This window comes from Heterodontus francisci, chromosome 22, assembly GCF_036365525.1.
Source record: "Heterodontus francisci isolate sHetFra1 chromosome 22, sHetFra1.hap1, whole genome shotgun sequence".
Taxonomy (NCBI): domain Eukaryota; kingdom Metazoa; phylum Chordata; class Chondrichthyes; order Heterodontiformes; family Heterodontidae; genus Heterodontus; species Heterodontus francisci.
Window position 1 is genome coordinate 62,633,943 of NC_090392.1, and position 576,716 is coordinate 63,210,658.

Here is a 576,716-nt window from a genome sequence, read left to right on the forward strand (position 1 = left end):
GGGGAAGCCCAGCACATCAGTGCAAAAGTCAAGGCTGAAGCATGTGCATCCATCTTCAGCCAGAAGTGCTAAGTTGATGATACATCTTGGCCTCCTCCTAGTTCCTCAGCATCACAGATGCCAGTCTTCAGCCAATCCGATTCGCTCCACATGATATCAAGAAACAGCTGAAAGCACGGGATGCTGCAAAGGCTATGGGTCCTGACAACATTCCGGCAACAGTACTGAAGACTTGTGCTCCAGAACTTGCTGCGCCCCAAGCCAAACTGTTCCAGTACATCTACAATGCTGGCATCTATCCAGCAATGTGGAAAATTGCCCAGGTATGTCCTGGACACAAAAAGCAGGACAAATCCAATCTGGCCAATTAACATCCCATCAGTCTACTCTCAATCATCAGTAAAGTAATGGAAGGTGTCGTCGACAGTGCTATCAAGCGGCACTTGCTTAGCAATAATCTGCTCAGTGACGCTCAGTTTGGGTACTGCCAGAGCCACTGAGCTCCTTACCTCACTACAGCCTTGGTTCAAATATGGACAAAAGAGCTGAATTCCAAAGGTGAGGTGAGAGTAACTGCCCTTGACATCAAGGCAGCATTTGACCAAATATGGCATCAAGGAGCCCTAGCAAAACTGGAGTCAATGGGAACCAGGGGGAAAACTCTTTGCTGGTTGGAGTCATACTTAGCAAAAAGAAAGATGGAGCCTTACATCAGTGGTAGGGAAACTATTGGAGAGGATTATTCGGGACAGGATTTACTCCCATTTGGAAACAAACGAACTTATTAGCGAGAGACAGCATGGTTTTGTGAAGGGGAGGTCGTGTCTTACTAACTTGATTGAGTTTTTTGAGGAAGTGACGAAGATGATTGATGAAGGAAGGGCAGTGGATGTTATCGATATGGACTTTCGTATGGCCTATGACAAGGTCCCGCATGGCAGACTGGTACAAAAGGTGAAGTCACACGGGATCAGAGGTGAGCTGGCAAGATGGATACAGAACTGGCTCGGTCAGAGAAGACAGAGGGTATCAGTGGATGGGTGTTTTTCTGAATGGAGGGATGTGACTAGTGGTGTTCCGCAGGGATCAGTGCTGGGACCTTTGCTGTTTGTAGTATATATAAATGATTTGGAGGAAAATGTAGCTGGTCTGATTCATAAGTTTGCGGATGACACAAAGGTTGGTGGAGTTGTGGATAATGATGAGGATTGTCAGAGGATACAGCAGGATATAGATCGGTTGGAGACTTGGGCGGAGAAATGGCAGATGGAGTTTAATCCGGACAAATGTGAGGTAATGCATTTTGGAAGGTCTAATGCAGGTGGGAGGTATACAGTACATGGCAGATCCTTTAGGAGTATTGACAGGCAGAGAGATCTGGGCGTACAGGTCCACAGGTCACTGAAAGTGGCAAAGCAGGTGGATAAGGTAGTCAAGAAGGCATACGGCATGCTTGCCTTCATCGGTCGGGGCATAGAGTATAAAAATAGGCAAGTCATGCTGCAGCTGTACAGAACTTTAGTTAGGCCACACTTAGAATATTGCGTGCAATTCTGGTCGCCACACTACCAGAAGGACGTGGAGGCTTTGGAGAGGGTACAGAAGAGGTTTACCAGGATGTTGCCTGGTCTGGAGGGCATTAGCTATGAGGAGAGGTTGGATAAACTCGGATTCTTTTCACTGGAATGACGGAGGTGGAGGGGCGACATGACAGAGGTTTACAAAGTTATAAGCGGCATGGACAGAGTGGATAGTCAGAAGCTTTTTCCCAGGGTGGAAGAGTCAGTTACTAGGGGACATAGGTTTAAGGTGAGAGGGGCAAACTTTAGAGGGGGTGTGCGAGGCAAGTTCTTTACACAGAGGGTGGTGAGTGCCTGGAACTTGTTGCCGGGGGAGGTGGTGGAAGCAGGTACCATAGAGACGTTTAAGAGGCATCTTGACAAATACATGAATAGGATGGGAATAGAGGGATATGGACCCCGGAAGTGCAGAAGGTTTTAGTTTAGGCAGGCATCAAGATCGGCACAGGCTTGGAGGGCTGAATGGCCTGTTCCTGTGCTTTACTGTTTTTTGTTCTTTGTTCTTTGTTGTGTTTGTTGGAGGTCAATTATCTCAGCTCCAGGACATCACTGCAGGAGTTCCTCAGGGTAGAGACCTAGGCCCAACGATCTTCAGCTGCTTCATCAATGGCCTTCCTTCAACCATAAGGTCAGAAGTGGGGATGTTTGCTGATGATTGCACAATGTCCAGCACCATTCGTGACTCCTCAGAGACTGAAGCAGTCTGTGCAGAAATGCAGCAAGACCCGAACAATATCCAGGCTTGGGCTGATAAGCGGCAAGTAACATTCACGCCATACAAGTGCCAGGCAATGACTATCTTTAACAAGAGAGAATCTAACCTCGCCTTGACATTCAATGGCATTACGATTGCTGAATCCTCCACTATCAACATCCTGGGGGTTACCATTCACCAGAAACTGGACTGAAGTAGCCATATAAGTATCGTGGCTACAAGAGCAGGTCAGAGCCTGGGAATCCTGCAGTGACTAACTCACCTCCTGACTCCCCAAAGTCTGTGCACCATCTACAAGGCACAAGTCAGGAGTGTGATGGAATACTCTCCACTTGCCTGGATGGGTGCAGCTCCTACAACACTCAAGCAGCTTGACACCATCCAGGACAAAGCAGCCCACTTAATTGGCACCCCATCAACAAACATTCACTCCCTCCGCCACCGACGCACAGTGGCAGCATTGTGTACCATTTACAAGATGCACTGCAGCAACACACCAAGGCTCCTTAGACTCCCACATCCCACGAACAAATAAAAAAAAATCTTCTCATCCTCGGAACCAATGTAGTGAATCTTTGCTGTACCACCTCCAATGCAAGTATATCCTTTCTTAGATATGGACACAAAAACTGCACACAGTACTCCAGGTGTGGTCTCAACAAAGCCCTGATGAATTCTGATGAAATCAAGAGAAAAGGTCATTGATTGTAATTTTCTATGTATAATGTTACTGAATAATGAGCTTCCATTCATTAATACTATATTGTTTGTTTCACCAGCAAGTGGCTCCTTAATCTAGTTGTGGGTTCTAATTAATAAAGTAACAATGTGGGGACCTAATATAATATTATGTCAAAAATGCTGTAAACACCAAGCAAAATGTAACACACATCAAACATATATCACTTGAATGCAGATAATTGGAAAGGTTAAAACATGGAAATTATCTAAATGGATCAAAACTCAAGTGTTTTGCAAATCTGAATGTTGAAATTTCAAAATTTCAAAATAGCCAGTTCCTTTACACAATGGTATGCAGAATAACTGTTTCTACTCTTGTCTCTAATTAAAAGTGCATTTTTACAACTGTGTCCAAGGTTTAGGCTGATCCATATATCAGGGAACAGTGATCTCTCACTCCCCTCTCTCAGGTCTCCTGCTCTTGTCTCAAGTTCCTGTTCTCCAACTCTCATCTCAGAGGCTTCAGGTTTCCTACTTCCTGCCTCTGCACAGTAATACAAATGTGAGAAGCATTAAGTGCACATCTAAATTTACAGTTCTCTGGCAGTTGAAGTGACTGATGAATGGCTCATAATTTTAGCTGAGGTATTTCATCTTCCTCGTAGGTGGCTTGGCATGCAAGACTTATGGAAAGTAATCTTTTTTTGGTCTACTTTTACTAGCTGTGATAAGGACCTGTGCTGTCAGAATTCCCTTATTGCACACTCTATCCATCCAATTCTCCAAGTTTATTGCCAAAGTACTAACAATGGAAATCTAAATTCCTTGGTAGTGTAGTTGGGGAAGGGTGGATCTGAATTTTTTTTTGCTGTGAGTTGTGGGTGGTGGGATGATTAAGTCAGAGACTCACATTTTGATAGTACTGTTCCTCTTTGCGGTGCTGATTTATTTTCAGACTTCAGATTGGCACCGTCAGCAATTTTTATGATTCAGTTTTGAATCTGAATTCCAATGTATACTTCTGATGGGGAAGAGACAATTGCGCAGCATTTTAAAGGAAATATATTTAATTTTTGTGTTGGATGTTCACAATAGGGCTTGTGTGTAACAACACGGGGCTGATAATATGATCCTCTATGCTCTTCGTATTGCTGCATGATGAGTGCCACCTCCTCAAATTATTAGGTGTTCAGTGTGCCGTGCACATGGCATGCTCTAATCCAACTGGAAAGCCCCTAAGGTGCACAGAGCCTTGGTACCAGTCATGTTCTCGACTGATTAAGATAAATGAAAGTCCATTGTGCATTCAGAGAATTTGAACGGTAGTCATAAACAACAGACATAGCATGGGAGGCACTTGCCCTTGGGTTGGATCTTTGCTCTCAAAGATGCACTGCTATTTTTGGAATTTGTTTATAGCTGTTAGAAATTGTTTCACTGCTTCATGACATTATTGCTGAGCAGTCAGAAGGGAAGTTAGTGAGAGCTTCTTGAAGCTGTACCCCATCTATTATCTGTACATGACCCACTAGAAAACTGTCATATATGTTGCCCATATAGCAAGGATAGGTATTCCTCTGAGCATCACTCTGCAATTCTAGAGGAAGAGCAAGAAGATCAGAGGTAAGTTTGCAGCATAGGAGAGTAATTAGGACCTATCCTTAGATTTGTAGCCATCTTTACAAATCCAGGCAATTGCATCTAGGCATTTCAGAAGAAATTTGCATCCATAGAATCCAATTCCCTAAGGAAGTAGTGACTGAACTTTTCATATTTGTCCAGCCAGACCTGCAAATCACTTCAGTGATAAGGACAAATCTGTCAGTGGTGTCAAGATGATCCTTTTAAGCAACAGCTGGAGATCGCCACCAAATCTCCCAACCTGCTTAGTTTCATCATTGCAGGTGACAGCTGCCTTGTTTGCTTGAGCCAATCAATACAACTATTTCCCTGTGGAAATGCAAGGCACCTCTGCACTTTTAGGGCTGAATGTAATGACTCCGCACGGAAAACGGCGGTGGTCCCATGCATTACATGTGTGGCTGCGCCGCCGTAATTACGTGGTGGGTGGCCACTTAACATAATGAAGGCAGAGGTCATCCCCCATCACATGGCAGGGGCGGCAGGCAAGGTGCCGATTACAGCGTCAGCTAACATAGGATCAAGTGCTGGTGCCATTTTTAAAAGCCTGCCAGCACTGCATTCACTCCTTTCTTGCATTCTACAGAAGGTAATTTTGCTCTTACGCTTAGAAATTCACATCTCTGTCAACTTTAACAATCAGCCCTCCTAGGAAGACTGAAGAGGATGGCAGAGGTCAGCCCAAGGGTGGCCCCATGCTTCAGTGATGCCTCCCTGCTGATTCTCCTCCACGCTGCAAGCAAAAGGCGGGAGGTTCTCTTCCCCAGTGATTGCAAGAAAAAGTCCTCCTGCCTGAACAAGCAAGCCTGGACGAAGATCGCAGAGGAGGTCACCAGCCATGGGGTCACCCGACGCAACCGGGTGCAGTGCAGGAAGAGGGTCAATGATCTCCTGTATTCAACCAAGGTGAATGCTACATTCAAAAGTTATTTTCAAGGGTTTGGATGTCACTATAGGGTGTTTGACATGGTGAGGGTCTGACTGCCATCCCTAAGACAGCCCATGGTCTGAAGCGGCTCTGATACCAAGGTTGCGAACAGAGCCATTTGAAGGCTACAATAGATAAAAATTGGGAAAATGTCATGGCCTCTATCACTTACAGTTTCTTTCTTAATCCTTCAAATGCTTTAACATTCATCCTATGTCCACATAGTATCTTTAGAAATACCAACATGTACATAGTTCCTGATTCAGTTTCTCTCTGCGATGAAGACTGAGTGGCTGAAACATTAAGATAACATTCTATTCTACAGTGTGTAATCTTGAACTACTTATATTATCACAGTCACAGTACAGCAACTGATAAGTGCATAGAAGATTGGGATCAGTGTTGGGCCTGTTGCTCTTTATTATTTTTATTAATGATCTAGATATATGTATTGGAGGCACAACCTGAAAATTTGAAGATTTAGGATTGTAGATGATGCTTGCTCCATTACTTCAGGTGAATCTTGATTGCTGGAAGATTGGGTTCATGATGGAAAATTATGTTTAATTTGGAAAAGTGCAGTGATGTGCATGTGGGCAGAATGAATGTTCAATATACATACACCCTTCAGGGAAAACCATTAAAGTGGGTGCAGAAAGAAAGATATCTGGGTGTTCTAGTGCATAAATTTCCAAAGATTCATGAGCAATACAGTGGTAATAGGATGTTGGGGTGTGTTAATTGTACAATTGTATTTAATTATATGCAGGAGGAGGGCATTAAATGAGGTTTCACTTCAGCGTATATAAAGAGACACTTGCTGAAACTGTGCTGTGGTTGAGCTAGGAATTGCATGCTTGTACTATTTAACTCTGTAAATAAAAATAAGAGTGAGTAAAGATTGGCGCCAGTATCATCCTACACCAACTGGTTTTCCGGAATAGAACAAGGTACATTCATGGGATAATTGATGATATACTAATTGATTATATACTGTTTGTCCTTGTACAAGACCTTGGTCAGGCTACACTTTGAATACTGGGCTGAATTTTACCAGCCCCTTGATGTCGGGGGTTGCGGCACGGGGGCCCGAAAAATGCTTGTAGAAGAGGCCCGCCACAACCCACGATGCCGAGAAGGCCCCACCGAACTTTACTGGCAGCGGCAACGTCTCGGTGCGGTTCGGCGGGGCCTTCATTTAAATATTAAAATTGATTAAAACGATGCAAATAAACCTACTTGGTCCCGGCGGACGTCCCACGCCGATTTTATGGCTGCCAGCCGCAATTCGCGCGTCTTTGGTACTCCATCCGGAATTTCGAGGCAAGATACTGGTGGGGAGGGGTGAGGAATAAAATTATCAGGGCGGAGGGGGGAACGGGCAAAACACATCTTATTGGCTGTGGAGATGGGTGGGAAGGGGTTAAAGGGCAAAAGTGAAGAGGTTGGGGGGGGTGAAAGTTCAGGGTGGGAATAAAGTTCATTTTGTTGATATTGGCCCAAATACAATCATTGTGGGGTGGTGGGAGTGGTAAAGGGCCTCCAGCATTTATTTAAATTTTTACACACAATGCCCCACCATGATGTGTGGCCCGCTAATAAAATTCAGCCTACTGTGTCCAGTTTTGGTTTCCTCACATGGTAGGTGATATTGAGGTTTTGGAAAGGGTGCAGAGGAGGGCCATTGGAATACTTTCCAGTTTAAAGCACCTTAGTTATTAAGATAGGTTAAAGGAGCTGGGACTCTACACTTTAGAGAAGCGTTGACTTAGGGGTGATCTGATTGCGGTTTATAAGATGAAGGGAATAGATTGTGTTAACAAGGGATATCGGGATAATGCGGGAAAGTGGCATTGAGGTAGATGATCAGCCATGATCTAATTGAATGGTGTAGCAGACTCGATGGGCTGAATGGCTTACTCCTGCTCCTATGTTCCTAGGTGTTCAAGTTGACATTTTATTCCAATTAAATAGGTTAGGAAGGACCAGGGGTCACAATTTTAAGTTGTATAAAGCCAGACCTAGGTTAGATATCAAGAGGCATTTCTTTTCCCAGAGGCATATAGACTTCTGGAACAAGCTACCGGCTTCTGTGGTGAACTCCGATTCATTGAACTGAACTTGTTTCTAGCTGGAGTAGAGATCACCTCTTTCAAAAGGTAGGTACTGAAAGGATTGATCAGGACCAGATTGATCTCCAGTACTAATGTGGATTGCCAGAGGATGGAGGGTGGGGGTGGGGGGGGGGGGGTGGCGGGGGACGGAGGGTGGTGGTGGTTGGAGAGGAATTTTACAGATTTTTTTCCCCAAATTGCCTGAGTTTTTATCTGTTTTTCTGCCTCTCTCAGGAGATCATATGGTTTTTCGGTGGGATGAAGAGTGTATCTATTGTGATACACAAGATATCACAATTGTGTGGGATAGGCTGGTTAGACCAGGGGGTCCTTTTTGTCAGTCATTGTTCATATTGTAAATAGAACAAAATAGTGTTTATGTTGCTTCAGACCAACACTGGCCAGTTAAGAAAGCGGATTCATTAATCAAGGTGACTGGAAGGATGCTTTCATTACATTTCTCATTCAGGAAAAACAAGAATAGTTTGAAATTTATGCTGTGAATGTATGGGCACAAGAGCATTGCAATGTTCAGCAGGTTAAAACTGTTATAAAAAAACTAATGCTGGGACTTATGGATCAGGATATTGTGTGTTGCAAAAGCAAAAAATTCATTCAATACAGCTCAACAATTGAGAATGGCAATCACACCCCAAAACCTCTTCTATCTCACTGAATCTGATTTGTCAAGTAGCGACATTTAAGTGTTGATGTGGCCTCAGACAAGTTATATTTATTTCTTAGAAGAAAAATGCAAGGTTTGATGAAAGAGCAAGATAATCTTTGCCTGCAGGCCACCGTCTCATATTCTTAACTCCTGATCGGTAGATGTGAGTAGAATATAAAATAGGTCTCAACCCAGTTGTAAATGTAGGTAATTTTACTGGCGAATCAGTAGTTCAGATGTAAAATATTTTTAACTAATATATTAACAGTCAATATTACTAAGAGTATGGATGTATTTAGCATGAATTTGAGCATGCTTTAATTGTTTTTACATAAAGCTAAACAGAGGAATAAAAATGAGGACCCCTCTGAGAAATTGGGCTGCCTTGAGAATGAACAGGAACCAGGCTAGGTTCGCTCAAGTTTACCTGTCATGGATGTCACCTGGCAAAGCGAGTTAATTTTTATTTTTAACTTTGTTGTGGAGCTGAGAGGAACAGGAGTGCTCCGTTCGGCTCCATAGCACTTCCAAGGGCTGCTAGTAAGTTATTGCCAAGCATCCAACAGCTGCGTATTATAATTTATAATATAGAGTTTACTGGATTGGGCCCGTTTATTAGATTTCTCTCGCACCTTTCACCTCAAAAAAAAAATGTTGTGCTGCACATTGCAAGAAGTGCGAGCTGGGGATTCTGGGATATTGCTGAATGACAGGACCAATTGTTTATCTCCTTAACTAATGAGATTTAAGGATAGAGTAAGAAACAGAGGACAGACAGAAAAGGATAAAAGTGATCTCGAGTCAAATTAGATACAGAAAGAGAAATAAAGAGGGAAAGAAAGATTGGATTAAGAGAGAGAAATGAGACAGGAAAAGTAAGAATATATTTTTAAAAGTTTAGCATTTTAAATTTTAAAAACCTTTAGGAACAATTTACAACCTGCTGGAATGAGACTCCACATTTTCAATTATTCCCTTTCTGAGCAGGAGAGGTTGAGTGGCATTGCAGGAACATAAATCTTGTCATGAAAAGAGTACATTGTTAAGTAACCACCCTAACTTTCTGTAGTGAGCTTAATTCTTTTTAACAGAGCAAATGCAATACATTCTTGAAGCTCACAGAGAGCTGATGGCGAGATCTCATTTTCGCAAGGATAATGGCAGAGCAGTGCAAACTGCCCAGCAATTTATGGCGATTCACAATTCATGCCCTATATCTTCCTTGACACAAATTGCTGTGTTATTTACACACTCATAATGGTATCCATATTAAACTCGAAGTTATTTTACAGCAAATTCCGGGCCAATATTTCTTCCATAATTTGGTTCTGATAGTTGATTCAGGTTGAAGTTAATTATGAATATTGTTCTGTTGCTCACAGGACCTCAACTGAAATCAGGATTAGGTCAGCCATTTTAGCTCAACCATCCAGAGACCCCTATCATTATATCCACTTTATCTCAAATAATTCTAATGTTTTTCCTCCAATAACCTATCCTGAAGTCCAATCTAAGTCTTGAGTACTCTTTGCACAATGAACAACTTCCTGAAATCAGTGCCAAATTTTCTTTAAACCAGTTTGAATCACTGCCTCCCTGACACCGTAACAGGGTGATTTTTCTTTTATTGACTCAATCAGAAAAAAATATACAATGCTTTCTTCAAGATAAGGATATAAAGAAAATATATCCATTAAACCACAGTGATCCCATGCACCATGGACAGGAGCAAGAATAGCTGTTTAGGAAGCCTTTATGCACATCACTAGATGATCTATACAAAAAAAAATCAATGGAGTCATAGCATGGTCCAAATGTATTCATTCAGAAGACCAAGTTTAATCATAAAATTTCTCAAAATGATCTGTTTTATTGTCCATACTGATTACACAGGCCTGATTTCCGTCAAAAGTTAGTAATTTTCTGATAAAAGTATTGTTAATATTTATGGGTAAATGCTTAACGCAATTGTAGAATATTCTTTCTGTTGTTTTAATGAGGCATTTTCTTCATTTAGAGAAATATTACCTGTGTTAAAATAATGGACAGTGGAGTGTCAAAGCAATGGTAAAATACACCTCTACTATCATTGCTGTGATGAAACAGAAAATTCTTAGCTTAAAAATAGATCCTTTTAAGAAATATGCCACCCTCAAAATACATATCTGCAAAGTGCTTCTGCGGCTGCCTGTGGGGATAATATTTTTGAATCCTTTAGCTCTCCATGAGGAATTTAAAAATAGAGTTAGTTATTAACCAACAAAAATGTCTGGCAAAATGGTGACTAAGTATACCAAAGTGCTAGAAACCTGTGCTATTAGTTGATGACCTAAACTAATCAGATTAGCTCTAATGTAGCTGTCATGCACCAACACCAAAGGTGGCCATTGGCCATGTGTATATGTGTTACAGAGCTTGCTGACCACTGTCAAGTAAAGTATTTCACTGTCACAGGAATCTTTCTCAAATGCTTTATGGATATAAGAAGCTGAAATCTTGGACATATTCAGCCTCTGTACAGAACGGCTTTTCATACTTAGCGATTTTTAATCTCCATCTCAGATGACTGTTCCCTCTATTCTCTTATTTCACTGCCTACTGTCCTCCCTAAATCTCTCCCTCCATATAAACTCTCCTACCTATATTCATAGACACCCCCTCAATTTTGCCATCTCCCATGGCCTCTCTACTGCGATGGTATCAATAACTGATAAGGCCATCTCCAACCACTTGTATGTATCTCTCACCACATGCATCTTCTATCCCCTTCTAACTGTACTTCCGTCTGCATCCTTTTTTGGAAAAAACTCTTCCTCACGTCATTTATAAATGGACTTTCAAACTGCCAAATTGCCGAGCCTTTGACTTTCCATTCACCATCTCTCTGCAAGTTTGGATTTGCTCAATCACTCACCAGAAATTTTGATGCCTTTGTCCTGAGCAAATCTTTCCTCTCTCCTAACTCAGTTGTTCCCCTTGGTGTGGCCTCCATCTTTGCTCCTACTTGTGTGGCATGAATGTTATTTGCCATTTATCAGCTCAAGCCTGGATGTCGTCCAGGTCTTTCTGCATCTAGACACAGGCTGCTTCATTATCTGAGGAGTCGCGAATAGTGCAGAACATTGTGCAATCATCAGCGAACATCCCCATTTCTGACCTTATGATTGAGGGAGGTAATTGATGAAGTAGCTGAAGATGGTTGGACCTAGGACACTACCCTGAGGAACTCCTGCAATGATGTCCTGGAGCTCAGATGATTGACCTCCAACAACCACAATCATCTTCCTTTGTGCTAGGTATAATTTCAACCAGCGTAGAACTTTCCCCTTGATTCCCATTGACTCCAGTTTTGCTAGGGCTCTTTGATGCTATTCTCGGTCAAATGCTGCCTTGTGTCAAGGGCAGTCACTCTCATCTCACCTCTGGAGTTCAGCTCTTTTGTCCGTGTTTGGACAAAGGCTGTAATGACGTAAGGAGCTGAGTGGCCCTGGCGGAACCCAAACCGAGTGTCAGTGAGCAGGTTATTTCTGAGCAAGATCCGCTTGATAGCACTGTCGACAACCCCTTCCAAAACTTTGCTGATGATTGAGTGATAATAGGGTGGTAATTGGCCAGTTTGGATTTGTCCTGCCATTTGTGTACAGGACGTACTTGGGCAATTTTCCACATGCCAGTGTTGTCGCTGTACTGGAACAGCTTGGCTAGGGGTGCGGCTAGTTCTGGAGCACGTGTTCAGTACTATTGCCGGAATGTTGTCAGGGCCCATAGCCTTTGCAGTATCCAGTACCTTCAGCCGTTTCTGATATTACATGGAGTGAATCAGATTGGCTGAAGACTGGCATCTGTGATGCCGGGGACCTCAGGAGGAGGCCGAGATGGATCATCCACTTGGCACTTCTGGCTGAAGATGGATGCAAATACTTCAGCCTTGTCTTTTGCACTGATGTTCTGGGCTCCCCCATCATTGAGGATGGGGATATTTCTGGAGCCTCCTCCCCCTGTTAGGTGATTAATTGTCCACCACCATTCACAACTAGATGTGACAGGACTGCAGACTTAGATCCATTGTGTTGGTTGTGGGATTGCTTAGCCCTGTCTACCACATGCTGCTTCTGCTGTTTGGCGTGCAAGTAGTCCTGGGTTGCAGCTTCACCAGGCTAACACCTCATTTTTAGGTATGCTTGGTACTGCTCCTGCACTCTTTATCGAACCAGGGTTGGCCCCTCGGCTTGATGGTAATGGTAGAGTGGGGTTTATGCCGAGCCATGAGGTTACAGATTGTGGTTGAATAAAATTCTGCTGCTGCTGATGGCCCACAGCGCCTCATGGATGCCCAGTTTTGAGTTGTTAGATCTCTTCAAAATCTATCCCATTTAGCACGGTGGTTGTGCCACATGACACGATAGAGGTATCCTCAATATGAAGATGGGACTTTGTCTCCACAAGAACTGTGCGGTGGTCACTCTTACCAATACTGTCATGGACAGATGCATCTGCGATAGGTAGATTGGTGAGGACGAGGTCAAATATGTTTTCCCTCTTGTTGGTTTGCTCACCAACTGCTGCAGACCCAGTCTAGAAGCTATGTCCTTTAGGACTCGGCCAGCTCGGTCAGTAGTGATGCTACCGAGCTACTCTTGGTGATGGGCATTGAAGTTCCCCATCCAGAGTACATTCTGTGCCCTTGCTACCCTCAGTGCTACTTCCAACTGGTGTTCAACATAGAGAAGCACTGATTCATCAGCCAAAGGGAGATGGTAGGTGGTAATCAGCAGGAGGTTTCCTTGCCCATGTTTGACCTGATGCCATAAGACCTCTTGAGGTCCACAGTCAATGTTGAGGACTCTCAGAGCAACTCCCTCCTGACTGTATAACACTGTGCCACCACTTCCGGTGGGTCTGTCCTGCCGGTGGGACAGGACATACCCAGGGATGCCTCATCTCCAATATCCGTTTATCTCTAAACAACGGAGGATTGCGCCATGGGGGGGGGGGGGCGCGAAAAGGCCAAGGCCAGGTTCTCCCGCCTTTTCGGCCCAGCGCCCGGAGCCCCGCCTACTTCACAAAATCCCGCCCTATGTCGGTGCTGGCTCTATGCTGAAGCAAACCCAAACTAATGCCACGTATTGTCCTCTCGCTCTTTACAACTCTTCCTCTGTTTCAAATACGAATATAATTTGCCCAACAATTTGCATTTATATAGTGTTGTCAGAAAACATTTGAAACTAAGCTACATAAGGAGACATTAGGGGAGATGACAAAACCTTGGTCAAAAAGGCAAAGTTTAGGAAGTGTCTTAACGGAGGAGACAGAGGTAGAGAGGCGGAGTGGTTTATGGAGGGAATTCCAGAGCTTCAGCATGGGTAGCTGAAAGGATGGCCACCAATGATGGAGCGATTAAAATCAGGGATGTAAGAGACGAGAATTGTTGAAGTGCAGAGATCTCGGAGGGTTGTAGGCTGGAGGTGGTTACAGACATAAGGAAGGGGTGAGGCCAAAGAGGGATTTGAAAACAAGGATGAGAATATAAAAATTGAATCATTGCTGGACTGGGAGCCAATGTAGGTCAGCGAGCACTGGGATGACAGGTGAATGGGACTTGGTCCGAGTTTGGATATGGGCAGCAGAGATTTGATTGTGCTTAAGATTATGGAGGTGGAAGTTGGGAGGCTGGCCAGGAGAATATTGGAATAGTCAAGACAAGGGCATGGTTGAGGGTTTCAGCAGCAGATAACTGAGGCAGGGGTGGTGTCAGGCAACATTACGGAGGCGAAATTGGCAGTCTTGATGATGCAGCAGACAAATACCACATCAGGGTCATGAACTGGTGCAGCCTAGACGGAGAGGAATGGAGTCAGTGACTAGGATATTAAGTTTGTGGTGGGGACCAAAGACAATGGTTCCAGTCCTCCCAATATTTAGTTGGAAGAAATTTTTGCTCATCCAGTGCTGGATGTTGGACAAGCAGTGTCACATATTCGAGACAGTGGAGGGATTGAGAAGGGAGGTGGCAAAGCTGAGTGTCATCAGTGTACATGTGGAACTTGACATTGTGTTTAGGGATGGTGTTGCCGAAGTGCAGCTTGTAGATGAGAAAGGAACCCTAACCTGATTTCTTTGTGTATAAGATTTTGCTTCAATTTTAGGAAATGCATACATACTAATGGAAGCTGGGTTTCGCGTTGGGCAGAAGAAAAATAATTTGGGGACCTCTGAATTATAACACTTGCCAATAGTAATCTTTCTGAAATTTCCTGCACAGAATTCGTGGTATATAGCAATAAGCAGGATTTTGAGACAATATTTTGTAACCTAATTCTTTTTACAAAAATCTACTGTAAACTGTCAACCATGCAAGTTATTTTGCTGCTGTCATTCGGTTTCTATGAAGAGACTTATTATTTGAAATGATTAAATAAGCTGTGATGTTTTTCAAATCTTTTCTCAAAACTAATATTGTGCTATTTAAAAATAGTGATGAATACTAAATTAGCACGTCTAAAATTCAATGCACCACAAAGGACACAAGGATAACACAAAATCTATTATTTAGTTTCTGCCCAGATTCTAACATTATTTGCAACATTTGATTATAACAGTACTGTCAGTATACTGAGCATATGTCACATAAAAACAATGGAATAAATTTTACAAGTAAATTATTATACTCATCTCTCTGTAACTAGAATTGGTATTCATAAATATAACATTGCCTTATGCAATGGAAAGCCCTTGGTACTAAGTTTTCTTTTGTTATCAATAAATGGAAAGTTACTAATTAGAACTAATGAATTATATAAAAATGAACATGTGGATATAGTAGGGTAAACATAGCAAATTTATGTTAAATTGGCAAGCTATACTTGAAAGAAGCACAATTAGAGAATTAAGACGAGAGTCTTACCACTGTATCTCTGACCCATGTTCCCTACAAGCAGGGCTACTCATGCAGGAATTCCAAATTTACCCTAATAAGGTTTCAAAAGCAATGAAATGTAAATAGATCAAGTTTAATAGGAGGGTATTGTGGAGATCTGTCAAATTGGTTTCTACTATTTAAGATCTGCGTTGTCAGGATTCTCTCAAAGCTGTTTCATGACTTACTGATGAAACATATAATATTTGGCTCTGAAACAAAATTACTATGTGTTTATACTTAATCCCTTTTCATGGTTTTTCAGTGCAGCAGACAAGGATAGCATTGTGATGCAAATGGTGAATGCTATTTTGAACTTTCAGTGCATCAGAATCAAGGACAGTTGCGAAGCTTGATGGCTGGATGCTGTGTAGCTCCATGAGGCGGGATTGGAGGCAGGTGGGCACAGAGTATTGTGACAAGGGGCCGCAGGGGTGGAAGGCCCATCTCTGCCCGTCGCCCAGCGATCTTCCTGGGGGCGGATAGGCCAATGACGGCCTTCCCGATAGGCCAACGACGGCCTTCCCGCGCAAAGCCAATTGAGGCCCTTAAGTGGCCTATTAATGGCCAATTAAGGGCCTCTTCCCGCTGCCGCTGGGATCTTACCAGTGGCGGGGGATGGGGAGGGGGTTGCATCCACCACAGGGGAAGGATGCCTTGTAACACAAGGCACCCTCCCTGCGGGTTGGGAGGTTGTCCCTCCTTCGTGGGCAATTTGTGGCCCATGGAGGACCCCCATCGGGAACCAATTCCCACAACATCCCCCACCCCTGGAGTGGAAGACCAGTCCCCAGCAGGGGCCTTCCTGACTGGCTCCAGCGACCTCATCTACCTTTTCTTCAGGGTTCCAGCACCGGTCCTGGGTCTGAGGCCTCTGCAGTACCGGCAGTCTGGCATCGGTGCCCCGCCTCCAGCACAAAATCCAGCCCAATGTATCTCCAAAGAGAAGAAGAAAAACCAAAAGAACAGTAACTTATACGTCTCGGTGGCAGGCTTAAAAGGAAAATTACATCTGTTAGAAGCAGCAATCCTTTTTTCCCCTCTTGGCTTGAGGGTTAATATATGATATATGAAATCCAAAGGAAGGGAGCAAAATATTTAAAATTAATTTTAAAATTAGCATAGGGAGGGCAGAAGAAAAGACGGCAGGCAGCATCAACTGGAGAGAAAGCCACAATGTCAGAATATAAGTATGGATTAAAAAATAGCTATTAAGCCCATCCAGCCTAGTACCTTCACAGACTATCTATATTTTTAGCCTTATCATAAATTCTACTCGACCCATTCCCTCTCTTAGTGAGTAATCAGCCACAGGTTAGCCTCTAAGAAAATAGAGCTTTGGGAAACTTTTTCCCAATCCCCAAAAGCACTCCAGCAAAATTCAAGAATCTGAATCCTATTTTCCAACAAATTTACAAGTCTGAATTATTACAGACTACAGGTAACTCATCAGACATCAAAAGGCCATAAGAATGTAAGATAATCCAGTCAACCTGCTCCATTCATTGTCTATGTATGATTATTCTATCATGGTGTTCCATCCCACATCAGCTGTTGATCCTCTACCTCCTTCACCTACCTTACCTGAAAAAATTGAAGCATTGTTAAATATTGCTAAAACCCTAAAATAATCCAGCTTTTTTTGACCCCAGACCTTCTCTGGGATTTTGTTCCACATGTACTCTACCCTGGGGGGGGGGGGTAAAATTCTCATCTTTAAACTTGTTTAAGGCTTGGTGAATGCTTAACTTGTGTCCTCCATTCACTATCCAAGATAAATAGTCTGTATCCTCTCACCTAACGTATTCCTTTCGTTATTTTGAAGCTCTCTATCATGTCTCTGAGTCATTTCTCCAGCAAAAATATTTTGAATGATTTGAGCTTTCCTTTGTGACATAATCCACCAAAGCTGAGGATAATCTTGCTCATTCTTTTCTGAACCCTTTCTAATGCATCTATATCCTTTATGAGTTAGTGTGACTAAAACTGTATGCCATACTCAAGAAAAGCAACTCTTCTTGTTTCAAGTAATCACAGCCCTTAATGCTTTAATAGATCAATTGGAACAATAGCTAAGACAATATTCTCACCATGCAGCAATTCCATTCTGCATTACCTTTAACCCAGTAGTTTTTTTATTAGATTGTCATAAAATAATTTGTACCAGAGAAGATAATCTGTTTAAATGAATTTTTTAATTAACAGAAATCCAATTAACAAAGAACTTAGAAAGCATTAAAATGAGATTGATTGTTATCCTTTTACATAATAAAAATGGGTACTCTAAGTACCAGTGATATACCAATATGACCTAATCTTGCTCAGTAAGATTTCAGTAAGCCGTGCTACAAAAAACATCAAATAACTAGCTCATAACTCCTATTGCAATAAACGATTTAATTAATCCATTTACAATTTCTACATTATTATTTTTCTTTACTCAAGTGTTTACTTGATGTAACTAATTTGGGTGTGCCAGCAGTATATACATAAGAAAAGCATTACTTTCAATGCTGCTCTCACAAGGTGTAAATAGCCACTCTAGTTCTGTGTAAGAACCCTGCCATATGAGATGCTATCTGCAAAGCATGATAAATCAAATGCTCAGTGACTGAATACTGATCTTTTAAGATTTATGTTAAATTAATAAACTGGCAAGAGTTTTCTCAATGACAGAAGTTCAGGATAACTGATAAGGGATCAGCAATGCTACTGACCTTCATCATCTTTATTCACCAGAAATTTAGGATTGTAATTATCTCTCGTCAAGCATTCAGTCATCTCTACACTGGAGTAGATGCAGCTTGCAGCTTGTTCAACACCAGCAAGTTTTGCATGCTAGCAGTATCCTCAAAATTCTGGACTTTGTAAAATGCATTTACTATTCTTCAAAGCAACAGATATTATTCAATCTAGAAAGGAAAAACTTTTATAATAGCAAGAACTTTCTTTAATCACCAACGCAAGTTTGTTGAGCTGAGATTTCCACCTGACTGGAATCAGTTCAATTTAGGTATTTTTGGGGGAGGAGTAGAGTTTTAGTGGTATTGCCGCCTATGTTTAGGAGCTTGCTACTGTGGTTGGGGAAATGGCAAATGGCTACTGCAGCAGCTTAAAGAGCGAAGCAGCATCCCCAAATGAAATCATCAAGCTGTCTTCAGTTGTTTTCATAAATTCCTGGAGTATCAACAGAAAAATCTTGTTTGCCTCTCTGTTTCTGAAGTGACAATTAACATCAATTTCTACATGTTGTAGCTACTAGCAACGCTGAATTGGTTTACTTAGTCAACAGCAAAAAATTGGATCCATGTGTAATTTGGCAGGTGTTGGAAGTGAAGATGGTCAAGATGGCCAGATAAATGAAGACGATTAAGATGGCCAAATAAATGAGGAATGATCCGACCTCATGGGTCCCCTTCCCATCTTCTGGTCTAGCCGATCACATTACTGTACGAAAATGAGTGAGAAATTAGAGGAATACCCTACCTAGTGTATGGCATCAAATGGAAAAGCAGAGCTTCTTTTGGCTGAATAATCCTGGGGTGCGGAACCTCACAACCTTTTCTACATACTGGAGGAAGCTGTAAGAAATCTAGTGGGCTTGGGGAAATAGCTTCATAATTGTAAGAAATTGCAAGTTGCTAGTTATATCCAGCCTAGGGAAGTTCAAAACTCTCTCTCACAGATTGGCATTTGATGGGCTGAACTTTCACCATGGAGGTGGGAAACAGAAGACAGGTCTATTTCTGTGTCAGAAACCCGCCTCAGATGGGAAACTGATTAAAGTTCAGATTTTCACTGGGGTGAGCCCTTAATTCATAGAAGGCAGGTTTCCTATTCACTTAGAGTCAGTGGGGATTGGAATGGAGGTGGGTCAGATGAAATAAAGGACTCATTTAGACAACCCATGGCAGCTATCACTGAGGCTGCTGATTGTCCTGAGGGAGAGATCTGTGGTTTGTGTCAAAGCATTCCACTTCACCATAGGGAAGTGAGATGTCACAGGGGAGCTAGAGGCCTGGCACCTGGGGCAGGGCAGACCCTCACTTCATCAATACCAGCCCAGATCTAATGCGGAAGCGGTGAGTGAGAGGAGGGAGGTCCTCTTCCCGGAGGGTGGCAGGGGAAGCCACCTTGTCATGCAGCAGGATCACCTCTCTGTTCAGCATCATCACCCTCTACCTCCAATTCCTCCTCTTCTCTAATCTCCTCCCCTTTCCCCAAAAAGCTGTCTCCTTCCAGGGCCTCACCATCTTCAAGGTCCACACCTCTTTAGAAGGCCATGTTATGGAGAGCACAGCAAGCCACCACAATGACCGAGACCCTTGCAGGAGGGTACTGGAGGGCACCACCCAAATGGTCCAGGCACCAGAATCGCCAATAATAACAAAAATCACAGCAAAAGTATAGATCCCATAAAAAGTGATTCACAAAGGACCGTTAACAAGTCCAAATGGGGCAGTGATTCACAGAACAACACTAAGCATAGAACAATTATGCATTGCTACTTACTCTTGACATTTTATTCATAATCGACTTTCTCACCAGTGGTGGCAAACACAGGCATGATGGGCTCTTAATATCTTAAAATAAACGGTGCCTGTGAGTATGTGCATATTAGTTATATTAGCACAGAGTTAAGTTTCTGCTGGAGGAAATCTTAGCTATATATTACTTTATTTCAGTATTTTTATACTGCTCCTAAATCACCACCTTCTTTAGTACTTTGTGCCCACATCACACCAGCTCTATCGTGCTCAATGTGCCCACTACAAAATGAAGGAAAAGTCCAAAACAAGGACTCTTAAAACCATGTTCTTGGAGTGTTCATCAACCATCTCAGCTGTTGTGGTTCATGTTGCCACAACAATTTGATTAAATTACAGCCTGTAGCCATCCAGTATCCACATTTCTTGTTTGCTTGTTTCTTTGTGTAAATCATACAAGTTGGCACCAAAATTAAGATTACATTCCTCTCTTTCAGCTATGATTGTGAAAGCAGACATTTTGACAAACATTTTTTCTTCTTTGTCAGCCTTGGTTGAAAAAGAGCAGCAGGTAATATCCATTAAGCAAAGCACTTCCCCTTAAATTTGAGAAGCAAAGATCATCAAAGTGTCCTGAAACACTCTTTAGATTTCATGTAATTGCCATCAAATTAACTGTTTGTATTGAAACATTTTAGGGTTTAATGAATGCTCTCCTGAGTGTTGAGATTGTCTGACCTGCGAGAGTCATTGCCAGCACTGAATATCCTACCACTAATTGACACATAAGTGGCTTAGGTTGAAGAAAAACTACACTACCATCATTATTAATAATGTGTATCTAGTTCCCCTCTTCTTTTTTTTAGGAAGATAAACCTATATTTCTCTCGACATCTCCACCTCCTTGGCCCAGCGTAGAAATAAGCCTTAACTTCGTTGGTCCTTATATAATATGCAAAGCTAATCATGTCATGGTTTGTGACTGCAACCTAGACTAATTTGTGACCCTCGCATTATCAATTCTATTGTGTTCTGAGATAATTTTATCTCCATCCTGATCTACACCAAGTCTGTCATCAATCACTGCTAGAGAAAATATAAAAGCCCTTTGCACAGTGAATATAGTAATAAAACTTGATGAAATAGTCTCTGCGCTGAATGTTGCTCTCCCCTCTCATGAAAATTAAAGCCCCTGAACATGAAATGCTAATTTAACTCATCTATATTATACTTCCAATGGATGACAAATTGTAAAACCTGGTGTAGCCAATTACTGCTGTTTTTTTTAAATTCTAAATAAACAGTAATTGCTGTACAAAGTCAGAACAGCCTAATTGTTGACTTAATTGGGATCCCATAACACTATTCACAAACCTTCCATAATTAGTTGCATTCAAAATACAGTTGTCATAACATAAGAGCATAGTGCAGTTAAACATATATTGCATTTTATAAATCCTTAACACAAATTTTTAAATAATTCTGTTAATTACATACTGCAAAGTGTATCTTAATTATAAATAGAAAGACTATTCTGAATTTTCATTTATTTTTTACCTTCAACGGAGGTATTTTAATTTAATAGACAATGGAGACATAAATTGGGCTTTATAGTGCCTGTTTTTTTAGGTGTTGTGTGGAAAAATAAGACTCAAAAATGGGGTCCATGATGTACGCACAGACTTCTGATTGGAAATGCATAGGATACCATTTTGGTAAAAGGGTTTCCACACATCTCCCCGTTGCCAGCAGTATGCAGAGTAGCGAGACAATGACATGAATGAGTATACAACATTGATATGAAGTCACCCCTGCCATTTTCCAACTCCACACTCGAGGCACCACCCTATCTTAACCACACATAGTTGAGCACAACATTAAATGGAATGAAGGTTAGTTGCTGGGTTATTTCTTCTGTCTGGGGTTTCCCATACTTGGCTGAAGTTTGAATACCCACCAGGAAATGTTGGGTGGTATTGTAGTACATGTGTTAATCATATAAAATATTGCATTGAAAGAAGTTGCTTTCAGAAATGGGTGGCCTGGTAAGGCATCAATGCCAGGGTTCAGGATATCTCCTCACAGCTGTAGTGAAACTTGGAGTGGGAGGAGGAGGATCCAATTGCCGTGGTCCAGGTAGGAAGCAATGATATAGGTAGAATTAAGAATGTGGTTCTGCAGAGGGAGTTTGAGAAACTAGGTTTGAAATTAATAAGCAGAACCTCAAGGATTACTATCTGAGCTATGCACAAATTGGCACAGGGCTAAGCAGATTAGAGAATTAAATGCGTGGCTCAAAGAGTAGTGTGGGAAGAAGGAGTTTTGATTCATGGGGCACTGGCACCAGTACTGGGGAAAGAGGGAGCTGTTCTGCTGGGATTAGCTCCATTTAAACCAGGTTGGGATTAGCACCCTGGTGAATTGTATAACTATAGCTAGGGATAGGGCTTTAAACTAAAAAGTGGTGGTGGGGGGAGGGGAAGGGGTGAGGTCAGGTGAAGGGAAATTTAAGTATCTAAAGAGAAAAGTTTAGGCAACAGAGCTGTGTAGCGATTTGGGTAAAGATAAGCAAAATGGAACAGGAAGAGACAAAGAGTTTAATAGTAGCGCATTGGCGAATAGGGTCCATGCAATGAATCGTGTTAAAAATAAAATTAAAGGTTCTTTATCTGAGGGCATGAAGTATTTGTAATAAGATAGACAAACTAGTGGCACAAATAGAGATAAATAGTTTACATCATTACAGAGACATGGATACAAGGTGACCAAGGTTGCAGAATAAATATTTCAGGGTACACAACATTTCAAAGACAGGCAGACTAGAAAAGGAGGAGGAGTAGCCCTGACAGTAAAGGATGGCATAAGGACAGTTATAAGAAAGGATCTTGACTCAGAAAATCAGAAGTAGAGCCAGTATGGGTGGAGATTAGGAATAACAAGGGTCAGAATACACTGGTGGGAGTAGTTTATAGACCCCCTAACAATAGTAATACCATTGAACAGAGCATTAAGCATGAAAAAAATTGGAATTTGTAATAAAGGCAATGTAATAATCATCAAGGACTTTAATTTTCAAATAGACTGGACAAATCAAATTAGCAAAGGTAGTCTGGAATATGAGTTTGTAGAATGCTTTCATGACAGTTTCCAGGGACAGTACAATGTGGAACCAAAGAACAATAAAGCTATTTCAGTCTAGTATTGTGTAATGAGGCTGGGTTAATTAGTAATCTCATGGCAAAAGATCCTCTAGGGAAAAAGTGATCATAATACAATTCAATTCCATATTAAGATTGAAAGCAACATAACTCAAGTCTAAAACAAGAATCTTAAATTTAAACAAAGCCAATTACATATGTCTGAGGGAAGAGCTGATTGGGTAAATAGAGTAAAAGGTATGGCAATAAATAAACAGTGTGAAAAACTTAAAGAAATGCTACAAAATGTTCAACAAACATACTTACCGTTAAAAAACAAAAAACCTTACCAAGGAAGATCCATCTATGGCTTACTAGGATAGTTAAAGATAGTACTTAATTAAAATAAGAGGCTTATAATGTTGTGAAGAATAGACATAAGTCTGAGGATTAGGAGAGTTTTATAAACCAGCAAAGGGTGAGCAAAATAAAAACAAAGTGCTGAAAATACTCAGCAGGTCTGGCAGCATCTGTGGAGAGAGAAGCAGAGTTAATGGGCTGGATTTTAAAGCCTCTCCACCACCATTCCTGGTGGCGGGGGAGGGGGGCAATGAAGATTTCAATGAAGGAAGCCCGCCACCCACCTCGACGGTGGCAGGCCCTGTACCGATCTTAGTGGCGGTGCGAGGCCTCATGGTGGCCACTCCGCCGCTCGGTGACAGGACCTGCATTAAAATATGTTAACGCCTACTTACCATGCAGGCTACAGCAATTCAGCCACTAAGTTGCAATCTTTATTCGGGCGGCCGACAATGCGACGCCTTCGAATCCCGGTTCCCCGTTCAGGGAAACGAGGCGCAACACCAGTGGGAAAGGGGAGGAGGTGATTTTCTCTGTGCAGGAGAGGGGAGCAGGGTTACAACACTGCAGATTGGTCGGGGTGGGGGGATGATGGGAACGGGTAAAGGATAAAGGTTCCAAACTGTGACGGGGGGAAAAGATCAAATTTTCAAGGTAGGTATTCTGGTGGGGGGGAAGGGCAGGAATGTTGTGATATGCCACTGGGGGGGGTGGGAGAATGCATGGAAAGGTTATTTTATTCATTTTTACAAAACTTTATAGTAACTGGCTCGTTAAATTTCAATGCTCCTTGAGGTTGTAAGCCCTATAAAAATGGCGGGGCGCCTGCACATTGGCGCGGGACACCATTGCCGGCAATGGCTTGCCTACATGTGATCGGGAGGTGTGGGGGTGGCCACTCCAGACATGGTAATGAGCCACTGCATTTGGAATCATGGTTGCTCTGCGACGTGGTGCCCATGCACACGGGCCATATTTTCTTACACACGCCGCCTATTTCGGCGGCAGAGTCTTAAAACACAGCCCAACATTTCAGGTCTGTGACCTTTCATCGGAACTGATGAAAGGGCACAGACCTGAAACATGAACTCTGCTTCTCTCTCCGCAGATGTTGCCAGACCTGCTGAGTATTTCCAGCACTTTCTGTTTTTATTTCAGATTTCCAGCATCTGCAGTATTTTGCTTTTATTTAAGGGTGACCAAAAGGTTGATAAAAAGGGGAAAAATATGAGAGTAAATTAGTCATGAGTATAAAAACAGATTGTAAGAGATTTCACAAGTATATAAAAAGGAGAGTAGCTAAAGTAAATGTTGGTCCCTTAGAGGCAGAGACAGGAGGAAATATCATGGGGAATGAGGTAATGGCAGGGACATTGAACAAATATTTTGTGGCTGTCTTCACAGTAGAAGACACAAATTACATATCAGAAATAGTGGGTAATCATGGGGCTAATAAGAGTGAATAACTTAAAGTAATTAATATTAGAGGAGAAAAAGTATTAGAGAAACTGAAAGGACTAAAAGCCGACAAATTATCAGGACTGGATGGCCTACATCCTAGGGCTCTAAAAGAGGTAGCTGCAGAGATATTGGATGCACTGGTTATGAATTTTCAAAATTCTCTGGATTCCAGAACGGTCCCTGCACATTGAAAGTTAGCAAATGTAACACCGCTATTCAAAAGGAAGGAGAGAGAAAACAGGGCACTATAGTTACCCTGACATCAGTCATCAGGAAAATGCTGGAATCTATTATTAAGGATGTCTTAATAATACACTTAGAATATTATATCGTTATCAGATACAACATGGTTTTATAAAAGGGAAATCATAAGAACATAAGAGCTAGGAGCAGGAGTAGGCAATTCAGCTCCTCGAGCCTGCTCCGCCATTCAATACAATTATGGCTGATCTCATCTCGGACTCAACTCCACTTTCCTGCCCTTTCTCCATAACCTTTCAACCCATTAATGCCACTGGAGTGGGGCGGGGGGGGGGAGGCGAAAGAATGCATGGAAAGGTTATTTTATTCATTTTTACAAAACTTTACAGTAACTGGCTCGTTAAATTTCAAATGCTCCGTGAGGGCTGTAAGCCCAATAAAAATGGCAGGGCGCCTTCACATTGGCGTGGGATATCGTTGCCGGCAACGGCTCGCCCGTTCCCTCCACATGATCGGCGGGGGTGCCACCCCGGACATGGTAATGAGCCACTGCATTTGGAATCACGGCCGCTCCACGACGTGGTGTCCATGCACGCGGGCCGTATTTTCTTACGCACGCCGCCTATTTTGGCGGCAGAGTCTTAAAACACAGCCCAACGTTTCAGGTCTGATGAAAGGTCACAGACCTGAAACATTAACTCTGCTTCTCTCACCACAGATGCTGCCAGACCTGCTGAGTAAATCTGTCTATCTCCTCCTTAAGTTTATTCAATGTCCCGGCATCCACCACACACTGGGGTAGTGAATTCCACAGACTCACGACACTTTGAGAGAAGTAATTTCTCCTCATCTCTGTTTTAAATCTGCTACCCCTTATACTAAATCTCGTTCTAGATTGCCCTACAAGAGGAAACATCCTCTCTATGTCTACTTTGTCAATTCCCTTAATCATCTTATATACCTCAAATTAGATCTGCTCTCATTCTTCTAAACCCTAGAGAGTAAAGGCCTAAAATGCTCAATCTCACTTCATAAGACAAATCCCTCATCTCTGGAATCAATCTAGTCAACCTCCTCTGAACTGCCTCCAATGCAACTACATCCCTCCTCAAGTAAGGGGACCAAAACTGTGCGTAATACTCCAGGTGCGGTGTCACTAATGCCTTGTACAGTTGCAGCAACACTTCCCTACTTTTATATTCTATTCCTTTAGCAATAAATGCCAAAATTCCATTTGCCTTCCTTATTACCTGCTGCACCTGCATACTAGTTTTCTGCGATTCATGCATGAGGACACCCAGATCCCTCTGCACCAAAGCACTCTGAAGTTTCTCTCGATTTAGATAATAATTTGCCTTCCTATTCTTCTGACCCAAATGGATAACCTCACACTTATCCATGTTAAACTCCATCTGCCAAATTTTGGCCCATTCACCTAACCTATCCATATCCATTTGTAAATTTCTTATTTCTTTATTGCAACTTATTATCCCACCTATTTTAGTGTCATCTGCAAATTTGGCTATAGTACCATCTATCCCTGCATCCAAGTCATTAATATAGATTGTAAATAGTTGGAGACCGAGGACCGAACCCTGTGGCACCCCACTAGTTACATCTTACCAATCAGAAAAAGACCCATTTATCCCGACTCTGTTTTCTTTTGGTTAGCCAATCCACTATCCAAGCTAATAAATTGCCCCTAACCCCATGTGATCTTACTTTGTGTATTAACCTTTTGTGTGGTACCTTATTAAATGCTTTCTGGAAGTTCAGATATACTCTTTGGCCTCCTTATCTCAAGAGACAATGGGTAAGCGCCTGGAGGTGGTCAATGGTTTGTGAAGTAGCGCCTGGAGTGGCTATAAAGGCCAATTCTAGAGTGACAGACTCTTCCACAGGTGCTGCAGATAAAATTGGTTGTCGGGGCTGTTACACTGTTGGCTCTCTCCTTGCGCTTCTGTCTTTTTTCCTGCCAACTGCTAAGTCTCTTCGACTCGCCACACTTTAGCCCTGCCGTACAGTACATCTACAGGATCCCCATTATCCACTTTGCTTGTTACATCTTCGAAGAACTATAGCAAATTAGTCAAACACGATTTACCCTTCATAAAACCATGCTGACTCTGATGGATTGCATTTAGACTTTCTAAATGTCCTGTTATTACTTCCTTAATAATGGATTCTAACAATTTCCCAATGACAGATGTTAAACTAACTGGTCTATAGTTTTCTACTTTCTGCCTCCCTCCCTTTTTGAATAAGGGCGTCATATTAGTTTTTTTCCAATCCACTGGAACCTTTCCCACATACAGGGAATTTTGGAAAATTATAATCAATGGATCCACTATCTCTGCTGCCTCTTCCTTTAAGACCCTAGGATGTAGGCCATCAGGCCCTGGGGACCTGTCTGCCTTCAATCCCAATAGTTTGCTCAGTACTTTTTCCCTAGTGATGATGATTGTCTGACTAATTTATTAGAGTTTTTTTGAGAATGTAACTAGTAGGATAGATAAAGGCGACCTGGTAGATGTAGTATACTTGGATTTCAAAAAAAGACTTAATAAGGTGTCACACAAAAGGTTAATGTGCAAGGTAAGGGCTCATGGAGCATGGATGGAGGATTAATAAACGGACAGGCAGCAGAGAGTATGGATAAATGGGACATTTTCAAGTTGACAGGCTGTAACTTAGTGGAGTGCCACAAGGATTGGTGCTGGGGCCTCAACTATTTACAATCTATATTAATGCCTTAGAGGAGGAAACTGATCGCAATGTCAGTTTAGGAACAAGTGAACACAATCCAACACAATTCCCACAAAGTAATATACTGCATTTGTTATTTTTGAAGCAAATGTGCACAAACTAATGTCTTTAGTAATCATTTGCCTATCTATGTTTGATATAATTCTAGTGCACCACATCCTGTTGGTCACATTTACTTCTTGTTACATACTTTTGCCATCACATTTTGCTGATTGGCTCAAAGTGATAGAGCAGCAAAACTGAAGAGGAAAGAAACATACAAATCAATGGCAAAGAAAATGGCATGAGAGCTTACAATATGCAACTACTGAGGAGTTATGAAAACAAATCAATTCTGAAGGACCGGTCAGGAGAAACAATCACAAAAAAACTAAGAAGGTTAACTAAGTAAATCACATAAAATGTTTTTGAAAACTGGTTCCTAACAATCAAAGTAAAGTTTTAAACAAAATAAAAATATTTTTAACATATTTCACAATAATTATTCTTCTTACATCGTGCTTCTGAACCTATTGCCCTGGGAGCTGCCCTCTTCCTAGAATGAGGCTTGTTGCATGGGAAAACAAAAACAAGGAGAAGCTCTGTAGGAATGATCAGAGGCAGATCTGCCTGGAAAGGTCACTGACCTGAAATGTTAACTCTGCTTCTCTCTCCACAGATGCTGCCAGACCTGCTGAGTATTTCCAGCATTTCTTATTTTTATTTCTGCCTTTACACCAAGTGGGTTTCGCAGACCTACTGTTTACCCAGTAAAGTAGGTCCACAGTAAATGCCAGAGTTACTTGGGCGTGCCAGAAAAGATCCATCGTCACCATCTACTCTTGACTACTTAAACCTGTCTTTAAGTTACAGTTATGCCTTTTTGTTGTATGAGCAAGTAGGCTTGAAATGCTAGAGATTGCAGAGCACATGGACAGTGAGACAAATGTACAAACTGCATGTCAACCTGGGTGCCAGAAAGTGACTATAAAAAAAGACCCCTTAGGTTGTTTTACAAAAATGAGGTGTAATGGTCTTGGAAGATGTGAATCTGACAAGGTTTTCAACTGTACATTGCATCTTGAACATGTACCCTACTGAGGCATGGGTATTATTATGGTGTGGATGACTCCCACTTTTTATCTCCCAACTGACCACAATCGTGTTTTGTTAAAAATGGTGTGTTAGTCCCTGAGTATTTTAGGGTCAAATAAATAGACAAATGACAGGTTTTCTCCCGAAATGGTCGCAAACTCATCCCCCCTCCCCACCCCTACCCCCTCACCACACACACACGCACACCAGAATAGCTAGATAGAGAGAAAAGGGTAGGATGCAATCAAAGTCTAAGGTGATGTAAGAGTTCGTGGTTTGTAGAAAACCAGTGAATCTTCTCAGGAGAAATGTCTTTCTAAAGGTGCAGGCCTGAATGTTTGTAGTTTTGAATTTGTGGAGGTGTTGTAGAGTTTTCATGGTTACAACTCAGCACCAAACTGGTGGTGTGAATTTGGTTACCTTTACAGGAGAGTCTCAAAGCCACTTTGTAATGTCTCTGCTGTCGTGGCTACTCAAATTGTTGTTTAGCAGGGTTCTTCTTGCTTAGCTGGATCTCTCTCACAGCCTCTGGCTGGAAACTGGCTTTGTGTCATCTTGCCTTGATCTTCTTCTCTTTCTCCATAGGACTACCTTTTCAAGTAAAAATCCATCAATTTGACTTTGTCAGGTGACACATGGCCATTTCCCCTGTTGTGACCACACAATGGACCAGAATGTGGAAACCATGGCTATCTATTGATGTCTGATTGGGGACCATTCTATTATAATGGTGTTACTTCACAACAAATTCATTTTGCTTTGGGTTATGAGGAAGTGTGTCTCCAGAACCTTTTCTCAGTTTATTCATGTAGATAGGAGTCATCAATATGCAATGGTGCACCTTTAAATTTCAATGAGTTCTTCCAGAGCTATTTCAGATGAGGTTAATGAGTTTCATCCTCAACAGACAGAGCTATGTATTGTCAATACAGGAGGGGTCACCTAACTGCTACGCCATTTTCTGTGGTACAAGTGTCCATGTTCTTGTGGTTCAGTTTTACAGTTGACTTTTTATTTTCGTAATTCTGCCAATATATTGTTTATTTCATCACAGCTCCTTGCGAGCATGACAGTATGTTGTAAGGTTGTGTGAGAGCTTAGCTTAGAAGAGTATTAAATGTGAAACAAGTTGATGGAGAATACTTTGTTTGCAATTTTGGGCCATCTTTGGGATACATTGTACTGTTACGAAGTTGTTACTTTCCACATTCCAATCAGTGTTCTGTCTTTTTATGCACCTATTTCCATGTCCTAGAGGTAGGGTACAAATCTTTCAACCTTGTTATTTTCTACTGCCAATGTCACGAAAACATGCTAGGTTGTAGGATTTTTTTAAATCCACCAGCTGGAATATTAAACTGGTGGTGAGGAACCACTCAAACCTTTCAAGCTTCAAACTCTGTCTGGTGACCATAAGTACCTATAGACTGTAGTGTACAGTGGTTTAATTGAACTGTGCTTAATGACTTAAGCCTGACGGGGGAGCTATTGCAGGTAGAGAACTATAGAAAAATTACAGCACAGAAGGAGGCCGTTCAACCCATCGTGTCTGCGCCGGCTAAAAAAACTAGCTGACCAATCTAATCCCACCTTCCAGCACCTGGTCCATCAGCTTGCAGGTTACAGCACTTCAGGTGCATGTCCATGTACCTTTTAAGTGAGTTGATGTTTTCTGCCTCCACCACCATTCCTGGCAGTGAATTCCAGACACCACGAGCATCTGGGTGAAAATTTCTTTCCTCATGTCCCCTCTAATCCTTCTACCAATCACCTTAAATCTGTGCCCCCTGGTAATTGACCTCTCTGCCTGGGGAAACAGGTCTTTCCTGTCTACTCTATCTAGGCCCCTCATAATTTTGTACACCTCAATTAAGTCACCCCTCAGCCTCCTTTGTTCTAAGGAAAACAACCCTAGCTGATGCAATCTTTCCTCATAGCTGCAACTTTCAAGCCCTGGCAACATTCTTGCAAATCTCCTTTGTACTCTGTCCAGGGCGGCACAGTGGCGCAGTGGTTAGCACCGCAGCCTCACAGTTCCAGCGACCCGGGTTCAATTCTGGGTACTGCCTGTGTGGAGTTTGCAAGTTCTCCCTGTGTCTGCGTGGGTTTCCTCCGGGTGCTCCGGTTTCCTCCCACATGCCAAAGACTTGCTGGTTGATAGGTAAATTGGCCATTATTAATTGACCCTAGTATAGGTAGGTGGTAGGGAAATATAGGGACAGGTGGGGATGTGGTAGGAATAAGGAATTAGTGTAGGATTAGTATAAATGGGTGGTTGATGGTCGGCACAGACTCGGTGGGCTGAAGGGCCTGTTTCAGCGCTGTATCTCTAAACTAAACTAAACTAAACAATTATGTCCTTCCTATAATGTGGTGACCAGAACTGTACACTATATTCCAGCTATGGCCTAACCAGCTTTTTATACAGTTCCAGCATTGGATCCCTGATTTTGTATTCTACACCTTTGTCAGGTGACACATGGTCCTTTACCCTGTTGTGACCACACAATGGACCAGAATATGGAAACTATGGCTATCTATTGATGTCTGAATGGGGACCATTCTATTATAATGGTGTATAATGGTCTATAAAGGAAACCACTCTATCTACCTGTCCTGCCACCTTCAAGGGCAGGTGGACATGCACTCCAAGGTCTCTTATTTCTTCTACCCCTCTCAATATCCTCTCGTTTATTGTGTATTCTCTTGCTTTGAGACCTTACACTTCTCTGGATTGAATTCCATTTGCCCCGCCCACTCAACCAAACCATTGATATCATTCTGGAGTCTACAGCTGTCTTCTTCACTATCAACTACACGGCCAATTTTTGTGTCATCTGCAAATTTCCAATCATGCCTCCCACATTTAAGTCCAAATCATTAATATATACTACAAACAGCAAGGGACGCAACATTGAGCCCTGTGGCACGCCACTGGAAAACACTTTCCATTTGCAAAAAAATCCCCTTTGTTTCCTGTCACTGAGCCAATTTTGGATCCAACCTGCCACATTCCCCTATATCCCATGGGCTTTCATTTTTCAAACCAGACTGCCATGCGGGACCTTGTCAAATGCCTTAGTAAAATCCATGTAGATCACATTCACTGCACTACCTTCATCAATCCTCCTTGTTACTTCCTCAAAATACTCAATAAAGTTAGTAGACATGACCTTCCCTTAACAAATCCATGCTGACTATCCTTGATTAATCCGTGCCTTTCTAAGTGGCAGTTTATCCTGTCTCTCAGAATTGATTCTCATAATTTACCCACCACTGAGGTCAGACTGACCAGCCTATAGATATTTGGCCTATCCCTCGCACCCTTTTTAATTTCAGATTTCCAGCAATGGTATAACGTTCGCAGACCTCCAATCCTCTGGCACCTCGTCCGTATCCACTGAGAATGATCCTCAGCGCATTCACTATTTCCTCCTTGGCTTCCTTTAACAACCTGGGATGCAAACCCTCCAGCCCTGGCAATTTATCCACTTTCAAGGATACCAGACCCTCTACCTTTCCTCCCTCATTATGCTTATCGTATCTAATATTTCACACTCCTCCTCTTTTACTGCAATGTCTGTATCATCCCTTCCCTTTGTGAATACAGAGACAAAAAATGCATTAAGAATCCTATCCATATCTTCTGCATCCATGCATAAGTTCCTTTGTACATCTCTGATAGGCCCTATCCTTTCCTTAGTTATCCTCTTGCTCTTAATGTACTGAAAAACATTTTTGGGGTTTCCTTACTTTTACCTGCCAATAACTTTTCATGTCCTCTCTTTGCTTTTCTACTTTTCTTTTTTACTTCACCCCTGCACTTTCTATACTCCTCTAGGCTTTCTAAAGTATTTAGTTTTTTGTGATCGTCATGAGCTTTCTTTTTCTGCTTTAACTTACCCTATATGCTTCTAGATATCCAATGGGCTCTAGATTTGGCCATACCACCCTTTATCTTTGTGGGGACATGCCTACACTGTGTCTGTAGAATCTCGCTTTTGAATACCTCCCACTGGTTTGCCACTTGATTTCCCTTCAAGTAGCTGTATCCAGTCCATTTTTGCCAGATCATCTCTCAGTTTCATAAAACTTGCGTTTCCCCAATTTAGAACTTTTACTCCTGTTTTATCTTTGTTCTTTTCTATGATTATGTTAAAAATAACTGTATTATGGGCACTATCTCCAAAATGGTCACCCAGTGCTACTTCATCCACTTGCCCAGCCTCATTACCAAAGACTAAATTTAGAATTGCGCCCCCTCTCATTAGGCTTATTACATGCTGGCTAAAAAAGTTCTCTTGAATGCAGTTCAAGAATTTTGTGCTCTCTGTGCCCTTCACACTGTTTGTATCTCAGTTGATATTAGGGTAGTTGAAATCCCCAATTATTATTGTCCTATAGTTTTTGCACTCAGAAATTTGCCTACATATTTGTTCTTCCATCTCCCTCACACTATTTGCAGGTCTATAGTACACTCCTAGTAGTGTGGCTGCCCCTTTTTTATTTCTGAGCTCAACCCATATGGCCTCATTTGATGATTCATTTAGCATATCATCCCCCCTCACAGCTGTTATTAATTCCTTAACCAATAATGCTACACCCCCTCCTTTTTTATCCTCCTCTCTATCCTGCCTGAAAACTCTATCTCCAGGGATGTTGAGCTGCCATTCTTGCCCCTCTTTAAGCCAAATTTCTGTTACAGCAATGATATCGTGTTGCCATGTATCTATGTGCGCCCTCAGCTCATCTGCTTCATTTACTATGCTCCTTGCATTTAAATAAATACCTTTTAACACTGCAAAATTCCTGTGCTGCACACTTTTTAACCTTTGCTTCTTCTGTCTTTCAGAGTCACTCGCTAATTTTCTGCCTCCCGTTTCCCTGCCCTGTAATTGTCCTATCTGAAACTGCCCTCAGGTTCCCATCCCCCTGCCAAACTAGTTTAAACCATCCCCAATAGAACTAGCAAACCTTCCTGCAAGGATATTTGCCCCAGTCCTATTCAGGTGTAGACTGTCCAGCTTGTACAGGTCCCACCTTCCCCAGAACCAGTCCCAATGCCCCAGAAATCTGAAGCCCTCCCTCCTGCACCATCTCTCCAGCCATGCATTCATCTGGTGTATTCTTCTATTTCTATACCCACTAGCACGTGGCCTTGGGAGTAATCCGGAGATTACTACCTTTGAGGTCCTGCTTGCTAATCTCTTTCCTAACTCCCTAAACTCAGCCTGCAGGACCTCATCCTTCTTTCTTCCTATATCATTGGTACCAATGTGGACCACGAGTTCTGGCTCTGCACCCTTGCCCTCCAGAATGCTCTGTAGCCACTCGGTGATATCCATGACGCTTGCACCAGGGAGGCAACATACCATCCTGGAATCACATCCACGACCACAGAAACATCTATCTGTTCCCCTAACTATAGAATCCCCTACTACTATTGCTCTCTTGTCTTTTCTCCTCCCTCCCTGAACAGCGGAGACACCCATGGTGCACTGGTTATGACTCTTGCTCACTCTCCAGAGGAATTCTCTCTCCCATCGGTACTCAGAGTGAATACCGGTTAGAAAGTAGAATGCCCTCCGGGGACTCCTGCACTACCTGCCTTGACTTTCTTGTTTGTCTGGCAGCCACCCAGTCCCTCCCTGCCTGTGCCCTCTTAAGCTCGGGGGTAACTACCTGGTGAAACATGCTATCCACGTAGTTCTCTGCCTCGTGGATGCGCCACAGTGACTCCAGTCACCACTCGAGTTCCAAAACACAGAGCTCAAGCTTCTGCAGCCAGTGACACTTCTTGCAGATGTGTTTGTCAAGGACACATGGTGCGTCAACGACTTCCCACATACCACAGGAGGCACATTCCACTTGGCCGAGCTGCCCTGCCATTACTTAGCTTTACAAACTAATTATTACTCATGTAATAAGTAGAATAACTTACCAGTTACTTGCCAATCAGTTTCTTCCCCTGTACCATTGAGGCTGAAAAGGCAGAAAAGAAAAGAAAGAAACCAAAGAGCACCTCCTTCCCCTTGTCAGTGAAATCCCTCACACACCAACTCACAGCTTTATACTCTGTTCAAACAGCACTATTCTAGTTATTAATTCTTAATAAATGACACTAACTAAAATCTTAGTAGTACTAACCTTACCACTTACAAGGCAAGCTATTTGAGGGCTTCAAAAAAAATAACTTTTTTTCTCTGATTTTTAAAGCTATTTATAGGCAATAACCACTGTTACTTACCAACCAATCAGCTTACAAATTTCCCATGATGTCACTGTTAGTTTTTTTTCCATTTTTGAACCCAATGCACGGGGACACAGACAGAGCTACAGCCACAGCCTGCCTCTCCGGTCCCCCAGGTAAGTGTAGGCCTCCGAACCTTCCAGAAAGAACAGATAGAAACCTCCTTCAGCAACACAGTTTGGAGAACTTTCTGGAAAGAACTGACAGAGGTCCCCCTCGAAGGAGTTCAGCCTCATTGTCTCCCGAAGAACCACCGAATCAGCATTCACATTCTCAAAGTAGAAGCTTCAGGAACACCAAATTCAGCCTGTAGCCAGTCAAGTCACCAACCTCTACAGGCTGCATACCCCTTTTATTTTGCTGGGCTCTAATTCAACCAATCTATCCTTCCCCCGCGCTGTAACCTATGTGTGTGTACATGTGGAAGTTGGAGCATATTTTATTATTTTACTTAGATCAGTTTAATTACAATAAAGTTCAACTCTTTCTTTGTTAAACTCAAGGAAACTTGTCCGATTGGCTCTTTTTATGATCATGGCATGTAAATAAGTAAGCACTCACTGAATTGGCAAGTATATCCACTTAAAAAAAGAAATAAATCTGTTGTGGTCAAACAAGGAGAAGGAAAAGTGGGGAGCCCTTTGACCCCTCCTCACTTGATCATAACACCAAGGATGGTACACTACTGTCCCTTGGGGACCCTGCCTTCTTGTATCCATCTCATGCAGCTGCATATCCACATAGGGCTTCTTTTCATGTAATTAATGCTTGCCACTTCTCCCTCCCATCAGCCTGCATCAAGGTTGGCAAGTGTCTAAAATAAAGGCCGGCTACCTGACCTGAACCCGACGGGACCCGACGACATGTCGGGTTCGGGTCAGGTCGAGTCACACTTCTGCCATTCAGGCTCAGGTCGTGTCAGGCTGGGTTGGACATGCTCCATCATAACCTCAGGTAAGTGGCTCCACTGTTAATTTACTTTTTGGGTTTGAAAGGTTGTTTTGTTACAGTTATTTTAAGCTTGTGCTGATCAGCAACAAAGTGAAAAACAGAAGGTAGGTTAACTGATGGTCAGATCGGGTTGGGTCGGGTCTGGCGCGGGAAAAAAATGGAAGGACTCGGTGGGGCATGGTCAGGCTCAGGGTAAGATGTGGTTCTGTCGGGCTCGGGTCGGGTTTAATTTGCAGACCCGAGCTGGCTTTTAGTCAAAAATTTACTTTGAAGCTTCTTAAAGGCTGAAATAATATGTGCCCCCATATACAGCTACTTACCTTGAATTGATGGATAAGCATGCCAATGTTTTTGCTTCCCTTATTACCCTTGCTTGCCAAAGCTATGAAGTAAGCTATGAATAAAGATTAAAATCAGTTGAAGGAAAAATTGGGTGCAGTTAGTTCACTGTTCCACTGTCGAGCTTAGATGCAGAAATGCGCCACAATGGCCCTATTACAATTATTAAGGGGAAAAAATGATCTCAAAACATCAGATCCTTGTTTTTCAAAGGTGATGTTGACATCTTTAACCAGCATGAAATTAGTTGTAGTTTGTTGCCAAGCCACTTGAAGATCCATAGTGATCACGTTTTGGTTGATGAGCTCTTTGATCTCTGTGGGTCAGAAGGGAAAAGCTTTAAAAGAACAGTAGAAGTCAGTCAAAACAGAGGAAAGTTGCAAAAAGATAAAAGAAAAAAAGAACTTGCATTTACATAGCATCCTGCATGACCTCAAAATGTCACAAAACATTTGACACACTTTTGAAGTGTAGTCATTGTCATAGTTTAGGGAGATGCAGCAGCCAAATTATATACAGAAAGGTCTCACAAACAGCAGTGAGATAAAGGACCTGATAGTTTTAGTGATGTTGGCTGGGTTGGAATAAAGCAGCAGAAAGGCAATTAAGGAGAAAACAATAGCCCTCACGTTGCTCGTAGGACAGATAGCAGAGCAAATCCATCTTTCTATATTAAGTAAGAATCTACCAAATAGGCTTGTGTATGCATTTTCTTGATTTTTGTAACAATACACAAACTGAAGTGGAACTGAATGCGCCGAACGACTTTGACCATATTTGGGTTTCTGTACGTTTTATCTGCTCTGGAATAAAGCCATTTACCAACTGAACCAATCAATGTCTTGCCTGTTGTTAACTCAAAGACATTAATGTGCATGTGGTTGGGACACAAGAGGTCATTTTAACCTAACACACAGGCTAGAAACTGATGTGATCAGTTTGGCCACCTGTTCAACACTGTGCCCGTGTTTACTTTCCATTGGCTGATCCAATCCCATCAGTTCACCACTGGGTGGGTTAGGTTAAATTTATCCCCCACAGAGATCCAAGTTCACAACAATAGCATCCTTCTAAGGAACACAAATCAAATAACGAGTGGAGATTATTTCACATCACAAGGCTATTACATTTTAGCAATAATATAGCAATCTTACTCAGCAACCTGTCAGGACATTGAGCATGAAAAATAATGAACATGATAGAATAGAACATGGTCTTCAGTTATTAGGGCATATTTGCAATAATTTAGCAGAGGACTGTCAATGTTATACTTCATCCAATAGTATTAAATATTGTCACAAGGTGGAAGGTCACTAGGTGGGATGCCTCATGGTAATAAAAGTCTTCCTTTAGGTGATGGAGAAAATACATGGCACTCATACATTTCACAAATAAGTTAGCTGCCTATAAAGAGCATACAACTACCCTTCAAATCTGCAGTGTTGTCAAAGAAACAGGCAGTGCAGTGGTTAGCACTGTAGCCTCACAGCTCCACCGACCCGGGTTCAGTTCTGGGTACTGTCTGTGTGGAGCTTGCAAGTTTTCCCTGTGACTGCCTGGGTTTCCTCCCACATACCAAAGACTTGCAGGTTAATAGGTAAATTGGCCATTGTAAAAATTGCCCCTAGTATAGGTAGGTGGTAGGAGAATTGAGGGGATGTGAGAGGGCAAATGGGATTAATGTAGGATTAGTATAATATGGGAGCAGCAGGGAGAAGAAAATCCCAAACAGTGTAGGTGCGAGAACACAGCTCTGTTTCATGCCACTCAGGATAGGAAAGTGGTCTAATGAGGCGCCGCTATGCTGAATTGTGCCTTTCATATTGTCATGGAATGAGGTGATGATACGTAGTAGCTTTGGTGGACATCCGATCTTTTCGAGTAGTCTGAAGAGACCACATCTGCTGATGAGGTCAAAGGCTTTGGTGAGATCAACGAAAGCAACATAGAGGGGCATCTGTTGTTCGCGGCATTTCTCCTGTAGCTGACGAAGGGAGAACAGCATGTCAATGGTCGATCTCTCTGCTCGAAAGCCACACTGTGCCTCAGGGTAGACGCGCTCGGCCAGCTTCTGGAGCCTGATTAAAGCGACTCGAGCAAAGACTTTCCCCACTATGCTGAGCAGGGAGATTCCACGGTAGTTGTTGCAGTCACCGTGGTCACCTTTGTTTTTATAGAGGGTGATGATATTGGCATCGCGCTTGTCCTGTGGTACTGCTCCCTTATCCCAGCACAGGCAAAGCAGTTCGTAGAGTGCTGAGATCAGGTGGCAGGTTGTTCAACCTTGCCCGTCTAAGAGCGAAGACCAAAGTATGGAAAGTCCTCATCAGGGAACTTCTCTTTGCTGACGATGCTGCATTAATATCTCACACTGAAGAGTGTCTGCAGAATCTCATCGACAGGTTTGCGGCTGCCTGCAACGAATTTGGCCTAACCATCAGCCTCAAGAAAACGAACATCATGGGACAGGATGTCAGAAATGCTCCATCCATCAATATCGGCGACCACGCTCTGGAAGTGGTTCAAGAGTTCACCTACCTAGGCTCAACTATCACCAGTAACTGTCTCTCGATGCAGAAATCAACAAGCGCATGGGAAAGGCTTCCACTGCTATGTCCAGACTGGCCAAGAGAGTGTGGGAAAATGGCGCACTGACGTGGAACACAAAAGTCTGAGTGTATCAAGCCTGTGTCTTCAGTACCTTGCTCTACGGCAGCGAGGCTTGGACAACGTATGTCAGCCAAGAGCGATGTCTCAATTCATTCCATCTTCGCTGCCTCCGGAGAATCCTTGGCATCAGGTGGCAGGACCGTATCTCCAACACAGAAGTCCTCGAGGCGGCCAACATCCCCAGCTTATACACCCTACTGAGTCAGCGGCGCTTGAGATGGCTTGGCCATGTGAGCCGCATGGAAGATGGCAGGATCCCCAAGGACACATTGTACAGCGAGCTCGCCACTGGTATCAGACCCATCGGCCGTCCATGTCTCCGCTTTAAAGTCGTCTGCAAACATGAAGTCCTGTGATATTGATCACAAGTCGTGGGAGTCAGTTGCCAGCAATCGCCAGAGCTGGTAGGCAGCCATAAAGGCGGGGCTAAAGTGTGGCGAGTCCAAGAGACTTAGCAGTTGGCAGGAGAAAAGACAGAAGCGCAAGGGGAGAGCCAACTGCGAAACAGCCCTGACAACCAATTTTACCTGCAGCACCTGTGGAAGAGTCTGTCACTCTAGTATTGGCCTTTATAGCCACTCTAGGCGCTGCTCCACAAACCACTGACCACCTCCAGGTGCTTACCCATTGTCTCCCGAGACAAGGAGGCCAAAGAAGAAGAAGAGGAAGAAGAAGAAGAAGAAGTATAATACGGGTGGTTGATGGTCAGTGCAGACTCGATGGGCCAAAGGGCCTGTTTTGGTGCTGTATCTCTCTAAGGCTGAGAGATAGGAGAAGGAAGAAAGTAATTTTGTCCTATATATGCGCTCATTTGCTTTTAATCTTTCCTCGAATATTTTGTTCTCCTTTTCAGATCCACCAAAGAACCATACTGCTGATTCTATCAAAACAGCTCAATCAAAAGAGCAATACATCACAACTCATTTAGCAGAATAACAGAATCAGAGAAGCAAATAGAAATTACTTTCTAACATCGATTAGAATTTTGCTTAAGGCATTTTTTAAGCAAAGATAATGTACAATATATTAAATACCTAGGTCTCTTTATTCATTCAAAATCTATTGGGATATGAGAAGATCAAAAGTATTGAATCAAATGAATTACATTTAACTGAAGAAGGGTCACATGCAAATTTGACATTTTGATTGTGAAGTATTTATCTCTCATCATTAAAATGGATTTATGTGCCTCGAGGTTTTTGCAGATTGAAAATTTTATTTAGATCATTCCATTGTTTTAACTTCCTGCTCGGAATCTCATTTACCAATTCATAAAACTAGACCTTCGCATGATCATCTGGACTTAAAAAGATCAAATTTTAAATTTTAGCTTTTCACTTTATCTTCTTTCAACTTCATAGTAGCTAGTGTTCAACATGAACATCGTAGCTGAGAAATTACGATGGGTAAAATTAGTGGATGAGTTTTAATATGCTTATATGCCATTGTCCTGCCTACTATGTTAATAGTGACATTAACCCATTTAAAAATAAATAAAACAAATAAGTTAACTCCTCCATTTAATGAGGAGAGGACTGTCATGATAATGCATCAAGCATTGAGCTGCTAATATCTCCAGCTGTAAATTATAGGCTCTTATTTGTTAATAAAATAAAATTTTTCCAGGATGTGTTTTTGTTCTTCTTTACATAAATATCTTTGTAAGCTACATAACATGACGGTGGAACTATTTAAAAGGTTGAGCAACAAGTACAAAACAGTCTAAATTAGGCTAAAGTGCAAATACTTGGAAAAATCTGAATGTTCTCAATTCAAACCACATGGAAATGCCAACCCTTTATGCATGAACAGTAAAATATGTTTTGAGCTTGTGCCCATCTTTCCTACATCTGTTGCTATGATTGAAGGCTACAAGTAAATGGACTCTAGCACAGAGGTTTTATCAAACTTTTTAATACAGCAAATATCTAAATTGTACTGTTAATATTGGGCGGAATCTCAGGAATCCAGAGGCGGTTCTGGAGGCGGGACAAGGCAATTTTAGAAAACCTTGCATTGAAGCAGCTCCCTGATGAATTATCCTCCCCCCCACCTCTGAGACAGGCATCAGGTAAGTGCCCGGCAGCAGTGGGTATCTAATTAGAAACAATTAAGTGCCCACTTAGGGGCACATTGGTGATGCCGCTGGGATCCTATCGGCGGGGACAGCAGCCCCCCCACCCCCCCGCCACTGAGGCTGAAGCCTGGCAGGTGACTGGAGGTGACCTCCCAAAGGCAGGCCATGGGGCCAGTGAGGCCTGCTTTAATTCCACACCCTCACCCCACCACCACCACCACCACCACCCCTCATGGCACCACCCCTGGAGACATGAGTGGCAAACATCCACGGCTGTGGTCACAGGACATCCCGCATATGATCTTCCCCTCCACAATGAAGGCCTGACAACTGTGGCCACAGTTTATCTTAAGCTCTTTTTGAAGTCTTCAGAGGGCGCCTCCATCTTTGGATGCCCTCATGTTCCCCTAGCTAACATGGCAGCACCCACCTCTTCCATTGGCCCTCCACCTGTGCAGTCCACCTGCCATTCTTAATTGGATGGGGCTCCTCGAGGTGGCCTGTTAACTGGCCACCTCCAGTAAGATTGAGGATGTGGACAAACTGCATAAACCATCGGGGTTGAGACCCATCCTGTCCCTTGTTTAAAAACTAAAGTGGTAAGATGCTGTCCATTGTGTTTGATAAAAATGTGTGGTGAGACCGCACCTGGAGTATTGCGTGCAGTTCTGGTCACCGCATTATAGGAAGGATGTGGAAGCTATGGAAAGGGTGCAGAGGAGATTTACTAGGATGTTGCCTGGTATGGAGGGAAGGTCTTACGAGGAAAGGCTGAGGGACTTGAGGTTGTTTTCGTTGGAGAGAAGGAGGAGGAGAGGTGACTTAATAGAGACATATAAGATAATCAGAGGGTTAGATAGGGTGGATAGTGAGAGTCTTTTTCCTCGGATGGTGATGGCAAACACGAGGGGACATAGCTTTAAGTTGAGGGGTGATAGATATAGGATAGATGTCAGAGGTAGTTTCTTTACTCAGAGAGTAGTAGGGGCGTGGAACGCCCTGCCTGCAACAGTAGTAGACTCGCCAACTTTAAGGGCATTTAAGTGGTCATTGGATAGACATATGGATGAAAATGGAATAATGGTTTCACAGGTCGGCGCAACATCGAGGGCCGAAGGGCCTGTACTGCGCTGTAATGTTCTAATTCTAATTCTAAAAAATGATAGATTTGATAGACTGGAGGTTTTGTGACCTAATCCACAAAACCTTTGAGCCTAAAAATTGTACTGCACCATTTTAGGGGTGTGGGGTCACAACGTAAGCACATAAATTTGGTGCAAACACCTCATTTACTTGATAGTAGCAGTGGGCTGAGCAGCACCCGCACTGCTGGCTGCCTCTGCGTGTTGCTGGCTGCTTCTGCGCTCATCAGGGAGCCTTGCAGCATTCATAGAATCCTTGAAAGTTTACAGCATAGAAAGAGGCCACTTGGCCCTTCGTGCCTACACCAGCCAAAAAAATCAGCCTAATCCCACCTTCCAGCATTTGATCCATAGTCCTGCAGGTTACAGCACTTGACATGCATAACCAGACATCTTTTAAATGAGTTGAGAGTTTCAGCCTCTACTACTCTTTCGGGCAGTGAGTTCCTGAACCCCACCACCCTCTGGGTGAAAACATTTTTCGTCCTCTCCCCTCTAATCTTTCTACCATTGCCTTCTGTTCTTAAAGGCAGACTGTCCTTCATAAAGGGAAACTGCACTGAATTACAGGAGGGTGCTTATGAATGCTATTTCTGCAATTCAAAACAACCATGGAACACCAGGACAGTGAGAGAGCTCCAGGGTCATGGATATAGCACTGGAGGGCTTAGTGGTGGAGGTGGATCGGAGGAGGGATGCCATGGTTCCCCAGGGGGCCAAGAGGCCCTCAAGGACCACCCTCAGAGGGACTGGGAGCTGGTGGTCAGGTGAGTCAATTCCCAGCATCTGGAACCAAGGACCTGGCAGAAGTGCCACAAGTAGTCTAACAATCTCAAGTGGATGGTCAACGTCAGTGAAAACAATCTTCACAGGAGATCTACCAACCACTCCACCAGCCTCACACGCTACTCAATGCACCAGACACGCATCACTCACCCAGCACCAGTCCTTGGCACTCAAGATTCATGCCTAACATCCAGATACTCCGCCTCACCCTCACACACCTACCAATGCTGCCAAACTCACACCCACATCTCACCGTTTCCACATACCTCCAACTATTCAGCGATGGCCAAACACAATGCTACACAGTCACTGACATTCTTCCCTCTTTCTTGCAGGCCAAGTGGCACACAATAAAAGGGAGCAGAACAGAACTGGCAAGGGACTAGGATGCCTGAATCTCCTGATCTCTCTGGAGAGGATGCCTCTCCACATCTTGGCGACAGCTGTGACACAGTCTGTGGCATCCGTCGTTGCTGAGAACATTTAGGTTGAGGGCACATTCCTGCCTTATGTCCCTCAACTCCCAGCAAACCCTCCTCCTGCTATTTTTTTTTATTCATTCATGGGATGTGGGTATCGCTGGCCAGGCCAGCATTTATTGCCCATCCCTAATTGCCCTTGAGAAGGTGGTGGTGAGCTGCCTTCTTGAACCGCTGCAGTCCATTTGGGGTAGGTATACCCACAGTGCTCTTAGGAAGGGAGTTCCAGGATTTTGACCCAGCAACAGTGAAGGAACGGCAATGTAGTTCCACGTCAGGATGGTGTGTGACTTGAGGGGAACTTGCAGGTGGTGGTGTTCCCATGCATTTGCTGCCCTTGTCCTTCTAGTTGGTAGAGGTCGTGGGTTTGGAAGGTGCTGTCTAAGGAGCCTTGGTGCATTGTTGCAGTTCATCTTACAGATGGTACACACTGCTGCCACTGTGCGTCGGTGGTGCAGGGAGTGAATGTTTGTATATGGGGTGCCAATCAAGTGGGCTGCTTTGTCCTTGATGGTGTTGAGCTTCTTGAGTGTTGTTGGAGCTGCACCCATCCAGGCAAGTGCAGAGTATCCCATCACACTCCTAACTTGTGCCTTGTAGATGGTGGACAGGCTTTGGGGAGTCAGGAGGTGAGTTAGTCACTGCAGGATTCCCAGGCTCTGACCTGCTCTTGTAGCCACGGTATTTATATGGCTACTCTAGTTCAGTTTCTGGTTAACTGTAGCCCCTAGGATGTTGATAGTGGGGGATTCAGCGATGGTAATGCCATTGAATGTCAATGGGAGATGGTTAGATTCTCTCTTGTTGGAGATGGTCATTGCCTGGCACTTGTGTGGCGCGAATGTTACTTGCCACTTATCAGCCCAAGCCTGGATATTGTCCAGGTCTTGCTGCATTTCTACATAGACTACTTCAGTATCTGAGGAGTCACGATTGGTGCTGAACATTGTGCAATCATCAGCGAACATCCCCACTTCTGACTTTATGATTGAAGGAAGCAGTTGCAGATGGTTGGGCCTAGGACACTACCCTGAGGAACTCCTGCAGTGATGTCCTGAAGCTCAGATGATTGACCTTCAACAACCACAACTATCTTCCTTTGCGCTAGGTATGACTCCAGCCAGTGGAGGGTTTTCCCCCTGATTCCCATTGACCTCAGTTTTGCTGGGGATCCTTGATGCCATACTCGGTCAAATGCTGCCTTGATGTCAAGGGCAGTCACTCTCACCTCACCTCTTGAGTTCAGCTCTTTTGTCCATGTTTGAACTAAGGCTGTAATGAGGTCAGGAGCTGAGTGCCCTTGGCGGAACCCAAACTGAGCATCACTGAGCAGGTTATTGCTAAGCAAGTGCCGCTTGATGGCACTGTTGATGACATCTTCCATCACTTTGCTGATGATTGAGAGTAGGCTGATGGGGCGGTAATTGGCCGGGTTGGACCTGTCCTGCTTTTTGTGTACAGGACATACCTGGGCAATTTTCCACATTGCAGGGTAGATGCCAGTGTTGTAGCTGGACTGGAAGAGCTTGGCTAGGGGTGAGGCAAGTTCTGGAGCACAGGTCTTCAGTACTATTGTCGGAATATTGTCAAGGGCCATAGCTTTTGCAGTATCCAGTGCCTTCAGTCATTCCTTGATATTATGCGGAGTGAATCGAATTGCCTGAAGTCTGGCATCTGTGATGCTGGGGACTTCAGGAGGAGGCCGAGATGGATCATCAACTCAGCACTTCTGGCTGAAGATTGTTACAAATGCTTCAGCCTTATCTTTCGCACTGATGTTCTGGGCTCCCCCATCATTGAGGATGGGGATATTTGTGGAGACACCTCCTCCAGTTAGTTGTTCAATTTTCCACCACCATTCACGGCTGGATGTGGCAGGACTGCAGAGCTTAGATCTGATGCGTTGGTTATGGGATCGCTTAACTCTGTCTATCGCATGCAGCTTATGCAGTTTGGCATGCAGATAGTCCTGTGTTGTAGCTTCACCAGGTTGACACCTCATTTTGAGGTATGCCTGGTGCTGCCCCTGGCATGCCCTCCTGCACTCTTCATTGAACCAGGGTTGGTCTCCTGGCTTGAAGGTAATGGTAGAGTGGGGGATGACGTTACAGATTGTGGTTGAGTACAATTCTGCTGCTGCTGATGGCCTACAGCGCTTTATGGATGTCCAGTTTTGCATTGCTAGATCTGTTTGAAATCTATCCCATTTAGCATGGTGGTAGTGCCACACAACACGATGGAGGGTATCCTCAATGTGAAAGCAGGACTTCGTCTCCACCAGGACTGTGCGGTGGTCACTCCTACCAATACTATCATGGACAGATGCATCTGCAGCAGGCAGATTGATGAGGACAAGGTCAAGTATGTTTTCCCCTCTTGTTGGTTCCCTCACCACCTGTCGCATACCCAGTCTAGCAGATATGTCCTTTAGGACTCGGCCAACTCGGTCAGTAGTGTTGCTACCGAGCCACTCTTGGTGATGGACATTGAAGTCCCCCACCCAGAGTACATTTTGCACCCTCGCCACCCTCTGTGCTTCTGCCAAGTGCAGTTCAACATGGAGGAGTACCAGGAGTACAGCTGAGGGAGGGCAGTAGGTGGTAATCAGCAGGAGGTTTCCTTGTCCATGTTTGATCTGATGCCATGAGAATTCATGGGGTCCAAAGCCAATGTTGAGGACTCCCAGGGCAACTCCTTCCCTACTGTATACCACTGTGCCACCACCTCTGGTGGGTCTGTCCTGCCGGTGGGACAGGACATACCCGGGGATCGTGATGGCAGTGTCTGGGACATTGCCTGTAAGGTATGTGTGTATTACTATGTCAGGCTGTTGCTTGACTAGTCTGTGGGACAGCTCTCCCAACTTTGGCATAAGCCCCCAGATGTTAGTCGGGAGGACTTTGCAGGGTTGACAGGGCTGGGTTTGCCGTTGTCGTTTCCGGTTCCTAGGTTGATGCCGGGTGGTCCGTCCCGTTTCATTCCTTTCTATTGACTTTTTAGCATTTAGATACAACTCAGTGGCTAGGCCATTTCAGAGGGCATGTCAGAGTTAACCACATTGCTGTGGGTTTGGAGTCACATGTAGGCCAGACCAGGTAAGGACAGCAGATTTCCTTCCCTAAAGGACATTAGTGAACCAGATGGGTTTTTACAACAATCGACAATGGCTTCATAGCCATCATTATACTAGCTTTTAATTCCAGATTTATTAATTGAATTCAAATTCCACCTTCTGCTGTGGTGGGATTTGAACCCATGTCCCCAGAGCAATACTCTGGGTCTCTGGGTTACTAGTCCAGTGACAATACCACTACGCCACCACCTCCCCTATCTGGTATGATGAGCAAGCTGCAGATAGTGTGATCATGGAATACGAACAGGAAATGCTGGAAATACTCAGCAGGTCTGGCAGCATCTGTGGAGAGAGAAACAGAATTAACATTTCAACAACACAGTACAGATGAGGAAGCAACATTACTTGAGCTAAAGCAGCCATCAGCTCAGATACTGGCACTACACATACCTTGGAGGCTTTAGAGTTGGGATCTGCACATGGTGAGTCACCGGGTACGAGTGGGCTGCAGCCAGGCTGGGGGTAAAGGATGGTTCGCTTGCCACTTTGCCGGAGGACAAGGTCGCAGATGAGTTATGCTAGAGGGGACTCAGATGAGGACCTCGATGGGGTAGCGTACAGGAGAATGCTAAGGGGCATGCACAACTAGGGTGCATTGGCTGGCCTGCCAGACAGCATCCTGTCACTGTCAAGGTGGAGACCAGCTCCAAACTGGAAGAGAGCATCGCACAGAGCTTGCCGTTTCTGCAGCCTCTGCTCCATCTCCATCTTTAAATAATGCTAGTGCTGGGCCCCTCTTGCTGTTGAATGCTTTATATTTGGTGAGTTACATACAAATTTGCTGAATGGATTTACATGGCCCAAATTTGGACAGTAGGTGGCATATCAGCTGGTCGGGCTGTGTAATGTCAGGAAAGTACCGGTTCAGCTGCTTCGGGTGCATGCAGGAGACACCCGCTCGAGCACCCATCTCATAAGGTTGTGCCATGTGGGCCATGCCGCAAGCAGCTGGCAGCAATGCAAGCACCCCCAGGGTGGGTGACTGGTTTCCATAGCACCATAGAGGTGGCACTACGGATATGAATGTTATGTCCTCTATGCTAATAGCACATTTCAGATTCCTACTAGAATAGTCAGTGCTGTCAGTCATCAACAAAATTCAAACACATTTCTCAAACCATTGCTGCATTGGCTAAAGGGTAATGTAGCCATATCAACTTCCCAATATTACTGTCACAGCAGCAATGAACTGGAAAGGCATGTTACATTGTTAATGATTTGCCCAGTATCTTGCACTCTATTAATTGTATCCTTTTTATTTTCTCAGACAAGAATTCAAACATGAGAATTTTAAAGAGAGGCTTCAATTCTGTCCATTCTGTGTATGCAAAACTTTAATATCATCACTTCAGTGTGCCAGTTATTCTCAGGCATATGTTTACTGATAATATCCAGTTGTGTCTCTCTGTCATGGTTTTCAACTCCATGAGTACTGCCATGCTTTTTCTTTGCCCAAAGTTGTCATGAGTAAGGGTACATGTGTATAATCTCGTGTATATTCATTTATAAAGGTAGAAAGACTAGCCTTGGGCGCATGTTAGATTGAAAAAAAACAAGACTAGCCACACAGAGGACAAATTACATTCAATGTTGAAGTAGACAACTGCAACGAAAGATAACAACTACAGCCTCGAGGGAAATAAGAAACAAATACATAAATCTAATAACAAATGGAAAAAGGTTAAAAAAAAAGTTTTGTTTTTTAAAAAATATTTCCCACTTGCTCCTGAATCAATATTTTACAAAATAAATAATAAAAATACAGAAAAATAAATTAGCCGTAAAACTGTTTTACTTCCAGGTTTTTGGAAATTAAAAGGAAGATCTGTTCTGCTGGCAAAGTATTGTCATTGTTCATCTCCCTCGTTTGATCATTTAGATATTTGATTTAGAGCATACTGAATAAACCAGACCATCCATTAGGAATAAAAACAGGAAGTGCTGGAAATACTCAGCAGGTCAGGCAGCATCTGTGGAGAGAGAAGCAGAGTTTAAGTTTCAGATCTGCGACCTTTCATCAGAAACTGGCAAAGGTTAGAAAAAAATTAGGTTTTAAGCAAATGGAGGGTGGAGGGAGTGGTGAGGGAAGAGAACAAAAAGGAAGGTGTGTGATAGGGCAGAGGACAGGTGAGATTAAATAACAAAGCTGTGATGGGACAAAGGCAAAAAGCGTGTTTAATGCTAATGGTGAAAGACAAAGCATTAGTCTAGAGGGAGTGTTAATGGCAGAATAATGAGAAGCTCTGTCCACATGAAAAAACAGGCACATGGTTAAAAAATAAAATAAAATAATAGAAAAATATAATAAAAAGGCCAGTCGTGTTCTGAAATTGTTGAACTCAAGGTTTATTTCCGAATCGATAGATCAGGTGCTGCTCTTGGACCTTGCATTGAAGTTCACTGGAACACTGCAGCAGGCCAAGGACAGAAATGTGGGAATGAGAGCAGGGGGGTGTTTTGAAATGGTAAGCAACCGGAAGCTCAGAGTCATGTTTTCGGACTGAGTGGAGGTGTTCCGCAAAATGGTCACCCAGTTGTGTTTCGTCTTCCCAGTGTAGAGGCAACCACATGGTGAGCAGCGAATACAGTATGTTTAGTTTAGTTTAGAGATACAGCACTGAAACAGGCCCTTTGGCCCACCGAGTCTGTGCCGCCCATCAACCACCCATTTATACTAATCCTATATTCCTACCACATCCCCACCTATCCCTATATTTCCCTACCTATACTAGGGACAATTTATAATGGCCAATTTACCTATCAACCCACAAGTCTTTGGCATGTGGGAGGAAACCGGAGCACCCGGAGGAAACCCACGCAGACACAGGGAGAACTTGCAAACTCCACACAGGCAGTACCCAGAATTGAACCTGGGTCGCTGGAGCTGTGAGGCTGCGGTGTTAACCACTGCGCCACTGTCCCGCCCGTATACTAAATTGAAGGAAGTACAAGTAAATTGCTGCTTCGCCTGGAAGGAGTGTTTGGGGCCTTGGATGGATATTTGATTTAGAGCATACTAAATAAACCAGACCATTGATTGGGAATAATAGTGTGGCTGTAAGATGGAAAATTCTTTCATGCCTGGAGGTTACCAAGTATCAGTGGCTTGTTTATCCTCCTTCGTTCACTGCTAACCCTTCTCTGACCTCCACCATCAATTCTGAACTTTCCTTGTCACTATACCATTCCATGTATGGCCTGTATAATCAGTCTCTTGACTCTAGTTTCCCCCAACTGTATCCTCTTCAAATGCCTTTCTTTCCCCCTTATCCTAACCTCTCAAAGGGCTGGCCAAATTCCCAAATTGTCCCAGTCATATATATATATATATATATATATCTATATGTGGGATATATTTATTTTACACCTTTAGCTACTTACACTCAAAGGCATCTATTTAACCATTTTTACAGCCCAATCAAATTGGTTGTGAGGTAGAGTGAAACCTTGAGAGGAATCCAGCAGATGAGAGGTGTGATCTGGCCTCTCTGTAAATTATTTGGAGACTCTCTGATGATTGTATTCATGGTAATATGAATTTATTAAATGAAATTACTTCAAGCTATATAGATAATAATCATGAATTTTGGTAAAGATGTTCAAAAGATTTGTCTTTGCTCCATAAATTTCTGCCATAAGAAAATCATTAATTGAGTCCTCCTGGTGAAAAAAAAACCGTTGGGCAAATGCCCTCAGTCGTTTTTTTCTCTTTTGGCATCAGAATATGTAGGTCCCAGCCTTGAACCCACTTTTCAGAGTGCTCGGTTAGTTTTAATAGACTTTGGGGGTGAAATTACCTCTGCCAGCAATGCAAAATAGGCTCATAGCGAATTAGCAGCTCTTTTTAGTTTCCATTGACTTGAAAATATTGCCAAGATTTTTAATTTCAAACCAAGTAAAGGTGGGAGTGAGACTAGGGGCTGGATTTTGTTGAGCTCCCGATGTCGGGCTCCATGGCGGTGGGGGGGCGGTGCCGGATGATCACAGTGGCAGCAGCCCACCACTGAGCCCGACGCTGGGATTGCCGAGACTGATCTTATCAGCGGCAGCAAGGCTCCGTGGCAGGCCCCCGCCGCTCAGCAATGGAACTTGACTTTAAATATTGAAATTAACTTTATGCATACATTTAACTCCAGTTCCCCATGATCTTACTGTTGGATCTGGATCTTATGTGCGACAGGAGGCACTCATGCTGTTGTATGATCGTTTGAAGAATGATGTACCTTTAAGAACTCAGTGTGCCAATGAGCTAAGTACAAGGATGTAGTCATGTGATTAGAAGCCATAGTCACTCTGCACAGCAATGCATGGCAGAAAATCAAGCAAGCGGATGAGTCATTGTGCTGATGCTCAAGAAATCCTGGTTAAAAAAAAGCCTCTGAAGAGGTTAAAATAATTAATTTTCTAAAGGCTCTGTGTGAGTGAGAAAAAAAATGTGCAAACTGAGAAGAAAAAACAATGTCCGATAGTGAAGTGAAAAAAAGCGCGGGAAACCCCTGAACACAGCAAAGTCTCCATTAACGCAACCACATCTGAGAGAGAGAGAAAAAATTAAATCAGTCAAGCATGAACAAGGCAAATAAACTCTAGCAAAAATAAAACTGGAACTGTGAATTCCAATAAGCAGCTGTATAAACATTTCATCAAAGTGCCGAAAGAGAAATAAACCAACAGGGAACACTTTAAAGCACCTATTATACTCCATTAAATCAAGCTAGCCTAAAAAAAGAGTTTCTTAAAGGGGGAATGATGCAGAGTTAATAGAACAAACTTTAAAACAAGTTTTAAGGCACAAATAGAAAAGTCATAATAAGTACACTGCTGAAGGCACACACAGAGCTGAACAAAGTTAAATTAGAGCAGAAAGCAAAAGAACAGCAGAAGGACAGATATCAAATTTCCCAACATGAACTGGAAGGCTATTGATATTCTATCTGAGTTCAAACTTTTTAAACAAAGAATGCAGTTATGTTTCACAAACCAAGTGATTACAGAACCAGAGAAGCAGGCTGTGCTAATACTGATAGCAATTGGAAATGAGGGGTTATATAGAATCAAAACCTCTGGTTTATCTGAAGAGGACGACAAAGATCCCGTAAAGATATGGAAAGTGCTAGAAAATTAGATTTGGGTAAGAGTGAAGTTTAGAATTCATCGCCTGGAATTGATGTCCTACAGGCAACAGCCACAGGAATCAATGGATCAGTTCATCAGCAGATGCCGTATTAAAGGCAACAAATGTGATTTTTCAGAAACCGAGCTGCCAGAGCGAATAGTGGATCAGGTGATTGTCTCAACACCTATTGAAGCATTTCAAAAAGATCTCTTGGGGAAAAAGAAAGATCACAGCATTGATGCGCTGCTAGAAGATGGCAGGAAATATGAAGCCGTTGTAGCTGGACAACAGCATCTGCAAGCTCTAGATGCAGCTGAGTATTAGCACAGTAACCAGGTCATGAAAACCAAGGCAAGCTGTGTGGTAAGTGTGGTTTGTCCCACTCACTGCAAAGTTGTTCTGCATTTCAAGATCTGTGCAAGGTGTGTGGTGCAAAAGGACACAGGGCCCGTCTGTGCAAGAAATCTGGCTCCAAAGGCATGGCCAGAAGTCACGATACCATACAAACAAACAGAAGACAGGCACAGCAGCAGGGCAACAGCAGCAAGGAGAGTGCCAGAGAACTGCTGAAACACCAGCTGATACATGAAGTCCACAGCGAAATAGACCTGAGACTGTAATGAGTTATTTTATGTTGTCTGATGCAACATAAATGAGATGCATGGAGTCCAGTTGGTTGAAGATCTCAAACAGGTTTATTACACCTGAACTATTATACAGTACAGAGTTAACTATTTACAGAACTTGCCTCTAGGTGTTACCGTTGCAGTGACTGGGGCTGGTAGCATACTAATATCTTAGAGCGACGTCACTCTTAAGGGCAATCATATAACATCTTTCCAAAGATAAGTCTCGTACGCTAAAAGTAAAAACATAACATTGAATAACATCAAAATTATTTACTAATGGATAGAGATTATGAAATTTACACTTGCAGAAGCTTAATAGTCCACGTATCATTTCAGTGGTTTGACAACTCTTCCAGATCTAGTTATGGTATAACCTTCTGGTGAGGTCATCCTTGGCTGTTTTAGGTTTGCAGGCATGTTGTCACTGTATTGGTTGTTGTCCTGTTGTTCCATCACACCCTCATCGTCGGAGTGCGTTTTATCGGGTCCGCTGTGCGCAATTGGAGTATTGCACACTTTTCTCAGTTGGCTATGGTTCCTTCTCAACACCTCTCCACTAGGTGTTGCAATCTCGTAGGACCTAGGCTCACTGCAAATTTTGGATACCTCTGCAGATAGCCATTTTCTCATTGTGGGGGTATGACCCTGACCTTTTGTCCTACGGGTAGCTGAGGTAGTTCCAACCCTGCGTGTTGATCATGCACCATCTTCATTCTCCCTTGTTTTTTTAGCAGTGTCTCATGCATCTCGGAGAATTTGCACAGATGGTGCTTGGCAGAGTCGTCTGCACTTGGCTGCCAAACATGACCTCTGCTGGTGATTGTAGGCCCATATCCATAGGTGTAGCTCTGAGGTAGAGCATGGCAACTTGAAAATCTTGTTTCATTGTCCTACACTTCAGGATAAGTAACTTGACTGTGTGAATCATTCACTCGGCAAGGCTATTAGATCTTGGGCAATGTGGTGAGGACATCACATGGTTTATGCCCCATTTGGCGCATACATCCCTGAAACATTTGCCCGTGTACTGTGGGCCATTGTCTGAAATGATTTCTCTAGGTGCACCAAATAGACTGAATATGGCACTCAATGTGTCTGCGACGATCACACTTGAAGTGTCTTTTACCTGTCTGATAATTGGAAATTTGGAGAAATAATCAGTGACTAAGATAAAGTCATCTCCATTAACGGAAAATAGGTCAGTGCTGATTTTGGACCAAGGGACTGTAGGAGGGACTGTGCTGAGGATAAACATTTGGATGCAAATGCAATTGGCTTGCCATTGTGTAGGATGCATGCTCCTAGCCCTTTCTGTGAGGAGTAGACTTCCAAGATTGTCTTCTTCCTTGGGTCGTAGTATTGCAGGGTACAGGTTTCTGCTGACAATGCTTGTTTGAGAGACATATGCTGATGGTCCTCCTGCCATACAAATGGTATGTCTTTCTTTTAGAGCTCTCTCAGCGATGATGCATTGTCAGAAAAACATGGAACATATGGTGCCAGAAAGTTGAAAAATCCAAGACATTTATGGAGGTTTTCCTTGTCTTGTGGGGTAGGCATATGCCTCACATCTTTGAATTTGCTGGGTCAGGATGGATTTTGCAACTGAATACTGTTACGACCAGGTAAGAAAGGTGTCTAGGGCTCCCTCTTAGCCTTCACCTGGTCTTACCGAACAGGGTTTAATTTTAAACACACCATGTTTTTAGCTCCCCCTTGGTGAATCCTTGTTCACCGCTTTCCAATTATAAGGCAAAGGAACCAGCACAAACAGGTTTTCTAATGTTTAAAGAAGAAAAGTTGAAATTTATAAATTTGAACTTAAACTCTAATTCAGTTGATGCCCACAGATACGCAACGCCTCCACGCTAGCATGCATACACAATACACACATGCACAGAGAGATAGAAAAGAGCAGAAGAAAAATAAAGTGGAAAGGTTTGAGGCAATATATGAAGAGTTTTTGTTACAGTTCTTTCAGCTCACTGTAGAGTCCTTGATTGTAAGTAGATCTTACTTTTCGTTGGGGCCCAGTATTCTTCTTAAACTTTGTTCAATGTAGGAGACTTTTCTCTCTTGGGATTCATGTGTCTTCAGTGGATTCAGAGGCTTATGAGAAAGAGATGGGAGCAGACAGGAGAGATCTTCTCAGTCCAGGAGCAAACAGTCTTTCTGAATTCAAATTCTCTGTGGCTAGTTCAAAAAACTCTGGAACAGCCAGTTAGTCAGGTGACCAGCTGGTCCAACCAGTCCTGGCCCCTGTGAATTGCATCACTGAAGCAGGCCCTGGAATGCGCTTCCCCACTGCCTCACTGTCTGGCGATCAATGTCCATTGTGGGTTGAATGTGTCAGAGAATGGTCCTTTGTCTACACAAGCACCATCTGTTAGTATGCAAATATTTTTTCCAGCCACGGTTGATCTGCTCAACAAGTCATTTCCTCACTCCAGCAACAGTTCAAAATCAATGTTCATATGACAAAAACAATGTGCCTCATTCTTGGCAGGTGGGGGCCTACATGACAATTGATGGAGCCAAAGAAATTGATCTGACTTACATTCACCTGGCACTTCTTGCTGTAAAAAACGAGCCCTTTGTGACGAGCTACTGCCATCAGTGAATGAAGATTTCAATCATGTTCTTCTTTGGTTTTGCTCATTATCACAGTCATCAGCAATGTATATGCAGCTAGGCACTTTTTCTATAATTCTGTCCATATGCTGCTGATACAGATCTTAACTGACAGCCAAGCCGAAGGGTAGTCTCTGGAAGCAGTATCTTCGAAATGGTTTCCTGAAGGTGGTGACTGCTTGAGATTCCTTAGCTAGGTGTACCAACCAATATCCATGTTTAGCAACCCAACCTGGAGAAGAATTTGGCTCCTGTGAACTTAGCATTCAATTCTTCTAATGTTGGAATCTTGTGGGGGCATCTCTTTAGGGAGAGGTTTAGATGCCTCAGATCCAGACATACCCTAACTGCTCCATTCTTCTTCAGTATGCATGTGATTGAGCTGCACCAGTCTGTGATGATGCACACGATGGATTACCATCATGTCATCTAACTCGCACTTCAGCTTTTCTTGTATGTGCATGCTGCACTTTCTAGGAGGGTCAATTTACAGAATTGCATCCTCTCTGAGGTGTAGTACGGCATCGCTTTTGAAATCTCCTATGCCGTCAAACCTGAACTACCTCAGCTACACGTAGGACATCAATTCCAGGTGGTGAATTCTAAGTTCATTCGTAATCTGAGCTGATCTTCCAGCAATTTCCATATCTTTGAGAGATCTTTATGGTCTTCTTCAGATAAACCTGAGGTATTGATTCCTCATTTCCAACTGCTATTAGTATTTTCTGGTTCTACAATTACTTGGTCTGTGAAGCATAACTGCACTCTTTGTTTGAACAGTTGGCACTCAGATAGGATATCCAAGGCCTTCCAGTTCATGCTGGGAAATTTGGTATCCATCTTTCTGCTGTTATTTTGCTTTTAAAGTTTCTTTAAGACTTGTTCTCTGACTCTGCACTGTTTCCCCTTTAAGAAACTGTCTGTTATTTCGACTAGCTGCTTTGATTGACAGGAGCAGGCGTTTTCTGGTGCTGTGTGTTTATCTTGCTTCTCGCACTTAAGCTTGTTCCATTTACACAGCTGCTCAATAGGCAGTTCAAGTGTTTTTCTTCAGAGTTTGTTTTTTCAGTGCTTAAGATAGCCTGTTTACACAGCTGTTCACTAGCTGCTGGAATTTGTTTATGTTCTTCACGCTTGAGTGGTTTTATGAGTTTTTTAGACTGTGGTTTCGTGAATGGAAGCTCTTATTCATGCTCGAGTGGTTTAATGGGGTTTTTAAACTTTAACTCAGGGGATGAGATTCTGCAGAGATTGGGGTTTTCCCCTGTTTTTTCTAATGGACGCCTCTTGTTATGGCTGTGACTTCAATCAGCCTGGGAGGGGAGTTGGGTCTTTCCCTTTTTTTTTTAAACAGAGGCTTTGAAAAATCAATTTTTAACCACTTCAGAGCTTTTCTTTAAAGCAGGATCCCTCGACCATTGGCACAATGACTCACCCAATTTCCTTGCAGCCTGTCATTCTGAGCTCTGCCTTCTACAGCTTGAGGTAAGTTCCTTTTTTTAACTGTTTGAGCCAGTATTTTTTGAAATTTCTCTCCAGTGGCTGTTGGAAAGTTGTTTTCAGAACTGTTTTGCCTATGGTCTTCAAGCTTAGACTTTGTTTTCTCACCCACAAGCTGCCACCATACAATTAGTTCTTTTATGTTGTCTGATACAACATAAATGAAATGCGTGGAGTCCAGTTTGCTGAAGATCTCAAATGGGTTTATTACAGCGAAACTATTATACAGTTCAGAGCCAACTATTTACAGAACAAGCCTCCAGGTGTTACAGTTGCAGAGTAACTTTGGCTGGTAGTCACATAACTGTGTCCTGTACTTAGCTTATAAGTATACTAAAATCTTAACGGGACATCACTCTTAAAGGCAATCATAAAGTAGGGACAAGACCCCGAGTGGAGCGATTCTGAGCCAGAAGAGGAGCAGGTGTTTCACATTGTGACTCTGACACATTGTGTTGATGAAGTCAAACAACTGGAAGCTTTTGTGACTATTAATATTATGTGCCCAAAGAAAGTTGGCAAACACACACTCAGGACTAAGATTGACACAGGAGCTAGTGAAAATATCCTACCAGTCCGAATCCTGAAGGATATGTACCCCTGGGATCATTGTAAATTAATGATATAACCGACAACTACAAAGTTAACTGCATAATGTCCTTTAGGGAAGGAAATCTGCCGACCTTACCTGGTCTGGCCTACATGTGACACCAGATCTAACAGCAATGTGGTTGATTCTTAAATGCAGTCTGAAATGGCCTAGCAAGCCAGTCAGTTGTATTAAACCACTACAAAGTCAATAAGGAATGAAACCCGATGGACTACCCGGCATCAACCTAGGCACCGGAAACAACAACGGCAAACCCAGCCCTGTCAACCCTGCAAAGTCCTCCTTACTAACATCTGGGGGCTTGCGCCAAAGTTGGGAGATCTGTCCCACAGAATAGTCACACAGAAACCTGACATAGATATTCACAGAATCATACCTTATAGACAATGTCCCAGACACTGCCATCACCAACCTCGGGTATGTCCCGTCCAACCAGCAGGAGAGACCCAGCAGAGGTGGTGGCACAGTGGTATACAGTCGGGAGGGATTTGCCCTGGGAGTACTCTACATCGAATCCGAACCCCATGAAGTCTCATGGCATCAGGTCAAACATGGGTAAGGAAACCTCCTGCTGATTACCACCTACTACCCTCACCCCCACCTTTGGCTGATGAATCAGTGCTCATCCACATTGACTACCACTTGGAGGAAGCACTGAGGGTGGCAAGGGCGCAGAATGTACTCTGGGTCGGGGACTTCAACGTCCATCACCAAGTGTGGCTCGGAAGCACCACTACTGACCACGCTGGCTGAGTCCGAAAGGTCATAGCTGCTAGACTGGGTGTGTGGCAGGTGGTGAGGGAACCAACAAGAGGGAGAGCATACTTGACCTCGTTCTCACCAATCTGCCTGTCACAGATGCATCTGTCCATGACAGTATTGGTAGGAGTGACCACTGCACAGTCCTTGTGGAGATGAAGTCCAGTCTTCACATTGAGGATACCCTCCACTGTGTGTGTGGCACTACCACCGTGGTAAATCATATAGATTTTGAACAGATCTAGCAACTCAAAACCGGGCATCCATGAGGTGCTGTGGGCCATCAGCAGCACCAGAATTGTACTCAACCACAATCTGTAACCTCTTGGCCCGGCAGATCCCCCACTCTACCATTACCATCAAGCCAGTGGATCAATCCTGGTTCAATGAAGAGTGCAGGAGGGCATGCCAGGAGCAGCACCAGGCATACCTCAAACTGAGGAGTCAACCTGGTGAAGCCAGGACTACTTGCATGCCAAAGAGCATAAGCAGCATGCCACAGACAGAGCGAAATGATCCCACAACCAACGGATCAGATCTAAGCTCTGCAGTCCTGCCACATCCAGTCGTGAATGGTGGTGGACAATTAAACAATAGGAGGAGGAGGTTCCACAAATATCCCCATTCTCAATAATGGGGAACCCAGCACATTAGTGCAAAACACAAGGCTGAAGCATTTGCAACAATCTTCAGCCAAGAGTGCTGAGTGGGTGATCCACCTTGGCCTCCTCCTGAAGTCGCCAGCATCACAGATGCCAGTCGTCAGCCAATTCGATTCACCCCACGTGATATCAAGAAATGACTGAAGGCACTGGATACTGCAAAGGCTGTGGGCCCTGACAACATTCCGAAATAGTACTGAAGACCTGTGCTCCAGAACTTGCTGCGCCCCTAGCCAAGCTCTTCCAGTACAGCCACAACACTGACATCTACCTGGCAATGTGTAAAATTGCCAGGTAAATCCTGTACACAAAAAGAAGGACAAGTCCAATCCGGCATATTACTGCCCCATCAGTCTACTCTCGATCATCAGCAAAGTGATGGAAGGTGTCGTCGACAGGGCTATTAAGCGGAACTTGCTTCACAGTAACCTGCTCAGTGATGCTCAGTTTGGGTTCCGCCAGGTTCACTCAGCTCCTGACCTCATTACAGCCTTGGTTTAAACATGGACTGAACTCAAGAGGTGAGGTGAGAGTGACTGCCCTTGACATCAAGGCAGCAGTGACCGAGTATGGCATCAAGGAGCCCGAGCAAAACTGAAGTCAATGGGAATCGGGGGAAAACTCTCCGCTAGTTGAAGTCATACCTAGCGCAAAGGAAGATAGTTGTGGTTGTTGAAGGTCAGTCATCTCAGCTCCAAGACATCACTACAGGAGTTCCTCAGGATAGTGTCCTGGGCCCAACCAACTTCAGCTGCTTCATCAATGACCTTCCCACTATCATAAGGTCAGAAGTGGGGATGTTCGCTGATGATTGCACATTGTGCAGCACCATTCGTGGCTCCTCAGATACTGAAGCAGTCCATGTAGAAATGCAGCAAGACCTGGACAATATCCAGGCATGGGCTGATCAGTAGCAAGCAACATTGATGACACACAAGTGCCAGGCAATGACCATCTCCAACAAGAGTGAATCTAACCATCTCCCCTTGACATGACATTACAATTGCTGAATTCCACATTATCAACATCCTGGGGGTTACCATTGACAAGAAACTGAACTGGAGTAGGCATATAAATACAATAGCTACAAGAGCAGGTCAGAGGCTAGGAATCCTATGCCGAGTAACTCACCTCCTGACTCCCCAAAGCCTGTCCACCATCAACAAGGCACAAGTCAGTAGTGTAATGGAATATTTTCCACTTGCCTGGATGGGTGCAGCTCCAACAACACTCAAGAAGCTCGACACCATCCAGAACAAAGCAGCCCGCTTGATTGGCACCCCATCCACAAACATTCACTCCCTTCACCACCGATGCACAGTGGCAACAGGATGTACCATCTACAAGATGAACTGCAGCAATGCACCAAGGCTCCTTCGATGGCACCTTTCAAACCCACGGCCTCTACTACCTAGAAGGACAAGGGCAGTTGCATGGGAACACCACCACCTGCAAGTTGCCCTCCAAGGCACACACCATCCTGACTTGGAACTATATCACCATTCCTTCACTGTTGCTGGGTCAAAATCCTGGAACTCCCTTCCTAACAGCACTGTGGGTGTACCAACCCCACATGGACTACAGCGGTTCAAGAAGGTGGCTCACCACCACCTTCTCAAGGGAAATTAGGGATGGGCAATAAATGCCGTCCTAGCCAGCGATGCCCACATCCCATGAATGAATAAAAGAAATACAATGGGTAACCCATTCCTTGCAGTGGCACACCAACAATGCAATGTAGCAATGACAAGTCGGCATAGAAACCACAAATATTTTACCTGGTTGACACGAGCGGACCAGCAGCAGTGGTAGGACTACCAATGTGTATGGACCTCAACATCGTGACTATCCATGAGATCACCAAGGTACCCATTACAGCAGGAGACCAAATGTACCGGCATTGAGTCAGTCCAGGACTTACAACAAACGTACCCGGACAGGTTCGATGCCATAGGAAATTTCAAAGGCGATGTCATACTGCACCTCAAAGAGGATGTACTCCCTGTGTCCAGCCCCCTGATATCTGAGATTGAGTCACAGTTCTTTCATGATATCCGTGGTTCTGGTTTGGAGAGTATCAGCCCTTCCCAGAGATGCCACTCTCAGAGAATGAAGATCCAAATTCAGATGAAGAAAGTTCTTTGTCAACAGGCAGTTTTTCCGCTCACTCCAGTGACTCAGAAGAGACTGACGTTATAACCATTGAGAAGCAAAGGCTGGCAGTGGGGAGAATTGCCAAAGGGAAATCTCCAAGGACTGAAACCTGCTTGCAGACTCTGCCTAGCATCAAACAGTGCAGTCTGTAAATCCAGCAACAGTACAACTGTGCCGTGCCCTCACCTCTGCTCTCTAGAGGACCGCCAGCACCAAAATGAGCCAGAACGGATAGTTACCTCCATTAGGTCAAGTACTCTTCCTCAAACAAGTCCTCGACCTTGAGCCCCATGCCTTTAGAAGCAGAGAATGGGAAGAGGCGAAGAACACGCAATGTCCTGAAAAGGCAGAGGAGTATTGAGATGAAGCATTGTCTGTTGGTTCTTCAAGATGAGGTGCCGGAACTTTCCAAGAATGACATGGCCTCAAAAGTGGTCATTCTGAGAAAAGCAACAGGGTATTTTAGTAGGCTGAAGGCAGAGCAACAGAAACTGAATGCACAGAGGGAGAAACTTAAGTAAAAACAGCAATAGCTTATTTGCAAATTCTCTGAGATGCAGGAGACATTGTTCGAACAGCCAAGGGTGAAATCCACACCCCCAGAAGGTTATACTGTAACAAGATCTGGAAGAGTTGTCAAACCACCAAAACAATATATGGACTCTTAAGTTTCTACACTCATGGGCGGCACAGTGGCGCAGTGGTTAGCACCGCAACCTCACAGCTCCAGCGACCTGGGTTCAATTCTGGGTACTGCCTGTGTGGAGTTCGCAAGTTCTCCCTGTGACTGCGTGGGTTTTCGCCGAGTACGCCGGTTTCCTCCCACCACCAAAGACTTGCAGGTTGATAGGTAAGTTGGCCATTATAAATTGCCCCTCGTATAGGTAGGTGGTAGTGGAATATAGGGACAGGTGGGGATGTGGTAGGAATATGGGATTAGTGTAGGGTTAGTATAAATGGGTGGTTGATGGTTGGCACAGACTCGGTGGGCCGAAGGGCCTGTTTCAGTGCTGTATCTCTAAATAATAATAATAATACATTTCACAATCCCTATCCTTATACCTGTAACTTTTATAATCTCTATCCCTGTATAACTAATTTTGATATTATTCAATTTTATGTGTTTTCATTTGTAGCATACAAGACATCCTTGGAAAGAAAGGGGATGTTGTATGATCGCTTGAAGAGCGATGTCCCTTTAAGAACTCAGTATGCTGATGAGCAAAGTACCAGGATGTACCAGTCATGTGATCAAAAGCCTTAGTCACTCTGCACAGCTGATCCCTGGACAAAAGTTCTGTATATAATTTGCGCTGTACTGTAAGTACTAGTTTAGCTGTTAATAAACATTCGAGAGATCTTCAAGGGACTGGAATCCACGTTCTTCATTGTGTTGCTGAAGATAACACAAAAAATCCCATGACACTTGGCTTCACTTTCCCGTCCAAGGAAAGCTGGCACCATTGATGTGGGGAAGGGGGGATCAGAGCATTTTTAGTGAAGTGGAGGTGGGTAATGGGGTCAACTCTGCATTTTTAGTGTGGGAGTGGCATGGGGTGAACTCTGCACTTTGTGCAGTTGAGCAGGGGGGAGAAGGGGTCAACTCTACAATTTTAGTGTATTGTTGGGGTGGGGATGGGCCAAACATTTATTTTTAGTGTTGGGGGGTGGGGGGGGGGGGCTGGGTGGCGCCGGGGGCAACTCTGCATTCTCCGAGTAGGGCTGGCAGCCCTTTAAAAATGGCACCTGTACCTGCAGAGACAGCTGATGCCATTCATGGTGTCGCTGAGGCCACCCCCACCACATGATTGGGGGGAGCAGCCACCCTGCATATTTAAATGAACTGCCCCGCTTAAGATCGCGGCGGTGTGCGGTCCGCACATGCTGGCTGCCATTTTTTTCGCCCACCGCTGCTCCCGGTGGCGAGAAAATAAAATCCAGCCCAAAGAAACAAGTCTCCAATAAGAGTTTGAATTATCATTCTGTGAACTTCAGTGGAAAGGAGATTGGGCGTGAGAAAAATTGGCTGCCAATTCATTGAGAGCCCCTTTCGTGCTGCTACCATCGGCCAATTTCAGACCCTTTAATTCTCAATCAATTTTAATTTCACACCTGAATATATGTTTCCTTTGTATGTCCTTTTTAAGGACATTCACTACCCTTTTCCACATCTCCTCGGAGAAGGGTCCTGGGAGTTAGACAATAAAATGGTGACCTGACCCCTGAACTAAAGGTTACTTAGTGTTTTCACTGTGAGATGTTCTTGCTTCATCAGTTACAGAAATTGTACTTTTCTCAATCTATTACATTATATTATTCAAATTCAAAAACATGAAACAGTGCAGCGCCTATGCGAGTTATTTGCTGTATATAATACTCTAGTGTTAATAAAGAATGTTATGGAAGTTCTGATTTATTGGGGTCTATGTTGACTTTTGGATGGCATCGTGGCCCTCATGATTGTGAGGCTCCCAGCCTCATTTAAATTCACCAGGTGAGCTATAGAATGCAAAACAGGCCTTCTGACACAATTAGCAGATATGGCAAAGGAAAACGAGCAGCAGCTGCCACCAGGAAAGTTAGTTTATACATATATTTGAAGCTGATCATAAGATAAGGTCCAGAAAGTGAAAAAAAACGGAGAATTAATGGTGGTCACCATTATTAGTTCACAAAAAAACCTAGGAATTTGTGACAAAGAGATCATAGAATCATAGAAAGTTTAAGGCACAGAAAGAGGCCAGTTGGCCCATCGTGTCTGTGCCAGCCAAAAAACAATCCACCTATTCTAATCCCACCTTCCAGCATTTGGTCCCTAGCCCTGCAGATTACGGCACTTGAGGTGCATATCCAAACTCCTTTTGAATGAGTTGACGCCCATCAACAATTACCCTTTGTTTCCTACCACTGAGTCAATTTTGTATCCACCTTGCTACATTTCCCTGGATCCCATGGGATTTTTTTTTAACCAGTCTGCGATGTGGGACCTTATCAAAAGCCTTGCTAAAATCCATGTAGACCACATCAACTGCACGACCCTCATCTATCTTCCTTGTTACTTCTTCAAAAAATTCAATCAAGTTTGTCAAACAAGATCTTCCCTTAACAAATCCATTCTGACTATCCTTGATTAATCTGTGCCTTTCTAAGTAACAGTTTATCCTGTGTCTCAGAATATATTTCAATAATTTGCCCACTACTGAGGTTAGACTGACTGGCCTGTAATTATTCGGTCTATCCCTCGCTCCCTTTTTAAACAGAGGTACAACGTTAACAGTTCTCCAGTTCTCCGGCACCACACTAATATCCAGTGAGGACTGGAAAATGATGGTCAGACCTTCTGCTATTTCCTCTCTTGCTTCTTTCCACAGCCTAGGGTACATTTCATCCAACCCTGGTGATTTATCAACTTTCAAGCATGCTAATCCCATTAATACTTCCTCTAACCCTATGTTTATCACATCCAATACTTCACACACCTCCTCCTTAACTACAATATCTGCATTGTCCCGCTCTTTTGTGAAAACAGACGCAAAGTATTCATTAAGAACCATACCAACATCTTTCGCCCCTACACATAGGCTACCTTTTTGGTCTTTTGTGGGCCCTACTCTCTCCTTAGTTATCCGCTTATTCTTAACGTATTAATAAAACATCTTTGGGTTCACCATGATTTTGCTTGCCAATATTCTTTCATGCCCTCGCTTTGCTTTCCTAATTTCCTTTTTGATTTCACCCCTCCACTTTCAAAATTCCCCTCAGCTTTCTGTAGTATTGAGTTCTTGGTGTCAGACATAAGCTTTCGGCGAGACATTGGTCATCTCAATTTCTCTGCCCCCCTCACTCACTCTAACCTGTCCCCCTCTGAACTTGAGGCACTCCGTTCTCTCAGGTCTAACCCCGACATGGTCATCAAACCTGCAGACAAGGGTGGTGCTGTTGTTGTATGGCGTACCGACCTCTACCTTGCAGAAGCTCAACGCCAACTCACAGACACCTCTTCCTACCTCCCTCTGGACCATGACCCCACCACCGAACATCAAGCCGTCCAAAGGACTGTCACTGACCTCATCTCCTCTGGAGATCTTCCCTCTACAGCTTCCAACCTCATAGTCCCGCAACCCCGGACAGCCCGCTTCTATCTCCTTCCCAAAATCCACAAACGGGACTGTCCCGGCAGACCCATTGTGTCAGCCTGCTCCTGCCCAACTGAACTTATTTCTTCCTATCTAGACTCTATCTTTTCTCCGCTGGTCCAGTCTCTTCCCACCTACATCCGTGACTCTTCTGACGCCCTACGTCATTTTGACAATTTCCAGTTTCCTGGTCCCAACCGCCTCCTCTTCACTATGGACGTCCAATCGCTCTACACCTCCATCCCCCACCAGGATGGTTTGAGGGCTCTCCGCTTCTTCCTGGAACAGAGGCCCAACCAGTCCCCATCCACCACCACCCTCCTCCGCCTGGCTGAACTTGTTCTCACATTGAACAACTTCTCCTTCAACTCCACGCACTTCCTTCAAGTAAAAGGTGTCGCTATGGGTACCCGCATGGGTCCTAGTTATGCCTGTCTTTTTGTGGGATATGTCGAGCATTCTTTGTTCCAGTCCTACTCAGGCCCCCTCCCCCAACTCTTTTTCCGGTACATTGATGACTGTATCGGTGCCGTTTCCTGCTCCCACCCCGAACTCGAAAACTTTATCAACTTTGCTTCCAATTTCCACCCTTCTCTCACCTTTACATGGTCCATCTCTGACACTTCCCTTCCCTTCCTCGACTTCTCTGTCTCCATCTCTGGGGATAGGTTGTCTACCAATATCCATTATAAGCCCACTGACTCCCACAGCTACCTCGACTACACTTCTTCACACCCTACCTCCTGTAAGGACTCCATTCCATTCTCCCAGTTTCTCCGTCTCCGACGCATCTGCTCTGATGATGCTACCTTCCATGACGGTGCTTCTGATATGACCTCCTTTTTCCTCAACCGAGGATTTCCCCCCACTGTGGTTGACAGGGCCCTCAACCGTGTCCGACCCATTCCCCGCACCTCTACCCTCACCCCTTCCCCTCCCTCCCAGAACCGTGACAGGGTTCCCCTTGTCCTCACTTTTCATCCCACCAGCCTCCATATCCAAAGGATCATCCTCCGCCATTTTCGCCACCTCCAGCGTGATGCCACTACCAGTCGCATCTTCCCCTCCCTTCCCCTGTCAGCATTCCGAAGGGATCGTTCCCTCTGCGACACCCTGGTCCACTCCTCCATTACCCCCACCACCTCGTCCCCGTCCCAGGGCACCTTCCCTTGCAATCGCAGGAGGTGTAATACCTGCCCATTTACCTCCTCTCTCCTCACTATCCCAGGCCCCAAACACTCCTTTCAGGTGAAGCAGCGATTTACTTGTACTTCTTTCAATGTAGTATACTGTATTCGCTGCTCACAGTGTGGTCTCCTCTACATTGGGGAGACCAAGCGCAGACTGGGTGACCGCTTTGCGGAACATCTCCGCTCAGTCCGCAAGCAGGACCCTGAGCTTCCGGTTGCTTGCCATTTCAACACTCCCCCCTGCTCTCATGCTCACATCTCTGTCCTGGGATTGCTGCAGTGTTCCAGTGAACATCAACGCAAGCTCGAGGAACAGCATCTCATCTACCGATTAGGCACACTACAGCCTGCCGGACTGAACATTGAGTTCAATAATTTCAGAGCATGACAGCCCCCCACTTTACTTTCATTTTTAGTCATTTTTAGTTATTTTTTCTTCCTTTTTTTTGCATTCCTTTTTAAATTTTTTGCATTTATTTCATTTCATCTTAGTTTGTTCAGTTTGCTTACCCACTGTTTTTTTCAGGTTGTTTTTCTTCAGGTTTGCACTTGCTGATGTTCTATATTCAGTATATTCACACCTAATCTGTACTAATGCTTTGTCTTTCAAAACACCATTAACATATTGTTTGCCTTTGCTCCGTGACCTTTTGGTCAGCTATGTGGCCTGGTCCAATCTGCACCTTCTCCTTTGTTATCTCTTGCCCAACCCCCACCTCACTTGTTTATAATCTGTGACTTTTCTAATATTTGTCAGTTCCGAAGAAGGGTCACTGACCCGAAACGTTAACTCTGCTTCTCTTTCCACAGATGCTGTCAGACCTGCTGAGTGATTCCAGCATTTCTTGTTTTTGTTTCAGATTTCCAGCATCCGCAGTATTTTGCTTTTATTATATAAGCTTTCCCTTTCTGCCTTATCTTATCCTGTAAGCTCCTTGACATCCATGGGGCTCTAGATTCAGCCGTCTCACCCTTTTTGCTTTGTGGGAACATATTTATTCTGAACTCCTTGAATCTCCCCTTTGAATGCCTCCCACTGCTCTGACGCCTTCAAGTAGCTGTTTCCAGTCCACTTTCGCTAAATCTCTCCTCAGTTTAGTAAAATTGGCCTTGCCCCAGTTGAGAACTCTAACTCCTGTTCTATCTCTATCCTTTTCCATAATTATGTTAAAACTAACTGAATTATGATCACTACCATCAAAATGCTCTCCCACTGCCACTTCTTCCACCTGCCCATCTTCATTTCCTAAAACTAAGTCTAAAATTGCGCCCTGTCTTGTTGGACTTGCTACATACTGGCCAAAAAAGTTCTCCTGAATGCACCTCAAGAATTCTGCTCCCTCAATTCCTTTCACTCTAAAACTATCCCAAATAATATTGGGGTAGTTAAAATTCCCTACTATCACTGCCCTACTGCTACTATTTCTATGCTCACTTGCGCGCGGCATTGGGAGCAATCCGGAGATGCCTACTTTTGAGGTCCTGCTTGCTAATTCTTACCTAGCTCCCTAAATTCTGACTGCAGGACCACATCCCTCTTTCTACCTATGTCGTTGGTTCCGATGTGGACCACGACTGCTGGCTGTTCACCCTCCCCGTTCAGGATGTTCTGCAGCTGCTCAGTGTCATCCAGAGGCAACACACCATCCTGGATTTACGTCTGAGCCACAGAAATGCCTGTCTTTTTCCCTGACTATTGAATCACCTATTACTATGGCTCTTCCAGTCTTCCCTGTACCCCCCTGTGCAGCTGAGCCACCCGTGATGCCGTGAACTTGGCTCTGGCTGCACTCCCCAGGTGAAGCATCGCTTTCCTCAGTATTCAGAACTGAATACCTGTTGGAGAGTGAGATGCACTCAGGGGTCTCCTGCACTACCTGCCTGATTCTTTTTGACCGCCTGGCGGTCACCCACTCCCTCTCTCCCTGCATACTCTTAAGCTGTCGGGTGACCACATCTGCACCATAGTGTCACCAGCTGCCGCTCAAGTTCCAAAACCCGGAACTCAAGCTACTGCAATTGACAATACTCATTTCCCGGCGGAGCAGCAGGAGAAGGTAGCGACTCTTCGGTGGGTAAGTGAAGGCACCAGGAGCTGTGTTTTAAAAGTTGTACTTACTGTTTTCCTTGTGTTCAAGTTACTTTTGGCGCGGGAGGAACCGGAAGCTGGACGGCAGCAAGGACTCCTGGGTAGGTATTTTCTTTAAAGGTGCGGAGCAGAGTTAACCCGAGACACTACACATGTAGTGTCTCCCACCCATCCTCCTCCTCTAACCTAATAATAAGACCCTTTTTACCCTTTTTACCCTCCTCCTCTAACCAAAAAGGACTGAACAGGTAAGCTATTTCACTGTTTTTGTTAATATCTATATTGGTACTTAATTAAGGGGTAATTGAGTAAAAGAAATGGCAGCCAGGGGAGTGCAGTGCTCCTCCTGCAGTATGTTCGAGGTGAGGGGAACCTCCGGTGACCCTGCCGACTTCACCTGCTGGAAGTGCATCCGTCTCCAGCTCCTATCAGACCGTGTTAGGGAACTGGAGCTGGAGCTGGATGAACTGAGGATCATTCGGGAAGCTGAGGGGGTGATAGATAGAAGCTACAGGGATGTCGTTACTCCACAAAACAAAGGCAGCTGGGTAACAGTTAGAGGTGGGAAGAGGTCAGTGCAGGGATCTCCTGTGGTCGTTCCCCTCAGCAACAAGTATACAGTTTTAGATACTGTTGGGGGGGGACGGCCTATCGGGGGCAGGCTGCAGTGAACGGGCCTCTGGCACGGGGTCCTGCACTGTGGCTCAGAAGGGAAGGAGGGAGAACGGGAGAGCACTAGTCATCGGGGACTCGATGGTGAGGAGTACCGACAGGCGGTTCTGTGGGCGCAAGCGAGACGCACGGATGGTTTGCTGCCTCCCTGGTGCCAGGGTCCGTGATGTTTGTGATCGCGTCTTCAGGATCCTTAAAGGGGAGGGGGAGCAGCCAGAGGTCGTGGTGCACATTGGCACCAACGACGTAGGAAGGAAGGGTGGCACAGATGTTAGAAGTGAGTTTAGGGAGTTAGGCTGGAAGCTGAAAGCTCGGACGGACAGAGTTGTTATCTCTGGTTTGTTGCCGGCGCCACGTGATAGTGAGGCTAGGAATAGGGAGAGAGCACAGCTGAACACGTGGCTGCAGGAATGGTGTAGGAGGGAGGGCTTCCAGTTCTTGGATAATTGGACTGCATTCTGGGGAAGATGGGACCTGTTCAAACAGGACGGGCTGCATCTGAACCAGAGGGGCACCAATATCCTGGGAGGGAGGTTTGCTAGTACTGTTCGGGAGGGTTTAAACTAGTTTGGGAGGGGGATGGGAACCGGACTTGTAGTCCAGGGACCAGTGGGTCCACTCAGAAAGACAAAGAGTGTAGTGAGGTATTGGGGAAGGTAGCACTGTCGCAGAGGACAGATGGGCACGGAGAAGGGTTAAAGTGCGTATACTTCAACGCAAGAAGCATCAGGAATAAGGTGAGTGAATTGAAGGCGTGGATGGGCACTTGGGACTACGATGTTGTGGCCATCACTGAAACGTGGATAGGTGAGGGGGAGGAATGGTTCTTGGAGGTACCTGGTTATAGATGTTTTCATAAGATTAGGAATGGTGGTAAAAGAGGTGGGGGGGTGGCATTGTTAGTTAGAAATAGTGTAACAACTGCTGAAAGAATTTTCGAGGAGGATCTGCCGACTGAGGCACTGTGGGTTGAGGTCAGGAACAGGAAAGGAGCAGTCACCTTGATGGGAGTTTTCTATCGGCCCCCCAATAGCAGCAGGGAGGTGGAAGAGCAGATTGGGAAACAGATTTTGGAAAGGAGCAGAAGTCACAGGGTAGTAATTATGGGGGATTTCAACTTCCCAAATATTGATTGGCAACTCTTTAGATCGAATAGTTTGGATGGGGTAGTGTTTGTGCAGTATGTCCAGGAAGCTTTTCTGACTCAGTATGTAGACTGCCCGACCAGAGGGGAGGCAATATTGGATTTGGTACTAGGTAATGAACCAGGGCAAGTGATAGAGCTGTTGGTGGGCGAGCACTTTGGAAATAGTGATCACAATTCTGTAGCATTCACTGTGGTAATGGAGAGGGATAGGTATGTGCAACAGGGCAAGGTTTACAATTGGGGGAAGGGTAGATATGATGCTGTCAGGCAGGAACTGAGGAGCATAAGTTGGGAGCATATGCTGGCAGGGAAGGGCACGGTCGAAATGTGGAACTTTTTCAAGGAGCAGATAGTAGGGGCCATTGATAAGCATGTCCCTGTCAGACAGGGAAGGGATGGTCATGTGAGGGAACCGTGGTTGACAAGAAAGGTTGAGAGTCTTGTTAGGAAGAAGAAGGATGCGTATATAAGGTTGAGGAAAAAGGGCACAGGCATAGCTCTGGAGGGATACAAGATGGCCAGGAAGGATCTGAAGAAAGGGATTAGGAGAGCTAAGAGAGGGCATGAAAAATGCTTGGCGGGTAGGATAAAAGAAAACCCCAAGGCCTTTTACGCGTATGTCAGAAATATGAGGATGACTAGGGGGACCGTAGGTCCGGTCAAGGACAATAGCGGGAGACTGTGTGTTGAGCCGGAAGAGATAAGTGAGGTTTTGAATGAGTACTTCTCTTCGGTATTTACGAATGAGAAGGGGTGTATTACTGAAGAGGACGGTGTGAAACAGACTGGTAAGCTCGAGGAAGTGCTCGTTAGGAGGGAAGATGTGTTGGGGTTTTTGAATAACTTGAAGATAGACAAGTCTCCCGGGCCTGACGGGGTATATCCAAGGATGTTATGGGAAGCAAGGGATGAAATTGCAGAGCCGCTGGCAATGATCTTTTCATCTTCTCTGTTGACGGGGGTGGTACCAGGTGATTGGAGGGTGGCAAATGTTGTGCCCCTGTTCAAGAAAGGAAATAGGAACAACCCTGGGAATTACAGGCCAGTTAGTCTTACTTCGGTGGTAGGCAAGTTGATGGAAAAGGTGCTGAGGGATAGGATTTCTGAGCATCTGGAAAGACACTGCTTGATTCGGGACAGTCAGCACGGTTTTGTGAGGGGTAGGTCTTGCCTCACAAGCCTGATTGAATTCTTTGAGCAGGTGACCAAGCAAGTGGATGAGGGTAAACCAGTGGATGTGGTGTACATGGATTTTAGTAAGGCATTTGATAAGGTCCCCCATGGTAGACTTATGGAGAAAGTCAGGAGGCATGGGATAGTGGGGAATGTGGCCAGTTGGATTAAGAATTGGCTAACTGATAGAAGGCAGAGAGTGGTCTTAGATGGTAAATACTCAGCCTGGAGCCCAGTTACCAGTGGCGTGCCACAGGGATCAGTTCTGGGTCCTCTCCTGTTTGTGATTTTTATTAACGACTTGGATGAGGAAGTCGAAGGGTGGGTCAGTAAATTTGCAGATGATACAAAGGTTGGTGGAGTTGTGGATACCGAGGAGGGCTATTGTCGTCTGCAAAGGGACTTGGATAGGTTGCAGTGCTGGGCTGAAAAGTGGCAGATGGAGTTTAACCCTGAAAAGTGTGAGGTCGTCCATTTTGGAAGGACAAACACGAATGCAAAATACTGGGTTAACGGTAGGGTTCTTGGGCATGTGGAGGAGCAGAGAGACCTTGGGGTCTATGTGCATAGATCGTTGAAAGTTGCAACTCAAGTGGATAGGGCTGTGAAGAAGGCATATGGGGTGTTAGCGTTCATTAGCAGAGGGATTGAATTTAAGAGCCGTGAGGTGATGATGCAGCTGTACAGGACCTTGGTAAGGCCTCATTTGGAGTACTGTGTGCAGTTCTGGTCGCCTCATTTTAGGAAGGATGTGGAAGCCTTGGAGAGGGTGCAGAGGAGATTTACCAGGATGTTGCCTGGAATGGAGAATAAGTCTTACGAGGAAAGGCTGAACATTCTAGGCCTCTTCTCATTAGAACGGAGAAGGATGAGGGGTGACATGATAGAGGTTTATAAGATGATCAGGGGAATAGATAGGGTAGACAGTCAGAAACTTTTTCCCCGGGTGGAGCAAAGCGTTACAAGGGGTCATAAATTTAAGGTGAAGGGTGGGATATATAAGGGGGATGTCAGGGGAAGGTTCTTTACCCAGAGAGTGGTCGGGGCATGGAATGCCTTGCCTGGGGAAGTTGTTGAGTCAGAAACTTTAGGGACTTTCAAACGGCTTTTAGATAGGTATATGGATAAAGGAGAATGATGGGGTATAGATTAAATTGTCCTTGACAGAGGACAAAGGATCGGCACAACATCGTGGGCCGAAGGGCCTGTTCTGTGCTGTATTTTCTATGTTCTATGTTCTATGTTCTTGCACAAATGGTTCTACAGGATACAAAAAGCATCCTGGAGCTCCCACATAGCAGAGGAGGTGCACTCTCGAGGTTGAAGCACTTCTGCCATTCCTTTATTTATTAGTTGACCCTTTGATACTGCTAAAAAAAATCTTGTCAATACTACAACACCTTAGAATTATTAATAAAACCTTACTAGTACTGATAAATCCTACTAAAAAAATACAGTTCACTGGTTAAAATAAACCTTACTAAAAAAAAAACTCACCAGCTACTCACTTGTTCCTACTTATTAATACTTAATTTTTTTACTCTTTAATTGTCTTCCAGTTGTTGAGACACTATATCCCAGCTATTTACACATGCACCCTAACGGTAATGTACTAAGCTGGCTATTTACTGATACTGCCTAACAGCAGTTACTCACCAACCAATCACCTTGCAGTTTTCCTGTGATGTCACTGTTCACTTTGTTTTCAAACTCCGGCATGCCTAAACTCCTCTCCGCTGCTCACCCGGAAGGTAAGTGTTGTCGGCCGTGATCCTCCGGCTGTATTTATCGGCTCCCCGCTCTGTGTTCTTCTCGCAGGTCCTCTCCTCTCCCGGAAGGTAAGATATGCCATGAGTTCCAATAATTCACAAACATCTGGGTGATTTACCATTAGGTTCAACAAAATTGAAAAAATTGCAACCTTGCCGTGAGCCTCCACATTGAAATTAATTGTGATTCATGAAATTGCTGGATTTATGCCATTAATACTAATTAATCTTACTGGAGCCATTTAGGGCTGATAATTTATTTTGTAAGGACACTTAAAGTATGATTTATGGTCCTGAGATGCGACTCAATCTCGGATACCCAGAAAGGGAACATGGAAGCTGTGGAGTTTCACTCTTGCAGGTAGTGAATTGCTCCAATAGGGTTTTTTTTAAATCCTTTTTATCTATCTGGGCACTATATTTGAGCCAGTCTTGCCATCCACACTCCTGTAAGTTTTGGAAGTCAATAATTTTCAGGATATAAAGCTGAATTGACTCTGGGAAATGCGAACTAGATAGATTTCTTTCAGAAAATAATTTTGGAATACAATATATGAGCAATTTGAGAAATAGTAAGTGCATGTTTGCAGGGGAAAAAGGACCTCTGGTTCCCGCAGATTTCCTCCACTTACGATTTCCTTATGCTATTTCTGGGTCTGTTGTAGACTAATTGATAGTTAATAGACAGCTCCATTATCATTGTATCCTGTGAATAGCAGAATGCTAGAAGGTGAACTCGATAGGCCTTTGTCTTTTCTCATCTTGCAATTCCTATATTTCTATGAAAGCAGTGCAATGATGTACTGAAAGTGATGGACAGCGTTGTTGATTCTATATGTCATGAGTCAAATATGTTGTATATTTTACACAACTATCCTGCTGTTCAGTCATTAACCTCTCAAGGACAATTCCAACACCACTAGGTTGCAATGTGCTGTTCTTCTGTTAGTTCGTATTAATTTTTCCTTTTTCTCTCCCGATCGCTCTTAATCCACTCTCTTTCCTCCCCTCTCTATTTCTCTTTCTATATCTGTCTTAACTATAATATACTCTATTTTCTTCTCCACCGTTCACTCTATTTCTTTATCTAGCCTTTTTTTTCAGTGGTTTAAAAGACTTGCATTTATATACTTCTTTTCACGACCACCAGACAACTCAAAATGCTTTACAGCCAATGAAGTGCTTTTGAAGTGTAGTCACTGTTGTAATGTAGGAAAGGAAATAAACCATTGGGCACGACATTGATGAGATCCCAGATGTGATATTGATATTGCTGTGCCATTACCAAATTGCATTTCCATCAGTTTCTGGTGCAGATATAGTGCAACCTGAAGGGTGAGGTAAAAAGTCCAATTAACATTGTTTACTGCAAGATGTGCCATTCCAGCAATTTCTATCCCATCATTTACATTCCAAGTAATTGAACTTTTAAAGAAGTTACATCTGGACTATTGCTGCACTTTTATCTTTGCTGTGCTGTTATAATTTGATTTAATCTACCAAAATGCATCTCAAGTAAAAAAACAATCAAATTTCTCCCTTGAGCACAACTCATTTGTTTCCAATGCTAATGCCTGATTTATTATCATGTGTGATTGCTCCTGGTAGTAACAGTCAATTCCTGCTAAGTGAATAATCTGTTTGCCAGAAAAAAAATGTTTGCAGATTTATCCCCATTGTTTCCTCACATTAAATTTTTAATGAACTGTAGCTGATTTAGGAGAATCACCATCATATTCTTCCAATGGGCTGGGGGATGCTGTGTGGTGTAGCGCTAAAGGACATAGACTGGAAGGTCCAATGTTTTAGTTGTGCTGAGTGAACGAATCTCATCCAGGCAGCAGTTAAGATGCATAATTGGTCTCAACTGAGCCAGGGATAGTACAAAAATCAGCCATCCTTTTCTTGACCACAAATCCATGACTCTCACTGAAAAGTGCCCAGATGACACTCAATTGAACAAGGCCATTTATCAAGAGAGCTGCCGCTACCCATGGGAGAAAACCTCTGCAATAGTCGGAGCTTTCTGGAGATGAAGTAGGAAGACTGGAAAAAATATAAAAGACTCATCATCCTTTTTAAGGAAAACTTTTCATTCATTAGTTTGTGCTTATCAAACTGAGTGAGGGTTGATGATACCCTATTTTAAGGGTGCAAAATCTGCTTTCACTAAAAATACAGAGAAAAGGAAACATAACAAACTTTTTTTTAAAACTGAGAGGAATCAGTGCAGGTAAATGATGTATCCTGAAATGTGATTACAACCAAAGTAACCTTGGGGTAAATATAATTGAAAGATTAAGTACTTTACTTTTGAGTGTATTTGTGATGTTGGACCACCTAGGTTAAATCCTTTTCATCATGCCCTACTTTACAACCAAATCTAACATTCTAGCAAGCCAAAATATATTATAAAAATGATTTTAAAAAAATGAAAAAGTTGAAGAAAACCAAGAAAGCCTCTGACCCTGAAAGTCATCATTGTTTTTGTCATTTCTGGGGCACAGAATTCATACAATATAAGTTAGTGACCTGCAAAATTGGGGAGGAAGCTGGTTTTCCATGCCAAAATCAACACAGCTGAGCTTTTGATTGTGACTTCAGCCTCTCTGCAATCGGCCTGCCAAGTCTTCACAGAGCTAAATGATGGTCAGCACCAAAATCTAAGAAACTACATATGAAATGCAGCAACAGTAACTTAGAATGGGATAAATGAGAGGCATCTGTTGCCAATAAATTAAGAAAGAGCTATAAGAGTGTTTCCCTTTGTTTTAGTCTCCATGACTAACAAAGAATGATGTAAGTGTACATTCTCCTTTCTTCATGCCACGAACTTCCTGGGTGTCTACCCTTCTTAATCCTATTCTAATGTTTTCTTTGGTGCAACCTGAGGGCCAGTATCATGTGAGGTGTTTGGCTGCTCTGATAGTACAAAAGGCTTGTGGGCTTGGGGTGGCCCAACAATAACTGGTTCAATTCAGAACTAACCTGAATTTGTTCCGAAATAGAATCAAACTGCACAAAGGAAGTTAATTTTGATATCAAAATCTAAAACTGTGTACCTCAGTAATTCACAATCTTAATTCAGTTCAAGGTAACAAAATGTAAATGTGATATCAATTTGGGATTGTTAGAAAGCTGCATTGCAGTTTAGAATCAATCTTCAGTCCAAAAGGGGATCACAGACAAGGAGGAATAAGAAGTGAAAGAATCACTGCAATATAAAAACTTAGCAGAATGAGAAGAATAGCTAGATTACATTTTGGGTGCTGTAACTACAAAGAAAATGACCCAAGGTGGACTGGAATGTATAGATACTAGGAAAGAGCTTTGTGTTTTAGAAACCAGTTATAAATTTTTTTAAAAGGTGCTGCAGGAACACATTTTAAACGATAAACTCATTTGCCAAGTGGGCTTTTTTCCCAATTTACTAAATTTTGCTTTTAATTCTATTAATGAAGCTATAAAGATTGAGTTTAACATTAACTAGAGGAAATGAAGTATAATTTTGAGTCAAACAAGCAACCATAGTGGTAGGTAAAGATAGCAACAGCTCACAAAGGATCAGTGTGAATTATAAAAAAAATAGGAATAGACAAAGAATTGGGAGTTGAGGCATAAAACTCTCTTGTAATTTGCAAACTGACAAGTTGTTTTGTTGTTTGGCCTCACCAACTTGGATTAGAACTAGTTCTTGGCGTGCTGCAGAAGGACAGTTTATTAACTCTGCTTTTATAAAGGTCTGTTAGTAGCAGACATTAATAAAGGACCTGAAAACACTTTTTAATTTAATTTCCTTAAACATTGTTTAATCGAAAGCTCAAATATAGAGGTTAAACTCAAAGATTATAAAGGACTTGTCTCAGCCAGAAAATAATTCTGAGAAACTATAATGGAGATTTTTTTTTTAAGAAGCTTATGTTCCAGCTTGCAATCCAAGTATTTTGATTTCTGCACACCAATAAAATTAATGTGCCAATAAATCAGCTCCCGGTATCCTCATGGGTTCTGACTTTGACATAAAACCACACCAGCCAAACTAAAACATCTTAATTAATTTTCTTAACAGTATTCCTGATCTATAAACAGACTATAGTGAGAAACAGCTGAGCTATAACTCAGTTTTACAGTGTAAGGATCACCAGCTGCCTCATGCCTTATGTGAAGAGTGAGTAATGACTGATTTCCAGTAAATTAAACTGATGAATTTTACAGAACTGCACTTTAACATAAAACATACTCATACTGTTTTACTGGTCCCATCTAAATTCTTAGCTTGCTCAGTAACATGTTTATATGAGACATGGTTGTGCTAATTTAATAGGAATATGCAAAATTATTTAGCACTGTCAGACCTAAAATCCCTTTGGAAAGTTTTCCCGTTGAATCTAGATCCTGTTACAATTAAGTCATTACTGCTGTAACTTCTGACAACTCAACTTGCTACTAGCATATTAAAGTATTCATGCAGACATATTTTAAATAATTAAAATAAACCACATTAATGAGCAGATATTTGATCTTTGCAAATATAAGGCTTGTGTTAGTGGCATAAGGTAGCAGACAAAGCATAGAAATCTACAGGGCAAAATTGAGCTCTATAGCATCCATTTTGTAGGTACTACAAGGCCCCTTAAATGTCGAAATGGCATTCCATGTTGAAAAGGATGGGCTCCAAGCTCTCTGAAATCTCTGTGCCAAGTTGGTGCCAGACTCCTCCATGCTCCTCAACATTGAACACAGGCTTTTTGGTCAGCTTTCCAGTGCACCAAGCATTTTGGTGTCTCCATCCATCAGCTTTCTTCTGTAGTCTGACCATTGAAGTCATCACCTGAGTCCACTGCGGCAGAGCTCATTTGCAAACTCGCTCTCCGGCAAGGTGGCATCTACGCTGACCTTTCCCCCTGCCCTGGCTGCAGTGCACTTGTGTCCAGTGTCTCAGTATGTGCAGATTCCACCTCTATCCTATCCTCTAAATTACTCGCATTGTCAGTATCTGAGCTGGTGGCTGTAAATTCCAGCAATAGTACTGGAGACCTGTGCTCCAGAACTTGCCGCGCCCCTAGCCAAGCTATTCCAGTACAGCCACAACACTGGCATCTACCCTGCAATGTGGAAAATTGCCTAGGTATGTCCTGTACACAAAAAGCAGGACAAGTCCAACCCAGCCAATTGAAGCCCCAACAGCCTACTCTCAATCATCAGTAAAGTATGGAAGGTGTCATCAACAGCGCCATCAAGTGGCACTTGCTTAGCAATAACCTGCTCCGTGACTCACAGTTTGGGTTCCGCCAAGGGCACTCAGCTCCTGACCTCATTACAGCCTTGGTTCAAACATGGACAAAAGAGCTGAACTCAAGGGGCGGCGCAGTGGCGCAGTGGTTAGCACTGCAGCCTCACAGCTCCTGCCTGTGTGGAGTTTGCAAGTTCTCCCTGTGACTGCGTGGGCTTTCGCCGGGTGCTCTAGTTTCCTCCCACAGCCAACGACGTGCAGGTTGTTAGGTAACTTGGCCATTATAAATTGCCCCTAGTGTAGGTAGGTGGTAGGAAATATGGGATTACTGTAGGGTTAGTATAAATGGGTGGGTGGTTGTTGGTCGGCACAGACTCAGTGGGCCGAAGGGCCTGTTTCAGTGCTGTATGACTATGACTATGACTAAGAGGTGAGGTGAGGTGAGAGTGACTGCCCTTGACATCAAGGCAGCATTTGACTGAATATGGCATCAAGGAGCCCTAGCAAAACTGAGGTCAATGGAAATCAGGGGGAAAACGCGCTACTGGTTGGAGTCATACCTAGCGCAAAGGAAGATGGTTGTGGTTGTTGAAGGTCAATCATCTGAGATCCAGGAGTTCCTCAGGATAGTGTCCGAGGCCCAACCATCTTCAGCTGCTTCATCAATGACCTTCCTTCAATCATAAGATCAGAAGTGGGGATGCTCGTTGATGATTGCACAATGTTCAGCACCATTTGCAACTCCTCAGATACTGAAGCAGTCCATGTAGAAATGCAACAAGACTTGGACAATATCCAGGCTTGGGCTGATAAGTGGCAAGTAACATTCACGCCACACAAGTGCCAGGCAATGACCATCTCAAACTAGAGAGAATCAAACCATCTCCCCTTGACATTCAATGGCATTACCATCGCTGAAGCCCCCACTATCAACATCCTAGTAGTTACCATTGACCAGAAACTGAACTGGAGTAGCCATATAAATACCATGGCTACAAGAGCAGGTCAGAGGCTAGGAATCCTCTGGCGAGTAATGCACCTCCTGATTCCCAAAGCCTGTCTACCATCGATAAGGCACAAGTCAGGAGTGTGATGGAATACCTGGATGGGTGCAGCTCCAACAACACTCAAGAAACTCGATACCATCCAGGACAAAGCAGCCCGCTTGACTGGCACCCCATCCACAAACATTCACTCCCTCCACCACCAACGCACAGTGGCAGCAGTGTGTACCACCTAAAAGATGCACTGCAGCAATGCACCAAGGCTCCTTAGACAGCACCTTCCAAACTCGGGACCTCTACCACCTAGAAGAACAAGGGCAGCAAATGCATGGGAACACCACCTGCAGGTTCCCCTCCAAGTCACACACCATCCTGACTTGGAATTATATCGCCGTTTCTTCACTGTCGCTGGGTCAAAATCCTGGAACTCCCTTCCTACCCGACATGGACTGCAGGGGTTCAAGAAGGCACCTTCTCAAGGGAAATTAGGGATGGGCAATAAATGCTGGCCTGGCCAGCAATGCCCCCATCCCATGAATGAATTAAAAAAACTGTGAAATTGATGAAACGGTGTGTCTTCATCTTCAATGTCTTCTTGCTCTTCCTCCACTGCCTGGGTAGCTTGAAATTCTCGAGTATCTGAAAGGAAAAAAGGGCAAGAGTAGGGTTGTTATGAGTGGAGAGGAGAAAGTAAGTACCATATACCATCAGCAGCTTGTGAGTCAGAAGGTACTGTGGGATGAGGGAGAAGTGGGACAAGAGAAGGAGGATTAGGTGTGCAGATACTCTTATTTTCAATTGCTTCAGCCTGCTGGTGGCCACAGCCTCAGCAATGGCTCTTCCCATATAGGCCAGCACGGTCTTCCGCATGGTTGTTAGAACATGCAGGCCACTTCTCCCACTCCGGATAGTTCCTGCTGCCTTCTGTTGTGCATCACCTTCTCCTGCAAAACAGAGGGAAGTGTGTCAGTGAGCGTCAAGCAATTTGATAGAGATTATTGTTAGGTGAGTTGAACAGTGCCAAGCCAAATGGTGAAGAATGAAGATAGACACAGATCCTTTACTTGATAGTCAGTTTATTCACAGAATGCAGCATTATATATCTCTGCCTCCTGCCTCCCCACCCGTGTCCCAGAAGGCTCTCTTTATATCCGTGTGCTAGCTGCACTTGTTATCTTAATTAAACAATGACCATCATCTGTGTATCTTTAACAACATAATTAACCTACCATTAACACAGTGGCTGAGGTACTGGTGTAGTTGGTATGAAATGGCATTTGAAGCTACATTCACAGAGTATGAGGTTATTAAAATTTCTCCTGCACTGCATCCATGTTTTTGGAGCTATAATTCTGGCATTGACCTTCTCCACTATCTCCTACTTCTACCTTCTGAGCATGTTGTCATGATCCCCGTGGAGATCAACAAACCAAAAGAATAGAATTTACCAACTGATCCCAATAGAAAAATCAAATAGACAAGATTTCACTTTTATAAATCTACTCAACATTCAAACCAAAATCAACATACTGTTACGACCATGGCAGGACCTGTCACTCCACAGGCCGCAGCATATTATTAAAGTTTTCCACCCAACCGGAAAACAGCCAAATTAAACACTCTAGTAACCCCCAGAAAAAAACAGACCAAACCAGGTATCTTTAGACAACAACAAATTAACTATTTATTAAAACTAAATCTTAAACATGATTAAGATAAACCTATGTCTAAAGGCCTAATTTCTTATTTTAATCTAACTTCCCCATTCACACACATACACTCAAAATAAAACAGTAGTTAACCAGTTTTAAAAGTGGCGTTTTTAAAATTAACTGTTTTTTAAGAATAGATAAATAAGTAAGTCTTTGTGGGTTACGTTACTGATAGATGAGGTATTCTAATGTGAAAATAATCAAACACTACTCGAAGTCTCCACGTGGATTTGATGAAATTGTCTGTTCTTAATAGGCATTCAAAACACTTCGGCTGCAGCAGGCATCAAATACCGGCAAATTCCAGAAAATACAATCTGTCAAGAGAGTTTCAATCTTGAATCAAATACTTCCAGGCTTGGAAGTAAAGAAAAGGAGTTTTACTACCTTCAGCAATACAAATGGTCTCTTAAAAGAAAGGGCTTTTTTCCCTCCTCCACAGGCAATCAACTCGGCCCGTAGTTCCCTGTAGAATTTTTGCTGAGAGAAAACAGACAGCTCTTCAGTAGCACGCCTCACTGGAAAGTCTCTCAAAACAAACTGGTTCAGACTGGTTTTTGCCAATTTTACACACAGGCAAATCGAAACATTATACCATGTGACCTCTGTCTCCTGTTTTCGCCTAGGGTAACAAGTGCAACTGGAACACTGTGTCTCAGAAATCCAAAACTTCTCTCCCTGTCTTAAAGGCACACTGTTTTAATCTGAGGAAAAAAATAGTTACAGTTCCAAGACAATACAGTAACATGAAATAACAGACAAATCATGGTCAATATACATAGTTTACAGATTACATGTTAATTATCAGATGCAACAAAATAGATCTCATGGATTTACTGGGCAGTCCTCTCAGCAAAGATGGTACCGAACAGCCACAGAGTTCCCTAAAACTATGAACTTCTTCAGGCAGACTTCCAACTCCTATCCTCCAAGATGCAGATACTGATGCAATGTCTTCTCGTCGATAGCGAGTGCTGTTGGTCTTTCCTTCAATGTTTTGGTCTTGTCACCTCTCAAACATCTCCAGTTCTGCTCATGACAGTCTTGATAGCGTGGTTCTACCAGTAACTCTTTAAGTTACTGCAAACATCTGCTGCAACTCATATTTGCCAATGGCCATCTCCCAGAATCAGGTTTCTGTCTCTGCAGCCTCTCTGACAAACTGCCTGCAGTCTCCTTGAACTCTACAATCTTCCAATCTGAGCTTGGATAGCTCTAGTCACATGCCTCTGGTCAAATGACTCTGTGTCTTATGTGGTTCTAATTAATTTCAATTTCCCCAGAAATCTGAAGTTTTTAGTTTCACTTTCAAGTTAGGGTCTATGTCAAAAAAACAAGTTTGAAACCAGAATCAGTTCACTTAACAGAATTCAACAAGTCATCTGTTCAAAAAACAGTCTGCACACATTCCTCCATTGGTCTCTCACCACAGACTCCATCATAATGTGTCTGGTGGACCTCCACCACCCGTCCCCCACACCCCCCCGGCCCCCCCATGAGGGTACAGGACATTGCTCCTTCTTTCCACCTCTTCAACCAAGACTTCCAGTGCAGCATCTGAATTGGTGCCCATACTCTCCCAAGGTCAGCCATTCAGCCATTGTTGAATGTTGCACAGCACACTATTCCCAATGATCTCAGCATCTCCATCAACCACAATGAACCAGGTTAACTTAAATACTGCTGGGAACTCACAATATTGACTGGGCACCTGCTGAAATGTGTAGCCAATGAACAGCACTGGGAGCACTGGCTGTATGCAAAATCATGGTAATGTGCAGGCAGCACAAAATTGGCATCCTGTCTGCATTTCAAGCAACGGGCATGAGTCAATTCCACATTGGTTTTGGGGTAATCCAATATAAAGTCACCTAATTTCTGTGAAATTGAACTGTTTTGGTTGACGACACAGAACAAAAAAACAAACGTTCTTTGGCATGGAAACTATGTTACTGACGTAGAATAAAATTCCTTGCACGCTTCCTAAGAAAGTGGCACAGCCCAATCTCATAAGAGGAACCTTACTTACTGTTGTAACATTTACACACCAGTTATTTCTACTAGGAATTGGGTTGACACTGTCCAAATTTATTTAACATTGAGCTCTTACTTTCAACAGTTAGAAGAGATTTTCACTGTAGCACTCTGACGTGGATTCAACTGTGAGCCAAAGAATGAAATACCAATGTGTTGACTACACCATCTAATTGCCTTTCTTGTTGTAGATATACCAGACAAAAAGGCAAAACTATTGAAATTTAACAGGAAATCAATTGAAAGTCATTAAATATATTCCAATGTGGTCTGAATCTGGGATGTAAATGGAGTCACAGGACACCATGGAATTGACCACTAAGCATCATAAAGTTCTTTCCCTATTTTAGTGAGCTAAATACTCACACATAATAATTATTGCAGTTTGTCATGCTAGGCCCCTGCCTGCCAAGAATGAGGCACATGAATTTTGTCATGAACATTGATTTTAAACTGTTACTAGAGTGAAGAAAGGACTTGTTAAACAGATCAGCCATGGCTGGAAAGACATTTGCATATTAACAGACAGTGTTTGGAAGGACAAAACAGCCATTCCCTGACACATTCAACCCACAATGGACTTTTGATCACCAGACATTGAAGGTGGGGGATTTCGCATTCCAGGTTGACTACTAAGATGGCCGAATACACAAACGGGCATGGTCAAACCAGCTAGTCACATGACTAACCTGCTGGGCAACCTGAGTTTTTTGAATTTGTACCAACAGTTTAGGCAGAAAAGCAGAATGCTCCTGGACTGAGAAGATCTCTTCTGGCCAGCTCGCCACAGCCTCTCCTTTTCCTGTCTGCTCCCATCTCTTTCTAAAAACCTCTGAATCCACTGAAGACACATGAACCCCAAGAGAGAAAAGTCTCCTACAGTGAACAAGGTTTAAGAAGAATACTGGGCTCCAATGAAACGCAAGATCTACCCACAATCGAGGACTCTACAGTGAGCTCGAAGAACCATAAAAAAATTCTTCAATTATTGCCTCAAACCTTTCCAAATTATTTTTCTTCCGTTCTTTTCTGTCATTATTTGCATGGGTGTATTGTGTATGCATGCTAACGTGGGTGTGTCATGTACTCGTAGACGTTAACTGAATTAGAGTTTAAGTTAAATAAATTCCTACTTTTCTTCTTTAAACCTAAGAAAGCCTGCTTTTGCTGGTTTCTTTGCCTTATAATTGGAAAGTGGTGAACAAGGATTCACCAAGGGGAAGCTAAAAACACAGTGTGTTTAAAAATAAAACGCTGTTGCGATAAAACCAGGTGAAGGCTGAAAGGGAACCCTAGACCTCTTTCTCACCTGGTCATAAGAAGTTTATAACACAATAATTATTGTATTACATTTTGCCTAAACAGTGTGTTACTCTCTTTAATATTTTGCATCTTTAAGGGCAGAAATATTTTCACAGTACTTTTGTCCTTAGGGTTTATGCTCATATAAAATCGGTTCAAGAAACGAAGCAAGGCACATCACAATATACTGCGAGTGACAGAATGAGAGTCCACCCCAACCTATTCAGCTGCCAAATAAGATGAGGAAAAAAGTACCCATTTTTTCCATACCATGGAGCAGTAAGACAATGGGTTTGTGCCATTACCAATAAAGGATAAAGTTTACTCTGGCAGGTGTGGTGAGTTCACCATTGGCCTTTCACCTCTTGGACCTGGGTTCAAATTCAGCCCAGACTAATAATATGAAACATCTTGTTGCCCAAAGGCCATCCTACCACAGCTACACTACATCACATGCTAAAGTGTCTCTTGAAAGCATTACTCACATAATGTGCTTTGCTAGATATGTGGAATACAAGTTTATTTTGTAGGTTAAATACTAAACAGCTCATTAAAAACACATTTATTCATTTTTGCCATAATTACATTCAAAAATAATCCATTTGAAGCCATTTGCAATTTAGAGCATTTTGCAAGGAGCCAGAAATATCTCATCCAACAAATCAGATGGTAAGTGCTTGTTCCATTTTACTGAACCATGCTTGTTGCTCTCATTCACTTAATAATAATTTACAATAAGCAATATCATACAATTTTAAGTAATTTTAAAATCCTCACATTATCCCTCCCACTGATCCTTTCTGTAGACAAGTTTCTGCCAACAAATAAATATCAAAATACAAATGTATTTTTTTTATATACAGAGGAATGCATTATACTGCTGGAATACTGCAATACTAAACGACTGCAAGGATGACATATTGAAACTAATGCACACTCTTGGGAGTCACAATTCATACAATACATTTTCTTGTGAAATGAGAAGATGTGTGTAGAATTATTACTGGGCCCTTACAGCTGTAAGCAATAAACACAGGTGGAAGATAGACATGTCTCTTGAAAGTCATTTTGTTATTCATAAATCAATTTGATGACATGGCTCCTTCTGCTTAACAAATGAAAGTCAATCATTATTACAGGTTTAGCTTTTCTTTTAAATTAAAAAGAAACCTAAGTGAAGGGGCAGCACTAAGGTTGGCAAGATTAGGAGAGAAAATGAGGCAAATAAAGAGATCGGCAGTTAAATTCGATAGCTCCTAAAACCATCAACTTTGTGCTGCCTGCTGTTTTAAACGATTGTAGCATTCAACCAGTGCTAACCATGCTGTTGCTTAGCCAGATGCCTGAGCGGGGGATCAATATCCTGATTGGCTAGCACTATTTGAAGCTAACCTGCACTGTTGAAAGCTAGCCTACACCTTTTAAAAAGGGAGGTGCATTGTGGCGGAAGCAGGTGCTGGGAGTCCTTTGTGAGCTGAATCTGACCTGGGAAACATTGAATAATGGCACAATATAGGAGAGAGCAGGCTCTGAGGTTTTGGGTGCTGCAGTGGGGGCTGTGCTAAATTGGCAGGAAGCAAGAAACAAGCTCAGAAGGCAGTGGGAGCAGATAGACATGGAGATTAATGCCACAAATCCCAAGGACCTGGGTGCAGTTCTGCAATAAGTTCAAGGACCTCACACATGGTTAAGATTAGTGAATGCATCTTCAAATGCCATGTCTTACCAACTGCACTAGTAGCCTCAGCCACTTCTCAAATCACCACACACCCATCACTCACCTATCAATAATCTCTATCAATCAGGACTCATACCTGACATTCATATGCTCCACCACACCAGCAATACCACTGCTGCAAGTCTCACACCTATATCTCACAGCCTGCACACACTAACAGCTATTCAACTATGATAGCCACATTACCCAAACAACACTCACTGACAAATTTCCCTTTCTTTCGCAGGACAGGTTGGCACGCCACTGGTGGCAGCAGGAGCTAACCCCAGCAGGACAGCGCGCCTGCATGTTCTGACACCCACACAGCAGATGATACAGCTATTACTGGGACACCAATTGCAAAGGCTGAAACCATTGGAAATGAAGGTATCCTCATACCTAATCCACCTCTCATCACACACTTCCTTATGATTTACAAGTTGCAGATGGCTGTAATGCATCCATGTGTGGGAGCAACTGTTTTGTGCAAAAGCCTTGAAAGAAGCAAAAGCTCCTTGAGCATTTGCCACACCACACCCTGTAGATGTTGGCATCTTGAAACAACTATATAAAGCACAAAACACTTGTATAATCAAAGCAACAGCCAGAAGATTCAACTTTCAACAAACCTGAAAGTATTTGATGATCCCTTTAAACAGTGCATATGTTCAGCTGTGCAAACTGGCACCGCTGACATCAAATCATCTTTGCACCCTGATTGAGGTCATGAACTGCCTGCTCTGCATACTATGCTCTGCATAGCAGCCATTCATCATGTGTGCACCAAAGGCCTCACTAATGTGGCATCTGGCACGACTCGCCAAAAAGTGTGTGCACTTCACAGATGCCATTTTGGACACCAAACAGTACCAATAGCACCCTAACGACTGGTGCTATTAATCCGAATTTTGTACTTCAGATTATGAAGCAATCTATGACTGCATGCAGCAAGACCTGGACATCATTCAGGCTTGGGCTGATGTGTGGCATGAATATTGTTAAGTGCCTGGCTATGACCATTTACAACAAGAGAGAGTCTAACCATCTTCCCTTGACATTAAATGGCATTACCATCACTGAAACCCCCACTATCAACATTCTGGGGTGTTGCCATTAACTGGATAAGGCACAGAGATACTATGACTACAACAGCAGATCAGAGGCTGGATATTCTGCGTTGAGTAACTTACTTCCTGACTCCCCATAGCCTATCTACCATCAACAAGGCACAATCCAGGAGTGTGATGGAATACGCTCCAGTTGCCTGGATGAGTGCAACTCCAACAACACCCAAGAAGCTCAACACCATCCAGGACAAAGCAGCACTGCTTGATCGGCACCCCATCCACCACCTTAAATATTCACTCCTTCTACCGCCAGTGCACTGTGCTGCAATGTGTACCATCAACAAAAGGTTTCCTTGACAGCACCTCCCAAACTCATGATCTCTATGATCAGAAGGACAGGGCAGCAGGTGCATGGGAACATCACAACCTGCAAGTTCACCTTCAAGTCACACACCATCCTGATTTGAAAATCATCATTGGTCAAAATCCTGAAACTCGCTATTTAACACAACTGTGGGAATACTTTCACCGCACAGACTACAACAGTTCAAGAAGGCAGCACCCCACTCCCTAAGGCAATTAGGGATGGGTAATAAATTCTGGCCCTGCCAGCGATGCCCACATCCCATGAATGAATTATAACAAAATTGGTGCCACCAAGCTAGGGTTTCAAAAACATGTAATTATGGGATGCAGAGACAAATATTCATGAGCTACATGGGCCCTATAACCTCTGGCTATCAGACTTTATAATCTGCAGAGATCATTTTCCATTGTGCTTGTAATTTGTACAGTGCTGGGTTTGCCTGTTTGATTTTTGCAGTATGTCAATTTGGAAAGATTGACCCTCAGCACAGTTCCCCCATAATTAGATTTAGAAATTACTGACTAATGAAGAACAGTGCTGAGAACAGGCCTTTCTAAGCTGTCAGGATTGTGAAATGCAAACAGGTGAACCCAACTGCATACAAATCAATTAGGCAATACCACAGAAAGCACACCTAAGAGTTACTGCAGAGCATAGGGTAGCAGGTCCCCTTAAGGATCAGTGTGGTAACCTATGTGTGGAGCCACGGGAAATGGGAGAGGTCTTAAATGAATACTTCTCATCTGTATTTACCGTGGAGAAGGCCATGGAAGCTAGTGAGTTCAAGGGAGGGAACAGCGATATCCTGGAGCATATCAACATTACAAAGGAGGAGGTGTTGGAGGTTTTGAAGTGCATTAAGGTGGATAAATCCCCAGGGCCTGACCAGGTGTATCCTAGGATGCTATGGGAAGCAAGGGAGGAGATTGCTGGGGCCCTGGCAGAGATTTTTGTATCATCGTTAGCCACGGGTGAGGTACCAGAAGACTGGAGAATAGCTAATGTTGTGCCTTTATTTAAGAAGGGCAGCAGGGATAAGCCAGGGAACTACAGGCCAGTGAGCCTTACATCAGTGGTGGGAAAGTTATTGGAAGGGTTTCTGAGAGACAGGATTTATATGCATTTGGAAAGGCAAGGTCTGATTAGGGATAGTCAGCATAGCTTTGTGGGAAATCATGTCTCATGAATTTAATTGAGTTTTTCGAGGAGGTGACCAAGAGGACTGATGAGAGTAGGGCGATGGACGTTGTCTACATGGACTTTAGCAAGGCCTTTGACAAGGTCCCCCATGGTAGGCTGGTCCGGAAGGTTCGAACATATGGGATCCAGGGTGAGCTAGCCAATTGGATACAAAATTGGCTTGGTGACAGGAGGCAGAGGGTGGTAATGGAGCGTTGGTTTTCAGATTGGAGGCTGGTGACCTGTGGCGTGCCGCAGGGATCGGTGCAGGGCCATCTGTTGTTTGTCATATATATTAATGACCTGGATGTGAATGTAGGGCGGCATGCTTAGTAAGTTTGCAGATGACACCAAAATTGGTGGTATAGTGGACAGTGAAGAAGGTTGTATAAGTTTACAACAGGATATAGATAAACTGGGAAAGTGGGCAAGGGATTGGAAAATGGAATTTAACGCAGGCAAGTGTGAAGTGATGCATATAATAAAAGCAAAATACTGCAGATGCTGGAAATCTGAAATAAAAACAAGAAATGCTGAAACCACTCAGCAGGTCTGGCAGCATCTGTGGAAAGAGAAGCAGAGTTAACGTTTCGGGTCAGTGACCCTTCTTCGGAACTGACAAATATTAAAAATGTCACAGGTTATAAGCAAGTGAGGTGGGGGTGGGGCAAGAGATAACAAAGGAGAAGGTGTAGATTGGACAAGGCCACACAGCTGACCAAAAGGTCATGGAGCAAAAGCAAACAATATGTTAATGGTGTGTTGAAAGACAAAGCATTAGTACAGAAAAGGTGTTAACGGACTGAATATTGAACAGCAGCAAGTGCAAACATGAAAAAAAAACAGTGGGTAAGCAAACTGAACAAACTAAGATGAAATGAAATAAATGCAAAAAAAGGTTGTAAAAAATGTAAAAAAGAAAAAACAACTAAAAATGAAAGTAAAATGGGGGCTGTCATGCTCTGAAATTATTGAACTCAATGTTCATTCCGGCAGGCTGTAGTGTGCCTAATCGGTAAATGAGATGCTGTTCCACGAGCTTGCGTTGGTGTTCACTGGAACACTGCAGCAATCCCAGGACAGAGATGTGAGCATAAGAGCAGTGGGGAGTGTTGAAATGGCAAGCAACCGGAAGCTCAGGGTCCTGCTTGCAGACTGAGCGGAGGTGTTCCGCAAAGCGTTCACCCAGTCTGCGCTTGGTCTCCCCAATGTAGAGGATATCACATTGTGAGCAGCGAATACAGTATACTACATTGAAAGAAGTACAAATAAATCGCTGCTTCACTGAAAGGAGTGTTTGGAGCCTGGGATAGTGAGGAGAGCGGAGGTAAATGGGCAGGTATTACACCTCCTGCGATTGCAGGGGAAGGTGCCATGGGACGGGGACGAGGTGGTGGGGGTAATGGAGGAGTGGACCAGGGTGTCGCGGAGGGACCGATCCCTTCGGAATGCTGACAGGGGAAGGGAGGGGAAGATGCGTTTGGTCGTGGCATTTGGAAGTGATGCATTTTGGGAAGTTAAACCAGGGCAGGACATATACAGTGAATGACAGGGCCCTGGGGAGTGTTGTTGAGCAGAGAGACCTTAGGGTGCAAGTACACAGTTCCCTGAAAGTGGCAACACAGGTAGACAGGGTGGTGAAGAAGGCGTATGGCATGCTTGCCTTCATCAGCCAAGGCATTGAGCACAAGAGTTGGGACGTCATGTTACAGTTGTACATAATGTTGGTTAGGCTGCATTTGGAGTACTGTGTGCAGTTCTGTTTGCCGCACTACAGGAAAGATGTGATTAAGCTAGAGAGGGTGCAAAAAAGATTCACAAGGATGTTACCTGGTTTGGAGGGCTGGAGTTATAGAGATTGGATAGGCTGGGTCTGTTTTCCCTGGAGCGAAGGAGGCTGAGAGAGGATATGATAGAGGTATATAAAATTATGAGAGGCATAGATAGGATAGATAGCCAGAGTCTGTTTCCCATGGTAGGGGTGACTAAAACTAGAGAGCATATATTTAAGGTGAGAAGGAGGAGGTTTAAAGGGGATCAAAGAGGTAAATTTTTCACACAAAGAATAGTGGGTATCAGGAATGAGCTGCCAGAGGAGGTGGTGGAGGCAGGAACAGTAGTGACATTTAAGAGGCATCTGGACAGGTACTTGAATGAGAAAGGCATAGAAGGATATGGAATTAATGCAGGCAGGTGGGATTAGTATAGATAGACATTATGGTCGGCATGGACGCGGTGGGCCGAAGGGCCTGTTTCTATGCTGTACGACTCTATGACTCTATATCAGGCAGAACACATTGAGAAGCATCACAACAGAGAAAGTTAGGACAGGGTACACTGGAGAAAACATATTGGGGAGAACACCTCCCAGAGAGTTCTGGCAGAGTGCATCAAGAAGATTGTAAAAAGAAGAGCAGGGGCAATGAGATTTGACCTTATTAGTAAAAGCACAATGGGGGGGGGGGGAAGGTAAAAGAACATGCGAGCATATTGGGGAGAGTTAGAACAGCAAGAGTGGACTACATTGGGCAGAGTTGGTACAGTGAGGAAAGTGCACATTATCAACAGAACAGTAAGGCATCAGGAACATATGAACATATGAATTCAGAGCAGGAGGAGGCACCACGAGCTGCTCAGCCATTCAAAAAGTTCATGGCTGAACTGATTACTCCACAATCCCACCTACCCCAGATAACCTTTCAACCACCCTTTGCTTATCAAGAAACTCTCTACTTCTGCCTTAAAAATATTCATAAACTCTGCTTCCACTACCTTTTGAGGAAGAGAATTCCAGAGACTCACGACCCTCTGAGAGAAAAGATTTCTCCTCATCTCTGTCTTAAATGGGCAACCCCTTATTTTTAAATAGTGACCCCTAGTTCTAGATTCTCCCACAAGGGGAAACATCCTTTCCACATCCACCCTGTCAAGACCCCTCAGGATCTTATATGTTTCAATCAAGTCGTCGCTTACTCTTCTAAATTCCAGCGGATACAAGCCTGGCCTGTCCAATCTTTCCTCATAAGACAGCCCGCCCATTTCAGGTATTAGTCTAGTAAACCTTCTCTGAACTGCTTCCAACGTATTTACATCCTTCCTTAAATAAGGAGACCAATACTGTACACAGTACTCCAGATGTGGTCTCACCAATGTCCTGCATAGCTGAAGCATAACCTCCCTACTTTTGTATTCAAATCCCCTTGCCAACCAGAAAATGACTCATTTATGCCTACTCTCTGTTTCCTGTCAGCTAGCCAATCTTCTATCCATGCCAATATGTTACCCCCTACACCATGAGGTTTTATTTTTTGCAATAACTGTTGATGTGGCACCTTATCAAATGCCTTCTGGAAATCTAAGTACAATACATCCACCAGTTCCCCTTCATCCATAGCACATGTAACACCCTCAAAGAACTCCAATAAATTGGTTAAACATGATTTCCCTTTCACAAAACCATGTTGACTCTGCCTGATTACCTTGAATTTCTCTAAGTGCCTTGATAAAACGTCTTTAATAATAGTTTCTAACATTTTCCCTAAGACAGCTGTTAAGCTAATTGGCCTGATCTTATGAAAGGTAACAGACCTGAAACGTTAACTCTGCTTCTCTCTCCACAGATGCTGCCAGACCTGCTGAGTATTTCTAGCACTTTTTGTTTTTAATTCAGATTTCCAGCATCTGCAGTATTTTGCTTTTATTATGTCCTTTAGTTTCCTTTCTGTCTCCCTCCCTTTTTGAATAAAGGAGTTACATTCACCATTTTTAAATCTAACGGAACCTTTCCCAAATCTAGGGAATTTTAGAAAATTAAAACTAACGCATCAACTATCTCACTAACCACTTCTTTTAACATCCTAGGATGAAGTCCATCAGGACCCGGGAACTTGCCAGCCTGCAGCTCCAACAATTTGTTCGGTACCACTTTCCTGATGATTGTAACTGGGATGTTACTTGTATTCTCAATTGTGAAGACTGACGCAAAGTATCTGCTCAATTCATCTGCCATCTCCTTATTATCCATTATTAATTCCCCAGACTCACTTTCTATAGGATCAACGCTCACTTTGTTAATTCTTTTCTTTGTTAAATATCTGTACAAACTCTTACTATCTGTTTTTATATTTCTAGCTAGCTTTCTCTTATACTCTAATTTTATCTTCCTTATCAATCTTTTAGTCATTCTTTGCTTTTTTATATATATTCTGTCCAATCTTCTGACCTGCCACCCATCTTGGCACAATTATATGCTTTTTCTTTAAGTTTGATTCTATCTTTAACTATTTTAGTTAACCACGGATGGTGGGTTCCCCCCCGCCCCCACCCCCCCCCCCCCCGCCCCCACCCCCCCCCCCCACCCCACCCCCTTGGAATTTTTCTTTCTCATTGAAATCTATTCTGTGTATTCTGAAATATCCCCTGAAATGTCTGCCATTGCATCTCTACTGACCGATCCCTTAACCTAATTTGCCAGGTCACTTCTGCTAGCTCTGCTTTCATTCCCTCATAATTGCCCTTATTTAAGTTTAAAATACTAGTCTTGGACCCACTCTTCTCTCTCTCAAACTGAATGTAAAATTTAATCATATTATGACCACTGCTACCTAGGGGCACCTTTACTATGAGGTCATTAATTAATCCTATCTCGTTGCCAATACAAGGTCTAGTATAGCCTGCTCTCTGGTAGACTGCAGAATGCACTGTTCCAAGAAATTATCCCGAAAACATCCTATGTACTCTTCATCTAGGCTACCTACCTCTGCCCATCTGATTTTGCCAGTCTATACGTAAGTTAAAATCCCCCATGATTATCACTGTACCTTTCTGACAAGCTGCCATTACTTCTTCCTTTATACCCTATCCTACAGTGTGGTTAACATTAGGTGGCCTGTACACCACTCTCACAAGTGACTTCTTGCCTCTAGATAGAGCTTTAAACTAAACAGTGGGGAGGAGGGTTCAGTTGCATGGAAAAACAGGACATTAAAAGAGAAGGTAGGAGTGCAGGTTAGTGGTGAGGCTGATTTTTACCAGAAAATAAAAGGAAGGGACAGAACATGTGAACATCATATTGCACCAAGGAATCGTATAAGAGTAGGGAAATTTAATAATAGAACAAACTTAAAGGCTTTGTATCTGAATGCACAAAGTATTCGGAATTAAAGAAATGAGTTAACAGTGCAAATAGAGACAAATGGGTATGATTTAGTGGTGATTACTGAGACGTGGTTGCAGGGAAACCAGGTCTGGGAATTGAATATCTAAGGGTTCTCAGTATTTTAGAAGGATCGACAAGAAGGAAAAGGAGGTGGTGTAGCTTTGTTAGTGAAGGAAGAGATCAGTGCTGTAGTGAGAAATGATATAGGCACTGGAGACCAAGGCGTAGAATCAGTCTGGGTAGAAATAAGAAATAGCAAGGGAAAGAACTCACTGGTGGGAGTAATCTATAGGTCCCCAAACAGTAGTTCTGCAGTGGGGCACAGTATAAACCAGGAAATACTGGGGGCTTGGAAGAAAAGTACGGCAATAATCATGGGTGATTGTAATATGTCTATAGACTGGAGTAGTTAAATTGGCAAGGGTAGCCTCGCGGGAGAGTTCATTGAATGTATTAGAGATTGTTTTTGGAGCAATATGTTGTGGAACCAACCAGGGAGCAGGCTATTCTAGATTTGGTATTATGTAATGAGGTGGGATTAATAAATGATCTCATTGCTAAGGATCCTCTAGGGAAAAGAAATCATAGCATGCTAGAATTTCAAATTTAGTTTGAGGGTGAGAAGCTGGAGTCCCACACAAGCGTTCTGGAGTTAAACAAAGGTAATTATATAGGCATGAGGACAGATTTGGCCCTAGTGGACTGGGCAGGAAGACTACAAGGTAGGACAGTTGACAAGAAGTGGCAGATGTTTAAGGAGATATTCAATTTATCCCAACTAAAATATATTCCAGAGAGGAAGAAAGAGTCTAGGAGGGGGAAATAACATCCATGGCTAAGCAAGAAAGTTAAGGATAACATAAAGACAAAAACTAAGGCATACCATATTGCAAAGGCCAGTGGCAGGCTGGAAGATTGGGAAACTTTTAAAGATCAACAAAGGGTTACTAAAAAAGGAATAAAAAGAGAAAAGGTAAATTATGAAAGAAAACTAGTGCAAAATATAAAAACGGATAGAGAAAGCTTTGATAAGTATATAAAAGGGAAGAGAGTAGCTAAAGTGAATGTTGGTCCATTGGAGGATGAGACTGGGGAGATAATAGAAGGGAACACAGAAATGGCAGAAACACTAAATCAGTATTTTGCTTCAGTTTTCACGTGGAGGACACTAGTGTCAACCCAATAGTACCAGGTAATGCAGAGGTTATAGAAAGGGAGGAACTTAGAACAATCATCATCACTAGGGAAAAAGTACTGAGCACACTATTGGGGTTGAAGGCAAACAAGTCCCCAGGGCCTGATGGCCTACATCCTAGGGTCTTAAAGGAAGTGGCAGTGGAGATATTGGATCCATTGGTTATAATATTCCAAAATTCTCTGGATCTGGGAAAGGTTTCAGTGGATTGGAAAAAAGCTAATGTAACACCCTTATTCAAAAAGGGAGGGAGGCAGAAAGTAGGAAACACTAGACCAGTTAGTTTAACATCTGTCATTGGGAAGTTGTTAGAATCCATTATTAAGGAAGTAATAATAACAGGATATTTAGAAAGTCAAAACGCAATCCATCAGAGTCAGCATGGTTTTATGAAGGGTAAATCGCGTTTGACTAATTTGCTAGAGTTCTTCGAAGCTGTAACAAGCAAAGTGGATAATGGGGATCCTGTAGATGTAGTTTATCTGGACTTACAGAAAGCATTTGATAAGGTGCCGCACAAAAGGTTAATACACAAAGTAAGATCACATGGGGTTAGGGGCAATTTATTAGCTTGGATAGAGGATTGGCTAACCAACAGAAAACAGAGAGTTGGGATAAATGGGCCTTTTTCTGGTTGGCAAGATCTAACTAGTGGGGTGCCACAGGGTTCGGTCCTCGGGCCCCAACTATTTACAATATATATAAATGACTTGGATGCATAGATAGAAGGTACTATAGCCAAATTTGCAGATGACACTAAAATAGGTGGGATAGTAAGTTGCAATAAAGAAATAAGAAATCTAAAATGGATATGGATAGATTAGGTAAATGGGCCAAAATTTGGCAGATGGATTTTAACGCGGATAAGTGTGAAGTTATCCATTTTGGTCCTAAGAAAGTTAGGCAAATTATTATCTAAATGGAGAGAAACATCAGAGTGCTTCAGTGCAGAGGGATCTGGGTGTCCTCATGCATGAATCGCAGAAAACTAGTTTGCAGGTACAGCAGGTGATATGAAGGCAAATGGAATTTTGGCATTTATTGCTAAAGGAATAGAGTATAAAAGTAGGGAAGTGTTGTTGCAACTGTACAAGGCTTTGGTGAGACTACACCTGGAGTATTGCGTACAGTTGTGGTCCCCTTACTTGAGAAAGGATGTAGTTGCATTGGAGGCAGTTCAGAGGAGGTTCACTAGATTGATTCCAGAGATGGGGGGCTTGTCTTATGAAGAGAGATTGAGCAGTTTAAGCCTTTACTCTCTAGAGTTTAGAAGAATGAGAGGAGATCTAATTGAGGTATATATGATGATTAAGGGAAGTGACAAAGAAGAGGATGTTTCCTCTTGTGGGGCAGTCTAGAACGAGAGATCATAGTTTTAGGATAAGGGGTAGCAGATTTAAAACAGAGATGAGGAGAAATTACTTCTCTCAAAGGGTTGTGAATCTGTGGAATTCACTACCCCAGAGTGCGGTGGATGTCGGGACATTGGGTAAATGTAAGGAGGAGATAGACATATTTTTAATTAGAAATGGGCTGAAGGGTTATGGAGAATGGGCAGGAAAGTGGAGTTGAGGCCAAGATGAGATCAGCCATGATCGTATTGAATGGTGGAGCAGGCTCGAGGGGCTGAATTGCCTACTCCTGCTCCTAGTTCTTATGTTTATGATTTCTCATCTCTACCCAAATTGCTTCTACATCCTGGTTTCCTGAACTTAGGTCATCCCTCTCTATTACGCTAATGCCATCATTAATTAACAGAGCCACCCCTCCACCTTTTCCTAGCTTCCTGGCCTTCCTAAATGCCATGTACCCTTCAATATTTAGGTCCCAGTCTATGTCATCCTGCAGCCATGTCTCTGTAATGGCTATCAGATCATATTTATTTCTATTTGCGCTCTCAGTTCATCTGTTTTATTTCAAATGCTACGTGTATTCAGATACAGAGCCTTTAGTGTTGTCCTTTTATTATTTTTGTAACTTCCAGCCTTATCTGTTGATTTACTCTTAGATTTGTATGCTCTGTCCCTTCCTGTCACAGTCTGTTTATCATTTCCCATATTTAACACCTTTCTCTCTTGCCTTTTCTCCACCCCAGGATTTACCATATCTTCCCAAATTTGATCCCTTGCCCCCCACTATTCAGTTTAAAACCCTCTCTACTTCCCCATTTATGCGGCTCACTAGAACACCGGCCCCAGCACGGTTCACGTGTAGACCATCCCAATGGTACAGCCACCACTCTATCCAGTACAGGTACCAGTGCCCCACAAACCAGAACCCACTTCTACCACACCAGTCTTTAGCCATGCATTAATTTCTCTAATCTTATTTGCCCTATGCCAATTTACACATGGCTCAGGTAATAATTCAGAGATTGACCTTTGAGGTTCTGCTTCTTAATTTGGTGCCTAATTCCTCATACTAACTATGCAAAACCTTTTTCCTTGTCCTGTCTATGTCGTTGGTATCTACATGAACCACGATGACTGGATCCTCTCCCTCCCGTTGTAAGTTCCTCTCTGGTCCTGGGCAGATGTCCTGAACCCCGGCACCAGGCAGGCAACGCAGCTGTCTAGACTCTTGTTCTTTGCTGCAGAGAACAGTGTCAATCCCCCTAACTATACTGTCCCCGACTACCACTACATTCCTTTTTTCTCTCTCCACTTGAATGGCTTCCTGTACCATGGTGCCATAGTTAGGTTGCTCATCCGCCCTGCAGCCCCCACTCTCATCCAAACAGTGATTTTAGGGTATGAAAAGCTTAGATATGATCTTCAGAAGATTAGTAAGTGGCTATGAAAATGCAAAACTGTGTATTAACTGCATTGGGTTAAGAAATGAGAGAAAATGAAACATGATTTCAAATAAATTATTAGACATCAGAGCAAAATTAATATTGGAAAGCTAACAAGCATATTGAATGGTTTAACTTTACAATAGATTTTCCAGGACTTTTTTTTCCAAATTCTTCAAAATTCATATCCTCAGTAATTGCTAGGATTATCACTGCAGCTACTTTAATTGTACTTTTTATTTCCACGTGAACTTCAAAGTTGTTAGAAGTGCCACATGTTAAAGTACTTTTATTGAAATATACTGGTTCTAGCTGAAGGCTTTAATACTGTCAAAAGCTGAGTCTAAATTTTTGTTACATAATATCAGCAAAAATAATTGCAATCATGCTTCTAACTTAATTCTGTGCAAGTCAATTATATTATAATAAACAGCACTAAAACATGTTTAAGTTATTGATAAGTGTGCACAAGTATATTAAAAATATGAATATAATAAAATTTTGAAAGAAGCTGTTAGTGTAAAAAAAATTACACAACAAAAAAATTAGTTTAATATAATTCATATCATCGTTGTATAAATATACAAAGAAGGAGATTCATTTTATAACTTCTTGAAAAATTCTGCAAAATGACAAGAGAAGACATACTGCATTAAATGACATTAAACAGTTGTAGAATTTTTTAGAATCTTATAACCAACAATTGAAATTGATAGGCTGGCAATTTCCTTACTCGATTGGAAGTGCTGAGGGGACTCTAATTGCAAGCTGCCTATCAGTGTTTGATGCTCTTTTGAAGGTTGACAGATCCCTATTCCAATTCCAATGACTGACTATGAAAGTAGTTTCAGCCTCTCATGAGTAGCATCAGACAGGTAATGCAATTGCGCTGCCCACCAGCTACCTGATCAGTGCTATAATTAAAAATTGGTCCCACAGTGCTTTAGCATGAACTATGTCAAAACACACCAATTTACGCCTTGCGCATAGCACAATTAAAACAAAATCATGCACAACTCTTTTGTGTGCAATTATTTTTTAAATTTGTTTTTGGGCCAAAAAGATAGTGGTGAGATGGTACTGGTGGAACTACTTTTAAAGGAACCATTTTTACAACTGGATGACTTGTTGGGCCATTGGAGAAGGCTGCGTGTTTGTCCATATGGAGAGACAGAAAAATCTAAGAACCATTCACTCAACAACATTCTGAAAGCTTCCTATTGTTGCATAAAGTGGCAGAGGTTGGGGAGTATTTCAGTTGCCGGGGAGTACTTCTCTTGAGCTGTAAATGGTGTGTGGCTTCATGGAACCCAAGGAGGGTTGAGATAATGCATAATTTACAAAACTGGATATTAATGCTTGGAAAAACTTGATTATAAAGGCTATCCTGTATTGGAAACCCAAGACTTATCTGTAGTCCAAGTTACAGAGCTATATGCTTCGTTGACAGATATAGCCAGATAGTGAACTCAGTCAGGTCAAATTTCCGAGCTATATCACTTCTCAGGTCATTGATCCATTTTCTTTATATGCTTTTCATGGTCTGATGTCTGCACTTAAATGTAATTCTTTTAGACTGGTACAAAGATTCTAAATGGAAATGCTGCTTCTCAGCAGGATTGCATGTTTCTAAGCTCCACCTACAGTAAATTCAAGATCTCAATTTCTGTAACTGTTAGCAGCTCTTTTATTGAGATATGATGTTGAACAGGTTGGAACAAAATGCTTGTTCAGCAGCACAGATCTATGTTTAGGTTAGCGTAATTACTTTCCTATGTTGTCAAAGTAACACAATTTCACATCTCTGTGGAATTCTGTCCATAATGAGCACATTTTAAGCTGCAGATCCACTTTTTAAAGCTGCAGATTCTCTCTATTTAACTCTTTGAGTGCTTGATAGTGCAACTTTCATAATATAAAATAAAGTTTCATGGACTGTGGTGAAGGAGCGGGCAGAGCAGCTGGATGGAACTTCAAGCCACTGGCTACATCTCAAATTATACAGACAAGTTCATGTAAATATGTGGGGTGGATACTCAATTCTTGTGCAGTCAGAATAGAGGTGTCTACCTGGCTTTGCTCCAAAAACCCAAAGAGGCGGAGTTCCTCTCTGAGGCGGTGGAGCCCTGAGCCCTTATCAAGCTGAAGTGGAACTGCCAAAAATTCCTTCAGGCTCTACAGAAAGGGGAGGGGCACTTTAAAATAATAAATAATGGATCCATCTGGGATGAAACACCTTTGTCCTATGCTTATCTGAAACCTTTAAGAGGCCCATAATGGAACCCTTATCCCCAATCTGCTCTCAAATGATTTCGGAATCACTGGGCTAAATAGCGGTGAATTCCTGGGGAAGTCTGAGAATGCCCACAGACGTGTAAATTGTATATCAATTGGGTTTCATTATATGCAGGTGGAGGGCATTAATTGGGGTCTTATTTGAGCACATATAAAGAGACACCTACAGAATCTGTGTGGGGCTTGAGTTAGGAGGTATATGCTTGTAATGGTTCACTCTGGAAATAAACGCAAGACTAAAGTAAAGATTGGCTCCAGTATCATCCTTCACCAACTGGATTTCTGGAATTTAACAATGTGCTTCCACCAAGATGTTGGGCCCCCATGCAAAAGAAGGGTCACCCTCCCTAGGCCTGGATCGTTATTGCAACTTAAGTGGATTGGAGACATGATGGATCCAGGGTCTTCCCCAAATTGTCACAACTACACTGGACTTTCAGCCTAGGGGCCTGAATTTCTGCCTTATGTTCTTTTCCTAATCCAACATTTGCAAACTATTTGATTCCCTATTAACAGTGTAACTGGAATGTAGATCAGGGAGCTTCCAATGGAGAGAAGATAAAATGGAGTAGAGAGAAACAAGCAAGTGCATGGAGTGTGTGGTGAGGAGGGAGCCCTGAGAAAAAGTGGCAGTTCTGCAAAGGTTAGTAAGTGACAGGAGAATGCTGCTAGTGGCTGGTGTATAGGGAACAAAGGAGAGCTGAGTGTGTTTGTAATGAGAATGAGATGTGCTGTAGTGGTGAAGGAACTGTTGGAGGGAAGAGAGAATAAAGAACTGCTGCCATGAGTTCTAGAAAGAGCAGGATAAATGAAGGGCAGCACTTGCCCTTACTACTCTGGAGAGGAAATTAAAGTATTTCCTGCATTTTATCTAGGTCCTGGCAGGGGTGATATTCCTGGAACTGATGACCTATGAAATCTCTCTCCACTCTCACGGGTGGCACAGTGGCGCAGTGGTTAGCACCGCAGCCTCACAGCTCCAGCGACCTGGGTTCAATTCTGGGTACTGCCTGTGTGGAGTTTGCAAGTTCCCCCTGTGTCTGCGTGGGTTTTCGCCGGGTACTCCGGTTTCCTCCCACCACCAAAAGACTTGCAGTTTGATAGGCAAATTGGCCATTATAAATTGCCCCTAGTATAGGTAGGTGGTAGGGGAATGTAGGGACAGGTGGGGATGTGATAGGAATATGGGATTAGTATAGGATTAGTATAAATGGGTGGTTGATGGTCGGCACAGACTCGGTGGGCCGAAGGGCCTGTTTCAGTACTGTATCTCTAAATAAAAATAAATAACTGGTGGAGACAATGGGCTGGATTTTACAGACCCCTTGATACAGGGTTTCACAGTGGAGGGGGCCGTAAAATGCCACCAGGAGAGGGCTGTCACACACCCCGACGCCGGGAAGGTCCGGCCCCATGTTGCCAGCGGTGGTGAGGCCTTGTGGTGGCTCCCCTGCCACTCAGGGACAGGAACCCCATTTGCATATTCAAATAAATGTAGATGAATGCATTAATTATACTTATGTCCTCACCTGAGTTCCTGCTCCGATCTTTGGCCCGGTGGCCAGCACTCCCGCACCTTTGGATCCCGGTCTGGGGAAACAAGGCGGAACACCTGTTGGGAGGAGGAGGAGTTAAGTTTCTCAGTGCGGGAGGGGGAGAATGGGATCAAAGTAATGTCATTGGTGTAGGGGATGGTGGGAAGGGTTTGACATTAAGGTTATGCACTTGGCGGGGGGAGGGGGAAGGTCAGGGGGGCAAGGAGTTTTGGGTGGGGAAAGGGCAAGTAATTAATTTTATTGTTATTGGGGAGGGGGCGAGGGGCAGAAGAAATTTCTTTTTTTTATGTCCTTGCGTTTTAAATTTTTAAATTTAACGGTTGGGCTCAAAGCCCTTTCAAAATGGCATCAGCACCTGCGCACAGGCAGCTGACAGCATTTCCGGGGACGGACAGCCTGCCTCCTCCACGTGATCAGGGGTGGGGGGGGGGGGGTGCGGTGGGGCGGGGGCAGTCCACTCTGTCTATTTAAATGAGCTGCCAAGCTTAGAATCGCAGCAGCTCCGCGACATGCGGTCCATGCGGGTGTACCGCCATTGTTTTCGCGGCAGCGGGCTTATAAAATTCAGCCCAATTTGGCAACCCTCCTGGCACTGCTGTGGAACAGGGGCTCCCTCCTCACCCTTGCCTCTTCCACAAGCAGCTTCAGGAAGGCTTTACATAACCTCAAGACTTTGCTGTTGCTCATGTCTCAGAAGACTCTTTTATCCAGCACCTTGTAAACAAAAGAAGGCAGAAAGGAACACAAGCTTGCTTTAAGAGGTGCATTCCTGCTTTACGTAGACCTCTGACTCAGCTGCTGATAATTACATCTCCATAGTGGGCAGCTTGTCTGATTGGGTCAGCTAATTCAGCAGGACCCCATTGGTGAGATTACAATGGGACCTGTGAGTTACAATACCTCAAGTGTGTTATCCGTGCAGTGGGTAAATTCTAAGCAGAAATCAAAGTCACCCACTGAAAGCTGATCTAACATCTGGCCCATAGTCCATTCAGGCCTCTTCTGCCACCCTCACATCAATTAGGGCCTCCTTGGTGATTTAAGGGATCAATTGTCCTGATTGAAGAATGGGCTTTCCCTGGAGGTAACAGAGACTTAAGTTTAAAAAAAAATCCACTTGGTTTCTACGGTTTCCCTAGGAGGGTAGGTGGGGAGGGGTGGTACAAGAAGTCCAATATAGCCATGCGAGTTGTTGGGTCGGCGAGGACTGGAATCCTGGTCCCAGCCTTAATTTCCTTTATATTAACCTGTCCAGCACCCAACCAGATGGCAACCAAAGAAACTAGATATTGGTTTGCACCAGACTACGAGCAGACTGAGGGTCTTTGGGAGTTTTATGGGGAGCCTCAAGACATCTGCAGGTAACTATTTATTTAAAACACTTAGCTGCAGCTGTGCCTAAATGTCCCAACCTTTTGAGAACTTGGCTCTGCCAGGGATGGAACCTGCACCAGGAGTAACTCAAGGCCATGTTAATGGTGTGGGATGAGAAATGACCAGTGCTCCTGTTCTGGGGCAGGAAAATTTGGAAATCTAAGTATCAGAAATAGGCAATATCAGACTATATGTAGGGACTAGAAGGCCAGACATTCCAATATTGCAGAATTGGGGCACACTTTGGTAAGACGGAACTTCTATGCTGCACAAAAATTTCTGATACACTTCAGAGATGACCACATAATCCTAGGCCATTTTGTCTGCCCTCAGGTTCACTTAGATAACTCTGATGAGCACCCTAGCCTCTGCTAGGGAGTCTGCATGGATGAAGGTGCTGGAGATTGATTATGCCAAGCCCCAAGGACTACTGCAGTATAGTTTGGCTCAGTGTTGCATTTGAAGGTTATTTTTAAATTCTTCTTCTTCTTCTTTGGCCGCCTTGTCTCGAGAGACAATGGGTAAGTGCCTAGCGGTGGTCAGTGGTTTGTGAAGCAGTGCCTGGAGTGGCTATAAAGGCCAATTCTAAAGTGACAGACTCTTCCACAAGCACTGCAGATAAAATTGGTTGTTGGGGCTGTTACAACAGTTGGCTCTCTCCTTGCACTTCTGTCTTTTTTCCTGCCAACTGCTGAGTCTCTTTGATTTGCCACTCTTTAGCCCCGTCTTTATGGCTGTCCGCCAGCTCTGGCGATCACTGGCAACTGACTCCCATGACTTGTGGTCAATGTCACAGGAATTCATGTCGCGTTTGCAGACGTCTTTAAAGCGGAGACATGGACGGCCGGTGGGTCTGATACCAGTGACTAAATCACTGTACAATGCGTCCTTGGGGATCCTGCCATCTTCCATGTGGCTCACATGGCTCACACCCTCTTGGCTAGTCTGGATATAGCAGCGTATGCCTTTCCCATGCGCTTGTTGATTTCTGCATCGAGAGACAGATTACTGGTGATAGTTGAGCCAAGGTAGGTGAACTCTTGAACCACTTCCAGAGCGTGGTCGCCGATATTGATGGATGGAGCATTTCTGACGTCCTGTCCCATGATGTTCATTTTCTTGAGGCTCATGGTTAGGCCAAATTCGTTGCAGGCAGCCGCAATCCTGTCAATGAGTCTCTGCAGACACTCTTCTGTGTGGGATGTTAATGCAGCATCGTCAGCAAAGAGGAGTTCCCGGATGAGGACCTTCCGTACTTTGGTCTTTGCTCTAAGACGGGCAAGGTTGAACATCCTGCCATCTGATCTTGTGTGGAGGAATATTCCTTCTTCTGAAGACTTGAACGCATGTGAGAGCAGCAGGGAGAAGAAAATCCCAAACAGTGTAGGTGCGAGAACACACCCCTGTTTCACGCCACTCAGGATAGGAAAGGGGTCTGATGAGGCGCCGCTATGCTGAATTGTGCCTTTCATATTGTCATGGGATGAGGTGATGATACTTAGTAGTTTTGGTGGACATCCAATCTTTGCTAGTAGTCTGAAGAGACCACATCTGCTGATGAGGTCAAAGGCTTTGGTGAGATCTATGAAAGCAACGTAGAGGGGCATCTGTTGTTCGCAGCACTTCTCCTGTAGCTGGCTGATGTCAATGGCGGATCTCTCTGCTCGAAAGCCGCACTGTGCCTCAGGGTAGACATGCTCAGCCAGCTTCTGGAGTCTGTTTAAAATGACTCGAGCAAAGACTTTCCCCACTATGCTGAGCAGGGAGATTCCACGGTAGTTGTTGCAGTCACCCTTGATCTTATAGAGGGTGATGATACTGGCATCGTGCATGACCTGAGGTACTGCTTCCTCATCCCAGCACAGGCAAAGCAGTTCATGGAGTGCTTGAGAGTATAGCAGATTTGGCACTCATGATTATTTCAGGGGTAATGCCGTCCTTTCCAGGGGCTTTTCCACTGACTAGAGAATCAATGGCATCACTGAGTTCCAATTTTGTTGGCTATTCGTCCAGCTCATTGATGACTGGCAGAGACTCGGCTGCATTGAGGGCGGTATCAGTGACAACATTTTCCCTGGTGTACAGTTCTAGGTAGTGCTCCACCCAGCGGTTCATTTGCTTGCGTTAAATTATAAAATGTTAAATCTGTGCCCAAACTTGTGCAATTCATCACACTGCGATCAATAGCATAGACTTTCCAGGTTTCCAATTATGGGCACAATTATTGTATATCATCTGGCACTTCCAGAGGGAAATGAGAGGACTATAAAAATGGGGAGGCACCTGACAGAATGGGTCCCCAACCTACTTCCCACATCTGCCTGTCAGAGACAGGCTTGGAGCTAAATTTTAATGTGTCAGAGGATGGTAAGGAAATGTTTACCTCCCAGATTTCTACCTCAGTAAAGCATGATCATTAGGTGACATTTTATAGCCTATAATCTGGGTTTTGATCAGAATCAAAGATTCTATGATCATTTGTGCTGTGCCCTTATTCTAAAAGCTGGTATTTAATATTTCAATACTCACATGCTATAAGATTGTAGTCACTTATTTTGATCCTTGGTATTGAACAACGGTGAATCTCTCAAAACCATCCTGAATTGGCCATTATTAATACAAGATTCCATGTTTACAACGATATTTAATATTTGCTATTTGAATGCATTCATTAACTGGGACAAGATACTCTTCTGAAAACGTATTGTGAAGTAAAAGTCAAAATTAAAAAAATTGATTAGAGTGGTTGAAACCCACAAATTTCTGACAGCAAAAATACAAGAGAGAGTCGATAGCTTCTGTTGAAGAGCTAACCCTGGTACAGGCACCCGAAGCTGAATGGCCTCCTTCTATTCTGTAATTTCTAGAATTCCAGGATCTCTCATTCCTGGAACAGATCCACTCGAGGCTCACCGTTCTTTTGTTTTTGCAAACCCACATTTACAAGCTCTGGAGATTGCTTCCAATATTGGATAATGGAAAAGGATAAAGCAGAATAACGAAAGGATACCAGAGATATCAAATAAAAAAAGAAATTGCATTTATATAATGTCTTTCATGCTATCAGGACGGGTCAAAGTACTTCATGCTCAATGAAGTACTTTTGAAGTGTAGCCACTTTTGTAATGTCGAGAAATGTGGCAGGCAATTTGAGCACAGCATTGTCCTATAAAAGCAATGAGGTCAATGATCAGATAATCTGTTTTAGTGATGTTGATTGAGGGTTAAATATTGGCCCAGATACTAGGAGAATATCCCTGCTTTTTTTCAAAAAGTGTCTTAGAATCTTTTACATTCACCTGAGAGGGCAGATGGAATCTCAGTTTAATATCTCATCCAAAAGATAGGACCACCATCAGTGTAGCACTCACTCAGCGTCATCCTAGATTATATGCCCAAGTCTCTGGAGAGGGTCATGAACCCACAGCCTTCTAACCCAGGGGCACAAATGTTTTCACTGAACCAAAGCTAACTGATCATATCCAATGTTATGCCACCCACCATATATACAGGCCCAAGTACAGATATATGGCAATGGCAAAAGAGTACTGCAGGCTTCAGTTTGGCATGGTAGAAGGTATTAAGTTGCCATCAGCTTCAAGGAGATCTGACGTTAATACTATCATTGGCACCCAAGATGGCCCTCAATGTTGATGGCTCCAATTCCTTCCAGGCAAGTATAGGTAACAGTAGCAGCTAATTTGGTGCACGTAGATGAATTACTGAAGCATTGTATAGCAGGATCAACATCTTTAATACCATTCTCACTAAACAGCAGTCACATCATAGAGCTGCCCAATTTCACCATAATGCTGGATTCTCCTCTGAGTCACACGCAACCCTGATTTAGAAACACATCGCTGGATCATAATCCTGGTACTCCCTACCTACCAGCGCTGTGGGGGTACCTTCACCATAAGGACTGCAGCAATTCAAAAAGGTGGCCCTCCTTCGCAAAAGCAATTAGGGATGGACAATAAGTGCTGGCCTTGCCAGTGACACCCACATCCCTTAAATGAATAAAAGAAAATGCAGCAAGGCTGCATCAGAATAACTTAGTATGTGAACCACTTTTAAAATTTTAGTATGAGTACTGTTTCAGTTGTAAGTTGCCACAAGTATTTGGTGCAATATGGGCATTCTTTCAAGGAGCTGTTTAGTTGTATAACTAGTTGAGATGGCAATACAGGATACAGGAAAAGGATGCTGTTGCATAGCTTTGCGGTAGAAGCTTTCTCAAGTCTGTCACCTTATGTATTTGAAGCCACAAGCTCTGAGTACTGGTGACAGCATTCACCCTGCCAATTATCAGCTGTCATGCTTGTTACACCAGTTGTTTCTGTTGAGGATGCTTTTTAGTGCCACATTGGACAATCTTCCTTTTACTCCCCTCATCCAACATGAACTCCAAAACTGAATCAGCAAATTCAACAGTCTGCTGTGCAGGAATTTTTCAAACTCAAAATCCTTTCACTTATTGGAGGTGAAAATGGTTACTGGAGCCCTTTAAATTATGGCCAGCTGTAAACCTTGTGTGAGTGTTCCCTAAGGCAACCTGCTGTGCTGGCAGTTTCACACATAGTATCGATCATATATGCAAATTCTGAATATCAAGAGAAAATGGCCATGTAAGTGCAGGTGGCAGAACCATGGGTCTCACACAGTTTACCCCTGATTTGTGCATGATCAGAAATTTCCAAGCTGAAATCACTGATGAGTTTCGGTTCCATAAACATTAGTTTATGGGCGATAATCACCTTCAGGTGTCATGCTGTCCACTTCAGGTTCTCACTGCTTTAAAATCTGCCATAATCCCAAGGACAAATAGGACTCAATTTTTGTCTCGAAACTTATTTACATAATGATTTGCATAAGGACATATTGAGAAAATAATTAACAAAGCATATGGGATCTTGGGCTTCATAGATATAAGTATTGAGTACAAAAGCAGGGAAGTTATGCAGAAACTTCAGAAAGCTCTGGTCAGGCCACAACTAGAGTATTGCATCCAGTTCTGGTCACCACATTTTAGGAAGGATGTGAAGGTCCTTGAGACGGTGCAGAGGAGATTTACCAAAATGATTCTAGGGATCAGGGTATTTAGCTACCAAGTTACATTGGAGAAGCTGGGGTTGTTCTCCTTGGAGCAAAGGAGATTAAGGGGAGATTTGATTGAGCTGTACTAGATTATGATGAGTTTAGATAAGATAGACAAAGAAAAGCTTTTTCCATTAGCTGATTGTCCAAGGACTAGAGGACACAGATTTAAGGTTTTGGGCAAGAGATGTAAGTGGAATGTGAAGAAGAACTTTTTAATGCAGTGAGTGGTAATGACCTGGAATTCACTGCCGATGAGAGTACTGGAAATGGCAATGACGAATGATTTCAAAAGAAAATTGGATGGGCAATTGAGGGAAATGAAATTCCAGGGCTACAGGGATAGAGTAGGGGATTGGGACTGATTGAATTGCTCTACAGAGAGCTGGCATGGGCCAAATGGCCTCCTTCTATGCTGTAATGACTCTATGACTCTATGATTTACAAGTCTAGATGCTGTTATGACCAAGGCAGGAGAAATACGCTGTTAATTCAGTCCCACTTCTCCACGGATCACAGCATATCAATAAATTTTTCCACCTGCCAAAAAATAGCCAATTAAACACTCTATTTGTCTCCCAGAATAAAGCACACCAACCAGGTCTCTTCAAACAACAACAACAACATTAGCTATTGATTAGAAAAAAATAAGTCTTAACCACTAATGAGATAAATCTATATATATGAAAAGCTCCTTATTTCCCTAGTTCTCATGCACACATACATTCAAAAGAATAGCTAACCATGGAGAAAAAGGTTTCTGGTTTACAGCTGTTTCATATGAATAAAAGCAATAATAAAATAATTCAGTTTGTCATGTTCTAGGAGGAAATTCTTCGGTTGGGTGAGGTGTCCCAGAGTCGAATAGTGGGATGCCACGTGAAGTCTCTCCAAGCGAGGTTGATGAACAGTCTGTGATGGGTCGGTGTTCAAGGCAATTCGGCTACAGCAAAGATCACATTGGTCTTTCAGCAGGGGTGTAGCAACAGGTCTGCTTAGGATTCACAGCAGCAGTATAGCAGTAGAAGCTTTCTTCAAGTTCTAGGGTTTCCCAAAACACAGGAGGAAACAGGAACCACACTGGATGTAGGAATTCTTCACAGACAGGAGGCAATAGGAATCTGCCACCTTTCAAATACAGAGTTTCTTTTCAAGAGATGCAAGTTTCCTTTAGAGAGAGAGATCTTTTCTGGGTCTTCCACTTTAATCTCCAGGCAGGTCAGAAACTGAATTTAAAATGCCTGATCTTTGTTCAACTCACTGGTTTTTAAAAACTCCACCGGGTCTAAGGATGATACCACTGATAGGAGAAAGAAATTGTACATAAGTCCAATTTAAAGGGATGAGATAATTTAAGAAGATAATTAGGTTCAAATTTAACATGATGGGGACAATTAAAGAGACTGTAACAAGGGGGACAAAATTAGAAAGCTTCTGTAGAGTATTGAAAGGCATTAGTAACCTTTAGTAAGACTAAAAGGGTGTGGCATTATTAAGTAGTTTGGACAGGATGAAGGGAAAGGTGCAGGCATGAATTTGAACATGACAGTATGGTCCAGACTTGGTCCCCTCTTTGATGGCTGTTGAAGTAGAAGTGGTGGTACATCAGCTGCTTTCAAAGAGAATTTTATTCTTTGGTAGTTTTAACCTAACTAATGTAATCAGGTCGTGTACCCACTTTACATGCCTTCAATGGAAAGTAAAATCGGGCAATGGGAAAAACACATGATGGATGCATTAGGTTAAAATTACCCCTGACAGCATCATCCCATTGGACATCACTGTAGCATGCCTGCAGGAAGGATCAGTCAGGTTTCAGGCCACAGTTGGACAATTTTTATTTGTACATGGGATATGGGCACTGCTAGAAAATCCAGCATTTATTACCCATCTTAATTGCCCTTAAAGGTGGTAATGAACTGCCTTCTTGAACTGCTACAGTCCATGTGCTGCAGGTAGTCCCACAGTGCTGCTCGGTAGGGAACTCCAGGATTTTGATCCAGTGACAGTGAAGGAACGGTGAAATATTTCCAAGTCAATTAAGTTACTGTTCCTACACCTATGCAAGGTCTATGGTAGTTACTAGTGTACTTGCAGCAGACACCTTAGTAGGTGTGGTCAAACAGACAACTCATTTTCACCTTGCCATGTTTTCCTTCATGTAATAGTATTTGAAGTGTGGCATTCTGTAAATGGGATGCTTCTGAAGAATCATCCAGCTTAAGGGCTAGATAGACATTCATATCTCATTGTGATACCACCAGGAGGTCTGTTAACACAGTTGTCATTGGGTAGAACAGCTTCCACCAACAACATTTGCCAAAAGCAGGTTTGTTTCCTTCCTTTGCAGATTGGGGTGTGAATGCAGTTGTGGGGCAGGACTCCCAAAACACATCTTGGGCATCCTGACCTCCCTGGCATCTTTCTGCTGGGTTTGCTGTCTGAAAATGTCAGCTCAAATGATTCCAGATGGCAAACAATCTGGTGGCAATAAAAGGAGTTTGGAGCAAAAATTATAAATAAATAATTGTACTTGGCACAAAGCCCAAGTCCCAGCAAGAAATAAAGGAAAAATATGTACAGGAGGACCTTTAAAAGGCCTATTGCACTCTAATTGAAAGTGTATAGGCCTTTAAATGTTCACCCGCTTGCAGACCTGCTCAAAGCTTTATTTCCTGCTAAGTTTCACCAACATGCACCTGGGTCCAAAAAGGACACAGAGCACTTCTCTGTCCCTTTTGAATACATTAATAAAGCTCCCACTTGCTTCTTGTGGAAGCTTCAGATACGCACCCCAGGCCTCACTGAAGATTGGTGGTGCCTCGAACAAGCAAGAATCCAGCAGAACTGATTTCTGTACCTCTACCATCCTGCTTCTGCCTCCAATTGGGATGTTAGTGAGACAAAAATTAACTTCCAATTTCTCTATATTCTTAATTGTAACTATTTCACAAGTTAAGCTGCAGCACCATCTATGGCTCATAATGCAAAACAAAGGCTAAAGTCGAGCCTTAAAATCCCTTGAAATAAAGCCTTGCAGTTGGTACTAACAGTTTTGTTAGTGTTGACTAACAGGCCATTCAAGACTTATCTCAGTTTTTTGTTTCATATAATCACTAAAATTATAATTAAAAGTAGTTCTTTAAAATACGAATGTCAATCACAGCTGTCAGTATATATGAAACTCTCAATCTCTGCACCGTACCTTGTAGACTTAGTTCTTGTCATCAAACTTGTAATATGGTAATGTTCCTGCCCCAAAGAGGACTCAGCGCCTCTGACCTTTAAGTCAAGTCTAGTCTGGTACATGCAGCTGACCCACTCACACATACACACAGCCTTTTCTTAAATGCAGGAATTGAAACAGCTTTCATTCATCAAATTTATTGGGCAGCTGCCCCCCAAATTGTTCCAAATAGAGGAAGGAAAAGGTTAACCTAAAAAAAAACTTCTTGTAACTTAAATGAGTCTGAGTCAGACCTGTAATAGCTGTTAACATTGCCAGCATGCTGCTTGCTCACAAGAGCTATCTAAATACCTACATTTAAACCTGTTGAAATTACCTTCAGTGACTCAGAGTCAGATAAGTGCTCACTGGAGGATCACAGTTACTTCTGTCTCATCTTGCAGCTGCCAACTTTTCTGGCAGCCACAGTGGCAATATAATTAAACTGTGAAGATACTTTATACCATGTATCTATAAATATATTTAAATCAGGCAGCTAGCACAATTGTACATGACATTCTAGACATCACACTTTATTATAGATGCAAAACAACTTTAAAATGCTGGACGTCTGTAAGCTGAAGCTTGAATCTGATAAAGTTCCCTAACCAAACAACAATGAACCTCTAGCTGATCTTATTCCATCTTGATTTAATTTTTAGACTTTCTGGACTTACAGGAACACAGATCCACCTCAGTAAAATTATACTTTGTACATTATATGGTGATGGCAATGATGACAGCATTCATCCATCTTGGGAGACGATGGAATGCACATGGGGTATATATCACTTCTGGATTGAACATTGTTTGTTGTGGCTGTAGAAGCTGACTTGTGAGTGACAGAGATGAATAACATTGGTCCAAGGGTGACTGATGTTTTTTCCTTCTGCTGGGCTCTCTTTTCTGCCATCTTGTTGATTCTTTGGTCCTCTGCTTTCTCCATGCCCTTCCTGACTGCCTGTCTCCAGGCAGTCCAGTCAGCAGCAAGAACTTCTCATGCATCGACTCCGATCCCAGTCAACTTGAGGTCTCACTTGCAGACACCCTTGTGTTGCAGACGTGGGTGATCTGTTGGTCTCATGCCGATAGCAAGCTCGCCATAGAGCATGTCTTTGGGGATGCGGCTGTCATCCATTCGGCTCACATGAACCAGCCAATGGGGTTGCCACTGACTCGAGGACAAACATGCTGGGGATCCCTGCATGCTGGTGTATGCCAACACATTATATGGTATAACACTCCTTTCCTAATAAAATAGCATCACATCTGACTTACCAGGATCAATGGCCTGTGTATGCATAGATCTGAGTGTCACATTTGCAGATGATGGACTCAAAGTTACTATTTATAAAATAGAAATTAATCAAAACTAAACAGGTAGGGAACATTCCAATCAGTAAGGAGCAAGCAGGAATGAAAACCACCAATCATGAAGTTCAAAAATCCATGGTGCTGATTATCGTGCCCCCCCCCACCACCATTTTAGGGCAGGAATGAGGCAATTGCTGGGAAGATTCTGGCTAGAATACTTCTGGTAGGCTTGTGCCTACCATTGTGGAAGAAAACCTTCCAGAGAGCCAGTGTGGCTTCAGAACAAACAAAGGCACCACAGACCTGGTATTTGCACTCAGACAATTGCAAGAAAAGTGTCGTGGGCAAAGCAAAGGCCTGTATGTTACTTTCGTAGACCTCACCAAGACATTCGACACTGTGAGCAGAGAAGGACTTTGGAAAATCCATGTAAAACCTGGATGCCCACCCAAGTTCCTGGCCATGGTGAAGCAGTTTCATGAAAATCAGTATGGACAAGTCAAGCAAAACAGAGTCCCTTCTGAATCTCCAATGGCGTGAAGCAGGGATGTGTGCTGACCCCGACCTAATTCACCATCTTTTTCAACATGATGCTGCAGCAGGCAACTGAAGACCTAGGGGAGAGAGGTTACGTATGCTTCCAGACTGATGGAGGCCTTTTCAACCTCAGGCATGTTCAGGTTCACACAAAGACAGAAGAAAAACTCATCTGTGAACTCTTTTCGCCAATGACTGTGCTCTCCTGGCCCAAAATCAGTCAGACTTGCAACGTATAACAACACATTTTTCTGAGGCAGCACAACTCTTCGGACTAAAAATCAGTTTAAAGAAAACTGAGGTCCTGCATCAGCCTGTATCTCTCGATGACTCTACCAGGCATTGTCATCGATGGAACCGAGTAGAATGCTGTCAAGCAATTTACTTATTTGGGGAACGTCATTTCGTTTGATGCCACCATTGACAAGGAAGCGGACAACAGGCTCTCAAAAGCAAACAGTACATTTGGCAGACTCTACACAGGAGTGTGGAGCAACCACAGCCTCAGAGCACAGACCAAACTCAAATGTACAAAGCTGTAGTCCTCATCAACTTTCTGTAAGGCGCCGAGTCATGGGTCCTATACCTCATGTGTCATGTACACCTTCTAGAGCATTTCCAGCAGCGCGGCCTCTGCAGCATCCTCAAGATTTTCTGGCAGGACCGCATCACAAACACTGAAGTCCTGGAAACAGCCAACATCACCAGCATCGAGGCCATCCTCCTGCAAAGCCAACTGCGTTGGACGGGTCACGTTGCCCGGATGACGGCACAAGATCGTGTTGTATGGAGAGCTGACCACTGGTAAAAGGAACAGAGGGGCCTCTTGCAAATGTTTCAAGGACGGCCTGAAGAAGTCCCTCCACATGTGCCACATCGACCATCGCCAGTGGGAAGCGCAGGCCATAGATCGTGATGCCTGGAGATACTACATCAGGAGGGCTACAGACACCTGTGAGACTGAGCGAAGAACCAGCATGAAAGAGAAAAGGAGGAGAAGGATAGATCTAATTGCCCCCAGTAGTGACTACACCTTCACTTGTACCCGCTGTGGGAGAGTCTGCCGGTCACGAATAGGCCTGACTAGCCACCAGCGGGCCAGCAGCCGATGAGTGCAACCTTCCCAAAATCTTCATCTGCGAAGACATGTCAAGAGAGAGGGGCAATAGCACAGGAAAAATGGTAGTAATCTACTTACCACTACATTCCTGCTGCTGATCAGCCCAAAGTCATTTCCGTCTTGTCCTGGAAAAGGGCAGTTGTAATGCCTACCTGTGTCAATCAAGTATGTCATTAAGGTACGCGAATTGGAATCCGATCACATATATCAGACTTGGATGCAATTTTCAGGTACCAATGGGAGAAGCAAGCACCACACATGCTATACCCATTAGCAGTTCCCATCGACTGGAATAACTAGTAATCCTTAAAGGGATCACTGTAGCCCATCAAAAAAGGGAAGTAAAAGAAACTTTTTCTGAGGTAATTTTGAGAACAAGCACAGTGTAAACTACATACTAGCTGTCCTGTTACAACAAGCCAGCAGTAAGAGACAAACACAGTTGAGGAGAAAACCAGTGATATGAAATTATATGGAAATCACTTTAATTTTTGTAATGTATTATAAATAATTTCACCAATTACATTTCTTATATTTATGTTTATTCATCTAAGGAGTCAAAAATAAGCAGGATACTTTTTTTTTATTCATTCAAGGGATGTGGGCATCACTGGCTAGGCCAGCATTTATTGCCCATCCCTAATTGCCCTTGCTAGGCATTTCAGAGGGTATTTAAGAGTCAACCACATTGCTGTGGGTCTGGAATCGCATGTAGGCCAGACCAGGTAAGGACGGCAGATTTCCTTCCCTAAAGGACGTTCGTGAATCAGATGAGTTTTTACAATAATCGGCAATGGTTTCCTGGTCACCATTAGACTAGCTTTTAATTCCAGATTTATTAATTGAATTCAAATTTCACCATCTACTGTGGTGATATTCGAACTCATGTCCCCAGAGCCTGGGCCTCTGGATTACTAGTCCAGTGACATTACCACTATGCCACTGCCTCCATCATATGCACAACTGGATTATTATTCAAGTTTGGAGGATAGTTTGGGATAAAGATTCCAATTAAGTCTGTCTACAAAAGCTCAAAGCGTTGGTAACAATAAGTTTGTTGCAGAGATATTTATTAAACAAGAAAAGATGCAAGTTAGTTTAATGTTTCCTTAAGTTTTGGAAATTTGGGGCTTCTATTGTCCAGCTCCATGGGATTGCTCGTTTGTGTCCTATCTCTTCAAGCACAAATCCTGCAAGCCTGACATCAAGACATGCATCAGCCACAACCTTCTCCAGCTTGACATTGGGAAGTCTCAAGCCATTGGCCTTATCCCCTGCCACAAACTCTGCTTCCTTACTACACCATTCCATCCCTTCCCCAAGCCACTTACTCAGATTAAACCAAATTATACAAAATTTTGGTGTCCCATTCTATGCTGAGCGGAACTTCAAATCCCACATCCTTTCCTTCAGCAAGACATTGTCTACCTGCACCTTTACATCAGCCCCTCTGCCACTGAAACCCATGCTTTCATCATCTCTATGGTAGATTACTCCAAACTTTTCCTTTCTGGCTCCCCATTCTTCAACTTTGCTCTGTAGATTCCAACTCGTCCAAAATCCAGCTGACCGTGTTCTGTCCCAGCCTATGTCCCACTCACCATTACCCCCATCCTCTTTTACCCCCACTGGCTCCTTGTATTAAAATTTAGACACACCCCACCTTCAGTATTTTCTACAGCCTTGGCCCCTCCCAACCTTTCCAGCCTTATACTACCCCTCACACCCTTCAGATTTGTATGTCCCCTCTGCTCTTTGCCTCACAATTTGTTGCAGAGCCTTTAGCCGCTTCTGGAATTCTGTCCCTAAATCTTCATTTCTCCCACTTCTCTTTAGAAGCTCTCTCAAAATGTATCTTTTGAACTCTCCCTCTGTGGATCAGCATCTGTTGCCTTCCCAATTCAATTTGTGAAACATCTCAGGACTTTTTTAGTTACGTTAACAGCATTATATAATTGCAAATTGGTGCTAGTTTGTTCACTCTAAAAACCCACAATCTGAACAAGTGCACTGTAAATGTAATAGCCTCTCTCCCGTATTACATGTGGAGATTTATATATTTATGGAAGTGTGAAGTTTATGCATGTATCTAACTTCAATGTGTAAGGAAAGTAATACCCTGGTGAAAGAGCATGCAAGTTTCTTTCCAAATTCTTTCAGAAGTACACACACTCCAGCATGTCTCCACCTTGGAATAGCGTAACCTCTGACTCACTATCAGCAAAGTCACAGGAGAACTATTGCTACATGATAGAAATACAATGAAGTATTGAATATGAAAAAAAAGCATTCAACCCACTATTTGCTTCCTGGGCCATATACAATATCCCTGTTTACTTCTCCCACAAAGTTAACCAACAAATTCAATCCAAAAAAAAGAGAAAATTCCATAAAAATCCTTTCTCACTCTTAAAAAATTGCAATTAAATTATATGATATTAATTTGTGCAACTCTCATTGAGCATGGCCAGTTGTGTTCCATACAGCACTTGATCATCTAAGTCTACTAAAATTTTAAATTTTGTTCTAAATCAGTTCCTTTTGTCGAGAATATGGTCCACATAGATATAATACTCTGTTGGGGAAAAAAATCTAGTCTCACTTGAGCCTTATTAATTTTATACCAATGTCTTCTGGTTTGGCTGCCACTTTCTTAATTAAATAGCCTGCCTATGTCTATAAAATAATGAAATGTATGCACGGTACAATACTGGCTCAACTCAAAGAACAAGAACAAAGAACAGTACAGCACAGGAACAGGCCATTCGGCCCTCCAAGCCTGCGCCGATCTTGATGCCTGCCTAAACTAAAACCTTCTGCACTTCCGGGGGATCGTATCCCTCTATTCCCATCCTAGTCATGTATTTGTCAAGATGCCTCTTAAACGTCGCTATCGTACCTGCTTCCACCACCTCCCCCGGCAGCAAGTTCCAGGCACTCACCACCCTCTGTGTGAAGAACTTGCCTCGCACATCCCCTCTAAACTTTGCCCTTCTCACCTTAAACCTATGTCCCCTAGTAACTGACTCTTCCACCCTGGGAAAAAGCTTCTGACTATCCACTCTGTCCATGCTGCTGATAACTTTGTAAATCTCTATCATGTCGCCCCTCCACCTCCGTCGTTCCAGTGAAACTCTTCTCTCGATCTTTTCTTCAGTGAAAACACATTCTCTCACAAGCGACATTCTCGCTTTTCTTCTATACTTTTGTGGTGTTCTGCACTGTAGGCATAGCTTCTCCAATCAGGTTTCTCAATTAAACTGGTGGAATGTGATGCAAATTGTGTCATGCATCAGTAGTGCCCTTTTAAAACAAAAAAAATTCAAAAAATTGTGGCTGGAATTTTACTCCCCCAACGAGCAGGCTGGTGGGGGTGGGGGGCGGGGCCCAGCCGTAAAATTGAATGGGAGGTCGGGAGACGTTCCCAACGCCTTCCCGCTCCCGATGCTATTTTACACGGGATGGCGGCAGCGAGAAATGGCCCGCTCACCCCAGGCCAATCAAAGCCCTTAAGTGGCCAATAAACTGTCACTTAAGGGCCTCCTCCTGCCATCGCTGGTATTTTACCCACGGTGACCGAGCTACAAAGGCCCCAAAAACACCGCCAGGTAAAACCTCATGATCAGGCACCCCATGGCCTAACCACACCCACTGGACAACACTCCCTGCCCTCCCCCTCACCCCCCCAACAGACCCCCACCCTTGCCCTGCCAGGGCCCAGACAATTGTCCCCGGTGAGGTCCCAAAAACTTACCTTAGTTCTGGGGCTGTACTTCTTCCGTTGGCTGTACTTCCGTTGGCTGGGTGTAGTCCCAGCAGTGGCCACCTCTCCCGGTGGCCATTGCTGGGACTAAGAGCTGCAGGCCTGCAGATTGCCCTCAATTAGGTGGAAGTCCCATCCAAGGCCAATTAAGGGCCTGGGGAGTGGAAAATCCCACTGTGGCTCCCCAGCGAGCCACACTGGGATTTTCCGCTCCCCAGGCCCAGCAGAGGCGGGCTCACCCCCGACTTTGCAGCCAGTGGGCGGGGCCTCCCAACCAACATAAAATTCTGGCCGGTGTGTTTATACACGAGCAATGATATGACACAAGGTGGTAGACATTTGTCTTGGGCAGCAGTGCAAACTGAGCACTATTATTTCGGCTGCCTGTTACACATCCCAGCCAAATATCAGTTCTATTTATGTCAATAGCATTCAATACCATCGGACTCTTTGTATTCCTTACAAAATTACTTTGTGAACTATGTTAACGTAATCATTAGCCACTCATTGTCAACAGGTTAATGACTGTATTAAAATAGCACCTAAAAGAATTTTACATCAATATATTAACCAGTGTGCAACCAGAAGAAATGAAACCTCAAGTTGCAATATCATCATGGCATCACATATATTTGTTATGGCAAATTTTGATAAAAATGAAGATGAAACCCTAAAATGGAAGTTCACACCTCAGTTGATGTTGTCTGCTACAGTTTGATTGCTATGGAATCAAATATGACAGGTCACAGTTGGAATTTTGAGCATCCTCTTCCGAACCAGTGTTCCTCGAACTTCCTTCACACTGGGCTGGATTTTACCTCCACGGGCGGGAAACAGGAATTGAGACTGTTTCCGGGTCCTGAACCTGCTCCCTACAGGAAACAGTCTCTCTTTAGGATTTTCATGGAGGTTCCCCCTTAATTGGCATGGAGACATATTCGTTGACCAATTAAGGGTGGCAGATTGGCTCTCAAAGCTGGTGAGCCAATCTGAGGCTTTTGAGCTTGAGAGGAGCAGCAGGCTACAGTAGAGCCTGTTTCAATGTGGAGGCACCCTCTCACCAACTTTTTTTTAAAGTTTCAATTAAAAACAAATACAGCAGCCAGGCCACCAATGGGGGCGGAAATCCCTCTGCAGGGCCACCAGGTGCCAATCTCCAGGTAGTCAAACTGCCCCCTGTTGGGTCAGGAAACTGAGTTGGCCTCCTTTAACTCAGGTTAATAAGGCTCTTAATGAGCCTAATTGGCTGCCCACCTCAGTGGGGGTGGGTAGCCCTGCCAGCCCCAAATCCAGCTCGGCAAAAATGGCCAGCACTGGGAAAAGGGCCTGAGAATTTTGCCCACTGTGACTACACCCATTTAGTCTGTGCCTACACTTTATGAGACCACTGCAGTATTACACAGGTTTCACTGTGTTCCGGCACTGGCATAGCTTTATTATACTCATTATTATACTCTAAATGCATTTTATTCAGCAATCCAACTGTAGCTCTGTATTAGAAAACACTACACTCAATCTGAAAAGAGGTGGAAGGTCTTTCTCTTAATTTTTTTCTCTTTCTCTGATTTACAGCTTGTAATAGATAATGGACTAAATGTTCTTTGATCCCTGCTATAAATCGTGGAAAAACCAGCTGCCAAATATTGCTTTGATAAAAGACCAAGTGTTCAAATTATGATGTGGTGCTTTAAGAATAATTGTTAGCTCATGTGCTAGCTTCTGAGCATTATATATTTCTGTAAACCATTAAGTCATTCAAAAATTAAAATAAGATAATATTTCTTCACACCCTGCCTCCTGTAAGGACTCCATTCCATTCTCCCAGTTTCTCCGTCTCCAAAGCATCTGCTCTGATGATGCTACCTTCCACGACAGTACTTCTGATATGTCTTTCTTTTCCTCAACCGAGAATTCCCCCCGAATGTGGTTGACAGGGCCCTCAACCGTGTCCGGCCCATTTCCTGCACCTCTACCCTCATCCCTTCCCCTTCCTCCCAGAACCGTGACAGGGTTCCCCTTGACCTCACTTTCCTCCCCACCAGCTCCCAGATCCAAAGGATCATCCTCCGCCACTTCCGCCACATCCAGCGTGATGCCACTACCAAACGCATCAACGCATCTTCCCCTCCCTTCCCCGTCGGCATTTCGATGGGATCGTTCCCTCTGCGACACCCTCGTCCACTCCTCCATTACCTCCACCACCACGGCGCCTTCCCCTGCAATCGCAGGAGGTGTAATACCTGCCCATTTACCTGCTCTCTCCTCACTATCCAAGGCTCCAAACACTCCTTTCAGGTGAAGCAGCGATTTACTTGTACTTCTTTCAATTTAGTATACTATATTTGCTGATCACAATGTGGTCTCCTCTACAGTGGGGAGACCAAATACAGATTGGGTGACCGCTTTGCAGAACACCTCCGCTCAGACTGTAAGCATGACCCCGAGCTTCTGGTTGCTGGCCATTTCAATACCCACCACCACCCCCCCACCCCCCCGCCCCACCTCATGCTCACATCTCTGTCCTGGGATTGCTGCAGTGTTCCAGCGAACATCGACGCAAGCTCAAGGAACAGCATCTCATTTACCGATTAGGCACACTACAGCCTGCCAAACTGAACACTGAGTTCAATAATTTCAGAGCATGATGGGCCCCCCTTTTTATGTTTAGCTATTTTTGGTTATTTTTTTTTTAGTTTGTTTAGTTTGTTTCTACTGTGCCTACACACTTTCTGTTTTTTTAATGTTGTGCTTGGGGTGCTTTGTGCTTTATAGTCTATTCATACCCTCTCTGTACTAACGCTTTGTCTTTCAGCACACCATTAACATACCATTTGCCTTTGTTCCATGACCTTCTGGTCAGTTATGCTCTGTGATCCTCTGTCCTATCAACACATTCTCTTTTGTTATCTCCTGCCCACCCCTCACACCCCCCCCACACCCCCCCCCCCCCCCCGCCCGCTTTACTTGCTTAAAACCTTTTACATTTCTAATATCTGCCCATTCTGATGAAGGCTCACTGACCTGAAATGTTAACTCTGCTTCTCTCTCCACAGATGCTGCCAGACCGGCTGAGTATTTCCAGCATCTGCAGTATTTTGCTTTTACAATATTTAAAGGGCTTTCCTCAAATTAATGATATCACAATACTTGTTGGAGTTTAGATACAAAACATAATGCTGAAGCATCAAGAATTAGAGAGAGGGGGTTTCTGGACTTTAGGACACAAACGGACCTTAGACAGTTTCCTGTATTGCCATTTTTTACTTACACTTGAGTCTATCACTTTCAACCCCTCTGCAACTGATCAGAAAAATAAAATTTTTGGTTAGAGCTACTGGCAAGTCATGCACGGGCCTCTGGGTTGATGTGATGCCCAAGACTATCGAAATACTTGACAATGTGCCTGATTTTCTACTCCCGAGTCAGAACAGAAGGTTTGGACGAGGTCAAATGGTAGGTGAATACAAAGACAAAACACAGGCAAGAGGGCCACAAAAACCTTAATTATGTGAAGAACTCAGCTGTGCAAAATTACAATCAACTACAAGGTCAGGAGGATTCCAGTCATTGAGTAAATTCATACTTTGAATTTCTCTGCTTTGTGCGCGAGATGGTGGGTAAAACTGACATGGGCACTTCCCTGTGGAATTGTGAACTGTTAAGTTGCTTCCAAATGCTAAATTGCCAATAGCCACTTCCCGCTCTCCAAAGGTGAAACCAACTCATCTAGAGCCCAAGGACAGCCAGCACAACACACCACAATAAATACGTCCTTTCGTCACAAGCACCAGAGCAGAGATTGTAGCATCTGCCCCCACGTATCCATATATCTCATGACCACAAGATCTCTGTTTCAGAGGACGTGGCAGTTCCAGTGTAATGATAGAATGGGAGAAACCTGTCTTGCATTGTTGGCACCACAGACCTGCAATGTCGCAAATGGAGCAAAATAAATCAGATAACAAAGCCCTTGGCCAATTCAGGGAAGAATAGTATTCTGAGAAATTCCTCTTTGACACCGAAGGTGGTCGAAAATGAGCTCCAGGAGATATACAGTCACCATGAGGTATGTTATCCATCCTACAGACCTTTTGTTTGCAGTGATGTCAGCCTTCTCGAGGAACATGCCCAGCTTTCTTTTGAATGTTTGCAGTGAATCTGCACCTAGTGCATGAGTTGGTAACTTATTCTAAATGTCAATGATCCTATGCGACAAGAAAATCTTCCTGCCAGCTAACTTAGTTCTATGCTTAGATAGCTTGTACACATGTCCCCCTGTTTTCCCTAGCTTATTTATATCAAATAATCTATCCACATGTACATGGTCTAATCTCGTCAACATTTCAAATACTTCAAGCAAATCGCCCTGAGGTCTGCATTGTATTGGAGTAAAAACACCCAACTGCCTAAACCTATTGTGATATCTGACGATCTTTAAACTAGGTATTAATCTATTAATTAAGAGGCTGTCCTCTTAATCCTTTCTAGGTCCTTTATATCTCCCACGACGTTCAGGGACTAGAACGGGACTCTACATTCTACATGGATCATCACAAAAATAATGTATCTCGGGGACAAAGTGGCCTAAATTCTGCCAGCTACAGCAACAGTGTGTGGAATAGAAAGCCTTCAAAGACATGAGTAAATTTGTCCTCAGGTCTTAATCGGACAAGCTGTGGTCACCAATCAGGCACCCTGCCATAGCTTGCCTGTAAGGGCCTGTTTTAATTCAGCCTGTGCCAAATTCCAGAGATTTGTCTGGGGGGGTGCAGGGGCGGGGGCGGTGCTGGGGCAGGCAAATCGGAAGGGAGGGGGGGTGGGAGTAAGGGTAGGCTGTTAATTTTGGGCCTGTTTGAGCGGCCTACAGCAGTCCTTTTACAGACTTCTGGTTAGGCTGCTCAAAATCTGGATATACCAGTCAGCTCTAACTAAGGCAAACAAATTTAGGAGTCTGCCTGAAATGAGCACAGGAGCCTCATTTCAATATTGAAAGGTGGTTTGCACTCTTTTCAGGTGGATGCTGTTGTTTGATTACCTTTAAGATCTTAGTATGCTAATGAGCTGAGTACTAGGATGCAGCCATGTGACGACATGCCAGTCTCATTCTGTAACTGTAACACCAAGAAGCAAGTGCTGTTAATAGTTAGCTCTGTGCTGGATATTTTAGTTAGCTGTTTAATAAACCTGTTTGAGATCTTCAACAACTTGAACTCCACACATCTTATTTTATCTTGCATGAGACAACATAAAAAGCTTCTCATTAATGGCAGCGGTCTGAGCTGTCAGACCAAATAATGGAGTTGGTGATTGTATCAATACCCATTGAAGCATTTCAGACAGACCTCTTGGGGAAAAAGAAAAGTCACAGCATTGACACGCTGCTGGAAGATGGCAGGAAATACGAAGCCATTGTAGCTGGACAACAGCACCTGCAAGCACTAAGTGCGGCCAACAGTATCGGCACCATAAGCAGGTCAAAAAGACCAAGCAAGCTGTGTGGTGAGTGTGGTTGGTCGCACTGACGGCGAAATTGCCCCACATTTCGTGACCTGTGCAAGGCGTGCGGTACAAAAAGAAAACTGGGCCCACCTATGCAGGAATTCTGACTTGAAGGATGCAGCCAGAAGTCACGGCAGGACACAGGCAAACAGAAAACAGGGAAACAGCAGCAAAGAAAGCGCCAGAGACCTGGTGAAATGCAAGGCGATACACGAGGTCCACAGTGAAGCAGACCTGAGACAAGACTCAGACAGAGGACAAACAGGCATTCCACATTGTGAACCTGATACATCATGTTGATGATGTCAAACAATTGGAAGCTTTCACCACTATCAACATCATGTGCCCAAAGAAAGCTGGCAAACATTCACTCAGGATCAAGATTGACACCACTGCTAGTGCAAATACCCTACCAGTCAAATCCTCAAAGATACGTACCGGAGTCATTGGGAGTAAAATGATATGACCGACAACTGCCAGATTATCTGCATACAATGGGTCGCCCATCCCTTGCAGTGGCACATTAACAATGCAATGCAGCTATGGAAAGTCAGCATGGAAACCATAAATGTTCTACCTAGTAGATAGGAGCAAACCAGCAGTGGCAGGATTACAAGTGTATAAGGACCTCAACATCATAACCATCCATGAAAGCATTGCCAAGGGGAAGTGTCCAAGGACTGGAACCCACACGCAGACTCTAACCAGCATCAAACGGTGCAGTCTGGAAACCCAACAACAGCACAACTATGCCAGGCCTTCACTTCTGCTCTCTCAATAACCGCCAGCATCACAACGAGCCAGAACAGACAGGTATCTCCATAAGACCAAGTACTCTTCCCCCAACACGTCCTGAAGCTTGAGCCCCACACCTTCAGATGCAGAGGATGAGGAGAGGCAAAGGACACGCAATGTCCTGAGGAGGCAAAGGAGGAATAAGTTGAAGCATTGTCTGTTAGCTCTTCAAGATGAGGTGCCAGAACTTTCCAAGAATGACAAGGCCTCAAAAGTGATCATCTTGAGAAAAGCAATAGAGTATGTTAGCAGGCTGAAGGCACAGCAACAGAAAATGACTACGGAGAGTGAGAAACTTCAAAAAGAACAGCATCAGATGAGACGCAACCTCCACGAACAAGAGTTGTCAAACCACCGAGACGATTTATGGACTTTTGAGCCTCTATATCCATAAACTTCACAATCTCTATATCAGGTGTAAATAATTTTGATACCTAATTTTATATGTTTCTTACTTTTAGCATATGAGACTATCTTTAGGAAGTAGGGGGTTGTTGTGTGATTGTCTTTAAGAGTGATGTCCCTTTAAGAGTGATGTCCCTTGAAGATCCTAGTATGCTAATGAGCTGAATACCAGGATGAAGTCATGTGACTACATGCCTGTCTCACTCTGTAATTGTAACACCAAGAAGCAAGTTCTGTTAAAAGTTAGCTGTTTAATAAACCTGTTTGAGATCTTCAACAACCTGGACTCGACGCATCTCATTTTATGTTGCATCAGCCAACATAAAAAGCTTCTCATTACAGATGCCAGAGCTGCTGAAAGGAAAGGCCCAACCAATTTAACAGTGGCTTGATCTCCCATGCAGGTTGGGCATGTGCCTCTGCATTGCTAAATTAGTTATTGTTGCAACCATTTTAGCCAGGAATCCTGCTCTTGGTCCTATTCAGTAACTCCTGATGGAAAGTAAATTCTTTGACTGGATAGAGAATTGGGCTCAAGTGTGATGCCTGAACAGCCTGAAGAGAACTTCCTGCATCAATACTGCCAATTTTGGATGATAGCAAGTTTTTTGTGGTTGGGAGATGGGCCGGGAATGGTTCTGCTGGCAGATGTTGAATATTTCCACTTCAATGTGGGGAGGCGTAGCCATATTAGACATTGAGACAGGAATATATAGCTCTTGGACTTCTCATAATTAATGCTTCAGAAATGCAAGGCATCGGGAATACTGCTCCTTTCTTAAGATGATAGAGGGGGATTTGAAAAAAATTGAGATATTGCTTTGCCTAGGGCAATTGATCACAGGGAGATGGATTACAGTAAACAAGGTGGGAGAATAAAAACAAATCAAAATTATTCTGTTTCTTTCTTCAGAAGCATCAGCCAATGTTATACAGTGGCAGATCTCACAGCCATTTCCCTCTAACAGATATAGGTAATCCGGGCCAGAGCAAATACTGCCATGAGTCTACCAACAACATGGTCATCGCACATCAGGACAGGAAGGTGCAAAGTTTGCCCCTATCATTGATTCTCACCAGATCCAAAAAACAGCCTTAACTGTCTAAGCTGACAAGTGAAGAATGACTATTAGCTGAGGTTTAGCTTCTCGAAGTAAGCACAACTGTGAAAGTCTGCCCCAATGCTGGTCAGTATCATCAGGAGAGGTGGGAAATAAGGGTAGAAAATTGGCAAAAAAATTTCAGAGCCTTGCTTCTCTAAATTCTCTGGTGTAGTTTTAAATACAGAAGGACTTGCATTACTGCCAGTCCAGTTAAATGTGTACACAATATGTTACAGTACTGACATTTATTTCTTAATGAAACAGGCTCTTTAAATTTTCCTCGCTCACTTTGATGTTGAAGCGTTCCAGACAATTGTTTTTTGTTGTTGTTCCATTTTCCCCCACAATTGCCATTCATTTCAATTTTTCTGGCTTCAGATGAGAGGACACAGTAATAATGAAAGTGACTCACAATTTCTTGCCATTTGAGCATAGTAAAATCACTCTGAGTAATGTCTGTGGTGCATTTATATCACCCCACTGTGTACATATTCTAAAAGTTTTGCGGCCCCATGCTATCGCAATAAAATGATGATAGGTGGGGAAAAGGCATTAAACAAGGAGCAAGGACTTAATTAAAATAACTGGGAAGAAATTTGACAAGTGGACATACTCATTGAGACACAGTGATATGAGGCATTAATGATTCAGTCCCTGAAGAAATAGGGCATGATTCTACACATTGCAGTTCCTTTGGTGGGAGGGAAATATTAAGCAAAGGCTTGGTACTTTGCTTTAGGGAGGGAGGGAAAATTGTTTGGTGAATTGCCTTTAGCAGTCAGCTTAATAGCATTGGCAGAGGCCTGGGAGGAGGGGATGCTTTGATGTCAGTTGTATTTTAGCAAAATCTTGGCAGAGGCTGGGAAAAATAGGAATATAAAAACTGCATTGCAATATTTCACACTGCAGTAAGTATGCTGTCATTCAAACATTCTTAGACAGTAAATCTTTAATGGTAATACATTTATACAATAAAGCAGTAAAAATAACTCAATTAAACTGCATACTTAAGTGACATCTTCCATTTCTTCCAAGTGTATGAAACAATAATTAGTTCACATGCTACAGCTTTGGCATTTAGGCAATAATACTGAAGACCTGTGCTCCAGAACTTGCCGCACCCCTATCCAAGCTGCTCAAGTACAGCCACAACACTGGCATCTGCCTGGCAATGTGGAAAATTGCCCAGGTATGTCCTGTACACAAGAAACAGAACAAGTCCAACCCGGTCAATTACCGCCCCATCAGTCTACTCTCAATCATCAGTAAAGTGATGGAAGGTGTCATTGATAGTGCCATCAAGCGGCACTTGCTTAGCCATAACCTGCTCAGTGACGTTCAGCTTGGGTTCCACCAGGGCCACTCAGCTCCTTACTTATTACAGCCTTGGTTCAAACATGGACAAAAGAGCTGAACTCAAGAGGTGAGGCGAGAGTGACTGCCCTTGACATCAAGGCAGCATTTGACCAAGTATGGCATCAAGAAGCCCGAGAAAAACTGAAGTCAATGGTAATCAGGGAGGAAACTCGCCGCTGGTTGGAGTCATACCAAGCGCAAAGGAAGATGGTTGTGGTGGATGGAGGTCAATCATCTGAGCTCCAGGACATCACTGCAGGAATTCCTCAGGGTAGTGTCCTAGGCCCAACCATCTTCAGCTACTTCATCAATGACCTTCCTTCAATCATAAGGTCAGAAGTGGGGATATTCGCTGTTAATTTCCCAATGTTCAGCACCATTCGTGACTCCTCAGATACTGAAGCAGTCCATGCAGAAATGCAGCAAGACCTGGGTAACATTCAGGCTTGGGCTGATAAGTGGCAAGTAACATTCGCGCCACACAAGTGCCAGGCAATGATCATCTCCAACAAGCGAGAATCTAACCATCTCCCCTTCACATTCAATGGCATTACCATCACTGAATCCCCTACTATAAACATCCTAGGGGCTACCATTGACCAGAAAGTGAACTGAAGTAGCCATATAAATATCGTGGCTAGAAGAGCAGGTCAGAGGCTCGGAATCCTCTGGCGAGTAACTCCTGACTCCCCAAAGCCTGTCCACCATCTACAAGGCACAAATCAGGAGTATGATGGAATATTCTCCACTTGCCTGGATGGATGCAGCTCCAACAACACTCAAGAAGCTCGACACCATCCAGGACAAAGCAGCCCACTTGATTGGCACCCCATCACTCCCTCCACCACCAACGCACAGTGGCAGCAGTGTGTAGCATCTACAAGATGCACTGCAACAATGCACCAAGGCTCCCTAGACAGCACCTTCCAAACCCGTGACCTCTACCACCTAGAAGGACAAGGGCAGCAAATGCATGGGAACACCACCACCTGCAACTTTCCCTCCAAGTCATACACCATCCTGACTTGGAACTATATCGCCGTTCCTTCACTGTCGCTGGGTCAAAATCCTGGAACTCCCTTCCTAACAGCACTGTGGATGTACCTACCTCACATGGACTGCAGCGGTTCAAGAAGGCAGCTCACCACCACCTTCTCAAGGGCAATTAGGGACGGGCAATAAATGCTGTCCTAGCCAGCGATGCCCGCATCCCATGAATGAATAAGAAAAATAATTTGATCAAACTGTGAGAGAAATTATTTTCTTGGACACTATCAGAAATTGCTAAAAAAAATAATTAAGAGAGCAGGGTCAGCTGGAAACAAGAAGCACTTACAATTTAAAACTATATTTTATAGAAGTTTGAAGTAGGTTTTTTTTTAATATACTTTATGAGTATATTGTTTCAGGTCCATTGCACATCTGCCATGTGTATTACACTAATACCACCGCCCATTTCATAAAAATAAGCAGTTTGGCATCTGCAGCAGGATTATCTGTAAGAGATCATGTTAGAGCACTAGTGCTGCACATCAGTTACAATAACTACAGCCAGTGTATAGATGACTGTGTGCTCTCACCGCTGCCCACTCACACCACTAAGTTATGTACCACCATTCTTCATGGTACAAGTTAGCGTCTCAAGGCGTATAACTCACAACTGCTCCAGTTCTGACATTAAATAGCAACACTGAGAAAAGCAAGAGCAGGCAATACTCCCATGCCAGGAAGTTCAGTTGATGGGTGACATCTTTCATTTCAAAGGCCTACAGTAGAGGAAGAGTTACTTATTGTATTTGTTGATATGACAGCACACACTTTAAGATAATAGGAGTATTTCAAAACAGCTGCTTTTTCAGTCCTGGGTAATGCATCAGTAACTTTCATTCGTAATAGTAGGGAGCCAAGCCAAATTTTTTTTTAATTCAATACATATAAATAAACACCACAGGGAACATAGTACAATACAGATGGAGCGAAAAAACATAGCGAGAGAAAAAGTTACATTCACAAAGCAGCAAAATTTCATCTTCAAAAGTTAACAGGAAAAGGAAAGACAGAAGGGGCATACAGCATCATGAGCAATCCATCAGCCGTGCCAAATCACTCACCAGAGAGCAATAAAAACAATCTGAACAAAAAAGAGAAGGAAGTCAGCAAGTGGAGGGTCCAGAGTCTTTGTCAGTCCCAAAAGGGAAGACAAGAACAGAGATCTCCTAAATTTCCATATGCCCACTGTATATGCCAGCTGGTCCGTAATGGTTAGGGACAAAATGTTGTCTCATCCATTTCAATAAAGATATTTGATTTTGTAATGCTAGATGTGATTAAAGTTGCTGAATGTGACCATTTTTATGAGGTGATGTAGTGTGAACAAACACAACACTTCATCTTACAGTGCTGACTTCGTTAGCACTGGAGTGCTGACTTGGGGCTGCATTAGAATGCTAAAGTGGGAGTTTTGTGACTGAGGGAGTCCGGTGAGGAGGGAGCGAGGAGCTACTTTCATTTCCTACCTGTCCTTAAAGAGCGTGAGGGGAGCCGAGAGTTTCCAAAGAACACAGCTGACTGGTGAGTAAGTCCTGGTGGGTATTTTTCAAACTGGATTGAATTGTAAGTCATTATTTTAGCAAGACTTAGTTGATTTATTTTTTGATTATAACAGTCTACTAAAGTTTTAAATTTAAAGGGTTTAGTCATGGCAGGAGAGCTTAAAGCCGTGATTTGCTCCTCTTGCTGCATGTGGGAATCCGGGAACATTTCCAATCCCCGGGACCAGCATGTGTGCAGGAAGTGTGTCCAGCTGCAGCTCCTGGAAGCGCGGGTTTCAGAGCTGCAACGGTGGCTGGAAACACTGTGGAGCATCTGCGAGTCTGAGAGCATCGTGGATAGCACGTTTAGAGAGGTGGTCGCACCACAGCTGAAGGGACCTGAGGAAGGAAGGGAATGGGTGACCACCAGGCAGTCCAAGAGAAACAGGCAGGTAGTTCAGGAGTCCCTTGGGATCCTGCTTGCAAATCGGTATTCCATTTTGGAGGCTGATGAGGCTGGTTCCTCTAGGGAGTGCGGACAGAGCCAAGCTTCTGGCACCACAAGCAGCCTGTCTGAACAGGAAGGGGGAAAGAGAGGAAGAGCAATAGTAATAGGGGATTCGATAGTCAGGGGAACAGATAGGCGCTACTGTGGCCGTCAACGTGACTCCAGGATGGTGTGTTGCCTCCCTGGTGCCAGGGTCTGGGATGTCACTGAACGGCTGCAGGGCATCTTGAAGGGGGAGGGTGATAAGGCAGAGGTCATGGTACATGTTGGTACCAATGACATAGATAGAAAGAGGGATGAGGTCTTGCATCAAGAATTCAGGGAGTTAGGCAGTAGACTAAAAGGCAGGACCTCTCGGGTTATAATCTCTGGATTACTCCCAGTGCCAAGTGCTAGCGAGTATAGAAATATGAAAATAGCACAGATGAATGCGTGGCTTAAGAGTTGGTGCAGGATGGAGTGTTTTAGATTCCTGGACCACTGGGACTGTTTCTGGGGAAGGTGGGACCGGTACAAGTGGGACAGTCTACATCTGAACCAGAGGGGCACTAACATCCTTGCTGGCGGGTTTGCTAATGCTGTTGGGAGGAGTTTAAACTAATTTGGCAGGGGGAGGGGACACAGACTCCTAGCAGAATAGGGACACAGCTAAACACAGGAAAGCAAACAAGTCAGAGGGAATACAGCGGAAATAAGTTTCAAGGGAGTCAGACCAGGATGGATGGCCTCTACTTTAATGCCAGGAGTATTACAGGTAAAATGGATGAGTTAAGGGCAAGGATTGACATGTGGAATTGTGATATAGTAGCCATCACGGAGACATGGTTGAGGGAGGGGCAGGATTGGCAGCTCAATATCCCGGGATATAGAATCTTCAGGCGAGACAGAGGGGGGTGTAAAAGAAGAGGGGGCATTGCAATATGAGTTAAGGAGTCAGTTACTGCAGTAAGGAGAGATGATATCTTGGAGGGGGCATCAAATGAAGCTTTATGGGTAGAGCTTAGGAATAAAAAAGGGACAGCCACATTGCTAGGTGTTTATTATAAACCCCCAGATAGTCAGCGGGAAACTGAGGAGCAAATATGTGCGCAATTCGCAGAGGTGTGTAAAAATAATAATAAGGTAATTATATTAGGTGATTTCAACTTTCCTAACATTAATTGGGATAGTCATCGTGTTAAGAGCTTAGATGGAATGGAGTTCTTAAAATGTATACAGGAGAACCTTTTAGCTCAATATGTAGAGGAGGGTGCAGTGCTGGACCTAATTCTGGGGAATGAAGCCAGACAGGTGGTTGATGTGTTAGTGGGGGAGCATTTTGTTGATAGAGACCACAACATGGTACAATTTAACATAAAATAAAAACAAGAAATGCTGGAACCACTCAGCAGGTCTGGCAGCATCTGTGGAAAGAGAAGCAGAGTTAACACTTCGGGTCAGTGACCCTTCTTCGGAACTAGCAAATATTAGAAATGTCAAAGGTTGTAAGCAAGTGAGCCGGGGGTGGGGCAAGAGATAACAAAGGAGAAGGTGTAGATTGGACAAGGCCACATAGCTGACCAAGAGGTCATGGAGCAAAGGCAAACAATATGTTAATGGTGTGTTGAAAGACAAAACATTAGTACAGATAAGGTGTTAACGAACTGAAGATTGAACAGCAGCAAGTACAAACATGAAAAAAAAACAGTGGGTAAGCAAACTGAACAAACTACAATGAAATGAAATAAACAAAAGAAAAAAATTGTAAAAAATGTAAAAAAGACAAAAGAAAAAATAACTAAAAATAAAAGTAAAATGGGGGGTCACTCATGCTCTGAAATTATTGAACTCAATGTCAGTCCGGCAGGCTGTAGTGTGCCCAATTTAAGCTTGTTATGGAGAAGGAAATAGACAAGTTGCAAAAAAAGGTTTTGGATTGGGGGAGAGCGAATTTTAGTAAAATAAGGAAGGATCTGGCCAAGGTAGCCTGGAAAGAGTTACTTGTCGGGAAATCTACAGAAGAGCAGTGGGGGGGCATTCAAAAAGGAAATAGGGAGGGTACAGGCCCAACATGTTCCCTCTAGGGTAATAGGTAGGAGCAACAAGCCCAGAGAACCATGGATGACCAGAAACATTCAGGGTACGATGAGAAGGAAAAGAGAGGCTTTTAGCAAATACAAGGAGAGCAAATCAACGGAAGCATTAGTGGAGTACAGCAAGTGTAGGATGGAGCTTAAAGAAAGCAATTAGGAGAGCAAAGAGGGGATATGAGAAAGCTCTGGCTGGTAAAAGTAGGGAAAATCCCAAGATATTCTGTAAGTATATCAATGGGAAGAGGATAACCAGGGAAAGAGTAGGACCCATTAGGGACCAAGGGGGAAATCTGTGGGTGGAGCCAGAGGACTTCACATCTGTCTTCACCCAAGAGAATGAGGATGTAGATATGGAACTCAGAGAAAGAGACTGTGAGGTTCTTGAGCAAATTTTCATAGGGAGTGACAAGGTATTGGAGATTTTGGCAGGCTTAAAAGTGGACAAACTTCCAGGTCCAGACAATGTGTGTCCAGGATGCTGTGGGAGGCAAGGGTGGAGAGTGCAGGGGCTCTGACCCAAATGTTTAATTCCTCTCTGGCCACAGGTAAGGTGCCAGAAGACTGAGAACAGCTAATGTGGTCCCACTATTTAAGAAAGGTTGTAGAAATAAGCCAGAGAACTACAGACCAGTGAGTCTCACGTCAGTGGTTGGGAAACTATTGGAGAAAATTCTGAAGGAGAGAATCTATCTCCACTTGGAGAGGCAAAATTTGATTAGTAGTCGTCAGCATGGCTTTGTCAGAGGGAGGTCATGCCTAACAAATTTGATTGAATTTTTTGAGCATGTGACCAGGTGTGTAGATGAGGGTAGTGCAGTTGATGTAGTTTACATGGATTTCAGCAAAGCCTTTGACAAGGTCTCACATGGGAGACTTATCAAGAAAGCAAATGCAGATGGGATACAGGGTAACTTGATAAGGTGGATTCAAAATTGGCTGAGCTGTAGCAGACAGAGAGTGATGACAGACGGCTGTTTTAGTGACTGGAAGCCAGTGTCCAGTGGCGTACCACAGGGATCTGTGCTGGGTCCCCTATTGTTTGTCATTGTAGGGGTAAGGATCAGTAAGTTCGCGGATGACACAAAGATTGGCCGAGTGGTTAACAGTGAGGTTGAGTGTCTTGGGTTACATGAAGATATAGACGGGATGGTCAAATGGGCAGAAAAGTGGCAGATGGAATTTAACGTTGAAAAGTGTGAGGTGATACACTTTGGAAGGAGTAATGTGACATGGAAGTATTCAATGAATGGCCTGACACTGGGAAGTTCCGAGGAACAAAGGGACCTTGGCTTGTTTGTCCATAGATTTCTGAAGGCAGAAGGGCAGGTTAATAGGGTGGTGAAAAAGGCATATGGTACACTTGCCTTTATCAATCGAGGCATAGATTACAAAAGCAGGGAGGTCATGTTGGAGTTGTATAGAACTTTGGTAAGGCCACAGCTGGAGTACTGTGTGCAATTCTGGTGGCAACATTATAGGAAGGATGTGATTACACTGGAGGGGGTGCAGAGGCAATTCACCAGGATGTTGCCTGGGATGGAACATTTAAGCTATGAGGAGAGGTTGGATAGGCTTGGGTTGTTTTCGCTGGAGCAGAGAAGACTGAGGGGTAACCTGATCGAGGTGTATAAGATTATGGGGCATGGACAGGGTGGATAGGGAGCAGCTGTTCCCCTTAGTTGAAGGGTCAGTTACGAGGGGACACAAGTTTAAGGTGAGGGGCAGGAGGTTTAAGGGGGATTCGAGGAAGAACTTTTTTACCCAGAGGGTGGTGACGGTCTGGAATGCCCTGCCTGGGAGGGTGGTAGAGGCGGGTTGCCTCACATCCTTTAAAAAAGTACCTGGATGAGCACTTGGCATGTCATAACATTCAGGGCTCTGGGCCAAGTGCTGGCAAATGGGATTAGGTAGACAGGTCAGGTGTCTTTAATGCATCGGTGCAGACTCAATGGGCCGAAGGGCCTCTTCTGCACTATTATTCTGTGATTCTGTGAGACTGTTCGATCTTGACTTTAGACACAAATATGTTCGCAATTTGAATCAAAAATGTCTATTGAGATACTATTTGTTCCATGGTGCAAGGCTGGAAACCCAAATGTGAAAACTAAGCCTGAAGTGGGAAGTGCTATGACCTCAGCTGAGACCATTAATTTTAAAACAAAAGATATAAACTCCCCAGACTGATTGAAGAATTACATGACAAGATTTCATGTTTTAAGACTTTTACTAAAACAATTACGGCACAGTGGCGCAGTGGTTAGCACCGCAGCCTCACAGCTCCAGGAACCCGGGTTCAATTCTGGGTACTGTCTGTGTGGAGTCTGCAAGTTCTCCCTGTGTCTGCGTGGGTTTCCTCCGGGTGCTCCGGTTTCCTCCCACCGCCAAAGACTTGCAGGTGATAGGTAAATCGGCTGTTATAAATTGCCCCTAGTGTAGGTCGGTGGTAGGGCATATGGGATTACTGTAGGGTTAGTATAGATGGGTGGTTGTTGGTCGGCACAGACTCGATGGGCCGAAGGGCCTGTTTCAGTGCTGTATCTCTAAATAAATAAAATAAAATAAATAAAATTAAACTAAAAATCAACATTAACTAAACAGTACTTAGTAGGTAGCTAATACACTAAATTAGAGAAAGGTATTTCCCATTAACTTATTAACACACTTGAAAACCCCACACCATATTTATACGTTATACAGTGTCCTCATTGAAAAGGTATCCTTGCAGTTAAAAGTCCCAAACTTCACCCAGTTGCAATGGTTTGGATCTCCCAGTCCTCATCAAAGTTAAGACGTCCTCTTCGCTCACTTCTTCCGAGCACATTCGACTGAATTTCCATTCATAAGGCAATCTACAATCTATCAACATCCTAGGGGCTACCATTGACCAGAAACTGAACTGGAGTAGGTCAGAGGCTAGGAATCCTGCGCCGAGTAACGCACCTCCTGACTCCCCAAAGCCTGTCCACCATCTACAAGGTACAAGTCAGGAGTGTGATGGAATACTCTCCACTTGCCTGGATGGGTGCAGCTCCAACAACACTCTCGAAGCTCGACACCATTCAGAACATAGCAGCCCGCTTGATTGGCACACCATCCACAAACATCCACTCCCTCCACCACCAACGCACAGTGGCAGCAGTGTGTACCATCTACAAGATGCACTGCAGCAACCCACCAACGCTCCTTAGACAGCACCTTCCAAACCCGCGACCTCTACCACCCTGTTGGTCTTTTCTCCTCTGCAAATCTTGAGCCTTCAAACCAGGTTCAAAATTTAGCAGCCTTTCGCTGTATCAGTGTTCTGAGAGCAGCTGCCTTGCTCTTGCTCTCTGTCTCTCTCTGCTTAGGTTACTGGTTTATTCATGTCTTCCTTTCCACCTGGCTGCCTCCAGACCTAGGAAAGCCTGTTGAATTTATCCAGAATCAAAAATCAATAGTCGTTTGCCTTTTACAATTCTCAGAGTCTGGCCACAGGAAAACCCCCTGGGCCTTCCTTTGTTTCCAGATGCTAAAAGTTTCAACTCCAATTTGCATTTTTAGAGCCCGTGGCTCACTGTTTCCAATCTGACAGTCTGGGAGAGTGAAACCCATTGTCCTCTCGGTGCTACAACCTTGCATCCTGTTTTCAAAATGAACTTTGATCTGGGTACCTTAATCTCATGGTAATCAAGACCTCTGGCTTGGGTCTGGGTAGAATTTACACTGCATTAAAGATCACAGTTTTTTTTTTAAAAAACATAATCATACTACAAAGTCCAGCATTCATAACAGAAGTAAGAGAGGAAGAGTATGAAGGACCCCTCCCCACCCCACATCTCCCCCAGCCTGCACAAGTCTCCGAGTGGATCAAAATAGTGAAATAGACATGATATTGGAAATATGTTTGTGGTTCTTGTGAGCTAGTTGTATGTGCATTGAAATTTAATGATGTAAAGTTTGGATTTAGCATGTGGAATTTGAATCAAATTCTGGTTGGATCTGAACTAAAATAAACCTCAAAGCTCATCCATAATGTTGACTTGTCCTTTTGAATGTAATAGCTCTTCAAAGTTATTTACGCATTTACAATCCTTAACTTCAATTCAATTGGTCCTTTCTTTTTCCACCCTGCCCATGAGTTCGCTGAAATGACAGATGTGATAATGATCCTGAGGAAAGGGAGAGGCTGCAACTGGTTGGAAATACATGCTCAGTGCATCCACATATATAATGATATATGGAGGAATGAAACAAGAGTGATATTCTGCTTGAAATTAAATTTAAAACATAATTTACTTTGATTTTATATTGCATTGTTGGCAGCATATCAATGTTAGTGATTTAAGGCATGATATTAATTAAACTATACGTCCTTTCCTTTTTGGCCTCCTTGTCTCGAGAGACAATGGGTGAGTGCCTAGAGGTAGTCAGTGATTTGTGGAGCAGCGCCTGGAGTGGCTATAAAGGTCAATTCTAGAGTGACAGACTCTTCCACAGGCGCTGCAGGTAAAGTTGGTTATCGGGGCTGTTACACAGTTGGCTCTCTCCTTACACTGCTGTCTCTTTTCCTGCCAACTGCTGAGTCTCTTTGACTCGCCTCTCTTCAGCCCCGCCTTTATAGCTGTCCGCCAGCTCTGGTGATCACTGGCAACTGGCTCCCACGACTTGTGGTCAATGTCACAAAACTTCATGTCGTGTTTGCAAACGTCTTTAAAGCGGAGACATGGACTGTCAGTGGGTCTGATACCAGTGACGAGCTCGCTGTACAATCCGTCCTTGGGGATCCTGCCATCTTCCATGCGGCTCACATGGCCAAGCTGGCTCAGTAGGGCATACATGCTGGGGATGTTGGCTGTCTCAAGGACTTCTGCGTTGGAGATACGGTCCTGCCACCTGATGCCAAGAATTCTCAGGAGACACGAAGATGGAATGTGTTGAGACGTTGCTCTTGGCTGACATATGTTGTCCAGGCCTCACTGCCATAGAGCAAGGTATTGAGAACACAGGCTTGAAACACTTGGACTTCTGTGTTCCATGTCAATGCACCATTTTCCCACACCCTCTTGGCCAGTCTGGACATAGCAGCAGATGCCTTTCCCATGCACTTGTTGATTTCTGCATCGAGAGAACAGGTTGCTGGTAATGGTTGAGCACAGGTAGGTGAACTTTTGAACCACTTCCATAGTGTGGTCACCGATATTGATGGATGGAGCATTTCTGACATCCTGTCCCATGGTGCTCGTTTTCTTGAAACTGATGGTTAGGCCAAATTCGTTTTGTGTAATATGTGTAAGAGTTAATATTGCTGTTAAATGTTATGGCATTTCTTTGCATGTTGTCATGCAGACCCCCCCCCCCCTCCCACAAATGAGGCATATTAATTTTGCCATTGATTTTAAACTGTTGCTGAAGTGAAGAAATGACTTGTTAAAAAATCACCAGACACTTGGCTGGAAGTACATTTGCATACTAAAAGATGCCGCTTGTGGAGACAAAGGACTATTCCCTGCACCAATTAACTCATAATGGATTTTGATAACCAGACATTGAAGGTGTAAGAAATAACATTCCAGAGACGGCTCAGGTGGATCCAATCCACAAAGCCAAGACTGGTTAAACCAGCTGGTCACAGGACTAACTGGCTGGTCCAAGGTTTTTTGAACTAGCCACAGACAGTTTGAACTCAGAAAGACTGTTTGCTCTTGGACTGAGAAGACCTCTCCTGTCTGCTCCCATCTCTTTCTCACGGAACTCCAAATCCACTGAAGACATGAACCTTAAGAAAGAAAAGTTTCCTACATCGAGCAAGGTTTAAGAATACTGGGCCCCAATGAAAAGCAAGATCTACCTACAATCAATGACTCTACAGTGAGCTCAAAGAACAGTAACCAAAACCATCTTCAGATATTGCCTCAAACTTTTCCACTTTATTTGTTCAGCTCTTTTTTCTCTCTATCTGCTTGTATGTTTATCGCGTGCTAGCGTGGGCGCATCCTGTATTCGTAGGCGTTAACCAAATTAGAGTTTAAGTTTCATAAATTTCAACTTTTCTTCTTTAAACCTAAGAAAACCTGTTTGGCTGATTTCTTTGCCTTACAATTGGAAAGCAGTGAACAAGGATTCACTAAGGGGGAGCTGAAAAAAAAAGTATGTTTTTAAAAAATCCTGTTACAGTAAGACCAGGTGAAGGCTGAGAGGGAACCCTAGACCCCTTTCTCACCGGGTCGTAACAATGTATAAGTTTGATGTGTGGTTGAACATTAGTGGTAAAATAATGGACCAGTATTTTCCAAACTCAGAAGAAAACCAGATGTAAATGCCATAGATATATCTGACCACAAGATGGAGCTATAGTATTAGGCTTTCTTTTGTTGGTGGCATTAAAAACCAGACAGCTAGAGACAAGTGTCACAAAAGCAGATGTTACACACACTCAACGTTGCAGGGATCACCAGAAGACTTATAATAAAAATACTGTTTTCAGCGATACTGTGCCTTTCACATTGAAACATCTCAAACAGCTTTACACATTGAATTACTTTTCAAAGTTCAGTGACTATTGTTATGTAGGTGGACTAAAGGAAACTAATCCAGCATAAAGCATGGTTACCCGGCCCGAACCCGACCAGACCCGACGACATGTGTCAGGGTCGGGTCGGGTCTCTCTTCCTGGTCTGGCATTCGGGTTTGGGTCAGGTCGGGCTGGACGCGGACACAGTGCTGCCTTGCTCAGGGAGGGAACATCTGCACGATTCTGCAGGAATAGCTTGCTACCAGAATGGAGGATCACAACATTTGGACACAGTATGTTTGATATAGTTAACGTTATTACGGTAGTCAGGTCGGGTCGGGTGCGGGAAAAAGTCAAAGGACTCGGGCCCGGGTTGGGTTCGGGTGGGATATGGTCGGGTTGGGCCCAGGTCGGGTTTCAATTGTATACCCGAGCAGGCCTTTATTTCAGCATACCAGCAAGCAAGTCATAATGGTCAAGCCTAAGATTTCCCATAGCCTTATAAATGCTCCAACAACACTAATTGTAATGGTTTCTATTTGTGCCTGTTTTCTTAGCCAACTCCTAGTAAACAACACGAAACATATAAAGTATACATCTCACAACATCATTCTTCACACCCAACCTCTGTTCTCTACCTGTTACCTCCGACACTCCACTTGTTCTCTGCAATATTCATTGAAAATTTGAAGGCCTTCTCTCACTATTTCTTTCTACCCCATTTAATCTAGCTGATTTATTTTGCTTACATGGGAATCCAAGCTCTTTATTCAGTGGAACCTAGAAATACTGTTTTGTTTCACTTACTCACTGACTTCCAGTGGAATTGCATAAGCATTGGTCTGGGATCTAAATATGATCTTGATGTTTACTTCACTCATACATTAAACTAGGGGTGCACCTGCAGCCTGGAAGACATTATATGAGTAATCAGAGACATGACATGTGGTAAGTGTCACCTGCTTGGGAGAGAAAGGTGGTTTTGGACCAATGGTTCCCAAAGATCTCCAGCACTGGGGTTTCCCTCATGCCATTTCTGGCTCTGTTGTAGACTAATTGATAGAAATTGACAGCTATGATTAGTCAACGACTCCATTATCATTGCATCATGTGTCAACTGTGGCTTAGTTGGTAGCACTCTTACTTTTAAATCAGAAGGTTGTAGGTTCTAGTGCCACTTCAGAGACTTGAGCAAAAAAAAAAATCTAAACTAACAATCCAGTGCAGTACTAAGGGAGTATTGCACTGTCAGCGCTGCCATCTTTTGGTTGGCTCGTTAAACAAAGGCCCCGACTGCTCTCTCAGGTGGACGTAAAAGATCCCATGGCACTATTCCAAAGAAGAGCAGGGGCGCTATGCCCGGTCTTCTGGCTATCCGGTCATTATCACATTGCTGTTTGTGGGAGCTTGGTGTGTACAATTTTTTTTTTAAAATTCATTCATGGGATGTGGGCACCGCTGGCTAGGACACCATTTATTTCCCATCCCTAATGGCCCTTGAGAAGGTGCTGGTGAGCCACATTCTTGAACCGCTGCAGTCCATGTGGGGTAGGTACACCCACAGTGCTTTTAGGAAGGGAGTTCCAGGATTTTGACCCAGTGACAGTGAAGGAACGGCGATATAATTCCAAATCAGGATGGTGTGTGGCTTGGAGGGGAACTTGGAGGTGGTGGTGTCACCATGCAACTGCTGCCCTTTTCCTTCTAGGTGGTACAGGTTGTGGGTTTGAAAGGTGCTGTCTAAGGAGCCTTGGTGCATTGCTGCAATGCATCTTGTAGATGGTACACACTGCTGCCACTGTGCATCGGTGTTGGAAGGAGTGAATGTTTGTGGATGGGGTGCCAATCAAGTGGGCTGCTTTGTCCTGGATGTTGTTGAGCTTCGAGTGGTGTTGGAGCTGCTCCCATCCAGGCAAGTGGAGTGTATTCCATCATACTCCTAACTTGTGCCTTGTAGATGGTGGACAGGCTTTGGGGAGTCAGGAGGTGAGTTACTCGCTGCAGGATTCCGAGCCTCTGACATGTTCTTGTAGCCACTGTATTTATATGGCAACTCCAGTTCAGTTTCTGGTCAATGGCAACCCCCAGGATGTTGATAGTAGGGGATTCAGCGATCATATTTTCATTGAATGTGAAGGGGAGATAGTTAGATTCTCTCTTATTTGAGATAGTCATTGCCTGGCATTTGTGTGGCGCAAATGTTACTTGCCACTTATCAGCCCAAGCCTGGATATTGTCCAGGTCTTGCTGCATTTCTACACAGGCTGCTTCAGTATCTGAAGAATCGCGAATGGTGCTGAACATTGTGCAATCATCAGCGAACATCCCCACTTCTGACCTTATGATGGAAGGAAGGTCACTGATGAATCAACTGAAGATGGTTGGGCCTATGACTGTACCCTGAGGAACTCCTGCAGTGATGTTCTGCAGAGATGATTGAGTCCAACCAGCGGAGTTTCCCCCGATTCCCATTGACTTCAGTTTTGCTAGGGATCCTTGATGCCAGACATGGTCAAATGCTGCCTTGACGTCAAGGGCCGTCACTCTGACCTCACCTCTTGAATTGAGCTGTTTTGCTCATGTTTGAACCAAGGCTGTAATGACGTCAGGAGCTGCGTGACCCTGGCGGACCCCAAACTGAGCTGTCGTATTTCCTACATTACTTCAGAAAAAGTACTTCATTGGCTGTAAAATGCTTTGGTACGTCCTGAGATCATGAAAGGTGCTACATAAATGCAAGACTTTCTTTTTTATCAAAATGGTAGGTGGTGTATTAAATGGGCCTTGGTCTTCTGTCATCTAGCAATTCCTATGTTCCTAAATCCTAAATGGATGAACATATTTGTTACTTGCATTCAACATTTTAAATATTATCTAAATAATAAATGTTTGGATACTTACAGGAAAGCTCTCATTCAGAATAGAGTGCTGGAAAATGGGATTAGAATAGGTAGGAGCTTGATGGTCAGCACAGACACGATGTGCCGAAGGGCCTGTTTCTATGCTGTATGACTCTATGTAGCAGTAAGCCTAAATGAAGACTGAACAGAATCCATTCTGGAGATATAAGCATTTCCACTTTTATTACCCCCAGTTGAATGAACATTGTGTTTAATTTTATTTCACTAGCTTTGCCCTGAAGTATTTACAATCTGTCTGATAAATCCTTGATTGTAAAGGTTTTAAATTTATACTCAAAGGAACTTATAGAATTTTTTTTGAAAATGTAATCATATTTTCAAGGTGAGGGAGGTGAATTGTGTGATCATCAGCCCATACAATTTATAAGGAGGTGACCATGTAAAGCCCCACATGGGTGAGTGAGAACCAAAAGGCATAAACATATTTAATGCATTTTCAGCCTTTCTACAGGATGTATGGGACAAAAGAAATGGCTGGAAAAACCCTAGCAACAGTAAAATAAAGATGAAGGCAAGAAACACAGGCAATAGTTAAGTGATAGAGTAGCACAACACCCCAGTTGTCAGCCCAAGCTCAGTGGTAGCCTAAGTATGCAGGGTGAGGGTTCAAGTCCCACTCCAGAGACTTGAGCACATAATCAAGATTGACACTTCAGTGCAGTACTGAAGGAACGCTGCATTCTCAGAGATGCTATCTATTGGATTAAGGCCCTTTTCTGTCTTCTCAAGTGAACATAAAGATCCCATGGTACTATTTAACCCTCAAACAACATCATTAAAAGTAGATTATTTGGTCGTTATCTCATTGCTGTTTGTGTGACCTTGCTGTGCAGAAATTATCTGCCGCATTTCCTACATTACAACAGAAACTACATTTCGAAAATACTTCATTGGCCATAAAGCGTTTTGGAACATTGTGCCATATAAATTTGTTTTTTTCCTCCTGCTGCATGAGATGACTGTGAAGAGGGCACTCTGGAACAACATGCCCAGAGAGCAGCAGAGCATCATACCTGGCAAGAGGTGATGAGTAGTGCCAATGTTGCGTACAATACTTTCATGATCTGGGAACAAATGCAGAGGAATCTGGCACAATTTAAGGAAACTGTCACATTTAGGCTATAAAACGACTTCAATTTATTTAGGAACTTTAATATAGAACATGGTATTATTATGCACAGAAGAAGTGTAATGATACAAATTATGGACAAAATCTGAAGAGTTACAAAAACTGACTTTGTTTTTGAAAAAAATGGACCCTTATTTTAAAAAATTAACAATGCTCTAAAATAGACACTGAAGAAAAAAGGGCTTGATCTTTGTATATTCAAACTGTCTGATAGGATCAAAGAAAAATCTTCAAAGCTAAGAGGTGTCAATTACACCCATCCTAAAACATTCCAGAATTGAATATCTTCTTCTGAAACAAAGAAGGTGTGAAGTAGCCATGTCCTGGGCCATTGTGCGATCACCATGGTGGAGGGACCAAAGCACCTCCTACCCGGAGGCGAGAAGTAACACGGTTTTACCTTAAAAAGCAGCCTAAAGAGGGACACCAGGAAGGCAGCATCCAGAAGCTTGTTTCCAGCAAACCAGAAGGCACGTGGTCCGCTGTAGAATTCTGCATCTGCACTATACAGCAGTGAACTAGAAGTGATCCACTGACTTCAACTGAACTTATAACCCAAGAAAGAAATCTACAATCACCTCAGGCCTGCAACCAATGAGAACCTGATTTCCAAGAGAATTCAACAGGTTTACCTTGACTCCCCCCCAAAACCTAGCCCCCGCACTTATAATCGCTTGCCTCTTTTTTTTCTTCTCTATCAGTCTCTTCTTGAGTGTGTGTGTCTGTGTGTGTGCATGCACACGAATGCATAAGTGGATGTGGTTGCAACAATTTCGGGATAAGGCATATTGATCAGTAAACAATTAATTTTTCTGTTTTTAAACCTACAAGAAAACCTGTTGCTGTTTATTTGACAAATAAAACATAAAAGGGGTTAAATCCTAATAACAAAACACATTTGTTATGGTCAGGTGGGAGTTGAACAGTGGGAATCACCCAAACCTCACCACATGGCTGTAATGATATCAAAATGTTTCACAGGTGAAAAAGCAATAAAAGGAATGAAGCAAAGGACACTGTACTAAAAGTGACATTAACAAAGATGTTCCCTCTTTCTGAACGGGTAATGGTACACAGTGGATAGGGGTTTTCAAGAGGAAGAGAAAACATTTTTAAGAAATGGAGAGAATGAAATAAATGACAAAACACTGAATTTGGAAAAGTAGTTGTCAAATCAGAGGATTTTAGGCACAACAATAATAGAAAATTCACAACACAAAGATCTCACTCACAAAATGAATCAAAAGACCTGGTCATGTCTATTGTGCATCAGTTATCACAAAATGTTTGTTAGCTGGTTTTGGAATTAACATCATTTTGACCTCTACAACCTCTTATATAATGATGTCACTGCTTGCCATTATCTAATAGCTTTCTCCTGCCTCCTCGCACTGCTTAAATGAAGTTTGGTGAGAAACATGTCTCTACAGTTGAATTTTTAAACCGTTCAATTGGTTTCAGCTTGTAAGTCAGGCCAGGATTAGCAAGTTACTGAAAGAGATTCTGACAGAGCGAAAGAGACAGAGACATGAAGACTAAGTGGGCAATTGCTTGAGTGAGTGAATGACAGATCTATTATAGAAAAGATATGTAAATGAGTAATTTGGATTTCAGTTATAATATAACATGCAAAATGGTTGTACAAAGAAAACAATTTGGAGAAATACTGTAGTGTTCAAATTAGCTACTCAATTCTAATTTATACCATTAATTGTATATAAATATATTATATACTGCATAAGAAGTATATGTATGTAAGCAAACATAAGACAAATGGCCAAGAACCATAGTACACTGCCAAAGTTGACAATAGGCAAAATAGGAATATCAGGAATCGACAATTTTGTGAAAGAATGTCTTTTTTGTAAATTTGCACTTGCAATGAACTTAACTCTGGCACGGCAATATTTATTACCCATCCTTAGCTGCCCTGGGAAGGTGCTGGCCTTACTCTTGCTTCATGGCGATTGTTTTTGTAACTGAGAGGCTTATCAGGTTACTTACAAGCACATTAAAAGCCAAATGTGCAAAGTGACACTAGAGTCACATGTAGACCACACCAAATAACGGTGTTATGTTTGTTTCCCTGAACAACATTAGTAAATGACAATCCAGCAGTTTTTGTGGTCATTTATTTTGGTGCGAGAGCACAAGATTTATTAAACTCAATTTCACAACTTACCATATGAGTTTTGAACTCATGACCTCTGGGTTACTAGTCCAGTATCTCTGTTGGGCACAGGATGCCCAATCAGGAGGCCCACCACACTCCCAGGCTGCAGGGAGAAAACTATAAAGCCATGAACCTACATTGATAGGAGTCCATATGGTGGTAATTTAATTAGAATGCATATCACCAGACTGTGTGCTTCCAGCATGTGCATAGATTTGTGCTGTAGTAAGAGATTAAAGTAATTCTTAATATTATATCTACTAGAATACTCATGCCCAGTAAACAGCTGTGATTATATCTCTATGTATCAGTAATAATAATAACACTGCAGCACCTTTATCATCTCCTGTGAAGGTCATTCTACACTGTTCTCAACTGTCAATTTACTGCAGAAATGTACTGGGATTAACATAGCTAGGCTTCAAAAATTCTTATATATCTTTTAAAAATATTTCAGCTTCTGTCGACTGTCTCATTTCCAGTATTACAAGATGAGTTTGAAAATGTTTTTATCACCAACAGATGAACTGCAGCATCAATGAAAAAATTACTGACAAACAAGAATCTTCCAGCCACAGATTCATTGCCAAAAATGGCAAGACTATGAAATGTAATCATATAAAACAGCATTATCTAGGATAGACACTGGATAGAATAAGAGCTGGAAGGAATTGATTTCGAAGGCATAATCTGATTCGGGGGTTCATATGCCAAGCACAAATGACATAAATTATATTCTTACCATTTTTTATATCATCCAAACAAGTTAGATTTTTGCTTTGTAATCAGGCTTGCTAACTATTACTCTTCTTCCAAAAACACAAGTTTTATTTTTATGTGTATTCTTCTCCACCTATTTTGTGTATGGTAGGCTAGCCGTTATAGCACCGGAGTAGCAACTCAGAGGTTTTGAGTGAAAATACCACCATGGCATGGCAAGTTGTGGCATTCAATAAGTCTGGCCATTGTCATAAAAATTCCAATTGATTCATTGATGTCCTTCAAGGAAAAGAATCTGCACCCCTACCTAGTCTGGCCTATATGTGACACCAATTACACAGTGCATGATTGACTGTTAATGTGCTTAGGGTAACCAGGGAGAGGCAAAAAATATTGGCTTTCCAGCACCACCCATATCCCAAGAACATATAAAAAATCTAATTCACTCACCAATCATGTACACCATTCAAAGAGCAGCAAGGTGCTAAGGTTCTTCAATAGCTGGCCACTAGAAGGAGACTTGAGGCCAATGGGATATTCTCTCTCTCCTGCAATAACATGCATAGTCTCGATCAGTTAGTGCCTCCCATAAACATTAAGACCCAGTTTGTGCCATGTCATTCACAGAGATGGTAAACAAAGCCAGGTCTGTGTAGGAGAACAGATGGTAAATTGGGAAAATCATCCACAGGCTGTTGTCAGAGACTTCTTGGCAGCTATGTATTCATCTGTATGTAGTATAACATATTGTATATTGACCAATTCAAAGAATTGTTTTAAATCTCCCACTACATTACTAAATGACAAAGATTGATGTAGTTCCTTTTGATGAACTTTACTGTAGATGCTTAGTGAAATTCAAACTGTTTTGATTAACTTTAGAGAACATTTCCTCTGGTTGCTGTCTGTTGGTGACATTGAAAATATAGTCTAAATATTTCCTCGGTTCATTATTTCTAGTAAAAGTGTAACTGCTGTAAAAGAGTATGTTCATTTACTATTCAGTCAAAATAGCAACCTCAGGAAATCTTCAGCTAAGTTTTCCCATTTAAAAGACAATCCATTATTACAGAATGCTGCAGTCAAGTAGCTGTAGGTTTAAATACCATCTTCAGCCAACATTCAAACCAAGGTTTCCACTTTGGCTTGTTACTGCGTGAACTACATAGGATAACCAAGCAGCCCAAAGTTCTGAAGCACAAGGGGTATCCACAGCGATGGGTCAAATTGTCCAGTTACTGACCATTACCTGAGTCTTGAAGGCACAATTGATGAAATGTGAAATAACTAAAAAGGTTAGGGCATTAGCATATATTTCAAAAATATTATTCCTGATGCTGAACATCATTTCACTAAATCTAACAACACTCTTATTTTAGTTCCACTATTGATACAAAAGCACAGCAGTCGCTAATAAAGTGTTTTAATTGAATCTTAGAAAGTTTAAGGCACAGAAAGAGGCCACTTGGCCCATCGTGTCATTTCACAGATCTTATTTTGCTTTGTGTGTTTTTCAGTCATCTTGCCAACAAGACTCTTTATGAATATAGTAGTATAGCAAATGGAAAAAACTTTTAAAAAGTGGTTAATATGTATTTGGTTCAATCTTACTTTGCACTGATGGTCCAGAATGGCCTGCAAACACAATGGATTAATGGAGTGGACTTTTTACCTCTCAAATAAAAGCAAAATACTGCAGATGCTGGAAATCTGAAATAAAAACAAGAAATGCTGGAAATACTCAGCAGGTCTGGCAGCATCTGTGGAGAGAGAAGCAGAGTTAACATTTCAGGTCAGTGACCCTTCTTCAGAACAGATGCTGCCAGACCTGAGTATTTCCAGCATTTCTTATTTTTACCTCTCAACTTTGGGTTCAAATCTAGTCCACATAACTGGGTTAATGCTGGTTTGTTATTATGCCAACTTAAGGTGTAAGCATATCATGGGACACCAAGCTGCCAAAAATTCTTGTTAGGAGTGCCGAAAGAGAGAGGTCAGATTGTCCAGTATTTGACCATTATCTTGAAGGCATAATAGATGCAAGAATCCTACATGAAATTAGTTTGGCCTTCTTATTCCAGTTCCTAGAGAGCTGTGTAAAACTGTCCTAATTCAGCATTAACCTAAATCGCCAATATTATTATGAGACCACTGGATGGTTGGTATAATAACTCGAATATGCCACACTGATACAGTAGTTGTTGGGGAGGGGGGGTGGGGGGGGGGAGTGTCTTCTGAGGTTGGGGTTCAGGTAATTTGTTTGGACAGAGCTGAAGGATCTAACTTTGCTACACCTTTTGTGGGAATACTGAGACTGGCTGCATGTAATTAACCAAGACTAATATTCCTTATCTTGAAGACCACAAAATTACTGACATTGGTGACATACAAAAGGCAAATCTAGATAAATTAGCATGGGAAAGCATGTTTATCATGCACATTAGACAGAATTGGAAACAGAAGCAACTTTAGTCAGAAATTTACTCTGCTTCTCTGCTGTAGACTCACTTCTCAATACACTATAACTAATATCATGCATTTTTTTTTGCAGTGTACACTCCAGCTTATACAACACATCAAAAAAGTGGCAGAACTCCAATATGTCCATTCAGTAGAGGAATTTTTCCATAGTCAGTAGGTTGTGGATTCAAGCCTGAAGACTTGAGCACTGAGAGAGTACCATGATTATCAGAGGTGATGTCTATTGGTGGAGATGTTGGACCTTGTCTGCTTGTTCAAATGGATGTAAAAGATCACATTGCAGTAGTTATCCTAATTTCTAGGCCAATAGTTAGACAGTTGACAGGGAGAAGTTGCAGCCAGTATGATGGGTTGAAGTGTGTCTATTTTAACGCAAGAAGTGTCAGGAATAAGGGTGATGAACTTAGAGCATGGATCAGTACTTGGAGCTACGATGTTGTGGCCATTATGGAGACTTGGTTAGCACAGGGGCAGGAATGGATGTTGGATGTTCCGGGGTTTAGATGTTTCAAAAGGAATAGGGAGGGAGGTAAAAGAGGTGGGGGAGTGGCATTGCTAATCAGGGATAGTATCACAGCTGCAGAATGGGAGGTCGTCGAGGAGGCTTTGTCGACTGAGTCATTATGGGTGGAAGTCAGAAACAGGAAAGGAGCAGTCACTTTATTGGGAGGTTTCTATAGACCCCCCAATAGCAACAGAGACACGGAGGAACAGATTGGGAGGCAGATTTTGGAAAGGTGCAGAAGTCACAGGGTTGTTGTCATGGGTGACTTCAACTTCCCTAATATTGATTGGAACCTCCTTAGTGCAAATAGTTTGGATGGAGCAGTTTTTGTCAGGTGTGTCCAGGAAGGTTTCCTGACTCAATATGTAGATAGGCCGACTAGAGGGGAGGCTATGTTGGATTTGGTGCTTGGCAACGAACCAGGCCAGGTGGCAGATCTCTCGGTGGGAGAGCATTTCGGTGATAGTGATCACAACTCCCTGACCTTTACTATAGTCATGGAGAGGGATAGGAGCAGACGGGATGGGAAAATATTTAATTGGGGGAGGGGGAATTACAATGCTATTAGGCAGGAACTGGGGAGCTTAAATTGGGAACAGATGTTCTCAGGCAAATGCACGACAGAAATGTGGAGGTTGTTTAGGGAGCACTTGCTGCGACTGCTGGATAGGTTTCTCCCGATGAGGCAAGGAAGAGATGGTAGGGTGAAGGAACCTTGGATGACAAGAGATGTGGAACAGCTAGTCAAGAGGAAGAGGGAAGCTTACTTAAGGTTGAGGAAGCAAGGATCAGACAGGGCTCTAGAGGGTTACAAGGTAGCCAGGAAGGAACTGAAGAATGGACTTAGGAGAGCTAGAAGGGGACATGAAAAAGTCTTGGCGGGTAGGATTAAGGAAAATGCCAAGGCGTTTAACACTTACGTGAGGAGCAAGAGAATGGCCAGAGTGAGGGTAGGGCCGATCAGGGATAGTGGAGGGAACTTGTGCCTGGAGTCGGAGGAGGTAGGGGAGGTCCTAAATGAATACTTTGCTCTCACAGTGAGAGGGACCTGGTCGTTTGTGAGGACAGCGTGAAACAGGCTGATATGCTCGAACAGGTTGATGTTAAGAGGGAGGATGTGCTGGAAATTTTTGAAAGACATGAGGACAGATAAGTCCCCGGGGCCAGACGGGATATACCCAAGGATATTACGGGAAGCGAGGGAAGAGATTGTCGTGCCTTTGGCGATGATCCTTGCTTCCTCTCTGTCCACTGGAGTAGTACCAGGTGATTGGAGGGTGGCAAATGTTATTCCCTTGTTCAAGAAAGGGAATAGGGATAACCCTGGGAATTATAGACCAGTCAGTCTTACGTCGGTAGTAGGCAAATTATTGGAGAGGATTCTGAGACAGGATTTATGATTATTTGGAAAAGCATAGTTTGATTAGAGACAGTCAGCATGGCTTTGTGAGGGGCAGGTCATGCCTCACAAGCCTTATTGAATTCTTTGAAGATGTGACAAAACACGTTGATGAAGGAAGAGCAGTGGATGTGGTGTATATGGATTTTAGCAAGGCGTTTGATAAGGTTCCCCATGCTAGGCTCATTCAGAAAGTAAGGAGGCATGGGATACAGGGAAAGTTGGCTGTCTGGATACGGAATTGGCTGGCCCATAGAAGACAGAGGGTGGTAGGCGATGGAAAGTATTCAGCCTGGAGCTCGGTGACCAGTGGTGTTCCACAGGGATCTGTTCTGGGACCTCTGCTCTTTGTGATTTTTATAAATGACTTGGATGAGGAAGTGGAAGGCTGGGTTAGCAAGTTTACCGATGACACGAAGGTTGCTGGAGTTGTGGATAGTGTGGAAGGCTGTTGTAGGTTGCAACGGGACATTGACAGGATGCAGAGCTGGGCTGAGAAGTGGCAGATGGAGTTCAACCTGGAAAAGTGTGAAGTGATTCATTTTGGAAGGTCGAATTTGAATGCAGAATACAGGCTTAAAGACAGGATTCTTGGTAGTGTGGAGCAACAGAGGGATCTTGGGGTCCATGTCCATAGATCGCTCAAAGTTGCCACCCATGTTGATAGGGTTGTTAAGAAAGTGTATGGTGTGTTGGCTTTCATTAACAGGGGGATTGAGTTTAAGAGCCGCGAGGTTATGCTGCAGCTCTATAAAGCCCCTGTTAGACCACACTTGGAATATTGTGTTCAGTTCTGGTCGCCTCATTATAGGAAGGATGTGGAAGCTTTAGAGAGGGTGCAGAGGAGATTTACCAGGATGCTGCCTGGACTGGAGGGCATGTCCGACGAGGAAAGATTGAGGGCACTGGGGCTTTTCTCATTGGAGCGAAGAAGGATGAGAGGTGACTTGATAGAGGGGTACAAGATGATGAGAGGCATAGATAGAGTGGATAGCCAGAGACTTTTTCCCAGGGTGGAAAGGGCTATCACCAGAGGGCATAATTTTAAGGTGATTGGAGGAAGGTTTCAGGGAGATGTCAGAGGTAGGTTCTTTACACAGAGAGTGGTGGGTGCGTGGAATGCACTGCCAGCGGTGGTAGTAGAAGCAGATACATTCGGGACATTTAAGCGACTCTTGGATAGGTACATGGATGATAGTAGTATGAAGGGTATGTAGGTAGTTTGATCTTAGAGTCGGTTAAAGGGTCGGCACAACATCGTGGGCCGAAGGGCCTGTACTGTGCTGTACTGTTCTATGTTCTATGTTCTAACATTCATCTCTCAACTATCACCACCAAAATAGATTAACATGCCATTCATATCCTTTGTGCTGTGTGGGACCAGGCTGCAGTCCTTTCTTCCAGAACAACAGTGACTACAGTTCAAAAGTAATTGATTGGCTAAGAACAACTTTGGAGAGGCCTGAGGACAGGAAAGATGTTACAATAATGGAATTCCCTTTTTATGTTTTACATATAATAATTCCTCAAAATTACATTCACTGATATGAACTGACAATACAGGGGACCATAATTTGCTGTCAAAGTAACAGTGAGGCTAACGGCACTCCCTTTTATTTATACACAAATGGTACAGTAACCTGATGATGAGCAGATGCACAGTTAAATTCAAATATCAAAAGTTGCTGACCTAGTTGTGCCACTCTACTGGTAACTTCGCAAAAACAGCATCTCACATTGAATTCACCCATTCTAACTCACACCTCCTTCTCAACCTTTATGCTGTTAATTTCACAATCTTTTGATCGGATTTGTTAAGGAGAGACATAGATGTTTGCCCTATTCACTCACATCCCATATACCTAATTTTCCTCACTGCACTTTATCAGCTTGTAAATCCAGCAACTTGTGACTGTCATGCTAGGCCCCCACCTGCCAAGAATGAGGCACATTAATTTTGTCATGAACACTGATTTTTAAACTGTTGCTGGAGTAAAGAAAGGACTTGTTAAACAGATCGACCGTGGCTGGAAAAGACATTTGCATATTAACAGATGGTGATTGGAAGGACAAAGGACCGTTCCTGACACATTCAACCCACAATTGACCTTAATCACCAGGTAATGTGTGTAAGAGGAGCATTCCAGAGACTGCTAAGGTGATACAATTCAAGATGTAGTTAGACCAGTTGGTCACATGACTAAAATAAAAGCAAAATACTGCGGATGCTAGAAATCTGAAACAAAAACAAGAAATGCTGGAATCACTCAGCAGGTCTGGCAGCATCTGTGGAAAGAGAAGCAGAGTTAACGTTTCGGGTCAGTGACCCTTCTTTGGAACTGGGTTCCGAAGAAGGGTCACTGACCCGAAACGTTAACTCTGCTTCTCTTTCCACAGATGCTGCCAGACCTGCTGAGTGATTCCAGCATTTCTTGTTTTTGTTTGGTCACATGACTAACCTGCTTGGCAACCTGGGTTTTTCTGAATTGTACAACAATTTGAACTCAGAATGTCTGTTTGCTCCTGGACTGAAAAGACCTCTTCTGTCTGGCTCCCCATCTCTTTCTCATGGAACTCCAAATCCACTGAAGACACATGAACCCCAAGACAGAAAAGTCTCCCACAGCGAACAAGGTTCAAGAAGAATACTGGGCCCCAACAAAAAGCAAGATCTACCTACAATCAAGGACTCTACAGTGAACTCGAAGACCCGTAACAATAACCTTCTTCAGATATTGCCTCAAACTTTTTCACTTTATTTTTCTTCTGCTCTTTTCTGTCCCCATCTGCATGTGTGTATCACGTACGCGTGCGAGCGTGGGCGCGTCCTGTATCCGTAGGTGTTAACTGAATTAGAGATTAAGTTTAATAAATTTCAACTTTTCTTCTTTAAACCTAAGAAGGCCTGTTTGTGCTGGTTTCTTTGCCTTATAATTGGAAAGCAGAGAACAAGAATTCACCAAGGGGGAGCTAAAAACACAGTGTGTTTAAAATTAAACCCTGTTACGGTAAGACCAGGTGAAAGCTGAGAGGGACCCCTAGACCCTTTCTCACCTGGTTGTAACAGCACGCAAAAAAATTGAAAAACCTAAACGTGCAAGAGGAAGCCTAACTAATGGCAGGCACCATTAGATGCCCTGCCACAGTATATTATGACCAATGAACTTTAACTAGGTTGAAAAAGGGCTGCGTGTTACAGATTTATACACAACAAACCACAGACATTTGTTTTTTCATGAAGCCATGCATGATAATGCCTGGTCACATTCTTGCAGTACATTTTTGATGACACTATAGATTCATCATTGAACATCCAAATTACCTTATCTCAGAGCTGTGTTTTACATTTCTTAAAATCATATACAAACGCACAACACAGGTAGGTTTCTGTATTAGTTACGTTTTTAAATACACCTCTGCATTGGATGCAGACATTTAAAAAAAAATTAAATGGAAATTAAATTAAATTTGCTCTCTATTGTAACAGTCCTTTCTTGCCATATGCTTCTTTTATCTGAGTCTTGAAACACATCATTCACTTGCACAAACAAGCTGCATAAAAAGATACGTTTTTTCCCACCCCTAATGGTAAGACATTCCAACTCCCATGAGGAGCCTGTGGTGTTCTATCTGACATTTAGCTGGTAGCAGCAAGGCTGTTCCTGTTCCTTAAGAACAGCAATAAGCACATAAACTCTTTTATAGCTTGAAAATTCGCCTGCACAGTGAACAGATGTCAGCATTTCTTCTGCCTGAAAGGGATGCCAGTCTTTCTTCTGTCTCTCAGTGTGTGCATATATGCTGCCAAGTAGTCTGAATCACAACAAATGAAACAAGCAACCATTTAGATCTTTTAATCAGGCAGATTAAGCCAGGCATATTTTTCTTTACAATTCAGCAATCGAAATGCTTGAGACAATTTTAAATAATATGTGCAATAAACATCTCCTCACACTTTTTAAAAACAACTAAGTAAACCAAGAATTGTTAATGGGAGATGCAGGATAATACTAAACAATAATAATAATTAAGTTTACAATATTTCAAAAATGCACGTGTTTAGTCAAACTTTTTGGGTTTATTATCTTCACACTTTACTACTGCATAACTAGGGGGATTCAATTGAAAATAATTTGTTTTAAATTATGTTTCATGTAAGAGGATCCCTAAATTTTTGTATGTGTGATGGATATACATTAAAAATTGCATTACATGTTGATTTGAGAACTCCCATTTTAATAACGTTAACAAAATGATTGAACTTTGTATTTGAATGAGGTCTTGCATCGCTGCCATAGTTCTAATGTCATGTCTGTTGAATTTTATTATTACTTTCACAATAAGTTAAAAAAGACATAAAAATTACATCAGCTACTTTTTCTTTAAGAGCTGAACTTTACTGCACAGAATACCAATCTCAACATTTCATAAGCAAAGTATTTGGTGTTAAATTTCTGTGAGTTGATTCTGATAACAAAGTGCATTTGGAGTGATGATCACTCTGAACATGAGTTACATACAAGTAAAAATGTTCCTTTTAAAATAAACTTACTAATTAAATTATTCTAAGTTTTCAGGTCGATGTTACCTGAATAAAGGTGAGACACAGGATACCCAATATGCCTCAACTTGGGATTCTTGACCAAGATCGACCTACAAGGTACGGATAAAAGTTCTGTGATCAAGTTTATTAGGCTTAACTAAGATATATTAAGTTAATACTTAACAACGGCAATAGGTATACAGCTGCAACTCAGCACCAGTTTTGCTTCTGAGTTCACTGGGGCATGATCTTCTCTCTTTCTGTGTTGTGTTGACTGTAGCCTATCTTCTTCTTCTAAGTGTGCCAACAATGTTCTGTTAACTCCTCTCTAAGTGTGCCAGCAAGGTCCCAAACTCTCCTCTTTTTATCCCTCTTGGGGGAGGGGAGTCTCTGTCTTGCCATATTAGGCCATGATCTAATTCTGCCAACATGATTGGGTGAAGACAACATTATTGTTTGTTCCTATAGCTCAATTTCTGCAGTTTTGTGGTTTTAAGAACTAGACTCTGACCTTTTTTATCCTTGTTCTTACACAAAGGTTTAAACAGAGCATAGCCTTGAAAAACCATTGCAAAAAAGCAAGCTTTAGCTTAAACAGACTCCAATATATTAATGTACATAGCATATAATTAGTCCTATTAGTTTAACTGTCCTTATTTTTCACAAATGTAAAATATGTCACAGTCCATAGCACCCACAATGTAGGACCCCCTTCGAGCTACACGACTTCCCCTTTCTATTTTATGCTACATGCAGTTCTACACACACATCTCTTAACATGACATTTTGACATATTTCAGTGAAGATGACCATCATGCTTTGCAATCCAGTCTTGACATTACTTTTAGCCTTACAGAAAAAGTATTATAAAGTTATTCATAAAGGTAAGAGCTTAAAATGTTCCAAACCTTACATTATCTGTTCTACTGTAAGAAAGCTTTGTAAAAAGAGGATAATTAATATTTAGGCATAGAAATTAAGCAATAATTTTATGAAACTTTATTCCTAGCATTTCTTGCTCACTGTGAGCACCGGTTAGAAAATCAGGGCCATAACGTTGCAGTCTTATCTCTGCTACTATGGTGTAGGAGGCTATTAAAGGCAAGGAGAGAGCTGCAAGATAAAGGCTGAGGAGTTCTGTGTTAGCTGAAGTTTTCAATGGTTTCTTTCATAATATTTAAAATTTTCATTCTAACTTTGAGTCACAAATTGAGAATCAAATGGAAAAATCATCCCAAGCAATTTTTCTGAGACCTCCTTGCTGTAAAATTTCAATTCTCATCCTGCTACCTTTCCTGTCAAAAAATTTTCAGCTGAGGCATTTTGTTCATAATGAAAATGCAAACAATACATGTGTATAACACAATTTAAATATAGATCATACATGTCTCTGCTTTTTTTTAATGCATTCATGGGATGTGGGCATCGCTGGCTAGGACAGCATTTACTGTCCATCCCTAATTGCCCTTGAGAAGGTGGTAGTGAGCCACCTTTCTTGAACTGCTACAGTCCATGTGGGGTAGGTACACCCACTGTGCTGTTAGGAAGGGAGTTCCAGGATTTTGACCCAGCAACAGTGAAGGAACGTTGATATAGTTCCAAGTCAGGATGATGTGTGACTTGGAGGGGAACTTGCAGGTAGTGGTGTTGCCATGCAACTACTGCCCTTGTCCTTCTCGCTGGTAGAGGACTCGGGTTTGGAAGATGCTGTCTAAGGAGCCTTGGTGCATTGCTGCAGTGCATCTTGTAGATGGTACACACTGCTGCCACTGTGCATTGGTGGTGGAGGGAGTAAATGTTTGTAGATGGGATGCCAATCAAATAGGCTGCTTTGTCCTGGATTGTGTTGAGCTTCTTGAGTGTTGTTGGAGCTGCACCCATCCAGGCAAGTGGGGAGTATTCCATCGCATTCCTGACTTGCACCTTGTAGATGGTGGACAGGCTTTGGGGAGTCAGGAGGTGAGTTACTCGCTGGAGGATTCCTAGCCTCTGATCTGCTCTTGTAGCCACAGTATTTATATGACTACTCCAGTTCAGTTTCTGGTCAATGGTAACCTCCAGGATGTTGATAGTGGGGGATTCAGCGATATAATGCCACTGAATATCATGAGGAGATAGTTAGATTCTCTCTTGTTTGACATACTCATTCCTTGGCACTTGTGTGGCTGAGTAGTAGTCAAAAGATTGTGAATTCAAGCCACTCTTTAGGACTGGAGCACATAATCTAGTGTGATGCCTCAATGCAGTGCTGAGAGAGTGCTGCATTTTCAGAGGTGCCATTGGATGAGATGTTAAACTGAGGGTCATATACTTGTTCAGGTGGATGTATAAGATCCAATGGCATTTTTTCTAACAAGACCATGAAGTTCACTTGGTGTCCTCGTCACTATTTATCCCTCAACCAACACCACCAAAAGTGATCAGCTGGTCATTAATTTTATTGCTGTTTGTGGGACTTTTCTTTGCTGACACAACAACAGTAAATGTAGTTCAAAAGTAATTAAGTGGCTGTGCAGCATTTTGGAATGTCCTGGAGATGAGAAAGGGAATGCAAGTTCTATCTTTGCTAAAATAATTTTGATCAAAGTTCCAACATTGATGCAGTTAATAGGTGGAGTATAAACTATTGATCTGGATTCAGTTTAACGGGCTGAATTTTACCACGGGCTTTGGAACCCCAATGTCTGGGAAAAAAGCGGGTCCCCAGCCAGCAGCTGATGGCAGTGGAAACAGCTTGGCGATTTTCGCGAGGTGGCCTCCTAATTGACTGCCCGCAAGCCCAGCATCCAATTAAGGATGGTGGGCACGCTCCTGATACTGCTGGCACAATCAGAGGGCTGACAGCTCTGAAGTCTCAGCAGTACCGCAGGGAGTGGGCTACTGAGGTAGACTTCAAGCCACCAACAGGTATGAAAAAAATGAAAACTTCAGGCAGCCCAGGGTGATTATTGCTGAATAAGCTGCATCAATAAGCTGAAAACTGAAATTGCTGAAATTATCAGTTTTACTGTGCACTTTAGTTTGTGATTCTGTTCTCTATAGTTACAGAGAAGCTTTATATATCTTTAGTGATAACGACTAGTTTGATTTGTATACCATAGCTGAGAGATATATTTTTACCACAACGCTATCCCAATTAAACCAACAATGACAGGCTGGATGAATCACAACCACATGTCAGGCTTACGTTTTGTCCCTTTGTGTGCAGACAGGACCTTCATAAAAACTTAAAGGGAGAGAGCTTATTGCATTAGTTAGAAACAACCCTGCCATCAAAGTTAAATGAATGTATCCCTGCTCATTTCATTTACGCAATAGATCTGGATTACACTTTTTCCAAATGAACATTCTGCGCATTTTTTCTACAAAACGCATGTGGTTTGTTTCGGAAAACAAAGTTTTACAAATCATGAAGAAAACCTCAATTCACTCTTTGCTGAAAGCGTATTTGTTTTTTAGGTGATCCAATCTAGATGAAGAATGAAATCTCTGCATAATATCTTTATTTTTGATATTTTAAAAGATCAGAAAAGTCTATCCTATTTAATGTTGCAAAACTGTTACAACTGAATCAGAGCCAGATCTCTGAAAGTTACTATCAGGTTATCACTTTAGGGACTGAGACAAAAGGAGGTTGTTAAATATTCAAGAATTACTGAAAAAAAGGCAAACAATAAAGGAATTATTTTAACCCTAAAACTGATTATTTCAGCACTGCGAATTGACTTTATTTGTTGATTGGATCATACTCAATAAATCTAGCATTTTGACTTAATAATAACAGCTTGCATCTTGAACATAGGAAAATGCTCCAAGGCTCCTCACACCAACCATAATCAGACAAAAATTCACAACATACCTGAGAAGGAAATATTAGGAGAGGTGACTAAAAGCTTGATCAAAGAGGTAGACTTGCAAGGAGCGTCTAAAAGGAGAAGTGAGAGGTGCAAACTTTAGAAAGGAAATTCCACAGCTGAGGAAGCGCTACACTGTTGGAGGTGCCCCCTATTGGATGAGACATTAATCCAAGGCCCCAGATAGGTTGAAACAAAGGCATAGATGGGTGATTTTACAGAAGTGGAAGTATGCAATCTTTATCATGGTGAGGATCTGGGGTCAGAAGCTCAGCTCAGTATCTAATAGAATGCTGAGGTTGGGAACAGTCTGAGACAGTAGCTGAGAAGCAGGATGGAATTGGTATCAATAGCATAGAGTTTATGGTGGAGGCCAAAGACAATGGTTTTGGTCTTACCAATGCTTAATTGGAGGAAACTATGGTTCATCCAGGACAGGCAAGCTGGATGACAAGAGAGACACAATGGGGTGGTTGAGGGAGCTGGTGGTGAGGTACAGTTAGGAGTCGGCAGTCTGCATGTGGATCCTGCATCACATAGAAGGATGATATCACTGAGGTATGGAATGTAGATGAGTAATAGTTGGGGGCATAGGATAGATTGTTAGGGGATTCTAGAGGTTAACAGTCCATGGATATTAAGGAAAGCCATTGCAGCAAATTCTCTGGCTACAATTGGAAAAGTCAACTCCCAACTATCCTTCCACACTCAACTGAAGATATTGTCACGAAAATGTGCTGGGTCAAATAATGTTTTTTTAATCCACCGGCTGGAAATCTGAATATTAAACTGGTGAAGAGAACCACTCAAATCTTGCAAGCTTCGAACTCTACCTGCTGACAGTAAGCATCGAGGCATATTCCCTGCTGCAGACTGTAGTGTTCAGTGGTTTAATTGATCTGTGTTTGATTGTGTTGGTCTTTCACTGCTCAATGCTCACTGTACTTAATGACTTAAGTCTGACAGGAGAGCTAGTGTGTAGAGAACTTTCCAGAAAGAACAGACAGAGACCTCCCTCAAAGGAATTCAGCTGCATTGCTGTCTCCTGGAGAACCACCAAATCAGTGTCCACATCTTCAAACCAGAAGCCTCAGGATCACCAAAGGAAAGTCTCATGACCACTGAATTCAGCCTGAAGCCAGCTGAGTCACCAATCTCCATAGACTGTATACCCCTTTTATTTCTCTGGACTCCAAGTTGACCAATCTATCCTTCCCCATTCTGTAACTTATTTCTGTGTGTGTGTGAGAGAAAGAGAGAGAGAAAGTTGGAGCATATTTTATTATTTTTACTTAGGTCAATTTAAGTACAATAAAGATAACCTCTTTCTTTGTTAAACTCGATAAAACCTGTCCAATTGGCTCTTTTTTGATCAAGTGCATAAGTAGTTAAACACTCACTGAATTGGTCAGTATATCCTCCTCACCCGATCGTAACAAGAAATTTGGGGGCTCTACTGCCGAGATCAAACTTAAAGACAAATGAGAAACTGGAAGCGGGAAACCAAATTGATCTCTAGCAATAATGTTTAAAAAAACTTCAGTACAGATTTTCTTGTGGTTCAGTGCTAGAGTACTAAAATGTCCACATTCGAGCCCAGTACCTTCCTAAAACAGAGTGAAGAACTTGCAAAACAGTTGAAATGGCCAGTAGAGGGCTGGATCCTGCTTCTGCAAAGCAAATTAACAGGAAACGCCCATGAGGTTGATTCCCTATTGTCCAACGAGAGGTCATTAAACTATGAGATGACCAAAAATGCTACCCTGAGCGCATATGAGCTGGTACTGGAGATGTACCGTCAAAAATTCCAAACTCTCCGAAAACACTCTGAACAAACTTACATCGAGTTTGAAAGAGTTAAGCTACTCTCTTTCAACCAATGAATATGGGTGCTTAAGATAGACCCCACCTATGAAAACCGCAAAGAGGTGGTCCTCCTCGAAGAGGTCAAAAACTTGCTTCCCCTTTCCATAAAAACCCATGTGGAGGAACAAAAGGTTCCAAGAGCCAAGCAGGCAGCAACCCTGGCTGATAATTATGAGCTCGTCCATAGGCCCTTGCCCCAAGCGAAACCTTTCCCTAGTCACCTCTAAAAACCTGAAAAGGATAAAAGGTGGGATAGTGATAGAAGGATGAACAGCAATGGGTGAGAATGGAAAGCTGGAAACAGAGAGCCCTTGTCAGGCCAAAAAGGAAGGTGCTGAGAACGGGAGTGATGCCCAAAAGCCTGTATGATCACGGTACATAAGCAGTTAAACACTCACTGAATGGCCAGTATATCCACTTAAAAAAGAAATAAACCTGTTGTGGTCAAACAAGGAGGGAAAAGAGTGGAGACCTTTGAACCCTCATCACCTGATTATAACAATATCTTGACATATTTGAATACATCCTTCTGAGTCTGATCACTACCTCATTACCCACCACCATTCTTGCAACTTGAGATGAAAGCAGATTCATTTGGAACCTGGCCAATATCATTATTCAACCACTAAGAATCTTCCACAGAAGTAACCGAATAGCAATCAGGAGCAGGAACCATGTGTAATGAAGAACCCACCTGCCAAGAATGAGGCATATTAATTTCATCATATGAAACATTAATTTTAAACTGTTGCTGGATTGAAGAAATGAATTGTTTTAAGAGATCAGCAGTGGCTGGCAAAATTTGCATACTAAGAGACAGTTGCCTGGAGAGACAATAGAACGGCTCCCTGATCCAATTAATCCAAATGGATTTTGATCATCAGACATTGACTGTGGAACAAGCCAACATTCCTTTCCCCCCACCCCCGCCGCAGGTATCTACTAAGATCAAAGGAATCCACAAAAACGCAGGGGAGTTTGTTAAAAAAACAACTAGTCACATGACTAACCTGCTGGCCCAGGTTTGGTCTTGAACTGCTCACATAACAGTTTGGGTCAGACTGCAACTGAACTGAAAGAACGAGCCTCTCTCCTGACTGGCTCGCTCTCTCTCTCATGAATTTCCAGATCCACTGAAGTCACTTAAACCCCAAGAGAGAAGACTTCTACATCAAAACAAGTTTGAAAGTGTGCTTTGGGCCCCAACAAAATGGCAAGAGTTACCTGCAATCAAAGACTCTACATTGATCTCAAAGAACAGGAAACAAACCCCAGCTATTGCCTCAAACTTTTCCCCTTTATTCTTTCTACTTTTCTGTCTCTATCTGCGTGTGTGTTTATAGTGTATACATGCTAGCGTGGTTGCATCACATATTCGTAGTAGTTTTAACCGATTCGAGTTTTAAGATTAATAAACATACACCTTTCTTGTTTAAATCTAAGAAAACCTGCCTGGTTAATTTCTTTGCCTTATAATTGGCAAACAAGGATTCACTGAGGGGGAGCTAAAAACACAGTGTTTTAAAAACTAAACTGTGCCAAACCAGGCAAAGGCTGAGAGGGAACCTCTAGACCCCTTTCTCACCTAGTCGTAACACATGTCTTAGAAGAGCGAAGGCCAGTTATAGTGACTTTACTGTTGCCCCAGCTGAGATTAGCTAATTCAGAATAGACTGGAAACTAAACCTTCTTTTCTGTATGGTACAGTTACATACTGGCTTTACTAATTGAGCAATGGGTTAGAGCCTCTTATTGTTTTTATGAAGCAATTTAGTACAATGAATCAGTTTAAAAGTGGTTGGCAAGCTTCTAAGGTTGCATTAAGTAATTCATGCTGGATTGTTATTGTGCATATGATTAATGCTGAAGTGATAGAACTTTATTTCAAGAATTTGCCAATTTATACAAACTGGGTGGTTTTATTTTAATTAAAAAAAGGCAACAGATGAAACTCTCCGCCGAACAAATAACATCCCTATGAATAATATAGTACACGTGCTCATATGTTATATTGATTAATTTATTGTTTCCAGGGAACATAATTCTTGCAACAAAGACTGAGCAAAAAATAAGGAGGTTGTGAATATAGTTCAAATATATTTAGAAAGAAATATCATCCTTCTGATGTTTTAAATACATTTTATGCCAGGAGACAAGAACTGACGTTTGTAAGCAGAATGTTTGATTTCACTAATTATGGTTAAGGTGCAGCAAATAATGTTTTGAGGACTCCATGGTTTGTGAGGGAATACAATTTTCAATATAAACCAACTGTATTTTTGGTTTTCCTTGATCACTTGACAATTTTGATTAGTGTCAAGGGGAGAAAGAAAACCTGGCAATTACAGGCCAGTCCTTTAACGTCAGTGGTGGAAAGCTTTTAGAAACAATAACCCAGGAGAAAATTAACAGCCACTGGACAAGTTTTGACTTATAAAGGAAAGCCAGCACAGATTTGTTAAGGACAAATCGTGTTTGACTAACTTGATTGAGTTTTTGATGAGATAATTTGAGAGGGTGGATGTGCAGTTGATGTATAAATGGACTTTTAAAAGGCGTTTGATAAGGTACCACATATTAGGTTTGTTGGCAAAATTGAAGCCCATGGGATAAAAGAGGCAGTGACAGTGTGGATACAAAATAGGAAGGGGATAGAAATGGAGAGTTGTGGTGAATGGCTGTTTTTCGGACTCGAGGGATGAATACAGTGGTGTTCCCCAGGGTTATGTATTAGGACGACTGCCGTTTTTGATAATAGATTAATGACTTGGACTTGCAAGACACACTTTCAAAATTTGCAGATGACGTAAACTTAGAAATGTACTAAACTGTGGGGAAGATAGTAACAGACTTCAAGAGGCCATAGACATGCTGGCAGAATGGGTGGACAGGAAGAATGTGGAGACAATAGATGCTAAATGGTACAATTTTGAAGGTGGTGCAAGAACAGAGAGACCTGCAGGTGATTATGCACAAATCTGTGAAGCTGGCAGATCTGGTTAACAAAGCAATCAATAAAGCACATAGGATCCTTGGCTTAAAAATAGAGGCATCGAATATTGAAGTGAGGAAGTTAAACTAATCCTACATAAAACACTACTTTGGCCCCAGCTGGAATATTGTGCCCAATTCTGGGCATCACGCTTTAGGAAGGACATGAAAACTTTGGAGAGGGTAAAGAAGAGATTTACTAAAATGGGTCCAGAGTTGAGGACTACAGTTTTGTGGATAGACTGGAGAGAAAGCTAAGAAGAGATTTGATAGAGGCATTTAAAATCATGAAGGGTTTAAGATAAAGTAAAAAGAGAACCAGTGGCTTAAGAGTTGATAAGCAGACGGCACAGATTTAAGGTGATTGGCAAAAGAAACAGAGGCAACATAAGGATAAATTTCTTTATGCAACGATTGGTTAGGATTTGGAATGCACTGCCTGATAAGATGGTGGATACAGATCCAATAGTAGCCTTCAAAAGGGAATTGGATGAATACTTGAAGGAAAAAATTGTAGGGATAAGGGGAAAGAGCAGTGGCATGGGACTATCTGGAGCACTCTTCAGAAGAGTGGCACAGACTCTAGGGGCTGAATGGCCTCCTTCTCTGTTGTATTATTCTATGATAATCTGATCCATGTAGGCAAGACAGACTTTAGATTTTGATGATTGAGCCATGCTGAATTAGCTAATGTCTGCTGGGGAGGTGGTGGTAGATTAAATCATGGCTTGAGTACCTCTGGGTTTGAGATGGAAAATTAGCAGAATTCCTACTTACCACTATTCAGTAACACCTGTTGGAAGTTACAGAGTGGGCATTGTGATGCCCCCACAGCTCAATAGCCTATGAACCCTCACTGTCTGGGGACACAAATCAAGAATGGTCACTTTGCAAGGTTGCCAGCACTCGTGGAACTGTACATCAGCAAATGGCCTATGCCTTCAGGAGATGAGAAGAGAAAAAATATATTGGTAAAAAAGAATGACTGTTGCCAGTGAAACCATCGCCAAGAGAGGAGAAGGCAGAATATGTGCTGGAAGTGGAAAAATTGAGAAAATAACAAATGTCTGTCCTATGATGGCATTGATAAGTCACATGATTAAAAGACTGCATCTTATCTGAGACTATTCTTTTTCTATTTTCCTGATTGAGTCAGCCTTTTTTGTATTGTTGTCAGACAAAAGATTTCTTTGTGATTAACTTCCAAAATATTTGGAAACATTTGGCGTAGTTTAGCTAAAATGTAGCACATAAAAATGTAAGAAGTGTCATAATTTTCATATTACAGAGAATGTATTGTGATATGAAGGGGATTGAGTCTTTTCCCTGGGGAAAATTACAATAATGAAATGGCAGCATATGGAATCCTTTATTGTGACTAATCTCTTCTTGTCATTTTTTCCAGTTGGCAAATTGGTTGTGACAGCAAAAGGAATCCTCTGCACCAAGAAATAAAGGAACTACACATAAATGTATATGTTTGTTGATTTTTACCATGCTTGAAGCTTTTGTGATCAATGTTAGGCAATGCAGATGTTGTGAATATTGTACTGGCAAATTGGGAACCGCATTAATTATGATGACGACATTTCATTTGATCCAGTATGTTGAAACCTTTTTATTCAATAAATCTATTGCAAACATTGGTAGCTGATCTAATGTTTTAAACTTTAATAACAAATGGGTTAAATTTGTACAAAAAAACTTTCACACGATTTATCACCAGCAAACACAGTAATATCCCTGCTATAATCATTTCCATTTTATGAAGTCACATCAACAATAACTTGCATTTATATAGCAACTTTAAAAGTAGAAAAACATCCTGAAGTGCTTCACAGAGGTATAATCAGAAAATAGACACTGAGCGCACACAGAGGCTATTAGGAGGGGTAACCAAAAGCTTGGTCAAAGGAGTGGATTTTAAGAAAGAAAGTTGGAGAAATGGAGGAGTTTAGGGAAAGAATCCCCAATTAGAAGCTTAGACTGCTAAAGGCATATCCACCAGTTCTAGGTGGAAGAGAGAGGTAATGCACAACAGATTAAATTCCATAATAAAATAATAATTGGATGGGCCTCCACTAGGGTCTGGATTTAAAACAGGACAACACTTCTTGCTCTGCCAGCTTTGTTAATCTTCACGTGTGGTACTAATAAAGCTAAGTTGGATTGGAGGTGCAGTTGACTGGGAGGACAAGTGGCATTTATCATCTGGGTTATTGCGTTAGGTTTGCTGCAAGTTAGGTGCTATGTCCTTCCAGGGATTACATAGAACATAGAACAGTACAGCACAGTACAGGCCCTTCGGCCCACGATGTTGTGCCAAACCTTTAACCTACTCTAAGATCAAACTAACTGCCTACCCTTCATTCTACTATCATCCATGTACCTATCCAAGAGTCGCTTAAATGTCCCTAATGTATCTGCTTCTACCACCACCGCTGGCAGCGCATTTCACGCACCCACCACTCTCTGTGTAAAGAACCTACCTCTGACATCTCCCCGAAACCTTCCTCCAATCACCTTAAAATTATGCCCCCTGGTGATAGCCCTTTCCACCCTGGGAAAAAGTCTCCGGCTATCCACTCTATCTATGCCTCTCATCATCTTGTACACCTCTATCAAGTCACCTCTCATCCTTCTTTGCTCCAATGAGAAAAGCCCTAGCTCCCTCAACCTTTCTTCGTAAGACATGCCCTCCAGTCCAGGCAGCATCCTGGTAAATCTCTTCTGCACCCTCTCTAAAGCTTCCACATCCTTCCTATAATGAGGCGACCAGAACTGAACACAATATTCCAAGTGTGGTCGAACCAGGGCCTTATAGAGCTGCAGCATAACCTCGCGGCTCTTAAACTCAATCCCCCTGTTAATGAAAGCCAACACACCATACGCCTTCTTAACAACCCTATCAACTTGGGTGGCAACTTTGAGCGATCTATGGACATGGACCCCAAGATCCCTCTGTTGCTCCACACTACCAAGAATCCTGTCTTTAAGCCTGTATTCTGCATTCAAATTCGACCTTCCAAAATGAATCACTTCACACTTTTCCAGGTTGAACTCCATCTGCCACTTCTCAGCCCAGCTCTGCATCCTGTCAATGTCCCGTTGCAACCTAGAACAGCCTTCCACACCATCCACAACTCCAGCAACCTTCGTGTCATCGGTAAACTTGCTAACCCAGCCTTCCACTTCCTCATCCAAGTCATTTATAAAAATCACAAAGAGCAGAGGTCCCAGAACAGATCCCTGCGGAACAGCACTGGTCACCGAGCTCCAGGCTGAATACTTTCCATCTACTACCATGGGCTAGCCAATTTTGTATCCAGACAGCCAACTTCCCCTGTATCCCATGCCTCCTCACTTTCTGAATGAGCCTACCATGGGGAACCTTATCAAACGCCTTGCTAAAATCCATATACACCACATCCACTGCTCTTCCTTCATCAATGTGTTTTGTCACATCTTCAAAGAATTCAATAAGGCTTGTGAGGCATGACCTGCCCCTCACAAAGCCATGCTGACTGTCTCTAATCAAACCATGCTTTTCCAAATAATCATAAATCCTGTCTCTCAGAATCCTCTCCAATAATTTGCCCACTACCAACGTAAGACTGACTGGTCTATAATTCCCAGGGTTATCCCTATTCCCTTTCTTGAACAAGGGAATAACATTTGCCACCCTCCAATCATCCGGTACTACTCCAGTGGACAGTGAGGATGCAAAGATCATCGCCAAAGGCGCAGCAATCTCTTCCCTCGCTTCCCGTAATATCCTTGGGTATATCCCGTCTGGCCCCGGGGACTTATCTGTCCTCATATCATTCAAAATTTCCAGCACATCCTCCCTCTTAACATCAACCTGTTCGAGCATATCAGCCTGTTCCACGCTGTCCTCACAAACGACCAGGTCCCTCTCACAGTGAATACAGAAGCAAAGTATTCATTTAGGACCTCCCCTCCCTCCTCCAACTCCAGGCACAAGTTCCATCCACTATCCCTGATCGGCCCTACCCTCACTCTGGCCATCCTCTTGTTCCTCACATAAGTGTTAAACGCCTTGGGATTTTCCTTAATCCTACCCGCCAAGACTTTTTCATGTCCCCTTCTAGCTCTCCTAAGTCCATTCTTCAGTTCCTTCCTGGCTACCTTGTAACCCTCTAGAGCCCTGTCTGATCCTTGCTTCCTCAACCTTAAGTAAGCTTCCTTCTTCCTCTTGACTAGCTGTTCCACATCTCTTGTCATCCAAGGTTCCTTCACCCTACCATTGTAAATGTTAAAATGAACCATCAAAGTCTAGAGGGCTACTAACTACTGTTAACCTCATAATAATTACTTATGGTTGGTTTATAGTTTATTTTCATCTCTTAAACTTTGGGGCAAATATTTACCTTGTGCATGATGCGTGCTTATGTGCAGTTACATTTAATTACTGAACTGTTTGATCACTATGGGTTGGTCTAATATGATGGAATTTACATCCCAAATGTTGATGTTGAGTATTTCATACAGAACATGCAATTATGTAAAAGACTTAAGGCTGGAATTTCCTCAGGCATTACGTTTATCCCATGGGGAAAGTCATGTAAACATTATAATCACATTGCCTTTGGGATAAATTAAATACACAGGATTTGCGAGCTAAGGTGTACGTGCTTGTGAAAATGTCTGAATTTGTTTTCTCTTTTATTTGATTCATAAGTAATTACAGAATTTATGTAGAAACATTTTAGGAGGTAATTTAACACATGAGGCTTTATGACAAAGAACAGTCGAACATCAGTATTATTCTACAAGTGAGGAAGGCTTCACAACCCAGGAGATTCACTTGAAAAAATAATTAGTGAATTGCAAGGGTCTAATTTATAGATGGCATGGGTGGAAATTCTTTCTTTGCATTGTTTCATTGATAAATGACAAAATGGCAAGCTTAGGCAGGGTGTTTCCTTGAACGAATCTTGTCTATCTTATACTGCTTAGTTTCAGGGCAGCTTTGTTGTAGGCCTGACAGCAAGTCATTCACTTATTCTTTCAGTCATGGATACTGCATGGCATGGGTAAACCCAATAATGGGAAAGAAAGTTTTGTTTAAACAATTCACAATGATTAAAGTCTCAAAAGACTACACTTCATTTAGTCAGCCAACGAATATCTTTGATGCATTAAAAAAATTATCTGACAGAAGCATCTTGAAATACAGCAACTGTTTTTAAACAGGAATTCCTTTCTTACAACTATCCAGGATGATACAAGGTCATGTTTGCTTTCATTAAGTTCTAGTTTCTGATTAAACCTGCAAGGCCATCTTTTCTGTAAGGAAGATTCTAAATGTGAAGTAGTAGAGAACTTTAATCATAATAGATGGACTCGCATATGGATTAGAAGTTAGAAACCTGCAACAAAGCTCAGCTTATGTCCTTTGATATTAGTCACAGTGAGGCATGATTGACAAGTTTACCCTTGCATGTGATGATGCATTGCTTGATCCTGCTTTTACAGAATTAACAGGCATTTGGTTAATCAGGCTTTTATAGGTAGCTTAAGAGCTGTGCACTACATCAATGACTCATTAAAGCAAAGGTATAGGGGAAGAAGGAATCTTGCTTCTTATTTTGTAATTGGATTACAAAGTTGATTTTTAAATAAGCATTGGCTGCAAAGAAAGACACAGGGTGTGGACAATACATGTATTTTCAAAAGTAAACAGAATAAAGTACGATAACCACCTGATTTATGCAAAAAATAAATAATGTTTAGTTTAGAGATACAGCACTGAAACAGGCCCTTCGGCCCACCGAGTCTGTGCCGACCATCAACCACCCATTTATACTAATCCTACACTAATCCCATATTCCTACCACATCCCCACCTGTCCCTATATTTCCCTACCACCTACCGATACTAGGGGCAATTTATAATGGCCAATTAACCTATCAATCTGCAAGTCTTTGGCATGTGGGAGGAAACCACAGCACCCGGAGGAAACCCAAGCAGACACAGGGAGAACTTGCAAACTCCACACAGGCAGTACCCAGAATTGAACCCGGGTCGCTGGAGCTGTGAGGCTGCGGTGCTAACCACTGCGCCACTGTGCCGCCCACAGTGCCGGCATTGTGACATAATAGACAAGATGGCTATTTTAGAAAAAAAGCTTAATTTTGGTGAAAGCTACAGGTGAGGTCCCAGAGGACTGGAGAACAGCCAATGTTGTTCCTTTGTTTAAGAAGGGTAGCAAGGATAAGCCAGGAAATTATAGGCCGGTGAGCCTTACATCAGTGGTAGGGAAATTATTGGAGAGGATTCTTCGGGACAGGATTTACTCCCATTTGGAAACAAACAAACTTATTAGCGAGAGGCAGCATGGTTTTGTGAAGGGGAGGTCATGTCTCACTAATTTGATTGAGTTTTTTGAGGAAGTGACAAAGATGATTGATGAAGGAAGGGTAGTGGATGTTATCTATATGGACTTCAGTAAAGCCTTTGACAAGGTCCCTCATGGCAGACTGGTACAAAAGGTGAAGTCACACGGGATCAGAGGTGAGCTGGCAAGATGGATACAGAACTGGCTTTGTCATAGAAGACAGAGGGTAGCAGTGGAAGGGTGCTTTTCTGAATGGAGGGATGTGACTCGTGGTGTTCCGCAGGGATCAGTGCTGGGACCTTTGCTCTTTGTAGTATATATAAATGATTTGGAGGAAAATGTAGTTAGTCTGATTAGTAAGTTTGTGGATGACACAAAGGTTGGTGGAGTTGCGGATAGTGATGAGGATTGTCAGAGGATACAGCAGGATATAGATCGGTTGGAGACTTCGGCGGAGAAATGGCAGATGGAGTTTAATCTGGACAAATGTGAGGTAATGCATTTTGGAAGATCTAATGCAGGTGGAAAGTATACAGTAAATGGCAGAACCCTTAGGAGTATTGACAGGCAGAGAGATATGGGCATACAGGTCCACAGGTCACTGAAAGTGGCAATGCAGGTGGATAAGGTAGTCAAGAAGGCATACGGCATGCTTGCCTTCATCAGTCGGGGCATAGAGTATAAAAATAGGCAAGTCATGCTGCAGCTGTACAGACCTTTAGTTAGGCCATACTTAGAATATTGCGTGCAATTCTGGTCGCCACACTTCCAGAAGGACGTGGAGGCTTTGGAGAGGGTACAGAAGAGGTTTACCAGGATGTTGCCTGGTCTGGAGGGCATTAGCTATGAGGAGAGGTTGGATAAACTCAGATTGTTTTCACTGGAACGACGGAGGTGGAGGGTGACATGATAGAGGTTTACAAAGTTATGAGCGGCATGGATAGAGTGGATAGTCTAGTCAGAAGCTTTTTCCCAGGGTGGAAGAGTCAGTTACTAGGGGACATAGGTTTAAGGTGAGAGGGGCAAAGTTTAGAGGGGATGTGCGAGGCAAGTTTTTTACACAGAGGGTGGTGAGTGCCTGGAACTTGCTGCCGGGGGAGGTGGTGGAAGCAGGTACGATAGCGACGTTTAAGAGGCATCGACAAATACATGAATAGAATGGGAATAGAGGGATGCGGTCCCCAGAAGTGCAGAAGGTTTTAGTTTAGGCAGGCATCAAGATCGGCGCAGGCTTGGAGGGCCGAATGGCCTGTTCCTGTGCTGTACTGTTCTTTGTTCTTTGGAAACATCGAACAATGTCATTCATCATTTTATACTTGTAAATATTAGAAACAATCCTGAAAGATTCAAAGAGTGCCACTTTTCCATTGTTTTATTTAAAATGTGTTATATTTAGTCTAATTTCAACAAAGGGCCCTTTTTCATTTTTATCTTTGTTGTTACTTGGAAGCAATCTAGATCATTTGTGAATCAGCTGGGCATACTCCCTGCATATAATTATTTCTTTCAAATAATGTCATCATTGGTACAAGTAAAAGCAAAAGAATTGCAGACACTGGAAATCTAAACTAAAAACAGAATATGTTGGAAATACACAGCAGATCCATCAGCATTTGTGAATTAAAAAGACAAATATTTTGAATATAGAGTCTGTTCTGACAAAGAGTTTATTCAAGAAAGTGCTGGCAGAGCAGCTGTGTATTTCCAGCATTTTCAGTTATGCAATCAACTTCTCTCTCTTTGTCTTTCACATAATGTTTTCTCTTTAGATATTGCCTATCAAAAGTAGGACCTACTGTCTTATTTGACCTTCATGTGTCATGAAGACATACATGGAAACAAACTACTCAATGACTGCACATCACAAATTTATTTTAAAAAAGAACAACAGATCATGCTTCAAGGTCCAGGACTACGTGCTGAGGGACGCACTAAAGCTTGGGGCAGCCGCAGCAAAGGCTCAAAGGGGAAAGAGCACCAAGCTGAACTGAGGGGTTGGATCCATGGGAAACCCCTCGAACTGTATCGGAGAAATTTTAATTTGCTGTAAAATGTAAAAATGTTAATGGCATGACAAATGAAATGGAAGGGTTGTGAGGCAACTCATGATTGTATTGAAGGAAACTGATCACCTTTGCACTGTTTGTATTTTTTGACTTGATGCTGTTTTAAACTGTTTGGGAATGTATTTTTTTTTAACAGATTTTTATGAATAAAGTATATTTTGTAAATTAAAGAAAGATGCTTCAAACAATACCTGACTGCAGAAAATTATCATTCTAAGCGTTGATTTACAAATACCTCCCACACCTTTATTAACAAGCTTCTGGTACAAGATGGGCAATATAGGCAAATTAGGACACCTACATTCCCAATTGCTGCTCTCGAGGCAATCTAGGGTAAGGATTGTATCTGTTCTGATGGGTGGGCTCAAAATCAATGGCCTGCTGCTGCTTTGGAAAACTGTGTATGGGCAATTTCTAAGCACTTGGTGAAGAGAGGATTAGAAAGGATTGAAAAGTTTGCTGATTGCAAAGATAGTAACAGATTATATATCAGCTGAATGTAAGGAGTGGGTTCTTTTGGGATCTTTACACTACCTTAAAGAACTTCGAATCATACTCACTGTGACATTATATATTATAGATATTAATCAAAATTCAATTCATTAATCACCTCTTAGAGAAATTAAAATTTGTAATATCTGCGCATAATAAACTTCAATGTCTTAACGCCATGTCATGCAGGCCCCCACCTGCCAAGACTGAGGCACACATTATTTCGCCATGATAAACATTAAAACTTAAAATTGTGGCTGGGAAAAAAAGAAGGCCTATCACAAGAAATTGCCAAGCCCCTAACTGGAAGACATTTGTATGCTAGCAGACAGTGTTGTAACAAGGGACCCAGTCATTGCTTCCCCAATACACAGAAGAAGTGGTCAGACCAGTTTTAGTCACTGTTGCCGTTTTTTTAAATTTGAACTTGCTGAGAGAAAAAAAACTGGGAAAGCTGTTTGCTCCTGGACTGAGAACACCTCTCTCCTGTCTGCCCCGATCCCTTTCTCAGAGAACAGAAGACCCATTGAAGACACGTGAATTCAAAGAGAGAAAAGTCTCCTACGTGAACAAGGTTTAAGAAGAATACTGGGCCCCAACAAAAAGTAAGAGCTGTCGACAATCAAAGACTCTATGGTGAGCTGGAAACACAGAAACAGTAACAAGAAACCCCTTCACAGACTGTCTCAATACTCTCTATTTTTCTTCTTTTTAAAAATTTTATTTTAGAGATACAGCACTGAAACAGGCCCTTCGGCCCACCAAGTCTGTGCCGACCAACAACCACCCATTTAAACTAATCCTACATTAATCCCATATTCCCTACCACACCCCACCATTCTCCTACCACCTACCTACACTAGGGGCAATTTACAATGCCAATTTACCTGGTAACCTGCAAGTTTTTGGCTGTGGGAGGAAACCGGAGCACCCGGCAGAAACCCACGCGGTCACAGGGAGAACTTGCAAACTCCGCACAGGCAGTACCCAGAACTGAACCCGGGTCGCTGGAGCTGTGAGGCTGCGATGCTAACCACTGCGCCACCCTCTGTCCCTATTTGCATGCGTGTATCGTGTGTGCATACTAGCATGGGCGTGTCGTATATCCGTAGGCGTTAACCGAATTAGAGTTCAAATAAGTTTAATAAATTTCACTTTTGTTCTTTAAACCCAAGAAAACCTGGTGTGCTCATTTCTTTACCTTATAATTGGAAAGTGGTGAACAAGGATTCACCAAGGGGGAGCTCAAAACACAGTTTGTTTAAAAATTAAACCCTGTTACAATAAGACCAGGTGAAGACAGTAAGAGACCCCTAGACATTTTCTCACCTGGTTGTAACAGCCATTTCTGCATAAGAAAATTACACATTAAACACAAAATTAGCATTAGCGACTAATCCTATTATTTTGAGAAAAATACAGCTAGCTGAATTCTATTCCAGCATATGAGCAACTATTAAATTTCAGTCTATATGAACTAGATTAGTATAACTTTAGTAGAAAGCTGGATGTATATGTAGACTGTGGTGAGTTTAAATTTATCTTATTGTCTACAGAAAGTAGAACTAAACATGCTTCTATGCGACATCTTGTTACCCAAAGAAAAAGAAACTTGCATAAAAATAGAATTACACACAAGGTTGAGCACAATTCCAGTGAGTAATAGTTTTTTCATTTGCCTCCTGAAAATTTCATTGACAATTTAAGATGATGAAATGCCCAACTTAACTGGGTCAGTCACATTTTTGTGTAACTGTACTGACCAACTATTTTCAGGGTGATTATACTAGTTTTATTGGATAGTCAAGATATTTTAAAGTTAATTTATGGACTTTTTTGTACAATTACTCTACAAATGTTGAAAGTATGACAAATCCATTTTTAAACTAATGCTACACATTCATAATATAAATGCACATAAGATTTCTTTCAAACTTAGTACCTGCAACAACAGCAACAAAATTACATACTCCAGAAGGAAGAAGGACATATCCGTGCAAATATTATACTTCAGACACTCTTCAATATTGAATATCACAAAATAAATTAATTTTGAAAGTAACACCCATAAACATATGCTGGTACCATTTGTTCATAGTTAATGTGTTCATACCCCTACACCTCTTATTGTTGTCACCCGTTGGAGTCTGTAGTCCAGTTTTTAATGCTGTGTCGATACTAAGTGCCAACCACATATCAAAAGTCTATTTTCTTTGTCTTGTATTCCCCATATACATCTGTGTTTTATGTTGTGGAGATATTACTTATTAAGATTAATACAATCAATAATAACAATACTCAGTTTTTTGTCTGCCTGAATAGTTTTGATTGGTCATTTTAAGGGGTGAGTGGTGCCTGTTGCATGCAGAGGCATGGGAGGCTTATGGAGGACTGGAGCATGTGTGACTGCCAATGGTTGGTGGAGAACAAAATCTAGAAAGTAAGGGGAGCTCAACAACAAAGTTACCCTGGAGAGATTGTTTCTGTGATGGAATTGATACTGTTCCCAATTAGATTCCCATATTCTACGACAATGAACATTCACAAGGCCAGACACTTGACAAAATTTGTATTTATATTCCTAGGCCTGCTTTTACACGTGGACAGCTTTTTGTAGCCTTTTCCAGAGTGAGAAGTGTTGATTCTAAGTCTTAGGTGGAAGAATAACGAGAAATGCTGTATTTAAATAAATGCTGTGGCAAAAAGATGCTAATTTGACTGCAAATATTTTGCAGAATCTCTGCTAGTTTTTAATGAATTTTAATCAGCAACAAAACAAACATGTGAAACTTGATATTCTGATTCTACCTGTTTTCTATGTCCCTGCCAACATATTGAACATACAAAAAAAGTAGTTCTTCTCCTTACTCTATCCTCTTCTTTGGCCTCCTTATCTCGAGAGACAATGGATAAGCACCTGGAGGTGGTTAGTGGTTTGTGAAGCAGCGCCTGGAGTGGCTATAAAGGCCAATTCTAGAGTGACAGGCTCTTCCACAGGTGCTGCAGAGAAATTTATTTGTCGGGGCTGTTACACAGTTGGCTCTCCCCTTGGGCCTCTGTCTTTTTTCCTGCCAACTAATTGTTAATTCCCTCAATTATTGACAGCTGTCATTATCAATTAAGACAGTGTAAGTGCCCACTGCTGTGCTTCGTTGACACCTGGAGCCAAATTTTAATTTGATTTGTTAATTTTCCTTTAAATTTTGAGGTTACAGTTTATTTATTAGTGGCACTTATTACCTTTTTAAAATTGGTAATGCTGGTCAATCATGGTTAATATAAAAGAGGTAGTAAGTGACCCCCTTAAAGGGACACAAACCATAAACTGTAAATAAAGGAAATTAAAACACAAAAATCACATTAAAATTCTGCTCTAATTGTCGATAAAGCACTCCAATTCCGTCTCCAGTGCCCCTGATTCTGTATGCACTTACCTGTCTTGAGAGGCAGCATCCTCCTTGCATCTTGCTCTGGTGGCCCGTTGCCATGGTGCTGTCGCGCAGGGTAACTACATCCTGGTGACCAAGCTGTGGTTTCTGCGCAGGCGCATTCACTCTCCGAACGGCGGGATTCAAGATGGCGGTAGCGTGTTGGGCGTCGCGGCTTCTTGGGCTTTACATCCTCCTGGCGGAGAGTGAGTAACAGGCGCTGAACGGTCTGAAAATGTTTTTATTCTCTCCACAATCGGAATGTTTATGTGTATTTTTTTAAAACTTGAAGACGGTTTTGAGTGTAATTTTTTTTGCATTGTTTTTTTCCCATTCTTTGGACACTGCTGGAACTGTAACCGGTTCTGGCGAGCGAGCTGCAAATTTCTCCGCGCCGTTATTTTGCACCTCAACAGGTTTTCTTTCTATTCCTCGGCTTAAAATAATTCAAACGCGCCGTTCTTCGGAGCAAATGTATACCAAGGCGCAACTTACTTATGTTTTAAAACTCTGTGGGAGTGAGAAGGTGGAAAATCCTGAAGTTGACTTTATGTACAATTCGCTGTTTATTTTTAAATTGTGTTTTAATTAAATAGGCGTTTTTGGAGTAAACACGAACTGGACGTCTTCCAGCGCAAATGTTGCGAAATTACATCAAATTAGTGTTTGTTTTCTTTCCAAATAAGCTAACTTGTTCCCCTCAAGTGGGTCATTAACTATTTAAATACTGACACCGTTAGATTTCAGACTTCGCATTAGCCGACTTTTGCTGCGGGACTAATTTCCCACTTAATACAATCAGTTCTCTAGTTGCGCTCATTGCAGTTTCAGAATGCGTGTTAGCGAGGTTTGCCTTGGTCACTTTCAACCTTTTTTAGAATAACGTGACTTTGGTTTCCGGACACTTTAATAAACTGTTAAAACATTAGACTTAAATATCAAAATGCAATCTGCTGTCATTTTTTTTTGTTGCGGTGGCTTTTAATTGTGTCTCCAGTCTTTCTGGATTGGTTTGGGTTGCGGGATATTGGCCAGAATCGCATTTCTTTGATAACTGGCTGAAGTAGGATAGGAACAGAAAGTGCTAGAAATTTTCAGAGTATCTGCGGAGCGAGAAACTGGAGAATGCTACTGATGAAGAGTCATCGACCTGGAACGTTAACTGTTTCTCTTTCCACAAGATGCTGTTCAACTGGCTGTGTATTCCCTGCATTTTCTGTTTATTTTGGATTCCCCCCCATCCGTAACCTTTATAGTAGTGCAGTAAGGTACTGCGCTATTACTGTTAATGATGAGGATATGCCCGTCGACCTCTCCTCATGAGTGGCTGAACTATTAAATGTACTACAGTGTGAAAAACTGTTCGGTAAAATAACTAATAAAATGTGTCCCTCAGGGTTTGAGGGAAAAGGTGAAATGTCACTCGTGAATAGGTGTTTTTTTTTAAACAATGTAGAGTGGAGTATTTTTTGTAGAAATGTGTAGTTTACAGTACAATTCTAAAATCAACCTTTTGAATATAAGGAATTTTTACAGCTGTCATCAGTTGCATTGTCTAATGACATTATTTCTAGTAGCAATTATCCACTTTTTACTGCAATTTGCCAGTAACAAGGGTGTAATTACTGATCCAAATTTGAGTTTTGGCAGGGTAGAAAATTGTTTATATTGCTTGACTCCTTCCTGTCTGTCTGGAACAACAGGCTTGCTCGGAGAGAACTGCATAAATATCTGGGTACACATGTGCAGAGCCCTCTTACAACCATTTAAAATTCCTCAAGTGAAGAGAATCCCTGTTATCTAAGTATTTAAATTGGGCTTGGGTGGTTTTACAAATTGCCTGTATAAGGTCCGGTCAGAGTATATTGTAAACCAGATTTTACACTGCACTAGATTTACACCTAATAGTATCAAACCCAAGTGGTGAAATGACACCCTCCAGGGAATTAGAATCAGACAGCACCAGAAGGGGGCCCCACCATTCCTTTGACTACGCTTTCACTCTTTTGTTTCTCGAACTTCCCTGTTAGCTTAACCACTAATCTTTTATCATTATGCTCCCTTTGCCCCATTCATTTAGTCTTTAAATTCTCCTCTGCATTTTCTGTAATCTACTTTGTTCTACTGTATTATGAACTGACATTGTGAACCTCCTTTTCTGTTTTATTTTAATCCCAGTTTCTTAAATCCCCCAGAGATCTCTAGCTTTGGACACTTTCTTTCTCTCCATGGCAATGTGTTTAGGCTGTACCCAGTAGAATAAAGTTCTGCTACTCATTTCTTCAGGTCTTTGAGTTTGCAGTATACTGCAAAATCCAGGGAGCTCTGGTTTTAGGCTGTGATTTGCTAGTGAGTCAGATGGAGCCTTGACTTCAAATTTACACAGTCATTTTCATGTCTGTACAAAGTTAACATTACTTTGCTCCAATGCTAAACTGACAGTGTGCTCGAGTAGTAACATTTAATATTTGTGATTTACTGAGTGATGTTTCTCTACCCTGCTACATGCGTTCATGGATGTTGCAAAAATGAATAGAGCATGACCGAATAATGTGAAACTGTGAATTATCACTTCATGGTCGGGACGTTGCTGGCAGTCTTTTTCTTTAGGCTGTGCCCTGCTTTGTGGAGTGGCTTTTTTTTGTTGAAAAGCTACATGTGCCTATCCAAGGTAGTGTGCTATCATGGCAATGGGCCCTTCCTGTGGATTCCCACTACTGGCCTTATAAGGAGGGGAAGGAAAACTTCTGCACCCTTAACTCTGATCAAGGAGTACATGGAGTAAGACTAATTTTCTGCAGTCACTAATATGGAATGAGTGGAGAGGCCAGGGCTGGGGTTTGTGTGCTAGTAACTCTGTCTCCTTCACCCTCCAATGTGAAACCAGGATTTTGAGCCACATGCCTTCCTTGGATTTCGTCGCATTTACATTTTAACCACAAATTAATGGTGGTTCTTATGGATAGTGAAAAGTTGCTGGGTCGTGAGATCATCCTTGGGCAGGTAGACAGTGTTGCCGCTTAAGGTCCCTATTTGGCCTGTGAACCCATGCAGTTGCATGTCCTGAATGCTTCACTTACTGCAGTGCGTGCATGGGAAATTCTAAGTGAAGGCCTCACCTGAGCAGTGCTTCTGGTTTCCTCCTTTGTATTGAACAAAACATTTCACCAGTGCTGACATTGTAGCACACTTATTTGTGCGAAATGCTAATTTTTATTGTGTCTTTATACTTGTAAAAATAATAGTCATCATAAAAATAAGCTCTATGGTGACTACTCATAAATGTTCATTTTATCAGATCCACACTTAGGAAAATTGTGTGATCAACAGAATGGCATCAGTTGTAAGTGAACTACATTGCCAATGCTAAACTGTTTCAAATAGCTATGATTGACCAACAGGAAATAAATTTAAAAAAAAATCCAGAATAATTTAGTTGGAAGTGTTTTCTGAACATGATTCAAACAAAAAGCATAGGATTAAAAGTGGAATGTTCTAGAAATCTGTCTCGTGGCATGTACTATATTGATCTGATTGAAGTAAGCTACGCATGAGGGGCATTCAGACCAACATTCTTAACTACTTAAAAGTAGTTACCTTTATTTGTATTTCTCTACCAAACGCCCAGGTGAAAATAGTCTCAATAGCTAATTTTTGAGTTTGCTTAAATTGCATGGGGTAATGCAATGCTCACAGGTGTTCATTTGAGACTTTCTGCATTTACATGCTGGGTAACAGATGAAAGTTGAATACTTTTTACTTTGGTGGTGGTGGGGGGGGGGGGGGGAGGGAGAAGGTGAACCTGGAAGGAATGAAACTATGCATTCTTCAACTGTTCTGATTTCTTCGTTCTATGCATAGACCTCTTTCTGGCTGAAAAGATTCTTTCTTCACAATGGGGGATGGAGGGAAATTGTGCACAGCTTCAATATTTTACCGAGGCTAGTTATTTAGCTGCTTCTGAGTTTGTTTTGAACAAGCAGTCTTTGTTCATTGTACAAGGCAGCGATCATGCTGCTAATTCCTTGACAAACCAGTTTTTTGTTTTGGTCAATAACCGCTTGTACGAAAACAAGGAACACAGAGCTAGATGCTTACACCATCCACCTACTTTCAGACTTGGACAATGAAATTTCACTGTGTAAGGGTACCAAACACTGCCTTATTTCATTATACAGATTCCCAAAAATATGAATCATTTTTGGATGCTAACATCTCCACAAGCCTGCTAAAACTTGACTGAATTTTTCTAGTTATTTGGTGTGTATTCAGGCTTAAACTGGGCATTCATTATATATTTAACTACTTATCCTATTTAATTTTACCATCCCGCATACTCTCCTGTCACCTGCTGGAAATGCAAACCTTTTAAATGCAACTTTTCTAGTGTTTAGAAAGAAGCAAATTAATTTGTTGAGTAATGCTATTTTGTTCAGTGAACAAGATATGGACAAAAGCTAACGCAAGACTAGATACCATTGGAGCACATTGTCGGCTGTGCATATTAGTTTTCATCTTCCAGCACTTTGCACAAATTCTGATTATTTGTTATTACGCAAACATGTTGTATGGCTTAATACAAATTCTGTGAAGGTCATGGAGTGGGGTCTCAACTGGGACAAGGCTACAGAAGACCAAGATGGCACTGTATATAAAAAAAAAAAATTCTCAAGGGTCCAAAACTGAGGGCACTAGCTGGGAGGGTGTTAGTTGTGTGTTCGTGTTTGTAAATGCCCATTGCCTACCTTCTGGTGCATTCAAGCAACCTCATCTCACAGCAATCAGCAAAAAGGCTGTGCTGCGAAATGTCACATGCCCATGAATCTTTTTCATTCCTGATAATGAGCTTGGCAGTGATAAGGGATATGGCATTACTTCAGTTTGCATTTTTGCTGCCTGCTATCATCCAGAATGATGTGCTCCAAACTGTACCAGTACCTCTTGTAAGCTAATGGGTATACAATTGTGGTAGAACTCTGTCCAACTGAAAAAAAAAAATCCCTCTGTGTAGGGAATTTTCTCATCTGCTAAAATGAAACACCATTTTGGCAAGTGTTAATAGAAGCCTGCAGCTTTTCAATGCCTGGAATTTGCTTGACCTTTTGGTGTAACTGTTTTGGTTCAGTTCCAAAGATGGTTATATTGTATTTTGTATTTGGAATAAATTTTGAGCTGGGTTGCATTTAATAAACTCTCAATCATACTACATGTACTCTTTACTTGAGTTGTTCACATAAAATGATACCCTTCTCATTTAGTTTGCCTCCTAAGTAAGATACACAAGCCAAGCTTTAATTGCGCAGGAAAACAAGTCCTGTTCTGTGTCAGTTTCCTTGACCTTGTTCATCCTACAATTCAGTTGCAGCAGGATATTGTAACAAATGTATTGCAACAAATAAATCCCTGCAGTTCCTGTGCAGGGTATATCCTGGCTTTGTGAGGAGTACAATGGTGAATCTATCTCAGCCAAAAAAAGTATTAATTCATCGGCAAACAAAGTCTGATCCTACATTTGGATGTAAAACTATGTAATGCTGAAGCATTAGTTCCTTTTTACTTTATTTTCCTGGTGCAACTTATCCTGCCGAGCTTGTAAAAAAAAAAAATCAAACTTGCTGTGTGTGACTGGACAGTTGAGAATTTATTTTTTCAGACGAATGCTGGTCAAATTAACTGGAATAAAATTTATTGTTTTGCAGCTTTGAAAAATGGTACATTGCACACCTCCATGAATGTTGACAAATGTGTTTCATCACTTCATAGATTTACAGATTTAATTTTTTTCCAGAACTTCATTGTAGCAACTTTGAAAATTAAAATTAGTTCAAAACTAAAGTTGCACAACTAAAGTGTGCATTTATTGGGAATGGAAATGGGCTATAACCCAGGTGAAACTGGTTTAGTCCATTTCTTGTTGAATTTCTGGGACCTTGGCAAGTGGTGCTCCTATGAAGCTACTAGTAAAGAGGCAGTCCATTGTAGACCAGAAATGAAATGGTATATATCTATCCATAAAGTATGAAAATGAATCAGTGGGTTTTAATAGTATGAATGTTTAATTCACAGGAAAGAAACAGGATTTTGGAGTACTTACTGATAGTATAGAATATTTATAAGCAATTTGACTAAACATTATATAAATGTTCATTCAGAATGTCTTTCTTGAAGTAAAAATTACTACAGCTGTATTCTGATCTCCAAGTTATTTTCCCTTTTCCTAGTGGGTATGTGTGACATAGAATGAGAATTGTTCATAGTAAAATTCAAAATGTAACTGTCTTTATCAATGACTAATGCTAAGAATGAAGTGGAATCTGCATTATTCAATAAAAGGAGTTCTAACAATTAGATCCAAGTGCTATTTATTATAAAATAGCATGTTGGAGCCTTTTTTTAAAAAAAAAACTCTTATGCACACAATATGTATAATTTGAACCTATTGTCTATCACAATGCTTTAACATCCACTGGAAGTGGTTAGCAAATTCTGCTACCTTGGGTCCATGGTGACAGTCTGTCCCTTGATGCGAAGCTTGATACACGCATAGGGAAAGCGGCTGCCACTTTTTGGCTGACTAGCGAAACGCACACGGGATAACATCAAGCTGATGGTTTATAAGGATTGTGCAGTATGGGTGACTTGCAGCTACCAGGAAAAGAAGCTCAGTATCTGCAGCTCATTATGGGTATATCCTGGCAGGACAAATCACATATGGCAGTTCTTTCAAAAGCAGAGCTCCCAAATGGGTTGGCACTAATCAGACAGAGGCAGCCGCAGGATGGAAGACGGTTGCATACCCAAGGACCTTCTGCATGGGGAGGTAGTGGGGCCAGACGACCAGTGGGGTGCCCAAAGCTCTGCTTCAAGGATGGTTGCAAGCGTGACATGAAAGCCCTAAATGTCGACTGTTGCACCTGGAAGTCACTAGCTGACGAAAGGGGGAAATGGCAACACATCCAGTGGACTGGTGCATAATGCCACGGCAACCACTTGCTACAGCAACTTAGCAACAGACGCAAATGTCAAAAAGAACTCGCAGCATTGCTTGGCAGTTTCATATGCAGCACTTGTGGCAAAACCTGCCTGTTAAGGATTGGCTTTCATAGCCAGCAGCAAAGATGCACCAAGAGAAGATATCTGACTCTGATTGTTTGCTGCATATATGTCATCTTTCGTCGATGGAAGGATGCCACCCTAACTGAGATGTCATGTGTATTGTGGAAAGTTTGCTTTATTTCTTTTGAAGTTAAATCATAACAGAGCAAAGTCATTTTGTTAGCCAACAGCACAGTTTGGTTGAAAAGTAGAAATCCTCCAGTTTGGCTCTGCTTCTCACTCCAGCTGTGCACTTCTAGGGGTGGAATGTTGTAGTCCTGTTTGTACGTTGTAGAGAAAAATCTATTTTCTGGATTCAGTAAGGTCCCAAACTATATTGAGCAGATAAATGGATCAGCATGACTGATTTTCGTGATAGGATCCAATCTCTACTACATCAGAAAGATGTGCTTAGATGTCAAGATCATGAATGGATGAAATGTAATTTCTAATCTTTTATTTAGTTGAAATGATGGAGTTACTTTGAATAGTACTGCCAAATTGAGTCAGCAATTCATCCTAGTCCTTGTGAAAACTGAGACTCAATGAGATCTGGGAAGTGGACAGATGGTGGAGCCATATGTTAATTGGCAGATGTTAGTTACAGCTGGACCCCAATCTCAGTGAGAAGAAAAGCTTTATGAACCGGGAGAGGAAATTGACAGTGCAGATAAATGTGAGGGGGTTTATTGAGGGTGAGTGTCTAGTGCTCGAGTTGGTAGATAAGTCACTGCAGATCAATCAAATAAAAATCAACTTGATTAGGCATGTTGTCCTAGCTCAGTGATGAAAGACAAGTAGAAGGGTTAATACTGTACTTGTTAGTTAAAGCAAATGAAATGGGGTAAGGAATACGGAAGAAAAGATGAGCTGGTTAGTCAGAGGACAAAAGAGGAACCTGAAAACAAGGCAGACGTTCTTTCAATATAAAAACACATCTAGGAAGATTGTGGGTCCTTAGATTATTCCAATAGGGGTGAAATTGAGGGCAAACAAATATTTAACAATTGATCCTACTGTCTTGAAGTATTCATGAGACTACGGTAACGTTATCCATTGATCAAGATAAAGTTACTTTGGCATCTGCACGCTGCAGATCCTAAAGTCTTAGACTCCAAGGAACAAATTCCTAGGGTCAGATAATTATCTCAATTTATTAAAGTATTTAAACTGTTAAGTCATCATGATGGTAAATACTGCATGAATTCTGCTGGATTAGAAACAAATTTACATATCAAAGATAAGACTAGCTGTATAGTATTGCATTGATCAGTAAAATAACGGAATGAATTATCAAGTGCAAGCTTCAAGATTGTCTGTACTATAATCTATTAGCAGACAGCATGACTTCGGAAGGGACTGCTTGAAGATGTGACACCACAAGCAAAAATATAGGAAATCATGTGACGTAAATGGCATACTTTCCTGTTCAGTACCTGAGCCTAAGACTTTGCCAAAGTAGAAGTGCTGATAATTATCTCAGACAAAAGCTGCTTATAATTTTGTTGATTAGTATTAATGGCTGGAAAATAGTGCAGTTTGTGCCTGAATTTGTCGTGCAATAAGTGTGATAAATTTTTTTTTAAGAAAATGGAGAATGCTGCATCTGTAATGGCACATTGCCGCACTGTTGAAAACAAATCTTCAAAGCTAAGAAATGTTAATTGCACCCATCCTGAAATATTCCTGAATTGAATTGTTTCTACTGAAACAAGACGACATGAAATGAAAACATCATAACTGGATTATTCTTATCCTGGGCCATTATGTGATTGCCATGGGGGAAGAGACCAAAGAAAATAAACTTTTTACCTTAAAAAGGCAGCCCTCAGAGACAGACAGAGAGAATCATCACTAAACAGCTTGTCCAGCTAGCTGGGAGAAAATCCAGCGAGCCTTAAATGCCCTGCTGTAAAATTCTACTTTTTTTTAACTTGTGCAGCAGTGAAACTGGACATGAACCTCTGTCTTCAAACTGAGCTTTCAACCGAGAGAAATCTACAAACTCCTCACACCTGCAACCAACAGGAACTTGACTTCCAAGAGAATTCAGGTTTACCATGAACCCCGAAAGCGTTCCTCACCTGAAAACCACTTGCCCCTTTTCCTCTATCTCTTCACACGTCAAATAAAACAAAAAAGGGTTAAACCCCAATAACAAAAAAGACTTGCCGTCAGGTAGGAGTTGAACAAAGGGAAACAACCCACACCCCTCACCACGTGGTTGTAACATCTGTCGAACGTTAAGTGAGAAATAAGCTCCCATTTACCGAGATATCCAGGATGCCACTAATTTAAAAGTTCCCTTTTATTAAAAAGCTGCTAGAAAAGATGAAATCTGGAAGTGGGTAAGAAAGTGGCTGGAAGAAAGAAAGCTGTGGGTGTTAATAGAGTAATGGGATGGAGGCAAGTATTAAGTGGGGTGCCTGAGGGATTCGTGCTGGCGCTCCATTTGTAAATAAATAGGTAGAAATGCCCGCTTTTGCAAGAATGCCCATATCATTTCTATTCCAGGATTTGGGTAGGAGTGACTGAAGGGAGAAGAGCTTGTTTTGTGCTAATTCAGAAAACAGACTACCTCTTCTCTCTTCCCCCCCAAAACCAAAAAGACTGGTGCTAAATCATTTGTCAACCTTAACCCACAATCCTGTTTCACAAAGTTACTGAAGATTCTCTATTAAAATTGTTTTGCAGCATTAGAGAATGAGGAAGGATTGAAAGACACCAATAAGCATAGATATACTTGCAGTGCAATTCACTACCAGCTAATACAACTTGTATTGATCAGGTAAGTGAGACAAACCATATCTGCCCATTAACGCATGTAGAAAAGTCATTAGTTTGGCACATTTATTAGCCAGTCTAGCTAATGTGGTCATGCACAATGTTACGATCAGGTGTGTAGGGGTGTTTTACTGTCTTTACCTGGTCGTCTTGTAGCGGTTTAATTTTTAAAGTGTTTTGAGCTCCCCCTTGGTGAATCCTTGTTCACCACTTTCCAATTATGAGCACAAACAGGCTTCCTTGGGTTTAAAGTAAAGTGAAATTTATTAAAACTTAAACACTAATTCAGTTAACACCTACGGTTACACACCGCGCCCCACACTAGCATGCATATGGGATATGCACATGCAAATAGAGACACTAGCAGAAGAAAAATAGAAGTTTGAGGCAATATCAGAAGAGTTTCTTGTTTACTGTGCTTCGAGCTCACTGTAGTTCTTTTGTCGATAGTCTTGCTTTTCGTTGGGGCCCAGTATTAAACCTTGTTCACGGTAGGAGACCTTTCTCTTGGGGTTCATGTGCTTTCAATGGGTCTTCGGTTCTGTGGGAAAGAGATGGGAGCAGACAGAGATCTTTTCAATCCAGGAGCAAACAGCTTTCTAAGTTTTAAAACTCTGGCAAGTTCAAATTCAAAAACTCCAACTGCTGGTTAGTCATGTGACTAAACTTGTCCGACTGGATCTTGTGTGTTGGGGAAGCAGGGACTGGGTTCTTTGTTAGAACACTGTCTGCTAGTATATGAAAAGGTCTTTCTGGCGAGGGGCCTGGCAATTCCTTGTGATGGGCCCTCTTTTCTTCCCAGCAGCTATTTTAAGTTTTAATGTTCATGTGGCAAAATAATGTGCAACTCATTCTTGGTAGGTGGGGGTCTGCATGACAACAACCTATAGTTCAATTCATTTGGCTGCTGTAATTTCTGACTCCTAATCTTTCCTGACTCTCTTTCCAGAAACAGTAAGCAGCGTGGTTAAATTCACAATTTTTTTTTTTGGTGAGGCTAGAGTTCTTGGGTAACAAAGTTTAAACTTTACATTTTCAGACCTTCCTTGTTTCTCCAATGATTTGTTTGGTTACAGTGGCACTTGACAATATCAAGTCTGCACTGATAAGTCCACTAAGTGAATTGCACTTTATCTCCTAATATAGGACTTCAATTTTTTTTTTAAGTACGCTTTCCTTTAATGTCAGCTTCAACTTTTTATATTAACTCATTTAAAGATCTCGCCTAAGTACATAGTTCCCATTGCAGTCTAAAACTTCAGCATTTTCAATTTGCATTTTTGCTGCTAGTTTAATATAGTCTAGCCCTGAAAGACACAAATAATTTTGGATGTTTCATCAGAGGGTTTGGTATAAAATCAACATTTGTGCACTAGAATAAATAGAGCAATCAGAATTTAAGATTTACCTTTAAGTGCACTGGATAAACCAGTTTTAAAAGTAAATCTTGCGTAATTATCAGATATTATCTTTGCTCTTCCTGCTTTCAGTCTGTACTTAAAATCTTCACTTGCATCCTCGATATAAGGATTGGCAGGGATTACATATCTAGCTTTACTGACCAGGAAGTTTGCCATATGTTAACCATAAAAGTTGAATTGGAATGGTGTTCAGGTAAGCCATTTTGTTGCCAAAATCAATGGCAGCTTAGAATATTAAAATCATGCTCATTTAGCTGCAAAGCAAAATTGTTATCTACCTCGAGGCCAGTAAATCAAAAATGTTGCTTTTCTAAATGGGCACTGATTATTTATACAGAATGTAGATTGCAAAATTTGAACTTGAATAAAAGTTATATTAAAGGTTCAGACAAACTAATCAAAAGATGTCAGCTTAATGAAATTGTCCTTGTTTAATTTATAGTGTAATACTTTCCTGTATGGAAAACATTCAATTTGGTATCACATTTTTAAATATTAAATTCCAATAGTTTACACACAAACATAGTCCACCAGCTGGATGTTGTAAGCCAGATGTTACTTGGAAATTCATTTGACATACCTGGAAGCTGCATTCTGTAAAGGTTTGCATCATGGAGTGTTGCATGCAGTTGTGCTATAAAACTTAATAGGGTAGGTTAAAGCAAATAAGACATACAGACCAAGTCTTTGGCTTCAATACTAATCTGTGGGAGTTGGCATCAAATTGCCAGAAGGTAGGGTCTCTTTATAAATTGACCTAAATGCTTTTGTGATATGGAGAGAAAAGCAGTTTAAGTCCTGTTTCGGATTACTATCCACTGACCCTTACTGGACGTGCATGCGTATGTAGTGTATAATATTGAGCTTGGCTGTGATTTTTTTTTTCCCACCTCTGGATAAATTGGCTTGCCAACACCTGTTTAATATCAAACCTGAAAGTAGAGAATGGTGCTAATAGACTTGTATCCTAGCAAGCAGTCATATCTTTCGGGGAGGGGAGAAATGTTTGTAGCTGAAATGGAAAACAAAAACTTTCAGAGACCAAACTAGTAGAGACATAATAAATATTTAAATTTCCAAGGGTTCAAATACATCATAAAATTCCAACATGCCAGTTTTTTGCTTTTTAAGTTGACAATCGTTCCTCCCTGCAGGAAAAAAAACCATCTGATTTGAATGCTGGGTAGCATCTCAAGTGGAAATACTTGGCATCAAAGTCCAAATTAACCAGTTGAGAATAGGGGCTTTGGTAGTGAGGTATTGCTATCCGCTAAATATCATTTAATCTTGAAACTGAAAGTGACTATGGAGTATGCTATGGACAGTGGTACATATTTTGTACCAAACTAAAGTATTCGCTTTACATTATAGTATGGAAATAACTCTGAAGCTGGTTGATTTTAAACTTGGGCATTATAAGATTAGTATTTCAAGTTGAAAATGTTTGATACGGATTCTAAGAAAGAGAGAACTTGCATTTATATGGGACCGAACACATGCCCCAACTTTCCAGAATGTGTTGTAATCAGAAAATTTATCTTTTGAAGTGGTCACTTATGAAATGACAGATGCATAAAGCAAGGTCCCACAAACAACCATAAAATGAATGACTATTCATTGGAATTTTGAGCCTCCCTAAATTGCTGTTGAGTTTTAAGGGATAATTCTTGGCCAGGACACTGGGACTATTCCCCTGCCTTTCTAATAGTGCAGTTGGATCTTCTGCATCCACCTGAGCTGGCAGATGGGGCCTCAGTTCAAAGCTTATTCCAAAATATTCAGTATTGTGCTCAGGTTCTGCAGTGGGGCTTGAATGCACAACCTGTGACTCAGATAAGAGTGCTCCACTGAGCCACGGCTAGCACTTTAACCTTTTAGCACTACTTAGACTCTTCCATGCATGCACAGATTTTTAAAATCATTTTTCATCAAAACATTTGTTGCAGAATTTCCAGTAGTTGTAACAGCAAATCTCAGCACTTGCAGTCGTTACTGCAAACTGACAACAACTTCTCTCATTCACGCATGCACAATTAAAGTGGAAATCTGGAACTAGCTGTCAGTAATATTCTGCTCCTCCAAAGGGTGCACTGTTGCAGCCTTCACAGATACAATCAATGCAACACCAGTGAATTGACAACTTCAGCTTTTGGTTACAAGGGAAATTAGAGATAGCATTAGATCCAAGGAAGAGGCACATAAATTCACTAGAAAAAACCACACACTTGAGGATTGGGAGCAGTTTAGAATTCAGCAAAGGCGGACCAAGGGATTGATTAAGAAGGGGAAAATAGAGTACGAGAGTAAGCTTTCGAGGAACATAAAAACTGACTATAAATGTTTCTACAGGTATGTAAAGAGAAAAAGATTGAAGACAAATGTAGGTCCCTTACAGTCAAACGAGAATTAATTATGGGCAACAAAGAAGTGGCTGACCAACTAAATGCATACTTTGGTTCTGTCTTCACAAAGGAGGACACAAATATACCAGAAATGTTGGGAGCACAGGGTTTAGTGAGAGGGAGCAACTGAAGGAAATCCATATTAGTAGAGAAATGGTGTTGGGGAAATTGGGATTGAAGATCAATAAATCCTCAGGGCCTGATGATCTACATCCCAGAGTACTTAAGGAAGTGACCCCAGAAATAGTGGATGCATTCATGGTCATCTTCCAAGATTCTATAGACTCCGGAACAGTTTCTACAGATTGGAAGGTAGCAAATGTAACCCCACTATTTAAAAAGGGAGGTAGAGAGGAAGCAGGGAATTATAGACCAGTCAGCCTGACGTCAGTAGTGGGAAAATTCCAGAGTCCATTATCAAAGATTTTATAGCAGAGCACTTAGAGAACAGTGGTAGAATCGGACAGTGTCAGCAAGGATTTACGAAAAGGAAATACTGCTTGACAAATCTATTAGAATTCTTCGAGGATGTAACTAGTAGAGTTGATGAGGGGGAGCCAGTGGATGTGGTTTATTTGGACTTTCAGAAGGCTTTTGACAAAGTCCCACGTAAGATTAAAGTGTATGGGATTGGAGGATAGCGTATTGCAATGGATAGAAAATTGGTTGGCAGACAGGAAACCGAGTAGGGATAAATGGGTCTTTTTCCGAATGGCAGGCAATGACTAGTGGGGTACCTCAGGGAACGGTGCTAGGACCCCAGCTATTCACAATATAAATTTTAGATGAGGCAACTAAAAGTAATATCTCCAAGTTTGCAGATGATACAAAACTGTGTGGGTGAGTTGTGAAGAGGATGCAGAGGCGCTTCAGGGTGATTTGGACAAGTTGATTGGGCTAATGCATGGCAGATGCAGTATAATGTGGATAAATGTGAGGTTATGCACTTTAGTAGCAAAAACAGGAAGGCAGCTTATTATCTGGCTATAAACTGAGGGGAATATGCAGCGAGACTTGGGTGTTCTCGTACACCAGTTGCTGAAGGTAAGCATGTAGGTGCAACAGGTGGTAAAGACAAATGGAATGTTGGCCTTCATAGTGTGAGGATTTGTGTACAGGAGCAGGGATGTCTTGCTGCAATTATATAGGGCCTTGGTGAGGCCACGCCTGGAATATTGTGTGCAGTTTTAGTCTCCTTTATCTGAGGAAGGATGTTCTTGCTATAGAGGGAGTGCAGCGAAGGTTTACCAGACCGATTCCTGGGATGGTGGGACTGACGTATGAGGAGAGATTGAGTTGGTTAGGATTATATTCGCTTGAGTTCAGATGAGTGAGGGGGGATCTCATAGAAACCTATAAAATTCTAACAGGACTTGATAGGGTAGGTGCAGGAAGGATGTTCCCGATGGTGGGTGAAGTCCAGAACCAGGGGTCATAGTCCTGAAAGGTTTACTCCATATCCTTAGACTGAGATGAGAAATTACTTCACCCAGAGAGTGGTGAGCCTGTAGAATTTTCTACCACAGCAAGCAATTGAGGCCAAATCATTAAATATATTCAAGAAGGAGTTAGATATAGCTCTTGGGGCGAAAGCAGGAACAGGCTACTGAGTTGGATGATCAGCCATGATCATAATGAATGGCAGAGCAGGCTTGAAGGGCCGAATTGCCTACTATTTTCTATGTCTATGACTGTTCCGACCAGGTGAGAAAGAGATCTAGGGTCCCCTTTCAGCCTTCACCTGGTCTTACCATAAGGGTTTAATTTTTAACACTCTTAGCTCCCCATTGGTGAGCTTGGCAGGTGGGGGCCTGCATGACAACACTACTCTTGCTGTAAGAACTCTTGAAAAATATTAAGCCTTGTTGAAAGAGGTGTAACTAAGTTTTTAACTGCCTATTTAGTAGCAAGTTCTGAACAGCCCCTCTGGTCCTGAAAAACTAATCTTTTTAAGTGTGGAGTGCCGTTCCCTCAGCAGAACATTTAAAAAAAAAAAAAATTCCATTTTAAATTCTTAAAATTTAATACTTCAACTTCCTTAATCCCAAGTGCATGTCCTAGTCTATATTTCACTGTGTAAAATGATTGTAGATGGAAGCAATGTCTTGATTCTTTTCCAATGTAGTCAGTGCAGAAACGTGATTTTTGGTGTCCAGTGAAGCCAGATTTGTGGGAGAATCCGGATCTTTACCAGAGATCACAAGGGGATGCGGTTTGAACCGTCAGACAGAGGCTGTTCAAACTAACAAATAACTTAAAGCTTGAGCTAAAATGCACCCACTGTTAGAATCAGGGGAACTTCGCAGCAGAGGGGATTTTGTGGGGGGTTGGTGGGGAGGGAAGAGCAATGGATGATAGGTGATCACAGATGTGGGTGCCAAGCGATGGCAGCAGGTAGCCACAGATAGACATGCACAGTGAGGAGCTCCCTAGGAAGCCAACTGAAGTAACAGCAGAGCCTGGCCTCCAATCTTCTTGGAACCTCCTTGCCATTGGACCAAGTCTCTGCTCTGCCAAGGCTGGCTGGCATGCAATGATCACCCCACTTTTATTTAAAAAAAAAAAATACCTACAGAAAAGAAAAGACATTTCGATGAGGTGGGCTTTGCTATCAAAAATGAATTTGTCTGCCTCACAACTCCCCTTGTTGGATAAGTGAGTGCCTCATGATTGCCCGGCACACCCTAACAAGAACTGGCATGCCATTGTCATTAGTGCATACGCCTTAACTCTTGAGACAACAGATGAGGCCAAGGAAGGATTCTACACCGACCTTGTGCAATCCCTAGCAGACAACAGACTGAAGTCTCTGCGGAGGATCAATGTCAGTTAGGAAGAATATGAATCTCTGGAAGGGAGAGATTGGCAAGGAAGGAGTAGGGAAAGCAAACCTCAATGGTGTGCTGCTGCTGACGAAATGCCTTGAGCATAACCTCATCATAACTCTCGCCCTATTTGACCAACAAACCAAGCCTTCATGGCAACACCACGGTCCAAGCACTGGCACCTACTTAATTATGTCATCATAAAGCGAGCGACCACAGATATCATAGGATGTTGGAATAGGCCATTCAGCCCCTTGAGCCTGACTCGCCATTCAATGAGATCATGGCTGATCTGCGGCCTAACTCCATTTACCTGCCTTTGGCCCATATCCCTTAATATCTTTGCTTAACAAAAATTTATCTATCTCAGATTTAAAATGAACTGTTCTAGCTTCAACTGCTGTCTGTGGGAGAGGGTTCCAAACCTCTACCACCCTTTGCGTGAAGAAGTGCTTCCTAACATCTCTCCTTAACGGTCTGCTCTTAATTTTTAGACTATGCCACCTAATTGCAGAATCTCCAGCCAGTGGAATTAGTTTATCTTTATCTAGCCTGTCTTTTCCTGTTAATATCCTGAAGACTTCAATCAGATCACCCCTTAACCTTCTAAATTCTAGTGAAAACAGGCCTAATTTGTGTAATCTCTCCTTGTAACTTAACCCCTGTAGTCCAGGTATCTTTCTTGTAAACCTATGTTGCACTCCCTCCAAGGTCAATATATCCTTCCGAAGGTGTGGTGCCCAGAACTGCTCACAGTACTCCAAGTGGGGTCTAACCAGGGTTTTGTACAGCTGCAGCATAACCTCTGTCTTTATTCCAATCCTCTAGATATAAAGGCTAGCATTCCATTAGCCTTTTTGATTATGTTCTGCCCTTGCTCGTGGCATTTTAAAGATCTATGCACCTGAACCCCCAAGTCTCTTTGGACATCCACTGTACTTAACCTCCACATCACTCACACTGACCAGTACTGAAGACTGCTGGGCTGACCACTGCCTCCTATAATCTATCATCTCCATCAGTTGCTCCAAGAAACGGAAGCAACAAAAAGACTGCCACAAGAAAATTAACATTGAAGGCTTTGAAGATCCCACTAAAGTGGCCCTTCTCAGTCAGCGCCTTACTGCCAGCTGCCAACTTCCAACCACCAGGAGCCACTGTGTGCTATTAGTGCAGACCCTAAAGGCCACCATAACAAGCACATCCCAAGAGGTCTTTGGCTTCTCCACCAGGAAGCATTGTGATTGGTTTTATGCAAATGACCAAGTAATACAGGACCTAAATTGAGCACAAACACACAGGTTTCACAGGTTGGAAATTTCACCACACATCCAAGGTAATTCAGCAATCCTAAAGGCTCCGTAAGGCACTGGTGCAGCATAAAACCCGGAGCATAAAAAAAAAATGGGTAGGAAGAGCAGGAGAGATTCAACAACCTGCGGACACAAACGACATGCATGGTTTTTTCAGTGCTGTCGAGGCGATCTCTAGGGCCCACCCTGCTGAGAGCCAAGCTTCGTGAAAAACTGGAGGACAGGGAAGCAGTCAGTGCTCATTGGAGGGGAACATTTCGAAGACCTCCTCAGCCGAGAATCTCTCTTCGACTTTAATGTCCTCAACTCCATCCATCAATGCCTTGTCCAGCTCGGTGCTACCCCAGTCTGGAGCAAAATCAGAAAAGTCATTAAACAGTTGAAGAATGAAGAGGCCATTAGAGCAGACTGTTACCCTGCAGAAATCCTGAAGCATGGTGGAGGTACACTCCTGGCATGACTGCACAACTTCAGGTGGTGCAGTAGTGATAATGTCACTGGACTAGTAATCCAGAGGTCCAGGCTAATGCTGCCACAACAGATGAAATTTGAATTCAACTCCTAAATCTGGAATTAAAAGCTAGTCTAATCGTGACCATGAAACCACTGAACCCATATGGTTTACTGATGTCTTTTTCTTTTAGGGAAGAAAATCTGCTGTACTTACCTGATCCGGCCTATATGTGACTCCAGACCCACAGCAATGTGGTTGACTCTTCAATGTCCTTTGAAGTGGCCTAGCAAACTGCTACAAAGCCTAAGAAAAGGAATAAAACTGGACAGATGACCTGGCATCACCCTAGGCACTGGAAACAGTGGCAAGCCCAGACCGGTCAACCCTGCAAAGTCCTTACTGACATGTGAGGCCTTGTGCCAAAATTGGGAGAGCTGTCGCACAGACTAGTCAAGCAACAGCCTGACGTAGTGATACTCATGGAATTGTACCTAACAGCTAATGTCCCAGACACCACCATCACCATTCCTAGCTATGTCCTATCCCACTGGCAGGACAGTCCCACCATAGTTGGGAGCACAGTGGTGTACAGTCAGGAGGGAGTTGCCCTGGGAGTCCTCAGCATTGACTCCAGACCCCATGAAGTCTCTTCAGGAAAGACTATGGGCCCTAACAACATTCTGGCAATAGTACTGAAGACTTGTGCTCCAGCACTAGTCATGTCCCGACCCCAGCAGTTCCAGTACAGCTACAACACTGGCATCTAATCAGCAATGTGGAAAGTTGCCCAGGCATGTCCTATTCACAGAAAACAGGACAAATCCAACCTGGCCAGTTGCCACCCTATCAGTCTACTCTTTATCAGCAAAGTGATGGGAGGGGTCATTGACTTTGCTGTCAAGTGGTACTTGCTCAGCAATAACCTCATTGATTCTCAGTTTGGGTTCCGCCAGAGCCGCTCAGCTCCTGACCTCATTACAGCTTGGTCCAAACATGGACAAAAGAGCTGAACTCATGAGGTGAGGTGAGTGACTGCTCTTGGCAACAAGGAGCCCGACTGGCATTGGGGAAAACTCCCCATTGGTTGGAGTCATACCTAGCACAAAGGAGGATGGTTGTGGTTGTTGGAGGTCAATCATCTCAGTCCCAGGACATCACTGCAGGAGCTCCTCAGGGTAGTATTCCAGCCCCAACCATCTTCAGCTGCTTAATCAATGACTTTCCCTCCATCATAAGGTCAGAAGTGGGGATGTTTGTTGATTGAACAGTGTTCAGTACCATTTGCGACCTCCCATACTGAAGCAGCCCATGTCCAGATGCAGCAAGATCTGGACAACCTCCAGGCTTGGACTGGTAAGTGGCAAGTAACATTCGTGTCGCGCAAGTGCCATCCAATGACTATCTCAAACAAGAGAATCCAGCCATCTCTCCTTGATGTTCAATTGCATTACCATTGCTGAATCCCACACTATCAAAATCCGTTGACCAGAAACTGAACCAGCCACAAATACCATGGCTACAAGAGCAGATCAGAGGCTTGGAATTCTGCAGTGAGTAACTCCCTCCTGTCTCACCAATGCCTGTCCATCTACATAGTCATAGTTACACAGCACAGAAATGGGCCCATCGTGTCCATGCTGGCCAAAAGGCAAATGTCTGGAATGTGATGGGATAATCTCCCCTTGTCTGGTTGGAGGGTAGCTCCAACAACTCAAGTTCAACACCATCCAGGACAAAGCCTGCTTTATTAGCACCCCATACACCACCTTCAACGTTTACTCCCTTCACCACTGACTCACAGTGGCAGCAGTATGTATCTTCCACAAGATGCACTGCAGCAACTCAGCAAGGCTCCTTTGACAGCACCTTCCAAATCCACAAACCCAACCAGCTAGAAGCACAATCGGGGTAGATGCATGGGAATGCCACCAGCTGCAAGTTCCCCTCCAAGCCCCATGCCCATCATAGAAGGTTTACAGTGCTGAAAGAGGCCACTTGACCCATGTCTGTGCCAGCCAAAAAACATTCCACCCATTCTGATTCCACCTTCCAGCATTTGGTCTATAGCCCTGCAGATTACGTCACTTGAGGTGCATATCCAGACGACTTTTGAATGAGTTGAGCGTTTCTGTCTCAACTGCCCTTTCAGGCAGAGGTCCAGACCCCCCACCATCCTCTGGGTGAAAGAACTTTTCCTGGTCTCCCCTCTAATCTTGCAATCAATTTAAATCTATGCCCCCTAGTCACTGATCTCTCTGCTAAGGTAAATAGGCCTTTCACCGTCACTATCCAGTCCCCTCAATTTTGTACATATCAATCAGATCTCCCCTCAGCCTTCTGTGTTCCAACCATCCTGACTTGCAACTCTTTCACCATTCCTTCACTGTTGGGTCAAAATCCTGGAACTCTCTTCCTAACTGCACTGTGGATATACCTACACCCCAAGGACTGCAGCAGTTCAAGAAGGCAGCTCACTACCACCTTCTCGAATGCAATTATGGATGGGCAATAAATGTTGGCCAAGCCAGTGATGCCCACATCCCAGGAAGTAATGTTTTAAAAAGATCACTCATTTGGGCTTGCCGGAGACATTGATTGTATTCAAGAAGGGAGATGAGACAGGTTTTGTGGCAACTACTGAGTTTCTCTGTCACAGGGAAGGTCCGTGCAAGGATCCTTCTCAATCCCCTCCCCTCAGTGGCTGAAGAGCTCCTTTGAGTTGCAGTGCGGCTTTCGCCCTTCGAGAGGCACAACAGACGTAATCTGCACTGTGCAGCAAATCTAAGATATGTGCAGGGAACAATGCCAACCTCTATACATGGTGTATGGCCGTTTTCAACCTCTCAAAAGCCTTTGATTCTGTCAATCATGAAGGCTTATGGAGTATTCTACTCAAATTTGGCTGTTCTCAGAAGTTTGACTCCATCCTCCATCTACTCCATGATGACATACAAGCCGTGATCTGACATACAAGCCGTGATCCTCCCCAATGGAAACACCATAGACCCGATCTCGGTCAAGACGGGTCAAGCAAGGCTATGGCATCACATCAACTCTCCTCCATTTTCCTCGCTGCAGTGCTACACATCGCCTCTAGCAAACTACCCTCAGGTGTGGAGATAACCTAGAGAACAGATGGGAAACTGTTCAATCTATGCTGCCTTCAATCCAAAACCAAAATAGTTCCAACCTCAGTTGTCGAGCTTCAGTATGCAGACGAAGCTTGCATGTGAGCTCTCCCTGGAACTGAGCTCCAGATCACTCTCAACTCCTCCAAACTGTATGAGAAAATGGGTCTTTCACTAAACACTCTGAACATGAAGGTCCTCTTCCAACCAGTTCCCATGGTACAACATCTTCTACCCCTTTGTCATTCAAGATCAGTGGTGAGATCCTGGAAAATGTGGATCATTTTCCTATCTTAGCCTCCTGTCCGCAAAGGCAGACATAGACGACAAGATTCATCATTGCCTTCAGTGTGCCAGCTTAGCCTTCTGAGGAAGAGATTATTTGAGGATCAGGATCTCAAACCCAAGATTGAGATCATGGTTTACCGGGCAGCAGTGATCCCTGCACTCCTGTTTGCTTTGGCGAGTTAGACAACCTACAGGCACCTCAAAGCAGTGGAGAAGTACCACCAGAGGTGCTTCAGCAGGATCCTTCAAATCCGGTGGCAAGAAAGGTCCAACACCAGCGTTCTCTTCCCAAGCCAACCTGCACAGCATCGGGGTGCTAATCACCCAAAACCGCTGGGTCGGACACATCATTCGCATGCCTGACACCAGACTCCCGAAGCATTTGTTCTACTCAGAACGTGGTCACTGCAGGAGACTCCCAACAGGACAGTGGAAATGCTTGAAATATGCTCAAAGTATCCCTGATGAGATCAAACATCCCCGTCAACTCGGAGTCCCTGGCTTGTGGCTCTCCTAGACGGAGAAAGCTCATTCAGAAAGGCATCATACACCTCAAGGGACTTCAGAAACATGCATAGGTGAAGTTGAGGTGTCCGAGGGAACGCGCAAACCTCCAAACTACTCTTCTACCTGGCTCCTGCAGCACCACCTGCCCCTCATGCTAAGAGCCTGCAGATCATGCCTTGGACTTACCAGCCAGCTCTGACTCCATTGAACCAGAGTGAAAGCGCGTCATCTTAGATCCTGATGGATTGCTAAAGAAGGAGCTATGAAATGATTGTGAATTGCCATACCTGCTTTTAACTTATTGCATCACCTGAGAATTCTTCAGTCTGGCTGATTAGCTAGCCTGCTGACTGCATTGTTGCTAGACACAACAGGTAACATCAAATTCAGTCATGTTGGCCTAGAAATCAGTGCTCTAAAGATCATTAAATAGTTCTTGTGAGGTCAGTGGTGAGTGTTACGACAAAGGCAGGAGTAATGCACTGTTAAGTCAGTCCGCTAGTCACAGCGTATTGGTAAAGTTTCCCACCTACTAGAAATTAGCCAAATTAAACACTTTCCCAGAATAAAACACAATAAACCAGGTTTCTTTAAACAACAAATTAACTATTACTAAACCAATTTTTAAACTAAAATGACAAGTCTATATCTATGAACAGATTTTATAACTTCTTGCTAACCCTCGTGCACACATTCAAAATCCAACGTTTAACCAGTTTTAAAATGTTTTAAATTGGGACGGTTTCTTAGGAATAATATAACTGAGTTGTAACTTTTTGTAGTATTTTCCAGTTAGGTGAGGTGTCCCAGAGTTGAATGGTCATAGGCCACTCAGTGTCTCCAGATGAAATTAATGAACAGTCTGTAGTTTGTAGGCGTTCAAGGCAATTCATCTGCAGTAGGTGTCACACAGAATTCCCAGCAAAAGGTGTAGCAACAGGTCTACTTGGATTTCTAAGTAGCAGTCCAACAGCAGAAACTTTCCTGTTGTTTCAGGATCTTTGAAACATACAAAAAAACGACCAGACTCACTTTTGAGGCAGTGTTTCCAAAGACTGGAGACAACAGGAATCTTTCCACCCTTAACAATGCAAGGCTTCCCATCAGCAAAGGAGCCTTTCTCTGAAGCAGGGATTTGCCGCAGTTTTGTAACTCCTCGAACTGGGTCTCCCCTCTCCAAGCATAAACAGCAACAAGGATTGTAGCTCCATATCTTAAATTTGTACTTCCTTCAAAGTTCTTTTAACTTCATGAAGAAATCCAAATTTCACTTAATACAGGAATTATTCCTCAAGTATTTCAGGGCTGTGTTCTTGGCCAGTTTATAGCAGTAAACTGGTTTTTTACTTTGAGAGCTTTCTTTCTCTGGTCTCTAACAGGTTCCAGCCAAAACTGGTCTTTCGCAAGAGAAACTAAACACTCCAGCAGCCAGTCATGTGACCAGTTCTGAGTGGCTTGGAAAAACAAATTTGCCTTGCAATTGCCCCATCCAGTTCAGCATTTACTGTTCTGAGAGATCCTTTTTCTCAGTCTTCAAGGCACACAGACAACTTTTGTGATGGTCATCCTTCGCTGACTGCAAAATCCAAGCCATTGTGAATGTACGTAAAATTAAATTCCTTTTGATGGCATTGCTTGAATGTAACTGTCATTAGCACAGTAGTTTAGTGCAAATCTTGAAGAAACTTGACGTCTAAGTGATATCAGTAAGTTTACAGCTCCTTCTTTCTGTGTATTTTAAGTGTTGTGGGTTAGTGGAGAAAATGCACAATTCAAAATTTGATTTTTCCATGCTTTTTTGGGTTCTTGGATTTTCAAATAGGGACATAGTTATTATGTACAGAGATATTGTAAAAATATAATTGGAAATGTCAGTACTCATCAAACCTCTGATCAATGTATACTGAACATCTTTTGTCTTGAATAATATGTAATTAAAAGTTAAATTTTTATCTTTGCACACTTTATTGTCAGTATTAAGCATCACCGTGATATTTATTTTAAGAAAAATTTATTTGTTTAAATAATTGAGCCCAATGTTAGAAATTGTTTTGTTACTGTTTATGTTCTGCTGATTTAGCATTGTGGTAGGCTGATGTCAGCAGATTGAATGAGCCTGTCCTTGCATAATGTTGCAGTCTTGGCCCCACTAACTTTGGCTACCCCTTTTATTCCTCTGTCTCTGACTTTTTATTCATGGATTATGAGATTAAGGTTTAATCCTCTTACACTTCCCTTGATTAGTAATTTCTCCAATCATCACAGCGACAACAAATAGTGAGACCAGCTTATTTTCATAGTCTCCATAACTATTCTGACATTTTAAAGGATCAAAGTTTTATATATTCATCTAGATGTAACCAATTGCCTTGTTCTGCATTTATAACACCATGTAAGCACTGTAAACACAGCAGTGCAGTTATCTCTAAAGCTTCTAAAACTCGCCAAAAGTAGGTAGTTTCCATGGGTGATTGCAAAGACAGTCCAATCCTTGTCACCAACATAAACATAGTCAAAGCCACAAGTAGCCCATTACGGCCATGCAAGAGCTAATAGGGGGTTAAATTGGATCATGTAGCACCCAGTCCTTCAGTGTTACATGGCCGCAAAAGGCTCAAAAGTGAGGTCCAAGATGCATATGTATGTGCGCAGGGATAGATCTTGATGAATGAACACCAGCAACATGCAGAGTAGTGAGATAATAATGACTTGAAGGAGTGTATGATGCTGATTCGAAGCCACTGCTGTCATTTTCAAGTCCTGATTCCAGCCAGGGCTCTGTCTTGCACAGCTGACCACCATGTTAGACTGAGTGAAGGATCCCTTCCCCACCGCACTAATTAAAGGGATCGTGAAGTGCTCACCAGGTTACTTGCTGGATTATTTCTGGCTGCTGATGCAATTGTATCATTTTTGGTGATTGCTATACTCGCTGAAGTTTGGATGCTCTACAAGGAATGGTCTGCCAGCATATATTTATCATAACTTCTTTCAGAACAGTATTTTAATTCCAGACATTGATGTCTCTGGGAATTGAACATGACTAGGAGAATAAAAAGGTTATGTGGAGCATGACGAGCTGCTGGAACGGGGAGAAATGCAAGAGAAAAGAAGGCTACAACATAACCCCTTTCTGCCAGGGCTCCACGTGATCCGATTATTCATAAGCAATACTGATGACCTCAACCACACTTCACCGTTCACCAGTCAGTCGCTCCTCGCTTTTTCCTTATCTCTGACCACATTATTCTTTTTCTGACGACAAAAGCACATGTATATTCGAATCCAATTTTATATATTAATTCACTGAATACAGAATTGAACTAATCGTGCTCCTGCATTTCCTTACTGCCTGATCTTTATGTGCCTTTAACTTTCCTAGTGCTCTTGAGGTGCTTTCCCAGTGGCAACGCCATGGGAGGTGGAAGGCTGTTGATCTTCATTTGAAGTGACTGCTGATGACTTTGGAAGATATCCTCAAGCAGCTCTGGGCTTAGAAGTCCTGACTTCATGCTGCATCATCTACGCTTCAGTTGCAGCAGTCTGTCTAGCTAGCTAGCTGACTGACAACGGCAGGGCTGGGAACAGGAATGGTGTCTTAGAGATTACAAGTTTGTTTCATGGAGCCACTGCCACTCAGAAATCCTGGTGATATATTGGAAAACATTCAGTTCCTCTTGTGCTCTGGAAGCCCCTTTTGAGCAGTGGTATTCAGTCTGATAACCATTGAAGCACTCAGACCTCTGGAAGCTGTTTGATCTGCAACGAAAGCTATGACATCAACCATCAGACCTTTATAACATGGTGGATTGTACAGGTAAACTGATGGAGGTGACCGCCTGTTCTGTGTTTGAAAGCCTGGGCTTCAAGATCTGTGAAAAGCCCTATGCCAGGTTGGACGATTCCATGCTCCATGACATCGTGCGGAAGTTTTCCAGTTCACCACCTAGGAGACAGGATTAATCTCCACTTGGAGAGGCAGGGATTGATCAGGGATAGTTAGCATGGCTTTGTCGAGGGGAGATCGTGTCTAACAGTTTGATTGAATTTTTTGAGGAGGTGATTAGAGGTGTAGATGAGGGTAAAGTAGTTGATGTCGTCTACATGGATTTCAGTAAGGCTTTTGAAAAGGTTCCGCAGGGGAGATTGGTTAAGAAAGTAAGAGCCCATGGGATCCAGGGTAATTTGGCAAATTGGATTCAAAATTGGCTTAGTGGCAGGAGGCAGAGGGTGATGGTGGAGGGTTGTTTTTGCGAATGGAGGCCTGTGACCAGTGGGGTACCACAGGGGTCGGTGCTGGGACCCTTACTGTTTATAGTGTACATTAATGATTTAGACGTGAATATAGGAGATGAGTTCGCAGTGGTGTCGTAAATAGTGAGGAGGAAGGCCTTAGATTACAGGACAATACAGATAGGCTGGTAAGATGGGCAGAGTTGTGGCAAATGGAGTTTAATCCTGAGAAGTGTGAGGTGATGTACTTTGGAAGGTCTAACAAGGTAAGGGGATATGCAATGGATGGTAGGACCATAGGGAGTACAGAGGGACCTTGGGGTGCTTGTCCATAAATCACTGAAGGCAGCAGCACAGGTAGATAAGGTGGTTAGGAAGGCATATGGGATACTTGCCTTTATTAGCCGAGGCATAGAATATAAGAGCAGGGAGGTTATGATGGAGCTGTATAAAACGCTAGTTAGGCCACTGCTGGAGTACTGTGTACAGTTCTGGTCACCACACTATAGGAAGAATGTGATTGCAATGGAGAGGGTGCAGAGGAGATTCACCAGGATGTTGCCTGGGCTGAGCATTTCAGTTATGAAGAGAGACTGGATAGGTTGGGGTTATTTTCCTTGGAGTGGAGAAGGCTGAGGGGGGACCTGATAGAGGTATACAAAATTATGAGGGGCATTGATAGGATAGATAGGAAGAAACTTTTTTTCCCATAGTGGAGAGGTCAATAACTAGGGTGCATAGATTTAAGGTAAGGGGCAGGAGGTTTAGAGGGGAGTTGAGGAAATATTTTTTCACCCAGAGGGTGGTTGGAATCTGGAACACACTGCCTGAAGGGATGCTAGAGACAGGAGCACTCACGACATTTAAGAAGTATTCAGAAATGCACTTGAAATGCCATAACATACAAGGCTACAGGCCAACTACGGGGAAGTGGGATTAGGTTTGGAAGGGTGCTTAATGGTCGGTGCAGGCGCGTTGGGCCGAAGGGCCTGTTTCTGTGCTGTAAAACTCTATGACTACCTAAGCATCTGTTTGTGAATGCACACCAGTAGGTTTCTGCAGCCTGTGCAGTAGATCAAGTGTGAGACCCCACCCTCTGGCAACCTGGAACCTGTGCTATCCTTTCTCTTCACCTTAACTCCTGTGCGCTGTGTCTGATGTCTCCCCAGGTGCAAATGTCCCCTCTATCCAATTGGATGCAATGTCAGTATCTGAGCATATTGCTGCAAGTGTAAAACCAAGTGATGCTGTTTCTTCGTCTTCGCCTTCACTGTTGCCTTTCTCTTCTGATTGGGAAGGTTCTTAGTTCTTTATCTGAAAGGTGTGGTGTGGGGGGAAGAAAGTAAGCAGTACAGCTTAAAGCATTTGCAGCTTGAGAGTCAGATTATGGGATGAGGGAGAGGCGGATTACTTAAGAGACGGATTCAGCAGGCAAGAGAAGTACCCTGCTGACCAAGAACAGTCACCACAGTAGAGGCATCAGTGACTTTGAGACTAACTATCTGTGAAGGTAACAAACTACACACCACCAGCTTTGGGCTGTAGTACAACCCACTGGAGCTCTACAAGACCTGAGTTCAAGACTGACTAATTCTGCCTGCAACTTTTAATTAAAAAAAAATCCTCATGCGAAGACTTACAACTGGAAATCATCAATACTTGCCTCATTTGGGACTTGAAACTACCTCATACCCTTTTCTCTCTGTCTGGATGTGTGGGTGAATCTGAGTGAGGTTGTGACCTTTTTCAGGATTTGTTTAAAAATATTTTTTCAAAACTGAGGAAACCTGTCATTTTGTCCGCTTGTTTCACCCAAAAGACACTCCGAGCTAAAGTATTTTAACAAAACATGATTGCGGTCAGCTGGGAGGTGTACAGTGGGAACCACTGATACCTCTTGCCACCTGTCTGGAACAAATTGAGGATTGGAAGAGAACAAACACATTTTCTCTTTTTTTATTCCTCTACGTGCTAGAAACTGAAAAAGACATGGCCACATTTAATGCTGAAGAGTTTGTAGAGCAGGGAGACATCTCCCATAATTTTAAATTAAGTATTCAAGATTTAAATACCCGAGCTACTGAGGTGAGTTACTTTCAAACAAAGGAACCTGAAATGAAGACTGTAGAACCAGAAGAGGTAGCATGGAATCTGAAACTGAAAGGATAGCCCTAGCTAGAATTCAGAAGGAAAAGGAGGTGATGCAGGTGCAGAAGGGAGAAGAAGCAAGAAAGTTTGAGTTAGAAAAGCTGCAAGCACAAAGTGAAAATGCCACCAGCCAATTCACAGCAAAACTTTGATGTTTGAGACACTTAGTACCAAGATTCAGTGAGGAAGATGAGGTCGGGCCCTATTTTATCTCCTCTGAGAAACTAGCTAACAGGCTAAAAGTGCCTCCTCTTACAAAGCAAATTGGTGGGCAGAGCTTGCAAAGCTCAGTCTGCATTATCAGAGCAAAGCGCTCTCATTTATGAACAGCTTAAAGCTGGTCTGTTAAATACATACGAGTTAATTCCTGAAGTCTGTTGGCAGCAATTTTATAATGCTAGGTGAAAACCTTCCCAAATCTATATTGAATTTGGAAGATTTGATCTCGAGCCTTCTTTCATCTGAAAATTTGGGATGTGATTTTGTATAGAATTTAAAAATAGATTCCCCTTAACATAATTCTTTGAAGAACAAAGAACTACAAGGGTAGGAGAAGCAGCTGTGAAGGCGGACCATTATGAGCTTACTCATCCTTTTTTTTTCAGGGAAAATCCTTGCATTACAATTGCGACGCTCAAGTAAAATGCAGCAATTGAAACTCCAAAAACTCTACCAGAAGAATTAGAAAAATAGACTTTTTTCCTTTTTTTAAAAGAAAAAGTGTACACTGCTTAAAAAAAAACCTGTTGTAAGTCCAAAGACCTTGTCTTTGTATATTGAAACTGTCTGGCAAGGACAAAAGAATGCATTTAAAGCTAAGGGGTGTCAATTACACCCATCCTGGACCCATCAAAGATTTTTGGTTTGAATGGTTTCTTTTGAAACAAAGGTGTGAAGTAGTCACGTCCTTGGCCATTGTCAGTCACCACGGAGGAAATGCCCTCCCAACAGAGGCAAAGATGTGAAACCATTTTTAACCTTTTAAGAGTAGCTGTCTGGAGCGAGAGGGGGGGTGGGGGAAGAAGTCCCAGGAAAGGCATCCCAAAGCTTGTCCAGTGAAGAGCTGGGAGAAAATCCAACAAACTTTATGGTTTCAAGCTTTAGAGAGGGTGCAGAGGAGATTTACCAGGATGCTGCCTGGACTGGAGGGCATGTCCTACGAAGAAAGATTGAGGGAGCTAGGGCTTTTCTCATTGGAGGGAAGAAGGATGAGAGGTGACTTGATAGAGGGGTACAAGATGATGAGGCAGAGAGTGGATAGTCAGAGACTTTTTCCCAGGGTGGAAAGGGCTATCACCGGGGGGCATAATTTTAAGGTCACTGGAGGAAGGTTTTGGGGAGATGTCAGAGGTAGGTTCTTTACACAGAGGTGGGTACGTGGAATGCGCTGTCAGCGGTGGTGGTAGAAGCAGATACATTAGGGGCATTTAAGTGACTCTTGGATAGGTACATGGATGATAGAATGAAGGGTAGGTAGTTAGTTTGATCTTAGAGTAGGTTAAAGGTTCGGCACAACATCATGGGCCGAAGGGCCTGTACTGTGCTGTACTGTTCTATGTTCTATGTTTTTTAAACCAAGAAGGAAGGTGCCCTGCTGTGAATTTTGCATTTCAGCCTGTGCAGCAGAGAATTGGAAGTGATCCTTGTTGTCAAACTGAATTTACAACAGAGAAACTTGCAACTATCTTAGGCCAGCAACTAGAGAACTTAACCTCCAAGATAATTCCACAGGTTTACTGTGAACCCTGAAACACTACCTCACTTCAGACCACTTGCCCCTTTTCCTCTATCTTTGTATATGTGAGAATTTCTGCATAAGGCATATTGCTCAGTAAATAAGCTTCTGTTTTAAACCTACAAGAAAGCCTATCACGGTCTGTTAATTTGACAAAACACAGGTTGGAACCCTAAGTTTAAAAAAAACACGGTCAGGTGCAAGTTGAACAGGGGGAACACCCAAACCCCTCGCCCCATGACTGTAACCAACTGGGGGCTCAAAGCCAGGATCTGAACTGCCAGAGAAATAGGAGATTTGGAAAATGGGAGGAGAATTGAGCTCAAATTGTGACAAAGTAAACAGTTTTTTTTTCTTTACGGTGCTAGAAACCAAAGAGATGGCCACATTTAATGCTAAGGAGTTTGTAGAGCAGGAGGAGATATCCCATGCTAAGTTAAATAAAGTATTAAAGATTTAAAAAGCTTAGCTACAGAGATGGGAATCACTTTACTTTATGTTTGAAAGAAACCTGAACTAGTGAAGGGTCTATCGAGCCATTTTAAAGTTGGCCCAAACCAGAAGAAAGCATCAGTCTGAAAAGATAATTCTAGCTAGAATCCAATTGTAGATGGAAAGGGAAGAAATCCAGTGGCAGTTGAAAAGAGAGGAGATGCAGTTTCAGAATGAAAAGGAAGAGTTTCAGCTTCAGAAGGAAAGAAAGGAAGTTTCAGTTGGAAAAAGGAGAGGTGAGCCAGTTTGAGTTACAAAGGCTGCAAACCCAAAATGAAAATGCCACCAGCCACTTAAACTTTATACTGAGACACTCGAGACTAATGCCAAAATTTAAGGAGGTTGTTATATTTTATCTCGAGAAAATAGCTACTAGGCTGAAAACATTTTGGACTCTCCTTTTTATGAGGCAAGGGTAGGGCTCAAGAAGTTTTTCTCAGCAGATGGGAGTTTTTCTGACTAGAAACTGCAATTCTAATTGCATATGCTGACTACCTGACGCATATAGACATAAATTCAGACACGCCAGGAAGAGACCCATACAGACTTGCATTGAATTCAAAAGAATTAAACATATGGCTTTCGATTGCTGGATACAATCTCTGAAGCCAGAACCCGCCATAGGAAAATTTGAGAAGTGACGCTGCTATAGAAGAATTTAAAAATAGCATTCCAGTTAGTATAAGGACCAAGATTGAAGAACAAAGAGTTACATGGGTAAGACTGGCAGCGCAGTGGTTAGCACTGCAGCCTCACAGCTGCAGCGACCCGGGCTCAATTCTGGGTATTGCCTCTGCGGAGTTTGCAAGTTCTCCCTGTGACTGCGTAGGTTTTCGCCGGGTGCTCTGGTTTCCTCCCACAGCCAAAGACTTGCAAGTTGATAGGTAAATTGGTCATTATAAATTGCCCCTAGTATAGGTAGGTGGTAGGGGAATTGTGGGGGTGTGGTAGGAATATGGGATTAATGGTAATTAGTATAAATGGGTGGTCGATGGTTGGTACAGACTCTGGGCTGAAGGGCCTGCCTCTGTGCTGTATCTCTTTTATTTTTTAAAAAAAAAGCAGCAAAAATGGCTGACTATTGAGTTAATACACAAATTTCTAACATAGTAAATTTGAGTCTAGTAACTCTTACAGGCTGGGGAGCAATAACAGGGATGCTGAGGAAGCAAATGGAGAGTAGGGAAGGAAAACCAGAGCAGTCTCTAACTTTTACAAGAAGAAACCCAGATAATAAACCTGTAGGGACACGCCGGACGCTTTTCCAGTGAGAAATTTGCGAATGTCCAGGCAAATTGTTGGTATTCCACAAATCCAGCAGGAGGTTCTGCAGTCAAGCCAGTGTCCATGGCTATGAAACTAATAAGCGTGTGTTCTATTATAAACCAAGAACAGAATATGTACCAGAACTTTTTACAAAAAGGAAAAATGAGACGACTTTGGGGAAGTTGTGCCACTCAAAGTACAGTGATTGAAACTACAAGAACTCAACCTGAATAATTAAAGAAAAAATAGACTTCCACTTTTTTTTTTAAAAAGTGGCCAATGTGCTTAAAAATGGTTGCTGAAAGTACAAAGACCTTGCCTTTGTATGTTCAAAGTTGGCAAGGACAAAAGTAGGCATTCCGAGCTGAGTGATGTCAATTACACCCATCCTGAACCCATCAAGCGAAATCTCCAAATACCTCAAGCCTGCAACTAAAGAGAACTTGACCTCCAAGAGAATTCAACAGATTTACTTTGACCACTGAAATCCTACCTCACTTCAAACCACTTACCCCTTTTCTTCTGTCTCTTTGTGTGTGCGCGTGTAATTGTGATTTCAGGATGAGGCATATTGCTCAATACAACATCTGTTAAACCTACAAGAAAGCATATCTCTGTTTGTTAAATGAAACCCTAATAACACTCGCTGTGGTCAGGCGACAGTTGAACAGTGGCAACCACCCACGCCCCTCACTACGTGGCCGTAACACAATCCTCAGAGGTCCGGGAAGGGCAAAGTGGGATAGTAATGATATAAATGGGGTGCTAGTGAAAAGGGAACCAATAGTGAGAATATGAGAAGCCCTCCACCATCAAGGAAAGAAAATGCAAAGGGCAGGAATATTTCCCACTGATCTGTTCCCCTTGCAGTAAAGCAGGGCATGTGAAATCTGACTGCTATAAATTAAAAGGGAAACAAATACCTTTTGTAAGAGTTCACAAGGTTAGCCTAGAAAAGGGTGCCCAAGCTGACGACAAAGAAGACCGGTCTGTGATCCTAACCACAGTAATGGACCCTTCAAAGAATATCGCCCTAGATGTGACAGAAATAGACCAGATCCTTGAAATTAATCAGTATTTTGTTTCAAAGCGAAAGGTGCCCCCATGCCCCTCTAATGAGACCGGCAAACCCATTGTCCTCAGATGTAGGGGTCACTCAATCCTCAATGGTAGGTAAAGGCATAGCCTTTCTACAAGAGAGTTCACTCAAGGCAAAAGTTCTTGAGAGGCATTGAAGGAGGATATGTATCCGTACCCTTGTATCAGGTCTGCCTGACGTGTGATTTGGTATCTGGATCAGTTACAGTAGGAGTTATTCATTGTCTAGCAGCAAATCTATTCCAGCCACAGGCAAAGTGATAGCAGCTCCAGTCATCTTAGACCAGCCCAGTGAGGCCGGGGAGACAGAACAAATACAGGAGGAAATCTCTGGAATCTTTTCTCTGCTGCACTTCTTGTGAGCATGACAATGAAAATTGAACCAAATTGGAACAATGTTTAAAAGACTGTTACGTGTGCTGTCAACAAAATGGAGGACATGATGCATGCCCCTCAGCATCTCTTGCACTTAAATCCACATCCGTGCCTATTAAGACTGAAAACCAATTAAGCCCCCTCTGCATGGAAATGCGACAGCTACTCAGACCTGGATGTGAGCTTTACTTAAAAACAGAGACAAGACCATTCTCAGACTTCTCATCTCTGAATAACCTCCATTACAGTGGAGTGTGAACCACCCTCATCTCCGAATGGAGCCATCATCAAGGCCATTATACGGCCCAGCTAGAACTGAAGCCACATGGGCAAATCCAACCCTTGTAAAATTATCCTTAAAAGGTAATTGTTTTGAAGAACAAAAGGGGAGTCTATTCAGGACAGGACTAGGATCATGACTATCGGTCTGGTCTGGTCTCAGCCACACAGAACAACAAAGCCATTTTGAATTCCAGCAAGGTTGAGCAAGAGAGAGATCAGTTCCAGCCAACACAGTTGAATCCTGCTGAGGCAAGTTGGAAGCTAGCTACAGCAGAGACAAGAAAGTGCCTTTGTAAAAGCAACTCTTCTAATGGTGCAAAATGACCCAAGATATTAGCACCGTCTTCATCCAGGAGACTGCAGTAGTCCAATGATTACCAGACTGCCAGCAGACAGGCCTGCAACTTTAAAATTCACCTCCCGAGGGGATCCCACAAGTTATTCCTGAAACAGGCTTTTAGAACCTGAATTCTGAATACCTTTTATTCTGTGCCTTTCTATCTACCTTCTCTTGAGAGTGAGAGTGGTGGTGTGAACGTTTTTGGGGAATGAGTATTGTTTAATATAGGTTTAAAACAGTTTAAATAGTTAAGAAAACCTGTCGCTGTCCATTTGTTTTAACAAATAAAACACAAGGGGTTAAAACACGAATAACACAAACACTTGCTGTAGTCAATTGGAAGGTGAACAGTAGAAACCAGCCATTTCACCACCCCCCCCGGCCCCTGGCCATAACAGCTGCCTGTGTAGTAATCCAGTCCATGGCTAAGCAAGCTCCAACAGAGCAGCCTAAGCCACTAATTCAGTCAGATAACCCTGAGGTCTGGCTGGCAGAAACTCTCTCTGGAGATGTATGGGAGGTATAACAACAGACCCTCCTTAATTGAAGCCTGGCATACAGACCCTATTTTAAAAAGGATAGTGCTGACAGCCTATGCAGAGGCAGAGAAACTGAGTGTTACTATTTACAAAGAAAATGAAATCCTGCTGAGGAAGTGGAGGCCCCCACAGTGACCTGCAGAGGAGGAGTGGATAGTAGCTCACCAAATTGTAGTTTTTCCCTAAAGGACTGTAGGGAGATTTGGAGGATTGCCCAGAAAATCCCAATGGCTGGGCATGTGGATATCAAAAAGACCCAGGCCTGGATAAGCCAGCACTTTTACTGGCCACAAATCCACAAAGGTGTAGTTAAATTGTCAGACCTGCTAGGTTATTTGGAAACAACAACCTACAATCAAACCTGCTGCACTGCTCCCCATTCCTGCTGTTGAGGAACCTTTCCGTAGAATTCTAATCAATTGCGTGGGACTCGTACCCAAAACCAGGACAGGTTATCAATACCTTTTAACCATCGTGGATACAGCCACCCAATTCCCAGAAGCCATGCCCTTAAGGAAAATTACTGCTAAAGCCGTAGTGGAAGGGCGGACCCAATTTTGCACATGATATGGCTTACCCAAAGAAATTCAGTCCAATCAAGGAACTGAGTTCATGTCCCGAACATTCCAAGAAGTAGTACACAGCCTGGGTATAGAGCAGCTGAAATCTTCAGCATGCCATCCACAGACTCCAGGGTCTCTGGAACGATACCATCAAACTCTGAAAACTGTGATCAAGGCATATTGCTGTGATTAACCCCAAGACTGGGATAAAGGAAGAGCATTCTTGCTGTTTGCTGCTATAGATTCACCAAATGAATCCACAGGTTTCAGCCCATTTGAATTAGCTTTTGGACATGAGGTGAGAGGCCCCCAAAACTAATTAAAGAAAAATTCCTGGATCAAGGGGAGGAAACCTCACTACCAAATTGCGTGTCCACCTTAGAGATGTTTTAAAACTTACGCTATAGCAAAAGAACACCTTTGTTAAAAAAAAACTCAGCAAATCATGAAAAGGCAAGCAGACAGGCTGCAGCCCCTGAATTCAAACCAGGGGACCCAGTTCTGGTGCTGTTAACATTACAAGACAAACCCGTAAAAGCCAGCTTCGGTTGCCCAAACTATAAAGGGAAAAAGGTGAATTACTTGATTAATCTCCCAAACTGCAAGAAAAAAAAGCAAAGACTGTCACATTAATATGTTAAAACAATATCTCAGCCGAGAACCAAACAGACCAGCAAGTATATGCCGAACAGTAGAGGAAGAAGGCCCTAGTGAAGAACTAGCTGAGGATGAGAGCCCAGACAGTTCTCAAATTGAACCCCACCCCCCCCCCCCCCCCCCCCCCTGCCCCAACCATAGAATTGAAAAGCACAGAAATATTAAGGAGACTAGACACCCATATTCAACTATCTCCCTGACCAGCAGAGACAGGACCAAGCTAAGGGAGTTTGAGGAAATTTGCAGGGACAAACCGGTTGCACATCCTTAACAATACACAAAGTAGATATAGAAGAGACCCCACAAATGAAGAGAACCCATAGCTCTCTGTGGGTGGGGGAGATCAAGCCAACAACACTGCCTGTGAGAAGGATCCAGTAGGCAAGAGAAGAACCCTGCTGATCAGGAACAGCCACCACAGCAGAGACATCAGAGACTTTGAGACTGACCATTTGAGAAGGTAACAAACTACACACCACCAGCTTTGGGCTGTATTACAACCTGTAGAGCTCTACAATATCTCCGTACGTTCAAGACTGCGAATAATCAGGCCTGCAACATTAACAAAAGACTTTTCCTCCTGAGAAGCCTCAATAAACATCTGCAAACCATGAAAACATACTTCATTTGGGACTTAAACTACTCTTGCCCTTTTTTCCTTTCTTGTGTGAGCTTGCAATCATTTCGGGATTTGTTTAAAAATAATTTTTTTTTTAACCTACGAGAAAACCTGTCATTTATCTTGTTTACTTGAGCCTAGAGATACTCAGGGCTAAAGCATCGTTTTAACAAAACACAATTGCGGTCAGTTGGGAGGTGTACAGTAGGAACCACCCACACCCTTCCTCATCTGTTTGTTACAGCATGGTCCGTCTTTTGTGAAAACTGACACAAAGCATTCAGAATCATATCCATGTCCTCCCCCTCCACACACAGGTTACCATGAGATCCCTAATGGAACTTACTCTTTCGTCAACCTTTTTCTCTTTATGTATTTACAAAAAAACTTTGTTTCCCTTTATTTTACTTGCAATATTTTTTCATGTTCTTTACTTTCCTAATTTCCTTTTTAATTTCACCCTATACTTTCTGTACTTCTAGGTATTGAGCCCTTGGTACCTGTCATAAGCTTCCCTTTTTCTTTATCCTCTCATTTATGCCCCATGATATCCACGGGGCTCTGGATTTGTTAGTTCCATCCTTTTTCTTGAAGGGAGCGTACTTACTCTGAACCCTTACTATATCTTCCTTGAATGCCTGATCTGGCACTGATGTACTTTCAGGTAGATGTTTCCAGTCCACTTTAGCTAAATCACATCTCAGCTTAGAAAAATTAGCTTTTCCCCAATTAACAACTTTATTTCTAGTCTATCTTTTCCCTTTTCCATAACTCCCTAAATCTGAATTATGATCACTGTCACCAAAGTTATCCCTAACTGATACCCCTTCCACTTCTCCAGCTTCGTTCCCTAAAATGAAGTCCAGAGCTGCACCCTCCCTTATTGGGCTTGCTGCATACTGACTGCAAAAATTCTCCTGAGTGCATTTTAAGATTTCTGCTCCCTCTGTGTTTCGCACTAATTCTATCCCAGTTAATGTTAAGGTAGTTGAAATCCCCCACTATTACTGCTCTACTGGTTTTACGCTTCTTGGAGATTTGCCTATGTGTTTACTCTTCTCTCTCCCTCTGACTGTTTAGGGTCTATAGTACATTCCCAGTTATGTGATTGCCCCTTTTATGTTCAGTTCAGCCCAAATGGCCTCATTTGATCCTTCTAACATATCATTCCCTCCTCACAACTATAACCATAGAAAATTGTATCTTTAAGCAATATTACAATCCCCCTCTTTATCTCATCTGGAAACCCTGCTCTGAAAATCAAAAGCTCATAAACTCCAAGGGAAAGTGGCAAGTTGGATCCAAAATTCGCTCAGTGGCAGGTAGCAGAGGGTTATGGTTGACGGGTATTTCAGCTCATCAGTATTTAACGTACTGGTGGAGTACGACTGCCAACTCTGGTTGAAGGCATTCCTGGAGATTTGATTCACATGATGTCCAGACCGGGTGACTTATACAAATGTCCTTGGATTTATCTTGTAAAGATTGGTGGGTGCCCTGTAGTTCAGAATGTTTATTTGGTGGCTTTGCACTAGCAGCTGTGAGAAATTCCAAGAAGAGCAGAAACTGAGGAGCAGGCCACCCTCCTGTGATTTCAAGGCCATTCCTGACTTCTCCCCCCCCCCCCCCCCCCCCCCCAACAACCTGCAGTTTCTGGCTTTTGTGTAATGGAAATCTCTTTACCCAGCATCTGCGCAGTAGAGAAACCCCTTTATCCTTGTAGTGGAGATGAAGAAGCATTCACTTTCAGAGATATGGGTTTCTTCTCTGCTAAGCATGCTTGGTAAGGAGTTCTGCAATACACAAAAGCTGTTATTGCTTCCACAGCCACCTCACACTTACCTGCATGTTCAGCATTTTAGCATGTAAAAGGATTTGGATTACTTAAGGCCGTCTATGGTTTCAAGCGGAAATTTCTATCCAGCATAATGCAAGTTATTTGGGACAGTAAGTAAGCTTTTTTTTTTTGTATGCATTTTTTGAGACTGTCCATTTGTACAAGTTTCACCATATACATTTAAAATTATTCTTGAAACTACTGTTATACTGTAATAAAACAAATACCATTATCGTTTTGCTTTTTCATAAGTTGTGGGTTAAGGGGAGATGCAGTCTTTAAAAGATTATTTTCTTCATTCAAACCGAACCGGAGGTACAGAACTGGTACTGAAAGCAAAGCATAAGGACATTCTTTGGGATAATTGCACAATTATATCTTAACTGATGAACACCTTATGCAGCTCGGAGGGGAGAAAAGTTGAATCGAAGATTAGCTCACTCTAGCACAGGGAACTCTTAAGGAAAATACAGTATTGGTTTTGTGAACCATGACTACGTGCAGGTAAGAGTGTTTTGGCTATTGTGGGCTTATTTAATAGTTTTTATAAAAGCAACTTAAACATAGTAAAAATATATTGACGAACCAAAGAGTATTTTCACATTAATGGACAGCTCCTCGTACTGAACCAGGGAACAGAGTAGGCAGGTCAACTAAAAGGCAAGTCTACAGTTCTTGCCCTTCAATCATCGTGCTGTTTTCAATTCTCTTGAACAGGCAAGAACCATTACTACATATATTACCAGCTGCGTTTCCTGAAGGAATTTCTCTATTGCGGCTTATTTCTGCTGTCAGCTTTGCTGCTGGCATTGACCACATGCACGGCCTTTCTTCTGTACTGGAAATACAGGGAGAATTTAACACAGCAATGATTTATAGGATCTGTCCCTCTACCTTGAAGATAAAAATGTCCGCAAAGTATTAAAACTCCAGAGCTTTGCTGTCCAAATTATTGTGCAGTTCTTGAGCAACATTGGGAAGATACAAAACAAAACTTGGTTGGACTACATGAACAGAATGGGGGTTAAATTGGATAAGATCCAAAAACAGGCATGGGGATTGCAGCATGCAAATAACTCACACCTCATTGCGCTGCAGCCAGAATGTTAAATTTATGCTGCCGGTTAATTTCCATGGTTGTTGCTTGCAACCAGCATGACATGCACTGTTCACTGACTGCACGCATCAGCACAGAGGCCCCTGATATTGTGAGTGGCTACACTACTTAAAAGGTAGTCTGTACTTACAGGGGAGAAGCATTGTGGCTGCTGGAGTGATCAGGACGTTAAGATTTTTGCCATGGTGGCTCACCCCTCAGGAGAGCGGCACCAAGGTTTTCTGATAATGCATTGAAGGCTTGCTGCAAACATGGAGAGAAGGTCTCTGCATTGGGGCAGGAGGCCCTCAGGACATATGCTGATGAGATGGTGGGAAGAGAAGCGGTGGTTCATGCCAGGAGTATAGCTCCAGGAGATTGGATGTGGGACAGGAAGAAATATAATTTAACATGAGTTGTCAAGGTGAGTTAGTCCAATCTTCAAATGGCATATCCTACCAACTGCATGACTAGCCTCAACCACTGCTCAATTTACTACACCCCCATTACCTACTTACTGGCAATCTCAATCATTACTCAACCCTTCAATTCATATGGCATATCTCACCTTCACAGAGCAAGCCTGATACCCACAACTCTCAGCTCAAAAACACTAGTAGCTAGCCACATCACTCCTATTGCAGGATGCTCACTGACACTCCTCTTTCTTACAGGCGAAGATGGCACGTAACAGAAGACAGAGGAAAGAACTGCTGGAGAACAAGTGGCCCTGCATGTTTTAACCTCCATGGAGGCAACAGTGCTGGCCATCAAGGGAAAAGGACAAAGAAAGATTTATGGCACAGAGGATGCCATTCAGCCAGCTGAAAGAACGATCCAGCCTAATCCCTCCAAACCGGTCTTGGTTCATAGCTCTGTAGGTTACGGTCGTCTTCTTTGGCCTCCTTGTCTCGAGACAATGGGTAAGCGCCTAGAGGTGGTCAGTAGTTTGCGGAGCAGCGCCTGGAGTGGCTATAAAGGCCAATTCTAGAGTGACAGACTCTTCCACAGGTGCTGCAGATAAAATTGGTTGCCGGGGCTGTTACACAGTTGGCTCTCTCTGTGCATGTCTGTCTTTTTTCCTGCCAACTGTGAAGTCTCTTCGACTCGCCACTCTTTAGCCCTGCCTTAATGGCTGTCCGCCAGCTCTGGTGATCACTGGCAACTGACTCCCACGACTTGTGGTCAATGTCACAGGACTTCATGTCGCGTTTGCAGATGTCTTTAAAGCGGAGGCATGGACAGCGGTGGGTCTGATACCAATGACGAGCTCGCTGTACAATATGTCCTTGAGAATCCTGCCATCTTCCATGAGTGGCTCACATGGCTAAGCCATCTCAAGCGCCACTGGCTCAGAAGGGTGTATATGCTGGGGATGTTGGCCACCTCGAGGACTTCTGCGTTGGAGGTACGGTCCTGCGACCTGATGTCAAGGATTCTCCGGAGGCAGCGAAGATGGAATGAGTTGAGATGTCGCTCTTGGCTGATATACATTGTCCAGGCCTTGCTGCTGTAGAGTAAGCTACTGAGGACACAGGCTTGAAACACTCGGACTATTGTGTTCCGTGCCAGTGCGCCATTTTCCCACACCCTCTTGGCCAGCCTGGACATAGCGCTTGTTGATCTCTGCATTGAGAGACAGGTTACTGATAGTTGAGCCTAGGTAGGTGAACTTTTAAACCACTTCCAGAGCATGGTCGCCGATATTGATGGAGCATTTCTGACGTCCTGTCCCATGATCATTTTCTTGAGGCTGATGGTTAGGCCCAATTCGTTGCCGCAATCCAGTCAATGAGTCTCTGCAGACGCTCTTCTGTGTGGGATGTTAATGCAGCATCGTCAGCAAAGCGGAGTTCCCTGATGAGGACTTTACGTCTTAGACGGGCAAGGTTGAACAACATGCCATCTGAGGAGCAGAATGCAGGCTAGTTTCAATCTCACTTTGAAGAGCTGGAACCTATCATAGCCGCTCAGTGCATTGCACTGTTGAACTACAAGAAAGCCCCCAGCGAGTTAACACTTAAAGTAGCCAAAAACGCTGCACAAAGAACAGCCAGGCGCTGTGCAGATGACTACTGGCAGCGCCTATGCAGTCGTATTCAGCTGGCCTCTGACACCAGAAACATCAGAGGAATGTATGATGGCATTAAGAGAGCTTTTGGGCCAAACTTCAGGAAGATCACCCCTCTCAAGTCTAAATCAGGGGAAATGATCACTGACCAACGCAAGCGAATGGACTGCTCGGTGGAGCACTACCTGGAACTGTACTCCAGGGAAAATGTCAGATACTACCCTCAATGCAGCCCAGTCTCTGCCAGTCATGGATGAGCTGGACGAACAGCCAACAGCCAAAATCGGAATGCAGTGATGCCATTGATTCTCTCGCCAGTGGAAAAGCCCCTGGAAAGGACGGCATTACCCCTGAAATAATCAAGTGCCAAGCCTGCTATACTCTCAAGCACTCCATGAACTGCTTTGCCTGTGCTGGGATGAGAACAGTACCACAGGACATGCGCGATGCCAATATCACCCTCTGTAAGAACAAGGGTGACCACTGTGACTGCAACAACTACCGTGGAATCTCTGCTCAGCATAGTAGGGAAAGTCTTCACTCGAGTCATTTTAAACAGACTCCAGAAGCTGGCTGAGCGTGTCTATCCTGAGGCACAGTGTGGCTTTCGAGCAGAGAGATCAGCCAATGACCTGTTCGCAGCATTTCTCCTGTAGCTGGGGCAACTGATGCCCCTCTACGTTGCTTTCATTGATCTCACCAAAGCCTTTGACCTAGTCAGCAGACAGTCTCTTCAGACTACTAGCAAAGATCGGATGTCCACCAAAGCTACTAAGTATCATCACCTTATTCCATGACAGTATGAAAGGCACAATTCAGCATAGCGGTGCCTTATCAGACCCCTTTCCTATCCTGAGTGGCGTGAAACAGGGCTGTGTTCTCACATCTGCACTGTTTTGGATCATCTCACTGCTGCTATCACATACGTTCGAGTCTTCAGAAGGTTACGGTACTTAAGTGCATATCCATGCATTTTTTTTTTAAATGCAGTGAGGGTTTTTGCCGGTACCAGACTTTCAGGCAGTTAGTTCCATATGGACACCACCCTCTGGGTGTAAAACAAAATTCAAATCCCACCCTAATTCTTCTACCAATGACTTTGAATCTAACCCCCCCCCCCCCCGATTTTGACCTCTATGCTGACGGAAATAAGTCCTTCCTATCCACCTTTATCTAGGCCCCTTGTAATTTTATACATTTTAATCTCCCTTCAGCTGCCTCTGCCCAAAGAACCCCAGTCTATCCAATTCTTCCTCATTGCTAAAATTCTGCAGTCCTGCCAACATCCTTCTAAGTCTCCTTTGCACCTTCTTTAATGAAATCACATCCTTCCTCTAATATAGTGACCAGAACTGTATGCAGTATTCTAGCTGTGGTCTAGTGTTGTATACAGTTCCAGAATAATCTCCCTGCTCTTTTACTCTACGCCTCAGACAAAAAAGTGCAGTATCCTGTCTGCCTTCTAGGCCACCTTTTCTACCTGTCCTACCTTCAAGGATCTGTCGACATGCACTCCAAGGTCCCTCTGTTCCTCTACACTTCAGAATTATTTCATTTATTGTGCATTCCCTTGCTTTTTGTCCACCCCAAATGCATTATCTCATACTCGAGGCCTGCGACGGGACCCGATGACGTGTGTCAGGGTCGGGTCAGGCGCATCTTCAGGGTCCGGCTTTCAGGCTCCGGTCGGGTCGGGCTGGACCGGACACGTACGGTAAGTGCTCTGCTGGTTAAGTATTAAAAATTTACCTGATCTGGGAGTCTGGGATGAAACTGAGTCTGCGCAGCGAGCGAGTGATGTCACTGTGATGTCATCGCGCTTGCGCTGCAGTTTGGTGTCAGGAAGGTAAGTAAAGGGATGGTTGGGTCGAGTAGTGGCGGGGTCGGGCTCTGGTCCACTGTGGTTCGGTTGGGTTCGGTTCTTTTTCCCGACCTAAAGCAGGCCTCTACCTCACTTCTCCAGACTGAATTCCATTTGCAAATTTTCTGCACGCCTGACCAGTCCATTGATAACTTTTTGCAGTCTACAACTTTCTTTCTCATTATCAACCACACGGCCAAACCTTTGTATTATCTGAAAACTTCTTAATGCTCCCTACATTTCAGTCCTTTTCATTGATATATACCGCGAAAAGCAAGGGACCCAGTACCAACACCCCCAGCACTTCAAACATTAGCAGCTATGGTGGACGGAAGGGGTGGGGTGGTGGGTTGGTGTCCCAGGCAGGGAAATGCAGGGCATTAATCCCCCAAATGTAGCTGGGATTTACCAGGCACTCTGGCCCTACAGAAGCAATCTTGCCCTGTTCAGACTGCCAATGTAGCAGATCCCAAGATCAGGACATCCCTCCCTCGATGGAAAAGGACCATGGGATGGCAAAGGATGAACTGGGAAATCCAAAGAACAGAAAATGAGCTGCTAGCAGGGCTTCAGAATTAGGCACGATCACAGATGAGGGGGGAAAAAAAGAAAGCTGCTGGAGATACAGCCAATCCTGGAATATTAGCTCATCTGGTTTACTGTCCATATCATTTTGTAAATAAGGCCACCTCTTGGAGGATACCTGATGCAAGTTCCTTAATTTACAAGTTCCACTGCATCTTTATACCTCTGCATCGGAGGACTCAGTAGCATGACGTCCCAGAAAACAGTTGTGTAACTCAATTTTGTGTAATGGAAGATCTTGCTAGCAAAATAATTGTAGACAGTTTGAGTCTAGTTCATAGAATATTGCCATTTAGGCTGTCTCCCAGTTCTCAAGGTGAAAGGCAGTTTCCATTAGCAGATGTGAAAGTGGCAACACTGTGCTTGATGTGAAAGGAATACTGGATCACAGGACCAACAAGTACCCTTTTGTGTTCAGCTTTGTGCCCTGCCTGCATCGGTTCTGGCCACAAGGTTGGTTGGTGTAGAAAATGGAATTGTATTATAACAAATAGTTGGGAGCGGGTGGAGCTTTACCAAGCATTTATCTCTTTTTGTATCTGATGTGGAAATTCTTAAGGTTTTTGAGGCAATGCCTTCTCTTTAAGCACAAAATCAGAATGTAAACTGAATACCAATTTGGTGTGAGGCTTGCCAAAGCTTTCATCTTTTAGTATCTAATTTAGAATTCAATGTACATTTGCTCACAATATTGTATAATTAGTGTAACTATTGACATTCAAAAATGTAATTTTTGAACCAAGTATTAAAGTAATAGCTTAAATTTGAGTAGACTTGTAGAAACAAGTAAACCCATTATTGGCTGCCAAAATAAGTGAGGCTAATGGTGCTTAACATTATTTAGGCATGAATGCTACAGCAATATCGGTCAAGGGTAGATGCGAAATAAAATGCAGAAATGCAAAAGTTGCTGTTTGAAATGCGCCACTCCACCATTAGCCTCATGACTTCTGGCTCACCATTGAAATGCATTGAAAGTGTGAAGTTGCTCTATTTGCGTAGTAGATCAGAACTAAACTCGCTACAGAAAGTTAAGTCTTGACCATTTTCAGTCTAAGTACCCATTTGGTGATGTAAGAAGTGTTAATTACTGCCAGTCAACCCCCCTCAACCTCTGAAAATGAACTCTTACAAATGCAGAGGCTCCTTCCTTCAGGTTTTAATTGTTGAATTATTTAAAAAGGTAAAGTTTTTAAAACTTTTTTTTTAAACTTTCCTTTCTATCTTTTTTTTCTTTCAATCCAAACTTTATGTGCTTGATTCAACATTGAATTCGCCCAATCTACTTTACATTTCCTTAGTCCTTTCACAATCCTTCAATCTGATTAAGGAGATACACAGTTGTTTGCCCTGTTCTCAAATCCCAGTTGTCTGGTTTTCCTTGCTGCACCATTATCAACACGAACCTTCAGCAATGTTCATCCAAAAAGTTTAAGATTTCAGCATTCAAGGGCAAGTCTAACCACAGACGTCATTGGCTGCCCTGGCACAGCAAAGTATGGCCCGTAGTGTTGAGAGATGATGTTGAGCTGTGTGTGGAATTTATTTAACATGCTGCTCATGAACTTCACTCATACTTTGAACAGCACGGTAGTGAAATAGGAAATCAGACTGTGGACTGCTTACTGCTATGGTATTGCCAAATAAATCCAAATAGAGATATTTTTACATAAAGACCTTAATCTTGAAAACGTATAGGATCTTTTCTAAGCCCAAGGTTGTAGTACATGCATCTGCTATTTTTTCTGCTTGCTTTTCGTTACTTCTTGATTTGACTTCTCATAGATAATTGCTGGCTTCCCAAGTAATATTTAATGCAACAATAACTACTTGGATGTTCATAAACGTGCTTGCGCTTTTAAAGGTTCTTGTGTGCTTTATGTTGATAATGGTGATGTTAAGAGGGGGAAATTCTTTTTTAAAAATGTATTCAGGTGAAGGATCAAAAATTGGGGTGAAGTGAATGATTTCGAAGTTTTTGAAAGTGGGCAAGAGGTGGCAAGGTGGTGGAAATGAGTAAGGAGTTCTGAGGGAAGGCTATGGGAGTGTGGGAATTAGTGTTACTAGAGTATGGGCTGCAGAATTTTGGATGAATTGAAACTTTCAGAGGGTAGGAAACCGAGCTTAGGAGCAAGTCCAGGTGATAACGATGTGGTCTAGGTATTTAGCAACAGCGAGGTAGTTAGGCCTATAAGATGGAGTGTTGTGGAGATGAAACAAAATGGTGGTTGGACAAGGGGGTTGCATTTGGGGATGAGCAGTCTGCCAAAGTTCTGCATTGCTTGACATAGCTTAAAGTTGCAGCTGAGAGGTTGATAGAATCAGGGTCAGAGGCCTATAGATTGTTGGCTGTGCATGACTTGTTGGAACAGCTGCCACAAAGAAACTACGTGACCCTGTGATCAGGAGTTAAAATTTACTCTACTCTGGTGAGATGTAGACAACTATAAAGCACAAGCTGATATTTGTGTGTCAATAAGTGGAACGTTTGCAATGAATTTCATCTACTTCATAATGTAGAATATAAAGCACACTGCACTATCCTTATTAGAGGGTTAAATACACTTTTCTGACTGACCAATTTCAAACTAGTTGACACTAAATGAGATTTCTCACCCTCTGGCTGACCTCCATTCCAGGTTTCTCTCAACTGTTGGTCAGCTTTTTCCAGCTAGCCAAAAACCCAAAGACTTTACCACTGAACCCTCCCCCACCTCTGTGTCTGGGAATTAACCTGTTGAGCTGCCAATTAAGGCAACTTCCATTGTCCCAGTTAAGAGCTTCCCTAGCAGTATTTTCCTGTTGGGCTCACGTGAATGAAATAATTTCAACACAATACACACAGTTTCTCTTTGATAGGTGTTGATATGTTAGAACCAGCCTTTTAGATGCTTGAGCTAGCACTAATTTGTATTCTCACCTAAATGCATTCTGTGGATTTAATTCTTAATGAGCTAGATTTAAATTAATAACATAATATTATTTTCCCCCAGCTTAAAATTCACTGTGGTGAAAGGTTTTTCCTTTGTGCTGCATATTATTTTCTTTCCTGGAAACCTTTGATCTATTCCTTTGTGCTTTCCTGTGTATGCCGATAAAAGAAAATATGCCAGGAAAAGAAATTTATTTTTAAACTAGTTAATCACCCATGCCATTGCTTAGGGTGGTTTAGGAGTGCAGCTGTGATGTTTAATGTTGTTTTAGTCAGTGATCAGGAAGTAAGATTCAGAATTTTAAGCTTAACGCTGCTGCACCTTTTCAAGAAATAGAGGATTGCCTATTTAATAATACCAAGCAGATACAGAATTGTGATTGCAGCTATTCTAAAATTCCCATGGATCAGATTTATAATTGGAAGGCTGTATTTGATAGAAAAATCTCTTGTCCAGTCAAAAAAATTAGAATGCGTCATTGGAATTTTTGAATGATAGCAAGATTAGTGATTCATGGACTGTGGCACGTACAACTATCTGTGTAAGCCCTATTCTGTCTAATATGAGGCGTGATAGAAGGTGGCCACCATAATCTACATTCTGGATTCTGGGAGATGTAATCCATCAGGCAGGCACAAAACACTGATCTCCTGACAGTTGTGTGCAAATGTGACTACATGGAATGAAAATGGTGCAATATGGGAGTTGGCTACTTGGTCGAATTCCTTCATGAAACTAAGGCTTAACTGTACAACACAATATTGGGAAACTTAGCAGAACTGAAGCCCCAGACCTCCAGAAGAACATGCTCTAAATATGTTGGCATATGAAAGGGGTGGGATGCGCAGGCTTTTATTTCCAATTTTTCAAGGAGAGAAGCAAGATCGAATCTACAGGTTAGTTGGTATATGGGCAGATCTGCTGGCGGTCCCAAGCAGCCCCTGCCTCCTAGAAGTCAGAATCGACTTGTTTGGCAGGCAGAGCCCGAGTTCTAGATTAGAGTGACAGTTTACAGCATGGAGCCGGAAGCTAAACGTGCAGGAGGTCAGGTCTTGCGATTAGAAATTCCCTCGAGAGGGAGAAGGCTGACTAATTTACCAGCATGTTTAACTTATTTAGTTTCCCTTTAGAATTAAGCTACAAAATTATTGATTCCAGAGTGTGAAACATTTTCACAAACCGGTCTGGCAGCATCTATGGAGTTAACATTTTCAGGTCTGTGACCTGCCAGACCTGCTTGAGTATTTCCAGCATTTTCTGCATTTATTTCAGATTTGCAGCAACTGCAGTATTTTGCTTCTGTAGTAGGTTTCACAGTGCCATTTCAGAATCATGGAGGCATGATTTTTCTTCCCACATTGCAGTCAGTTGGTTTCTCCATACCTGATCCAATAGCTACATTGTACTTTTGTTGCATGCATTTTCCAAAAATGCTTTGGTGATGTTGACTTGAAAAATTAGAGTACTTTTTTAAAATATATTTGGCACCATTGTATTCCTCATTCTGAAATTTAGCTTTGAAAGAAACTAAATCATTTTAAAATTTAGTTAAGCAAATTAGTGTTTTAACTTGTCGGTAGAAATTTATATATTACAGTCTTAATGTGGATGCTTTATAACTGACAGACAAATTAATTCCTGAATATATTGCACACAAGTTCAGAACTATTCACGTCCATGTGTGACCCTAAAGACGCACTTATTATATTGAAAAATGTCAGCTGTTTAAAAAGATTGCATTGCTACATTTTGAGCCACGGCTGTTGAGGATTAAGCTACAGAAGTGTCGTCATCTGAAACAACTGGTTTTGTGAGCTTATTAATATACTTGTATGGTTGCTGGTATCCATGGATAACATTTTATTTCTCAACTTTGTGAAAATTAGTTTTATTTTTTTACTTTCCTCTTGTCCTGTGATGATGGCAGACAGCTAAGCATGACAATTCAAAATGAGAAAAATGCAACAACATTAAAGTCTGTTTTTGAGAACCTCAGCTGTTTAAATACATCACATTAGCACAGCTTGAGATTGAATTAACAGTCTACTCCACTGCAATACTGGGATGTATTTAAACAGCTGTGATTCTTGAATTTAATAAACTTTCAAGGCAACAAATATGCTGAGGCATTGAAGAATCAGCGAATAAAACTGTTCTATAAAAACTCCTGAAAAATACTGTAAGGTAATTTTTAATAGCAATCTACTGCAGAATTTTTAAGACATGAATTAATCTAAATTGTTAATATTCAAATTCAAAGATCCCATGGGGAAGTTCGTTCTCTTTGTACTCTCCTTTTCAATAAAGCATTATAGTATTCGCTGATGTAACTGTTCCAAAAATAAATCTCTTCGGTATCACAACATAGGACTTTGCCCAATCTATTATTTGGAGATCTAACCGCTTTAGTCGGAATGTTTTTGCTAATGCCATGTCTTGAGAAGATGAATGTAAATTACAGAAAGGCCTTTCTGGCACAACAGATACCTCTTGTGCTTGCCAGGTTATCGTGACTTTTAGCCTACTTTGTGAAAGCTAACAGCAAATGCCTAGAAAAGGCAGGACGATAAATTTCAGAGCACAAATAATGGAATTGCTGTAAAAGGCATGTCCCGTTTTGAATTTTTTTGAAGTCATAACTGACTCAAAACATCAACTGTTTCTCTCTCCACAGATGCTGCCAGACCTGCTGAGTATTTCCAGCACTTTATTTTTATTTATCCATGGGATGTGGGCATCGCTGGCTAGGCCAGCATTTATTGCCCGTCCCTAATTGCCCTTGAGAAGGTGGTGGTGAGCTGTTTTCTTGAACCGCTGAAGTCCTTGGGGTGTAGGTATACCCACAGTGCTGTTGGGAAGGGAGTTGCAGAATTATGAGCCAACGACAGTGAAGGAACGGCGATAAAGTTCCAAGTCAGGATGGTGTGTGGCTTGGAGGGGAACTTACAGGTGGTGGTGTTCCCATGTATCTGCTGCCCTTGTCCTTCTAACTGGTAGAAGTCGCAGATTTGGAAAGCGCTGTCAAAGGAGACTTGGTGAGTTTCTGCAGTGCACCTTGTAGATGGTACACACTGCTGCCACTGTGCGTTGGTGGTGGATGTGGTTCCAATTGAGCGGCTGCTTTATCCTAGATTGTGTCGAGCTTCTTGTGTTGTTGGAGCTGCACCTATTCAGGCAAGTGGAGAGTATTCCATCACACTCTTGACTTGTGCTTTGTAGACGGTGGACAAACACTGGGGAGTCAGGAGGTGAGTTACTCTACCTCTGACCTGCTCTTGTAGCCAGTGTATTTATGTGGCTGGTCCAGTTCAGTTTCTGGTCAACCGCCAGGATGTTGATAGTGGGGGATTCATTGATGGTAGTGCCATTGAACATCAAGGGGAGATGGTTAGATCCTCTCTTTGAGATGGTCATTGCCATTATTTCAGGTTTCCAGCCTCCAAAATATTTTGAATTATTTGAATTGCTTTTTGTTCTATTTGAAAACTTAGAGCATCTGGTCTAATCACAACTTTTATATTGCACTCATAATTCATTTCATTAAACTAGAAAATTTAATTTTTTAAATTTCATTGGATGTGAGCATTGCTGGCAAGGCCAGCGTTTGTTGCCCATATCTAATAGCTCTTGAGAAGGTTGTGGTGAGCCGCCCCTTGACCTGCTGCAGTCCATTGACTTTTCTGTAGCAGTTTGGTACAACTGAGTGGCTTGCTAAACCATTTCAGAGGGCAGTTAAGAGTCAGCCACATTGTTGTGGGTCTGGATTCACATTTAGGCTAGACCAGGTAACGACGGCAGATTTCCTTCCCTAATGGACATTAGTGAACCAGATGGGTTTTTACGATAATCGATAGTTTCATGACACCATTACTGAGACTAGCTTTCAATTTCAGATTCTTTAATTGAATTTAAATTCCACCAGCTTATGTGGTGCGATTTGAACCTGTGATCCCATGACATTAGCCTGGGCCTCTGGATTACTAGTCCAATGACGACTGCTACTACATCACTGCCTCCTTTTGGGCAGTAAGCAACTCAGATATATTTTTAAGTACAGTGCAGGTTTCCATTAGGCTAAAAACAATTCTAATTGCAGGAAACAAGTACAGCATAATTGACTGTAGAGGCATGTCTACAGGAAAAGTGGTTCCAACAATAGAATCCACCTCAAAAATAATTGGAACTGAATGATGAAACAAAGTACCTTATATACCTTTCATATGTTTTTATTCAGCAGAAGAGGGAAAAGGAGTAAAAACAGAAAAAGCTGGAAATGCACGTCAAGTGAGTTGTCAGCATCTGAAATAAAAAGAAGTTAATGTGTTGAGTGGAACCTTATCAGGCATATTCCAACATTTGCTGTTTTTTGTTTCATTTCCAGCACTTGGGTTTGTTCTGGCGAAAACAGTTCCTTACCCAAGGCTGCATGTGTACACTAGTTCCAACTAGCATGCAAGTTTACATATTTTGTAAAAAAAAAATCCAGCAACAATGGAATATATATTGGAAAGTTATAATTAAGCCAAGAAGTATAAATACCTCATGGAATAAAATATTCTAAAGTTTAACTTCAGTTAATCTGCTACTAAAATACTGAGTTCGTAATTTACTTTTTAGTATGGAAAATCACATTTAATTTTAAAGGATGGCAATGAATTCTAAATTTTAACTTCCTCCATTTTCAGTTTGTATTAAAGTATACAAGGCAAGCTGCTATTCTGATCTATCTTTATTTGTCCTGTGCATTATGGAAGCTTCATTTTATTAAAAAAAAATTTTGTTTATGTTTCCAGTGCAAAACACAATGTTGAATTGGGGATTATTGGGGGTAGGTTGTGGTGGCAAAGTGAGAAATTAAGACATTTTCTCATGGTATTACTTGAATAGTGTAATTTAAGCTTTTGAAATTTTATAGAAGTGCTGTGCAGTTCTGTAACACAATGAATCAGAAAATAACAAGTATATGTAAAAGTTGTAAATGGTGCTGGACTCTCCCCTCCCCTCCCCCATATACATGTGTTTTAGTTCACTTACTGTCACCTCTGTTCATCTTTTTTTTTTGTCATCCTAAATACCAGTGCTTATTCATGTTTAGTCACAAAATAGTAACATGCTATAATAGTCCCATGTACAACACAAACCCAGTTCGTATTCAGTTAGAAAAACAGGATGCTGATCTCATTGTAGCCGGTAAAAGACTTTAGCAATCAGTTCAAATTTGAACTGTTAATTTTTTGCTTTAAAAACTGCCCTGAGTGGGATACTGCATGTAGCTCTATCACTTTGAGCATCATTCTGGAACTGAAAGCCCTCATCAAAATCATGAAATTTATAATTTGTACTGTTGAAATCAAAGATCAAGTTGTCTAACTGTAAAGAAGGTTAGCTAATTAATCTTTCTGCACAAACTAAATGTAGCACTATCAATTTGACAAATTGTATTACATTTGGTTATGCTCCAAGAAAAATGTTTTTTGTTAATGGAATCAAATGATGTTGGGTTTGTCATATGGTCCCTGTGTGTAGGCGTGCTTCCATTGTTTATAGATCAACTGCTGTAAAGCCGTTATACTATAACTTATAATTTACAAAATTGCTGCAATCTTTTAAATACACCCTAAAACATTACTTTATTAAGTCTGGCATTTCAGCTGTTGGCAGATAATAGTCTTGTAAGGCTGTTTAAAACAAGAGATGGTTGTAAGTTGTATGTTTGATATTACTGTACTGTGGTTCCAGATCCAGGAACTTCATATTAAAACTCAAAAGTGTAAAATAGTTAATTAGACAAAATGCTAAAGTATTCTAGGTTACCGCTAGTGGTTTTTGTCAAGGTTCATCCCAAGCAGCTCTGTAACACAGGAGTCTGTGCTCTACGGGCTGTTCCCAGGGACGCACACTGAGACAAACATCAACTGCTGATGGGGGACTATCAATTCGGTGAAAGACGCCCTTTGGTCTGCCCGAAACTTGCTGGTCTTCCAGCGCAAAGAGTTGTCCACCACCGAATGTTGCAGACTGGCACATTCCAAGGTCCAGGACTACGTGCTGAGGGACGCACTAAAGCTTGGGGCAGCCGCAGCAAAGGCTCAATGGGGAAAGACCACAGTGTAAGGTTCCCCCACCAAGCTGGACTGAGGGGCTGGATCCATGGGAAACCCCTCGAACTGTATCGTTAATATTCTCAATTGCTGTAAATGTAAAACTGTAATTGACATGACAATTGTGAAACGGAAGGGTTGGGAAGAAACTCATGACAGTATTGAAGGAAACTGATCTCCCTTGCAATGTTTGTATTTTTTGGTGCTGTTTGGAAACTGTTTGGCAATGTAATTTTTACAGATTTTTATGAATAAAGTATATTTTGGAAATAAAAAAAAAACCCACTATGAATGCCAATATTAATTATGCAGAAGTACTGTTTCTTAGGGGTGTGAATGGGACATGAATCTCTGAAGGCCTCAGCAAACAAATGCTTGGTAATCTTTGATCTAGCATCCAAAAACAGGTCTTTGAAAAGAAAAGTTTTACTGTATTATATAACCAGTAGGTTACCAAAAATGCATATGTAATTCTCCTTAGCTATTAAGTTTATTCTGGAGTTTTGAAAGGATTAGTTTTGAGGGGACAAGCAACTTAATTGTGTTTTGGTTGAAAGATTGCTTACCAGTCTGGCTAGCTTAATCTTTTATTCATATGGTTGGTGCTGAAAATTATGGGTCGCTCACTAAAATTTCTGAAAGTAGGCATTTTCCTTTGTTTTGAGTTATTATGTTGGGGAGCGGGGCCTTTCTGGTGCAATACTTCATGTGGCACAGCAGTTTGGAGAACGTGAATGCTGGTCATGGTTATACTATTGTAATACTTTTGAATTACAGTTTTATCTTTATTAGCAGTTTGTAAGCTTTTGGAGTGGAATGTTTTTAATAGCAAGATTGACCATTCCCTTTTGTAAATTCTGTCTTTCTCTGGTTTAGTGATGGAAAGGGAATAATAGTATTAAAACCTGGGGAAGCTACTATTAATTTGAATAAAGACCTGGACTTAAGGTTGTGATTATCTGTATCCAATTTTTGCTACCCTGAAGGTTATAGATGTTCCCCAACACTTCTGTGTTCATGTTAAAAGGGTGGTTTTCATTAGTAGACTAAACAAAATCTGTACCCAGTATATACAATCACCTGTGGGTTACTGTGCCCAAGATTAACAATTGCATTTTATTGTAATATGTAGCATACTGGAGATCATGTAGGATATCCATCAAATACATCTATATCATCTATGCTGGATAGCTCCGTGGAGAGCCAGCATGGACAGGCCGAATGGCTGCCTCCTGTGCTGTAAGTGACTCAAGCCGGATGGTGGCAGGGGGAAGGTGCTCCTGTACCCCTTTGCATAGGGTGAGGGGGGGGTGGGTGGGGAGCGAAAAACGGCCTGCCCGCCCCAGGCCAATCAAGGTCCTTAATTGGCTGCTTAATAGCCACTTAAGGGCCTTCACCCGCCTCCATGCAGATTTTACACATGGCAAGTGGGCATCCTGGAGGTGGTAAAAGCCACCTGGGAAAAGCAGGAGGCTTCCAATCGTCTCGGATGGGGGTGGGTTGGGCCCCTGCTCATTGGGCACAGGGAACCTGATGGGCTGCCCCCACTACCCCAACCATCCCCAAGACCCAATACGCCCCCTTCCCCACCCCCCCCCCCCTTCCCAACAACCGTGCTTGCCTCGCTGGGGCATGACCGATTTTACCCCGGCGAGGCAACCAAAACTTACCTGCCTTCCTGGCTCCCAGGCATCTTCTGTGCATGCTCGGCCGCAGTCCCAGCAGTGGCCACTGCTCCCATTGGCGCTGCTGGGACTAAACTGCCAGCCAGCTGATTGACTGGCACCTCAATGAGGCAGGGCTTCCTCCCTCAAGCGGGTGGAAGTCCCGCCTCGGAACAGTTAAAGCCTGGGGACCTATAAAATACAGAACAGATCCCGAGGCGGAAGCGGGTTCACCACTGCTTTTACGTCGGAGGCCACCTCCCGTCCACCCACCATAAAAGTCAGGCCTCTGACTCTAAATTCACATGTCAATCTTGAAGGTGGAAAATACCACACCAACAAACTAATGATATTTAGTCAGGTTATTTATGGGTTATTAACACACAGAATCCAAATGATACAGCAAGCTACTGAATCAACATACTTGAAAACAAAATTGGGATCAGTCCATAAGTAGTTAAAATATAAATCTTGCAAAATATTTGAAACAAAGTCAAGTTCATAACTTTGTAGAGCTACTAGATGTGATGATGCAAAACTCAGTTCAGCCAGTTTGGATTTCTGCCATACTGAAGACTTTGGGGAAATCTTACCATACTTAATGAGTCCAGAAGTCTCAAGTAAGAGATGGCAATCCTGCATAATTAAAGTAGGAAATATTACAAAAACTCCTGATGAGCCAGCGATTACATTTTGTCTGGTTTCCAAATAACTGACGCTTTGACCATGTACAAATCAATTAGCACCTATTCCTGTCATCAATTAAGCTGACCTGTTCCACCTTTTGATGATGATTCAGTAGCTTGCTGTATCATTTGGCTTCTGTGTATTAACCCATAAATAACCTGACTAAATATCATTAGTTGGTGTGGTATTTTCCACCTTCAAGACTGACATGGGAATTTAGAGTCAGAGTCATGAACGGCACAGGAGGAGGCCATTCGGCCCGAGTCCATGCTGGCTCTCCATGGAGCTATCCAGTATAGATATGGGATGTCCATCAAAAAAATCTATATCATATGATCTCCAGGGAGCTATATATTACAATAAAAGGCAATTAATCTTTTGGAGCAGGTGGGGTCTTGACTGATTATTGTTTCAAAGCCAGTGAATGTGCTGTGTGTCTGAAGAAATGCAAGATCTTCCCCATACACACAAATGCAAGAGTCCTATACAATTGGAAGTTTTACCTCACTAACTCGCATCTCACCATCTATGCACCTAAAATTGCTGGAATGTCAAAATAATGGCACAGATGTTGCTATCACATCTGGGGCCTGATTAATGTCCTGCCAAATGGCCTATCTCCTAAACCAATGAAAGAAAAGAATAAAGAGAGTAAGTGTTGTAGAAGGAAATGGGGTACATTAGAGTCAAATTAGGGATAACAAGAGAAAGAGGGAAAGAAAGAATGGCCTGAGAAAAGAGACAAAGGAGAATTATGATTGTTTTTAACTATAAGAAGAACAGGACATTGTAACCCTGTTGTGTTTGGGAATTGCTGTTTTGGTCCTTGAGAGGTGAATGAGTGTACAAAATGTACAAACGTTCTTGACACGAAGTATTGAACCAGCAGCCCTGTCCATGTTCTGGAATACTGAGTAGATACATCATGGCAGTGCTTTCACAGGAACATAGAAATTGCTAGACCAATATCCATCTAGTTGGCCTTCTATCATCCTGGTAGTTGCATCATACACTGATGGAATTGTTGACTAATTGCAGCAATCAATCTCTATTAATTGGTCGACAGTGGACCCAAAAGCGACGAGAAAAACCGGAGAGTTTGGGGAATTGTAGGTCTGAAGCCTGCTACACTTGCAATATCTTGTCTTAAATTACTCCTTTGAGTATCCCAAAATATTATTTTAACATAGGAATATAATATAAGAAATAGGAGTAGGCCATACACCCATCGAGCCTGCTCTGCCATTCATCAAGATCCTGACTCATCTACTTCAATTCTACTTTCCCACCCTATTCTAATATGCCTCAAATCCCAAATATCTTGAATATACTTAATGATTTGAGTATCCATAGCCCTCTGGGTTAGAGAATTCCAAAGGTTCATAACCCTCTGAGTGAAGAAATTTCTCTTCATCTCAGTCCTAAATAGACGATTGCTTATCCTGAGACGTGGCCCCTAATTCTAGACTCTCCAGCCAGGGAAACCGCCTCTCAACATCGCCCCTGTCAAGCCCGCTCAGAATCCTATCATTCAATTAGATCGCCTCTCGTTGTTCTTAACTCCAAAGAAAATAGGCTTATTTTACTCAATCTCTCAAAGGACAACCCTCTCATCCCCAGAATCAGTCTAGTGATCCTTCATATACTTTTTGTTCTGAACGGAGAGTAAAACGGTTGTCAGTACTCCTGAAAGAAATCTATCTAATTTGCATCACTGAGTGTCAAGATATTTCTGCAACCAGAAAATTGCCATTTGATGCAATCAGGAGTTAGGATGGCAAGATTGGCACAAAGTGTTAATGTGAGAAAATCTGACTACTCAAAAGTAATTTTCATCCACTGACCAGTACTTTAGATTTTACATTAGTATGCTTGTTAGGAGACCACATGATTTCAGTATGGCCTATTTTTGGGATAGTTGAAGGCAACTTATACTTGTGAAGGATTGTCTATAAAAATAATAATTTGTGTTCATTTTCCTGGTCAGGTTGCCAAATATGGGCAGGATTGGTAACATCTGAGAATCCAACCCCTTCGGTGGAAGAGTTTGGCAGTAAGTAGAATAGTTGTTTTAATTCCCAGCTCCAGCAAATTCGAACAATTCATGCTACTCAGTTTACAGTTGTGTTGTATTTCCTTCGTTTGTGTGCGTGTCTCTCCCTTGTTTTCTAGTTGTTCATGCTGCTTTGCAAATATGTAGACAAGTACTATTTGGAATGAGACATTGAGATATCCTTGTGGTTTATTTTAAAACCTGTCTTTTTCACAATATATTATAAAATCTAGTGTTATAATTTGCTGAGGCTGGGCACCTAACAACACCTGTCATTAGTTAGATTTTCCCTTACATGGCTAGGTTTTTAATTTTTTTTTTGCATGGCAAGTTGCTGAAAATACGAGCTGACAACGTCAGTGAGGGAAACCAGACATCTGGGGCTGGGTTTTAAGAACCTACTGCCGGTGACTAGCTCAGAAAATGGGCCACAAGCCAAAGAGCCAACGCAATCCCCCTGTGTGGCAGCTCATTTAAATCGCTGGGGCGGCCCACCCCCACCCTGCCATCACGTGGTTGACGTGGGCTGTGCGTTGCCAGCAATGGTGTCAGCTGCCTGTGCACAGGTGCTGGCGCCATTTTTTTTTTTAAGGTCAGCCAGCCCTGCCGGCAAACTTAAATATTTAAAGAAACACCCCCACCCCCCAAAATTAGCAAATAACTTTCGATCACCCCTTTCCCACCCCCCCCAATACCAATAACCATTAACTATTTGCCTTTTTCCCCCCCACTCCCACCAAAATACTTAACTTTTAAATCTGACCTTACCCCCACAGACTGAACCAAGTTTGAAGTTCACCCCTTCCCACCATCCCCTACACCCATTACGTTTATTTAACCCTGTATCTCTCACCTGGCACTGAAAATCTTAACTCCTTCCCCCTCCGCACCAGTGTCACGCAGGCTTTCTCCAGACGGGGAATTGAAGGTGTGGGAGTGCTGGCCGCCACACTGAGGATCGTGGCAGGCCCGGAAGATTAAAGGTAAATTTATTTAAATTTATTCATCCCGTTCATTTAAATATTTTAATCCTTTCCTATCGCCCAGCGGTGGGGGGGGGGGCTGCCACGGAGCCTCGCCACCACCAGCAGGATCAGGACGGGCCCCCCAGTGTCTGCCTCCGTGGCGGGCCTCTGCCAGAACAATCTTCCAGATCGCCCCCGCCATGGAGTTTGACGTCGTAGGCTTGGTAAAATTCAGCCCCTGGGACCTGAGTGAACTAGGCAAGCAACTGTGTTCCTCAACCAATCAGAATAAAGGGTTGTGAAATAAACAATGCAAGGACTGAAAAGAAAAGGGCAATTGGAATGGGTGAATTCAATTTTAAATTTGGTACAGAAATAGAAATAGAAATAAAGTAAGTGAAAGAAAGATTGAATTGAGAGAGGAGACAATAGGAAAGTGAAACAAATGTTAAAATATAAAACTTGATTTTTATATCTCCAACAACATTTAAAACCTGAAGGAATGAGATTCCACACTTCTCAATTAATTTTGAGTGCCACAGAGGTTGACTAGCAATAATTAACAATTTTCATGCTGTTAAGAGTGCTTATGCTTGAAATGTCAAGATTTTGGTGACCTTAGTTCGTATCCACAATGTAAATTACAGCAACTTCACCCCATTCAATACATTTCAATGGTGGGGTGGACAGCTAGATGCCATTTTCACACAACTTGGCAAGCAACTTTTTGGATGTGAGTTTAACCATGTATCTGCCCTGTGCCTAAAGTTGCTGTGCCATTTGCTCATAAATAACAAGCCCCATTATCCTCATTATTTTGACAGCAAATTGTAGCCCACAGATTTTGTTTCACATTTCGCAAATTATATATTTTTTAAAAAGTAGGTTTGCTTTAGTTGAGACTTGCGCCTAACCTAGTGCATTTTTCTTTCCACTTTCTTTCTGCCTCCAAAATTCCCCTCTGTCTGGAACTCTTCCTCCTACAGTCTGCCCGGTTTGGTTGTACCAGCAAATAAATGTTCACAGATGAGACCTGAAAATTCAGTGTAGAGCATTCAAAAACCTGGCCCAGCCATCTTCAGCTGCTTCATCCTCCTCATTAAGTCAGAAATGGAGATGCTCGCTGATGATTGCATAGTGTTCAGTACCATTCACGACGACTCAGATACTGAAGCAGTCCGTGTCCACATGCAGTAAGACCTGGACAACATTCAGGCTTGGGCTTAGAAGTCGCAAGTAACATTCGCGTCGCACAAGTGCCTGGAAATGACCATCTCCAACAAGAAAGAATCTAACCATCTCCCCTTGACATTCAACAGCATTACCATCGCTGAATCCCCTACCATCGACATCCTGGACGTTGCCATTGACCAGAAATTGAACTGAACCATATAAATACCGTGGTTACATGAGCAGGTCAGAGGCTGGGAATTGTGCAGCGAGTAACACCACCTGACTCCCCAAAGCTTGTCCACCATCTACAAGGCGCAAGTCAGGAGTGTGATGGAATACTCTCCACTTGCCTGGACGGGTGCAGCTCCACCAACACTCAAGAAGCTTGACACCATTCAGGACAAAGCAGCCTGCTTGATCGGCACCCCATCCACCACCTGAAACATTCACTCTCTCCACCACAGGTGCTCAGTGGCAGCAGTGCGTATGATATACAAGATGCACTATAGCAACTCGCCAAGCCTCCTTCGACAGCACCTTCCAAATCCGTGACCTCTACCACCTTGAAGAACAAGGGCAGCAGATGCATGGGGAATACCACCACCTGCAAGTTCCCCTTCGAATCTCACACCATTCTGACTTAGAACTATATTGTCATGCTTTCACTGTTGCTGGATCAAAAACCTGGACCTTTCTCTTCCAAACAGCACTGTGGGTGTACCTACACTAGATGGACTGCAGCAGTTGAAGAAGGCAGCTCACCATCATCTCGAGGGCAATTAGGAATAGGCAACAAATGCTGGCTTTGCCAGCGATGCTCACATCCCACAAAAGAATTGAAACAAAAAAAATGAAGTGCACCACCCTGCAGATAGCTTGAGGAAAATATTTGCATGTGAATTTTTGGGCAAATGATGTGTATTGAACCATTCTCCTGTAACAATTCTTTTCTGTGAATATTTTCATTATTTAAAGTTGGCCCGGGACAAGCATGAAAAGCTGTACTTAATTTTCTAAAAGTACTTTAATGCTTTGTGCTTTTTGAATCTCAGTACTTCTCTGATCTTTATGAATTTTTACATTTTAAAAAAAAAATGAGTGGAGAAAAAGCAGTCATCCCTTAGAACACTTGCTGCTAAAATGAGAATTTGTATTCTGATTGCAGATACTGGATAGTACAAAGACTTGGACACTTTTTTTAAAAAAAACTGGGATTGAGGTTCATTTGATAGGGTAAAAGTCTCTGCTCCGTTGACTAAGAGGCTTGTGTGAAATGAGTTTGAGCTGCCTTTAATCAACATGCTCACGGCATAAGACTGCCTCTATTTAGTACGAGTAGCAATTTCACTAAGGCCCCACGATCATTCCCTCTAATTTCTCTTCGCTGTGCACTGTTGGCTTGTTGCACTGTACAGTTCCTTTGTCGTTAATGCGCACATCTTAAAGGGAATGTTGGTTGTCTGGAGCCTATTTGTGTACTGCGCGGTACATTTTAGATTGCTGCATGGCTGCTTATCCTGGAGGGAACATTGTCTACGATGTCCTGTGATGGAATTGGAAGAATGTCACATTGGTGCAGTCGGGAGTATTCTTAATTTGGAGCTAGGGCACATTGGTGCAAAGTAAAACATCTGATCTCACAGTACTTGATTTAAAGTGGTTGATGAAAACACTGGATGCACAAGGAGGAAAGCATTCCATTCCTCAGTGCTGAGATTCTTCTCCCTTTTGAAGACAAAAGTTCGCATTCAAGAAGTCATATGAATTTTCTGTATTTAAAAGAAAACTTTTTAAAAAATCTAATTCTGAGGTGATTTTCTTCCAGGTATATTGTTATCCTGCATTATCGCCTCCACTCCACAAAAGCTTCGTATTGAATGGAAGAAATTCAATGCTGGCACGGATTTAGTATATTTTGAAAACCAGCTTAGAGGTCTGTTCTGATTTTATATAATCATTTCTAGATCAATGGGTATAAGATATGCATGTGCAATCCTGATTTTTCTTTTGTAGGGAAGGTGTATCTGAGTAGTGAAACAAGTGCACATCCTGCCCCATAACCAACCTTTTACAGCATATAAGTTTGTCCTTTTTTTCATGGGCAGGTTAGACAGGTAAAATGAGCTTAGAGGAGGAGATGATCAGTTAGTGTCTTGGTTTCAAAAGATATAACATTTCTATAACTGGTATTTTTGCCTTATGAATGTGCTGTAATAGGATAATAGTACAATCGCCTCCATCATAATATATTTGGAAACTGGAATTGAGTAGAGCAAAGGATGGCAAATATTCCACCCCAGTACAAGAAAGGGAAGGCAGGTAATGTTCATAGTTGTGGTGTTGTAATACAGCATGAAATTAGTGAGCACTTAAGGGCATGTGTATATCAGGAACATGAGTATGGGCTTTTAAAAGTAGCTTATTCTTGACCATTTGATTGGAATTTTTTGAGGAAATCTGTATATAGATAGGAATGCAACACATAGGAATGTTAGATATAGATTTTAAAAAGCAATTGATGAGATGCCACATTATAAACATTATGAATATTAAGATGTGCAGTATTAGAATGTAGCTGCATAAATAAAACAATGGGTATGAAACTGAAAATGAGGAGTAGGGGATAATGGATTTTTTTAGATCGGTCGAATGTAAGTACTAGTGTGCCCCCAATGATCTTTGGGATTACTTTTCCATTTATATAAATGATTTGGACTTGGACAGAAGGAATAATTTCTAAATTGAATACCAAATTAGCACCTATTGCAAACTGAATCATAGAATCACAGAATTCTTATAGTGCAGAAGAAGGCCATTCGGCCCATGGTGTCTGCACTGGCTCTCAGAATGAGCAATTCACCTAGTGCTGCTCCCCGTAACCCTGCACATTCTTCCTTTTCATATATCTGTCTAATTCCCTTTTGCATGCTTCAATTGAACCTGCCTCCACCACACTGTCAGGCAGTGCATTCCAGACTGTCACCACTCGCTGCGTGAAAAATTTTTTCCTCCTATCGCTTTTGCTTCTTTTAACAATGACTTTAAATCTGTGCCCTCTTGTTCTCGATCCTGTCACGAGTGGGAACAGGTTCTCCCTATCTACTCTGTCCGGACCCCTAATGATTTTGAATACCTCGATCAAATCTCGTCCCAACTTCTCCAATCTATCTTCATAACTGAAGTTCATAATCCCTGGAATCAGTCTCATGAACCTTTCTGTGACCTCTCTAACGCCTTCACATCCTTCCTAAAGTGTGGCACCCAGAACCGGACGCAATACTCCAGCTGAGGCCGAACTAGTGTCTTGTATAAGTTCAACATAACCTCCTTGCTCTTGTGCTCTATGTCCCTATTAATAAAGCTCAGGATACTGTATGCTTTATTAACTTTTCTCTCAATCTGTCCTGCCACCTTCAATCACTTTTGCACATATATACCCAGGTCTCTCAGCTCCTCCACCCCATTTAAAGTTGACCCTTTATTTTATACTGTCTCTCCGTGTTCTTCCTACCAAAATGCATCACTTTACATTTCTCTGTATTGAACTTCATCTTCCATCTGTCCGCCCATTCCACCAACTTGTCTATGTTCTTTTGGAGTTCGACAGTATTCTCGCAGTTCACAATGCTTCCAAATTTTATATCATCTGCAAACTTTGAAATTGTGCCCTGTACACAAAGGTCAAGGTCATTAATATACATCAGGAAAAGCAAGGGTCCCAACACTGACCCCTGGGGAGCTCCACTACAAACTTTCCTCCAGCCTGAAAAACATCCATTAACCACTACTTTGTTTTCTGTCACTTAGCTAATTCTGTATCCATGTTGCTACTGTCCCATTTATTCCATGAGCTATAAATTTGCTCACAAGTCTGTTGTGTGGCACTGTATGAAACGCCTTTTGGAAGTCCATGTCATCAATCCTCTCTGTTACCTCTTCAAAAAAACTCCAGCAAGTTCGTTAAACATGATTTTCCCTTAAGGACACCATGCTGGCTTTCTTCAATTAACCCGCATTTGTCCATGTGACAATTTTGTCCCGAATGTATCTTTCTACTACCTAAGTTAAATTGACTGGCCTGTAGTTGCTTATCTTTACACCCTTTTTTTTTTTTGAACAAGGATGTAACGTTTGCAATTCTCCAGTCCTCAGGCACCACCCCCAAGTCTAAGGAAGACTGAAAAATTGTGGCAAGTGTCTCTGCAATTTCGACTCTCACTTCCCTCAGTATCCTTGGTTGCATCTCATCTGGTCCTGGTGTCGTTTCCACTTTAAGTACTGACAGCCTATCCAACACCAGCACCTTGTCAATTATAAACCCTTCTAATGTCTGAATTAACTCCTCTTTCACCATTTCCTGGGTTGCTGCATCTTCCTTGGTAATGACCAATGCAAAGTATCCATTTAATTCCTCAGCTATGCCCTCTGCCTCCATGCACAAATCCCCTTGTTGGTCCCTAATCAGCCCCACTCCTCCTTTTACCACAATTTTAATACTTATATGTTTATAGAAAACTTTGGGATTCCCTTTTATGCTAGCTGCCAGTCTCTGTTCGCATTCTCTCTCTGCTTCTCTTATTTGCTTTTTCCCCTCTGAATCTTCTATATTCAGCCTGGTTCTCAAAAATATTCTCTACCTGACATCTCTCATAAGCACATGTTTTCTTCTATGAAGTTGATAAATATGGACGTAATGTTAATTGATGTAATGACATAAACTTAATCAGTTTATATTTTATCGAATATTACAATGTTACAGTAACCAAGTAGGCAGTGGCGCAGTGGTTAGCACTGCAGCCTCACAGCTCCAGGGACCCGGGTTCGATTCCTGGTACTGCCTGTGTGGAGTTTGCAAGTTCTCCCTGTGTCTGCGTGGGTTTTCTCCGGGTGCTCCGGTTTCCTCCCACAAGCCAAAAGACTTGCAGGTTGATAGGTAAATTGGCCGTTATAAATTGTCACTAGTATAGGTAGGTGGTAGGGAAATATAGGAACAGGTGGGGATGTTTGGTAGGAATATGGGATTAGTGTAGGATTAGTATAAATGGGTGGTTGATGTTCGGCACAGACTCGGGCCGAAGGGCCTGTTTCAGTGCTGTATCTCTAATCTAATCTAATAATGTATATTCACTCAGTGATTAAGCTGACAGCTTAATCTTTACAAGAATCAGAGGTGCAGAAGTATTAATAAATATGCAATACATTTGACACAAGGTTGATGATGTAATTTGGCTACAATACAATCTCTGGTTATATGCTGGAATTGGTTGAGACTATATTGCAACATGAAGCAAGACCAAGGGCTTGAACTCTCTGTTCCAGTATAGAGCTCACTGAAAACGGTACTAAATTGTAGTCGCATTATATTTACATTTCCCACTCAAATGCTGGTTTCAAAATTTAGGCTCTTGTCGAGGAACGGTGGCCATTCTCCAACCAGTTGGAGTGAATAACTTGCATAATTCACCTGCCTATAAACCAAATTATTTTATTTTTGTCTTTTTACTGGGTGATTTTTTTTTAAACTATCTTTTTCCCCTCAAAGTCCTTGAATGTGTTGTCACCTCAAGTCCATACCCATCTTTTCCTGCAACACCCTGTTTGCAACCCCAGTCATTTCTACACCAATGAAACAGTCCTAATGGAAGTCAGAAATGTATTCCTTTCTGACGACAATGGGCAATCTGTCCTCATTTTTCTGGTTAAGACTGTTCAAAATGGCTCCTGGCTTGGCATCTCTTTAGGGACTCATTTATTGTGCAATCTATGGCCATTCCTATCCCCCCAGTCTGCCGCCTTCCACAGTTTAAATTCCCTGGTTCTAATATTGGGTGCATTTTAGCTCTAACTACAAGCTAACAGCTAATTTTTAAAGGTACTTGGCCCCACTGCCCATTCCCCAACTCTGCTGTTTTTTGATCAGTGAGCATGGATATTTTTTTTAATTTTGGATTCCAAATTCCTGGACCTCTCTAGATATCAGGATGTTTATGCACTGGACTACATACACTGTAAGATTCAGCTGTCTCTAATCTGCTATTCAGTTGCTTAGATTTTAAGATAACTGCCCATCCCCATTGCTATTACCTGCTGAGCTTATAACTGTTCTGGTCCTTTTTGTTTTCTAGCTTTAGCTACAGTGTGGTGCCTGTCCAGAAATTGACTCTCGGCCATGGCCATTCTCCACCACCTCTGAAAATTATGGTGACCTCCAACTTCACTGTTTTTCTCCCTTGTGATCGATTCTCCATATCCCCTGGCTTTTCATTCCCATGGAAATACTTCCAGCAGCGCATCCTTTGATACTGTACTCTTCAAATAGTTTCTGGTCTCAGCCGCTTTTCACATCTGTCTCTGAACTTCCACATCCATTCATCAATCCTCCAAGCTGACTCCATCCTACTCACAACAACTTTTCCCAACATGGGACGTCTAAGTTTAACTCTTATTGTCTCCCCTCTATTCCCCATTTATCCATTTAGTACCAGGCCACATCTATCCTGATCTTGCTATGTAACTTGAGATCCCATGCTCATTCAGGTGCATGCTTTGGCTGTTGCTCCAGACCCAAGCCCATCTCTACTCTTTTTGGTCTCCCCCTTTGTTTACTTACTTACTCATAAGCCCCTTTTTCTTGTCATCATGTCTCTTTTCATTTCTTCCTTCTCGAGTACTCTGCTCTCCCAAATCCCTTCCCTAACCCTTCAGTACTCCTTGATTTTCCTACTCTCCTGTTGTTGTCCCAGGATTGACTCCTCCTTGGGTAAGCCTACATCTCTTTTATGCCTGTCTTGGCATCCTCTGAAGGGCACATTGAGGCACTTGTTTCTGTCCCCTGTGAACAGCACTAATCTTTCCAACCTCCTTCTGATCCAACTCTCCCCCATCCCAATGCTGAATCTGCGGACTCAGCTAACAAATCGGTTATTGCTGTCCTTCTCTGCATCTCATTCCAGAATGTCTTCACTTGTGAACAGGCCCTTGCCATCCAGAGCTTATTGTGGATGATTGCATTGTGCCTTGGTGAAAATCTGGCTGATAGTCGATGACACCTTCTCCCTTAATTAAGTTTCCCTCCTAGTTACACCTTCCACTATGGTAGCAGTGTGGTTCTTTTCACCAAATCGTGCCTATGTCTTCCCCCCCTCCTCCTTTGGCACCTTCTCCTTTGAGCATCTCACCTTGCTCCACCCCCTCCTCCGCCCCCCCCCCCCCCCACCTCTCATCTGTATTCTCTACTGCCCATGTAAGTATTACATCATGTTCACCGATTTCAACCTTCATCTCAAATTATGGTCTGTCTCCTCTGAGTTCACTGCCCTCCTAACCTCCTCCTTTAATCTCTCCCTCTATGCAAAATTCCTTAGCAACCCATCGACCTTGATATCTCATGTGACTTCTTTACTCCGATCGTGTCAATCACAGCTAAGATAATTTCTGATTGCTTCCTTGTATCGCCCTCACCCCTTTCACCCTCCAACCCCGCTTCCTTCTGTGATTGTCCCTGGAACAAATTTCTTACCCCAAGTCACTTACAGCTGCATTTTCAAATTCTCTAGCCTTTGGTCTTCCACTTTATCATGGCAATGCTGCAGGTACCAAACTGCTCAATGACACCCTCACCTCAACCTTTTGATGCCATTGTCTTCATTAAAACCATTACTCTCTCACCCTGGTTATTAACCCCATGTGGTCCTCATCTTCACTCCTTTAAGTCCAACGGATGCAGACTTGAACATCAAAGATGCACAATTGGATTCTCCTGTCCCCTGCTAAAGCTGCTCACTGTTCCTGGAATACAAAGAATAACACCCCCACCCCACCCTCCCACCAGCTTCTTCTCCCCATTACAGACTGTCTACTTAAACTCCTCTCCCCTGCCTCTTCCACACGCAGATCTAATAAAAAGTGAGAAGCTCAGGGACTTCACATAAGATTAAGACCATCCATTCAGCTGTATCTACTGTTTCTCTTCCTTCCCCTAAGGTTCCTCCCTGCCTTAGTCTTGAACTCACCTTTTTCACTAGTTTCTCTTCTACCTCCCCTAGTGCTTCTTGAAGTTCATCATCTCCACGAGGCCCATTTCCTACACTCTTGATCCTATTCCCATCAAACTGACCAACTTCCCTTTCTGTCCCCATATTAGCTGATATTGTTAATGGCTCCCTTTCTTTAGATACTGTCCCCCTCTCCTTCAGATCTACCATCGTCACCTGTTTTTCTATTTGAAAAAACACCTTTGACCCCTTTTGTCCTTGCAAAGTACTGTCCTTTCTCCAAACTCCCTTTCTTAAGTCCTTGAATGTGGTGTTGCCCCTCAAATCCATGCCCACTTTTCTGCAACTCCACGTTTGAATCCCTCTAATTAGACTTCCACCCTTGCCACTGTACTGAAACAGCCATGCCAAAGACACAAATGACGTCCTATGTGATTTGACTGGTAAACTATCCCTCCTTGTCCTTCTGCAGCCTTTGATATGGTTGACTGCACCATCCTCTTCCATCGTCCAGCCAGGTGGGACTGCATATGCGTGCTTCCATTCTTATCTGTCCAGTCATAATCAGAGAATCACTTGCAGTGACTTCTCTTCCTGCTGCCGCACCTTTACCTCTGGAGTCCCTGAAGGATCTGTCCTTGGTCCCCTCTTATTTCTCATCTACATACTGCCCCTCTGACATGAATTGAAAACACAATGTTGGGTTCTACCTGTACACTTAGCTCTACTTCACCACCACCTCTCTTGACCTCTCCACTGTCTGATTTGTCTCACTGCTTGTCTGATATCCAGTACTGGATGAGCAGAAATTTCCTCCAAATAAATTTTGGGAAGGCTAAAACTATTGTCTTTGATCCCTTAGCCATTGACTCTATCTATCCCTCTGCCTGCAACTTTTGAGGCTGAAACTGACAATTTGCAGCCTTGGTGTTATATTTGACCTTGAGATGAGCTTCTGACCAGGTATCCGTGCCATCGTCGACACCACCTATTCCCACATCGCTAACATCGCCTGAGCCTCTTCTGCCTCAGTTCATCTGCTGAAACCCTCATCCATGTCTTTGTTACCTCTAGACTTGACTATTGTAACACACTCCTGGCCACTCTCCTGTTTTCCATCCTCCATAAATTTGAGCTCATCCAAAACTCTACTGTCCCGATCTGAACTTAGACCAAGTTCCATTCACTCATCTCCCCCTGTGCTTGTTGAACTACATTGGCTCCTGGTCTGGCAATGCCACAATTTTTAAAGTTCTCATCCTTGTTTTCAGATTCCCCCATGGCTTCTCCCCTCTTTCTCTGTAATCTCCTCTGGCCCTACAACCTTCTGAGTTCTCTGGGCTCCACCCCTTCTTGTCTTCAGCTGTCTGGGCCCCAAGCTTTGGAATTCCCTCCCATAAGCTCTCCATCTCTCTCTCTCTGCTTTTAAGATGCTCCTTTAAAACGTGCCTTAACCAAGCTTTTGGCCATCTGTCCTAATGGTTCTGAAGAAGGGTCACTGACCTGAAATGTTAACTCTGCTACTCTCTCCACAGATGCTGCCAGACCTGCTGAGTATTTCCAGCATTTCTTGTTTTTATTTCAGATTTCCAGCATCTGTAGTATTTTGCTTTTATTTGTCCTAATATCTCCTTTTGTGGCTTAATGTTAAATTTTGTTTAATGTTTCTTTGGGATGTTTTATTACATTAAAAGGGCTAAGTGCAAGTTGTTTTCTACTTCTCTGCAGCACATGTCACAGTCGACCACACCATCAGTCTCCAATGTTTTTCCTCCATTGCCCAGTTCAATGGGACAACTCTCATTTGGTTCCACTCTTGCCTATCCAATTGTAGCAACAGCATTTCCAGCAATGATTTCTCTTCCTGCACCTGCACATTTACCTCTGGAGTCTCCTAAGAATTTATGCTTGACCCTCTTGTTCCATATCTGCATGTTGTCCTTTGGCAACATCATCTGAAGATATGGGGTTATGCTGCACATGTATGTTGCTAACACCCAGATCTACCATTCCTCCACTTCTCTCAGACTACCCCATCTCCCTCCATTGCCTCTGTGGCATCCAGTCCTAAATGCAACTCCCTTTAGTTCAATTTAAAAAAAAAAAAAAGCACGCGCCTCGATTTTTATGGCAGGGAGTGGGGTGGAGAGTGGTGAGAGCCCAGGGAAGTGGAGGCCCTCCTAATTTTAACAGGGCCTCGTTTAAATAAATATTTGTGGAGTCCCATCTGGCACCCGGAAGAGGTTGACTACCTGATTGGGAGTGGGAATCTGGTGGCAGGATGTTGCCGTCGGGACTTGTAACAATGGGTGGAGAAGATTTCCTGGCATTGGTGGGAGTGGAAGGCCAGGGTTTCCTCTTGATTGAAAGTTGTTCGGATGCTGGAGGTTCTACAAAGATCGGGGAAGTGCTGTGGGTTGGGGAGGCCCAAAGATTTTTTGGTCAGCCCAGGAGGAACATTCCTGCTCTTCCTAGCCCACAAGTTCAAAAATAGACAGAGTTTTAAAACCTACCTGGACCTCTACTGGCCAGTCAGCTCTTGCCTTGTTGCTGCAACCAGGCAGCACAGGACTCCCCCTGCGTGGCCCTTAACATTACATTGTGCCACCGATTACAATATTGGGTTGGGGGGGTGCGGTGGGTGGATGTTAAAATCGAGCCCATTGTCTTCAGCCCCTGCCATAAACTCTGCTCTCACCACCAGTTCCATTGCAGTTCCTGATCACTGTCTCACGTTGAACCAGAATGTTTGCAACTTCAGCCTCCTGTTTGCCTTTTGAGTTTATGGTCCCATATCCTTTATCACAATAACCACCTATCTCCACCCCCTGTCCTGATTCAGCTCATCCATACTGTTGTCACCTCCAGACATGACGACTACAGTACACAACTGGCCATGCTGCCCTTCCATTAATTTCAGCTCACCCAAAACTCTGCTGCCCATATCCTTGCTGATACCAAACCATACTTAAAATGTTGCCCTGTGCTGGTTGACCTGCATTGACTCCGGGTCTCCCCAGCATCTCATTTATCATCTTGGTCAGATTCCTTCATGGCCTTGCCCCTCTCGAACTTTGTAACCTATCCCAGTCTTGCAACCCTTTGAGAATTCAGCCTTCCTCAACTCTGACCTCCTGTGCATCTCATACTCCTTTGGCCTTGTCTTAGGTGCCCGTGCACCAGAAACTCTGGAATTCCTTCGCTAAATATTTCTACCTTTCTCCTCCTTTTAAAATCCATTTCTTTGACCAAACTTTTAGTCATCTCATCAAATATCTGCTGTTTTGGCTTTGTATTTGTCTTTGATTATGATTCATTGAGGTGCCTTGGTTTGTTCTGGCTTTATTATATGAAGATGTGTTAGATTTTTTTTTAAAATTCTGTTTTTAGGAGACTTGATTGATAGAGCAGAGCTCCGGGGGGTGTCATCTATATTTATACGCAATGTGACTCGTAAAGATACTGCAGTATATCGCTGTGAAGTAGTACATAAAGAACAGGGATATTTGGGTGACGTTTCTGTTAATCTAACAGTACAAGGTAACTTTTTTTTTTTTACTTTTTCACCTTGTGAATGCGCGTGATCAGATTATTTCTGCATTTTTCCATGAATGACTTTTTGTTCCTGTGCCCACATGAGCAAGTTTTAGGTTATCCCAAACCAAAGTATCTTAAAAAGAACCTTTAAAATAGAATTGATGTTTACAGACTGACATGTTTGATGTGTAAAAATGTTCTCCCAAATGGCTTACATTGTACTTTCCTGCTGTTAATGTGTATATATTTGTATATAGGTTAGTTAAAGGGAAAAGTCTCATTTAAGTGTTATGTTCTCGAGACACCTCACAACCAATGAACTACTTATGAAGTGATGTCAGTTATGTAGGTAAATAATGTAGTAAATGGTACAGTCCATAAGATTTGTTTCACCACATGTAGCATTTGTTAAAGATGAAGTATGGCCTATCGCATATGTAGCACACTGATTTTATATATATGCATGATATAGATATGAATGCAATGTAAGCTGCCTTAACTGATGGTAAAAACCTCCGTAAAACTCCAAACAATGTGGGAACAGAATATTTGTACATTTACTAATCCCAGTTCCCATTGGTAATCAAATAAACTTCTGCCTACATAAGTTTAAACTGATATTGTATGTGAAGGCCTGGGTGTGTTGCAACATTTTTCTTTTAACTTGAGTATTTGGTTTTGATTTAACCTTGACATGCCACTAAGGAAGGCACACTTGGCAACTGTTGAGGGTCTTGGGCAATACAAGGGTCTGTTGAGGGTCTTGGGCAGTATGAATTTGAATAATTGACCTCACTTCCAATGAACCCAAGCCCATAATTCTAAAATGTTTTCATTTTTCCCAGCTAACATGTAGTGTCTGTGGGATGAAAAGGGGTCAGGAAAAATATGATATATTCAGAAGGTGTGAAGCACCCAATTAGCTCCAATTTCTAGTATATTACAAGAATACTATCTGTAAAGCATCCCCTCCAAGTCACACAGTATCCTAACTTGGACACACATGGCTAATCTATTGTCATTGGGAATTCCCTTCTTAACGCACCATCGCAACCAGGACTGCAGCAGTTCGATTGGAATGCCCACGACTGCCATTTCAAGGCAACTAGAGATGGGCAATAAACACATCTTTCCAGTGTTGTCCACATCTTGAGGACCAAAAAAAAAACACAGCTAAGTGAGTAACCTGCAACTACCACAAATCCTTTCATTGGTCTTTGCCATCTACTTTAGACCCAAAAGATAGAGTTTTTTCTAAACGGTGAAAAGCTTGGAACTGTGAAGGAGCAGAGAGATTTAGGGGTTCAAGTACAGAAATCTCAAAACTAGTAGGCAGGAACAAGAAATAATTGAAAAGGCTATTGGAATGTTGGCCTTTATTTCAAGGGGGTTGAAACACAAAGTGGTGGAAGTTATATTGATTATGTAAAGCTCTGGTTAGATCCCACTTAGTTTAGTTCTGGGCATCACATCTCAGGAAGGATACATTGACCTTTTGAGTGGGTGCAGTGCCGGAATGATGCTGGGGTTCAAATTGTTAAATTATGAGGATAGATTGTATCGACTAGGCTTGTATTTCCTTGAGCATAGATTATGATGGGATGATACAAGAAAGGTGGTGAGGATAATTAAAAGATTTGATAAGCTAAATAGAGAAAAATGATTTCCTTTAGGAGAATCCAGAACAAGGGAATGATCAAATTAGAGCTAGGCTGTTCAGGGGTGATGCCAGGAAGCACAACTTCCGATACAAGTAGAAATCTGGAACTCTTCTTTCCTTTTCCACCCACCATCACCCTTCCACCTTTTTAAAAAAAAAAAAAAAAAAAAAAATGTCGAGGCTAGGTCAGTTTAAAAAAAAAATGAAACTCAGATTGATAGATTTTTGTTGTGCATGGGGCATTAAGGATTATGGAATCCAGGCAGATAGGAGTTAAGATACAGATCAGCTGTGATCTAACAGAATGGCAGAGCAGGTCCAAGGGGCTGAATGGCCTATTTGTTATTATGTTTATATGTTCCATTCTGAGAAATGCTTCCAAGAAGTTCTCTCCAACCTCTGTTCTCAGGACTGCTCTTCACTTTAAGACTTGCAACTTGAATTCAAACCCATTCCTTCAGCTTTCCTTATGTATCTGGACTAAATGGACAAGCCCATTAGGTTTATTGGAATGTAATGAAAGTGCTTCCTTTTAATTTATTTTCTGAGGACTTGTGTTAAAACTGAAAAGATTCCATGGATTTTTTTTTTAGCCAAGTCCACTGACAGGACAAGATGTTTGAGGATCTGTGCTGGAAATCACCTGAGTGTTGGGCTCGGTAGGCTGCGGTGACTTGGGAAAAAATGGTTACAGAGAAGCCACATGTCAAGGCTTATGGAGGTCAGTTCGACTCTCCGGGGTTTGAACATTGTTTTCAGTTTAGTTGTGGTGTGAACTGTTTGAAGACAGTTGGTGTTCTCCTGCCAAGGAAAAATAAATCACCCACCACCTCTACCTCTATGAAGAAATCCTGCCAAGATCCAGTGTGGGGGGAAAAAAATCCCTGGTACCGTATAGCTCCTGAGGAGCTATTAAAAAAAAAAAAAAAATCCTGCGATTCAAGTGTGTTGAAGGAAAAACCTTGATGCCACATTTTGCATAGAAAGCCTACTAGAATAATTCTCGACATCTCCAGAACAGACTGCTTCTGAAACGAACCCAGTGACCCATCTCCATGTACCCAGATGCCAGACCAAAAAAGGGACAACTGACTTCCTTCCATATCTTTTTTTATTTTGTCAAGAATTAGCAAGTATTTGACCAAAGTAGTTTTTTTTTTATAACAGACCTCTGCAGAGAGAATTTCTGTATTCCAGTGCATGTGTGTGTAATTTAAGTAGGGAACTTTAATATTTCAGTTTGTGTTAATGTTTTACTTCGTTACTGGTTAAATCTTGTTTTATAATCTGATAATGCTGTGGTTTATTAAAGAAACCTGGTTGGTGTAGTTTATTCTGGGATTAAGAGGATATGATTGGTCGTATCATTAACTGGGTAAACATTTAAATAGATGTGACCTGTGGAGAAGTGGAACTAGAAAAGACGGTGCACTCCTCCCACCTCGGTCGTAACATCTAATTGTGGGTTCATTGTCCGGGCTACCCAAAGCCAATGACATGCAGTTGTAAGTGGGGTGATACTAATTGAAAAGAGGAAAAGTTTTTTAAAAAACAGGTTTCTTGTGCATTAAAGTTTACACTACTGGAATGTCTTTCAGTTGCTATGACCTTTCTGGTGAAGGTGAACGTATTTGAGTGATTTGAGAAACTTAATCAAGGCTAGGCTGAAGGATTTGGCAGAACTGTTGGTGTTGACCTTAAAACCAGGGTCTAAGAAAGCAGACATAATTGCAGTAATAACACACCACTTGAAATTAGAAGAAGGCGGCAAACCAGACGGTAGTTCAGTTAAATTAGCTAAATTTCAGTTGCAATTGGAAATGAAAAAAACCTGACCTACAATTTTAAAGGAAGCAAGCAGAGCGACAGGAGAGAAAAAGAGAAGGAAAGGTATTCAAATTCAAAAAGCTGGAACTAAGACAAAGGGGTGGCTTTGACTCCAGGGAAATTTCTGGTGAGGAAAGATCTGACTCCAGCCCAGGACCTAGTGGAGAACTGTTTAAATTTGTGCAAGCCCTCCTGAAGTTTGAGGAAAGAGACATGGAGGCATTTTTCATTTATTTTGAAAAGATAGCCAGATAGATGAAGTGGCTGAAGGAAAGCTGGACACTGTTTATGCAAAGCAGGTTGATGGGCAGAGCTCTTGAAGTTTATGCCATGGTTTCTGAGGAGGCTTCTGCAGACTGAGATGGCAAAAAAGGCTATTCTCTCTGCTTATAAGTTAGTCCCTAAAGCGTACAGGCAGAAATTTCAGAACCTCCGGAGACAGTCTGGGCAGACTTGTATACTGCCAAAATATACCATTGTCACTCTGTGAATATACCTTGAAGGACTACAACTCTCCTATTGCAGTTCAAGGTTGCCATGTTCTGTTGAGTGAATTAGATGGACTTACAAACAGGAAGGTTTGGCATGTTTGGGAATGGCCAGCATTGATTTTTTTTAAAATCTCAATTTGTAAACACTGACTTTATTGAAGAATATGCAACACTATTTTGGATGGTGGAATAAAATATCAGGCTTTTTTGATTGCTAATAAAACTAAGCACTGAAAAGAGCATGCTACTACTTCCTTTTTGCAAGTTCTACTCCAGTTCGGAATCAGAAGATGGCAGATGGCTTCAAAATGTAGGAGTAAGAGAGGAGAGTACCCATTCCCTGGAACATAATATTTGGAGACTCCTGTTCACGGTTGACAGAAATGGTAATAGACCATTACTCTGGATTCTGTGTCTTGTGTATCCTGTGTACTACACAACAAGCAAAGAGTTGATGAGATAGTTTGATTAAATGTAAAACTAGTTACAAAATATAAACAACATGGATGAAACAGAGGAGACAAAATATTAGTGAGATGAGAAGAAAAACATTTTGTTCTTGCAATGCTACTTAATACCTCATCAAGTATATTGTTACCTTTAAATGTTAATGTGGACTTTAAATAAAGTTCCTGTAGTTGTCTGCTATTTTGAGACATGATCTCAAATATCAGACAAGCTTTATGCCATCTACCATGACATTTCCATTTGTGCTAATATACAATACTTTTGTTTGCAAATTTTCTTTGTGTTCTACCTCATTATTGTTAAAGAATAATTCTTGACCAACATTTCATAGAGTTTTATGATTGCATATTTGTATTAATAAATTAACTGCAGTCAGTGGATGAATGCTACATTGTAAATCTGGTCTAAGTTCTGTGTAAATCTGTTTAGAACGAGTACTGTCCAAACATCTATAATGCATTAATATCAGATGCACAATAGGTACTTGTTGATGAACATGAGTTAAATCTTGCTGAAATGTATCTTGCATTATAATTTTACCCAGTATGTATTCTGCATGAGCTGTAAACTCACTCTTGAGACCCTGCTTAACACTCTGTTTATTTTCCAACAGTGAAACCAATTGTACCAAAATGTGCTGTGCCTAAATCAGTGCCAGTGGGGAGGACTGCAGTTTTGACATGTACTGAGCATGAAGGCTATCCACCGTCCATGTATACTTGGTACAGAAATGGCGAAATTCTCCCACCTGACCCAAAATCCAATCCAAAATTTCGTAATTCTTCTTATATAATAGACACCAGGACAGGAACTCTGGTAATTGTTCAGTGTTTTTATATTGCTAACTCTGGAACTTGTCTATCGTATAATTAGTCAAATCTGAAAAGTCTTTCGAGGGTTGTAGGTGATTCACTTTGTGGGAAGTGTTTGCCAAACCTTTTATTAGAAAGGTAGAAGAAATAATGTCGTTATTTTAAATAAATTATGCATTTTGATGAAATCTGGCCTTAAATGTTAAGATAAATTAAAACACTTGCTGTTGACTTTTTTTCCCCAAATGCTATTTGCACTTTAAAATTATTTTCATCTTGTATGGATTTATACTGATATGAGACCTTTATCTTGGTGCTTTGCATAGTAATATGCTAAATATCAACTTGAATTTGATTCACCAGCCTGTAAGTTTGAATATTGGGACATGACTAGAGTTTCCAACTGCAGTTAGATATATTTCTGGAATTCTGGATATTCATCACCTGACCACCTGCCAATTTACCTACCCAGTCAAACAACCTTTCTGCCCTCTCTCCAATGCTTTAATTAATAGATGAAAAATGTTCAAATAAAATGAGAGAACATTATTTTTAATGCCCCTGTGATTTTTTTCCTGGGTTGCTCACAGCACTGTCCAGGAGATTCTCATTAATTTCTGGAGACTCCAAGACAATCTGGAAGGTTGGCAAGCCTAGATATGACCTCATATTAAACTACCTTTTATACTATCCAGCATGACATTTCACTTTGAATGTTAACCTGTCTCTTTGTGTTCTATGTCATTATAAATACTTTAAGTGACTCCTCACCAGCATTTCATAGGGGGGGGGGGGGTTATGATTGCATATTTTAAAATACTATTAAATTGCCTGTAGCATTGCCCCCAGTCAGCTGATGAATGCAAGTTTCTCCATTTACAAGATGGTGATAGATTTGGGAGAAACTCTTCAGAAACCCCAGACTACCTAATGCCCACAACCAGAAACTACTTTGTGACGTTTTACTGAGCAAAATTGAATGGGAAACGCTGACCTCACAATTTACAGTGGCAAATATTGATAGAAGTGTTTTGCTTCCTATTGAGATATTTAATAAGGTTTGTGGAGATAAAGTACAGATAATCACAAGCTTTGTTTTTCAATACATTATTACAAATGCAACACTATAAAGCTTTTTTGTGATAATTTGGAAATACAGCTTGAACTGTATCAGAGCAGTAGATCATGGGTTCACACCAGTGATAATTTAGTAGGTGAACTATCAGTCTATTGTGATATTGTTCAGTGGCACTGAGAGGCCCAATGCTTCATCCAAAGAGAGGGAATAAACTTTGAGGGAGTTAAATGGACCCCTTTTACATACCTCTGGGGTCTGTTGAGCAGAAGCTCGTTACCAGTATGCCTGCTTTCTTAGCTTGAGTAATTCATAACACCAGATCAAATAATTTCAAGAAAGAATCTCCCTTATTAAGGTAAGTTTAAATATAAGTTGATAAATGTGTGATTTTACTTTGCCAGCGCTTTAGTGTCACCTCAAAACTGGACACTGGAGAATACCACTGTGTTGCAGAAAATAAAGTTGGACGTGCGAAGTGTGAACCTCAGCGTATGGAAGTTTGTAAGTTGCCCTAATCTGGTTTTAATCTAATCATTTGTAAGGTAGGTTGTTTAGTATTTTGATCAAGCAATTACAAATTTATTTATTTGACAATTTTTTTTAGCAACTTGGTTATCAGCCTTGGTTCATTGGTCACACGAGTCAGATCAAAGACTCAAGCCCCACTCCAGGATTTGAGCACATGATCCAGGCTGACATTTTGATGCATTACAGAGAGTGTGGTGAACTGTTGGGGTGCTGTCTTTCAGATGAAGAGTTAAACCAAGGTCCTGTGTGTCCTCTCAGGTGGACATCAAAGATTCCATGGCATTATAATTTTTAAAGTGCATCCAATAACTGCACAAAATCAGTCAAATGTTAAGGAAGGTAGATCAGTAAACCAGTTAACTTAGATATACCAATGACTAGGGCAGTGATCAAACACAGGATGGGATGAAAAAATATTGACTTGTGCTAAATTCCTCCATATTCAATTACTATCTATTCTGTTAAAATTGAGAGCAAGTCAGAACATTCTGCTTCAAAATACATTTGAGTACAATTTCAGTTTCTGTTAATGGCAAAATCTTCTTACTCCTTTAGATGGCACTGAGTGACTGGCATTCCTAATGTTTAAGACCCGTTACAGTAACGTTAGCTCCAAATTGAGTACTGGAGCTATTCGTTTCCTCCATAGTCAGCACTTGTGTAAGCATGCAATTGCATTACAAAGCAACTGAGTAACAGTGCAGAAATGGAAATATATTTTTCTTTAGCACAGTCTGAAGGTAAGGATGAAATTTAGGTGTCATGAATTGTAATGATTCTTCACAGTGAAACAATGGAAAGCCATCACAAAAACTACCGGCTGTCGGTGCCTTCCGATTTCTCTCCCTCTTCCTGCTCGCTGTTAAGCTTCAATTGCGGCAGGTTCAATTGAAGCATTCAAAAGGGAATTAGACAGTTAAGTGAAAAGGAAGAATGTGCAGGGTTATGGGGAGAAGGCAGGGGATAGAACTGAGAGAGTTGCTCTTTCAGAGAGCCAATGCAGACACGATGGGCAGAATGACTACTCCTGCGCTGTAATGATTCTGTGAGGTGCCCTGTGAAGCACCTTGTATTTTGCAAAAGTTTCTGTGAAAATATGAATGTGTTGCATAAGTATTACATTGAACTGTTTCTAAATAAAATTCCTGTGATTTATTTGCAGTATGATTAATTTGTAATATTCCCGTCATTCTACAGATGATATTAATATCGCTGCAATCATTGGCGGTGTTCTTGTTGTAGTTCTTGTTCTTCTGATTATAACCATTGTTATTAGGCTTGCATATAAACGAGGATATTTTGCAAGTAAGTCAGCTTCACCCTTTTTCATTTTAAAAATTTTCATTTCATTCACATATCTGATTTTACTGTTTATTTTCACACTGATTTCTGTTACTGTTTTCTTCTTTGCCCCCCCCCCCAGAGAAACATCCAACAAACAAGTGAGTTGCTTATTCTTCGAATTTTCTTAAATTCATAATGGACTAGAAATAGTTTGGCCTTAACATCCAAGGGTAACATTTTGGGCAATGGGATGCAATAGCTATAAACATGCTACACAGGTGGCCATTTGGCCCGTTATGCCTGTGCCAATTCTCCATAGCCTTGCAAAATTTTCCCCCTTCAAGTATTTCTCCAGTGCCCTTTTAAAATCTCATTCACTTCAACTTTTAACTGACAGGTGATTCGGGGAAATAACTGTGACCAAAGTAAAATCTATAGGACCAATTCTGCAAAGGGAGTAGTAGTCACTGGGAGTTCATTGTGGAAAATTAAGGAGACACAGCTCATGAATTTCAACTTCTCATTGAAATTAATAAATGGAAAATAAGACGTGTATTTGTGATTTCCAGTAATCACCTTCCCATTGAGTGCGGAATTCACACTTATTTTCTCAGATTAACTGAGTTCACATTAAGGTGATGTACAGCTTCAAATGATGTCTGGTATGAGTGCTGTAAATAGTTCAGCATGGAAATCATAAAAGGCTTGACAAAATAATGATCCCGGAACACCCAGAAGAAATGCTACTGTTATTTTAATGTACCTCTGAATATTTTTGGATGAATTAATTCTCGGATTTATTTAAATATAATTCACCTTTTGTAGCTGAGCATATAATTAGATAATTAGTTTTAATAACGACCAGGGCTTAGATATAAATGCAAAGCAATTGTGTTTTTTCTTTGTTTCAGCTACCAGGCTTCCTCAAAAGTAGATGGTGTTGATTATGTCAGATCAAATCCTGTGGACGATGAGGTAAGATCAGTATTGACATAAACCACAAATCAATTGTATTGGGCACACAAGGGGGCTGGATGTAATGGGGCAAGCTCATTCATTTTAGATATTTTAAAAGGTGCATCTGGAACCTTAATCCTAAGATTCTGCTGATATAGATCAACTGGTGTGCCCCTCGTTTAATGAAACAGTATCGCAATGTTTAAAGGGCAGTCTGAACTGCGTAAAGTAAGGTTCTAAGCCTTAGGCCTGTGGAAGCTTCTCTGTACAAATGCATGACTAATTTTTGTGTAAAATGTTATATTACTTGTTCCTTCCCTCTATTTCAGGGAGACTTCCGACACAAATCATCTTTTGTTATCTGAAAGGGGAGAAGACCAGAGAAGTGAAGACAGCAGAAAAATACCTCTTAAAGGAAGTCAAACCAGTAGTGAATTTTAATATCCTACAGGGGCCACAAATCTGTAAGAAAATTAATGCCAGAGTGTTGTAATATAAAGTGACTATTTTTGCCAAAGCTGTTGACCAGTTTTCTGCCACTGATGTTTTTTTGTTCTATTTTAATTTTTGATGCAGCATGTCTTGGTGCTGATAATGAGATCCCCTCATCATCTGCTGCTGTAGTACATGGCTAACAGTTCTAAAATCTGATACAGAAAATGTACTGCTTCTTAGCCATTATCAATGTCAAAATTCAAATTATGGGCCCAAATGATAAGTTCTCAAAGAACAAATTTACCTGCAATTGGTTCAAGGTTTTGATTGATCAGGGTTGCTGGTGAGCAATAAGTAAGCTGATTGCTTTGCCTGTTGTGATCTGTCCAGAACCCATATTTCTTTACATTGTGCAACATTTTAATTTGTAAATTTGTACAGAATATGTTCAAAACTGTCACTTAAAAGGATACTGAATTCATTAACCTGTAACGAGCAAACTGCCAAGAAATGGCTCTTTAATATGGAAAAAAAAGTCTACAGGAAATCACCAGATAGGAAACGTATTTTCAAAGATTCTTTGAGGTGCTCAGTACATGTGTTTCATGAGTTGCTGTAGTTTATGCTGTTTAAATGTTAAGTTAAAATGCAATATTACTTTGAAGGAATTGCCCAGCACAGCCAGGAAGCAGTTATTAAGTAATCCTTTAAAGAAAGGATACTCAAACAATATTGAATTTATTTAGAGGTACTGTACACATATAGTATTTCTCAAAATATTTGTCTTGTTGACAAGTGATTTTTCTAACGTTGCATTATAAAGAAATATATGTTTAAATGTAATAGCTTGTTACTGAGAAGCAGTTTACATTTTGGAAAAGCGGAGGCTTTTGACTTGCATGTTAATAGGTAGTTTTCTTTACCTTGAAGAGGGTCAAGTCAAATACAATCAAGTAGTTTAATATAAAACACTCTGGCTGGGAAAATTACACAGTAACGGTCGGTGTTTCACCCTCAAGTTTACATCACGTCAAGAGGAATTAAATGTGTACAGTTCTTGATTATCCATTTGCTCTCAGTATAGAGATTTATACTCTATCATTTCATTAGTAAGCTTGTACAACAGCATATTGGGAAGATAGTGTGATTACTTGCAACAGTCCTTTCACAGCTGTAATGTGATTTTAAATTCATCTAATGGCAGTTCAATGACCTTTTTGATCCTTTTTTTTTGTTCGGATAGTTTTTTTTCATTTTAAAAAAAACCCTTTCCTGGGGCAACATTGACCCCTTATGCTTTTCATGGGATGGAGAAAATGCTATAATTTAGTCAATACTAAATTTTTATTTAGTAATTTTGTAAACTCAAATGAAATCTATAAGCAGTACAACAAACAACTTTCCTGGAATTCGGAAACATGATGCCAAATCTTCTACGTGTAACACTTAACACCCCGATCAAAAAAAGCAGAGGTTGGGGTCAATTCTATCTGGTATTTTTGCTATCCAAGCAATTGATTATAAGCAGACATTTGCAGCCTTCGACACACAGTTCAGAAAAGTGATGTTTAACTATTTTTGGACTTTAAAGTTTGGATCATTCTTCACAAGCTTTGCTGCCACTAACATTAACAGGGTTAATACCCATAGGTCAATGAGTCTGTCAGACTGTCAAATTCAGAAATGCAGCAATGAAACCTTGTTGCTGTTCATAAAAAGTTGCAACAGATTCTTGCAGCTTGTCCATCAAGAATGTTTCCAAATTCATTCAATTGTAAGTAAATGTTTTTTTCTAATAAATGTCCTATAGTCAACAGTCTCATCTATACAAGTCAAACATTAAAGACTAAAAGACTTGCATTTATATAGCATGTCTCAGCGTTTTCAACCAATTCAGTATGGTGTCATCTCTTGTAGGAAATGTGAGCCAATTTGCACACAGCAAGGTTTCATAAACAGCAGTGAGATAGTGACCAGGTAATCTATTTATAATGTTGGTCCGGACAATGGGAGAACGCCCCTGCTTTTCTTTTGAATAGTGTCACAGGATTTTTGTCTACCTGTGTGGGAAGATAGGGCCATGGTTTAACAGCACCTTTGACGGTGCAGTACTCTTTCAGTACTGCACTGAAGTGCCAGCTTAAACTCTGTGCTCGAGTTGCTGAAGTGGGAATGCAGCCCATGACCTTCTGACTATACAAGTCTTTCACACTAATGCAGTATTATAATAAAACACAATGGGCATGATTGCATTTTATAGCTTAATATTTTTGAATTGTTTTTCAGATACCAATTTTTAATGAATATTCCATCACTAAACATGTTTAACATTCAAAATGATTCCTCATTTGTAGTTAATACTCATTTTGAGTCAGTATTTTGTAAAATTGTATTGGGTGGTGTATATTTTAGATACATTTATACTTACAGCCATAATGAACAGTATTTTCTTTGTGAAGTTGGCTGCTATTTTGGTGTGTAGAGATCATTAAGTAAAATTCAGTGAAGAATTAAAAATAATTGTGGAGAGTAGGCGAGCACTTAACTCATTTCACCTGAAGGTTGGAAGTAAAGATGTGGATCTTCATTGCAATGTAAATTTGTATAAAGGCAGCCCGAGAACATGAGTTGTCCATTTTTTTTGGTTCAGTACTCATTTTGTGAATGTTACATAATCTCTTCGCGTATTTAGATTGCAGCCCTCAGGTGCTGCTTCAATTGATGATTTAAAAAAAAAATGCTACCAATGTGGTGTCATTTTTAATTTTCTTAGATGTAGGATTAAACTCTGATCTATCCAAAAGTTTGTTCGGTTAGTTCACTCTATGAAGACAGAATAACATTTCCTTTGTTACTCTAACCACTACAGTTTGAGTTTAAAGTACAATGATTTCTTTTGGAAGCATAGCTTTAAATGGTCTAAAAATCCATGACTTTGTGTATTGTGTATACCTGAATATTGACGATTATGTTTGCTTAAATTTATACACTAGGTTTGATGTATTAGAAACTCATTCTGAAATTTTTCTGGATTTAGTAATTTAGAGAATGCAGTACTCTACACATCATATTCTAGCTTTGCTGTTAAGTAAATAAGTTGGCAAAGTTGTGAGGGGTGTGATCGGAGTTGAAATTCGATGCAGTAAAAGTGGATCATCTGCTTTAAGCTGTAGCACATGAAGTACCTGTTAAAGAATTCTGTTATTTCTGTTGGCACAGGTTAATTACACTGATTATCAATCATATCATTTGATACAGAAATGAGCTCTTGGTTCTCCATATAAGACAGCTGTCATCTAAATTGGGTGGGGATAGTGAACAGCATGTTTGCCTGATCACTAGCAAAAGTTTGTAACAGAAGGCTCCTCACACCATCAGACCTTTCTTGAGCCACAATGAGCTACCAAAGCAATGTTTTCCCCTCCTTCCTCTTTCTCCCCGCCCCCCCCATATTAGCAACACGTTAAAAGCAGTGAGCCAGTGTTACACTGTACCATATTTATATTTGCTCTTATGGTTTGACTCATTCATGGTCCACATTTGCAGAGGATAATTCACAACTAAAACCTCATACACTGGGCCTGTTGTCCCAATGACAGAATAAACAACAAAAATAACCTAGACACAGCATATTACCATCATGCAAGCTTCCCCACTTTCTCTTTTTCCCCCCCCAAGAGTAGATTTCTGTATTGTTTAACTAAGCAAAATTGGCCTCTTTAATGGTGACAAAGATTCCTCTCTCAATGTAGTTCAGGATGACAAGTGATGCTGAGCTTCAAGCTGGTGTTAAAATTCAGTCTTGCATTATTTTTAAAGGGGGAGAAGAAATCTTCACTTTGAGCATCGTTCAACTTCATCAAAATCTTGGTCCTGCAACAAACCCTTCATTACTTATTCCTCAAAGTTGAGATTATACTTCTATCTCTTTTTTTCCCCCCAATAACTGTCTACTGTATGTGAAGAGCTTAGTAAAAATTCTACATTGTTGGAGATAGCAACAGAATTAGGGACTTTGTTTAAATGTTCTAAATCAGTATGCTCATATACATAAGATGGCAAAAAGTTCTATATTCATGGATCAAGGTATAATTTTTGGTAGTTACTGGGAACTAAATTGCCCCAAAACACTCCAGCTGTTAATATTTGTGGGCAGTAAGAGAAAAACCAAACAGTGCATTGTGTGTGTGTGGCTAAATCAAAAATGGGTTCAACAAAGTTCTGGGTTTTACTAAGTATTGAAAACAAAGGATAAATATGACATTGAATATGGATTCACACATTTACTTTACACAGTTGTCAAAACCATTCTGAAAATGTATTACAAGAAGTTGTGAATACTGGGCTATGCTGACAAAGATATGCATATATACATTTAGAAATCATGCATTTAAATGGAATACTGAAAATTTAATTGATAACTAACTTTTTAATGTGTTCAAAATTAATAAATTACTTTTCTTGATGCTGGTTTATGCCTACATAATTCATTGAAACTTCTGTTTTGATTACAGCTATAGCATTACTAATCTTTAATTCTGTTCCTAATACAGCTTTGTATACCTTTTAGGTAATCTTGTAAATATTTATTTCAAACTTAGCACTAATTTATCAAGTCTCCCAATTCCTTTTATACATTCTGAAAAATACTAATTCCATTTACGACTGGTGCAATAAAAATCCAAATCAACTTTCCAATCTCACTGGCAATTTTGCATTTAAATGATTATCTTTCCACTGTTTTGCTAGAAATGAATGGGGAAGGTAGTTAGGTACAACTCTACCCTGTCATCCCTAATACAGTTAACCCTTCTGCGCCTTCCCTTATTAATGTATGAATTTGAACATTGTGTAAATAGGTCATTGTCATGCTAGAAGAGCTTCAGATCCCAGCCCAATCTGATCACCTACATGAACTTTACAAGAAGGATCACTGGATAGTGACTAATAAATTGTCCCCTTCCCTTGCAGCCACCATCAATTTTGCTGAAAATTTGAACTTCCACTGGTATAGTGCGTGATTTTGTAACCAGTTCCATCCATTAGTCAGTGCACAACACCACCATGTGGCTTCATCAGGTCAGGCAATAGTCACTGACTTGACAATTGAGAGTGAGGATATATAAGCTGTTTAGGTGCTGCAAAGCAGTAACAGGAACTGTGAATCATAGACAATGAGAACAAAGCAAAAGTGGTTTGTCATCAACCCTTAATATTACTGCTTGTAACATTTGTAAAAATCTTTATACATATTACAAATTGAAGGATTTCTTACTAGGCATTAATGGCAGACAGCAACAGCCATGATCATGGACAGTTTGAGAAGGAGCAAAAATGTGATTTACAAGAGGAAATTTTAAAAAGTTACTCAGCCTTTTAGCTGTGCTCATTTGGCATACTCCACCTTCAACGACTATTTACATGTTAATTGTTTCTCCGTCTGTTACAACCTCCACTTCCAAATGTTTGATACAGGTCTGTAGTAAATTTACAAAAGTACATCAGAGCAAATGGATTGCCCAATCTACAAACCCAGCTTTGTGTGTACACCCAAACAAGAGGTGCTTCCTGGAGTGGCTCATATCGGTTTGGTGTTAATACACTTCGAGGAGTCAAAGCAGAGCCCAATTCAGAAATATACTGCAACTGTAGAAGCCTCAATGCCACAAAAGCTGTACTAAATCAGCTGGACAACTTTAGTGGTGGTGTTGCTCATTAGAACTGTGACTTTGCCATGAAATTTGTAGCAGCAAATCAATGTTTAAAGTCTTCAGTACATTTTTGGGGGTTAGGCAGAGAAATCAAGGACTCCACCCTGAAGCCATTCCAGCAAGCAAGCCAGAAGAAGACATACAAATTCTACAATCAAAATTGTAAACTTCTGCTTCAGTTTGAAGGCATTAGGGGGCATTTCCTCTGCGACCTTGTTCTGCCTTGGGTTTGGTTTGTTTTTCTGGTAGCTGGTGACTCCACGTTCCACTGGCGCGGGTGAGGAACTCTAAGGGAACAAATCCATCGTTTTTGAAGCCTTTACCACAACTGACAAAAAATATTTTGTTCAATATAAGAATTTAAGTCCATCTGTGCCTCTGCACTGTTTTTTGTGAATATCAGCTTATTGAAAGTTTTCAATAGTTCAAACAAACCCTAATGTCAAACCTGTTGACAAGAGCGGTGCTGTCTGGCAAACTGAAATCTACCTGGCAGAGGCTGAATGCCAACTCTTCGTCCCATCTCCCTGCTCATCAGAGCATGACCCCACCACCAAAAATCCAGGACTGTCAATAACCTCATCGCCTCTGGCGATCTTCCCACCTCAGTCCCTTCTACCTCCTTCCCTGGTAGCCTGTCCCTGCCTCACTGAACTGATTTCTGCCGATCTTGACTTTTTTCCCCCCCTCCATTCTCCAGTCCTACAAAGAAAATTACATCACAGGAACAGGCCCTTCAGCCCTCCAAGCCTGCGCCGATCCAGATCCTCTATCTAAACATGTCGCCTATTTTCTAAGGGTCTGTATCTCTTTGCTTCCTGCCCATTCATGTATCTGTCTAGATACATCTTAAAAGACGCTATCGTGCCCGTGTCTACCACCTCCGCTGGCAATGTGGTCCAGGCACCCACCACCCTCTGTGTAAAGAACTTTCCACGCATACCCCCCTCTCACTTTGAACTAGTGACCCCTAGTAATTGAATCCCCCACTCTGGGAAAAAGCTTCTTGCTATCCACCCTGTCTATACCTCTCATGATTTTGTACACCTCAATCAGGTCCCCCCTCAACCTCCATCTTTCTAATGAAAATAATCCTAATCTACTCAACCTCTCTTCATAGCTAGCGCCCTCCATACCAGGCAACATCCTGGTGAACCTCCTCTGCACCCTCTCCAAAGCATCCACATCCTTTTGATAATGTGGCGACCAGAACATCACGCAGTATTCCAAATGTGGCTGAACCAAAGTCTTATACAACTGTAACATGACCTGCCAACCCTTGTACTCAATACCCCGTCTGATGAAGGAAAGCATGCCATATGCCTTCTTGACCACTCTATTGACCTGCGTTGCCACCTTCAGGGAACAATGGACCCGAACACCCAAATCTCTCTGTACATCAATTTTCCCCAGGACTTTTCCATTTACTGTATAGTTCACTCTTGAATTGGATCTTCCAAAATGCATCACCTCGCATTTGCCCGGATTGAACTCCATCTGCCCAACTCTCCAATCTATCTATATTCTGCTGTATTCTGACAGTCCCCTTCACTATCTGCTACTCCACCAATCTTAGTGTCGTCTGCAAACTTGCTAATCAGACCACCTATACTTTCCTCCAAATCATTTATGTATATCACAAACAACAGTGGTCCCAGCACGGATCCTTGTGGAACACCACTGGTCACACGTCTCCATTTTGAGAAACTCCCTTCCACTGCTACTCTCTGTCTCCTGTTGCCCAGCCAGTTCTTTATCCATCTAGCTAGTACACCCTGGACCCCATGCGACTTCACTTTCTTCATCAACCTACCATGGGGAACCTTATCAAACGCCTTACTGAAGTCCATGTATATGACATCTACAGCCCTTCCCTCATCAATCAACTTTGTCACTTCCTCAAAGAATTCTATTAAGTTGGTAAGATATGACCTTCTCTGCACAAAACCATGTTGCCCATCACTGATAAGCCCATTTTCTTCCAAATGGGAATAGATCCTATCCCTTAGCAGCTTCCCTACCACTGACGTCAGGCTCACCGGTCTATAATTACCTGGATTTTCCCTGCTACCCTTCTTAAACAAGGGGACAACATTAGCAGTCCTCCGGGACCTCACCCGTGTTTAAGGATGCTGCAAAGATATCTGTTAAGGCCCCAGCTATTTCCTCTCTCGCTTCTCTCAGTAACCTGGGATAGATCCCATCCAGACCTGGGGACTTGTCCACCTTAATGCCTTTTAGAATACCCAACACTTTCTCCCTCCTTATGCCGACTTGACCTAGAGTAATCAAACATCTGTCCCTAACCTCAACATCCGTCATGTCCCTCTCCTCGGTGAATACCGATGCAAAATACTCGTTTAGAATCTCACCCATTTTCTCTGACTCCACGCATAACTTTCCTCCTTTGTCCTTGAGTGGGCCAATCCTTTCTCCAGTTACCCTCTTGCTCCTTATATATGAATAAAAGGCTTTGGGATTTTCCTTAACCCTGTTTGCTAAAGATATTTCACGCCCCCTTTTAGCCTTCTTAATTCCTCGTTTCAGATTGGTCCTACATTCCCGATATTCTTTCAAAGCTTCGTCTTTCTTCAGCCGCCTAGACCTTATGTATGCTTCCTTTTTCCTCTTAGCTAGTCTCACAAATTTCACCTGTCATCCATGGTTCCCTAATCTTGCCATCTCTATCCCTCATTTTCACAGGAACATGTCTCTCCTGCACGCTAATCAACCTCTCTTTAAAAGCCTCCCACATATCAAATGTGGATTTACCTTCAAACAGCTGCTCCCAATCTACATTTCCCAGCTCCTGCCGAATTTTGGTATAGTTGGCCTTCCCCCAATGTAGCACTCTTCCTTTAGGACCACTCTCGGCTTTGTCCATGAGTATTCTAAAACTTACGGAATTGTGATCACTATTCCCAAAGGAGTCCCCTACTGAAACTTCAACCACCTGGCCTACATCTATGACTACCAGTTTCCAATATCCTGGCCTTGACCTCTTCGCTATGGACGTCCAATTTCTCTAGACCTCCATTCCCCCACTAGGAGTATCTGAGGGCTCTCTGCTTCTTCCTTGAACAGAGATCCAACCAGTTTCCATCCTCCGCCTGACTGAACTTCTTGTCACATTGAACAACTTCTCCTTTAACTCATCTCACTTGCTCGAAATAAAAGATTTGCTATGGGTACCCGCATTAGATCTGGGATATGTTGAACATTCCTTGTTCCTGGTCTATGGCGGGGTGGGGGGGGGGTCCCCCTCGCTCAACTTTTTCCAGTATATTTTTGACTATCGGTGCAGTTTCCTGTTCTTGCCCCGAACTGGAAAATTTCAACTTTACTTCCAATTTCCACCCTTCTCTCACCTTCACATGGTCCATCTTCATCTTCTCAGCCCATCCACAGAAATGGAGACTTATCAATATTCATTATAAGCCTGCCGACTCCCACAGGTCTCGACTGCACTTTGTCACCCCTGCTTCCTATAAGGACTCCATTCCATTCCCTCACTTTCACCATCTCTGTTATGAGTGTTCTGATGACAATCTTCTACACCAGCACTTGATATTTCTTCCTTTTTCCTCAACAGAGGATTCCTCCCACCACCACCAACAAATCGTGGTTGACAGGGCCCTCAGTGTCTGACCCCTTGCCTGCACTTCTGCTCTCACCCCAGAACCACTACAGTGTTCCCCTTGTCATACCTTCCACTCCACCAGCCTCTGTATTCAATGGATCATCCTCCAGTGTGATGTCACCACCAAACACATCTTCCCTTCCCTCCCAGCAATCTGAAGGGACCATTCCTTCCGCAACACCCTGGTCCACTCTATCGCCTGTCCCCTTCCCATGCAAGCACAAAAGATGCAACATCTGTCCATTTACCTTTTCCCTCCTCACTGTCCAAGGCCCCATACACTCCATCCAGGTGAAACAGCGATTTATGTGTACTTCATTCAATTTAATATACTGTATTCACTGCTCACAATGTTGGTCTATATTAGGGAGACCAAATGCAGAGTGGGTGATCACTTTGCAGAACATCTCAGTTTAATCCGCAAGGATGACCCTTAGCTTCTAGTGGCCTGCCATTTTAATTCTCCACCTTGCTCTCATGGTGACGTGTCTGCCTGTGTCCTACAGTGTTCCAATGTAAGCTCAAGGAACAACATCTCATCTTTCGATTAGGCACATTACAGCCTTCCGAACTCAGCGAGTTTTGACAATTTCAGACTGATCTCTGCCCACCATTTTGTTTCCTTTTCTTAGCAGGTTTCAGTCTTCATCCTTTCTCTTGTTTTTGCTTTCAAGCAGCAACTGTTCATTATTCTGCCATTCACCCCTCCTCTGCACACATCTTTTGTATCTTTACTTGTCCCATTACTATGCCCTCTGGCTTTATCCCGCCAACTCTTTAGTCATTAATTATCTCCTCTCTTCCACCATAGACCCATTTTGTTCTTTTTCCATCCTCCCCCATTTGACCTATTTAAAACCGATTACATTTTTAGTTCTGATGAAAGGTCATTGACCTGAAATTTTAACTGTTTCTCTCTCTCTGCAGATACTGAAAATCTGAAGTAAAAACAGAAAATGCTGGAAATACTCAACAGCTCTGGCAGCATCGGCAGTATTTTGATTTTGCTTCAATAAATTGTTTATTGCCTAACTTAAGCCACACATTATGGGCTGAATTTTACAGACCCCCACCCCAGGGGGGTGGTGGGGTTGGGGACAGAAAATGCTGCCGGGAGGGGTCTGCCATGCACCCCAACGCTGGGTGGGCCCGGCTAGATATTGCCGGCAGCAGCGAGGCCTCTTGGCGGCAGGACTGCCCTTTAAATATATAAATAAATTATAATTAAATAATTGATTTTAATTAGACTGCCGCCGACTGTCCCTGCGCGATCTTCATGCTGCTGGCTGGCACTCCTGTGCCTTCAAATCCCCATCTGGGAAAACGAGGCAGAACACTGGCGGGGGCGGGGAGGAGGAGGTAAGTTTCTCAGTGCAGGAAGGGTGCAAACGGGGTCAAAGAAACATTACTAGTGTATGGGGTAGTGGGAAGGGTTTTAGGTTAAAGTTTATGCACTTTATGGGGGGGGGGGGGAAAGTCAGGTGGTCAATTAAGTGTTAGGGGGCGGGGGGGAGAGGAGAAGTGGGCAAGTAATTTTATGGTTATTGGGGTGGGAGGAGAAAAATAAATATTTAATTTTTTCATATTAACTGTTTCTTTAAATATTTAAATTGAACGGTAGCTCTCGCAGGCATTTACAAATGGTGTCAACACCTACGCACAGGTGGCTTACCCCACCTATTTAAATGAGCCGCAGCGCTTAATATTGGGGCCGCTCCGCAATGTGTGGCCCACCTGCTGTTTTCGCCAGCAGCAGGAGTATAAAATTCAGTCCTATATTTATTTAATAGCCTTAGATGTCTATTTGGCACAAGGCATAATATAAAAGCAAAATACTGCAGATGCTGGAAATCTGAAATAAAAACAAAAAATGCTGGAATTACGCTGCAGGTCTGGCAGCATCTGTGGAGAGAGAAGCAAAGTTAACGTTTCAGGTTTGTGCTCTATCATCAGAACTGGGAAAGGTTAGAAAAGAATTAGGTTTTAAGCAAGTGAAAAGGAGGGGGCTGGGGGAGAGAACAAAGGGGAAGATGTTTGATAGGGCAGAGGGAGATTAAATAACAAAGCCGTCCTGGGACAAAGGCAAAGAGTGTTAATGTTTGTGCTGAAACACAAAGCATTAGTCCAGAGAGTGTTAATAGCAGAATAAAGAGCAGCTCTGACTACATGAAAAGCAGGCACATGGTTAAAAAATAAAATCTTAAAAAAAGGCCAGTCATGTTCTGAAGTTATTGAGCTCAGTGTTCTGTCAGCAAGGCTGTAGAGTGCTTAATTGAAAGATCAGGTGCTGCTCCTCAAGCTTGCGTTGAAGTTCACTGGAACACTGGAGCAGGCCAAAAACAGAAATATTGGCATGGAGAGCAGGGGTGGGGGGTGTGCAGGGAGTGTTGAAATGACCAGCAAGGCACGTTTGAAGTGATCACAAGATACTTTGGATAAGGAAGTTCATCTAGCTCATCATCTCTTGTCTCTCCAAAAGCACCAGAGATCCCCCCCCACCCACCACTGCAGCATCCATTAGGCCCCTATCACTCTATCTAGGATACTGTTAATAATTCATTGCAAGGTAGGAGACAGAAATTAGGAAGCATTCTGATTGGTGGAATGTGACCAGTGATGTTCCCCATGGAACTGTACTGGTGCCTTAGTTTTTCACTGTATAAGTCACGTGGATTAAGGAATAGAATGTTGTATATCCAAACTTGCAGGTAAGAGTATTATAGCAAAAAACTATCTTCTCTGGTGGGTGAGTTAGTAACAGATTTAAAATCATTAGTAAAAATCTAGAGGAGAGATGAGAAATCTTTTCACTCAAAGTTGTTGGAATCTGAAACACCGTACCTAAAAAGGTGGTGGTAGTTGATTCTATAAATTTTTTTAAAAGGAAATTGGGCAGATACTTGATCATAGGAAATAGGAGGAGTAGGCCATTTGGTCCATTGAACCAGCTCCGCCATTCAAACAGATCATGGCCGATCATCTACCTCTACGCCATTTTCCCCCCTCATGATCCCCTTACATGGTTACAGACAAAAACAAGGATGTGGGACTGAGCACAACTCCTCTTCAGAAGAGCCAGCACAGGTACTCTGGGTTGAATGGCCTCCTTCTGTGCAGTGTAAGTTTCTATGATTCAAGTAATTCAGAACATCTTGTGGTTTCCCCCCCTCTTTAACTTGAAATTTAAACCTGTGCAAATGTAGTGCACTGGCAATTAACAAGTAGTAGTCACTAGTTCAGTGCCATTTAATTGATTCAATCGTCAGGCTGACTCAGCAGCTGAAACTCGTAGGGAATATAAAGTGAAAAAATAGCAAGAGCACACCAGATTGATCTCATCAGGGAGCAAGATGGCTACAGAAGTGTAAACATTTCTATAATAGGAATTTAAGGAGAGCCAGAACAGTTTAACTGATACTTCAGTAAATAATATAAATTTAATGGTAACTTAACTAACATTTATTGTAAGAATGGCAGATAAAAATAGAGGATGCTTCTCCAACTGAGATTACTAGAGCTCAAGATCTCAATGTGAGAAACTTGTTTCAAGAGTCACCTCACAGAAGGATGGAGACCTGGCACAGGTACACTAGGGAAGTGAGAAGGAATAAATTAGAGCAGGAATACCCTGAGCAAATTATCCTCTATAACAAGTTTGAAGCAATTTCTTCCTGAGGATTCAATGTGGAAGAGCATGGGGATTTGCAGGTTGAGGATCCCAAGACATTAAAAGCAGTACCTCAAGTGGATGAGGTCATTAAATAAATCTAATGGAATACTGGGTTTTATGGCAAGAGGAATCGAAAATTAAAATGAGAGAGAGAGAGATCATTTTTAAATTCATGGCCTGGGCAATAAACTGGAGGAATTGTCGAACCCACCTGAATTGCATTGAAAAATTGGTGGTTGAAGGGTAAAGGGATTATGGGAACAGAGTGGCTTATGGGATTAAAATGACTGTTCATGTGGAAAATAACACCAACAGGCCTCCTTTTCAACATGGAAGTCCAATCTCCCTACACCTCCACCACCACCAGGATGGTCTGTGGGCTCTCCACTTCTTCCTTGAACAGGCCAACTAAAATAATAAAAATAGAAAGTGCTGGAAATACTCAGCAGGTCTGGCAGCATCTGTGGGGAGAGAAACAGAGTTAATGGTTCACGTCGACAATCAGAACTGGCAAAGGTTAGAAATGTAATAGGTTTCGAGCAAATGAAAGGGGGGAGGGGGAGGAAGAAGAACAAAAGGGAAAGGCTGTGATAGGGCAGAAGAGATTAAATGACATAGATGTAATGGAATAAAAGGCAACGGGAGTGCTAATAGTTGTAGTAAAAGACAAAACATTTGCCCAGAGAGAATGTTAATTGCAGAATAATAAACAGCTCTGTCTGAAAGCAAAAACGTGAAAAACAAGATTAAGACCAGGTCATGGTCTGAAAGTATTGAACTCAATATTGAGTCCAAAAGGCTGCAAAATGCCCAATTAGAAAATGAGACACTGTTCCTCGATCTTGTGTTGAGCTTCACTGGAATGCTGCAGGATGCAGAGGACAGAAATGCATGCGCGAGAGCGAGGCAGTGAATTAAAATGGCAAGCAACTGGAAGCTCAGGGTCATGCTTGCAGGCTGAGCGGAGGTATTCCACAAAGCAGTCACCCAATCTGTATTTGGTCTCCCCAGTGTGGAGGAGACCGCATTGTAAGCGCGAATAGAGTATACTAAATTGAAAGAAGTACAAGTAAATCGCTGCTTCACCTGGAAGGAACATTTGGGATCTTGGATGGTGAGGAGAGAGGAGGTAATAGGGCAGGTTTTACACCTCCTGTGCTTGCACAGCCAGGTGCTGTGGAAAGGGGACAGGGTGTTGGGGGAGTGGACCAGGGTGTTGTGGAAGGAGCAATCCCTTTGGAATGCTGACAGGGGAGGGGAATGCGTGTTTGCTAGTGGCATCATGCTGGAAGTGGCAGACATGGCAGAGGATGATCCTTTGGATGTGGAGTCTGGTGGGGTGGAAAGTGAGGACAAGGGGGACCCTATCTCAATTCTGGGAGGGAGGGTAAGGGCAGAAGTGCAGGAAATGGGTCTGATATGGTCAAGAGCCCTGTCAACCAGAGTGGGGGCAGATGGGTGAAAATCCTTGGTCGAGGAAAAAGGAAGACATATCAGAAGCGCTGTTGTGGAAGGTTACATCATCAGAACAGATGCAACGGATGCGGAGAAACTGGGAGAATGGAATGGAGTCCTTACAGGAGGCAAAGTATGAGGAAGTGTAGTCAAGGTAGCTGTGGGAGTCAAGGGGCTTATAATAAATATTCGTAAACAGCCTATCCCCAGAAATGGAGGCAAAGACATCGAGAAGGGGAAGGGAAGTAATGGAGATGGACCACATAAAGGTGAGAGAAGGGTGGAAATTGGAAGCAAAGTTGAAGTTTTCCAGTTCCGGCTGAGGAAACAGCACCAATACAGTCATTAATGTACTGGAAAAAAAAGAGTTGGGGCAGGGGCCTGAGTAGGACTGGAAGAAGAAATGTTCAACATACCCTACAAAAAGACAGGCATAACTGGGACCCATGTGAGTATCTATAGAAACACCTTTTATTTGAAGGGACTGAGTGGAATCGAAGGAGAAGTTGTTCAATTTGAGAACAAATTCAGCCAGGTGGAGGTGGATGGGGACTGGCTAGACCTCTGTTCAAGGAAGAAGTGGAGAGTCCTCAGACCATCCTGGTAGAGGATGGAGATGTAGAGAGATTGGACGGCCATTGTAAAAATTGTTAGGGCCTGGAAACTGGAAATTGTTGAAATGACAAAAGATGCCAAAGAGTCACGGATGTAAGTGGGAAGAGACTGGACAAGGAGAAAAAAGACATGATAGGAAGAAATACGTTTAGTGGGACAGGAACAGGCTGAAACAATAGGCAGAAAATTATTTCGATGGCAGGCGAAAACGCATGCGCGGAGCTGCCGCGATATTAAGCGCGGTGGCTGATTTAAATAGCCGGGGCGCTGCCACCCCTCCCCCTGATTTGGGGGTGGGGGGGGGGGGCGGTGGCAGGCTGTCTGTCTGTAACAATTGTGCCAGCTGCCTATGTGCAGACGCTGACGCCACTTCCAAAGGGTTTTGAGCCCTACCATTCAATTTAAATATTTAAAAAAACAGGCAATAATAAAATTAAAATCCATTTAAATTGCCCCTCTCCCACCACCCCCCAATAACCATAAAACTAATTACTTGCCCTCTTCCCCCGCCACCCCCCCCCAAAAAAAAAAACACTTCCCTCGCCCACCTAACTTTCCCCCACCCCAAAGTGCATAAACTTTAAACTATAACCCTTCCCACCAACCCATACACCAATGATATGACTTTGGCCCCGCTCCCCACCCCAGAGAAACTTACTTGCTCCCCCCTCCTCACCAGTGTTCCTCCTCAGCTCCCCGGGTGGGGATCTGAATGCGCGGGACTACCGGCCAACAGCACGAAGATCACACCGGGACAGATGGTGGGAAAGCAAGTGGTGGATATTTATTACCTGTTTTTTTAAATATTTATTTACATATGTTAATAGTGATCCTGTTGCTGAGTGACAGGGGGAACCGCCAACAATATCGGACTCAGACCTTATGGTATTGGGGTGCATGGCGGCCCTCTCCCAGAGGCATTTTCCACCCACGCCCCACGTCGGGAGGGTCTGTAAAATTCAGCCCAATGAGTCTACCAGGACAGTCCTGTTTGTGGATTTTTGGAAGGAGGCAGAAGCGGGTTGTTTGGGGTTGGGGGACTATGAGGTGGGAGAGAGAAGGTCTCCAGAGGAAATCAACTGGCCTGTTTCTGTACTCTAATTTCTCTATAATTTTTTGCAAGAAAATGATAACTAAAGAAAGTGGTCAGCACCACAGATGGGGGACAACTATGGGTGGTGACTCGCCAAGCACATTTGCCTTAAGAGGAGAAGCGGAGGAGCACTGCAGCAAGTGGCTTACTAAAAAGAAAAGATTGTGGAACATATTTTTCTGCAGGAGTGAATATAGTTAGACCTGCCCTTGCGCATTTAGACTTTTGAATGGTAAATTGCTAATAACAGTACGGTGAGGGAGACCAGAGTGAACACGATGAGCAAGTGTGCATGTCGTTAAATAATCAGATTGAAGAATTGTGAAATTAACAGCACAAGGACTGAGAAGGAAGTGTCAATTATAGTGGGTAAATTCAATGTCAAATCAGGTACAGAAAGAGAAATAAAGAGGTAATCTAATCTTTAAGAGGGAGAGAGAAAGTGTTAAAAAAAAATGTAACTTAAAAATTTTTATATTTTTTAAAAACTCCAATTAAAACCTGAAGGAACGTGACTCCTGTTAACTGAAGTGTACTGTTTCTGACAGCGTGCCCCAGTTTATTTCAAAATTAACTTGTCGTTAACTTATAGTTAATTTTCAGTGCCAGAGATTGTTCATTACTTCCTGTCAATCACATCGTTAAAAGGGTACCTAGACTAAAAATGGACAAAATTTTCTGTGGCGAGTTAACTTCATACCTATGGTGCAAGTCCAACAACGTCAGGCTATTCAATGCATTTTAACAATGAATGAGACACCAAGGTACCGCTTTCAACAAAGCTAATGGTGGAACAGGGCATCCTGTCAGAAACTTCTGAATTTCCTCATTTAATCTCAAATCTTCCCTCACCTGAAGTTGCTGTAGCATTTGCATATAAATAACAGTGAACACCCTTAATCTTACCATTATTTTGACAGCAAATTATGGGCCCGTCTGTTTAAGTTATTAGCTCAGAGGAATAGGCAAATACTCAAACTTGTCAGTGCCATGTTAAATGTAAGGCAATAAGTTTTATAACCCTGTGTTATGCCATCAAAAGTATTCCAAAATGTGAACAAGGCCTTCTAAATCTTAATAAAAGAAAGTTCCGAAGAAGGGTCACTGACCCGAAACGTTAACTCTGCTTCTCTTTCCACAGATGCTGCCAGACCTGCTGAGTGGTTCCAGCATTTCTTGTTTTTATGCCTTCTAAATCTTTGCCTTTTGGATTCAGAGCCAAATTTCTTAATCCACTTTCAAAAATATCATAAAGGGATTTGAACATCTGGTGCCGAAGACCCAAAGACTGCTTCCTACTATTTACTTACGGTTTATCTGGGGACATTAGGCACAGCACGTTTTTCTGCTCTTCTTGTGAATGTCCTTTACCTGTTAGTGAGAAATAAAGGATTAGCCCTTTCTTTTAAATACTTAGTTCAGTCAGCAGAATCATAAAAGAGGAGAAAAATTATAATTAAAACTTTCATCATGCAATTATGCTGGCACTAAATCAATTAATATCCTGAGAAGATTCACTAATATGTATACACACCCAAGAGATTTAAACTTATGCATTCAGTCTCATGTTAGAAGCATAACTCATTTTTAATTTTATGCAGAGCTTCAGCCTTTTTTCCCCATCTACTGATGGATCATTTTGCCAGTAGTGCAGATGAAAAATTTATCCCGACACTATTGAAGGAACAGTGCATTCTTCCATTGTTCCTCCCCACTCTTTACCCAAGGCATATTTTATACTAATTAAGAACTAAATCATCACTATAACTATAATTTTACTTTCAAAACAGAATCTGAAATACTATGCTGAACTATATTCCCCAAAGTGCTTTGGTTAGTAACTTAAGATTTTTGTTTTTTTTAAAAACTGATTTCTTTCACAGTTGCTACCCTTTCAGCTATTACTTCAAAAGCCTCTGAACCCAGTATTCTAGACAATTTATCAATATTTTAAATTAATGATTAGCAAAGAAGCTACAGCAGAAACGTGGAGAAAAAAAATGTCTCTACCCAAAAGTTAAAGCCAATAAGATTATTCATTACTAAAATTACTCTTTTCAACCTTCTTTTCAGCATCCATGTCCAAACAGGACAGTATTTCAATACACCAATAATTCAGTGAGTTTTGTTCCAGATATCCAGGGCATGATTTCACAGTCAGTGGCAAAGTGATAACGTTGCCGCTGACCTCAAAGAATGCTGCCCACTAAGATCTAGCGTGGTCTGTGGCGTGGATTTCACCTTTTCCGAAGTTAATTTCATTCTGGCACCAGCTATATATAGAGAATCTCTGGTGTCCAGCAACAGTGATGCCATCCAGCAGGCTAAGTAGCCAATCACATTAAAGAATTCTCAGAGAGCAAACCAGGAAGTAACAAACACTGATTATCCTTTACTTATTAATCATTTTATAGAAAGTAAGCTTAAAAAAAGTAGTTGATATTCTAAACGAAACAGACTAAATTTCCAAACCTCCGATTAGTTTTCTAATTAGCTAAGCATTCAAAACTATTTTTACATATATTCAAATTTACATATTGAATTAAACACATCGAGTTGTTAACATTATCTCTCCTCCCTCAAGCTGTCTTACACACCCTTTTTATACAAAATATTATTCAGAACTACAATCCTATACTGTAGTTGAAAAATGTTACGTCTACAAATGTCCAGACTGGCCAAGAGAGTGTGGGAAAATGGCGCACTGACACGGAACACAAAAGTCTGAGTGTATCAAGCCGGTGTCCTCAGTACCTTGCTCTATGGCAGCGAGGTCTGGACAACGTATGTCAGCCAAGAGCAACTTCTCAATTCATTCCATCTTCGCTGCCTCCAGAGAATACTTGGCATCAGGTGACAGGACCTTATCTCCAACACAGCAGTCCTCGAGGCGGCCAACGTCCCCAGCTTATACACACTACTGAGTCAGCGGCGCTTGAGATGGCTTGGCCATGTGAGCCGCATGGAAGATGGCAGGATCCCCAAAGACACATTGTACAGCGAGCTCGCCACTGGTATCAGACCCACCGGCCGTCCATGTCTCCGCTTTAAAGACATCTGCAAACGCGACATGAAGTCCTGTGACATTGATCACAAGTCGTGGGAGTCAGTTGCCAGTGTTCGCCAGAGCTGGCAGGCAGTCATATAGGCGGGGTTAAAGTGTGGCGAGTCGAAAAGACTCAGCAGTTGGCAGGAAAAAAGACAGAGGCGCAAGGAGAGAGCCAACTGTGTAACAGCCCCGACAAACAAATTTTTCTGCAGCACCTGTGGAAGAGCCGGTCACTCTAGAATTGGCCTTAATAGCCACTCCAGGCGCTGCTCCACACACCACTGACCACCTCCAGGCGCTTACCCATTGTCTCTCGAGACAAGGAGGCCAAAGAATGAACAAATTACAAAGAGCAGAAAGATACAAAGGATACGGTTTGGCATTTTAATTGCAAGTAATGTATATTATATGTTGCTTTAAAATGCAGTTCAGCACACACTGTAAACTCACTCTTTTCAGATGTTGGTGTTTGTGTTATACTGATGTAGCTGACTCCTGCACCAAAGGTCACATTATCAATTGTTCCTGAAAGAAAATGGACAAATTAAAAGTGACTCAAATATTATAGTTTTAATTGTACACAATTGTAATATTCCAATTTATGACACCAGATCCATCTTATGGTGGATGGAGGGGGCAATAGCACACTTTTGACTAACGTTGATATTTTATGCTAAATTATTGGGTAGTTTATGCATTGGTCCCACACCCATTAGGAATCAGACTGAGGTTGCTGTTCTGTATCTAACTCCCAAGCTCATACTATTCAGTGCCCCAAAATGATAGTATTTTTCAACTGATTTCCTCATTTCTTCTGAAGGTGATAAACTATTAATGGGGTAGGTTCAACATGTGTCAACAACCAACTGTATCTCCCCAAATAGTCTTCACAGACAGCAAAAGTCAGCCAACTATTTGGCCATGGACCTTCTGGAATGTGGTTATGGAGAAACAACAAATAAATTCTCATCTCAATCATGAGTGCACATCACTAACTCCATTCATCATTTGTAAATGCCAAAATTCTACTTTAATGCTTTCACTTCATGCTGAAAATAACACAACAGTTAATAATGTCACTCCCCTACCAAATCCATCTGTACAATATAGAGATTTTTGCTTATATTAATTTTGGAAAGGAGACATCAGTATTTTCATTTTGGTTTATTATGTTACTAGCCCTCCAAAGCATAAAAATAAATGGACAATGAAATTTTATGACTGGTGAAGCAATTTTCTGTTCTTTGCTTCTGAAGGACCAGCACTGTTGAAGGATAAGGTAGAAAATGACTGCCGATATTCATTAGATGTACAATGCAGATCCTAAAACTGAAGTGTTTTTAATATAGTTTTCTACATCATCTCAAATGAAACTCTGGTGACAAGCAGGTGGGCCAATTGTGATCAAGGAATAAGATCAGTTAACTGTTGAATTTGGATCTCGAGGTTATAGAAAGATGAGAGTGCCATCTGCTGGAAAAAAGACAAGTTAAAAGTGCTCAGCATAATTCAAAACTGTTTAAAACACCTTTCTGCAAAAAATACCCCAATGCTGCAAATAGCATATAGAGAATGTCATCTCCAATGGAGAGCAAGTCAGCAGAAATGCCACACTTTGTAGATGCTTACATATAAAACTGGCCACTTAGCCCACTAAAAGCACACAACCTATTTCTTACTGAAATGCCTAAGTACTGACTCTTGCTCTCAGATGGGCCTAAGAGAGTCCATGGTACTATTGGAAGAAGCACAAGGGAGTTGTCTCATGTCCTATCCAATGTTTATCCCTCAAATATCATTAAAACAAATTAGTTATTTATTTTATTGCTGTTTATGGGACCCTGCTGCGTTTCCCTGCATTGCAGTAATGCCTACACTTCAAGAAGTCCTTCATTGGCTTCAGTACTTCAGAGGTCCTGAGGATGTGAAGGTACTATATAAATTAAAGTTCTTTCGCTCTAGTACAGTTACATCATCATTTGCTGGATTGTTCTATATAAATTTTACTCACAGAATATGGATTAAAACCCAAACTAATTACTTTTCAGTTCTCAATTCTTTAGAGTGAAACTTCTAAAATACGCAAGTGCCTCTCCATGTCCTGTTGTTTCTCACTGCCACACTTTCCGTACATTTGGTGGGTGAGCTATTAAGTTCTGCCGACTCTTCACTGCCATCAATGCTGCTTCACAATATGGTATTTGCTTTTCTCTCGGCCATTAGGCTTACATGAGAATTTGCTAAGTTCTACTTATTTGTCAATGTGGAGACTTTAACACAAGTCCAATTATTCTATTGCTACAGTCAACAAGTTTCTCCTCGTGTGGTATTTTTAAAGCAATTTTTTCACCAAATATATTTTATTGTAAGTACAGGTAAACATCTCTTTTCTCCTGAGCACACAGAATGAACATATGCGCTGTTCTGAGTTTCATTAGAAATGTACTGATAATTCATTTTGGCAGCTGCAATATACGTTTCAAAATAAATCATGATCCAATAGTTAATTTTTTCTAGAGGCAGAAATTGGTATTGGTTTAATTTCAAGACATCAGGTTGAGACATTGGATAACAGCAGGCCATTGTACTGAGGTCCACACTTGTGATGAGAGCGCCTGCAAGAAACTGTCTTCCTTGTTCACTCCCTTCCCAGCATTGGCCCACACCACCACCCAACAGTGTCATTATTTTATCAATTATTATTCAAATGCAGGACTGTAAGACTGCACTTACGATCAGGAGTACTGATAGCTCGTTCAGCCATGGAGGCATTAGCAGACGAAGTCTCTGTCCTTGTACGCTCTCCCGAGCCCTGGAATGAAACTTCACAAAGATAGTGCTAGTTAAACAAATGTGGGAAGAGATTGGTTGTTGTTCAGTTATCATGTTCATTTTAATGCTACAACCCAATCATTTAGCACTGTATTTTTCCAGTTTATTTAAAAGCAAGATTGCCCCAAACATAATGCTCAGCAGTGCAGAAAGCAAGTGTTTATTCAAAGTAAAATACCCCTCATTTGGGTTATAGTTCTTCTTTAAAAAGAACCCGATATGTTCATGGAAACATGACAGTTATGGTCTAAAACTCTGGAAATTATTGCCAGCTACAGGCTACAACAGCAACCATTTGGCACCATTTTAATTCTGGATGTCAACCAAGAAGAGTCAGTAAACAAACATTTAGTGCATGGTGACTGCACCACTGTTGGAAAATAGTATAGAACAATAGAAATTTACAGGAGAAGGAAGCCATTTAGCCAAACATTTCTGTGCCAGCTCGTTGTGAGTTATATAAAACTATGCCCACTGCCCCGCTCTCTCTCCATAAACCTCATCTTCCTTTACTTCATATGTTTATCCAATCTACTCCTAAAGGATGCAGTGCCCTCTGCTCAATTACTGCCCATGGTAAAACATTTCATACCTCACCAACTCTCAGCATAAAGCAACTACGAATTGCACTCCACTTTCTTGGTGATCAATTTGAAATTTATGACCCCTCATCGCTGCATCACCCTCCCGCCCAAGCCTTAGTCCAGGATAATGAAGTCAGTTGTGCTGTCTCTATTGCTGTATAAAAGATCAACCAATTTTACACATACCATTGATTGAACTTGGGATCTTTCTGGTCGATGAGGCACAGTATCACTTGAAGATGTAATCATTAACTAGGCATGAGGGCAGCCTCTAATCTGAGCTCTATTACCTCATTGTATATCCTTGTGCACGCAAGATACAGAAATACTATTTTGTGAGATGGAATTGAATTATTTAAAAAAAAACACTACTTAATTTATACAGAAATAAAACAATAATATATTCAACATAGTACTGAAGTTTCAGGTATTTAAATACTCCCTGTTATTTTACAATAAGAAGCATACTTCATAACTGTAATTGGACTATTTATATTTTTGGAAAGGCACTGCTGGTATGCCAGAGATCAGAGACCAAACTAAATTAACACAAACCCCCTCACCAAGAAGTGACCTACCTCCAGCACTACCATGGCCAGCAGTTAGTCTTTGTTTTGGGTCACTCTTTCCATTGGAAGACAATGGTATCCACCCAGTACTGTTGTTGCGCTTTTTCTTGCCCAATTCTGCTGCCTTCTTCGCAGAATTCAGAATGGCCATTGTGCTCAGCGACATAGATCTGTAGCTTACAAATGCAAAATACCTTCAGTGTTTTTTTCTCCCCTATTCCATTGCTGACTTATGTTTGTCATATATTCTGGTCCAGTCTGAATTTAATTTTCTTCTCTATTTGACTGAGAAGAGAATAAAATCCTGAACAAAGCTGGTAGAGCCTGAAGCTATAAATAAGTGACACCAGCTACTGATTCACTTCTGCATCATAAACCTTTACCTAGATTCTGTTCAACAAGTAGCATTTTTTAAATATTTAGTTTTCACTAGAATGCTATTTACTAAAGGTTAGGGTGCCATGCACATTACACTCGAGTTGTTTGTCCCATGCAACTGGTGACTAAATGGTAACATTCTCTTGGCACATATCTGACTATTTAAAAAGATTTCATTCCAACAATGGCTGTTCTATTACGAGTCTTATTTATAGCTCTGTGTACTGCAGTATATAACAAACTTTACAAGATCCAGCATCATTTTATTGGTTTTTGACAGGTGACTGACAGGAGTTCAGGTTTAAGTGTTGGGATATCAAACCATCCAATTGGAACAAATATCAGTCCATTGCTCAATTCAGTAAAATTACCAATCTCCAGATTCACATAATATTTTTGTTATATCAATGTATAACAAAAGGTATATTTTAATTTTTTGGGGGGGTTAAAATAGTCAATTTTGATTTGTTATGGTAAGCAGGTATTAGTGGCGCATTTGAGATAATGGTCCAAAAGCGCTGCAGAAATTTGTTAAGGCAATGCAAACTACAAAGAGAATCATTTCATACCTAGGTTTTGTGAATTTAGGCGTTTTCAGGATTCCAGTTTTAGGAGTAATAAAACCACATGAAGCCGAAATTGGGGTCCTCTGAGGTGGTGTTGTAGGTTGGGCCGTTTTTGTACTGGCAGGAGACCGTGCCTCGCTTCCAACTTGTGCGCCAGAGACCACTGCAGATGAAACTCTGGGTGATGTCTTTTTAAAGGAAAAAAAATTTTTTAAACTGTAATATGCTCACATTTTAACTAAAATACAAATATATTACTTTCTCATAAGGAAAAACTTAGTAAGGCAGATTACTGACTTTCCTTACGTCCCTAAGGGTGGCACAGTGGTTAGCACCGCAGCCTCACAGCTCCAGTGACCCGGGTTCAATTCTGGGTACTGCCTGTGTGGAGTTTGCAAGTTCTCCCTGTGTCTGCGTGGATTTCCTCCGGGTGCTCCGGTTTCCTCCCACAAGCCAAAAGACTTGCAGGTTGATAGGTAACTTGGCCATTATAAATTGCCCCTAGTATAGGTAGGTGGTAGGGAAATATAGGGACAGGTGGGGATGTGGTAGGGAACATGGGATTAGTGTAGGATTATTATAAATGGGTGGTTGATGGTCGGCACAGACTCGTTGGGACAAAGGGCCTGTTTCAGTGCTGTATCTCTAAACTAAACTAAAAACTACTGAGTATATATACAGAAGTTGCCCATTTATTAACATCTACTCAAGAACTTTATCTTGAAACAGAGAGAACTGGTTCCTGTACAGACGCAAGTTGGAAAGTAAACTTGTGTTGCTATATAAAAATAACAGCAACAACCTGCATTTATATCGTGCCTTTAATGTACAAAACGTCCCAAAGCATTTTGTGGGACTGTAATCAGACAAAAAGGAACAACTGAAACATACTACAGGTGTGCCTGTCGATTCTGCCATTTCCAATGTTGTTGGCAGATTCTCTCTTTGCTCTTCCTCTCCAACTAGCTGTTCTTCATATTTTTTCAGATCATACTCCAACTCAGCTGCCAGCTGTTTATCAGCAGCAAACAAATCCTTCACCTCATTTCGGTAATCCTGCATCACTTCCTAGGGGAAAAACAACACGAACACCATATTAAACACAAAACTCTTCCTTTTTCAATATCGCAGTAGAGTCCGCAGGGTACTGGTGCTGAACTGCGCCGTGTGACCACTGTGTGGGTGCCTGCAGTAGCCCATGTGTGATGTTTTCTTAGCAGCCCTACTTTCAGAAGGGGCCACCACGTAAATGTCAAACACATTCCCTAAGGAGGGACTTTTAACAAACGCCAAATTGAACCTGTTTTCACCTCCGCTCCACAGCAGCACTGGCAGAGTCCTGGAGAACAGGTCACCTTCCTGTCCACTGAGCTTAAGGTGTATACACATCCAAGAGTCTGAGCTTTAAAAAAATACTTCTGGCCTGTGTCTCAGTTTTATAGAACACAAAATTAGGGTTGGGGTGGGGGCTTCAAATCACAGGAAAGGAAGCAGGTTTGCCTGAAGGGCCAGAGGGAAGCACTCCCATTTTTCCTACAGAGAAACATAAAAGAAAAAATATAAAAGCATTGCTGGAAAGGCACTTATCTGCTGGATCTGGTCATTGGCACCTTCCTCCAGTTGCTGGGTTGCCCAAACCTTGGGAAACCTGCCCAGCAGCCATTAAATGTAAAACTCTGGTAAAATTTGAGGTGCATACGCATTAAAATATTTAAATTACTGACTAACTCTTGAGGGAATAGTCAACCACACCCAACCCATCTAAATTAAAACCAGAAGTAGAGGTGGGTCGGAATTGGGTTTCAGAAATTCTTTTTAAAATTTTGACCCTCCCTCAACCCATCATGGGGGCTCAAAATTGCCCCCTTAATGTTAGTATCAAGCACCTGCTAGGTCAAGCACAGAGACAGCCAAAGGCAGTATAAAAAACTGCTGTTCGACCCCAAAAATATGCCACAGCCCAACTCTAAACAATGTTCTACTTTGCACATCATATATTAAGGTCTTTCTCGAGTGCTAATTCATGTCCCCTTGAACTCCATGTCTATGAGAAACGGAAGGGCTTTTTAAAAAAAAAAATCTTAGAGGACTGAATGGATAAAAAAACTCAAATCAGAGTTTAAGAAAACTCATCCCAGTCACGATTACATTCCACTCATTCATCCCACCAAAGATTTTTTTTTTTACAAAAGTAAACTTAGTTAACAAGTTTACTCAAATGACTACAATTTGTGCATTTATAACTACAGGATTGTTGAGATATTGAGGGCACAAAAGAACACTGCTCTAACAGCAATTTCCAGCAGAGGTCACTTACGCGCAAGTAATGCATGAGATCCTTCAATGCTGGGATATGCTTCTGTTCCAGTTGGCTCTTCAAGGATGTTACAATAGGGATGATGTTTTCTATAAAATTCTTCTTTTGTACCTGTAAAGAAAAATGCATTTGCTTCGTGTCTTCAATAGCAAAGCTTCATATTCTGATAGAATGCGTACGTTTGGCGAAAATGAGGGGCTGGATTTTATGAGCCCACCGCCGATCTCAGAAAATGGCGGCTCACGCCAAAAGTGCCACCGCAATCTCAAGCACGGCGGCTCATTTAAATAACCGGGGATTTCCCCCCCCCCCCCTCTTCCCCCCAATCACATGGAGCGGGCTGGCTGTCAGGCCCCAGCAATGGTGTCAGCTGCCTGTGCGCAGGCGCTGACACCAGTTTCAAAGAGCAGCCAGCCCTGCCGGGATATTTAAATTTTTTTAAAGTGACCACCCCACCCCCCCCCCTAAACAAAATTAAATAGTTCCAACATCTCTTTCCCATCCTTCCACAATAATTACATTAACTATTTGCCTTTCTCCCCACCCCACAAAGCTTATCTTTAACATCTGACCTTCCCTCCCACATACTGCACAAAGTTTAAGGTTCAACCCTTCCCATCATCCCCTATACCCATTACATGTATTTGACCCTGCTCCCAACAACTCCCATTCTGATAAATTTACCTCTTCACCCCCCACCACCCCCGCCCAGTGTGGCATCTCGTTTCCCCAGACAGGGATCTGAAGGCCCGGGAGTGCCGGCCACCACGCCGAAGATTGTGGCAAGCCCTCAAGATCACGGGCGAGTAGATTTAAATTAAACATTCAAATCAATAAAATTAAAGTGTGGTCCCATCGCCCAGCGACAGGGGGCTGCCATGGAGCCTCGTTGCCGCCGGGAGGATCGGGCTGGGCCCTGCTGGCCAAGACCACAGCAGGCCTCATCCGAAGCCATCTTCACGCACCCACCCACCACCCCCCCGCCCCTCCATGGATCCTGACATTGAGGGCTTCTTAAAATCCAGCCCGAGCCGTTTATAGACAGGTTAAGCAGATTTATATTAAACAAAGATAATTACAGCACAGGAACAGGCCCTTCGGCCCTCCAAGCCTGCGCCGATCCAGATCCTCTCTCTAAACATGTCGCCTATTTTCTAAGGTTCTGTATCTCTTTTCTTCCTGCCCATTCATGTATCTGTCTAGATACATCTTGAAAGACTCCATCGTGCCCGCATCTACCACCTCCGCTGGCAATGCGTTCCAGGTGCCCACCACCCTTTGCGTAAAGAACTTTCCACGCATATCCCCCCTATACTTTTCCCCTTTCACTTTGAACTCGTGTCCTCTAGTAATTGAAACCCCCACTCTGGGAAAAAGCCTCTTGCTATCCACCCTGTCTATACCTCTCATGATTTTGTACACCTCAATCAGGTCCCCCCTCAACCTCCGTCTTTCTAATGAAAATAATCCTAATCTGCTCAACCTCTCTTCATAGCTAGCGCCCTCCATACCAGGCAACATCCTGGTGAACCTCCTCTGCACCCTCTCCAAAGCATCCACATCCTTTTGATAATGTGGCGACCAGAACTGTACGCAGTATTCCAAATGTGGCCGAACCAAAGTCCTATACAACTGTAACATGACCTGCCAACTCTTGTACTCAATGCCCCGTCCGATGAAGGAAAGCATGCCGTATGCCTTCTTGACCATTCTATTTACCTGCGTTGCCACCTTCAGGGAACAGTGGACCTGAACACCCAAATCTCTCTGGACATCAATTTTCCCCAGGACTTTTCCATTTACTGTATAGTTCACTCTTGAATTGGATCTTCCAAAATGCATCACCTCGCATTTGCCCGGATTGAACTCCATCTGCCATTTCTCTGCCCAACTCTCCAATCTATCTATATTCTGCTGTATTCTCTGACAGTCCCCTTCACTATCTGCTACTCCACCAATCTTAGTGTCGTCTGCAAACTTGCTAATCAGTCCACCTATACTTTCCTCCAAATCATTAATGTATATCACAAACAACAGTGGTCCCAGCACGGATCCCTGTGGAACACCACTGGTCACACGTCTCCATTTTGAGAAACTCCCTTCTACTGCTACTCTCTGTCTCCTGTTGCCCAGCCAGTTCTTTATCCATCTAGCTAGTACACCTTGGACCCCAAGCGCCTTCACTTTCTCCATCAGCCTGCCATGGGGAACCTTATCAAACGCCTTACTGAAGTCCATGTATATGACATCGACAGCCCTTCCCTCATCAATCAACTTTGTCACTTCCTCAAAGAATTCTATTAAGTTGGTAAGACATGACCTTCCCTGCACAAAACCATGTTGCCTATCACTGATGAGCCCATTTTCTTCCAAATGGGAATAGATCCTATCCCTCAGTATCTTCTCCAGCAGCTTCCCTACCACTGACGTCAGGCTCACCGGTCTATAATTACCTGGATTATCCCTGCTACCCTTCTTAAACAAGGGGACAACATTAGCAATTCTCCAGTCCTCCGGGACCTCACCCGTGTTTAAGGATGCTGCAAAGATATCTGTTAAGGCCCCAGCTATTTCCTCTCTCGCTTCCCTCAGTAACCTGGGATAGATCCCATCCGGACCTGGGGACTTGTCCACCTTAATGCCCTTTAGAATACCCAACACTTCCTCCCTCCTTATGCCGACTTGACCTAGAGTAATCAAACATCTGTTCCTAACCTCAACATCCGTCATGTCCCTCTCCTCGGTGAATACCGATGCAAAGTACTCGTTTAGAATCTCACCCATTTTCTCTGAGTCCAAGCATAACATTCCTCCTTTGTCCTTTAGTGGGCCAATCCTTTCTCTAGTTACCCTCTTTCTCCTATATTCAACTGCATTTAAAAAAAAATCTTGTCTATTGATGTTAGCAGGACATTTTCCACATGCTTTCATTGCACAAATGCCAGCAGGCAAAAGCAGAGCTTTTCTACCTTTCCCTCAACCTGTAAAATAAATTTCTCCATTGGGTTTATAGCTTTGAGTTTGCTTCAGTTCTCTAAGATGCCCCTATGCCAGGAATGTTAATTTATTTTCAATTTGATGTTGAAAATCAGTGTTATTACCCAATAACTCAGCAAGTTTATCCAATAAGCAGCTAAACTACAGACCAGGAAGGTTCCAGGTTTGATCCATGGTTTGTGCTGAGTATGAGGTACAACAATCAATGCTCCAGATTTTGGGGGAACAGCCACAATTCTGGCATTGATCATTATCTAGTGACCGATGCTAGAAGTGGGCATATGTACATGTCGGATGAAAACAAGATCAAACTTGGCTGTGATGTCCATATGATATGCAATCTGCTAAAAATCACCACTAAGCTTTACACATGAATACAGGATATGCCAACTAGCTGATGGCCCAAAAACCAATTGGCCTCCATTTTATACAATAAAAATGGGCTTGATTGAATAGGTGGCAACAGTGAAGAGTAGAAATCTTTTCATTGCAATGCACTGTAATGGACTTTGTCAGTCATGGTTTAGGCTTAGCTGCAAACACTCAGCAATTACTGAGACCCAACAGACCCATCAAATATTCCCAGTGTTGTTTTACTATTCAAAGGACAAACCCCAAAACAACTTTTGATTAATTTCAAGAAGTATTTGAACAAGCTATACTTTATTTCTATAGCTAACATTTTCCAAACTATATAGCAGAAAAAAAATGCAACTGAAGAAATTATTGAAAGTCTTATTTTAAAAAATATTGAGGGGGAAAAAAATAAAATCAATGCTTCCAATACATGGCACCAAATGACCAGAATTCAAGTCAGACTAAATAGCAAGCTTTGTGCAGGAATCCCAAAGCTGAGAAAGATGTTCCTTTTCTACATGGTTCATTAATGGTCACCCAAGACCCAGATAATCCAAACAATAGGGGTTGAGAGTTTACATTCTGAAGTCAGGACTCTGCAAGAAAGACAAGTTTTTTTTCAAGTCAGTACATTAGAGATACTTGCCATACTATTGTAGGTGACCAGATTAGGAAAGATGCAACAGCTATCCTGCATAATGTGGGTCTTGTACTTTGACTTCAGCTCATCCAAAACTCTGCTGCCTGTATCCTAACTGACACCAAGCCCCGTTTTGGTCACCACCCCTGTGTTCGGCAAACCTACATTTTCTCCCAGTCCGGCAACATCTAGATTTTAAGATTCTCATTCTTGTTTTCAGATCATTCCATGACTCTCCCCTCCGTTTCTCAGTAATCTCCTCTTGCCCTGCAATGACTTGATAACTGCAGGACTTATTCTTTAATGGAGATTCAGCTACTTCAGTCGAATAACAAACCTGATACAATGTAAAGGTATTACCTGTTTAAATTACTAAAAATCATTCACAATGTCTCAAAGGTGTTATAATGCATTACTACACACAAGCAGATCACACAGCTTGTGTATAAAGATGTGCTTGTTAAAATATGGAACAGAAACATGGAAATCTTTGAAATTGCGACAATATTATAATATACTCACTAGTTCACCTTATTTAACTATACTGTGAGCATCAAGTCCATTGCCGTTCGCCTGTTTGTAGTTACAGATCAATTACCTGAGATATGAGCTTTTTCTGCGCTGCCTGCATAACTGCATTAGCCATGGCCATTTCATCATCCACCTCGGCTTCGTCCGCAGGTTTAGTTCTCATAGAAGAGAGCTTGATCTCCTTGCAACTCATCACCACAAAAGTATCCGAGAGTAACTCATTCGCCTCCATATCCAAAGGAAGTACCCCATCAACGAAACAGGCTGGAAAAACCACACGTACATATTATAACTTTTCCAAAAAATAACCAGTCTGAAATTGGCACTTAACTGAAATTTTATATGCCCTTATATTTTAGGGAAGATATAAACTCTAGAAATTTATATGTTTTAAAATTGGAAGTGTATTTAATTTTAAATCTGGACTATTCAAAGAAATATGGATTTAATAAGTATTTTTATAATGTTCCTTTCTCAATCATTATTCCATTAACACAAAGCTTGCATGCATTGTCATAGAACTGTTATTTTACATGGATCAATTCACTATTTTGTTATTTGACACTGCCAGTACGCAGCAGTTTAACTGTTAGTTTGTGTGTATTAAGGCTAAATGTTGTTTAATGTTTACACAAGGACAATTAGAGCAATTTTTTCGTCAAAAATAAAATTAGAAAAGGTTCTAAGCCACATAGACTCAAACATCAGAAAATCAACCCCCCTATCTGTATTGGGTTATCTAATTATATCTGGTATGGTGTAAGGTGACACAGAAGCTAAAAAAAAAGAAATCAGCCAGGACTACACTCCGATTGATGCCCAGCGAATCCTGTGCACAGGCGATGGCTGAGGACAGGAATGGGCTCAGCAATGATACTCCCTTTGCCGAATAGTCCATCAAAATTCACACTCACAGTGACAGGGTTGGGGTGGGCTGGGCAGAGTGGTGCATGGAGACTGCATGGCGTACATGGCCCTCGTTATAAAAACAGAATTATGAATCGGCGTGATGATAAATGGTCACCTGAACATCAAATTGAGATTGCATACAAATTAGGAGCAGAAGTAGGCCATTTAGCCCCTCTAGCTTGCTCCGCCATTCAATAAGATTATGGCTGATCTGTTTGTCTCAAATTCCACACTTCCAACGTCCCCCAATAACCTCTATCAACCCCCAACTTAAAAATATTTGATGACCCGGCCTCCACCACCTTCGGAGTTCCAAAGTCACACAACCCTGCGAGAAAAAATTTCTCCTCATCTCTGTCCTAAAAGGACGACCCCCAATTTTAAAACAGTGCTCCCTAGATCTGGACTCCTCCACAAGAGGAAACATCCTAACCATAGCCACCTTGTCAAGACTGTTCAGGATCTTATAAACTTCAATCAAGTCTCCCCTCACTCTTCTAAACTCCAGTGAATACAAACACAGTCTGTCAAACCTTTCCTCATAAGACAACCTGCGCATTCCAGGTATCAATCCAGTAAACCTCCTCTGAACCGCCTCCAACGCAGTCACATCCTTCCTTCCTTATATAAGACGACCAAAACTGCAGTGGGCTGAATTTTACGAGTGCGCCACAGTTTGCGGCGGCACACTCTAATGGTGGCATGTATCCCATGAGGATGCGCCATCCCTGAGCCCCCGCGATATTACGCGCCAGGTCTCACTTAAATAGAGGGGGCAGAACGGCCATCCCTGATGATAGAGGGGGCAGCCGCCGTGTCCCCAGCAACAGCGTCCGGCGCCACCGCGCAGGTGCCATTTTTAAAGGGCTTTAAGCCCTTACAATTTATTTTAATTTTTAAAGGTATATTATTGTAAAATTTTATTAAATAAAAACTGTTGTGATGGAGGCCCTTCCCTAACCCACCCAATGGTCATTTCATTGCCCAAAATGACCAATTGGATTTTTCAAAAACCCGAACTTTCCCCCCACAACCTTCAATCTTTTGCCCTTCAACCCCTTCCAACCAACCCCACATCCAACCAAAATTGTTTTCCCCACTCCTCCACCCATCCCGCCCTGAAAATGTTATTCCTCCCTCGCTCCCCACTAGGTTCTCGCCTTGGAACTCCGTATGGAGTATGAAGGCCTAACGGAGACCGTAAAAATCAGCTGCCACCTGCATTTAAGTTAATTTAAATATCATTAAGGTTCATTTTAACATGGAGATGAAGGGCCCACCACCAGGCGACTGGTGGGGGGTGGGATGGCTGCTGCACTGAAGTCCCCCTGCCACCAGTAATATGTGTCGGGCCCTTCTTGACGTTGCGGGTTGAGGCAGGCCTCTCCCCATAGAATTTCACCAGCCCCTGCGCTGCGACCTATGGCCTCGAGGGGCCGATAAAATTCAGCCCAGTATTAGAGATATGTTCTCACCAATACCCTGTATAACTGAAGCATAACATCCTTACTTTTATTTTCAGTTCCTCTCGCAATAAAGGATAGCATTCCATTAGCCTTCTTTATTACTTGCTGTACCTGCATACTAACTTTTTGTGACTCCTGCACTAGAACACCTAGATCCCTCTGCACCTCGGAGTTCTGCAGTCATTCTCCGTTTAAGTAATACTCTGCTTTTTTATTCTTCCTGCCAAAGTGAACAACTTCATATTTTCCCACATTATATCCATCTGCCACATTTTTGCCCACTCACTCAATCTATCTATCTATAACAGTCTGCAAGCTTCCTATGTCCTCTTCACAACATACTTTCTTACCTATCTTTGTGTTATCTGCAAATTTAGCTACCGTGTCATCACTCCCCTCATCTAAGTCATTGATATAAATTGTCAAAAGTTGAGGCCTCAGCACAGACCCCTACATTACTCCACTCATTACATCCTGCCAATCAGAAAAGGACCCATTTATGCATACTCTCTGTTTTCTGCCAGCCAGCCAATCTTCTATGCATGCTAATATGTTACCCCCTACACCATGATCTCCTACTTTGCGCAGTAACCTTTTATGTAGCACCTTGTTAAATGCTGTCTGGAAATCCAAGTTCAGTACGCCAACGGGCTCCCCTTTATCCATGGTACATGTTACTCCTTCAAAGAACTCCAATAAATTGGTTAAACATGATCTCCCTTTCACAAAGCCATGCTGACTATCCCCCATTACCTTGAGTTTTTGTAAGTGCCTAGTTATAGCCCCCTTAATGATCAATTCTAACACCTTCCCCAAGACAGACGGCCTACCGTTAGCTGTTTTCTGCCTCCCCCACTTCTTGAATAGAGAGGTTATATTTGCTCTTTTGCAGTCTGATGGAACCTTTCCAGAACCTAGCGAATTTTGAAAAATTAACACCAACACATCTACTACCTCATTAGTCACCTCTTTTAAGACCCTAGGATGAAGTCCATCAGGACCCGGGGACTAGTCAGCCTGCAGCTCCATCAGTTTGCTCAGTAACGCTTCCCTGATGATTGTAATGTCACCAAGTTCCTCTCTTCCTTCCACCTCCTGATTTACAGCTATTACTGGAATGTTTTTTTGTATCCTCTACACTGTTGAGATTACGCTATTTTGAACCCCTCCATTGTGATGTACCTCTAATAATCTTAATGTATTATTCTCCATTTAACTTGATTTACAAATGCACTAGAAACTTCCCAAAGGAACAAACAAATCCATACCTAGAATATTATTAGCAATTTTATTAGTGATGCTGAAGCGTTGCTCATCTGTGAAATGTTCCAACAGAAACTTGTAAATAGTCATTCGCTTCTCTCTGTTTTTACTCCCCTTCAAGGAAAACAGTTTCTTCTCCCTGTCAGGACAAGACAGTTGGTCAGGTTGTGTACTACTCTCCAAAGATGCTAAATATGTGTAATAAGACAAACTTAGGAAGTTACATGGTGAATAGCCAAATAGGAGCAATTTTATCAACTGCTTAAAAATGCTGAAAGAATTATGGCACTTCATACAATGATCTTACAGGTGTGAAATGGAGACCCATATGCACCGTTGGAGAATTATTGCTCTTTATGAACACAACTGTTGCTTGAACATTTAAACAGAGTCAATGTCACAATTCATACCCCTTTGAAAAAGCTTGAAGTTACAATAATTCATTTTCTTTCTAACCACTTTACATCAACAGCGAGCTTTGAAGCCATCATAGGACAGCACTTGTTTGAAGCAGCTACTGAGCCCACAAGTATAAAATCAGCTTATCACTAAATATTACCCTAGGATTTTCAGCTTCAACTGGGCAATTTAATTTACATTACGCTTACTAACAACCAAATGCAAAACAAGATTGGTGGGAGTAAATACAATGGAAAGGCAATTTAAAAAATTGGCACTGATCATGAAACCCCAGCTCAAAACACTAAATTAAGCAAATTCAATGTAGTAGAGACAGTGGCAGCACATTAAGAAAATATTAATTTGTCTTGCTAACAGATAAATGGTACAACTTGCCCAGACCACTTCACAATGAAAGTGAATTCAGAATCCTGCGAATTTCCATACCTGTAGCTCAAAATATCCACATTTGGAATTTATAATTTTAAGAAAATCTGATTCATGTTGGACAAAATTGCAACTTCGAAGATGCACAGCATTACTGACAATCAAAGGGAAAGGCTAAAACAGAGAGCAAGTTGTCTAAAAACAAATGAAATCACTGGCACCTTTTTGTGTTTGAACAGATTACAATTTAGTTTTAAGAATGCAAACACTATCGTTATTTCATGAAATAGTCCATCGGTCTAAAACTAAACATCACAGAATATACCCTTAGCACTTATCTTACTCAATTGCAAGAGTCAAGGGTCACCAGTTTATACACAATCTATTAAGATGTCATTGATTAATGGGTATCTTTTGCATGGCTATTGTCAAAGTGAGTTACTATAATTTTCTGTTAATCATCTAGAAGTAAAGCTTACATACCGGTCAGTTTGAGGAAATTTATTGTATTTTACATGTTTTTCATAGCCATTAAAATGCAAAATGCATTCAATAAAATGTTGAGAGAACATAACTGGGTTTCTTTTCAGGAGCAGGTAGACTAAACAGAACTGTGCAAATCTGAAATAGAATAGAAATCAGTTTTACATACAGTCGATTTGCAGAATGGAATGTCAGTATGAAATCACATTAAATAAAAGCAAAATGTACAAACAGAAGCACTGGATTCTGCTTCAAAATTAAGGCATTGGCGGAGCGGGCAGAGGGTGTTCGAAATTAACCGCTTTGTTATTACTTTGCCAAAGTAAAGGCAAACCCAGGTTAGAACTTCAACACATACCAAGATGTGGTAGGATCAGAGGACATAAATAAAAAAGGGAGCTGAGAACAGTTATCAGGAAAACAGTTTTACACTGAAGATGCCAACTGTTTGGAATGTTCTACCAAGGAAAGTGGAAAAAAAAGGAGTTACTCAAAAATCCATTTGGTGGCTAATGTACTTAAAGGGTGAATTTCAATAGGCCAAGTGACCTTTGCTCACCCTCATTTTTTTTTTATATTTAAAGAGGGCTTGGCAGGGTAGATGCTGAGAGGTTCTCCCCCATGGTTGAATAGTCCAGAACTAGGGCTCAGTCTCAGGATAAGGGGCCAACCTTTTAGGTCTGTGACAAGGAGAAATTTCTTCACTGAGGGTTGCGAACCTTTGGAATGCTCTACCGCAGAAAGCTGCGAATGCTCAGTTGTTGAGTACATTCAAGACTGATCAATACATTTTTGACACGAAGGGAATCTGGAGCTATGGGGATGGGGCAGGAAAGTGGAGCTGATGTAGAAGATCAACCATGACTTGAGGGGTTGTATGGTACACTCCAGCTCCTATTTCTTATGTTGACTATCCTTTAAATTATCTGTGCTCAGCTGGTCTCATAACTGCACATGATTATAATTTCAAGGCAATAATACAATTAAAATTGTTCTTTTCTTTTGTTAAGAAAGCCATTGGCTGCAGAGACAGTTCACTAATCAGTGTGTTGCCATGGTCGATGCAAGCTCATGTTGCAACACAACAATGCACTTCCTAACTGCTGGTACAGGGGAACACTGCCAGGGAGAATAGACTGCTTTCCATCTAAAAGTTGTATATAAATGTGAAACAAAATTAACATGAAAACTGTGGAAGTCTTACAAAAAAAACCAGAAAAGTTCAATTTTTTTTTAAAAAAGTGGACAACTGCCTGAAGCTGAACCAGACTGTTCGCAACCTTAGTGTCATATTGGACCTGGAGGTGAGCTTTTGACAACATATTCATGTAGTTATTAAGACCACCTACGTTCACATCCATAACATCGCCCGAGTCTGCCGCGCCTCAACTCATCTGGTGTGGAAACCCTCATCCATGCTTTTATTATCTCTAGATTTGGCTATTCCACACACTCATGGCCAGCCTAGGAGTAAACTACCCTACACAAACTTGAGATCATCCAAAACTCTGCTGCCCGTGTCTTAATTCACATCAAATCCCGCTTACCCATCATCCCTGTGTAGGTTCCTAGTTAAGAAATGCCTCGATTTTAAAATTCTTATCCTTGTTTTCAAATCCCTCCATTGCCTCACCGTTCCCTATCTCTAATCTTCTCAGCCATACAAGCTTTCAAGATATCTGCGTTCCTCCAATTCCGGCCTTGAGTAACCCCGATTTTAAATTGCTCCACCATTGGTGGCCATGCCTGCAGCTGCCAAGGCTCCAAAGCTCTGGAATTCCCACCCTAACCCTCTTGACCCTCCTTTAGGATAGTCCTTAAACCCCAACTCTGACCAAGCTTTTGGTTATCTCCCCTAATATCTCCCTTATGTGGTTTGTCATCAGTTTGTTAACACTCCTTGGGACATTTTACTACATTCAAAGCACTATATAAATACAAGTTGTTGTTATTTTAAGTGCTTTTTTAATAATAGTCTTCGGATCACTCAGCCACATACAGCATGCCATTCACAAATCTTATGGAATTCCATTCATTGTGGATTTAACTTGCATTCGTTGTCACAAAGTTTTTGATATCGCAAGTAAACAAAGGTTAAACAAAGCCAATTACCTCTGAATACTTTCATCTGAGTCCACCAGAACACTCACAAATCTGAAGAAAAGGGAACCCTTCCATTTTATAAACTCTTCCTGCAAAGAGAGAAAATAAACAAACTCCATATGCTTATATTCTAAAGAGTGAAAATGATTCAGTTTATCTTCCATTTGTTTGATTAATTTTTCCAAGTTTTTGCCTCAGCCAGATTTGGATGACCAGGTTCAGCTACAAAATCCTCAAAGGGCTGCGTTGGGTTCCACAAATAGATCAGCCACGGATCCACACAGAACTACCTACAAATAAGCCTCATCAACAAGCCAATTCCAACAGGAAGTAGAGGTGAAATGTCCAATAATAGCCACAAAAAAAAAAGATTTTAAGGGAGGAGTACTTTCACACAGTAAGTACACCTACTAAACTACTTTCTCTTTCAAGAATTTGCTTTGTTACAAAGAAGCTAGTAGTCTAAGCAATAAAGTCCAGCTATGTGATAAATAGCAAGTGTATGGCAACTAAATCTGAAGACAAAATAAAGTATGAGTGAGAATCAGGAAATGGTTAAACCCATTATACTCCAAATGAAATCAATACTAAGTACTAATATTTAACAGTGCATTCCTTGTAAGTACATAAATGTATCAGACATGACTTTGTAGGAAATTAGTTGTCAAGAGCAAATGCTTGTTAATATGTTTTAGTCCAGAAAGAAATGGAGTTAGATAAATGTCACTTCAGATTTTATAATAACAGGGTCACTGCTTAGAGAGAATACAGATTACAAAGTAAAGTAGCAAGTCAGGATTAGGGAGGCAGAACAGCAAACTATTCACAAATATAACTCACAGTCATCGGAATATTAAAAAGAGCAGACTCCTCACCTACCTGAAGTAAGTTGGTCAGCATGACCAGAGTCTGTTTGCGGATAAAGGGGTCATCATCCTTTAAGCAAACAGCAATGTTAGGAATGTAGCGATCTACCATAGAGGTATATCGCATACAGAGGTCACACATGATGATGATAACATTATTGCGAACTGCTACATTTTCGCACACCTCTAACTCTCGTGCAAGGGCAGCGATGCATTTCTTTGCTAGGTCTTCATGTTGTAGGCACAATTTTCCTGTGCAAAGTAAAATAAGGTGATACTTCATCACTACAAACAATATAGAGTTGAGTCTGAAACATAGTTGCTAAGAACTGCAAAAAGTCAAGATTTCTTTGGGTCCCTTTGAATCAGGAAGTGTTATCAGGCATCAAAACTGGGCCTACTCATGATGCATGCATGCAGGCATACTTATGCTCAGTTTCAATCAAATGCAAACCTTGACTATTTTTTTGTCCCTTCCACTGTCTAAGCACACTACAGTGAACTGCCTAGAGAGATCCACAACCTCGCCTCAGAATGGGAATTGAAGCATGATCCATCAAGTCTTTATGGTCTAGTTCCAATTCATAACAGTTTAAGATTTTTTTTAAATTAAGCGACAGAAAAACTGACAGCTCAATAAATTGAATGCAAACTCAAAAATTCTAATATGCAAAAAAAATTCATCTCCTGATTTCTGAAAGGTCTAGGATTTTGTAATTTCGGCTGAAATTCCCACTTATAGCAAAAAAATTGTTGATGCGGGCAACCGAGATGTAGGATCACTGATCTCCCATAGACATATCCCTATTATCATCGTAATGTTTTACACGGACTCCTCGATGTCTCTGCACGTTTATCCAGTGTGCAGATAAGTCAAACAGACAAGCTTAGTCCCTCCTTTGAGCCTGGTTTTAGCTGGGTGCTAATAAAGGCAGGATAATTTGACTTCAGCACACCTTAGATTAAAGAAAAACAAATGCCATTCCCAATCCTAGTCACTACTCAGCTGTTCCTGTTAGAAATGTACAAGCATGGAATAAGTTAATGGAATAGAAGAAACTCTCTCACAAACTTATGCTGAAAGGGTCTTACCCAAAGTAAAAAATGCATGTGCTCGGATAACAGAAGGCACAGCAGCAGATCCTGAAAACTGAGAGAGGGGCTGTGAAGTCGGGAGATTGTCACCATCTGAAACAATAGCTAAAGAACAAAATACAATTCAGAAACTTAGACACCTTGCTCATCAAGTAAGTAAAGGCTAAATGTTTAAATAATTTAAATCAAACAGCAAGATTTTTTTTCAGCTAAAAGACCTTTCTGACATTAAAGGGAATTTATTTCCAACTCCAGGAATCTGGTTAGATATCAACCAAGTTTCCCATCAATTAAATCTTCAAAAATAATATAGCAGAATTCTGAGAAGCTGCAGCACTCATTTCGTATCCGTCATATTACAAATATCTGTGTCACTTTTTTGAAAAAGGTCTTTTGAAAGATAAAAAGTTCCCCAGCAATTCCAAGTACCTAAAGTGATAGAGATCAGAGGCTGAGGTTGCAATCATAACTCATTTTAAAATTGCCAATTAGGTTACAAAATTTGGACCATGATGTCCACAATTGATCTGACCAGTTATACTTAAAAAAAAAAATGGCTCGAGTCTGACCTGAAGAGTGAAAAACAATTAAACACCGACCTCAACCAGTCTTTGCTCAAAGGCAATTAATCTTTGCAGTCTTAAACAGGGTAACATCAGAATTATATACAGTTTAATGCACCTGAATTTAAAAAAGACCTCATTATCCAAATTACTGTTGCAGGACATCTTCAGAAGATGTTCAAAGGCATATTGCAGTCTGGCTTTCTCTCAGTTAGCATTCTGAAGCAGACAGCGACAGGGTAGGCCAGAGATGCAATGGTAGCGAACCACCAATTAAGATGCAAGGGCAACTTGTGTCATACATCAACTTCAGAATATTATTCTGCATAATGAGATTTCTAGAAAACAAAAAGGCACAGTTCTCACCAGGGTCTAGGCTGGTAGGGGCAGCAAGAAATGACTGAACCAGCAGGAAGATGCGCTTCTCAACTTTTGCAGGACACAGCTGTGCTACTTCACCAAGTGTGAAAAGGTGCTTCACCTGAGCAAACACAAGACATTGTACCTGGAACTTAGTAAGTCTCATGAAGTAAAGAAAATGGCAACATACATCTCCTATAGGATTCCTGCTGCTGGAGAATGAAGGTCACTTGGAAAGAAAATCAACACCACCAAATAACATGCTTTCAGAAAACCTTTTGAACTTTTGTTCCCAAATTGGTTAAAGGATTGGAATGGAAACCTATAAATATACTTGATCCAATACACTTCAATGTTGTTACATGGGGTGCACAATGCTCTTATATTCATCATTTCAAACTACTCCCCACACTACTACAGTCACAGGCATATAATTAAGAAATTAATACTTCATTTAGTATTTTATAGTTTAACATCCTCTTTCCAGGAATGCAAAATCTGCAATTAGAACCATAGAATCTTATAGCAAAGGAGGCCAGTCCCTTGTGCTTATGCAGTCTTTGAAGAGCTGTCCAATTTAGGCCAACACCCCAGCTTTTAGCCCTGCAAATTAGTACTCTTCAAGTACATATCTAATGGCCTTTTGAAAGTTACTATGGAATCTGCTTCCACCACACTTTGATAGTGTGTTCCAGATCCGAACAACCCTGTGTGAACTAATTTTTCCTCATCTCCAATTATTTTAAATCTATGACCCATTTACCAATCCACCTGCCCGAGGAAATAGTTTCTCCCTACTTGCTCTATCAAACTCAATTTTCCATAGCTCAAATCACAGTATTAAAAAATTTCACCACCATTATTATGCTTTTTCAGAGTGTGGTTGCATAGCAATTTTACACACTCAATTTACTTAAACTCTATTAAAATCAGTGATTTGGAGTCTTAAAGAGACATACAAAAAAATCTGCTTTCATTCTTTGAATATCCACCAACTTCTTTGAATAATGTTTCCTTTATAACTTTTGAATATTCACCTTCTATTGTTAGGTAAGAATGCTCTGGGACAAGTTACTACTCATTGCGAATTATCCCAACGTGCTCTCTCTGTAAAAGATAGGTTCATGTTCTCACTCTACCATTTCACGACTGACAATTATTCCCAAAATATTTAAGGTTGCAACACTCTTTTGCTACGTTTACAACCTTTACTTTGATGAGAATCAAATGCAAAGAGTCCAAGTCAATTTATTCAATTTTTATAGCAATGACAGAGTTTAAGTGAATTTAATAGAAATGAGTTGTCACTTACCAACATATTTTCATCCATATATTCAGCTTCATGCTCTCCGAGAACAACATTAGAGATGTAAGACTCACATGCCAAGATCAGCTTTCCACACACCTGATCCAGCAGGACCTGGTACAGAAGCACGACATCAATATATACGCTACAGTGAGATTTTATTCTAACAATAAAACCCCATTCATGTATCACAATTTCCACTGGTCCTTGCATTTTTAAGAAGAATTACATTGGATATACAGCACAGAAACAAGCCATTCAGCCCAACTAGTTGATGTCTGAGTTTATGCTCCACTTGAGCCTCCTTCCATCTTTCTGCATCTAAATCTATCATCATAACCCTCTATTCCCTTCTCCCTCTTGTGACTGACTAGCTTCTCCTTAAATGCATCTACACTATTCACTTCAACCACTCCCTGTGGGATTGAGTTCCACATTCTCACCACACTTTGGGTAAAGAAATTTCTTCTGAATTCCCTAGATTTCTTAGTGGCTCTCTTATATTGATAGTCTCTAGTTACGCCCAGAAGAGGAAACATTCTCTCCCTCTCTATCCATTCTATCAAACCCTTTCATAATTTTAAAAGGCCTCTATTAGGTTACCCCTCAGCCTTCTTCTTTCCAAGAGAGAGAAAGAAAAAAAAAAAGAGACCCAACCTATCAATCCTTTCCTGAAATGCATACCCATGCATTTCTGGTATCATCCTTGTAAATCTTCTCTGCAATCTCTCTACATCCTTCCTATAATATGGCAGCCAGAACTGCACACAGTACTTTATGCGTGGTCAAAGCAAGGTTCGATACAGGTTTAGCATAACCTTCCTACTTTTCAATTCCATCCCTCTAGAAATAAAGCCTAGTGCTTAGTGCCTTGCAACTTTTAGGGACTGGTGTACTTGTACTCCAAGATTCCCTTGTTCTTCTACTCCACCTAGATTTGCATCTTCCAAGTAATAATTAGGGCGGCACAGTGGTGCAATGGTTAGCACCGCAGCCTCACAGCTCCAGCGACCCGGGTTCTGTTCTGGGTACTACCTGTGCGGAGTTTGCAAGTTCTTCCTGTGACCACGTGGGTTTCCGCCCGGCGCTCCGGTTTCCTCCCACAGCCAAAAGACTTGCAGGTTGATAGGTGAATTAGCCATTGTAAATTGCCCCTAGTGTAGGTAGGTGGTAAGAGAATGGTGGGGATGTGGCAGGAAATATGGGATTAATGTAGGATTAGTATAAATGGGTAGTTGTTGGTCGGCACAGACTTGTGGGCTGAAGGGCCCGTTTCAGTGCTGTATCACTCTATGACTCTCTAATAATCAACCTCCCTATTCTTTCTACCAAAATGTACTACCTCACATTTGTCAACGTTGAACTTCATTTGACAATTATTTGCCCATTCTGCAAGTTCTCCTGTAATTTGTTACAGTCCTCCTCAGTATTGGCCATCTCCCCCAATTTGGTATTATCCCCAAATTTAGAAATTGTGTTTTGATTCCAAACTCCAAAATCGTTAATGTAAATTGTGAACAGCAGTGGCCCCAACACTGATCCTTGTGAATATCACTTCCCACCTTCTGCCATTCTAAATAGCTACCCTTTACTCCCACTCTCTGCTTTGTCTTGAAGCCAGCTAGCAATCCATTCTGCCGCTTGTCCCGATTCCACATTCTGACCTTATTCATTAATCTATTATGGGGCATCTCATTGAAGGCCTTTTGAAAATCCAGATAAATTACATCTATTGCATTACCACTGTCTACCTCCTCAAAAGAACTTAAGGTTGGCCAAGCAACCTTTTCCCTTTTGAAACCCATGTTTACTATTCATTATTGTATTTTTTGTTTCTAGATGTTATTCTATCCTCTCCTTTAACAGGGATTCCATTATTTTTCTATGAAAAATATTAAACTGACTGGTCTATAATGCCCTGGGCATATGCTGTCCCCCTTCTTAAATAGAGAAATTACATTCTCTATCCACCAGTCTTCTGGCACTTTACCATTTTCTAAGAAATTATTAAATATGTGCAATAATGCCTCTGTTATCTATTTCCTAGATTTCTTTAAAATTCATGGACGCAATCCATCTGGAACAGAAGCTTTGCCCTCTTCGAGATTGATTAGTTTATTCAATACATCTGTTTGATAATTTTAAATGCACTTATCTCATTGCTCACCTCATCATTCAATGTTATGTCTACCTGTTCTTTCTCCTGTGTGATGCAATACAGCTTGTGTTTGTTTTTGGAGACAGTCCCTGATTTGAAATTGAAACTACAAGGACTTCCAGATTCTGGGGAGTCAAACCTAGTTCAGATAAACAGTCCTGCGACTGAGAAAAAAAACTTTTATTAAAAGCAAGGACATCCAACTGGAAGGTTAAGTTTCAGTTTCAAAAAAACTTGAGTGTTGAAGTCAGCTGAAATAGCTGTGTGTGTTTTGACAAGACTTGAGAGTGGTTGTTTAAAGAGACTGCAAACCGGCAAAGCTGGATGTTGTTTTAAAAAAGTTTCCCCAGAGCTGCTGAACTAAACCAGTTTTCTGGGAGCTACCCTTTGGAAAGTACTAGTTGCTACTGTTGTTGCTGGTGTCTTAAAGAGTTATCTAAGCTGGGGCCATTGAAGTTACACCACCAGAAATGTTGAGAGAAAAACTACAGAAGTTCCAGAAGGGTGCGCAGTTTTGGTGGAGACAGTATCAGTGGGGATCGAATTGCAGGGAAACTGTCTTCAAGTGGAAGTTGGCATCTGCATCTTGGGGAGACAGGATCAGGAGATTTACCTGAAACACTGAAGACCTGAAGGACTAAGGAACTGTTCAGCGCCAATTTCCAAAGAGGATTGTCAAAGGACTTGTGAGATATATCCTTGTTGCAACTGAAAGTTAACATGTAACCTTTAAGATATACATACATTGATGATGCTTTAACTGTTAGTTCATCTTTAATTTATGTTGGTTTTGATTTGAGTGTTAAAGTAAAATTTAGCAAAGTGAAATCTTGTCCGTTTGGTTTTTGTTTCCTAAATTAGGGTCAGTCGGGGGATTCGAATCTTTTGGTTTGTTAGTGGTCTCCACAGGGATCTTAACACCTGGAAAGCACCAAAGCAAAATAATTATTTAATATTTCTGCCATCTCTCTCTCATTACCTGTGGTATTGTCCTATCTATCCTTTAATGTTTCTAGTCCCATCAAAGCCTTCCTTTTTTATTGATGTGCCTGTAAAATATTTTATGATCCTTGATAAATTTAATTTCATAGTTCCTCTTTGCCTTCCCAATTGTTATTTTGACTTTTCTCCTGATCACTTTGTATTCTCTTTTATTATGCACTCCTCTGCTGTCTGTATACTTAACAAAAGCCCCAAGTTTCAAAATTGGTCCCTTATGTCTTTATTCATCCATGGAGACTCACAAATGTTTAGTTTGTTCTTTCTGTTTTGTGGAATATATTTTTCCCGCCTTCTCTTGAACACAGTTTTAAATGTTTCCTGTTGTTGTTCTACATCGTTGTTTGCCAATATTGTTGTCCATTTTATTTTCCTAAGTTCTATCCTCAGCCCCACAAAAATCAGCTTTCTCCAATCTGTTAACCTGGTTTTCATCATACTTAATGTCCTTCTCTAATATCATCGTAAAGCATATTATATTATGGTCACTATTGCCTAGATGGTCCCCCACTTTTATGTCTCTTATCTGCTCTGATTCATTCCCCATTACTAGATCCAATAGCAAATCTTACCTTGTTGGCTTTTTACATACTGGGTTAGAAAGGAGTCCTGTACATATTGTGGGAACCCCATACCATTACCCCTTTTACCTACCTCTTCTGTCCAATTAATATCAGGGTAATTGAAATCCCCCATGATTATTATTCCCCATTTTTTTTTAAACTCAACTCTCTAATTTGTCTGCATATTTCTTTCTCCACTTCCCTTCCACTATTAAGTCATATGTAGATGACGCCCATTAGTGCAATTGATCCTTTATTATCTTGTATCTCTATCCATATGGATTCTATTTTTGTCTTGCTGATAGCTGCATCCTTTTTTTTCTGCCATTGTTATCCATAATAAGTACAGCTACTCCAGCTCTCTTTTCTCCCCCACTCTCTTCTAAATATATAACACCCAGCAACGTTTAATTCCTGTCCTGATTTTTCTGTAGCCAGGTTTCAGTAATCCCGAGGTTTGGTTCCTCCCAACATATGATTGTCTCCAGCTCCCGTTTTATTACAGACACTGTATGCATTGTTGTGCAGACATTTTAACAGTATTTCCTCTCACTTCATGCTTAACCATCTTTTTAGACTCCGGTTCTATAACTTGATTTATCCCCTTGACATCAATGCCCTTCCTTACTTTATTCTTTCCTATGCTCTCCTTCCCTGTCTTGTTTAAATTTAGGCTGCTTACGCTTCTTGTAGATACCTCCCCCCATTTTGCTAGTTTGCCACCTCCCTATTTACCCTTTCCACTAGGACACAGGTCCCATCCCGGTTCAGGTGAAACCCATCCCATCAGTACAGCTCCTTCCTGTTCCAGAACTGGTGCCAGTACCTCATGAATAGAATACATCCCTATATGATTCAAAGGAAAAACAAGGCTGAACAGTAGGGGAGGTATCAGAAGAGATGATAAAAAATTATGATCTTTGTATTACCACTTCCTGCACAACCATTCTATTAAGCAGGCTTAATTTGGTATCTACCTTGGTGATTATTGTTCAATTAATTAGATTTTTGTGATCAGTAATCGGTTCTGAAAACCATTTTATGTATGTATTCAAGATTTTAGGAAGAAAATTCCAAAGTGGTGTCTCGTGGACAAGTATGATTTTACATCCAAGGTTCCCCAGTTACTGAGCTTCCAATTTCAATAATGTCTTCAGACGAGTGAGGAAAGTTACTGCCCACGAAGGAGAGAAAAAAAAAATCAACCCTCAACATTTTTAGGAGCCCCAGAAGTAGCACTTGCAGAGGTCTGGAAGCAGGCTACCTGCCTACGTTTGGCTGAATCAGATCTAAAATGGAAATAAAGGAGGGGAATTTTTTTTTTTTAAACCGCTGGTTTTAACAGAGTCCTCAGCCTAGAAAAGTTTCACCTGCATCAACGGCAGAATTGCTATTGATCTGCTTTTTATTCTCACAGTTCTTAGTCATATTTTATGCCTAAGCACCCTTTGTTGATTTCTTTAAGAGACTAGAATTTTTCAAGGTGTATTTGCAAACCCACCTGTGTGTCCTCGGGTGTCTCACACTGAGCCTGACAGAGTTTGTACAGGGTCTCAACTGCAGGACTAATGATTTCTGGAGGAGAGAAAAATGCATTTATCCAACTCTGGACCTCATCTGCAAGAAAAGAACCACATATTTAGTAAAAGAACACTTTTATAGATAAAGTTGTTGTTAAGTGACTATTTTAACACCTTAATCATTGAGGAATAACTTTTTTTTTTAAAAACAGCAAATGTGATCTCCTTAAGTTTTAGCAAATGGAATACTATGTTGCTTTTAATGTCCACTACCAGCAAACAATGCTAGGCTAAATGTATTGCAGGGTGGATCCAAGGCAATTCCCTCTCTGCTCTGTCACAACAACATGGCTTAGCCAAGAAAGACAATCCACTACTACATAAAAGTAGTATTTATTTTCAACGCAAGCCATCTGTTTGCATCCAGAGTAAAATTGCCAATTCGGTGTCAAACTTCATGCAACTTTGTACCATGAATTTGCACTCTCGTTAGCAGACAAAGATCTGAAAAAGAACTTCACATTTGACCCTTGTAGTCAGAGTGAGGAAACCCTTATCGCATTTGTCTGGGGTGGATTTGAAGCCAAATGGCAAAAACAAGGAACTAAAATCAATTTAAACAGAAAAGTGAAGTTCAGTAAATTCACCAAGAATAGAAAAGGCACAATGTTAATGTAATAACATTTTCCACTTGTTCAGTGGAAATACTTCAGTACAAACCACTTTATCACTGGTCATGCAACATCAGAAAAACAGAATCCACACAATAAAATTAAAAGCTGATCCCTAGTCACTGCAGGCAACAGTTGAAAAATTTCTGTGCACAAGGGCAGGATTCCCCAGCAATAAGCAAGGGAAGCCTCTTATTTATAGTGCACAAAGCACTGGTACTGTAATTGCAAACAAAACATTAGAAATTCCATAGAACTTACAACACAGAAGCAGGCCATTCGGTATGCTGGTAGTTACGTTATACACCAGCCCGGTATGAATAGCAGTATAAAAATCACTTGGGACAGAGATTTCCCTAGTTCATTGCTTCATTATCCTTTACATATAACATATATGCAATCCTGGTGCTCCCATAGCCATTCCCCCAACGACTGCCACATCCATATACAAGTGATGTGCAACATTTGGTTTCAAAATACATGGAGAATTCCCAGCAACCTTTGCCTAAGGCAAAATCCATTAAAAAAATTCTGTCATACAATGTTAGTTGAGTGTCGCCCTCCAACTCTTGTACAAAGCCACTGACTGGAATAGATTTGCTGCATCCTCACCACAGAATCTCTGCAAATAAGTGTTCCTGAACTATAAACTTTAAGCACAGCAGAGAATGTAAATGAATCAAAATTATTGAAGATTAGACAACAGGTAAACATTTAAAAATGTGCCATAAATTAGATATTTTGAGCATTAGTTGCATTGATTGCTCCTTTAGATTAACAAAATATTAGTGATTTTAAATCTATTTAAAAAGGCGATATTTTAAAAAAATAAACTCTAGCCAGTATCTGATACTTCAAATCAAGCCTGAATTTACCTGTCAGGCAAATACTGGAGCACTGTAATTTCCTAGTCAGCCTGAAGACGGTCAATCACTAAGACACTGACAAGGAACGTTTTGCCTTCTAAACCCCACATCCCATAACAGTGCGAGACACCTGCTGGTACTTCACCATTTAGGGGACTGTTAAAGATACAGTACCTCTGCAATCCAGGTCTATTTAAACAGTTGCCCTGAACCCCACCACCACAGCCCCTGAATGCATTAGATAAATAAAAAACAAATCCTTGAATGTCATTGCGCTTCACTCACCTATCAACCTAGACCTAGTTGCCTCAGACAAATGCTGAGCAATGTTCCCTATGACACTCAGAATGTGGCTTGTGCTGTTGTCTATATTCTTTGACCTGCAAATATTAGAGAAACAAATTTCAGACTAATGAATTGAAAACTTTACACTGCACTGGCATTATCTGCGATTTCTGATACTTAACATATAGTACTGAGCACCTTGTTTTCATATTATTTCACATATAAATCAGTCCCTCACATTAAAACTCCGTTGCAGTTCTGAGGAGACACACTGGTGGGGAGAGAGGAGGAATAAAATTATCAGGGTGGGGGGCAGGAAAAACTATCCCTATTGGTTGTGGGGATGGTGGGAAGGGGTTGAGGGTCAAAGATACTGAAGTTTGGGGGGGGGGGGGGGGGGGGCGGAGTTCACAATTTTAAAAAGTGTTTTTTTGGGAGATAGGTCGATTTATGTAGTGAGGACTCAGCAGGGAAGTGGGAAAGGGGATCCAAAGTTAACTTAAACATTTATTGACTTCTGACACCGGCACCTTTAAATATTTAAATCTCTCCTGAAGGGCTTGAAGCCCTTTAAAAATGGTGCCGGACGCTGTTGTCAGGACGACCCTTTAGGTAATATCGCGGGGGCTCTGCGGCGCCACTTCCGTGTCAGAGGCCACCGACTTCACAACACGCCGCCGCGGATCGCTAATAAAATTCAGCCCTAGGTTTCTGTCAAGTTTTTCAAAGCGTAAAAAAAGGAACTTGAAATAACAGCACAGAACACTTTCCAAATAGGAATGTTCTGAACTATGGACAGGGGAATGAATTATGTTTAAAAAAAACGCCACATATTGTACGCTAAAATATGGCACCCACTCAAATTGAAATGTTATTTAATAGCTTCAGGATAACACTTCTATCAGTGGATCTGTATGCCTCTGATAAAATGGCAGAACTGCGATTTCAGCAAAAGTGAACCATAACATCCAGCGACCTTCTAGCTTTATTAAAAGTCAACTCCTACAGTAGGTAATATCTGAAAAGTTTGAATGGCACAAAAGCTTTTGAAAAACAGAACTAAAATAGATATTGTACAACTTATTTTACACATATGGTGCAGCAGGAGTATTTTCTTACAAATTTAGAAATTACAAACCTGTAAACCTTATCCCAAGAGACTATAATCTTCTCATAATTCAAATTCGGGGATGATCCTGCAATTTTTGAAAGTAACATCCAGGCGGCAGAAGCATGCTCAGTCTCAGTGTGAGAGATAAGACCCTTTACAAATGTTGAATTGAATTTATTTTGACGGGACCATAAAAGGAAAGCTTTGGTCAGGTAACGACTATGGAAAGAGGACAAACAATTACATAATTGGTATTAGCAATATAGTAACAAAAAAATAAAGATGTCACAACAGAAAGATGACATGCATATTCAAAGCACTCTAGGAAAAGCTCGAACATTTCCCCAAAGAAAGCTCACGGAGCAGATTTCAATCGTTAACAGATTAACTGTTGCATTTCGATCCAACAAGCTCAGATTCCAGTTGATAAGAGTGGGGGGAGGGTTAGAGGGGGAGGATAAAAGTTTAGCATTCTAACATCGCTCATTAAAAAATTAAATAAACTCGTTTGCAAGAAAAAATATGGGAAAGGGAAACCTATTTCCCCAAAATCATGAAGTAAACCCATTGGGAGGTAAATTTGATCACTAAATGTAACGCAAAACATTTGGTATCACATTAGTCCCTTGCTATACACTCCACCAGATATTCAGATCCATTGACTTCAGCAGAACTTAACGCCAGGCATGCTGTGCTACGGTCAGCAAATGCAATTCGACATATCTTGCGTGCCCACCCATGTCCAATTTCCCTCCCACTGGGCTGGACTTTACATGGGGCGGACAGGAGCTGGCGGCGAACCTGCTTCCGCCTGGCCAGGGGATCCCTCCCATATTTTACGGGTCCCCAGGCTTTAATTGTTCTGTGGCGGGACTTCCACCTGCTTGTGGGAGGAAGTCCTGCCTCATTGAGCTGCCAGCCAATCATTGGGCAGACAGCTATTAGTCCCAGCAGCGCCACTGGGAGTGGTGGCCACTGCTGGGACTGCAGCCCAGCTGAGTACATGGAGCCAGGAGTCCAGGTAAGTTGGAGTTTGCCTCGCCAGGCTAATTGGTCGCACCCCAGCGAGGCAAGGATGGCCGTTTGGGAGGAAGGGGAGGTGTCTCGGGTCCTGCGGTTGGTTGGGGAAGTGGGGGCAACCCTCAATCGGGCACTCCGTGCCCATTTGCCCCTCTCCAGTGCGCTGAGAGGTCGCCAGGTTTCACTGGGCGGCCTTTCACGCCTCCTGGATGCCCTCTTGCCATGGGTAAAATCCCCGTGGAGGCAGGCAAATGCCCTTAAGTGGCCACTTAAGGGTCTTGATTGGCCTGGGGTGGGAAAACCGTTTCTCGCCCCCCACGTAAAATGGGGCAGAGGCAGGAGCAGCTCAGGAAGGCCTCCGCTCAATTTTACGTCACCCCCCCCTCCGGCTCGCTGGGGTGGTGCAAAATTCCGGCCATTGTGCTTTCTTTTCCTATTAGCCACGCTGCGGATATTAATTATAGGGAGAATCCCCATCTGTTCCAGGTAGTTCTACAGATGATAACAGAGATTGATAATACGAAAAAATTGTGCACTCAGCTGATTTTTTTTGCCGGGGGTAGCATAGAAGCTATTCTCAGACTTCCCTCCCCTTTTTAAGTTATTTTTAATTTTTTGGCATACATTGCAGCAGATCTTAGCACTGCTCCCAGGTGATGGCCTCTCTGAAGTCTGGGAGCATTGTAGTACTGATTATTCCAAAATTCAAAGGGAGATTTGAGTTTTTAAAAGAGTGGCTGTAAAAAAATATTAAAATAGCAGGGTAGTTGGTAGCAGTGTACATTTTCCCCTGCTGCAAGCATGGTCACAGACACTGCCAAGCCAACAGCCTGCAGGTATCTCTTTATGCAATTACAGAATCCATTCAGTCAATAATGTCATCGTCTAGCAAAATATTGATAGCACACAGCAGTTCAAACTGTGGAGAGAACAGATAAATTAACATTTCATGTTACAGCCAATATCAGAACTTCTGACACTGCTTGACGGGTGCACTTTCCAACATTTTGTTTTTGTTGAATTACTGCTTTTCATTTTTATCAAATTGTACTTGTTTATCTAAGTTTTTACTTTGACATTTATTGCAAAATATTATTTAATATATCCCAAATTATAGAATGTCTATGGGTAAAACAGACATTTGAGTTTCTCCTTGCAGTTTCATGCTATTTTTTAAAACAGATCAGATTTCCTTCAGAGTCTACATACAAAAAACTTTCCTTCCCTCTTTCCCAACTTCCAATAAAAAACTGCCCAAGAATTCAGATTGTGGGGATTATATTCTGCCATCACCACATTAAACAGAAAGCTTTGTTAAATATATCTCACTCCATTTCACATATCTACTTTACAATTTAAATCACAGATTGTGACATCAAAACAATAACTTAGAGAGGGCGCCAAAGTGATTGACTAGAATGGTACTAGGGTGAGATCCGATCAATCAAAATCATGATGGTTTTGTTGAGTAAATAAGTGGTAAAAGGGTTAGTTACCAGAGGACACAGATTTTAAGGCAGTAGGCAAAAGAACCAGTGGCTACATGAGCATGATGATCTGGCAAGACAGAAAGGTTGGCGGAAACAGATTCAGCATCAACTTTCAAAAGGGAATTATTGATGGGTACTTAATAACCTTATGTTCATGAAAAGGAAAAACTTAATAGGCTAAAGGGAAAGACCAGTGCAGTGGGACCAATTGGCTACCTCTTACAAACAGCCAGTACAGGCACAATGAGCTAAGTGGCTGTACCATTCTACGATTTTAACTTCTCAAGATAAATAAATGCAAAATATCAAAGACAACTTTAATGGTTTTGGCAAATTGAAATGTGTAAAGCACCCCAATAAGCATTTACCAGAGCTCTTGATTCTCAACTGTAAGAAGTGCCAAAACATCCCAGGCCAATCTTTGATATTGGTCTTCATTACTGAACAGTCTGTAGTCCTTTATTTTTTCTATTATCACTTGATTCAGACACTCCAGTGCTTTTTCCTGCACAGAATTTTCAGAGTCAATTACAATTGGGATGACTCCATTCATCCAAACCTTCTGTAGCACACAGTTACTGGGTTGAGCCTGAAAGAAACACATGAAAACAACCTGAGCATTAGGATACCATCCTGAATTAATAGATTTGAAAAAAAGAAAATTGAGCCAATCAAAATAGATTCAATTAACAGTACCAACATTTTTTGCTACTAAATGCGATTGAGGATCTTTATAAATTCTACAATTCAAAAAGAACACTTTCAACTGCACGAGGACTTCTTGGTCCACAAACAAGAAATGCTATCTAAAACAGAAGTCAAATATCTAATGGTACTAAATGTAAACCCAGTGAGCATAGTATCATGAGCCCATTCCTCCCAATTCTCAACAGTTCCCAAATATATAGCAAGAGCTAATTAGAAACTGGTCAACATTTATTGTTGAAAGATATTCACCCCCAGAGACATTCCTCCCGTGCCATGCCCCACTCTCAGGTAAAGAGGGCAGTCAGGAAACCTGATTTCAGCTATCAACTAATGGTATTCTACAAGCAGCCAAGAAAAAAATGTATGAAGACAACGTAGAGTTACTCCCCAAGTTTCCGTTTCTTCCTGAGGGGGAAATAACTGTCCTCCCCCACCCCCCCAGTGGTATGACTGACATCAGAAGTTAATGATTGCTAAGTAACCACAGGATTCATAGTATAACTTTTTTTTGGAGAAATTTGTGAAATAATTATCTTATTTTTCTCCCTTCAACTTAAGCCTCCCCATAATATAAGTGCTCTCCATAGCCAGACACAGATAAGCATTTCTAATTATTGAACATAGGAACTGGTAAAGTAGATAATTACTTCAACACAAGAAATCATCTTCCAATATCAGAATTTTATGAAGTCCTTCATGCAGTTACTAAAAATATTTGCAAACGTATGTACGTATTCTGATCTGAAAGCAATATTAAAAACCCTTACCAACAGTAGATCAGTGACTGACTGCAATGCCTGCTTGCGAACAGATGGGGCAGGATCACGACAACGGTCCTGTAACGTTGACAGATCTTCTTGGGTGCAGAAGACAATGTTGTGTTTTAAAATGCTTACAAACACCTGCAGGTATGAAACACAAACAGCTGTCTGTACATCAAGAAATGGAAATCTAACTAAGCACTGATGATCATGCATTATATATCTTATTTCATACAAACCTCTGGTCGACAGCTGTTAAACTAAAAGGACAGGGAACTAATTCATTTATTTAGAGTAGAATTCAAGAATGCATACCCACGTATTGTGCATAAAAACATGTATTATTTAAGGGTTTTCTTTAAACAGCCTTCAACCAATTGGCAGGGGAGTAAGAAAAATAATAAGATGCATACAAACCCAGTTCTATATATCATGCCTGATTTTTTTTAATGCTCTGCCTATGATGTGGATGCGGTTCAGAAAATATAGCTACCAAACCTTGCATGTGTTGTGTTCAATTTCGCAATGAACAAAATAAAGAGGTGCATGACCTACCTGCACAGCTGCAATTAAATATTTTGATTGTTTAAATCAGGTCATGTGTTATACCCACAGCACAAACCTTGTCTATGAATCCAGGTTTACGGGGATCCCAAGGGCCTGCTTAAGCAGATCTCTTAAAAGGACACGTTTTTCTGTCTTAATTTGCGTTTTGGATTATGATTTGCTCCATTCATTAGTTGATTGCTGGGTACTCAGCCATTTTTATTCTTGCTCATTTCCCCCCCCCCCCCCCCCCCACAGACTCTTGCTGTGCTGAAGGCCATTCAGCCCATTGCACTTGTGCTGGCTCCGAGCTTTTCATAGTCTTATTTCCTTGCTTTTGCCCCCAATATTCTTTTAATGTTTTCTTAAATAGTTATCCAGTTCTTCCTTAAAACCTATTAAGGATCCTCCTTCCATGAATGCTTCACATCCAACAATATTGCTCCTAACCTCTCCCTGCATCAAGAGCAATCTTAAATTTATGCCCACTATTTACCAGCAGTAGTAATGGGTGCTCCTTACGCACCTCGTTAAAGCATTTTGAACACATGTATCAAATAACTTCTTAACCTTCTTTGTTCTGGTGAAAAAGAGCTTCAGTTTCTCAAATGTCACCTCATTACTAACAAAACTCACCCTTGACATCTTATTAATAGTTTTCTATACCTGCTCCAGAGCCTCAGCTTCCTCCTTGTGGCTGGGTGCTGAATCTGCATATCTTATTGAAAGTGCAATTTATCCAATTATTTGTACAGGTTTAGCATTATTTCTTTGCTTTTCGACTCTGTGCTCCTGTTCCTAAAACTTCAGATTTTTTATACACAGCTTTAGCAACTAGTCCTCCCACTTTTCAAGATTTGTACAAACAAATCCTTCAGTCTCTTCTCCATCTAACTAAAGTTTTATCCTTTCGGGAAATATTTCTCCTGCCAAAAAAAAACACCCGTTTCTCCAAATGAAATTTCAGCTAACAAGCTATTTGCCCAAACTACTAATCTTATGTTGTCCTGACATCACTTACTGTCTTCTTCAGTTAACCACATACCCTAACACAGTGGTCTACAAATCTGAAATTGTGGCCCCTATACTCAAATCCAGAGCAATGGTTCCAACACTGAACCATTGTGAAGTTACCTAGTCACCACAATTTCTTCTTTAAATGATCTGCAACCTCACCAGCTTTTGTGCTCTGCAGCCCAAATTGCGCTATATGCCACGTGCATATAGGGCAAGCTCGTGCACCAGCTTTCTATTCAAATTAAGTGAACTGACTACCCCAGAAAATACAGCACAAGTCTGCTCTAAGCTTCCAGTGTAAGTGGAGGGAGGCTAGTTCAACTCAAGATTTTGTAGAACTAGTACTATACAGCCTTGCCCCCATGCTCATCATTGAGGAAGAGGAGGCCTAGTGAATCAGATATTTTGACTCAATTGGCTTTTCCATTTGGCATCTAAAGAGGAGCAGCCCAAGCTGATCTTTGGCTGTAATACAAGGTTTATAAAAGTGAACAAATAATATGTACCATGATCTCACATACACTACCTGAATGGCTGATTTTCTGACAATGGTTCTCTCATCACCAGCTCTCAATCTCAACATGGTCATAATTGTTTTTACTGTTCAAAAGAAATGTGGAATAATATTTCATTAAGGATGAATTACAAACACTTTAAAATGTCTAGTTCTCCTGAGACTGAAAACCATTGACAAATAAAAAGGGCACTGTTTACACACATTTTCAGATCTGATGCGCATCTTCAGAGCTTTGATGCACTATTTTAACAAACTTTAAAAATATTAGGTAGCAAAAGTTAAATCATTGGGATGGTATATTCGCCGTTCATTCAAATTGCTGACACAGAATTTTAAAAGTTGCAGATAGCCAATTATTTTTATTAACATATTAAACAATGGCCCATGCTATAAACCGTAGAGTACCAGCACATTCAACATACACTACAGAGTAAGGATGTTTTACTCGGAGACCACATGTTCATGCAGGAACAGAGAAATTAAAAATTAACTGCAGAATTGTCACTACCTAGAATCTACACAATTATGAACTCTTATTTCATTTTCGGTACAGAATTCTAATCACTAAGGTGTTAATCTAAAGATCCAAGTTATAAAACTATTTTCCAGAGTTGTATCAAAGCGAGAAAGCCACTTACCTTTTGTCCCTCACTTTGTTCCTCATTGTCACTTTTTTTTTTAAACTCAACCGTACCTCATTTCCCTCAACATGTTCCTTATGACATTTTTGCAATCATTTGTTGCACATTTTTGTCTCCTTAACTTTTTTTTTTAATCGGATCTTTGCATTTTTTTCTTCTCCCAATAAAGTGTTAAAGTCCTAATAAATATTTTGTTGGGAACTCCACTTCAACAATTAAAAGAAACACAAACAATTTGTATATACCGATTCCAGCCAGAAAATATAATTTAAGGTAGTTCAGCAGTAATGGTACTGGAGTTTCTCATTTAAACAGGCGTATAGCAATGATATATTTCGCATTGACAGGAATTTCTGTGCTCACCATTAGTGAATGCTGAATCCCCAGGGTCTGTGACTTCAATGCTTTTTAGTGTGTCCTTGCATTGGTTAGCGGTGGCTAGAAGTTTCAAAATGTTTGAAACAAAACAAATTGAATATACCATCTGTACTTTTTCCAATCTACATTTTACTGTCATGCCACTCAAGTAACCAATTGCAAAAAGCAGTTTAGAGAGTGCCATACAATAGTACCTTTGTATTTCTAAATACTTATGATGAAACCACAGTGAAAAACCAAAGCCCAATGTGCAGGACACCAAGGATAAAACAGTAAAATAGGAAACAGGGTACACCAAGAATCAGGCATTTCAGAACACTAAGTTTCTATTGGAAGGTTGAAGACTCTAGGAGGAAAAGATTTAAACAGAAAAGAGTTCCAGTTTTAGCATTTTGGAATAGGTGGGGAGATGACAGTGATTCTTGATCTAAACTCAGAATGGAGAGAAGGAAACGTCCATAGGACACAAAGCAGCTTCAGACAAACAGGACAAGGAAGGGACCATAGAGGACCAGTTAATACTAGTTTTCAATTAAGCTGCTTTTGGCAGATATGACAATAGAATTAGAGTCATAGAGTAATACAGCACACAAACAGGCCCTTCGGCCCATCGTGCCCGTGCCGGCCATCAAGCATCTAACTATTGTAATCTCATTTTCCAGCACTTGGCCTGTAGCCTTGTATGGTATGGCATTTCAAGTACTCATCTAAATACTTCTTAAATGTTGTGAGGGTTCCTGCCTCTACCACCTCTTCAGGCAGTGCGTTCCAGATTCCAACCACCCTCTGGGTGAAATTTCTTTGCTCAAATCCCCTCGAAACCTCCTGCCCCTTACCTTAAATCTATGCCCCCTGGTTATTGACCCCTCCGCTAAGGGAAAAAGTATCTACCTATCAATGCCCCTCATAATTTTGTACACCTCAATCATGTCCCCCTCAGCCTTCTCTGCTCTAAGGAAAACAACCCTAGTCTTTTCAGTCTCTCTTCATAGCCGAAATGCTCCAGCCCAGGCAACATACTGATGAATCTCCTCTGCACCCTCTCCAGTGCAATCACATCCTTCCTATAGTGTGGTGCCCAGAACTGTACACAGTACTCCAGCTGTGGCCTAACTAGTGTTTTATACAGCTCCATCATAACCTCCCTGCTCCTATATTCTATGCCTCGGCTGATAAAGGCAAGTATCCCATATGCCTTCCTAACCACCTTATCTACCTGTGCTGCTGCCTTCAGTGATCTATGGACAAGTACACCAAGCTCCCTCTGACCTTCTGTACTTCCTAAAGTACTACCATCCATTGTATATTCCCTTGCCTTGTTAGTCCTCCCAAAATGCATCACCTCACACTGCTCAGGACTAAATACCATTTGCCTCTGCTCCGCCCATCTTACCAGCCCATCTATATCGTCCTGTAATCGAAGGCTTTCCTTCTCACTATTTACAACACCACCAATTTTTGTGTCATCTGCTAACTTATCATGCCTCCTATATTCACGTTTAACTCATTAATGTACACTACAAACAGCCAGGGTCCGAGCACCGATCCCTGCGGTACACCACTGATCACAGGCTTCCACTCGCAAAACAACCCTCGACCATCACCCTCTGCCTCCTGCCACTAAGCCAATTTTGGATCCACTTTGCCAAATTGCCCTGAATCCCACAGGCTCTTACCTTCTTAACCAATCTTCCATGCGGTACCATATCAAAAGCCTTACTGAAGTCCATGTAGGCTACATCAACTGCTTTACCCTCATCTACACATCCAGTCACCGCCTCGAAAAATTCAATCAAGTTAGTAAATGTGAATTGGAGAGTATGGGCAGAGATAAAGTTCATTAGGGATGTTATACATGGACTGTGATAAGCGAGAAGCTTTTTGTATAAAATGCAGCAGACTCGCAGGAAACACTGAGAATTGTACTTTATTGACAGAAGAATAAGACCACAGTATTCATCCTGCCATGCCAGCTAGAATCAGAAAAGTAAAAAGCAATTATAATTGGAAAAGCAGCAAAAAAAATCACAGTCTGACCCAATTGGCTAACTTACAATGCCAATTCCAGATAGAATGCAAGAATTAGAATTGGAGGTGAGGAAAAGGTTCAGATTTGCCCAATTACCAGGCCAATAAGGTTGACAAAGCTGTTTGAGGTCATTCAGGATAGCAAAACAAAAACTCTACATTACTGCCAAACTGAAGAAATACACGCTTGTTGATTCATTCAAAGTTGTGAATAGCGAATTAAGCCGAGATAGTTAAAGATTTGCACAAGAAGCTGTGAAGCAGTTACAAAAATTACAAGATAAATAAAGGCAGCAACTACAGTTAGATACTAAAAGTGAGGGTTTCAAGAAAGCCAATATAACCACCATGGAAGTTAGAACAAGAAAGCAGGTAACTCATTGTATCAGGACTTTGGAGTAGAAAGCATGAGAAAAATTGGGAAAAAAAGGAAATGCCAGAAAGATGTAAAATTTGTATCTCAGTGAGAAACATTGGATGAGGGCAGGATAACTGAAGTTGCAAAGACAGGATAGAGATTCAAGGAGCTAGGAACCCCAAATACTGCAAAAATTTTGAGCATAGGAAGTAGAGGAAATTATAAATCCACTTGGTAAGTTTTCCCAAGTAGTTTGCAAATGCAAGTTCCAGCTCCATATTGTTCACATCAACAGAGAGAAGACAAAGCAAGGATAAAGGGAGGGGGTAGAAAAGGAAAAAAACACACTCACACATACATAAAGAGAAGCATCCATCGTTGAAAGTAAAAAACAAGTCTGGACATTGGAACTTAAATATCCATGAAATGGTAGTACTACCCTAGGCAAATCAAAGAAAATCTAGTCAGCTAGATACAATTCCTAGAAAAATTTTGACCCATTCATCACACCAATTCAACATAAAATATTGCTAATTACTGTTGCCAATAGGTCAATGCAAGACAAAAATATGATTTCAGGCCCCAATACATTTCCATAATTTGAACCCATTAGTTTTCATGGATAACAGAAATATAAGCTATTAGCTATCAAAATCAGGACAAAGATAACAATCACAGAAAGAGTGTATTCAGGTTTCCAATATAACAGATTGACAAAGCTCCTTAGTAAAACTTGACTAACACCTCTCATGATATTTGAATGGGTAGGGAAATATTTGCCACGCTGGGGAAAAACAAATATTTAGCTCATTGCTTTTACGATTACTTTGGTCAGCACCTGAAGGCCTGCAGACATTAAAACACATATACATGTTATTGTGCTCACCATCACTTCCTGCTGAATCTCCATTGTCTGCGACTTCAATGGTTTTTGGTGTACGCATGGTCTTATGTTGATTGTTTGTTGCTAAGATTGTTATAGAAAAACAGAAAAAATTAAGAGCTCAAACTCAAGTCTATTGCTAATATGATCATTTAAAACAGACTAAGTAATAGAAAGTAAAGTGAACTATAATTCTGTTTTCCCACAGTGAAAGGACGCTGCCCGCCCACCCCCAACCTCAAACAGGTAATGCATAGTACCAGCACTAATTATTGCAGACTAGTACATTCCAGAATCTCGAACATTTCACAAAAGAGAGACAATTAGTTAAGGGCATTTTGTTCTGTTGGGACTAAACTTTAAACCGTATAAGTTCCAAGACGAGTGTTTAGCTCTTCCAGTGATCAGTGGCTGCCGTTGAGTTGTTAAGAAGTCTAAATCTTCTCAAAAGTATCAATGTAAACTTTGTGAGATTTGTTGAAAAACAAAAGCTACTTTGCGGCACCAGAGAGAACTGTTAACACTGCCTGAGTCGGCAAGCAAAAAGAGGCAACTTACTCTCAGGTCTCCAGTAATGCCAGTTTTTAGACACAATGGCTGGAATTTTACAGTGGAAGGACGGGAACTGGACTCCGACATAAATGCTGGTGGCGAACCCGCTTCCGCCCAGCCTGGGGATCCATCCCGTATTTTACGGGTCCCCAGGCTTTAATTGGCCCGAGGCGGGACTTCCACCCACTTGAGGGAGGAGGCCCCGCCTCAGTGAGCTGCTGGCCAATCAGCGGGCCAGCAGCTCTTAGTCTCAGCAGCGCCACCGGGAGCGGTGGCCACTGCTGGGACTGCAGTCCAGCCGACCAAGGAGGATACCAAGGAGCCGGAACTGAAGTTAAGTTTGGGTTGCCTTACCAGGGGAATCGGTCGTGCCCTGGTGAGGCTCGGATGGTTGTTTGGGGGGGAAGGGGGGCATCTTGGATCCCGGAGTTGGGTTGGGAGGCGGGGACGGGCAGCTATTGCTGGGCGGCCTTTCACATCCCCGGCATTCCCGCTTGCCACAGGTAAAATACCCATGGAGGCGGGCGACGGCCCTTCAGTGGCCACTTAAGGGTCTTGATTGGCCTCGGGTGGGCAGTTTCCCACCCCCCGCCCCCCACCAGACCTCCATAAACTTGGTTGGAGGCGGAATCGGGGCAGGTAGGCCTCCCGGAGCCTGCTGCTCAATTTTACGCCGCCCCCATGCCACCGTCCGACCCGCTGCAGGCGTAAAATTCCGGCCAACACCTCGGTTTCTCCCTTTGCCTGCAAGGGTGGGCGTTGGGTTTGATATTCCATTGTAATGGGCTTCAATAAAAAATTTAGCGATCTCAGAATCGCTCTTGGGAACCAATCGCTAATATTTCAATTTGCATCACACCATGTTGCCTCATCCTCACTATGCTCTTATTGAAAAATGAAAGGAATTATATGGTTACCATCGCCATCCATCTTGACAGAATTCTCCAGAGTGTTCAATTCTCCATCTGACAGCCCGTCAAACACTGATCGTCCTCCAACTGCAAAAATTAGCAAGTAACTTACTACAAACAACTGCCTTCCTGGGTTGGCCAGCTCATTAGTTTGTGCCAACTTTTAGGAAGCTCAAAGAAGCACTAGTATTATGATTTAAATGATACTGAGAAGTTGCTTTTTAAACTTTGGACCAGGTCAAGCTGATGTATAAAACCTATCAAAAAAGAATGACTGCCAACAGATAAGCATATCCAGCAGCAGCCTACAAGCCAAATATACCCACCCATGCATGCTAACATTTAAAATGGTAGTTTCTCATTTTTACATTCCCACTGACAAGAAACCATTCTTAAATTACCTCTAGATTATCACTTAAAAATAATTTAACCCTCAGCATTAAAAGACAATGATCAGTCATTAGTGCAACTCCAGCCATTAATCTATATTATAGGATGGGTTTACCCACTGCTATTGCTATAATTCCTGTTGGAAAAAAAAAATTGTTTGTAGTCAACAAAAACATTTGTCAAATTTAAAATCGATCTAATTAAATTATTTTGTGGCAAACAATCCATCTATTAGCTTAAACAGTTCACCAAGTTTGCTGCCATTAATAACTGAGCTGCACGTTTCACTGACATAAGTTGACTGAGAACCTTTTAAATAGTTACATGGAATAACAAGATCAGCATTACACTCTGTAGATTAACTGAATGTGAGCATTACTACAGTTGGAAAAAATATATTTTAGCAAATCTTGCAGCAGTTCCACACATATCCATATATTAGGACTTCAAAAATCTAACTGTCAGTATACTGTACCCTCGAACAGTTAGACAAATCATTGTGTACTAAATATGACATTAAATCGATTATTTTGATACTACCAACTCAGGCACTTCTATTTATTTTAATTCAATTTGCACCCTGCAAAACTGGATTACACTGAAAAGTGTACTATGATTTTAATGGTACTTACATCCTAGCAGTACTTCCTGAACATATTCCACAGCTGTTGAAGCATTTAACTCTAGGCATTGTGCAAGACAAGAGAGTGCTCTGCTTCGCACTGAAGGAGCCTTATCAGAGCATCTACCCAAGATCACGACCTGGATCCAGTATTTGTGATGTAGATACTTCTGATGCTCTCGAGGAATAGAGCTATCTTGTTCCCTCTCAGGCAATTCCAGCAATGCCATTACCACATCCAATGCAAAATTTCTGTAAGCTACCTGAAAATCAAGAAAAACAATGCACAATACAATGTGCATATGAGACACTCACCATTCAGGGCTATATTAATACTGTAAAGTTCAAAGACTTGTTATTCCAAGAAATTATTTTGTAACGCATTGTTACATTGTATTTTAAATATTCTGGTGAAGGAGGCATAAAAGAGAAAAATCAGACAAAATAAAAATGAATCCAAGCTACATAAGTAGTTAATATTTATATTTGAATGCAAAATATTGCTGGTTGTAATATGAGGCACAAGGTGCACAGTGAAGAATAGGTACTTGAGTAGACTTTCATCTTCATGGCCTGGGTAGTAATAAGGTGGAGTGGATCACCCATCTGTTTACAGAATCTGTCTTGATTTTTATTCCATTAAAATGAATCAAATGAAGATTAAGTTGGTCATAGTAGTAATCAATCCTCTTCACCGGAGAATCATCCAGGCAGTGGAGATAAAAATCTGCCCCCACATCTTTTACCTTAAATGAAAACAGAAAATGCTGAAAACACTCAACAGGTGAGTCAGCATGTGGAGAACTCAGTTCTAATGAAAGGCCATCAACCCGAAATGTTAACTTGTTTATCTCTCTCCAAAGATAATGCTTGACCTGCTGAGTATTTGTTTTTAATTCAGATTTCCAGCATTTGCAGTAGCTTGTCTTTGTTTTTTCTTACCTTGCTGTTTTGCGAATATTTGAGCAGCCAATCTAAGAAAGCAACGAAATCCACACAGGGAAGTTTTGTTAGCAGTTTCACGAGGGATTGGGCACCATGTGTACGGTACTCCACTTTATCTGGCACCTAGAACATAAAACTGCATCAAATTCTAACGTAGGAACAGGAGTAGGTCATTCAGTTCTTCGAGCCTGTTCTGCCATGCAAGGAGATCGTGGCTGATTGTCTTAACTCCATTTCCATTAACCTCCCCAATTGCTCCATATCCCCTAGTTTGTGAAAATTTATCAATTTAAAATTTTTGAACTAACATCCACTGTTTTTTGTGGGAGAATTCCACCTTTCTACTACCTTTTGCATAAAGTTATTCCTAACTTATCTCTTGAATGTCCTGGCTCTGATTTGGTTATGTTCCCTTGTCCTAGGTTCCCCCATCAGCAAAAAAGCTTTCTATCTATCCTATCTTTTCAAAATCCTAAAAACCTCAATGAAATCACCCCCTAACCTTCTATATTCCAGGGAATATAAAACTAGTTTAATGTAATCTCTCTTGATAATCTAACCCTTGGAGCCCTGCTAACATTCCAGTGAATCTGCACTGCACTCCTTCTAAAAGGTCAATATATCCTTTCAAAGGTGTGATAACCAGAACAGTACACAATACTTCAGATGCGGTCTAAACAGGGCTTTGAATAGTCATGGGAAAACTTCTTCCCCTTTATATTGTAGCCTTCTAGTTATAAAGGATAGCAGTCCATTAGACCTCATTACTTTCTGGTACTTGATCACTACATTTTAGTGATTTTTATATATGGATCCCCACCCACACACCCCCTCCCCGGGGCTAGCAAATCTTTTCTCTTCCACTGTTCTTAGCTTCTCACCATTTGAAAAAATACTTGAATTTTTTTTGGCCCAAAACGAATTACTCTCACTTGCCTGCACTGAAATCCATTAGTCAGTTTTGCTCACTCACTTAATCTATCAATAATCTTTGCAATTTTATGCACCCATCTACACTACCAATCTTTGCGTTGTTAGCAAAGTTGGACATATGGCTCTTCATTGCAGTATCCAAGTCATTAATTAGTGGCTAGTTGAGGCCCTAGTACAGATCCTTATGGGACACCACTAGTCACTTCCTTTAACAGATACCAATTTATATAGCATTTATGGAAACGAAACAGGCCATTCAGCCCACAGGTCCATGCTGGTGTTGATACTCTACACAAGCTTCCTTCTACTCAATGCTTCAACTACTACACATGGTAGTGAATTCCACATTCTAACTACTCTCTGGATAAAGAAATTTCTCACGAATTCCATACATGACCCCCAGTTTCATAACCTTGCAGACCTCCATCAAGTCACCCCTCAGTCTTGCCTTTTCTTGAGATAGTTCTGGCACCATCCTAGTATATCTTGTTTGCATCTTCTCCAGTGACCCTGTATTCTTTTGATAATATGGAGACCAGAACTGTTCACATTATCCCAAGTTGACACCTGTTTTAAAAAAAATCCTGAAATTGCAAAAGGGATTTCTTTGGGGTTTCTCCTGCTCCACCACTGTAACTTTGGCAGATGGTTGCCAAAAAACACGCATAAATAGGGTTTCTGCTGAAGTTAGGGCAGAAGAGCAAAAGCCCCAAGGAAATTACCAGCGTGGATATTTACTAGGTAATCTGCACCAGCACGGATATATGCAAGTCCTAAGTATGTAGGTTGTCAACTGATTGCACAGAAAGTGAAATGTAGCTGATAAGAACTCAATCAGCCAAGTCAAGTAGACATGCCAAACAAGTTAGCTTCTCAGGATTAAGTGCTAGCTTGGCTCAGCTGGTAACACGTGGAGGTCATAGTCTAGTTGTTGAGGGATGGCTGCATTGTCAGAGGCATGACCTTTCGAAAGAGATTAAATCAAAGCCTCAGGTTTAGTGGAACTTACAAAGATCCCATGATATTATTTAAAAAGAGGAAGTTTTCCCGAAACCTTGGGATTTCTGCCTCAACTAATGCACTGAAAAAAAAAGAGATTTTCAGGCCAGTCATTTGCTGCCTTGGAATTTTACTGTGTGCAAATTAGCCAGCATATTACCTACTTAACAGCACATTTAAAATCAATTGGTTGTAAGGTGTTGGAAACTCCTGCAAACATAAAAAGGCACAGTGTATAGATGGAAGCTCTTTCTTTCAAATAAGCATTTTATATATTATATAAATTATTTGTGTAAGAGTGGAACAGAGGTTTCCACCCCTATCTCAATACTAAAGTCTCAAATGACATCCTAGGTGACTGTCCTGCTCAACCTGTCAGCATGGCTGACCACCCCATCCTCCTCCAATGGCTCTCTACCGTCAGCCAGCTGGGTAGGTCTGCACTCATCTGGTTCTGTTCTTCTCTTCCTGCTCCTGCACCTTTACCACTAGTGTCTCCCAAGCATTTATCCTTGGCTCCCTCCCATTTCTCATCTGTATGTCAACTCTTGGGGACATCATCCGAAAACAACACACTGCTTTCTATAAGTAAGCTGATGACACCCAGCTCGTCATCACCTCTCCCAACCCCTTTATGGTCTTTAAATTGTCAGATTGCTTGTCAGACATTCAGGGCTAGATAAGCAGAAATTTCCTCCAGCTAAATATTGGAAGACCGAAGCTATCGTCTTTGGTCCCTGCCAAAATCTCCATTCCTAGCCATGGACTCCACCCCTCTTCCTGGCAACTGAGGTTGAATTGGACTGCTTGCAAACTCGCTGTCATATCTGACCACAAGCTGAACTATCAACCACTTAACCACGCTATCACTAAGACCGCCTACTTCCACCTTTGTATCACCTGACTCCACCTGCCTCAACTCATCTACTGCTGAAACCCTTCGTTATCTCTGACTTGACTATGCCAAATCACTTCTGTTCATCTCCTACCATGTTTTACCTTCCATAAACTGAGGTTATTCATAATTCTGCTGCCAGCATCCTAACTCTCACAAAGTCCAATTCACCCTATGCTCGCTGATCTACACTGGCTCCTGGTTAAGCCATGCCTTGATTTTAACATTTTCAACATTGCTTTCATATCCTTCCATATCTTTGTAATCTCTTCCAGCCCTCATTTGCCTTAATATCCACTTATGTGGATTGGTGTCAAATTTTGTTTGACAATGCTCAGGTGAAATACCTTGGGACTTTTTAACTATGTTAAAGGTTCTGTATAAATACAAGTTGTTATGAAGTTCGAAACTATTTTAAACTGAGAATATGTAGGACAATACATGCAGCTAATAAAATAGTACAGATTAATACAACTAAGTTTCACTTTTCACACCCAAAGTATGGCACATCGGGGATCATTTTACTCAACCTAATGTGCACTAAAAACAGACACCCAATTTTCAAAAATTTGTTTTCTATGAAACAATTGAAAGGTCAGCAATTTTTGAACTTTATTGTCTGTGATATTAGTGGATTAGAGCAGAACAAGATACATAAAAATTGTGCCGTGCAAAATGAATAATTCGTTAGAGACAATGTTAACCTACATAAGTCATTGATTAGGCTGCAGTTAGAATACTGCACCCAGTTTTGGGTGTATTACTTTCAGAAGAATATGAAGGCTATGGAGAGGATGCAGAAGGAATTCACTATGATGCTTTCAGCAAAGAGATGAATCAGTTAAGAGGAGAGACGTGAGAAACTGAGGTTCTTTTCATTAAAGAAAACAAGATTGAAAGGAGATCTGAAGTTTTGATAAAGTTAATATCAGGAAAAACAATTTTCGCTGGTTGATGAGTTGGTAACTAGAAGGCATAAATTAAAAATTACCACTCAAAAAACTAAGAGAAAGTTCGAAGGATTTATTTTTCAGTGCAGAGTGGTTAGGACATAGAATCTCTACCTAAAACATGAAAACCATAATAGGAAGCGGAAGAAATATTAAATATGGAAACAAAAGGGTAAAGTATAGCTGAAGATGATTGAGCGCCTTGCTCTTTCCGACAGTCAGTACAGGCACGACGAGGCAATAGTCCCCTTAAGTGCTGTAATGTGACACTTGTGGAATTTGCACAGAAAGTTATATTGAATCTATCAGCTTTGTACTTGCTTGTAATTTTCAACATCCTAAAGATCAGCAACTGTCATATCATTCCAAACAAATTTCAAACCTTAGTGCAGATGTGTTGCAGCAAAATTCGAAGTACAGGCAACGCGGCCTCTTTCACCTCATCCACAATGTAGCTATGAACAAAATGTTTCAAAGTTATAACACTCTCTACTGCAAGAGGATCATTTAATCACCCATTTCTGTTGTGACTGTTTTACATACAATTATCCTCTCTACTTGGTAAACAACTAGCTGAGATCAAAAAAATTGAAAGCAAATTGAAGCACACCATTGCAAGGTAATCAAAATAATATTTTGGGAGAAAGTATTTGAGTAATTTGAGACCTGAAATATGGGAAGTATAGTATACTTAGGAGTAATAAGCTATTTTGGGCCTATAGTTCTCAAAACTTTCTACCACTAGGGTTTCCCTACCTCGTGTCTGGGTCTGACTGCTGTAGACTAATTGATGGAGTTTGATTTCTGGTGATGTATCACGTGGCTGCTATACTTATAGATAGCTAACTAGATGATCTTTTCTCATCTGGCAAATCCTATGTTCCTATCAAACCATGTTCAGCTGTGTTCTAAAATGCAGTAAATTATTTCGGATCAAACATTTCAAAAAGTCCCAAAAATGTTTCATGAGAATTTCTGACCTGACAAATCTAATAGCTTGATCTCTGGCAGCAATAACTTTCTGTCCCACTCCCAGAGGTACACCAGATTTGGTACCTCCTCCTCCTCCTAACAATAAAATTGTATTCAATAGTCTTTGAAAGAGCCAGCGGAGTGTCTGGAAAGAGGCAAACAAAAAAATGAAATACATCTACATTAATATCAACTTATTAATTATATTCCAATTAATAGGTAGAAACAAACTTTAAGCTCTTTAAGCCAGTACCTTATTGACATCACCATGGGTGGGAGAGCACAGCAATTTAAGTCCATAATAAGCCAATTCAGGCAAAGTCTTCATTCTTTCAATATTTCTGGCAGAACACAAAAAAAATGGCTAAAAGAGTACTGTTAGAGAGTCCAAGCAATGTTGACATTCTAATTTTGTATTTAGCAGATCGGTTCAGTTTAACATAATTTTTTTCCAAAATAAGGAAATCAGCAGAATCTCAGTTCAGTAAAATATGCTGCAAATTGTTGGTCTCTTTTGCCTAAAGTTGCAGCCACTTTATAATTCAAAACTTCATATCCAACACATTAATGGTTAGTTAATGGGAACTCCAGCTACTTAGCACATGAATAAAGTGGGGAATTAATTTATATAAAATAGAGCAACAGGTGTTTTGTTTACAAAGTAGCGCCACTGACTATTTCCAAGATTCAGTCAGAGAAAATCTGAGACTGGTCTCGCAGCTCCTTTCAAAACCCAATTCTATGGTATCAGACCGAGAGGAGGAAGGAGGGAAAAATTAACCATCAGATTTAATATAGTCAAGATAGACTTGTGTTCCCCGATTAACTACAGGGCAAAAAATCACTACTGTACCAGAAAAGGAAATCTCCACTCTATGGCTGCCGTGTTCCATGATTAATGAAGGAAAAATTGGCCACTTCTGATCTCTATAGGAAGTGTGCAAATATGGACACCAAGGCAAAGGGCAGAATAGAGGTAAACTATCTGGAACTAGATAGCCATTAGTGCTTACCACTGTGGCTCATGCATGAACGCAAGACATACTGGAAGCCTGTCTATAGAACCTTAGTAAGGGAGTCAAGGAGTTTTAGGAGCATACAAGAATAGAAAAATGGCAAAACATGTACTATATTTCATCTATTATTAACAAAATTCACACTTTTAACCAGTACAAAAAAAAACAGGCTACATCTACTCTTCACTGCATTTGCATACTTACATAGAATCTGAAAACTCTAATACTCCAATTACAGTCTCAAAGTTGGTCAGTTCAGTGAATAGCTACAGAAACAATAAAAAAAGTCTCAGAAACGCAAGTAAAAATACACAATAATCATGATTAATTAAAACCAGCACAATCAACCCTCATTTACAACAGCACAAATATTCTCAAAACAAATACTTTCACAGTCCATGCATATTTTGCCTTATGGTAGAGACGACATCACTGACTTAACTACCTACGAGATTCTAAAAAGCCTCTTCCCATATCCCCTCCCTCCAAACAATTAAAGGACTCCAAAAAAATCCAATAACCTCTGTTCATTTTAACCCATTGCTTTCCTTGGCAGACCAACAGTTCAAGAACTATCATGTTTCAGAGTTATTTGAGCTCTCATTATATTTCAAATTCATTCTTATCCATTTATTAGATTAGCATCAGCATGCTCTAGGATATCATCCATTCCTAAATGCCCTACAACATACTGCCAATGGGACTCAGCAATGATACCAATGAGTTGCACCTGCTCTGACATGAAAGACTAACCTGCAGGTAACTGAAGCAATGATTTAGAATACAATTAAAACAGTTAGACACTAGACAGGAATAAAGGATACAGGGAACATAACAGGGTTTAACAATTTAAAAAGTATTGACATAACAACAATATTCTATTTCAGTACTCATGCACGGAAATAGGCATTAGCATAAATCTGATCTGACCTTGTGGGGCCCATTGTATGAACGGTAGAGAGATCCGCATCTTTTACCTGCAGACAACGTTGAGCACAATCAGGTTTTTCTTTCAGGAAGAATTTGCAGAGTAATCGCAGGAGGTTTTTCAGCAGAGAGAAAATATCATCTCTGATAAGACACAGATCATGCGTAGAGAAACAAACATCAGCATCTTCCTCGTCTTCCTCCTCCTCAAATATATCCTGGAATGGAGGAACAGATATTAGGCCACAGGCATCAACCACCTAGTAAACTGCGAACAACATCTGTACCAATGTAACTAATTAGCTGATATTCGAGTCCCCATTCTCACTCTTGCCACATGGAGAGATCTTGACTGAAGAGTGTGCTTTTGACATAGATAACCAATATCAAGTTCGTTCCCACTCTTTAGCGAAGGCCAGGATTAGTTTTAAAGGTCCATACCTCATTCTCTTTCTGTCTGATTGGTTTGGCTCGCTTTCTTCCTTTTCCAACACCCTGAGAACCTTTCAATTGGGTGTCTTTCTTTCGCTTTCCATTCCCTTCTTTCGTTACAGGCCAGCTCTTTTTAATAGCGTCCAGGCATTTGTCAAAAAGCACTGGGTGAAATACACGGTTGGCTACACTTCCTGCAAAAAAATATATTTAAAACTTACATAAAGCAAAGTATCAGCATATCTGGAAAAATATATACCAATACAAAGTAACTACTCACGTGGTTGCAATATCTGCAAAAGCAGTGCCCTCCAGAAAAAAATACGCATATTCCAAGAGGTCACTGCATATTTCAGCCACAATATTTAGATTGCATTGACACATTCAAATGAACAGTACAGTTACATGACTGTTGGGAACAACGACTGTTAGGAGTGCAAGATGAGACAGTAATGCTCCCTGTGCTTCGGTTAAAGGATATCAAGGGTGCTGCCATTACAAAGAGAAGGGTTGTACAAGCTGTAAACATTTTCTACAGCTCTAACATAGAATGAGACACATACACACCATTTAGGTTTAAAGCTTCAGCTTCAAAAAGAACTAAGTTTATTTCAAGCAGACAAAATTCTTTAGTGTTCCACATCCACAATCAGGCAGACAGGATGGGTGTAACGATCTTTGAAATGTTCACCACTACCAAATTTTTAAAGAGACAACCAATAGGCGTTGTTATCCCAAATTGAGAAAAAGAAAATGCTTATATTTACATTCTCTTTGGTCTCCTTATCTCGAGAGACAATGGGCAAGCATCTGGAGGTGGTCATAATGCATTACAAAGTCCCAAGGTGCTTTTACAACCAATGAATTACTCTTGAAGCACAATTAGGTAAGCAAATTGGAACAGCAAGGCACATAAACAGCACTTGAATGAGTGAACAAACAGATAATCATTTCAGTAGTGTTGGTGTGGGAATAAGAGTCCACACAACCACAGTACCTCAATATCAGCCTATTAGACCAGTGCACGATGAGTAAAACAGCTTTCTGCTGAGCACGGCATTACAAGCTATGCATCATGTAAGGGGCCTTAAGGCAAGGGTATCTCTACAGATAAGCAGGGTGACAGAATGTGTGAAAGTCACTCAGCCATGTCTGATCCTCTGGAATATATCAGCTTGATCACTTGTGCTTATGGGGAATGGAACTGGTCTTAAGAGGGCAATGTAGCCATTATAAGATGACTGGAAAAGATTAATAAAGGTCATGTGCATTTTGAGGGAGAGACAGCGCGAGAGCGAGAAAAATGACTTCGAAAGGGGGAAGTTAGAAAACTAGGATTATCATTGTATTCAGTTGTTTCAACTTACCAGCACCAGTCAAAATCAATAATTATTTAACACCCATCATATTAGTTGCCACTATAATATACAACATTCTCAGACCAGTACAGTCCTTCGCCACTTACAGCTGGTGCACTGGTACCAATGCAATTTGCCCACTATACACAGTGATCGGTGTAACAAACAAATGATGTGAAGTAGTGGAGACATAAAAGAACGCAGGACAATTCTGTTCAGCACAGAGTGATTCAGAAGCCTGTAATGACAATGACTCAAGTTAACTGTGCTGAGATTAAAACCCTGGAACCAGCAGCTGTCTGTGCGAGGGCAAATTAATCAGACCTGCTGAGCTCTCTCTCATCTTAAAACAGAGCTGGAATGTGCCATCTCAATTCATTATTTTTAAGTTGGATCATACTTAAACTCAACTTTTTTTCTAAAAATTGAGAAAAATTTGTCCTCTGTAGCACCTTTCTAAAGTTTAAAACAGAGCCAGCACGAGTCCAGCTCAGCAAAACGACAAGAAGGACGCTGAGCAGTGGCAGGACTTCCAGATGTCATTATGATCTAATGACAGCTAATTGGACTTTAACTGCCCAAAATAACCGGCCCGCTTTATACTGTTTAAGAATGTCTTTGTAATTGACAACCTACAGTTCACGCCCTTTGCCCAATATATGCAGCTGTCTGTGATAAACAGGAACAGAGCAAGTGGTGGGGTCTGTACCTTTAAGCTATGCTTTTTGGATCTTCCCTTCTTGCTCTAGAACCTTTTGGCTTCTAAATTTCAGATCTCTTGTAGGTGAGTCCGAACTCCCTCTATGTTGAGAGCATCTTCCCTAGGCTTAATGAAAACTTAGCTAGGTATCAAGATACCCAGGATAATGAGAACAATTTTGTGTTCATTTCTTTTTAGCAAATGAAATTATTCCCAGTCTCAGCAATGCCTCTTTCCCGGGGTGAAGGATTTTAGCTATAAAGGATAGGTCGGAGAAGCTGGGGTTGTTCTCCTTGGAGAAAAGGAGATCTCGGGGAGATTTAATAGAAATGTACAAGATTATGACAGATTTAGATCAGGAAGACAAAGAAAAGCTGTTCCCATTAGCTGATTGGACAAGGACTAGAAGGCACAGATTTAATGTTTTGGGCAAGAGATGCAGGGTGGGGGTGTGAGGAAGAATTATTATTTTTTTTTTTACACGCAGTGAATGGTCATGACCTGGAGCTCGCTGCCTATGGAGCTGGTGGAAGCAGAGACGATCTATGATTTCAAAAGGAAATTGAATGGACACTTGAGGGAAATAAACTTGCAGGGCTAGAGGGGAATGGACGATACTAGTTGCTCTACAGAGAGCTGGCATGGACTCAATGGCTTACTTCAGTGCCGTAATGGCTCTATGACTCTAATAGAGCATCACAACTTGAGAACTCATTTTAAGTTTAACTTAAGTGAATTTATTTTACAACAGCAGAAAGAGTTAATAACTGACTGGGATAAAATACATATTTATAAAACATTGTTCCATTTAACTTTGACAGGAAAACAATAAAAGGTTGCAATCAATTGCTAAGCTGTTGTTTTCAATGTTTTATATCCGCTAAGTCTTTTTTTCTAATTCCAAATCGACACTCAGATTCAAGCGAACAAATACGGAGCTCAAAAATCTGTTACCAAAATTTCCTGGATTTTGAACAATTGTCAACAACGTTTGAAAATAATTGGCATCATACACAACTGAAAAAAAATGTCTTTGTTCAAAACTAACTCAGCTCCATCTCAAGCTGTTCTGACAGTTGAACAAAACTTGCAACATTAATATAGAAATAAGCTTGGTACAAGATTCCGGCTTAAATTTCTGAAGTATTGTCACTGAATTTGAAGGAACAGACACCAAACCAAAACCAGATTTAAAAAAAAAACTTATGTTTTTGTAGAAGTAGCATTCTACCAGCTAGAGTTATACAATACCCAATGCAAAAGTGGCGAAAAATTGTTTCAGAAGCAGCTCTATACCTCCTGACCTCAGTGTATTCAGAAGTCAAATCAGAACCATACTCCAAATGAACACCGTTGCTTTTTTTTGCCAATGTCTTGCCACAATGCCTTTGCATATATCTAAATAGGACTATGTTGAAATACCCCCGAATTATAATGGAGTAATTTAAACCTAAACCACCAAAAAAGGGTGCAAATTATACACAGGTGTGATTTACATGGCTACTACTTAGCAATAGCACAGCTGAAGCAGTATACATAGAAACTAAAGGGGTGAACAGAAGCAAGGGACACAAACAAGGATAAGCAAAATTCCCATGTTACAATGTATTTTGGCTTCAGTTTATCCATACATATAAAACACTGAGTTTACAAAATGTGGGGCATTTCAGAGAACAGGTAAAAAAATTGGTAAAGCAAAAAAGTTATTTGACAGATTCAAAAAGAGGTTATTGGTCTGCCAGAATTCCAGCCCAGAAAGCTACATTTGGCCCACTCGGTTGTTTTTTTTAAATTGACTTCAGTCATCTGGATTACATTACTAAGCAATTTTTGAGCTATGCAATCTCACCTGGGATTTCGAGGAGCAGGAAATACAGTCCAGCTGCATGCAAGGCATATTCTCGCTGGATGACAGCAGCCTTCTTATTCTGAACCATGTGGATAAAATGATGCAACACAGCAACAAGGGCATTGTGGGAGAGATTATTCTCTGCAAAGACTGTCCAAATATCCTAATAAAAGTGAAAAATAACTGTCACTTCAGATCCAAAAATTGCCCAGATTAACCAAGTATTTTGCGGGTATCCGTGTTTAAGTATTGGGAACCAGATAATCATTGTAGTAAAAACAGGAAGTGCTGAAAATACTCAGATCATCTGGCAGCATCTGTGGAGAGAAGCAAAGTTAACATTTCAGGTCTGTGACCTTTCATCAGAACACTGGAAACAGCCGCTGAGGAAGGAAATGTGGCTGTCAAAATGGGTTTTTAGCAGAAATCTTATCAAGCACCGGGAGGGAAATAGAATGGAATGATGGTGAACAAGGTAAAAGAGAGGAATGTAAACCCCAGAGAGAAGAGCAGAACTACTTCTTGGAAGAGAACTTCTTTGGGCCTCCTTATCTCGAGAGACAATGGATACGCGCCTGGAGGTGGTCAGTGGTTTGTGAAGCAGCGCCTGGAGTGGCTATAAAGGCCAATTCTGGAGTAACAGGCTCTTCCACAGGTGCTGCAGAGAAATTTGTTTGTTGGGGCTGTTGCACAGTTGGCTCTCCCCTTGCGCCTCTGTCTTTTTTCCTGCCAACTACTAAGTCTCTTCGACTCGCCACAATTTAGCCCTGTCTTTATGGCTGCCCGCCAGCTCTGGCGAATGCTGGCAACTGACTCCCACGACTTGTGATCAATGTCACACGATTTCATGTCGCGTTTGCAGACGTCTTTATAACGGAGACATGGACGGCCGGTGGGTCTGATACCAGTGGCGAGCTCGCTGTACAATGTGTCTTTGGGGATCCTGCCATCTTCCATGCGGCTCACATGGCCAAGCCATCTCAAGCGCCGCTGACTCAGTAGTGTGTATAAGCTGGGGATGTTGGCCGCTTCAAGGACTTCTGTGTTGGAGATATAGTCCTGCCACCTGAGAAGTGGCAGTGAATTAAACACAAAAATAAAAGCAAAATACTGCAGACGCTGGAAATCTGAAATAAAAACAAAGTGCTGGAAAGAGTCAGCAGGTCTGGCAGCAGCTGTGTAGAGAGAAGCAGAGTTAACATTTCAGGTATGTAACCTTTCACTGTGTAGAGGAAGCAGATATTTCATGTTTAATAGCTTCAGGTTGGATGGAGAGCTGGCCTTTACATTACGCAGAATTGCAAAAACATTAGTGACGACTTGAAGGTTTCCCTTAGTGTTACTAGTATTAGGCTGTAGTCCTAGCCTACTCAAGGAGATTTTACAAACAATTTTTATTCCATTTAGTACAAATGAAACTACATGAAACACCAATACAGGGGAAGTGGAAGGTTTCAGTTCAGCACTCAGACTGACAAACAGCAAGGTTTTCTGTTGCCATCTCTACCTTAGATATTAGCACTTCCTTTTTAGTACCACACAGATTTCAAAGACTGAATTTATTCTGTTTGTCCAACATCCAGAGACCTAACCAACAGACAGGTGTCCAAAACATCAGATGCAGTAACACGATATTTATAGTACCAATCTCCCATCAGTTTCAGCAGTAAAATCAGTGGCAGATGCACAATATAAATGAACTACTACTTTAAAAAGTAGTTGATTACATTACAGCCTAGAAACAGACATTTTTGATATGATTTCACTCTCCCCATCCCAACTTTGTGACATCAGAATATCTCACTTAAATCAAAACTGGGATTGACTTTGTGGAGAACAGTCTCTATTCATATCACAGTAGCTGAACTTCACGTCACAAAAAACTTGAAAACTGGAACACTTGTCCAAAGGCTCAGGTGGTGAGAACAAGGCAGAGATTAGATTCCTAGTTTTTGTTGAGTTAGCTGATTTTGAGACAGAGTAGCATTTGGGATCCTACAACTGGTTTCAGCACCCCATGTTTACAGAATGGAAAAGCAGCCAGGATCCTCATTCCTATCATTATTCACATATCCCTATAGCGAGCATCTGCGGACGTTGGATGAGGACAAGAATGGTCCATTTGTGACGTTCCTAATAACTGAGCAACCTGCCAACATACTGAATCATAGTTATTTCATTCTTGGAACATTTAACAAAAAGGAAATGTAGTATGAGTCATAGAATTCTTCATTTTTCTAATTTTATGCATCTTATTCAGTTTTAAATCCTGTTATTAACATCTCATACGTCAGACAAACCTGGCAATCCCTAGACCAATAAACCTTGTCAAATCCAAGATAAGATTTTGTCAAGACAAGTCAGTAGCCTTGCCTGAATAAAGCAAGACACGTTCTGGACGCATTAGCAATTGCAGTTTAGCTAATTTACCCAATTGTCTACAGAAACCCCATTGCTACAAGTGGAACCCATGATAAAATAAAATATTCTGCACCTTACAGCCCTGGTCAGTAAAGCCAGAATTTCTCACTGCTTCGGCATGCTAAAATGTGATTTGATCTAGCCTTCAGCATTGCAATTATTTAAATGGGAACTAGATTGCTCTATATTGCCACCTAACGTCAAACATTAGAAAATTGTAAAGTTCTACTCTGCCAGACACATAGGAATGCTATCAAGTCCAATGTATTGTCCATTCCTGGGATTCTTGGAGTGGAATTTCATTAAATCACAGGGTAGAGGAGAGAATTCTGCACACAATGTTTCCGGATTCTCACAAACCAACAATTTAAAAACATACAGGGGTAAGTGACAATTGAATTTAAAAAACACACACTTTACCTAGTGAGTGAGAGTTCCAACAGTGGTGCAGAGGTCTGGGAAAATCCCACCTCAATAACACCAATGATCACTGACAAATATCACATGGAACGATTCTGTGCTGTAAGATTCTACGATTCTATAACGTTGAGCCATGCACATTTGAATGCACTAAGCATTAAGACAATAATGTTTACAATCTTAAAAGCTGCAGCTTGAACAGAAAGCAAGGCATAAAAGTAAAGAAACAGTAAGTTTACTCACAAATTTGTACTGATGGCAACAGTTAGACTTCAGTGAGAATCAAAACCATCCAGTATACTTACACCCACTGCCTCGGCTTGCTGGTGCTGGTCAATGAACTTAAAAAGACTCTCATAAAGTTGGGAGAATGTTTCAAGTCCATTTTCTGTAATCTCCGACTCCAGACGTGAATCTAATGGTTCAGTCTCTGTAAAATCCAGTTCCCATACGGTATCCACCCATGCTGGAAAGAAAATACCAAGACTCAATACATCTTTCAATAGTCACTGCAAGATTGAGAGAGGATACATAAAATACACAGCGAGACTATGACCACAAACATGCTTGTGATGTGTCTGCTTTTCAGCTTCCAGGCACTTTTACATTTCAGCTTCGACTCCAGAAAAGCAGCGCTCAAAGTGGCTTCCAAGCACTGTTCCCATTTTAAATACACAACCTGCCAACGGAGTTTGCAAAGTTAGACCTAGATGCTCTCTAACACAAGCAAACATTGTTATTTACATTATAACACAGTCAGCAGGAGTGCAGCACTCCTGCTGTCACTGACGCAGCATCAACATCAAGCCTAAATTGGTGGTGTCCTAATATGTATTCCATAAAAACTTTATCTGTGAGCTGGTAACCAGTCGTTAGTAAATTCAGCTCCCTTCTATTGATGGCAGACAAACAGGTCCATGAGAAACAGAGAGTTAAATCTTGCAAGTTAAATCTTTTCTTTAAAAAAAAATATATAGGTGTAAGGTGGGAGAGAGACATAACATGTTAACATTTAACTCAATTGAATGAAAGATAGTATGAGTACCAGCAGGCAATGTGACTATAGGAAATAGGGACAAGCTTGGGGAAGGTGTTGAGCTGTAGGAGCTGGTTGGAAGAGGACCTTCGTTTTTGCGAGTGTTTAGTTAAAGACTCATTTTCTCGACTGCAACAATGATCTGGAGCTCAGTTCCAGAGTGAGCGCACATGCAAATATTGTTGACATGCTGAAACTCGACGACTGAAATTGCAGCAATTTTGGATTGAAAGCAGAGTAGGTTGAACAGTTTCCCGTCTGTTAAGTAGATTATCTCCACGTGAGGTGCAGCATTGCAGCAAGGAAAATGGAGAAGAGAGTTGGTGTGATGACACAGCCTTGCTTGACCCCGGTCTCAACTGAAATAGGGTCTATGGTGTTTCCATTGGTGAGGATCATGACTTGCATGTCATCGTGGAGTAAACACAGGATGGTGACAAACTTCTGAGGGCAGCCAAATTTGAGCAGGATGCTCCATAAGCTTTCACAGTTGACAGTCAAAGGCTTTTGTGAGGTCAAAAAAGGCTATGCATGGCAGTTGACATTGTTGCCCGCATTTTTCTTGGATTTGCTGTGCTCTGAAGATTATGCCTGTGGTGCTTCTCAATGGGCAAAAGCTGCACTGCAACTCTGGGAGGAGGCGATTGAGGAAGATCCTCGCACTGACCTTCCCTGTGGCAGACAAACGCTGTAGTTGCCGCAAATCGGTCTGATCTCCTTTCTTGAATACAGTCACGATCACAGTGCCCCTGAAGTCACCCGGCAAGAAGGCATCATCCCAGATAAGGGATATAAGGTTGTACATCGTGCTAGCAGGAAATCCCTGCCATGTTTCAAGATTTCAGCGAGGAATCTGTCTGTTCCAGAGGTCTTGCTGCTCTTTGGCTGTTGAATTACTTTTCCGACCTGCTCTGGACTGGGGTAGCACTGAGATTGAGCCGGACGGGACGTTTAGGGATGGAGTCGAGAACATTCAAGTCAAAGACAGAGTCTCTGTCGCAATGGCAAGATCCATATGTTAGGAGCCTCCTCTCAGCAAAGGCAGACATAGATGACAAAGTTCATCATTCCCTCAAAGTGCCAGCTTAGCCTTCGACCAACTGAGGAAGACAGTATTTGAGAATCAGGATTGCAAACCCAAGACTAAGATCGTGGTTTACCAGGCAGCAGTGATCCCTGCACTCCTATATGCTTCAGAGACTTGGACAACCTACAGCAGCCACCTCAAAGCACTGGAAGTACCACCAGAGGAGTCTCTGCACGATCCTCCAAATCCAGTGACTAGAAAGGTGAAGCGTCCTTTTCAATCAACCTTACTACCTAGAAATTCCCAGCAACACAAATAAACCCCAGTAAATCAATATCCTCGCACAATTCTAAAGCTGTTGAACCACACTAGCTGGATATAGAACTGCATTGTACAATAACAACTGAACATCCAAATACAAAAGTACAATCAATACGACCACAATTACCAGCATACAATCAGTGAACCAACAAGTATAGTCTTCACACCCTGCCTCCTGTAAGACTCCATTCCATTCTCAGTTTCTCCGTCTCTGACGCATCGGCTCTGATGATGCAACGTTCCACAACAGCGCTTCTGATATGTCTTCCTTTTTCCTCAACCAAGTATTTGCCCCACTGTGGTTGACAGGGCCCTCAACTGTGTCTGGTACTGTATTTACTGCTCACATTGCGGTCTCCTCTACAACGGGGTGACCAAACGCAGATTGGGTGACCACTTTGCAGAACACCTCCGCTCAGTCCAAAAACCTGACCCGAGCTTCCTGTCGCTTGCCAATTCAACACAATCTCTGCTCCAATGCCACATCTCTGTCCTGGGCTTGCTGCAGTGTTCCAGTGAACATCAATGCAAGCTCGAGGAACAGGACCTCATTTACTGATTAGGCACACCACAGCCTACCAGACTGAACACTGAGTCCAACAATTTCAGAAGAAGAAGTTCCGAAGAAGGGTCACTGACCCGAAACGTTAACTCTGCTTCTCTTTCCACAGATGCTGCCAGACCTGCTGAGTGAATCCAGCATTTCTTGTTTTTGTTTCAGATTTCCAGCATCCGCAGTATTTTGCTTTAATTTCAGAGTATGACTGGCCCCCTTTTTCATATTTAGTTTTATTTTAGTTTAGTTTGTTTCATAATTCAATATTTTTTACCATGTGCCTGCCCACTGTCTTTTTCATGTTTGTGCTTTTGGCTAAGGCTTTCTGTCATTTAACACCCTCTCTGCACTAATGCTTTGTCTTTCACTACACCATTAACAGTCTTTGCCTTTGCCCCATGGCCTTCTTGTCAGTTATTTTCTGTGACCCTCTGTCCGATCAACACCTTCCCCTTTGTTCTCTTTTGCTCCACCCCAACTTTATTTGCTTCAAACCTACTACATTTCTAACCTTTGCCAGTTCTGATGAAAGGTCACAGACCTGAAACGTTAACTCTCTTCTCTCTCCATAGATGCTGCCAGACCTGTTGAGTATTTCCAGCACTTTGTTTTATTTCAGATTTCCAGCATCTGCAGTATTTTGCTTTTACTTTAGGTAATTATATGGTATTCCTGACCCTGTCCAGCAACACTAGGTTGGTCAATCCATGCATATACATAGATCACAACAAATCACTGATGGCAACATCATACTATTACACACAGCAGCAATAAGGTCCTACAAAATGGCAGCATTCACCCATCGTTCATTGCCAAACTGATCTGTATTACAAAACACTTCCTGGGCAAATGCCTGCGATCTTCAGCATGTGTAATAGCTAACTACTGTATGCACACTTAGAACGTCATAAATTATAAGCTATGCAGTTGGATCAATTAATTGTACAGATGTCAAATCACACGCAGCTTCCACAGTGCGGACTGCGACAGCGGCCACTCCCTGGTGTGCAGCAAGGTTAGAATCAAACCAAAGAAGCTGCATCACTCCAAGCAGAAGGACCACCCACGCATCAACACTAACAGAATTTCTCATCCACAGCTGTTACATAAGTTTCTAAATTCACTGGAAAAAGCCCTTCAAAACACTCCTACAGGGGATGCAGAGACCAAGTGGGCCCACATCAGAGACACCAGCTATGGCTCAGCAATGACCACCTACGGAAAACGTGTGAAGCAGAATGCAGATTGGTTTCAATCTCACTTTGAAGAGCTGGAACCTGTCATAGCCGCTAAGCGCATTGCACTGTTGAACTACAAGAAAACCCTCGCTGGGTGGAGCACTACCTAGAACTGTACTCCAGGGAAAGTGTTGTCACCAATACCACCCTCAGTGCAGCCCAGTCTCTGCCAGTAATGGATGAGCTGGACGAACAGCCAACAAAATTAGAACTCAGTGATGCCATTGAATCTCTAGCCAGTGGAAAAGCCCCTGGGAAGGACAACATTACCCCTGAAATAATCAAGTGTGCCAAGCCTGCTATACTTTCAGCACTCCACGAACTGCTTTGCCTGTGCTGGGATGAGGGAGCAGTACCACAGGACATGCGCGATGCCAATATCATCACCCTCTGTAAGAACAAGGGTGACCGTGGTGACTGCAACAACTACAGTGGAATCTCCCTGCTCAGCATAGTGGGGAACATCTTCGCTCGAGTCGTCTTAAGCAGGCTCCAGAAGCTGGCTGAGCATGTCTACCCTGAGGCACAGTGTAGCTTTTGGGCAGAGAGATCCACCATTGCAATGCTGTTCTCCCTTTGCCAGCTACAGAAGAAATGCCGCGAACAACAGATGGTCCTCTACATTGCTTTCATTGATCTCACCAAAGCCTTTGACCTAGTCAGCAGACGTGGTCTCTTCAGACTATGAGCAAAGATCGTATGTCCACCAAAGCTACTAAGTATCATCACCTCATTCCATGACAATAAGAAAGGCACAATTCAGCATAGCAGCAACTCATCAGATCCCTTTCCTACCGAGTAGTGTGAAACAGGGCTGTGTTCTCGCACCTACACTGTTTGGGATCTTCTTCTCCCTGCTGCTCTCACATGCATTCAAGTCTTCAGAAGAAATTTTCCTCCACACAAGATCAGGTGGCAGGTTGTTCAACCTTGCCCGTCTAACAGCGAAGACCAAAGTACCGAAGATCTCATCAGGGAACTCCTCTTTGCTGACGACACTGCGTTAACATCCCACACAGAAGAGTGTCTGCAGAGACTCAGCGACAGGATTGCGGCTGCCTGCAACGAATTTGGCCTAACCATCAGCCTCAAGAAAACGAACATCACGGGACAGGACGTCAGAAATGCTCCATCCATCAATATCGGCGACCACGCTTTGGAAGTGGTTTAAGAGTTCACCTACCTAGGCTCAGCTATCACCAGTAACCTGTCTCTCGATGCAGAAATCAACAAGCGCATGCGAAAGGCATCCGCTGCTATGTCCAGACTGGCCAAGAGAGTGTGGGAAAATGGCGCACTGACACGGAACACAAAAGTCCGAGTGTATCAAGCCTGTGTCCTCAGTACCTTGCTCTACGGCAGCGAGACCTGTACAACGTAAGTCAGCCAAGAGCGACGTCTCAATTCATTCCACCTTCACTGCCTCCGGAGAATTCTTGGTATCAGGTGGCAGGACCGCATCGCCAACACAGCAGTCTTCGAGGCAGCCAACATCCCCAGCTCATACACCCTACTGAGCCAGTGGCGCTTGAGATGGCTTGATCATGTGAGCCGCATGGAAGATGGCAGGATCCCCAAGGATACATTGTACAGCGAGCTCGTCACTGGTATCAGACCCACCAGCCGTCCACTTTAAAGACGTCTGCAAATGCGACATGAAGCCCTGTGACATTGATCACAAGTCGTGGGAGTCAGTTGCCAGTGATCGCCAGAGCTGGCGGACAGCCATAAAGGCGGGACTAAAGAGTGGCGAGTCGAAGAGACTTAGTAGAAGGCAGGAAAAAAGACAGAAGCGCAAGGGGAGAGCCAACTGTGTAACAGCCCCGACAACCAATTTTATCTGCAGCACCTGTGGAAGAGTCTGTCTCTCTAGAATTGGCCTTTGTAGCCACTCCAGGCGCTGCTCCACAAACCACTGACCACCTCCAGGCACTTACCCATTGTCTCTCGACACAAGCAGGCCAAAGAAGATAGATGTCAATCACACCAGGAACCACCGTGGTTTGCATATAACGAGGATTTCCAGTTAACTACCTATGGGTGGCATATTTAGCTGAACAAATCTTCACATGGGCTACAAAGATTATTTTAATGGCTTCAAAACAGGACAACTTGCATTATGTTAAATCCAGCAATGTTGACACTTGCAACCAGTCCTGTCTCTGCGACCTTAAATATCCCTTGCACTAAAGCCATTTATTTATTAGCTATATCCCCCATATTACAGTGGGAAGAGTGCTTTACCCTTCTCGAGCCCGCTTACCTGTACTAACGTGGCGCAGCTTGAACGCTTCCAATCTCGGCACCACCAGCGCTGCGGCCATTTCAAATCCAACTCACCCGCCGAAACCGAGCGCTGCGCCTGCGCACTAACCCCCAACCTCCACAGGCAAAGGAAAAAAAATCGGATTATTATAACTTTTCCCCCCCACTATTTACATTTAGCGGTTCCACGAAGGCTTTAAATTGCTATTTTAATCCTAATTGTTTTTATATTTCCCCCTTCGCGGCGTGTGACCGTTATTACGCGTGCGCATTGGGCCATTGGCCATCTGTCCGTTGGAGTTGCAAATATTCAAATTGACCTCATGTCCACTTTCTTTAGGTGATTTGTTGGCTTTAGCCTTAGTCTGATTCTCAGTGAAGCAGAATATTTTATTTGGGATGGTTTTAGAGTTCCAGCATCCGCATTTTAATTGGGATTCCTGACGCCATATTAAGTTTGGGCAAAAAAAATTACTTGGATCCAAGATGAGATTGGGAAGGATTAAATGTAATAACGGGACACATGGTTTCTCTTACTCTGAATCCAAATTTAGGTTTGTTTTAAAAAAAAGTTAAGTACAAATTTTGGGGGGTTGAAAATTATGCGAATTTTAAGGGTGTCGCGTGATGTCCACGTCGGCGCATGCGTGGTGAGGGCGAGGGCGAAGTTACTGCAGAGACATAGAAACAGGAAAAGGATTCAAACAGCTCGTGCCCACCTGCCCGGGTTCGTATAGGGACAAGTTGTGTGTTTTTATTTGGGAGAAATAGGGACTTCAGACCTACCGTGCATTTTTTTTTAATAAAAGCAACAAAAAAATGAGCTTCTTCAGTTTTGGGCAAAGTGCAGAAATTGACGTTGTGTTGAATGACGCTGAGACTCGCAAAAGAGTAGAGCACAAGACAGAAGACGGGAAGAAGGATAAATACTACCTATTTTACGATGGAGAGACAGTCTCCGGCAAAGTGAATGTCACCCTGAAAAATCCCGGGAAAAGGCTGGAACATCAAGGGATAAAAATCGAATTCATAGGGCAGATTGGTAGGTAGCTACTGAGGCCTTCTGCCCGAACGCGGGATGCTATGGAATTTGAGCTGTGGTATTTGAAAGTGTTTTTTTTCCGAATTACTGAAGATTGTAGTCTAGTTGGTAATGTCGTCGTGTTGCTTCATTTGCAAAGCGCATTGAACTGTTAGGAGGCGGGTCTTCCCAATTGGGCCCCTCTACATTTTGTTTGTCCATTTGTTTGTGTGTCACATGTGTCAAAAGAAAGACATTGTGCACTTTTTTTATGGCTGTAAATTTGGAATTTGGTATCTACCTAGAGGTTTAGTTGCACCGTCTGAATTCCTTACTTTGAGTTGTGATCATCATTGTTTTTGAGCCAGCACCTTTGTCCCAAGGCATTTCAATTTCAGCCCAAGAAGTAGCAGGGAAATTAAGTCAGTTAACCAAACCAGAGGTAATTTTTATAAGGAGGCTTTTGAAGGTGTGGTATTTAGCAAAAGAGAGAGATTTAGGAAAGGGTTTCAGAAAGGGTGATTTGACTGAAGGTTTTGCTACCACGGGTAGGAAGCAGAATATGTTCAAGTCAGAGATGGAGCAATGGAGGCTACCCAGAAGGGATTTATTGCTAGAGCAATTTGAAGATGTGGATGGAGTCAGCCTGGAGGTGTCTAAAGATGAGGATGTTGATCTTGATGTGTAGTGGAACCTTTAAATCCTTTTCCACATTAAAGGCACTTTATTAATGTATTTATAAAGGACCAAACCATGTAAGGAAGTATTGGGTGGGATGTCGAAAAACTTGGTTAAAGAGTTAGTGTCTTAAAGGGGAAAAGAGGGGTGGAGAGATTCAGGGAAGGAATTGCAGGGCTTAGTGCCATAGCAGCTGAAGGTGCGGCCATCAATGAAGGAACGATTTAAACTGGGGGTGCACAAGAGGCCAGAATTAGAGGAGCAAAGGTATCTTGGATGGTTGTGTGGCTGGAGGAGATGAGAGGGAGGGGCAAGGCCATGGAAGGATTTGAAAATAGGATAAGAAAATTTAAAATGAGATGTTGCTTAACCAGGAGCCAGTGCAAGTCAGCGAGCACAGAGTTGATGAGTGAACGGAGCTTGGTGTGACTTAGGACACGGGCAGCAGAGCTTTGGATGACCTCATGTTTGCCGAGGGTAGAATGTGGGAGGCCAGACAGGAGTGCATTGGAATACTGAATTCTAAAGGTAACAAAGGCACAAATGAGGGTTTCAGCAGCAGATGAGCTGAGGTGGGGCAGAGTCGGGTGATGATGTAGAGGTGAAAATAGACCGTGTTACGACCAAGGTGAAAGGTGTGCACTTTTTTCTCGTTCCACTTCTCCATAGGTCACAACATTTAAAAAAAAAAATGTTTATCCAGTTACTGATATGGTCAATCAGATACTCTACTCTTTATCCCAGAATAAAATACACGAACCAGGTTTCTTTAATGAACAAAAAAAATTAGTTTATTATAAAACAAGACTTAACCAATAATAAAGCAAAGCATTAACATAGATTGAAATATGAAAGTTCCCTTTTTAAGTTCCCCATAGATACGCTGAAAAAAATACAGAATTCTCTCTGCAGAGGTCTGTTACAAAAAAAGAATATTTTGGCCAAATACTTGCTAATTCTTGAAGAAAAAAAAATATAGAAAGATATAAGTTGTCCCTTTTTGGTCTGGTGTCACAAATGCACATTAGATGGCTGTCGCTGGGATCTTTCCAGAGCAGTTCTTTTCCGGCGACGTCGAGGATCAGTTTGGCAGGCTTTTCAGGAGGAATGCGGCATCAGTTTCTGTTTCTTGCACTTGATTCTCAGGAAGTTCTCAGATGGAAGAGGGTGAGTTGATGGTGGCTTCTCCCTTGGCTGGTTTTCTCCCACTGTCATCAAAGCAGTTCACACCCCAACACACTGTCCAAAGCGAAGCCGAAAGCAATATCTCGAGTCAAGCATCCTGACCCCTATAAATCTTGACCTGTCACTTCTCTGTAAACATCTTCCCCAAGTCACCAAAGTTTCTGTTTATTGCTTAAAGCACATGACTTCCAGCAAGGCTGTTTTTAAACAACATCTCCGTGTCCTTCCAATGAATCCATCTTCGCAATTTAGTTATATCCTCAAAAATATATACTTAACAAAAAGTATAGAAGCATTTACTTAACAAAAAGTATAGAAGCATTTTCGTAACAACAGTCTTGGGGAAGGCACAGATGTGTCGTTGGCTGTTCATTAGGTGCAATATGACGTTGAGTTTACAAACATTCTGTTTCAGCCTCAGAGTTGCCAGGCAGAAGGATGGTGCTGGTTAGGGAATGGAGTTTGTAGCAGGGACCGAGGACAATAGCTTGTCAGTTCTGGGTGCCACACTTTAGGAAAGATGTGAAGGCATTGGAGAGAGCGCAGAAAAGATTCACAAGAATGGTTCCAGTGATGAGGAACTTCAGTTACAAAGGTAGATTGGAGAAGTTAGGGCTCTGTTCCTTGGAGAAAAGATGGCTGAGAGGAGGTTTGATAGAGGTATTCAAAATCATAAGGGGAAACTGTTCCCACTCATGAAAGGATAGAGAACGAGAGAGCACAGATTTAAAATAATTTATAAAAGAAGCAAAAGCGACATGAAAATCTTTTTCACGCAGCGAGTGGTTAAGGTCTGGAATGCGCTGCCTGAGAGTGTGGCAGAGACAGGTTCAATTGAAGCATACAAAAGGGGAATTAGACTGTTATATGAAAAGGAAGAATGTGCAGGGTTACGGAGAGAAGGCGGGGGAATGGCACCAAGTGAATTGCTCATTTGGGGAGCCGGTGCAGTCACGATGGGTTGAATGGACTCCTTCTGCACTGTAACGATTCTGATTCTGTGTATGATTCTGTCTTCCTAATATTTTAGTTGGAGGAAATTTCTGCTCATCCAGTGCTGTATGTCAGACAAGCAATCTGCAATTTAGAGACAGTGGAAAGGTTGAGGGAGGTGGCAGAGAATTAAAGCTGGGCGTCAGCATGCATGTGGAAACTGACGTTTTCAGATGATACCAAGTGGGTAGCATTTAGATAAACAGCACAGGGCCAAGGATAAATCCTTGGGGGTCGCTAGAGGTAACAGTGCGGAACTAGAAGTCATTGCAGGTAGTTCTTTAGCTGTGATTATATAGCTAAGAACGGAGCCAGTCAAATGCTGTAGCACCTAGCTGGACAACTTCGAGGTATTGGAGGAGGATGGTGTGGTCAACCGTGGCAAAGGCTGCAGACAGGTTGAGAGGGCAAGGAGGGATATTTTATCTTTGTCACAGAACATCAGATGCCATTTCTGACTGTTAAGAACTGTTTCAGTACTGTCACAGGGGTAGAAACCTGATTGCAGGCATTCACACATAGCCTTCAGCTGTAGTTCTGGGCATCATACTATAGGAAAGACATTAAGACCCTCTAAAGGGTAGGATGATGATTTACTGGAATGGTACCGGGTTGAGGGCTTTCAGTTATATGGAGAGACTGGAGAAGTTGGGATTGTTCTGTTTCAAGTGCAGCAGGTTTTGGGGTGTTCGAATTATGAAGTTTTGACAAGGTAGGTGGAGAGAAACCTTCCACTGGTAGGTGAGTTGATAATCAGAGGACACTGATTTGCGATAAGTAGTAAAAGAGCAAAGGGGGAGATGCGATTTGTTTTTATGTTGTGAGTTCTTATAATCTGGAATGCACTACCTGAACGTTATGGAAGCAGATTCAATAGTAACTTTTCAAAGAGAATTTATATTTGAAAAGGAAAAATTTTAGGGGCAATGGGGATAGAGCAGGGTAATGGAACTAATTGGATAGTTCTTCCAAAGGCATAGGCATGATGAACTGAATGACCGCCTTAGAGTCCTAGTCATTTACGGCACAGAAGGTGGTCATTCAGTGCATAGAGTCCATGCTGGCTCGCCACAGAGCTATCCTGTCAATTCCACTCCCCTGCTCGATCCCCGTAGCCCTGCAATTTATTTCCTTCAAGTGGCCATCCAATTTCCTTTTGAAGTCATTGTCTCTGCTTCCACCACCATAGTGGACAGCGAGTTCCAGGTCATTACCACCTGCTGTGTAAAAAAAAAAAAAAAATTATTCATATTCCCTCTGCATTTCTTGCCCAGAACCTTCAATCTATGTCCCCTAGTCCTCAAGCCATTTGTTAATGGGAACAGTTTTTCCTTGTCTAACTTACCTAAGCCTGTTATAATCTTGTACACTTCTGTTAAATCTCCCCTCAATCTCCTTTTGTTCGAAGGAGAACAAACCCAGCTTTTTCAGCCTAACCTTGTAACTAAAATCCCCTATCCCTGGAACCATTCTGGTAAATCTCCTCTGCACTACCTGAAGGATCCTCACATCCTTGCTAAAGTGTGGTGACCAGAACTGGATGCAGTACTCCAGTTGAGGCATAACCAGAGCTTTATAAAGGTTCAGCATAACTTCCCTGCTTTTATACTCTGCCTGTATTTATGAAGCCCAAGATCTTGTGCTTTATTTACTACTCTCTCAATATGTCCTGCCACCTTCAAAGATTGATCCATGTGCACCCCCAGGACCCTCTGTTCCTGCAGACTCCTCAGAACTCCATGTTCTTTCTGCTAAAATGCATCACCTCACACTTGTCAGTATTAAATTCCATCTGCCACCTCTCTGCCTGTTCTGCTAGCCTATCTGTGGTGTTGCAGGCAGTTCATATCATGCTGCCTGTTTGCCACACCTAGTTTAGTGTCATCGGCAAATAGAGATTCTACTCTATTCCAAGATCCAAATCATTTGCATATAGCAAAAAAAAGCACCGCCCCTTGGGGAACACCACTGTCTACCATCTTCCAGTCTGTAAAACAGCCATTTGCTATGACTTGCTGTTTTCTGTCCTTAAGCCAGTTTTTTATCCAAATGCACACTTACCCTCCTATTCCATGAGCCTCAATTTTGTTAACCAGCCTTTTATGTTGTACCTTATCAAACACTTTCTAAATACCATACAAACAACATCCACCACATTCCCTTCATCGACCTTCTCTGTTACTTCATTCAGTTAGATTAGTCAAGCATGACTGGCTGGCTATCCTTGATAAACTTGAACCTCTCCAAGTGGCAGAAGTTTTTCTCCATAATTGTTTCTAAATAATTCTGAGGAAAGGGGAGCCAGTGAAAGGGCAGTGAATTTGTGTGGGATTGGGTACAAGCAGCAGAGTTGTGTATGAGTTGAAGCTTATGGGGGGGGAGGGGGGAGGCTGGTGGTGGTGGTGGTGGACTCAATAAGTTCGAGAGCAGGTGATTTTAAAAGTCAAGTACAGTTGCACAAAGAGTAGTAGTGAGGTAAGGTAGCTATGGAAACAGGTGATGTTTGGAGGATGGTCTTTATGATAATGTGGATGTGGGGTTTGTGGTTTAACTGAAAGTTAAGAGGACCCTGAAAATAGACACCAAGTCTGTCTAGGATTAATGGTTATGTTGCAGAGTTAATGGTGGGGGAGAAAAACAAGATGGCTTTGATTTTTGCCAATGATAAGCCACAGCAATTTCTGGCAGGTAGTTGGACAGCAGCCAACAATTGTGGAACCAAGCACAGTGCTGAAGAGATGAAGTTGGGTATCATCGGTATATGTCTGGGCTACATCCATGCTTACAGTTGATGTCACTGAGGGACAGCATATGGAGGAATAGGAATCACTTGAAAGTATTGTAGGAAATACCTAAAGGTGACTCTGTGGGAACTCTCCCTTTTTTTTTTATTTCACCACTGACCTGGTGAATGTCCTTAAGTTACTTTTTTGTTGTCATGGTTAATTCCTGCAGAGTGGTTAATTCCACGTCTGATTCATTCAGGAAGATATATATAGATTTAAACACTGGGATGACACATGGTCTCTGGTAGAACTAGAGCTGCTAGCAACTAAAGCAGGCCCCATGCTTTTAACAGAAAAGCTGAATTGCCTCAACACGAACTATCAATCCAAATGTCTACATAAAATACCAAAAATATTCTAGGTAATTCTCTCGTGGGTAGTGTTGTCTCTTTAGACAGAAGTTAAAATTATCCATCGTGGACTGTGGTGGAGTTATTGGAAGATTCTTTAAACAACATAAGAAGTAGGTTGTTGGGCGCTTGGCAGCATACAGGTTCTGTCGTCACAACACCTGTCTTTTTTATAGTTGGTATCAGTTAGTCATTATCGTGGCAGTGTACTAACCCAGAAATAACAGCTCTGCATTGATCTAATATCAGTAATATAAATCATGCTCAAGTTCGATTGGATAACTTTTTGGCACCAAAAGTGTAAGCAGTGGGGCAGGGATATGCCAATTTTTCACCACTGGCTGCATTAAAATATGTAAAGGCACTAACATCTTGTTGACGCTGCATTAAAGACCTACTATTTAATGAGTCCTGTCAATTATTGCTAGCCTGCATTTGATAGAAGATGGTGTCAAGTGGAAATGTAAATAGGAGAGGGGTAGTAGGAAGATGGAAGTGATTTTCCAAAATCAGAACTGCAAAATACAAGCACTCCTACTCAGCATATTTGACCTGAAATATTCTTGATCTGTTTGCTTTATTGGAATGCTGCCATCTGCATTGGCCTATGTTGTGATAAACTTGAAGTATTTGAAGTTAGTCTGCTTCACCAGTACTGGTGGTTTGCTCAGTCATCTTCCAGAAGTTTTGGTATACATATAATGGCTTGTAAAGACAAACACCTGCCCTATGTCTGTTGAAGAAAGAACAGCAAAGTACATAGTCATGGACCATTAAAGCAGCTGCACATGCAGTTTTTCTGTTCCTCTGTTGCTGTAGAACGTGTCCTGCAATGTAAACAAGGCAAATTCTACACTTGGGACCTGACTACAGAACCACTTCACAAAGTAGTTCTGCAACTTTCTAGATCCTGAATTAACTGCAAATTTTAAAATGTATTCAGCTGATGTCATTTTGCTATTTAATAGAATGTCATAACAGCTTAGACTGTAGGGTTCTCTATGGGGGGAAAAAAGTACTTTTTTTTTAAACTTGATTTTTTTTAGACTGCCTTGGAAGGCACATGACCTGTTGGACTTTATAACTAAACTAATATACATTATGAAGGAATTGTATGAGACTGTAAAAGCCAATGAAGCTGAATAAGCACTGAGACAATTTACAAAGCAGACTTGTAGCCTTTTATGCCAAGACCACAATAAAGTCACTAATGGATATTATTGCTATTAACTCATACCTATCATTCTAAATAGAAAAATAAAAGTTGTTAGTCATAGTTATACAGCACAGAAACAGGCCCTTCGGCCCATCGTGTCTGTGCTGGCCATCAAGCACCTAACTATTCTAATCCCATTTTCCAGCACTTGGCCCGTAGCCTTGTATTGTTTGGCATTTCAAATGCTCATCCAAATACTTATTAAATGTTGAGAGTTCCTGCCTCTACCACCTCTTCAGGCAGCGTGTTCCAGTTCCAACCACCCTCTGGGTGAAAATTTGTTTCCTCAAATCCCCTCTAAACCTCCTGCGCCTTACCTTAAATCTATGCCCCCTGGTTATTAACCCCTCCGCTAAGGGAAAAAGTTTCTTCCTATCTATCCTATCAATGCCCCTCATAATTTTGCATACCTCATTCAGGTCCCCCCCTCAGCCTTCCCTGCTCTAAGGAAAACAACCCTAGTCTTTTCAGTCTCTCTCCATAGCTGAAATGCTCCAGCCCAGGCAACATCCTGGTGAATCTCCTCTGCACCCTCTCCAGTGCAATTACACCCTTCCTATAGTGTGGTGCCCAGAACTGTACACAGTACTCCAGCTGTGGCCTAACTAGCATTTTATATATCTCCGTCATAACCTCCCTGCTCTTATATTCTGTGCCTCAGCTATGGGTGGCGCAGTGGTTAGCACCGCAGCCTCACATCTCCAGGGACCCAGGTTCGATTCTGGGTACTGCCTGTGCGGAGTTTGCAAGTTCTCCCTGTGTCTGCGTGGGTTTTCGCCGGGTGCTCCGGTTTCCTCCCACATCCAAAAGACTTGCAGGTGATGGGTAAATTGGCTGTTGTAAATTGCCCCTAGTGTAGGGAGGTGATAGGGAATATGGGATTACTGTAGGGTTAGTATAAATGGGTGGTTGTTGGTCGGCACAGACTCGGTGGGCCAAAGGGCCTGTTTCAGTGTTGTATCTCTAAAATAAAAAATATAAAAATAATAAAGGCAAGTATCCCATATGCCTTCCTAACCACCTTATCTACCTGTGCTGCTGCGTTCAGTGATCTATGGACAAGTACACCAAAGTCCCTCTGACTGTCTGTCTGTACTTCCTAGGGTCCTACCATCCATTCTATATTCCCTTGCCTTGTTAGTCCTCCCAAAATACATCGCCTCACACTTCTCAGGATTAAATTCCATTTGTCATTGCTCCGCCCATCTTACCAGCCCATCTATGTCGTCCTGTAATCTAAGACTTTCACCTCACTATTTACAACACCAATTTTCATGTCATCTGCGAACTGACTGATCATACCTCCTATATTCACTTCTAAATCATTAATGTACACTACAAACAGCAAGGGTCCGAGTACCGATCCCTGCGGTACATCCCTGGTCACAGGCTTCCACTCGCAAAGTTGTGATTGTATAAAGTGTGATGGATTCCAGGACTTGTGGTTACATTTTCATTCAATCCTGAGGGAACAATTATCTCACGCAATCCATTTAACCAAACTTCTGCATTAGTTATTTGAAAGTTCGAGTTAATATATTGCACTGTGCGTCATGTACACTTTGTACCGTACTTGTGTTCAATAACACCATGGTGGACAAAGCCCAGTGATAGTTAGTTATAATCTTTACTGAAGCCAAGTGTTCCACACAACGCAATAGTATTAAAGGCTTGACTGATTAACTAAGAACATAGAACAGTACAGCACAGTCCAGGCCCTTCGGCCCACGATGTTGTGCCGAACCTTTAACCTACTCTAAGATCAAACTAACTACCTACCCTTCATTCTACTATCATCCATGTACCTATCCAAGAGTCGCTTAAATGTCCCTAATGTATCTGCTTCTACTACCACCGTTGGCAGCGCATTCCATGCACCCACCACTCTCTGTGTAAAGAACCTACCTCTGACATCTCCCCGAAACCTTCCTCCAATCACCTTAAAATTATGCCCTCTGGTGATGGCCCTTTCCACCCTGGGAAAAAGTCTCTGGCTATCCACTCTATCTATGCCTCTCATCATCTTGTACCCCTCTATCAAGTCACCTTTCATCCTTCTTCGCTCCAATGAGAAAAGCCCTAGCTCCCTCAATCTTCATGAATTACTTATAAACAAACTTGTTTATTTTACATCATGTAAGTACTGAAGAAGCCTGATATTGCAGCATTTTGAAGAGCTTCTGTGCTTTATTGCTCCGTTTCTAAACTCGATTGAAACATAAAATAGCCCACCTCTATCTCCTGGTAGCTGTTTCAAAAGTAGCATTGACAAAGGCCTGGGAAGATGTTTATTCTGCAGCTTGTTCTAAAATTTTGGACAGTTGCACTTGGGTAGGAACTAGTTTGCACGTGGAGGACGGGGTGGTGAAGGGCGAAAAATGTTGATGCTGGCTCCCCTCTTCAATGTTGGGCAAACTGTAATATCAAGGCATTTGTAGCAAAACATTTTTTAATTATGTAGATATGGTTTTATCTGTATCATCTCATTCAGCACCTAATCTGTAAAAAGTCAATATTACATCAACGAAACAGATAATTGGTTGAAAGTTTAAATCCATTTGGCTGCAAATCAGTTATACTTTTTTCCTGGTTAATGGTATTTGCAGATTCATGCATAGTTGTGAGTTGGATCTGTTGCCTTCTATTTCTGAAAGAGCCATTAATAATTCCAGCAATCAAAAAGAATACTGCATTGCCAATGTAACCTTGCTACTGCCTAAGTTACTGCAGCAGTTCTGTTTTAAAAGTTATGATGTGTGTATTTAAAATTACAATATTGTGTTCATTTTAGACTTTGCAAATATAAACTTTGGGAAGAAAATCTTTGCGACTGTACTGATATCGCACCAGAGGTTGTTACATAAGTGATAATTTAGGTACCTGTACAACTTGAGGGCCTAGTACACCAAAGTATATCTGAGAGATTCTTCAGTACTGATGAACAAATTATGTATTGAGCATGTCCTTGTATTTGGTTGGAGCAGATTTATTTTCAATTTGGGTTCCCAAAGTGTGTTATATTGAGAATTTTATGCTGTACACCTGTTTATATGTAAAAGTTATTCTGTCTAGAGTAAGATGTACTTTCCTTTGCCTCCCCTGTTGATAACTACACTGGCCCTATTTCTGGATACTGCAATACTGTAAATTATCTTCACTACCAGTAAACAGTTAAGTGCCTTGTTTCTGCTCAGGTTTACTAACCAACAATAACAGCAAAATGTGTTGATTATGTAATGATAGCTGAGCTTCTCATAACTCAAGACTTACACCTTGGAACTCAAACCTTGAAGCTCAATAATGAGATACCATTCCAGAATTGTTTCTGTGATGCAGTCTTTCCTAAAAATCTGAAAAAAACTATCTGCTTCATTGTAAACTTCTTGCAACCTTTCGTTGATGGCCAAAACATGGGCTTAGAACTCTATCATAAGCTCTGCTTAATTTGGATGAGGATGAAAAGGGGACAATTTTAAAAATAAAATTGATAAAATTGTATTAGTATCGACCAACAAAACTGTTGAAATTGCTGATTTTTTTTTTTGTTCCCCTGAAATTTATTTGCAGTAAAAAAAAAATTTCTATTCCTTTCTACACTTCACAAGTAGGTTGAAGTTTTGCAATATTATGAATAGATTCATATGAAATGTATTTGTGTATTTAACAAAAATATGATCTGTAACACTCTTACAGATATTGCTTGGCACAATTTCATATCATTTGTGTGGTAACTGATTACCGGGGAGGGTATTACATTAAAAAAAATGTCAGTAATGTAAACATGTATTTATTGCCTGATACTAAATATTATTAAAGCCAAGTGCATGAAAATATTGGCTCATTGACATTGATTCAAGTTGGTGGAAGGCTAACAAAGAAATAATAGTGTTGGAAAACCTGTTGCATGACCCTTCACCATATTGGAAATTTTACTCTGAACATTGGGACTGAACTCTGTGACACAGATGTGATTTTCATTTTAATTTCTTCTAATCATTCACAGGATGTGGGCAGTACTGGCAAGGCCAGCATTTGTTGATCATCCTTAATTGTCCTTCAGAAAGTGCTGGTGAGCTGCCTTGAACTGTTGCAATCTGTGTGCTGAAGGTACCCAGGGACAATGGAGGAACATTGGTATATTTCCAAACCATGATAGTGTATTACTTGGTAGTTATCAATGTTCAATTTAAAAGGAACTAGCACTTATACAAATTCTCCATGCACTCCAAAAAAAAAAAAAGTTTATGTTGGTGGTGTTCCTATGTACCTGCTGCCCTTGTCCTTTTAGGTGGTAGAGGTCATAGGTTTGGGAGGTGCTGCTTAAGTTGTAGTAGGTATACATTACCATCATTGTGCACTGATGGTAGAGTGAGTGTTTAAGATGTTGGATTGGTTTACAGTCAAGCAGACTGCTTTTTCCTGGGTGGTGGTGAGCTGCTTGAGTGTTAGAGCTGTACTCATCAGGCAAATATATTCCATCACACTCCTGACTTGTGCCTTGTAGGTGCTGAACAGGCTTTGGGGAATCAGGAGGTGAGCCATTCATTGCAGAATGCCCAACCTGTTCTAGTAGCCACAGTATTTATGTGCCTGGATGGTAATGTGGAGAATTTGATGATGGTAATGCCATTGTATGTCGAGGGGAGGTGCTTAGACTCTTCCTTGTTGGAGATGGTCATTGTTTGGCACCGAATGTCATTTGTCACTTATCAGTCCAAGCTTGAATGTTGTCCATGTCTTGCTGCATGTGGACACAGACTAATTCGTTATTTGAAGAATTGCAAATGGAACTGAACGCTGCAATTATCAGCAAACATTCCCACCTCTGACCTTGTGATGGAGGGAAAGTCATTGAAGCAACTGAAGATGGTTGGGCCCAGTACACTGCCCCGAGGAACTCCTGCAGTGATGTGCAGGACTGAGATGGTTGGCCTCTAACAACCACAACCATCTTTCTTCGTGTTAGGTATGACTCCAGCCAGAGTTTTCCATCCCGATTCCCATTGGCTTCAATTTTACTTGAGCTCTGTGGTGCCACATTTGGACAAAATACTGTCATGATGTCAAGAGCAGTCACTCTCACAACACTTCAGGAGTTCATCTGTTTTGTCCATGTTTGGACTGAGGCTGTAATGAGGTGTGAAGCTTAATGGTCCTGGCAGAATCCAAACTGACTATCAGTTAGCATGCTATTGATATGTAATTACTGTTAAATAGCATTGTCAAAGATATCATCCATCACTTGACTGATTAATTGAGAGTATTCTTGATGGGGTGGTAACTGGCTGGATTTGGATTTGCCCTGTTCTTGTGGACAGGACGTACCTGGGCACTTTTCCGCTTTTTTTAAGTTAGATGCCAGTTTTATAGTTGTACAGGAACAGCTTGGCTAGAGACACTAGTTTAATTGCAGTGAATAGGTTAGTTGCAGGATTGTGACCATCTGGGAGACATCTGATCTGATTGAAAATGCATGATTTTGTGACTCTTCTGTAGGCGAAGAAAAACAAATGCTTTTTCAAGGTATAAAAGTGCAAACTTAGCAAGGTGTAGACAGTGAGATTCTGAGATTCAAATCAATATGAAATGCTTGTACAATTTTAACTGATCTCTGTTTTTGTGCAATTCAGTGCAGTATTCAGAACATTTGTGGGGTCTAGATCTTCATCATTGTGGAATGAATATTGGTAAGAGGTATTTATTTGTTGAATGATAAAATCACTGGTTGAAGAAGGAGGTAGGATTTGAAATAAAATTGAATTTGAGAAAAGCAGATTTACTGTGTTAACCATAAGAAATGTTGCACAGGATTAAAGTATTATTTGTATACAGTTTTGTTTTTCCCCGTGCTATGCGCTTGAACCTCTGCTTTGAAGGTACTTGAGATTCCCCAAACTGAAGTTTTTCACACAGCCTGTTTATCAGGATCATTTGGTAGTGGCACTTGAAGTGGGATAGCAAATTGGGAAAAATCGTTTTTTTTAAAAAATACTTTATATAAATGTGAAACCCCAAAAGCCTGCCAGTATTTTTTTGACCAGATTCACTGAAGAATGTCTCCTCTGTTGAGGCTAAGAGTCATGACGATGCTGCTGAATTGTATCTCAGCAGACTGGGTAATGTAAAAGAAGGAAATTGGAAAAACTCTTACTAACTTGATCTCAGATTTTCATAGCATAATATTAGTGACTGTCAGAGACAAGCACAGTGCTTGGAGAAAAAAGATTTTTGTTTGAACACTTGTAAGATATATGACAATGTTGTGCTTTCTTTTAACAGAGTTGTACTATGACCGAGGGAATCATCATGAGTTTGTATCTCTGGTAAAAGACCTGGCCCGACCTGGTGAGATAACACAATCTCAGACATTTGACTTTGAATTTACACATGTAGAAAAGCCTTACGAGTCATACACCGGCCAGAATGTGAAGTTACGGTAAGTCCTGACTGTCAGAATCTTGTACTCTTGTGATGGCTCTAAAGAATGTAAGCTGGAACTAAAAAGCATAATGTGTTAAAGATCTGTTTATGCATTATTTCCTTGGGGAGAGGGTGGGGGAGGGTACGAGAGAGAGTCCAGCACAAGGGAGCATAACCTTAAAATCAGACGGAGGCCATTCAGGAGTTATGTTAGAAAGCACTTCTTCATACAAATGGTAGTAGAAATCTGGAACACTCTTTTCCCCCAAAAAGCTGTCAAGGCTAGGTCAATTGAAAATGTCAAAACTGAGATGACAGACTTTTGTTTGGCAGGGGCATTAAGGGTTACGGAACCAAGGCAGTTAGATGGATTTAAATTACAGATACAACCATGATCAAATTGGAATAGAGTCAAGGGGCTAAATGGCCTACTCCTGTTCTATGTCCCTCATTCTACTTTCATGGTTTAACTTGGAATTCTTGCTCCCAGTTTATACTTGCTATACTGTTTACTAGCATAAGCACCATATTTTTTTTTGACTTGGAATTATATTGCTGTTTCTTCACTGTTGCTGATTCAAAAACCTGGAATGCTCTTCCCTAACAGCACAGATGGATTGCAGCGGTTCAAGAAAGCGGCTCATCTCCACCTTTTCAAGGGCAACTAGGGATGGACAACAAATGTTGGCCTTGCCTGTGATACCCACATCCCATGAAAGAATAAAAACAATCCGAGCAGCTCCAAGTATTTCCAGTTGCCTCAGGCCATACTTAATTACTGGCCTTAAAGAGACGGTCAGTTTAGCTTTGAACTTGACAATTATACCCCAGAAAATGTAAGCAATGCCAGGAGAGAGCCATTTGTAATCATAAAGAAGTTATTGGAACTGTAATTTTATTCAGGGAAGCAAATAGTATAAAGTATTTGGTTGCTACAAAAGGCCTAAATGATGTATAGTTGCCCAGTCAATGTCTGACAAGCTTTGTATAGATATGCAGTATAAATTGTTGGAATGTTGCCATGACATTTCAGATAATAGTAGACATCTTTTAACACAAGTGTTCTCTTAATCCAATTTCTCTGTTATGGCCAAACCAGATGTGTGAGGCACCCTTTTCCTTGCATCAACACAAGGTACAAATTTCTCTACTGGCATTTATTGCACAGATAAAACATTTCCTTGTGCAAAAGACAGAATTAATTTGGAACTTCTGTAACTTTCCAGGAAATGCTCTTGAACATCTTTAACCATAGCTAACAGTTTTCTAGTGTTGTGCAAACAGTTGTATTTGATTAAATTGGTTTAGGCTGTATTTGATCAGGTAATTGCTATCTACACATTAGGGCTGTGATGAAACATGATATGGTTGTTTGAGAGAACAGACTCTGCAAAAGAAGTACTGTATTATACAGTATGTTCCTCTTAACTGGAATTCAAATTTTATATGAATTGAAATCTTGCAACAACAAAAAAATCTCCTTGAATATTTTGTTTAAAACTGCTTAATTTGAACTCCAGGGTAATTTTGAAGCGAAAACAACAGTAACAGGAGTAAATGTGCCATTAGCTGGGCAACTGTTAAAGATCATTAAAATCATTTTTTTCAGTTGTTTTCGTGTCGAAAACCGAGGGACAAAAATTGGAGCCCCCAAAATATAAATTCAGAGAAAGCCAGTAAAACGTTAAGCTAAATGATGATCCACAATTCTTTACACAATTATTTGCAATGCCTGCTTGAAAAATGATCTTGCATTTATGTCCACTAGTTACTGATTCACCAACCAATGAAAATAGGTTGAGTTGTTAGACAGTGAATGAATAATAAATAACACATCCAAGTCATTCCCAAGATTCTGCTGGGATGGAAAATCCTGGCTAATCTTTCAGTGTTTACCTTCATAATTTTTGAAACCTCTTAGCCTTCACTGTTTCACTGACTAAAGCCTGGAATTTTTTGCCTTTCTTAATATCTATAGCATCTCATTTTTGGTATCAGTTTTAGTGAATCTCTACCATACCCTTTCAATTGCTCCAATATCTTTTCTATCATGGAATGCCTGGCGATGCATGAAATGCACTCTGTAGTCTAATTACTGTTGAACAAATTCAGCATAATCTTGTTTTATTCAATGCCCTCATGTATATGAATGAACACAGACCTTTTTTATAAGAAGCGCTCTGCAGGTTCTTGAATGAGCATAATCGGATACAGCAACATCAGGCAGGAACAGGAATAGACCACTCTGCCCCTATAGCCTATTCCACCATTCAGTTAGATCATGTGTGATTTGCACCTCAACTCTATTTCCCTGTCATTCTCCACAAAAATTTATGGGAGGCTTTTCACTCTGTTTTTTCAGCTAAATTAAAACTAAAGTACTATTACTAGACCTATTAATTGTAGGGGTGCCAGAGCATTGTAAAAAAAAAAAAAATCAAATTGAATTCCTCACTTATTTGTGGGATACTCTTAATCATTATCTCATAGCTGCCAGTGCCATCTTGGTGTTATGCAGCTTAAAATGCTCTCTGCAAACTCAACTAAAGATTTCAATGGAGAAAATTTGTAATCATACTGGTTACTTTTTTATGGTTGAGTATACAAGTTTCACATGCCTATCAATGCTTTGTTGTGAAGGAGTAGGAAAATGTTTTGAACATAGATTTAACAAGTGAAATGCGATAGTGATATTCATGTAAATTTTAGCGCACTGTCAAAAAGCATAGATAAGTGGTTTAATACTCTATTTTTATTCCTAGTTTACAGTAATGAAATTAGAACAGTTATACCCTTGGCCTTGCAAACAGGATTTTGCCAGTTGACAGTATCATTATGGTACTAGATTACCAACCCAGAGGTTGTCAGTTCATTTCAATAAACTTGTTTATTTGTATCTGTACCCCTGGTCAAGCCTGCACAGGACTCCTGTATGCCCCCCCCAAATCACCATTAGGACTGCAGTGGTTTAAGGAGGAGGCCCACCATCACCACCTCAAGACAACTAGATTGGCAATAAATGAGGCCTTGCCTGTGACTGTCATGTTATGAACCAAATAAAATTAGAAATGGTAGTGAATGTCAGCACAGGAAAGATTTCAAGTCAACTTAACTATTTTTTTAAAGAAAAGCTCACATTTCTTTTTTGTTTCCCTTGAATTCAGATACTTTCTAAGAGCAACCATCAGCCGTAGGTTGAATGATATTACAAAGGAGATGGACATTGTCGTTCACACCCTCAGTACCTACCCTGAGATGAACTCATCCATCAAAATGGAAGTTGGGATTGAAGACTGCCTACACATTGAATTTGAATACAACAAGTCAAAGTATGTACAGTGAAATCCTGTTGTAGGCTGTAGTTTGGGACAGATGGAAAAAAAGCTGCATATAACCAGACTTGCACCTGAGAAGTATATTGTTACTGACTGGGTCTGGAACAAGACTGGAACTTGTTTAACCGGCATCTGTTTATATCTAAGTTCCATTGATGTGAGATCTACTTCAGTCACCTCATCAATTTAATGCATGGCTCTAAATCCAGGTTCAAGTTATGTATGCAACAAATGCAGACAGATGCTGGAGTTAACATTGCCACCCTGGGAAGTTAGGAGGAAAGCAGCTGTGGTACTTCTTTCCGATTGCTAGGTGGATATTGAATGAGAAAAAGATCAGGTTCGGTTGTGATTCCACCACCCACCCCCCCCCCCCCCACGTCACCCCAGGTTAGAGTAGCCACTTCCAATGGCTCATATGGTCTGTTGAGGTCAAGTCAGAAGCCTAACTATAAATGTGGTAGCAAATCCTAACATGACTTTTGAGTACTGCACATAATTTAAGATATAACATGAGAGACTTTGGGTGAGATTTTAACCTACTCGAAACCCATTCACTTGCAGAGTTAAAGGTAGGCCCTTAGACTCAATAATTAAGTAGTTGAAAATTTCTCTCCCCACGTGCAGCAGCCATATGCTCATCTACAGATCTGGATATATGCAGTTTTTTTTTTAGAATTGTTCTGCATACAAGAGGATTTCACTGTTTGTGGATTTGACTGTAGTTGAAATGATGTACATCCATGCAATACTGAAGAAGCATCAAAGAGTCTGGGGTCCAATTCTCAGTAGGATGCATGGGGTAATTCTAACTTTGGGTGATATGGAAATAGCCATCCATGATACAGCCTGCCTGATTTTTCTTTTCCATTAAAGTCAGTGGAATGTAGAATCGGGCGAGGCTTAGAATGGGTAGTCAATTTGATATTGCCATCATCCAAAGTTAAAATTACCCCCTTTGTCTGTCCATATCTGGATAATGAACTGACAAATCCCTTGAAGCTCCAAGCAAACTATAATCTGTCTTTAACAGAAGTGATACTGCCTCTTACATAGATTTACTAGACTGTAAATGTAAACTTTATAGCAGTAACTGGTGGTTCAAGACATTAAGTATTAGTACATCAAGTGTCCTAAGCCCAACCATCTTCAGCTGCTTCTTCAATGACCTTCCCTCCTTTATAAGTTCAGAAGTGGTGATGTTCGCTGATGATTGCACAGTACCATTCACGAATCCTCCGATACTGAAGCAGTCCGATACTGAATGCAGCAAGATCTGGATAACATTCAGACTTGGTCTGATAAGTGGCAAGTAACATTTGCACCACGCAAGTGTGAAGCAATGACCATCTCCTCCTTGACATTCAATAGCATTACCATCGCTGAATTTCCCCCACCATCGACATCCTGGGGGATAGCATTGACCAGAAAATTAACTGGACCAGCCATATAGGCACTGTGGCCACAAGAGCAAGGCAAAGGCTAGGAATTCTGTGGCAAGTAACTCACTTCCTAACTCCCCAAAGCCTGTCCACCACCTACAAGGCACAAGTCAGAAATGTGATGGAATATGAGTGCAGCTCTAACAATACTCAAGCTTGACACCATCCAGGTCAATGCCTATTTGATTGGCACCCCACCTGCCACCTTAAACATTCACACCCTCCTCCACCGGCACACAGTGACAGCAGTGTGTACCATATACAAGATGCAAAAATTCACCAAGTCTGCTTCGACAGCACCTTTTCAACCTGCAACCTCTACCACATAGAAGGACAAGGGCAGCAGATGCATGGGAACACCACTATCTATAAGTTGCACTCCAAGTCACACATCATCCTGACTTGGACCTATATCAATGTTCCTTCACTGTCGTTGGGTCAAAAACCTGGAACTCACTTCCTAACAGCACTGTGGGTGTACCTACACCAGAGGGACTGCTGTGGTTCAAGAAGGTGTCTCTCCACCACCACTTCGGCAATTAGGGATGGGCAACAAATGCTGGCCTTGCCCACAATGCTCACATCCCATAAAAGAATCTCCACTCTGCTGAGATCCCAGTCTTGGTTGCTGTGGATGCTGAGCTGAGCGTGAGGAAAACCACCAGTTGCTGTTTTATACATGAAAACAAGACTTGAAAACTTGCATTTATATAGCATGTTTCACAACCACTGGACATCTCAAAGTTCTTTATAGCCAATGAAGTACTTTTGAAACATAATCACTTGTCATTTACGAAATCAAGTGATTCGTGACAACGCAGCCAGCCGCTGACGTCATCAGACTGCTTAGATGCGCACATGCGCAAACACGCTCCTGTTCTCTGCGCATGCGCTGCATTCCACATGGCCAGGACAGGTTGACGCATGCGCAGATGACGTCATCGCATAACGCGGGGTAGCTGGTGGGGGACAGCGGGGCGGGGGAAAACGGGGAGAGAGTGGCCGAAGACCTTGGTGGTGGCGGGTGCATCTCCTCACCGCTCGCTTGCTTCTCCCCCACCTGATCGCGTTCTCCGGCCATTGTGTGCTGCCATGTGTTTACGTTGCCTTTGTGTGATTATTTGAGCAGTGCCACCTTTAGTCCTGGCAGCTGCCTGAATGTCGCAGAGTGTGATGTTTTAGAGGCACAGGCTGCATTTGCGCATGTGCCAGTGCAGCGCCACCTAATGGTTGCGTTGTCAGCAAATGCAGCCGAACCTTGTAACTCTAAGGCAAGAGCGCCACCCACTGAGCCATGGCTGGCATGCATGCTAATGACTGCCTAAGTCACAGTGTACACAGAGTCCTAGGAATAGCTCAACTTGTGTTTCCTCAGTGACTGGAAATTGTCTAGCACAGCAGTAGAAAAAATTGTTATATTTTCCAAGCAAATTGTGTTTAAAAGATTTCTCAGCCCTGTTAGGAACAACAAAATAAAACCGAAGCTGCCTGCTTCACTGTTTTCACCCGTAGCTTGATGGGTGGTGTTGAATCTTTCCCTGGTTCACAAAAACTAGTAGTAGTAGTTTAATGAAGAGGAACTATGTGCTGCTCAATGAATCTGTTAGCTTAAATGTAATGAACGTATCTGTAAACCTATTGATGTCTCAGTCATATTTTGTTCTATTTTATTCTTATTGCTTAGTTCAGGTTCTATCAGAAATGGATGCAAGAGCTGAATGCCAGAGGAGAGCTGAGAATAGCTGCCTATGGCATCAAGGAGCCTGAATAAAAATATGGTTTATAGGTGTTAAGGAGAAAACTGTCAGGCTGGAGTTAGACTTGAAGTAAAGAAAGGTGGTTATGATTTTTGGAGGCCAGTCATCAAGTATAAAACATCACTGCAAAAGGTGTCCCTAGCACAATCATCCTTAGCTGCTTCATCATTGACCTTCCCTCTATTATGAGGTCACTTCATTTCTGATTTCCCATTGCTGAGTTCCATTCAATTCTTGATAAAGAAACTTATACAAACCTACAATAGAACTTGAACAACAGGTTTCGGTTAATGAGTGGCATCATTTAAGTGCCAGGTAATGACTACCTCCAACAAGCTCCCCAACCTTCAGCAGCACCGTTATTACCAAGCTCCCCACCGTGAATGTCCTGGGGATCGTCATTGATCTGGAACTTGACTTGACCAGCCATAGCAACATTGTGGTTGCAAGAGCAAGGCAGATGCTTTGTGATGAGCGGCTCACCTCCCAACCCTTCAAAGCTTCACCCCAATCTACAAGGCTCAATTCAGCAATGTGATGGATTACACGCTACTCACCTGGGTGCGGCCACAACAAACAAGAAACTGAACCCCATTTAGAAATGAGCAGTCTCATTAGTCAACACTCCTGCCGCTAGAATTTGTATCTACCCCTCCACCAGTCTCACACTGTGGTTGCCATATATGTTTGAAGAATGAACTGCAGCAACTTGCCAGCAGCTACCGGTCTCATGAGTGCTACTACCAAGAATAAGAGCAACAGGATCATGAGAGCACCATTAATTTCAGGTTTCCCTCTGCAACACTCACCATCCTAACACTTGGACTTATACTGCCACTATTCCTTTGTCGCTTGCTCAAAATCCTGGAATTCCCTACCTAACACCATTGTGGGTGTGTCATCCGAGCCAGTACTGTAACAGATCAAAGAGAGGGCCCACCACCACCACTTCCTTAGGGATGGGCAATAAAAGTGTAGCATTGAGAATGCCACCCACATAGGTGGAATTTGAGAGTCATGAGGAATATTCTGTACAAAATGTCTGCTTCTTTTGTGTACATGACCTGTAGTTTCAAAGTAAAAGTGACACAGTTCAATAGAATATACTTCCCATTAATTTTAGTTTAAAATGTCAACTTTATTCATGCTGTATGCTTAGTGAAAATCTATACAGTTGAATTTTCTTCCCTTCTAAATGGGTAGTTTAATTATGTCTACTTCAAAATATACCATGCTTTCATCATTTTCTTACAGGGAACATTATTTTGCTAGTTGTTTAGCTATTATGGAACTTAAAACATATTGTTGTCCCAGGAACTGTATGCTCTCTTCCCAGGCTGGTGTACAGATATGGCAAATTAAATTTCTTCATTTTTTAATGTCTTGCTGAAGTGAAGCTTACAGTGGTCCACTGCGTGGAGCTTGCATTGATAAATTTGTTCACATTGTAGGCTTTAAAAATAAGATTTGACTTTGCTTTCACATCTTTTTAAATGTATTTTTGGGATTTAAAAATTATCCAGTTTTAAAAATGTATGTGTGTATGAGATACTATGATGTAGCAATACACAACTGAAGTGCATTTTACAGGAGAAAATTCACAAGAACTTCGGGCAAGTGAATTAGCACTTTTACAAATGAAGTACTGGTGCAATATTGTGTTCTTTCTATGGATTTGCTGTAACTACAACTCTTTAAATTCCTTAAGAATTAAAATTTGCTAATTTTTTTTTTAGTAGACCACTATTGGTGGCTCCCATTTGATGATGCAGCATGAGGATCTGCTCTCCTGTTAGTTGTTAAGTGTTCTCATGACAAAACTGGAATGCTGTCCCTGCATGTGGTGCTTAGTTGATCATTTTACGTGTGCAATTTTTAGTTTCACTTGTGTGAAAAATCAAAGAGAAGGACTGAAAGTCTAAGATATATGATTTAGTATAGTTGTAGCTGTATGATCGTGCACACTTCAGCATAGCTAGTAAAACGTAATCTTTACCAAATATTGCCTAATTTTGTGTTTGTGCTGGATCTCCTCTGTGCTTTTCAACACCTTTTTATATTCGAATGTTTTGTCTTGGCATATTAGTCCATAGTTTTGCTAGTTGGCCATTGTCAGACAGGTTAATTTAAAACAAAATGTTCATTTTAGTTTTTCCTACTTCTTTTGAAGTGGAATTCTCTTTGCAGTCTTCAAAGAATTAAATGACCTCCGAAGACTTTTCAAGGTCCACTGAAAGAATTAAACCCCTCTTTCCTTTCACTGCAGTACAAAATGTACGGTCAAGGTTAATTCTAGATTAAAACCACACTTAGAACAACTCTGTAAGTCAGCATTTGTTCATTTATCTTTCTTAATTAGAGGGGTTTGTGTAACCCCAGATGTATCTATTTCAGCCTTAGCTTTCAGTGTAATACTCTGTAGAGTTTTGTACAGTTCTGTATTTCAGCAGCCGAACAGGAACTGACGATAGAGATGTTCATCCAGAAGTTTAGGCTGCTTTTGAACCAAGTTCCCAAAGGTGACGGGTCAGTGTACTGCACTGCACCATCCAGTCCCTTTTTTTTTGAAAGGACATAATAATGCAACTTTCAATTATTTCAAAGGCATGAGATAATCTTTTTTCTGGCAAATAATTGCATTTAAAAGGAATTCAGTATAATGCAATTCCACATCTGAAGATAGCAGTACTAATGAATCAAAAGATGTTCTTTGGATCTTTGCACTGTTCCAATTTTATAAGTGCACTCAAATTCTTAGCAAGCGTGTTGTGGGAAAAAATGTGAATGTATGTGGTGTATGTATTCTGAAAGCTGAAAGGTCTTGCGCTGCTTAGTGTTAAACTGTTGAATTGTCTTGCCACTTCTGTGCCACCTTGTTTTACATTTTGGTTCAGAGAATGTTGCTTGAAAATTGTTTTCTGGTTTCATATATTTTATCATCTTACGATATATTTTCCTATAAACTTCTAGTGCAGAAGTGAAGATATTTTGAAATCAACAGAGGAAATCCAGTGCTCCAGGGTTATATACCATGAAAGTAACAATGTCTGATTATACAAGTCCTGATGTCTCTCCTAATTCTAGGTACCATTTGAAGGATGTAATTGTGGGAAAGATCTATTTCTTATTGGTTCGAATCAAGATCAAGCATATGGAGATTGACATCATAAAAAGGGAAACCACAGGAACTGGACCAAATGTGTTTCATGAAAATGACACAATAGCAAAGTATGAAATAATGGATGGAGCCCCAGTCCGAGGTGTGTAGTGAAGCTCTTGAGCGAAACATTTTTTGTATTTTGTCCACAACAATAGAGCAACAAAACTTGTCTGTCTTGCTTTTTTATTTCTGGCCATCTCATTTGAGCAGTCATATCTTGCTTGTACTGAATTTAATACAATTTGGCCGATTGTGTGATAAGACAACTGGGATGACTCATTTTAAAATGTTTCAGATCTTTTTTCGACATTACAAAGAACCGTACAGCACAGGAACAGGCCATTCGGCCCTCCAAGCCTGCGCCGATCTTGATGCCTGCCTATACTAAAACCTTCTGCACTTCCGGGAACCGTATCTCTCTATTCCCATCCTATTCACGTATTCGTCAAGATGCCTCTTAAACGTCTCTATCGTACCTGCTTCCACCACCTCCCCCGGCAGCAAGTTCCAGGCACTCACCACCCTCTGTGTAAAGAACTTGCCTCGCACATCCCCTCTAAACTCTGCCCCTTGTATCTTAAACCTGTGTCCCCTAGTAACTGACTCTTCCACCCTGGGAAAAAGCTTCTGACTGTCCACGCCACTCATAACTTTGTAAACCTCTATCATGTCGCCCCTCCACCTCTGTCGTTCCAGTGAAAACAATACGAGTTTATCCAACCTCTCCTCATAGCTAATACCCTCCAGAGCAGGCAACATCTTGGTAAACCTCTTCTGTACCCTCTCCAAAGCCTCCACGTCCTTCTGGTAGTGTGGCGACCAGAATTGCATGCAATATTCTAAGTGTGGCCTAACTAAAGTTCTGTACAGCTGCAGCATGACTTGCCAATTTTTATACTCTATGCCCCGACCGATGAAGGCAAGCATGCCGTATGCCTTCTTGACTACTTTATCCACCTGCGTTGCCGCTTTCAGTGACCTGTGGACCTGTATGCCCAGATCTCTCTGCCTGTCAATACTCCTAAGGGTTTTGCCATTTACTGTATACTTTCCACCTGCATTAGACCTTCCAAAATGCATTACCTAAAATTCCACCAGCTGCCATGGTGGGATTTGAACCAATGTCTCCAGGCCATTAGCCTGGACCTCTCGATTACTAGTCTAGTGACATTTCTACTGTGCCACCGTCTCCCCGGCTTAGTTTTTATTCCTTTTTTTAGTATTTTTTTATGTTAGTATTTGCTCTTAAGTTTAGTGTTTTCCTTTCAATTCCTATCAAAAATAAAGAACCACTGAGAGCAAATAGCTGTTTTCAATCTTTTTAAAAAATAAATCTAGTATTTCACTGGATTGAAGAAATTCAAGGGGGATTATGGCTGTGTAGTCCAATTATAGGGTCAGTGTCTGGGTCATATTCTGCATTGGAGGTCTGATGACTAGAGTCCAACAGGGCTCCGTGTTGGGATTGGTATGCTTCAACATTTTGGAGATAATTTGAAGTGGATTCTGCATCCCAAAAGCAGATGACACCCAAATAGCATGGGTAATTAATATAGTGGAGGATGCACGTGAACTGGGAGTGGTGGAGGGGAAAGATTTGAAAGGTGGGTAGGCAATTCCAGATGTAGTTTAATATAAATAAGTGTTTTTTATTTTTCATTCTTTGGATGTGCGCAGCGCTGGCAAAGCCAGCATTTACTATCTACTCCTAGTGCCCAAATCAGTTTGATACAACTGAGTGAACTTCCACGGACAATTAAGAGGCAACCACATTGGTAAGAGATTGGAATTATATATAGGCTAGACTGGGTAAGGATGGCAGGTCTTCTTCCCTATAGGACATTCGTGAACCAATTGGATTTTTATGACAATCTGACAACTTTGTGGTTACATTTACTACTTCCACCTTTTTATTAAAAGTTTTTTTTTCTAAAACTGAATTCAAGTTCAAACAACCATTGAACTTGCATTCTTTGGTTTATTATTTGCCAGACCTCTGGATTTACTGGTTCTGTAAGCTTAACTACACTGTTGTAGTCTGAAATCATTATTGTCACACCTCTGGTATATTGAAGATAAATCATCCTTTTGAAGGATGGATGCCTAAATCAATACAGAATATTTTAAATAGGATCCATGCAAGCTCAATAATTGTTCATTTTGACTTTGAGATCCACAAAAAAATTTTTTATTGTATAAGAATCACTTATGAGCTAGCAATGAATATTCTAAAGTGGCAATGGGAACAAAATGGATTGTAAATTGATGTTGCTAGATGGCTGAGGGGTAATTGCATCAAATAATGTGTTGAGCAATGCAGACCAAACCCATCACATTTGATCTCTAGTCTACATTGAGACAAACTTATTTGAGTTGGGATGGGAAACAAGGATTTACAGCTGGCCATTGCCTTCCAAAGCTAAGGAGAGAAACCAGGCAGGATTCCCCCTCCACTTAATGCTACTAATCCCTGATGGAGGTGTGGATATCTGGAAAGGACTATTTACTGTTCAGATTCTCTGATAAAGAATGGATACTTGGGTGAAGTGCAGGAATGCCATCACTGTCTAGAGAACTATACTCCGTATTAACCACCACCTTGAGAAAATATATACAGTAGTTCCTGACCTCTTCAGCACCACCATATATGGCAGTACTACATTCATAAGCACAAGCAGATAGACATGGCTAGATCAGTTGAAAAGGGATGGACTTAAGGTCAAATACCCTTAAAAATGCTTGTGTTCATAAATGTGATAAATTATGTTTGTAAACCCACATCTTCTCACTTTGTTGCGCACTGTATTGGTGCATTTAATCACTTGTAATGTTTGAGTGATACTGATGCAATTTTGTATCAAACAGCATAGAGAATTGTGATCAGTTTTCTGCCAGTTGAACAAGTAACAAGACACCATTCATATCACATTGGATCAAAACCAGAAAAGCTGCACTGCAATAAACTGAGGATCAAGGCTGAAGTATCTCTTGCTGCTGCCTCCTATTTATTACATTGTAAAAGGAAAAATATTGATTATAATAATTTTGGTTAAATTCAGTTTCTACAAAGTTTTTTTTAATCATTATTCCTTTTAGGTGAGTCCATTCCTATCAGACTTTTCCTGGCTGGCTATGAGTTGACTCCAACTATGAGGGATATCAACAAGAAGTTCTCTGTACGGTACTACCTCAATCTTGTTCTTATTGATGAGGAGGAAAGGAGATATTTCAAACAGCAGGTAAATACTAGCTATGTAGTTATTGAATGATGAACGTGTGCTTTAACTTCTACCCCTTCTATTAGCATACCCAATTTATATTGGCAGGCATTGCAGAATTAATCCATAATTTGAATCTGATTTGCCACTGTCATTTCTTTAAATGGCTTTTTACATACTCTGAAGTGGTGGGCTTTCCACAGGTAAAAGGACTGTTTCGCCACTTGTTGTCAGTCACGGCAGCAGTGGTTGAAAACTATGACTATCACTGGCTATCTCAGGGAGTGCTCACAACAGTTTTATTTGCACTTGCTGTATTTCTTCTACAAGGTGAAGCTATTTTGGAGACTGGCGTGTTTTTAAAAAAGGTCTGCACGTGCGTAAGATGTTGCATGTATGTACGCAGTTCTTAAAACATTCCTTCCCCCACCCCACCCCCTGCAACCACAAACCATATTTTGGGAGATGCACTACACTTTTGTAAATCTAACAAAAACCACCACAATGCTTGTAGCTTTAAATGGATAAGGCAGGAGACACATGGCAGTAAAAGTGAGCAACATTCATATTTCCTGGTTGTCATTTCAACTTCCTGCTATTAAACTGCTTTTAGATATAAATAGACTTTTGAAGACCACTCTAAATGTAAGTGTGATGTTTGATTTAGATTCAGACAAATCTTAGCCTCAGTATGGATAAAATGTCACAATCAATTTTGTACTACGTTTACAATGACTTTTTATTGATAATTAATAAGCTTCTTTAGTCCAAAATTAGCCTGCTGAAAATACAAAATAACCTATTTCTAAACTAATGTTTTAATGTATAGGATCTCTACATTCTTAAATAAAGACCAATAAAAAAAAATCGATTTAACCATGTTCACTGCCTTTTAGAATGGACCTGAATTACTTGTGTGGTTTAGAGATCGGTTGATGTTGCCTTTGTGTTGTACAACCACTTCCTGAAGGGGTCTATAGGACTAGTTGTATCTCTGGGCTTCTGAGAAATGCCCCTTTGGGATATCTACAACGGGCAAATCTACTTTGAAATGGCTTAAGCAAGCTAACTTGTTTTAAAAGCTCGAGGCTCAGCTTGGCAGGTGTAGCTTTTTTCATCAGGTAGGTGCCACTGACTTTGTGGCTTTTGTCAGCAGCAAAGCAAAAGAATTACTGTGCTACCTGCTTACCATGGAGGGTTCTTTTTAAATTTATGTAAATTAAATGCAAGCCATAGACTTCATTGTGAATGGAGGATGTTGTAATATGGTCATTTTCACCTTATTTTTCTGAAAATAGAACTGGAAATGATGCTGCAACCATTGGAGTATTCACAATGTTGCCTTTGGACAGATTATGCTGTGTTCAGAAATCAGTTGGTAATCATTATAAATTTATCTGCTAGGGAATCTATTGTTTTGCTTGTGTTTTGAATTCCACTAAAGATCCTACTCTATAGCTACCCTATAGAACTTTTGCAAAGTGTGCCTATTTTAACATAAGTTAAAGAGCCTGATAAGGTTATCATACCCATCAATGCACTCTCCATTAGAGCAGATTTCATGCACCACCCTCACCAATCACTGATGGTGTTAATTCCTGGGGAGAAAAATACTGCCAGGCTTTCAGTGACAGTGGTTACCCATGACTCATCAAACATACTTCTCTAACCACCTCATTTCTCCTCCACTGTCTCCTGGGTAAGCTGTTATCTTTATGAAGTTATATCCCAACTTTTCTTGCCTAAGCTGGAATCAATTTCTCGCTGACCTAGAGCTTGAATGTCTCTCTGGAATCCAGTTTATCTGTTTCCTATCAGAATGCAATATCTTACAATCACCTCTCAACATTTTTTTTTCCGATTGTAAATATCTCTGTCATATGTTGCACATATCGCATCAACACAATCCCATTTATCAACTTAATTGCCCTAGGGACATTCTCCAAGTACAGGATGTCCCCTCAGTTGGAAGATATCCAGAACTGTACATAGGAGACAAACAGACCACTGCTGTGAACTAGAATTGTGAAAAGTAATTTGTAGTTTAGCTACCAGAGCTTTCTTTATTTGTGGGGAAATGCAACACTACAGACTGGCTATCTCAGCAGCACATGATTCGGGACATTTGACGTGATTTTATTTGAGTAAACTTGATTTTGTTCCCATGTTAAATGAAGCTTCTACCAAGTTGTTTTGGGATATTTGGGAGGAAGCAACGCTATTCAGAGAAAACTGCCTCTATCTTTAATATTAGTGACATTTATTCTTGTATATGTTAATGTTCTCCAGTAAGTTCTTCAAAAGTCCTTTTCCTAGAAGCACAACATTATTTTAACATCATGAAACGTTGGTGACAGAAATCTGCTTGTATGCTTTGTGTTACCATCCTGATTCTTTTTTTTTATTTTACAGGAAATCACTTTATGGCGAAAAGGGGATATTGTTCGAAAGAGTATGTCTCACCAGGCAGCCATTGCATCACAACGTTATGAAGGCTCAGCAAATACCGAAAACAAACCCGTGGTACAAAATCAGGTTGCAGATAACTAGGGCACTTTTCTGTCAGAATCTAGGCAGCTAGATTAATAACATAACGTACAAAAAAAAAATCAATTTCAAAGAAATGAGTGTGTTTCAAGTTAATCCAGTTCCCTTCAGAAGACTTCTTTGGGACAATAGAAGATGGGACTGAAATTTAAAGGGCAGCCTTTGTGTTTAACATTGAGTTATTCCAGAGTTTTTATTTTACTTTATAAACATGTGATGGAGCATTCAATACCAGACGAAGCTTACAGAGTCAACGAGTCCAGGTTCTGGTATTGTATTGCTGTTCAGGCAGATGCAGATTTTGACCTATCATGAAGAGCACCTGAATCCAGCACTGGTTTACCAGCTTTTCAACCAGTCTTTTCTGTATGAAAAACTAGCCATTTTCTTTTTAAAAGTTTTAACATTGGGTTAATCCTATTTTGATCCAGCATTGGTATTTGCCTACCCATCCCAAATTCCACTGAATTCTGTTTTACACTCCACATCTCATACCAAATTCAACCATTATTGTCCACCCCACCTCCCCGTAAACCAACCCTAGCACATACAATATAATAATTATGCTTTTAAACTGAAACTTCCATTCTTGATGCATGCAATATCATTGGGTGTTTCCACATATTTGTCCAAAATGTATCTGTGCTCTAAACATGGTGCATTTGAAAGATGGGGATATGCTTTGAGTAAACATTACATGAATGGAAATTATTTTTAAGCATAAAGACGTTCAGAGTATAGAATTGCAGAATATTGAAGATCAGAAGGAGGACATTTGGCCCATCGTGTCTCTGCTGGCTCTTTGAAAGAGCTATCCAATTAGTCTCTCTCCCCTGCTTTTTCTCCACAGCCCTGTTTTTTTTCTCACATTTAAGTATTTATCAAATTCCCTCTTGTCAGTTACTATTGAATCTGCATTCCAGGACAGGCAGTGAATTCCCTATCACAATACACTGTGGGTGGGGAGAAAAGAGTTCTCGTCTCACATTTTGTACTGAAAATAGTTTTGAGTACTCAACCACAAATGGATTCGTGTGCTTTTTTTCCCAGTATAAATATAGAAAAATGTGGTTATACATAAAATTTCAATGATCTAAAAATAGTTTGAGTAGAGAATCTCAACACTCCCATTTTTCTCTGTCAAAATCATGATCAAACTTTCATGTCGCCATCTTCCAATATGCCTTTCTTATTCTGCAGACATTTCACTCCAAGCAGGAAAGTTTGACAAAATATGTATATTTGTCAAGATATAAATTCAAGATTGAGTAGGCTCAAAGAAGCAGGAATGCTGAAGTAATGTGGGATTTTCATCTGAGAACTAATGTCCATTTTACACCAAGGCAATGCTTTTAGTGTCTGTAGTAAATAGCAGGCTCTATTTATAAGCAGGGATTAGACAATGAAGTGAAATTTAAAGCTGCAATAGATTAGTGTTCAACATCCTAAAATTTGCCCTCTGTGAAACAGTATCATATTTCATTCAATGTAACCACTTTAAAATTAGCTAAAATATTTGCAGATGGGAAAGATGGAAACTGTTTCAAACCACACCAAACAATCTAAAATAGTGTTAATTATGACTTTCTATCGCTAGCAACTACTTTAAAAATCCAAGGTGATCTAAAAGAGCAAGTAGCCCTGCAGGGCATTTCTTAAAGGACAGATGATCTAAAGCCATTACTCAAAATGCACTCTGGGAAAAATTATGCAGTATTAATGATTGCCATGAGGTACTCATTCTTAAACCCAAATGAGTAATTGATTTTATAAATGGCATACTCTATTTTTGTTAATGGCTGTATCTAGTTTAATATGAGATGGTGGTTTGTTCCATTCGTGTTCCCTTTCTTTGCTTAAAGAAAGGATCTTTATAATCATGAAAGCTTTGTGGAAAATGAAACTGTGATCTAATAACCTTAATAGGTATTACATTAATTTCAATTAGACTTACAAACACAAATGTTTCCTCTAGTCTCAGTTAACAGTTCAAGATGCTGCTTGACATTTCAACTGTCATTCAGATTTAGGAGTTCCATTAGTTCTCAGCTATGTATGACCTTTGCTAACCATCTGCCCAAGAGAAAGGAAATGAGCAAAGTGCCACCTTAAATTAAAAAGGGAACCACTTGGCAACTGATAATGGGCAGGTGCACCTCTTGATTCCTAATATAGAGCCACATTGATCAGAAAGTCAGTAGCCTAGTTTGGAGACATGGTTTTGGGAAAGAAAGTTGGGTATTGGCTAGAAATTTGATATTTTCTTTGGGGGTGGGGAGGGGAGAATGATATAAATAGTGTAATAACTGTCACAGCTGCAGTAAACTTTCTGTATGGGAAAATATTTTTTCCATTCTTCCTGTTGTATACTGTAGCTTTAAATATCTTTCATTGCATTTCTAGACAAAATCCCTTGCATGTTCAATATCAGTCTGTCTAGTAGTATAGAAGGCATCATGAGTGTCTTCAGACATTTTTATATGTAAACTGAATTACAAACCAATGGCTTTGTCTTAATATTAGGGTGCAATTTGAAGTGAAAATATTTGAATGTGTCTCAGCAATGAAGTATCTATCAAAAAGATCTTTCAGTATTTTTTAAATCGCCATACATTTTCTGATTAGCAAAAGAAGCAATTATTGTAGGTTTTGTTCTGAAGTCTAAATTATACAAGTCTACTAACCTGGAGGACTTGCTCTGTTTCACCATTAACAGCAGAAGATTACTTCAATATTCCAGAGTCATAATTAATTTTTCAGGTAGTTGGAAATACCATAAGTTATCAGCTACCTTGTTTTTGTTGCATCAATAAGACTTCATGTCACTTCAATTTAAAACAATCCCAATTTATTACTAACACTTCGTTGGAGATTCTTGCCTGAAATGTTTTATTTTCTCAAACTGTCTCGTGGATTACTGATATTCTAGGATCCAGGAAGGGACTCCAATTAAGTACTTCCAATTGGACAAACCTTAGGAAATAATTTGTTTTTTTCTTTCTCGCGTGAAGGATGCATTATTGTACATTGGGTTTCTTAATTTTTAATTAAAATGTTGGCCTGTTTCATATTGAATATAAAATTATGGAGGTGGCAGTGGGGAGACTGTAGGATAGTGGTCATATCACTGGACTAAATCCAGAGGCCCAGGCTAATGCCCTGGGGAAACTGGTTCCAATTCCACCATGGCAGCTGTCAGAATTTAAATTCAATTAATTTTTAAAAATCTGGATTTGAAAGCTCGTCTTAGTGCCATGAAGCTGTCATCGATTGTCATTTTTTTTTTAAAAACCTATCTGGTTCATAGATTTCCTTCCCTGAAGGACAATATCCATCCTTACCCGGTCTGGTCTACATGTGACTCCAGGCAATGTGGTTGTCTCTTAGCTCCCCTCTGAAATGGCCCAGCAAGCCACTCAGTTTAAGGGAAATTGAGGAAAAGCAATAAATGCTGACCTTGCCAGCGCTGCCCATAAGTCATGAAAGAATTTTAAAAAGTCACAAGTAAAGGATACATTTGCCTAGGATTTTTCTTGAGAATGACAGATGGTCATGTATCAGCTACTCTGGACTAATGAAGCCAGTAGCACAAAGCTGGTGGGAGTGAGGTGGGGTGGGTGTTGGCAGGTGAACAGTGAGATAGAAAATATAATTTTGCCCAGTACTTCATCTACCAGGTAGAAATGATCAGATACCCGCCACATAGCCATTCTTTAAAGGAGGAAATAGTAATGGCACATTCCATGTAAGGGAAGGAGAGGAAAGAGAAATTTAGTTGATGCCCTCACTGCTTTTGTGTATTTATTTCTGCTTATACCATTTTGTCCAGCAAAATATCCGCCAGCATATCTCATTACATTTTGTTTTCCATTGAGATGTGGACAATTCTAATGCACAAACAAACCAATAAAGCTTATGTGACAGCACGCTGTTAAGGCAATCTGCGTGCTCTGCACGGTTTTGCCTGTTTCCTTTGCTTCTATAATGTGGAGGTATTATTCTCTAGGAAGCTTTCGTGCTTTGAAATTAACTTTCAAGGACGACATTTGGACATTGAGACTATTGGAAAGAATAACATTTGTTGAAACAAATTATAAAATGCCTTGATAATCTTAGTGGAAAAGAATGTCATTAATAATTTTTCCTGGAGTTTTATTTTCAATTATCCAGGTCAGCGATGCCTTGTCTTAACTCCATTTGCGATACTGCTATCTTAGTTTTATGGTTTACAAAAATTTTAAGAGGGAGAAGAAAGGCAGAATGTATTAAGTTTAAGTAGAGTTTTTTTAAATGAGGAAGAGTATATATGTATTGTGATATGGAGAACAATTTTATTCCTCCAAATAGAACAGAAAATAAGGATAAACTATCATGACGAAGGCTTTCAGTTGTCAAGCAACCTTCACATTAATTACATTCTCCAGTTTTGTAATGAAATCATTGACCAGGAGCTCTTGCATTGGACTGTACTCAACCAGAAAGTCATATGGCCAGGTGATGAGCTACCTTGACATTCAAACGCATCTGTTTTCAGTTTGAAATTTTGCGGCAGAAACTGGTATCAGCTATTTCCTTAATCATCTACCAGAGAATACTCAAAGCCGTTGAGAAGTTCTGTCCTGACTGAAGATAGAGAACTCCAAGAAAACAGCTTTCAAGAGGGTGAAAAAAATCATGTGACAGCTTAGCTTTTTATAGTAACTGGTTACTGTAAAGGAATTTTGTCAACATCTTTGTGAAACTGCCATCATTGGAAAGATGTCTGCCTGTTTTGTGTCAGCCAGCTTGAAATAGCTTCACATAAAATTGTACATGTATATAAATATTTGTTTTGAAAGGGCACAAAAGGCTATAGTTAACTGTTTTAGATGGAACATTACTTTTATTATACATGCACAATTAGTTATTTGAAAATTTATTTTAAAAAATACCTTAACTAGTTTGCAAGTATGAAACCTCCATGTGAGAAAGAAAGCAGATTTGTACATTTTCTTCCTATGATATACTGGATTTTACAAAATATAGTTGTCAAACATGAATGTTGTTCTGCCTTTTATTCCTTTAGTATTGCCTTTTACGATGGTCTAGTAAAGTAACAGTAAAGCTGACCCCTTTGCTTTCTATAGTTGGCTCCAAGCAGAGGTGTAGTGTGGTGATGGGCCATATAGCTTATTTTTTTAAACAATGTGATTGCAATAGTGGTGTAACTTACCAAAGCCTTAAGCCACTTTGCAACAAAATAGTGGGACTTAAGTTTGAATGTTCTTTTTGATATCCATTGGTGCCGCTGGAGAGCATAAAGAAGTAGTCAACCATTTCCTCAGACAAGAATAAATCTGACACGTAGGCAGGTCGCTTACCTGCACCACCTAGTATTCTGGTTTCAAACCACCTGCTTGGCTGGGTAGGTTATTTGGTACAGGGAGCTCGACTGAGGTGATAAAAGCCATTTTTGTCCTCCACTAGCTATTCTGTCATACATATTCATGTCAGCACTATTTGCATTCTATATTAAAACTTGGTGGTTTTAGAAACTTAATATTTAACAGGCAAGTTACTGTAAAATGTAGAGAATCAATTTTACTAAAATCAAAATATAACAATGTAAAACAGTAATCACCACCTTAAGCAACATCAATATTATAATGCACTTGAAGGACTTAATACTTAAATCAAGATATTAGAGGTTATGCCAATTTCTACTCATCTACATGATTTTGTACATGGTATAAAAAGTACTAAACTATAAACCGATGGTTCTTATTGTAAAGATGTATTCCCTCTACAGTAGTAAGTTAAGCTGTTAGTGTCCCTCATCTGTTCTGAGAACAGAACTCTACTGTATCTTTGAGCATTAAATGCACCAAAATAAATGCCATCAATAGTTTTTCTTAAACTTATGACAGGAATTTAAATAAAGGCAGAAATAATGAATACATTTTAAAAACAAAAATTATGTTCCAAGAGTTTGAAGGACACATTTTCAAGTTAACAAGTTATGTTTGAAATTCAGGAGTTTTTCTGGCAGTCAGCAGAGTAAAATTAAACAGTGTATAACAATGGTTAAATAGCTAATACTTCCCTCAGGCTGCCTTTATCTGCAAGTGGAACTGAAGACCGTAATCCTGAAATTAGGCACTGCAGGTAATGTCAAAATGAGCAATATAGTTTAAAGACTACAACAAAAAATGGAGTATTAACTACTGAAAAATAAAGTTCAGTGAGTTTGGCCCACCAAACATTCATCCAGTCTTTTGCAAATGTCTTGACAAGTTATGTGGTTTATGGCTATGTGGCAAGTCTCCGATTTCTTTTTCTGAAAAAGATACAACTTATACAGCTTTTTGCATATGGAACTGAAAAATAAATGCAAACAGTGTAAAGAATTCAAAAAAGAAATAAATACATTCATTACTGTATCTGTCCCTGTTTAAAATAGCAGTGAAGAAAACATGCTGACTACATAAATCCAGAACAATCTCCACTTGCAATTAAGCAACCCCACTCATTTAGAATCCTGACACCACCCCCAAAAAAAAAAAAATTGCTTTAGATAGACAGCCAAAGTAGATTCAGTTTGCCCTAAATGCAACTGGTAACTGGAATGCTGAAGATCTTTAATGACTCTTCCAACTGCATCCTCTTCCATTTAAACTGGCTTTTGGTCTTCAAGGCTCAGGACAAAGTCAAACTCAGCTGATAAAATAAAAAAATACAGCTTTTAAAATGGATTCATTTAATCAATCCTTGTAATCGACTGCTTTATCAGAAAGCCTTACCATTAAATGTCATAGGGGGGAAAAAAGGCATTCATAGTAAAATGACAAGCATATTGATATTTAAAATGACTCAATTAATATAACCAGCTTCATGAGCTTCTGTCAAGGATACAAGGCATAAATGGTGAAGGAAGACATGATGACACCTCACATTGCAGTTACGAAGAGAATAGTACTGCTTCAAATAATGGTGTCTCCTTTACTCTGGCTAACTGCCCTGTGGGAAGATACTTATCAAAACTCCATAAAAAACAAACTAAATGTAGACCGTCAGAGATTTGTCAATCATAAGAAAACTTCCTTGCCACCTGATTTCTAAAACTGGTAATTTACTGGGTCTCAGCCAGCTATTACCGAGAGTATTGTATCAAATTCAAAGTTTGAATTAATATCGCTTCTACAGCATTTAAACTGAAAATTTGAAATAAAATACAGAAAATTTGTAATGTTAACCAACATCTGAGGAGTTAATATAAAAGCAAAATACTGCAGATGCTGGAAATACTCAGCAGGTCTGGCAGCATCTGTGGAGAGAGAAGCAGAGTTAACGTTTCACGTCAGTGGTTCTGAAGAAGGGTCACTGACCTGAAACATTAACTCTGCTTCTCTCTCCACAGATGCTGCCAGACCTGCTGCGTACTTCCAGCATTTCTTGTTATTATCTGAGGAGTTAATGTTTTGGGTGGAATCCTTCATTGGATTAATTCTGAAGAATGGTCACACTCAACATTAACTAGTTTCTCTTTCGGTTGCTGACTTCATTTTTCCAGAACTTTGTTTATTTTTACATTACCAGTTGTCAACTGACATTTTTAACACAGAAAATGCAGAATTCTGTAAATCATAAATTTTAAGCTGGCAGCTTTTTTTTAAAAAAAAAGCTTTTCTCACCAGCAAATGTTATTTTGTGACTGAAGGGCACAGCACTGATGTTGAATCAGTTGACAGGCAGTGCCAAAAAGTGAAATTTCGCAGGAGAATGCTAGTTTTTAAAAATAATTAACAGTTAATGAAAAAGCTAGAAATAGCACATTTTAACTTATTCCTATGGTTTCAATAATGATGTCCAACTGATGCTTCCATTTTTCATTGAGTAATATTTCTCTAACGTCTAAATGCTAACTTTCAATTAATTTGACAGCACTGGTATTTATCATGCCCTTACCTTATAACAATTGCTTCTAACTGGAATAATGATGGGGTTCCTACAGCATCGATATAATGCATCAAGCTCACCTTTGGTTAATGGCTGTACAGAAAGCCTGGCCCTGGTAAAGAGTGCCATGTTTTTCAGCGGACCTTCCTTTGTTTTGTGTTCTTGGTGGTATTTCTTCATTTCAGTCAGAGAGATGAAACGCTTCATCATCCTCACAAACTGCACGTCCACCTAGAAAAGAAAATGAATTTAGACTGTGCTGGAGGAGTAAGGTTTATTTCTATCAGCTGTTCCAATCCTCCAGCACAGATATTTAAATAGCACCTCTCTCTTCCACATCCAGTCCTTACTGGTGATTTTAATCTGTGATCCTCTATTTAAGTGGCAGCTCTTCCTCTTGACTTAAATAGTTACAATTCTCTGCCTTATAGACAACACTACCTCATACTAAGGGGCAAATTGCAAGTCAGAACTGAGAGATTATTCCACTCTATTTGCCTTATTACTAAATTGTTTATGTAATAATTCTACATTCCATATAAAAGATGCAGAATTGGGCTTGTCAAGAGCAGTATTGGCAGAGGCTTGGAAATGGGTCGACTGCTCACACAGGAATGAGTTACGCAGTGGGAGACAATTAACACAGTTACTCTGAAAATAGCACAAGAAATCAGATAAGCAGGTTACTGCTGGAGTGGTATTTTGAAACCAATTAGACAGAATTACATCTAGTTAACAGTAACAGACTATTCAGTCCAATTGGTCTGCCAGTATTTAGGGTTCACAAGTTGCCTTTCACCATACTTCATCTAAGCCTATTAGCATAATCTATTCGAGTATTGCTGAAAACAGATATTTTGTCGAAGCTTTTCGTCTTGCACTGATCAGGACAATTTGCAAGAATACCAATGTATGGGAAAGCAACAAATTTACTGTATGAGAAGAGAGTGCTGATTGATTGGTAAAGGCATTGCCAAGGAGAATATGCCAATTTATGGTGACTGACAGTTAACTGCCAAGCTTGACTCTTATTGGTCAAGGCATTGCCCTGAGGAATGAACCAACGAATGGCTGTCATTTATTTTGTTTAGCTGAAACGGGCGCAAAGTGTGTACATGTTCTTTCTGTCTGCAAAGAACAGGTCTCTGTGTATTAATATATGTAGCTTCCAGCACGCACAAATGCACCATACTGCGAGCCTGACAGACAATCCTAAATTAGTTGTCAGCATAATTCTTAGCACACCGAGGATTATTTAGCAAATGCTGTCCAATTGCAGAATCACATCTAATGTTGGACACTGTTTTGAGTTTTGCAAGCATGGGCGAGTTGGTTATGGTCTGTACCTTGCCCGTTGCGAACAACAGAAGGTTCATGCTGTTTGGTACGTCCCAAAGACCAGCAGACCGCATCAAACACCATGTCCCTTCTGCTGTATGCAACAGGCAAGGTACAGACCGTAACCAACCAGCCCTTGCTTGCAAAATTCAAAACACTGTGTCCAATATTAGATGTGATTCTGTGATTGGACAACATTTGCTAAATAATTCTTAGTGTGCTAAGAATTATGCTGACAACCAATTTAAGATGGTCAGTCGGGCTCACAGTATGGCGCACTTGCACATTCTGTAAGCTACATATATTAATACACTGGGCCCTGCTCTTTGCAGACAGAAGGAACATGTACACATTGCGCCTGTTTCAGCTAAACAAAATAAGTGACAGGCATTTGCTGGTTCATTCCTCGGCAATGCCTTGACCAAGAAGAGTCAAGCTGCCTGGTTTAAATTTCAAACAAAGCTTGGCAGTTAACTGTCAGTCACCATAAACTGGTGTATTTTGTATGGCAATGCTGCTCCCAATCAGAGTCCACTTGCCAACCAATCAGCACTCTCTTCTCATACAGTATAAATTTGTTGCTTTCCCTTACATTGGTTATTCTTGCGAATTGTCCTGATGAGTGCAAGACGAAAAGCTTCGACAAAAGGTCTTTTCAGCAATACTTAAGCTCTGTACTACCAAACTATAATCTTCTACTCCTTTCTCCCTCATGTACTTATCTAGCTCCCCCTTAAAAGCATTTATTCTACTAGCCTCAACTAATCTGTGGTAGCAAGTTCCACATTCTAACCACTCTCTGGCTAAAGAGGTTTTGCTTGAATTCTTCATTTAAAAAACAGGTAAACATTCACATTATATTTGAATGGGTTGAGTATAAACTATATTTTAGGAGCACAATGATTAACTATTTTTCATTAACATTGAAGATATTGTTGATTCATTACTGATGGGAGACCTAGAATCTGCATTCATTCCACTGATTGCAGGCTGCAAAGATTATATATAACTTGTTTCTTCAGAATTACTTACACCAACTAACTGATCGTTATGGTGCTCTGCATGTGCTGCTTAACAATCCCCAGAGGCACTAGTTACTCAGATCTTCATTGCCACTCCACAATTACATAACTGCTGATTAAAAATTCAAAATCATCAGGTATGTCGACAAGATACAACCTGTAGGCGCTTGGTCAATATTACACAGAAGTACCAATCGCATGTTTGGGTCTGCTCTATCTACTCTGATCAGTTGAAATTAACTGCAACTACATGGGCAGTAACAACATTTGAATAAGTATTTCCCTCTTTGGGAAGAAGTGCATATGGATGGGATGAACTCTCTTTTATGATTCATAAATGCCACAGTTTATGAGTGACCACTACAGTGTAAGACTTCCTGTTTGCTGCTGTGAAATAATAAATGAGAGCATAAAGGGTAGCAAAGAGAGTACCCTGCCCCACATTTTAATTTATTCCCCAATAGAGCTTAATTATCAGTGCTGATTCATTGTAACATCTTACAATATGTCCCATGATTTTTTACAGTTACTGCAATTTGTTGCTCATGTACTGCAAACATATATATAAATAGTCCTGGAGGCAATGAAAATGTCAGTTTGCAAGCACATCACAAGCATGGGGGCATTGCTCCAGCTGATTTTATAAACTGAAATCATAATATTGCTGAAAGCCTAGTCTTCCTTTACTGTTGCAGTAAAAAGCAAAAGAATATTGTCAGTTACCATAAACCATTTAGGATTTTGCTTTGAGCTTCTGGGATCATAATGAGGATCCTTCTTGTCAAACTGTGTGTGATCAACATAAGATTCCTTTACGATCTTTAAAAGGAACAGTGAGAAATACAAAGATAATCAGACAGGAAGGAAACACTAACTTTTTAAATGTTGAAGATTGTTCAGAGATCAAAGCAGTGGATTTAGATTTTTTAAACCACAAATTAAAAGCCACCTCTTATACATTTGTTACCGCACTTGGATGAAAGCTGCCTCCCATAAACTTGCACTCTGTTTATTTTATATACCATCATTGGCACACTGGATCACATCACCATGCTCAGTGCATCAAATATTGCTCAACATTTCAATCTGGTCTATTGTGAAATACATTTCTGCACCTTTCTAGCCCCAGAGAGAAAATAATTAATTAAATCTTTTTTTAAACATAATTAGTGGAAACAATAGTTTAGAATTCGCCATTTTTTACTCTCTTCTGCCTGTTACTCCACCCCGAAAGGCAGTGACTCCAAATGGAGGTTCAACATACTGTGCTCACCTTCTGCTGTGCCTCAGTGCCCACACCAGTCCACAGAAAGTGCCAGCACGGCACTGGCTGATTGCCAGGTTGACCCCAACCCTGTTCTTTTACCCAACACCATGCAGGTGTTGCTACATAGCAAATAGAAACAGGAACCCTGTCTGATTCTCACCTCCTTGATCGGAGCATTGCGACCAACTGCAGCACCTTTACCTCTGCCCTGGCTGAGGGTAGATAACTGTACAGGTTAGGAATTATCTTGGCCGACTGTACCAAGGGAGAGCTCCTAAGCTAACTCTTCACTGGGGGGGCGGGGGGGAATGGCAGGGGAACCAAACTGACAGGATTGGCTTCACAACCAGGTGTTTGGCTCTGGGATGCAACAACCCAGCTTGGAACACTTGGCATTTTCATTTCCAGCCTCTGGTCTCATGCTAGAACAGTAGTTCAAACACAGACTAGAGGGCAGGGAGGGGGCTGCCATATAAAGCCCATCCTGCATGCTATAACCATGACTCCTGTTGCAGGATCATGAGTAGCAGGTACATGGTCAGTCTGTAGCTTTACAATTGAAGGTAGTCAAATCACAACAAGAACAATGCTCAGTAACAATTGTGCTACAACCCAGTGAGAAAGAAGTCTAGGGTTCCCTCTCAGCCTTCACCTGGTCTTACCGTAACAGGGTTTAATTTTAAACACACCGTGTTTTTAGCTCCCCCTTGGTGAATCCTTGTTCATCGCTTTCCAATTATAAGGCAAAGAAACCAGCACAAACAGGTTTTCATAGGTTTAAAGAAAAGGTTGAAATTTATTAAACTTAAAAACTCTAATTCGTTTGACGCCTATGGATATAAGACGCGTCCATGGTAGTATGCACACACATGCAAATACAGACAGAAAAGAAATAAAAGTGGAAAAAGTTTGAGGCAATATCTGAAGAGTTTTTGTTCGAGCTCACTGTAGAATCCTTGATTATAGGTAGATGTTGCTTTTCGTTGGGGCCCAGTATTCTTCTTAAATCTTGTTCACTGTAGACTTTTTTCTCTTGGGGTTCATGTGTCTTCAGTGGATTCAGAGGCTTGTGAGAAAGAGATGGGAGCAGACAGGACAGCGCTTCTCAGTCCAGAAGCAAACAGTCCTTCTGAGTTCAAACTCTCTGTGGCCAGTTCAAAAGAAAACCCTGGAACAGCCAGTTAGTCATGTGACCAGTTGGTCTAACCAGCCCAGGCCCTTGTGGATTGTATCCTGCTTAGCAGGCCCTGGAATGCGCTTCCTCACCTTCAATGTCTGTTATTATGTAAATTGTTTCTTCCATCCACTGCTGTTCTGTTTAACAAGTCATTTCCTCACTCCATCAACAGTTAAAAATCAATGTTTATGACATAATTGACATGCCTCATTCTTGGCAGGTGGGCCTAGCATGACACCTCCATACCCAGACAAATGAAGTACAATTTAAGAAAAGCGCACTTCAATAAAAAGGTTGAGAGAAAATGTAAGATACAGGAAAAAAACATGAATTTCTCTCATTCATTCACAAATCCTAAAACTTATTAAAATCACCCCTTTTTTGGCATCCCAATAAACATGTGGTTCTTTTTTGGGGAAGTCCCTCTTCCATTTGCCCATTTCCATGGCTGCCTAGGGTCTTTGTTCCTGCTGAGGTAATTTTTTTTTTTAAGGAGAGTCAGCAGTGGACAGGTCAATCTTGAACTCGCAGTGCTTTGCTGAGTCATGCAAAGGCTTTGGTTCTGACTATGGTGGAGGATTCTTTGCTAATCTCCCTTTTGTCTCTGGAACACTCCTGCCCGCAGGCATTTGTGCAGACTCTACTGCATGCCCCTTTGGCACTTCGACTAGGTGAGGCATCACCCCCACGGTTTCTCTGCCCCCGAGAGGTCTTTCTTTGTCTCTGCATGTTCTTGTAAAGGCTGTCAGCAACTCTGGTAGGGTGCTTCTAGTGTCTGCATTTACATAGGAGGATATGGGGTCTAACTTTCACATTTTTCGAGGTTGGCTGACCAGACAGTAGGGGTTTTCATCCAGGATTCCTCCCGGACTTCCTTTAACCTGCCCTCGGTCACTTTTTCCCCTTCTCTTTCTAAGGTTTTGCCAGCCTTATGCCTGCCTGCCCCTTTTGTTCTCGGCAGGGGTCCCTTACAGTTCACCAGCCCTCTGCTGGAGGGTCCTCTTAACACAGGCACAGGACTTAGAGGTGCAGGTTTCACTGTAGGTTGGGGTTTCCCCTCAACCTGGAACATGTGGCAACTTTTGCAGTACTCCACCACATCTGTTTAGGCCATTGAAACTGCTGTCTTATGTGGGCTTTGGTCTTTCGTATACAGGTATGTACAGCCACTGTAGTCTCATGGGCCCTTTTTAATATTTTTCTCTGGTACCTCTGCGGCACCACTAACTGGTGAACTACTGTCCACTCCTTGCCCTCAGATCTGTGAGAACTCCATTTCCTCATCAGTACCTCATTCTTTAAATAATAGCAATCAAGGACTCCCTCTGTTTCACTTTCAGACTGGGCAGCCTGTCTTAACTCTCGCAACACTGGGTCGGCTCGCTGAGCCTCAGCTAGGGAAAATTTATTTAATTCACTCCCTGGGTCTTTTAACTTCCCAAAGGAAGTCTCGGACAGATCAACCTGGTGATCTGCCTGCAGTGCCAATTCAGTCTCCTCTGGGGGAGCTGGTTTGATCATGGCCTGATCCACTGCACATTCAGGGAAACTGTAGGGGTTCATCTCCTGCCACGACCCTGTCTCTCTGACCTCCTGCAGTCTTTCGTTCACTACTGGTGGGGCTACTACCTTCACCCCCTCCAGATTATTACCTAGGAACAAGACAACCCCATCCATAGGCAAACTAGGGACAATCCCTACGGTCACCGGTTCCGAAACTAGGTCGCACTCCAGGTGCACCTGGTGTACAGGTACAGACATACACTGCCCTCCAATACCATTCACCATCATTCTGGTATAAAAACAAGAAATGCTGGAAATACTCAGCAGGTCTGGCAGCATCTGTGGAGAGAGAAGCAGAGTTAATGTTTCAGGTCAGTGACCCTTTTTCAGAACTGGCAGATATAAAATATGTAAAAGATTATAAGCAAGTAAAGCGGGGATGGGGCAAGAGATAACAAAAGAAAAGGACAAGGTCACAGAAAAGCTGACCAGAAGGTCATGGAACAAAGGCAAACAATATGTTAGCGGTATGCTGAAAGACAAAGCATTAGTACAGATAGGGTGTTAATGGACTGAAAACTGAACAGCTACAAGCACAAACATGAAAAAAAAGTGAGTAGGCACAGTAGTAACAAACTGAACAAACTAAAATCAAATAAACACAAAAAATGAAAAAGAAAAAAAAAGAAAAGTAAAATGGGAGGGGGGGGGGGGTGCCGTCATGCTCTGAAATTATTGAACTCAACATTCAGTCCGACAGGCTGCAGCGTGCCTAATCGGTAAATGAGATGCTGTTCCTTGAGCTTGCGTTGATGTTCACTGGAACACTGCAGCAATCCCAGGATCCCAGGACAGAAATGTGGGCATGAGAGCAGGGGGAGGGTGTTGAAATGACCAGCAACCGGAAGCTCAGGGTCATGCTTTTGGACTGAGCGGAGATGTTCCGCAAAGCTGTCACCCAGTCTGCATTTGGTCTCCCCAATGTAGAGGAGACCACATTGTGAGCAGCGAATACAGTATACTACATTGAAAGAAGTAAAACTAAATTGCTGCTTCTCCTGCATGGAGTGTTTGGGGCCTTGGATAGTGAGGAGAGAGGAGGTAAATGGGCAGTATTACACCTCCTGCGATTGCAGGGGAAGGTGCCGTGGGAAGGGGATGAGGTGGTGGGGGTAATGGAGGAGTGGACCAGAGCGTCGTGGAGGGAACGATCCCTTCGGAATGCTGACAGGGGAAGAGAGGGGAAGATGTGTTTGCTAGTGGCATCACGCTGGAGGTGGTGGAAATGGCGGAAGATGATCCTTTGGATATGGAGGCTGGTGGGATGGAAAGTGAGACTTAAAGGAAGTAAGTGGAGTTGAAGGAGAAGTTGTTCAATGTGAGAACAAGTTCAGCCAGGCGGTGGATGGGGACTGCATCTGCAATATTTTGCTTTTATTACCATCATTCTGGTGTTCACTGCACTCTCTGGGGGAAAGGTCAGGCCGTTTCCCAGTAAAAGAGATCTAGTGGCCCCCGTGTCCTTGAGAATTACTATGGGCTTGCTTGTCCCACTCAAGGGATATGGGGTTACTCTCACTTCAGACACAAAATCCTGATAACCTTCAGGAATCCTATTGAATTTTCCTGCACTCACAGCCGTGAGCTTTCTGGGTCTTGCTCTTACTGCCACAGCTTGTTCTGTGGTGCTTTCTATCAGGTTCTCTTCTTCACTGAGCGGGTGTGCCCTGATTAATCCTACAGATTTTCAATTTAGTTTCCAGCAGCCAGCTTTTAAATGCCCTGCTTTATTACAATGGAAGCACACGTCTTCGGGTCTCGCTCCTGCTCATAGCACCTTCCTTTTTGGCTAGAGGAGGACTCCGTGTCTCCTGCTTTTCTTTCTCTCCCAGGACTGCTTGGGCTCCTATCACCTTCCCACCCTTTGTCCTTTTCGGATCTGTGGGGATGACTAGGAAAGGTTCTCCCCTGGGAAACCGACTTATAAATTAAAGCAAACTCATCGGCCAGGACAGCTGCTTGCCAGGCTCTCTGAACCCACTACTCCTCTACATGTGTCTTTATGGAGAGTGGGAGAGAGTTTTTAAATTCCTCTAACAGAACTACTTCCCTGAGATTCTCATAGCTGAGCTGTACTTTAAGTGCCCTCAGCCACTGGTCAAAAGCCAGCTGCTTACTTCTTTGAAACTCCAGATAAGTTTGATTAGCTTGCTTCTTGAAGGTTCTAAACTTTTGGCGATAGTCTTCGGGTACTAATTCATATGGCCCGAGGATAGCACTTTTTGTCAGTTCCTAATTTGATGAACTCTCATCTGGCAACAGAGAATAAACCTCATGGACTTTTCCAGTGAGCTTGCTTCTCAGTAAAAGAGGCCAGGTCACAGCTGATCATTTTAGTTGCCTTGCCAGTTTCACAAAGGAGACAAAAAATCTTCTACATCCTCCTCATTAAATCCTGGAATTAGTTGAGCTAGTTTTAGCAATTCTGTATCCAGCCCTGAATTATGCTCCTTCATATTGGCCATGCTTTCACTGGGGTTACTCTGTGGCCCCCGAGTTAACTCAAGCCGCTTCGGCTCTCTTTCTTCACATTCCTTCCGGAATATTCTTTCTCTCTCTCTCTCTATTTCTCTTCACGTTCCTTCTGGAAGGCTCTCTCCTTTTCCCTCTCCTGCCTCTCTCTTTCTCTGTCTTCTAATTCAAGTTTCCTTTGTTCCAATTGTATCTTTGCTAGCAATACCCTGTCTGGGTCTGCTTCTAACCCTGTTTGTGCTTCTTCAAATTCAAGGGGAAAATGGTTGGCCGCTAGTCTTAGGAGTTCGGACTTCCCAGCCTTGCCACGTACAGTGATCCCACACTGCACATTTTCCTCAACTCCTCAATAGACAGTGCTTTTAACTTATCCTAAGTTACTTCACTCTGGCTTGGGAAGCTAATTGCTTCAGTCGCAGACATGTTAGTATTCAAGCACACACAACCACAAGAAAACCTATACTGAAATCTTGCTCTTTTTTTGACTGGGAACAATTTAGCTTCCCACTTCCAATTTCTCTCGTTTGTCTGTGGGTAAACTCCAGGATGGTAGCCCTCAAATTTCTGTTATGACCCGGTGAGCAAGAGGTCTAGGGTTCCCTTTCAGCCTTCACCTGGTTTTATTGCAACAGGATTTAATTTTAAACACACCATGTTTTTAGCTCTCCCTTAGTGAATCCTTGTTCACCGCTTTTCAATTTTAAGGCAAAGAAACCAGCACAAACAGGTTTTCATAGGTTTAAAGAAAAGGTTGAAATTCATTAAACTTAAAAACTCTAATTCGTTTGACGCCTATGGATATAAGACGCGTCCATGGTAGCATGCATACGCGATACACACATGCAAATAGAGACAGAAAAGAAATAAAAGTGGAAAAGATTTGAGGCAATATCTGAAGAGTTTTTATTACGGTTCTTCGAGCTCGCTATAGAGTCCTTGATTGCAGGTAGATCTTGCTTTTCGTTGGGGCCCAATATTCTTCTTAAACCTTGTTCGCTGTAGGAGACTTTTCTCTCTTGGGGTTCATGTATCTTTAGTGGAATCAGAGGCTTGTGAGAAAGAGATGGGATCAGACAGAAAAGATCTTCTCAGTCCAGAAGCAAACAGTCTTTCTGAGTTTAAACTCTGTGGCCAGTTCAAAAAACCCTGGATCAGCCAGTTAGTCATGTGACCAGTTGATCTAACCAGTCCTGGTCCTTGTGGATTGTATCCTCACCTTCAATGTCTGTTAGTATGTATATGTTTTTTTCCAGCCACAGCTGATATGTTTAACAAGATTTTTTTCCTCGCAACAACAGTTAAAAATCTATCTTCATGACCAAATTGATGCGCTTCATTCTTGGCAGGTGGGCCTAGCATGACAATTGTAACAAGTTGTAGCATTTCAAGTTTGTTTTAGATTCATGTGACTCAACCCAACATGCATTCATACATTCCCACAATTTTGAATTAATATCAACCACTAAAAGATGTATTTTCAAGTAACTACATCCCTGGTTTGGTGGCAGGGGTGGGGGGAGGTTGATGCATGTTAGCATGCAGGAAATGCATTTGAGTGTAATTCAGAAATTTCAGATGGAGGTTTCCTGCCTCCCATCCGTAAGGATGCAAGATAATATTTGAGCAGTATCAATGAAGTTCCTAGTAATCAAAGGTCCACAGTATAATGGTACCAATACATATGCAATATCATCTTCATCTTCATCTTTGGCCTCCTTATCTCGAAAGACAATGGGTAAGCGCCTGGAGGTGGCCAGTGGTGTGTGGAGCAGCGCCTGGAGTGGCTATAAAGGCCAATTCTAGAGTGACAGGCTCTTCCACAGGTGCTGCAGAAAAAATTGATTGTCGGGGCTGTTACACAGTTGGGTCTTCCCTTGCGCCTCTGTCTTTTTTCCTGCCAACTGCTAAGTCTCTTCGACTCGCCACACTTTAGCCCCGCCTTTATGGCTGCCTGCCAGCTCTGGCGAACGCTGGCAACTGACTCCCACAACTTGTGATCAATGTCACAGGATTTCATGTCGCGTTTGCAGACGTCTTTAAAGCGGAGACATGGACGGCCGATGGGACTGATACCAGTGACGAGCTCGCTGTACAATACGCTGTACAAATCGCATATGCAATATGGCCGAGGCTATATACATGATTGGTATGTTAAACAGAAATAGAGGAGCAGTAAAGGGCGCTCTTCTCTGGATTTTACTCTGACCCTACTCAGTGCCATACAGCACCTAAAAGTCTTGCTGCTGACAGTCTGAAAAAAATGGAATAGCAGCGGTGGCTGCGGTGAGAGGAGCCAGGGTATAAAAGGAGCGGAGAGCAAGGCCCGAGACCAGAAGCAGCAGCGGTAACAGTGCTTTGTTCTGTTCAGTGGACCTACTTGACCAGCAAAAATCGAAGTATGATGTCACAGGAGGGCTGGTAAGTGATTGGTAGGTATTTCTTTCCTTCTTCCATGTCTCGTGTTTTTTCTTGTTTTGGTCAAGGAATTTAAATCAGGCGACATCATTACCGGTTAAGAGTACACTTAAATAGTTTTTTTTTCTTAAATACTGTGATCCAAATTAATTAATGAAATAGAATAGAGATGGCTGGGCAGGCGATGTGTTGCAGCTGTAGTATGTGGGAGCTGGTGCGATCCACGGTGACCACATCTGCAGCAAGTATTGGCTGCTCGAGGAACTTTGGCTCAGAGTTGATGGGCTGGAGTCCGAGCTGCGGACACTGCGACACATCAGGGAGGGGGAGAGTTACCTGGACACTGTGTTTCAAGAGACAGTCACACCCCTTAGATTAATTACATCCAATCTGGACCGTGGTCAGGGACAGGAGGGTGTGACTGCGAGTGAGGCAGGTATGGGGATCCAGAATTTAGCTTTGGAGGAGCCTCAGCCAGTGCCCTTATCCAATAGGTACGAGGTTCTTGCTCCTGGTGTGGACCAGGGCACAGACTGCAGGGAGGATGAGCAAACTGACCACAGCACCGTGGTTCAGAATGCCATTCAAGTGGGGGGAGGAAGAGAAGTGTAGTAGTAATAGGGGATAGCATAGTTAAGGTAATAGATACGGTTCTCTGCAGCAAAGAGAGAGAGTCCCGAAGGCTGTGTTGCCTACATGGTGCCAAGGTTAAGGACATCTCTAAAATAAAAGCAAAATACTGCGGATGCTGGAAATCTGAAATAAAAACAAGAAATGCTGGAAATACTCAGCAGGTCTGGCAGCATCTCTGGAGAGAGAAGCAGAGTTAACATTTCAGGTCAGTGACTCTTCTTCAGTTCTGAAGAAGGGTCACTGATCTGAAACGTTAACTCTGCTTCTCTCTCCACAGATGCTGCCAGACCTGCTGAGTATTTCCAGCATTTCTTGTTTTTACTTAAGGACGTCTCTTCTGGGCTGGAGAGGAACTTGGAGTGGAAGGGAAAATGTCCAGTTGTCGTGGTCCACATAGGTACCACCGACATAGATAGGACTAGAAAACAGGTTCTGCTGAGGGACTATGAGCAGCTCCGGGCCAAATTAAAAAGCAGAACCACAAAGGTAATAATCTCCGATTGCTACATGAGCCATGTGCTAATTGGCATAGGGTAAATAAGATTAGAGAGGTAAATGTGTGGCTCAAAGATTGGTGTGGGAGAAATGGGTTCCGATTCATGGGACACTGGCACCAGTACTGGGGAAAAGAGAGCTGTTCTGTTGGGATGGGTTTCACTTGAACCATGCTGGGACCAGTGTCCTGGCGAATCGTATAACTAGGGTTGTAGATAAGGCTTTAAACGAAATAGTGGGGGGGAGGGTTCAATTGAAAGGAAATTTAAAAAGTCGAAAAGTGACAAGAGAGCAGAGGTGCAGGGTAGTGAAGGAACATATATTAATCAGAGAGTGACAGGAAGGGGCAGAGAATACAAGCACAAGAGTACAGCAGGAATTAGAACCAGAGTAAGTAAAAATTCAAAGCTTAAGGCTCTTTATCTGAATGCACGTAGCATTTGTAACAAGATAGATGAGCTGACGGCATAGATAGAAATAAATGAATATGATTTGATAGCTATCACTGAGACGTGGTTGCAGGATGACCAGGACTGGAATCTCAATGTTCAAGGATATTCAACGTTCCGGAAGAATAGGCAGAAAGGAAAAGGAGGTGGGGTAGCTTTGCTATTAAATGAAGGGATCAGTGCAGTTGTGAGTAAAGATATAGGTGTAATAGATCGTAACGTAGAATCAGTTTGGGTGGAAATAAGGAATAGCAAGGGAAAGAAATCACGGGTGGGAGTGTTCTACAGGCTCCCGAAGAGTTGCCTCTCTGTAGGACAAGATATTAATCAGGAAATAATGGAGGCGTGTAAGAAAGGCACTGCAATTATCATGGGTGATTTTAATCTGCATATAAACTGGACAAATCAAATTGGCAAGGGTAGCATGGAAGACGAATTTGTAGAGTGCATCAGGGATTGTTACTTACAGCAATATGTTGCAGAATCTACCAGGGAACGGGCTATTTTAGATTTGGTATTGTGTAATGAGGTAGGATTAATAAGAGATCTCATAGTTAAGGATCCTTTAGGGAGACGTGATCATAACATGGTAGAATTTCAAATTCAGTTTGAGGGTGAGCAACTCAGGTCTCAAACCAGTGTCTTCAACTTAAACAAGGGCAATTACAGAGGTATGAAGAAAGAGTTGTCTAAAGCTGTCTGAGAAGATAGACTACAGGAGAAGTCAGTCAATGAGCAGTGGCAGACTTTTAAGCAGATATTTCATATCTCTCAGCAAACATGTATTCCAGTCAGAAGGAAGGACTCGAAGAGAACGATGAACCACCCATGGATAACAACGGAAGTTAAGGAGAGTATCAAAACAAAAGCAAAGGCGTACAATGGGGCGAAAACGAGTAATAGAGGATTGGGAAGTTTTAGAAACCAGCAGCAGATGACTAAAAAAAAACTAATAAAGAGGGAGAAAATTGATTATGAGAGTAAACTGGCAAGAAATATGAAAACAAACAGTAAGAGCTTCTATGGGTATATTAAAAGGAAGGGAGTAGCTAAAGTAAGTGTGAGGCCCTTAGAGGATGAGAATGGGGAATTAACAGGGAACAGGGAAATGGCAGATAATTTAAACTAATATTTTGCATCGGTCTTCATGGTGGAGGACACTATAAACATCCCAACAATAATAGATGAACAAGGTGTAAATGGGAGGGAGGAACTTGTAACAATCTCTATCATGAGGGAAAAGGTGCTGGACAAACTGATGGAACTAAAGGCAGACAAGTCGCCAGGACCTGATGGCCTGCATCCAAGGGTCTTAAAAGAAGTGGCTGCAGAGATAGTGGAGGCATTGGTCATAATATACCAAAACTCACTGGATTCCGGTAGGGTACCAGCAGATTGGAAAACCGCTAATGTGACGCCCCTATTCAAGAAAGGAGGGAGACAGAAAGCAGGAAACTATAGACCAGTTAGCTTAACACCTGTCATTGGGAAAATGCTTGAGTCCATTATTAAGGAAGAAATAGCAGGACATTTAGAAAAACATAATGCAATCAAACAGAGTCAACATGGTTCTATGAAAGGGAAATCATGTTTGACAAATCTGTTAAGAGTTCTTTGAGGATATAACAAACAGAGTGGATAATGGGGAACCAGTAGATGTTGTGTATTTGGATTTTCAGAAGGCATTTGATAAGGTGCCGCATAAAAGTTTATTGCACAAAATAGGAGTTCAGGGTAATGCGTTGGCATGGATTGAGGATTGGCTAACACACAGAAGGCAGAGAGTCGGGATCAATGGGTCTTTTTCAGGTTGGAAAGCCGTAACTAGTGGGGTGCCACAAGGATTGGTCCTAGGGCCTCAACTATTTACTATCTACATTAATGACTTAGAGGAAGGGACAGAGTGCAGTGTATCCAAATTTGCTGATGATACAAAAATAGGTGGGAAGGCATGTTGTGATGAGGACACAAAGAATCTGCAAAGGGATATAGATAGGTTAAGTGAGTGGGCAAAAATTTGGCAGATGGTGTTCAATGCGGGAAAGGGTGAGGTCATCCACTTTGGTAGAAAGAATAAAAAGGCAGATTATTATTTAAATGGAGAAAGACTACAAGATACTGAAGTACATCTGGGTGTTCTTGTGTGTGAAACACAAAAGGTTAGCATGCAGGTGCAGCAAGTAATTAGGAAAGCAAATGGAAGTTTGGCCTTTATTGCTAGGGGGTTAGAGTTTAAAAATAGGGAAGTCCTGTTACAACTGTACAGGGTGTTGGTGAGGCCACACCTGGAATGTTGTGTACAGTTTTGGTCCCCGTATTTAAAGAAGGATATACTAGCATTGGAGGCAGTTCAGAAAAGGTTCACTAGGCTGATTCCTGGGATGAAGGGGCTGTCTTACCAAAAGCAGCTAAACAGGTTAGGCCTTTATTCATTGGAGTTTAAAAGAATGAGGTGATCTTATCGAAACATATAAGATTTTAAGGGGGCTCGACAGGGTTGATGTTGAGATGATGTTTCCACTAGTGGGGGAATCTCGAACTAGGGATATAATTACAGAATAAGGGGGCACACATTTAAAACTGATATGTGAAGGAATTTCTTCTCTGAGGGTGGTGAATCCCTGGAATTCTCTGCCTCAGAGAGTTGTGGAGGCTAGGTCACAATGTATTTAAGGAGGAGGTAGATAGATTTTTGAAATCTTGGGGAGTCGAGAGTTAGGCAGAGCAGGCCCGAAAGAGAAGTCGAGGACTGGGACAGATCAGCAGGGCAGGGTTGAGGGGCTGAATGGCCTACTCCTGCTCCTATTTCTTATGTTCTTATGTTCTTCATTCCCCAGCACTGAGATAAGCACAACGTTTAAAAGGGGAAAAAAAATTATGGTTTGCAATAATATTAATTCCACATGTTACAAAAACAAATCACAATTCAATATTACTCAGAGAAAAAAACAGATTGAAAACTTGTACTAAAAGGTTAATAGATTGTTAAAAATGCAGACCTTGACAATTGCAGCGATTCCAGGCTCTTTACAATTGCTGTGGTAGAAAAAGGCCAGCTGTCCCACCTTCATATCTCTCATGAAATTTCGAGCCTATTAACATAGAATATCTAAAACTAATTATGACCGCATCATATGCCTTTGTCCTGAATTCGACAACTTTTAGCCCTGGATCCACAATTCGCATGTGCACACATGTGCAGTACACATGCAGTCAACCTTCTTACACTATCAATTCTTGTGAGGAACACGAGACATATTCTGTTCTTTACAAGCAAATAACACCAAGGACATTTTAAAAAAAAGACTCACAAATAATTAAAATATAAATAAAACTGCCCAAAATAATTAAACCTTCTGAACTTTATATCAAACAGTAAGTACAGATGTACAAGTAATCCTAACCCTACAGGAAACAGTGAATGGCCTGTAATTTCCTGCGTCTTTGCACCCAGATATATATATATTATCAGAGCAGACAACGCAGCCTAAAAGATTACAAGAAATTGGGCGCACGTGATTTACACACATGATTACAATGCATCCAAATTTCCTCAATCTTTTATCGATCCCTATGTACAAACACAATTCCCCCATAATAGTGGCCCTGTCCCAAGTTAAAGAGCATTATACTTATACTTGGGTTTTCCTGCAATTGCTCTTGCTCAGAGGCCCTCTTCAAATTACAACTAGATTATCTGGCATCCATGGTCACCTGAAGCAAGTGCAAATCAGCCTTTTCAGGAAGCACTGAAGCCATTCTCACCCTGTTAATGCAGATAGTCATTTTCTGGCTGTAACCCTGCTTGCAGTTACAATGGAGGAAGAGGAAGAAAACCAGAGATGGGAAGCGCAAAGAGTGAAGCACCACTAGTGGAGCAGTCCATTCACAGCTACCCGGCCCAGAGAGCGTATGGGTCTTATTTGAGATTAGAGGAAATATCCTAGGAGTTAACCGTGTGATGGCTTTGCTCTACAAAAGAGACTGCGACTTTCTTCGTGGGGACTTAAAGCACTAGTGCAGATGAAATACTTCCAGGAGAGGCCCGCCACAAGCCTCGGTGCCGGGAAGGCCTCGTCCCATTTTATTGGTGGCGGAGAGGCCTCAGGACTGCAAAAGTACCTACCTTATCCTAATGGCCGTCCCACGCCGATATTCTGGCCAGTGGCCAGAAGTCTCGCGCCTTTGGATCTCTGTTCGGAGATCACAGGCATAATATCGGTGGGGAAGGGGGAAGGAGTGAAATTTTCAGAGTGGTTGGGGTGGGGGGGGCGGTGGGAAACGAGCAGTGAAAACTGTTTCTATTGGCTGAGGGGATGGTGGGAAGATATTGAAGGGCAAAGGTAATGAGGTTCGGGGGAAAGGTCGGGATGGGAACAAAATTATTTTTAGTGAGGAAATGACAATAAATGAAGTTTATGGTCATTGGGGACGATGGATGGGAAGTGGCCTTCGATCTTCTGTTAAGTTTATAAATTTCCATATCACATCCATTTCACTTTAAAAAGTAAAAATGCGGGCTTGAAGCCCTTTAAAAATGGAGGCGGTGGCGTCGGACACCACTGCTGGAGACGAAGCGCTCGACCCCTCTACATCATCGGGGGCAGGTGTTCCACCTCCTCCATGTTAATGAGCCACCGTGCGACGTATCGCGGCGGCTCCATGGATCACGTCTCACGCGTGGGCCGCACACTTATTGAAGCTCACCGCTGTCAAATTACAGTCAATACTATCTTGCTTCAGGTATTTCAAGACATTTCCACATAAATAAACATCTAATCCAGTGAAATCTAGCCCTATTACATTAGGATCCTAATCTGCAATTGGGATGTAGTGTCTCTCATACCTGGTAGTTCCGAACACCATCCCAGCATGCAGTCTGATTTTGTTGTGCCTTCAAATCCTCCACTCCAAACTAGGAACAGAATCAAAGAAAGAATTTGGAAATAATGTAAAACCATTTATCTTCTTTCCCAAAATAATAATTGGAGAACTTTATTTGGTGAGTACTCAAAATTCGCTTGAGTAAGAAATGTTTGTTTTGCCAACTAATTTCTCACCTTTGCCTCCACCCTTCCCATGCAACAACCACCACCCACCCCCCCCCCCACCCCACCCTGAAAAAAAAACACATCAGGGCAGGGGAAATTATATGATGAGGAACTAGGCTCACTTTTACACTCATTTTCAAGTTGTGCAGCAGTAATCTTTCCTGGACATTTTGGCTTGCTAAATCAAGACATTCTCAGTTTTCTCAATGGAGTGATTTAACTGTCCCACTGATAAATATTTAGGATAAATGTTACCGTTGGCACCTGTTTCGTTCAATTAAGAGTCAACAACTTAAATTGAGATCAGCTCTTGTACCGTCAAATATTTATAGACATGCAACACAACCAATACTGTAGCATTAAGAACTTCAGAAGTGGCAGCAGCAGTAGACCATACTACCCCTTCTACATAATGCCATTTTCACACCCTATCCCAAAATACTTTGATTCCTTTCTTGTCAATGAGTCTATCTGTCTTGAATATATTAATAACTCAGCATCCACAGCTTTCAGGGATAGAGAATTCCAAAGATGCACAACCCTCTAAGTGAAGAGCTTTCTCCTCATCCTAATCCTAAATGTCCGACCTCTTATCCTGAGACTATGACCCTGAGTTCTGGACGTCCAGCCAGGGAAAAAAGCGTCAAGATCTCTAAACATTTTATACATTTAAATGAGATCACCTCTCATTCTTCTAATCTCCATATAATAACGGCCCATTCTACTCAATCTCTCCTCATAGGACAATGCTTGCATCCTAGGAATTATTTATTTTATTTATTTATTTAGAGATACAGAACTGAAACAGGCCCTTCGGCCCACCAAGTCTGTGCCGACCAACAACCACCCATTTATACTAATCCTACATTAATCCCATATTCTCTACCACATCCCCACCATTCTCCTACCACTTACCTACACTAGGGGCAATTTACAATGGCCAATTTACCTATCAACCTGCAAGTCTTTTGGCTGTGGGAGGAAACCGGAGCACCCGGCGGAAACCCACGCAGACACAGGGAGAACTTGCAAACACCGCACAGGCAGTACCCAGAACTGAACCCGGGTCGCTGGAGCTGTGAGACTGTGGTGCTAACCACTGCACCACTATGCCGCCCATAGTGAACCTTTGCTGCACCTCCTCTCAGGCAAGTATATCCTTCCTTAGGTAAGGAGACCAAAACTGTACACAATACAGTCAAGGTTAAGAAACATAACTCAAAACACGTTACAATTTTTTTGGTAAATTTTTGTAAATGAACCCCCTTACGATAACACATTACCTTCACATCAACACCATTTTCAATTCGGCTTTCTGGTTCCGATTTCATCAGCCAAAAGCTGTGTGCCTCTTTGTTGCCTTTATCCTCTCCAGATGAGTTTGCTGCTGTTCTCCTACCAGTGGTTGAACTGTCTATAGTCGCTTGTTCTGTTGTATCATCCAGTTCCTTTTTAACAGATTTGGCAGCTGGTTCAATTGTTTCTGTTGGCAGAGGACAAACAACAACAAAAAATAACAGAATCCCTTCCAGAGGAACATTGTAGTTAAATAAAAGCAAAATACTGCGGATGCTGGAAATCTGAAATAAAAACAAGAAATGCTGGAATCACTCAGCAGGTCTGGCAGCATCTGTGGAAAGAGAAGCAGAGTTAACGTTTCGGGTCAGTGACCCTTCTTCGGAACATTGTAGTTACTTGGCCTGTTAAGACATCACTTGGTAGGGTTGCTTTCATTCTTAAAATGGCAGTACATTCTCCGTGCACGGTGTGAATACAGCTTAGCTTAAAATGTTCCGAAGGCACTATGCACCACACGTGCAAATGAAAAGTTATGATGTTGCAGATAGATGGTGCTGCACTTGGTCCCCTACTCATCTACTGTATGGAACTTCATGACCTGAAGCTAAACTAAAACTAACTGACCATTTAACAATACCCCCATCGAAACAATGGCCCTGGAGAGCTTGTGGAAAGGGACAGATGAAACTGTTGAGATGCATATAATTCAACACATAGAAGACCCTACCGGCTTGATGATCTATCTTTCTTCTTCATTTTGCATCCCCCACACAGTGTTGGAGCACACAAAGTAGAGAGGGTTAGGTTGCTGGAGATCAGCTGTCAGAATCAATCTGCTAATAGTTTGTGATATGCTGCAGTTTTAAAGCAAAACACTAATATCATGGAATATTGCAGCATAGGAGGCCATTCAGCCCATCGAGCTATGCAGACTCTTTGGCAGAGTTGTCCTGTTAATCCCACTCCCCTGTTCTTTTTCCATAGCCCTGCAAAATATGAGAACTGCTCCATGTGACAACTGATATATACTTGATTGAGAGATGCCAAGAAGATGCCAAATAATAAATGGAATGACACTTAACCTGCCCACTGGACTTCTTTAATACAAGATGGCACCAGTGTAGAATATACCTAACTATCCATTTGACTGTTGGCTACTTTGTCACCAGCTTGCCTTGGGATCTTGTACTATAGGAAATGATTAACTGTTCAACAAAACTAAATAGAGTTTTTTTAATTCATTTCATGAGATGTGGGTGTCGCTGGCCAAGCCCGCATTTGTTGCCCATCTCTAATTGCCCTTGAGAAGGTGGTGGTGAGCTGCCTTCTTGAACCGCTGCAGTCCATGTGGGGTAGGTACACCCACATTGCAGTTAGGAAGGGAGTTCCAGGATTTTGACCCAGTGACAGTGAAGGAACGGCGATAGCGTTCCAAGTCAGGATGGTGTGGGGCTTGGAGGGGAACTTGCAGGTGGTGGTGTTCCCATGCATCTGCTACCCTCGTCCTTCTAGGTGGTAGAGGTCGTGGGTTTGGAAGATGCTGCCTGAGGAGCCTTGGTGCGTTGCTGCAGTGCATCTTGTCGATGGTACACACTGCTGCCACTGTGCGTCACTGGTGGAGGGAGTGAGTCTCAGTGGATAGGGTGCCAATCAAGCAGGCTGCTCTGTCCTGGATGGTGCGGAGCTTCTTGAGTGTTGTTGGAGCTGCACCCATCCAGGCAAGTGGAGAGTATTCCATCACACTCCTGACTTGTGCCTTGCAGATGGTGGACAGGTTTTGGGGAGTCAGGAGGTGAGTTACTCACCACAGGATTTCTAGCCTCTGACCTGCTCTTGGAGCCATTGTATTTATATGGCTACTCCAGTTCAGTTTCTGGTCAATGGTAAGCCCCAGGATGTTGATAGTGGGGGTTTCAGCAATCTTAATGCCGTTGAATATCATGGGGAAATGGTTAGATTCTCTCTTGTTGGAGATTGTCATTGCCTGGCACTTATGTGGCGTGAATGTTACTTGCCACTCATCAGTCCAAGCCTGCATACTGTTCAGGTCTTGCTGCATTTCTACACAAGTTAAAGTAAATGTTTGAGCCAGGCCATGATATCATGGTTAAAGGAAGCCCAGAAGCCAATGGCAACTACATAAGCAACTTGGGAAGGCGGTGGCATAGTGGTAATGTCACTTGACCAGTAATCCAGATGTCTAGTGTTGTGCCTAATACGCACTTACTCTTAAAGAATCTGCGGAATCCGATTGGTGAAAGGTATATCGATATTTTATTCATCAAATACAAGCTCTCACTACTTGTACAGTATCAAAACTCATCAAAGTACAAGCTCTCACTGCTTACACAGTATACTACCCATCAAGACACGAAGTGATCAGTCTCGGACTTGCGGCTGCTCTTCTGTTCTCTGAGCCCCTGGCTCAGGGTATCTTCTCGAGTGTTCTTCCCTGGGGTTCTCGTACCTTCCTCAGTTTCAGTCAGGGGTTAAATCTTGTTTCCAAGATCCGCCCCTCTTACTTACTCATAGGGGTCTGGTATAATGGCATAATGATAATTCCTTATTTGGCTCAGTGAGAACCTGTTCAAAACTTCACAGTTTCCCATTATCTACTACAAGTCAAATCTTATCTGGTATCCATGACGACCCCCTTTATCCGCTAGTGCAAAGACAGTGTCTGGTATCATCAATATGTCTTATCTATACTGTTTACAATTCCTCGGCCATCTGTGTGCTGTGGCCCCTTTCTTTTAACTAAGTTTTTATGTGTCTTTGCTATATGTGTTTTTACTGGGTCTACACTAGGCTAATGTTCTGGAGACATAGGTTCACATCCCACCACAGCAGATGGTGAATTTTGAATTCAATTAATAAATCTGGAATTAAAAGCTAGTCTAATGGCGATCATGAAACCATCGACAATTGTTGTAAAAACCCATCTGGTTCATTAATGTCCTTTAGGGAAGGAAACCGGCCATCCTTACCTAGTCTAGACTACATGCGACTCCAGACCCACAAGAATGTGGTTGAATCTTAAATGCCTACAGTGGACAATTAGGGATGGGCAATGAATTAGGGATGGCCTAGCCAGCGATGCCCACATCCCATAAACGAATAAATTAAAAAAAGCAACTGCAAAATGTAGGTATCTTCATTTTCAACCAAGATGCATCAAGGTAAAACTTAAGAGATAACGCTCTACAGTTGTACCATATAGCACTATGTCATGGAGTGATGTGTGTGGCACAGAGGTGGCTGTGCAGAGTCCAAGCATTTTGCCCCTTGCCCACCAGAAGCAGAGAGGAAAAAAGTGTTGAGGAAAACTATTGTATGCCACTCTTCTGCATCTCCAAGCAGCTCTTCACAAAGCAGCAATGACAGAGTTTTAAGAGAAGGCAATCTGCCAGCATCTGAACTAAGGAATTAGGTAATGGAACCAGGACAGAGGACAAAGAATTAAAAGCTTAAAAAGAAACATACATTAAGGCGACTGGGGAGGGGTAAAAAATAATTAAAATGTTTGCCCTCCCCAATGACTCCTCATTATTACCCACCATAATGAACACAATAGCAGGCAGGAAAATACAACTTGGATTTATATAGCACCATTAACATAATAAAATGTCCCAAGGTGATTCACAGGAGCTTTATAAAACAATATTTGACACTGAGCTACATAAAGAGATGGCCAAAAATTTGGTCAAAGAGGTTGGTTTTTTAAGCAGCATCTTGAAGGAGAAAAGAGAGGTAGAGAGGCAGAGAGATTTAGGAAAGGAATATCAGAGCTCGGGACCCACGCAGATGAAGGCACAGCCATCAATGGCTGACTGATTAAAATCAGAGGTACACAAGAGCCCAGAATTAGAGGAATGCAGAGATTTCAAAGGACTGTGGGACTAGAGAGGATTACAGAGATATGGAGGGGTGAGGCCATGGAGGGATTTGAAAACAAGGATGAGAATTCTTAAATTGAGACATTGCTTAAATGGGAGCCAATGGAGGTCAGAGGTGTTGAGTGAATGGGTCTTGGTTTGAGCTAGGACATGAGCAGCAGAGTACTGGATGACCTCAGGTTTACAGAGGGTAGAATGTAAACCACATCCAAATTTATACTATTACTTTCCCTACTAGAAGAGGCTTTTGGAGATTTTCTCATCCCATGTGAATGTGCCTGGTCACCACTTGATACATATTCCCCTCAACCTTCTGATTGCAAACTTTCCATGTAGAGAATTACAACCAAGAGCTCACATTCGACCACGTCTGCAAATGCACCAAAATCTGTACATATATCACAAATCAAACCTTTCCTTATCTAGAGCCATCCACATTCAATGACTCCGATAATTCAGTGAATTTTGCCAGTAACAGTTGACAGGAAAGGACCATATTATTTGGGATGGTGGGAAAGACGCTGCATTTGAACACATGGCAGCAGACAAATGCAAGTTGTTGTTGTTAAGAAGCTTCTGCTCCCCTCCCACCCTACCCCATGGCTGCAAGGTGACCAGGGATAGGAAATGAACATCCAGGGATATTCAGTATTTTGGAAGGAAAGACAAAAAGCAAAAGGCAGTGGAGTTGCATTGCTGGTTAAAGAGGAAATTAACGCAATAGTGAGGAAGGATATTAGCTCTGACGATGTGGAATCTGTATGGGTAGAGCTGAGAAACACTAAGGGGCAAAAAACGTTAGTGGGGGTTGTATATAGACCCCCAAACTGTAGTGGTGATGTTAGGAATGGTATTAAACAGGAAATTAGAGATGCATGCGATAAATGAACATCTGTAATTATGGGTGACTTTAATCTGCACATAGATTGGACAAATCAAATTAGTCACTATACTGTAGAGGAGGAATTCTTGGAGTGTATACAGGATGGTTTTCTGGACCAACATGTTGAGGAACCAACTAGAGAACAGGCCATCTTAGACTGGGTATTGTGTAATGAGAGAGCAACAATTGACAATCTAGTGGTGCGAGACCCCTTGGGGACAAGCGACCATAATATGATAGACTTCTTCATCAAGATGGAGAGTGACGTAGTTGATTCTGAGACAAGGGTCCTGAATCTTAGTAAAGGAAACTACGAAGGTATGAGGCGGGATTTGGCCATGACCGATTGGGAAACGTTACTTAAAGGGATGACGGTGGATAGGCAATGGCAAACATTTAAAGAGTGCATGGATGAACTGCAACAATTGTTTATCTGGCACAAAAGTAGCCCAACCATGGCTTACAAGGGAAATTAGAGATAGCATTAGATCCAAGGAAGAGGCATATAAATTTGCCAGGAAAAACAACAGACCTGAGGATTGGGAGCAGTTTAGAATTCAGCAAAGGAGGACCAAGGAATTGATTAAGAAGGGGAAAATAGAGTACGAGAGCAAGCTCGCGGGGAACATAAAAACTGACTGTAAAAGTTTCTATAGGTATGTGAAGAGAAAAAGATTGGTGAAGACAAATGTAGGTCTCTTACAGTCAGAAACAGGGGAATTTATTATGAGGAATAACGAAATGGCTGACCAACTAAATGCATACTTTGGTTCTGTCTTCACAAAGGAGGACACAAATATCATACCAGAAATGTTGGGGAACACAGGGCTTAGTGAGAGAGAGGAACTGAAAGAAATCAGTATCAATAGAGAAATGGTGTTGGGGAAATTGATGGGATTGAAGGCCGATAAATCCCCAGGTATGCATCCCGGAGTACTGAAGGAAGTGGCCCTAGAAATAGTGGATGCATTGGTGGTCATCTTCCAAGATTCTTTGGATTCTGGAACAGTTCCTACAGATTGGAGAGTAGCTAATGTAACCCCACTATTTAAAAAGGGAGGTAGAGAGAAAGCAGGGAATTATAGACTAGTCAGCCTGACGTCGGTAGTGGGGAAAATTCTAGAGTCCATTATCAAAGATTTTATAGCAGAGCACTTGGAGAACAGTGGTAGAATCGGACAGAGTCAGCATGAATTTACGAAAGGGAAATCAGGCTTGACAAATCTACTAGAATTCTTTGAGAATGTAACTAGTAGAGTGGATGTGGTTTATTTGGACTTTCAGAAGGCTTTCGACAAAGTCCCACAGAGTAAAGCGCATGGGATTAGGGGTAGTGTATTGCGATGGATAGAAAATTGGTTGGCGGACAGGAAACAAAGAGTAGGGATAAATGGCTCTTTTTCCGAATGGCAGGCAGTGACTAGTGGGGTACCGTAAGGATCGGTGCTAGGACCCCAGCTATTCACAATATACATTAATGATTTAGATGAGGGAAATAAATGTAATATCTCCAAATTTACAGATGACACAAAACTGGGTGGGAGGCTGAGTTGTGAGGAGGATGCGGAGAGGCTTTGGGGTGATTTGGACAAGTTGAGTGAGTGGGCTAATGCATGGCAGCTGCAGTATAATGTGGATAAATGTGAGGTTATCCACTTTGGTAGCAAAAACAGGAAGGCAGATTATTATCTGAATGGCTATAAACTGAGAGAGGGGAATATGCAGCGAGACCTGGGTGTTCTCGTACACCAGTCACTGAAGGTAAGCATGCAGGTGCAACAGGCGGTAAAAAAGGCAAATGGTATGTTGGCCTTCATAGCGAGAGGATTCGAGTACAGAAGCAGGGATGTCTTGCTGCAATTATACAGGGCCTTTGTGAGCAAACACCTGGAATATTGTGTGCAGTTTTGGCCTCCTTATCTGAGGAAGGATGTTCTTGCTATAGAGGGAATGCAGCGAAGGTTTACCAGACTGATTCCTGGGATGGCGGGACTGACGTATCAGGAGAGATTGAGTCGGCTAGGATTATATTCGCTGGAGTTCAGAAGAGTGAGGTGGGATCTCATAGAAACCTATAAAATTCTAACAGGACTTGACAGGGTAAATGCAGGAAGGATGTTCCCAATGGTGGGGGAGTCCAGAACCAGGGGTCATAGTCTAAGGATACGGGGTAAACCTTTCAGGACTGAGATGAGGAGAAATTTCTTCACCCAGAGAGTGGTGAGCCTGTGGAATTCGCTAACACAGAAAGCAGTTGAGGCCAAAACATTGTATGATTTCAAGAAGGAGTTAGATATAGGTCTTGGGTCTAAAGGGATCAAAGGGTATGGGGCGAAAGCCGGAACAGGCTACTGAGTTGGATGATCAGCCATGATCATAATGAATGGCGGAGCAGGCTCAAAGGGCCAAATGGCCTACTCCTGCTCCTATTTCCCATTACTCCAGCAAAGGATCAATGGCTTAAGAAGGGGAGCAGAATGCAAGGGAAGGGGAGGGAGAAAACTAACCTCATAAATGTAAACACTTCTTATTAGTTAGCAAGGAGGGAAACTTTTAGATTGGTTCTGTTTTAAAAGCTTCAATGTTTACCACAGAACATGATGAGAGATCACTAAACGATACTCGGTAGTTACAAAGCCACCACATTGTTACCATCAAAAACAAGCAGAGTCACTGGTAAAGCACAGCAAAAGACATTACTTGATTTTTCAGATCCACCTCGTTTTCTGCTTTTTGGAGGCATCTTCGATTTTTCCAACCTTATTCTATCCTGTAATGAAAAAAAAAATAATTGTACCAGTGAATTCTGCATTCAAGAAGAAGCTAGTTACAGAAATGGCACTGAGTCTCCATAACAAGATAAACTGCGCCCCAAGAATCAGCAATTATGCAAAATAATTAAAATATTTCAGACAAAATGGCGATCAGAAGATTGTAATAAAAGTACTAATAAATCACAATCTCATTGTTCAAAGTTTATCATCAATTACAGGGGACATTATTGAAGATGTTGTTCAAGCTTTTTGTTTACAAATCATATTAAAACATCATAATCTATCAGTGGTGGCATTCTTTCATATGAATGGCTTGAAGGTAGACTTTAATTAGGACCAATTTAATTATTCAAACAATGTTAATATATTTTCCACTGCAAGGTATTTGTGATGGTCATCCCATCAGTGATCATGCTGCCCCAATAGCTGGGATTCTATCAAAAATCATACTTGTGAAAGGAAAAGTCTTTTCTGGCATAAAAGTCTTGTAAAAACTGCTCATCTGGAGTTCACTCAGACCAAACATATTTCGCAGCCATTGCAAGGGTGTATGATTAAATAAAAAGCATCATTTTTAAAATGACTTAACAAAAACTATTATTTAAATAATTAGTTCTGCTAGATTCAGAAAACAACATATGTACCAATGAAATTTATGTACAGCATTGCTAATTTTATTCTGATTTAACATGCCTCTGTGCATACCTCTTTCTCGTAATAAACATCTAGCTTAGACTGAAATATGTGACATGGCAGCATGTTGTTTTTACAACATATGGAGAGATCAGAACATGGTGGGCAATCCATACCACGTCCAGTATAATCCAGAGGATAAACTGTAGATTGTTTTCTCGAGGTCCCATTAGGGACACGAATAATTGATGTTTTGGTTCATAAAAGGCCTGTTTATGTAAAATGCCTTTTGCTGAGTGCGCCCAAGAGTATTGGAAATGGGTCACTGTAGTTTTTCCCCCATATTACAACAGTGACTACATTTCAAAAGTACCTCATTGGCTGTGAAGAGCTTTGAGACGTCCCGAGGTTGTGAAAGGTGCTATAAATGTAAGTCACAGAATCCAAGAATTGTTACAGCACAGAAGGAGGCCATTCAGCCCATTGTGTCTGCACCAGCTCTCCGAATGAGCAATTCACTTAGTGCCATTCCCCCACCTGCTCCCCGTAACCCTGCACATTCTTCCTTTTTGTAGAACAGTCTAATTCCCCTTTTGAATGCTTCAATTGAACAATTCTACCACACTCCCAGGCAGTGCATTCCAGACCTTAACACTTGCTGCGAGAAAAAGATTTTCATGTCACTTTTCCTTCTTTTACCAATTACTTTAAATCTGTGCTCTCTGATTCTCGATCCTTTCATGAGCGGGAACAGTTTCCCCCTATCTACTCTGTCCAGACCCCTTATGATTTTGAATACCTCTATCAAACCTCCTCTCAGCCATCTTTTTTCCAAGGAAAAGAGCTCTAACTTCTCCAATCTACCTTTGTAACTGAAGTTCCTCACCACTGGAACCATTCTTGTGAATCTTTTCTGCGCTCTCTCCAATGCCTTCACATCTTTCCTAAAGTGCGGCCCCCAGAACTGACCTGCCATTATCCTTGGTCCCAGCTACAAACTCCAATCCCTAACCAGTGCCATCCTTCGTCCTGGCAATTCTGAGGCTGAACCAGAATGTTTGTAAACTTGATGTCATATTGGACCTCAAGAAGAGCTCCCGACCACACATCTGTGCCATCACTAAGAAAGTCTTTCTTTCTTTAGTTGTATTCACAGTCTTTCCAAGTCCTCTAGAAAAATGCTCATCCTACCCTCACTATTGGATGCTACAAAAAAAGCTAAGATGTTCTTCACTCCAAGAAACTGCTTCCTTCTCTGTATTCCAGAAGCATATTTGCACCCCTATCCCAGATCTGAAGGATCCACAGCTCAAATATTAAATTCTCGTTTCTCTTTATTGATGAAGAAAGAACTACTGTGTATTTCCAGTATCTTCTCATTTCGTTGCAAATTTCCAATATTTCTGGTGTATTTTTTTTCATTTCCCCATAGCTCTCAGTCAACTGCAATCACCGTGGAGGAACACATGTTGGCAATTCCTAGAATTATTATTACCCCACACACACATACTACTTCAAGCATTGGATTTCCTTTATCTACAGCAAACCCTGAAATTTGTACAGATGAAAACCATTGAGATGAAGGCAGCATTCTGCAATGAAAACTGTCACAATCTGAGGAACTCGGTGCATTTGTTGCTCTTGTCTAGCATGGGGGTCTTGTATAGACCCAAGAAAAGCAATACTCTCTGGTTTCTGTGTCCTCAGCCTTGCTGCGTAACAAAGAGGGAAATTGCAACACATCCAATAGACTAGTGTGTACTAAGACAACCAGTTGCTACAACAGCTTGGCAACAGGCGCCAATGCCAAATACAACTCACAGCGTCACTTGGCAGCTTCACATGCAGCACTTGTGGCAGAACCTGCCTCTCAAGGATTAGCCTTCACAGATGTTAGCAAAGGTGCAACATATGAAGACACCTAAATGGATTGTTTGCTGCATGTCCATCATCTTTTGTACATGGAAGGATGCTAACCTCTGGGCATAACATTTCTGAGTGGCATTAAAAGTTTTAATTGAACTACTGGGGGATGTTCCAGCTATTTTTCATTCAAGCTAAATTCCTGGTATAATTTGACCGTCTCGTTTGGAAAAGACAAATGCTGCCCTTCGAGCGAGATGTAAAGTTAAAAATAAGCATCAACATTTATGTCGCCTCTTGTCACCTGAAAGGTTAAGTCACAACTTTTTTGGCAATGTCGTGGCTCTTCATGAAACCAAATTCCACACACAATTATTACCTACAAAAAACACAGTAATAGCAACAGTTTGGAATACAAATTAAAATTCTGTAAATCTCTTCCTACGGCATCCAGCAAACTCCAGCTGCTCTCTCCGCCCGCGCGCCACAGACCCTGGAATCCCGCCGCTGTCAATCAAACACGTCACTGGGCAGCTGCTTAAAGGAAAAGGTCGGCCCACCTTAAAGGCGCTGGGTTTGTCTGCATTTGTCATTATATGTCGGTGTATAATAAAATCGACTAAAGTCATTCTAAACAGAAGAATGTTGACGGAAGTTTTTTTAAAAACCCAAACAGAAGGTAAGAAAACAAAGTCGGCGCGTGAGAGAGAGAGAGATGGAAAAATGGTTAAAACTGAGGAACTGGCAGGAGAAATCAAATAAAAACAAATAAACCTAAAAGCAAAACACTGCGGATGCTAGAAATCTGAAATAAAAACGGGAAATTGTATTTCAGGCAGGGTCTGTGCGGAGAGAAAAGGAATTATTCAGGTCGATGACCTCGCATCAGAAGTCAAATAAATAAACCCTCACCAATTATTTGCCGGCTCCAGCCGGACCGTTTATAAAGGGGGACGGGGGAGTGGACGGACAGTTTATAGAGAGGGACAGGGGGATCGGTCGGACCTTTTATAGAGAGGGACAGGGGGATCGGTCGGACCTTTTATAGAGAGGGACAGGGGGATCGGCCGGACCTTTTATAGAGAGGGACAGGGGGATCGGTCGGACCTTTTATAGAGAGGGACAGGGGGATCGGCCGGACCTTTTATAGAGAGGGACAGGGGGATCGGTCGGACCTTTTATAGCGAAGGACAGGTGTGGGTCCGGATTGAGGTGAGCAGGAGTTGGGGGCGGGTGAACACGGAGAGCCGGTTGTTCCGGTGATTAAAAACACTAGTGTCGAACGGGAGCCTGGTGCCGCTCCTTTTTGATTTTAATAAATGAGCCAGTACCCTCCAGCCGGCTTCAATCCTCAGTTTAACCGAACGAGGTTCGCAGAGTAGTTGGAGCATAAAATGGCAGGTGGTAAGGGACCCCCTGCCGAGGGAGCAGCCTAGAGGAACAGTGGTTAGCACCGCAGCCTCACAGCTCCAGCGACCCGGGTTCAATTCTGGGTACTGCCTGTGTGGAGTTTGTAAGTTCTCCCTGTGTCTGCGTGGGTTTTCTCCCACAAGCCGAAAGACTTGCAGGTTGGTAGGTAAATTGTCCAATATAAATTGCCCCTAGTATAGGTAGGTGGTAGGGAAATATAGGGACAGGTGGGGATGTGGTAGGAATATGGAATTAGTATAAATGGGTGGTTGATGGTCGGCACAGACTCGGTGGGCCGAAGGGCCTGTTTCAGTGCTGTATCTCTAAACTAAAATTAAACCTGCATTTATATAGTGCCTTTTATGCCCTGTGTGCTTTACAGCTAATGAAGTACTTTTGATATGCAGTCACTGTTTTAATTTGCGTACAGCACGACACAGACACGATGGGCCTGTTTCTGTGCTGTATGACTCTATGACAACAAGCTCCCACAACAGCAATGTGATCATAAGCAGCTTTTTTTTTTAACAAAGGGGATTTGGTGAAACGTTTGACCCCCAGAATTAAAAAGGCTAACAGAAACTGAACAAGTTGAGAGTTCTGTCAAACTGAGTCTGCAATGCGCTGTACGATCCATGCTGATCTTGGAAAAAGCCCTGTAACAATTGACCAGGCTGATACTGATATTAAGGAATTGAGCCATGATAGGGCTTGGTATGCATGAGTTTTTAAAGGGAAGATACTTGGAAAGCAAGGATATAATGAAAATTGAGGATAGGGACTAAATGGAGAGGTACTGTTAGGAAAATAGTGGTGCAGACTTGATGGACTTAATGGCGTGGTCTTGTTCTGACAAATTAAATCTGTCTGCCACACAGTGGCACTAGAATTAGTGTGAACCATCATAACTATCCCATTGAGCTAACTGGAAAAGAAATATCATGGTGTCCATGTTGAGGGACGTAAAGTGCAGCTACGAGTTTTATTTTTAAATAGAATCATAGAAAGTTTAAGGCACAGAAAGAGGCTGCCTGGCCCATCGTACATAGGAAAGAGAAAGAATGACGCATTTATATAGTACCTTTCATGACCTCAGGAAGTCCCAAAGCACTTTACAGCCAATTAAGTACTTTTGAAGTGTAGTCACTGTTGTAATGCAGGAAATACGGCAGCCAATTTTCACATAGCAAACTCCCTCTGACCAGATAATCTGTTTTTTGTGATGTTGATTGAGGGCTAAATAATGGCCAGGACACTGGTAATAACAGCCCTGCTCTTCTTTGAAATAGTGACATGGGATCTTTTACATCCACTTGAGAGGGCAGATGGGGCCTCTGTTTGACATCTGAAAGAGGGCACCTCTGACAATGCAGGTGAACTGGAATATCTAGGTTTTTAAGCTCAAGTCCTGGAGCGGGACTTGAGCCCACAAACTTTCGACTCAGGCAATTGTGCTGCCAACTGAGCCATGGCTGACAAAGAAAAAACATCAGATTGGATAAAATATTTCTTTTGAATATTTTTAATTGAAGAATTGGGAAGCCAGCAGCACCAAAAATTAGCCATAGGAGGGGGAATTATAGATGCAGATCCATCTTCTCTTTCTCTTTAGTTTATACTAAATTCCACATTTTCTGGATTATGTTTGTGTGACGTCTGCAGTGCCAACTGAGGGGATAGATGGACAGTGAAGTACAAAGAGATGGCAGAATTCTGGACCTTATTGACGATGCATGGCGTGAGGACAAACTGCCATATGAAGATGTGGAAATACCACTAGTATGTACAGTATATAAATAAATACTTGCATATATAGAGAGCCTTGAAATGTGATTAATTGTCTGAAAGTGCATCATAATTACATTTGGAGTGCTGCAACTGTTAATATATGCCATAACGATATGACAAGTGAAAAGAAGGTGTAAACGACTGTTACCTATTCTGGGTGCTGCAAATCGACTTTTCTGGATTTTGTTCTGATTTCAGAAACTATTTTTTTAGGATTGTGATATGAACCTGCCTTCGAATAATTGAGTACAATACAGGATGGTGGCCCATCATATTGAATGCAAGAATGCAGGTTTCATTCTCTAGCAAGGGTTGTAAAATTCCAAGAGAAACAAATGTCAACAAATGCAAATAATTTGGAAAAATACTACTTCCTAATGTAGATCTGAGTTGTACAGACCAGGATGGTTCAAGGCTGGACTCTGTGATTGTTAGCTGATTTGAGCTGAGGCAGTGTATATGGCGCGCAACATCAGTCGTCTTAAAGAGAGCTTCTATCTAGTGATTGTGATAAATAGTCTATGACTACTCATTATGTAAGCTCCTAGGTGAGGTACCAGAGGACTCTGTCATGTGTAGAACAGTACTTCAGGGGAAGCCAACATCGTCAGAACTCCCACAGTGCTGTCATTTGGGGAATTGTAAAATCATAGAATGGTTACAGCACAGAAGGATGCCATTTTGTCCTTTGCATCCTTGCTGGCTCTCTGCAAGAGCAACTCTGCTAGTCCCACTCCCTTGCCCTTTCCCCGTAGCCCTGCAAGTTTTTTTTTCTCTTCAGGTAATTATCCAATTCCCTTTTGAAAGCCACAATTGACTGTGCCACCACCACACTCTCAGGCAGTGCATTCCAGATCACAACCTCAGGTTGCATAAAAATGTTTTTCCTCATGCTGTCTTTGGTTTAAGGTGAATGGCAAAAGAAGCAGTTTTCTGTGGTTCTTGACCCTTCTGCCAATGGGAACATTTTCTCCCTATCTACTCTGCCCAGACCTTTCATCCTTTTGAACACCTCGCTCAAATCTTCTCTGAACCTTCTCGATGGAGAACATCCCCAGCTTCTCTGATCTATCCACATAGCTGACATCCCTTAACCCTGGAGCCATTCTTGTAAATCTTTTCTGCACCCTCCCAATGCTGCATTATCCTTATAATGTGGTGCCTAGAATTGGACACAATACTCCAGTTGAGGTTGGCCCAGTGTTCGATGAAAGTTCCTTGCCTTTGTACTCTGTGCCCTATACCAAAATGTATCACTTTGCACTAAATTTCATCTGTCATTTGCCTGCCCATTCTACCAGCCTGTGTCCTCTTGAAGTCTATCACTATACTCTTCACAGTTCACTATACTTCCAAGTTTTATATCATCTGCAAATTTAAAAATTGTGCCTTGCACACCCACGTTCCAGGATTTTAATGAGGGAGCAGTGACATATTTGCAAGACCAGATGGTGTGTGACTTGGTGAGGAACTTGGAGGTTGTGGTGTTCCCATGCGCATGCTAACCTTGTCCTTCTGGATGGTAGAGGATCGGGTTTGGGAAGTTCTGTCGCGGAAGCCATGGAATTTCTGCAGTGCATCTTGTAGATGGCATGCAATGTAGCCACAGTGTACCAGTGGTACTGGTTGGGTGCCTATCATAGTCATTACGGCACAGAAGGAGGCCATTCGGTATCGAGTAGGCTGCTTGCCCTGATAGTGTCAAACTTCTTGAGTGTCAGAACTGCACTCACCTAGTGGAGAGTCTTCCATCACATCCTGACTCGTGGATGGTGGAAAGGCTTTGGTGAGTCAAGAGATGAGTCAGTCGTCACACAATATCGAACCTGTGATCTGCTCATGAGGCCACAGTATTTGTGTCGCTGGTCCAGTTATGTTTCAGGTCACTGGTGAGCCCAAAATGTTGCTGGTGGGTGACTTGGCAACGGTAATGCTGTTAAATGTGAAAGGGAGATGGGTAGAATGTCGTTTTGGCTATGGTCATTGCCTGGCACTTGTGTGATGCAACTGTTACTTGCCCCTTATCAGCCCAAGCCTAAACGTTTTCCAGGTTTTGCTGCACGCGGCCACAGACTACTTCATTATCTGAGGACTTGGGAATGGCACTGAACACTGTAATCATCAGCGAACCTCCCCACTTCTCACATTATGATAAAGGGATGGTCATTGATGAAGTGGCTGAAGATGGTTGGGCCTAGGACACTGCCGTGAGGAACTCCTGCAGCGATGTCCTGGGCTGAGATGACTGACCTCTAACAGCCATAACTGTCTTCCTTTGTGCTAGGTACGACTCTAGCCAGTGCCACATTTGGTCAAATGCTGCCTTGTTGTCAAGGGCAGTCACTCAGACTTCACATCTGGAATTTCCATGTTTGGATCAAGGCTGTAATGAGGTCTAGAGCCAAGTGGTTCTGTTGGAACCCAAACTGAGCATCAGCGAGCAGGTGTTGCTGAGTAAATGCTGCTTAATAGCACTGTCAACAGCCTCTTTTATCACCTAGCTAATTGAGATTAGGCTGTCGGGGTGGTAATTGGCCAGATTGGATTTGTCCAGTTTTTGAGGACTAGGACATACCTAGGCAATTTTTAATTTTATTGAGTAGATGCCAGTGTTGTAGCTATACTGGAACAAGCTTGGCTAGAGATGCAGCTAGTCTGGAACGTAAGTAGCACTACAGCTAGGATGTTGTTGGGGCCCTTAGCCTTAACTGTATCCAGTTCGCTCAGCTGATCATGATATCACCTAGAGTGAATATAATTGGCTGAAGACAGGCTTCTGTGATGTTGAGAACTTCAGGAATGATTGGGATGGATCATCCACTGAGCACCTTTGGCTGAAGGTGGTTGCATGCGCTTCAGCCTTGTCTTTTGCCCTCACGTGCTGGGCCTCACCATCGTTGAGGGTGGGGATGTTCATGGAGCTTTCTCCTCCCTCCCATTAGTTGTTTATGGCATGTATGTTATTCTCTGCAGTATAATGAAATTTGATGCCCTCTCCTTTTGGAGTGTTGTTGTGAAGCAAGGTTTGCACTTAGTTGGCTCAGGCTAAATGGGTCAAATGGCCTCCTGCTTTGCTGTACCATTCTATGGTAAGAGATCACATCCAGTATTGTATAGCTCGGTATTTAGTAAGGGTCACTAAATTTTAGCCAACATTTTTATAACCGGGAGTAGAACTTTATTGAAGTTTTGTTTAGTATAGCAACTGGATGATGATTGAGATCATGGGGGCAGACGAGCAATTGGGATTTGACGTGTAAGATTCCACAGGACTGAGCTAAGCTTTGGAACCATAGAGCTTTGCTGCATTTTTGTCAATAAGTATTCTATTTTCAACAAACACCAGATTCCCTTGTCAACAAAAACCTGTACTTGCTGTAACCATGAAATGCATTTTTTTTTACTTTCACAGAGGTTGCCAACTGATTTGCTCTCATCACTTGGATTTTAAAACATTGAGAATAATGCAGTCATCCTGTATCTGGAAATGCTCAGTGAATTGTGTAAGCTTATATGCTTTAGACCAGTTTATAGCGCCTGAAGAAATTGAGATGCTTGGAATTTTGGTCCTTTCAATTTAAAGTGAACTGAAAATTGTCACCATCATCTCTAGCCCTACAAACAGATATTTGACTTCACCTTAAATTAGCACTTTTACTAAACTTACCATCCTACCATGGCAGTTTGAGAATTTCAGTTTAGTTTTTTTATCAAAAAAAGCTGGAAATAAAAAGCTGGTGTCAGTAAAAGTGACCATGAAACTGTTTGATTACTGTAAAACCCAACTGGTTCCCTAATGTCTTTTCGGGAAGAAAATCTGCTACCTTTACCTGGTCTTCCCTTTTTGTGACTCCAGTCTCTCACCAATGTGACTGACTTTTAACTTCCCTCTGAAGTGGCACAGCAAGCTACTCTGTTGAAGAAGGCCCATCTTCTCAGGGCAACTAGGGATAGGCAGTAAATGCCAGCCTTGTCAGGGACACCCATATAAGAGAATAAATTGGGGGGGGAAAAAATCAAACCAATCTCTGAAGTAGTTTTGGCACGTAGATGCCACCATAGCTTTTTGACATTTCTGATATATTTTCCAGCCATAACTGTGCAAATAATACAACTCAAAATTTCAAATAAAAGTATATCACTGAATTTAAGAGCTGTCTAAAATTGTAATTTTCTCAAATGCATAACATGCAGTAGGTAATAGCAGATAATGGCCTGTGCATGTTTTTCAACCTCTTAGCTTCCCATGGTTTCCTTTTAAAATAATATGTGGGTGGGAGTAGGAAGTTGCAAAGGAATAGAGACTGATTAAGTGAGTGGGCAAAATTGTGGCAGATGGAGTTCAGGGTAGTGATGTCATTCATTTTGGATCCAAGAATGAAAAATCAGTTTATTTTCTTAATGGTGACAAACGAAGAACTGTGGAGGAGCAGAGAAATTTGGGTGTCTGTGTACACAAATTACAAAGGCAGCACGCAGGTACAAAAAATAATTGAAAAGCCTAGTGGAATTTTGACCTTTATCTCAAGGGGGTCGAAGTAATGCTTCAGTTGTACAGAGCCTTAGTCAGACTCTATCTGGGGTTCACTTTTGGGCATTGTGCCTCAGGAAAGATAAATAGCCCTCAATTGGGGTATAAGTGTAGATTCACTGGAATGATACCGGATCTTAAAAGGTTACATTGCGAGGGCAGGTTATTTTACTTGGCTTGTATTCCCTTTTTTTTCAGAAGGTTGAGTGGATGATCTAATTGAGGTTTAAAATGATAAAGGGATCCAATTGGGACAATACAGGGAAACTTGTGTGGGAATGCAGCACAAGGGGGCACAATCTTAAAATTAGAGGGAGGCCATTCGGGTGCAAGATTAAGCACTTTTTCACAAAAAGGTAGTGAAATCACAACATTTGAGAAGTATTTAGATGAGCACTTGAAATGCCATAGCATACAAGGCTACGGGCCTAGTGCTGGAAAATGGGATTAGAATAGATAGATGTTTGGTATGGACACGATGGGCCAAAGGGCCTGTTTCTGTGCTGTATCACTCTCTGACTCTAAGGTCAGGAGGGAGGAATGTGAAGGGACAAGTTGGGGGGGGGGGGGGGTGGGTGGTGAAAGAGAATGAAAAGTTTACTGAGTAGAATTAAAAACAAAATTGGAGATGGAGGGGAAGGATAATGGACCTGTAATAACTCTCGATGACCAACTAGCAAGGCTACATTTTATTTAAGTACCGGCATATCTTGAAGCATAGTCAAACCACCTCAAAATAAACATACATTGTACACATAAGCATGATGTTTTGATGAATACATATATTAATGTAAGAATATCCTGTTTATGAAAAGTGCTGACCTGTTCAGATTTTAAGATTAAGACTTTTGTAAATTCACAAACATCCATCTTAGTATCTGTTTGAGGCCTGGGGAAAGGGTCATAAACTTTTGCCAAAAAAATGTGGGTAATTCATCATAAATCCAGTTCCTTTGCAACCTAGATATTGGTGGAATGTTTATTTTTAAAAAGGCTATACGTAATGCTGAGCTATTTGCTACTGTAATTCATGTTCATATGTTAAATAAAGCATTGAGCAGGGATTTTTTTTCTTTGAAAGGCCATTAAGAAGGACTTGAGATCATTAGCATTCAACCTCCTGTAGATTTAAAGTAGAGTGAATATTTCAATGAGTTCCCGATCTCAGACTGTAGTTGGAAAAGCCAGCAACTACATCTGACATATATATCCAAGAAGCAGCAGGAGAAACTGGTGCATAAATTCTCTATCTCTACTTGGTAATACTCCTGGTGTGTTGCTGTATTTGTGTAGTTCTTTTAAATGTGTGTCACTAGGTTCATTTATGCAATGTTCATTGAAATTTGAGTGTTCAAAACATTAAACTGTTGCATATGGATAAACATCTACGGGGTGCATAGTGCTTTAATGCTGGAATTCATGGGGGTAATGTCCTTTTCTGTTGCAAGTAAATGTTGTCAGCTAGAAGTTGGTAATTAAAACTTCACAGACTACGCCATTAGGAGTACAGGTAAACAAGCTTTTTCTTGTTAGCTTACGTGAGATTATTACATAAATTGAGGGGCTCATTATTGTGGATGTTCTGTTGGGAAGATGGTAGTCTTAAAACTTTTTTTCCCATTCGCAGAGTGAACTTCCAGAACCTGAGCAGGATAACGGAGGAACGACTGAATCTATCAATGAGCAAGATATGAAATGGACTGACCTGGCCTTACAAAACTTGCATGAAAACACCCCCTCTGCAGGAAGCTAACTCCTGAGATCATTACTACCAATGTAGCAGAAAGACTTATTTCCATATTGCTATATTCTTCTCATAAGCCAGATGCATTGCAGTCTCAGAATTTGTTTTCAAATGAAGGTGTACTGTAAGCCTTTGTGTCCATATCATTGGAGGGAAATTGAAGACATGGCATTTCAAAGCTAAAACTCGACAAGCTCAGTAAAAATGCCAATGTTCATGATATTCAGAATGAAAGTGCACATATTTATTGATTTTACCACTGGAAGAAATGGTTTGTTTTCATAAACAGAACCACTGGAAAAGTATCTACAAACAGGAGTGATGTGCTCTGAAAATAATTCCCATAAGTAATTGAAAGTTACTCCCTCATTACAACAGGATTTCATGTGTTATTTTATCCTGCCACACAGCTCTTTATCTTTTATAAATTCATAGTTATCAATAAAAATATTAGTACTCTCACTGGCTTGCAGACATTCACCTAAAGTTTTTTTTTTTTGCAATTTTATCACAGGAAAGCATTTAACTTTAACACTTCATAGCTGTAAAATGAGTGATTCCGTGGGCATCTCCTTGAACGCAGTGGGACTTTGAATCAAATTAACGTGATACACATTTTAAATGATACTGGTTTTGGAAAACAACACCTGAGTATTAGATTCTCAATTTTACAAAATTTTTAACTTGCATGCCAGGACACAAGAATTATGAGCAGGAGTAGGCCATTCGGCCCCTTGAACCTGCTCTGCCATTCAGTAAGATCATGGCTGATCTGATTGTGGCCTCAACTCCACTTTCCTGTCTGACCCTATAACCCTTCACTACAAGAAGATGCTTCTTTTTGACTGAGCGTGATTGTACTAAGTGAATATCTTATAGGTTCGATTCTGTTGGTTGCTAAAACTACAGAAAGATTTGGGAATTCGTTGTCTTACTGATTAATTGGCAAATACGGAATAATTCATTAATTGTGACAGCTATCAATAAGGAATAATTTTTTCGCTAAATGTGGCATGCAAGACCAAATAGTCAAGAGATCTATACTGGAGGAAACCTTTATTAATCTATGCAAAAGTGCTTTGTAGTTTCCAAAGTGTCATTTTTAGAAAATTATAATGATGAGGGTAAAGACACAACTGGAATTTGCTGGAATGGCATATGCTGTTAATCGAACAGTTGTGCGCTCTGTTCATTATTGCACTCTTTGCCGCAATTTGCTAGATTGTCAATCCATCTTCGATGTACACTGCTTGCACAGCACAGAAAATGACTTGCCCCCAGACAAACCACATGGTGTTATAAAAGCTGGAGAACAAACAGCATAACTTAGACTGACGAGTGGCACTGGGGAGGTAAGTGAGCTGCAACTTCTGAAAATCACATGAAATCAACTTTGAAATATTAACTACAGTTTTACTCTAAGAGGTTGTATTGTCTTGAATCTCCCTTTTCCACAGAAATGTCAGAGATTTCAAGCGAAGGTCTCAATTTTGAGGGCGAGGACCTGTGCGCCCTATTGGATGAGGTGGAGTGTCGGCAAGAATACCAGCATTTGCCCAATTTCCTTTTTCCATGTTGCGTACTGAATGTAAAGCTGACTATGTCATCTGATGAATGAGTCTTCTGCTCCAATGTGACCTTTCATTCTTCCTTCCCACATGAAGGCATTGAGGCAGGGGCCCAGCAGGAGAAAAAGGAGGATGGGGAGGGGGCAACCAGAAGGAGCCTGAGTGCACTGGAGAGATGGAAGACTTTCCTATCCCCATGCTGCACCATGAGGCTGCCAAGCTGGAGGGAATGACAGTGGCCATATTCCTTGTGCACCCCAGGAGCTCTGCCTTCTCAGCAACTCCTGCCCTACCCAGACCTACCCTACTCCCTCCTCACAGGCAGCTGGGAAGCTTCAGCCACTTCCATGGAACTTGAAAGAAGGGCGATATAGCCTACAGCCTGAGTCTAATCTATTGGGGACCATTGGAAGAGGGGGTACTTGCAACATCTGATGTCCCATTAACTGCCAGATGACATTTCTCTGGCAGACTGGATAGGGCCCAGTGGAAGCTGACAACTTTTGCCAGGAGGTTGCACGGACCATTCACTTGATTGCTGAGCGACCTGCAGCTGAAACCCATTTGCCTTTTCGATGATACCCCTTTGCATGCAGAGTCCACTTACTCCTGCTTCCCCTTAGTGGTACCAATGGCATGCTACAGACTGCACAATCTGTTACAAATAGTTTATTATAAAAAGTTATTTGGCACATTTTATTGTTTATATTTATATTTAAATTACAATGTGAAAATGTTTACACTATTTTACAAATCTGCACTTTCTACTTGACTACCTCAAACCAGTGTTAATCACTGCTGGCCTTTTACTCCTCAGCCATTTTGCTTATTGCAGCTGCTGTGTTCCTGCTCAATGGTGCTGCTGATTGTGGAGGAAGTTGGACCTTACCATTAGTGTCTGCTGGTTTTAAGAGGGTTCAGTTTTTAGTAATTGTTTCTTATTGAGTTACCTTGATGAAGGTTTACTGCTTTTTGTTCTCATTTGTGTCCGCTTTTACAGTAATAGTTTGTTGACTCTGTTTTTGCACTGCTGTATTGTATAAAAGTTCAACTATTTTTTCAAATAATCCTGTCCTTTTTGTGTTTGTATCACCAAAGGAACTATTCCACAGATAAATTGTTCTCAGCTTCCTATTTTTCTACCATTTCCTACATTACAACAGCGACTACACTTTAAAGTACTTAGTTAGCTATAGAGCACTTTCGGACATCCTAAGGTTGTGAAAGGCACTGTGTCACTGCAAGTCTTCCTGTCCACTTCCAATCCTTTGATGGAACTTTGGTGGGTGTCCAAACAGCTGGGCGAATAGCTGCTCTCTGATTGCAGCAACCATGCCTTCTGGGAGGCCGCCAACCATGGGCTCAGGGACTTGCTATTTGAGATCCTCCAGTTCTTTGGGCCTCTCATCTGCCAAGCCAAGGATGAGCTGAAATTTTGCATCAGACTACCACAACCTTTGCCACTTTATTGAGGGCATACTGTGGGACACCAACCCCCTTCTCAATGGCAGTTAGGGATGGGCAACAAATGCTGGCCTTGTCAGTGATGCTCACATCCCATGAAAGAATTTTTTTTAAAAAGGCACCAGCATCATGCTTCAAACACCCCAATGGTTCTTTCCTGGGTTCTTGTGTGCGAATGGTTGTACCTTTCCTCCGTTGGTGATGTGGAATAGTGTCATCAGCCATGGCTTCAGTGGGTAGGCCTTGTCTTCCAGAATCTATTCTCCTTACCTGTTGGGATAAATCATGGATGTTAGAGTGGTGAGTGCACTAGAGAGGGTGCAAAGGACATTTACGAGGATGTTGCCTGGACTGGAAAAATGTAGCTATGAGGAAAGATTGGATAGGCTGGGGTTGTGCTTAGAACAGAGAAGGCTGAGGGGTGATCTGATTGAAATATACAAAATTTTGAGGGGCCTGGATAGAGTGGAGGTGAAGGGCCTATTTACCATAGCAGAGAGGTCAGTGACTAGAGGGCACAGATTTAAAGTGATTGGTAGAAAAATTAGAGGGGAATTGAGGAAAGAATTTTTCACCCAGAGGGTGGTGGGGGTCTGGAACTCACTGGTAGTTCAGGCAGAAACCTTCAACTCATTCAAAAGGATATGCACCTCAAGTACCGTAATCTGCAGGGCTACAGACCAAATGCTGGAAGGTGGGATTAGTTTGGGTGGACTGCTTTTCAGCTGGTACAGACACAATGAGCCAAGTGGCATCTTTCTATGCCTTAAATGTTCTATGATTCTATGAATGGCATTCATGGCATGAACGCTACCCCAGTGCTCTGAGTTAACATGAATGATCATTAGGTGAGTATCAGATAATTGGCACATGTATTGATGTCAGTTGAGGACATAATTGGCTCAACTGTGATATCAGATAGACTGTCAACACCCACCAGTCTGGACTCAATTGAGATATATCCACTTAGGCAATATACTGAAGGATGGCCAATATAAATGGTGGGTCAAGGTTTACAAGAGATAAGAAAAATGGGGGAAATTTGTGTACTTTAATGTGTAAACTATTATGGTTCCATAGTAATATTTGGATTATTCAAGAATGTAAAGATCTAACTTGCAAGTAACACAAAATAAATCAGCTTAAACAGTTGTTCCTTGTATCATCATGGCTGAAACAAAAACAGAAAATCCTGAAAATACTCAGCAGGTCAGGCAGGATCTGTGGAGAGAAAAACAGAATTAATGGCTGGACTTTTACGCCACCCTGACGAGTGGGATAGTGGCGGGGGCAGGATGGCGTAAAATGGAGTGGGAGGCACCAAGAGACCTTCCCGACCTGCTCCTGCCTCTGACGCCACTTTACGCAGGATGGCGGCAGCGAAAAATGGCCTGCCCACCACAGGCCAATCAAGGCCCTTAAGTGGCCACTTAACGGCCACTTCAGGGCCTTCGCCTGCCTCCATGCAGATTTTGCATGTGGCAAGCGGGCGCCATGGAGCCGGGAGAAGCTGCCTAACAAAACCAGGTGGCTTCCTAGTGTCCCTGTGCCTGATGGAGGGCCACCTCCCACTACGCCAACCACTCCCAAGGACCAACATGCCCACCTCCCTTCCCCCCCAAACAACGGGGCCCAACCGATTACCCCCGGCGAGGCAACCAAAACTTACCTTACTTCCCGGCTCCCAGGCATCTTCTATTCATGCTGGGCTGCAGTCCCAGCAGTGGCTCCCAGTGGTGCTGCTGGGACTAAGAGCTGCCGGCCCGCTGATTGGCCAGCAGCTCTATTAGGCAGGACTTCCTACCTCAAGCGGGTAGAAGTCCCGCCTCACACCACTTGAAGCCTGGAGACCAGCAAAATACGTGTCGGATCCCCAGGCGAGGCGGAAGCGAGTTTGCCACTGACTTTTCAGTTGGTGGCTGGCTCCCATCCACCTAGGGTAAAATTCCAGCCAATGTTTCAGGTCTGTGACCTTTCATCAAAACCAACGTGTTGCCACCATTAAACATATCTTCCCCATCCCTCCTCTTTCAGCACTCTGAAAAGACCATTCCCTCTGCGACACCCTGGTCCACTCCTCAGTCACCGCAATACCTCTCCCCTTTCTTACGGCACCTTTCCATGCAAGCACAGGAGATACAACACCTGCCCTTTTACCTCCTCCCTTCTCACTGCCCAAACATTCCTTCCAAGTGCAACAGTGATTTACTCATACTTCTTTCAATTTAGTATACCGTATTTGCTGCTTACGCTGTGGTCTCTTCTACATTGGGGAGACCAAACGCAGACTTTTTATCTGCTTTGCGGAACACCTCCGTTCAGTCTGCAAGACAACCCCGAGCTTCCTGTCGCTTCTCATTTTAATTCTGCACCTTGCTCCAACTCTGACCTTTCCAATGAAGGTCAATGCAAGTTGGAGGAACAGCCGCTCATCTTTTGACTAGGCACTTTACAGCCTTCTGGACTCAACACTGAGTTTAATAATTTTAGATCATAATCTCTGCCTCCATTTTTATTTTTTCATGTTTTTTTTGCTGGTTCATTTCTTTTCCTCGTGTTTCTTTCTTTATCCCTTTGCTTTGTGTTTGGACGGCTGCTTTCCTATCGTTCACACCTCATCCAGGCACACCTTTTGTTTCTTTACCACTCCCTTTGGCTTTGTATCATGAAACCTTTCATCATTTAAAATAAGCGTTCTGATGAAAGGCCACAGACCTGAAATGTTAACTCTCTTTCTCTCTACCTGACCTGCTGAGTATTTCCAGCATTTTTCTATTTTTGTTTCAGATTTCCAGCATCCGCAGTATTTTGCTTTTGTTTCACTTAAGGCTTTTTGGCAATACTTTCCAGCTAGCATTTATACTGATTGACTAATTATGGTACACATGGAGATTCATGTATTCAGCCACAATACTTCCATCACCTTTAGGGTTACTCCAAAACACTTTGTTGGCAACTGCTCAGGGAATCTGGTGCATTCCAGACAAGGAAAGAGTGTGACATCATAATTCATCTGGGCCTTAAGTTACATCACAATCGCTTCAGCTAATGCCCAATCATTGAATGTGACATTATTACAGCATTTAATTTTAAACGGCTAACTGACGTGTTTGCATCATACATGTATCCATAGTAACACCACTATTCTAGGATGTGCTAATCTGAATTGCAAAGTAAATTGTGAACAGTTGTCGCCAAACCTGATGAAGACACATTAACAGTCCCAAAGCATTATTTATCACCCTGACTCTGTATCCATCTTTGATACTTTGTACTCTTCTCCTCTTACACTACATTGAGGTATGTAATAATAGGGTAAAGGTTAAGAAGATGAAAAAAGTCTTCAGTACATGGAAGACATTTTTTTTAAAAACAACAAAATACAAGACTTTTTTTTTAATTACATCAACTGAAGAAGCTAAATCAAATATTTGAATAATTATTTATTTACCTTATTCACAATATATTAAACGGTGAATCTTAGAATTAAAAAGTAAGAAAGCTTTATGTAACTTTTGAATTTGATGTGGCTTAAATCATCATACTGCCTCTAATGAACTGCCTGTTTTTGCCCTTCTGTTTACGATAAAAGCAATTGGCTGAATCTGCTGATGGATAGCGGGTACTGTGAGTGTCATAGTAAACCATTCTGACCAGAAAGGTCCCAGATTCAGTCACCAGACAATGCTGTACTAGGCCCTTGGCTAATTTACTTCAGAAGGATTTTTTTAAAAATTCATTTGTGGGACGTGGGTGTTGCTGGCTAGGCCAGCATTTATTGCCCATCCCTAATTGCCATTGAACTGAGTGGCTTGCTAGGCTATTTCAGAGGGCACTTAAGAATCACCCACATTACTGTGGGTCTGGAGTCACATGTAGGCCAGACCAGGTAAGGATGGCAGATTTCCTTCCCTCAAGGATGGGTTTTACAGCAATTGACAATGGTTTCATGGTCACCATTAGACGAGGTTTTAATTCCAGATTTTTATTAATTGAATTCAAATTTCACCATCTGCCATGGTGGGATTCAAACCCACATCCCAGAGCTTTAGCCTGGGCCTCTGGATTGTTTGTCTAGTGATATTACCACTACACCACCGCCTCCCCATTAGGAATAATGATGGACATCCCTTGGTAAGTTGTAGCCATAATTATCAGGGTGAAATCTGATATGCATTGATCATCCTGTCACTGGTATTCAGTGGTATTGACTGTTAGCAAAGGCAATGAATGAAAATCTTGTCGAATAACTGGGGGGGAAAAAAGAGGTTAGAAGCAGAGCCACATTTGCCTTGGGGCATGAGACTATGGCCGGAATATCACCCTTGGCGGACGGGAGCCGTCAACTGACTGAAAAGTCGGTGGCGAACCCACCTCCACCTGGCCTGGGGATCCGGACCGCATTTTGTGATCCCTATGCCTTTAATTGGTCTGAGGTGGGACTTACACCTCATTGAGGCAGGAAGTCCCTCCTAATGGAGCTGACGGCCAAGCGGGCCAGCAGTTCTCTGTGCCAGTAGCGCCACCTGGAGCGGTGGCCACTGCTGAGACTGCAACCCAGTCTCAGGAGGAAGATGTCGGGGAGTCCCCGGAACATAGAACATAGAACAGTACAGCACAGGAACAAAGGTATGTTTTTGGGGCCTCACCGGGGATGATCGGTCGGGCCCTGGCGAGGCAAGGGTGGTTGACTGGGAGGATGGGGGTGGGGGGGGGTGGCGTATTGGGGTGGTTGGGCACCAGGGGCAGCCCTCCATTGGGCACAAGGTGCCTGACCAGGAGGGCCCCACCCCTCCCCGCCACAGGCCAACAGAAAGCTGCCTGCTTTTGCCAACCCACTGGTAAGATCCCCGTGGTGGCAGGCGGAGGCCGTTAAGTGACTGTTAACTGGCCATTTAAGGGCTTTGATTGACCTGGGGCGGGCGGGCTGTTTTTCACCACCACTGCCCTGCTTAAAGGAGTGGGTTGGGAGGGGTCCCCCAAGACTCCTGCGCAATTTTCCACCCCCTCCCACCCCACCTCGCTACCTACCTGCTCTTTGGGGGAGGTGTAAAATTCTGGCATATACGTTGGAACAGCATTATAAGTTTAACAGAACACTAGTGGTGAAGCCATATGTGCAATATTTTCACCAACATTGTGCACTTTACCATCAAAAATATATGCATTTCCTGGAGATGTTCAGAGAACAACAACAAAGGTGAAACATCACCATTCACATCCTAAGACCTTCCAAAGTGCTTTACAATCAAGGAATTACTTTAGAAGTACAGTTATTTTTATGTAGGCAGATATTTTACACACAGCAAGATCCTTTAAACAGCAACTGGATGAATGACCAGGCAATTTTCTTTTGGTGGTATTACCCCTGAAATAATCAAGAGTGCCAAGCCTGCTATACTCTCAGCACTACATGAACTGCTATGCCTGTGCTGGGACGAGGGAGCAGTACCCCAGGACATGCGCGATGCCAACATCATCACCCTCTATAAAAACAAAGGTGACCGCGATGACTGCAACAACTACCGTGGAATCTCCCTGCTCAGCATAGTGGGGAAAGTCTTTGCTCGAGTCGCTCTGAACAGGCTCCAGAAGCTGGCCGAGCGCGTCTACCCTGAGGCACAGTGTGGCTTTCGTGCAGAGAGATCGACTATTGACATGCTGTTCTCCCTTCGTCAGATACAGGAGAAATGCCGTGAACAACAGATGCCCCTCTACATTGCTTTCATTGATCTCACCAAAGCCTTTGACCTCGTCAGCAGACGTGGTCTCTTCAGACTACTAGAAAAGATCGGATGTCCACCAAAGCTACTAAGTATCATCACCTCATTCCATGACAATATGAAAGGCACAATTCAACATGGTGGCTCCTCATCAGAGCCCTTTCCTATCCTGAGTGGTGTGAAACAGGGCTGTGTTCTCGCACCCACACTTTTTGGGATTTTCTTCTCCCTGCTGCTTTCACATGCGTTCAAATCCTCTGAAGAAGGAATTTTCCTCCACACAAGATCAGGGGGCAGGTTGTTCAACCTTGCCCGTCTAAGAGCGAAGTCCAAAGTACGGAAAGTCCTCATCAGAGAACTCCTCTTTGCTGACGATGCTGCTTTAACATCTCACACTGAAGAATGCCTGCAGAGTCTCATCGACAGGTTTGCGTCTGCCTGCAATGAATTTGGCCTAACCATCAGCCTCAAGAAAACGAACATCATGGGGCAGGATGTCAGAAATGCTCCATCCATCAATATTGGCGACCACGCTCTGGAAGTGGTTCAAGAGTTCACCTACCTAGGCTCAACTATCACCAGTAACCTGTCTCTAGATGCAGAAATCAACAAGCGCATGGGTAAGGCTTCCACTGCTATGTTCAGACTGGCCAAGAGAGTGTGGGAAAATGGCGCACTGACACGGAACACAAAAGTCCGAGTGTATCAGGCCTGTGTCCTCAGTACCTTGCTCTACGGCAGCGAGGCCTGGACAACGTATGCCAGCCAAGAGCGACGTCTCAATTCATTCCATCTTCGCTGCCTTCGGAGAATACTTGGCATCAGGTGGCAGGACTATATCTCCAACACAGAAGTCCTTGAAGCGGCCAACATCCCCAGCTTATACACACTACTGAGTCAGCGGCGCTTGAGATGGCTTGGCCATGTGAGCCGCATGGAAGATGGCAGGATCCCCAAAGACACATTGTACAGCGAGCTCGCCACTGGTATCAGACCCACCGGCCGTCCATGTCTCCGTTATAAAGACGTCTGCAAACGCGACATGAAATCGTGTGACATTGATCACAAGTCGTGGGAGTCAGTTGCCAGCATTCGCCAGAGCTGGCGGGCAGCCATAAAGACAGGGCTAAATTGTGGCGAGTCGAAGAGACTTAGTAGTTGGCAGGAAAAAAGACAGAGGCGCAAGGGGAGAGCCAACTGTGCAACAGCCCCAACAAACAAATTTCTCTGCAGCACCTGTGGAAGAGCCTGTCACTCCAGAATTGGCCTTTATAGCCACTCCAGGCGCTGCTTCACAAACCACTGACCACCTCCAGGCGCGTATCCATTGTCTCTCGAGATAAGGAGGCCCAAAAGAAAGAAAAGGTTTAGGGAGGTCCAGGACACCAGGATAACCTCACTTTCTTCAAATAGTGCCATGGGATCTTTTATGGGTATCCCTCAGTTTATTATCCAGATCCAAAATCCAATGATTCTGGGGCTTAGGGTGCTAAGTTATGAGACCCTCACAAAAGTGAGTTTGTTTTTAATAAAGAAAAGATTGAGGCAGGACATTGTCCAAGCAAGCTATTTATGGATCAGAAATCCCAGAACTAAATTAAACTAGCAGCCGCAGGTTTACATTAAGATTTAAACAAAACTGGCTAGATTTCCATCCATTCAGTCAATAGGTGAAATATTAACCCTGGAAATCTTTCCCCCACAGTTTAGTGGATATGGAACAGACCATGAGGGAAAAAAAAAGTTTGTTGCTTTGTTTTGTATATAATATATATTGTACTGTATTGCCAAGTAACCATTTATTGAAGTAAATTTGATCTTTGACTTATCCTATAGTTTACTATCAATTTATAAATACAGACATGCCTGTACAGAAGCTCACCTTATAAAGGTTTGTGGACGTTCTAAGATAAGGGAAAAATGTAAAGCCGCACAAGTTGCTATCGTATAGACATTTTCCTGATGGAATGAGTGCAGCAAAAAATAATGTGTATAATAATTACCAGCAGCATATATTTATACAGATGAAAAGCATATTGGAACATTCACAGGTCGCGGTGGAGGGTGCACGGCTAATTTACAACAAGGGACAGGTGGTACGAAAATTCCAAACTTGGATTTTTGAATTTTCTTTCTGGAGATCACAAAGTGTAGCCTGGCCTTTACTGTTGCTTTCAGCAGGCTCCCAGAAAGTTCAAGAGAGAACAGTTAGGGTTGTCATCTTGGTCCCTGATGGCAAAACTATTTCTAAGGGTTGGTGAGTTGATAACTGATGGACATAAATGTAAGGTCATCATTAAGAAAAATGAATGGAGTGATTAAGAAAAATAACATTTTGCAGTGGATTGAATGACCTACAAAAAACAGCAGTGGAAGCAGAATCAATAATATCTTGTAAAAGGGAAGTAGATTAATATTTGAAAAAATAAAAATAGTGAATGCGGAAAGGAAAGAGTAATATGATTAAGTCACATCTCTTTCAGAGAGCTGGTATAGGCATGAACAGCCGCTGGCCCCCTGTACTGTAAAATTACTTGATTCTATATTGCTTCCCTCCGAGCTTAGCTTCCTTCCCTGCATCCAATCTGTACTAAGTCCAATTTCTTTCACCTCTACAATATTGTCCACCTTCATGCCTTCTTCTTCTCTCTCTCTCAGTCTTCAATCTAGTAATTCATGATTTTATCACCTTGGGGCTAGACTTCTCCAATGCTGTCCCTGCCCACCTTCCCATTTCTACCATTCTCAAACTACAATGCATCCATAATGGCATTGTCACCCACCCCTGCTCATTCCCCACTTGTTATCTATCCTCTGTTCAGTAGACATAACAGCATAAGAACCAGGAGCAGGAGTAGGCAATTCAGCCCCTCGAGCCTGCTCTGCCATTCAATACGATCATGGCTGATCTCATCTCAGCCTCAACTCCACTTTCTTGCCCGTTCTCCATAACCCTGCAACCCATTACTAATTAAAAATCTCTCTATCTCCTCCTTAAATTTACTCAATGTTCCGGCATTCACCGCACTCTGAGACATCTCTGTATGTGATGAATGTAAGTTATGTTAAAATAGTGAACTTCAAACAGATACAAAATTTTACAAGAAAGGTCCGCATCCAAAAGCGTACAATGAATCGATGCATACTATAGGCCAGGAAGCCTTGTCTCTGACATGAGGCTCAAGTCATCTTCTCATGGAAGCATGTGGTCGAATGTCATTGTTTAAACCTAACAGAAAACTCACTGTTCAGAAGACCTAGGACTGTAGTAGAATTCAGAATGATCTTCGACAAATTGTCAGATTCTCTAAAACCTCCTTTGTAGAATCTGGAGGGAACCCCTCCAAAGGTGGATACAGTCTTCCCAAAGCCCCTGGTAAGATTTGCAATTGGTACTAATTTGGGTACTTGAAATGTCACATGCATCAGCCAAACGAATTCTGTCCTCACCCAGAGGTTACACTTCTAGAATTGACCAAATTTTCCTTCCTTAATCTGCCTAATCTAATGACAGTGTGAACAGTTATAGTATTGCTGCAATGGCTGTGAGCACCTAATTCAGCTCAGATCTGGTATTAATTTGGTGGCCTTTCTAGTCTGTATGGTTTAGAGATGAAGCTTTTACCTCTAATCTATCAGAATGGTAATCTGGCAGGATTGTTACTATTGGGAAAAAAATTTAATTACGTATTTCCAGTTTTGTATAAAAAGTGTTTTAAGATGTTTATTTGTGTAAGACTCAAAAGATTGTGGTGTTTGGTGTGGTGTTTAGGAAACACACAGAAGACAAGGAGGATCAGAAATCAGCAACGAATCATCAGGTCAAAATGAAATTCATTACTGGTGCCATCATTGCAGCTCTTTGTTCTCTCAGTGGTAAGAATTTAATACACTAGTCTATAACTTTAAAACGTTCATTACATTAATTATTATTATGATTTATTAATTTAAATTCTTACAAATGGAAACACACTTAAAATCATTGCTGAGTTTATGTATATCAGGGGTGTCCTTCCTACCCATGGTTTGCTGAGCTAATCTGGGCTGCTTCTTTATCAAATCCAGCCTGGTTCCTGATCTTATCCCACCAATAGAAACAGCTGGTAGGTTTGTGGAAATTATTTTTAACAGGTCATAGATAGCACTACTGACTTTGTCAGCTTCTCCTTCACTTAATGCTTGTAGCATTGCAGGGAGGCACATGTGATTTCCAGATGTGCACTCCATCAGAGTGGTAGACTGGTCGTGAGTCTCCCCATTAATAATGCGTATTCATAAAATCAGTTTTCTAGAGTGAAATGTCCTGAAACAGATTCAGTTCACTCGCCAATTGAACCACAAAGATCTGGCCCACTTTTCCAAAGGATTTGATGCACCTAATTAATATCATTCTATAACATATAGTCACTGTAAAACTCACAGGAGTATGGGAGTGTAGTGACTATGTTACCGTGGGTGGTGTTTCATACTGGATACAGTTCCAGAAATGCTGGCAGCCCAGTGGTACGATGTTCAAATAATCATTCTTAATGTATGAGCTTAGACAATAAGCAGAATGGATAGCTGACCTGCTTATAATTTACTGTACTAGTAATCCAGAGTCCTACACTGTCCCTCAGAATTTCTTCCAATTATTTTCCCACTACCGAGGTTCGGTTCACTGGCCTGTAATTACTCGGTCTATCCCTTCATCCCCTCTTCAACAATTGTACATCATTAGCAGACCCCCAGTCCTCTCACACCACATCTGTAGCCAGAGAAGATTGGAAAATGATGGTCAGAGCCTCCACTATCTTCTCCCTTGCTTCTCTTAGCAACTGAGGATATATTTCTGTTGTGGGATGACCTTAAGAGAGGACCACATTAAGAAGCTATAAGTGAAGGTAAAGTAAATGTACTCACCAGCTCTCTGAGGCCAGCATTTGACTGGGCACCGGCAACTGAGCCTTCAGGATCCTGCCGAGTACACCAAATTGTTATGGAGAAAATAATCACTCTTTTGAGTCCATGGGATTAAAGTAAATAAAGATGTTATTCAAGCACGGTGCAAGGCAGAAGTATCTGTTGTTCATCTAGAGGTTTCTCAGTGAAACAGAGTCTGTGGCATTAATTTATAGAATGCAATAACCATTACTCATTTGTCCACACTACCCCGACACATTCCAGGTCTGCAGCTTGATCAATAAATTGGATTGTATTGCCCCACTAACATTCTCCTGCCATCTCCTCCCCAGCCTTGAAGCTGGCATCTCCCACAGTTTATGGCCTCCTGTTCCATCTGTAGTCGCACCCTTATCTCTTTGATTAGTGAAGCAAGGACAGCAAGTTTACACAGATGTGGAGGCAATTAGGCTCTGGATTGTACTACTTTCCCAGGACCGTGGCCATGTATCGCATCATGCCCTGGTTACCCACAACTACAGTGTTTCCATATTCACTCTCAGACTGTTAACGTATCCTAATGCTAAATAATTAACTAATGTTGCCCTACTGGTCCCACTTCAACGGAACCGAAGTCAAGTCAAAGAGCTGTACGACAACACTACATATGACAATCCTGTGGCATTGCAGACATGCTCAAAGATAAAGTCTGATGATGAATATGCAGAGGCTATGAGCACAGAGGAAGAACATGCTAACCAGAGTTCTGAGTCACCAGAGTCTCAGAGGAGTCATGAAGACGAGCTCAACTCTGGGAAGAGGTTTATGATGAGATCAGGATGAAAAAGCAAATCTCCTCTACATTTTAGAGAGTGTTAAACTTACTCACTTGTAAATAATGTTTTGTTTTAATCATGTATAGTTAGTCCGAACCAGAACATCATTGTATATTGTAGATATGTTTTTATCTTTGGAAAAAAAGAGGATGTTGTGGGATGATCTTAAGAGGACCACCTTAAGAGCTGTAAGTGAAGGTCACAGGAGGAAGTGATGTTGCGTCACACGCGACCAGGGAGTTGTGGGTGTAGCCTGACAGAGTGAGATGTGTTCATATGTGGCTTGTGCGGTAACTTTTTGGATATATATTGTTAGCGGGAATGAATCTAGAAGAATCACTCGACACTCAGGTCTACTCCAATGTCAAACAGTTTATTTAAGTTACGCCGGCGGGGAGCAGGTCACTGGTCTGTCCAGATACCTCTCCACCGAACAAAGAAAAATCATCAATACTTATACAGTTTCAAACAGTTACTCAGCCCATCCCGGCTGGACATGGTCCAATCATAATGATTACAGATTATATACATTGATTATTAAAGACCAATGGAAGCAGTTACCAGGCATGGAAGGGGCTGCATGACCAGCCCACGGACTGATAGGGGATTACTCATGATGTTTTCCATTCCTTTCTAATCCCCATCCTTGGTTCTCATGTACGCACACCACCTTATCTTAACCTTCTTACAGGCTGGTATCTTTGTCAGCATTCCACAAGGACATCTGCTACTCAGCTCCTGTGTGGAATGTGGTCAAGTTGTCTAAGCCCCATGATGCCTTGCAACCTCTTCATTGTTCACTAAGATTATATGTTACTAGTTACTCAAATAACATTTAAACAGTATGATATTTACTGCAGGTGCCTCTGTGCTTGGGAATACCCTTCAACATATATGTTCTTGTTAAAATATAATAAATTTCCCCGTTTTCTTGATATGACTTGTAGTCCTCTGAGTCTTACAATAGATCACATGCCAAAGGAACAAGTAATATTACAATTTTATCCTCACCTGGCAATTTATCTGCTTTCAAAGGTGCTAAACCCCTTAATATTTTTAATATTTGTTTTATCCAATATTTCACACTCCTCCTCCTTAACTACAATTTCTGCATGGTCCCCCTCTTTTGTGAAGACAGACTAAAGTATTCATTGAGAACCATGTCTTCTGTCTCCACACACCTTTTGGTCTCTAATTGTCTGTACTCTTTCCTTCGTTATCCTCTTGGTCTTTATGTATTTATAAAACATCTTTGCATTTTCCTTTCCTTTACTTGCCAATATCTTTTCATGCCCTCTCTTTGCTTTCCTAATTTCTTTTTAAATTTCACCCCTGCACTTTTTATAGTCCTCAAGGCTTTCTGCAGTATTGAACTCTTGATATCTGACATACGATCTGTACATGACATTTTAATGGTCAGTGTAACTGGACCCCAGATCTCTTTGGACCACCACTGTTTCTAGCTTTTCACCATTTTGAAAGTACCCTCTTCTATACTTTTTAGGTTTAGGTTTTAGCCCAGTTAATATTAGGGTAGGTGAAATCCCCTACTATTACCATACTATTGTTTCTGCACTTCTCAGCAATTTGCCTGCATATTTGCTCTTCTATCTCCCTGTCACTGTTTGGAGTATATAGTATATTTCCAGTTGTGTGATTACCCCTTTTCTTGTCCTCAGTTCCTCTGCTCCAGCCATATTGCCTCATTTGATGATCCTTCTTGTATATTAGATTAGATTAGAGATACAGCACTGAAACAGGCCCTTCGGCCCACCGAGTCTGTGCCGACCATCAACCACCCATTTATACTAATCCTACACTAATCCCATATTCCTACCAAACATCCCCACCTGTCCCTATATTTCCCTACCACCTACCTATACTAGTGACAATTTATAATGGCCAATTTACCTATCAACCTGCAAGTCTTTTGGCTTGTGGGAGGAAACCGGAGCACCCGGAGAAAACCCACGCAGACACAGGGAGAACTTGCAAACTCCACACAGGCAGTACCCAGAATCGAACCCGGGTCCCTGGAGCTGTGAGGCTGCAGTGCTAACCACTGCACCACTGTGCCGCCCCATCCCTCCTGACAGGCTGTGATTGTTTCTTTAACCAATATTGTGACCCCCAATCCTTTTTTACCCCCTCTCTATCACATCTGAAAACCATGTGACCAGGAGAACTGAGCTGCCATTCCTGCCCTTCATTAAGCCATTCCTTAAGCAACTTGCCAAGGCTTCTTCAGCAGCACCTCCCAAACCCTCAATGTCCAGAACTAGAAGGACAAGGACAGAGGTGCATGGGAACTCCACTACCTCCTTGGCATTCCTGAACATGGAAGGTTTCCCACTATTGATCATTATTACAGTGTGTATGTGTATATATGTATGTGTTGAGACAGATCAAGCTTGGTTTTGATGTTTCCTACAATTAAATAAAACTGCTGACAGTCACAATATATATAGAATGACCATTGTATAACATTGCACGAGGAGAAAACTGGAACATTTCTAAATATTTTGGAGTTTTATAATAATTAAGGAAGAACTAAAACAAAATATGAACAGAAACTTATAGTTAACTCCAATTTTCCTCAGAAAATTAATCTGTACTTGCTGTTGCATGAATCTTGGAAAGTTATAACTGGGTAGACATTTGTATTAATGGAATTGGGTTACAAATTATCTCCTGAATTTATATTTTCTCATGACATAATATCAAGATATAAATGCTCTTCACATGGAGTGCTGATTCAATGTTTTTAATACCATCTTCCCTTCATTAATTTTGCAGCCGAAGCCCTGAAATGCTATTACTGTATAAACTCCAGGCTAATAGAGGAATGCAATACACTGCACAAGTTATGCCCATCTAACAAAACAATGTGCCTCACTTCCGTAAAAACAGTAGGATTTAGCCAAGGTGAGTATGTTTTACTTTTGATAAAATGCCTCAAGTAAGGTGCATGAGAAAAATACTGTTACCTCAATAATTTCCTGTTTTAGAGATCATTGTGAGTGCCTTTTATTCTCCCAGTTTCTACTATGTATTTGATATGGAGTAAGAAAGGATATACCAATAATGAATGTCTATATAAAAGTTCTGAAAATATCTGTCGAATTTCCAATGGCACAATTCAAAGTATCAAAAGTGTTGAAACAAAACTGTAATTTCATCCTGAGGTCATTTACAGGTTCATTTCTGTTGGTGAGGCAATGACCTTCCTTGACCTGGGGCCAGAAATTTACAAGGACTTGGCAATTAGCCTGTAGTTGACCCCAGGATTAATTTCATAGAGTCATAATGGCACAGACGGAGGCCATTCAGCCTATCAAGTCCATGCCTGCTCTCGGTAGAGCAAACCAGTCAGTCCCATTCCCCGCCTCTATTCCTGTAGCCCTGTAAGTTTATTTCCCTCAAGTGACCATCCAATTTTCTTTTGAAATCAGTCATTGTCTCTGCTTCTGCCACCCTCATAGGCAGCAAGTTCGTTTTCCCCACAGGGAATGCCTGAGCAGAGTTCTTTGTTAGTGTCTAATAAGTTCTGTTGAAGGATGTTAAATATCTAGTAGTTGAAGGTACTAGAGGGAACAGGTGTTGGGTGTTGATTAGTTAATTGTTCTCAGATGTATATATAAAGAAGAGCCAGCCAGCACTGGTGGGGATGGTTGGTAGTGGAGAAGTAAGCTCTGTGGCAAGCAATAAACAGTCTCTGCCAAAGCATCCTAGTCTCAGTGTCTTTTTCACAAATAGTCTTGGAAGTTTACTCTGTCATTTGTAGCAGAGAATGGTTGCCTAAAAGTGAAGATTGGAGACTAAGATTTGTTTTCAGGCAGTAGATTAGAATTGGAGTTAATTTTTTTTGAGAAGACTGTAATTGGAGTTTCTTTTTTGAAGAAAGATGACTGACCACCAGGTATAAGGTGTCAGGATATGATTTCCCACTACTGTTTTGTGAAGCCGAACCTTACGATCAATGGAAAAATGAAGTTGATCTATGGACACTGGTTAGGTTGTTGCCAAAGAGGAAGCAAGGAATAGCCCTTGCACTTTTGCTTCCTGCCAGAAGCAAGATCAGGGGCAAAGTGTTCTCAGAGCTAGAGGCTCATCATTTGGACAATGAGGAAGATTTGCACAATCTTTTAATTTATGGATAAAATTTATATGAAAGATGACTTTATGAGTGCCTATGAGGTGTGGTCAGACTTTGATAAATTTAGAAAAATGGATGGTTCTTCCGTAGAAGAATGTATCATGGAGTTTAACCGACTATATACAAGGTTGCAGCGATTCTACTTGGAAATTCCTAAATCAGTACTTGCCTTCAAATTGTTGGATTGTGCTAGGATATTGAACATGGATAGGCTCTTGGTCTTGATCAGAATTAGATCCAAAGAAATGGGTACGCTTTTTGATCAGATGTCAGAAGACTTAAAAAAATTCCTGGGGAAACATTCATTTCTGGCTGCTTTCATGGCACAAGTGAACTCTTCAGCAGTGACACCAAAGATGGAGGATACAATGCTAGCAGCCTTTCGAGGTCGTTCAAATATGGGGCTCAAACATCAGTACAAAAGAAGAGTCGTAAACAACACAAACGAGGATAGAGATCCTTTTGCCAGCTATAATAGATGGCGAGAATTGGACAATTACGGCAGAAGGATGAACCTCAGGAATAACCAACAACAGGTGTTTCTGATGTGACTCGCAGTATCGTTATGCATTGAATTGTCCAAAGAGGAATTACAGAGTTTTTGAGCTGACACATGACGTGGAAGGTTCGGAAGGCGAGGATGACGCTACTGATCAATCAGAAGGAATTGTACTGGTCACGAGAAGCTTCAGTCTGGTACTGAGTGTCCTAGTCGCAGATTTGTTCAATTGTGCAGTACTAGACAGTGGATGTATGTCCACGGTATGTGTAGTGGACTGGTTAAAGTGTTACTTGGATTCTTCAGGTAAGGAAGGCCAAAGTAATGTCAAAGAATATGACAGTTCTACCTGTTTCAGGTTTGGGGATGACAACACATTGGAATCACTAAAAAGTGTGGTAATTCTGTGTAAAATAGCAGAGGTAAACCACTTTATTAGTACCAATGTAGTATCCAGTGAAATACCTTTGTTGTTCAGTAAGCCGTCTATGGAAAAAAGCTCCAATGAAATTGGATATGGAACGTGATTAGATGATTTGTTTTTGGGAAATCTGTAGATTTGCAATTTACACAGTTGAGACATTATTGTATTCCTTTCGCAAGACCTAACATCTCTAAGCAGAATGTTAAAGCGGTATTAATGGCATCCGGGGGTGGGGATTTAAAGGAGAAGAGGCAAATTATTTCTAAACTACATCGACAGTTTGCACATCCAATCTTGTCATAGGTTGACGATTCTGTTAAAAGATGCAAGGGTGATAGATGATGACTACAATAAACCTATCGAGGATATCAGTGCAAAATGTGATATCTGTAAAAAAAGAAATACAGGAGGACGCCATCGTGACCTGTAGTGAGTCTCCCATTAGCTTTAATTAGACTTTTATAAAAGCCTAGTGATGGACTTGAAGGTATGGGATAAAGACAAAAACATTTTTCTTCTACACTTTATAGACATAGAGACTAGATTCAGTCTGTCAACGGTAATTTATAGTAAAGACAAAAAAGTAATAGTAGACAAGATAATGGAAAGATCGATAGGAACGGGACAAGGAGCACTGGCTAGATTTCTAACTGACAATGGAGGAGAATTTGCCAATGATGAGTTCAGGAGTATGTGTGAAAATATGAATATTATAGCAATGCACACAGCAGCGGAAAATCCTTTTCGTAATGGGATTTGTGAGAGAAATCATGCCGTGATTGACAAAATGCTCCAAAACATTTTAGCCGTCCAATCAAATTGTAAATCGACTACCGTTCTAGCATAGGCCGTACATGCAAAAAACACACTTCAAATGGTTGGGGGCTACAGCCCCTATCAATTAGTTTATGGCAGGAATCTGAAAATACCTTCGGTAATGTGGGCTTTAGAAGGGACTACAATGAGTTCAATTTTTGCAGAATGCCATCCATGCAGGGAGAAGAGCATTTATTAAGGCAGAGGTTTCAGAAAAAAAACAGGAGAGCTTTGAGGTATCGGATCAAGCCATCGGAAAAACTTTTATACCGGGGACATGGTGTATTACAAAAGAGAAGGGCAGAAAGAATGGAGAGACCCAGGAAAAGTTATAGGCACTGATGGCAAAATGATAATTTTGCAATGTGGCAAACAAATCATTAGAGTGCATTCCTCATGGCTTATTGGCACTGATTATAACTTGACAGGATGTGAACAAATGATGGAAACTGATGATGCACCGTGTACTTCCAATACACACATGTCGGACCTTTATGAGCAACAGATTGTAACAGATAACGTGCTAACTGAGAGTGGACCGAGTGATAGTGCAGATCAAGATAAGGCCATTTATCCCAAAGGTCAACTACCGAAAGTTGGCACTAGAGTGACATATATGGCAAAAGGAGCTAGTGAATGGAGGGAAGCCACAATTATAGGAAGGACAGGGAAGGGGTCAGGGAAATACAAATATTGGTTGAATGTGCAAGACAAGGGACAGGATATCAGACCTATAGATTTGCAGAAGTGAAAATGTGGAAGGCCAGAAAATGTAGTGTAAGTTCAGACAGTGGGCCTGAAGATGTCCAAGGAAACGGACACAAACTTGTGAAAGGAAGTCTGGTTGTAGGAGGGGCAGGTTGAGTAGTAGCAGTTCAGAAAGGGATAGGAAATCTAGTAGGGGACGTGGTTTCACTAGAGCAAGAACCAAAGAGCAGGCGAGGAGTGCCACAAGAAATAAGAACCCTTACAATAGAGAAGCTCCAATGGCTACTAACAAGTTAGATGGTAAGTTGGTAAAGGATGCAAAGCAAAAAGAGCTTGACAGTTGGAGAGAGTTTGGTATATACAAGGAGGTGCCAGATAGAGGACAACCAGCACTGTCCCATAGCTGGAGCTGTACAGAGAAAAGTACTTCCCGACTGTTTGTATAAAGCTAAGGCCAGACTTGTAGCTCGGGGATTTGAGGAATGACTAGGCGACCAAGGAGTTAGAGTGGACTCCCTAACAGCAGGAAAAGCAAGTCTGAGGATTTTCCTAACCCTTTTAGTGACACACTCATGGGAATATAAGTCCATTGATATCAAAGCAGCATTTTTGCAAGGGGAGAGATTTCAGAGAGAAGTATTTTTAAAGCCACCAAAAGAAGCTGGAGCTAGTGAGGGGAAATTATGGAAGCTAAACAAGTGTACTTATGGGCTAAATGATGCATCTAGGGTGTGAGGGTGTGGTATTTTTCAGTTAGGTCCGTCCTACTAAAAGCCGGTTGTATTCAGCTAAAAACAGATCCTGCAATGTTTTATTGGTACTATGAAGAAAAACTAGCGAGCATTTTCTTGATGCACGTGGACGATTTTCTGCAAGGAGATCTGCAGCATTTGAGAAATTTGTGGTAGATAAAGTTCCACAGGAATTTAAAATTGGAAGTCAGGCTTCCAGAGCTTTTAGATATATAGGATTGAATATTAGCTAGACTAAGTTGGGGGTAACCCTAAATCAACAGTCTTACCCAGAGAATGTTATTAGGATCCCAATAAGTTGGGCCAGGTCCTCACAAAAAGAAGACTCTGCAACCAAGGAAGAAGCAGACCAGTTAAGGAGCTTAATGGGGCAGTTGAACTGGTTGTGCACACAAACTAGATCGGATGCTTGCTTTGATGTATTAGAATTGAGCACCATGCTGAAACATGCTACTGCTGAGGAAGCGCTGGAAGCAAATAAGACATTGAAGAAATTGAGTTTCGACAAATGTTGCCTCAAGTTTCCAGCATTGGGTGACCCAGAAGAAATGAAATTAGCCATTTTTAGTGATACCTCACACACTAATCTTCCCGATGATTATTCCAGCGCAGCAGGGTTTTTAATATTTTTGGTGGGAGGAATTGATAAATGTTGTCCATTAGCCTGGGCATCAAAGAAAATAAAGAGGACAGTTAAAAGCACCTTAACTGCTGAGACATTTGCGCTGGTAGAAGCGATAGATATGGGTATGTATTTATCGAATATTTTACAGAAAGTCTTCTATTAGGGGCAATTGAAGAAAGATTTTCCTATAGAATGCTATATAGATAACCATTCTCTCTGGGACAATGTCCATTTGACAAGAAGTGTCACAGAAAAGAGGATGAGGATTGATCTCGCGAGTATAAAAGAAATGTTGGAAAGACAAAAAATTTCCAAGATAAAGTGGGTCGACACGAGTCATCAGTTGTCCGATTGTTTAACGAAGAGAAGTGCTTGTTCAAAGAAATTGTTGGATGTCCTCGAAGAGGGTCATCTTGTGTTATGATGAATTAGGGAAACATGGGAATTTTTATGTTAAGATCGCTTTATAATTCTTTAAACAAGTTTTTGGGGGGGTTTTTTTGTTTTTAAAGAAGGGGGGATTATACAGTATGTTAATGGCTGGTGCTGTTGAAGGTTGATGGTATAATAATGTAAGATAAAGAAAATATCATTTGTCTCTTTTTAATTTTATATATATATCTATGTACTTAATTTAAAGGAGAGGGAAATCTGTTAGTATCTAATAAGTCCTGTTGATAGATGTTAAATACCTAGTAGCTGAAGATAATAGGGGGAAGAGGTGGTGCGTGTTGATTAGTTAAATGTACTCAGAAGTATATATAAAGAGCCAGCCAGCACTGGCGAGGGATTGTTAGGAGTGGAGAAGTAAGCTGTGTGGCAAGCAATAAACAGTTTCCACCAAAGCATCCTAGTCTCAGTGTCTTCTTCACAAGTAGACTTAGAAGTTTTCTCTGACATTCTTAATGCATTAGGTTAGCAACTATACATCACAAACATGTTGCAGACCCCAGACTCCACATCAACAACCCCATGGTGGATTAGCTAGTGAATATTATAGACAACAATAGTTGGTCTCAGCTAGGGCAGTACTAGTAATTTCATAACTGGCCTCCATACCCCTGGGCCAGGGAGAGAAAATAACAAACATCTTCTGACTGCTACCAGTTGATCCCTCCTGGAAATTGTACTTCGGTTAGAGAGAAGATTGAGCTTTGCTGTGGATTCTCTCCCACCCTCAATTGACTAGCTTGCTGACACTCCCTATACAGGATCAGACATGAAGGATGTCAATGCCTTGGAAGGGGTGCTGAAGAGATGGTACCAGTGATGAGGGATTTCAATTATGTGGAGAGACTGGAGAAAGAAACTGGGATTGTTCCCCTTTTAAAGCATAGAAGATTAAAGGGAGATTATTCACAGGGCACTGCAGAAAAAGCAAGGGAATGGAACTAATTGAATAGTTCTTCCAAAGAGGCACAATAGACCAAATAGTTTCCTTCTGTGCTGTACAATTCTACGATTCTATGAATAACTATAAGCTAGATGAGGTTCTGGAGGGTGACTAGAACTAGGAAAACCCACAGGAGTCAAAGGAGAAGAGGAAAAAGCTCACTTTGTATTAGATAGGGGAGAAATTGTGATGAATCCAATTTAAACTGTGACTAACATTAATGACTGATATTGATTATATTGATAATGATCTGTTGTTCCACAGCCCTATGATCAGGTAATCAAATGAGGGATCTAGAGTTGCCATAACTTATCTAATTTATTACAGTGGGACTGGGAATCGTGAAGATAACCAAGAAATGCTCGTATCGTTCGGAGTGTGACGCTGATGCGAATGATATAACCGTTGGAGGTAGAAAAGTTCTTTGCTGCGCCACGAACTTGTGTAATGCTGAAAGCGCTGCCGATAGTTGCAGTCTTTGCTGGCTGTTGCTGGGAAGCACCACTGCCATCAGCTGGACTCTTCTAGAATTGGCTATTTCAACTTAATTGAATGGAATCAACAGCCTGTGAATGTTTAGATTTCATATATTTCTCAAGAGAAGCTTTTACGGGAAAATGTGCACATTTTTTTTTACACAATGAGCTGTTTTCTTAATGTATTATATTTATTGTTGATGTTGTTTAATTAAGGTGAAGTCTTTTGTCATCGTGGGGTGGCCATGTTGTCTGTGTCTAGCACAAGGAGACAATCAATTATCAGGGTAAAATGAAAACTTCACTAAAATCTATAAACATCTGGCTATTTAAAATTGAGCATCTTATTGGCGATCATAGATTTGCAAGCCCAGTCAAATAACCAGAATTAAAATTCAAATGATCTGATAGGATCTCTTGAATATAAAAGGGAGGGTCTCTATGTTACCAGGTTACGGGGTTTGGCAAGATAGCTACTGAATGGTATTGCTTTATCCATATGAAAAAAACATGGAGTCATCATCAGACAAAAAAAAAGAGAATCAATAAATGAAAGTTTCAATTATTTTTCAGTGAATGAAATAATAAGCGTTTAGGGGATTACCAGTGAGAACATATGTGTCAACCATGTATTCTTTTTGGTGGCCCTGACATCACGCAGTAGCTACTGGAGGTGACTCTCAAGTCTAACAAGTAATGTATGAACACCTCTGTTATATTGGTGGAGAAAGAATGTTATACAAATGTGTTCAGCGATCGTACACTAGTATCCAAGGCCAAAGAATTTACACCTTTATGAATGAAAGTCAAAACTGTATAAGTTGAACAATTGTTTTGTTATTCACTAAATTGAATTGAAGTAATTGCTGTTCCTCTTCTTGACTACTAGAGAAAGTTAACTGTTACGGCTCATTCGGTAAGTGCACTGGCCAGTGTGGAACTGCGCCATGCAGCACAGCAAGATCTCAGAAATGATCTTTGGTTTGTGCTGATCTCAGCTAGGGTGGCAATAGATATCCTGCAATGCTGATGAAAGATAAGGAATAATAATCAAGGCCACTGAGTTACTGTTCCCATAGAAAAAATAATTGTAGAATTCAATCCCCAAAATACAGGCAAAAGTCCAGAAAGGTAATAAAAACACAGTTTGACGTATTAATTCACCATAGGGGATGAAGGTGAGCTCAGGAAACAGAGTGGACAGCAATGTTAGATATGAAAAGCATGGCAAAAAGTGAAGCATTTTGAGAAATACTAAACACAAAATACAGAACTGCCACCTGAAGGAGAACAGAAAAAAAATCTGGTGTAGGCAATAAAGGAAGTAATGTGTAATTAATAACAAAAAGAGATTGTTTCTAAAGAGTAAGGCTGCTCTGTTTTCACATTGGACTGTGATAAACATCGAACAAGGCAAAGGAGGTTAAGAAACTGGTTAGGAAAGATTAAATAAAAAATGACAGTAGAATAGCAAGAAATATTAAAAGAAATGTCAAGTATTTCTATGATTATATTCACAATGAGATTAAAAAAAGGGAAACCGTGGGGCCATCAAAAGATCGCAAAGATATGATAGCGAGTGAATATGAGATAGCAAATATACTAAATGAATTCTTCTCTTGCTAATGGAGTGACCATGATCAGTCTCCCCAGCACAGAAGTTAAATTCCTGAGGGGAGTGTGTGATTAGAAATAGAAATTGCAGACAGGGCAGTCACTGACAGGCTGAGGAAGTTAAAGTGAATCAAACGTCAAGCCCAAATGGTCTTTATACAAGAGTACTTGAAGAAAATTGATCACATTCTTGCTGCTATCTTTAATGAATGATTATGGAAGTAGTGCCAAGGTTTGGAAACAATCTGTATAAAGGGATGACCAGAAACCTAACATCCGTTGTTGTAAAGTGTACAAGGCATTCAAGAAAAGAAGATAAAGAAACACCTAGATAGTTATGATATGCTAAGAGGGAGTCAGCATGGATTTATGGGTGGGAGGTCTTGCCAAACACATTTACTGAAACTCTTCAAAGAACAATGAATCGTGTTGACAATGGACATCATCTGGATGTGATATCTTTAGATTTCCAAAAGATGTTAAGTTCTGCATCAACCAGGTGATTCATTTACAAAGTAAGTAGAATTGGAATAGCAGGCAAACTTCCGAGGTGAATTGAAATTTTCTAAACCAGAGAAAACAAAGAGTGGATGTGAATGATACTGCATCAATGTGACAGTAGGTCACTGGTGCAGCAACACAGTAGATCACCAAAGGGACTGATGCTGATTTCAGTGTACTTAAAAGATTTTGAGCTTGGGACAGAAACAGCTCTGTCTATGTATAAAAATGACACCAAATTGGGAGACATTTAAAAAATAGGGAACAGCCAAGCCAAATATAAAGCCATCTGGATCGAATAGGAATGTGGAATGATGATTGGCAAATGACATTTCAAAGAATTATTACATAGTTTGCAGCAACTATACATTCCTTCAAGGCACAAAAACCCCAAAAGTAAAGGCTGTCAACCGTGGCTAACAAAGGAAGTTAAGGATTATACAAGATTAAAAGAAAAGGCCTATAAATTTGCCAGAAATAGTAGTAAACCTGAGGATTGGCAGGATTTTAGAATACAGCAAAGGAGGACCAAGAAACTGAAAAAGAAAGGGAGAATAGAATATGAATGTAAACTAGCAAAAAACATAACGGACTGTAAAAGCTTCTATAGGTATGGAAAAAGGAAATGTTTGGCTAAGACAAATATGGGTCCATTACAGGCAGAGTCAGGAGAATTTATAATGGGGAATAGAGAAATGGCAGAGAAGCTAAATGATTACATTGTGTCTGTTTTCACTGAGGAAGATACAAGAAATCTCCCAGAATTAGAGATCCAAGGGACTAGGGAGAATGAGGAATTGAAGGAAATTAGTATTAGTAAGTAAGTTGTATTGGAGAAATTAATGGGGCTGAAGGTTGATAAATCCCCAGGACCTGATATTCAACATCCCAGAGTGTTGAAAGAGGTAGCTATGGAGATAGTGGATGCAATTGTGATCATCTTCCAAAATTCTATAGATTCCAGATTGCAGATTGGAAGGCCACAAATGTCACCTCACTATTTAAGAAGGGAAGGAGAGAGAAAACAGGGAACTACAGACCTGTTAGCCTTCCATCAGTAGTAGGGAAAATGTTAGAATCTATTCTAAAGGATGTGATAAATGGACACTTGGATAATAATAATCTGATTGGGCATAGTCAACATTGATTTACGAATGGGAAATCATGTTTGACAAACTTGTTGAAGTTTTTTGAGGATGTTACTAACAGAATTGATAAAGGGGAGTTGGTTGATGTAATTTTCTTGGATTTTCAGAAGGCTTTTGATAAAGTCCCCCACAGGTGGTTGGTTAGCAAAATTAAAGCATGTGGGATAGGAGGTAATATACTGGCATATATTAAGGATTGGTTAACAGGCAGAAAACAGAGTAGGCAGGCTGAGACTAGTGGGGTACTGCAAGAATCAGTACTTGGGCCCCAGCTGTTTACAATATATATCAATGATTTGGATGTGGCGATCAAAGGTAAAATTTCCAAGTTCGCGGATGACACAAAATTAGGTGGGAATGTGTTGTGTGGAAGATGCAAAGTGGCTTCAAGGGGATTTGGACACTCTCAGTGAGTGGGCAAGAACATGGCAGATGGAATATAATGTGGAAAAATGTGAGGTTATCCATTTTGGTAGGAGGAATAGATGTGCAGAGTATTTCTTAAATGGTAAGAGATTAGAAAGTGTAGATGTACAAAGGGACCTGGGTGTCCTCGTCAATAAGTCACAAAGCGAATATGCAGGTGCAGCAAGCAATTAAGAAGGCTAATGGTATGTTAGCCTTTATCGCAAGAGGATTTGAGTACAGGAGTACTTGCTTCAATTGTATAGAACCTTGGTTAGACTGAACCTGGAGTACTGTGTACAATTTTGGTCCCCATACCTTATTATTGTCATAGAGGGAGTGCAACGAAGGTTCAGCAGACTTGTTCCCGGGATGGGGGGGACAGTCCCATGAAGAGAGATTGGAGAAACTGGGCCTGTATTCTCTAGAGTTTTGAAGAATGAGAGGTGATCTCATTGAAACCTACAAAATACTTAAAGGGATAGTCAGGGTAGATGCAGCTAAGATGTTTCCGCTGGTTAGGGAGTCTAGAACCAGGGGTCACAATTTAAAAATAAGGGGGAAGCCACTTAGGACAGAGATGAGGAGAAATTTCTTTACTCAGAGGGTTGTGAATCTTTGGAATTCTCTACCCCACAGGAAGTTCAGTAATTGAGCATGTTTAAAGGAGAGATTGACATATTTCTAAATATCATTGACATAAATAAGGTTATAAGGTCATAAGAACTAGGAGCAGGAGTAGGCAATTCAGCCCATCGAGCCTGCTCCACCATTCAATACGATCATGGCTGATCTCATCTCGGCCTCAACTCCACTTTCCTGCCCGTTCTCCATAACCCTTCAACCCTTTACTAATTAAAAATCTGTCTATCTCCCCCTTTAGTTTACTCAAGGTATATAGAGTTTGAGGGGAAAAAGGCATTGACGTGGATGATTAGCCATGATCGTACTGAATGATGGAGCAGGCTCGATGGGCTGAATGGCCTACTCTTGCTCCTATGTTCCTATGGAGAATTACAAGGTTATGAGATAGAGATGGGAATTAAACAATGGAGATATAAATTAAATGTCAGCAGGCAAAAGGATACAGAAGAGAGATCTGTGATGTTGGTAGATGCCTCAGTGAAACTAACAGCATGGTTATTGGCAGCATATTTTGAAATATATTGCCGGAAGAATAGAACACAAATCTCAGGAAGTGATAATCAGTTTGTACAAGGCACTGGTACAATGGTCGTACCTGAGATACCGTGTATAATTCCAGCTCCTAATACAGTAATGTTATCCATACAACAGAGACAATCAAGCTGATGTATAGCTTAAGGTATCTGAGGTTCAAGGAAAGCTTCAGATTATTTATGCTAGAGGATAGAAAGCTCAGGAGACACTATTCAAGTATCAGTATTCATAGGGAATTGATAAATTAAACCACAATAATATATTCAAGATTGAAGAAAACCCAAGGCCATGCTCAGACGTGATAAGACACGCAGTCAATTTAGATTTAACTACTTTAAGCAGAGCTGATGAATGTTTGAATTATAGTTGCATAGTTGGAATGATTTAAAGGAGAATTAGACCAATACTTGAAGAGTAAATAATTGAGACGTATTGTCTGGAGTTTTACGGCTCCCCAACAAGTGGGCTAGTGGCAGCAGTGGTGGGGGGGGTAAAATTGAGTGGGAGCCATTCCTGACCCCCTCCCACGCCTGCTGCAATTTTACACGGGGTGGCAGCGGCGGCGAGAAATGGCCTGCCCGCCATAGGCCAATCAGGGCCCTTAAGTGACTAATTAACTGCCACTTAAGGGCCTTCTCCCACTGCAGCGGGTATTTTACCCTCAGCGGCCGGACGGCAAAGGCCCCAAGAACCCCACCCGGTAAAACCAGGTGGCCGCCTTGCGGGCTGTGTGGGGGGGTCCCTCCTGATTGGGTAACCTGTGCCCCAAAGCCTCAACCGCCATCCAATGCACAACACTCCCCTCCCCCACCCCACCCCCAGCCGACCCACCCCTCCCCCCCTTGCCTCGCCGGCACCCGGTCGATTGTCCCCGGCGAGGCCCTAAAAACTTACCTGAGTTCCGGGGCCATCCTTCCTGTTGTCTCCGATGGCTGTGTGTATCCCAGCAGTGTCTACCGGTCCTTGTGGCGCTGCTGGAACTAAGAGCTGCTAGCTCACTGATTGGCCGGCAGCTCCTTTCGGTGGGACTTCCTGCCTGAAGGAGATGGAAGTCCTGCTGTTATGACCAGGTGAGGAAGGGGTCTCAGGCTTCCCTTTCCTGATTTGGTCGTAACAAAGTTTAACTTTTAAAACACAGTGTTTTTAGTTTCACCTCAGTGAGTCCTTGCTCACTGCTCTCGAATTGTAATTGTAAATGAACCAACCAGACAGGTTTTCTTAGGTTTAAACAAGAGAGAGACAGGGAGAGAGAGGGAGGGACTTTCCTCCTCTTTGGTCTTTAAATTGCAGTCTTCCCAAAACCTTTCTGTGAGGCACAATTCAACAGTTCCCAGTCTGGCCAGCAGATAAGTCATGTGACCAGCTCTTTGTTTGAATTAGCATCTTCTGGGGAGGATTGTTGATTCTTCAAAGCTCACTGAACACACTCGGTGGGTGTGGGGGCAGGAGGTGGAGTGCTGTCTCTTATATAGTCAATGGCTCTCAATGTCCTTTCATCATCAATATTGACAAAACCCATCTTGCTAATTGAATCAGGGAGCACTCCCGTTGTTGCTCTATGCAACTGTCTCTCGGAATGCAAATGTGCAGCCATGTTTTAGCTGTTCAGTTCTGTGGTCCTTTTAAACAAGTTATGTTCAATATCCAGTAAAAAGTTCAAGTAGTGTTCTATGTGATGAAATTAATATGTTTCCATTTGGCTGGTGTGGTTTCTGTCACACCCGCCCAAGACCAATTAAGGGCCTGGGGAGCAAAAAATCTCAGTTTGGTTCCCCAGGCATGGCAGAGGTGAGCTCGCCTCCGACCTTTTGGCCGGTGGACGGGGCCTCCCACCCAACGTAAAATTCCAGCCATTAACTTTTGGCTAGAGGGTCTGCATAGTTTTCCTGGCTTATCTTTTCTAACATTCCTGCAAATATCAGAAAGATAGTGAATTTCTTCAATGCATCTGGTTTCGTTTTCTGCAACAATATGTCCTGGAGTCAACAAGGAGGCATGCCATATTAGATTCAATCATGAGTAATGAGCCAAATTTAGTTCATAGCCTAACATGTGCCTGAAAATGTATCTGATAACGACCATAATAGGATTGAGGTTAACATGTTTGTAAGGGAGAAACACAAAACTAATTGGATTTTAGATTTAGTGCTAGGTCTACTTGTCAAAAAAAAAAAGCCATGGATGACTAAAGAGATAAGAGACAACATAAAAGTAACAGAAAAAGCATACAGAAGTGCAAAAAATAGCACAGATCCTGGCGAATGGGAAAGATACAAAGAACAGCAAAGGGTAACAAAATGGATAGTAGGAGCTGCAAAAGGAGACTATGAAAAGAGACTGGCAAGGGATATCAAAATTAACACATTGTTTTTTACAATTATATTAGGGAAAAGAGGGTGGTCAGGAGCAATGTGGGCTCTGTGAAAACTGCTAGCGTTAATATTGTTATTGAAAATAAGGAAATGGTATGCATGGTTGAATAATTACTTTGCGTCAGTATTTACAGTAGATGAAGAGATCGGCATGCCGGACATCCCAAGGAAACTAATGCTGAATCAGGGACAGGAACTCACCAAAATTAATGTAAGCAAAATAACAGTACTGAAGAAAATAATGGCACTAGCGACTTGGGGCCCAGGTATATAGATCATTAAAATGTCATGTACAGGTACAGACAATTAACCAAAAAGGCTAATGGAATGCTGGCCTTTATAGCTGGAGCACAAGAATACAAGGGGTTGAGGTAATGCTTCAACTATGCAAAGCCAGATTAGACCACACCTGAAGTATTGTGAACAGTTCTGGGTACCATACCTTAGGAAAGCTGTATTGGCCTTGAAGGGATAGCGGCTTAGATTTACCTGAATGATACCTGGATTCCAAGGTTAAATTACAAAGAGAAATTACACAAACTAGATTTGTATGCCCTGGAATTTGGAAGATTAGGGTGATTTGATTGAGGTTTTCAAGATATTAAGGGGAACAGATATGGTAGGTAGAGAGAAACAATTTATGTTGGTTGGGGAGTCTAGGACCAGGAGGCATAGTCTAAAAATTAGAGCCAGACCTTTCAGGGGTGAAATTAGGAAATGCAATGGGTGGTAGAAGTTTGGAACTCTCTTCTGCAAATGGCAATTGATGCTCGATCAATTGTTAATTTTAAAACTGAGATTGATAGGTTTTTATTAGTCAAAGGTATTAAAGGAACTGGGGCAAAGATGGTATATGGAGTTAGGTCATCATTCAGCCATTGGAATGGTGGAACAGCATCAAGGGGTTGAATGGTCTGCTGTTCCTTTTTTTTCGTTCATGGGATGTAGATATCACTGGCAAGGCCAGCATTTGTTGCCCATCCCTAATTGCCCTTGAGAAGGTGATTGTGAGCCACCTTCTTGAATCGCTGTAATCCCTGTGGTGTAGGTACACCCACAGTGCTGTTAGAAAGGGAGTTCCAGGTTTTGGACCCAGCAGCATTGAAAGAACACTATATATTTCCGAGTCAGGATAGTGAATGACTCGGAGGGGAACTTGCAGGTGGTGGTATTCCTATGCGCCTGCTACGTTGTCCTTCTAGGTGTCTAGGTCACGGGTTTAGAAGGTGCTGTCTAAGTAGTCTTGGCAAGTTGCTACAGTGCATCTTGTAGATGGTACACATTGCTGCTACTGTGCGCTGGTGGCGGAGGGAGTGAATATTTAAGGTGGTTAATATGATGCCAATCAAGCCAGCTCCTTTGTCCTGTATGGTGTCAAGATTCTTAAGAGTTGTTGGAGCTGCACTCCACTGGGCAAGTGGGGAGTATTCCATCACACTCCTGACTTGTGTCTTGTAGAAGGTGGACAGGCTTTGGGAAGTCAGGAGGTGAGTTACTCACCTCAGGATTCCCAAACTCTGACTTGCTCTTGTAGCCACAGTATCTCTGTGGCTGGTGCAGTTAGGTCTCTGATCAATGGTAATTCCCAGGATGTTGATGGTGGGGGATTCAGTGATGGTAGTCTCTATGAAAATGGTAATGGTTCTGTTAAAATTATTGAACTGCTTCACTATTGTGTAACCACAGTGGAGTAAGATAAAAACAGATATGATGTTAAATTTTCAGAGTTAGTACAGTCATAAAAGAACACTTATTCAGTGGATTTCAGACACTGAAAGTGGTTAACGCAGCTGATTGGAACATCTTCACGCTATGTTTTAAAGACATGTGACAAATAGTTTTGGGTCCAGTTTGAATTATTTTCTGAAGTTCCCTTATGGCAGGTTCCAGAGGACTAACAAAATATCAAATATAACTCTTCCTTTCAGTTTTTAAACAGACTCCTTTAACCCCAATTTTAACTTGGAGCAGGAATCAGTAAGGCCCTGTTCAGTTTTCCAGCTGAAACTGGCAGAAAATTGCAGCAGGCGATCAGAAAGGAGTGCTTAGGTGACAGATGGCTCCAGCTCTCAGGGAGGTTGTACAAGAGAGTTTCTGAAGGGTCTCATAATTGGGGGAGGAATTTGAAGTGTTATGAGGTGACTTAATTGAGGTGTTTAAAATGAGGATTCAATAAAGTAGATACCGATTTAGCAATTTACTCTAAAATAAAAGCAAAATACTGCGGATGCTGGAAATCTGAAATAAAAACAAGAAATGCTGGAACCACTCAGCAGGTCTGGCAGCATCTGTGAAAAGAGAAGCAGAGTTAACGTTTTTGGTTTCCGATGAAGGTTCACTGACCCGAAACGTTAACTCTGCTTCTCTTTTCACAGATGCTGCCAGACCTGCTGAGTGGTTCCAGCATTTCTTGTTTATATTAGCAATTTACTCTGGTGGGGGAATTGGGAAAAGAGGGCACAATCTCAAAACTGGAGCCCGCCCATTCAGAAGTGAAATCAGGAAGCACTTCTTCACACTAAGGATAGTGGAAATGTGGAATTCCCTCCTTCAGCAGTCGATTGACATTTTCAAGACTGAGATCAACAGATTTTTATTAGGCAAGTGTACCAAGAGATATGGGACAAAGCTGGATAAGATGAATGACCAGTTAATTTATTTCTGGTAGTATTGTCTGAGGAGGAATGTTGACCAGGACACTGAAAGAATTTGCTGCACTTTGAATAGTACCATGGGATCTTTAATATCACTGGACGTCCTTGGTTTAGGACTTTGTGACATCCCAAAGAATTTATCAGCCAATTAAGTACCTTTAAAGTGTTGTAATGCACGATTTGCACACAGTGAGGTCCCAGAAATAGCAATGAGATCATGACCAGACAGTTTTTAGGCTTTGTTTGAGGGTTGAATAGTGTCCAGGACACTATACAGGGACAACTCCCCTGCTGTTCTTGAAATAGTGCCATAGGATCGCTTCTGTTCACCTGAGAGGGTAGACAGGGCCCTGGTTTAATGTCTTGTTCATAAGGCAGCACTTCCAACAGTGCAGCACTTCCTCAGTACTGCAGTAAACTGTTTGCCTAGATTTCATGCTCAAGTGGCTGGAGTGAGACTGTGAATCCCCAAACCTTCTGACTCAGAGGCAAGCATGCTAGCAACTGAGTCACATCCGATGCTCCAGGTAAGATTTTCAGGCCCCTCTGAGCTCGGTAATGGAGGTGGACAAGGCCCGAAAATACTGGCGCAGGCCGGCGTGCCTGTTTTCCAAAACCATCTCAGTGCCAGCCATTTTAGGGTAGGTGGGTTCAGGGCCTAGTAATGCTGCCCGCTCTTGTGTGGTGAGCAGCCAATTAGTCTCAGTAGCAGTCTTGTTAATGGTAAGTAAAGGAGACTGACTGGAATTTTCCTGTCGGCCTCCAGTTTCCTGATGTGATGGGGGATAGAGCAACTGCTGGGAGGCAAGCACCCAGTGGCAGGATTGGGTGTCAGCACTTCAGGCAGGCCTACAGGTCCTCTTTCCTGCCTGGGTGCAGGTGCAGCAAAAGGCTGTCTGGTAGAAGGATTCTGCCCCCCTGCCCCAACCCCTCCAGTGGTAGCCTGCCTGCTTTTTCCATTTTTAAATAAATTTTATGAAAAATCGCTGAGAGGGCACCTTCATGCTGAAGCAACCTCTCAGTTACTTACCCTTTACTGCAGCTGGGTGTGCATCTGAAGCTGGAAGGCCTCTGATTTGCCTTCCAGCTTCGAGAGCCTATCTGACACCCTTAATTGGGCAGGCAATCTGTCTCCATGCCAATTAAGAGGGCACCCCAGTCAAAATCCCAACAAATGACTGTTGTCCACCACAGGGGCAGTTTTGGGACCTGGAAACAATCCCGAATCCTGTTTCAGGTCCCCAAAGCGAAAATTCAGCCCTGTATCTCGCCTGAAGGACAGCACGCTATAACAATGCCTTCAAACTGCAAAGATTTGTCAGTCTATATCAAGTTCTATCGAATTAAAAAAAATTGTGATTCTGAAGTGAGAGTGAAACCAACTGAGCTAAATAAACTTTCAATAAAAAAAACAAACATTTTGATTTGGTTAAAGTGTGTTTTTATTTTTGCTGTTTAAGTCGCTTTTGAACAGGATAGATCTGCAGCAGCTGCAATACTGATTCAGCACTAAACATTTTTATGTTTGTGAGCAACCAGGAACAAAACAGCCTCAAAGTCGGACACAGTGTTTATAGACTTGTCAGGAGCAACAAACATTTCTGACTGCTCTATCTCATAACCAGCTTCCTTCAAAGCTTTTTCCAAAAAGACCTGATCAAATGACAAACAAGAAAACTTGTACTTGTCAACCGTATAAAAGGTCTCATTCAAAACAACAATCATAAAGAGCAGCCCACCTGGTTTTAACAGAGAGGTTACATTTCTAAGAGCAGTGCAGTATGCTGCTTTATCCTTACAGGCAGCTTCTAGACACAAGGAAGTCAACAGACAGTCAACAGGTACCAAATCCACTGGATACAGAGGGTTGCTTTGATGAACATCACACTTCAAAACTTGTTTGACGGAATCTCTCAGCTTCTTCTCTTTCTCTGCCCATTGTTCCCTGAAAGATACAAACTTTCATGTCTTACCAACTTAATAGAATTCTTTGAGGAAGTGACAAAGTTGATTGATGAGGGAAGGGCTGTCGATGTCATATACATGGACTTCAGTAAGGCGTTTGATAAGGTTCCCCATGGCAGGCTGATGGAGAAAGTGAAGGTGCTTGGGGTCCAAGGTGTACTAGCTAGATGGATAAAGAACTGGCTGGGCAACAGGAGACAGAGAGTAGCAGTAGAAGGGAGTTTCTCAAAATGAAGACGTGTGATCAGTGGTGTTCCACAGGGATCCGTGCTGGGACCACTGTTGTTTGTGATATACATAAATGATTTGGAGGAAAGTATAGGTGGACTGATTAGCAAGTTTGCAGACGACACTAAGATTGGTGGAGTAGCAGATAGTGAAGGGGACAGTCAGAGAATACAGCAGAATATAGATAGATTGGAGAGTTGGGCAGAGAAATGGCAGATGGAGTTCAATCAGGGCAAATGCGAGGTGATGCATTTTGGAAGATCCAATTCAAGAGTGAACTATACAGTAAATGGAAAAGTCCTGGGGAAAATTGATGTCCAGAGAGATTTGGGTGTTCAGGTCCACTGTTCCCTGAAGGTGGCAACGCAGGTAAATAGAGTGGTCAAGAAGGCATACGGCATGCTTTCCTTCATCGGACGGGGCATTGAGTACAAGAGTTGGCAGGTCATGTTACAGTTGTATAGGACTTTGGTTCGGCCACATTTGGAATACTGCGTACAGTTCTGGTCGCCACATTATCAAAAGGATGTGGATGCTTTGGAGAGGGTGCAGAGGAGGTTCACCAGGATGTTGCCTGGTATGGAGGGCGCTAGCTATGAAGAGAGGTTGAGCAGATTAGGATTATTTTCATTAGAAAGACGGAGGTTGAGGGGGGACCTGATTGAGGTGTTCAAAATCATGAGAGGTATAGACAGGGTGGATAGCAAGAGGCTTTTTCCCAGAGTGGGGGTTTCAATTACTAGAGGACACGAGTTCAAAGTGAAAGGGGAAAAGTTTAGGGGGGATATGCGTGGAAAGTTCTTTACGCAGAGGGTGGTGGGCACCTGGAACGCATTGCCAGCGGAGGTGGTAGATGCGGGCACGATGGAGTCTTTTAAGATGTATCTAGACAGATACATGAATGGGCAGGAAGAGAAGATACAGAACCTTAGAAAATAGGCGACATGTTTAGAGAGAGGATCTGGATCGGCACAGGCTTGGAGCGCCGAAGGGCCTGTTCCTGTGCTGTAATTATCTTTGTTCTTTGTTCTGTTTAGTTTAGTTTAGTTTAGAGTTACAGCACTGAAACAGGCCCTTCGGCCCACCAAGTCTGTGCCGACCATCCACCACCCATTTATACTAATCCTACACTAATTCCGTATTCCTACCACATCCCCACCTGTCCCTATATTCTACCACTAGGGGCAATTGAAAATGGCCGATTAACCTATCAACCAGCAAGTCTTTGGCATGTGGGAGGAAACCGGAGCACCCGGAGGAAACCCACGCAGACACAGGGAGAACTTGCAAACTCCACACAGGCAGTACCCAGAATTGAACCCGGGTCGCTGGAGCTGTGAGGCTGCGGTGCTAACCACTGTGCCACTGAGAAAAGACTCCACAGAGAATCATATTCAGTTTATTCAGTATTAAATGCATTCTGTGCTTCAACCTTATTTTTAACAGCCCCTGTTTGTACTGATAAGTTCCAGTTAAGGGGCTGCTTCATGGCAAAACCTTGATGACAGCTGTGTTAGAAAAACCTCTGAGGTTTGATTTCTATAAATAGATGGAGAATATTAAAATGAGCACAAGCTGACAAAAGAGAGAGTTTTCATTGAAATAATACCGTATTATGTGTATTGCTGAAAATAGAGACATGCTGTCGAAGCTTTTCGTCTTGCACTCATCAGGACAATCGCAAGAATAACCAATGTAAGGGAAAACAACAACTTCCACTACATGAGAAGAGAGTGCTGATTGGTTGGCAACTGAACTCTGATTGCCAAGCTTTGTTTAAAATTTAAACCAGGCAGCTTGACTCTGATTGGTCAAGGCATTGCCCTGAGGAATGAATCAGCGAATAGCTCACTTATTTTGCTCAGCTGAAACAGGCACAATGTTTGTACACATTCTTTCTACAAAGAACAGGGCCCTGTGTATTAATATATGTAGCTTCCAGTATGCTCAAATGCGTCACACTGCAAGCCCTACTGACAATCTTAAATTGATTGTCAGTGTAATTCTGAGCACACTGTGGATTATTTAGCAAATGTTGTCCAATCGCAGAATCACATCTAATGTTGGACACTGTGTTTTGAGTTTTGCAAGCACGGGCCGGTTAGGTACGGCCATTAACTTGCCCATTGCAAACAGCAGGAAGGACATGTTGTTTGATACGATATGCCAGTTTTTGGGATGTACGGCCTATATACCTAGCATCACACTGGCATTGAAATTCATATCTCATTACTCATTTGTATGACAGGCAGAACGTCTTTTTGGCTCGACAGCAGCATCCTTTTAGTGGCGAACACCGCACATGTTGCTACTGCATAGTAGCAGCATGAAACAGCTAGTTTCACCTATTGCTCAAATTTCTTGGGATAGATTACCCTTCCAGGGTGATCTGAGGTAGACTGGGCACTTTTCAGGGCCGCAAACTACGGCCTTAGGCACATTCATAAGTTTGTGCGATATACAGCAAGAGATGACCTGATCGGGGTAGACATTGTCACACAGGATGTCTTTGATTCACCCTATTTCAGCATCAAGCTTGTATGGTGAGCATTATTATTATCCTATTATTACCTTATTATATCTTTAAGTGATTCAACAACAACTTGCATTTGTATAGCGTCTTTTATCAGAGTAAAACATCTCAAAGGGGGTTGACAGGAGCATTATCAAACAAAATTTAACATGGAGTCACAAAATGGGATATTAGTAAAGATGACCAAAAGCTTGATTTAAAAGGTAGATTTTAAGATAGAGACAATGGAGGTTTAGGGAGAGAAATCCAGAGTTCTGGCCCTCGGCAACTGCAGGCTATGTTGGAGCAATTAAAATTGAGGATGCATAAGAGGCCAGAATTGCAGGGATGCAGAGATTTTGGAGGGCTGTAGGGCTGGAGGAGGTTACTGAATGAGGGAGGGGAGAGGCCATAGAGGGATTTGAAAACAAGGATGAGAGTTTTGAAATCAAGATGGTTTAACTGGGAGCCAGTGTAGGTCACTGACTAATCAATGAACCGGACTCGATGCGAGTTATGATATGGGCAGGAGAGCTTGGGTTGAGATTAAGTTTATGTAGGATGGAGGTTGTGAGGCCAGCCAGGTATCCATTCGAATAGCCAAGTCTAGTGATAGCAAAGGCATGGATGAAGGTTTCTGCAGCAGAGGCAGAGTCGGGCGATGCTACAGAGGTGGAAATAGGTGGACTTAGTGATGGTTGCAAACTCATCTCAGGGTCAAATAAGACACCCAGGTTGTGAACAGTCTGGTTCAGCTTAGAAAGTTGCAGGGAGAGGAATGAAGTCAGTGGCTTTGGGAATGAAGCTTGTGTTTGGGGACTGAGGACAATTGCTTTGCAACATTTAGCTCGAGGAAATTTCTGTTCATCAATACTGGATGTCAGACAAACAAACTGACAATTTAGAGATAGTACAGGGGTTGATAGAAGTGGTGGTGAAGTAAAGCTGGGTGTCAGCGTACATGTAGAACCTGACCTGGATTTATTGGATGATGTCACCAAGGGGCAGCATACAGATGAGAAATAGGAGGGGCCAAGGGATTGATCCTTGGGAGACACAAGAGGTAATGGTGTGGGATCGAGAAGAGAATCCATTGCAAGTGATACTCTGGACACAATTAGATAGATAAGAATAGAACCAGCCAAGAGCAGTTCCACCTAGCTGGTTGACAGAGAAGAGGCATTAGAGGAGGATGATGCGGTCAGATGTGTCAAAGTCAGCAGACAGGATTGAGAAGAACTGGGACAGATCTTTTACCACAGTCACAGCCACGTAGGAAGTTATTTGTGACTTTATAAGAGCTGTTTGGTACTGTGACAGGGTGGAAATACAGTTGTAGGAATGATCGGCATGGATTTGGCAGGAGACAGCGTGTTCAAGGAATTTGGAGAGGAAAGGAAGGTTGCAGGCAGAGCAGTAATTTGCCAAGTAGGGGTCAAGTGTTGTTTATTTGGGGGAGAGGGGCGATGATAGCAGAATTCAAGGGAGGGTGACTGTACATGGGGAGAGAGAACTGTTAATAACAGCTAACATGGGGCAAGGAAGGGAAGTCAGGTTGTCAGTAGTTTAGTAGGAATAGGGTCAAGGGTAAAGGAATTTGGTGTCATGGACAAAATGAGCTCTGAGAAGCCATGAGGGAGATAAGAAATGAAAAGAGAATGATGTGAGCTCAGGACTAGGGATGCGGGAATCTTGGAGGAATTTTGGTCTGGTTGGCTAGGGGAAGGGAGGAAAATGTCAGAGGCAGCTGAATTCATGTTCTCAATTGTAGTGACAAAGACGTCCATGAGCTCCTCGCACTTTTTCTTGGAGGTGAGGGTGGAGGAAGCAGAGAACAAACCTTTAAGAACACTGTTTGCAGTAGAGAAAAGAAGCTGGGGGGTACTTTATCCTGTTTTGGCAGAGCAGAGCAGGACTCAATAGTGGCTTATGGAGTCCAGTCAGGTCTGGCATTGAATAATTAAACCAGTTGTTGCCATATATGTTAAGTCTGTGTGCTTTGGAGTAAAGTGAGTGTAGCAGGGAGACTGACTGGGGAAGAAGAGTGTAATGATTTTATTGGGGACTAGGGCATCAAAAGGAGATGAGCAAATCAGTAAAGACAGAAATGTTGTGATGAGGCCAAATGCTGGACACTTGGGATTTTGAAAGCGCAGTTGTAAGTGAATTGCGTGGGAGATTTTTCCAGGAGCTGACACAGAGGAATTGGGCTGGAAGGGAGAAGTGGAATGTAGTTGGGGAGCAATACAAGGAAGTGATCAGAGATGGCTATATCCGTAATTGATACAATAGGCTGAATTTTCACATTGGGGGCAAGAAACAGGAGTCAGGACTGTTTCTGGGTCCAGAACCCACTGCTGGGCGAAACAGTCACCATTGGGATTTTGACTGTGCCCCCCCCTTAATTGGCATGGAGACAGATTCTCGTGTGAGCTCTCAAAGCTGGAGGCCAATCAGAGAACTTCCAGCTTGAGCGGAGCAGCATGCCGCAGTAGAGGATAAGTAACTGAGAGGGTGTTTCAATCTGGAGGCACACTCTGACAAGTTGTATTAAAACTTTAATTTAAAAATAGATTCAGCAGCCTGGCCACTACGTTGTGGTGGTGATTCCCTCTGCAGGGTGGCCTTTGGTTACATACCCAGACAGGCAGGGAGGCCCTTGAGGCCTCCTACAGTGCTGGTCCACCAGTCTGCTGCTGGTTGCCCACCTACAGGCAGTAAACCTGTCCCCAGTCACATTTGGAAGCTAGAGGCCAACTGAAAAATCCCAGTCAGTCTTCTTTAAGTGCCTGTAATAAGGCTCAATGAGCCTAACTGGCTATCTGCCTCATTATGGGGGGGGGGGGGGTGCAGCTGTACCGACCCAAATCTGCCCTGGCAAAAATGGCTGGGAACAGAGTTGGGAAAACAGTAGGCTGGCCGGCATCGGTATTTTTAGGCCCCGTCCACCTCCGATCCCGACCTCAGCGGGCCTGAAAATTAAGTCCAATGTGAGTAGCGAGGCCACCTGAGATGGCACGTTCAAGGGCGTGCAAGTGAATATGGTTTCCAAATAAGGTAGCAGACTATATATACTTCCAGCACTCAAGAGGTTATATGGAGGGAACTATTAAGGGAGGATAGTGAACTCAATGGAGAGAGAGCATGATAGGGAGGTTGAAATCACTGAGGATGAGAAATCACACAGTGCAGAGGCTGAGGGAGGAAAGTGAAGTTACCTCAGTGAGAAAATTGGCATGGTACATGAGTGGGTTTTTAACTGAGGGCAAGAGGGGTGGAATAAGATGCTCAAAGGAGGAGAAGGTGCTCAAGGAGTAAGGAGACAGACCAAGGTGTAATTTTTGATAAGAACCATGCCAGCACTGCGATAATGTGGGTGGGGCAAATGGTGGAAGGTATAGACAGGGTGGGAGGCTTCATTTAAGGGGCAGGTGTCATTATCCACTTGGCCAGGTTTGTGCCAATGACGATGCAAACATTTACAGCAAGCTCATGGATGACAAGGGTCTTGTTCACAAGTTAATTGACATTCTGAAGGGGACGCTGGGAGGGGTTGCAAGAACTGATCCAGTGGCAGAGTCCACAGTGTCAGCATTGAGATGGGTGAGAGAGAGAGGGACAGGAACGAAGTGGGAAGGATCAACCTCCTGCAGATGTGCTGTGCGGGAAGGTTGGTGCGAAAATAGAATGAGCAAGCTGTGGTGACGGCAGCGATGGGTGACTTGATGGGCTATTTGAAGGATGTAACAAAGGCACATTGGGAACTTGTAGGCTTATCTAAGAGGGATTGAAACCAGGAATGGCAGCAGGAGAGTAGGAAAGTTGAATATTGCAGAAAGGTTGGGCTAGGGATTTGGGAAAGCAGAGTACCTGAGAGGAGAGAAATGAAAGGAGGCAAGACGACAGAAGAGAGGGGTCTAAGGGGAGTAAAGAGACAAGAAGGAAAAATGGCAGAGAAAAAAGTGGAAATAGAAGTGATGTGCTGGGGTCTAGAGTGGCCTTTTACTTTACATACAATGCAATAGAGTTATTGTTACTATGTAAGGATATATAGCAATCAGTTTGCACACAGCAACATTCACGAACAGCAATGCGATAACAGTTTATTTGATTTGTGTTAATAATTGAGGGAAGCATGTTGGCCAGGACACTGGGAGAACTTTGTTACATGCCACCATGAGATCAGGACTGAAAGAAGGAACATAGGAATAGGACTAGGCCATTCAGTCCCGCAAGCCTGTTCTGCCATTCAGTTGGACCACTGCTGATCTGAGTCTTAACTCTATCTACCCACCTTGATTCTGGGATGAATCATGTTACCTGAACAACTGAAACAGCCAATTTAATATCTAATCTGAAGGGCAAAAGCTCTAACCTGACCTTCGCTTCAATATTGCACTGAACTATCAGTCTAGAATATGTGGCCCTATCCCAGAATGAGACTTGAACCCACAGCCTGTGGACTCAGAATGAGCCAAGCTGAAAAAAACAGAATACCCTGAAAATAAGTTGAGCTTAGTTGAAACTATATAAAATGAGAATGGGAGGAGTGTTTGAAGTGTCGTGCCCCAGCGAGATCAAGATTATATTTGCAGATAGACAGGAATAGCAGGCAAACCAGTTGCCAGATCTGTGTTGCATGTGCCCAGCATTGAGCAACCTTCACCATAAGCAGCTGACACTGTCTACTTGAATGCTGGAAGTATATATAGTCTGCTACCTTATTTGGAAACCATATGTGGGAACCCACAGAATGGTGTGAAAAGAGCTTTACAAAATGAGTCTGACCAGTTCACTCACTTTGTGACGATCGCTGTATCTGATATCAACTTAACATCAAATTAATTAAAATGTCTACTGAGCTTTACAGAGGAACCTTTTAATTGATAAGGATGTTCAACCCTCAGGGAGGCAACACCTTTCTAAGTCTACAGATGCCTTTCTTTAAGTGAACTGGATTTTCTTTTCGTCACCCAAGTGAAGGGCCCTCAAACTGCAAGTTACAAATCAAACCTAAACACAACAATGATGTCTAATTATAGTCGAAGTCTATTCATGCCCTGTTACAGGTTGATTTGTTCCTCTTATTTTCTGACCAAAACAGGAAATTGCTCAGATTAAATTTGTAATTTAATGGAGTGGTTCAGATACTTTGATGTGCCAGATACGATCAGGTAATTCAATACAGTTTAGGGATTAAACCCAAGATTTTCCTGGTCTGTAGGTTTCAGTAACACACTGAGCTGTGCATCTGAACCACTGAGTAGCTTTTTAACTTTTAGAAAACCAAAACAAATGAGGATACTTAATAATTACCTGTTGCCTTCCAGTTCACTCACAAATTTTGCAACTGGACTCCAGTCAAAAGCTCCTGGATCATTTTGTAACCACAGCTCAAGCTCCTGCCGATTGTTGGAAGCATAATCAGACAAAACAATTTCTTCCACGTGCTCCGAGGCACAGAGAGCCAAGTGAAGACAGGGACCACTTCCAATTTCAAGCATTGTGCGGCATTTCGGACCTGGAATAATTCAAACCCTATTCATTCAGTGGGAAAGAAAGTGGGAAAATGCAATTCAAATAGCACTGGAGTGACAGCTGTAGGGCGTTTGAGTATCAATGTCTGCTTGTCCATGTTTGCAGGCAGGAATCAGTGCTACTCTTCTCATCCCTTCTCACCACTCCCATTTCCCATGTGATGATGATGATGTTGCTTCATCCGTTCCATGGCATGGGAACACTGCTGCACGCTGGGGAAAGAACTGTCGATAATTTTGCAGCATCTGGAATTCCCATCCACAGTTTTACCCAGTGGATCAGCAGCAACATTGGGTAGGAAGCTGGGAACAAAGGTGTGGAGGAGGGAAGAGTGTCAATGTGATCTGGGGGAGGGACAGGGAGAAGAAAACAAGTAGAAAATTGGGGGTGGGAGGGGGGCGATGCTCAGGTTGATCCGAGAGAGGAAGAACTGAGGGGAAAGAGGAAAGACGATGGAGCAATGTCAACGTGAACTGAATGAAGGGGGTAAGAAGAATGCCTGTGAGAGGAAAGATGAAGACGAGTGTCAGTCGGAAGTGGAAAAGTCAGTAGGCAGGAGATGTTTGCCAGAATGAACTGGGATGGAGCAAAGAAAGGACTTATATGTGACCTGAGTTGGGGGGGTGGGGGGTGGTGGTGGTTGCAGGGGTTGGGGAGAAGGTGTACCCAAATAAACTAAGGGGTGAGGGGAGGGAAAGAAATAGAGTGCCTCTGTGTTTGTGTGGGTATGACAAAGGACTGCCTCTCGGTTACTATGGCAACCATATAAACAGTTTTATGCCAAGTTAACCATCAGACTTACTGACACAAATGCCATAATAGCCCACAAATTATTTGCAGGAAATGAAGAAAATCAGCAATTTTCACACAATCCTTTGCTTTACTGCATAGAATTACGACACTTAAATATGTCGTGTTGGGGTTTATCCTTCACATGAACAGTAGTCCTAATCCTGTGTGCTCAGTCGGTTCCCACAGCTCCTGATTTCTCCTTTTCTTTAACAATGTATTCTTACATGTTGACATGGTCTCTGCTTCACATCCCACAGACTCACAACCCTCCGTGCAAAAAAGTATCTCTTGTTCTCTGTGCTGTTTGATCTGTCTATGTCTCCTTGTTCTAGGCCCCTCAGTCACTGGATACTATCTGTTTCTATTGACTCTGTCCGATCACTTCTGAAATTTAAACACTCCATGAAATCAGCTCTTAATCTTTTCTGCTCATTGAAAATAGCCCAATATTTCAATATTTTCTTCATGTTGGTTCTTCCTCATTCCAGGCAGCATCCTAGCTTTATCCAGCAAGTCATGGAATGTTAGTTATACCCACACATTAATTTATGAGTTGACAAAGCTGTGCTCTACTGCACTCAGTGGGCTGGATTTAGTGAGGCTGTTTGGAACGGGAATAGTGACATGAGGGGATGGAGGATCGTGTCGGAACCGTCCGCCTGTAAATCCGGGGTTATGACGTCGGTTCCGGATTTTGTCAGTGGCAGGAAAGCCCCAAGGTGGCAACACTGCCCCTACATGACTGGAAGCTATTTTAAATGCATTATAAACAATCTCTCAGCAATTTATGCCTCATTATTTGCGATTTAATGGTTGGCTTGTGGTCGAGTGGACAGCGGGCGGTACTCACTTACCTTTGGGTTAATGATCGTTTAAAACTTCGGGGCATTGAGGTGAGAGGCTTCAGTGCCACGATGAGGAGGCATCCCTAGGCATTGCTGCATAGATGAAGCGGGTGGGGGGTGGGTGATGGGTTTGTTAACAAAACACTGTCAGCCCAGGGGTCTCGAGGGCTCTGCAGGGGGTTCAGGGTTGCGAGGATTCTGCAAGGAGGATCAGGTCTTGGGGGCTCTGTAAGAGGACTTGGGGGACTCTGCATGGGCGCACCAGTGCTCTGCAAGGGGGCTCTGGGTCTCAGGGGCTCTGCAAGGGATTTGCGTGGTGTTGGAGGGCCTGAAATGGGTTACTAAACTGTTGTGTGATATGTTTGGTCGCTCATACTGCTGGATGAGAGGATTGGCTATCAGCAAGATTGGGCTGTGATCGAAAGATCAGTTGCCAATGTAGGGTTGTCTCTGCAAGTTCAGGGCTCTGCGGGCCCACAGGTCACCAGGCATGGGTCTCATACACCCTGTCTTTTTAGACCCCTGTGGTGTGATGCTGCGCCTCCAATGGAGGGAGGACTAACAGACTGCTGTGCCTATCTGTGAAGGTCCATGACAAGAGCAGCAGCAGCCGGCCATGCCAAGAAGGGTCCACCTGTGCCAGAGAGTGTACCAGACTCGAATCAGCTACCTCCAAATGGCAGTGGCTCTCCAGGGAGGCTGTCACCAACTTATGTGCCCTGCTGCAGGACGAGTTGCGACCAATGGGATTTGGTGATCACCTTATGTCAGTGGCCCTGCAGATCACAGTGGTCCTCAACTTCTACGCATCTGGATCATTCCAGGGATCCACCAGGGACATGTGTGGGGTCTCCCAGTCAGTAGTACACTGCTGCATTAAGGATGTGACCAATGCCCTGTTCAAGAAGGCCGGTGACTATGTGCGCTACCTGACCGACCCTGATAGTCAGGCCGAGAGGGCCATTGTGTTCAGGTATTTCCCTGGGTGCAATGTGTAATAGATTGTACGGATGTGGCAATCAAGGCTCAAACAGACCAGCCAGCCGCCTTCATCAAAAGGAAGGGCTTTTATTCAGTCAACGTTCAACTGGTTTATGACCACCGAAAGCATTTCCTGCAGGTCTGTGCCCACTTCCCGGGAGGTAGCCATGACGCCTACATTCTTTGACAGTCCCAGGTGACACAGCTTTTCAGATCCAATGCTTGCATTCAGGGCTGGATTCTCAGGGACAAGGGCTACCCATTGAAGGCTTGGCTTCTTACGCCTGTGAGAAACTCTTGCAATACAGCAGAGGAGAGGTACAACATTTGCCATGGCATCAGTTGAGCAAACATTGAGTAGACCATTGGGCTGCTGAAGATGAGATTTACTGCCTAGATTGATCTGGTGGACCCCTGCAGTATGCCCCGGCAAGGGTTTTGTGTATTGCGGTGGTCTGCTGTGCCCTGCACAATCTAACCCTGCAGAGGGGGGAGGTCTTACATGAAGAGGGGATGCCTGAGCAACACCTCTCCACCAACAAGGGAGACACAGAGGAGGGAGAGGAGCAAGCAGCACTGGATGGTGAAGACCTTGCACCGGAGGTCAGGCAAATAGAGCAATGGGCCAAAGAGGCAAGATACAACTTCATAATCACCCGCTTCCAGCCACTCTGATGTCCACTCAGAGAGCCTCCAATAAAGACTCACATTAGTGCATGTAGTCTGTCACTTCCTTTTCATTTGTGCTCCCTGACTTTCGACCAGCTGCCCATGGGAGAACCTGTTAATGAGGGCTATGGGCACATTGGCATTGCACTTAAGGAGAAGTCAGCAGCTCACAATTAAAGCATAATGGAAAAATGCTTTCAGACAATGTTCGTTAATGATTGTAACAAAAGAAATTTTAATTACTCAATAAATTGCATATGATCTACACCCGTGCATTTAGAAAAATTCAAGGTAATCAGGCAGAGTCAACGTGGTTTTATGAAAGGGAAATCATGTTTAACCAATTTATTGGAGTTCTTTGAGGGGGTTATATCTGCTGTGGATAAAGGGGAACTGGTGGATGTATTTTACTTAAATTTCCAGAAGGCATTTGATAAGGTGCCACATCAAAGGTTATTGCAGAAAATAAAAGCTCATGGTGTAGCGGGGTAAAATATTGGCATGGATACAAGATTGGCTAGCTAACAGGAAACAGAGAGTAGGCATAAATGGATCATTTTCTGGTTGGCAAGATGTAATGAGTGGTGTGCCACAGGGATCAGTGCTGGGGCCTCAACTTTTTACAATTTATATAAATGACTTAGATGAAGGGACCGAAGGTCTGGCTGCTAAATTTGCTGATGGCACAAAGATACGTAGGAAAGTAATTTGTGAAGAGGACATAAGGAGGCTACAAAGGGATATAGATAGGTTAAGTGAGTGGGAAAAGACCTGGCAAATGGAGTATAATGTGGGAAAGTGTGAAATTGTCCACTTTGGCAGGAAGAATAAAAAAGAAGCATATTATCTAAATGGTGACAGATTGCAGAGCTCTGCGATACAGAGGGATCTGGATTTCTGAGTGCATGAATCGCAAAAGGTTAGTATGCAGGTACAGCACATAATTATGAAAGCTAATAGAATGTTATCATTTATCGCGAGGGGAATTGAATGTAAAAGTAGGGAGGTTATGCTTCAGCGATACAGGGCATAAGTGAGACCACATCTGGAGTACTGTGTACAGTACTGGTTACGTTTTTTAAGGAAGGATGTAAATGTGTTGGAGGTCGTACAGAGAAGGTTTACTAGACTAATACCTGGAATGGGCAGGCTGTCTTACGTGGAAAGATTGGACAGGCTAGGCTTGTATCTGCTGGAATTTAGAAGAGTAAGAGATGACTTGATTGAAACATATAAGATCCTGAGGGGACTTGACTGGGTGGATGTGGAAAGGATGTTTCCCCTTGTGGGAGAATCCAGAACTAGGGGTCACTATTTAAAAATAAGGGGTCACCCATTTAAGACAGAGATGAGGAGAAACATTTTCTCTCAGAGGGTCGTGAGTCTTTGGAATTCTCTTCCTCAAAAGGCGGTGGAAGCAGAATCTTTGACTATTTTTAAGGCTAAGGTAGATTGATAAGCAAGGGGGTGGAAGGTTATCAGGGGTAGGTGGAAATGTGGAGTAATCAGTTCAGCCATGAACGTATTGAATGGCGGAGCAGGCTCGAAGGGCCAAGTGGCCTACTCCTGCTCCTAATTCGTATGTTCGTATGTCCCCAAGTGTGGCGAGGTGGTTTTCTATATGTTTACGAGTGCTCCTATGCAGTGTGATCCTTACTGCGCTGGATGCAGGCTGCTGATCAGGCTTCCCCTTGGCATGATATGTCTTTGGCGGGTGTCCTCGAGGTGCCTGAGGGCTGGAGGGTCCCGGCTGCCCGAGGATTTCCTGCACAGGTGCAGGACTCTCCTCAGGCATCAGGGCTGCTGGAGCACCCTAAGGGAAGCCCCCAGCTGTGAAGGTCAGCCTCTCCGCCTCCCTTACAAGGCTCACTTGAAACTCCCTGATCACCAGAGAAAGGCAAGGAGCTGGAGAAGACTCCAGGAACCTTGTCTTTCTCTCACCTTGCCACTGCTGTGTTGAGCTCATGGCCAAGGCGATGGTGTGCAGGTCTGCGTGCATCTGTAGAATCTGGCTTTCCATGAGGGTATCCAACCTCTCGACGGGGGAAGCCATGCACTCACATGCCTGAGACATAGCAGCACTCATGGCATGGGTGGACTCCTTGATCATCCACTCATGGCTGCGCATGGCCTCTGGCATCTCAGCCAGATGTTGCCTTGCCCCTCCCTGCAAATCCAGCATGCCCTGTGCTGTCGACATCAGAAGCTCATCATCATCCTGGGGCTCAGCATGGGCCTGGCCACCCATCGCCCTCTGACTGGCAGAGGCCTCGGATGTCTCAGCCTCAGCCAGCTGCTCGGGCGCATGTGCGGTGCTTTCACCAGCTTGTGGCCCAAATTCTACAGCTGAATGCAAAACTACTCAGGTGAAAGTATCTGTGCTGGTGGAAAGTACAGGAGAGTCATAGGACAGTGCTTCCTCCGACTGCTAATCCTCTTCAGAGGTGGAATTTTGTTCCCCTTCCTGTGGAGTCTCCTGAGGACACCAACCTGTATGAGAGAACACTATGTGTGGGTAAGGAAGTGCAGATCTCATCATGCCAATCTTGGGGATCTCCAGAGTTGAGCTGTTGGCTAATGCTACATAAACCCTATTTACTTGGGACTTATCATGAACTTGCTGCATTATCTCATAGCATGAAGATTAATGTTCTCTATTCAATGTAAGCTGCCATATTCAATATCACATACCCTGTATAGACTACTTTGTTTTTGTATCCTGTTATATTCCACTAGTAAAGGCAGTTTGTGGCAATAATGGTAATTGCTTAAATTCCAAACCTTTATGCTGGATTGCTTAAATTCCAAACTCTTGCATGGAGACTCCAGTCTCACCATCCACTATGGAGCGGCCGCCCTGGGTCCCTGCCAGTTCAAGCGTCTCCTCCACCAATGTGAAGAGAGGCGTAATGTCAGGAATATCTCCGCCAGTCTATGATGTCTCCCTTGTGTTATGGGCTCTCTTGTCCGGCAAGTGGAAAGAGTGAGATAGTCAGACTGCACTGAGACATCAGCATGACAGTGTTGCTAGTCCCCTTGTCCCCTCCTGGTCTTTCTCTTATAGCTCATCCTCCTGTCAGCTTTCAGGGAGTTAATGGGGGTGAGCTTTGAAAGAAGGGGACCTGTGGCTGAGATGCAGCTGTGTATCTGTCAGGAGGAGGTGATGCTTTAACCCTCTTTGACATTGCTTTTGTGGTGAGTCCCTCCCCATGTCCTGCTTCCTGTAGCCTCGTACAAACCCTCAAAAGAAGAGAGGTATATAGTACTCACCTTGGCAGAACGAAGGAGGTTTTTGACTCTCTTCCTGCACCATACCCATGTTCGGGGGATCACCCCACAGCTGCTGATATCCTCTGCGATCTTCATCCAGGCTTGTTTGGTCAAGTGAGAGGACCTCTTCCTGCCATTGCTGGGGAAGAGAACCTCCCGCCTTTCCCTTGCAGCCTGGAGGAGAATTTGGAGGGAGGCATCGCTAAACCGTGGGGCCACTTGTTATGTTCCTTCTGCCACAGTCGATGCAGGCTGCATTTCAGATTCCTTGCCTATCAGTCCGATGCAGGGGTCCCGAGCACCAGTAGCAGCTGAATGGGTCCTGGGTCAACAAGTGACACTATGAAAGGCAGTCATTTGCAAAAGGCAGGAGTGAATGCAAGGCTGACAGGCCTTTAAATATGGCATCAGCACCTGCTCTTGGGTCGTCTGACGACATGATAAGCATCTCGCCACCCGCCCCCGATGCGTGATTGGGGGGGTGGCCATGCTTCCAGTATGTAAAACAGCCACCTGCTGCATGCTCTCGTTGGGCCGGGTGTCCACATCGCATTTTGGAATGGTGCCCATTTCCAGGCCCACTACCAGGATCAGCGGGGGCTCACAAAATTCAACCCAGTGTATATATATGTCATAGACCTATATTCAGGGCTGCTTTTGAGTTGTCAGATTTGCTGAAGCTTTTTCTGCTTTTTGTATTTTGGCAGATTTGCTCACTATCCTCACAATCAAGATGGAGATCTAGAAACACATGTCCCAACCTAGAAAACTAACCCCTGCTCCTCCCACCTCCACATCCAAGAAAGCCACTTAACGTCTTTGTTGCAGGTGTTCTGGATGGCTGATTTCCCCAAGTAGGGGAGGCGGTGGCATCGTGGTATTATCACTGGACTAGTAACCCAGAGACCCAGGGTATTGCTCTGGGGACATGGGTTCGAATCCCACCACAGCAGAAGGTGGAATTTGAATTCAATTAATAAAAATCTGGAATTAAAAGCTAGTCTAATGATGGCCATGAAACCATTGTCGATTGTTGTAAAAACCCATCTGGTTCACTAATGTCCTTTAGGGAAGGAAATCTGCTGTCCTTACCTGGTCTGGCCTACATGTGACTCCAGACCCACAGCAATGTGGTTAACTCTTACATGCCCTCTGAAATGGCCTAGCAAGCCACTAAGCCACTCAGTTGTACCTAACTGCTACAAAGTCAATAAAAAGGAATGAAACCGGACGGACCACCCGGCATCGACCTAGGCACCGGAAACGACAACAGCAAACCCAGCCTTGTTGACCCTGCAAAGTCCTCCTTACTAACATCTGGGGGCTTGTGCCAAAGTTGGGAGAGCTGTCCCACACACTAGTCGAGCAACAGCCTGACATAGTCATACTCACGGAATCATACCTTACAGACAATGTCCCAGACACTGCAATCACTGCAGAGGTGGCAGCACAGTGGTCTACGGTAGGGAAGGAGTTGCCCTGGGAGTCCTCAACATCGACTCCGGAGCCCATGAAGTCTCATGGCATCAGGTCAAACATGGGAAGGTAACCTCTTACTGATTACCACCTACCGCCCTCCCTCAGCTGATGTGTCAGTACTCCTCCATGTTGAACACCACTTGGCAGAAGCACTGAGGGTGGCAAGGGCACAAAATGTACTCCGGGTGGGGGACTTCAATGTCCATCACCAAGAGTGGCTCGGTAGCACCACTACTGACCGAGCTGGCCAAGTACTAAAGGACATAGCTGCTAGACTGGGTCTGCGGCAGGTGGTGGGGGAACCAACACGAGGGAAAAACATATTTGACCTTGTCCTCACCAATCTGCCTGCTGCAGATGCTTCTGTCCATGACTGTATTGGTAGGAGTGACCACCGCACAGTCCTTGTGGAGACAAAGTCCCACCTTCACATTGAGGATACCGTCCATCGTGTTGTGTGGCACTATCACCGTGCTAAATGGAATAGATTTCGAACAGATCTAGCAATGCAAAACTGGGCATCCATGAGGCACTGTGGGCCATTAGCAGCAGCAGATTTGTACTCAACCACAATCTGTAACCTCATGGCCCGGCATATCCCCCACTCTACCATTACCATCAAGCCAGGGATCAACCCTGGTTCAATGAAGAGTGTAGGAGGGCATGCCAGGAGCAGCACCAGGCATACCTCAAAATGAGGTGTCAACCTGGTGAAGCTACAACAGAGGACTACTTGTATGCCAAACTGCATAAGCAGCATGCAATAGACAGAGCTAAGTGATCCCATAACCAACGAATCAGATCTAAGCTCTGCAGTCCTGCCACATCCAGTCGTGAATGGTGGTGGACAATTAAACAACCAACTGGAAGAGGTGGCTCCACAAATATCCCCATCCTCATTGATGGGGGAGCCCAGCGCATCAGTGCAAAAGATAAGGCAGAAGCATTTGCAACGATCTTCAGCCAGAAGTGCCGAGTTGATGATCCATCTCGGCCCCCTCCTGAAGTCCCCAGCATTACAGATACCAGACTTCAGCCAATTCGATTCACTCCGCATGATATCAAGAAATGACTGAAGGCACTGGATACTGCAAAGGCTATGGGTCCTAACAATATTCCGGCAATAGAACTGAAGACCTGTGCTCCAGATCTAGCCGCACTCTTAGCCAAACTGTTCCAGTATAACTATGACACTGGCATCTAACCGACAATGTGGAAAATCGCCCAGGTATGTCCTGTACACAAAAAGCAGGACAAGTCCAACCCGGCCAATTACTGCCCCATCAGCCTACTCTCAATCATCAGTAAAGTGATGGAAGATGTCATCAACAGTGCTATCAAGCAGCATTTGCTTAGCAATAACCTGCTCAGTGACACTCAGTTTGGGTTCCGCCAGGGCCACTCAGCTCCTGACCTCATTACAGCCTTGGTTCAAACATGGACAAAAGAGCTGAACTCAAGAGGTGAGGTGACAGTGACTGCCCTTGACATCAAGGCAGCATTTGACCGAGTATGGCATCAAGGAGCCCTAGCAAAACTGGAGTCACTGGGAATCAGGGGGAAAACACTCTGCTGGTTGGAGTCATACCTAGTGCAAAGGAAGATGGCTGTGGTTGTTAGAGGTCAATCATCTGAGCTCCAGGACATCACTGCAGGAGTTACTCAGGGTAGTGTCCTAGGCCCAACTATCTTCAGCTGCTTCATCAATGGCCTTCCTTCAATCATAAGGTCAGAAGTGAGGATGTTCGCTGATGATTGCACAATGTTCAGCACCATTCGTGACTCCTCACATACTGAAGCAGTCCGGGTAAAAATGCAGCAAGACCTGGACAATATCCAGGCTTGGGCTGATAAGTGACAAGTGCTAGGCAATGACCATCTCCAACAAGAGAGAATCTAACCATCTCGCCTTGATATTCAATGGCATTACCATCGCTGAATCCCCCACTATCAACATCCTGGGGGTTACCATTGACCAGAAACTGAACTGGAGTAGCCGTATAAATACCGTGGCTACAAGAGAAGGTCAGAGGCTCGGAATCCTACGGTGAGTAACTCACCTCCTGATTCCCCAAAGCCTGTCCACCATCTACAAGGCACAAGTCAGGAGTGTGATGGAATACTCTCCACTTGCCTGGATGGGTGCGGCTCCAACAACACTCAAGAAGCTCGACACCATCCAGGACAAAGCAGCCCACTTGATTGGCACACCATCCACTAACATTCACTCCCTCCACTGCCGACGCACAGTGGCAGCAGTGTGTACCATCTACAAGATGCACTGCAGCAACACACCAAGGCTCCTTAGTCAGCACCTTCCAAACCCGCGACCTCTACCACCTCGAAGGACAAGAGCAGCAGATGCATGGGAACATCACCACCTGCAAGTTCTCATCCAAGTCACACACCATCCTGACTTGGAACTATATCGCCGTTCCTTCACTGTTGCTGGGTCAAAATCCTGGAACTCCCTTCCTAACAGCACTGTGGGTGTACCTACCCCACATGGACTGCAGCGGTTCAAGAAGGCAGCTCACCATCACCTTCTCAAGGGCAATTGGGGATGAGCAATAAATGCTGGCTTGGTCAGCGACGCCCACATCCCATGAATGAATAAAAAAAAAGTGCAGCCCATGATGCTGGCTGCCTCAGAAGAAGCAATGAAATGAGGCTCTTAAGCAGGAATATGCAAAGGACCTAATGCCTGCTTCAGGTGTGGGTAAAAGATACCTTTTGTTTTTCCTTACTTAATATTGCAGGTGGAGGTCTTCTGGCTGAAAGTATACAGATGCTTACAGCTGGCTATTTTGGGGCCATAGTAGACTCTGCATCGGCCAACACAGCCCAATTTCTAGACCATTGTTCCCCTTCTTTTAGTAGATGTTAGGATTCTCTCCCACAGTTAATGCTCGAACATTCCTTCATCACACACTCAAACGTGCCCCTCTCAGCTTCTCCCTCTTCCCCCAATAATGCTCTAAGTTTCACTTATCTTTCCCCCAGAAAGCACTCTTGGTATCTGCACTTTGCTCACACCCCTCCGTTAGCATCCATTCCTCTTCCCTCTATTGCTATTCTGTACCCTCCCCTTCACTACTGTCAATTCCCCTTTACTTCCCTCATTCTCTCTCCCCTCTCATTGCCATCCACTTTCACTGCTATCACTTCCTGCTTCTTCCTCCCATTGCCACCCATTTAGCTCCAGTCCTGCTCCTTGTCCGTCCAGCTTTCGCCACCAGACTCAGGAGGATTGGGACGAGCAAGATGGGGGAGGGAGCTCAGTCTACTGACATACAGACCAGGTTCAAAATACCAGCTGGGACTAATCTTGCTGCAGATTATGGAAATGCTGTCAGTTTACAGCAGTTTTGTGCTATCAGAACCCCTTCATTGAGGACTTGATACCAAATGTCCTGAGTAATAATGTAAGTAATTGCCCATGCAGTAAAATTGTAGGTGAATGCTCACAAATTCGGGTGCTGCTGTTCAGAACAACAGTGAGCTAAACTGCCTGCTTAATTAGAACCAAAGTATTTACTCACCAGAGGAAAAGGCCTTTACCAAATTCTTCAGAACAAAAGGCAGGAATTCCCCTTCCAGCAGATTACCGAAGGGAGAAGTGAAAAACGTTTCCAAATAAACACGAGAGTTAAACTTTTTCTCATAACAATCGCCACCAGTAAAACCTGATTCCATTTTTATCTGCAACAGGAAAGCTGACTGAGAAGAGGGCACGTTGCAAGTTTTCCCCACGCTTTAAATTTAAAGGGGCAGTGTCTTCATGAAAAATTGCTTGAAAAAAATTTTTGTTTCAAGTTGCTGAAGAACTGCCTATCATTTTTCTCATAATACCATTCTCTAAAAGTCATATTGTATTGAGATAGTTTACCTCAGTATTTCAGTGATTTATATTTCATGAGAAAGAAAACTTGCCAAAATCTTTATCATGCTGAACTTGTGCTCAAAGTCTAAAATCTGAACAATATCACATCAATTGACTAACAGGGTGAAGTGCATTCCAGCTCTTGACCTTTCAAGGAATGTAAAGAGATAGGGCAGATTGGCCTGAGCATGAGCACTAAAGTTAGAGAAATTTAAAGCTGAGCAAATTATTATATATGGAATCAAGGACAGCAGACGTGTGGAAACAGCAGCATCTGCAAATTCCCCTCCAAGTCACACACCATCCTGACTTGGAAATACATCGCTGTTCCTTCACTGTCTCTGTAGGGACTCCCTCCCTAACAGCACTGTGAATATACTTGCACCAGATGGACTGCAGCGGTTCAAGAAGGCAGCTCACCGCCACCTTCTTCAAGGGCAATTAGGGATGGGCAACAAATGCTGGCTTCGTCAACGATGTCCACATCCCATGAAAATGAATTAAAATAAAAGTATCTTACAGCACAGAAGTGGCCATTCAGCCCATTGTTCCTGTGTTAGTTCTTTGAAAGAGCCGTCCAATTCAATCCCACGTCCCAACATTTCTCCCATATCTCTGCAGATGAGTTCTCTTTGAATATATTTGAAAGTTTCTATGCGGTAGGACTTCTGGCCCCCAATGGGTGTGAACATGGAGGCAGGCTGGCGCAAAATTGCGCACCGCTGGCAGCCGACAGCCGGTTTGCAGGCTCCATTCCACTCCTGGGCCATTTTCACTGAGGATTTTCCATTCGCTCTCCAGGACCCCAGAGGCATCAGAAAACAGGCCAGCTGCCTGGAGGCAGCCTCCCAGCAGCAGACCGGTGTGGGGGGGGGTGCCATGCTCCAGGCAAGCTTCGAGGCCCTCCCTGCACCACCACTTGCCTAGCCACAGCTGCAGCCACCAACTGCTCTGTGGACGGGATCCCACTCCACGATGGTAGCTCGGCTATTCAGTTTATTTTTAATTTTTAAAAACTTTAAGAAGTTGGAGCGAGGGCACTTCCATCTTGAACAGCCCTCTCTCTCTCTCTCTTACCTGAAAAGGCAGCCTGCATCTTCTTTAGTGCTGGAGGGCCTCCTATTGGCCCTCCAGCTTTGAGAGCCCGCCTACCGAGTTTAATTGAACAGCGAGCCTGCCCTCTGGCCACTAATTGGTCAATTCGTGAAAAATCACTGCTTGATATCTGCTCCCGATACAATGTGGGGTTCTGACCCCTATTTGACCCTGACGTCCAAAGCCCACAGGGAAAATCCTGCCCGTGGAATTTGATTCCACCACCATTTCAGGTAGTGAATTCCAGATCAGTAACTGAACGGAAAGCAATTAGAATAAAGATCCAACTCATTCCTGAAAAATGCGCAGCAGGTTTTAAAATCTAGGGGCACCTTGGCTGAACCTTTGGCACCCACTGCTCACATGATGCAACTCTAAAGTAGGGTTGTAAATGGTCAAGGAGCCCGCCAGCCTTAAACAGACATAAGACTGCTTTATTCTATTGAATTTAAGGCTGTGATTCAGAAGTGAGAGTGCAACCAACTCAATAAAAGAAACAAATATTTTGAATTTGTTTAATAATGTGTGTTTATTTTTGTCATTCTAATCATTTTTCAACAGAGTAGATCAGTAGCTGCAATACTGATTCAGCACTAAGCATTCTTTTGCTTGTGAGCAACCAGGAAATATGAAGCCTCATAGTCTGATATTGGGTTTACAGACTTCTCAGGAGCAACAAAAATTTCCAACTGCTCTATCTCATAACCAGCTTCCTTCAAAGATTTTTTCAAAAAGACCTGATCAAATGACAAACAGGAAAACTTGACCTCATCAATCTTATAGAAGCTTTCTTTCAAATCGCCAATCATAACGAGTACCCCACCTGGTTTTAACAGAGAGGTTACATTTCTAAGAGCAGTGCAGTATGCTGCTTTATCCTTCGATGCAGATTCCAGACACAAAGAAGTCAACAGACAGTCAACAGGTTCCAATTCCACTGGATACAGAGGGTTACTTTGATGAACATCACACTTCAAAACTTGTTTGACGGAATCTCTCAGCTTCTTCTCTTTCTCTGCCCATTGTTCCCTGAAAGATACAAACTCTGTCTGAGGCAAGACTCCACAGAAAATCACATTCAATTTATTCCATGCTAAATGAGATGACTTGGATTGTGTGCTTCAACCTTATTTTTAACAGCCCCTGTTTGTACTGATAAGTCCCCAGATGAGCAGCTGCTCCATAACAAAACCTTGGTGGCAATTTGGTTAAGAAAAAACTTCTGATGGTTGATGTGCACAAATTGATGGAGAACGTCAGCTGGCAGCAATACATTAAAGAAAGAGTTTTCATTTATACAGTAACTTATCATGTCTTTAACTGCTTCAATAAAATCGCCAATAACTGGCATTTATATAGCACCTTGTACCGTAATAAAATGTCCCAAGACAATTCACAGGAGCATTATGAAGAAAATTTAACACTAAACACATAAAGAGATGCATGGGCATATGACAAAAAGTTAGCATGTGGGTATAGCAAGTAATTAGGAATGCAAACGGAATATTGGCCTTTATTGAAAGGGGGATGGAGTTTAAAAGTAGGGATGTCTTGCTACAACTGTACAGGGTGTTGGTGAAGCCACCCCACCCCCACCCCCCACCCTCCCACCGCTGGGTTACAGGACGTGGATTTACATATGTAAATTATTTTAAAGCATACATTTTTATAAACTTACCTCCAATCTTACTGTCAGGCTGTGATTGTTTGAGCAACAGCCAGCACTCACATGCCTTCACTTTCCCATCTAGGGAAACCAGATGCTGCAGTGGTGGGGAAGGGGGGGAACTTAAGATTTTTAGTGCAGGGGATGGGAGCGATGTCAAATTTACATCATTAGTGCAGGGGATGGTGGGAAGGATTGACCTGTACACTTTGTTCAGTTTGGGGGGGGAAGGTCAAGTGTGGAAGGTAAGTGTTTTGGGGTGTAGAGCGCAAATAATGAATTTTATTGTTACTAGGGAGCGGGAAATGGGAGGTAGATTTTTAATCAGTACAGTTGGGGAGGGGTATAACTTTAAAAATTTAAATTAGCCAGCGGGGCTGGCTGCCCTTTAAAAATGGCACCAGTGCCTGCATACAGGCAGCTGAAGCATTGCCAGCGTCGTGGAGAGCCTGCCCCCTCCATGCATGTAAATTAGCCGTCGCACACAACATTGCGGCAGCATGGTGGCTCGAGGCCCGCATGTGCGGGCTGCCATTTTTTTGCCCACCGCTGCTTCCGGCAGCTGGTGACTAAAATCCAGCCCCTAGAGTATTGCATACAATTTTGGTCTCCTTATTTAAAGAGGGATATGCATGCATTGGAAGCAGTTCAGAAAAGGTTCACGAGGCTGATTCCTGGGAGGATGAGGTTGTTTTATGAGGAAAGGTTGTGCAAGTTGGGCCTATATTCATTGGAGTGTGGAAGAATGAGAGGTGATCTTATTGAAACATGTAAGATTCTGAGGAGGCTTGACAGGGTAGGTGCGAGAGAATGTTTCCCCTCATGGGGGAATCTAGAACTAGGTGGCATAGTTTCAGAATAAGAGGACTCCCACATAAGACAGAAATGAAGAGGAATTTCTTCTTTCAAAGGGTCATTAATCTTTGGAATTCTCTACCCAAGACAGCAGTGGAGGCTGTAACTCTCCTCCTTTCAGACACTCCTTAAAACCTATCTCTTTGACAACATAAAAATATATTCAAGGCTGAGTTAGACAGATTTTTGATCTACAAGGGAGTTAAGGGTTATGGGGGGCAGGCAGGTAAGTGGAATTAAGACCACAATCAGATCAGCCATAATCTTATCAAATAGCAGAGCAGGATAGAAGGGCTCAATGGCCTACTCTTGATCCTGCTTCTTATGTTTGTCAACAAGATAGGTTTTAAAGAGTATCTTAAAGGAGGAAAGAGAGTTAGAGAGGCAGAGATTTAAAGAGCGAATTCCAGAGATTAGGCCCTTGGCAGCTGAAGGCTCGGCAGCTAATGGTGGATAGATCCTTGGGGAAGACCAGAGGTAACAGTGGGGAGCTAGAAGTGAAGCCATTACAGGAGATTCTCTGGCTGTGATTAGATAAGAATGGAACCAGGCACGTGCAGTCCCACCCTGTGGGATGACTGAGGGGAGGCAATGGAATGGGAGGGTATGGTTAACCACTGCAAAGGCTTCAGACAATTTGAGAAGGATGAGGAGGGATAGTTTACCATGGTCACAGTCATGTAGGATACCATTTAGAGAGGAACCTTTTAACTGATAAGGATGTTCAACCCTCAGGGAGGCAACACCTTTCTAAGTCTACAGATGCCTTTCTTTAAGTGAACTGGATTTTCTTTTTGTCACCCGACTGAAGGGCCCTCAAACTGCAAGTTACAAATCAAACCTAAACACAACAATGATGTCTAATTATAGTCGAAGTCTATTCATGCCCTGTTACAGGTTGATTTGTTCCTCTTACTTTTTGACCAAAACAGGAAATTGTTCAGATTAAATTTGTAATTTAATGGAGTGGTTCAGATACTTTGATGGGCCAGATACGATCAGGTAATTCAATACAGTTTAGGGATCAAACCCAAGATTTTCCTGGTCTGTAAGTCTCAGTAACTCACTGAGCTGTGCATCTGAACCGCTGAGTAGCTTTTTAAATTTTAGAAAACCAAAACAAATGAGGATACTTAATAATTACCTGTTGCCTTCCAGTTCACTCACAAATTTTGCAACTGGACTCCAGTCAAAAGCTCCTGGATCATTTTGTAACCACAGCTCAATCTCTTGCTGATTCTTGGAAACATAATCGGACACAACAATTTCTTCTACGTGCTCCAAGGCACAGAGAGCCAAGTGAAGACAGGGACCACTTCCAATTTCAAGCATTGTGTGGCATTTCGGACCTGGAATAATTCAAACCCTATTCATTCAGTGGGAAAGAAAGTGGGAAAATGCAATTCAAATAGCACCGGAGTGACAGCTGTAGGGATCAAATAAAGAGGTGCTCCTTCTCCAAATTGGTTTTCAGTTTTATTTTCAAATGTACGCTGAAGCAGACAGTATATAACCTGAGAGAATAAAACTGCTAGTACAGTGACTGAGGGAGCAAATCTCAAGCATAGGCATGTAATTTTCCTCTTGAAAGAATGATTGTATTCCTTTTTAGAATGCAAATAGAAATCTTCAATAAGATGGGTATGATGAACACAGCAGTGCAGTATGGTATATTAATTCTTCATTCCAATCCCCTAAACTCACTTGTTCTTATAAAATCTAAGTTGTCTGCATCTCCTCCCATAACAATCTACTTATCCCAGTGCTGGTGGTTTAGCTGTCATTCATACAGGCTGCAAGGCGCTCTGGACTGGGAACAAACTATACCAGGTTATAAAGGTAAAGGAAAGATGGGGAAAGATAAAGGGGAAGGAATGTCCTTTGTGATTAAAGATGAAATCACTTCAATGATAAGAGAGGATATAAAGAGAGGTAAACAAACAATTGAGAATTTATGGGTAGAAATAAGGATTTAAGACTATATCAAGAGTTGTGTTTCAGCCCCTCATAGTAGCTTTGAAGTGGTGGATTGCTTAAATGCAGAGATTAGACAAGCATGTAGCAGAGGCAGAGTGGTTTTAATGGAGGATTTTTACTTTCATATAGATTGGGATAAACAGACTAGCACATATCAGAAAGGTAGTGAATTTATTGAGTGTGTCTGGGATAGTTTTCTGCAATAATATCTCCGAGAACCAAGAAAGGGGCCATAAAATATTAGATAGATGAGTAATGAGCCAGATTTAGTTAACAGCATAACAGTATGTGAATATTTATCTAACAGGGATTGTAATATGATCGAGTTCAATCTAATGTTTGAAAGGGTGAAATGCAAAACAGCTTCTAAGATTCTAGATTTAGATAGGGCTGACTTCAATGTGATAAGACAATGAGATGGAGAGAGCTGGTAGGGACTCGATGGGTCAAACAGCCTCCTTCAGTGCTGGTTCTATGATTCTATGAAACAGAGACCATCCACAGTAAAGTGGGGAAATCTGCTAATGGGTAAAATAACAGAAGATCAGTGGGAGGTGTTCAAAAAAAATGTAATATGTTACAGAACCTGTTTATATGCCTAAGGGGAAAGAGCTAAGATACACCAAGAAACTAAAAGAAAAAGCATATAAAAAGTTGCTGCCGATTCAGGAACAGTTGTCAGTCTCTATCAGCTTTTGTAAGGCATTTGGATATCTCTTGTATTTTTTGTTATGCTGTGAGGCATTTGTTAATATCTCCTGCATTTCTGTTCATCAGTAAAATGTAACCAGTTGTGGTGTGGACTAGCGTAGGGAGCTCTCCCGGTGGTCAAAACCTGGAGGCGAAGGATATCGGGATGAAAGGAGAAGAATCCTGTCCGAAGACATCATTGCTGGGGTTCATATTGGACTTTTTAAAAATAAAAGACAACGTAACTGAACTAGGACCCCCACATACACACACACACAGACAGACAAGTCAGGATATGCAATTGATGTGGTAGCCTTGACTGTTAAAACATCAAACAGCCTGTCTACAACCACACGCAGGGACAATGGCCTTTTGAAACATGTGTGAATGATTTCCTACTTGCCTTATCAAGATGCAGATATCACATCCAGGGTGGTATGCACCTAAGAACTCCCCCTGCCGAGAGCAGGATATGATCACATTCAGGTGGTCTTGCATTGCCAGGGTGGGGTTGATTAGGCACTGAAACCCAAACGGATGACCCAATTCAAAACATTACCTTATATGTCAAGGGGCCAGGGTCAGAAAGGGGTATAAAGCCACAGCTCACAAGGACATTGTTGTTGCAGCTGGGAAGTGTGACTTGGTCAGTCACAGGAAGTCATGCAGGAGTACACTCTGGTTTCTCCTCAGATAGTATAAATCTTTTGCTTTTTACCTGGCAGGGGGAGAAACAAGGTCATTGGCCTTTGATCCTGTTCCAGGTAGGTTTTGAGTAAAATGGCTGTAACCAATTCTAGAGCTTCAGGCCAGGGAGTGTGTAACACCGTTCGGGTGGTGGTGAAGGATAAGGAAGGAGATGCACCTGTTGACAGAACCTTCTTCATTACGAAAATCCTTATTGATTGCTGTGGATTCCAACCTGCGGACATCTTCTGCCTGCAGGACTTCCCCAACAATGGATATTTCGAAGTGACATTCAAGAATGTGGCAGGATGCATCAAGTTCCTGAAGATGTTCAAGGAGAAGGGAAACCAGGCACACTGTCAATCCTCACAGTGCAGCCACTCTTCACGCTGCCATCACAACGCAACCGGGTGGTGACAATTCACCTCTGTAACCCCCATGTTGCTGTCGTGGATGTACTCAGCTTCTTCGCCAGGTATGTCGAGGTGGCCGGCAGCAGCACTGATGTCAAGGACCCATTTTTGATTTCGACCAGCAAGTGGCAGGTCAAGGTGACCTTGAAGGTCAATGTTAACTGAGCTATCATCCATCCTCCCTCCAGCTTCGCTATCGGGGCAGCCCAGAGTTTGTTGCACCTGTGGCAAATCTGGTCACGTGGCAGCTAACTGCAACACAGTCATCTGCAAGAAGGAAGGCCATCAGACCAAGCACTGTAAACAGGTGCGGCAGGCCACCTCTACAAAACCTGCCCCAAACGCTGCCTCAGTTATGCTCAGGCGGCAAGGTCCAAGGAAAGGCCAGGAGATGGAACAGTGAACACGTCTGGTGCTGGGAAGGAGACAAGCAACCCTCTCCGCAGTGAGGAAAGTCTACCTGAGAAGGAGAAGACAGGAGAGGCAGTTGCCACCAGCGACCCAACACTTACCCCGTGCCCGGAAACCCCTCCTCCACAGACAGAATCAATGGAGGAGGAGGCAGCAGATGGACAAACTGGCCAGTGGCAGGTGGTACAAAGGAAAACCACAAAGAAAAAATCTCCAAAAAAGGAACAGGCCACCACTCAAACCAGTGGCAAGAGGAGGCTACCGTCTGATACAGACTACGGCAGCTCCTCCTCATTGGACGAGGAAGGGCCGGAACGACGGCACCTACAAAAGAAGTGGCAGAACTCAAAGGAGCTGGAAGATAAAGCCCCCCAGCTCCAGGGCACTGGAAGCTGTGATGAGCCCAGCGCGCCCCAAACCCAAAGCACCGAACCCAGCGACATGCCCAGCGCATTCTAGCTCCGGGATACCGAGAACAAAGAAGCGACGGGCGCACTCCAGCTCCGGGAAGCCGGGAGCAGTGATGTCTTCGAGGAGAAACAGAGGGGAAAGATACCAACAGCAGAGGACACCCCAAGCCTTGCTGCCTACCAGACCCACCCCGATGTCACCCCAGCGGAACAAACCCCCATGAGAAACCATGAGAGGTTTCTGAGCCCAACAAATGTGAAACAGCTTGTGTACACTATGGGTATGCAGGAACATACCAAAGGACTGGGACTAGCAAGGACAACTGGTGTGGGAAGCAACACCTAACTTTAAAATGGGTATAAAGATTGCTTTGATTAACGTGCGTAGCATTAAATCCGCTACGTGTGTTTCAACCTTGTCCTACCTTGTCAAGGTCAAAGCTGACCTGCTGTTTCTGCAGGAGTGTGGAATACCGCACCTCAGCACCTACAGGCAATGGTCTCGATTGTGGTCCCGCGCATCATCGATCTGGTCAGGGGGTAATGATTCCCGTTCCTCCAGCCTGGGTATTCTGCTGCAGCGAGGCAACTTCACCATCTCCGAAGTTAAGGAGGTGGTAGGCGGCCACATCCTCATAGCAGATGTAATGTACAATCTGCAATGTGTCTTTGCAAAGCAGGTGTGGAAAGAGATGCAGTGGTTTTTGTTGAGGTTCATCCCAAGATGCTCTGTAACACAGGAGTCTGTGCTCTACGGGCTGTTCCCAGGGACGCACACCGAGATAAACATCAACTGCTGCTGGAGGACCATCAATTTGGTGAAAGACACACTTTGGTCTGCCCAAAACTTGCTGGTCTTCCAGCACAAAGAGTTGTCTGCAACCGAGTTGTAGACTGGCACATTCCAAGGTCCAGGACTACGTGCTGAGGGACCCTTGGGGCAGCTGCTGCAGAGGCCCAATGGGGAAAGACCACTGTGTAAGGTCCTCCCGCCATAGTGAACCGAGGGGCTGGACCCATGGAAAACCCCTTGGGCTGTACATACCAAATATGGTTTTGCTGTAAAATGTACATGGCATGTAAAATGGAATGGAAGGGTTGTGAGGCAACTCACTCCTGTATTGAAGAAAACTGATTTCCTTTGCACTTTTTAGAATGTCAACTTGGTGCTGTTACAAATTTTTATGAATAAATTATATTTTTGGGAAAATAAAAGTCGTGTAGGAGAAGTCGTTCAGCGGACCTGACCACCCGGGACATGCCCTGTACACGGGTCTACTAAGCAACTGGTATTGTAAGTACATATTATTGCTTGGTGAGTTAAATAAGGTGTTCCACATAAAGGGTAAATTCTATCCAAAGTCTGCTTCTTGCGATTGATACACACTACAGGGTCAGGACCTTAGATTGAAATGAGACCCCTTTTTAAGAGTCTTACAGATTTCTGGTGACCACCATCAGGGACCCTGAAAGGTAAAGAAATGGCAATTCAGGAAAATTGCCTCTGAAACAGAGGTGGGTACAGATCATCCTGGAGGGGGGTGAACTGGTTTACGGGGCTGAACAGTGGACACAGGGGTCCACTTGTAGGCAAGCCTTGGAAACAGCAGTGTGGCTGATGGCACATCAGCATTAGCAGAGGAGTTATGAGGGAAAACCATAAAAGTTAGTCAGGAGCTTGATGAGAGAGATAAGAAGCTTAGTGGTTGTGAGAGGGTTGTGAAGGGGTTAATAACACAGCAAGAGAAGAGAGAGAGCCTGAAGCTCTGGACAATAGGAGGTCTGTAAAAAGAAAGGTAAAAGCAATTGAAAGAAAGAGGAATCAAAACTGCTAATGTAATTTATTTATTTTTCTTGTTTCTGTTTGAGTTTTTTGACTCATGTTTCAAGTTGTAGGAATGGAGAATGCACAGGAAGCTTTCGGTAATAATGTGTGTATGTGAGTTTTAATGTGTTCTTTGGCACTTTGCGTTTGTAACTCATTATAGGAATTCATATGGGCGCATGGGATATGAAAGTGTGCATTGAGTGATTATTGAGTGTGCCTGTGTCAATTTAATGTTCTGTAAAGTTAAGTTGTGGATCTGTGGGAAGCAATTCGTGTTGGGAGTTTATTGTGTTATACTATCTCCCAGGTAAAAGAAGAGAGTTGCGGTGAAATGTAAGCAGCCCTGGTGTTGTGTCCCTTTTAGAACCTGTGAGTGCAGGCTGCAAAGCTTTTTGTGTGCAAAAGCAGACTTCCTTTTGTTTTGGGCTTTGTTTGGAAAAAGACCCAGTTCAAACTAGCTAGAGCACACGGCAATGTTTTGTTCTGTTAACGAATGAGGGCTTTTGTCCCGCTCTCTTTCAAAGCAGCAGAGCGTAAATCCTTTCTGCTAGCAGCTTAAACTAACCACACATCTTTATAGATACTGGGCATTATAAAAATTTGAAGTTTTTGAATTATCGCATATTAACCCATTCGGCCGCAAGCAGAATCGATTCTTTGGTTTTTTTCAGGTTACAGGCAGCTGCAAGTGCAACGGGATTTTCAACAGCTTCAAGAATTTAAGGTCATTTGTCAAAGCATTGTGGCAATTGGGAGTCAACAAGAAGTTAGAAATTAAAAATTACATTCATATGAGTTGGTATTTTAAACATTTAGAGGAAACAACAAAAAGATGTACTCACAGAATTTTAGTGGTTTTTAGGGATAAATAAAAATTTTAAAGTTTTATTTGAAAAGAATTAAATAAATTGATCTTAACATGAAGTGATCTGCAGGTGGAGAAACTAGTGTTGAACCGAAAGGAATATCAATCTAAGTAATGCAATTTACAGAAAAGGGGAAAAAAAGAGGGAAAATGTCCCCAAAGCTGCAAGAAATTGAGTCAGGGATAGGGAGACCACTAGACTATGAAAGGTGGGTATGGTTGGCAACGCCAGGGGAGACAACAAGACATGTTGTTGGAAGCGATTTCCAACTCAAGGGGTAGGCATCTGGGTGACATTGCCTAGGAAGCCCCAGCTTTAATCACACAGGTAGTACTGTGAGGTGTCTCTAACAGACCCCAGGCCCAAAGAATGGTTTAGTTTTGAAACCTGTTGGGAAAATGTTATATCATGACGTACACCATGAGGTGGCACCGATGATGTTGAATTCGACAGAGATATGGTTGCCCAGGTGATGTGGGAGAAAGAAGCAGGGCCTTTATGCTAAGCTATTGGACAATGTGTTGGTCCACAGAGTAAGGAGCAGCAGTGATGGGTCTAGTCACTGGAGACAGGTATATCTCCTGTCCATAACAAAAGGGGGGAAACCAAAGAAGGAGGTGAGGGCTGGTCAATGACACAGCTACCGTCTTTAATACTGGGAACTCACTGGTGTATAGTTTGGACCTGGCATCTCTGGATGCAAAGATGAGGGATTTTAAGGGAAGGTTAAAGGACGTTCTTCAGAATGAGAATACCAACCAGGACTCACAGTTGAGGATAGATCAAATTATGACAGTCTATTTAAAGGATGTAGCAGAGCAATTAGAAGACCTTGCTAAAGCTATCTAACCGATCAATGCCCCTCATAACCTGGTACACCTCAATCAGGTCCCCCCTCAGTCTTCTCTGCTCCAAGGAAAACAACCCTAGCCTTTTCAGTCTCTCTTCATAGCTGAAATGCTCCAGCCCAGGCAACATCCTGGTGAATCTCCTCTGCACCCTCTCCAGTGCAATCACATCATTCATATAGTGCAGTGACCAGAACTGTACACAGTACTCCAGCAGTGGCCTAACTAGCGTTTTATACAGCTCCATCATAACCTCCCTGCTCTTATATTCTATGCCTCGGCTAAAGGTAAGCATCCCATATGCCTTCCTAACCATGTTATCTACCTGTGCTGCTGCCTTCAGTGATCTATGGACAAGTACACCAAGGTCCCTCTGACCCTCTGTACTTCCTAGGGCCCTACCATCCATTGTATATTCCCTTGCCTTGTTAGTCCTCCCAAAATGCATTACCTCACAGTTTTCAGGATTAAATTCCATTTGCCACTGCTCCATCCATCTTACCAGCCCATCTATATCTCCCTGAAATCTAAGGCTTTCCTCCTCACTATTTACAATACCACCAATTTTCATGTCATCTGCGAACTTACTGATCATACCTCCTATATTTACGTCTAAATCATTAATGTACACTACAAACAGCAAGGGTCCCAGCACCGATCCCTATATGTACACCACTGGTCACAGGCTTCCAATCGCAAAAACAGCCTTCAACCATCACCCTCTGCCTCCTGCCACTTAGCCAATTTTGGATCCAATTTGCCAAATTGCCCTGGATCCCATGGGCTCTTACCTTCTTAACCAATGTCCCATGCGGGACCTTATCTGAAATCCATGTATACTACATCTAATGCTTTACCCTCATCGACACATCTAGTCACCTCCTTGAAAAATTCAATCAAGTTAGTAGGACACGATCTCCCCCGACAAAGCCATGCTGACTATCCCTGATTAATCCCTGCCTTTCCAAGTGGAGATTAATCCTGTCCCTCAGAATTTTTTCCAATATTTTCCCAACCACTGATGTTAGACTCATAGGCCTGTAATTACCTGGTTTATCCCTGCTACCCTTCTTGAATAATGGTACCACATTCACTGTCCTCCAGTCTCTGGTACCTCTCCTGTGGCCAGAGAGAATTTGAAAATTTGTGTCAAAGCCCCTACTATCTCCTCCCTTGCCTCACATTAACAGTCTGTGATACATCTCATCTGGGCCTGAGGATTTATCCACTTTTAAGCCCACTAAAACAGCTAATACTTCCTCCCTTTCAATGCTAATTTGTTCAAGGAGATCACAATCCCCCTCCCTGATCTCTACACCTACATAATCCTTCTCCATAGTGAACACAGATACAAAGTACATATAAAACCTCACCTATGTCCAACAAATGAACCACCGGATTTTGCAAGAGGTTAATGACATCCCAGAAACAGCCTGGTGGGATGGGATATGGAATTGGAGAGGTAATATCGAGATACACCCTTGGATAAGAATTATCTTCCACATACTCTTTGTTGGGCAATTGCTTATTGTTGTGTATCTGTTGTATGAACTATATCATTGGCACAAACGTAGGAGAGTGGAACAACGAGTGAAAATGTTACCAGAGAGATGGAATAAGCTGAATGGATTGGATCGGAAGTGTAGTAATATTCGCAGTCTTTAATAATAGCCTCTAACATTTTCCCTAAGACAGATGTTGAGCTAAGTGGCCTGTAGTTTCCTGCTTTCTGTCTCCCTCCCTTTTTGAATAAAAGAGTTACATTCGCTATTTTCCAATCTAACGGAACCTTCCCCGAATCTAGGGAATTTTAGAAAGCTGGAAACTAACACATCAACTGTCTCACTAGCCACTTTTTCTAACACCCTAGGATGTAGTCCACCAGGACCCGGGGACTTGTCAGCCCGCATCTCCAACAATTTGTTCAGTACCACTTCCCTGGTGATTGGAATTTTCTTGAGCTTCTCCCTCCCTTCCATTTCCTGAATTACAGCTAATACTGGGATGTTACTTGTATCCTCAACAGTGAAGACGGACACAAAGTATCTGCTCTATTCATCTGCCATCTCCTTATTATCCATTATTAATTCCCCAGACTCACTTTCTACAGGACTAATGCTCACGTTGTTAACTCTTTTCTTTTTAAAATATTTATCGAAACTCTTACGATCTGTTTTAATATTTCTAGCTATCTTTCTCTGTACTCTAACTTTACCTTCCTTATCAATCTTTTCGTCATTCTTTGCTGCTTTTTATATTCTGTCCTATCTTCTGACCTGCCTCCCATCTTTGCGCAATTATAGGCTTTTTCTTTAATACGTTGATACTATCTTCAACTGTTTTAGTTAACCACAGATGGTTGGTCCCACCCTTGGAATTTTTCTTTCTCATTGAAATGTATTTATTCTGTGTATTCTGATATATCCCCTTAAATGTCTGCCACTGCATCTCTCTTGACTGATCCCTTAACCTGATTTGCCAGTTCACTTTAGCTAGCTCTGCTTTCATGCCCTCATAATAGCCCTTATTTAAGTTTAAAATATTTGGCTTGGACTCACTCTTCTCTCCCTCAAACTGAATGTAAAATTCAACCGTATTATGATCGCTGCTACCAAGGGGCAACTTAGCAATGAGGTCATTAATTAATCCTATCTCATTGCACAATACCAGCTCCAGTATAGCCTGCCATCTAGTTGGCTCCAGAACGTACTATTCCAAGATTTTATCCTGAAAACATTCTGTGTACTCCTCATCTAGGCTACCTCTGCCCATTTGATTTTTCCAGACTATATGTAGGTTAAAATGCCCCATAATTATCGCTGTAACTTTCTGACAAGCTGCCATTATTTCTTCCTTTGTACCCCATCCTACAATGTGGTTAATGTCAGGTGGCCTGTACACCACTCCCACAAATAGCTTCTTGCTTTTATGATTTATCATCTCTATCCAAACTGCTTCTACATCTGGGTCTCCGGAACTTAGGTTATCTCTATATGCTAATACCATCATTAATTAACAGAGCTGCCCTTACACCTTTTCCTAGTTTCCTGTCCTTCCTAAATGCCATGCACCCTTTAATATTCAGGTCCCAATCTATGTCATCCTGCAGCCATGTCTCTGTAATGGCTATCAGATCATACTTATTTATTTCTATTTGCACTCTCAGTTCATCTGTTTTGTTTCGAATGCTAAGTGCATTCAGATACAGAGCATTTAGTTTTGTCCTTTTATTATTTTTGTAACCTCTACCCTTATCTATTGATTTACTCTTATGCTGTCAGAAACCCTTCATTGAGGACTAGATTAAAATTGCATCAAGTAATAAGGTAAATGCTCAGAAATTAGAGTGACATCCTGGTTAATTAGAACCAAAGAATTTACTCACAACGAGAAAAGGCCTTTACCAAATTCTTCAGAACAAAAGACAGGAAAGTGTTATCCTGTAGATAACCAGAGGAAGAACTGAAATACATTTCCAAATACATCCGAGAGTTAAACTTTTTCTCATAACAATCGCCATCAGTAAAATGTTGTGCCATTTTATCTCCAACAGGAAATCTACTGGGGCGAGGACACATTGCAAGTTCCAATGCCTTTAAAAACAAATTTACTTGAAAAAAATTTTGGCTTGAAGTGGAATGTGTTCCTAAAGAACAGCCTATCATTTTTCTCACAATGTTGTTCTACGAGTCACATCAATGATATGTTCTGATGTGATTTATGTTCAAACATCAAGTCAGGTCATGCCAATTATATCTCCATAAGTTTGTGTTACAGCCAAATGGTGAGGAATGTGGTTCCCACTGTTTAGCTTCCACAGTAGCGCAGCGGTTAGCACCGCAGCCTCACAGCCTCAGCAACCTGGGTTCAGTTCTGGGTATTAGTTGTGTGGAGTTTGCAAGCTCTCGCTGTGACTGCATGGGTTTCTGCTAGGTACTCTGGTTTCCTCCCACAGCCAAAAACTTGCAGGTTGATAGGTAAATTGGCCATTGTAAATTGCCCCTAGTGTAGGTAGGTGGTAGGAGAATTGTGGGGATGTGGTAGGGAATATGGGATTAAATGTAGGATTAGTATAAATGGGTGGTTGTTGATTGGCACAGACTCGGTGGGCTGAAGGGCCTGTTTCAGTACTGTATTTCTTTATGACACCTGACCACAGCAAGTGTGTTTTGTTATTAGGGTTTTAACCCTAATTTCTGCTCTGATGATGCTACCTTCCATGACGGTGCTTCTGATATTACCTCCTTTTTCCTCAACCGAGGATTCCCCCCCCACTGTTGTTGACAGGGCCCTCAACCGTGTCCAGCCCATTTCCCGCACCTCTACCCTCACCCCTTCCCCTCCCTCCCAGAACCGTGACAGGGTTCCCCTTTTCTTCACTTTCCCCCCCATCAGCTTTCATATCCAAAGGATCATCCTTCGCCATTTCCGCCACATCCAGCGTGATGCCACTACCAAATTCATCTTCCCCTTCCTTCCCCTGTCAGCATTCCGAAGGGATCGTTCCCTCCGCGACACCCTGGTCCACTCCTCCATTATCCCCACCACCCATGGCATCTTCCCCTGGAATCGCAGGAGGTGTAATACCTGCCCATTTACCTCCTCTCTCCTCACTATCCCAGGCCCCAAACACTCCTTTCAGGTGAAGCAGCGATTTACTTGTACTTCTTTCAATGTAGTATACTTATTCGCTGCTCACAATGTGGTCTCCTCTACACTGGGGAGACCAAGCGCAGACTGGGTGACCGCTTTGCCGAATACCTCCGCTCAGTCCGCAAGCAGGACCCTGAGCTTCCGGTTGCTTGCCATTTAACACTCCCCCCTGCTCTCATGCTCACATCTCTGTCCTGGGATTGCTGCAGTGTTTCAGTGAACATCAACGCAAGCTCAAGGAACAGCATCTCATTTACCGATTAGGCACACTACAGCCTGCCAGACTGAACATTGAGTTCAATAATTTCAGAGCATGACGGGCCCCCCATTTTACTTTTATTTTTAGTTATTTTTTCTTTTTTTCTTCTTTTACTTTTTTTACAATTTAAAAAAAAAAGTTTATTTCATTTCATCTTAGTTTGTTCAGTTTGCTTACCCACTGTTTTTTTTCATGTTTGTACTTGCTGCTGTTCAATCTTCAGTCCGTTAACACCCTATCTGTACTAATGCTCTTTCTTTCAACACACCATTAACATATTGTTTGCGTTTGCTCCATGACCTTTTGGTCAGCTATGTGGCCTTGTCCAATCTACACCTTCTGCTTTGTTATTCTCTTGCCCGACCCCGCCTCACTTGTTTATAACCTGTGACATTTCTAATATTTGTCAGTTCCGAAGAAGGGTCACTGACCCAAAATATTAACTCTGCTTTGCTTTCCACAGATGCTGCCAGACCTGCTGAGTGGTTCCAGCATTTCTTGATTTTATTTCAGATTTCCAGCATCTGCAGTATTTTGGTTTTATTTTAACCCTGTTGTGTTTTATTTGTCAAATAAACAGATAGTGACAGGTTTTCTTATAGGTTTAAAACAGAAGATTAATTATTTATGGAGTAATATGCTTTATCCCAAAATTGTTACAATCGCATCCATTCATGCATTCACTCACACACGCACGCACAAGAGACAGATAGAGAGGAAAAGGGGTTAGTGGTTTTTAAGTGAGGTAGGGTTTTATGATTTACGGTAAACCTGTTGAATTCACTGAGGTCAAGTTCTCTTTGGTTGTAGGCCTGAGGTGTTTGTAGATTTCTCTATTGGTTGAAAGTTCAGTTTGAAGACAGAGGATCCCTTCCAATTCATTGCCGCACAAGTGGAAAACGTAGAATTCACAGTAGTGTGCCCTCCTTCTTGGCTTGTTGGATTTTTTTTCTCAGCTCTTAGATGGACAAGCTTTTGGTGATGCTTCTTTCTGGGTGTCTCCTCTCTCCCTCTTCAGAGAACTACCTTTAAAGCTCAAAAATGGTTTCACACCTTTGCCTCTGTTGAGAGACAAACTTTCCACCTTGGAGTGACCAACAATGGCCCAGGATGTGGCTACCTTACATCTTCTTTGTTTCAGAAGAATCCATTCATTTCAAAATTGTCTCTTGATGGGTCTAGGATGGGTACAATTGACACCGCTTCACTTTGAAGGATTCTTTTGTTCGTACCAGTCAGTAGAAAGTTTGAATATACAAAGCCAGGTCTTTTAATATTCAGTGGCAGTCTTGGAGCACATTGTTCACTTTTTTAAAAGAAAGGTCCATTTTTATAACTCTTGAGGGTGGTTTCTTGTAGTTTCAATTGCTGCACTTCATTAGAAATAATCACACTTCAGGCTTGGAAAGGTTGGATGTCTTTGTTTATTTCACTCACAGTGATTAATGACAACGCAGCTGGCAGCTGACGTCATCCGACTGCGCCAAGATGCGCACATGTGCAAATTGGTTCCTACCCTCTGCGCATGCGCTGCATTCCGCAGTGCCAGGACTGGTTGGCGCATGCGCAGATGACGTCATCGCGTAATGCGGGCAGATGGTGGGGGATCCATGCTGGAGAAAGCAGGGGTTGGGGGAGGGGGGATCTGGTGAGCGGGAAGGGAGCGGGGGTGGGGGGAACGGGGAGAGCAATGCCGAAGACCTCGCTGGTGGCGGGTGCGCTCTCCTCCTTTCCCCCGCCGCCCACGTCCGACCCCTCGGCTCGCCTGCACGCTCACAGCCCCGACTGCTCGCTCGCTCACCGCCCCCTGACCGCTCATCACACTCCTGATCACTGGCTCACCCACCCGCCCGATTGTTCACTGTCCGCCCGCCTGCTCCCTCCCCGGCCCGCCTGCTCCCTCCCCTCCCTGGCCCACTCGCTTCCTGCTCTCTCAGCCCGCTCACTTCCTCCCCTCTCCGGCCATTGTGTGCTGCCATGTGTTTAGGTTGCCATCTTGTGATTATTTGAGCAGCGCCGTCTTTAATCCTGGCAGCTGCCTGACATCGCAGACTGTGACGTTTTACTGGCACAGGCTGCATTTGTACATGTGCCATTGCAGCGCCACCTAGTGGTTGCATTGTCAGCAAATGCAGCCTATTTCATTTAGCTTCCATGCTGCCTGGTAAGGAACATCCCTGAGCAGTGTGGTGCTACACATCACATGACTCCAGTGCAGCAGTGAATATGGCACATTGGAACACACTTGCACTTAATAATTAGTTCCTGCCTCTTTACAAGTGATATGACAATATATAAAAATGCCAGACACATCTTCTCATAAATCAAGAGACAAACTCTTAAACATCAAGAGATTTGATATAAAAATCATGGGTTGCTATTTTTTTCAAAAATAAACCTACATAAATTGATAATTGGTTTATGAATCTCACTACTGGCTTATTTAATCTTAAACAGGCCTGAGATCTTTACGAAAAACAATATTACTGCATCTAAAAATAAATTTTAAGGATTCTTATTCCAGCACATGTTGAAGAATCATTCTCCCTCCCACTACAGTGAATGATACAACACACCACAAGGCCATTTGGCCCATCATATTTATACTTTTTGGTAGAGCTAGCCAATTAGTCATACTTCCTTGCTGTTTTTCCAATGCCCTGCTAATATTTCCCCTTCAAGTATTTATCCAATTCTCTTTTGGAAGTTACTACTGAATCTGCTTCAACTGCCCTTTCAGACAGCGCGTTCCAAATCACAACAACTCACTGTGTCATGTCAACTCTGGTTCTATCGTCAGTCACCTTAAATCTGTGCCCTTTGGTTATTGACCCATCTGGAGAACAGTTTCTCCTTATTTACTCTATTAAAACTCCTTGTGATTTTGGAACAGTTTATTTACAAATGTAACCAACTAACTAACCCAAAGACTAAAGCACACATGTATTTAAACTCATTTCCTGCATCCTACAGGTCTAACTGGTATATCAGACAGTGTTGTTTTTTTTAGGCTTTGAGGTGGACCACCCCTCCCACCCCAGGACCGCACAGCACCCTCAGAGATCCAGCTGCACAGAGCAACTCCGGCAGGCAGGGAGGCCACATAAGAGATTGGAATTGTTTCTACCAATAGAGTCCTGTTTAACCCTCTCTCTGTCTGGGAACTCCAGGGCGAGTGACAGCTCTTCCAATTCACCTGGCAGAAGTCGGGTGTAGATCTTCTTCTGGACCAGTACCTCCAGGAGCCTGATCAGTTTCAACCCTTTGCTTGGTGCTGCCTCCAAACTAATGGTGATGTAAAGGTAATATCACTAAGCTAGTTAACCCAGCAGTCTAGGTGAAGGTATTGAGAACATGGGTTCAAATCCTACCATAGCAGAAAGTGGAATTTTAAAAATGCTTCATTAATAAAAATCCAGACTTGAAAACTAATCTCAGTAATGGTGTCATGAAGCTATCACTGGTTGTTGTTAAAAACCCATCTGGCTCATTAATGTCCTTTAGGGAAGGAAATCTGCTATTCTTGTCTTGTCTATATGTGACTCCTGACCCACAATAATATGATTGACTATTAACTGTCCTCAGTTGTCAAGCGCAATTAGGGATGGGTAACAAATGCTGGCCTTGCCAGTGATGCCCACATCCCAGAAAAGAATTTAAAAAAATCTCTGAATCACTTATTACATCATCATTGTCCAGCACAGAAACAGGCCACTTGGCACAACTGATCTCTGCTGTAATTTATGCTCCACATGAGCCACCCATCTTTATTAACCCTATCACCATATTCTTTTATTTTCTCCCTCATTTGCTTATCTAGTTTCTATTTAAATGCATGTGAGCTATATGCCTCAACCACTCCCCATGGCAGCAAAGTTCCACATTCTCACCACTCCATGGGTAAAGAAGTATCCCTTGAATTCCATAATGGATGTATTAGTGACTTTAATGGCCCTTAACTTTGGGTCCCCCACAAGTTGAAGTTCTCTGTGTCTACCCTATCAAATCCCTTTGTAATTTTAAAGACCTCTATCAGTTCACTTCTCGGTCTTCGGTTTTCTCGACAAATCAGCCAGTCCAGCCTTTCCTGATAAGTATGCTCTTTCAGTTATGATATCATCCTTGTGAATCTTTTTTTGCACCTTCTCCAATGACTCTATATCCTTTCTATAATCTTGACACTAACACTGTGCACAGTACCACCACCCTAGCTAAGACCAGCTAACTTAACACAAGTTGTAGACTAAAGCTGGCAATTTAATAGTTGGTGTAGCTCAGTGTCTCCCTGGCAGAAAGTGCTGAGTCATTGCAGCACAGGACTTTCAAACATTTCCCGATAAATAGAGACATTACCAAATTAAAACTGGCCCACCGTCAAGCTATGTTCCTGTGATGTGTAGCTCACCATATGACAACCCAACTATCTGTCTTGGAAGTCCCACTGAGGTGTGTATATCTGATCTGGTGAAGGGTGTGCATGTGTTGGTGATGGTGCTTCCTCAGAATGACCAACCTCCAGTGAGAACTCTTCAGCCTCCTCCTGCACCAGCTCCTGCATGACACATGAAGGTCTTGTGGGAGATGAATAACATGAGTTCAAACTGGCAAGGGAAAGAGCTCAAAGTCATCATTGGCAGTCAACATGACAAGACCCTACACCACTGCCCCCACCCAGCTCGTTATTTCACTGAGGATCCATACAATAAACAATAATTCTCAACTACACCATAACATTTTTAAGACAGCTGACAGTAAATAAAATCTGAAGAGCGTTTCTCACATTTGAGGGAATCCTTGGCTGAAGAAAAAGGAAGACATATTGGAAGTGCTGTTGTGGAAGATTGTATCATCAGAACAGATGTGAGAAACTGGAAGAACGGAATGGAGTCCTTACTGGAAGCAGGTGTGAGGAAGTGTAGTCGAGGTAGCTGTGGGAGTCAGTGGGCTGATAATGAATATTTGTTGATAGCCTATCCCCCAGAAACGGAGACAGAGAAGTCGAGGAAGGGAAGGGAAGAGTTGAAGATGGACCACGTGAAGGTGAGAGAAGGGTAGAAATTGGAAGCAATGTTGATGACGTTTTCCAGTTCAGGGTAAGAGCAGGAAATGACACAGATACGGTCATCAATGTATTGGAAAAAGAATTGAAGGAGTGGGCCTGAGTAGGAATGTCCCACAAAAAGGCAGGGTACCCATAGCAACACCTTTTATTTGGAGGAAATGAGGTGAGTTGAAGGAGAAGTTGGTCAATGTGAGAACAAGTACAGCCAGGTGGCAGAGGGTGACAGTGGATGGGGACTGGTTGGGCCTCTGTTCAAGGAAGAAGCAGAAAGCCTCAGACTATCCTGGTGGGGCTGGCTGTTCATAGTGAAGAGGAGATGATGAGGGCCAGTAAATTGTAAACTGTTAAAGTGACATAGGGCATCAGAAGAGTCATGGATGTAGGTGGGTAGAGACTGAACAAACGGAGAAAAAATAGAGTCAAAATAGGAAGAAATCAGTACATTGGAATGGTCAAGTCAAGAGGTAACAAAGTCATGGATGAGGGTTTCAGCAGCAGATGAGCTGAGGTGGGCAGAGTTGAGCGATGCTACAGCGGTGGTGATAAGCAGTCTGAGGGATTCAGAGTATATGTGGTCAGAAGCTCATCTCAGGGTCAAATACAACACCAAGGTTGCATACAGCCTGGCTCAGCCTCAGACAGTTGCCAGTGAGAGGGATGGAGCTGGTAGCTAGGGAACAGAGTTTGTAGTGGGGACTGAAGACAATGGCTTCTGTCTTCCCAATATTTAATTGCAGTAAATTTCTGCTCATCCAGTACTGGATGTCGGACAAGCAGTCTGATAATTTAGCAGCAATGGATGGGTCAAGGGAGGTGGTAGTGAGGTAGAGATGATGTTGGCAATGTATGGGAAAACTATCACTGCGTTTCAGATGATATCACCAAGAGGCAACACATAGATAAGAAATAGGAGTGCAACAAGGATAGATCTTTGGGGGACACTGACAACTCACTGTGCAAAAAACTCCTATCATGCTCCTGTATCTTTTGCCAATTGCCTTTAAGTTGTGTTCTCAGTTACTGACACTATCTGCCAGTGGAAACAGTCTCTCCTTATTTATTCCATCAAAAACCTTCATGATTTTTTAGCAAATTTCCCCTTAACCTTCTCTGCTGTAAGAAGAACAACTCCAGCTTCTCTCGTCAAGTTATGATTGCAATGCAAAAACCAAATGTTAAATCTTTACCTTTGGATGTGCTCGGTAATGTGGATGGTCACAGCAATATGTAATGAGATAATAACTGCATTAGTTGGTGGTTATAAACCATATTAAGTTATTGAAAACCATTTTGATTTATGTATAGATTGGCATTGCAGGATGTTGAGTAGCCATATAGTTACAACTGATTTTGCCCTGAGCTGAAGTGAACAGTGAGAATTGGTAGAAACTCAATTGCCTTTAGGATTGGCAGTGCTGGTCTGTTCCAAAGTTGATGCACTGGTGGGAATGGCCAAACAACACATCAGTCATCTGTCTTACAGTTCTATGGGTCTGGTTGTGCATTCCTAACTTTAATCACTTCACTTTGGTGTGCAGTTCTACGAGGAAAGGTTGGACAGACTGGGTTTGTTTTAACTGGAGTTTAGCAGAGTGAGGGGAGACTTGATTGAAATATATAACAGCCTTGAAAAGGTGGATATGGAAAGGATGTTTCCTCTTGTGGGGGAGTCCAGAACTAGGGGGCACTGTTTTAAAATTAGGGGTCACCCTTTTAGGACAGAGATGAGGAGAAATTTTTTTCTCTCAGAGGGTTGTGCGACTTTGGAACTCTCTGCCTCCGAAGGTGGTGCAGGCAGGGTCATTGAATATTTTTAAGATGGAGGTAGGTAGATTCTTGTTAGGCAAGGGAATCAAAGATTATCTGGAGTAGATGGGAGTGTGGAATTCGAAACACAAACAGATCAGCCATGATCTTACTGAATGGCGGAGCAGGCTCGTGGGGCCAAATGGTCTACTTCTGCTCCTAATTCGTATTGGTGGCCGTGCCTTCAGCTGCCTAGGCCCTAAGTTCTGGAATTTCTTGCCTAAACTTCTCTGCCTCTTTACCTCTTTACCTCTCTCTCTACTGTAAGATGTACCTTGAAACCTAATTCTTTGACCAAGCTTTTGGTCACCTGTTTTATGTGGCTCGATGTCAAATTATGTTTGATAATTGCTCTTGTGAAGCAACTTGAGAAGTTTTGCTGTGTTAAAGGCGCAATATAAATGTAAGTTATTGTTGTTGAATAACAACACTCCCCAGGGCCTGGAGATTACCAGTGGCATATAAAATACTCATAGTATCCTGACTGTCACAGAGAATGCAGATCTGCATGAAGGAAGTTCTGCAGCTTGTCATTTAGGAAATGGTACTGATTGGTAACTTTGCCAGGCTTTGCACATAATGCTATTCCGTCAGAAACAGTTGGGTGCTTCTTGAAATGAATTACAGGAGTGTGGGACTGTAGTATCACCTCTGTAGCAGCAAGTGGTGCTGCTGTACTGTAAAACTATTATGTTAGATAGTTCAGAATGTGATCAATCAACTGGTCAATGTGTGCATCTGCGGAAAGAGAAACAAGTTTCAGGTCGATGACCATTCATCAGAACTTGATGACGCTAGAGATGAAAAGCTTTCAAGTAAGTGTAGAGCCAGGGAAAAGGCAGGGTGGGGGAGCTGGTTGGCATCCTTCCATCTACGAAAGATGATGGACATGCAGCAAACAATCAATTTAGGTGAAATGTCTGCTCTTAGTGCACCTTTGCTGATGGCTGTGAAGTAAAGAGTGGCTTCCCAACCCGAACCCGACCAGATCCGATGACATGTCGAGTTTGGGTCGGGTCGGGTCTCCCTTCCGGGTCCAGGATTCGGGCTCAGCTCGGGTCGGGCTGGACGTGGACAGTGCTGCCTTGCTCCGGGAAGTAATCTTCAAATGAACATTCAGGACATCAAGGCGGGGAACATGCCGTGCTCTGAAATCTGCACTATTCTTCCTGTTTGAAGATGTGTCTCGGTAGTCTCCAGGTGGCTGCTGTGGTCTTATTACTGTCACCCTCACACGAATATCGAGGTGTGAAATGCTCAACCGCACATACCCCAGCAGCTCAGAGCATGCCGGCCTCACAAGTCTCTTTCACTAGATATTTAATTTAGCCTGTTTTAGTGCATGTGTGTGTGTTTTTTTAAATAAAGCCTGTCCTTTTAAAGCCAGCGAGAGAGCGCCAAATTGTGGAGAAATGACTGAGTGCCTGAAAAACAGTTAGAAAGCGGAGTCTGGAGCCGACTTTCAGTTTGACAGCGAGGAAAGAGAGAGAGAGAGAGAGACCGAGATCAGGGCAAACAGAAATCAGGGGTGAGAAGAGTGGGGGCAGGGGGGAAAGAAACAGCTACAAGTTCCGACATAAAGCACCCAAGTGAAATTAACTCAACCCCTTACACTCTGAAATCTATCAAGTCCGGGAGAAACTGACAAGCCCGGGGAAGATACCAGTAACTGCACTATGTACAGAAACATCAACTGAGCTCTGATCCATACTTGGCCCAAGGATTTAAAATTATCTGGAAATAGGGAAATTAAACTTCCCAACCTAAGTTCTCCGTGGAGTTTTTTTTTGTTAATGACATCGGAATTTGATACAGTTCAGAAGCTAGTTTGTTACATTGCATGATTTCCTGAAGTGGATACTTTTTTCCTGCGAGTGCTTAGGGCCGCGGCGCCTTTGCCTGTTTGAAATCAGTATTTGTTGTTTTGTTTAAACTTTATGATGTTAATTGAAGACGGATACATCAACAACTGGCACCTGTATTCGATCACTGGTGACCGGAGCCATACTTTACTGTGAAGGCCAATCCTTGAGAGGTAGGTTGTGCCACAAGTGGTGCACATGAAACTGCCAAGTGATGCTGCCAGTTGTTTTTGACGTTGGTGCCTGTTGCCAAGGTGCTGTAGCAACTGGTCATCGTGGTAGTGCACACCAGTCCACAGAATGTGGCGCCATTTCCTTCTTTCGTCAGCTAGAGACTCCCTGGTGCGATAGTCGACAATTAGGGCCTTCATGTCACACTTGCAAGCATCCTTGAAGTGAAGCTTTGGTGCCCCACTGGTCATCTTGGCCCCAGCTACCTCACCATACAGAAAGTTCTTGGGTATATGACCATCTTCCATCCTGTGGACGTGTGTGATCCACCGAAGCTGCCTCTGTTTGATTAGGGCCAATACACTTGGGAGCTCTGCCTTTGAGAGAATTGCCAGATTTGTGATTTTGGCCTGCCAGGATATACCCATAATGCACCAGACAGCAAAGCTGGAAATTATTGAGCTTCTTTTCCTGGTAGCTGTAAGTCATCCATGTTTCACAGCCGTAGAGCAAGATGCTGAGATCACCAGCATTATAAATTATCAGCATGGTCCTAAGGGTCAACTTGGTGTTATTCTATGTGCGTTTCGTAAGCCGGCTAAAGGTGGTAGCTGCTTTCCCTATGCATATATCAAGCTCTGCATCAAGGGATAGATTGTCTGTCACCGTGGACCCAAAGTAACAGAATGTGTGGGGAGCAGAAATAGAACGGGGTGGGGGGGGGGGGGGGAGGAGGAGATCTGTGATAGGGTGGAGGGCAGGAGTGATCAAATGACAGAAGCACCACAGCCTCACAGCTCCAGTGACCTGGGTTCAATTCTGGGTGCTGCCTGTGTGGCGTTTGCAAGTTCTCCCTGTGTCTGCGTGGGTTTCCTCCGGGTGCTCCGGTTTCCTCCCACAGCCAAAGGACTTGCAGGTTGATAGGTAAATTGGCCATTATAAATTGCCCCTAGTATAGGTAGGTGGTAGGGGAATATAGGGACAGGTGGGGATGTGGTAGGGAACATGGGATTAGTGTAGGATTAGTATAAATGGGTGGTTAATGGTCGTCACAGACTCGGTGGGCCGAAGGGCCTGTTTCAGTGCTGTATCTCTAAATCTAAATCTAAATCTAAAGTGATGATGTTGCCAGGCAAAATGAGATGATGATGAGACAAGTAAAGAAACAAAAGATAGGTCCATAGAATGTGTAAGTGTTTACAGCAGAAGAGGAGGGAAGCATGGAAAATCTGACAAGAGGAGGCTCCCAAGGCCCAGGAATGTGACGCTAGGAAGTCAACTGGACCCCAAGGGTGCGACCACCTCGTCAGCCATGAACCAATAGCGGATCCCCACTCCAAGCATCAGCCCACACCTCCTACACATGCTGTGGCTCTGTTGTGCAGTTTTCCTCTATTGCCAGCAACTGATGTCCAAGAGAGTGGTGGTTAAGATCCAAAGTGCTAAGGCTGGAAGGCTATAAAATGCATAGCAGGAAGATGAGGTGCTGTTCCTCAAGCTTGCTTTCAACTGTCCTGGCACAATGTAGGAGGCCAAGGACAATGAGGTCAGAGTGGGAATGGGTTGGAGAATTAAAGTGGCAAATCCCGTTACTGGCAAAAACTGAATCGCTTCTTTTAGCACACAGCTTAAAACTGTAGGAAAGCTTTGTGATGCAAAGTACAACTCTTCCAATCACAAAGGGTAACAAGTGGTGTTTGATGAAAGCAGGACAAGTCTTGCTTTGTTCCACTTTAGCTGCTTGTACATCAGTTCAGTGTCATTGTAGTGTCACTGGCTCTAAACCTTCCTTGAGACTGGCCTTATCGAATCTGGCAAGTTTACTTTGTACAGGACCCAAACTCTGGAGACCTGATGGTATAAGGATCCATATTTGCCTGAGTCTAGTGAGCTGCTGTCAATGGCCATTGATTAAGAGTGGATTCACCAGCTAAAATAAATGGGAGAGGTGCACGCTGAGGATGCTCATCTTTATCTGAGTAGGGGGCCTTTGGTCCCCTAATGAAAATGCAAAACTGCGACTGACTTGATGAAGCACGCACTATCCAGTACATTCTTATATTACTAGATCATGGTGTTGGTTAGGGAGGGATAGGAATTGTGGTTGCCCCAACAACTGATGACTGGAATGCTTCCTACGTCGCAGGTTGACATATAATCCCAGTGGAATATCCAGTTCATAGCTAATGCTGCCAGACTTACTTGCATGGATTTTTGTACCTGAGCGTAATGGAATGCTTTACCATCCAAGTGATAATACTGATAATTTGAACCAGTAACTATAACTCAAGACAGTAGTTTTGAGTCAGTGGCACGGAAGAATAAATCTTGTTTTCTTTGAAGTGAAACCTGAAATTTCGATGCTATCAATTCTGTTTACTTTGTATGCTAAGGTATTTTGGCTGGCGACATTCCATGAGTAGGCGTTGTATTACCATAGCAAGTCTAGTTCAACCAGTTTATCTTCTTTCAGGATGCATTGTTATCTGCTGCGACAAAGATACACATTCTAAAACCAAATATTGATTTAGTGATGCTGCATCCTGCTTTTTATAGTGACCGTAACTAGTGAACACAAGCTATGCTATGATTAGGAAAAGAGGTTCCTAGGGCCTTGAAGCTCCCTTTTCATTGGGAGTAATGGGGAGTTAGTTTTGCTAATTCCCGACATGCGATTGTCACACAAACACAGAGTAAACTCGCTGGCAGATCAATTTTCTTTACCACCTGAGTCAAGATTGCTGCATAGCTACCTGTGTGATCCACTAATTCTGCCCATACACTCAGTTACAAAAACTCCAGTGGTAAAGCGGAAGTATGTTGCGTTGCGTCAACCACTTAAATAATTATCATTTGGTGCTACAGAGATGAGCTACAGATATATATATATGCAATGAATGTACAGAGGAACATTCGTACTTTCAATGTGCAAAAGAGGCTCACTTGTTTCACAACTCTTTGAGATATCTGCGTTCCTCCAATTGTGGCCTCTTGAGCATTCCCAATTTTAATCATACGTACATACGAACATACGAATTAGGAGCAGGAGTCGGCCACTTGGCCCCTTGAGCCCGTTCTGCCATTCAATAAGATCATGGCTGAACTGATTACTCCACATTTCCACCTACCCTTGAGAACCTTTCACCCCCCCCCCCCCACCCCCCCACCCCCCTTGATTATCAAGAATGTATCTACCTCTGCCTTAAAAATATTCAAAGACTCTGCTTCCACCGGCTTTTGAGGAAGAGAATTCCAAAGACTCACGATCCTCTGAGAGAAAAAATTTCTCCTCATCTCTGTCTTAAATGGGCTACCCCTTATTTTTAAACAGTGACTCCTAGTTCTAGATTCCCCAACAAGGGGAAACATCCTTTCCACATCCACCCTGTCAAGACCCCTTAGGATCTTATATGTTTCAATCTAGCCACCTCTTACTCTTCTAAATTCCAGCAGATACAAGCCTAACCTGTCCAATCTTTCTTTATTTTTTTTATTTATTTTTATTTATTATTTTAAGATACAGCACTGAAACAGGCCTTCAGCCCACCGAGTCTGTGCCGACCAACAACCACCCATTTATACTAACCCTACAGTAATCCCATATTCCCTATCACCTCCCTATACTAGGGGCAAATTACAACAGCCAATTTACCTATCACCTGCAAGTCTTTTTTTTTGGATGTGGGAGGAAACCGGAGCACCCGGCGAAAACCCACACAGTCACAGGGAGAACTTGCAAACTCCACACAGGCAGTACCCAGAATCGAACCCGGATCCCTGGAGCTGTGAGGCTGTGGTGCTAACCACTGCGCCACTGTGCCGCCCGTAAGAGAGCCCGCCCATTCCAGGTATTAGTCTAGTAAACCTTCTCTGTACTGCCTCCAACGCATTTACATCCTTCCTTAAATAAGGAGACCAGTACTGTACACAGTACTCCAAATGTGGTCTCACCAATGCCCTGTATAGCTGAAGCATAACCTCCCTATGTTTGTATTCAATTCCCCTCGCGATAAACGATAACATTTTATTAGCTTTCCTAATTACGTGCTGTATCTGCATACTATCCTTTTGCAATTCATACGCTAGGACACCCAGATCACTCTGCATCTCAGAGCTCTGCAATCTCTCACCATGTAGGTAATATGCTTCTTTTTTATTCTTCCTGCCAAAGTGGACAATTTCACACTTTCCTGCATTATACTCCATCTGCTAGATCTTTGCCCACTCATTTAACCTATCTATATCCTTTTGTAGCCTCCTTATGTCCTCTTCACAAGTTACATTCCTTTCCATCTTTGTGTCATCAGCAAATTTAGCAACCATACCTTCGGTCCCTTCATCTAAGTCATTTATATAAATTGTAAAATGTTGAGGCCCCAGCACTGATCCCTATGGCACACTACTCGCTATATCTTGCCAACCAGAAAATGACCCATTTAGGCCTACTCTCTGTTTCCTGTTAGCTAACCAATCTTCTATCCATGCCAATATGTTACCCCATGCCCCATGAGCTTTTATTTCTGCACTAACCTTTGATGTGGCATTTATATAGCAGCTTTCACGACCTCAGGACATCCCAAAGTGCTTTACAGTCAATGAATTACTTTTGAAAAATGGTCACTGTTATAATATAGAAAACGCAACAGCCAATTGTGCATACAGCAAGTTCCCACAAATAGCAATGTGATAATGACCAGACAATTTGCTTTTTATCAGTGATATTGGTTGAGGGATAAATATTGGTCAGCACACCAGGGAGAGCACTCCTGCTCTTCTTCAAAATAACACCATGTGAGCTGTGAATTACATCCACCTGAGAAGGCAGACAGGGCCTCAGTTTAACATTTCATCAAAATGATTGCACCTCCAACAATGCAGAGCTCCCACAGTACAGCACTGGAGTGCCAGCCTAGATTTTGTGCTCAAATCATAGAATATTACATCACAGAAGGAGGCCATTCAGCCGGCTCTTTGAAAGAGTTATTCAATTTGTCACACTCCCCTGCTCTTTCTCCACAGCCCAGCAAATATTTCCTTTTCAAGAATATACTCAATTCCCTTGCAAGTTACTGTTGAATCTATTCCTTTCACCTTTTCAGACAGTGCATTCTAGTTCATAGCAACTCTTTCTGTTAAAACAATTCTCCTCACCTCCCCTCTGATTCTTAAATCTGTGTGCTCTGGTTACTGATCGTGGAAACAGTTTGTCCTTATTTACTCTATCAAAGTCCTTCATAATTTTGAACATCTCTGTTAAATCTCCCCTTAATCTTCTCTGCTCTACGGAGAACAACCCCAGCTTCTCTAGTCTCTCTACATGCTCTCGAGTGGGATTTGAATTTAACTTTGCAGAATGCTAACACTGAGCCATGACTGGCAACCTTCAATGAAATGAATTGCCAGATTTTCCTGTTCCTATATCTGGAACAATTGGATACCTTGGACAGAGCATATACAGGAAAATCAGCTGGGGAGGAGCATAAGCAAAAGGGACATTCCCTGATTTTTCCATTCAGTGCTCCCTGCTTTTCTTTCAGTAGTGCTATCAGATCTTTAACATCCGCCTGAACAAGGATATAAAGGCTTGGATTAACATCTCATCTCTGACAATGCAGCACTCCCTCAGCCCTGCTCTCAAGTGCCAGCCTCGATAATGTGCTTAAATCCTGCAGTGAGAATTGAACACACAACTTCCAATCCCCTGTAGATATTCAATTTAAGCAGTGTCGACTGCAGCCAATATGGTGAATATGTTGAGTTAATTTGGAGTTGAGAAGGGATATAACACACTAGTTATACAGCAAAAACATATGACCGTGACAAAAATGAGTACTGGTCCAGGCTAGGGAGGCCGGCTGGCATGTGCGAACAGGTCTTTTCTTTCTCTCCTCTTCTTGGTGTCTTGCTTCTCCTCAAAGCTTTCCAAATTACCCAAGAGTGCTAGACTGAAGTCAGCATGGATCCGCTCTTGAGAGGCTTCCAGTTCACCGCCTACTACCTTGCAAACCTTATCTTTTATACCCTTTTGCAGGGGTGGATCTGGAGTTCGTTATTGACAAGGCCTCATTGTCCTATAGAGATTCTCCTTTATTACAAGGTACCCAACAGTATTTTGAGTTCTTTGTTCAAACCATGGAGAGAAGCCCACCCTTATCAAGTCCTTACAGCATGCTAAGATTGTTTCTCCTCTCTCATTTTGTGCTTTTTCCCTGATCAGTTTCATAGTTCCCTATAGGGACACACCAGCCTTCAAATTTAGTCAATATCCTCATTGTTTTTTTCTGTCTTTTGTCAGTTGTTTATGCTTACAGCTGCTCAGACACTCCCTTATCAAACTATTTTACCATAAAATGATGCACTATTTTTACAAAGGCACTTCCTATTCTATTTTCATACACTGGTTAACTTACGCAATTTTTAAATTTGTTTTAGGGGATGTAACTGTCACTGGCAAGGCCAGCATGTGTTACCCAACCCTAAGGCAAACAGCTTTGTTAAACAAGGTTAAAAGACAATCCTAACACAGCTTAACAAAAGACAAAGAACAGTACAGCACAGGAACAGGCCATTCAGCCCTCCAAGCCTGCGCCGATCTTGATGCCTGCCTAAACTAAAACCTTCTGTACTTCCGGGGACCGTATCCCTCTATTCCCATCCGATTCATGTATTTGTCAAGATGCTTCTTAAACGTCATTATCGTACCTGCTTCCACCACCTCCCCCGGCAGCAAGTTCCAGGCACTCACCACCCTCTGTGTAAAGAACTTGCCTCACACATCCCCTCTAAGCTTTGCCCCTGTCACCTTAAACCTATGTCCCCTAGTAACTGACTCTTCCACCCTGGGAAAAAGCTTCTGACTATCCACTCTGTCTATGCCGCTCATAACTTTGTAAATCTCTATCATGTCGCCCCTCCACCTCCTTCGTTCCAGTGAAAACAATCCGAGTTTATCCAACCTCTCCTCATAGCTAATGCCCTCCAGCCCAGGCAACATCCTGGTAAGCCTCTTCCGTACCCTCTCCAAAGCCTCCACATTCTTCTGGTAGTGTGGCGACCAGAATTGCACGCAATATTCTAAGTGTGGCCTAACTAAAGTTCTGTACAGCTGCAGCATGACTTGCCTATTTTTATACTCTATGCCCCGACCGATGAAGGCAAGCATGCCATATGCCTTCTTGACTACTTTATCCACCTGCGTTGCCACTTTCAGTGACCTGTACGCCCAGATCTCTCTGCCTGTCAATACTCCTAAGGGTTCTGCCATTTACTGTATACTTCCCATCTGCATTAGATCTTCCAGAATGCATTACCTCACACTTGTCCGGATTAAACTCCATCTGCCATTTCTCCGCCCAAGTCTCCAACCGATCTATATCCTGCTGTATCCTCTGACAATCCTCATCACTATCCGCAACTCCACCAACCTTTGTGTCATCCGCAAACTTACTAATCACACCAGCTACATTTTCCTCCAAATCATTTATATATACTACAAAGAGGAAAGGTCCCAGCACTGATCCCTGCGGAACAGCACTAGTCACATCCCTCCATTCAGAAAAGCACCCTTCCACTGCTACCCTCTGTCTTCTATGACTGAGCCAGTTCTGTATCCATCTTGCCAGCTCATCTCTGATCCCGTGTGACTTCACCTCTTGTACCAGTCTGCCATGAGGGACCTTGTCAAAGGCTTTACTGAAGTCCAAATAGATAACATCCACTGCCCTTCCTTCATCAATCATCTTTGTCACTTCCTCAAAAAACTCAATCAAATTAGTGAGACACGACCTCCCCTTCACAAAGCCATGCTGCCTCTCGCTAATAAGTTTGTTTGTTTCCAAATGGGAGTAAATCCTGTCCCGAAGAATCCTCTCTAATAATTTCCCTACCACTGATGTAAGGCTCACCGGCCTATAATTTCCTGGATTATCCTTGCTACCCTTCTTAAACAAAGGCACAACATTGGCTATTCTCCAGTCCTCTGGGACCTCACCTGTAGCCAATGAGGATGCAAAGATTTCTGTCAAGGCACCAGCAATTTCTTCCCTTGCCCCCCTTAGTATTCTGGGGTAGATCCCATCAGGCCCTGGGGACGAATCTATTTAATGCTTTGCAAGACACCCAACACCTCCTCCTTTTTGATAATGAGATGACTGAGACTATCTACACTCCCTTCCCTAGGCTCATCATCCACCAAGTCCTTCTCTTTGGTGAATACTGATGCAAAGTACTCATTTAGTACAACGCCCATTTCCTCTGGCTCCACACATAGATTCCCATCTCTGTCCTTGAGTGGGCCAACCCTTTCCCTGGTTACCCTCTTGCTCTTTATATATGTATAAAAAGCCTTGGGATTATCCTTAATCCTGTTTGCCAATGACTTTTCATGACCCCTTTTAGCCCTCCTGACTCCTTGCTTAAGTTCCTTCCTACTGTCTTTATATTCCTCAAGGGATTCGTCTGTTCCTAGCCTTCCAGCCCTTACGAATGCTTCCTTTTTCTTTTTGACTAGGCTCACAATATCCCGCGTTATCTAAGGTTCCCGAAACTTGCCAAACGTATCCTTCTTCCTCACAGGAACATGCTGGTCCTGGATTCTAATCAACTGACATTTGAAAGACTCTCACAGGTCAGATGTTGATTTACCCTCAAACAGCCGCCCCCAATCTAAATTCTTCAGTTCCTGCCTAATATTGTTATAATTAGCCTTCCCCCAATTTAGCACCTTCACCCGAGGACTACTCTTATCCTTAGCCACAAGTACCTTAAAACTTATGGAATTATGGTCACTGTTCCTGAAATGCTCCCCTACTGAAACTTCGACCACCTGGCCGGGCTCATTCCCCAATACCAGGTCCAGTATGGCCCCATCCCTAGTTGGACTATCTACATATTGTTGCAAGAAGCCCTCCTGGATGCTCCTTACAAATTCTGCCCCATCCAAGCCCCTAGCACTAAATGAGTCCCAGTCAATATAGGGGAAGTTAAAATCACCCACCACTACAACCCTGTTACCTTTACATCTTTCCAAAATCTGTCTACATATCTGCTCCTCTACCTCCCGCTGGCTGTTGGGAGGCCTGTAGAAAATCCCCAACATCGTGACTGCACCCATCCTATTCCTGAGCTCCACCCATATTGCCTCGCTGTACGACCCCTCCGAGGTGTCCTCCCGCAGTACAGCTGTGATATTCTCCTTAACAAGTAATGCAACTCCCCCACCCCTTTTACATCCCCCTCTATCCCGCCTGAAGCTTCTAAATCCTGGAACATTTAGCTGCCAATCCTGTCCTTCCCTCAATAAAGTCTCTGTAATAGCAACAACATCATAGTTCCAAGTACTAATCCAAGCTCTAAGTTCATCTGCCTTACCTGTTATACTTCTCGCATTGAAACAAATGCACTTCAGATCACCAGTCCCGCTGTGCTCCACAACATCTCCCTGCCTGCTCTTCCTCTTAGTCTTACTGGCCTTATTTACTAGTTCCCCCTCATTTATTTCACTTGCTCTCCTACTGCTCTGGATCCCACCCCCCTGCCACACTAGTTTAAACCCTCCCGAGTGACGCTAGCAAATCTCGCAGCCAGGATATTTGTGTCCCTCCAGTTTAGATGCAACCTCTCCTTCTTGTACAGGTCCCATCTGTCCCTGAAGAGATCCCAATGGTCCAGATATCTGAAACCCTCCCTTCTACACCAGCTGTTCAGCCACGTGTTTGGCTGCACTATTTTCCTATTTCTAGCCTCACTGGCACGTGGCACAGGGAGTAATCCCGAGATTACAACCCTAGAGGTCCTGTCTTTTAACTTTCTACCTAACTCCCTAAACTCCCTCTGCAGGACCTCGTCACTCTTCCTGCCTATGTCATTGGTACCGATGTATATTGAATGGTACCGATGTGTACCGATGGTACCAAAATGATTAATAATATGTTTGCTATTTAGACATTTTCTGAGTTACTTTGCCTCATTGCAGAGGCATCTCCTGGATTGTTGGTTTCCTTGCACCTGGGGCAATTGTCATATACCAAAATATTCATTCCACTTGTTTCTGGTAAAACAAAACTTGCAGCATCAATCTAATCCTCTACCTGATTCCAAGCTAAACATTATCTATATATATTCTACACATATTCCTAATTTCCAACACCCCTCTGAGAGTGACAGCAAATAACCCAAGTTGAATTACAAAGGAAAGCACAAGAATAGTTTGTGAATTCTATGGAGGCAAACCAAGAGGCTTTTTCATTAATAAAATAGTTTATTCATGACAGCCTTGAGCACTTGCGAGTTATATCCATAGCTGCAAAACAAAACTACCCTTTAGTATAGTCTCTACTATTGTTAGGGTGTTTTCTGTGTTGCTTTGCATTGAGAAAGCAGAATATCTATCAGCATGAAATCACACCACTGAGGCAGGAAAGCAAGAAATTGGAATGTTAGGGCATAAGCTCATGCCAAATTCAGAAATATTGAGAATGCCAATGAGATGACTGGCAAGTAATCTGCTCCAGGACTCTGCCAATACTGCATTACACTGACAATTAGGAGGTTTGCAAGATGAGCCTGGAGCAACTGTTCCCCCCATTGTTTCATTATTGTGTTGAATTGTGAATACATGCCCATGCCTAGTTTCTTGGTATAGTGTATCAGAGCTTCCCACATATAGCACAAACAAGAGGCAGTATAAATCATTTAATTAATTCATCTGAATTAAATAAATTCTATGGTATTATTAATGATTTGATAAAAAACCTTTTCACAAAATGACACTTTGGAGGATCTTGGAACTGTTTTCTTCTTTTTTGGAGGTTCAAGTCACAACTCACCAAATCTGGACGAAATAACGATTTGTTTCATTTCATATCATCTATCTCCAACTGCGTTTCTATCCTTTATTCATTCTTGGGCTGTGGGCATAACTGGAAAGGCTAATATATTTTTAACTCAGGATAGCATATGACTTGGAGGGGAACTTGGAGGTGAGGGTGTTCCCATGCATTTATTGCCCTTGTTTTTCTAACTGGTGGAGGTATCAAGTTTGGGAGGTGCTTCCCAAGAAGCTTCCTCGAAGTGTTGCTGCAATGCATCCTGTAGACAGTATACACTGCAGCTATGGTACATCGATGGTGGAGGGAGTGGATGTTTAAGCCAGTGAATGGGGTTTTAATTAAGTGGTTTGCATTGTCCTGGGTAGTCTTGAGCATCTTGAGTGTTGTTGGAGCTGCAGCCACCAAGGAAAGTGAAGGTTATTTCATTACGCAATGACTTGTACCTGTTGCTTTAATAGTAACCATATTTAATGATGTTGAACTACCATCTCCAGGTGCGTATCCATTGTCTCTCGAGATAAGGAGGCCCAAAAGAACTACCAGTGGTTGACCCTGCTGCACAAAAGCAGGAGGAACAGCAGCCGCCAAAAGGTCATGAGTTCAAATCCCACCACGGAAAGTTGTGAAATTGAATTCAATAAATCTCAGCATTTGAATTGTCATTAAAATGTGTTTCAGGGATGACAGCCTTTCAGACTTAGCTCAATAGTTGTACTCTTGCCCCTGTTGTGGTTTTCAAGCCCCACATCAGATGGTTGAGCACATAATATAGGCTTCAGCGCAGAACTGAGGGTGTGCTACATTGTTTGGGCTGCTGTCTTTCAAATGAGTTGTTAAACTGAGGCCCTGTGTACTACCTCTCTGCTGTACCTAAAAGATCCCATGGCATTATTTGAAGAAAACAAGGCAGTTTTCCCAGTGTACTGGTAGGATATTGAAGGCAAATTGTTTGCCTTGCTTCTCTACATTGCAACAGTGACTGTACTTCAAAAATGCTTTCATTGCTGGAAAGCACTTTGGGACATCCCGAGGTTGTGAATGTTCCTTTATAAAATGTTTTTTTCTTTATTTAAATGTGACTCAAATCAACAAGAAGAAAATTGGGTGGACTTACTGTTAATGTCTCAGACATTATGTCAGTATAAGGCTTAGGCAATCTCAGCCCAATCAACCCTGCTAAGTCCATGTCACTACTACCTGGGCTGGTTCCTAAGTTTGGTGAACTTGTGTAACACAGACTAGTCAAGCAACCTAGTTGTGCTCACATAATCATATATATCAGCGAATATCTCTGAGTCCTCCATAACCATCCCTGGATATGGCCTGCCTCATAAATTAGATGGACCCACCAGAGGACATCCTCCACTGTGCTAAATTGCACAAACTAAGGACAGATCTAGCTGTTGGTCATTAGCATCAGTAGAATAACTATTAACAATCTGTATCCTTATGGTCCAGGTATTACTCATTTATTGAACACTGGCAAGCCAGGAAGGCAGCCCTGTTTCAATGTGGAGGTTGCTCGGAGTAGCACGGGACATACCGTAACATGAGTTACAGAGCTACTACACAGAGTTATCGGCATGCTGAATACCAGAAGCAATAGGTTCAGTGATCCCACAATCAACAGATTAGAGCTAAACATGATAGTGGACAATTAAAAGGAAAAGGAGGATCCATGAACATTCCCATCCTCAACCATGATGGACCCTAGCACTTGACTGCCAGAAACAAGGCTGAACTGTTTGCAAGTGACTTCAGCCAAATGAACCAAGTGGATGATCCTACTCAGTTCCTTCCGAAGTACCCACCATCATAGATAGTGCCAAGACAATTCAATTAATTCCATGGTGATATTCATAAACAGTTGAGCACATGGGAAACAGCAAAGGCTACGGGCCCTGAAAATAAGACAGCTTTAGACCTGCGTATCAGAGCTAACTGCTTCCATTGTCAAGTTATTACAATGAAGCTATGACACTGTCATCTAACCAATAACAGGGAAGATGGCCCAGCATGTCTGATCCACAAGTAATAGGCTAAATCTATTCAGGCTAATTTCCACCCATAAGTGCTCTCCCAATAATTAGTAAAATATTGGAAGGAGTCATCCATAGTATCATCAAAGAAACACCTACTTACCAACAATCTACTCATTGACACTCAGTTTGGCTTCCATCAGAACCAATCAATTCCAGACCTCAGTGCAGCTGTGATTCAGACAATGACATGAGTTGAATGCTAGAGAAGAGATGGGAGTATCTGGCCTTATCATCAAGCAGCATTGGACCAAGTATGGCATCAAAGAGTCTGAGTAAAACTGAAGTCAATGGAAACCAAAAGGAAAGTCCACCAGTGGTTTGACTTACAACTGATCAAAAAGGAAGATGATTGTGGTCAGCCATCATGGTCCCAGAACACCACTGCAGGAGTTACAAAACAAAGAACAAAGATAATTACAGCACAGGAACAGGCCCTTCGGCCCTCCAAGCCTGCGCCGATCCAGATCCTCTCTCTAAACATGTCGCCTATTTTCTCAGGTTCTGTATCTCTTTTCTTCCTGCCCATTCATGTATCTGTCTAGATACATCTTAAAAGACTCCATCGTGCCCGCGTCTACCACCTCCGCTGGCAACGCGTTCCAGGTGCCCACCACCCTCTGCGTAAAGAACTTTCCACGCATATCCCCCCTAAACTTTTCCCCTTTCACTTTGAACTCGTGTCCTCTAGTAATTGAAACCCCCACTCTGGGAAAAAGCCTCTTGCTGTCCACCCTGTCTATACCTCTCATGATTTTGTACACCTCAATCAGGTCCCCCCTCAACCTCCGTCTTTCTAATGAAAATAATCCTAATCTACTCAACCTCTCTTCATAGCTAGCGCCCTCCATACCAGGCAACATCCTGGTGAACCTCCTCTGCACCCTCTTCAAAGCATCCACATCCTTTTGATAATGTGGCGACCAGAACTGTACGCAGTATTCCAAATGTGGCCGAACCAAAGTCCTATACAACTGTAACATGACCTGCCAACTCTTGTACTCAATGCCCCGTCCGATGAAGGAAAGCATGCCGTATGCCTTCTTGACCACTCTATTTACCTGCGTTGCCACCTTCAGGGAACAGTGGACCTGAACACCCAAATCTCTCTGGACATCAATTTTCCCCAGGACTTTTCCATTTACTGTATAGTTCTTTAGAGAACTGTCCTCGCCTTAACCATTTTAGCTACCTGATCAATGATTTACCCTCCATCATAAAATCAGGATTGTTCACAGTGTTCATTCGCAATTCCTTTGAAAATAAAGCAGGCCCTGCTGACCGCCAGTAAAACCCAGACACCAGCAAGGCCTGGGCTGACAGGTGGCAGGTAACATTCATACCACATCTGTAGCAGTAGTGATCATCCTGTACAAGAGGAGGTCCAGCCTCTCCCACCAGTGTCATCATTTCCAAATTCTTGGGGATCAGCATTGACCAGAAAATGAACTAGACCTGCCTTGACAATGCCATGGCACAGGCTGTGTACTTTGCAAGTGGCTTACCTCCTGACCCCTAAAATCCTCTTCGACATCTACAAGGCTCAGGTTGAGAGTCAGATGGAATACTCACCACTTGCCTTGATAGATGCTGCTGCAGCAACATTGTAGCTTGACACCATCCAGGACTGCACCCCTGGCATTGGACTCACTAACTAATGTTGTCCCCCCTCCCCTGCACACCCTCCTCCACCACTGGTATGCTCTGGTACTCTGACTGCAGTATGTATGATCTACAGGATACACTGCAATAACTCACCAAGATTATTGCAACGACACCTCTATCCCCTGTGATATCTACCACCAAAAAGTACAAGACCAGCAATGTGTGGGAAGACCATCACCTTCAAGTTCCCTTCCAAGTCACACACCATCTTAACTTGGACATACATCACTGTTCCTTCATTGTTGTTGGTTCAAAACCCTTGAACTCCCTACCTTCCACAATTGTGGGAATACTTTCACCACAAAGGCTGCAGCTGTTTATGGAGTAGGTCCACCACCACCTTCTTGGGGCAACTACAGATGACAAATAAAAATAAAATCTTAATTTTACTGCATACTTGAAAATAATATATCAACATTTTTTTTGAGATGCACAACACTAGATCAGTATTTAGTTTGATCTCATCAACTAGCAGTCCACATACACATGAACTCTTGGCTTCAGCCTGTTTCCAATTTGCTGATCTCTGATGCAAGGACAGAAATTTCAGACCCGGATTGAGATCCATTTCTGAGCAGTGATTACTGTAGAATCTGTTTGAATGAGGTGCTCACTTCCAATGTCCTTTTGTATCATTGGCCCCACCCCTACAATGGTTGTTGGTCTCGACTACAACTTTCGGCTACCACAACTGCAACACTACAAAGCCAATGATACATCAGAAAGGCCAATTACATGAAAAATATTGGGGTAAAATTCAACGTCGGGTGGGGATAAAGTGGGTAGTAGCAGATCGGATGTCTGTTACCCACCTTAATGGGTGATCGATCTGCTTCCATCCATTTTGCACCCTGGCCAAAATTGGATTTCACCCCCGTTGCCTCTGTGACAGATCTCTCTTGTTCCAGTGAATCTACTAAGTTTAGTTTAGTTTAGAGATACAGCACTGAAACAGGCCCTTCGGCCCACCGAGTCTGTGCCGACCATCAACCACCCATTTATACTCATCCTACACTAATCCCATATTCCTACCACATCCCCACCTGTCCCTATATTTTTCCCTACCAACACTAGGGGCAATTGCTAATGGCCAATTTTACCTATCAACCTGCAAATCTTTGGCATGTGGGAGGAAACCAGAGCACCCGGAGGAAACCCACGCAGACACAGGGAGAACTTGTAAACTCCACACAGGCAGTACCCGGAATTGAACCCAGGTCGCTGGAGCTGTGAAGCTGCAGTGCTAACCACTGCGCCACTATGCCGCCCTAAGAATAGAATCTTCCCTGTTCAGAATATTGCTTCATTCAGCAAAATAAGCACCCCCCCCACCCAAATCATTCAATCTAATCCTATCCCTAAGGCTAACACAAAGCCTAAATTTAAGATCGTCTTAATCCTAACACCAACCCCGATATTGAGCCAAGTTAAACCCTCACTGTAAAACTAAGACTTAATTCGTCCCAACTTCAATCTTGTAAGATTATTTGGCAATAAGACCAGAAACAAGGTTACCAGAGCAACAAGATTGCCAGGACTGATGGCAAAATAGAAATGTTGTGGTTGCAGTGTTGACAAAGGGAACGGTAACAGGTATCAACTGGAACAAGCAGAAACCTAGTGAATGGTTAAAAATGAAAGTCTGTTTGCATTAGGATTCGGCTGGTCTTGCAATAAGTCTGAAGAACCAGCAGTGAAACAGGTGCAGTTGTGCCACTTAGTAGCAGGAACATGTAGGTCAGATTGAAATCCAAAACTTGTGGAACTTGGGATAGGTTTTGATACTTAAAAATAGTTACTCTTTTTGTTCCATTCCTCTCCTAAAAGTGCCAATTCATCAATGGAAAATTTCAATCCCAACAGGCACCCTCTCTTTCCTTGTCCTAGTGTCCATTTTGCATTTAGCTGAATGAAAAGTACACACCCTAGGATAAATCCATTGATGATGCACATCTATTGGGGAGCCAGGCTCAAAGGAAAAATCACCAGAGATAGCGTTTCAATGTTATGTTACTGATTCTCTCCTCAAATGTCGCTCATTTGCTGGCATTAGTGAACTTCCTGTTTTCTCTCCATAGGTCGTATCTCTGTTGTTCCCTTTGAATGAACCATTGATGACATCCTTCGTAAGTACGGCTGGGAGGATACCTACAACATTTCAGATAAAGTACTGAAATAAGAAACTAAACCACAGGTTCCATGGGTGAATTATGATCTGATCCTAATATCCGATTTACATTGGTTCCTGGGTCACCCAGAAGAGTTTACATATTGACCTTGGTTTTTACATTTGAGGAATTACTGACTCCCTTGGAATTCTAGCCATTGTATACATGCATGACTTCTTGCCAATCTACAAAGATAAAGGTAGCCTTTTAATTATGATGGATCTGCCCTGTCACCTAATGATCAAAGCATTTATACAAGGTATCATCATCATGTTTTGGTAGATATGACCAACTGATAGAAAATTGGGGTTAAAACTTCAAATTGTAATGCTGTTCTAGATATCAAATTGTATTACTTAGCCATCTTCTTGCCGGCTGTGATTCAGTTTGTAGCACTCTTGCCTCTGAATCAGAAGACTGTGGGTTCAAGCCCCACTCCAGGACTTGAGCACAAAAAGTCTAAGATGACTCTCCAGTGCAGCACTGAAGGAAAGAAAATCAAAGTTGCTTATAAAAAAAAGTGTGAAGGCCTGATCCCTATTGTCGATCTAAACTATGTATGAGCTATATTCATGCATAGCCTTCATTACTATCACAGACTTGCTGGTAATAGCTGTGGGACTTCTCCCCATCTCTTACTGTAACTTGGGTGAACGATCAGCAGAAATCTCAGCGAAATATCATACTCAGTGATGACTGGCATCCAGAGAGTTGTACCACAGTGAGGATAACCCTGGTGATGTGCATTGGCTGCACTCATCAACAGGCTGTCCAATATTGTAGTATAATAGATGTAGGTTGTTGCTGGGTAGATATGTAAAGAGACTGTAAGCATCATTAGAGGATATGATGTCACAGATTGTAGAAAGCCTCGTGTGAGGAATATTGTAGGGGCAGCCAAAGATGATAATGTTTGTAAATAAACTTCAGTTATCTTAACCCACAGACTACTATCTTTATTCGGTACAAAGAGTATAGTAACCCAGATATTATGTGGTGGCAGCAGAAAAGTGATTGTTGAAGAGAAGAAAAGATAACATCAAAAAAGGAAACAAAAGAGAATGGAAAAATCATGTCCCATGCCAGAGGGGTTTGAATGGGTAGAAGGTCTGAACCAAGCTGAGGCATAGCCAAAATGGGTCTGGAGGTTCGAGAGGTACCACTCTGCATCAGGTTTAGCTCAGAGACCCGACTTTGTTCTATACCATGGGGAAGTGTGCAGACGACATTCTCTTAAGCCGAGGAATTGATGAGAAGCAAGCTACTTATGCTGAAGTCAGGAAAACTATAGAAGGATATTTCAAGATCAGGAAAAATGTTATCGTTGAACTGGCAAAATTTAATAAGCACACCCAGAGAAAAGGGGAAAGCTTTGAATCATTTATTAATGACCTATACAAGAATGCTGAAGATTGCGAGTGTGAAAGCTTGCGTGAGGAATTGCTTTGAGATAGAATCGTGGTCAGGGTTATTGATGATGTGCTGTCAGATCAATTACAGTCGAGGGGAAGACTTGAGTTTACAAAAAGCCTTTCAGCTAAGAAGACAGTGGAAGGTTAGAAAATTCAACCGACCTGTAGTCCGAGGGGACGGGGAGAGTCCGATCTCAAAGGCATTAGACTCAGTGGAGTTTGAGAAAAACAGAATGGAGTGGCACCAAAAAGGCTGAAAGGTGGGAAAGGTATCCAGAGGCAGCAGCACTGAATTGCATTGGGTGTGGCCGAGAGAGACAATGGCGGGAAAATTGCCCAGCTAGGGAGGTGGAATGTTTCCTATATTAAAGAAGGGGACATTTCCAGTTGTTGCATCGCAGCAAGAAGCAACTACGGCAGACCAGGAAAGGGACAAATTGTTTAAACAAGACAATAAACGAGATACAAAATGAGCAAACAATTGAAACTCCTTTCTTAGGAGAAATACAAGTAGCAAATGAAAATTGCTGGACAGCAGATATCATGGCAGGAGAAAATAAAACTAGCTTTAAGTTAGACACAGGAGCAGTGGTTTCTGTTCTATCAGATAAGGAACCATTGTTAAAGAAGCGAAGTCTGAGAACAACAAACAAGAAGCTTTATGGGCCTGGAGGCATAGAGCTGAAAGTTATAAGGGAACTGAGAACAACTTTAAGATACAAGAATAAAGAGATTCCTGAAATTATTAAGAATCAGAGTTGTTCATTACTTAGCAGGAAGGCTTGTGTCAATCTATAACTGTTATGTAGGGTAGAAGAAATTAATAGACAAGAGAACCAACCAAGAGATTTTAGGGCTGAATTCCCGAAGCTATTTAGAGGATTGGGAAAATTGAAGACAGAATATTACATCAGTCTGACAAACGAGGCAGAGCCAGTGTGTTTATTTACACTGAGAAAGATCCCACACTCACTACTGGAAAAGGTTAAAAAAGAAATAGAAGCAATGGAGAACCAAGAAGTGATATAGCGATAACTAAACCAACTAGATGGTGCTCTGGTATGGTTCCAGTAAAGAAACCATAAGTTCCATAAAAATCTGTGTAGACCTCATTCAACTTAACAAAGCAGTAGAGAGAGCGAGAGAGAGAGAGAGATGCACCCAATGGCATCAGTGGATGAAAGTTCAGCAAAACTGGGAAAAAGCTCCATATTTACGAAATTAGATGCAAACAGTGGATTCTGGCAGTTACCGTTGGACGAAGAGTCTAAGTTGTTGACAACATTTATAACATCATTTGGGAGATTCTGTTTCAACAGGTTACCATTTGATATAACATCAGCACTGGAGATCTTTCAGAAAACAATGTCAAGGATCCTGGAAGGCTTAATCTGTCACATAGATGACGTCCTCATTCACGGAGCAAACCAGAAGGAACATGACACAAGGGTAAGAACTGTATTACAAAGAATAGAAGAAGCAGGTCTCACGTTAAATGAGAAGTGTGTATTTTTGCAGACAACAGTGACGTTCCTTGGTCCCATAATTGATGGGTCAAACATCAAGGCAGATCCACAGAAGATGAAGGCAATAAAATATTTCCCAGAACCAAAGAACATAACAGAACTACAAAGATTCATGGGAATGGTGAATCAGGTAAGGAAATTCTTACCAAATTTAGCTACTATAAATGAGCCCTTGCAACAATTGCTAAAGAGCAGTAATACGTGGTATTGAGGAGAAAGCCCCCCAAAAAACTTTGCAAAGACCAAAGAGATGTTAACTTCATCAGAGGTTTTAGTGCACTATGATCCATTATAGCAGCAGATGTATTAGCAACAGGATTAGGCACAGTCCTGTTACTTAGAGTCATAGGGAGATACAGCATTGAAACAGGCCCTTTGGCCCACCGAGTCCATGCTGACCACCCATTTATACTAATCCTATATTAATCCCATTTTTCCCTCTCACATCCCCACCTTCCCTCAATTCTCCTACCACCTACCTACACTAGGAGCAATTTTCTTTTTTACAATGGCCAATTTACCTATCAAGCTGCAAGTCTTTGGCATATGGGAGGAAACCAGAGCACCTGGAGGAAACCCACACAGTCACAGGGAAAACTTGCAAACTCTGCACAGGCAGTACCCAGAACTGAACCTGGGTTGCTAGAGCTGTGAGGCTGCGGTGCTAGCCACTGCGCCACTGTGCCGCATAGTACTATTTAAAGCTAGCTTACACCTCTTAAAGGGAAGATGCATTGTGGCTGTTGGATGTACTGAAATCATTGGGAATAGTCAACAACATCTGACCATGGGCGAGAACATGCACCAAGGTTTACAGACACTGCACTTGAGACCTTGGTGAAAGAAGTCGAATGCAGAAGAGATGTCCTGTACTCCTGGATGGGGTGGGGTGGGGGGCGCGGTGGGGGGGTGGTGGTGGAGGGGGTGGTGGTGGGGGGGGATTGGTGGAGGGGGTGGCGGGGGACAGAGACCGCCAGATGATGGAAGGAGTCGTCAACAGTGCTATCAAGTGATTCTTAAACAGCAATAATCTGCTCACCAATGCTCAGTTTGGGTTCTACCAGGGCCACTCAGCTCCTGACCTCATTGCAGCCTTGGCCCAAACATGGACATAAGAGCTGAACTCAAGAGGTGAGGTGAGAATGGTTGCCCTGGGTATCAAGGCAGCATTTGACCGAGTGTGGCATCAAGGGCCCTAGCCAACCTGAAGTCAATGAGAATCAAAGGGAAAACTCTCCACTGGTTGGAGTCAACCTATCACAAAGGAGGATGGTTGTGGTTGTTAGAGGACAATCATCTCTGCCCCAGATGGTTGTGGTTGTTTTAGGTCAATCATCACTGCAGAAGTTTCTCAGGGTAGTGTCGTAGGCATCTTCAGCTACTTCATCAATGGTCTTCCCTCCATCATAAGCTCATAATTGGGGGATGTTCGCTGATGATTGTATGATGCTCAGTACCATTTGCAACTCCTCAGATGCTGATGCAGCCCATGTCCATATACAGCAAGACCTAGACAACATTCAGGCTTGGGCTAATAAGTGGCAAGTAACATTTGTGCCACACAAGCTCCAGACAATAACGATCTCTAATAAGAGAAAATCTAACCATCTCCTCTTGATCTTCAATGGCAATACCATCACTGAATCCCCCACTATCAACATTTAGGGGGTTACCATTGATCAGAAACTGAACTGGAGCAGCCACATAAATACGGTGGCTACAAGAGTAGATAAGAGAAAGGGAATTCTGTGGTGAGTAACCCACCTCCTGACTCCCCAAAGCCTCTCCACCATCTACAAGGCACATGTTAGGAATGTAATGGAATACTCTCCATTTTCCTGGATGAGTGTGGCTTCAACAACACTCAGGAAGGTTGACACCATCCGGGACAACACTTAATGGGGACCCATCCACCACTTTAAACATTCACTCCCTTCACCACATTTGCACAGTGGCAGCAGTGTGTACCATATACAAGATGCACTGCAGCAACTCACCAAAGCTCATTCAACAGCACTTTTCAAACCTGCGACCTTGTCCACCTAGAAGGACAAGGACACCATGAATAACAGGTTAATCAGGAGAAAGAAATTAGAGTATGGAAAAAAAACTAGCTAGTAATATAAAAACGGATAGCGAGTTTCTACAGGTATTTAAAAAGGAAAAGTGTAAGTAAAGTGGGTGTTGTTCCTTTAGAGAGTGAGAATGGGGAGTTAATAGTAGATAATAAGGAAATGGCAGATGAAATGAACAAATATTTTGCTTCTCTCTTCACTATAGAGGATACAAATAACATTCCAGTAATAGCTATAAATCGGGAGATGGAAGGAAGAGAGGGACTTGTGGAAATTACAATCACCAGGGAAGTGGTACTGAGCAAACCGATGGAGCTGAGGGCTGACAAGTCCCTGGGTCCTGATGGGCTTCATCCTAGGGTTTTAAAAGAGCTGGCAAATGAGGTAGTAGATGCATTGGTGTTAATTTTTCAAAATTCTCTAGATTCTGGAAAGGTTCCATCAGACTGGAAATAGACAGCAAATAGAACCCCTCTATTCAAGAAGTGGGGGGAGTGCAGAAAACATGTAACTATAAGCCAGTTAGCTTGAGGTCGTGGGGAAGGTGTTAGAATCGATCATTAAGGATATAGCTGGGCACTTTCAAAAACTAAAGGTAATCAGGAATAGTCAGCATGGTTTTGTGAAAAGGAAATCATGTTTAATTAATTTATTGGAGTTCTTTGAAGGAGTAACATGCGTTGTGGATAGAGAGGAGCCCGTTGACCTACCGTATTTGGATTTCCAGAAGGCATTTGACAAGGTGCCACATAAAAGGTTATTGCGCAAAGTAGGAGCTCATGGTGTAGGGGTAACATATTAGCATGGATAGAAGATTGGCTGGCTGGCAGAAAACAGAGAATGTGCATAAATGGGTCCTTTTCTGAGATGAGATGAGTGGAGTCCCACAGGGGTCTGTGCTGGGACCTTAACTTTTTACAATTTATATCAATGACTTAGATGAGGGGAGCGAAGGCATGGTAGCTAAATATGCAGATGACACAAATATAGCTAGGAAAGTATGTTGTGAAGTGGACATAAGGAGGTTGCAGACCGATATAGATAGGCTAAGTGAGTGGGCAACAATCTGGCAGATGGACTATAAAGTGGGAAAATGTGAAGTTGTTCACTTTGGCAGGAAGAATAAAAAAGCAGAGTATTACTTAAACGGAGAATGACTGCAGAATTCCGAGGTGCAGAGGGATCTAGGTGTTCTAGTGCAGGAGTCACAAAAAGTTAGTATGCAGGTACAGCAAGTAATAAAGAAGGCTTATGGAATGCTATCCTTTATTAGGAGAGGAATTTAAAATAAAAGTAAGAATATTATGCTTCGGTTATACAGGGCATTGGTGAGACCACATCTCAAATACTGTGTGCAGTTTTGGCCTCCTTATTTAAGAAAGATGTAAATGCATTGGAGGCGGTTCAGAGGAGGTTTACTAGATTGATACCTGGAATGAGCGGATTGTCTTATGAGGAAAGGTTGGACAGACTGGGCTTATTTTCACTGGAGTTTAGAAGAGTGAGGGGAGATTTGATTGAAGTATATAAGATCCTGAACAGTCTTGACAAGGTGGATGTGGAAAGGATGTTTCCTCTTGTGGGTGCGTCCAGAAATAGGGGGCACTGTTTTAAAATTGACTGCATTTTATTTTTATAGAGATACAGCACTGAAACAGGCCCTTCGGCCCACAGAGTCTGTGCCGACCAAAAACCACCCATTTATACTAACCCTACAGTAATCCCATATTCCCTACCACCTACCTACACTAGGGGCAATTTACAAGAGCCAATTTACCTATCACCTGCAAGTCTTTGGCTGTGGGAGGAAACCGGAGCACCCGGCGAAAACCCGCGCGGTCACAGGGGGAACTTGCAAACTCCACACAGGCATTACCCAGAATCGAACCCGGGTCCCTAGAGCTGTGAGGCTGCGGTGCTAACCACTGCGGCACTGTGCCGCCCTTTTTTTTTGTTGACAACGCTATCGATAGGTGGCGCTGTTTTGGCACATGCGCAAATACAGCATGTGCCACTAAAACGTCACAGCTTGCGACTGTAGCAGTTGCCAGGACTAAAGATGGCGCTGGTCAAAGAATCACACAGAGGCAACCTAACAAGCACGTGGCAGCATACAATGGCCGGAGTGAGAGAGTGGAGCGGGCTGGGGAGAGCAGCGCGGGGGGTGGGGATACCAGCGCGGGGAGAGCAGCGCGGGGAGAGCGACGGCGGCGGGGTGGGGGAGAGCTGGGGGAAAGAGGGAGGGAGGGAGAGAGGGAGGGAGAGAGGGAAGGAGGGAGAGAGGGAAGGAGGGAGAGAGGGAAGGAGGGAGAGAGGGAGGGAGAGAGGGAGGGAGGGAAGGAGAGAGAGAGAGAGAGGGAGGGAGAGAGAGGGAGGGAGGAAGAGAGGGAGGGAGGGAGAGAGAGGGAGAGGGAGGGAGAGAGAGAGGGAGAGAGAGAGGGAGGGAGTTAGGGAGAGAGGGTGGGAGGGGGGAAAGAGGGAGGGGGGAAGAGGGAGGGAGGGAGGGGGGGAAAGAGGGAGAGGGAAAGGGGAGGGGAAAGGGGGGAAAAGAGGGAGGGAGAGGGGGAAGGAGAGAGGGGGGGAAGGAGAGAGGGAGGGAGGGGGGAAGGAGAGAGGGAGGGAGGGGGGAAATAGGGAGGGGGGAAAGAGGGAGTGGGGAAAGAAGGAGGGGGGAAAGAAGGAGGGGGGAAGAGGGAGGGGGAAAGAGGGAAGGGGAAAGAGGGAGGGGGGAAAGAGGGAGGGGGAGAACTGGGGGAGTGGGGAGAGGGGGAGAGGGAGGAGGGGAGGGAGCGAGAGGGAGGAGGGGAGGGAGAGGGAGGAGGGGAGGGAAAGGGAGAGAAAGGGAGGGAGGAGGGGAGGGAGAGGGAGGAAGGGGAGAGGGTGGGGGAAAGCGGGGGAGGGGGGTGGGGAGAGCGGGGGGGGGAGGGGGAGAGTGGGGGTAGGGAAGAAAGTGGGGGGGAGGGCGGTGGTGGGGGAGAGTGGGGGGGGGGGAGCAGCGGAGCGGAAGAGGAGTGCCTTTTTCTGTGCATGCACCATAAACACAACAGCAAAAGACTTACCGGCCACTCCCTGCACCCGGCGACACCAAGGTCTTCGGCCGCTCACTCCCCGCGGCTCTCTATGGCCTCTCGCTTCCGGCCCTCTCCATTCAGCCATTCCCTCCAGCTGCGGATGCCCAATCCAGTTGCTTTCTCCCCTACTTCTCTACAGTACTTCAGGCATTGCAACTGTCTGGTCCCTGCCTTTTGCATGCTCCCTCTCCCCACCCCTCCCCGCTCTCCCCGCCCCTCCCCGCTCTCCCCACGCCTCCCCCCTCTCCCTCTTCACCCACCCCTCCATCCCCCTCTTCACCCACCCCTCCCTCTACCCCCCTACCTCCACCCCTCCACCACAGTTGAATATCTGAAGTGCAGCTGCAAAGTCGGGGAAATAGCATCCAAAACAAAACCTCAACAATTCTGGTTTTAATTATTGAGAAGTTTTATTAAGTTCATTAAGCATCCGAGGCACTGCTGTGCATGGATACATGAGTGTTGTGTCCAGCATTCCCGTGAGACAGACAGGCTGAGTCTCTGCTATGCACAGCTAAAGAGATTGTTCCTGGAGAGCCTTGTGGTGAATGAACGCTTGGCTCTCTATTCCACTACTGTATTGTCCATGTGAAGAAGGCAAAGTCACAAGAGTCTGAGCTCAGTCTATTCTTGGTGAATGTTCCCCAAGCGCATCCCAATGTGCATTCCCAATTCATCCATAAATGCAATGTTCCTTTCCACATCGTGACAAGCTCCGCAGCATGGTCCAGTTGCCTTCGTTGCTTGAATGCTGACCTTAAGTCTCAAGGATTGTTTTCTCGACGGCATGTTTTACATGAAAAGAAATAAAGCAAATCAGAGTCAGAGCTTGCCTCCGTCCATCCACTGAAATTACTGTTGCGCACACCTTTTTAAGTTCTGCAGTGAAGGCACCAATTGATAACGTCGCCAATGAAGCACTTATTACCCACCTCAGATGCAGGAATCAGCACATCCTTGCGTCCTCTCCTGCACTGCCTCCTTTGCTTGAATGCCGTCCTTAAGTCTCAAGGATTGTTTTCTCAAGGGCACGTTTTACATGAAAGGAAATAAGGAAAGAACATCAGTGTCAGAGCTTCCCTCCCTCCAATGAAATTACTGTTGCACATGCTTTATGCTCTGCAGGATAGGCATGTACTGATAACACCGCCAATGAATCACTTAGTACCCACCTCAGTTGTAGAAGTCAGGATGATGTAACTGCCCCTATCTCGTGATGGTTCAATGCTGCTCTCAGGGACAACATGAATGATGTGAAGGTGCCGGAAAAAGAAGCACATTTCTTTTGGACTATGAACATAAAGCAGGCCATTTAGCCCAGCTGTTCCCTGCTCGTGGTTATGCTACTCCTGCGCCTTCCCATACGCTCCCATTTAGTCCTGCCTACTGCTCTGATGGGTGCAGGAACAGGTGGCTGTGTGTCCATGTGCAGTGCTCTGATGGGTGCAGGAACAGGTGGCTGTGTGTCCATGTGCAGTGCTCTAATGGGTGCAGGAACAGGTGGCTGTGTGTCCGTGGGCACTGCTCAGATGGATGCAGGAACAGGTGACTGTGTGTCCATGTGCACTTCTCGGATGGATGCAGGAACAGGTGACTGTGTGTCCATGTGCACTGCTCGGATGGGTGCAGGAACAGGTGACTGTATAACTGAACAGCAAGGAGAGGGTACCGCAGGTGGGGGAAGTGGAGCTTTGAACAGGCAGGCATATGTTCAGGAAGTTCAGGAAGGCTATTAAGGGACCACACGGGATACATGAGATGAGATAAGAAATACAGAATGCACTTCATTGAAACGTTACAAAAACGAAAGTGACCGTTTAGATGGAAGGTTGTTCGCTGGACTGCAGCACATGTACTGCCTGCACACAGCAACTTACCATAGGGAATGCAGCACATGCAGTGCCCCAGATAATGGAAATATTTTCAGAACAACTTACCTTGGAACAATCTCCACTGTCTAATAAAAATGAAGCAAATCTCCAAAACGACTAAATAATTGAGATAAAATGCGAGAAAATGCCCGACGAAACCTCTCCTCCTTCCACTTTCAAAAACTCGCGCCGAAGCTTTGACGCATGCGTGAATATCGGAAGATTGACGCATACGTGAATATCTGGTGACGTTGTATGAAACACATGCGCAGAGGCCAACCTGGCGCGTTGCCCGAGGAAGACAACGTAACGCGATGACGTCACCAGCGCATGCGCAAACTGGTCCTGGCAAGCAGGAACGCAGCGCACGCGCAGAGAGCAGAAGACCATCTGCGCATGTGCGCACCGTGGTGCAGCCTGATGACATCGGCGCTGGCCAGCGTTGTCAGGAATCACTGTTTAAAATTAGTGGTCGCCTTTTTGGGACAGAGATGAGGAGAAATTTTTTCTCTCAGAGGGTTGTGTGACTTTGGAACTCTCTGCCTCAGAAGGTGGTGGAGGCGGGGTCATTGAATATTTTTAAGGTGGAGGTAGATAGATCCTTGTTAGGCAAGGGAATCAAAGATTATTGGGGATAGGTGGGAGTGTGGAATTCGAGACACAAACAGATCATCCATGATCTTATTGAATGGCAGAGCAGGCTCATGGGATCGAATGGCCTACTTCTGCTCCTAATTCGCATGGTCATATGTATGTATGTTCATATGTTCATAGATGCATGGGAACACCACCACCTGCAGGTTCCCCTCCAATCCACACACACCATCCTGACTTGGAAATATATCGCTATTCCTTCACTGTTGCTGGATCAAAATCCTGGAACTCCCTCCCTAACAGCACTGTGGGTGTACCTACACCTGATGGACTGCAGCGGTTCAACATTCTCAGGGGCAATTAGGGATGGGCAACAATTGCTGGTCTTGCCAGTGACGCCCACATCCCATGTAAAGCATTAGAAAAAAGACACATGCTCAGAAGGCAGTGTCAAGAGACAGTGGAGGAGGTCAATGCCAGGAGCATAGCTCCAAGAAGGTGGATGCAGTGCAGGAGGAAGTTCAGTGATATCATGCGAGTGCTGAAGGTCATGAATCATCTTCAAATGCTATATCCTATCAGTTGCACCACTAGCCTCAGATACTGCTCAATTCACCACACCCACTTCATTCAGCTACCAACAATCTCTAATGGCCAGTTCTCATACCTAACATTCATATGCTTCACCACAACCTCACTTACTTAGCGTTGTTGCAAGCCTTGAACCCACATCTCACAGCTTGCAGAGAATGCCAGCTTTTCAACCACATCAGCCACATCACCCATTTGGATTGCATGACATTTACTGACACAATTCCCTATGTCTTGCAGGAGAAAGTGGCCCACACCCAGTGGCCGCAGGTGTTAAGCGGAAGGGGAGAGGCAAGCCTGCATGTTCTAACCCCTATGGAGGAGACAGTGCTGGCCATTATGGGAAGGGCCATTGCCAAGGCCATGGCCACCAGTGGAGCTGAAGCTACTGAAGGTCAGGTTATCTCATGACTAATCCTCCTGCTCTCATCCCACTTCTTCCTCATTCCACCCTCTTTGCTGACTGAGAAGCTGCTGATGATATAAGTATACATTTCTTACTTTCCCCTCAACACAACTTTACCCTTGTATCTTTTTCCCATCACATACCCAAGAATTGCAGTTGTGGAAAAGCAAGAAGATAGTGAAGATGAAGAACATATCATCAGTGATTTCATAGTTACAGCCACCTGACACATATACGCAGATACTGACACTGCGTACAATTTAAAGGATAGGATAGTGTTGGAATCTGCACTTGGTCAGGCACTGGACTCATGTCCGCTGGAGTCAGGGCAGAGGGAAATTATAGCACAGGTGCCAACTCACCAAAGGCTGAAGTCGCACACCAGCTCTGCTGCAGAGGACTCAGCTGATGACTTTGCTGGGCCAGGCTACAGAAGAAGACTGATGGATGTACACACCCAAATGTTCGATGCACTGGAAAGCCTGCTGTCAATGCCACGGAGCATGGAGGAGTCTGGCACCAACTTGGCACGAACCTTTTAGCAGAACTTGGAGTTCATCCTTTTCACCAGGGAAAGGGTACCTCCAGCAGACACCCGTGGAACCAACCATGATGTAATGTTTGATCGCTGATGTCTCAGTTTCCATTGCTGCACAAGCAGCATCAGCCCAACTTCTGAGTGCCATAGTGGAAGCTTAGCCTGCAGCCATGCAATTTCAGTTTGCTGCCAGGGAAGCTCAGACTCCTACCATCATGATTCTGGATACCAGTCTGCAAAGCAGCTTCCAGGGTATCACAGCACTTCAACAATCTGTTCTGCAACAGTTCTGCTCCCTTAAGACCCTGGATATGGCCGCCTGTAGAGAGCCCTTCTTCCCCTCCTCCTCCCACTTATAGCAGCTTATCTTGCTCTGTGTGGCCTCTGTCCATTCCCTCAGTCATACTCAATGCCAAGAATTAGGCCTACTAGGCCACCCATACCTGGGAGCAACTGGGCTGTGCAGAAGCCTATAAATCAGCAAAAAAGTGCTTCAGCACCTGAAAGACCACTCCCTGTAGACTACTGAAACTTTAACTAAGTATCGGAAGCACTCAAAACTCGTAGAATTGCAACAACAGCCAGAAGAAATAAACCAGCAACTAACCTGCAAGTAATTAATTATCCCTTTAAATAGCTCTGGCGGTGTCCTGAACATGTGTTCAGCTGTGTGAGGTTAAGGGAGGGCATTGGCTAGAATGTGGAGGTCCAAAATAGCAGCTGTTACAGACAGAATTGAGAGAAAACTGAAACCTCAGTTCTTTTCCCTTTTTGACAAGGAAGATGTGTGTGTTTCTTAACCCCTGAGTGTATGGGCAATTTCAATAACCAGCAGCACACTTTTCATGGGTTTAAATAAAAAGGATTATTTTTATTCACCCCAAAAGTCTAAAGCTATGTCCTTCACGTACCACACAAGCACACTCACACTCAGACACACACACTCACACACACAATTGTGAAAGAAAATCATTGAAGGGATCGTGCATTTTTATAAATTACAAACAAAGGAATAGTTCATAAGTCACATGATTTGCCTTGTCCTGTGGGAAAAGGCATGCATTGCGGGCCCGGTGAAGAAGGCGTTTTCACTTCTGGAGTATAGTTGGGTGAATTCGATAGCCAGAATCGTATATCGAAGTCATTGCAGGATCCTCTCAAAGAGGTGGATTTTCAGCAGGTCATGAAGCTTGTAGTCTCATCACTTGGTTTTCTGTACTGGTGGACTTGAAAAGGAACCAATTCGGAGACCTTAAAATGTTACAGCCTTCAGTTCCTTTACGACACAATAGTACTGCATTGTTTGCTTGCTGCTTTTTTCTGCAGTCTGTATTCTAAAGATTTTTATAAGGAGACCAACATCGCAGCCCCACCATGTGGCTTCTCACAGTTCCTTTTCTAAATATGGTGGGGGTCTAGATGGATTAGCTCCATCCTGATTTACTGTTGTAAGGCATCCATCCTGAGGAAGGTTAGAACAATCACCTTCTTTGTTTCGGGAGAAAACAATTCAATTCTGGAATGTCTCCTGATGGTTTCAGGAAGGACGTTGATGACACCTTTTAGTCTGGAAGTTATCCTTTAGTCCTTTCAGACAGTGATTCAGTTTTTGAATACACAGGCCAAAGGTCAGTTGATCTACGGCCATCTTTGCAGCCCATGTCCACTTTTAATGTCCATTGTGGTTCATTTAGAACAAAAGGAAAATTCAGTTCCAAAAGATTCTATGCCGGATACAGTCCATGTTTAAAGTTACGAATGCAACATGCCTTTATTGGGTATGACAACAGCACTGTTGTCAAATCAACATTACATGTGCCTGCTCTTCATACTTCTAGTAGATGTTAAATGCCTGCATGCTAACCCCTTTATCAGGATGATGTCTGGCGAGCTTCATGCCAGAAGTGTGTGTGCCTGCCACAGGCACCATTTTGGAATGCTAAGGGTCCTCTTAGTGCCCACAAATGGGTGCTACTGAGCCCAATTTTGCCCCCACTAAGTTCAGTGCCTTCAGGAGAGAAGAGAAGGGGAAATTTGGACTGCAAACTGTTGAAGAAAACAGCAACAACAACTGACATTTATATAGCACTTTTAAAATAAGAGGTCAGAAGCTCATCTCGGGGTCAAATGTGACACCAAGTTGTGAAAAGACTGGCTTAATCTCAGACAGTTGCCAGGAAGAATGAGTAGTCAGTAGCTAGGGAATGGAGTTTGGAGTGGGGACTGAAAAAAAATGGCTTCAGTCTTTCCAAAATTGAAATTTCTGCTCATCCAGTACTGGATGCCGGCTGAGCAGTCTGATCATTTAATAACAGTGGAGGAGTCAAGAGAAGTGGTGGTGAGGTAGATCTGTGTGTCGACAGCATACATGTGAAAACCAGTGATGTCGCCAAGGGGCAGCAAGTAGATGAGAAATAGGATGAGGCCAAGGATAGATAAAGTGAAGTTTACTATATAGAAATCTCTCAAAATCAAGACATAAAATTCAATTTTGCTTGGGTGGATTGTTTAATGTGCCAAATGTTTATTGCAATTCATTCATCATCTATTAAATCAATTTTAACTGGCTAAATATTGTCTAGGCAAGAATTTTAACTGTGTTTCTAGCCATCAACTTCCTTTCTGACCCTGCTATAACTCACCAGATGGCTATCAATTCAAGGTGTGAAAGATTTTTAACAAGTTCACCTGTCTAAAATATGAATGATATTGAATGTTGCTCCTTGAATGTTTATCTGACTGAAGGACTTGTCACTTCTGTCTATCCATTCTTGTCTTGGTAAATGACTGCTCTAATGAGGGAGCTGCACTGAAATTGATTTTTTTTTACAAGATACAGGAATGTGATGCATTTCTGGCATTTTCAGTTTTGATTTCAGATTTCCTGTAGCACAAGTTTTTTTTAAATTTGAAAGTTCACAAGTATCTTTTCCCATCAAAAGAAATATGCAGTGAACTTTTCACATGTGCTCATTATCAGTCGCCTGCCTAAGACAGATTCTATCTTAATTCTGCCTTCTCCAAACCACTCTGTCTTATGCTGCTCTCTTCAATTCTCCATATGCAATAGTGTAGTATTTAGAAAGTACAAATCCATCTAGCATGACTTGATTTAAAAACAGTTTCATCCTCCAGAAGTGAGAGAGATGTGGCTAGGCTAGGGTGGGCTATGAGTCCTTCCCAGGGCTCCAGGGAGGCTAACATTTAAATTAGACATTTTTGTAATGCCAAGAGCAGAGGAGCTGTTGTACTCAACATTTTGTACCAATTAAAAAGGACCGCACAGAACAGCAGCAGCAAAGCTTCATTTTTGCTTTACGTGCTTGTAGAATTCTCTTGTGGCGTTGTTTACCTGAATCTTTGCCCCAGTTACAGAGCTAACCATCACTTGCTGAACCAGGGTTGGTGGAGCATATACTGGAAATTGCCCAAGAGTTTCACAGCACATTATCTACAAGGCTTTCTTCCAACATGACCAGAGGCAAGTTCTTAAGACAGTTGTCATCATTAACTTGTTATGTTGGCTAATGAGCAGACAAAAACACTGCATGCTGCAAACTGATGGTAGGAGTACTGGAGACAGATTTCAGCATTAATAACAGGAAACGTTGAGCACTGCAATCATTAAATAGATGGCTTGGAATTTTCGCATGATTTCCATCCATGCATCAGTTTAATTTAGGTGGAATCGAATGAAATAGCACTAAAAATTACAGAATGTTAAGCATAAGGAATTGTGTCCATAACCACTTTATGCTCAAGTATCCATGATCTTTTATGTTGGTTGAAAAGTCCATTCAACTGACACAGTCCCTGCTTATAAAACTGGCTACACCCCCAAGTCAGAATGCTCAGTTTCCAGACCAGTTTGGGGGTATTCATCCCATTGAGCCCAGAATCGTAGGCATACAGGCACCTGTGATTACATGAATCCAACAATAATCACCTATCCTGCAGTCACCAGCAGTCAATTGAAGCCTGACCTAGGCCTGTTCTCCTGTTGCTGCTGCCAGTACTTTAAATTACTTTTAATTGATTTGCCCTTGGTACATAAGATCTGTGAGCAGAAGTCAATTGAAGCTAATTAACAAGAAAGGCCAAGAACATTAAATCAGTCACTTGATATGTCCTGTTTAAATAATTGAGAGTGCACAGATTTGGAGGTAGCCGTGTAACATTTGGTAATTGGCAGATGCTGCCAGACCTGCTGAGTGATTCCAGCATTTCTTGTTTTTGTTTCAGATTTCCAGCATCCGCAGTATTTTGCTTTTATTATTTGGTAATTGGTAGTTTTCTTTTGCTGTATCTGCACTGGGAGTGTTTTATGGGATAATATGTTTTGTTAAAATAGTGTGTTAGTCCCTGAGTGTTTTCAGGGGCAAATAAATGGACAAATGACAGGTTTTCTCATAGGTTAAAAAAGGAAGTTAACTATTTATTTCTGAACAATTCCCAAAATGGTTGCAGCCTTCACACACTTAAGCATTCACAGGCACGTGCATACACAAGAATAGATAGATAGAGAAGGGCAGGATGCAATTAAATTCCAAGGTATTACAAGAGTTTGTGGTTTACAGAATACTGTTGGGTCTTCTCTGGAGGAAAGTCCTTTTTTAAAGGTGCAGGCCTGAATATTTACAGTCTTGAACTTGCTGAGGTCTTGTAGAGTTTTAGTTGCTATAACTCAGCCCAAAGGTGGTGGTGTGAATTTGGTTTACTTCACAGATGGAGAGTATCAAATTCAGTTTGTAATTTCTCTGCTGTAGTGGTTCTTCAGTTCTTGTTCAGCAGGGTTCTTCTGTTTAGCTGGATCTCTCTCCCAGCCTCAGGCTGGAAACTGGGGCTCTATAGTCTTAGCTTTATCTCCCTCTCTCTCTCCAGAGGGTTACCTTTTAAGGTCAAAATCCAATACATTTGAGTTTCTGCTAGGTAACACATGGCTCTCTCCCCTGATGTGACCACACAATGGTCCCAGATATGGAAACCATGGCAATTGATGGCTGAATGGGGACCATTCTGTTATAATGGTGCTACTTCACAACTATTCATTTTGGTTTGGGTTGTGAGTCAGTCTGTATCCATAACCTTTTGTTAGTTCATTCATGGAGATAGGAACCATCATTATGTAATGGTGCCCCTTTTAATTTCAATGGGTTCTCCCCAGAGCTATTAGCGAGGTTAGCAAGTTTCACCCTGAATAGACAGAGGTCTATATTCTCAATAGAGGAGGGGTCACATGACTGCTACTCCATTTTGTCTGTGGTACAACTGTCCATGTTCTTGTGGTTCAGTTTAACAGTTGACATTTTATTTTCATAATTCCGCCAATTTATTGTTTATTTCATCACGGTTCCTTCCGAGCATGACAATATATATAAATGTATTGGATGAAGAAACAGAGAACTGTATATCCAAGTTTATGATGACACTAAGTTAGTTTTTTGGATGGAAGCAGGAAGTTACAATGGAGCATAAACAGACTGAGTAGACACAACTATGGCAGATGGAGTTCAATGTGGAGAAGTATGAGGTCACCCATTTTAGATCTGAGAGAGACAAATCAAATTTTTTCATAATGTTGAGAGATGAGGAGCTGTGAAGGAACAAAGAGATTTAAGTGTCCATGTACATAAATCACTAAAAGCTAGTGCATAGGTATGAAATGTAATCAAATAGGCTAATGGGATGTTGGCATTTATCTCAAGGTGACTGGAATTCAAAAGTGATGAAAAAAATCGTAATTTTTACAGTGACTTGGTCAAACACCATCTGAGTACTGCATTCAATTTTGGACACTGCACCTTAGGAAAGATATATTGACCTTGGAAGAGGTTCAGCACAGATTCACCAGAGTTATATTAGTGCTTAAAGGGTTAAATCAGAAGGACAGGTTGCATAAACTTGTCTTATATTCCCTTGAGTTTAGAAGATTGAAAAGCAATCTAATTGAGGTTTTTAAAATGGTGAAAGAATTTGATAAGGTTACTTCAGAAATGTTATTTCCTCTGGTTGAGCCTGTACCATCATTCAGTTAGATCTTGGCTGATCTGTACCTCAACTCCATTTATCTGCCTTAACTCCCATCCCTTGATGCCCTCATCCAACTAAAATCTATCAATCTCAGTTTTAAAATTTCAATTGATTCAGCATCCACCTTTTGGGGGAGTGAGTTCCGGGTTTTCACACCCTTTGTGTGAAAAAGTGTTTCCTGATTTCATTCCTAAATGATTTAACTCTAGGTTTAAGACTACGTCCTCTATTTTGTTGTTTTTAACAGACGTGCGCTTACTTCATGCTTCATTGGTTGAAGTAAAGCGTTTGTGATAAATATCAATTTCTTTGCTGCTTCTTCACTCTAAGAGGATGAATCACAGGGAAGTTATGGTTGAGAGCTATTTACAAGAGTCTGTTCTCTCCCTGTCACCAACCAATCATTTCATCAACCAATCAATAAAGGACAACTCCCCACTGAGGTTCATGCAACAAACACGTCAGGAAATATAAAATTATGACAGTAAAGAGGAAGACAGTGGTTCTACATCTTCACAATTCCCTGAATTTCCAAGTACGGCTCAGTTTGCATATGAGGACTTTTAGAACCTCAAACTTTCAATGTCTTACAGCAGTCCTTGGCTGAATTCTTACTCATTAAATTTTCCTCAGTCTGACAGGTCTCCAGCGAGAGTTGTTGCTTATCAGAAAACTATATTCACAGCTATGCAATCGGGAATAGTTTAAAGCCCAGGTTCTTCCTATTCTACCCATGAACAATGCAACAGAAGAACATTGAATAGCATAGGTACAGGAGTGGGCCATTTAGAGTCTTGAGCCTGTTCGCCATTCGATGAGATCATGGCTGACCTGTGATCTGTAGGAGGGCAACAATAAAGTTAACAAATACTAATTTATAGATTGCCATTGGTATATTTAAACAAAGAAAATACAGGGTCACCACAGAACCCTGGCACATAAAATAAAATGTTGAAGGAAACAATCTTCAGTTCTAAGGAATGCGTTATAACTATTTTTTAATGGCCCTCCAATACCAGACTCTTGACTCAACTTTACAGAAGACTCATTCCTAACAGGCAAAGACTAGTTTCAACATACCTGATCCAGTTCAAAGTCTTCCTATAAACATGTACCCGGAACAAGGGAGGAATTCTTCTTGATTTGGGGAAATGACTCGTCAGATTTTTAAATACCATAACTTAAAATAACAAGGTGAATTCTTTTCAAAAGCTGGTACAAAGAAGTTGGATATGACAAAGAATTTTTGTGCATGTCTTAGCATGTTGGCTCCTTCCCAAATTATGAATAATAATAGTCACACTCAGTTCAAGGACAGAATGTATTTGAGTTAATGATGTATGTTATTAAACAGAAGGACAAGTTAAATATCCAAAACACTTCTTGGTTGGTGGGTTCCGGGAAGGCCAAAATCAGAGAAATGTAGTGTTTGGAAAGGGATGTAAGGCTAGAGGAGAATACAGAGATAGGGTGATTTATAGACGAAAACAAAGATTTTAAATGTGATCAGTCAGGGGACTGGGAGACAGTATAGATTAGTGAGGACGGGGGTGATAGGCAAATGGGAATTTGTGTGGAACACAACACATGTGGCAGAGTTTTGAACAAGTTGGTATTTATGGAGGATGGAAGACCAGCCAGGAGAGTATTGAGGTAGCGGAGTATTGAGAAGACAAAGGCAGAAATAAAAGTTGCAGGAGTGAAACAGTTAAAGTAGAGGCGGAGGTGGCAATCTTGTGGGAGAGGAAGAAAGCGGTCTTGGTAGTGGACAGGATGCGGGGCTTATGGCTCAGCTTGAAGTCGAAAAGAACAGAGGCTGGGGAAGGGTGGGGGAGGGTGGGGGGTGCGCGGGGGTGAATAGTGGAGATTGTAGCAGGAACCGAAGACAATTACTTCAATCTTACTGATGCTGAGCTGGAAGAAATTGTGACTTATCCAAAATTTGATGCCATCTGACAAACAGAGGCAATAGAGGTGTCCATACTAAGGAAAGTGATGATAAGGGTGCAGAGGTTACTAGCTGGTTACATCCTTCAGAAAGATATCATATCTCTCAGGAATATTTCAAGGTACTTCACATCTAATAATTTGCTGTAAGATGCAGTTTCTGTTTGTTTTGCTAAACCTGATAGTCACTGGTGTTACTGGGCTCCTTTTTGACCTTCTCTGAGAACCAGTTATTGGTTTTTCAAAAAAATGAAATATTGGAACTCGTTATTACTTTAAACAGGATAATATCTGTGTTAAAGTAGAGAAGAGAGAAATTTGACACCAGTGCATTGAACATTTAGAGAACATTACTCAAGTAATTTCCAGTGTTATGACGTTTTTAGTTCTCTAATTCAGTGTACATGTTTTATCTGTAACCTTTGACATCACCTGTATATTTGTTACAGATTTTTATTCATGACTGAGCATGTCAGTAAGCTATTGGATGACATTACTTGTATTTATATAGCGTATTATGTTGAAATACTTCAAACTGCTTAACACAATGAATTATTTCTTGAGTGCAGTGACTGTTCAAATATTCTGTGTAAGTTATGGTCTCTAACTGGAAAAAGACAATTGATCAGTTAATTTGTTTTTTGTTGAAGAGGTCATATTGCCCAGAGCAACAGGAGAATGTTGAGTACCGTTTGTTTACAAATTGTGCTGTGGGATCATTTAAATTCACACAAACCACTGGAGCCATGCATCTCTGACAACGTAGCCCTTGCAGGAAATTCCAGAAGGTTGTTGTACCATTGGAAGCCTTCCCATAGGAAGAATCAGTGCTGTCATAGGAGCATAGGAATTGCTAGTTAGGGAAAAAGACCAAGGTCCATTTTATTCACCTTCTACCTTCCTGATAGTCACATGATGCAATCATAGAGTTGTTGACTAATCATGCTATTCAAAATATTCAAAGACTCTACCAAAAAGTCTACAACAGAGACTGACATGAGACCAGGAAAACCCAGCAGTGATGGAAAGCTTTGGGAATCATAGCTCCAAAGTTGCTTGTTCCTCCCATGCATGCTACAATTACTATCTTTCTCAAATTACTTATACATACATACAGACATATGAATTAGGAGCAGGAGTAGGCCACTTGGCCCCTTGAACCTGCTCCACTATTCAACAAGATCATGGCTGATCTGATTGTAACTTTAACTCCACATTCCCGTTTACCCCCGATAACCTTTTTCCCCCTTGCTTATCAAGAATCTATCTACCTCTGCCTTAAAAATATTCAAAGACTCTGCTTCCACTGCCTGTTGAGGAAGGGAATTCCAAAGACTCACGACCTGCTGAGAGGAAAAAATTCTCCTCAACTCTGTCTTAAATGGGTGACCCCTTATTTTTAAACAGTGACCCTGAGTTCCAGATTCTCCCACCAGAGGAAACATCCTTTCCACATCCACCCTGTCAAGACCACTCAGGATCTTATATGTTTCAGTCAAGTCACCTCTTATTCTTCTAAACTCCAGCGGATACAAGCCTAGCACGTCCAACCTTTCCTCATAAGACAACCCACTTATTCCAGGTATTAGTCTCGTGAACCTTCTCTGAACTGCTTCCAACACATTTACATCGTTCCATATATGCAGTATCACAAAATATTATCTTCCAAAAGAATTTGATCTAACTTGTATTGGAATGAATCAGTTTTTTCTGCTTCTACCATCTCCCTTGGCAGCCTATGTCATAGATTTACCATTCGTTCACGGAAATATTAAGGGGAATTTAATGTGGAGCAGTTTGTGGGTTTGCGTGTGAGTGGAGGGGTTAAAATCAGCAAAACATCAGTGCATTGGAAAGGAGGCTCCAACCTGACTTCCATATCTCATTAGAATGCCTTGGGCTGCCTGTTCAGAACTCCCTCAGGAGAGGTGAGCTGTTCATTAACATATGCTAATTGCTAAATTACAGCGATATTTATGGAGACGTTTGAGGTTAATATCAGATCCGCAGATTTCCCAAGCTTCCTGAAACTCACCAGTGAATGCATGGTGAAAATGCAATGACAAATGAGGGGGCTGAATCAATCTCGGGGAAATATGCCAATAAATATTCCGTACTGTGATGAAAATGTGCTTTATATTGAATGATGACTTTTGATCCACAGGCTGGAAACCCGAATTGATTTTTTAAAAAAGCAGAGACTAAAGTTTCAAGGGAGAATGCACTAGTAATGACCATGCTTGAATCACTGAGTGACAGACCCACCCTTTGTGTGCTTAAGCTTCTTTTCTCTGCAGTAAAGAGACAAGCAGCTAAACGCTGATGAGAGAAGACCCGAGTGGGGTCCCTCCATTTTTCCTCCCTCTCTCCAACCCACTGTGCAAGCTTCGAGCCCTGTTTGCTGACCATGACCACCTGCTGCAGAGAGACTCCATGAAGGAAATCAAGCCCGCACTACTGTCTCCAGGAGAACAGCCAAGTCAGCCATTTACATCTTCAAATTGAAAGTATTGGGACCTAACGCCGCTGCCAGTGCAGCCGTAGTGTCTCTCTCCCATGTCCCACTTCCTCCTGCGTAGCGACTTGCTGAGTGGTTCCAGCATTTCTTGTTTTTATTTCAGATTTCCAGCATCCGCAGTATTTTGCTTTTATTTTGGGGCTATTTTGAACTGTTTTGTAATGCATCTTTTACAGAATTTTATGAATAAAGTATATTTTTGGGGAAAAAAGGACCACTATATACCCCTATCAATGGGTGGGAATCAGAACGTCAGACAGATAGCACACATACATGATGGACATGCTCTCCAAAATGGGGTTTGGGGAGGGAATCTGCAATTGGATCAAACTGTACCACACTAACATCAGTAGCGCAGTCTCAATCAATGGGTGGGAATCGGAAAGTTTCATGATCCAATCTGGAGTCAGAAAGGGCTGTCCACTGTCCCCTGTCTTGTTTGTTTGCTGTATCGAACCTTTTGCTGAATCTATTAGGAAGGATGTGGGCATAAGAGGGGTGACAATCCCAGGCAGTGGAGGCACTTAGGTTATAGACTCCCTGTACATGGATGACGTTGCCATCTTCTGCTCGGATCCGCCGTCCGTTCGCAGGCTGATGAGCATCTGCAACCAGTTAGAACTGGCCTTGAGACCAAAGTAAATCGCGGCAAGAGCGAGGCCATGTTCTTTGGGAACTGGGCTGACTGATCCTTTGTCCCCTTCACCATCAGGTCAGACTACCTGAAGGTGCTGGGGAAATGGTTCAGAGGAGCCAGGGCGTGCGCCAAAACCTGGAAAGAGCGAGTAGCCATGGTACACCATAAACTGAGCATGTGGGAGCAGCGTACGCTCTCCATTGTGGGTAAGAACCTGGTCATCAGGTGCAGGGCTCTCATCTTGTTGCTGTACGTGACGCAGGTCTGGCCCATACCCCACTCCTGCACCAAGGTGGTCACCCGAGCCATTTTCTGCTTTATCTGGAGATCCAAAATGGATCAGGTCTGGAGGGACACGATGTTCAAACCTCTGGATAAAGGAGGAAAAAACATACCCAACATCGTCTTTATCCTGATGACCACCTTTGTGTGCGGCTGCATCAAGCTGTGCGTAGACCCCCAGTATGCAAACGCCAAGTGTCACTATGTGCTGAGGCTCTATCTGTCCCCGGTGTTGCGAAGGATGAGTCTGGTCACATTGCCGCGGAACACTCCATCCAGTTGGACCGTGCCGTACCACCTATCCTTTGTGGAAAAGTTTGTGCGGAAAAACATCTTTGACCACCAATACATCAGGCAGTGATCTGTATGGAATGTCCTCAAGGCCCTACAGGAAAAGGAGATGGTGGATCCTGTCGGATGATTCCCCAAGCAGACTGCCAAAGTCATTTGGCAGAATGTCTCATCACCAGAACTTTCAAACAAGCACCAAGATGTAGCTTGGCTGGTGGTGAGAAGGGTCCTCCCTGTCAGGTCCTTCCTGCACACCTGGAACCTCACTGCCTCCGCATGCTGCCCTCGAGGTGGCTGTGGTGGGGAAGAGACTGTTGCTCACCTCCTTCTGGAATGTGCCTTTGCAAAGCAGGTGTGGAAATAGATGCAATGATTTTTGTCAAGGTTCATCCTGAGCGGCTCCGTACCAACACAGGAGTCTGTGCTCTACGGGCTGTTCCCAGGGACATATACCGAGATAAATATCAACTGCTGCTGGAGGACCATCAACTCGGCGAAAAACACACTTTGGTCTGCCCGAAACCTGCTGGCCTTTCAGTGCAAAGAGTTGTCCACGACCGAGTGTTGCAGATTGGCACATTCCAAGGACTATTTGCTGAGGGACCCACTAAAGCTTGGGTCAGCCGCCGCAAGTGCTCAATGAGGAGAGGCCACTTTGTTATGTCCTCCCGTCATTGTGAACCGAGGGGCTGGATTCATGGAAAACCCCTCGGGCTGTATGCACCAAAATATGGTTTTGCTGTGTATAATGAAATGGAAGGGTTGTGAGGCAACTCACGTTCTGTATTGAAGAAAACTGATTTCTTTTGCACTTCCTGGAATGTCAACTTGGAGCTGTTTTGTAATTTATTTTTTATAGATTTTTATGAATAAAGTATATTTTTTGAAAAAACCCCACTATATACCTCTAAGGGGAAAGGGGTCTACTTACTAAATAAAATAGCCATTGTTAACAAAAGAACACAAAATGAAAGGAAAGAGCACATAAAAGTGCAAAGAGTAGTGTAAATCAAGATATAAAAAAGAGCAAAGCAAGGTAACAAACTTGTAAGAGCTGCAAAAAGGCTATATGACAAGAAACTTGTGAGGGATATAAAGATTAACATGAAAAGTTTTGACAATTATATTTGAAGAAAAATGGTAGTCAAGGGTGATGTGGGCCCTTTAAAAACAGATGGGTAATATTACAAATGAAAATAAAGAAATCGCATTGAATAATTACTCTGTGTCAGTCTCTGAAGTGGAGGAAGAGGATAATAAATCTGATATTCGAGGGAAATTAATAATGAATCAAGGACTGGAACTCACTAAAGTTAACATAAGCAAGAAAACAATATTAGATAAAATAATGGTACTAAAAGCGGATAAATCCCCAGGACCTGATGCCTTCCACCCCATGGTTTTAAAGAAAGTAAGTGAGGAAATTGCAGATGCTTTAGCCATAATCTTCCAATGCACCTTCAATGCAGGTTTTTTGGATTGGAAAACTGCAAATGTAACTCCATTATTTAAGAAAAGTGAGAGTATCTCTCTATGACCCTATGGTGCTGTTTGAAACTGGTAATGTAATTTTTACAGATTTTTATGAATAAAGTATATCTTGGAAATAAAAAAAAAAGAATGCAGGGCGGCGCAGTGGTTAGCACCGCAGCCTCACAGCTTCAGCGACCCGGGTTCAGTTCTGGGTACTGGCTGTGTGGAGTTTGCAAGTTCTCCCTGTGACCGTGTGGGTTTCCTCCGGGTGCTCCGGTTTCCTCCCACAGCCAAAGACTTGCAGGTTGATAGGTAAATTGGTCATTGTAAATTATCCCTAGTGTAGGTAGGTGGTAGGAGAATGGTGGGGATGTGGTAGGGAATATGGGGTTAATGCAGGATTAGTATAAATGGGTGGTTGTTGGTCGGCACAGACTTAGTGGGCCGAAGGGCCTGTTTCAGTGCTGTATCTCTAAATAAATAAATTTTCAGAGCTATCTTGTAAAAATACCCATCAGACTTGTGTTCTTGTCTGGAGAAACACCAGGAAATGATAGACCTGTTGGTCTAACATCTGTTGTGGGAAGTTATTGGATTCTATAATTACGGACAGAGTGATTGAGCACTTACAGAGAGAGCCAACACTGATTTGTAAAGGGTACATTATGTCTAGCAAACCTGATTGGATTTTTTGAGGCAGTAACTAAAGTAGTAGATGGACACTTGTGAGGTTGGATAACACAGAAGAAAGGTTTTCTTGAATGTCCTGCACTGCAGGACTGCTTTAAATTTTTTCTCCGGGTTTTCTGTCCACAGACAGCCTGATTGACAGGAAGGAGGCCTTATTTAGGCATGAAGCCTTTTTCACAGGACTGAAGCCAGTAAGAGCAGTTAGGTGTAATGGGAATGAGATAGTGTGGGGTGGGGTGCATGGGGGAGTGGGGGATCCAGCTGCAGGGATGTGGGGGCAGTTCAGATCATGGGGTGGGTCCTGAGTGTGGGGGGAGGGTTGGTTGGTGCTCTGGTGGCGGAGGGGGGGGGGGGTTCATAATGGGGGAAGGGTCCAATGGTGGTTGGGGGTTTGATGGTCATTGTGTGGGGGTGGAGTTAGATGGTGATCAGCATGAGTTGGGTGTCTGGTTATAGACAGATCATGGGGCTGGGGGGTGGTGTTTACTGGGTAGCTTTTTAGGCCTGGCCCACAACATGCTATAAAGGGTGGTTAATGGTCGGCACAGACTTGGTAGGCCAAAGGGCCTGTTTCAGTGCTGTATCTCTAAATCTAAATCTAAATCTAAAAGGCACTTACCTCATGGGTCCAGTCCTTCTTGTCTCTTTTAAGTTGCTGAATTACCTGAGTCCTGGGAAACCCAGCCACCTGTGGTTAAAAATAAAATGACTGTTAAATGAAAGCACTCCACTTCTTGATAATATTTGAATAACCAGCCTGTTTCCCACGAGCAGGTCGGTCACCTACCCCTCGTCCTGCCTCTGTTTAAACCGGAGGTGGGCAGCTTCAAGGCGAGTTTGTTTCCTGTTTCAGATTGTTTTTGCATTCTAACCTCTGACATGCCCCCAACCCACCTGTTCTTGGGAGTGAATGTTCTGCCCTCTGTTTCAGGTCACTGACCTTTCATTAGCCAGTGAATAACGTTCCTGAGAGTGTGGCGGAGGCAAACTTAAACAAGGCCTTCAAAAGAGAACTGGATAATTAGCTGAAGAAGCAAAATTTGCAGTGCTACGGGGGAAAGGCAGGGGAGTCGGACTAGGTAAGTTGCTCTTGCAGAGAGCCGGCATGGACAAGATGGGCTGAATAGCCTCCTTGTTTGCTGTGATTCTACGATTCAATAAGAACTGTAATAAGTTAGAGATTTAACACTTATAAGCAAATACAGAGCAGGGAAAGGGGGTGGGGGGGGGGGTGGGGGTGGGTGGTGGTGGTGGCGGGGGAGGGGGAGTGCTTGAAGGAGGCAGGAAAGAACAATAGGTAAGGTCTGCGATGGGGAGAAAGGGCAGAAGTGATTAAATGACAAAAAGGATGATGGTGCAAGGCCAAAGAGGCAGCATGTAAAGAAATAAAAGTTGGGCCTAGAGGAGGTGTAAATATCTACAGCAGATCCATTACCAGCAGCTACTGTCTGAGAAAATGGGAGCAGTGGGTTTAATCTAAGGTTGTTGATAGTTGTGGACATGGGAGTATAGGGTCAAGCTTACCCGTGATGCCCTCACCTATCAAATAGCTTATTGATAATAGTGTCAAAAGGGCCGTACCTGGGAAAAATGGCCTCTTGTGGTGAGGTCCTAAACTGATCCCAGTGTCCACTGGAATGTTATCTCAGCAAGACTCACTGCTTCAGCGACGGAAGTGGAGAAAAAAAAGGCTGCGTTTGTTGTGTGGCTGCGTTGTCAGGACACATTCCGGGGAAAGAAAAAGTCTAAAGGTTCAGATAGTATCATTAAAGCAAGAAGGAGTGCAAAGCATTTACTTCTTTGACAACTGTTTGCACTGTAACAGAAACTAAATTGACCTTAGTTACAGAGATCCAGTAGATCATGGAGATCTGCACTCAAAACACAAAAGACAAAAGCTTTATTTGTTGGATGGTAACCACAAGCATTCAAACTTGTTTCCTAATTTCTGCCTGAGAATAGAGTGTCAGGTTATCTTCCCCTTCCTTTCTCGACAGCTGCCACCTGCCATGCTGATTCCTTTCTTTTTTATTATGTTGAAGAGGAAACATAATTTCCTTATTTACAAGATATAGTTTTCCTGACAGCACAGTACACAACTCTTGCTGGGATATTATTGTACAGTTGCCACTGGGCCACCAGTTTTTAAACATGAGCCAAGTCAATTTAATGTTGGTAGGCTTTTGACAATGGGCGGCATCACTGACAAACCCAATCCTATCTTTGTCGAGTATCCCCTCTACAAATGTACTGTTCAGTGATTACAACAGTAACTCTGGCTCTTTTTATTTCCACCTTAGCGCAGGGTTTTGCCAATGCTAGCTGTCAGCTATGCTGCATTGGTTAACACTCATGCCCCTGAGTCTGATAGTTGTGTGTTCACATCCCACTCCAGGAGCTTTGAGTGGTAAAAAAAAATCTAGACTGACACTTATGTACTGAGGGACTGCTGCCATTTGGATGGGATGTTAGTCTAAGGCCCTGTCTCAGGTAGGCATAGACGATCCCATGGCACTTGAAGAAACGTAGGGGAGTTATCTCTGGTGTCCAAGCTAATATTTATCCCTCCATTAACATCATTAAAACAGATTATCTGGTCATTATCACGTTACTGATTATAGGAGCTTGCTGTATGCAAATTGGCTGCCGTGTTCCCTACATTACAATAGTGATTGCACTTCAAAAGTGCTTTATTGGCTATAAAATGCTTCGGGATGTCCTGTGGTTGTGAAAGGTGCGACGTAAATGCAAGTCTTTCCTACTGCTCCTGATCAGGGTAGATCTGTACAGGTCAGTTATGCTTTGGAAATACCCACTGTAACTTTAGGGAGCTCGATAACAGCTTTTTAAATGACTGCTCACAAACCTGTGGTTGTTTTTCCAAGTCAGCAGGTATGTTAAAAGACAAACAGAAAATGCTGGGGACACTCAGAAGGTCCAGCAGCAGGGAAAAATAAAGAATTTGCATTTATATAGCGTCTTTCACGACCTCAGGATATCTTAAAGCACTTTACAGCCAATGAAGGCATTTGGCAAGGTGTCACATAAAAGGTTATTGTGCAAAATAGGAGCTCATGGTGTAGGGGATAACATATTAGCATGGATAGAAGATAGGCAAAGACAAAGACAAAGAAAATTACAGCACAGGAACAGGCCCTTCGGCCCTCCAAACCTGCGCCGATCCAGATCCTCTATCTAAACATGTCGCCTATTTTCTAAGGGTCTGTATCTCTTTGCTTCCTGCCCATTCATGTATCTGTCTAGATACATCTTAAAAGACGCTATCGTGCCCGCGTCTACCACCTCCGCTGGCAACGCGTTCCAGGCACCCACCACCCTCTGTGTAAAGAGCTTTCCACGCATATCCCCCCTAAACTTTTCCCCTCTCACTTTGAACTCGTGACCCCTAGTATTTGAATCCCCCACTCTGGGAAAAAGCTTCTTGCTATCCACCCTGTCTATACCTCTCATGATTTTGTACACCTCAATCAGGTCCCCCCTCAACCTCCGTCTTTCTAATGAAAATAATCCTAATCTACTCAACCTCTCTTCATAGCTGGCGCCCTCCATACCAGGCAACATCCTGGTGAACCTCCTCTGCAGCTTCTCCAAAGCATCCACATCCTTTTGGTAATGTGGCGACCAGAACTGCACGCAGTATTCCAAATGTGGCCGAACCAAAGTCCTATACAACTGTAACATGACCTGCCAACTCTTGTACTCAATACCCCGTCCGATGAAGGAAAGCATGCCGTATGCCTTCTTGACCACTCTATTGACCTGCGTTGCCACCTTCAGGGAACAATGGACCTGAACACCCAAATCTCTCTGTTCATCAATTTTCCCCAGGACTTTTCCATTTACTGTATAGTTCACTATTGAATTGGATCTTCCAAAATGCATCACCTCGCATTTGCCCTGATTGAACTCCATCTGCCCAACTCTCCAATCTATCTATATTCTGCTGTATTCTGACAGTCCCCTTCACTATCTGCTACTCCACCGATCTTAGTGTCGTCTGCAAACTTGCTAATCAGACCACCTATACTTTCCTCCGAATCATTTATGTATATCACAAACAACAGTGGTCCCAGCACGGATCCCTGTGGAACACCACTGGTCACACATCTCCATTTTGAGAAACTCCCTTCCACTGCTACTCTCTGTCTCCTGTTGCCCAGCCAGTTCTTTATCCATCTAGCTAGTACACCCTGGACCCCATGCGACTTCACTTTCTCCATCAACCTACCATGGGGAACCTTATCAAACGCCTTACTGAAGTCCATGTATATGACATCTACAGCCCTTCCCTCATCAATCAACTTTGTCACTTCCTCAAAGAATTCTATTAAGTTGGTAAGATATGACCTTCCCTGCACAAAACCATGTTGCCTATCACTGATAAGCCCATTTTCTTCCAAATGGGAATAGATCCTATCCCTCAGTATCTTCTCCAACAACTTCCCTACCACTGACGTCAGGCTCACCGGTCTATAATTACCTGGATTATCCCTGCTACCCTTCTTAAACAAGGGGACAACATTAGCAATTCTCCAGTCCTCCGGGACCTCACCCGTGTTTAAGGATGCTGCAAAGATATCTGTTAAGGCCCCAGCTATTTCCTCTCTCGCTTCCCTCAGTAACCTGGGATAGATCCCATCCGGACCTGGGGACTTGTCCACCTTAATGCCTTTTGGAATACCCAACACTTCCTCCCTCCTTATGCCGACTTGACCTAGAGTACTCAAACATCTGTCCCTAACCTCAACATCCGTCATGTCCCTCTCCTCGGTGAATACCGATGCAAAGTACTCGTTTAGAATCTCACTCATTTTCTCTGACTCCACGCATAACTTTCCTCCTTTGTCCTTGAGTGGGCCAATCCTTTCTCTAGTTACCCTCTTGCTCCTTATATATGAATAAAAGGCTTTGGGATTTTCCTTAACCCTGTTTGCTAAAGATATTTCATGACCCCTTTTAGCCCTCTTTAATTCCTCACTTCAGATTGCGCCTACAATCCCGATATTCTTTCAAAGCTTCGTCTTTCTTCAGCCGCCGAGACCTTATGTATGCTTCCTTTTTCCTCTTAGCTAGTTTCACAATTTCACCTGTCATCCATGGTTCCCTAATCTTGCCATTTCTACCCCTCATTTTCACAGGAACATGTCTCTCCTGCACGCTAATCAACCTCTCTTTAAAAGCCTCCCACATATCAAATGTGGATTTACCTTCAAACAGCTGCTCCCAATCTACATTCCCCAGCTCCTGCCGAATTTTGGTATAGTTGGCCTTCCCCCAATTTAGCACTCTTCCTTTAGGACCACTCTCATCTTTGTCCATGAGTATTCTAAAACTTACGGAATTGTGATCACTATTCCCAAAGTAGTCCCCTACTGAAACTTCAACCACCTGGCCGGGCTCATTCCCCAACACCAGGTCCAGTATGGCCCCTTCCCGAGTTGGACTATTTACATACTGCTCTAGAAAACCCTCCTGGATGCTCCTTACAAATTCTGCTCCATCTAGACCTCTAACACTAAGTGAATCCCAGTCAATGTTGGGAAAATTAAAATCTCCTATCACCACCACCCTGTTGCTCCTACATCTTTCCATAATCTGTTTACATATTTGTACCTCTATCTCACGCTCGCTGTTGGGAGGCCTGTAGTACAGCCCCAACATTGTTACCGCACCCTTCCTATTTCTGAGTTCTGCCCATGTTGCCTCACAGCTCGAGTCCTCCATAGTGCCCTCCTTCAGCACAGCTGTGATATCCTCTTTGACCAGTAATGCAACTCCTCCACCCCTTTTACCTCCCTCTCTATCCCGCCGGAAGCATCGGTATCCTGGGATATTTAGTTGCCAATCATGCCCTTCCCTTAACCAAGTCTCAGTAATAGCAATAACATCATACTCCCAGGTACTAATCCAAGCCCTAAGTTCATCTGCCTTACCTACTACACTTCTTGCATTAAAACAAATGCACCTCAGACCACCAGTCCCTTTGCTTTCATCATCTGCTCCCTGCCTACTCTTTCCCTTAGTTACGCTGACTTCATTATCTAGTTCCTTACAGGTTTTAGTTACTACCTCCTTACTGTCCACTGACCTCCTCATTTGGTTCCCATCCCCCTTCCACATTAGTTTAAACCCTCCCCAACAGCGTTAGCAAAAGCACCCCCAAGGACATTGGTTCCAGTCCGGCCCAGGTGTAGACCGTCCAATTTCTAATAGTCCCACCTGCCCCAGAACCGGTCCCAATGTCCCAAAAATCTGAACCCCTCCCTCCTGCACCATCTCTCAAGCCACGCATTCATCCTGACTATTCTTTCATTTCTACTCTGACTATCACGTGGCACTGGTAGCAATCCTGAGATTACTACCTCTGAGGTCCTACTTTTTAACTTGGCTCCTAACTCCCTAAATTCTGCTTGTAGGACCTCATCCCGTTTTTTACCTATATCATTGGTGCCTATGTGCACAACGACAACTGGCTGTTCACCCTCCGCCTTCAGAATGTTCTGCAGCCGATCTGAGACATCCCTGACCCGTGCACCTGGGAGGCAACATACCATTCGGGAGTCTCGTTTTCGACCACAGAACCGCCTATCTACTCCCCTTACAATCGAATCCCCTATGACTATAGCCCTTCCACTCTTTTTCCTGCCCTTCTGAACAGCAGAGCCAGCCACGGTGCCATGAACCTGGCTACTGCTGCCTTCCCCTGGTGAGCCATCTCCCCCAACAGTATCCAAAACGGTATACCTGTTTTGGAGGGAGATGACCGCAGGGGACACCTGCGCTGCCTTCCTGCTCTTTCTCTGCCTTTTGGTCACCCATTCCCTTTCTCCCTCAGCAATCCTAATCTGCGGTGTGACCAATTCGCTAAACGTTGTATCCACTACCTCCTCAGCATCGCGGATGCTCCAAAGTGAGTCCATCCGCAGCTCCAGAGCCATCATGCGGTCTAACAAGAGCTGCAGCTGGACACACTTCCTGCACGTGAAGGAGTCAGGGACATCAGCCGTGTCCCTGAGCTCCCACATTGAGCAAGAGGAACATAACACGGGTCTGAGGTCTCCTGCCATTTTTAATCTTAAGCTTAACTTAGTCTTAACTTAGATAAATGAAAAAGGAATGAAAAGTTTTTACCAATCACACGATAAAAAACAAAGTAGAAAAAGCCTTACCTTATCTACACACCACCGAGTCCTTTTTTTTTGGTTAGAAGAGGAGGGCGGGTGGGAGACACTACCCGTGTAGTGTCTCGGGTTCAGAAACGACCCAAATATATAGGGTTTTACTTACCCAGCAGCCCCTTGGTCCGCCGAAAACAAAAGGAAATTAAGTTTAAGCTGAAACTGATCTTCCCAGCTGCTCACTCGCTCGCACTCTCTGCTCCCGAATAAGCTGCTGCAATGAAAGGCAAGTTATTTTAAACGGCCCAAATATATAGGGTTTTACTTACCCAGCAGCCCCTTGGTCCGCCGAAAACAAAAGGAAATTAAGTTTAAGCTGAAACTGACCTTCCCAGCTGCTCACTCGCTCGCACTCTCTGCTCCCGAATAAGCTGCTGCAATGAAAGAAAACAGAGAGTATGCATAAATGTAATGAGTGGAGTCTCAGAGGGGTCTGTGCTGGGACCTCAACATTTTACAATTTATATCAATGACTTAGATGAGGGGAGCGATGGCATGGTAGCTAAATTTACAGCTAACACAAAGATAGGTAGGAAAGTATGTTGTGAAGACGACATAAGGAGGTTGCAGACCGATATAGATAGGTTGAGTGAGCGGGCACAAATCTGGCAGATGGAGTATAATGTAGGAAAATGTGAAGTTGTTCACTTTGGCAGGAAGAATAAAAATCAGTGTATTACTTAAACAGAGAATTACTGCAGAATTCCGAGGTTCTGAGGGATCTAGGTGTTCTAGTGCATGAGTCACAAAAAGTTAGTATGCAGGTACAGCAAGTCATAAAGAAGGCTAATGGAATGTTATCCTTTATTAGGAGAGGAATTGAAAATAAAAGTAAGGATGTTATGCTTCAGTTATACAGGGCATTGGTGAGACCACATCTCAAATACTGTGTCATTTAGTCATTTTTAGTTATTTTTTCTTCCTTTTTTTTTTTGCATTCCTTTTTACATTTTTTGCATTTATTTCATTTCATCTTAGTTTGTTCAGTTTGCTTACCCACTGTTTTTTTCAGGTTGTTTTTCTTCAGGTTTGCACTTGCTGATGTTCTATATTCAGTATATTCACACCTAATCTGTACTAATGCTTTGTCTTTCAAAACACCATTAACATATTGTTTGCCTTTGCTCCGTGACCTTTTGGTCAGCTATGTGGCCTGGTCCAATCTGCACCTTCTCCTTTGTTATCTCTTGCCCAACCCCCACCTCACTTGTTTATCATCTGTGACTTTTCTAATATTTGTCAGTTCCGAAGAAGGGTCACTGACCCGAAACGTTAACTCTGCTTCTCTTTCCACAGATGCTGCCAGACCTGCTGAGTGAATCCAGCATTTCTTGTTTTTGTTTCAGATTTCCAGCATCCGCAGTATTTTGCTTTTATCTCAAATACTGTGTGCAGTTTTGGTCTCTTTATTGAAGGAAGGAGGTAAATATGTTGGAGGTGGTTTCGAGGAGATTTACTAGATTGATACCTGGAATGAGTGGGTTGTCTTATGAGGAAAGGTTGGACAGACTGGGCTTGTTTTCACTGGAGTTTAGACGAGTGAGGGGAGGTTTGATTGAAGTATATAAGATCCTGAACGGTCCTGACAAGGTTGATGTGGAAAGGGTGTTTCCTCTTGTGGGTGAGTCCAGAACTAGGGGGCACTGTTTTAAAATTAGAGGTTGCCCTTTTAGGACAGAGATGAGGAGAATTTTTTTCTCTCAGAGGGTTGTGAGACTTTGGAATCCTCTGCCTGAGGAGTTGGTAGGGGGTTATTGAATATTTTTAAGAGGGAGGTAGGTGAATTATTGTTAGGCGAGGGACTCAAAGATTATTGTGGATAGATGGGAGTGTGGAATTCGAGTGAGAAACAGATCAGCCATGATCTTACTGAATGGCTGAGCAGGCTCGAGGGGCTGAATGGCCTACTTCTGCTCCTCATTCGTACGGTCGTATCGTCATATGGTAAATACTTTTGAGGTGTAGTCACTGTTGTAATTTAGGAAAAACTGCAGCTAATTTGTGCACAGCAAGCTCCCACAAACAGAAATTGGTTAATGGTAAAATAATGCGTTTTTAGTGATGCTGGTTGAAGGAAAGATATTGGCCCAGGACATCAGGGATAACTCCCCAGCTCCTCTTCGAAATAGTGCCATGGGATCTTTTACATTCAACTGAGAGGGTTGACAGGGCCACGGTTTAAGGCCTAAGCCAAAAGATGGCACCTCCAACAGTGGAGCACTCCCTCAGTACTGCACTGGAGTGTCACCCTAAATTTTGTGCTGCAGTCTCTGGCGTAGAACTTGAATACGCGACCTTTTGACTCAGAGACAAATAAACGACTATTGACTTTTCGGTTCTATCCACAGACGCCGACACAAAAGTGTGGGACCTGCAGAGTGCTTCCTGCAATTGCTGTTTTTGTTTCAGATTACCAGCCTTTGGCTTTTTGTGGCAGGATTGTTGTTGCTTTCAGTGATGTTTAGTCAGTGACACTAAATCAGAAGGGTCTAGGTTGGATGCAGTGGCCAAGTTAATAGCTTAGCATGAATAAATTTTGTTTCTCATGGTTGATATTATGGTACAGAATGTAACCACATGTCAACAAGTAAGTTATAACACAGAATTGTGATAAAATGATGGGTTGCAGTCTATTAGGGAAAACTAACTGTGTGTGACCAGAGATATGGAGAACATAATCGTATGATACAGTCATAGAGCATCTGGAACGTTATGTGCTACTTCACTGAAAAGGATTTGATTGAGGTGTTTTAGCACGTACGCCATGTCCTGGAATAAATCGCACTTCTGCAATATCACACCTCTGTCTCAAGCCCGCAAGACGTGCTAGGGGGGTAGGGAATATATGAATCTAAAGAAATTCTTTTACATATTTCCTTTAGGGCTCTGAAAAAAATGCTTCATGGTACATTAAAAAATGCCACAGTCTGAGTGATTTTCAAAGCAGTTTTCCCAGACTCACTGCTTTTTCAAAACAACTCAGATATTTTTTATAGAACCTGTTTTAACCCCTTTGGCTCCTCTGTAGACAGATTCCTACAGTATATTCAAATGGAAGTTCTAGTTTGTCAGGAAGCTAAGGTTAAATATTCATTTTATAATTAAGTACTTTTAGTCGTCCAGTTGCTATTGCAACTGAGTTTGAAATAAAAAAATGTGCACATATAGAGCACCTTTCACGCCCTTTTGAAGTGTACTCACTTTTTTAATGGAGGAATGCTCAGCAAATAAAACCGTCAGCAGTATCTGTACAACCAAATGATATTTACTCAGTCTAGTCCCCTAGATGTTGATGAATTTTTAGTGATTAATTGTGAATATCTTAAAAGTTAGGTAAGATCTGGATTAGAAACTGCACTTACCTGAGGTCTCTGGCGAACTGCCCCAATTGGTACAATATTGAGCCATTCAGGCCAGCAAAGTCACATGTTCAATCCTCTATGACAATTGCTCTCGGCTATCATGGTCTAGGGAAAGGAATAATCTCAGCCCTGGACCCTGCTTCTTTATGCTGTCCAGTTAACACCTATCCCCCTGGAAGGTGTAAAGTGTAATGCCTTGGGTTGTTTTTTTTTACACATTAAAGGCTCTATATAACTGCAATTTGTTGTTGATGTAAAGTGAGGAAATGACTCAGCTTGCTCGCCATAGTTGAACAACCTTCCTACGCTCACTGTTTTGGTGCCCACATGAGGAATACCAGTTTGGCAAGACACTGGCAAGCAAGTCCCCTGGAACTATACCCTGGCATGATTCAGTGCCTTCAGGAGGGAGGGAAAAACAAAGGAGAGAAAAATCAGGTGCCCTTTGTACCAGTTGCTCCTCTCTGGATGAAATGGTGACGTCTTGACCTATGACCTCTGAATGGCAGGTAGGCAAGAGAGTGGGCCAGGCTGACTCAACATTGAGTTCAACAATTTCAGAGCATGACGGGCTCCCCATTTTACTTTTATTTAGTTATTTTTTCTTTTTTCTTTTTTACATTTTTTACAATTTTTTTTCTTTTGTTAATTTCATTTAATTGTAGGTTGTTCAGTTTGCTTACCCACTGTTTTTTTTCATGTTTGTATTTGCTGCTATTCAATCCTCAGTTCGTTAACACCCTATCTGTACTCATGCTTTGTCTTTCAACACACCATTAACATATTGTTTGCCTTTGCTCCATGACCTCTTGGTCAGCTATGTGGCCTTGTCCAATCTACACCTTCTCCTTTGTTATCTCTTGCCCCACCCCCGGCTCACTTGCTTATAAGCTCTAACATTTCTAATATTTGCTAGTTCCGAAGAAGGGTCACTGACCCGAAACATTAACTCTGTTTCTATTTCCGCAGATGCTGCCAGACCTGCTGAGTGGTTCCAGCATTTCTTGTTTTTATTTCAGATTTCTAGCATCCGCAGTATTTTGCTTTTATTTTAGTGTTTAATTCACTGCCACTTCTCTTCCAGGCATGCCTACCTTGAAGAAGTTCTGCTCTTCCCTCCGACGGGATTTTAGTTTATCTCTTTTACCTTGTTCACCTTCATTGTTTTCTATTTCCCTCCTGGTGTTTGATAAAGTGTCTCTCAAAACTCGTTTTCACAGCCACATCTCCTTCCCCAGTGACTGTCTCTGGTTCCGACTTATTCCACGTGGATTCCAACTGCATTTTCATCATGTTTTGAATCCACCCAGGATTACAGGTATCTCCGAGAAATACGACTTTCCTCGGACTGCTACTTGCTGCATCCTGAGATCCACACTCAGTGCTATGCGCCGCCACATGCACACACTGAACCTCTCTCTCCAGCAGCACCGCCTCACCTTATCTCAAAGCTGTTCTACTCCGCAGTTTCATTTCCTCTTTCGTCTCATCCGACGCATTAACAAAAAACTTTTTTTCTTCCTTTCAGACGTCAAGGAACGCAAGCTCCAGCAGCTGATGGGGATGAATGCTCCTCCAGATCCTCCTTCCGCTTCACTTCCCTCTGATCCCACCCCTTCTGATCTGACCCCTTGCCGTGTATTCACTATACCCTCTGACCTCCCCCTCTCTGATGCTGAACGTTCTGTACTCAGCAAAGGTCTCAGATTTTATCCCCTTACGTCACCACCTCAATGAATTTCTCGCTCGGCATGACGTTGAGCTCTTCTTCCGTCGCCTCCATCTCCGGGCTCACTTCTTTGACCAGGAGTCCTCCCCCTGACCAGCAGACCCATTCACCCGCCTCCAGCATTCTCCCTCTACCTAGACCCCTCCTCCAGGCCTCTTACCCGCTCTTGATCTCTTCATTGAAAACTGTCGGTGAGACATTGGTCATCTCAATTTCTCTGCCCCCCTCATTCACTCTAACCTGTCCCCCTCTGAACTTGAGGCACTCCGTTCTCTCAGGTCTAACCCCGACATGGTCATCAAACCTGCAGACAAGGCTGGTGCTGTTGTTGTATGGCGTACCGACCTCTACCTTGCAGAAGCTCAACGCCAACTCACAGACACTTCTTCCTATAATAAAAGCAAAATACTGCGGATGCTGGAAATCTGAAACAAAAACAAGAAATGCTGGATTCACTCAGCAGGTCTGGCAGCATCTGTGGAAAGAGAAGCAGAGTTAACGTTTCGGGTCAGTGACCCTTCTTCGGAACTGACAAATATTAGAAAAGTCACAGATTATAAACAAGTGAGGTGGGGGTTGGGCAAGAGATAACAAAGGAGAAGGTGCAGATTGGACCAGGCCACATAGCTGACCAAAAGGTCACGGAGCAAAGGCATACAATATGTTAATGCTGTGTTGAAAGACAAAGCATTAGTACAGATTAGGTGTGAATATACTGAATATTGAACAGCAGCAAGTGCAAACCTGAAGAAAAACAACCTGAAAAGAACAGTGGGTAAGCAAACTGAACAAACTAAGATGAAATGAAATAAATGCAAAAAAAGATTGTAAAAAATGTAAAAAGGAATGTAAAAAAAAGAACTAAAAATGACTAAAAATGAAAGTAAAGTGGGGGGCTGTCATGCTCTGAAATTATTGAACTCAATGTTCAGTCCGGCAGGCTGTAGTGTGCCTAATCGGTAGATGAGATGCTGTTCCTCAAGCTTGCGTTGATGTTCACTGGAACACTGCAGCAATCCCAGGACAGAGATGTGAGCATGAGAGCAGGGGGGAGTGTTGAAATGGCAAGCAACCAGAAGCTCAGGGTCCTGCTTGCGGACTGAGCGGAGATGTTCCGCAAAGCGGTCACCCAGTCTGCGCTTCTTCCTACCTCCTTCTGGACCATGACCCCACCACCGAACATCAAACCACTGTCCAAAGGATTGTCACTGACCTCATCTCCTCTGGAGATCTTCCGTCTACAACTTCCAACCTCATAGTCCCGCAACCCCGGACAGCCCGCTTCTACCTCCTTCCCAAAATCCACAAACAGGACTGTCCCGGCAGACCCATTGTGTCAGCCTGCTCCTGCCCCACTGAACTTATTTCTTCCTATTTTGACTCTATCTTTTCTCCGCTGGTCCAGTCTCTTCCCACCTACATTCGTGACTCTTCTGACGCCCTACGTCATTTTGACAATTTCCAGTTTCCTGGTCCCAACCGCCTCCTCTTCACTATGGACGTCCACTCGCTCTACAGCTCCATCCCCCACCTGGATGGTTTAAGGGCTCTCCGCTTCTTCCTTGAACAGAGGCCCAACCAGTCCCCATCCACCACCACCCTCTCCGCCTTGCTGAACTTGTTCTCACATTGAACAACTTCTCCTTCAACTCCGCTCACTTCCTTCAAGTAAAAGGTGTTGCTATGGGTACCCGCATGGGTCCTAGTTATGCCTGTCTTTTTGTGGGATATGTTGAGCATTCTTTGTTCCAGTCCTACTCAGGCCCCCTCCCCCAAATCTTTTTCCGATACATTGATGACTGTATCGGTGCTGTTTCCTGCTCCCGCCCTGAACTGGAAAACTTTATCAACTTTGCTTCCAATTTCCACCCTTCTCTCACCTTTACATGGTCCATCTCTGACACTTCCCTTCCCTTCCTCGACTTCTCTATCTCCATCTCTGGGGATAGGCTGTCTACTAATATCTATTATAAGCCCACTGACTCCCACAGCTACCTGGACTACACTTCTTCACACCCTACCTCCTGTAAGGACTCCATTCCATTCTCCCAGTTTCTCCGTCTCCGACGCATCTGCTCTGATGATGCCACCTTCCATGACAGTGCTTCTGATATGACCTCCTTTTTCCTCAACCGAGGATTTCCCCCCACTGTTGTTGACAGGGCCCTCAACCGTGTCCGGCCCATTTCCCGCACCTCTACCCTCACCCCTTCCCCTCCCTCCCAGAACCACGACAGGGTTCCCCTTGTCCTCACTTTCCACCCCATCAACCTCCATATCCAAAGGATCATCCTCCGCCATTTCCGCCACATCCAGCGTGATGCCACTACCAAACGCATCTTCCTCTCCCTTCCCCTGTCAGCATTCTGAAGGGATCTTTCCCTCTGCGACACCCTGGTCCACTCCTCTATTACCCCCACCACCTCGTCCCCATCCCATGGCACCTTCCCCTGCAATCGCAGGAGATGTAATATTTGCCCATTTACCTCCTCTCTCCTCACTATCCCAGGCCCAAACACTCCTTTCAGGTGAAGCAGCGATTTACTTGTACTTCTTTCAATGTAGTATACTGTATTCGCTGCTCACAATGTGGTCTCCTCTACATTGGGGAGACCAAACGCAGACTGGGTGGCCGCTTTGCGGAACACCTCCACTCAGTCCGCAAGCGGGACCCTGAGCTTCCGGTTGCTGGCCATTTCAACACTCCCCCCTGCTCTCATGCTCACATCTCTATCCTGGGCTTGCTGCAATGTTCCACTGAACATCAAAGCAAGCTCGAGGAACAGCATCTCATTTTACGATTAGGCACACTACAGCCTGCCGGACTGAACATTGAGTTCAATGATTTCAGAGCATGACGGGCCCCCCCATTTTACTTTTATTTAGTTATTTTTTCTTTTTTTCTTCTTTTACATTTTTTACAATTTTTTTTCTTTTGTTTATTTCATTTCATTGTAATTTGTTCAGTTTGCTTACCCACTGTTTTTTTTCATGTTTGTACTTGCTGCTATTCAATTCTCAGTTCGTTAACACCCTATCTGTACTCATGCTTTGTCTTTCAACACACCATTAACATATTGTTTGCCTTTGCTCCATGACCTCTTGGTCAGCTATGTGGCCTTGTCCAATCTACACCTTCTCCTTTGTTATCTTTTGCCCCACCCCCGGCTCATTTTCTTATCACCTCTAACATTTCTAATATTTGCGAGTTCCGAAGAAGGGTCACTGACCAGAAACGTTAACTCTGTTTCTATTTCCACAGATGCTGCCAGACCTGCTGAGTGGTTCCAGCATTTCTTGTTTTTATTTCAGATTTCCAGCATCCGCAGTATTTTGCTTTTATTATCCTATTCCGCCTTTGGTGAAATACCTGACTTTTGATTGCCATTTTCCTCCAGAAACAGAGCTGAGATCAGGAATGCACCTTGTACGCCAGAGAGTATTTTCTACACTTTTCTAATCTACATGGTATTTATAGTACAGAAGCAGGCCATTTGGCCCAACAAGTCCATGCTGGACCAATGTGTGAATCATCTCCTTATCCTGTGCACTGTAATTCTATTATTTAGGGTCATGAAATGAGGAAAGATTGAAACTTGTGATGTGAGAAACAAATGGTTAACCTGCATCGGACATGAAGTTTTTCATCCCAACAAATGATTTGAGAAAATATATTTTAGTTCCAACATTTCAATAGTGACTAAAATTCATAATTAATTCATTGACTGTGAAGTGCTTTGGGATAACCTGAAGTCATGAAACACACTATATAAATGCAATTATTTCCTTCTTTTTCTCTGCATGGATGCTATTGGACCTCATGTGTTTTTCCAGCATCTTTCTTTCTTCTTTCTATTTGAGAAAGCAAAACAACAACAACTTGCCGTTATGTAACACCGTTAATGTAGAAAAATGTCCTAAGGTGCTTCACAGGAGCGTAATCTGACAAAAAATAATGCCAAGCCACTAAATGAGATATTAGGACAGGTAACCAACTGTTTGGTCAAAGGGGGAGATTTTAAGAAACATCTTAAAGGAGGAGAATGAGGTAGAGAGGATTAGGGAGAGAATTCTTGAGTTTAGGACCAAGATGGCTGAAGGCATGCTGCCAATGGTAGACAGAGGAAGTGTGTGATGCAAATGAGGCCCGAGTCGAGGAACACATGTATAGTCTTTTTATGTTGTCTGATGCACCATAAATGAGATGCGTGGAGCCCAGCTGGTTGATGGTCTCAAACAGGTTTATTACAACTAAACTATCATACAGTACAGAGCTAACTATTTACAGGACTTGCCTCTAGGGTATTACAGTAGCAGAATGCTGCTGGCTCTGAGTCACATGACTACATCCTGGCACTTATCTCATTAGCATACTAGCATCACTCTTAAAGGCAATCACACAACAACGTAGACTTCTTAGAGGATTGTAGAGCTGGAGGAGGTTACAGAGATAGGGAGGGACAAGGCCATGGAGGGAGTTGAACACAAGGACAAGGATTTTAAGATTGAGCCAGGAGTCAGCCTAGGTCAGTGAGCACAGTGGTGGTGAGTGCATGGGACTTGGTGCAACTTAGGACTTTTGGATGAGCTAAAGTTTATAGAGGATGGAAGATGGAAGGCCGGCCAAGGGAACATTGGAGTAGTTGAATCTGGAGGTGGCAAAAGCATGAGTGAAGCTTTCAGCAGCAGAAGGTCTGTGGCAGGAATGGCGACATGTAAAATAATATAGGTGGAAATAGGTGGGCTTTGTGATGAGGAGGATATGGATTCTGAAGTTCACATCAGGGTTAAATAGCAAACATTATGAACAAAAAGATTGCAAGCTATGAGAGAAAGACTGGCAAAGAAAGGAGTCCTGCTCACACTGGGCTGAATTTAGTGCGGCTGTATGAAGCGGGAATGGAGGTGTGGGGGGCCGAAGAATAGTGTTGGATGAGTCCGCCCAGAAATTGTGACTTTGGTTCCGGATTTAGTCAGTGGTGGGAAAGCACCAAGGCAGTGTCACCTCCCTTACACGACGGGAGTGCAATTTAAATTGCAGAATATATAGTTAGAATACTTTAGTGTGCATTGTAAGCAATTCAGTGAGGGAACTTGGGGTTAAGTGGACGACGGGTAGCCCTCACGTGTCTTCAGATCCCTGGCCATTGAAAGCTGGTTGCACCGAGTTGAGGCCTCAGTGCCGCATAGGGTAGGCAGGTCTTTGTTGGCCTGCAGTGCTGTGCACTCTGCAAGGGTGAGCTGGGTTTCAGGTGGCTATATCGGGTGATCAAACTATTGGGTGAGAGGGTTGGGTACCCACACTGCTGGGTGAGAGGGTCGGCTATGAGCAAGGGTGGACACTGAGGGCCATCCACCCTGTCATTTTGGACCCCCATGGCATGATGCAGTGCCTCCAATGGAGCAAGGGCCAGGAGGCACATGTGCCTGCCCATGAAGCTCCACGATGAGAGCAACAGCAGGCTGCCATGTCAAAAAGGGCCCACCTGCGCCAGAGAGTGTACCAGACAGGAATCAGCTACCTCCAGATGTCTGAGTGGCATTGGCAGCAAAGACTACCACTCTCCAGGGAGGCTGTCTCTGACTTATGTGCCCTGGTGCAGGATGAGTTGTGACCAATGGGGTTTGGGGGCGGGGGTGTGGGGGGTCACCCTATGCCCGAGGCCTTGGAAATCACAGTGGCCCTCAACTTCTACATATCTGGATCATTTCAAGGATCCACTGGGGACTTGTGTGGGGTCCCCCAGGCAGCAACCCACCTCTGAATCAAGGAGGTGACCAATGCCCTGTCCAAGAGGACCGGCGACTATGTGTGTTACCAGACCGACTCTGATAGTCACCCTGAGGGGGCCATCAGATTCAAGGCCATTGCTGGATTCCCCCAGGTACAAGGTGTGATAGACTGGATGCATGTGGCCATCAAGGCTCCAATGGACCAGCCATCCGCTTTCATCAACAGGAAGGGATTCCATTCCATCAACATTCAACTGGTCTGTGACCAACGAAAGCGTTTCCTTCAGGTGTGTGCCCGCTTCCCAGGAAGCAGTCGTGATGCCTACATATTTTGACAGTTCCAAGTGCCACAGCTTTTCATGCCCCTTGCTCATCATCAAGTATGGATTCCTCGAGACAAAGGCTACAATTTGAATACATGGCTACTGACGCTTGTGAGGAACCGTTATAATGCAGCAGAGGAGAGGTACAACACATGCCATGGCTCCACCTGGGCGACCATCAAGCAGGCCATTGGGTTGCTGAAGGAGAGATTCCATTGCCTGGATCGATCCGGTGGAGCCCTGCATTATGTCCCAGTGAGGGTCTTGCATATTGTTGTGGTCTGCTGTGCTCTGCACAATCGAGCATTGCAGAAGGGAGAGGCCTTGCATGATGAGGACATGATAGAATGATGCTGCTCCACTGATGAGGAGCCCGTGGAGGAGGGAGATGAGCAAGCAGCACTGGATGTTGAAGCCCTAGCACCAGAGGCCCAGCAGATTGAGTGGTGGACCAAGGAGGCAAGTGACAATCTCATACTTACCCACTTCCAGCCACCATGATGGCCACTCGGAGTAAAAACAATAAATGCATGCAGTCTGTCAGCTCCTTTCTATTTTTCTTTTGTGCCTAGCACCCAACTGAACCACACGCTATGAGCGTATTCAAATGAAGATTGTGCCTACATTGGCATCCATTAAGGGGAAAGGGTGAAGTCAGCAACTCACAATTAGTGCATGATAGAATAATCATTTTCCGCAATGAAAGTTAATTTCAAAAACAAAAGAAATTCATATGAGAAAACAATATCACATTTCAAACACTCGTGAAAACCCAAGTGTCTTAAAGTGGTTTTCTTTATACATTTACGAGTGCTTCTATGAGGTGTGTCCCCAATGCTAGCAGATGGACTGCAGGCAGGCTGCTGATCAGGCTGCCCCTTGTCCTGTGATGACTTCTGTGGCCAACCTCAGTCTGTCTGAGGCCTGGAGTGCCCCGGCTGCCTGAGGTGCAGGTGCAGGAGACTCAAGCAGAAGGGGGACATAATTTCACTTCTGATGAGGAACTGCAGTTAGAGGATGCACCATCCCATGACTCTCCTCCACCCTCTACCAGTGTTAGACTCTCCTCAGGGGTTGTGGCTACTAGAGCTTGGCTCACTAGCAGAGGGGCTAAGCAGACGCTGCCCATACTCAGAGCGCCCTGAGGGCAGCCCCCAGCTGTGGAGGGCAACCTCTCCTCCTTTTCAAGGCTCACTTGAACCTCCTGTTCACCAGAGAAGGACAAGGAGCGGGAGAAGATCCAGGGAACCTCGTCCTTCTCTCACCTTGCCACTGCTGCGTTGAGCTCATGGCCAAGGCAATGGTGTGCAGGTCTGTGAGCATTTGTGGAACCTGGCTCTCCATGAGGGTTGCCAACCTCTTGATGGAGGAAGCCATGTGCTCACATGCCTGAGACATGGAAGCACTCAAGGTATGGATGTACTCCTCATTGCTGCGCCTTGCCTCTGGCATCTCCGTCAGATGTTGCCTTACCTCTCTCTGCAGCTCCAGCATGCCCTGTGCTGTCAACAGCAGAGGTTTGTCATCAGCCTGGGGCTCAGTATGGACCTGGCCAGCCACAGTCCTCTGACTGTCAGAGGCCTTGGCTGTCTCAGCCTCAGCCAGCTGTTCGGGTGCGTGTGCGGTGCTCTCACCAGTTGGGATCCTGATTCTGCAGCTGAGCAGTATCCCATTGTGGTGAAAGTATCTGCGCTGGTGGAGGGTGCAGGAGAGTCATGGGATGATGCATTCTCTGACTGCGGTTCCTCCTCAGCGGTGGAATTATGCCCCCCTTCTGCTGGAGTCTCCTGCAGATGCTGACCTGCATGAGAGAACACAAACATGTGTGCGTTAGGCTGTGTAGATCTCATCATGCCAACCATGCGTGATTGGGTTTCCAGAAGTGAACTGTATGTCGATGGAAAACAATCCTCACTCTCTCATCTGGGAACTCCAGTGTCACCATCCGCTACTGAGCAGCCACCCCTAGTCCCTGCTAATTCAAGTGCCTCCCCCTCAGCTATCGGGAGAGGCTGGAAATCTGGTATTTCTCTGCCATTCGAGGATGCCTCGCTGCTGTTATACGCCCTACTTGTCCTGCAACTGGAAAGAAGGAGATAGTCATACTTTGTAGAGAGATCAACACGATCATTCTGCTAGTGGCAGACCCTCGTGCCCTACTGGGGTATCACTGATAGCTCATGCTCCCGTCCGCTCTCAGGGCAGTTATTGGTGCTGAACTGTGAAAGAAGGTGGCCTGTGGCTGATGCAGCCATGCATCTGTCAGGATGAGGTGATGCCTAACACCCTCTGCCAGCAACTTTGTGGTCCCGCTTCCTCTTGTGCAGCCACTCACAATCCCTAAAAAGGAGAGAGTTATGGAGCAGTCACCTTGGCAGAATGATGGAGGTTGTTGACTCTCTTGCGGTACTGTACCCATGTGCGGGGGTGATCCCACGGCTGTTGACCTCCTCAGTGATCTCCATCCAGGCTTGCTTGGTCAGGTGTGAGGACCTCTTCTTGCCATTGCTGGGGAAGAGGACCTCCTGCCTTTCCCCTCTACCATGGAGAAGAATCTTGAGGGAGGCATCACTAAACTGTGGCCCCACCCTGTATGCTGCCTCTGCCATCCTGAGGGATCTGTCTCTGGGGTGGGGTGGTGGGGGTGGGGGTCCAGGAGTCATTATTGCAAAGGCTTCACCACAGAATCGTTACAGTGCAGAAGGAGGCCATTCGGCCCATCGTGTCCACACTGGCTCTCTGAAAGAGCAACTCCCTCAGTTTCATTCCCCTGCCTTCTCTACATAACCCTGCACATTCTTCCTTTTCATATCACAGTCTAATTCCATTTTCAATGCTTCAGTTGAACCTGCCTCAACCACATTCTCAGGCAGCGCATTCCAGACCTTAACCACTCGCTGCGTGAAAAAGTTTTCCCTCATGTCACTTTTGCTTCTCTTACAAAATACTTTAAATCTGTGTCCTCTCATTCTCGATCCTTTCACAAGCGGGAACAGTTTCTCTCTATCTACTCTGTCTAGACCCCTCATGATTTTGAATACCTCTATCAAATCACCTCATTCCTAGCTTCTCCAATCTATCTTCATAACTGAAGTTCCTCATCCCTGGAACCAATCTCTTGAATTTTTTCTGTAAAAAATGCGGATTGCAAATGAATCCAAAGCAGCAATGCAAGCAGGGCTGGCAGGGCTTTAAATATGATGCTAACACCTGCTCCGGAGTCATCCGACGGTGTATTTGGCGTCTGACATCCCATCCATGCTGCGTGATTGTCAAGGCCCAGTGCCTTCAATATTATAATTGGTCCACCCGTTGCTTGATTGCAGTGGACTGGCTGCACGAACGTGAACAGCGCCCATTGGAACACACTGGGCAGATATGGCCTCCTGTTGCTAGCCCTTCTCCCAGCAGCATGCCCTGCTCTGCATGGCTTCTGTTCATTCTCCAAGTCATGTTGTATTCCAAGGGGAATGTTAACTAGTCCACCATGTCTGTGAGCAACTGGTTTGTGCAGAAGCCTTGAAGTCAGCACCAAGTCCCTCAGCACCTGTCACACCACTCCCTGTAGGCCTATTCAACTTGAAACAACTATAGAAAGCAACAAACACTTTTAGAATCATAGCCACAGTCAGAAGAAACCAACTAGCAACTAACCTGTAAGTAGTTGATGATCCCTTTAAATAGCGCTGGTGGTGTTATGTCCTGCTGCTGAACACAGGTCCAGCTGTGCGAGGGTAAGAGAAGAACTTAGCTGGAGCATTGAGCTCCAAAATGGCACCGCTGGTAACAAATCAATGTTGCCTGCTCAGCACACCTTCGGTGGATGTTCACTGCACATGCTAACGCCCTCACCAATATGGCGTCTGGCACAGTTCACTCACAAGTGTATCACAGAATGTTACAGCACAGAAGGAGGCCTTTCGGCCCGTCGTGTCTGCGCTCGATGTCCAGAAGAGCAGTTTCTCTAGTGCCACTCCCCCACCTTCTCCCTATCACCCTGCACATTCTTCCTTTTTAGATAACAATCCAATTCCCTCTTGAATGCCTTGATTGAACCTGCCTCCACCATGCTCTCAGGCAGTGCATTCCAGATCCTAATCACTCGCTACGTGAAAAAGTTTTCCCTCATGTTGTCACTGCTTCTTTTGCTAATTACCTTAAATCTGCGCCATGTTGTTCTCAATCCTTCCACCAATGGGAACAGATTTTCCCTATCTACTCTGTCTAGATCCCTCATGATTTTGAAAACCTCTATTAAATCTCCTTTCAACCTTCTCTACTCTAAGGAAACCAGTCCCAACCTCCTAAAGTGTGGCACGCAGAACTGGACACACACTGTGGACACCATTTTGGAGATATAAGGGCATTTGTGCCACCCAAGAAATGGGCACGAACAAGCCCAATTTCTCACCTGAGGAGTCCCCAACCAATCCATGAAGCATGGTGTGATGAGTTATTATATACTCATGTCTTTAGCTCAAATTTTTGCCTTGGTTCAGAACCAAAATCCAGTCCCTATACATGAGCCCTTGCTCCGTATGAAGAAAACAGTGCTCTTACCTGCCCAGTATATGCATAATTGGAGTTAGTACAAGAGTTGAGTAGAAACCCTCTTGCCACTGTAATAAAACAAAAATTACTGGAAACACTCAGCAGGTCAGGCAGCATCAGTAGAGAGAGAAAAAGAGTTAGCGCTTCAGGGCAATGACCTTTCATCAAAACTATATTTCTGCTGTCATCTCGTCTCTTTGGTCTCAACAATTAATAACATAAACAGACTGTAAGTGAAGCTGGTTTTTACTTCATACGGACTGTGACAGAAGAGAAAAAAGTGAATGAATAAGAAGCTTACATGTGTATAAATATAAATGTGTAGATGGTGGCTCATCAGTACCTTCTCAAGGGCCATTATGGATGGGCAATAAATGCTGTATAGGTCTGAGGGAGTGTTGAACTGTCCGAGACATCATCTTTTGGATGAAACATCAATCCCAGGATCCACTGACCCAAACATCACATGGTACTATTTGAAGAAGAGTAGTGGAATTCTCCCCAGTGTTCTCGTGAATATTAATCCCTCAAAAACATCAATAAATAAATAAATTATCTAGTGTATCATTGCTGTTTATTGGACCTTGCTGTGCACTAATTGGCTATCCTGTTTCCTACATTGCAACAGTGAATTTTGGCTGCTCATAATTGTTGGTACCCTTTTTCTGGTAGCTCTGAAGAATTTACTTGTGATAAAGTAGGAGGTAATGCATTCACCTAGACCTACAAGAACTTTTATTATGAAGAGAGGAATAAACCTTTTGTGTATCTGAAAACACAATTAAACTATAGCAACCCACTCCATGCCCCACTGGCTAACACTCTGCTGATGTAACAGTACGCCTTCATAACATGCTATTTGGTTTCACCACCTGACTGGCCAAATTAACTCACACAAATATGCAAGGGAACCGGAGCAACTTGTTCCCTTGAGAATTATTTGGATATTATCTGTATTGGGATGCCATGCTGGCTCACACTAGTGATCTTGTAGAGTTTCAGCCTTAGTTAAGCAGGAGCAACATATTTCTAGTTGTTACTGCAAGTTTCATTAAAAGGCTTTTGTAAAATTGTCCAGCTGGTAAAGCAAAGGCAATCACATTAGTCATACATCTAGCTTCCTTCTACATTTATAGTGTTGGGAATTCACCTGTTATTGGTAATTTCACATTACAGTGGTTGCTAACAAGATTTAGTCACTGTGGATTCAGTGACTGTCCACAAAGTATTATTTATATCTTCAGGCTCATTTATGTTTAACTACAATCTTCCAATATAGAAATGGTACCAAAACTGATGGCCTCAATTTTCCAGTGGGTAGCATGTTGTCACAGTTTTCTGTAATGGTCTACTCTGTCATCTGCTAAGTATTCAGTAACTTTTACAACAGTGCTCAATAATACACTTCTCCTTTATTCCAGTCTCGACCACACTGGGCACATGGGTTTATGGAGTTTATCACACTCAAAAATGTAAACATATCAGGAAATGTCTCTTATTTCTTTTCATTTTTGATTTAGAGATACAGCACTGAAACAGGCTCGTCGGCCCGTCGAGTCTGTGCTGACCATTAACCACCCATCTATACTAATCCCATATTCCTACCACATCCTCACCCGTCCCCATATTTCCCTACCACCTACCTATACTAGGGGCAATTTATAACGGCCAATTTACCTATCAACCTGCAAGTCTTTTGGCTGTGGGAGGAAACCCACGCAGACACAGGGAGAACTTGCAAACTCCACACAGGCAGTACCCAGAATTTAACCCGGGTCGCTGGAGCTGTGAGGCTGTGGCGCTAACCACTGCGCCACTGTGCCACCCAGGGTAGTTTTGTTGGGTAGTTTTCAATATTACATTTAATAAGGAAAGTAGTGAACAGTTCTTCAAAGGGAGAGGGAGACAGAGTCCTGTGAATGAAATCCAACTGCTAAAGAGAAGCATCAAAACAAGAACTACATACAAATTAACAGCAATATCCAGTATGAGTGAATTGTCCATTCTTTGTATGTGACCTTTGACAGTGAGTATCAGCAGAATATTCCATAGTGGGGAACCAAACAGAGCCCAATCCTGTCTTAACTCAAGGTCCACATATGGGAGTTTATCAAGATAAGTCAGCGAATAGCAAGGAGAATGGATACTTAGAAACATAGAAAATAGGAGCAGGAGTAGGCCATTCGGCCCTTCGGGCCTGCTCCGCCATACAAAAAAGAACATGGCTGATCTTCTAATTCAGTACCTTGTTCCCGCTTTTTCCCCATATCCCTTGATCCCTTTGGCATTACTTGGTCTGATTTTTATTCTAATTCCTAGCCAGGGGACAATGAGGTTGACAGTAATGCTCTCTCTAGCTGCTTTTATGTTGGCCTTCTGCTGATGGCTGCTCTAGTGCAATAGCGAGTTAAATAAACTCAAGTTTGTTTTAGATAGGTGATCTAGAAGGCTCATTTTTTTTCCAGGGTCTTCCTGACTGCCTGGACCTGTATATGTGCTGGTGACGAAATCCTGACACAATGCATAACATCATCACATGTACATCACATACAAGGCTATGGGCCAAGTGCTGGAAAATGGGATTAGAATAGTTAGGTGCTTGATGGCCGACACAGACACGATGGGCCAAAGGGCCTGCTTCTGTACTGTATAACTCTATGACTCGATGACATGCTGCTATTCTATGAATCATGATATTGCACACACACAGTAGCCAAAATGTAACAGCCGGTCTGCACTTGTATGGAATGCAGAACCACACACTGCAGTGAAGAAACAGGAAGACTAGCTGCACATTAGTAAATGTAAGAGGATAACAGAGCGATCTCCTTTTCCCAAAAACCTGGGAGGCAATGTCAAATCATCTCTTATTCAGGACAACCAAGTGCACAAATCAGGGATCGAATATGGGATTTTTCTATCCAATAGTGTTGGAAAGGATGCATTTACTAATTGAGATGTTGGGTTCATTGATACAGCAAACACATAGAAAGATATCAAGTACTATGAGGTGATACAAAATAATTATTTTCAATTGATCTCAAGTTCAGATCACTTTTCTAGAATGCTGAAGATTCTTCCTATTATTTATCTAAACATCCAAACCTCTTGACTTGATTTATGCCTTTTGAGGGTAAAATTCTTCCGGGCAATAATGTGTACTAAAACTATCAACATGAAGAAGTTCATGGCCAACTATCTGTTCTATAAAATATAATATTTTACCTATTTTATTGTGTCGGTTGTGGCTCACTTGGTAGCATCCTTATTCCTGAGTTTCCAGATTCAAGTCCCACACCAGGACTTGGGCACGAGAAAACTCCAGTGGAGTGCTGCACTGTCAGAGGTGCTGTCTTTCTGATGAGACATTAAACCAAGGCCCCATCTGCCCACTTAGGTGGTTGCAAAAGATCCTAAGTGACTCCTGACAACACAGAGCATGCGCAGAGTGATTGCGGATGTCATCAATGCGTGCGAACATTTGCCAGCCTGCCAGTATGAATAGGCACATGCGTGTGCGCGCATGACGTCACCACGCACTGACATCCTCGCCCCTCAATAGCCATCTCCATTCACCCGAGCAGTACCCCGCTCCCTCCCACCATCCTTGCTTCAATCACCACTTCACCCCGCTCGATTTCCACCATGCAGCTGCCTTCCCTCAGCCATTTGCTCCCCCCCCAACCCCCCACACTCAGCTACTCGATGCTAAAAGATCCAATGGCAGTACTTTGAAGAAAAGCATGGGAATTATCACTGGTTTTCTGGCCAATATTTATTCTCTCAATCATCATCACAAAAACAGATTATCTTGTCATTATCACATTGCTGTTTCTGGGTGTTTGCTACATTCCAATAGTGACTACACTTCAAAAATACTTCATTGGCTGTAAAGTGCTTTGAGACATCTGGTGGTTGTGAAAAGTGCTTATATAAATGCAAGTATTTCTTAGTACCAATAAAAGGAAATAATCTGCGACACGTTATCTTATGCAAATTCAGTTTTTGTTTAAGGCAATGTTTTAGTTACAGTGTCATTCCAATACATTTCCATGCCAGGCCGTGCATACAGCATGTCTTACAGGAACTAACTTCAATTTTTTTTTAAAAATCAACAGGTTGTATTTATCTGGTGCCTTTCGTGTCATAAAACAGCCCAAGGTACCTCAGTGGGATATGAATTGAATGCCGATGGGGAGATAAAATGGTGAGGCTTTGAAACAGATGTTTAGGAGCATTTTAAATGCGAAGACAGATGTAGCAAGGTGACAAGGATTATGAAAGGACTTTCAAAATGGAATGATGTGGTGGCTTTAGGCTCTACCACCAAAGGTGGGGAACATACAGTACCCAATGTGTCCTGGCCTGTCGGAAGACCTTACACAAATCAACAACTCTCGGAAGATGGCCATCATTAACAACGAGCTCAGTAGACTCAATGTGGACATTGCAGCACTTCTGGAGACAAGCCTCCCTGTGAGCGGATCTCTAAGAGAGCAAGACTACACCTTCTATTGGCAGGGTAGGGATCCTGAAGAACCAAGACAGCATGGAGTGGGCTTCACCATCAGAAACTCTTTGCTCAGCATGATAGAGCCACCTACAAATGGCTCGGAACGCATACTGTTCATCTGATTGCTCACCGCCTCAGGCCTAGTACATCTACTCAGCATCTGTGCTCCAATACTCTGCTCCCCACCTAAAGTTAAAGACCAGTTCTACGAGGAACTCCATAATATCATTAGTAGCATTCCTAATACCGAACATTTGTTCCTGCTGGGGGACTTTAATGCCAGGGTTGGGGCTAATATTGACTCATGGCCCTCCTGCCTTGTGTGCTATGGCATTGGAAGGATGAATGCGAATGGACAGAGCTGCTGGAGTTGTGTACCTAGCACAACCTCTGCATCACCAACTCGTTCTTTCATACTAAACCCTGTCACCATCTTGGAGACACCCAAGATGACATCGTTGGCACCAGCTGTACCTCATCATCACAAGGCGAGCCTCGAGAAACAGTGTCCAAATTACATGCAGCTTCCACAGTGTGGACTGCGACACTGACCACTCCCTGGTGTGCAGCAAAGTTAGACTCAAACCAAAGAAGCTACATCACTCCAAGCAAAAGGGCTGCCCGCACATCAACACGAACAGACTTTCTTGTCCACAGCTGTTACATAAGTTTCTAAATTCACTTGAAAAGCCCTTCAAAACACTCCTGCAGGGGATGCAGAGACGAAGTGGGCCCACATCAGAGACGCCATCTATGACTCCGCAATGACCACCTTTGGCAAATGTGAGAAGCAGAATGCAGATTGGTTTCAATTTCACTTTGAAGAGCTGGAACCTGTCATAGCCACTGAGCGCACTGCACTGTTGAACTACAAGAAAGCCTCCAGCGAGTTAACATCCATAGCCCTTAAATTAGTCAGAAGCGCTGCACAAAGAACAGCCAGGCGCTGTGTGAGTGACTACTGACAACACCTATGCAGTCGTATTCAGCTGGCCTCCAACACCGGAAATATCAGAGGAATGGTTGATGGCATTAAGAGAGCTTTTGGGCCAACCATCAAGAAGATCACCCCCCTCAAGTCTAAATCAGGGGAAACGATCACTGACCAACACAAGCAAATGGACCGCTGGGTGGAGCACTACCTAGAACTGTACTCCAGGGAAACAGTTGTCACTGATACTGCCCTCAATGCTGGAGTTGTGTACCAATCACAACCTCTGCATCACCAACTCATTCTTTCATACTAAACCCTGTCACCGGGTTTCATGGAGTCTCTGCCAGTCATGGATGAGCTGGACGAACAGCCAACAGAATCGGAATTTAGTGATGCCATTGATTCTCTAGCCAGTGGAAAAGCCCCTGGAAAGGATGGCATTACCCCTGAAATAATCAAGAGTACCAAGCCTGCTATACTCTCAGCACTCCATGAACTGCTTTGCCTGTGCTGGGATGAGGGACCAGTGCCACAGGACATGCGCGATGCCAATATCATCATCCTCTATAAGAATAAGGATGACTGCGGTGACTGTAACATCCTTCGTGGAATCTCCCTGCTCAGCATAGTGGGGAAAGTCTGCACTCGAGTTGTTTTAAACAGACTCCAGAAGCTGGCTGAGCGTGTCTACCCTGAGACACAGTGTGGCTTTCGAGCAGAGAGATCCACCATTGACATGCTGTTCTCCCTTAGCCAGCTACAGGAGAAATGCTGCTAACAACAGATGCCCCTCTACGTTGCTTTCATTGATCTCACCAAAGCCTTTGACCTCGTCAGCAGATGTGGTCTCTTAAGACTACTAGAAAAGATCGGATGTCCACCAAAGCTACTAAGTATCATCACCTCATTCCATGACAATATGAAAGGCACAATTCAGCATAGTGGTGCCTCATCAGATCCCTTTCCTATCCTGAGTGGTGTGAAACACGGCTGTGTTTTCGTACCTACACTGTTTGGGATCTTCTTCTCACTGCTGCTCTCATATGCGTTCAAGTCTTCAGAAGAAGGAATTTTCCTCCACACAAGATCAGATGGCAGGTTGTTCAACCTTGCCCGTCTTAGAGCAAAGACCAAAGTACGGAAAGCCCTCATCAGAGAACTCCGCTTTGCTGACGATGCTGCATTAACATCCCACACAGAAGAGTGGCTGCAGAGACTCATCGACAGGATTGTTGCTGCCTGCAATGAATTTGGCCTAAACATCAGCCTCAAGAAAACAAACATTATGGGACAGGACATCAGAAATGCTCCATCCATCAATACCGACGACCACGCTCTGGAAGTGGTCCAAGAGTTCGCCTACCTCGGCTCAACTAACCTGTCAGTAACCTGTCTCTCGACGCAGTAATCAACAAGCGCATGGGAAAGGCGTCCGCTGCTATGTCCAGACTGGCCAAGAGGGTGTGGGAAAATGGCGCACTGACACGGAATTCAAAAGTCTAAGTGTTTCAAGCCTGTGTCCTCAGTACCTTGCTCTATGGTAGCGAGGCCTGAACAATGTATGTCAGCCAAGAGCGACATCTCAACTCATTCCATCTTCGCTGCCTGCGGAGAATCCTTGGGATCAGGTGGCAGGACCGTATCTCCAATGCAGAAGTCCTCGAGGCGGCCAACATCCCCAGCATATACACCTTACTGAGCCAGCGGCGCTTAAGATGGCTTGGCAGGACCCCCAAGGACGCCTTGTACAGCGAGCTCGTCACTGGTATCAGACCCACCGGCCATCCATGCCTCCGCTTTAAAGACATCTACAAATGCGACATGAAATCCTGTGACATTGACCACAAATCGTGGGAGTCAGTTGCCAGCGATTGCCAGTGCTGGCGGACAGCCATAAAGGCGGGGCTAAAGAGTGGCGAGTCAAAGAGACTTAGCAGTTGGCAGGAAAAAAGACAGAAGTGCAAGGAGAGAGCCAACTGTGTAACTGCCCCGACAACCAATTTTATCTGCAATGCCTGTGGAAGAGTCTGTCATTATAGAATTGGCCTTTATAGCCACTCCAGGTGCTGCTCCACAAACCACTGACCACCTCTAGGTGCTTACCCATTGTCTCTCGAGACAAGGAGGCCAAAGAAGAAGGGTGGCTTTAGGTTCTATCACCAAAGGTGGGGAACATACAGTACCCAAACACAGAGGAGCAGAGGGTGTGAACTTGCAAGTTTGTTATTTGTAGACAAGGATTTGAAATAATTGCATTGGGGAATTTGTGGAGGTCATCAAATGCAGGCTGATAAGGGAGAGAGACTTGGCCTTTGTCATCTTTAGATTCTGCTAATTCAACATTCATTGCATAGTAATCCAGCTCACTCTGCACTCAATACTGCATCAACCAATTTCATTACAAACACAAGATTCTCCCTTTTCCTGCAACTTAACATTTTGGGGTAGAAACTCACCTCAGGAAATGAGGCAAAATGGGTGGGATCTGTTCGGCCACCCGTTACACTCAGTGAGGGAATTTCAGTTCCATTGCACTCAATGGAATTAAACATGAGGCGCTGCATATAACGGACGGCTTATCCGATGCCCTCTGTTTTGTGCCACTGTCCGGGACAAATTTCTGCCTCCTCATATTTAATATTGCTATTGCAGAACACATGAGAATTGTCTCAGAATTATTCTTCTGTATGTTTTTATCATAGAGAAAGAAATTATTCTCATGGACTTTTCATAGCCTTGAGGTTATAGAGATTTACCATTAAATGACAATTATCATTGAGTGTTTACTATCAAAAGGAGAACTTTTTTGGTATAATATGTCCCTCCCTCCAATGGCCTCTCCATTATTCTTGGACTGCCTCATTTCCTCATTCTTCCACATCCTTCTCATGTTATACCCATTTTGAAGTCCAGAGTCAGGATTACCACATTTAAAAAAAAACATTCCAATGGCCATTCCTCCTTTGAGATGCAGTTGTATGTGATGCCCAGAATGAATTCCCTGCTCTCAGTGGTAGCACCACCAGTATATGAGCCTGAATTGATAATGAAGGAGATCACACATAGTAGAAAGCTCTCTCTGTAAACATGTTGGCTTCACATACCCTGAGTAGTGTGTGCACTGAATCTTACTGACTTACAGAAATACTTCTTAGCCTTTCACTAAAGCAAGGCTGACATGTGATTAGGGCGAAACAGCATTGAGAAGGAGACTGCAGGGGAAATGTTTGAGAACGCGACTGTTTGAACATCAGTCGAAAATAGTGGAGTGAAATCCTCATAGCTGAGTTGGTCATTGGGTGTTTGGATATAAATTACTGAAATAATTGATCACCCTATTTGCCACAAAGGAAATCTTGAAAATTGTTACAGTTTCTGTTTCTTTTCTAATACCCCCACCAGCCTATAGCGTGAGAAGCATCTGCTTTTGTGATATAGTCAGCTGAGCTACTAATCTTTAATAAAAGTATAGAGAAACAACATTGATTTCCAACTCCTGTCTACAGTCATGAAGAAAAATCTATAAATTGTGACAACTTGTTTAGTCCCTTAAAAAGTACTACAAAATGGATTTTGAGACAGAAATTGACTCCATTCAGTGTAAACTCTGAAATCTTAGTACAATTTCAGGCTCGATCTCATTCCATTTTAAATCCTGTTTAAATGATGCATTGAGGAGACAGAATGATTCATGATGAAAATACCAGGAATGTAAAGGTGGTTTAATTTATTTGTGCAGGGAATGCCCTAGGATATCCTGAATAGCATCTGGAAACGTGAGATCAACCTTCATATTTACACTGATGACTCCCAGCTCTATCTCTTCGTTTAGTTTAGTTTAGAGATACAGCACTGAAACAGGCCCTTCGGCCCACCGAGTCTGTGCCGACCATCAACCACCCATTTATACTAATCCTACACTAATCCCACATTCCTACCACATCCCCACCTGTCCCTATATTTCCCTACCACCTACCTATACTAGGAGCAATTTATAATGGCCAATTAACCTATCAACCTGCAAGTCTTTGGCATGTGGGAGGAAACCGGAGCACCCGGAGGAAACCCACACAGACACAGGGAGAACTTGCAAACTCCACACAGGCAGTACCCAGAATTGAACCCGGGTCGCTGGAGCTGTGAGGCTGCGGTGCTAACCACTGCGCCACTGTGCTGTCTCCTTCATTAATCCAAAAGTTGTTTGCCTCAGACTCCAATTGCTTGAGACATTGATAAGCCAGTAATTTCCTACAGCTTCATGATAGTAAAACAAGTCCATGAAAATCATGAAGAGTTCAGACAGAGCAAACAAACAGAAACTGTTTCCAATGGCTGAATGGTCAGTAGCCAGAGGGCACAGATTTAATGTGATTGGCAACAGAGTCATATGAGGAAAACCTTTTTTTACGCAACAAGTGTTTAGGATTTGGAATGTACTGAGTGATAGGGTGGTGGAAGCAGATTCAATAGCAGCCTTCAAAAGGAAATTTAATGGTCTCCTTCTGTGCTGCATTATTCTATGATTCTAGCAGAAAGGATTAGATGAAGAGATGTGGGTGGGAAGGTCATGTGGAACATAAACACCAGCATGGGCACATTGGGCAGAATGGCCTGTTTCTGTGCTGTACATTCGATGTAAACCTATATAAAAGCCATCCACTTTGGTTCCTGGCAGTCACTATGTGCCTCCATCCTTGACTCCATTAACATTCTTGGTTGCCACTTCAGGCTAAGTCAGGAGGTATGGAAATGCAACAAACACCCGGATCTCAACCCATCCCATTCACATCCTTTCCACCAGCAACATTGCTTTCTTTCACCTCTGCAACATTGCTTGCCTTCAACTTTACATGTCTTCCACTGGTGCCAAAGTCTTAAAACCTCGAGGCTTGGCTCCTCCAATATTGCCCTTGCTAGCATGTCATCCTGCCACAAATGGCAACTCATTGAAAAGGCCACTGCTCACATCCTCACCTGCACAAAGGTTCACATGTCCATTGCCACCATCCTGCCTATATGCACCAGCTCCCCATGTCCTATCAAATTGGCCTCAGGATTCTCATGCTTGTTTTCAATTCCTCCCATGGCATTGCACCATCCTACTGTAACAATTTCCTCAGCCTTACAAGTCTGCATATACCCTCTGCTCCTTTGATAACGGGCTACTCCTCGTCCCCTGCTCCCTCTGCTGTACCATAGTTCACTGTTGTTTCATGTAGTAAGATGCTGTTGTCTGGAATTCTTTCTCTTTTAACACCACCCTCCCTACTTTCATGAAAATTGCTATGTAAATACAAGTCTTTCTTTTTAAGTTTTAGCAAGTCTGAAAGAAAGTGGAAGAATTCATATCAGAAGAACCAAGTTTAAACCTTTTCTTACTGATGGTGTCTTTGGTTAGCCATCTATGTGGTCAAGGTGAGATATAAATGGTGTCACTCCTCCTGCTACTGAGAAGGGAAAGAACTGTACCCATATTGGCCAATTGTCGTAACTAAATCAATATTTTACTCGCCCCTACTGCTGTTGATGGCAGAAATGGCCAAAAGCTAACATTTTGTAAATCTGTTCTATGAGAGACAGCTTCAAACTTTACTTTCCTCTTATTGTAACTTGCGATTGTAAAAACAAAATCACCAGCAACCAATAAATGTGATAACTACCAGCCTGATATCCCAAAGCTCTCCTGTTCTCTCTGCACTGGTTTTATCAATTCTTGCTGCTAATACAGGCCCTCCATAGTTATGGCAAGTTGTACATGAAGAAAATTGCAAAAGCTGCCTAGGGACTTTTAAAATAGCTCTGTAGAGTAAATAGAGTAAAGTAAATTCAACAGTATAATAGATTTCAGGCTGATTGAGAACTGGTTTGAGCTATGAGGTCTACATTCCAAAAGATAATACACTCTTATATTGCACAATAGAGGAATTTCTTGCTCTTACTGCCTCTTATGAAACCTGTGGGCTTATTTGAAGGCCTGAGTTATTAAGGCAGTTCAAGCAGTTCCTCAAAATTACCTATCACAACACGAGGACATATTTTAGCAAAGTTTAACTTCCTGAAATTAGAACGAACCATTCACTGCAATACAAGTATCCTTTTACAAGTAACATGAATGGATTAAAGTACAGCTTATTGCAGTTCAAAAAAATTGTTGAAACATTAACAACCTCCAAGAAAAAATCGGTCAAATGCAAGAAGTCGAAGTGTACAATGCAAATGTTGGAAAGGGTTACTAATATCAGAAAATACAATGGGCTAGGGTTTCTCTTCATTTGATTGGTTTTTTTGGCCCAAAATTGGCACAGGTCATGCAAAAGATAGTGGAATGTTAAATGCAAATTACATTCAGCGCAAATCGAGTTTCCGTGATCTTTTGTGCCAGTTTAAAAATAATCGTGCGAGGAGCCGACCCCA

General features: G+C 42.5%; 7 protein-coding genes and 1 long non-coding RNA gene across 16 annotated transcripts; 4 read left to right on the forward strand and 4 right to left on the reverse strand.

Annotated features, from left to right (window-relative positions):
- Positions 1-175,657: 175,657 nt before the first annotated feature.
- On the forward strand, positions 175,658-260,640 carry jam3b (junctional adhesion molecule 3b). Of its 2 annotated transcripts, XM_068053920.1 has the most exons (10): positions 175,658-175,730; positions 232,911-232,976; positions 236,940-237,047; positions 246,499-246,648; positions 251,705-251,907; positions 253,383-253,482; positions 254,707-254,814; positions 254,933-254,951; positions 255,705-255,768; positions 256,080-260,640. In XM_068053920.1, the coding sequence occupies exons 1-10, from the start codon at positions 175,673-175,675 to the stop codon at positions 256,113-256,115; spliced, it is 912 nt and encodes a 303-aa protein (XP_067910021.1). In that variant the 5' UTR covers positions 175,658-175,672; the 3' UTR covers positions 256,116-260,640. The 2 variants fall into 2 exon arrangements, with proteins under 2 accessions (XP_067910021.1, XP_067910022.1); XM_068053921.1 differs by lacking the exon at positions 232,911-232,976 and having other exon boundaries at positions 175,664-175,730.
- Positions 260,641-261,976: 1,336 nt separating this feature from the next.
- On the reverse strand, positions 261,977-340,732 carry ncapd3 (non-SMC condensin II complex, subunit D3). Of its 2 annotated transcripts, none has more exons than XM_068053919.1 (36): positions 340,643-340,732; positions 334,507-334,667; positions 331,361-331,523; positions 327,463-327,647; positions 327,072-327,239; positions 326,299-326,360; positions 325,332-325,419; positions 325,087-325,223; positions 324,489-324,561; positions 320,327-320,452; positions 319,395-319,647; positions 318,379-318,459; positions 316,913-316,993; positions 313,626-313,700; positions 312,631-312,704; positions 310,548-310,682; positions 309,441-309,661; positions 306,590-306,781; positions 305,452-305,546; positions 303,611-303,726; positions 298,396-298,503; positions 297,090-297,204; positions 296,158-296,265; positions 295,079-295,317; positions 294,209-294,288; positions 292,097-292,234; positions 290,833-290,966; positions 287,257-287,453; positions 282,665-282,775; positions 281,239-281,415; positions 280,351-280,535; positions 279,413-279,573; positions 278,152-278,241; positions 275,869-275,943; positions 273,680-273,740; positions 261,977-262,183 (listed from the first exon to the last, which is right to left on the reverse strand). In XM_068053919.1, the coding sequence occupies exons 1-36, from the start codon at positions 340,701-340,703 to the stop codon at positions 262,072-262,074; spliced, it is 4,638 nt and encodes a 1,545-aa protein (XP_067910020.1). In that variant the 5' UTR covers positions 340,704-340,732; the 3' UTR covers positions 261,977-262,071. The 2 variants fall into 2 exon arrangements, with proteins under 2 accessions (XP_067910020.1, XP_067910019.1); XM_068053918.1 differs by having other exon boundaries at positions 279,413-279,579.
- A 226-nt stretch (positions 340,733-340,958) lies between these two features.
- On the forward strand, positions 340,959-375,791 carry LOC137381393 (vacuolar protein sorting-associated protein 26B-like). The gene is made up of 6 exons (XM_068053922.1): positions 340,959-341,686; positions 355,153-355,309; positions 358,458-358,622; positions 364,912-365,087; positions 368,084-368,226; positions 370,618-375,791. Exons 1-6 carry the CDS (start codon positions 341,464-341,466, stop codon positions 370,753-370,755), a joined length of 1,002 nt encoding a protein of 333 aa, XP_067910023.1. The 5' UTR covers positions 340,959-341,463; the 3' UTR covers positions 370,756-375,791.
- On the reverse strand, positions 375,057-408,862 carry thyn1 (thymocyte nuclear protein 1). 5 transcript variants are annotated; one of them, XM_068053927.1, is made up of 8 exons: positions 408,830-408,862; positions 405,348-405,417; positions 397,853-398,052; positions 396,365-396,433; positions 394,518-394,610; positions 381,771-381,866; positions 378,768-378,918; positions 375,059-377,448 (listed from the first exon to the last, which is right to left on the reverse strand). In XM_068053927.1, exons 2-8 carry the CDS (start codon positions 405,388-405,390, stop codon positions 377,402-377,404), a joined length of 699 nt encoding a protein of 232 aa, XP_067910028.1. In that variant the 5' UTR covers positions 405,391-405,417; positions 408,830-408,862; the 3' UTR covers positions 375,059-377,401. The 5 variants fall into 5 exon arrangements, with proteins under 5 accessions (XP_067910029.1, XP_067910028.1, XP_067910025.1 ...); XM_068053924.1 differs by lacking the exon at positions 408,830-408,862 and adding an exon at positions 408,363-408,441; XM_068053923.1 differs by lacking the exon at positions 408,830-408,862 and adding an exon at positions 408,222-408,420.
- Positions 408,863-409,017: 155 nt separating this feature from the next.
- Positions 409,018-420,025, forward strand: anapc13 (anaphase promoting complex subunit 13). Of its 3 annotated transcripts, XR_010977167.1 has the most exons (4): positions 409,018-409,129; positions 410,990-411,106; positions 417,274-418,742; positions 418,848-420,025. XR_010977167.1 is itself a non-coding variant. In XM_068053929.1 (3 exons), exons 2-3 carry the CDS (start codon positions 411,008-411,010, stop codon positions 417,397-417,399), a joined length of 225 nt encoding a protein of 74 aa, XP_067910030.1. In that variant the 5' UTR covers positions 409,018-409,129; positions 410,990-411,007; the 3' UTR covers positions 417,400-420,025. The 3 variants fall into 3 exon arrangements, 2 of the variants coding, with proteins under 2 accessions (XP_067910030.1, XP_067910031.1); XM_068053929.1 differs by having other exon boundaries at positions 417,274-420,025; XM_068053930.1 differs by lacking the exon at positions 409,018-409,129 and adding an exon at positions 409,153-409,176 and having other exon boundaries at positions 417,274-420,025.
- A 9,908-nt stretch (positions 420,026-429,933) lies between these two features.
- LOC137381626 (uncharacterized) lies at positions 429,934-441,645 on the forward strand. The gene is made up of 3 exons (XR_010977200.1): positions 429,934-430,021; positions 434,659-434,787; positions 441,563-441,645. It is a non-coding gene; the product is annotated as an uncharacterized lncRNA (long non-coding RNA).
- Positions 441,646-453,014: 11,369 nt separating this feature from the next.
- On the reverse strand, positions 453,015-473,632 carry LOC137381627 (nicotinamide N-methyltransferase-like). The gene is made up of 3 exons (XM_068054331.1): positions 473,406-473,632; positions 461,606-461,810; positions 453,015-453,529 (listed from the first exon to the last, which is right to left on the reverse strand). Exons 1-3 carry the CDS (start codon positions 473,557-473,559, stop codon positions 453,094-453,096), a joined length of 795 nt encoding a protein of 264 aa, XP_067910432.1. The 5' UTR covers positions 473,560-473,632; the 3' UTR covers positions 453,015-453,093.
- A 1,802-nt stretch (positions 473,633-475,434) lies between these two features.
- Positions 475,435-489,031, reverse strand: LOC137381563 (nicotinamide N-methyltransferase-like). The gene is made up of 3 exons (XM_068054256.1): positions 488,878-489,031; positions 478,507-478,711; positions 475,435-475,870 (listed from the first exon to the last, which is right to left on the reverse strand). Exons 1-3 carry the CDS (start codon positions 489,029-489,031, stop codon positions 475,435-475,437), a joined length of 795 nt encoding a protein of 264 aa, XP_067910357.1.
- Between the last annotated feature and the right edge of the window lie 87,685 nt (positions 489,032-576,716).

Bases quoted from the DNA above. Each gene is read 5' to 3' on its own strand.
- jam3b (XM_068053920.1), top strand. From the start codon at position 175,673: ATGGCGGTAGCGTGTTGGGCGTCGCGGCTTCTTGGGCTTTACATCCTC. The intron at 232,977-236,939 runs GTAAGTAGAATA...ATTTTCTTCCAG, and splicing joins TTCGGTGGAAGAGTTTGGCA to GTATATTGTTATCCTGCATT. The intron at 251,908-253,382 runs GTAATTGTTCAG...TTACTTTGCCAG, and splicing joins ACACCAGGACAGGAACTCTG to CGCTTTAGTGTCACCTCAAA.
- ncapd3 (XM_068053918.1), bottom strand. From the start codon at position 340,703: ATGGCCGCAGCGCTGGTGGTGCCGAGATTGGAAGCGTTCAAGCTGCGC. The intron at 320,453-324,488 runs GTTTGAAATTTG...TTTATGTTCTAG, and splicing joins TGCAACACATCTGCACTAAG to GTGCCAGATAAAGTGGAGTA. The intron at 292,235-294,208 runs GTAATTGGCTTT...ATTCTATTTCAG, and splicing joins TCAGATGAAAGTATTCAGAG to ATTTGCACAGTTCTGTTTAG.
- LOC137381393 (XM_068053922.1), top strand. From the start codon at position 341,464: ATGAGCTTCTTCAGTTTTGGGCAAAGTGCAGAAATTGACGTTGTGTTG. The intron at 341,687-355,152 runs GTAGGTAGCTAC...TTCTTTTAACAG, and splicing joins CGAATTCATAGGGCAGATTG to AGTTGTACTATGACCGAGGG. The intron at 355,310-358,457 runs GTAAGTCCTGAC...CCTTGAATTCAG, and splicing joins GGCCAGAATGTGAAGTTACG to ATACTTTCTAAGAGCAACCA.
- thyn1 (XM_068053927.1), bottom strand. From the start codon at position 405,390: ATGCCTCCAAAAAGCAGAAAACGAGGTGGATCTGAAAAATCAA. The intron at 396,434-397,852 runs GTAATGTGTTAT...TTCTGTTCCTAG, and splicing joins AAAATGGTGTTGATGTGAAG to TTTGGAGTGGAGGATTTGAA. The intron at 394,611-396,364 runs GTATGAGAGACA...CTATGTTAATAG, and splicing joins ATGGTGTTCGGAACTACCAG to GCTCGAAATTTCATGAGAGA.
- anapc13 (XM_068053929.1), top strand. From the start codon at position 411,008: ATGGACAGTGAAGTACAAAGAGATGGCAGAATTCTGGACCTTATTGAC. The intron at 411,107-417,273 runs GTATGTACAGTA...TCCCATTCGCAG, and splicing joins AAGATGTGGAAATACCACTA to AGTGAACTTCCAGAACCTGA.
- LOC137381627 (XM_068054331.1), bottom strand. From the start codon at position 473,559: ATGGAATCAGGTTTTACTGGTGGCGATTGTTATGAGAAAAAGTTTAAC. The intron at 461,811-473,405 runs GTGAGTAAATAC...GAATTATTCCAG, and splicing joins GGTAAAGGCCTTTTCCTCTG to GTCCGAAATGCCGCACAATG. The intron at 453,530-461,605 runs GTAATTATTAAG...TGTATCTTTCAG, and splicing joins AGTGAACTGGAAGGCAACAG to GGAACAATGGGCAGAGAAAG.
- LOC137381563 (XM_068054256.1), bottom strand. From the start codon at position 489,031: ATGGCACAACATTTTACTGATGGCGATTGTTATGAGAAAAAGTTTAAC. The intron at 478,712-488,877 runs GTGAGTAAATTC...GAATTATTCCAG, and splicing joins GGTAAAGGCCTTTTCTCGTT to GTCCGAAATGCCACACAATG. The intron at 475,871-478,506 runs GTAATTATTAAG...TGTATCTTTCAG, and splicing joins AGTGAACTGGAAGGCAACAG to GGAACAATGGGCAGAGAAAG.